General features: G+C 48.5%; 6 protein-coding genes and 1 pseudogene across 13 annotated transcripts in view; 4 read left to right on the plus strand and 3 right to left on the minus strand.

Annotated features, from left to right (window-relative positions):
• Positions 1-26,809, plus strand: part of LOC140386741 (BICD family-like cargo adapter 1) — a 75,980-nt gene extending 49,171 nt beyond the window's left edge. For 2 of the 3 annotated variants that reach the window (XM_072469379.1, XM_072469380.1), the window contains 6 exons: positions 1,092-1,277; positions 1,422-1,580; positions 5,455-5,583; positions 6,641-6,771; positions 19,702-19,822; positions 26,329-26,809. In XM_072469379.1, coding sequence (XP_072325480.1) covers positions 1,092-1,277; positions 1,422-1,580; positions 5,455-5,583; positions 6,641-6,771; positions 19,702-19,822; positions 26,329-26,508 — 906 coding nt within the window. In that variant the 3' untranslated portion in view covers positions 26,509-26,809. The remainder of the gene's footprint in view (positions 1-1,091; positions 1,278-1,421; positions 1,581-5,454; positions 5,584-6,640; positions 6,772-19,701; positions 19,823-26,328) is intronic. The other variant, XM_072469381.1, reaches the window with a different exon arrangement.
• Positions 26,810-66,614: 39,805 nt separating this feature from the next.
• LOC140386744 (caspase-1-like) lies at positions 66,615-123,041 on the minus strand. Of its 5 annotated transcripts, none has more exons than XM_072469384.1 (9): positions 122,900-123,041; positions 110,803-111,075; positions 108,565-108,609; positions 97,648-97,766; positions 92,840-93,016; positions 91,240-91,474; positions 83,012-83,140; positions 77,147-77,256; positions 66,615-68,793 (listed from the first exon to the last, which is right to left on the minus strand). In XM_072469384.1, exons 1-9 carry the CDS (start codon positions 122,910-122,912, stop codon positions 68,701-68,703), a joined length of 1,194 nt encoding a protein of 397 aa, XP_072325485.1. In that variant the 5' UTR covers positions 122,913-123,041; the 3' UTR covers positions 66,615-68,700. The 5 variants fall into 5 exon arrangements, 4 of the variants coding, with proteins under 4 accessions (XP_072325485.1, XP_072325488.1, XP_072325484.1 ...); XM_072469387.1 differs by having other exon boundaries at positions 77,198-77,256; positions 108,565-108,612; XM_072469383.1 differs by having other exon boundaries at positions 108,565-108,612.
• Positions 123,042-123,050: 9 nt separating this feature from the next.
• On the plus strand, positions 123,051-364,210 carry LOC140386745 (fibrinogen-like protein 1-like protein). Of its 2 annotated transcripts, XM_072469389.1 has the most exons (4): positions 123,051-123,187; positions 141,053-141,167; positions 359,160-359,288; positions 362,904-364,210. In XM_072469389.1, exons 3-4 carry the CDS (start codon positions 359,192-359,194, stop codon positions 363,530-363,532), a joined length of 726 nt encoding a protein of 241 aa, XP_072325490.1. In that variant the 5' UTR covers positions 123,051-123,187; positions 141,053-141,167; positions 359,160-359,191; the 3' UTR covers positions 363,533-364,210. The 2 variants fall into 2 exon arrangements, with proteins under 2 accessions (XP_072325490.1, XP_072325489.1); XM_072469388.1 differs by lacking the exons at positions 123,051-123,187; positions 141,053-141,167 and adding an exon at positions 355,742-355,793.
• On the plus strand, positions 189,447-231,904 carry LOC140387307 (protein phosphatase EYA4 pseudogene; annotated as a pseudogene).
• LOC140386743 (fibrinogen-like protein 1-like protein) lies at positions 277,804-285,635 on the minus strand. The gene is made up of 3 exons (XM_072469382.1): positions 285,581-285,635; positions 281,806-281,885; positions 277,804-279,437 (listed from the first exon to the last, which is right to left on the minus strand). The coding sequence occupies exons 2-3, from the start codon at positions 281,879-281,881 to the stop codon at positions 278,827-278,829; spliced, it is 687 nt and encodes a 228-aa protein (XP_072325483.1). The 5' UTR covers positions 281,882-281,885; positions 285,581-285,635; the 3' UTR covers positions 277,804-278,826.
• Positions 364,211-454,432: 90,222 nt separating the features above from the next.
• On the minus strand, positions 454,433-461,676 carry LOC140387255 (fibrinogen-like protein 1-like protein). Its single transcript, XM_072470210.1, has 3 exons — positions 461,622-461,676; positions 457,909-457,988; positions 454,433-455,755 (listed from the first exon to the last, which is right to left on the minus strand). The coding sequence occupies exons 2-3, from the start codon at positions 457,982-457,984 to the stop codon at positions 455,145-455,147; spliced, it is 687 nt and encodes a 228-aa protein (XP_072326311.1). The 5' UTR covers positions 457,985-457,988; positions 461,622-461,676; the 3' UTR covers positions 454,433-455,144.
• Positions 461,677-555,689: 94,013 nt separating this feature from the next.
• LOC140387256 (fibrinogen-like protein 1-like protein) lies at positions 555,690-566,717 on the plus strand. The gene is made up of 3 exons (XM_072470211.1): positions 555,690-555,727; positions 563,422-563,550; positions 565,447-566,717. Exons 1-3 carry the CDS (start codon positions 555,712-555,714, stop codon positions 566,073-566,075), a joined length of 774 nt encoding a protein of 257 aa, XP_072326312.1. The 5' UTR covers positions 555,690-555,711; the 3' UTR covers positions 566,076-566,717.
• Positions 566,718-576,716: the final 9,999 nt, after the last annotated feature.

Raw genomic sequence — 576,716 nt, forward strand, 5'->3', positions numbered from 1 at the left:
GGTTGTTCACAGAGCGCATAAGACGGGGGCAAGCTGAGTAGGTTCTTTGGGGTGGAGGACAGATGTGGGAGGTGCTCAGGAAGCCCGGCGAACCATGCCCATATGTTTTAGTCGTGCCCGGCACTGGATGGGTTCTGGAGAGGAGTTGCGAGAACTATATCTAAAGTGGTGAAAGTCCGGGTCAAGCCAAGCTGGGGGCTAGCACTATTTGGAGTAGCGGACAAGCCGGGAGTGCAGGAGGCGAAAGAGGCCGGTATTCTGGCCTTTGCGTCCCTGGTAGCCCGGCGAAGGATCTTGTTAGTGTGGAAAGATGCGAAGCCCCCCAGTGTGGAAGCCTGGATAAATGACATGGCTGGGTTCATTAAGCTGGAGAGGATAAAGCTCGCCTTGAGAGGGTCTGTGCAGGGGTTCTACAGGCGGTGGCAACCGTTCCTAGACTATCTCGTGGAGCGTTAGGAGGAGGTCAGCAGCAGCAGCAACCCGGGGCGGGGGGGGGGGGGGGGGGGGGGGGGAGGGGGAGGGGGAGGGGGGAAGGGGGGGGGAGGAGGGGGGGGCAGAGGGAGGGATAGAGAAAGGTTTTTTTTTCTGGGGGGCATCTGAGCAAGAAAATACATAAATGATCCGGAAAACTGATATGTGCGGGAGGAATCCAATGTACAAAGTTCTGTATCATATTGATTTGCCATGTTTATGTCTTGCAATGCGAGTTTTCTTTTCTTTTTGTTACGGGGGCGGGGGGGGGGGGGTTGTTTGTATGGTAGGAAATTTTGTTAAAAAATTCTTAATAAACATATTTTTTTAAAAAAGGAATGGCCATTTGACTCAGATGCTATCTATAAAATATCCCCCAGAAATAGTCAGCAGCTTCAGGCGGAGAGCGTTTGGGTTGGAGGAAGGTGGGGGAAAAGAGAACATTTTGATCGCTGTTCAGAAGTGGTGGTCATGATAGGGTAGATTGCCTTCTCTTGTCTAATCTCTCTCAGCTTCTGTAATCCTATGCAATACGTAGATATATCGACAATAATGCCACATATCGCTAAGAATGTAATTTTCTTTCTGAATGTGCTGGATGTGTTCTTTTCAACCTGTAGCTAACCCTGTCACAGGAGAATGTCAACAAAGTCCAGGCTCTGATCAGGCAACTGCGGAGCCGAGTGCAGGAGATGAGCGAGCAGCTGATGATGCAGGAATCTACAAATCACAATGATTCCCTTCACTCAGAAATTGAGCACAGTCTGAAGATCCAGTCTGAGACCTGGGAGGCTGAGAAAGATCAGGTACAGCTAGCTACTGGAGCCAATGTATTGACGTTTCATATTTACATATTACAGTGCTTTATATTTTGGAGCAATTTGGAGCTGATGTCATCCTTTCCCCAGATAGGCAACCAATTTGACATAATTTTCTGTAACTGGTTGTAGGTAAAAGATGAAATTGTGAACATCCATCAGCAGTTACTCAGCTTGACAGGTGGGAAGCAGTCTGACAGTTCGATGGAGCATCAGATGTACAGTGTGCAAGAAGCCCTTTCACACCTGAAGAATCTGGTACACAGTCTAGTACATGGCCCAATGACACAGGTATGGACGTTCTTCAACCTATGCAGCATTCATTTCAGTGGGGCAATGGAATGGACCATGGGAGTGTTGCACAGGGTTCTTAGTGAGTGATCACTTCTGGGAGTGATTTCAGATTGAACCTGGGTTGAGAGAATAAAAGTTTCCTGCTGGATGTAAGAGAATTTAATCAATCCCCTGACTTGGAGAGTGAGATACCCCCAATTACGACTCAAGAGAGAAGATTGATAATTCAAAGGCTTTAATTACCAGAGAACCAGACAGCTGCCGAGAAGTGTGCTCACTTCTCGCTGCCCACTGAACGTAACCTTATATACAGTTCCCTGGGGGCGGAGCCGGAGGCGGAGTCCCCCTGGGTTCCAAACCCGGTCTTAAAGGGGCCTACGCATTAAAGGTACATGTGTATACAGATATCATTCATCACAGAGAGGAAATGTCAAAATCACTTCACCATAGCAGAAGACATACATTTATATAGCTGCTTACAACACCTCATACACCCCAAAGCACTTCACAATTAAGTCATTTTGAAGTGCAGTGGATGTTGCAATGCAGCAGACAATTTACTGCAAGTTCCCCATTCATTTTTTAAAATATATATTCATTCATTGCAGGCTAGGTGAGCATTATGGTCTTATTTATTGCCCATCCCTAATACCCTTTAGAAGTTGATGGTGAACTGCCTCTTGAACATCTGCAATCCATGTGATGTAGGTACGCCCATAATGCTGTTAGGGAGGGAGTTCCAGGGTTTTGACCCAGAGACAATGCCGGAACGGTGATATATTTCTAAGTTAGGATAGTGAGTGACTTGGAGCGGAATTTCCAGTTGGTGGGTGTGCCAGGTGTCTGTTGCCTAGGCGGCACAGCGGTGCAGTGGTTAGCATTACTGTCTACGGGGCTGAGGACCCAGGTTCGATCCCGGCCCCGGGTCACTGTCTGTGTGAAGTTTGCACATTCTCCCCGTGTCTGCGTGGGTTTCACCCCTACAACCCAAAAGATGTGCAGGTTAGGTCGATTGGGCACGTTAAATTGCCCCTTAATTGGAAAAAATAATTGGGTAGTCTAAATTTATAAAAATAAAAAAAGGTATCTGCTGCCCTTATATTTCAGGTGGTAGAGGTCGAAGGAGCTTTGGTGAGTTGCTGCAGTGCATCTTGTAGATAGTACACAAGGCTGCTACTGTGTGCCAGTGGTGGAGGGACTGAACGTTGAAGGTGGTGGATGGGGTGACAATCAAGTGGGCTGCAACATTACATCTGAAAGACAGCACTTCACGTAGTGTAGCACTCACTAAATGCTGCACTCGAGTGTCAGCCAATTTTGTGCTCAACCACAAGCTTCTGACTCAGAGGAAAGTGTGCTTGCCATTGAGTCATAGCTGACACCATAAGGCCAGTCTGCTGAGGAGTCGAGACATATTGTTGAGGACTGGAAGAAGAACTTTACTTCAGCATCTTGAAGTTCCATATGGGATCTGGGAATTCCTCATGCTGAGAGTCGGGCAGCATGGTCGGCACGGGCTTGGAGGGCCGAAGGGCCTGTTCCTGTGCTGTACATTTCTTTGTTCTTTGTTTGTTCTTTGATATTGGATAATTGCAACTGTTTCAACAAACGTCCTTCTCCTCCACCTTTCTACTCTTGTACCTGTTAGGTAGCCTTTTCCATTTGAAAATTGCAAGTCCAATAGTTCAGCCGGCAGCTCATAAGTTTCTCACGCATTCTGCCTTTGCTGTGATCTGTCAGAAAAGGAAGTGAGGTGTTAGCTTGCCTCTATCAGTGGGGAAGGTATATACTGGTTGCCACGGTGTCCCATTGGAGAAGGGAAAAGGTGCTGCAGCAGGCTTCAGACTTGTTTTCATTGTCACATGATCCGCAGGAAGCCCCCCCCCCCCCCCCCCCCCAACCGCTCCCCACCCCTCTGTAGCGAGCGTAGATTTGGTTAACTGGGCGGACATAGAGACTTTTCAGTGCTGCGAACGCCGTCTGGAAATCGTCAGTGTCTTCAATGAGGGTGAAAATCTCCGTGCTCACCCTCGAGTGCAGGACCTGCAGTTTTTGTTCGTCTGAGACCCGGCCAGTGGTCGGTCTGAGGTAGGCCTCGAAGCAAGTCTGCCAGTGTTTGAAGGCTGCTGCCGCATTCGCTGCGTGGGGGCTGATCCTCAGGCATTCTGGAATGATCCTGAGCTCCATAGTCCTTTTTAGGCACGCTTAATAAATTGTAGCGCACAAAGACTCCATGAGACGAAAAGAGTGAAGTCGATGAGGCTTTATTAAGCGTGTCTGTTCCCCAGCAGCCCGATAGTAAACTGGCCTGCGGGGGAAGGCACCGGCTTCTTATACTTCGCCTTCAGGGCGGAGTATGAGGTCAACGGCCAACCAGGACCCGGGATCTGTCAGCCAATGACATTAGGGCTTCCAGTCCCACATGACCCCCAATACATACTACCACACCCTCACATTATCCCTACCCAAGACAGAATACTGCCTGTCCTCTCATCCCCTCCGAGGGAAGGCTCTTTCATGTTTGTGCCTAACCAACAATGGCTGAGCTTTCTAATTGTTCCTAAATGCTACCTCAGCCTGGGCAGCACGGTGACTTAGGCCCATCGAGCCTGTACCGACACATGAAAATCACCGGAACTACCTACCTAATCCCATTTACCAGCACTTAGCCCATAGCCTTGAATGTCATGACGTGCCAAGAGCTCACCCAGGTACTTTTTAAATGATGTGAGGCAACCTGCCTCTACCACCCTCGCAGCCAGTGCATTCTAGACCATTACCATCCTCTGGGTAAAAAAGTTTTCCCTCATATCCCTCCACCCCCCACCCCTCACCTTGAATTTGTGTCCCCTCAAGACTGACCCTTAATTAATTAATTAATTAATTAATTATAATCATCTTTATTGTCACAAGTAGGCTTACATTAACACTGCATTGAAGTTACTGTGTCAATCCCCAAGTCGCCACACTCCGGCACCTGTCCGGGTACACAGAGGGAGAATTCAGAATGTCGAAAGTACCTAACAGCACATCTTTTGGAATTTGTGGGAGGAAACTGGAGCACCCGGAGGAAACCCACGCAGACACGGGAGAACGTGCAGACTCCGCGCAGACAGTGACCCAAGACGGGATTCGAACTTGGGAGCCTGGTGCTGTGAAGCAACAGTGCTAGCCACTGTGCTATCATGCCGCCTGTGCAACTAAGGGGAACAACTGCTCCCTATCCACCCTGTCCAAGCCCCTCTTAATCTTGTACACCTCGAGCAGGTTGCCCTCAGTCTTCTCTGCTCCAGTGAAAACAACCCAAGCCGATCCAACCTCTCTTCGTAATCTAAATGTTTCATCCCAGGCATTTCCACTGCACCCCCTCCAGTGCAGGACACGCGTCTTGCTAACACACAGGGGAAGAAGGATCCAAGCCAGCAGCAGGATATGGGCAGATTACTAGACATCATCTGCTGGTAATAATGACACCAAAGACGTATGCATCAGCGCTCAGGAGCCTATTTCGCAGAATTTGAGGTCCATGTAGCATTAAAATTAAAATGCAGCCAGCAGCATCTTTTTGGTGAAGGATAGGTGTGTGGGAAACTGTGAGCCAAAAAAAGAGCTGATCAGTCAGCTGAGTAGCAGAAACGAATCTGCCAACAGGATTGGCAAGTGGAAGCACAAAGTGTCTCACCAGCCTCTTTATCGCTGAGGGTGCAACAGTTAATGTTGGAGTTCCTAAGCTGAACACTCCCATAAAAATGTAATCCTACTAAATAAGATTGATGTCTTGGAACACGGTCACTGATATCCTTGTGACACGTGTTGGGATATATCTGTTAAATGCCTTTTTTGATGGTTGTTTAACTGGCATTTTCATAAGGTACATAAGGTTCTCTTGGAAGGTGGTCAGAAGGATTTGCAGGAGCTGAAGAGGGATGAGTCACAATTCCAGCCGGAACAGGCAATGAGCGAAGAGAAGCAGCAGATGATTGAGGAGCTTCAGAGACAGGTAATGCTTCACACTGCCCGTGAGGTGGCCACACAACACAGACAGGCTCTCTGGCCACCCCATGAATAAATAAACCACTTGGCTACAGTATGGTGACTGGCAAAGTTTAAGAGTCAATGCTGAGACAGTATAGATATGAAATAGACTCTGGGAATGGGAAGAACAAAACTATACAGGGTTCCTTTTCTCACTTACTATTCTGCTGAAGAGCTAGAATCTACAGGTAACCCACTGTTTGGGATATTTCCAGCTTTTGTGCAATTTCCAGTGAAATTGTAATTGTTGTAAAAGAATGGATTTATATTTCTGCCCAAAATACTAAACTACACATAGATTAAAGCTTCAATTGCATTGCTCACCGTGCATTAATGTCAGAAAGGAACCCTCTTTTGCACCAATGTGACAGTTTTCCATTTCAGTTACCAATTTAGCAATGATATTGCTGACTTAATTCTTTCATTTTGTATTTTGGGCATGGAAATAGATTAAGAGTGCTCAAAGCCATTTAACATAGGACTCTTAACGGTAATATTTGTCTCGAATTGAGGCCATGAAAACTCCTTGACTGAAATGTCCCTCTAACGGCACGGTGTCACAGTGCCTCACAGCACCAGGGGCACGGGTTCAATCCCGACCTTGGGTGACTGTCTGTGTGGAGTTTGCATGTTCTCCCCGTGCCTGCGTGAGTTTCCTCCGGTTTCCACCCACAGTCAAAAGATGTGCAGGTTAGGTGGGGTTACGAGGATAGGGTGGGGGAGTGGGCCTAAATAGGGTGCTCTTTCGGCGGGTCGGTGCACACTCGATGGGCTGATTGGCCTTTGTGGTAAACCACTGTAGAGATTCTATGATTCTAACCAGGTAGTCACTCCCATTTAAAACTTAATAGCAGTTTCGATTTCTGATTGGCTGAGGTAGTAGAGAGTGTTTGGTGCAGTGTACAGTTCAGGTCAAGGCTCACATGATCAAGTTTGGGATGGATGTAGTGAGATAGTTTTTGATGCATGCAGAGTCCAGGTTGTGTTTTCATTCAACAATGTAATATGATTGAATTCTCCAGTTGCATTTGCAAAGCATTGATCTGGCGAATCACAGGAAGGAAAATGATGGCTTGAGGAGCAGCCTGGAGAATGATTCTGGTGATTGGAACCTCCAACAAGCACTTCGTGAACGGGACACAGCGTTAATGAAGTGAGTGACAGAGCTTATTTTCTTTCAGGTTCCAGACAGGTTCTCTCGCTGTTATATGATCCTTTTCCCTTGTTATTATCGGGAGTGTTTCTGAGTAACCTTGGTGTTGTATTTGACCCTGAATTGCACTTATGATTGGGGCGGCACGGTGACACAGTGGTTAGCACTGCTGCCTCACAGCGCCAGGGACCCGGGTTCGATTCCGGCCTTGGATGATTGTCTGTGTGGAGTCTGCACGTTCTCCCCATGTCTGTGTGGGTTTCCTCCGGGTGCTCCGGTTTCATCCCACAGTCCAAAGATGTGCAGGTTAGGTGGATTGGCCATGATGAATTGTCCCTAGGTGGGGTTATGGGGTGGGATGTTCAAATGGTTCCATGAGAGGAAAGATAGCACTTACCAAACTTACCAAAAGGCAGCATCCCAACAGTACTGCACTTACAGTGTCAGCAGATATTCCGTGCTCAAGGCCAAATCGTTAGGAGCAGCACGGTGGCACACTGGTTAGCACTGCTGCCTCACAGCGCCGGGGACTCGGGTTCAATTCCAACTTGGGTCACTGCCTTTGTCAAGTTTGTACATTCACCCGTATCTGCGTGGGTTTCCTCCGGGTGCTCCGGATTCCTCCCACAGTCCAAAGATGTGCAGGTTAGGTGGATTGTCCATGCTAAATTGCCCCTAGGTGGGGTTATGGGGATGGGGTGGGGGATTGGGCCTAGGTGGTGTGCTCTTTTGGTCTGTCGGTGCAGACTCAATGGGCTGAATGGCCTCCTACACAATAGGGATTGTATATCCATGCCACCTGTTCCCACCTCCATAACACTTCCCACTCAGCTCATCTGCGACTGTAAACCCTCACCCATGCTTTGTTACCTGTGGGCTTCACTATTCTGAGCACTCCTGGCTAGGTGCCCCCCAACCTTCCACCTTTCATTATCCTGAAGTCATTCAAAACTCTGTCGCCCGATGCGTAACTTCATTAAGCCCTGTTAGCCTCTCACTTCTGTGCTTGCTGACCTACATTGACTCCCTGTTAAGCAGCACCTCAACTTAAAAAATTTTCGGGGCGGCGCGCGGCACAGTGGTTAGCACTGGGACTACAGTGCTGAAGACCCAGGTTCAAATCCCGGCACTGGGTCACTGTCCGTGTGGAGTTTGCACATTCTCCCCGTGTCTGCATGGGTTTCACCCCCGCAACCCAAAGATGTGCTGGTTGGGTGGATTGGCCACGCTAAATTGCCCCTTAATTAGAAAAGAAAAATAATTGGGTACCCTAAATGTATTTTTAAAAACTTTACAAATTTTCATCCTTATTTTCAAATGCCTCCCGATCTCTGTAACATTTTCCTGCCTGACAGTATTTGAGATATCTGCGCCTCTTGCACACCCCTGATTTTAACAGCTTTAGCATTGGTGGCTGCACATTTAGCTGGAGGGAACTCCCCCCTCAGGTCTCTCCACCTCACTGCACCACTGTCTTCCTTTAAGATGCTCCTTACATGCTTCCCGTACCAGCCTTCCTGAACAGGCGCCGGAATGTGGCGACTAGCGGCTTTTCACAGTAACTTCATTGAAGCCTACTTGTGACAATAAGCTATTTTATTTATTTATTTATTTATTTACATCCTCATTGATCAAACATTTGAGCACATGCGCTAATATCTCCTTAACTGGCTCAGTGTTAAATTTTGTTTGACAATGCTCCTATTAAGTTTCTTGGGATGTTTTATTACATTAAAGACTCTCCATAAATACGAAGGGCTGGATTCTCCGATTTTGTGGTTATGTCCGGAGAAAGGGTCTGGTCTTACAACCAAAAAGTCTGCGCCGCCCTCGCACCGATGCTCCGCCTGGAGGGGGGCTAGCAGCCGCGCCACATAAAGCCCCGGCTTTACCTGGTGTTACGGACGTAGAATGGCCGGGTCCATGGCCGCGCGTGTGCCATGCGGCGGCTACTCCGTAGAACATGGCGCCGGCCACATGCGGACCCAGCCTGCCAGATAGTGCCCCTGTAAACTCCCCTCGCCACCCCTGGACCACCTCCCACCAGTCCCCCAAGCCCCCGCCGGAACCCCCCATGCCAGCGGAACGGCTCCCTCCCCCGACTGTGGTGGCGCTGGACACAGTCTGCAGCCACCATGCCAGGTTCACGAAAGTTGAGAGGACACGTGTCCCACGCCGTCGGAAAGTGAGCCTATCGGTGGCAGGACATCGGGGCAGGGTCTCAGGTGATGTCCTGAGGCCGTCCCAACGATTTGCGGCGTACTCGGTATGCCATTTTTGAAAATGCCATCTGAAAAACTGCACCTCCTCCAATTTCGGCATAAAAATGGATTCTCTGGCCGATCGTTGAACGCAATTTCGGTGTCGGCGATCAGAGAATCCCGCCCGAGATGCTTCTGTTGTTAATTGATTCTCTGATCCCTCAGCCGCATGTTTCTCAGCGACGTGGCGCTCCCTGGCGGTGGGATTCTATCTTCAGTGGGATTTTCCATTGAGCCACCACACGCTGCCGGGAAACTGGCGGGCGATGATGCGCTGCCAGCGGGAAAAGAGAATCCCGATGGCGAGAGAATTCATAGAATCGTAGAATCCCTACAGTGCAGATGGAGACCACTCGGTCCATCGAGTCTGCACCAACCCTCCGAAAGTGCACTCTACCTAGGGTAGCACCCTACCCCTTGCCTATCACCATAACCCCACCTAATCTGCACATCCTTTGGATGCTAAGGGGCAATTCAGCATGGCCAATCCACCTAGTTGGCACATTTTTGGACTGTGGTAGGAAACCGGAGCACCCGGAGGAAACCCACGCAGACACGGGAAAAATAAGCTCTGTCACTGACTTCATTAACGCTGTGTCCTGTTCACGAATTGCTTGTTGGAGGTTCCAATCACCAGAATCATTCTCCAGGCTGCTCCTCAAGCCAACTCCCAACTCCACACAGACAGTCACCCAAGGCCCCCCCCCTCCCTGGACTATCCCTCCCTCTCACTCCTTGGCTACTTGCCCCTGATTCCTGGCTACCTGGCTATTCTTCTGCTTGTTCGCTGGCCACAAACAGGTTCGGAACAATTGGGTGAATGGCTCCCACGTTCTGTGGAGGCAGTCATCCGACCCTCGGATGGCGAATTTGATTTTCTCCATTTGGAGAGATTCCGAGAGGTGGGACAGCCAGTCTGCAGCTTTGGGTGGTGCTGCTGATCGCCAGCCGAACAGGATTCTACGGCGGGTGATCAGGGAGGCAAAGGCAAGGACGTTCGCCCTCCTCCCCAGGAATAGATCTGGCTGGTCTGAAACCCCGAAGACCGCCACTTTCGGGCATGGCTCCACTCTCATCCCCACCACTTTGGACATTGCCTCGAAGAAGGCTGTCCAGTACTCCACAAGTCTGGGGCAAGACCAGAACATGTGGGCATGGTTGGCCGGGCCACCTTGGCACTGTTTACATCTATCCTCCACCTCCGGGAAGAACCTACTCATACGAGTTCTTAGTGGGCTCTATGTACCACTTTTAGTTGCGTCAGGCTGAGCCTTGCGTACGTGGAGGTGGAGTTAGTTGACCCTGTGCAGTGCTTCACTCCAGAGTCCTCACCCTATTTCAATCCCCAGGTCCACCTCCCACTTCATTCTTGTTGCGTCCACTACAGTGTCGGCCCTTTCTATCAGTCGGTCATACATGTCGCTACAGTTCCCTTTTGTCTAGGATGCTTACGTCCAGTAACTCTTCCAGTAATGTCTGTCGTGGCGGTTGTGGATACGTCCTTGTCTCCTTTCGTAGGAAGCTTTTGAGTTTCAGGTAGCTTAGCTCGTTCCCCCTGGCTAGCTGGAATTTCTCTGTCAGTTCGTCCAGTGTTGCGATCCTGCCGTCCGTGTATAGGTCCCTGACTGTCAGTGTCCCTCCGTCCTGTCCCCACTTTTTGAAGGTGGCGTCAGTTAGCGCTGGTGTGAACCTATGGTTGTTGCAGATGGGAGCTTTGTCCGACATTCTGGCCAGGCCGTAGTTGGTTCCAGGACTGGAGGGTGGCTATCACCATCGGGCTGCTGGAGTGTTTTTTGGGTGGGGATTGGAGTGCCACCGTGGCGAGGGACCGGAGGGAGGTCCCCTTGCAGGAGGCCTCCTCCGCGCCCACCCACTTGGCCTCTGACTCCTTTATCCACCCCCTTATTTGCTCGGCCGTCGCCGCCCAGTGGTAGAATTGTAGGTTTGGGAGAGCTAGCGCCCCCCAGATTTTGTTTTTTGTAAGACCTTCTTTGGGATCCTACCATCCTTGTCTGGTGCCCCTGTGCAGCTGGAGGTTTCGGGAGTTGGTGTTGTTGATCCGTACGCTCGCCATGGGAGCGTTGTATAGGGTTTTTACCCAGGAGGTGAACCCTGTTCCAAGCCCAAACCGCTCCAGTGCCTCTACGAGGTACTTCCATCCGACTCTGTCGAAGGTCTTTTCTGCATCCAGGGAGACGATCACCTCTGGTGTTCTCTCCCCGGACGGGGTCATTAATCACGTTCAGCAGGCGCCTGATGGTCGAGGTTTGCTGTCTACGTTTGACAAAGCCCGTCTGGTCCTCTGCGACCACCTCTGGTGCGCAGTCTTCTAGCCTTTTGGCTAAGATTTTGGTCAGTATTTCGGCAGTGAGATGGGTCTGTAGGACCCACATTCCGTTGGGTCTTTATCTTTCTTAGGTATCAGCGAGATTGAGGCCTGTGCTAGCGGAGGTGGCAGTGTGCCCCTAGCTAGCGAGTCTGTGAATAGCTCCCGTAGGTGCGGGGCCAGTGCTGTCGCAAATTTTTTGTAGAAGTCCGCCGGGAACATAGAAACATATAGAATGTACAGTGCAGAAGGAGGCCATTCGGCCCATCGAGTCTGCATCGGCTCTTGGAAAGAGCACTCGACCCAAGCCCACACCTCCACCATATCCCCATAACCCAGTAACCCCACCCAACACTAAGGGAAAGTTTGGACACTAAGGGCAATTTATCATGGCCAATCCACCTAACCTACACATCTTTGGACTGTGGGAGGAAACCGGAGCACCCGGAGGAAACCTACGCACACACGAGGAGAACATGCAGACTCCGCACAGACAGTGACCCAAGCCGGGAATCGAACCTGGGACCCTGGAGCTGTGAAGCAATTGTGCTAACCACTATGCTACCCAACTGGTCCCGGTGCCTTCCCCGCCTGCATGGAGCTAATGCTGTCCATGATCTCTCCCAGTGCTAGTGGTGCTTCCAGGCCCCGTTTTCTGCCCTCCCCCACGACTGGTATGTCCAGTCCATCAAGGAACCGTTTCATCCCGGACTCCCCCATTGGGGGCTCTGAGGTGTACAGCCCTTGGTGGAAGCTCTTGAAGGTTTTGTTGATCTTTTCTGGTTCTGTTTCTAACGTGCCTCTGGTATCCCTGAGTTGTACAATTTCTCTGGTGGCTGCCTGCTTTCTCAGCTGGTGTGCCAACAGGCCTGGCTTTGTCTCCGTGTTCGTATCGGGTCCCACGTGCCTGGCGGAGTTGGTGCACTGCTTTCCTGGTGGAGAGCAGATCAAAGTTCCTTTGTAGCTCTTTCCTCTCCGCCTGGAGCTCTACGGTCGGGGCCTCGGAGTATTTACGTCTACCTCCAGTATGGATGGAGTCGACCAGCTGCTGCCTAGCTGTCCTTTCCTCCCTATCTCTTCGTACTTTGAAAGCGATAATTTCCTCTCTTATTACGGCCTTTAGCGCTTCCCAGAACATGGAGGGTGAGACCTCCCTGTTTTGGTTGTGCTCCGTGTACTCTGCTAAGGCCTGCAATATCTTTTCATTGAAGGCTTCGTCAGCTAGTAGGGCAATGTCCAACCTCCATGTGGGGCGTTGGGCCCTGCCCGTTCCAGCCTCACGTCCATGTAGTGTGGAGCATGGTCGGATATCACAATTGCGGAGTATTCCACTTTTTCTATCCCCGGAAGCAACGTTTCCCCACCACAAAGAAGTCAATTCTGGTGTATACGTTGTGTACTGGGGAGAAGAAGGACAAGTCCTTCTCCCCTGGGTGGGTGACCCTCCTGGGGACCACCGCTCCTATCTGTTCCATAAAGTGACCGTGTTCCCTTGCCATGCTTGAGGTTTTCCCTGTTTTGGAGCTTGATCTGTCAGTCGTTGTACACAGTTTGAAGTCCCCCCCCCACCTGCCATGATTAGCCAGTGCGTCGCTATGTCGGGGATTTCTGCCATGGTCTTTTTGATGAAACTCGTGTCGTCCCAGTTGTGCGCGTACACGTTAACTAGTACTACCGGTGCCCCACCCAGGGCCCCGCTGACCATGACGTACCGTCCCCCTGGGTCCGTAACCGTCTTCGTCGCCCTAAACATCGTCTTCTTGCTGATCAGTATTGCCACCCCGTGGCCCTCGTCCCATAGCAGGAATGGTAGGTTTGTCCCACCCATCCCTTTCTTACCCGCAGTCAGTCCTGCTCTCTCAGTTGTGTCTCTTGGAGGAAGACAATGTCGGCTTTCACGTTTCCTTGGTGAGTGAGGACTCTGGAACTTTTCACTGGGCCGTTGAGTCCCTGTGGTGAACGTATTACTGCTACCATTCACCATTGTATTGCATTACATTGGATTGTATTATGTTGATGCCCTTGTGGGCTCCGCCTATGGCTCCGCCCCCTCAGGGGAGGTATATAGATCTGCAGCCTGTAGGCGGCACTCAGTACAGAGTAGTCACAGGTAAGCACAGATCTAGCTGATTAAAACCACTGTTCACTTCTACTCATCGTCTCGTGTGAATTGATGGTCGCATCAATGTAATCAGCTAAGATATCGCTATGGGAGCCGTCCTCAAACCTGATCGACTGGAACTTGACCCACAGGCAGCTGAAACCAAAGGAATCTTTTCGCACTGGCTCCGCTGCTTTGAGGCCTACCTTGCCGCCTCCTCCTCGCCCTCCATCACCTTGGCACACAAGCTGAGTCTCCTCCACGCCCGGGTGAGCCACAGAATCTCTGTATTAATTGAGGAAGCGACCACGTACGCAGACGCAGTCGCGATCCTGTAAAGGCATTACGTGAGGCCGGTGAACAAAGTGTTCGCGGGGCATCTCCTCACCACTCGTCGTCAACGCCCCGGGGAATCGCTGGAGGAATAACTACGCGACCTGAGGGTACTCGCTCGAAACTGCAATTACAAGGACGTCACGGCCTCGCAGCATATGGAACTGCTATCCAGGACACCTATGTGGCTGGAGTCCGGTCCTACTATGTTGGACAGCGCCTGCTCGAAAAGGACGCCCTCAACCTAGAAGAGAAGGGTAGAACTATCACCTCCTCAGAAGTAGCATTCCAGAGCCTAAATGCTTTCCCCTCCGACCACGCGAGACCCTCGTGGTCACCCGACCCGAGGTTGTCCCAGGCCTGTGCCGAGCAGCTGCTCGCCCAACCCGGGGCACCGCCCTGCTATTTCTGTGGCCAGAAACAGCACCTCAAGCAGCGTTGCCCAGCTCGGAACGCGAACTGCAGCGACTGCGGCAAGAAAGGACATTTTGCCAAAGTCTACTTGGCCCGACCCAAAGTTCCAAAATCGCAGGCCCGACTCACAGACTCACAGGCCCGCAGACCCCGCAGCGTGGCTGCGTGCCTGCCGGTACCGCCCCCTTCCAACGCGTCATCCGCCTCGTGCTATCTGTGGGGGCCGCCATCTTTAACCCCGCCTGACACCTGCGACTCATGGGGGCCGCCATCTTGGCCTCCATCTTCAACCCAGTCCGCCATGTGCGACTCATGGGGGCCACCATCTTGGCTGCCATCTTCAACGCCGCTCAACACGTATGACCGTCGGGGGCCGCCATCTTGGGACCACCCCGCTAGCTCCGACCATGCCAGCTACCCGCACCTCGGCGCTGTCACCCTCGACCAGTCACGGCCCAATCACCTCAGGAACTCGATGATGACCGTGCAGGTCAATGGGCACGAAACGCCCTGTCTGTTTGACTCTGGGAGCACGGAGAGCTTCATACATCCAGATACGGTAAGGCGCTGTTCTCTCCAGATTTCCCCCGCATCCCAAACAATCTCCCTCGCTTCCGGATCACATTCAGTGCAGATCCGGGGGTACTGTGTCGCGAACCTCGCGATACAGGGCGGCGAGTACGCCGATTTTAAACTCTATGTCCTCCCCCATCTCTGCGCTCCCCTCTTGTTAGGATTGGATTTCCTTGCATTCCAGGGCAACCTCCGAAGCCTGACCCTGAAGTTCGGTGGACCCCTACCCCCTCTCACCGTATGTAGTCTCGCGACCCTTAAGGTAGCCACCCCCTCGCTCTTCGCGAACCTCACCTCCGACTGTAAACCCGCCGCCACCAGGAGCAGGCCGTACAGTGCCCAGAACAGGACTTTTATCAAGTCGGAGGTCCAGCGACTCTTGAGGGAGGGGATTATCGAGGCCAGTAATAGCCCCTGGAGAGCCCAAGTGATGGTCGTCAGGTCCGGGGAAAAGAACCAGATGGTTGTAGACTACAGCCAGACCATAAATTGTTACACGCAACTCGATGCGTACCCCCTCCCCCGCATAGCGGGCATGGTAAATCAGATTGCTCACTACCGGGTTTTCTCCACGGTAGACTGAAGTCCGCATACCATCAGCTCCCGATCCGCCCGGAAGACCGCCACTACACTGCCTTTGAGGCAGATGGCCACCTCTTCCACTTCCTCAGGGTTCCCTTCGGCGTCACCAATGGGGTCTCGGTGTTCCAAAGAACGATGGACCGAATGGTTGACCAGCGCGTGCTGCGGGCCACGTTCCTGTACTTGGATAACGTCACCATCTGCGGCCATGATCAGCAGGACCATGATGCTAACCTTCAGAAGTTTCTCCAAACCGCCCAAGCCCTCAATCTCACCTACAACAAGGAGAAATGCGTTTTCCGCACAACCCGACTAGCCATCCTCGGCTATGTCGTGGAAAACAGGGTCCTAGGGCCCGACCCCGACCGCAAGCGCTCCCTCCTGCAACTCTCCCTTCCCCACCGCCCCAAGGCCCTGAAGAGATGTCTCAGGTTCTTTTCATATTATGACCAGTGGGTCCCCAACTATGTGGACAAAGCCCGCCCACTTATCAAAGCCACCTTCTTCCCCCTGACGACTGATGCCCACCTAGCCTTCAGCCGCATCAAGGCAGACATTACCAAAGCCGCGATGCACGCGGTGGACGAGTCCATCCCCTTCCAGGTGGAGAGCGATGTGTCAGGTGTCGCCCTGGCCGCTACCCTTAACCAGGCAGGCAGGCCCGCGGCCTTCTTTTCCCATACCCTCAACGCCTCCGAGATTCGACACACTGTGGAAGCTGTGCGGCATTGGAGGCACTACCTGGCTGGTAGGAGGTTCACCCTCGTCACCAACCAATGGTCGGTAGCCTTTGTGTTCAACAAAACAGAGTGGGGCAAGATCAAGAATGATAAAATCTTGAGGTGGAGAATGGTACTCTCCACCTTTAATTACGATATTGTGTATCATCCGGGGAAGCTCAATGAGCCCCCAGATGCCCTTTCCCACGGCACATGCGCCAGCGCGCAAGATGACCGATTCCGGGCCATCCACAATGACATCTGTCACCTTGGGGTCACCCGGCTTCTCCACTTCATCAAGGCCCGCAACCTGCCCTACTCCACCGAGGAGGTCAGGGCCATGACCAGGGACTGCCAGGTCTGTGCGGAGTGCAAGCCACACTTCTATCGGCCAGCCAAGGCCCACCTGGTGAAGGCATCCCGCCCCTTTGAACGCCTCAGCATCGATTTCAAAAGGCCCGTCCCCTCCACTGACCGCAACGTGTACTTTCTCAATGTCGTTGACGAGTACTCCCGTTTTCCCTTTGCAATCCCATGCCCCGACATGACCGCGGCCACTGTCATTGAGGCACTGCATAGCATCTTCACCCTGTTCGGTTTCCCCACTTACGTCCACAGTGACCGGGGCTCCTCGTTTATGAGCGACGAACTGCGTCAGTACCTGCTCGGTAAGGGCACCGCCTCGAGCAGGACTACCAGTTACAACCTCCGGGGAAACGGACAGGTGGAGAGGGAGAACGCGACGGTATGTATGGAAGGCCGTCCTTCTGGCCCTACGGTCCAGAAGTCTCCCAGTTTCCTGCTGGCAGGAGGTCCACCCCGATGCGCTCCACTCAATTAGGTCGCTCCTCTGCACAGCCACAAACGAGACCCCTCATGACCGCCTATTCGTCTTCCCCAGGAAATCCACCTCCGGGGTCTCGCTGCCACCTAGGCTGACAACACCGGGGCCTGTCCTCCTTCGAAAGCACGTGAGGAGCCATAAGTCCGACCCCCTGGTCGAGAGGGTCCAGCTCCTTCACGCCAAACCCTCAGTATGCATATATGGCGCACCGCGACGGCCGACAAGATACAGTCTCCCTCCGGGATCTGGCACCCGCCAGTTCCCCTGCGACCATCACCTACCACCCCACCCTACACCGAACACCGCCCTCGCCCCTACATGGCCTATACCCCCCTCCCCCCATCACCGACCTACAGTGATGAAGCTCCAGATGACACGTTCCCGGACTCGATCTGTGAGCCCACTTCACCCCCGCTGGACTTCAATTTTTAACAGGTGAATGTGATGAACGTATTACTGCTACCATTCACCATTGTATTGCATTACATTGTGTTGTATTATGTTGATGCCCTTCTGGGCTCTGCCTATGGCTCCGCCCCCTCGGGGGAGGTATATAGATCTGCAGCCTGTAGGCGGCACGCAGTACAGAGCAGTCGCAGGCAAGCACAGATCTAGCTGATTAAAACCACTGTTCACTTCTACTCATCGTCTCGTGTGAATTGATGGTCGCATCGGTCCCCTTACGTTCCAGGTGACTAACCTGGTGGGGGGCTTCTGTCCCCCCGCTCCTGTGGGGTGCCACGTAGGCATACTTACCTGGTGGGCGGGCCCCTGCCCTGCGGAGATTCCCTTGGTTAGGGGGCCGTCCAGGAGGGACGCTGTCACTGCTCTCTCCATACGGTCGGGTCCCTGCGCTCCGGGGTTTCCTTTTGTCCAGGGAGCACCTGACATGGCCGCCCACTGTGCGTCCACCACATGGGTAGTCCCCTGGACGCTGGAGTCTCCCTTCGCCCACCGACCGTACTGGGTGGACGCTTGCAGCGATTCCTTGTTTCGAGCCCTTGGTTGTGGCACTTTGTAACCCTATTGTTATTCTCTTTCTAGCCTTGTTTGTCCTCCTTCCCTGTGTCCTCCCCCTTCCCCCCGGTCCCTCCCTTTCCCGCCCTTTTCCTCCCCTCTCCTGTATACCCCTCTTTTGTCCCTCTTTCCCCTGTTCCTATCCCCGTTTGCTCTCCCACCTCTGTTGTGTGGTCCCCCCCACCCCTGCCTGGCACCGTCCCCCCTGTTGGGGGAGCGCTGCGGCCCTGCTTTGTTGCATGCCCCCGGCGCTAGCTTTCCTGCTAGTGCGGTAGCCCCCCGCTCGGGAGTTACTGTCTCGCTTCTCCCCTGCCCGGCCTCTGCGGTTTTCTGCCCGCTCTTCCTCCATCCTACCCTGCACTCCTCTTGCTTGCTCTCCCTTCTCCACTATTCTCGTTCCCTCGTGCTGGGGCCTGGCCTCTCACCTGAAGCGATCCCTCGGGTAGTGGTTTGCTTTTTGTCCAGGCTGCGCTTGCAGGGGTGTGGGGGGGGGTTGCTGGAGGCCTGGCGTTGCCTCACCCCCCCACCCCCACCCCCCATTGGCGTGCTGTTGCCCCTTGCCAGGAGCCCCTTATTTCTACCCTCGTTGTTGGTTTTCCAGCCCATCTTCCTCGACAAACCTGTTTGCTTCGGCGGGGGCTGTAAAGAAATACTCTCTTACTTGGTATGTGACCCAGAGTTTTGCTGGGTACAGCATACCAAAACGCACGTCGCTCTTGTAAAGAGCTGTTTTCGCTCTATTGAATTTGGCCCGTCTCCTGGCTAGGTCTGTCCCAATGTCCTCGTAAACTCTAATGAAGTGTCCTTCCCATTTGCAGGTTCTGTTTTGCCTGGCCCAGAGCAGGATTGTTTCCCTGTCTTGGTACCGGTGCAGTTTAGCTATAACTGCTCTCGGGTGTTCCCCTGCTTTGGGCTTCGGGCGCAGCGACCGGTGTGCTCTGTCCATTTCTGGTGGGTTGGGGAAAGATTTCCTCCCCACTAAGTTGCCCAGCATGTTGGCCATGTATGCTGTGGGGTTTCTACCCCTTGGGGCAGCACGGTAGCCTTGTGGATAGCACAATTGCTTCACAGCTCCAGGGTCCCAGGTTCGATTCCGGCTTGGGTTACTGTCTGTGCGGAGTCTGCACATCCTCCCCGTGTGTGCGTGGGTTTCCTCCGGGTGCTCCGGTTTCCTCCCACCGTCCAAAAGATGTGCAGGTTAGGTGGGTTGGCCATGCTAAATTGCCCTTAGTGTCCAAAATTGCCCTTAGTGTTGGGTGGGGTTACTGGGTTATGGGGATAGGGTGGAGGTGTTGACCTTGAGTAGGGTGCTCTTTCCAAGAGCCGGTGCAGACTCGATGGGCCGAATGGCCTCCTTCTGCACTGTAAATTCTATGATCCCCTCTGGTAGGCCCACTATCCTTACATTTTGCCTTCTCGAGCGGTTTTCCTGATCGTCCACTCTGCCCTTCAGGCTTCCCTGCGGTGTGACCAGTCTCGTCATCTCCTTCTACAGGGCCGTGATCTGGTCATTTTTGTCAGTCGTGGCTTTTTCCAGCTCCTTAATGGTTGCCTCTTGGGCTTCCAGTTCAAGTCTGGTGGGATTTGAACACAGAGCCATATCAATCAAGAGGTAAGAGCGGCATTACCTGAACCACAACTGTAATAGGAAAGGGAAAGGAGGAGAGGCCTATTTAACTGAACACCAGAATGAATGAGAAACTTGAACTTGTAACAGTCAACCCAGAAGAATCAATAAGTCACGGCTCTTGCTTTCACAGGAAGAATGCTGTAGAAGTGGAGCTGCTCAAGTGTCAAATGGATATGAAGTCACTGAATTCCCAGCTTCTGGAGACCATTCAACAGAAAGTGTACCTAACACAGGAGCTGGAAGCTTGGCAGGTATGTCTTCAGCTAATACCTAATTGAGTTCTTCAAGGTTGTTTTAAAGTAACTAGTGACTTAAAGTTTCCACTAGCTGTTAGAGTAATAAAGAAAAGGTAGATGTTAGGATCGGGAAGTATTTTGATGCACTTGCCTCTGAGCCAGAAGCTCTAGCTTTGAGTTCCAACCCAGGCCAAAGAAGGTGCATTCATAAGGCAGCCAAACAGGTTGATGTCAACCTAAAGACCTTTCCTAACACACCAATGGCTGGCGGTAAGAATGGGGGAGACTCCTGGTCAGCCACACTTGATGTGCAATGGCGCCCCTCAAGCTTTATGCTTCTCCTGGCAACAAACTAACGACCTGTTCTGGGAATTACTAGCTATGGAAATAGACGGAAGTCTGCCTTGGTGCAGCACCAGGTGTGGGAAGAGAATTGGAATCGTAATCATAAAGGAATCCAAAGCAGAATTTGGAAAACAGTTTATTTTCCCCACAGAGGATGGTTAGAATGTGGAATTCCCGGCGACAAACTTTTGAAGAATGCTCGCTCGTAAATTCTTTTAAAAAGGAATTCCTTGAAAAAGAGAAATATGAATAAATATAGAAAATGAGCAGGAGAGTGGTATTATTGTTGGTGCCTAGTGGAGAAAAACGCTGATTCAGACCTAATCGAAAAATTCTCTCCAACTTATCAACGGCCAAAATCTGCTCAATGGTTATTCGCATTACATAACTTGTATAATAGTCCCATGATATACTGAACACATGGGTGTAGAGTCATAACATGTCCCAACAAGAAACGGGGCAAAGAATGAGATAATGCCGTTGGGATTCCCTGTTCCCACCGGCAGCGCACCCCTGCCCACGGGTTTAGCGGCGGCGTGGAGTGGCCTCAATGGGAAATCCCATTGACAAGCGGCGGGAGTAGTGGACCCCACCGCCAGCGAACGGCGCGCCGCGGAGAAACATGCGGCTGGGGAACCGGAGAATCCAGCCCTACATTCCACTGCATTGGAATTGGAGAGAGCAGGGGAAAGGTATGGACAGCAACGTGGTTGGTGGGTGGAAAGGACAGCGATTAGGAATGTAAGGTGTTAGGAGAGGAGACCAGGCAGGATTATAAGGGAAAGGTCAAGCTGAACAGAGCAACACAGTGCAAGACAGTAGCAGAAAGCAGAAAGAAAGCACTGTTTAGTACAATGATAGTGAGACAATTGAGAGGAGAGGAAAAGTAGGATTCAGCAGTGGAAACCCAAACAGGACATAATCCTTGGGAAATGCCTCAAACTGACAATCAGACCTTGAAGGAAAGAACAAAATATGACCGTTGGCAGGATTTACAGACCATCCCGCTGCGTGTTTTCCGGCAGCAGAGGTAGCACACCAGTGGGATTTACCGACATTGCCATCGTCAACTGGATTTCCCAGTGACTGTACCCCTCGTTGCCGGGAAACCTGAGCGCCGGCGTGAACAGCCAGTAGATAGCACCCAAATCACCCTGAATTTAGGACGGTAAACCGAAGAAAGTAAGATTAAATATTGATAAACTGGCCATTATCTGCAACATGTCACAGAATCACAGCATGGAAGGACACCATTTGGCCCATAGTGTCTGCACTGGCTCTCCAAACAAACACCATGGCTTCGTGCCATTCGCTTGCCTTTTCGCATTGTTTCTATTCAAGTTATCATCTAATGCCCTTTTAAATGCCTTAATTGAACGTGCCTCCACCATACTTCAAGGCACTGCATTCCAGCCATGGACCACTCGTGTGAAAATGCTTTTTCTTACATCATATTTGCTTCTTTTGCCAATCACCTTAAATCTGCGCCCTCTCATTGTTGACCTCTTTACAAATGGGAACAGTTTCTCCCTATCTACTCCCCTCAGGATTTTGGATATCTCTATCAATCTCCTCTTAGCCTCCTTCTCTCCAAGGAGAACAGTCCCAACCTCTCCAGTCTATCCTCACAACTGAAGTTTCTCATCCCTGGAACCATTCCTGTAAACCCCTTCTGCACTCTCTTTAATGCATTCATATCCTTCTGACAGTGTGGTGCCCAGAACTGTGCACAATACTCCAGCTGAGGTCTAACTAGTGTCTTGCATAAGTTCAATGTAACCTCCTTTGTCTTGTACTCTTTACCCCTATTAATAAAACCCAGAACACCATATGCTTTATTTAACTGCTCTCTCCGCCTGTCCTGTCACCTTCAATGACCTATGCACATATACACCCAGGTCCCTCTGCTCCTGCATCGCTTTATGAATTTTACCCCTTATTTTGTATTGTCTGCCCATATTCTTCCTACCAAAATGCATCACCTCACATTTCTCCACTATGAACTGCATCTGCCACCTATCTGCCCACTCCACTAACTTGCCTATGACCTTTTGAAGTTCTGCACTTTCCACTTCACAGTTTACAATACTTCCAAGTTTTGTGCGCACCAAGATCTAGATCATTAATATATATCAGGAAAATCAGAGGTCCCAATACTGACCTCTGGGGAACACTGCTACAAATCATAGGATAGGATCAGAGGATCCCTCTAGTGCAGAAGGAGGCCAGTCAGCCCATCGAGTCTGCACCAATCCTCCGAAAGAGCACCCTACCAAGGTCCACATCCCCACCTATCCCCATAACCCCATCTAACCTTTGGACATTAAGGGGAAATTTAGCATGGCCAATCTAACTAACCATCTTTGGACTGTGGGAGGAAACAGTAGCACCCGGAGGAAACACACGCAGACACGGGAGGAAGTGCAAATTCCACACAGACACTAACCCAAGGTCGGAAATTAAACCCGGGTCCCTGGCACTGTGAGGCAGCAGTGCTAACCACTGTGCTACCATACCGCCCTGGCAAAAATATCCTGAAAAAATATCCATTGGCCATTACTGTCTGCTTCCTATTTTTCAACCAATTTTGAATCCATATTGCTCCTGCTCCTTTTATTCCATGAGCTATAACCTATCTCACAAATCTTTTGTGTCACTATCAAATGTCTTCTGAAAATCCATATCCACCACATCAACAGCATTCATCGACCCTTCCTGTTACCTCCTCAAAAGTCTGCAGCAAGTTAGCTAACCACGATTTCCCTTTTGAAATTCATGCTGGTTCTCGCTAATTAATCCACATTTTTCCGTGTGACTACTAATTCTATCCTGAATAAATGCTTTTAGAAGCTTGCCCATTAGTAATGTTAAACTGACTGACCTGTAATTGCTGGGGCTTTCCTGATGTACGCACCTATGCATTGTATAAACAGAGTATACATCAGTGGTTTACCATTAATTAGAGCTACTCAGATCACAGAGGAACTGAAGATAATCTGTGGTTCTCGTCCCCATATTACATAACCAACATCCCTTCTGTATGACCCGTAATATTTTTGATGCAAGTGGAACCACTTGTACTCTGTACTAGTGTTATATAAGCAATAACATTTGTATTAAATAGCCTGTACCAATTGGGACATGGTCTGCCATTTGTTGATTATTTTCTATAAACAAAAGGTACAAAGAGGACGCTCTTCCATAAACATTAGGCTACAATCGCTGCCCTTATTTACAGCAGTAGAAGTATACTTCTGGGCCGGGATTCTCCGACGCCCCGCCGGGTCCGAAAATCCCCGGGGTGAGGCGCAAATCCCACCCCGACGCCGGCTTCCCTATTCTCTGGCGGCGTTTTTCGGGGGTCATCGGGATTTCCGCCACGCCGGTCGGGAGCCGTTGACAGCGGCCCCCCCCCCCCCCCCGGCGATTCTCCGGGCCCCGATGGGCCGAGTGGCCGTCACCTTTTGTCCAGTCCCGCCGGCGTGAATTATTCACCTCACACACGGCGGGACCTGGCAGGTAAGTGTGCGAGGGCGGTCCGGGGGGGAGGCGGGGGGATCCGACCCTGAGGGGGACCCCCACGGTGGCCTGGCCCGCGATGGGGGCCCACCGATCGGTGGGCAGGCTGGTTCCGTGGGGGGCCTTCTTTCCTCCGCGCTGGGCCCCTGTAGGGCTCCGCCATATTGCCCGGGGGCCGGCGCGGAGAAGGTAACCCCCGCACATGCGCGGAAATACGCCGGCCGGTTCGTGCATGCGTGAACTCGCGCCGGCCCTTCGGCGCAGGCCGGAGCGGCGCCAACCACTCTGGCGTCTACCTAGCCCCCAAGCAAGTGGCGAATTCCTTACTTTTGGGGGCTGTTGACGCCGGAGTGGTTGGCGCCGGTTTTCCCGCCATCGTGGGGACTTAGCCCCATTTTCAGAGAATCCCGCCACTGGTCATCCTTGTTCCAGACTTGATCGTAAAAGGAATGATATTGATGATCGGTGCAACACTGACAATTATTACTGCGAACATAGATATATGGGCGGGATTCTCCAATAATGTCCCCACTCCCGCGAGTACGCGGGCGAATCACTTAGACTTTCCTGAATAAAGTCCAGAGTGATTCTCCTACCTGGAGGGGGCTAGCAGGGCCCCGGAGTAGCCCTCGCAGCTCAAGTTGTCGATACGGGGCCCTGCACCTCCGTTTGGGGGTCCGCGCATGGCACTGCGGCGGCCTGCTTCAGCCACCCCGCGCGACATGGCGGACTCACTCCGCGGAGGAGGCCCCCCCCGTGAAGGATCCCACCGCCCCCCACCAGGGCGGCCGCGGACTGAGTCCGCAGTCGCCACACTGAGTTCCCGATGGGTGGGACCATGAGAGACCCACGTCGGGAACTCGGCCAGTTACACTTGGAGAATCGCCGCAAGCGCCTCTGTCACTGGCCCCCTACCCGTGCTGTGTAGACCGTGCATGCGCGATTCGCGGCAATTGTCCCCGGAGAATCGCGGGAGTGGCGTCGCGCCGGATTTCGGCGTCAACCCCCATTCTCTGCCCCCGCGCCAATTGCAATTTCGGCTCGGAGAATCCAGCCCACTGTATATTTTATAATCAATGGGGTAGATGCATGGAGGGATGACTACAGGAATTAGTGGATTGATATGTCAATGTATGAATAGTGCAGTGGAATAAGTAATGATAAATAAAATAATGGATGGGAAGATACATTCATGGATTGGATAATTGATTTGGTAACTAAATAAACAGATTGATAGAGTAACAATTGATAGATGAACAAGTATAAACATAGGCTGATAAGTGAGGAAATAGATTGAAACAAAATTGCTCTTGATTGATTCAAAGTAATAGCGGCCAGCATTTGCTTGTTATTGTTTCTCTTCCCACATCGAATGGGGCACAAGGCAGATTCTCACAACAAGGGGCGGGATTCTTCCACCCCGGGGCCGGGCCGGAGAATCGCTGCGATGGGCGTGAATCGCGCCACGCTGCCCTGCCGCGATTCTCCAGAGAACAGAGAATCGGCGCCATTGGCGCCAGCGCAGTCGGCGCAGCGCTGGTCGAGGGCTGCTCTACGGGGCCCCTTGGCGATTCACCGCCCGGGATGGGCCGAGTGGCCGTACAAAATGACCCGAGTCCCGCCAGCGCCGTTCTAACCAGGTCTTACCCGGCGGGACTTCGGCGTGGAACGATCTGGGGGCGGCTTGTGAGGGGGGGGGGGGGGTAGGGGAGGTATGACCCCAGGGGGGCCTCTCGGGCTGGGGGCCTCCTTTATTCCGTGCCAGCCCCTGTAGCCCTACGCCATGTTGCGTCGGGGCCAGTGCCCATGCGCGGAAATCGTGCCGGTCCCACTGCGCATGCGCCGATCCGCGGCGCCCATTTGACGCTGGGATCGGTAACTGGAGCAGCGTGGGTCGCTCCAGTGCCATGCTGGCCCACTGTAGGGGTCAGAATTGCTGCTAATGATGCCATGTTGACGCCGTTGGGAAATGCGACGGTGTTTACAATGGCGTTTACGACGGCGTCAACACTTAGCCTCAGGATCAGAGAATCCCGCCCATGGGTTTTCCTGGAACAGGTCGTTAGTCTGTCATCAGAAGCTTATAGCTTGAGGGGCAGCACTCCACATAAACATGGCTGACCAGGAGTCTCTTGCGCTCTTACCACCTGCCATTGGCATGTTTGGAAGGATTTTGCAGGTTGTAAAGGGAATCCCAAAGACCAGAGAATTCCGGCCATTCTTTGCCCTGTTTTTGTTGTGACATGTTACGATTCTGTACCCATGTGTTCAATATATCATGGGACTATTATACATATCATGTAATGTGAGCAACCATTGAGACCAACATATTCTCACCAACTCATCAATTACCAAAATCTATCAAGTCTGGGTTGGTGTTTTTCTCCTCGAGGCACCAACTCTAATCTCACTCTCTCCTGCTCATTTTCCATTGATATTTGTCTTTGTCAAGGAATTCCCTTTTAAAATAATTTATGGGCTAGTGTTGACATATTGGCTAGATAGACTGTTAGATGATTTGATAGATAAATATGTGGATGGACTGATAAAAAATGGGTTCAGAGACCTTATGAACTGATAGATACACATAGCTTGATTGTTGGCTTCTAAATGGGCAAAAGGATTTACTGTTGCCATTTCTGTTGTATTATTGATAGGATGACATGCAATTTGTGATAAGCCGGCAACTCAAAACCCAGCAAAAGACTGAACAGGCTTGGAATGCATCCTCCCAAAATCACGGGTACACGGATTCCAACCGTCGCCATTCCTTTCTTCACAGGACTAGGAGTCCAATTCCCGAAGGAAAAGGCTTCCTTTCATTGTTTAAGAGGTGAGCAATGTTTGCCTCAGACATCTTTCCCAACTACAATCGTTATCAGCCTTTCCTGAACACCTGTAAAATATGTGACTGAGAGGCTGGAAGATTGTTCTACAGAGTGTAATACGACTGTCTCCAAGATTGATATATGGAATATTGTCATTAAGGTTCCTGTCAGAGGTTATTGATCGAGAGAAAACGCGAAGGCAGAGATGTAGGCTGCAATTTGCAGAATTACTTTGAAAAGAAGAAATGGGAAAAAAAATCAGCAAAAAATGTAAAAAGACTAAAACTGAATAAAAGTGAAACTTCAGTGTTGCCGAGATTCTGCAGGCTGGGATCTTCAGAAGTTGCAAAAGAAACTATTAAACAGCAGGAGGTGGAGGAGCTGTCAATTCAGCAATGGACATGTAAAGCTTTCATTTTACACAACAACGTAACACTATCTACCCAGCTTTGTGACAGGCTGGGAGAAGCTGATGAGATGCTCAATACTTAATTCCGTAATCGGAGATTAATGAAGATTTCTGTAAAACGTAAAGAAGTGGGCTTTCAAATTTTTGTTTTTTTGGGAATCACTAGCTTTCGGAACGCAGCTCCTTCATCAGATGAACCAGCTGTGCTCCGAAAACTAGTGCGTCCAAACAAACCTGTTGGACTCTAATCTGGTGTTGTAAGGCTACTTACTGTGCCCGCCCCAGACCAACACCAGCATCTCCACATCACAAATTTTGGGTGAAGAACCTTAATCCAAACTCAAGTGTTATACAGGGAGGTTAGTACCCAAATTACCAGCCTGTACTGCTTTTTGCAGGTGTGACAAATTTGTTCTGGCCTTTTAACCTTTTCTGTTTTTTTATTGCCAGCATATGAAGTTTTTTCTTTTTATTTAAACTGTAATATATATAAGTACATATATATGTTATATATTTGATAAGAGCTGAGAGCACAGTCTGCAAATTCTCCAATAGGTCGATGGTGTATAATGTTTGTTGAATAAAATGTTATTTATTACTTCATAATAAAGTGCAATTATCGAATTCTTAAGTAATGAGTAAAAAACACAAACACATTATTGTTTCTGATATGTCACATATCCATGGTCAGCCATATGCACAGTACATAATGCAGAGACACTCATATACATGCTCTAAATTTGAAAGACAACCATATGCACTGGATTAAGGGTGGCACAGTAGCACAATGGTTAGCACTGAAGCTTCATGTGCCAAAATCCCAGGTTCGATTCCCGGCTTGGATCACTGTCTGTGCGGAGTCTGCATGTTCTCCCCGTGTCTGCGTGGGTTTCCTCCGGGTGCTCCGGTTTCCTTCCACAAGTCCCGACATACTGTTAGGTAATTTGGACATTCTGAATTCTCCCTCTGTTGAACAGGTGCTGGAATGTGGCGACTCAGGGCTTTTCACAGTAACTTCATTGCAGTGTTAATGTAAGCCTACTTGTGACAAGGAAGATTATTAATTTTAATAAATGTTGATGTAGAAAGAAAGAACTTAACATTTATATCTAAATGTTTGCGAGTGTTAGATTTATACACTGACTATCATTGAAAACCCATATATACTGCCGAAAAGACAAACCTGTAACACTTGCTGCATCTAAAATAGTCACATTCATTGTCTACAACGGGTAGTCACGTACATTGCTTTTTCAAGAAAGCAAAGACAATAACGAGTATGAGGAAGTCAATAAGTAAAAACCTATGGCGTGGAGCCAGGTTTCCATGACAAAGTTTTGACGTGCACACCCATGGTGAGATTAGACTCTGCCTGGCTTTCATTAGCCATCAGGTCACATCACATTCAATGCAACAAAGCACTGAAAAAGCTACAAACATTGAAGCCGGATGCTTTCACTATTCAGGAATGTCAAGAATGTTTTTTAAATTTGTTCATGGGGATTGCTGACAGGATCAGAATTTATTGCCCATCCCTAATTGTTCTTGAGAGGGTGGTGGTAAGTTATCTCCTTGAACTGCTACAGTCTACATGGTGTAGAAACTGTTAGGCATGGATTCCAGGACTTGGGCCCAGTGTTAATAAAGGAAGGACAATATGTTTCCAAGTCAGAATGGTGTGTAAATTGGGGGAGAACCTGTAGCGGGTGTTGTTCCCATGTGCCTGCTGCCCTGATTCTTCTAGGTGGTAGAGGTTGCGGGTTTGGAAGGACCTGTTTGAAGAAGCCTTGGCAAGTTGCTGCAGTGCACCCTGAAGATGGTACATACTGCTGCCGCTGTGCGTTGGTGGTAGAGGGAGTGAACGTTTCAGGTGATAGATAGGGTGGCAATCAGGTGAGCTGCATTGTCTTGAATTGTGTCAAGTCCCCCCCCCCCCCCATCCCTGCACCCCTCCCACCCCTGCCACAACTGTTTGTTCCGTTTCTATCAGCAATTTGTGCCTATTGCCAGTCTCTACTGTAGACCATCTACCTTCTGTCTCGATCAAGCATCTGTCCCATTTATGAACCAACTGTTTTGCTTCTTAGAGCTGCAATCTCTATTATATCTGCTGCACTTTGTCGAACATTGGTTCATTCTTCAGGCAATAACTGGAGCTATAAGAAGTTTTTGTTTCAAATGGCAGACTTATGGGATTAGAAGAAGGCTGCAAAGAAGCATTGTTTAACTTTCTTCCACGGAGTTATGAAGATGGCGGATAGAAGGGGCCAGGGGCGGGTGGGGATGCTGGAGGGTGAGAGATCAACTGGCCGGAATAGTTACGTGGAACATGAGGAGGGCAGTGAAGATGTCAAGGGTGTATGCGCACCTAAAAAGCTTAAAGAACGATGTTGTGCTACAGGAGACTCATCTAAGGGTGAAAGACCAGGTGAGGCTCAGGAAGGGCTGGATAAAGCAAGTTTCGCATTCAGGGTTCAACAGCAAATTGTGTGTGTGGAGGGGCGGGGGGAGGGGGGGGGGGGCGGTGGAGGGGGCAGCAGTGTTGGTGGGTAAGAGGGTGAGGGTCCAGATGGAGGAGGTAGTGGCGGACCGGGGGGTAGATAGTAACAGGGGCATTGGAGGGGAGGTCAGTGGCGTTGGCAAGAGTGTACGGCCCTAACTGGGATGATGCAGGATTTCTGAGGAAGATGCTTGGGGCCATTCCGGTCATCGATTCGCACAGGCTAATAGCGGGATTGGAAATTGGTCCAAGAGCCAAGGATGGACAGGTCGGAGCCACGCCCACGCGTCCAGTCCTGGGGGGGGGGGGGCGCTGGGGGGGGGGGGGGGGGGGGCGGCGGAGGGGGCGGTGGCGGAAGCGCTGACCCTTATGAGGGAAATGGGAGGGGTGGACCCGTGAATGTTCTTGCACCCGAGGGAGTGGGAGTATTCGTTTTTCTCCCCAGTTCAAAGGTTTCGTAGTGGGGAAGGCATGCTGGCTGGGATGGGGGGAATCAGAATATTTGGCGAAAAAGTCTATCCTCGAATAAACCTTGTGAACTGAGGAGAAAAACGAATACTCCCACTCCCTCAGGTGCAGGAACCTCCACAGGTCCACCCCTCCCATTTCCATCATAAGACCAGTCAGCGCCTCCGCCACTGCCACCTCCCCCCCGCCCCCTTCCCCCCCGGACTGGGCGCGTGGGTGTGGCTCTGACCTGTCCATTCTTGGCTCTTGGATCAAGTTCCAATCGCCTCCCACTATTAGCCTGTGCGAATCCAAGACCGGAATGGCCCCAAGCATCTTCCTCAGAAACCCTGCATCATCCCAGTTAGGGCCATACACTCTTGCCAACGCCACCGACCTCCCCTCCAATGCCCCTGTTACTATCTGCCCCCCCTGGTCCGCCACCACCTCCTCCATCTGGAACCTCACCCTCTTACCCACCAGCACTGCTACCCCCACCCCCCACCCCACACACACACAATTTGCTGTTGAACCCTGAGTGCAAAACTTGCCTTATCCAGCCCTTCCTGAGCCTCACCCGGTCTTGAGGCGTTTTATTAAAATTTGTATAGGTCGGAGCCACTGGGCAAGGATCAGGGAATGAGGGAGCTCCTGGACGGATTGGAGTGTCCGAGGCTGGAGGCGGAAGATAGGGCCACACTGGAGAGGTCGGTGGGGGAACAGGAGGTAGAGGAGGCAATTGGGAGGATGCAATCGGGGAAGGCAGCAGGGCCAGATGGGTTCCCAGTCGAGTATTACAAGAAATTTAAAGACAAATCGACACCACTGATGGTGGGGATGTTCGAGGAGGTGATAGAGAAGGGGGTGCGACCACAAACATTGGGGCAGGCTTCGATTTCCCTGCTGTTAAAGAAAGATAAGGACCCAACAAGAGTGTGGGGGCCTATATCACTACTAAATGTAGATGTCAAGATACTGGTGAAGGTACTGGTGGCTAGGTTGGAGGGGTGCGTCCCGAACGTGATAGGGGAAGACCAGACAAGGGTGGTGAAAGGAAGGCACCTATTTTCGAATGTCAGGAGTAAATGTAATGACGCTAGCTGAGGGACAGGAGACGGAGGTGGTGGTTGCGCTAGATACAGAAAAGACATTTGATCAGGTAGAATAGGGCACTAGATGGTGGTTCTAGAGAGGTTTGGGATTGGGCCGTGATTTACGGAATGAGTACGGCTGCTATCTATGCTGAGTGTCCACATAAATAACATCAGTTTGGGGTTTGCTCTGCACCGGGAGACCAGGCAGGGGTGCCCTATGTCCCCTCTGCAATTTGCATTAGCAATAGAGCCTTTGGCCATTGCTTTGAGGAGCTCGGAACTGTGGAAGGGAATAGTGGGGGGGGGGTGATGTAAGGGTATCTTTGTATGCGGACGATATATTGTTATATATATCTGAGCTGCATACATCGGTGGGGAATATAATGGGACTTCTCCGACGATTTGGGTCTTTTTCAGGATATAAATTGAACGGAGGAGAGTGAATATTTTGTGGTGTCCTGGTCGGGAATGGGGGCGGGGATGGGAGGGCTGCCATTTCGCAGGGCAGCAACCCACTTCAGGTACTTGGGGGAGCAGGTGGCGCGGGATTGGCGGGTAGGGGGGGGCTCCGTAGGAACAATTTTACTAGTTTGGTGGGCAGGGTGAAAGCGGGCTTGGCAGGCAGTGGGGTTGGGTTTCCCAAATTTATTCTGTTATTATTGGGCGGCGAACGTGGAAAAGGTGAGGAGTTGGGTCGGAGGGGGTGGGGGGGGGGGGGGGGGCGTATCGGTGGGTTAGGATGGAAGAGGGTCTGTGTAGGTGGTCGGGGTTGAGGGCGCTGGCATCAGAGCCACACCCGATGGCCCCGTGTATATATTCTGAGAACCACAGAGTGGTGGCAACACTGAAGGTTGAGGCAGCACTTTAAGCTGGGGGCTGGGTCAGGGAAGATGCCAATCAGGGGGAATCACATGTTTGAGCCGGGGAGGCTGGATGGAAGGTTTTGCAGATGGGAGGAGAGGGGGATCAAGGTATTAAAAGACCTGTTCCTGGGTGGATATTTTGCAAGGTTGGAAGAGTTGGGGGAGAAATATGGACTGGGGCAAGGGGAAGGGTTTAGGTACCTGCAGATCCGAGACTTTGCTGGGAAGGAGGTTCCGAGCTTCCCGATAGTGGTGACCCCCTCATTGTTGGAAGAGGTATTGACGGCAGAGGGAATGGAGAAAGGGCTGCTGTCGGAGATTTATGGGAAGATTTTGGAGGAGGACACGGTGTCCTTGGAGGGGATTAAAGCCTAATGGGAAGAAGAGCTGGGGGAGGTTATGGAAGATGGTTTGTGGTGTGAGGTTCTCCGGAGAGTGAACGCTTCAACCTCATGCGCAAGATTGGGGCTGATACAGCTGAAGGTCGTGTATAGGGTGCGCCTCATGAGGGTGAGGATGAGCCAACTCTTTGAGGGGGTGGAGAATGTATGTGAACGTTGTGGGAGGAGCCCGCAGACCATGTACATATGTTTTGGTCCTGTCCGAAGCTGGAGAGGTATTGGAGGGAGATTTTCAGTATCATCTCAGGGTTACTACATATGAATTGGAACCAGGTCCCCCAGAAGCCATTTCGGGGTTTTGGACCGGCCCAAGCTGCAGGTGGGTGCGGGGGCAGATGTTTTAGCCTTCGCCTCGCTGATTGCCTGGAGGAGGGTCCTGTTGGGGTGGAGGTCAGTTTCTCCACCCTGTCCCTCGGCTTGGCGTGGGGGACCTACTGGAATTTCTGACTCTCGAGAAGTTGAAATTTGACCTGAGGGGGATGAAGGAAGTGTTCTACAATTCATGGGGACTGTTTATTATGCACTTTTGAGAACTGGTTGCCATTGAACATTAGTGGGAGGGAAAGGTGGGGTGGTTGGGTTGATGCACTGCTTACTGATTGACTGTTAACTTTTACCTGGAATGCACGAGTGGATGTATTGGTGTGTATTTTGAGGGAGGGTTATTTCTGGGGGATTGTTATTGCGTTTGTGTTTCTTTTGTTGTTTATTTGATGAAAATGTTGAAAATGTGGAGAATACAAGAATTTTAAAAAGAATATTTCTTCACATGCTGCAAATGGTGGAACCTTAAAAAGGGAGAATGTACGTGGAGGCAATGGAGCAATATGTCAACACTAAAAGCAGTTAATGTGAAAATAGCACATTCCATTTATATGGAATGTAAAGAACATTGAAGTTGCTATATAAATATCACAACTACATTCATTTATTTTTCTTCCAAGCCCAGGGCACAGTTGCCTAAGGTAGGATTTCAATTGGTCGACATCAGTTCACTCAGCAAAGACCAGAGATTGAGTAAGTGGCCTTTTGACCTGCATTAGGTCTCAACTAATTTCCACTTCTGTTCCTTCATAACATGTTCGCACTGCGAACATGGCAGCAGGTTATGCTGTGAAATTGGTGTTTGTTTTGTCAATTGAAGCTTTGCTGAGCACAAATGTAAGATGGAACTGCAACAGAGCTTTGTATAAAGGATTGGAAGTTACATCAGCAGCTGTTCACTTTGTGTTGCACTGTGAAGTGAATGTGCATATTCCAGACTTTGACAATGTCACAGGCTGACCGTTGTGACTCCATGACCAGTACACAAGCCAACTTCACTTTGCTCAGAGGTGAAGTACAGGAAACTGTCATAAAACAATTGAGTTCCAGGGCTGCATGGTGGTGCAGTAGTTAGCACTACTGCCTCACGGCATCAAAGGCCCGGGTTACTGTCCATGTGGAGTTTGCACATTCTCCCCGTGTCTGCGTGGGTCTCACCCCCACAACCCAAAGATGTGTAGGCCAGGTGGATTGGCCATGCTAAATTGCCTCTTAACTGTGAAGAAAAAAGAATTGGGGCAGGATTCTCCGTCCCGCTACACCCATTTTCGGGTGCGGCGCGCCCCGCCCACAGTGGGATTCTCTGTCACGGCAGCCGCCCTATGGGGTTTCCCATTGTGGGCTCCCCAGGCCATCGGGAAATCCATCGGCATGAATGCGCTGCCGAAAAACGGAGGATCCCGCCGAGGAGAATCCAGTCCATGAGCACTTTAAATTTATATTAAAAAAACAATTGAGCTCTGATAAAAGGTCATCGACTTGAAATATTAACTTTGTTTCCCTCTTTACAAATGCTGCCCGATATTTTCCAGCATTTCCTGTTTTTTATATTTCCAACAACAGGAGTTTTTAATTTTTTAGCGTTTTGGTTTTCAGTTGCATTTCTGGGCAAGAAATGGGATGATGAGATTCCAGTGCAATAGAGTGACTCTAGGACTATTAACACAGAAAAGTTTAGAGAAAGGGGCAAGGACAGCAGCAGATAAAGACTATAAGGGGAAAAGAAGATGAGGGGATTTTGAGGCTATGGATAAAAATGTACTTAAGTGTAAGGTATTGTGAAGACATTAATCCAACCAAGAAACAATGGATGAAAAGAAACCTAGGGAGAGTCAACTCGCAGGGTTGCTTTGGAGTTAGTGAAGGCGTTACCAAAACAATTGCTTCTGGTCGGAATAATACGAGAGGCACACCCATGTGACCTCATGTATTCAATCACCCTTTGAACAATCTTCTGTATTGCCGTCATTACTATGACTGGTTTGAGAAGATGGTTCAAAGTGTAATCTATCTACGTAGCTGCTAGTGAGTTCCAGTTGAGTTTGGACAGTGAGTGAAGCATGAGATCATGCTGGATGAACACAGGGCAGGAGTGACAGCAAAGTCCAGGTTTTAGTGATCTTTGTTCTGACTTATTTCCGTGCTGTGTCTGGTCACAGTTTCACTGCACTGTCACATTGTTCTGTATCGAAAGTGAATCTGCAGCTGATCCCCTGACACTCCAGTGATTGTCCATTGCAGATTGAGATTTGAAGGCTTTGATGCTGCGGGTGTATTTCCTGACATCTTTGAATCACATGAACACAGGATGGGCGAGTCCAGTCAGACATTTGTTATTGTACCTATTCACTGTTTTAGAGCTGTGATAACTGTGGTTCCCTGCGCAACCTGATTTTCAGAAGGTATGATCTAAGGAGGTACAATCAATGATAGCTCCATCCTCCTGCGTTTTCTAAAAATCCTTTGAGGCGTTGCTTCAACAGATAATGTTGAGGAAATCAAAGTTAAAGACATGTTTTTAATAAAATATGAACAACAATTAGAGGACAATAAGCTATGAGGGTGCATTTAGAATTAAGCTGTCTGTCTTTGTCTGGCTGTATCTCTGTCTGTCTGTCTCTATATATTTTTCTCTGTTGCTGACATCCTCTGAAAGACTTCTGGAGGTCCCTGTCATAATATACACCAGTATATCATGGTGCAGACACACACACACACTGATGGATATGCAGTGGGACCAATCAGCATACACAACACCGCAGCCAATCACCAGTGAGAGCACACGCACTATAAAGACAGGGGACAGGAGAGTTCCCGCTCATTCTAGTAGCAGCCAGCTCGGAGCACAGAGCTCACAGCCTGCAAACACAGACATTCACCATGTGCTGAGTGCATCACCTGGTTAGGACTAGGCAAGGGTCAACAGTTAAAGCTGGTATTGCATTTACCCACAGTTCAAGTATGTTAATATAGTTAACCTTATAATAAAATAGAGTTGCACCACTTCCAGTGTTGGTGACCTGTTTGTGATCCAGAACACCCAACACATCATGGTACAAGGTGTGGTTGCATACTAGCACTTCTGAAACCCACCTGCAACTGATCAGCATTCCGGCATCCTGAAGTATGGAGAACATCAACCCGCCACCGCCGCTCCGCATCTCCGGCACCTCAGCGTACAGTGACAACCAGCAACGATACCCAGGCAAGGTGTTCAAGATACGGGTTCCGCAACAGCTCCAGTGCCATGGCGATCTCGGCGAAAACTGACGGGCATTCCGGCAAAAGTTTGAAATCTTCCTGCTGGCAGCCGAACTAGAAGACCTGGCCGAGCCTGAAAAAACAGAGCTTCTCCTCACCATCGCCGGTGCCAGAGCAGAAGAAATCTTTTAAAAATTCAAGTTCTCCAGGGGGCAAGGCAGGAGCGACTTCCAGGCAGTCCTGGATAAATTCGGCAAATACTGTGAGGGGAACACACTCCAACCAGCAAGAAAAGGTAAGAGAAGCGCCAGTACTCACCTCAAGGCCGAAATCCCGGAGCAGAGAACGATTTTGGTCGGCGGCCATCTTTCTAAAAGGACTGCACTTGCACAGTTGCGTGACGCCGCGCATGCGCAATCACGAAAACGGCCATCAGTAAAGGAACTGCGATTTGCGCATGTGCAAACGCCTCCTGCGTGCTACGTCACACGCGTCATGATGTCAGAGGCCCAGGACCACGCCCATTTAAAGGGGAAACGTCCCAAAACAAAGAAAAAATATTTTAAAGCTGTAAAACACCCTTTCTTCACCTGGAATGACAGCACAATGCCTCAAATTGAACCAGGAAATGAAATAAACCTCAGAAGAACCCTGCAACAAGCAGTTACCTACCCAAACCGAGTCCGATTCCGACTTCCCGCAGACCAGTGACACCGAGGTCCCGAGGGAGCCTTTTCGAGTCGCTGTTATAACAAAGAACAGGCTGTCCCCGAATCAAAACCACCAGCCGCTGTCGGTGCACAGCACTGATCCAGACGACGAGTGGTGTGCCACCCTGACGGTCAACCGATCCCAGATATGATTCCGCCTGGACACTGGTGCTTCCGCTAATCTCCTAGCGTGGTCAGCCTTTCAGACCCTTGGGGTTAAACCAACCATTCTTCCGTCGACCTGCCAACTAGTGGACTACAATGGCAACATCATTCCTGCTACCGGTTCATGCCAACTCGAAGTGACGCACAACTCGCGAAAAGCCATCCTTCCCTTCGAGATCATGGGCTCCTCGAAGGACTCTGTGCGAGGCGCACAGGCGTGCAAACTCCTAAACCTCGTTCAACGAGTACACTCTCTCTCTCCAGAGGACACGTCTGCCTTCCAGGATGTGGACTTCAGGGCGCAACCCAATGCCATCATCGACCAGCACCGCAACGTTTTCGAAGGCAGGGGCACGCTTCCATACACTTACAAAATCCTGCTCAAACAAGACACCATGGCTGTGGTTCATGCACCTCGCAGAGTCCCAGCACCCTTCAAGGACCGCCTCAAGCACCAGCTGCAAGACCCCAGGACCAAGGAGTGCTCTCCAGAGTGACGGAACCAACCAACTGGGTCAGTTCCATGATGTGCGTAAAGAAGCCCTCCGGCGAGCGCCAGATCTGCATTGACCCAAAGGATCTGAATCGCAACATAATGAGGGAGCATTACCCTATCCCCAAGCGCGAGGAGATCACGTGCGAGATGGCTCGGGCCAACATCTTCACCAAACCTGACGCCTCGAAAGGATTCTGGCAAATTCAACTAGACAGGTCCAGCAGAAAGCTGTGTATCTTTAATACCCCGTTTGGCAGATACTGCTACAACAGGATGCCATTTGGGATTATATCGGCATCAGAAGTATTCCACCGGACCATGGAGCAAATGATGGAGGACATTGAGGGTGTGCGCGTCTATGTTGACGACATCATCATTTGGTCCACCACCCTGCAGGAGCATATCAGTCGCCTCCAGCGTGTTTTCAAACGAATACGAGACCAAGGCCTTTGCCTCAACAAAGCCAAATGTTCCTTCGGCCAGACGGAACTCAAGTTCTTAGGGGACCACATCTCCTGGTTGGGTGTGCGGCCGGATGCGGTCAAGGTGGCAGCCACCACGGCCATGCAGAAGCAAGCGGATAAGAAGGCAGTCCTCCGATTTTTGGGCACGGTCAACTTCCTGGGGAAGTTCATCCCCAACCTCGCCTCCCATACCACAGCTCTCCGGAACCTGGTCAGGAAGCCGACAGACTGCCAATGGCTTCCCGCCCACGAGCGCGAATGGGAGGAGCTTAAGACCAAGCTTACCACGGCCCCGGTATTTTTTGATCCCACGAAGGAAACAAAAATTTCAACGGATGCCAGCCAATCCGGCATTGGGGCGGTGCTCCTGCAACACGATGAGGCCTCATCATGGGCCCCCGTTGCATATGCGTCACGTGCCATGACCCCCACGGAACAGCGCTATGCGCAGATCAAAAAGGAGTGCCTGGGCCTGTTGACTGGGGTTGACAAATTTCATGATTACGTGTATGGCCTCCCCCAATTCACTGTCAAGACCGCCCATCGCCCGCTGGTCACCATTATATAAAAAGACCTGAATGATATGACCCCTCGCCTCCAGCGCATTCTGCTTAAACTCCGGCGGTTCGATTTCCAGCTCCTATACACCCCGGGCAAGTACCTGATCATAGCCGACGCTCTGTCCAGGGCAGTCAACACCCCGTGTGACCCAGAGGGGTTCGTCTGCCAGGTTGACGCCCATGTGGCCTTCATGGCCTCCAATCTGCCGGCCACGGATGAACGTCATATCCACATTTGCCGCGAGACTGCGGCTGACCCCCTACTACAGCGTGTCATGCGCCACATGATGGACGAGTGGCTCAAGGGCCAATGCCTGCAGTTCTACAATATCAGAGACGATCTGGCAGTTGTCGATGGTGTCCTCCTGAAGCTGGACCGCATTGTGATCCCGCACAACATGCGCCAGCTCGTTTTGGAACAGCTATACGAGGGCCATCTTGGCGTGGAGAAGTGCCGACGGAGGGCCCAATAGGCTGTGTACTGGCCCGGTATCAATGAGGACATCGCCAACACAGTGCTCAACTGCCCCACTTGTCAGCGGTTCCAGCCGGCCCAATCACGTGTGACCCTACAGCCCCATGAGTTGGTCACGTCCCCTTGATCTAAGGTAGGCGTTGACCTGTTCCATGCGCTGGGCAGGGACTATGTTCTGATTGTAGACTATTTTTCGAACTACCCGGAGGTCGTACGCCTGCACGACATCACATCATCGGCGGTCATCCGTGCCTCCAAGGAGACCTTTGCTAGTCACGGCATCCCACTCACTGTGATGTCGGACAATGGCCCCTGCTTCGCGAGCCAGGAATGGTCCAACTTTGCCAGCAGGTAAAACTTTATGCATGTGACATCCAGTCCCCTGCACCCCCAATCCAATGGCAAAGCGGAAAAGGGCTTCCACATCGTCAAACGGCTCCTCTGCAAGGCTGCCGATGCAGGATCTGACTTCTACCTCGCCTTGCTGGCCTATCGTTCGGCCCCACTCTCCACGGGCCTGTCGCCGGCCCAGCTGCTCATGGGTTGTACCCTCAGGACCACAGTGCCGTCCATTCACGTCCCAGACCTCGACCACGTTCCGGTCCTTCAGCGGATGCAACAGTCTCATGCACAACACAAGGTGGCGCATGACGCTCAGGCGACTGATCTCCCTGCTCTGGCGCCGGATAACAACGTCCGCATCCATCTTCTGGAGGGTGGCTGGTCTGCAACTTCTGTGGTTCTTCGGCAGATGTCTCCCCACTCATTCCTAGTTCGTCTGCCAGATGGTTCCATTCGCCGTCACAATCGGCGTGCCCTTCGTCTCGTTCCACGCTCGCTACGTGATCCTCCATCGGTGCCACGCCCTCCTGTTGTCCCCAACCTGGACTATGTGGAGATTCTGAATACTCTGCATCCTCCTCACTCTGCCGTGGCCCAGCCCATTCCTCAGCCGGTGGCTCCTGACCCACCCTTGAGGCGGTCAACCAGAATTTGTCGCCCACCTCAGAGACTTGACTTATGAGTTTTACGATGTTGGACTCTTTGATCTGTTCTGTTATCCTGTTTCATCGTTCCAGTAGTTTGTATATAATGTTCATTTCGTTGTTGGTGTGACACCCTATTTCTCGGCACCAGGCACCTTTCCGTGTAAATAGATTAGCCTCATGTACATAGTCATGTAAATAACACGCACACACATAGTCTGTCACATTCACTACACAATATTTATTGTCACGCAGGCACATATTCTTTATATAAAAGGGGGGATGTCATAATATACACCAGTATATCATGGTGCAGCCAAACACACACACACACTGATGGACATGCAGTGGGACCAATCAGCATACACAACACCGCAGCCAATCACCAGTGAGAGCACACGCACTATAAAGACGGGGACAGGAGAGTTCCCGCTCATTCTAGTAACAGCCAGCACAGAGCACAGAGCTCACAGCCTGCAACACAGACATTCACCATGTGCTGAGTGCATAGCCTGGTTAGGACTAGGCAAGGGTCAACAGTTAAAGCTGGTATTGCATTTACCCCACAGTTCAAGTATGTTAATATAGTTAACCTTATAATAAAATAGAGTTGCACCACCTCCAGTGTTGGTGACCTGTTGTGATCCAGAACACCCAACACATCAGTCATCAGTCCCCACCATCATCGATGGCAGTCTTCAGACACGACTATTCACTGCATGTGATATCAAAAAAGAGCTAAAGGTGTTGGATGTGGCAAAAGCTATGGGCTGACAACATGCTGGCTGTAGTACTGTAGATTTGATACAATTAGCCGTGCTCTTAACTGAGCTGTTCAAATGCAGTTCTAACACAAGCATTGTATTCAAATTGTATTCTTTTGTAACCATTTCACATGGGCAGCATGGTAACATAGTGGTAAGCACAATTGCTTCGTAGCTCCAGGGTTCCAGGTTTGATTCCCGGCTTGGGTCACTGTCTGTGAGGTGTCTGCCCTTCTCCCTGTGCGTGCATGGGTTTTGGATTGGATTGGATTTGTTTATTGTCACGTGTACCGAGGTACAGTGAAAAGTATTTTTCTGTGAGCAGCTCAACAGATCATTAAGTACATAAAATGAAAATGAAATATTAAAAAAATACAGAATAGGGCAACAGAAGGTACACAATGTAACTACATAAGCACCGGCATCGGATGAAGCTTACAGGGTGTTGTGTTAATGAGGTCAAAGTCAAATAAGAGGGTTGTTTCGGAGTCTGGTAACAGCGGGGAAGAAGCTGTTTTTTAGTCTGTTTGTGCGTGTTCTCAAACTTCTGTATCTCCTGCCCGATGGAAGAAGTTGGAAGAGTGAGTAAGCTGGGTGGGAGGGGTCTTTGATTATACTGCCCGCTTTCCCCAGGCAGCGGGAGGTGTAGATGGAGTCAATGGATGGGAGACAGGTTCATGTGATGGACTGGGCTGTGTTCATGACTCTCTGAAGTTTCTTGCGGTCTTGGGCCGAGCAGTTGCCATACCAGGCTGTGATGCAGCCCGATAGGATGCTTTCTATGGTGCATCTGTAAAAGTTGGTAAGAGTCAATGTTGACATGCCGAATTTCCTTAGTTTCCTCAGAAAGTATAAGCGCTGTTGTGCTTTCTTGGTGGTAGCGTCGACTGGTGGTAGGGTGGACCAGGACAGATTTTTGGAGATGTGCACCCCTAGGAATTTGAAACTGCTAACCATCTCCACCTCAGCCCCGTTGATGCTGACAGGGGTGTGTACAGTACTTTGCTTCCTGAAGTCACTGACCAGCTTTTTAGTTTTGCTGGCATTGAGGGATAGATTGTTGTCGCTGCACCACTCCACTAGGTTCTCTATCTCCCGCCTGTATTCTGACTCATCGTTATTCAACCTACCCTGCACATCTTTTTGGGTTGTGGGAGTGAGACCCACCCAGACATGGGGAGAATATGCAAACTCCACATGGACAGTGACTCGGAGCAGGGATTGAACCCGAGTCCTCGGCTCTGTGAGGCAGCAGTGTTATCCACTGTGCCACCATGCTTTTCTCTCTGATTTTGGCCTCTTATCTTATATCCAGGTTAATATGTTACCCCCTACACAGTGAGCTTTCATTTCCCGAAGTAACCTTTGTTGTGGCACCTTATCAAATACTTTCTGGAATCCAAATACAGTACATCCACAGGCTCCCCTCTACCCACAGTACATGTTACTCTTTCAAAGAACACGAATAAATTGGTTAAATATGATTTCTCTTTCACGAGACCATTTTGACTCTTCCCGATTACCTTAAGATTTTCTATTCCTCTGCTGCCCTTGTCCTTCTACAGGTAGAGGTTACAGGGTTGAAAGGTGCACTTGAAGGAGCCCTTGCAGGGAATTTTGTCAATGGTACATACGGTTGCCACTGTGGACCAGTGGTCGAGGGAATGAATGGCTAAGATGGTGATTAAGCAGACTGCTTTTTCTTTGTTGGTGTCAAGAGTGTTGTTGAAGCTGCACTCATCCAGGCAATGGAAGAGTATTCCATCACACTCCTGACTTGTGCCTTGTCGATAGCAGATGGGCTGTGAGGAGCCAGAAGGTGAGTTATTTGCTGCAGAATTCCTGTTCCTGTTACCACAATATTTATATGCTGGGACCAATTAAGTTTCTGATCCCGACAATGTTTTTTTTAAATTAAATATTTTATTAAAAATTTTTGGTCAACCAACACAGTACATTGTGCATCCTTTACACAATATTATAACAACACAAATAACAATGACCTATTTTATAAACAAAAAATGAATAAATAATAAATAACAAAAATGAAAACTAGCCCTAATTGGCAACTGCCTTGTCACAAGTAACACTCTCCAAAAATATAATTTAACAGTCCAATATATAATTATCTGTAGCAACGACCTATACATACTATACAGTATATATTAACAACCCTGAGAGTCCTTCTGGTTCCTCCTCCCCCCCCCCCCCTCCCCCCCCTCCCCCCCCCCCCCCCCCCCCCCCCCCCCCCGATCCTGGGCTGCTGCTGCTGCCTTCTTTTTCCCATTCCGTCTATCTTTCTGCGAGGTATTCGACGAACGGTTGCCACCGCCTGGTGAACCCTTGAGCCGACCCCCTTAGGACGAACTTAATCCGCTCTAGCTTTATAAACCCCGCCATGTCATTTATCCAGGTCTCCACCCCCGGGGACTTGGCTTCTTTCCACATTAGCAATATCCTGTGCCGGGCTACTAGGGACGCAAAGGCCAAAACATCGGCCTCTCTCGCCTCCTGCACTCCCGGCTCTTGTGCAACCCCAAATATAGCCAACCCCCAGCTTGGTTCGACCCGGACTCCTACTACTTTTGAAAGCACCTTTGTCACCCCCATCCAAAACCCCTGTAGTGCCGGGCATGACCAAAACATATGGGTATGATTCGCTGGGCTTCTCGAGCACCTCGCACACCTATCCTCCACCCCAAAAAATTTACTGAGCCGTGCTCCAGTGATATGTGCCTTGTGTAATACCTTAAACTGAATCAGGCTTAGCCTGGCACACGAGGACGACGAGTTTACCCTGCTTAGGGCATCTGCCCACAGCCCCTCCTCGATCTCCTCCCCCAGCTCTTCTTCCCATTTCCCTTTTAGTTCATCTACCATAGTCTCCCCTTCGTCCCTCATTTCCCTATATATATCTGACACCTTACCATCCCCCACCCATGTCTTTGAGATCACTCTGTCCTGCACCTCTTGTGTCGGGAGCTGCGGGAATTCCCTCACCTGTTGCCTCGCAAAAGCCCTCAGTTGCATATACCTGAATGCATTCCCTTGGGGCAACCCATATTTCTCGGTCAGCGCTCCCAGACTCGCGAACTTCCCATCCACAAACAGATCTTTCAGTTGCGTTATTCCTGCTCTTTGCCACATTCCATATCCCCCATCCATTCCCCCCGGGGCAAACCTATGGTTGTTTCTTATCGGGGACCCCCCAAGGCTCCAGTCTTTCCCCTATGCCGTCTCCACTGTCCCCAAATCTTCAGTGTAGCCACCACCACCGGGCTTGTGGTGTAGTTCCTCGGTGAGAACGGCAATGGGGCTGTCACCATAGCCTGTAGGCTAGTCCCCCTACAGGACGCCCTCTCTAATCTCTTCCACGCCGCTCCCTCCTCCTCTCCCATCCACTTACTCACCATTGAAATATTAGCGGCCCAATAATACTCACTTAGGCTCGGTAGTGCCAGCCCCCCACTATCCCTGCTACGCTGTAAGAATCCCTTCCTCACTCTCGGGGTCTTCCCGGCCCACACAAAACCCATGATGCTCTTTTCAATCCTTTTAAAAAAAGCCTTCGTGATCACCACCGGGAGGCACTGAAACACAAAGAGGAATCTCGGGAGGACCACCATCTTAACCGCCTGCACCCTCCCTGCCATTGACAGGGATACCATATCCCATCTCTTGAAATCTTCTTCCATCTGTTCCACCAACCGCGTTAAATTTAACCTATGCAATGTGCCCCAATTCTTAGCTATCTGGATCCCCAGGTAACGAAAGTCCCTTGTTACCTTCCTCAACGGTAGGTCCTCTATTTCTCTACTCTGCTCCCCTGGATGCACCACAAACAACTCACTTTTCCCCATGTTCAATTTATACCCTGAAAAATCCCCAAACTCCCCAAGTATCCGCATTATTTCTGGCATCCCCTCCGCCGGGTCCGCCACGTATAGTAGCAAATCGTCCGCATACAAAGATACCCGGTGCTCTTCTCCTCCCCTAAGTACTCCCCTCCACTTCTTGGAACCCCTCAACGCTATCGCCAGGGGCTCAATCGCCAGTGCAAACAATAATGGGGACAGAGGGCATCCCTGCCTTGTCCCTCTATGGAGCCGAAAATATGCAGATCCCCGTCCATTCGTGACCACGCTCGCCACTGGGGCCCTATACAACAGCTGCACCCATCTAACATACCCCTCTCCAAAACCAAATCTCCTCAACACCTCCCACAAATAATCCCACTCCACTCTATCAGATGCTTTCTCGGCATCCATCGCCACTACTATCTCCGTTTCTCCCTCTGGTGGGGCCATCATCATTACCCCTAACAACCTCCGTATATTCGTGTTCAGCTGTCTCCCCTTCACAAACCCAGTTTGGTCCTCGTGGACCACCCCCGGGACACATTCCTCTATTCTCATTGCCATTACCTTGGCTAGGACCTTGGCATCTACATTTAGGAGGGAAATAGGTCTATAGGACCCGCATTGTAGCGGGTCCTTTTCCTTCTTTAAGAGAAGCGATATCGTTGCTTCAGACATAGTCGGGGGCAGTTGTCCCCTTTCCTTTGCCTCATTAAAGGTCCTCGTCAGTACCGGGGCGAGCAAGTCCACATATTTTCTATAGAATTCGACTGGGAATCCATCTGGTCCCGGGGCCTTTCCCGCCTGCATGCTCCTAATTCCTTTCACCACTTCTTCTACCTCGATCTGTGCTCCCAGTCCCACCCTTTCCTGCTCTTCCACCTTGGGAAATTCCAGCCGATCCAAGAAGCCCATCATTCTCTCCCTCCCATCCGGGGGTTGAGCTTCATATAATTTTTTATAAAATGTCTTGAACACTCCATTCACTCTCTCCGCTCCCCGCTCCATCTCTCCTTCCTCATCCCTCACTCCCCCTATTTCCCTCGCTGCTCCCCTTTTCCTCAATTGGTGTGCCAGCAACCTGCTCGCCTTCTCCCCATATTCATACTGTGCACCCTGTGCCTTCCTCCATTGTGCCTCTGCAGTGCCTGTAGTCAGCAAGTCAAATTCTACATGTAGCCTTTGCCTTTCCCTGTACAGTCCCTCCTCCGGTGCTTCCGCATATTGTCTGTCCACCCTCAAAAGTTCTTGCAGCAACCGCTCCCGTTCCTTACTCTCCTGCTTCCCTTTATGTGCCCTTATTGATATCAGCTCCCCTCTAACCACCGCCTTCAACGCCTCCCAGACCACTCCCACCTGGACCTCCCCATTATCATTGAGTTCCAAGTACTTTTCAATGCACCCTCTCACCCTTAGACACATACCCTCATCTGCCATTAGTCCCATGTCCATTCTCCAGGGTGGGCGCCCTCCTGTTTTCTCCCCTATCTCCAAGTCCACCCAGTGTGGAGCGTGATCCGAAATGGCTATAGCCGTATACTCCGTTCCCCTCACCTTCGGGATCAATGCCCTACCCAGCACAAAAAAGTCTATTCGCGAGTAGACTTTATGGACATAGGAGAAAAACGAGAACTCCTTACTCCTAGGTCTGCTAAATCTCCACGGGTCTACACCTCCCATCTGCTCCATAAAATCTTTAAGTACCTTGGCTGCTGCCGGCCTCCTTCCAGTCCTGGACTTCGACCTATCCAGCCCTGGTTCCAACACCGTATTAAAATCTCCCCCCATTATCAGCTTTCCCATCTCTAGGTCCGGAATGCGTCCTAGCATCCGCCTCATAAAATTGGCATCATCCCAGTTCGGGGCATATACGTTTACCAAAACCACCGTCTCCCCCTGTAGTTTGCCACTCACCATCACGTATCTGCCCCCGTTGTCCGCCACTATAGTCTTTGCCTCGAACATTACCCGCTTCCCCACTAATATAGCCACCCCCCTGTTTTTCGCATCTAGCCCCGAATGGAACACCTGCCCCACCCATCCTTTGCGTAGCCTAACCTGGTCTAACAGTTTCAGGTGCGTTTCCTGTAACATAACCACATCTGCCTTAAGTTTCTTAAGGTGTGCGAGTACCCGTGCCCTCTTTATCGGCCCGTTCAGCCCTCTCACGTTCCACGTAATCAGCCGAGTTGGGGGGCTTCCTACCCCCCCCCCCTTGTCGATTAGTCATCACCTTTTTCCAGCTCCTCACCCGGTTCCCACGCAGCTGTATCTCCCCCAGGCGGTGCCCCCCCGCCCATCCTCTCCCATACCAGCTCCCCCCTCTCCCCAGCAGCAGCAACCTAGTAATTCCCCCCTCCCACCCCCCCGCTAGATCCCCCGCTTGCGTAATTACTCCCCCCATGTTGCTCCCAGAAGTCAGCAAACTCTGGCTGACCTCGGCTTCCCCCCGTGACCTCGGCTCGCACAGTGCGACGCCCCCTCCTTCCTGCTTCTCTTTTCCCGCCATGATTATCATAGCGCGGGAACCAAGCCCGCGCTTCTCCCTTGGCTCCGCCCCCAATGGCCAACGCCCCATCTCCTCCACCTCCCCTCCTCCCCCCATCACCACCTGTGGGAGAGAGAAAAGTTACCACATCGCAGGATTAGTACATAAAACCCCTCTTTGCCCCCCACATTCGCCCCACCACTTTGTTCGAACGTTCTTTTTAATAATTCGCTCATTCCAGTTTTTCTTCCACAATAAAAGTCCACGCTTCATCCGCCGTCTCAAAGTAGTGGTGCCTCCCTCGATATGTGACCCACAGTCTTGCCGGTTGCAGCATTCCAAATTTTATCTTCTTTTTATGAAGCACCGCCTTGGCCCGATTAAAGCTCGCCCTCCTTCTCGCCACCTCCGCACTCCAGTCTTGATAAATGCGTTCTCCCATTTACTGCTCCGAGTTTTCTTTGCCCATCTAAGGACCATTTCTCGATCCTTAAAACGGAGGAATCTCACCACTTTGGCTCTGGGAATTTCTCCTGCTCTCGGTCCTCGCGCCATCACTCGGTATGCTCCCTCCACCTCCAACGGACCCGCCGGGGCCTCCGCTCCCATTAACGAGTGCAGCATCGTGCTCACATATGCCCCGACGTCCGCTCCCTCCACACCTTCAGGAAGACCAAGAATCCTCAGGTTGTTACTCCTTGCGTTGTTTTCCAGTGCCTCCAACCTTTCCACACATCGTTTCTGATGTGCCTCCTGCGTCTCCGTCTTCACCACCAGGCCCTGTATATCGTCCTCATTCTCGGCTGCCTTTGCCTTCACGACCCGAAGCTCCCGCTCCTGGGTCTTTTGTTCCTCCTTTAGCCCTTCGATCGCCTGTAGTATCGGGGCCAACAGCTCTTTCTTCATTTCCTTTTTGATCTCTTCCACACAGCATTTCAAGAACTCTTGTTGTTCAGGGCCCCATGTTAAACTGCCACCTTCCGACGCCATCTTGGTTTTTGCTTGCCTTCCTTGCCGCTGTTCTAAAGGATCCACTGCAATCTGGCCACTCTCTCCTCCTTTTTCCATCCGTATCCAGGGGGGATTCCCTTCTGGTTTACCGCACAGTGTTTTTAGCCGTCAAAATTGCCGTTGGGGCTCCTATCAAGAGCCCAAAAGTCCGTTTCACAGGGAGCTGCCGAAACGTGCGACTCAGCTGGTCATCGCCGCACCCGGAAGTCCTGATCCCGACAATGCTGATGGTGGAGGATACAGTGACGGTAGTGCCATTGAATGTCAGGAATAGGTGGTTAGATTCTCTCGTTGGCACATATGTGGTGTGGATAATACTTGTCACTTCTCAACCCAAGCTTGAATCTTGTCCAGATCTTCCTGCATTGGGCTCAGACTGCTTCAGTGCGTGAGGAGTTTTGAATGGCAATGAACACTGCGCAATCATCAGTGATGAGATCAGGGTCTGAGTGGGTTTGGTGGAACTCAAACTGAGCATCAGTGATTCAAACATGGACAAAAGAACTCAATGCCAGAGGTGAGGTGAGAGTGACTGCTCTTGACATCAAGGCAGCATTTTCAACGAGTATGGCATCAAGGAGCCCGAGATAAACTGGAGTCAATGGGAACCAGGGGGAAAACTCTCCGCTGGTTGGAGTCATACCTGACACAAAGGAAGATGGTTGTGGTGGTTGGAGGTCAATCATTTCAGCTCCAGGACATCACTGCAGGTTTTCCTTAGGGTAGTGTCCTAGGCCCAACCACCTTCATAGAATTCACAATGCAGAAAGAGGTCATTCGGCCCATCGGATCTGCACCGACCCTTGGAACTAGCACCCCACCTAAGCCCACGCATCCACCCTATCCTCGTAACCCAGTAACTCCACCTAACCTTATAGACACCAAGGGGCAACTTAACATGGACAATCCACCTAACCTGCAAATCTTTGGTCTTTGGAGGAAACTAGAGCACCCGGAGGAAACCCACACAGACCCGGGCAGGAAGTGCAAACTTCACACAGTCACCCGAGGCCGTATTTGAACCCGGCTCCCCGGAGCTGTAAGGCAGCAATGCTAACCACTCTGCCACCATGACGCTTCATCAATGCTTCAACTGCTTCATCAATTACCTCCTTTCCATCATAAGACCAGAATTGAGGGGCTGAATACTCCACCATCGGGATTCTCCGTTTTGCCGGCAGCCCGGGGGTTTCCCGATGGCATGGGGCTGCCCCACAATGGGAAACCCCATTGACCTGCCAGAGAATCCCGACAGCGTGTCGCACCAGAAATCTGGTGCGGCGGGAAGGAGAATCCCATCGGGGATGTTTGCGGATGACTGCACAATGTTGAGCACCATTCGCGGCTCAGATAATGAAGCAGTCCATGTCTGTAGGGATGGGCAATAAATGCTGGCCTAACCAGCGGCGCCCACATCCCGTAAATAAATTTTTAAAAACAGGTTGTTACTGAGTAAGTACCACTTTATAGCACTGTTGGTGACACCTTTCATCACTTTCCTAATTAATGAGAGTAGATTAATGGGGGAAAGTTGGCCAGATTGGATTTGTCCTCTTCTTTTGTGGACAGGACATATCTGACCAATTTGCCACATTGTTATGTAATAATAATAATCTGTGCGGAATCTGCACTTCTCCCTGTGTGTGCGTGGATTTTGGATTGGATTTGTTTATTGTCACATGTACCAAGGTACAGTGAAAAGTATTTTCCTGCGAGTAGCTCAACAGATCATTAAGTACATGAAAAGGAAAGGAAATAAAAGAAAATATTATTATTATTAATAAATATTATTATTATTATTTTCTTTTGTGGCCAGTACATATCTGACCAACTTGCCACATTGTTGTGTAGATCATAGAATCATAGAATTTACAGTGCAGAAGGAGGCCATTCAGCCCATCGAGTCTGCACCGGCTCTTGGAAAGAGCACCCTACCCAAGCCCGCACCTCCACCCTATCCCCATAACCCAGTACCCACCCAACATTAAGGGCAATTTTGGACACTAAGGGCAATTAAGCATGACCAATCCACCTAACCTGCACATCTTTGGACCGTGGGAGGAAACCGGAGCACCCGGAGGAAACCCAGCCAGGCTCATATCAAAGCTCCAAAACCTAGAACTTGGCTCCTCACTCTGCAACTGGATCCTCGACTTTCTGACCCACAGACCACAATCAGTAAGAATAAATAACAATACCTCCTCCACAATAGCCCTCAATGCCGGGGCCCCGCAAGGCTGCGTACATAGCCCCGTACTCTACTCCCTATACACACACGACTGCGTGGCAAAATTTGGTTCCAACTCCATCTACAAGTTTGCTGACGATACGACCATAGTGGGCCGGATCTCGAATGGCCACGCTAAATTGCCCCTTAATTGGAAAAAAAGAATTGGTTACTCTAAATTTATTTTTAAAAAGAAATCAGAGAGAATATTTTACTGTGTTAAAGGTGCTATATAAATGAAAGTTTATTGTTGTAATAGAGGTCATAAATCAAAGCCTAATTGGGTCCCAACCATGTACTTCCACCTGGGTAATGATGTCCATGACCAGAATCTCTGGCTGATTTTACCCAGCTCCCAGTTCATTAATTTATTTATTTTTAAAATTTAGAGTACCCAATTAATTTTTTCCAATTAAGGGGCAATTTAGCGTGGCCAATCCACCTAGCCTGCACATCTTGGGTTTGTGGGGGCAAAACCCATGCAAACACGGGGAGAATGCGCAAACTCCACACTAACAGTGACCCAGAGCCGGGATCAAACTTGGGACCTCAGCGCCGTGAGACTGCAGTGCTAACCACTACGCCACCGTGCTGCCCTCCCAGTTCATTTATGAAACAGCTGAAAATGGGCGGGCTTTGAACACTGCCCTGAGCAATTCCCGCAGTATGTTCTAGGACTGAGATGATTTGCCTCCAACGACCACAATCATCTTTCTTTGCAGATATGGCGCCAACCAGTGATAGCTTCGTCATGAAATGAAATGAATGAAATGAAAATCGCTTATTGTCACAAGTGGGCTTCAAATGAAGTTACTGTGAAACGCCCCTAGTCGCCACATTCCGGCGCCTGTTCGGGGAGGCTGGTACAGGAATTGAACCGTGCTGCTGACCTGCCTTGGTCTGCTTTCAAAGCCAGCGATTTAGCCCTGTGCTAAACAGCCCCTGATTCCCATGGACTTCAATTTTGCTAGGGCTCCTTCATGCCACACTTGGAGAAATGCTGCCTTGATGGCAAGAACAGTCACTCTCATCTCCCCTCTGAAATTCAGCTTTTTAAAAGCCTCTAAGTAACCACAAACATAATACTCCTACTCCAGAAAGGAAGGAGACAGAACGCAGGAAACAATAGGCTAGTTAGCCTAACATCTTTCCTTGGGAAAATGTTGGAATTTGTATTAAGGAAGCAGCAACAGGATATTTAGAAAATCAAAATACAATCAAATAGTCAATATGGGCCAGGCTTCTCCCCTACCCGAAGGGGCGGGGGGTCCCGGCGGGATGGAGTGGCGGGAAGCACTCCGGTGTCGGGCCGTTCTCCGCACCTTTAGGGGCCAAGCCCTCACCTTGAGGGGCTAGTCCCGCGCCGGAGTGGTTGGCGTGCCGCTGGCCGGAAAGGCCTTTGGCGCTACGCCAGCTGGGGCCGAAAGGACTTTGCCGGCCGGCGGAAGTCCGCGCAAGCACGGGAGCATCAGCGGTTGCTGATGTCATCCCCGCGCATGCGCGGGGTCACTTCCGCGTCGGCCATCGCGGAGGCTATGGCCGAGGCGGAAGGAAAAGGGTGTCCTCACGGTACAGGCCCGCCCGCGGATCGGTGGGTCCCGATCGCGGACCAGGCCACCCGTGGGGGTACCCCCCGGGACCAGACTGCCCCGCGCCCCGCCCCAGGACCCCAGAGCCCACCCGCGCCGCCAGACCCGCTGGTAAGGTAGGTGATTTGATTCACGCTGGCGAAACAGGCATTACAGCAGAGGGACTTCGGCCCATCGCGGGCCGGAGAATCGGTGGGGGGGGCCGCCAACCGGCACGGCGTGATTCCTGCCCCCGCCAAATTTTCGGTGCTGGAGAATTCGGCGGCCGTGGAGAGGAGAGATTCACGCCTCCCCCCAGCGATTCTCCGACCCGGAGGGGGGTCGGAGAATCCCGCCCATGGTTTCATGAAAGGGAAATCATGTTAGACCTAAGAACATAAAGAATAGAAGCCTATATGGCCCATCGGTACTGTGCCAGAATCTAGTGAATCTACTTTCTCTGCAGCCATCTCTTTTAGAACTCTTAGATGTAGGCCATCAGGGTCTGAAAATGTGTTGGATTTTAGTCACTTAAATTTCTCTAGTACCTTTTGCCTGCTGATATTAATTACCTTCATTTCCAGGCTCCTTTTAGCCCTTAAGCTACCCTCACTTTCTGAAATGTAAATTTTGACTTCTTTTTAAAAAATATATATTTTATTCAAATTTTTTTCGGCCAAACAAAACAGTACAAATTTTTTCCCCCTTTTTACAACAATAAAACAATATAAATAATAATGACCGTTTTTTAACAAATAAATAAATAATATATAAACTAAATGGCAACTGCCATAACAAAATATTAACTCTCCCAAATAATAAAGTCAAACAAGCCAATATACATATCCAAGTAAAAATATCCATACAAAAACACCCCTGAGGACCCACCTGAGCCCCCCCACCCCCCCGGGTTGCTGCTGCTACTTTCCCAGTTCCTTTATCGTTCTGCGAGATAGTCAATGAACGGTTGCCACCGCCTGGTGAACCTTTGAGCCGAACCTCTTAGTGCAAACTTTATCCGTTCCAGTTTTATAAACCCCGCCATGTCGTTTATCCAGGCCTCCACGCCCAGGGGTTTAGCTTCCTTCCACATTAACAATATCCTTCGCCGGGCTACTAGGGACGCAAAGGCCAAAACATCAGCCTCTCTCGCCTTCTGCACTCCCGGCTCTTCTGCAACCCCGAATATAGCCAACCCCCAGCTTGGCTCGACCCGGACCCCCACCACATTTGAAAGCACATTTGCCACCCCCACCCAGATCCCGTGCAGTGCCGAGCATGACCAAAACATGTGGGTGTGGTTCGCTGGGCTTCACGCGCATCTCCCGCACCTATCCTCTACCCCGAAAAATTTACTGAGCCTTGCTCCGGTCATGTGCGCCCTGTGCAAGACCTTGAATTGTATCAGGCTAAGCCTGGCACATGAGTTTACCCTGCGTAGGGCATCTGCCCACAGCCCCTCTTCGATCTCTTCCCCCAGCTCTTCTTCCCATTTTCCCTTCAGCTCATCCACCATGATCTCCCCCTCGTCTCTCATTTCCCTGTATATATCTGACACCCTACCATCCCCCACCCATGTCCCCGAAATCACTCTATCCTGAATCTCCTGCGTCGGGAGCTGCGGAAATTCCCTCACCTGTTGCCTCGCAAAAGCCCTCAATTGCATATACCGAAATGCATTCCCCTGGGGCAACCCGTATTTTTCCGTCAGCGCTCCCAGACTCGCAAACGTCCCGTCTAGGAACAGATCCCTCAGTTGCACAATCCCTGCTCTCTGCCATGTTCTAAATCCCCCATCTATTCTCCCCGGGACAAACCTATGATTATTCCTTATCGGGGACCGCACCGAGGCACCCGCCATTCCCTTATGCCGTCTCCACTGCCCCCAAATTTTCAGCGTTGCCACCACCACTGGACTTGTGGTGTATTTCTTCGGGGAGAACGGCAACGGTGCCGTCGCCAATGCTTGTAGGCTGGTTCCTTTACAGGACACCATTTCCAGCCTCTTCCACGCCGCTCCCTCCCCTTCTCCCATCCACTTACACACCATTGAGATATTGGCAGCCCAATAATAATCACTTAAGCTCGGCAGTGCCAGTCCCCCCCTATCCCTGCTACGCTGCAAAAAACCCCTCCTCACTCTCGGGGTCTTCCCGGCCCACACAAAGCTCATAACACTCTTCTCAATTTTTTTGAAAAAAGCCCTCGTAACCATCACCGGGAGGCACTGGAACACAAAAAGAAATCTCAGGAGGACTACCATTTTGACCGCCTGCACCCTACCCACCAGTGACAGGGACACCATGTCCCATCTCTTAAAATCCTTCTCCATCTGTTCCACCAATCGTGTTAAATTAAGCCTATGTAGGGTTCCCCAGCTCCTGGCTATCTGGATCCCTAAGTACCGGAAATCTCTTATTACCCTCCTCAGCGATAAATCATCTATTCCCCTGCTCTGCTCCCCCGGATGCACCACGAACAACTCACTCTTCCCCATATTCAATTTGTACCCCGAAAATTCCCCAAACTCGCTGAGTGTCCGCATTATCTCAGGCATCCCCTCCACTGGGTCCGCAACATACAGCAATAGATCATCTGCATATAATGATACCCGGTGTTCTTCTCCTCCCCTGAGTACTCCCCTCCACTTCCTAGAGCCCCTCAGTGCTATGGCCAGCGGCTCAATTGCCAATGCAAACAGTAACGGGGACAGGGGACACCCCTGTCTTGTCCCTCTATAAAGACGGAAGTAGTCGGACCTCTGCCTGTTCGTGATCACACTTGCCACCGGGGCCCTATATAGCAGCTGTACCCATCCAATAAACCCCTCTCCAAAACCAAATCTCCTCAACACTTCCCATAAGTAGTCCCACTCCACTCTGTCAAATGCTTTCTCAGCGTCCATCGCCACCTCTATCTCCGTCTCCCCCTCCGGCGGGGGCATCATCATCACCCCTAGCAGCCTCCGTATATTCGTGTTCAGCTGTCTCTCCTTAACGAACCCAGTTTGATCCTCGTGGACCACCCCCGGGACACAATCCTCTATCCTTGTCGCCATCACCTTAGCCAGGAGCTTAGCATCCACGTTTAGGAGGGAAATAGGCCTGTAAGACCCGCACTGCAGCGGGTCTTTTTCCTTCTTTAAGAGTAACGATATCGTCGCCTCCGACATAGTCGGGGGCAACTTCCCCCTTTCCCTGGCCTCATTAAAGGTTCTCGTCAAAAGCGGGGCCAGTATGTCCATGTATTTCCTATAAAATTCCACCGGGAACCCATCCGGTCCCGGGGCCTTCCCCGCCTGCATGCTCCCAATCCCCTTTACCACCTCCTCCACCTCAATCCGTGCTCCCAGTCCCGCCCTCTCCTGCTCCTCCACCTTCGGGAATTCCAGCCGATCTAGGAAATGCATCATTCCCTCCTTCCCTTCCGGGGGCTGAGCCTTATACAGCCTCTCGTAGAATGCCTTAAACACCCCGTTCGCCCTCTCCGCTCCCCGTTCCATCTCACCTTCCTCATCCCTCACCCCACCTATCTCCCTCGCCGCTCCCCTCTTCCTCAGTTGTTGGGCCAGTAACCGGCTCGCCTTCTCTCCATACTCATACTGTACTCCCTGCGCCCTCCTCCACTGTGCTTCTGCCTTGCCTGTGGTCAGCAGGCCAAATTCCATATGTAGCCTTTGTCTTTCCCTGTACAGTCCCTCCTCCGGAGCCTCTGCATATTGCCTGTCTACCCTCAGAAGTTCTCTCAACAGTCGCTCCCTTTCTTTGCTCTCTTGCTTCCCTTCATGGGCCCTTATGGATATCAGTTCCCCTCTGACCACCGCCTTCAGCGCCTCCCAGACCACTCCCACCTGGACCTCTCCGTTATCATTAAGCTCCAGGTACCTTTTGATACACCCCCTCACCCTTAGACATACCCCCTCATCCGCCAACAACCCCATATCCAATCTCCAGAGTGGGTGCTGCTCCTTTTCCTCTCCTATCTCCAGATCTACCCAATGTGGAGTGTGGTCCGAAATGGCTACGCCATGTACTCCGTCCCTGTCACCTTCGGAATCAGTGCCCTTCCCAGGACAAAAAAGTCTATCCGTTAATACACCTTGTGAACATGGGAGAAAAATGAAAACTCCTTACTCCTAGGCCTAATAAATCTCCAGGGGTCTACTCCTCCCATCTGCTCCATGAAGTCCTTGAGTACCCTGGCCGCTGCCGGCCTCCTCCCGGTCTTAGACCTAGACCGGTCCAGCCCTGGATCAAGCACCGTATTGAAGTCTCCCCCCATTACCAGCTTTCCCGCCTCCAGGTCCGGGATACGCCCCAGCATATGCTTCATGAAGTTTGCATCATCCCAGTTCGGGGCGTATACGTTCACCAGAACCACCGCCTCCCCTTGCAATCTGCCACTCGCCATCACATATCTACCCCCACTGTCCGCCACTATGGTCTTTGCCTCAAACTGTACCCGTTTCCCCACTAAGATAGCCACCCCCCTATTCTTCGCATCTAAGCCCGAATGGAACACCTGCCCCACCCATCCTTTACGTAGTCTGACCTGATCTGCCAGTTTCAAGTGCGTCTCCTGCAACATGCCCACATCTGCCTTTAAGTTCTTTAGGTGTGCGAGTACTCGTGCCCTTTTAATCGGCCCATTCAGCCCTCTCACGTTCCACGTGATCAGCCGGGTTGGGGGGCTCTTTACCCCCGCCCCCCCCCCCCATGTCGACTAGCCATCCCCTTTTCTAACCCAGCTCCTCACCCGGTTCCCACGTACCCGTATATCCCACCGACGGTGCTCTCCCGTCCCGACCACCCCGCCCCATAACAGCTCCCCCTCCCCCTTAGCAGCAGCAACCCAGTTAACTCCCCACCCCCCTCCGCTAGATCCCTTTCTAGCGTAGTTGTAGCCCCTATGTTGCTCCCAGAAGTCAGCAAACTCTGGCTGACCTCGGCTTCCCCCGTTTGTCCTCGGCCCCTCATTGTGCGAGGCCCCCTCCTTCCTGCGTCCCCGTTCCCGCCACAATTACCATAGCGCGGGAGCAAAGCCCGCGTTTCCCACTCGGCCCCGCCCCTGATGGCGCAGTTCCCTTCTCCTTCCCCTTTCCTTCTCACCGGCGCCCACAGTTCCCCATACTACCCCCCCCCCCCCCACGAGGGGAAAAGAGAAAAGTTACAAAATTGAAAAATTGAAAAAATTCCCCCCCCTTCCCCCTCCTCGTCCTCGTCCCACATAATCACCCCACCACTTTATTACAGAAGCTTTTTCTCTCGCCAGACTATTCCAGCTTCTCGTCCACAATGAATGTCCACGCCTCTTCTGCCGCCTCAAAATAGTGGTGCTTCCCTTGGTGTGTGACCCACAGTCTCGCCGGCTGCAACATTCCAAATTTAACCTTCTTTTTGTGGAGCACCGCCTTGGCCCGGTTGAAACTTGCCCTCCTTCTCGCCACCTCCGCACTCCAATCCTGGTACACGCGGATCACCGCGTTCTCCCACCTGCAGCTCCGAGTTTTCTTCGCCCATCTTAGAACCATCTCTCTGTCATTGTAGCGGTGAAACATCACCACTATGGCTCGAGGTATTTCTCCTGCCTTTGGTCTTCGCGCCAGAACTCGGTAAGCTCCCTCCACCTCCAAAGGGCCCGTCGGGGCCTCCGATCCCATTAGCGAGTGAAGCATCGTGCTCACATATGCCCTGACGCCGCCCCCTCTATGCCTTCGGGAAGACCCAAGACTCTTAAATTCTTCCTCCTCGAGTTATTCTCCAGGGCTTCCAACCTCTCCACACACCTTTTGTGCTGTGCCTCGTGCGTCTCTGTCTTTACCACCAGGCCCTGTATTTCATCCTCATTCTCCGCAGCCTTTGCCTTCACGACCCGAAGCTCCAACTCCTGGGTCCTCTGCGCCTCCTTTAGCCCTTCAATCGCCTGTAGCATCGGGGCCAACACCTCCTTCTTCAGCTCTTCCACACAGCGCCGCAGGAACTCTTGTTGCTCCGGGCCCCATACCGAACGGCCACCTTCCGACGCCATCTTGCTTCGAGCTTCCCTTCCTTGCCGCTGCTCCAGTGGATCCACTGCAATCCGGCCGCTATCCTCTCCTTTATCCATATTTATACGGGGGGATTCCCTCCTATCTCACCGCACAATGATTTTGGCCGTTAAAAATTGCCGTTGGGGCTCTTAATAAGAGCCCAAAAGTCCGTTTCAACGGGAGGTGCCGAAACGTGCGACTTAGCTGGTCATCGCCGCACCCGGAAGTCCTAAATTTTGTCTTCTAATATCAAAACTGACACAAAATATTTATTTAATGTCTCTGCCATTTCTACATTCTCCATACTATCTCCTGTATCTGCTTACAAGGGCCCAATATTTACTTTAGTTACTGTCTTCTTTTTAAACACTTGTAAAACCTCTTAAATCATTTAGAAAATATTCCTGATTAGTTTATTCCCATATTCTATTTTTCTGCTGGTCAACTTTTTGCTGGTCTCTAAAACATTCCAAATGCTCAGGTCCACTGCTTTTCTTTGCAACAATATGAGTCCTTTCTTTTAATTTAAAATTATCCTTAACCCCCTTCGCAATTCACGTATGCATCTTTCTTGCTGGAATTTTGTTTTTCATTGGAATGTTTTTGTTGTTGAACATTTTGAATTGTTTCTTTAAATATTTCCCACCTTGTCACCATACCTTTTTTAGTCTGTTTCTCTAATCAACCGTAGCCAGTTCTCCCCTCATCCTGTGGTTGATTTTTAAAGTAGGTTTAAGATTTGTGTTTGTTGATTTGAGTATGTTGCTTCCAAACTTAAGATGAATTCAGTTGTATTATGATCACCATTATCCAGTGGATCTTTTACTTTGAGTTTTCTTATTAACCCTGCCTCAGTACACAATATTAAGTCCTAAAATAGCTTTATCCCTGGTTGTTTCCACAACGTATAGTTCCAGGAAATGGTTACAAAAGCATTCTACAAACTCACCTTTCCAGAATGCCTTTATCAATTTGATTGGTCCAGTCTATATGAAAATTGAAGTCACCCCCAATTATTATATTGACTTTGTGGCAATAATTTCTTTAGTGCTATTTCTAATTATATTACTATTGTTAGGATGCTGCATTGCTCCCATCAGCATTTGCTGACTCTGGTTATTCCTGACTTCTACCTATGTTGATTCTACTTCCTGATCTTCTGAGCCAAGACCCTTTCTCATTAATGTCCTTATGTCATCCTTTACTATCAGGGCTACCCATTCCTTTCTTGCATTTTGCCTATTTTGTGGAAATGACAAGTTTTACAGAGTTCTTTGGGGTGTCAAAAGCAGGGTGGATTAAGGGGAATCAATAGATATTTGGATTTCCGAAAGGCATTCAATAAAATTCCGCATAAAAGATTATGGCACAAGATGTTGGTGTTGGGTGTAATCTGTTAGCATGAATAGAGGTTTGCCTAATCAACAGATGGAGTTCCACAGGGATTGGTGCTTGGGCCTCAACTGTCTACAATTTGAAATAATGATGTGGATGAAGGCATCGAGTGTACAGGAGCAAAATTTGCTGACAATACAAAGATACGTGAGACAACAAGCTGCGAGAAGCGCGCAGAGTTCGAAAAGCATTATAGATAGGTTATGAGCTGGCAAAAAACCTGACAGATGGAGTATAATGTGGGAAAACATATGGTTGCTCACTTTGGCAGGAAGAATTGCAAAACAGTATTATTTAAATGTAGAGAAACTGCAAAATGCTGCAATAGAGGGATCAGAATGTCCTTGTACATGAATCACTAAAAAATTGCAAGTAGGACGGCACATAGTTAGCACTGCTGCCTCACAACACCAGGGACCCAACTCCAGTTCCGGCTTTGTGGAGTTTGTACGTTCTCCCAGTCTTCCTGGCGCTCTGGTTTCCTCCCACAGTCCAAAGGTGTGTGGGTTAGGTGGATTGACCATGCTAAATTGTCCCTTAGTGTCTAGAGATGTGCAGGTTAAATTATGGGGTTACGGGGATGGGGCAAGGGTGGACATGGGTAGAGTGCTTTTTCAAGCAGCCGGTGCAGACTCGATGGGTCGAATGGCCTCCTTCTGCACTGTAGGAATTCTGTGATTCTATTCCAGGTATAGCAAATAATTAGCAAGGCAAATGGAATGCAAGGGGATGGTGTATAAAAGTAGGGAAGTCTTACTACAATTGTACAGGGCATTGGCAAGACCAAACTTCATGAGATTTCATTCAAATCCATCCCATTTAGCCTGATGATAATATTTCACAATACGGGTTGCCCTCAGCGTGAAGATCAGACTTTGTCTCCACAAGGACTTGTAGTCATGTAAAATGACCACCTGCAAAGGACCATGGGAATTGTGGTCAATTTGGGACACAGACAGGTACACAGCCTCTGTGTATTGTGCAAAGAAACCAGATTTGACTGAAACTTGCATCCATTAAGAATCAATTACCATTTTCCCCATGTGGTAGTATGTATTGGGGGTCATGTGGGACTGGAAGCCCTAATGTCATTGGCTGACAGATCCCGGGTCCTGGTTGGCCGTTGACCTCAAGCTCCGCCCTGGAGGCGGAGTATAAGAAGCCGGAGTCTTCCCCCGCAGGCCAGTTTACTATCGAGCTGCTGGGGAACAGACACGCTTAATAAAGCCTCATCGACTTCACTCTATTCGTCTCATGGAGTCTTTGTGCGCTACAATTTATTAAGCGTGTCTGTTCCCCAGCAGCTCGATAGTCCCTGGAGAGCGCAGGTGGTAGTAGTGAAGACAGGGGAGAAACAAAGGATGGTCATTGACTACAGCCAGACCATCAACAGGTACACACAACTAGACGCGTACCCTCTCCCCCGCATATCCGACATGGTCAATTGGATTGCCCAATATAAAGTCTTCTCCACCGTGGACCTCAAGTCCGCCTACCATCAGCTCCCCATCCGCCCAAGTGACCGCAAGTACACAGCCTTCGAGCACCCCAAGACAATAACTTTCGCATTAAGGACCATCAATGATAGCAGACTAACAGGCGCCACCCCCCCCCCCCCCCTTATTTGGAAAGGCCAAAGTGCCTGGGACAATGATAGCCCAGCCATCGAGGTATCCGCCCCCTAATTGGCTAAGATCGATGAGGGTGATCAAAACCCTATCGATCCATTGGATCTGGAGTAAGGACCCCCCAAAAGGGCGCGAAAGAGACGAAGGATAAAAAGCCCTGCGCACTGAAGATCGGTCTCTTTTGGGACTGGCCTGTGCGCGACCAACTGTAACAGAACAACCAAGTCCAAGGACCCGCGACCATCCTGAAGGACGAGCCCAGCTGAGCCGAACCCAACAACTTCCAACCGACCACGTGGACCCAGATAAAGGCCTTACCTCACACAGTGCCAGTCACTCGAAGTTAAGTAATGGTCATCTTAGTTGTTAGGTGTAGTTTAGAACAGAGCCGTGTGTATTATTGCATAGAGATACAAGTCTTGTGTTATTAATAAACTGTGTTTTTGTGCTAACATACTGCTTATGTGGTCATTTGGTCAATATAAGAAACAGCTTGTGGTTCATCCCCAGGGAGATTGGGGATAACATGGTCAAGTAGGGTTTTCCTTCTTCTTCCTGCTCCAAATGTGGTATGGCAGTCATGTCCTTCAGGACCCGGCCAACAATGGTGCCTCTGAGCCACTCTTGGTGATGGACATTGAAGTCTCCCACCCTTCTGTACCCATGGCAGCCTCAGAGCTTCCTCCAAGTTGTATTCAAGATGGAGGAGCACTGTTTGGGTTGTGGAGAGGTTTCTGCCTTATCCTTACGATTTTCCTGATGGGGCATTAAACTGATGCTGCGTCCGTCGACAAGTGTAAAAGATCCATCCGTACTCCATGAGCCCCAACCCCTTCAGAAAGAAATCCCACCCCAGACTCTGAATAGCCCCACCATAAAACTGAAACATGCGGCGGAATTCTCTGTTCCAGAGTAGTGATGTCGGGGCTGAATCGGTGGTGTTCTACGACAGCAAACATGGCGGTTCCCAGACCAATTCATCGACCGTCAATGGGCGAGCACCGGCACCACATGGAACACAACCGATTCCAATGAAAAACGGTGTTGGATACGCCAGAGTCGGGATTAACACTCGAGAGGCTGACAAGCTGCAGCCACATAGAAGCATTCCACTCCCCACACACACTATCCCCGCCAACAAGATGGCAGTAAGGAGAGTGGCACCACGGTTCACCGACATGGCACTCGAGACCCTGCTAGATGCTGTGGAGAAGAGGTGGGCCACCCTGTAACCCGGGGTGGGGAGGAGGTTGTCACCCACTGTTGTGCACCAGGCCTGGGCGCATGTGGGAGAGGCCAGGAGCACCGTGGGCAACACCAGGACCGGCCAGCAATGCCGTAAAAAACTGCATGACCTCCTTGGGGTGGCCAGGGTGAGTAGGCAGCACTGTGCCCCTGGCACTAGCCCTCGGCACCCGCACCAGTAACCCCTCCCACCTCACCTGGGGGCTGATCGAACCCCCATGGCCGGGTGCCTTGGCCACGAAGGCCATCAGTAACAGCACCCCCCCCCCCCCCCCCCTCTGCTGCATACCTCTGACATTCTAACACTGCATTTTCCATCTCCCCCCACTCTTCCAGGAGAAGTCGGCGCAGAACCGCTGTGAGGGGGAGAAAACTGGAGGGGGAACCCCAGACCTGGGGCCCCTCACCGCAGCTGAGTAGCGGGCACTGGACCGGATCGTTTTTTTCCCGGGGAGAGGGTGGTCACCGAGGCAGAGATCGGCATTGGGCAAGCGAGTGAGACATCACCTACTTGCAGTTCCCAATGCAATGTGTGTCACCACCTCCCCACACCCACTACCACCACCCCTCCAATCCATCACCCCCCACCGCAACCCACCCCCACACTGCCCCCTCCAACCCGCACACACCCACCACCGCACCTCCACCATCCCCACACTGCCCCCTCCACTACCACCCCCCTCCAACCCCATCACCCACCGCCCCACACTGCCCCCTCCACTACCACCCCCCCTCCAACCTGCACACACCCACCACCGCACCTCCACCCCCCCCACACTGCCCCCTCCACTACCACGCCTGCTCCAAACCCCACACACCCACCACCAGACCTCCAACCCCCCACACTGCCCCCTCCACGACCACCACCCCATCAACCCCCAGACACCCACCACCGCACCTCCACCACCCCACACTGCCCCCTCCACTACCACCCCCCCTCCAACCCCATCACCCACCACCAGACCTCCACCCCCCCCACACTGCCCCCCCCCCATGACCACTACCCCCCCAATCCCCCATCGACCACCACCCGCAACCTGCTACCCCAATCCAAGGTTCAATCATGCGTCTTGCCTGTGTCTTTGCAGGATCACCTTGCGATGAGGTGGGCCCTTCTGGTGCACCCACACCCGACCTCAACCACAATCCCAGGAGGAGAGCAGAGAGAACAGGGATATTGATGGGAACCCTCGACCCTCAGCCAGGGACACCCCGGAGCACCAGTCCAGGGACGACACTGACTTCCCGCGGCAGCTGTCTCGGACACCCTCCACCATCCCAGAGATGCTCACCTCGGTTGGGCAATCGAGTGACGAGGCTCCTGGGGCACTATTTGGTGTGCCCAACACAGGTGTCACGGTACATCAGGTGGAGGTAGGAATCCCTGAGGGGGAGGATGGTCAGAGGGCAGGACGGCCCCAGTAACTAGTTGCCGTCTGGATGGGTTCCGGGCTTCTGAAAAGGGCAGTCCCAACAATAGTGGAGATGCTTTCGCAGAGCCAGGGACTGCATGAGGGGGTGTCAGCAACTATCTAGTGCCTGCAGGTGCAGGTGGAGGAGTTGAAATATCTGCAGGAGCAGGAAATGGTAACGACCATGCGTGCCACCCAGGCCATCATCGCACGGGTGGCATTCACAGTGGATGCCTTGGGGGTGAAGGTTTTGGCCATGGTCAGGATGTCCAGGACCTGGGGCAATCTGTGTGGGCGGTGGCCGAGGCACAGGACAGGGCTGCCCTATCACTGGACATGGCAGCGGCACTCCACAGCTTGGCCCAGTCACAGCAGGTCATGGCTGAGGGCGTCAGCGGCATTGCCCAGGCGCTGCCTGATGTGGCACAAACCCAGAAGGTGGTGGCACAGTCACTGCGTGATCTGGCGCTATCCCAGAGGGAGATGGACCACTTCCTGTGCTCCAAGGCTGTGGGCATCAAGACCCTGGTCGGGGTGGCAAGGGCCTCCAGGACTGGCAGTGCCAGGTGGCTGGAGAGCCTCAGGGGTTAGCTCCGCTCGCACGCCCATCCCGTGGAGTTGCGCAGGGGCCTTCGGGCACGCTGAGGAAGGAGGAGGTTATGGGGCCCGTGCCAGTGCTACCGAAATGGAGATGCCGGAAGAGCACAGTGCCTTGGATTCCCTCCCTCCTGTCCCTGACACATCTGGTGGGCAGCCACAGAGGGAGCACAGGGGGCGGGGTGGTATGTGCGGACATTGGCCCAGGGACCCCAGTTCAGACAGCCCTCACCACTCTGGTGTCCCCCCCACCCCCCACACAAACCCCCCCACCCAATGGGTTTGGGGACTGTGTGATGGAATGACCAGCTCGCATGCAGGGCTCACCCAGGTAGATGGGTGTGAAGTGCTACCTTGGGCAGGAGTCAGATGTCGAATGATGCGGAGCACCAGAGACCATCGCAGAGTGGGTCATCATCATCCTCCATGCCATGGGCCTGACCTGCTGTTACTGCCAACTCAGGGATCACGGAGGGGCTTCAAGGGGAGTGGTTGCGCAGGGTGGGTGGTCTGGGGGTGGGGAGGTATGTCCGTGCCAATGGTCAGGCCCCTAGTTGGTGAACCTGCGGGTGATTAGAATGTCCAGTGCGCACTGTCCCAGGCGCACATGTTATGCAGCCTCCTGTGCCTGTGTGTGTCCCATTTCCTGCCCATTCTCACCCCCACAGAGGTCAGGAACCGTCAAGTGTGCCAGGGTGAAGGCGTTGTGCAGACTGCCTGGGTATCGGCGTAGACATGCATGCTGCACAGCTCATGGTCACATCAGCTGCACGTTCATCGAGTGGAAGCCCTTTCAGTTGTGAAGACCGGCCTGTGCTCATGGGTGACAGGCATCCCATCGATCACCACCTGGATCTGGGGCATCTTGGCGATGACGGCGAACACTGCTGTCCGGGCATCCAGATGGGCACGGTCTGCATTGTATTTGATGAATTGTGCCGATTGGACATATAGGGCCATGTGACGGCGCAAATGAACCTGTGCACCTAATTCTGAAAGACCCCGGACAGGTCCCCATTTGGTACCTGGGAAGACCCCATTGCGTAAAGGTTCAAAGCAACCGTCACCGTGACAGCTATCAAGAGCTTGTGACCTCCCCCATTCCCCTGCTGTACCAGGTGCGCCATGATCTGGCACATATTTCGCACTGACGGCATGCCCAGTCCGGCAGGACCTCGAATGATAGATGCTCCCGGTACACACGAGGTCTCATGCGGTGCCTTCTTCCCACCGCCTCTTCCTCAGTCGGCTGGCTCTCCATCCACCGACTGGCTCCTGCTCCTCCAGGGCAGCCTCTGCTGCTGCAGGGTACCTCTCGAACGGCTCCAGCTCATACAGCCGCAGTACATCCCCCAGGCTGCGGTGACGAGGCCGAAGGCTACCATTCCTGGTTGAATTCCGAAGCCATTGTCTATAGGTGGTGACAGTCAGACATGTTAGCATGGTGCATGCCCATGTGCCCAAACAGGTCCACCGGATACACTGTCGGTGCCAGGCAACATGGACGCCTCTGGCTCCGACGCCCATCCTGGCTGCCAGGTATACCATTGGCTGGCACTACCATGCCAGCGGTGCACTTTAGCCCACATTCGGTGCCTCCTGCAGGGTTACTGTGGGTGTTGCCCTTGGGTGAGACGTGCGCTGCCCCGCTGGTGGTTGGGTAGGGTAGGGGCTGGGGTGTGGTGACATCCATATGGCCAGTGGCGGCATGGTAGCACAGTAGTTATCATTGCTGCTTCATAGCACCAGGGTCCCAGGTTCGATTCCCGTTTGGGTCCCGTGCTGCTAGATGAATTGGACATTCTGAATTCTCCCTCAGTGTACCCGAACAGGTGCCGGAGTGTGGCGACTAGAGGATTTTCACTGTAACTTCATTGAAGTGTTAATGTAAGCCTACTTAATAATAATAATCTTTATTGTCACAAGTGGGCTACAAAACAATAAAGTACATTTTTGGGAAAAGAACTATGAACAAAAATTTCAACCAGTTTTATTCTCCAAGAATATGATTGATTTCTGAATCTGCTCTAAAAGCATTGACATTAAAACAACCCACACCAGAAGCAGGGCCAACTCCACCTCCTCCTGCACAAGGCTAAGCCTCATGCAGCTAAAAGTGGTGCACAGAGCACAGTGGACAAGAACACGAATGAGCACGGGAACCAGCAGGGGCAAAGAAAGCAGACAGGAACGAGGGGAGAGGCCCGAGGAAACGCCAGGGGGAAACTTAGAGAAAGACCGCCTGGGGGACCAGAGGGTCTCTCACAAAGTTATAAGAGCAAAACATACAACAAAACAAACCATCTATGGTGAAGGAAAGGGCCTAGGATAGGACCCGGAGACAGCAAAAAAGGGGAGGGACCGAAAAGGAACAATGTGTAAATTGTAAATATTTTATTTGATTTATTGTCACATGTATTAGTATACAGTGAAAAGTATTGTTTCTTGCATGCTGTACAGGCATCGCATACCGTACATAGGGAAAGGAGACTGCAGAATGTAATGTTACAGTCACAGCTAAGGTGTAGAGAAAAGATCAGCTTAATACGAGGAACATTGTTAGAGAGTTTAAGAGTTAGAAGGAAGTTTTAGAAGCATCGAACAAGAGTAAAAGATAGAATCAGAGGCTTTGCTGGGCACAGCTTGTAAAAGGTCGCCTCACTCCGGCGCCATCTTGGAATTTAAAAAATATAAATAATAACTATTTTAAAAATAAATAATAACCGTTTCATCCATCTCTTGCACAGTGTTAAAATGTAAACTTAAATAAAAAGATTTATTTAATACACCCACGACATGATTAATGGAATTGAAATAATGTTTTTATTAAAAAGCAGGAACATTTAAAAAATCTGTCAACAACACAGGGCTTTTCAACATTCAGATGAAAGTGAGAATACTGCACCTGCTGGATTCAATAATTGCAAATTTGTTTAAAAGTTTTGGATTGAGCGACTTTCACTGAAGAGAATAATATGGGGCTGAGGTCTTCAGCAGAAGACAGCAATGCAAACACGGCAGACCTGGCATCATGAGTGGCCCCATACAGGCAAATATCTGGCAGTGACTGCCCTCTGCTGCCTAGATCTGGTATTGACAACAAACCATTTTACTTCCCCACTGCTGTGTCCTCAAGTAAATATTGATTATACACTCGCATTGCAAATTGCATGTTGTACAGAACCTTGGTCTGACCTCATCTGCATTTAGTTTTGTATACTGTACCTTAGGAAAGATATACTGGCCTTAGCTGTTCCCTTTAGTTGAAGGATCAGTTCCGAGAGGACACAAGTTCAAGGTGAGGGGCAGGAGGTTTAAGGGGGATTTGAGGGAAAACGTTTTTACCTAGAGGGTGATGACAGTCTGGGATGCACTGCCTGGGAGGGTGGTAGAGGCAGGCTGCCCCACATTCTTTATAACGTACCTGGATGAGCACTTAGCACGTCATCGCATTCATCACTATGGGCCAAGTGCTGGCAAATTGGATTAGGTAGCCAGGTCGTGTGTCGGTGCAGACTCAATGGGCCAAAGGGCCTCTTCTGCACTGTATTATTCTGTGATTCTGAATTTTGAATATAATTATCAGCTGAGCATCCATGGCCATCTGGGATAGAGAATTCCAAAGATTCAGAGTTCTCTGAGTAAAGAAATTCCTCACCTCAGTTGACCCTTTATCCTGAAACGTCGCCCCACAGTTCTCTCCTCCCCAGCCAGCCGGATTAGTCCCTCAGCATCTACTCTGTCAAATCCTATAAGAATTTTGTGCATTTCGTTCTTCTGGACTCCGAGAGTGTAGGTTCAATCTCTCCTCAGAGGAGAGTTCTCTCCCCCCAGGAATCGATCGAAAGTTTGAAATTTGGACATTTTCTGCATCTTTCTGTGTGGAATGGTGACAGGCTGGGATAAGCTGTACAATGAGCAAGGTGTTCCAAATGGTGGAATGGAAAGTTAAAAGCTAACAAGGGAAAACAAATAAAACATCCAGTACCAGAAAAAAAAACAAGAGACCAATTAAAGGACAAGACCCAGAAAAAAAGGTGAGCCTTGATAGTTCTAAAGCTAATACGTCCTGTGAGGAGGTAACTCATACCTGAGGGGCAAGGTAAACAGCCAAGGTTAGACCTTTGCCCTCGAATTTGGATTGACTTTGGGACAAAGAAGGTTACCAAATACTAGGCTTTCTCAATCGGTTGTGCCCAACAGCAGGTTTGATTGTCTGCCAGTGATAAATGCGACAGTACATTGCACACATTAAGAATGTTCTGACCCCGTTTTAGACTTGGTGTCGGTATACACTAACTCTCAAGCAAAACAAACAAAAGCAAATTACTGCGGATGCTGGAATCTGAACCAAAACCAGAAAATACTGGACAATTTCAGCAGGCCTGATAGCAAACATGGAGAGAGATGGGAGCTAACATTTTGAATCTGGATGACTCTCTATCAAAGCTCTGACGGCTTTAACAAAGAGTCATCCAGACTCGAAACGTTAGCTCCCATTCTCTCCACAGTTGCTATCAGATTTGCTGAGATTTTTCAGTAATTTCTGTTTTTGTTGCACTAATTATTGTAGTACGATTATAATAAGGATGCAAAGCAACTGCCACATGTCTCCTGAGGCACCAAATATAATTTTCAGCTTATTCAGTCATGTATGACCTCTTTCCTCCATCACATAATACCCCTTCGCCCCAGCGCAAGCTTGAAAAACATAATTCTCCAAAAAGCATTGCATGTTATAGTATGCAAGTCACAGATCTGCAAATTAATTTTGATCTAAAGGCTAATTTTGATCTGAAAGCTAATTTTGATCTGAAAGCACTCTCTGTAATTCTGTTGCTGGAAGTGAGGTCAGAGGTTGAGATTCACTTCTGGGAAGTGATGTGTTACATGCCAGGGAACAGGTAAAATTTCTTCATCAGCGTTCCTCTCTCCTTCACAGGTAGCTGTTTGGTAAAGCTCAAGAATGACTGTTGGACCTGAAAGGGCAGACGTCACAGTTTGTTACCAACTGAGATTTATAGTTACTGTTCCCAGCAGAGCTGACCAACCTGTGGATGGGTTTCCCTATTGTTCAGCAGGGCACCATAATATAGTCTCCATTTCAAACACTTTCCTATTCCGAACAGGAATATCGATGCCCTTTTTCTGTGTGCCCCCCACATTTTATTATCTTATTCTAGATTGTTCACGCTTCTCCATTCTTACGTTCACACCCCCTTATGCCTCATACTTCCACCACTCCCTGCACTTCTGCTATTGTTTGCTATAATTCTAATGTTGCTGTTTAAATGCTTGCGTAAAACTAAGCGTGGATGGGGAATGAAGCTGAAGCCACATTTCTGAGTGACCGTGAGACAGATCAGACCAATGAAGGACCCTGTAGGGGGTTCCGTCTGGGTGTGCCAGACATGATACGTATGAGAAAACTTCCATTTAAAAAAAAAAAATAATTTGAACACCAAGGGTAATTAGCCATTTTCCTAATGTCACAACAAAGGTCATTATGGTCTGCCAGAGACGAATTGCGTGGATTACAGCGATACTGAAGCTGTCACTCACTCCAAAAATGCTTTGGAAGAGATAAAATTCCTTATAACACACATAATAAACAGGCAGTATTGCAATCAAGGGCAGTCTGGCCCGATGAAAGGGTGTGGGTTTTTTGAGATAAAAAGGGGGGGGATGTTGTGTTTCAATAATAAGACCACAAGATATAGGAGCAGAATTAGGCCATTCGACCCATCGAGTCTGCTCCGCCATTCGATCATGGCTGATATGTTTCTCGTCGCCATTCTCCTGCCTTCTCCCTGTAAACTCTCATCCCCTTATTAATCAAGAACCTATCTATCTCTGTCTTAAAGACACTCAGCGCCTTGGCCTCCACGGCGATGAGTTACACAGATTTGTCATCCTCACTGCAGTTTTAAACAATCGTCCCTTCAGTCTGAAGTTGTGCCCTTAGCTTCTAGTCTCTCCTACTAGTGGAAACATCTTCTCCACGTCCACTCTATCTAGGCTTCTCAGTATTCTGTCGGTTTCAATGAGATTCCCCCTCATCCTTCTAAACTCCTTCGAGTACAGACCCAGAGTCCTCAACTGTCCCTCATACGACAAGCTGTTCATTCCCGGGTTCATTCTTGTGAACCTCCTCTGGATAAAGGCCAGCACATCCTTCCTCAGACACAGGGCCGAAAAGTGCTCAAAATATTCCAGATTGGGTCTGACCAGAGCCTTATACAGCCTCAAAAGTACATCCTTGCTCTTGTATTCTTGCCGTCTCAAAATGAATGGTCACATTGCATTTACCTTCCTCACTGCCAACTGAGTCTGCATGTTAACCTTAAGGGAATCCTGATCTAGGACTCCCAAGTCCCTTTATGCTTCAGATTTCCAAAGCCTTTCCCTATTTTTGAAATAGTCTATGCCTCTATTCCTACCAAAGTGCATAACCTCACACTTTTCAACATTTTATTCTATCTGCCACTTCTTTGCCCTCTGCCCTAGCCTGTCCAAGTCCTTCTGCAGCCCTCCTGCTTCCTCAACACTACCCATCCCTCTTTATAACCCTACCCATATCTTTGTATGATCTGCAAACTTAGCAACAATGCCCTCAGTTCCCTCTTCCAGGTAGTTAATGTATATAGTGAATAGTTGTGGTCCCAACACTGACTCCTGTGGAACACCGCTAGTCTCTGGCTGCCAACCTGACAAAGACCGCTTAATCCCCACTCTCTGCCTTCTGTCAGTCAGCCAATCCTCTATCCATGCCAGTACCTTGCCCCTAACTCCATGGGCTCTCATCTTATTTAGCAGCCTCCTGTATGGCACTTTCTGGAAATCCAAATAGATCACGTCCCACTGGCTCTCCTTTGTCTAACCTCCTCAAAGAATTCTAAAAGATTTTGCAGGCATGACCTCCCCTTGACAAAGCCATGCTGTCTCAGCCCTATTTTACCATGCATTTCCAAGTACTCCGCAATCTCAGCCTCCATAATGGACAATAGAGACTTCCAGTGACGGCTCCCGCTCGAGGCTGTTTTTTCGGACCTTTTCCCCATTTGTAGGGTGGATGTTTCGTGGAAAAAAGGGGCAGAGGTGACTGGAGAAAAGTTTAACTCCACTGGTGGGGCTGGTGGATGGATCCACCATGGTTGAGAAGAAGGGAGCAGTTGGAGCAAGAGAATCTTCAGCGACACAGGTCAAGATGGTGGAGGGTAAAGGGTCTGCCCTGCCTGCCCGATGGTCGACGGAGCACCTGGTGAAGCTCTTAAATGAGAAGTTCAGCCGACAGAGGAGGGAGGCCCAGGAGGACCTAGCCAAGGCAGTGGAACCGTTAAATTGACCACATGGAACAGAGGCTGGAGTCCCAGGACCAGGTTTTTAGGAAAGTGGAGGAGGCGGTGGGGAAGCAGCTCGCCTCGTTGCTGACTGAAGTGGGTCTGATGCGAGAGACCCAGAAGTGATTAAAGGAGAAGGTGGAGGACCTGGAGAATCGCTCCCAGAGACAGAATTGTGGGGATGCCTGAAGGCAACAAGTGGACGCTGGTACGTATGTATCCAAGATGCTAGAGAATTTGATGGGGCCCCTGGAAGTCGACCGAGCGCACAGGGCGCTGATGAGGAAACCACAGGCGAGTGAACTGCCAAGGGCAATGGTGGTGCGTCTTCACAGGTTCCTGGACAGGTCAAGTCCTTTTATGTTGTTTCTTGGGGGTGGCATGGTAGCACAGTGGTTAGCACTGCTGCCTCACAGCACCAGGGGCCTGTGTTCAATTCTGGCCTTGGGTAACTGTTTGTATGGAGTTTGTACATTCTCCCCATGTCTGCGTGGTGCTGGGGAGGATACATAGATACACAGAAGATAGGAGCAGGAGGAGGCCTTTTGGCCCTTCGAGCCTGCTCCGCCATTCATCACGATCATGGCTGATCATCCAACTCAATAGCCTAACCCTGCTTTCTCCCCATAGCCTTTGATCCCATTCTCCCCAAGTGCTAAATCCAGTCGCCTCTTGAATATATTCAAAATTTTAGCATCAACTACTTCCTGTGGTAATGAATTCCACAGACTCACCACTCTTTGTGTGAAGAAATGTCTCCTTATCTCTGTCCGAAATGGTTTACCCTGAATCCTGAAGGCTGTGACCCCTGGTCCTGGACACACCCATCATTGGTAACATCTTCCCAGCATCTACCCTGTCTAGTCCTGTTAGAATTTTATAAGTCTCTATGAGATCCCCCCTCGTTCTTCTGAACTCCAGCGAGAACAATCCCAACCTAGTCAACCTCTCCTCATATGACAGTCCCGCCATCCCTGGAATCAGTCTGGTAAACCTTTGCTACACTCCCTCGATCCCGGACCAGGACTCGCACCAGTTGATTATGGGGGCGGACAATAACACGGTCATTGATACAAGGTTGGACCGGTCCAGCCAGAGGTTGGGGAGGGTGTCGGCAGTGGCGAAGGAGCTAAAGGGGTTCATGGAATGCATGGTGGATGTGGACCCATGGAGGTTTGGGAGGCCGAGGGTGAAGGAGTTTTCGTACTTCTCCCATGTACACAGGGTGTACTCTTGGATCGATTTTTTCGTGGTGGGCAAGATGTTGTTGGCGGTGGTGGTCAACTTGGGGTACTTGGCGATCGTGGTTTCGAACCACGCGCCGCATTGGGTGTACTTGCAAGTGGATCGGGGTGGGGGGGCAATTCCTGGATGGGTTGTAGAACCCCAACATGGCGGAGGACCTGGTACAGGGGTTGGGAGCACCCATTGGACTGGTGGAAGCGATGGAGGGTATGGGTGCGATGCAGGGAGGGAAGGCCCCGAGTCTAGGTGGCTTCCCGGTAGAATTTTATAGAACGTTGTTGGGAGACCTGGGGCCCCTGCTGGTAGGGACATTTAATGAGGAGAGGGAGAAGGGGGAGCTCCTCCCTAGGTTATCGCAGGCCTCAATATCTTTAATTTTGAAGAAGGATAAGGACCCGGAGCAGTGTGGGTCCTACCGCCGGATGTCACTGCTGAATGTAGACATCAAGTCATTGGCAAAGATCTTGGCCTTGTGGATTGAAGACTGGCTGCCTGGGGTGGTAGGGGATGACCAGACAAAATTTGTAAAGGGGAGAGATGGAGCACAGAGTCTCGCTATATGCGGACGATCTGTTTCTTTACATATCAGACTCATTGGAAAGTACTGGAGGGATCATGGACATTTTGGTGGCATTCGGCCGGTTCTCAGGGTGTAAGTTAAACGTGGGGGAAAGTGAGGCCATTCCGATCCAGGCGAGGGGGCAGGAGAGGAGAGGAGGTTGGGCGATCTGCCGTTTAAGGTAGTGCAGGCGAGTTACAGGTATCTGGGCATCCAGGTGGCACGGGGATGGGAGCAGCTACATAAATCATAAATTGAATCTGGTGCGGTTGGTGGAGCAGATGAAAGGGGAATTTTAAGAGGTGGGACATGCTCCCGCTGTCGTTGGCGGGGCAGGGGCTGTCCATGAAGATGATGGTACCCCCGAAGTTTCTATTTGTGTTCCAGAACCTTCCGATTTTTATTCCAAAGGCCTACTTTAGGAAGATTAATGAATTGACCTTGGGGTTTGTGTGGGCGGGAAATGCCCCACAGGCGAGGAAGGTGCTGCTGGAGCGGGATGGCCTTGCCTAATTTGATGAACTACTACTGGGCAGAGAATATAGCCAAGGTCAGGAAGTGGGTAGTGGGGAAAAGGTCAGCGTGGGGGCGGATAGAGGCAGCCTCTTGTAAGGACACTAGTTTAGGGGCATTATTGATGGCGCCTCTGCTGTTCTCGCCAGCCAGGCACTCAACAAGTCCTGTAATCCTGAGCGTATGGGGGCGGTGGCGGTAGCACCTGAGACTGGAAGGTGCCTCGGTTTGGGTTCCGATTTGCGGGAATCAGAGGTTTATTCCGGGGATGCTGGACGTGGGGTTCCGGGGAAGGCAGCGCGCGGAGATTGAGCGGTTTGGAGATCTATTCCTGGGTGGCAGCTTCCCCTGCTTGGAGGGGCTGGTAGAGGAGTATGAGCTGTGCAGCATGAATGGGTTCTGGTACTTACTGGTGCGGAACTATGTGAGGAAACCGGTGCGGTTATTTTCTGACCTGCCACCTCCGGGGTTGTAGGACAAGGTGGTGTCGAAAATAAGGGTTGGTGAGGGCAGGGTGTCCAGGATTTATAAGGAATTAATAGACTGGGAGGGCGCCCTGATAAGAGAAGTTAAGCGGAAGTGGGAGGAAGAGCTGGGGGGGGGTGTTGGAGGCTGGGTTATGGGAGAAGGCTCTGAGGGTGAATGCATCCTCTTCGTACACTAGGCTTAGCCTCATTCAATTTAAAGTAGTCCACAGGACGCATATGACGGTGGCCAGAATGAGTAGGTTTTTTGAGGGGGTGGAAGATAGGTGTTGGCGGTGCGCGGAGGGGCCCTGAGAAACATGTGTCATGTTTTGGGCCTGACATCTGGGGGGGGGTTTGCTGAGGTGATGCATGAGTTGCTGAGGGTGTAGGTGGCCCCAAGTCCAGAAGTGGCTATTTTTGGAGCGTCGGAAGTCCCGAGAGTCAAGGGGACGAGAGAGGCCACTGTTTGTGCCTTGCCTCACTGGTAGCCTGGAGACGGATCCTGTTGGAATGGAGGGACTCGGGGAGCAGTTGAGTGACCTTGCGGAATTCCTTTGATTGGAAAAAATGAAATCGCCTTGAGAGGGTTTTCCTGGAGATGGAAACCATTTAACGACTTCTTCAAGGATAGTTACGAAGTCAACATGGGGAGGGGGAATACTTTGGGGTTAAAAAAAGAGGCAGAGTCGGTGGAGGGTAACGGCAGGAAGGGTGGGTCGTGGTGGTGTTAGTTATTTATTTGTTATGTGATTTCCTGTTTGTTCTCTATTTGGGTTTGGTTGTGTTTGATGTATATAAATGCCTTAATAAAAACATTAAAAATAAATACATAATGGACTATAAAATCTTACCAATGACCAAAGTCAGGCTAACCAGCCTTTAATTTCCTGTCTTCTGCCTCTCTTACATCTTAAACAGGGGTATTACATCAGCCATTTTGCAATCCCCTGGGACCATCCCTGCCTCCAGTGATTCCTGAAAGATCACCAATACCTCCACAATCTCCTCAGTTATCTCCATCAGAACTCTGGGGTGTCGTCTATCTGGTCCGGGTTATTTATCCACCTTCAGACCTTTCAGCTTCCCCAGCAACTTCTCCATATTGATGGCCACACATCACCTCTGTCCCCTGACTCTCAAGTTCTGTAAGCCACTGTAGTCTTCCACCATGAAGACTGATGCAAAGTACCTATTTGGTTTCTCTGCCATTTCTTTGTTCCCAATTACTACTCTCCAGCCTCATTTTCCAGTGGTCCAATGTCCATTCTGCTCTCTCTTACCTTTTATATATCGAAAAACACTCTCGCAATCTTTTATATTACTAGCTAGCTTCCACTCATGTCATCTTCTTCCCTCATTATGGCTTTTTTAGTTTTCCTCTGCTTGCTTTTAAAGGCTTCACAAATCTCTGACTTCCCACTAATCCTCACCCTATTGTTTGATTTTAAAAAAAATGTTGTCCTTGAGTTCCCTCGTCGGCCATAGTCACCTCATCTTCGCCTTAGCATGTTTCCTCCTCCTTGGGATGAATTTCTGTTGTGCCTCCTGAAAATACCCCCCAAAAGTCCCGCCATTGCTGCTCCACTGTTTTCCCTGCTAGACTCCCCTTCCAATCAACTCTGGCCAGCTCCTCCCTCATGTCTTTGTAGTTACCTTTATTTAATTGTAATACCATTACATCTGATTCCAGCTTCTCCCTCTCAAACTTCAGGCTAAATTTTATCATGTTGTGGTCACTGCCCCCTAAGGGTTCCTTCACCTTAAGTTCTCTAATCAAGTCTGCACATCACCAACTCCAGAACTGCTTGTTCCCTAGTAGGCTCTACCACAAGCTGCGCCCAAAAATAAATCTCGTAGACACTCCACAAATTCCTTTTCTTGGGATCCACTGCCAACCTGATTTTCCCAGTCCACCTGCATATTGAAGTCCCCCATGATTATTGTAATATTGCGTTCAGATATGCTTTTTCTATCTCCTGCTTTATTTTCTGCCCCACATCCTGACTAATGCTAGGGGGCCTGTACATATCTTCCACCAGTTCTATAATGCAGCCTGTGGGACCATTCCTGCCGGCAGTCAGGAAACCTCCTGATTTCCTGTATAGCCATAGCACCCAGGGTCACAGTTATCCATCTGTAGAACATAAAGATAACCCCACATTAAACACGAACTTGTATTACCACCTAAAACACGTGGGGCTGGATTTTCCGTTCTGGAGACTAAGTCCCCACGCCGGTGTGAAAACTGGTGTTTCACGGCTGAAAAATTGTTGTGAAACAGCCACCGATTCCCTGTTCCGGGGGGTCTAGCAGCCAGGCAGCGTAGAGCACCCGGCTATAGCTGCTGATACGGCCTGGAGAATTGTCGGGTCCGTGGCCGCTCGCGGGCCCAGCCCGTGGAATAGTACCCCCTTTGGCCGGCTCATGTGCCCCAGACCGCCCCACCACAATGCCTCCAGCCCCGAATATGTCCAACCCTGCCAGCGGATCGGCCCTCTCCGACTGTGGTGCCGCTGGACTGAGTCCACAGTCGCCAGGCCGAGTTCCTGATGGGCGAGACCACACGTGTCCCACGCTGTCGGGAAGTCGGCCGGTCGGGTGCGGAGCCTCAGGGGCGGGCCTCAGGCAATGTACAGAGGCCGTAGGGTATGCCGCTTTTTAGGGGGCGGAGCATCGTGAAAGCGGCGCCGCCCCCGATTTCAGCATCATCAGGGATTCTCCGCCCTGTCGCCGAACGCGATTTCGGCGTTGGGGATCGGAGAAGCCAGCCTGTGACATCTCACAATAAGTCACACCATTTTATCAGCTAATTCAGGCATTAAGATTCCAATGTTGGACTCTGGAGGGATCAGGTTTGAATATTGGACTCTGGATACAGTGTGGTGTAAAGATCATTTTTTCAATGGTCTCTTTTTCTCATATTCAATATAGGTTGGGTAGGGAGTGGTGGTTGAAGGTTCACGTATTTTGTTTTCCTCCCCAATCGGTTGTTGTGAGATGGGGTGAGGAAAGCTGAGGCGAGTCCAATCATATCCCGCGTATGAAGGGAAACACTTATAAACCTTCTGGAAAATTATTAGACAATAGCACTGGAGGAGTTCATGAAGCAGGTTCCTTGCCCATGCTCCATGTAAGGGGTTGGTCGATGGCAAAGCGGACCACTTCCCATTCCCCAGTAATCCCTTCAATCATTGCCTTGCTTCCTTACCTTGAAGAAAAGCTCCTCAATATCATATTTACATGCGTTTTGCCTCATTACCTCGACTAACTTCTGGATGAATATGCTTCCGTTTTGAATGTGTCTAAGGGACACATTTTCTGCAAAATAAAAAGGACAATAGTGTTAGTGGAAGATTCCTGTCACCCATAAGAGATCCCGGAATTATGCCTCTTTCTATCTGTTGTTCAGATTCCTGGCGAACCCGGCAATTCTGCAGATTTAAAAATCACTGCCCGTTGCTTTGACAAGTACATTTTCCACGCCTGGTGCAAGGTACAGTACTCCAAATCCGTCTGTCAGGAAACTGGAACTGTCCGAAAACTGGACATTTTTCTCTCAGTCCAGAGAATACGATAAACAAAAGAAAAAATGATTAATTGCAAACTTGAAATCATTGTAACCACTGAATTTTTGGCATCCTCACTCTGAAGCCTCGAAACACAGGGATTAAATACGAGGGATTCTCCTCACCGAGAACATACCGCTGGTTAATACAGGTATCCAGGATGGATTCCCAAGTTCAGAAGCAAAAGATGGAACAACCTTAGGCCAGCTCAGAAACTTGAAATAACATGCTTATCTGCTGGCTTTCATCTGATCCAGTGTGTAATCCAAAATTTGGGAAAATCCAAGATCAGGCATGGTCTCAGTGCCAAGCATGCCAGATTTCAGACACCGGACGTGTGATGCTAAATAAGCCCGGGTCCCAGGTTCAATTCCCGGTTTGGGTCACTGTCTGTGCGGAGTCTGGACGTTCTCCCCGTGTCTGCTCCGGTTTCCTCCCACAAGTCCCCAAAGACATGCTGTTAGGTGAATTGGACATTCTGAATTCAAGGGGCTTTTCACAGTAACTTTATTGCAGTGTTAATGTAAGCTTACTTGTGACAATAAAAAGGTGGGCTTAGGTCGGGTGCTCTTTCCAAGGGCCAGTGCAGACTCAATGGGTCGAATGACCTCCTTCTGCACTGTAAATTCTATGATTCTATGATTAAACCCTCCAGCCAGGAATGTCTGACACAGCTATTCTACTTTACAATGGCATGCACTCTCCAAACTTATTCCATCTCCTAAGGAAGGTAAGAGATAACCCTCTAGCAGTAAATAAATATGAAAAGGGAGGCACGGTAGCACAGTGGTTAGCACAGTGGCTTCACAGCTCCAGGGTCCCAGGTTTGATTCCCGGCTTTGGTCACTGTCTGTGTAGAGTCTGCATGTTTTCCCCGTGTCTGTGTGCATTTCCTCCGGGTGCCTCCCACAGTCCAAAGATGTGCAGGTTAGGTGGATTGGCCATGCTAAATTTCCCTTAGGTTAGGTGTGGTTACGGGGATCGGGTGGAAGTGTGGGCTTAAGTGGGGTGCTCTTTCGAAGAGCCGGTGCATATTCGATGGGCTGAGTGGCCTCCTTCTGCACTGTAAATTCTATGTTTCTGATCTCTAAAAATAATTAAACAACACTCACAGGCTATCAACTTATCATCACAATTAAACTAAACAGCTCCGCCCATAAAATGATTTCTATATGTCATCGTCTCATAGCATATCAGAGACCTTTGCAGCCAATTAAATGCTCTTTAAAATGTTGCTATATCGGAAGCATAGCAGCTAATTTACACACAGCAAGATCCCACAAACAGCAATGAGATAAATGACCAATTAAGTCGTTTGGCGATGTTCAAATAATGCCGTGAGAGAGAATAGCACCTCGGATGAACATGCTTTCCAAAAGGCAGAAACCCAACAGTAGAGCACTCCCTCAGTACTGCGCTTACAGCGTCAGCAGATATTCCGTGCTCAAGTCCAAATGATTAGGGGCGGCATGGTTAGCACTGGTTAGCACTGCTGCCTCACAGCACCAACGACCCGGGTTCAATTCTGGCCTAGGGTCACTGTCTCTGCCGAGTTTGCATGTTCTCCCCGCGACTGCGTGGGTTTCCTCCAGATGCTCCGGTTTCCTCCCACAGTCCAAAGATGTGCAGGTTAGGTGGATTGACCATGATAAATTGTCCCGTGGTCTCCAGGGATGTGCAGGTTAGGTTATGGGGTTACTGGAATAGGGTGGGGTGGACAGGGGCGTGGATATGGGTAGAGTGCTCGTTCAAAGGCCCGTGGAGACTCAATGGGCCAAATGGCCTCCTTCTGCACTATAGGGATTCTATGATCTGTCAGTAACATAAGCGAAATACTGCAGATGCTGGAATCTGAAGCAAGAATAGATGATGCTGGAAAAATTCAGCAGATCTGGCAACATCTATTAGGAGAGAAAGCAGAGTGAACGTTTTGAGTCCTTTGACTCAGCAGAACTGAAGGGGCGGGGAATGTGTTAGAACTCTAAGAGATTGCAACAAAAAGTAGCAACTTTAAGAATAAAAGACAGATAGTCTGGTGTTGCTTCATGCTCTCATCCAAACCTGGAAAGATATAGCGATTTTGCTTCTAATTTCCACCCATTCTCACCATTACACGGTCCATCTTCAACACTTCACGTCCCTTCCTTGATCTCTCTGTCTCCATTTCCGGTGATAGACTGATCAGCAATATTCATTACAAACCCATGGCTACATCAACTACAGCTCTTCACACTCTGCCCCCTGTAAGGACTTCACCCCATTCTCTCAGTTTCTCCTCCTCCATCGCATCTGTTCTGATGTCACCTTTGAAACTGGTCCTTCTCACTAGCCTGCCTTTTTCCACAACTGAGATTTTCTCCCACTTGCGGTTAACAAGGGAACTCAACCAAATTCAACCTGTTTCCCTCAACTCTGCCCTTCCTCCCAGAACCACGATGGTGGTCCCCCTCGTCCTCAGATTCCATCCCACTAGCCTCCGCATTCAAAGGATCATCCACCGCCATTTCCAGCATGATGCTGCCACGAAACGCATCTTCCACCCCACCCCATCAGGATTCTGCAGGGATCACTCCCTCCGTGACATCCTGGTCCACTCCTCCATCAGTCTCAACTCCGCATCCCTTCCCACGGATCCTTCCCTTGCAATCACAGAAGGTGTAACATCTGCCCCTTTGCCTCCTTCCTCCTCACAATTCACGGGCCAAAAATACTCTTTTCAAGTTAAGCAGCGTTTCGTTTGCATTTCCTTCAATTTGATTTATTGTATTCACTGCTCCCAATGCGGTCTCCTCTACATTATGTAGACGGAATACCTTTGCTCAGTCCGCAAACATGATCCCAACCTTCCTGTTGCGTGCCATTTTAACTCAGCACCATGCTCGGAGGCCACATGACCATCTTTGGCCTGCTGCAACGCTCCAGTGAAGCCTGGTGCAAGTTGGAGGAGCAGCATCGCAACTTTTGATTGGGCACATTGCAGCCCTCGGGACTCAATGTTGTGTTCGGTAACTTTAGATTATGACCGTTCTCCTCCAATTTAAACTCTTTAAAAAATCCCATCACTGTATTCCCTCCCCCTTCCACACCACACCATCTGTTTTTTTGTTCTTAAAGTTGCTATGTTTTGTTGCAATCTCTTAAAGCTCTTACACATTCTCCTTCCCTTCAGTTCTGATGAAGAGTCAAAGGACTCGAACATTAACTCTGTTTTCTCTCCTGATAAATGCTGCCAGATCATCTGACAGTGAAGTTGGTTGAGAAAGAAATATTGGCTGGGGAGAGCCCACCTACTCTTCTTCAAAAGACTGCCATGCAACATTTTAAATTGACTTGAGAGGGTAAGCATCATGCCTCGCCACAGGTCTATTATGGTACGGATCTTCTCCCTTCCCTTTCTCTCTGAGTAACAGACCCATTTCAATCTTGAACACAGTTTCTGTAAATTGAGGCTTATCATGAATAAATATGAGCAAATCTCAGCCCTTGCACTAAACCAACCTCTCAGATCACTATAATTTCTCTTGGAAAATTGCTGTTGCTCTCTGATTTATCCATGATTATTGGGACAATGGCAACTTGTATTTATTTGGCACCTTTAATGTAATAAAATTACCAAACATATTTAACTGGGGTATTATAAAACAAAACATGGGCGGCACAGAAGCACAGTGGTTATCACTGTTGCTTCACAGCACCAGGGTCCTAGGTTCGATTCCCAGCGAGGGTCACTGTGCGGAGTCTGCTCGTTCTCCCCGTGTCTGCATGGGTTTCCTCCCCGTGCTCCGGTTTCCTCCCACAAGCCCTGAAAAACATGGGGCTGGATTCTCCGCAGCCCTGCGCCGAAATCGCGTTTGGCGCAGGGGCAGGGAATCGACTTTTACGCCCGAATCGGGCCCGACGCCGCTCCCGCGATTCTCCAGGGAATCGCTCGCCCGCGCGGCTGGGGGCCATTGCCAGAGGCCCTCCCTACGACACTCCAATCCAGACCGGCCAAGTTCCCGACGGCGTGGTTCTAACCACGTCTGGTCGGTCGGGACTCAGTCCGCGGCCACCCTGGTGGGGGGCGGGGGGGGGGGTCCATCACCCGGGGGGGTCTTATGGGTGGCCGGGGCAGCGATCGGGCGGCTCAGATGAAGCGGCGCGGAGCCGAATGGGGGGGAACCTTCTTTCTTGCTGATGGCCCGCGGTCCGAGTCTGCCACGGCACTCGGCGCAGCCACTGGAGGCCGCCGCAGCGCGCATGCGCGGACTCGGAACCGGAAGTGCGGGGCCCCGTTTCCGCAGCCAAAGCTGCGTGAAGCTCCCCGGGTCCCTGCTAGTCCCCTGCAGGTCGGTGAATTGCTCCATATTTCTTTCAGGAAAGTCTGGAGTAAAGCGGCAGCGTTTTTACTCCAGCGTGGGGACATCGCCCTATTTTTGGAGAATCCAGCCCAAGCTGTTCGGTAATTTGGACATTCTGAATTCTTCCTCTGTGTACCTGAACAGGCTGCAGGGGGCTTTTCACAGTAACTTCATTGCAGTGTTAATGTAAGCCTACTTGTGACAATAAAGATTATTTTTAAAAATGGCACCAAGTCACATAAGGAGGTATTAGGTTAGATGACCAAAGGTGAAAGGGATGAGTTTTACAGGGTGTCTTAAAACAAGAAAGTGAAGTAGAAGGATGGAGAGGGAATTCCTGAGCTTAAAGTCTTGGCAGCTGAAGGCCCCAGTGACACAGCAAGTAACATCAGCGATGCTTGAAAGGCCAGTGTTAGAGGAATGCAGATATCTTGGTGAGAGGAGGACTGGAGGAGATTCCAGAGATAGAGAGGTTCGAGGCCATAAAGGGATTTGGGAACACGGGTGGCGATCTTAAAATCAGGGTCATGCTTAATAGGGAGCCAATGTAGGTCAGCAGGCACAGGGGTGATGGATAAATGGGACGTGTTGCGAGTTAAGACACGGGCAGCAGGGGTTTGGATGACATAAAGTTTATGTAGGGTAGAAGATGGAAAGTCAGCCAGGAGTGCACTGGAATAGTCAAGTTTGGAGGAAACAAAGACAGGATGTGGGTTTCAGCAGCAGATAAGCGGAGACAGGGGCAGAGTCAGGAGATGTTACAAATGTGGAAACAGGAGGTCTTAGTGGTTGATGGGGTATGTGGTTGGAAACCTATTGTGACATCTAGATTACAAACAGCTTGTTTCAGTTGCCAGGAAGAAGCGGATGGGTAGTGAGTAAAGCTTGCTGCAAAGACTTAAGACAACAGCTTTGGTTTTCCCAATGTATGGTTGGAAGAAATTTCTGCTCAGCCAGTACTGAACATTGGTCGAGCACTCTGACAACTTAGACACAGTGGAGGGGTGGAGAGAGCTGGTAGTGAAGTAGAGCTGTGTGTCATCAGAGTACATGTTTAAAACGGCGCTATATTTTAACAACCGCACCACGTTAGACTACTCACGGAAATTAACTGTCAGCCGTGTTATTGAAAAGCATAACCTGTTCATGATAGTTAGGCTCAGTTACCCGGGGTGCTGGAGCAGAAACAGATGAAGTCACTTTCTTTGTGAACTGGGTAAAAGGGACCCTCCTCTTCATAGTCAGCGAAGGGTTCAGGAGCTCCAGAATCACTGACATAGACATGGCCGAGGTTTGCTGAAAAAGAACCATATACATTAGTCATGGATGTTAACCCACTTCAATTGAACACCCAAATTATGACTGATTGGGACATTTATTCGTCCTCTCAATTAAGTTGCTTATTAAATAACATCAGATCAGTCGCAGCCCACATGTAATAATTTTATTGACTGACTGCCCTTCTTTGTTTCTGTTTGATTGATGAACTTTTGAATATAAAAGGTGGGGCGGAATATTTGCAAAGGAAGCAATAGTTTTGAATTTGTGATGAACAGCAATGAAATTCTAATTGACAGTCAATGCAAAACAGACTGTGTCTGAAATGAAAAGCATTTGTGGCTTTGAGGTCAGTACTGACTGTTATCGGAAACGGAAAATAATTAAGTACCAGGAATTCAAGTTTATCTCTGGATAGCATGACAATCTGAAATTCATGCAGCCAATCACTTCCAATTCAAATAATCTGAGGACATGAAATTTTTCAACAAAAATCTAATATCACATTTAGTGCAGATTTGGGGAGGCAGTCGTGTCGTTGTATTTTCACTGGATTAGTAATCCAGAGACCCAGGGTATTGCTCTGGGGACCGGGGTTCAAATCCCACCATGACAGATGATGAAATTTGAATTCAATAAAAAACTTGGAATTAAAAGTTTAACGATGACCATGAAACCATTGCCCAATTATTGTAAAAAAAAGCCCATCAAGTTCACAAATATCCTTTAGGGAAGGATATCTGCCGTCCTCACCTGGTCTGGCCTACATGTGACTCCAGATCCATAGCAATGTGATTGACTCTTAATAACCCTCTGAAATAGCCGAGCAAGCCACCCAGTTCAAGGGCAATTGGCAGTGAGTCCCACGCCCCAAGAAAGAATAAAAAATAGATACAGGGGGTGGGATTGTCCGTCCTGCCGCAGCAGTTTTCTACTGCGGCGTGCCCCCGCCGAGTGGGATTCGCCATCCCGCCAGGCGGCCAATGGGGATTCCCATTGTGGGCAGCCCCTCGCCGTTGGGAAATCCACGGGTGTGGGTGCGCTGCCGGTGTAACAGAGAATCCCGACAGCGGAGAATCCAGCCCAGGAGTTCTGATTGTCTGTAATGTATCCTGAGTTTATTCTGCAGAATATACATGTGTGGACTGTTAGACGTTTTAGTTGCTGTGATATGAAGAGTCTAAAGTTCTGTTCCTTTTTCACAAACACCCATTTATTTCATTCCAACAGCTTTGTATAAAACTCTCACTATACATCACCTGACAGAGGCCACCTGAAGCCCCTTTACATATCAGTGTCAATTAATGGATACTTAACATAAATGAGACAACTAATTGCAATGTCTCTTAACCCATTACTTAACAGTCTCCCCTTCCTTGGAGAAAAAAAATAATAATTAGGTGAAAACAAAATTTCAAGAAACTCAAAAACACAAACATGATTTCCCCCCCCCCCCCTTTTTTTTGTTTGGACGAGAAAGAAAAAAAAAGTCCCACAAACAAGCGCCCTTCATTAACAATATCCAAAAGTTTCTGTGAACTCGCCCCTCTTTTCATAAAACAGTCTGACAGTTGATAGCTCCTGTCAACCCATTTAATTTTTGTTATTTCCCCTCTGTCCAACATCCGCTTCAAACTTGCAATGTCTATCCGTAACCTCTTTTCATTGACACTTTTTGTAGAGTGCACATTTTCCCACAGGGATTTATTGTCAATGTGACAGTCAATAGGTATATTACCCAAATCCCCTAATCCCAAAATTTTTGTAAATATCTAAAAGGCCATTTCCACCACCTCTACAAGGCTTAACGTCTCAGCAGCCAAAGTGCTTTTTACCACTCTCCTTATTTTCTTTGTTTCCCACACAAGTGGGCAACATTTACCATTGTTCCTCAAAAGGAAAATTTTAAAATCTCCTGCACTTGAAACCCCATCACATAAATTTGCGTAGGACGCATCACTATAAACTATGAGTTTCAAGTGCCTAAGGTCACCTAAAACCGGGAACTTCAAAACACATTCCTGCATTTTTAGTTTGGCCAAAGCTTTATTTGCTCTTATTATGTCTTCCACTTTGGGATCATTCATTTTTGCACTCAATTCTAAGACATCAAAACTCACGTCCGGTATAGTCTGTCGACCTAACCAGTTCAGTTGCCCAATTAAACTTTGCAGTTGCTCTTTTTCTATCTTTGAAACCATTGCGTCTTTTTGTGAAACTCGGCCATGACTAATTGCTATTGGGCTGATGCTTTCCAAATAAGATTGCTGATGTAAAGTTGCCCCTAACTTAGTCTGTCCAATTTGCAGTCCAATATATTTAAATGCACCAGAAGCCTGACTTTCAACCCTGAATTCTTTCCTCAAACCAGAGATTACAATAGCTTCAAAATCACTAGTCCCACCCCACAAAAAATCATCGACATGCATCATAAAAATGCCAGAAAGATTTCCTTTATAGCGCTAGTAAAACATTGGAGGATCTGCTTTCAACTGGCAACAGCCTAACTTTAACAAAACTGACCTTACCGAAAAATACCAGACTCTAGATGCATCATTTAATCCATATACACATTTGTTCAACTTCCAGAGTACCCCTTCTGTGTTAGCTGCTTCTTTAGGAGGACGGAGAAAAATGTCTCTCTGGAGCTGATGCCCCTGCAAAAAGGCAGCTTTTATATCTATATATTTGTATTCCCATGCCTTTGTGGCTAATAGAGCCAAGAAGATCTTTAAAATAACCTTTACTGCTTTAGGTGAATCTACCCATAAATCCTGATCTTCTAAGTTTTCTTCAAATTCCCTTGCCACAAGCTTGGCCTTTGCCTTATAAGTTCCATCCGGAAGAACCTTTTCCGTGCAAATCCATCTGTGGGATAGAGCTCTTTGCCCCCTATCCGGTACTTCCGTGTATACCCCAAATTCACTCAACTATGCAATTCTTGCTGTTTAGCTTCTTTGATAACTTTTTCATCTAATTTATTTGAAGCCACCAAAATCTCACGTGCATGTGGGCTTCTACTCCTATTAGTATTCTTAGTCTTACTCATGTTCCGAGGTCTTGATAAACTACGTCCCCTTTCCCGCCTGGTATCTCGTTCTGTACTGTTACTGCTTGATCTTTCCCTTCTGCTGTGGGATGTCCTTATAATAGTTCTCGACCTTTTCCTGCGGACCTGTTCACTATCTGATGTACTATCTGAACTGGCACTGCGTTTCTGTGCCCTCCATTTTTGAACTTCGTTTTCCCAATCCATTGTCTTGACCCCTTCCCCTGAATGCTGTACATTCAACCAATGTTTATACTTTCCAGTGGCCTTCCCTGCTCTCCTAATAACAGTTGCATCCTTCCATTGACTAGACCCGTCAGGCAAGTATGTCACCTTTGTACCAACTTTTGGCAGTTGCCCTTTCGGAAAAATGGCCTGTTCTAATTCATCAGAAGTGTTGTGTTCCTCCACAGAAACCCTGTCTATATCAGTTAATTGGTCCTCATAGTTCTGTAACACATGCATACCAGATGACTCTGGTTCCTCGTCATGTCTGTCTGCTCTGTCTAAATTTGAAAATTTGTAATCTGTACCCATTATCCTTGATGAATGTACCCTAACAGTTTGATTACCATGTTGCAAAATAATTGTTTTGCCATCTATGCCTATGATCTTCCCTGGGCCTTTCCAATCATTAGAATTGTCTCTCTTATAGTATACCATGCCTCCTTGCTGAAAAATGGAATCTGATGGCCGTACGTTATGTCTTAAAGCTCTGCGAATTCTTTCAGAAACTTCTGCTTCCAAAAAAGCTTTTCAACTGCTATGTAATGCATTTAAATGTTCAGCAAAACCAGAGCTAATTGTAGTCCCCTCCCAAGCTGGAGGCTGGTCATCCAAAATGGATGGAATTTTAGGATTTCTACCAAACACTAATTGATAAGGACTATAGCCCCCAAACATCTGCAATGAATTCTTTGCATGTACTGCCCATGCTAAAGCTGAATTTAGCCTGCAATTTGGTCGATCTGCCAAAATTTTCCGAAGCATGTCATCGATGACAGCATGATTTCGTTCACAGACACCATTACTAAATGGGCTTTCTGCAGCTGTATTCATAACTCTGATATTCATGTTTTCACACATATCCCGAAACTCATCATTAGCAAATTCTCCCCCATTGTCCGTAAGAAATTTTGCCGGTGGACCCATTCCTGTCCCTATCCATTTTTCCACGATTTGATCCAGAATTACTCTCTTTTCTTTACTTCGTACAATCGTTGATTGACTAAATCTGGTTGCTAAATCTACAAAATAAATATATTATTTGCTTTATCCCAGATCTTAAGGTCCATGGCCACAATGTTGTTAAAATCCCTGGCCAAAGGTAGGGTTACTATCGGTCGTGCTGGTGTCCTTCTGTACTTCCTACAAACTTCACAGCGGTCACTAACCTGTTCTATCAGTTTAGTATAGTAATCATCCCTTACCCCTGCATCATTTAATACATTTTTCAGCCTCCGAGGAGACGGATGTGCAAATTGCCTATGCAGTTTTAATACCACAAGCTTTTTATCAGCTAAAGTCCCATTTTCAACTGCCATTAACACATCCTTAACCACTCTACTTGAAAAATTATTTGTCAATAATGGAATACAATAGTGTCCCGACTGTGTAAATTGTAAGGCCACAGTCTTTCCAAAAACTGTTGCCGTATCCTGTTCCATATCCAGTTTCATGTGTGCTTTCTTCATTGATGGTCTGCTCAGAAGCAAAGGTATCTCACTTGATACAACATCCGTGCTAATGAAATGATTCACTCCGGCAATATTGCAAGGGATCACCACTCTTTTCAGCGAATTCAGAGAATTATCATCCCCAAACCTGAAACTTGTGGAACTTTCAAATTCCTTAACCTTGTTACGATTTTCAGCATTCAAAGAATCCAGGTAACATTTTAACCAGTCAATTCCACACACAGTAGATGTGCAGCCACTGTCCAATACAGCACAGTTGAAGGATTCTGCAACCAACACCCTCATTACCGGCGTAAAACCGCTTGTCAATAGGACAATGTCTTCTTTCTGGTCACTATCTTTTTCCTCTTCTGACTCTTCTGTGTCATGTGTCGCTTCAAACACTCTGTCATAACGAGTTGGACAGTTGAAAGCATAATGGTATTGAGAGTCACATCGAAAACATCGATTTCTCATGCCCCGTGCATTTCTGGGGTTCATCTTCCTATTGTAGGTTCTAACTGGGTTTCTGTCTTCATAATTTCGGTCTCCTTCTATAGTCTTGAGCCCTGTTCATAGACATACGATTTCGCCATCCTGTGTATCTTCCATATTCTGCCTTATTGCAGGCTGACCTATTTGGGTCATCAGAGTCATCGGAATCGAATGTTTCCCCAGAAACTTTTGCAAAGCTTTTGTCATCTGTTCGAATAAGGTATCCTTATCAGTAAACTGAACTCCTGTCAAAACTAGGAGCCTATCCATGTTGCTCATTCTAGCACAGTCAAGTAATTTAAAGGCCAACACAGACTGTGGAAATTCCAGGTTGTGCTTCTGTAGCCTTTTATATAGTCTTACAAATTCCATCATATAGTCTTCCATGGAGATATCCTCCATTTTCCGGAACTTATCAAAATCCGACCATGCTTCATACGCACTTAACAAGTCATCTTTCTTATAAATCTTATCCATATAATGTAATAAAGTCTCCAGACCTTCTTCTGAGTCTAACTCTTTCAATTTCAGCTCAGAAAGCACTTTGATTCGGATTTTACTGCCATATAGTAGAGAAAGAGCCAATGCCATATCTTGTTTTTTCTTTCCCAAAGCAGTTACTTTAGTCCACATAACTACTGCACTTCTCCATTGGTCGTATGATTCCCTTTCAGAAAATAAGGGAGGATAGTCATATCCAGCCATCTTTATCCTCGGTTCAGCCATATATCCCTTTTTTTCTCTTCTTTTCTCACTCACTCCTTGGTTTGATTTGGAAAAGTTGTATCTTTCAACCCTTCACATTTACACAGCAACCATCCTCTGCTACCAATTGTTAGACATTTTAGCTTCTGTGATATGAAGAGTCTAAAGTTTTGTTCCTTTTTCACAAACACCCATTTATTTCATTCCAACAGCTTTGCACAAAACTCTCACTATACATCACCTGACAGAGGCCACCTGAAGCCCCTTTACATATCAGTGTCAATTAATGGATACGTAACATAAATGAGACAACTAATTGCAATGTATCTTAATCCATTACTTAACATGGAGGAAGGATATATACAAAGAAGGTCAATTTTTGGCCCTCTGTTCAGGCATTAAAGATCCTCCAAGATGGTGTCTTGAGCTGAGGTGCTATACACTACGTCATCTTCATAAAGAAATTGAAGCAATGGTAGGAATGGCTGCCTGGCGGCTCATTCGAAGGCCGATTGGCAGTTAAAATATCTGCCTTTGCTCATTTAGGCTCCCTTGAGAGTAACTAGTTGTCTCGGAGTAAAAGATGTTCATGTGGATTTCTAGTGCTCCTTAAATATTTTCACCATCTCATGTTCACTTGCTGCTGGCATCGCGAAGTGAGCCTCTGAAACACTTCAGGAGGCTGTCTGGGACTATTTGTCAAACCTTCACCAACATTCTAGCAATATTTTAACCCAGAGCTAGATGGGAAACTGGCTAGGAGACCTTTAGTCTGGAGAAGGAATGAGAAGGAAGCCACAAGGGTAGGAAGAACAGCACTTGCTACACGAGGGGAATAGGGGCATGAGGAACATGAGGCAGCACTTTTCCCCCTGGGGTACAAGCCATTCCTCCTTCCCTGGATCTCCTCCACCAGGACCTCCAGTATTGCAACCTTGAACTTGCGTGCCCCCTCCGTTCAAACCTGAGCCATCCTGCACATGTTTCTGATGTAAACCAGAGCACTCAGCACTCCACACCTTCAGCAGCAGTGAGTGCGAGGAACACACATATATTCTGCTCCGACTTTGATATTTGTGTCTGATCAACACTTGAGTGCTAAACCTGGTTCAGTAACTGGAGACACGTTCAAATTATGCTAATTAGCAATTAGGACCAAAGTTGAGTGCTAAATCCAACATTTCAAACAGGCTAGTCTTATTTGCACTGCACGTACTTAGTATCTGTATTCAACCTTTGATCAAAGTAACCTTCCTGGTCTCTAAATCCCTATATTGCACCAGAACTGCTATTCTCCATAATCATACAGGCCCGTTATTTTCTGCAATGTAAATATGATCGGCTAGTCCTTGGGTTGGATTCTACGGTTCCCCCAGCCATGTGTTTCCTGGCGGTACGCCGTTCGCTGGTGGAGGGATTCGCTACTCCGGCTGCTTGTCAATGGAATTTCCCACCGAATCCACCCCACGCAGCCGGGAAACATGCTGGCAGGGGAGCACCGCTGTCAGGAGCAGAGAATCCTAACAGCTGGAGAATTTCGACCCTTATATATACATAGGCTATTCTCTAATATACACAAGAGCCCTTATATGTATATCACTTACTGTAATGAGGGAATGCTGTATTGGTTTGTAATTTTAATGCAGCAAAGGAGCATACGAATTAGGAGCAGGGGCCAGCCACTCAGCCCCTCAAACCTGCTCCTCCATTCAGTAAGATCATGGCTGATTCCTGCCTACCCAGATCACCTTTCAACCACTAATCAAGAAACTTAAACATTAACCTTCCCGCCCAGCACATCCCTGTTACCTGAAGAATTGTCTGTTTCGTCACTGCAGGATTGTTTATCGCCTGCATTTCTTTAATTGGATTACCTACATATTAATTTTTAGATGAAAGTTACACTGTAATTCAGCCTTCAGTTTGCAAAATGACCATGATATAAAAATAAAATTGTATTACTGTCTAACATACCCAGGACCTGATTCTCTCTTTTATAGAGACTTCTATCCATATAATATAAATAGGATTTATTTTTATATTATACTAGGGTTTCTGTTCTCAATAGCATATATCATAACTTTTTCACTACGCTATTTAAACTATTCTCTATTACATACACCATCCCTATTATTCCCCTTAATTCGCACAGTGTCTGTGCAGATTGTAAAATGTTTTACAGGGACACTCACTTCCACGACAGGCCTGGATGATGACAACTTTGGGTTTTCCTCTCAGTCCTTTGCAGTTCTTGTTATTCAAAGTGTCAAAGACATTGTCGATGTGAAAAGTATCTTCCTTGCTTTCAGCATGAAGTTTGCCACAGATTTTATCTCGGAGTCCATGGGACATGAGAACAACAAAGGTGCTGTCAGACTCCATGTGTTCCTTTCGATTTGAAAATGCCACCATTGCTTGCTTCATTCCCTGAAACACATTTCATGGTATATTAATATGATTGAACAGAATTTTTGCATCCTCAATTTGACTGGGCCCTATTTATAATAAAGGTACATTAATAATTTCAAATTAATGATGTTAACTCCAACTTCTGAGAACTCATTCAATTCAGAAATATGACTATTACAGTGTGCTAACTGTAACGTATACTCCTGCGCTATATGGAACTCTGTCAAACCATTTGGTAGATGAAGTGCAGGAATAATTTAGTTCTATATTTTATGTCGAAAGCGAGTCTACTGTATGTATCATATTGTTCTGTGTCTGGGCAACAGGATTTTATGTGGTGCAGTTTTTCACAATTGGAAAGTTAATGCCTATTCCAGTCTACACTACTGCATTTTCAATGTTTATGTAGCAAAGGTTTATGCAGTGTGTCTTGAGTACGTAAGTTACATCAAGTGGGACAATTATCAGATGTTCCCCAAAGAAGTGCTGTCTATGGTTATTTGGTTCTTGATTTAACATCGTGATGGAAGGTACAGTTATTTTGGTTCTTGAGTTAACATAGTGGTGGAAGGTACAGTTATTTGTTCTGAAGAACAGGGTCTCAATTTAGCAATCATATGTATTGAAGTAGATTTTCCAATGTCATATTTGATGACGAGAAAATATTTTCCAATTATATTTGGTTTGTGCAATGAAGCATTGCATCACTGACTAATGGAATTTTTAAAATTGTTTGGCATGAAGCATCTTTTGAGGGCAGCACAGTAGCACCGTGATTAGCACTGTTGATTCACAGCGCCAGGATCCCAGGTTCGACTCCCGGCTTGGGTCACGGTTTGTGTGGAATCTGCACGCTCTTCCCGTGTCTGCATGGGTTTCCTCCGGGCGCTCTGGTCCCGAAAGACGCGGGGGGTGAGGGGGGGTTGGGGGGTTGCCTGCATGAGTCTCACCCCCACAACCCAAAAGATGTGAAGGCTAGGTGGATTGGCCACGCTAAATTGGCCCTTAATTGAAAAAAATTAATTGGGTACTTTAAATTTATAAAAAGAACTGGAATGGCCTTTTCTGGTCTACAGGATTCCCCCACTCAGAGATGAAAATAAAGGATATTGCAGAAGGCAGTCAGGCCAAATACAGAGGGAGATTTATTGTGATTTTTTGTGAGGGTCTGGTTTAGCACACTGGGCTAAATCGCTGGCTTTTAAAGCAGACCAAGGCAGGCCAGCAGCACGGTTCAATTCCTGTACCAGCCTCCCCGAACAGGCACCGGAATGTGGCGACTAGGGGCTTTTCACAGTAACTTCATTTGAAGCCTACTTGTGACAATAAGCAATTTTCATTTCACACTGAGTTGAATAGAACATTTCAAATGTTAAACTTTACCTCTGCTGTTAAATTATTGTGCTTTTCCACTTGGTATCCTAAGCCATTCAGTAATTTCTGCATTTGCTCTTCATCTACCTCTGCACCTTTCCTCTTCATTTCAGGTTTCTCAAACTCAATGTTATTAATCAGCAAAGCCAGACGTATTCTGCTCTGTTTTGGCATAGTCTTATATACCTAGAAAAAAAAGTTATAGCTGTTATTTTGTCCATCAGTAATATGGAATTATTCAAAGACCATTTGAATGCTTTGTACACCACAATTAAGTACCCCAATCCAAAACTGAACCAATTTAATCTTAAATCTCAAAGATCCTACAGATTTCGATCCATGTCCATGATCCCGTACCAGCCTCCCCGAACAGGCGTGGAATGTGGCGACTAGGGGCTTTTCACAGTAACTTCATTTGAAGCCTACTTGTGACAATAAGCGATTTTCATGTCTTCAGGCATCTAAGTAATTCAACCACAGATCCCGGATATTGAACCAATCAGTCACATAAACCAAACATTTAACCAATCCAGTCACACATACCAAGTAATGAACCAATCAAGACACAGATCCCTGACACCTAGCCAATCAAGACACAGATCTCTGACAACTAACCAATCCAAGACACAGATCTCTGGCAACTAACCAATCAAGACACACATCTCTGACAACTAACCAATCAAATCATATATCTCAGCTGTGATGCATCACAAACATGGAATCAATCTGGTCACATTACCCACATGTGCAATTTCAGGATTTCATCATCGATATGCTCGCAAAAAGCTCAAAATCCTCAAATGGAGCAACTACGCTAAGCCCATTTCTTGCCCTTTCCCCATCTCCTTTTGTGGTCTTGCTTTTCAAATACTCATCCAGTTTGTTTCTAGTACTAATCTTTCTGCCCCAATAGCTGCACGTAATAAAGTATTCTTTGTTTGTTTTACTTAGTGTAGTATATAGATTAAGTGGGGTGTGTGGGTTAAGTGACTCTCAGGTATTTAATGATTGGTTTTGTCCAGAAAGGTTAAAATCCATGTAGCAAGGGCAGCACGGTGGCGCAGTGTGTAGCATTGCTGCCTTATGGTGCCGAGGTCCCAGGTTCGATCCCGGTCCTGGGTCACTGTCCATCTGGAGTTTGCACATTCTCCCGTGTTTTCGTGGGTTTTGCCCCCACAACCCAAAGATGTGCAGGGCAGGTGGATTGGCCGCACTAAATTGCCCCTTGATTGGGAAAAATAAATTGGGTACTCTAAATTTAAAAAAAAAATCAATGTTGCATCAGAAAGTCCTTGAGCTCCAGCTCACATGCAGCCTACAGTTCTACTTTTGGTCACTAGAAATTAGCAAGTTAACAGTCTTGCATGAAACTGAGGCAATGCCCCATCTCCAGAAGAAGCAATCTCATACAACCCATTCTGAACTTAGGTTATCCATTAGTACAGCAGGTCCAATTGATTGGTTGGCTGAGGTACATTTCAGCATCAATCTGTCAAGCAAAGTGGCAAAAGCTTTATCCGAGGAATAGATGTTCAACACTATTTTCTGGACCCCCATATCTGCCTCCTTCATAGTCACACCTGTCTTTAACCATGGACCAAATCTGAAGTATTTAACCTTAGTGGTGTGATGGCCTCCTAGAAACTTTCTCCCTCCCTGAAGCTCGGACTGCAGCTCATCAATTCTGAGCTGAAGTTGCTTGCATTATGGGCACTTACTGCAGAGGTGGGTGCCGTGGATCACACTTATGTGCACCAGGCCCACATGCTATAGCTACAACTCAGTACCCGCCCTTCCATCGCTATTGTATTGTATTTAACTAATTAGGTTTTCCAGTTTTGAAATATGACCAATGGTCTATGTGTGAGTCTCTAATCTTAATAATAACTATTCAATGTTATTAAATTTAATTGTATACTTTAGGTCTTGACTAGAACTTAGCCCAGTCCTAATTAAACCTCTATTTGTTTTTTCCCTCAGTTCTGACATGAAACTAGTACCAACAGAACCAAGATCAGTCCAGTAGATTCTTCTGTGTGGAAACTGTATATATGGAGCCTAATTTTAATTCTTCCCCAAATCCATTGACTTTAAAATTCAAATCAGGTCCTATAGTTTTAAAGGGGCAATGCAACTCAGTGTTTAATGTTACTGTACAACAGGGAATTATCTTAATCATCAAACAGAACTGGGTCCAAGTGCTCTTTAATACGTTTTCATTAAGCTGAGGAGCCAATTCTCAAATTGTGAGAGCTTTAGTAATCAACCCCAGCAGATATAGAACATAAGAACATAAAAACTAGGAGCAGGAGTAGGCCATCTAGCCCTTCGAGCCTGCTCCGCCATTCAATGAGATCATAGCTGATGTTTTGTGGACTCAGCTCCTCTTTCCCGCCCGAACACCATAACCCTTTATTCTTCAAAAAACTATCTACCGTTATCTTGAAAATATTTAATGAAGGAGCCTCAACTGCTTCACTGGGCAGGGAATACCACAGATTCACAACCCTTTGGGTGAAGAAGTTCCTCCTAAGCTCAGTCCAAAATCTACTTCCCCTTATTTTGAGACTATGCCCCCTAGTTCTGCTTTCACCCGCCAGTGGAAACAACCTCCCCACATCTATCCTATCTATTCCCTTCATAATTTTATATGTTTCGACAAGATCCCCCCCCGCATCCTTCTAAATTCCAACGAATACAGTCCCAGTCTACTCAACCTTTCCTCGTAATCCAAACCCCTCAACTCTGGGATTAACCTAGTGAATCTCCTCTGCACACCCTCCAGCGCCAGTACGTCCTTTCTCAGGTAAGGAAACCAAAACTGAACACAATCATCCAGGTGTGGCCTCACTAACACCGTATACAGTTGCAGCATAACCTCCCTAGTCTTAAACTCCTTCCCTCTAGCAATGAAGGACAAAACTCCATTCACCTTCTTAATCACCTGTTGCACCTGTAAACCAACGTTTTGCGATTCATGCACTAGGACACCCAGGTCCCTCTGCACAGCAGCATGTTTTAATACTTTAACATTTAAATAATAATCCCTTTTGCTGTTATTCCTACCAAAATGGATAACCACAACATTGTATCCCATCTCCAGACCCTAGCCCATTCAATTAAAACTATCCAAATCCCTCTGCAAACTTCCGGTATCATCTGCACTTTTTGCTTTACCACTCATCTTAGTGTCGTCTGCAAACTTGGACACATTGCCCTTGGTCCCCAACTCCAAATCATCTATGTAAATTGTGAACAATTGTGGGCCCAACACTGATCCCTGAGGGACACCACTAGCTACTGATTGTCAACTAGAGAAACACCCATTAATCCCCAGTCTTTGCTTTCTATTAATTAACCAATCCTCTATCCATGCTACTACTTTACCCTTAACACCATGCATCATTATCTTATGCAGCAACCTTTTGTGTGGCACCTTGTCAAAGGCTTTCTGGAAATCCAGATATACCACATCCATTGGCTCCCCGTTGTCTACCGCACTGGTAATGTCCTCAAAAAATTCCACTAAATTAGTTAGGCACGACCTGTCCTTTCTGAACCCATGCTGTGTCTATCTCTAATGGGACAATTTCCATCCAGATGCTTCACTATTTCTTCCTTGATGACAGATTCCAGCATCTTCCCTCCTACCGAAGTTAAGCTAACTGGCCTATAATTACCCGCTTTCTGCCTACCTCCTTTTTTAAACAGTAGTGTCACGTTTGCTAATTTCCAATCAGCCGGGACCACCCCAGAGTCAAGTGAATATGATAAATTATCAAGAGTGCATTTGCAATTTCCCTAGCCATCTCTTTTAGTACCCTGGGATACATTCTATCAGGGCCAGGAGACTTGTCTACCTTTAGCCCCATTAGCTTGCCCATCAGTACCTCCTTAGTGATAACAATCGCCTCACCTGTCATAGCCTCATTTCTATCAGCCACTGGCATGTATCTTCCACTGTGAAGACCGACCCAAAAAACCTGTTCAGTTCCTCAGCCATTTCCTCATCTCCCATTATTAAATCTCCCTTCTCATCCTCTAAAGGACCAATATTTACCTCAGCCACTCTTTTTTTGTTTTATATATTTGTAGAAACTTTTATTATCTGTTTTTATATTCTGAGCAAGTTTACTCTCATAATCTATCTTACTCTTCTTTATAGCTTTTTTAGTAGCTTTCTGTTGCCCCCTAAAGATTTCCCAATCCTCTCGTCTCCCACTAGTCTTTGCTACTTTGTATGCTTTTTCCTTCAATTTGAAACTCTCCCTTATTTCCTTAGATATCCACGGTCGTTTTACCCTCTTTCTACCGTCCTTCCTTTTTGCTGGTATAAACATTTGTTGAGCACTGTGAAAAATCGCTTGGAAGGTTCTCCACTGTTCCTCAACCGTTTCACGATAAAGTCTTTGCTCCCAGTCTACCTTAGCCAGCTCTTCTCTCATCCCATTGTAATCTCCTTTGTTTAAGCACAAAACACTAGTGTTTGATTTTACCTTCTAACCCTCCACCATATTGTGATTGCTCCTTCCGAGAGGATCCTTAACTATGAGATCATTAATCAATCCTGTCTCATTACACAGTACCAGATCTAGGACCGCTTGTTCCCTCGTAGGTTCCATGACATACTGTTCTAGGAAACTATCACGGATACATTCTACAAACTCTTCCTCAAGGTTGCCTTGACCGACCTGGTTAAACCAATCGACATGTAGATTAAAATCCCCATGATAACTGCTGTACCATTTCTACATGCATCATTTAAGTGTATCTCACGCTCTGCAACATTACGCTCGCTCAGGATGTCAGTACAGTACCTCACCCGTCTTCTGGGAAATCGCATCATAGTCCTGCTGTGTACATAGAGTTAACCACTCATCAGGCATGGGTATTCCTGGTGCTGGTGGTGTGCAATTGGTTGGGACTGATCCATCATCTGTCGAGCACAGAAATGGAATAAGAGATTCTTTGTTTTTGTAGTTTCCTCACAGGTAGTACACGTACACTCAGACTCGTTCAGTGATTGTTTCAAATGGACTGTATTAATATCAGTACTGCATTTTCCATTTCAACAGATTTTGCACTAGGAAATCCGTTTATGGATATCATGGTAGGTGTGTAGTTTACAGATGTGGATCTTGTGGCTCAGTAAGTGCCCTTGGTTGTAAGCCAGAAGCTCTGGGTTCAAGACCAGAACTTGCTGGCAATGGAAGGAATCTTCATGATGTGACAATCAACCTCCTATTCTTCCAACATGCCCATGGCAGACAATAAGAGCGGTAGAGATTCCGGGACAGCCATGCTTGATGTGGAGTGATTTGTCTCAAGCTTTAACTACTTGTTGCTCTCTACTCAGAGAGAGATGCCTACTGGTTACTTATGGATTAAGGCTAATCATTAAAAAAATGCACTATGCCTCACACACAGTTGCTTAATTTATACAACTGATAAAAGGCAGCACGGTGGCGCAGTAGTTAGCATTGTTGCCTCACGGCGCCGAGGTCCCATGTTTGATCCCGGCTCTGGGACACAGTCCGCGTGGAGTTTGCACATTCTCCCCGTGTGTGCGTGGGTTTCACCCCCACAACCCAAAGATGCGCAGGGTAGGAGGATTGGCCATGCTAAATTGGAAAAAATGAATTGAGTACTCTCAATTTATTTTTTAAAAAACTTACACAACTGATATCTACAGGTCTTTATCTTAGTTAAAAAAAATAATTCAGAGTACCCAATTCTTTTGTATCCAATTAAGGGGTAATTTGGCGTGGGCAATCCACCTACCCTGCACATCTTTGGGCTGTGGGGGTGAGACCCACGCAAACAAGGGGAGAATATGCAAACTCCACATGGACAGTGACTCGGTGCCGGGATCGAACCCAGGTCCGCGGTGCCATGAGGCACCAGTGCTAACCACTGCGCCACCCTTTCCTGTTAATATCGTGAATGCTTTAGCCAGATTACCCCTTAACCTTTTAAATTCTAGCAAAAACAGGTATAATTTGAGTAATCTCTCCTTGTAACTCAACCCCTGTAATCCACGTATAATTTTTGTAAACCTACATTGGACTCCCTCCAAGGCCAGAATGTCCTTCCGAAGGTGTGGTCCCCAGCACCGCACACAGTGACTCCAAGTGGGGGTCTAACCGGGGTTTTGTAAAGCATAACTCCTGTGTCTTTATACTCCACTGCGCCCCAATGCCGCCCAGGTCTTTTTCTTAATAATGGTTATAAACCAATGCAAATACATGCAATGCTTGGAAGGAGAAAATTCGGCCACGTTTACACGACGTTTACAACTGGGTGCAGCAGCAGTACTTTGGATGGAACTTGCTGTAATAAGGACTTTGAGTGGAGTGAAAAAACAATCTTGCCTTGGAAGAGACAAGCAACTGCTGTGGGAAAACACCAGGAGAGATCATGAGAAATTGATTGTTGGTGATAACAGACTGCTAGATGGGTCATGATTTAGGAGTCAGCAGTGGCTGCATGGGTCACGGTCTAGGAGTGACATGAGAACTGGATGAGTCAAGACCAGGTAATGAGCTGGATGGGTCATGGCTTGGGAGTGACCGGCTACTGGCAGGTCATGTACTGGGAGTGACCGGCTAGCTACTGGACGGGTCAAGGACTGCGAGTGAATGGCTACTGGAAGGGTCATGGACTGGGAGTGACCGGCTGGCTATTGAACGGGTTAAGGACTGTGAGGGAATGGCTACTGGATGTCGAGGATTGGGAGTGGCTGGCTACTGGACGGCTAAAAGACTGGGAGTGGGACTTCCAGTTGCGGCTATGCCTAAGTAGGTCGCACGTTCGGCAGCTCCTGCCGGGAATGGACTTTTGGGCTCTCTAGAGGGGCCCCAACGGCAATTGTTCGACGGCTTCCAGTGTGGGAAGGTGACAGCAAGGTCCCCCCGACAGTATATGGATTGGACCAGGAGTAGAGCGGTTAAAAAAGTGATCCTGGTGCAGCGGAAAGGGCGAGGGAGGAAAAGCAAGATGGCGGCGGATGGAGACCAAGCAGCGTGGGCGCAGTGGTTTCTTAAATGCTGCTTTGAGGAGCTGAGGACAGAAATGCTGGCGCCAATGAAGGCGGCGATTGAGAAGCTAGTGGAGACCCAAAAGGACAAAGGGGCGGCGATCCGGGAGGTGCGGCAAAAAGCCTCGGAGAACGAGGACGAGATCTTGAGCTGGGTGGTGAAGGTGGAGGCGCACGAGGCGCTGCACAAGACGTGGCAGGAAAAATTTGAGGACCTGGAGAATAGGTCGAGGAGGAAGAATCTTCGGATTCTGGGTCTCCCTGAAGGAGTGGAGGGGCCCGATGCCAGGGCATACATGAGCACGATGCTCAATTCGCTGATGGGCGCGGGAGCTTTCCCGAGGCCCCTGGAGCTGGATGGGGCTCATCGGGTCCTGGCAAGGAGACCAAAAGCCAACGAGCTGCCAAGGGCTGTAGTGGTGAGGTTCCACCGCTTTATGGACAGAGTGTGTCCTGAGATGGGTCAAAAAAGAGCGGAGCAGCAGGTGGGAGAACACGGAGATCCGAATTTACCAGGACTGGAGTACGGAGGTGGCTAAGAAGAGGGCTGGTTTTAACTGGGCTAAGGCGGTGCTCCATCGGAAGGAAGTGAGGTTCGGGATGCTGCAGCCAGCACAATTGTGGGTCACGTTCCAAGATTGGCACCACTATTTTGAAACGCCTGATGAGGCATGGAACTTTTATCCAGACTGAAAAGTTGGACTCAAACTGAGGGTTTGTTGTGGGGGGATGTTTACTGTGTTTACTGTGTTTGGAGAATGTTTTTTTTGTTTTGGTGCTGGGTGGGGATGGGTGAATGGATTTGATGTGGGGGCTGTGGGAGAGTGTGGGTGTCGGTGTTGGAGGGGCAGGGCCCCGCGGAGGAAGAGGGGGGGTGGAGGCCCGGGGATGGGGAGTTGGGGTAAGGCCGCAAAAAGGAGCTGCGCCAGAGGGGGCGGGGCCGGCTCAGGAAAGCGCGGGCTTTTTTCCCGCGTTCGGGAAGGTTGGGGGCGGGGCCGGGGGGAGAAGGGCAGTGCTGGAAAGGAGCGCACACTAACTACCAAGGGGTGGGGGGATTCTCACACTGGGGGGTCGATGGAATGGCGGGAGAGGCTGGGGTCAGCAGGTGTCAGCTGACTGACGGGAGTGTCATGGGGGGAGCAAAATGGCTAGATGAGGATCTAGCGGGGGGGGAGGGGGGAGGGTGGGGAACTGGGTTGTTGCTGCATTGGCCAAAAGGGAGCTGGAAGTAGGAGAGGTAGTCGGGGCGGGAGTCCGCCGCCTGGGGGACTGGAGGGTGCGGGAGGCGCGGGCATGTGGCTTGCCTAGAAAAGGAGATGGCTAGTCGGCAGGGGGGTGGGGGTGGGGGGGGGGGGGGGGGGGAGTAATCCGGCTGATAACTTGGAATGTGAGGGGCCTGAACGGGCCGGTCAAGAGGGCCCGGGTGTTCGCGCACTTAAAGGGACTGAAGGCAGACGTGGTTATGCTCCAGGAGACACATCTGAAGGTGGCAGATCAGGTTAGGCTGAGAAAGGGATGGGTAGGGCAGGTCTTTCATTCAGGGCTGGAATCGAAGAACTGGTGGAGTTGCAATACTGGTGGGGAAGCGGGTGTCGTTCGAGGCACTGAATATTGTAGTGGATAATGGAGGTCGATATGTGATGGTGAGCGGTAGGTTGCAGGGGGTGCGGGTGGTACTGGTGAACGTATATGCCCCGAATTGGGATGACGCCAGATTTATGAAACGCATGCTGGGTCGGATTCTGGACCTGGAGGTAGGAAGTTTGATAATGGGGGGGTACTTCAACACGGTGTGGACCCAGCACTGGACCGTTCTAGGTCCAGGACGGGTAAGAGGCCGGCTGTGGCCAAGATGCTCAGGGGGTTTATGGACCAGATGGGGGGAGTGGATCCATGGAGGTTTGTCAGGCCGCTGGCCAGGGAATTTTCCTTCTTTTCCCACGTCCATAGAGCCTACTCCCAGATAGACTTTTTCATTTTGAGTTGGGCGCTAATCCCGAAAGTGGAGGGAACGGAATATTCGGCCATAGCCATCTCGGACCACGCCCCGCATTGGGTGGAGCTGGAGTTGGGTGAGGAGAGGGACCAGCGCCCGCTGTGGCGCCTCGATGTGGGACTGCTGGCGAATGAGGGGGTGTGCGGGCGGGTGCGGGGTGTATTGAAAGATACTTGGAGGCCAACGGCAACAGGGAGGTGCAGGTGGGGGTAGTCTGGGAGGCATTGAAGGCGGTGGTCAGGGGAGAGCTAATCTCCATTAGGGCCCACAGGGGGAAGAGAGAGGGGAGGGAGAGGGAGAGGTTGGTGCGGGAGATTTTAAGGGTGGACAGGAGGTACGCAGAGACCCCCGAGGAGGGGCTACTTAGGGAGCGACGGAACCTCCAGACGGAATTCGACCTGTTGACTATGGGGAAAGCAGAGGCACAGTGGAGGAAAGCGCAGGGGGCGGCGTATGAACATGGGGAGAAGGCGAGTGGGATGCTGGCACATCAGCTTAGTAAGAGGGAGGCAGCGAGGGAGATTGGTGGAGTCAAGGATAGAGGGGGGTATACGGTGCGGAGTGCGGTGAGAATAAACAAGGTATTTAGGGACTTCTATGGGGATCTGTACAGGTCTGAGCCCCCAGCGGGGGAGGAGGGGATGAGACGATTCCTGGATCAGCTGAGGTTCCCGAGGGTGGAGGAGGAGGAGGTGGCTGGTTTGGGGGTGCCGATTGGGCAGGAGGAGCTGGTTAAAGGATTGGGGAGCATGCAGGCGGGGAAGGCCCCGGCGCCGGATGGGTTCCCGGTTGAATTTTACAGGAAATACGTGGACCTGCTGGGCCCGTTGCTAGTGAGGACTTTTAATAAGGCGAGGGAGTGGGGGACCTTGCCCCCGACAATGTCCAGGGCGCTGATCTCTTTGATCTTGAAGCGGGACAAGGATCCATTGCAATGTGGGTCGTATAGACCGATCTCGCTCCTCAATGTTGACACTAAGTTGCTGGCAAAGGTGCTGGCTACGAGAATTAAGGACAGTGTCCCGGGGTGATTCATGAGGACCAGACGGGATTTGTGAAGGGTAGGCAGCTAAATACAAATGTGCGGAGGCTCCTCAATGTGATTACGATGCCCTCAGTGGAGGGGGAAGTGGAGGTAGTGGCAGCAATGGACGCGGGGAAGGCCTTTGATCGGGTGGAGTGGGAGTATCTTTGGGAAGTGTTGCGGAGGTTTGGGTTCGGGGAGGGGTTCATCAGTTGGGTCAGGCTGCTATATAGAGCCCCGGTGGCAAGTGTGGCCACGAACAGGCGGAGGTCGGAGTACTTTCGGCTGTACCGGGGGACTTGTTGTTTGCAATGGCAATTGCGCCACTGGCCATGGCACTGAGGGAGTCCAGGAAATGGAGGGGATTGATCCGGGGGGGGAGAGAGGAACACCGGGTGTCGTTGTACACCGATGACCTGTTGTTGTATGTTACGGATCCAGTGGAGGGGATGGCGGAGGTCATGCGGATCCTTAGGGAGTTTGGGGACTTTTCGGGGTATAAACTCAACGTAGGGAAGAGTGAGCTCTTTGTGGTGCATTCAGGGGACCAGGGAAGGGGGATAGACAAGCTACCGCTGAAGAGGGCGGAAAGGAGCTTTCGGTATCTAGGGATCCAAGTAGCTAGGAGTTGGGGGGCCCTGCACAAGTTCAATTTGACGCGGTTGGTGGAGCAGATAGAGGAGGATTTAAAAAGATGGGATATGCTGCCAATCTCACTAGCGGGTAGGGTGAAGTCAGTCAAAATGACGGTCCTCCCGAGGTTTCTCTTTGTGTTCCATTGCCATCCCATTTTGATCCCCAAGGCCTTTTTCAACGGGTAAGCAGGAGCATCATGGGATTTGTGTGGGCGAATAAGACCCCGAGGGTGAAGAGGGTGTTTCTGGAGCGTAGCAGGGACGGGGGGGGGGGGGGGGGCTGGCGCTGCCGAATTTGTGTGGCTATTATTGGGCTGCCAATGTGGCGATGATCCGTAAGTGGGTAATGGAGGGAGAGGGTGCGGCGTGGAAGAGGTTGGAGATGGAGTCCTGTGTGGGCACGAGCATGAGGGCGCTGGTGACGGCATCGTTACCGCTCTCGCCAACAAGGTACACCACGAGTCCGGTGGTGGCGGTGACGCTGAAGATCTGGGGGCAGTGGAGGCAACACAGGGGCGAGGTGGGAGCCTCGGTTTGGTCACCGATTCGGGAGAATCATCAGTTCGTCCCGGAAAGGATGGATGGGGGGTTTCGGAGCTGGCATCGGGCAGGGATTAGAAGAATGGGGGACCTGTTCATCGATGGGACGTTTGCGAGCCTAGGGGCGCTGGAGGAGAAGTTTGGGCTATCCCCGGGAAACGCTTTGGGTACATGCAAGTGAGGGCGTTTGTGAGGCAGCAGGTGAGGGAATTCCCACTGCTTCCGGCACGTGGGATTCAGGACAGGGTGATTTCGGGTGTATGGGTTGGAGAAGGCAAGGTTTTGGCGATTTACCAGGAGTTGAAAGAAGAGGAGGAGGCCTCGGTGGAGGAGTTAAAGGGCAAGTGGGAGGAGGAGCTTGGGGAGGTGATAGATGAGGGTCTGTGGGCTGATGCCCTGAGAGGGGTTAATTCTTCCCCCTCCTGCGCCAGGCTCAGCCTAATACAGTTCAAAGTTACTCACAGAGCGCATAATACAGGGGCGAGGTTGAGTAGGTTCTTTGGGGTGGAGGACAGATGTGAGAGGTGCTCGGGGAGCCCAGCAAATCACGTCCATATGTTCTGGTCGTGCCCGGCGCTGGATGGGTTTTGGAGGGGTTTTGCAAGGACTATGCCCAAGGTGGTAAACGCCCGGGTCAAGTCGAGCTGGGGGTTGGCATTATTTGGGGTATCGGACGAGCCGGGAGTGCAGGAGGCGAAAGAGGCCGGTATTCTGGCCTTTGCGTCCCTGGTTGCCCGGCGGAGGATTTTGCTACTATGGAAAGATGCGAAGCCCCCTAGTGTGGAAGCTTGGATCAATGACATGGCAGGGTTCATTAAGCTGGAGAGGATACAGTTTGCCTTGCGAGGGTCTGTGCAAGGGTTCTCCAGGCGGTGGTAACCGTTCCTAGACTATCTCGCGGAGTGTTAGGAAGAGGTCAGCAGCAGCCCAGGGGCGGTGGGGGGGGGGGGGGGGTTCTTTTGGGGTGGCGTTTGGGTGAAGGTGGGGGCTTTCCCTATTTGAGCTTTTAAATGTTATATGGGGGGCTATTGTATGTGGGGGAAATCCAATGTATAATTTCTGATTGTTGTGTTTTTGATTCTCTTTTCTTGTTGGGGGGGGGGGGGTTTGTTGAAAATTTGAATAAATATATATATTTTTTAAAGACTGGGAGTGATTGTTTGCTGAATCAGTCAAGGACTGTGAGTGATTGGCTACTGAATGGGTCAAGGACTGGGAGTGACTGGCTACTGGACAGTTCAAGGACTTGAGTGACCAGCTACTGGATGCATCAAGGACTCGGAGTGGCTGGCTAATGGATGGGTCAAGGACTGGGAGTGGCTGGCTAATAGATCGGTCCAGGACTGGGAGTGATTGGTTACTGGATCGATCAAGGACTGGGAGTGGCTGGCTACTGGATCGATCAAGGACTGAGAGTGGCTGGCTATTGAATCGATCAAGGACTGGGAGTGGCTGGATACTGGATGCATCAAGGACTGGGAGTGTCTGGCTACTGGATCGGTCAAGGACTGGGAGTGGCTGGGTACTGGATCAATCAAGGACTGGGAGTGGCTGGCTAGTGGATGGTCAAGGACTGGGAGTGGCTGGCTACTGGATGGGTCAAGGACTGGGAGTGGCTGGCTACTGGATGGGTCAAGGACTGGGAGTGGCTGGCTACTGGATGGGTCAAGGACTGGGAGTGGCTGGATACTGGATGGGTCAAGGGCTGGGAATGGCTGGATACTGGATGGGTATCAAGGAAAAAATCGCTGAACATCAAGGAATGGGAGTGACTGACTACTGAACAGGTCAATGAATGGAAGTGACACGCTACTGGATCGATCGAGGACTGAGAGTGATTGGCTACTGAATAGGTCAAGGTCTGGAAGTGATTGGTTGTTAAATCATTCAAGGTCTGGGAGTGACTGGTTACTGGATGGGTCAAGGACTGGGAGTGATTGGCTACTGAATGGCTCAAGGACTGGGAGCGACTGGCTACTGGACAGGTCAATGAACAGGAGTGATTGGCTACTGGATGGTTGAAGGTCTGGGAGTGATTGGCTATTGGATGGGTCAAGGACTGGGAGTGACTGGCAACTGATAGGATCAAGGACTGGAAGAGATTGGCAATTTGATGGGTCAAGGACTGGGAGCGATTGGCTACTGATAGGGTCAAGGACTGGAGGTGATTGGCTGTTGAATTGGTCAAGGACTGGGAGTGGCTGGCTACTGGATCGGTCAAGGACTGGGAGTGGCTGGCTACTTGATTGGTCAAGGAGTGGGAGTGGCTGGCTACTGGATGTATCAAGGACAGGGAGTGGCTGGCTACTGGATGGGTCAAGGATTGGGAGTGGCTGGCTACTGGATGGATGAAAGACTGGGAGTAGCCACCTACTGACGGGTCAAGGACATGGAGTGACTGGCTACTTGATGGGTCAAGGACTAGGAGTGTCTGGCTCTGGACATGTCAAGGAATGGGAGTGATTGACTACTGAACACGTCAATGAATGGAAGTGACTCGCTACTGGATGGATCGAGGACTGGGAGTGATTGGCTACTGAATAGGTCAAGGTCTGGGTATGAATGGCTACTGGATGGGTTAAATCTAGGAGTAATTGGCTTCTGGGCGGGTTAAGGACTGGCAGTGACTGGCTACTGAATGGGTAAAGGACTAGGAGTGATTGGTTGCTGAATCATAGAATTTACAGTGCAGAAGGAGGCCTTTCGGCCCATCGAGTCTGCACCAGCCCTTGGAAAGAGCACTCTACCCAAGCCCACACCTCCACCGTATCCCCATAACCCAGTAACCCCACCCTACACTAAGGGCAATTTTGGGCACTAAGGGCAATTTAGCATGGCCAATCCACCTATCCTGCACCTATCCTGCACACTGTGGGAGGAAACCGGAGCACCCTGAGGAAACCCACGCCGACACGGGGAGAACGTGCAGACTCCGCACAGGCAGTGACCCAAGCCGGGAATCGAACCTGGGACCCTGGAGCTGTGAAGCAATTGTGCTAACCACTATGCTACCGTGCTGCCCATTCAAGGTCTGGGAGTGACTGGTTACTGGATGGCTCAAGGACTGGGGGTAACTGGCTACTGGACAGGTCAATGAACGGGAGTGATTGGCTATTGGATGGGTGAAGGTCTGGGAGTGATTGGCTATTGGATGGGTCAAGGACTGGGAGCGATTGGTTATTGGATGGGTCAAGGACTGGGAGTGATTGGCTACTGATAGGATCAAGGACTGGAAGTGATTGGCTGTTGAATTAGTCAAGGACTGGGAGTGACCGCAAGCTGGACAGGTTGTGGCTTGCTGATTATGTTCTGGCCTCCGAATAATCAAAGGCATAAGGATTGAGGACAGACTGCTGCCGACTAGCGGCTGCAGAATGCATAGTGGTCAGATGCTCCCTATTTAAATCAGACCGGAATCCAGACAGCGCAGATTTATTCTGGTACTTTGTTAGTTGTATACAGTGGGTAGAAGTCCAGTAAAAAGAATTAAATACAAGTTAAATCAATTGATGACTTATATACGACTCATGAGATCTGGGGTGATAATATTACAAGTTTTAAAATTTCCATTTCTCGGATTAATTTGCACTCAGTTTCTCTCCAAGTTTACTAGTTGTTCTCAATGGGTGTTACAATATCCAGATTCCTACTTTTTTAAAAAATGGAATAACTAATGGCATTAAACTATCAGACCAGTCCCACGATTGGAGTGGGGGAGGATTGAAGTAATCACTAGATTTACCATCCAGGGACAAATTAGCAAACATCCCTCCACAGCTGGCATTTTTCAAGCAGAGGGTGAACACTTTGCCACATGAAACCATATCCTGCTGGCCTCCCTGCAGGCTCAGAGCTGGAGGACAAGTGGGTGGGGGAGTCAGAAGAGGGGGCTCCTGGTCCCACCTAGCTGGGCCCCCACCCCGCAAGGCCTCCTCCATCTTGGCTAGTCTGGGTCTGCTGCAGTACCAGCTGTAACCACCGCTCCCAGTGGCACTGCTGGGGCTGAAGAGCTACTTGCCAGCCATGTAACTGGTCGGGAGATGGTGTACCTTAGACAGGAAGAAGCCACAGTCTCCCTGAACTTCCAGCCGGTGGAGGGGACCCACTAAATTCCAGCCAGTAACTCAGTTTCAGATACTCTCTGACCTTTTTGCAACATATCCTGTTTTTGTTTCAACCTGAAGTACTCAAACAGAACAGGGATAGCTAAGCGACGTAAAGGACACGAGTGGATCAGATGGGGCTTTACAACAGTCGACGAAGATTTCATCGTCAGCATTATTGAGAATATCTTTCCATTGCACATTTATTAATTAATTGAATTTAAATTCTGCTTGCTGGTGGGATTTGAACCCATGTCCCTGGAGCATTAACTTGGGCCTCTAAATTAATCACCCAGTGAGATTACCACTTGGCCATTAGACCCCCACCCCACACACACACACACACATACATAGATAATGTAACAATAAAGGCACAAATAAAATACAGAAGATAATGCACCTGCTGAAGTCATGGAAGTTTGCTTTGGGACATTGGCTGATGCATCTGCTAGAAGGACAGAAATACGATCAGTACAGAATGCACATACTACCTGCAGTGCAGACAAAAGCATTGAACAAAGCATCCTAGCTGTTTTTAGACACAATGGACTTCCCAGATAAGGAGCTGACCCATGCATTTCTACCAACATTTTGAGGTTCCATGTGCGTGTGTCAGTATATAACCATCCCACAATCATTTTTCCAATGTGAACCAAGCCAGTCAATGTTAGTAACTATCCAAACAATGGGAATTATAATCAATCTTGATCCCATGCTTGCCTGAGGTGTACACATTTTCTTTTTGTGAATGGTAATCAACCTGTGCACCCAGGCTTATTTTTCCCTCTGGGTTCCAAATAGAGTTGTAGAGTCATTTATGGTACAGAAAGAGCCCATTAGGTACATGCTGGCTCCCCGAGGAACAATCCAGCCAGTCCCACTGCTCCATTCAGACCCTGTAACCCTGCAAATGTATTTACTTCAAATACCCATCATATTTCCTTTTAGAATTGTTGAGTGCTTCTGATTGCATCACCTTCAAGGGCAGCGGGTTCGGGTTATTACCATTCACTGTGTCAAAATATTCTTCCTCTCATTCCCCTGCATCTCTTACCCAAAATCTTAAATCTGTATCCCCTAGTCCGTGTACAATCAGCTATTGGAGAGGGATTTTCTTTCTCTACGATATCTAAGCCTGTCATAATCTTGTACAACTCTTCAAATCTCCTCTCATTCTCCTTTCCTCCAAGGAGAACAACCCTAACCGTTCCAATCTAACTTTCTAACTAAAACCTCCCAATTCCTGAAACCATTCAGGTAAATAGCCTCTGCAACTTCTCAAGGACCGTCACATCTTTCCCAAAGTGTGGTGGCCAGAACTGGCCACAAAAGTATAGTTGGATCCTAACCAGAGCTTTATGAAGGTTCATGTAACTTCCCTGATTTTGATCTCAATGCTCTATCTGTGAAGCCCACGATCCCATACGCTTTGCTAACCACTTTCTTAATATGTCTTGCAATCAAGATTGATGCACATTCAGCCCCTGATCACTCTGTTCCTACACTCTTTAGAATGAAGTCAAAATTGCTTCTCGCAATCACTTTGGACGAAATGCATCACGTCACACTTCTCACAGATGTGAGAAAATTCACGAAAGGACCATGTGGTTTGCCTTTTAGAAATGACAAGAAGGACTTCATGTCCTTCCATATTTTGCATATGCCCCTGTTGAGAAAGGCATGACCTCTATGTTCTCCCTGTGTAGTTGCATGTGGTCTATCTATGCATTGTCTGACAAAAGACTGAAAGCTGAAATAGAAATAAAAAATGCTGTAAATACTGAGATGTTTGGGATAGAGTGAGCACACAGTCCCCTGGTTTGGGGATAGGGTGAGCACACGGCCCGCTGGTTTGGGGATAGGGTGAGCACACAGCCCCCTGGTTTGGGGATAGGGTGAGCACACAGACCCCTGGTTTGGGGATAGGGTGAGCACACAGCCCCCTGGTTTGGGGATAGGGTGAGCACACAGCCCCCTGGTTTGGGGATAGGGTGAGCACACAGCCCCCTGGTTTGGGGATAGTGTGAGCACACAGCCCCCTGGTTTGGGGATAGGGTGAGCACACAGCCCCCTGGTTTGGGGATAGGGTGAGCACACAGCCCCCTGGTTTGGGGATAGGGTGAGCACACAGCCCCCTGGTTTGGGGATAGGGTGAGCACACAGCCCCTGGTTTGGGGATAGGGTGAGCAGAGAGCCCGCTGGTTTGGGGATAGGTTGAGCACACAGCTCCCTGGTTTGGGGATAGGGTGAGCACAGAGCCCGCTGGTTTGGGGATAGGGTGAGCAGGCAGCCCCCTGGTTTGGGGACAGGTTGAGCACACAGCCCCCTGGTTTGGGGATAGGGTGAGCACACAGCCCCCTGGGTTGAGGATAGGGTGAGCACACAGCCCCCTGGTTTGGGGATAGGGTGAGCAGACAGCCCCCTGGTTTGGGGACAGTGTGAGCACATAGCCCCCTGGTTTGGCGACAGTGTGAGCACACAGCCCCCTGGTATGGTGACAATTATTGTGAGCAGACAGCCCCACTGTGGATTGAATGCACCTTCCCACATTACAGGATAACAACCTCTTCCTACACTGAAGTTTTAGCTGTTACTTAGTCAACGCTCCCACATACATTATATTTTTTCTGTCACCTACTTTTTACCAGACTAAGGTCCAATTTTCTGCACAGCTCTTTGTCTGCTCCATTTAGACTCTCAATGAATTTTTCACTGGCTGCTGCTCCCTTTCTGGAAACAGTGTCTATGAGACCTCTGGCTTTGTTTTTGGTTGTAGCATTTGCTTGGAGTATTTCTTCACATTCAGAGGTATTGATCACACCTGCCCCTTGCATTTCATCCACCAGATCAGCAATGACACCGCTGCTGAGTCCATTCAGTAATTCTGTTCTCAGGCGCTTCACTTTCTGGTCTGAAAAAAAGACAATATATTTTTTTAAGCTTTTTTCTGCTTGTAGATGACTTCAATACAGGTGGGATGGATACAGGTTTACAGTGTCATTGCTGGAATGTTACAAAACTCTTGCTTACCATATTGGATTAATGAACAGAGTATTTAAAAAAAACATTTATTCAAGACATTTTCCATTTTACAATGTACACAACAATCCCTCAACTTTATACATAATTATAATAAACAAACACCCCACCAACCTATCCCATATGTCCCTCTTTTCTGCAACCCTCCTTCCTATCCAACCCCCTCCCCCGGTCGCCCTAGGTGGCTCTGCTACCCGCCACTCTAGCAGAATGGGCTGTCAGGGAGGCAAAGGCCAACACATCAGCCCTTTTCCCCTCCTGCAGCTCCAGTTTGTCCGATGCCCCAAAGATCACCACCCACAGGCACAGCGCAACCATTACCCCCAAAATCTCTGACATAATATCTTGAAAAAGTAGCCCCAAACCTCTCTATTACAGGGCAGGATCAAAGCGATTCACCTCCTAAATCCTCGCATTTGTCCTCCACCTCTGAAAATAACCCACTCATGTGTGTTTCAGTCATGTATCTCTGCACTATTTGAAACTGAATCAGGCTCAGTCTCGCACATGAGGACGTAGAGTTTACCCTCTGTAGGGCCTCACTCCACATCCCCCCCTCAAATGCACTTCCCCTCCCTTATGGTATTAACATAACTATCAGCAATACAAGTGTTAATGTAGTGTTGAGAGTGGCAACTAGAGGGAGCTGTAGATACAACTCTATAAGGCAGTGATGCTAGACCTTAGGGGAGGAGCGTATGCAGGAGATCGCGAGTGAAGGTCATAAGTGCAGATAGTGTGAGTAAGGTTAGATTATAGTTTATACCAGTAGTGAGATTAGCAGTAGATGAGTGTAGTTAGATGTTATTGATCAATTCTGTATTCTTTTTAAAAAATATATATTTTATTGAAATTTTTTTTCCCTGAGCAACATTTTTCCGCTTACAAAACAAGCGAAACGATAACAATAACAAAACAGAATTTTTTTTACTTTTTAACAATAATAATAATAATAATAATAAAAGACAAGTAACAAAACCTCACAATTCTGTATTCTTAAGGACTAAGTGTCGAATCCCAGTTTTAGTAGTGTAAATAAAATCACAACTAAAAGCTATACTGTGGTCTTCATGAACACTACGCCAACCACCCTGAAACAAGCAACATAAAGAACACCATATGATTCCAGGAGTCTATTCCTCTTGTCATGGGCCAGGGTTTAGAGAACCCCAAAGTGTATCATGGAGTTCACCTGACCCACAACTTTTAATAGATTGTGGTATGGGGAGCACACGGCCCACTCTACAGGTGTGGTACAGCAGGAATGGAAAAGTATTTTTTAAAGCAAAACAATGTTTATTCCATGAACTCAAATTAACCTTTTTAAAACATACAGTGAACATCTTAGCAATCATCAATTCAAATAAAACCCCCAAAGAATACAACACTAAGTAATCCTTAATAACGTCCCAAACATCCAGAAGACAAAAGAAACACCTTTTAACAGAAGCATATCAGCTTTACATTCACTAATGAAAACATTTATAATTAAGAATTCACCAAATGATCAAGAGATAGTCTTTTCATGGTAGAGAGATCAACAGTACACCTGCTTTGTCTGGCTTCAGCTCCAACACTGAAAACGGAACTAAAACACACCCTGCAGCAAACAGCCTAAAACGAAAGTAAAAAGCTAATAGACAGCCCAGCTCCACCCACACTCTGACATCACTGATAAACATCCATTTCTTAAAGGTACATTTCTTAAACACCCATTTCTTAAAGGTACTCTCACATGACACCTCCCCCCAAGAAAAAAAAATAAACCATCAACTTCAAGATGGTTTCATTTTTCACCTTTTCACTATCCTTCAACAAATGCACACAGTAAAAATACTATTTTGTTTCAAAAAACACACGCAAACAGGTATAATAATATAGTCCATTTTTTTTCTTCTTCCTCCAACTGGGATCTTTCTCGATTGACAGTCTCTTTGAACAAGAAGGTCTCTGCACGATCTGTCCACTTCTCTACGCCTCGGCATTTCTTTAAAGTCAGATACTTTAGTTCAATCCGATCACAGAGTCCCTTGTAATTCTCCAACACATGAGCATTGGTTATCACAGCTTTCAGGCAGTTAAATGCCTGTTGAAACTCCGCTGTCCATTGAAAGTTGCGACGTTTCTTCAGTAAGTCCATCAGTGGAGCAATCACGCCACAAAACATTTGCACAAATGTTCGATCTAATCCACTCATGCCAAGAAATTGCATTATTTCCCTTCATCTTGAGGGTATCGGAAACTCCTCAATAACTGTTGGTTTCACATCCCGTGTGACCATTCGACCCTGTCCGATTGTATGGCCAAGGAAAGTGACTTGGGCTTTTTCAAATTCACTTTTGGCTAGGTTTATCACCAAACCCGCCTCCTGAAGTCGATCGAATAACTCCATCAGATGTTTTAAATGTTCTGTCCATGTCTGGCTGAAAATTACCAGATCGTCGATGTATACCGCACAATTGGGTAATCCTGAAACAACTTTGTTAGTTAACCGTTGAAATGTGGCTGGTGCATTTTTTATGCCAAATGGCATAACTTTGAATTGGTATATACCATCTGGAGTCACAAAAGCTGAAATCTCCTTCGCCCTTTCGGATAAAGGTACCTGCCAGTACCCTTTAAGTATATCCAGTTTAGAAATAAAAGCTGATTGTCCCACTTTCTCAATGCAATCCTCCAACGTGGGATAGGATAAGAGTCCGTTCTTGTAATAACCTTTCTATTGTCCACACACAACCATTGGGTACCGTCTGATTTAGGTACCATCACTATGGGTGAGCTCCATTGGCTGCAACCCAGTTCAAGTATGCCATTTTTAAGCATACTCTCAATCTCTTTGTTAACCTGTGCCAATTTTAAAGGGTTAAGTCTATATGGGTGTTGTTTGATTGGAACAGCATTTCCCACATCTACATCATGTGTAGCCATTTTAGTACTTCCCAATTTATCTCTACAAACTTGCCCACATGATATCAATAACACTTTCAGGTCAGTTTGTTTTTCCTCTGGCAGATAACTCAACAATTTATCCCAATTTTTAAGAACATCCTCGTTTTCCAATTTAAGTTGAGGTATGTCAAATTCCAAGTCATCTGGATTTGGTTTGTCACTTTGAATTAGAATCATTAAAACCTCCTCCTTTTTCTCTCCTTCCCTTTCAAAGTACCTTTTATGCATATTCACATGACACACTCGGTGAGTTTTTCTTCTATCCGGCGTTTTCACCACATAATTCACCTCACTTAATTTCCTTTCAATCTGATAAGGTCCACAAAACCTAGCTTTTAAAGGTTCACCTAACACCGGTAACAACACTAAAACTTTATCACCACTGGCAAAACTATGAACTTTGGATTTCTTTTTTTTTTGATAAACAATTTTATTGAGGCATTTTGGCATAGTAAACAACAACAATACAAAACAGTGTGCAAAGAACAATCAACATAGTGCAAAAAACAGCTCCCCTCCTGCAAGGACCCGCCTAACTACCCCCCTAATCTACGTTGCCCTAACCCCCCCCCCGCCCCCCCCCCCCCTGCTGACGATTAATTTACCGCGAAGAAGTCGATAAATGGTTGCCACCTCCGGGCGAACCCTGACAGTGACCCTCTCAGAGCGAACTTAATTTTCTCTAGACCGAGAAAGCTCGCCAAATCCAATAGCCAGGCCTCCGACTTCGGGGGCTTTGAGTCCCTCTATGCCAGCAGAATTCGTCACCGGGCTATCAGGGAAGCAAAGGCCAAAACGTCAGCCTCTCTCTCCCTCTGGACTCCCGGGTCCTCCGACACCCCAAGAATTGCCACCTCAGGACTCATCACCACCCTTGTTTTCAGTACCCGGGGCATAACGTCCGCGAATCCCTGCCAGTACCCTCTGAGATTTGAACATGCCCAGAACATGTGGACATGGATCGCTGGTCCTCCCGAACATCTGGCGCACCTGTCCTCCAGTCCAAAGAATTTACTTATCCGGACCACTGTCATGTGGGCCCGGTGGACGACCTTGAATTGAACCAGGCTGAGCCTAGCACATGTTGCAGTCACGTTAACCCTGCTCAACGCCTCCACCCATTAGCCCTCTTCTATCTCACCTCCGAACTCCTCTTCCCACTTAAGCTTCAGCTCCTCGGTCTGCGACTCCTCTGCCCCCATAAGTTCTTTGTAGATATCTGAGACCCTCCCCTCCCCCACCCATCCACTGGACACTACCCTGTCCTGGATCCCTCTAAGTGGCAGGCGTGGGAAGGATGAAATCTGTCTGCATAGAAAGTCCCGAAAGTACCTGAAATCATTCCCTCTCGCCAGCCCAAATTTCTCCTCTAGCGCCCTCATGCTCGGGAAGCTCCCTTCCAAGAACAGATCCCCCATCCTCTCAATCCCAGCCCACCGCCATGTTCAGAACCCACCGTCCATATTCACCGGGGCAAACCGGTGATTGTCACAAATTGGGGACCAAACTGATGCTCCCACTTCCCCCACATGCCTTCTCCATTGGCCCCAGATCCGCAACGTCGCCACCACTATAGGGCTGGTGGAGTACCGTGCCGGCGGGAGCGGCAGGGGCACCATAACCAGGGCTGCCAAACTGGTGTCCCTGCACGAAGCGGCCTCCATCTGCCCCCAAACCGACCCCGCACCCACCATCCACTTCCTTATCATAGCGATGTTGGCCGCCCAGTAGTAATTACTAAAGTTTGGCAGCACCAGCCCCCCTTCCCCTCGGTTCCTCTCGAGCATCAACCTCCTCACCCGCGGGGACTTTCCCACCCACACAAATCCCACAATCATTTTATTGATCTTCTTAAAAAAGGACCGTGGAATGAAAATGGGGAGACACTGGAATACGAACAGGAATCTCGGGAGGATCGTCATTTTAACCGTCTGCACTCTCCCCGCTATTGTCAGTGGGAGCACATCCCACCTCCGGAACTCGACCCTCATTTGCTCCACCAACCGAGATAAGTTCAACTTGGGCAACCGGCCCCAGTCCCGCGCCACCTGTATCCCTAACTTTCTAAAACTGTCCCCATCTAACCTAAACGGCAGCCCCCTCAGCCAATCCTCCTGAACTACAAACAACTCACTTTTTGCCATGTTCAGTTTATACCCCGAGAACCGGCCGAATTCCCTCAGGATTCCCATGATTTCATCCATCCCAGCCACTGGATCCGTGATGTATAAGAGCAGGACGTCGGCGTACAACAATACTCTGTGTTCCACCCACCCCCTCCCCCGTACCAGCCCCTTTCAACACCTAGAAGCTCTCAGGGGAATTGCCAGCGGCTCTATTGCTAACGCAAACAGCAGTGGGGAGAGGGGGCATCCCTGCCTTGTCCCTCGGTACAGTCTAAAATAGTCAGACGTCATCCCTGGTACAACAGCCCGACCCAGTCGATAAAGCCATCCCCGAACCCAAATCTTCCCAGCACCTCCCATAAATAGTCCCACTCAACCCGGTCGAAAGCCTTCTCGGCACCCATTGCCACAACTACCTCTACCTCCCTACTTTCCAGGGGGAACTTTGGATTTCTTCTCCGCTACCCGTTTCATCACATTTTGTGCAACTTTTAAATGTTGTCTAGCCAATTCACCTGCTCTGTTTAATCGTTCCCTAAAATTTGACACGTAATCCAATAATGTAAGTTCTGATTTCTCATTCACCAATTTTTCCTTAATCAATTTAAGTGGTCCTCTTACCTCATGACCAAAAATTAGTTCAAAAGGACTAAATTTGGTTGACTCATTAGGTGCATCCCTAATTACAAACACTACAAATGGAATTCCTTTATCCCAATCCTCTGGGTAATCTTGACAATAAGCTCTCAACATTGTCTTTAATGTCTGATGCCACCTTTCTAACGCTCCCTGCGATTCTGGATGGTACGCAGTTGATTTAAATTGTTTTATTCCTAAGCTATCCATAACTTCTTTGAATAACCTCGAGGTAAAATTTGATCCTTGATTCGATTGTATTTCTGTGGGTAGTCCATATCGAGTAAAGAATTTAAGTAACTCCTCCACAATCTTCTTAGCTGTAATATTATGTACCGAAATGGCCTCTGGAAACCTAGTAGACACATCCATTATCGTCAAAAGATATTGATTCCCACTTTTCGTTTTAGGAAGCGGTCCTACGCAATCAATTAGGACCCGTGTAAAAGGTTCCTCAAATGCTGCAATGGGTATTAAGGGCGCTGGTTTTATCACTGCTTGAGGTTTCCCTATCACTTGACATGTGTGACATGACTGACAAAATTTAACTACATCTATATGTAGTCCAGGCCAATAAAAATGTTTTTGTATTTTAGCTTGCGGTTTCCTTATTCCCAAATAACCACCGACTGGTTCCTCAATGAAATGAAATGAAATGAAATGAAAATCGCTTATTGTCACAAGTAGGCTTCAAATGAAGTTACTGTGAAAAGCCCCTAGTCACCACATTCCAGCACCTGTTCGGGGAGGCTGGTACGGGAACTGAACCGTGCTGCTGGCCTGCCTTGGTCTGCTTTCAAAGCCAGCGATTTAGCCCTGTGCTAAACAGCCCCTAATGTACCTCATGTGCAACTCGCAACACCTCCTTTCTATACCCTATTGGCAATACTACTTGATGAACGTCTGCCCACTTTTCATCCGCCTGCATATGTAAAGGTCTCCACTATCTCAGCAAGACATCACTTTTACGGTAATAACACTCTGGTATACACTCAGATTCCTCTTCAATGTATGCTTTCTGACACATCGTTTTATTTCTACATCTTTCTGTTGTAACTCCGCCAATTTTTCTGAACTAAAAATGTCTGCCTCATCCTCCACCTGTTCTTGTTCTCTTTCAACCATCTGATCAAAAATCATTTCTGATAATTGCACTTCAACTTCATCTTCACTCTTTGATATCTCCTCTTGTCTTAACCTGTGACTTTGCGACCTTGTTACTACGCAATCCGGAAAAATCCCAGGATATTCGTCCTTCAGCACTTCAGTTGTCTGACTTTCCACTGGCTTATCAATCACAGTAGGCATCACCCCCACCTGAGATCCAACTATATCATTACCCAAGATAAACTGTATTCCTGTACAAGATAGTTCCTCTTTGACTCCTAGTACCACTTCACCACTCTTTACTGGACTTTCCAAACTTACCTTATATAATGGAACACTACTCCGCTCACTCTGAATTCCACATTTACCATCTTTTCTGGCAACATTCTTCCCAAACTACATAACTTCTCATCTCTTACCATTAAAGATTGACCAGCTCCTGTATCTCTTAAAATTGTGACTTCTTTACCTGCTCCTCCTGATACACGTGAGTAACTTTACCCACACAAGTAAATTCTTTAACGAGATCTGGCACCTTCTTATCAATCACCTCTTGATCAGGATTTTTTCACTTCCTCATACGTCCCAGATACCTCCTCCGGTAGTGATGCAAACACTTCACTAGCCCTACCTACCAGCTTTGTTTGAATCAGTAATACCCACATGTCCTGTGGCCATTTCATTTGTTTAGCAACCTTCTCAAATGAAATGAAAAAGGCTTCTACCTCCTTCTTGTCAAACCTTGGCAATGCTTGGACATATTTAAATAGATTCCCACCAAGCCTTGGACAATGACGCTCTTTCTCACTATCCTCATCACTATCAACCAACAGTACGTTTCCCTTTATGTCTGCCAATTTTAACTGACTGTTATGTTTCATGGCCATTTTCTGAAGTTCAAACTCTCTCTCTTTAACTTTTTCCCTGATTTGTATCTCCCTTTCTCTTTCTTTTTGTTCTGCTAGGGCTGTTCTTTCTGTTTTACTTTCCTCTCTCTCTTTCCCTTTCCTCTCTCTCTCTCTTTCGTATTCAAGCTGCTTTAATTCTCTCTCATGTTCCATTTGTTTAATTAGTAACTGAATTTTTGCCATTTCCAATGAGTCAAACTGTATCTCAGGCAACTTTAAATGCTTAGCCACCGTCATAATTACCTCATTTTTCCCCATTTTGTCAGGTAATGTTAACTGCAATGTTTTTGCCAAATCTAACAGTCTGCTTTTAAGTCTCTGTCTGTAAGGTACTGCGACTGACCATCTCCACCCCCAAAAACTTCAGAGCCTCTGAAAGTGCCATTGTCCACAACACACTCTCTACTTAAACTAGAATACCACACCTGATAAGCAACCACAATATGCTCACCCCTCACTGTCTTTAAGTTCACTAAGCCAATCCAATAGATAGACTTTTATCTCCCTCGAGCCCCCAATTTGTTATGGGCCAGGGTTTAGAGAACCCCAAAGTGTATCATGGAGTTCACCTGACCCACAACTTTTAATAGATTGTGGTATGGGGAGCACATGGCCCACTCGACAGGTGTGGTACAGCAGAAATGGAAACATATTTTTTAAAGCAAACAATGTTTATTCTGTGAACTCAAGTTAACCTTTTTAAAACATACAGTGAACATCTTAGCAACCATCAATTCAAATACAACCCCCAAAGAATACAACACTAGGTAATCCTTAATAACTTCCCAAACAACATCCAGAAGACAAAAGAAACACCTTTTAACAGAAGCACATCAGGTTTACATTCACTAATGAAAACATTTATAATTCCGAATTCACCAAATGATTAAGAGGTAGTCTCTTCATGGCAGAGAGATCAACAGTACACCTGCTTTGTCTGGCTTCAGCTCCAACACTGAAGACAAAACTAAAACACACCCTGGAGCAAACAGCCTTAAACGAAAGTAAAAAGCTGAGAGAGAGCCCAGCTCCACCCACATTCTGACATCACTGATAAACACCCATTTCTTAAAGGTACATTTCTTAAACACCCATTTCTTAAATGTACTCTCACATGACACTCTAAAGAAACAGGAATTAATACAGCAGGACATAGGTAGGTTGGAGACTTGGACAGAGAAATGGTAGATGGAGTTCAATCCAGGCAAATGTGAAATAATGCATTTTGGGAGGTCTAACAGAGGGGAAATATACCGTAAATGGCAAAGCTCTTAGGAATATAGAAAGTTAGAGGGATCTTGATGATTTGGAGTTGGGGACCAAGTACAATGCATCCAAGTTTGCAGATGACACTAAGATGAGTGGTAAAGCAAAAGGAATTAGGATAATTTAAGTGAATGGGCTAGGGTCTGGCAGATGGAATACAATGTTGACAAATGTGAGATTATCCATTTTAGTAGGAATAACAGCAAAAGGGACTATTATTTAAATGCTAAAATATTAAAACATGCAGCTGTGCAGAGGGACCTGAGTGTCCTAGTGCATGAGTCGCAAAACATTGGTTTACAGGTGCACCAGGAGATTAAGAAGGCAAATGTCCTTCTTTTGTCCTTCATTGCTAGAGGGATGGAGTTTAAGACTAGGGAGGTTATGCTGCAACTGTATAAGGTGTTAGTGAGGCCAAACCTGGAGTATTGTGTTTAGTTTTGGTCTCCTTACCTGAGAAAGGATGTACTTGCACTGGTGGGTGTGCAGAGGAGATTCACTGGGTTAATCCCAGAGTTGAGGGGGTTGAATTACGAGGAGAGGTTTTGAGTAGACTGGGATTGTACTCGTTGGAATTTAGTAGGATGCAGGGGCATCTTGCAGAATCATATAAAATTATGACGGGAATAGATAGGATAGATGCGGGGAGGTTGTTTCCATTGGCGGGTGAAAGCAGAACTAGGGGGCATAGCCTCAAAATAAGGGGAAGTAGATTTAGAACTGAAGTTAGGAGAACTTTTTCACCCAATTCTGTTGAATTCCCTGCCCAGTGAAGCAGTTGAGGCTCCTTCACTGAGTTGAGGACCGCAAGAAACTTCAGAGAGTCGTGAACACTGCCCAGTCCATCACACAAACCTGCTTCCCATCCATTGACTCCATCTACACCTCCCGCTGCCTGGGGAAAGCGGGCAGTAGAATCAAAGATCCCTCCCACCCGGCTTACTCACTCTTCCAACTTCTTCCATCGGGCAGGAATTACAGAAGTCTGAGAACACGCACAAACAGACTCAAAAACAACTTCTTCCCCACTGTCACCAGACTCCTAAATGACCCTCTTCTGGACTGATTTCATTAACACTACACCCTGTATGCTTCATCCGATGCCAGTGCTTATGTAGTTACATTGTATATGTTGTGTTGCCCTATTATGTATTTTCTTTTATTCCCTTTTCTTCTCATGTACTTAATGATCTGTTGAGCTGCTCGCAGAAAAATACTTTTCACTGTACCTCGGTACACATGACAATAAACAAATCCAATCCAATCCAATCCAAATCCTTCATTAAATGTTTTCAAGATAAAGATAGATAGTTTTTTGAAGAATAAAGGAATAAAGGGTTATGGTGTTCGAGCAGGAAGTGGAGCTGTGTCCACAAAAGATCAGCCATAATCTCAATGAATGGCAGAGCAGGCTCGAAGGGCCAGATGGCCTACTCCTGCTCCTAGTTCTTATCTGGAAGTGCAGGTCCACAGATCTTTGAAGGCGGCAACACAAGGGTACAAGGTAGTCAAGAAAGCATGCGGAACGCTTGCCTTCATAGGACGGGGCATCAAGTATAAAAACTAGGAAGTCATGCTGCAGTTGTATAGAACCTTGGTAAGGCTGCACTTGGAATATTGCGCAGAATTCTGGTCGCCACAGTACCAGAAAGATGTGGAGGCTTTGGCGAGGGTGCAGTGGAGGTTTAACAGGATGTTGCCTGATCTGGAGAGTGTCAGCTACGCGGAGAGGCCGAATAGACTCCGAATAGACGCAAACGTTTTTGTTAGAACGACGGAGGTTGAGGAGTGACCTGATAGAGGTCTACAAGATTATGAGGGGCATGGATAGAGTGGATGGGCAGGCACTCTTTCCCAAGGTGGAGTGGTCGATCACCAGGGGGCATCGGCTTAAGGTCCGTGGGGCAAAGTTTAGAGGAGATGTGCGAGGCAGGATTTTTGCACCGAGGGTGGTGAGTGCCTAGAATGCGTTGCCAGGGGAGGTTGTGGAAGCAGATACATTAACAGCATTCAAAAGGCATCTTGACAAATATATGGATAGGATGGGTATAGAGGGATACCACACAAGGAAGTGCTGAGGGTTTTGGTCAAGGTTATTATCATGACCGGTACAGTCTTAGAGGGCTGAAGGGCCTGTTCATGCGCTGTGTTGTTTTTGTTCTAAGACACAGATGGCTGACCCCAGACATTACACCTCTGTCCTTTCACCTCCTGTCATTGCATCGGTCAGGGCCCCACACGCTTTTTTGGGTGTACTTCTCCCCAGCTATCTTGAATGCCACCTTTCTTCCTCATTCTACACACAATTGACATTGAATTAAGGCTAGTTTACACTTGGTGGTTTTGACCCTGCTGGTCTGGTCTCAGTGAGGGCTGATTGTTCAGGCTGAGTGGTAAAGGAGTCAGACCCTGGTTTGTCCTGTCCACACAAGACCCAGCTGGAGGACGGCATCTGTGTTTTAAAAAAATTTCCTTGCAAAATTCCACAGGACGTCCGGGAGGCAAATGTAAGTGGGTTGAACGGCTGGCAATGGCCAAGTGGCCCTGAAATCAGGGCTCGTGTTAACAACACCCAGTTAAAGAAGCGGGAGCTGAGAATCAGCAGAACCAAATGCGGGAAAGAGCGCGATTCCTTCGCAGGGGACACACACGGATTTCCCACCTGTCCACAGTACAGTCCACACAGTTACAGACATTTATTTACCTGCTGCCTCCATCCTCCTTTCTCAATCCCCTGTGACAATGAAAAAGAGAGAGGATCTGATGGTGTTCTGTTCCCGTCTTTTCCGGTGAAACGAGCTTTCGGTTTTGCTCTGATTGGACCAGGAAGTTCGGATTTCGAGCGCGCCAGTTCCTGGCAGTATTTTGGACACGGTTCCTCGCGCGGGGAGGCCAGCTAGCTGCCTGGACGTGGTTGTTGTTCGGGCAGCTCTGCCTGTCCCCTGGCGGCTCGCTGCCGAGCGGGAGGGGGGATGGAGCGGACATCACTGAGGTAATCCACCGAGCTGCCCTGATTCCCCACTTGAACCTGGTTGTCCTTTTAGTCACCCGAAAGTTTCCATTTCTATGTACAACGATGAGCTTTACTCTACCCCCCGTTGAATCCTTCAACGTTGTCCTTTTTAAAGTGGAAATCTTCCGAGTCTCCTTGCACAAAAATACAACACAAGCATTTCACTTTTCAACAAGTGAGTTCAATCGAGAGAGGAGGCAGATCGAAGGAACTGAAACCCTGGGAGCGGTGATCCGAACTGCTAAAAGCTGCACATAGATCGAGGCTATGAGCCATTACATTTGGGAATAGAGTAGGGATAGAAACAGAAGGGTACCTCTTCGAGAATGCCATAATGGAGGTGAGAATGAGTGAGGAACCCCAAGGCTCAGTTTTGGAACTGTTAGTATTTCCAATTCATGTCAATGATTGTAATTCCTAAGGAGTGGATTTTAGGAGTGAGGAGGGCCGTATTGCTAGTCCATTTGGTGGTTCAAGAGACCCGGGAGGCACAAAGGGGGTGGGCGGTGAGAGGGTGTCCTAGGGTCACCGATGGGCACAGTGAACATCCCTCGCCCCAGCAGAGGTACTCTTTCTTTGCCCCCACATTTACCCTGAGTTGGGAAAGTAGCAGGCTGCTGACCACTTCCCTTCTGCCTTTTACCGCCCACCATATTATGGTGATGGAGGTGGAAAGTGGTCCATTTGTTGTCCTTTAATTGGCAATGGCGGAAGGCACTGAGTACTGCAAAGGCTATGTGGGCCCTGACAACATTCCAGCAATAATACCGAGGAGTTGTGCTTCAGAACCAGTCATGCCACTAACCAAGCTGTTCTAATACTGCTACAACACTGGCCTACCCAGCAATGAAGAAAATTGACCAGATGTTTCCTGTCCATAAAATTCAGGACAAATTTGACCCAACCAATTAGCACCCCATCAATCTACTCTCGATCATTAATGATAGAAGGAATTGTCGACAGTGCAATCAAGCAGCACTTACTCTGCAATAATCTGCTCACTTATGCACAGTTTGGGTTCCATCAGGGCCACTCAGCCCCTGACCTCATTACAGCCTTGGTCCAAACATGGGCAAAAGAGCTGAATTCCACGGTTGAGATGAGAGTGACTGCCCTTGACACCAGAGCAGCATTTTATGGAGTGTGGCATCAAGGAGCCCGAACAAAACAAAATGAGAAAAGGGGGGAAACTCTTTACTGGCTGGAGTCATACCTCACACAAAAGAAGATAGTTGTGTACTTTATTCATTCTTGGGATGTGGGAGTCACTGGCTCGGCCAGCGTTTATTGCCCATCCCTAATCACCCTTGAGAAGGTTGTGGTGAGCTGCCTCTTGAACCACTGCAGTCCATGTGATGTAGATACACCCACAGTGCTGTTAGTGAGGGAGATCCAGGATTCTGACCCAGTGACAGTGAAGGAACAGTGATGTATTTCCAAGTCAGGACGGTGGGTGGCTTGGATGGGAACTTTCATGTGGTGGTGTTCCCTTGTGTCTGCTGTCCATGTCCTAGATGACAGTGGTCATGGCTTTGGAAGGTGCTTTTGAAGGAGCCTTGGTGAGTTTCTGCAGTGCACCTTGTGCAGCAGTGGTGGAGGGAGTGAATGTTGAAAGTGGTGGATGGGGTGCCAATCAAGCGGTTTGCTTTGTTCTGGATGCCCCCCCCCTTAACCCCCACCTTCATATATGCCAGCATTCCAAGGCACTTAGCAGGCACATTATAACACGAAGTATGACAGTGAATTACGTAAGGAGACATTAGGGTTAGATGACCTTGGTCAAAGAAATAGTTTTTATGGAGTGTCGTAAAGGCAGGAAGTGAGGTAGAGAGGGAATTCCAGAACTTGGGTCTGGGCAACTGAAGGCACAGCCATGGTGTGGCAATTATGATTGTGAATGTATTAGAGACCAGAATTAGAGGAGCACACATACCTCGCAAGGTTGTGAGGCTGAAGGAGATTAGAGAGAAAGGGAGAGGCAAGGTCATGGAGGAACTTGAAAACAAAGGTGAGAAATGTAAAATTTAATTTGCTTGACTGGGAGCCAGTGTATGTTGGCGAGCACATAGGTGGCAGGGGTACAGAACTGCTTGTGAGTTAAGACATGGCAGCAGAATTTTGGATGACTTCCCATTTAGAAAGATAGAATGTCAGGGGTGTGTTGGAATAGTCGAATCTGGAGGTAAGACGGCATGGATGATGGTTTCAGCAGCAGATGAGCTGAGATGGGCAAAGTTGGGCCATGTTACAGAGGTGAAAATAGATGATCTCAGTGATTGCACAAATATCTGGAATTAGCTTTCTTGCCATTACTCCATCATATTTCTAGCATGGCTGTGAAAGCTACCTGCACAATGCAAAGCTCCAACTGCTCTACATTCAGCTGAAACTAAACTCAAAAGGCCGTCCTACCTTAAAGGTACCCCTTTTTGTTAACCACCAGCTTGTTCTTTCTCTGGTGCTCTTGTTTATCTTTCATGTTGTGAGCTCTCTAAGCACAATACAGACATGTAAGCGTGCAAACACCTTTTTTTAACATGAATCTAGGAAGGCAAATGAAATATTTGCATTCATGTTAAGAGGACTAGAATACAAGAGCAGGGATGTACTACTGAGGCTGTATAAGGCTCTGGTCAGACACCATTTGAAGTATTGTGAGCAGTTTTGGGCCCTGTATCTAAGAAAAGATGTTCTGGCATTGGAAAGGGTCCAGAGGAGGTTCATAAGAATGATTCCTGGAATGAAGAGCTTGTCATATGAGGATTCTGTGTCTGTCCTCGTTGGAGTTTAGAAGGATGAGGGGGGATCTTATTGAAGCATACAGGATATTAAGAGGCCTTAGATAGAGTGGACATGGAAAGGATATGTACATGAGTAGGAAAAACCTGAAACCGCTCAAACTGAAGGGACAATTCTTTAAAACTGAGTTGAGGAGAAATTTCTTTAGTCAGAGGGTGGTGAATCTGTGGAACTCATTGTGCAGAAGGCTGTGGAGGTCAAATCATTGAGTGTCTTTAAGACAAAGATAGATAGGTTCTTGATTAATAAGGGGATAAGGGGGTATGAGGAGAAGGCAGGAAAATGGGGATGAGAAACGTATCAGCCATGATTGACTGTCGGAGCAGACTCGCTGGGCCGGATGGCCTAATTCCGCTTCTACGTCGTATGAGGTTGGAAGCTCATCTCAGGATCAGATGTAACACCAAGGTTGCGAACAGACTGTCTAAATTACATACTGTTGCTGGGGAGAGCAATGCAGACGGTAGCTGAGAACTCAGTTTGGAATGGGGACTGAAAGCAATAGCTTCAGTTTTCCCAATATTTAATTGGAGGAAATTTCTGCCCACAAATCACTCTATGTTAGATAAGGCACCTGATATTTTAGCAACAGAAGAGGAATGGAGGGAAATGGTGCTGCAGAATGGTTGCTGAAATGTAATGCAATCAAATGTAAAGTATTACATATCAGAGGGGGAAAAGGCAACATAGACATGTTGTTGAACAATTAGGGGAGAAGTTGAAAAAAGGCTGGAAGCTTTAAATTCTCAACATATCCAGTTAATGCAGAGCAGCAAATAATAAAGCCAACAGAATATTTAAGACATCAGCCATCCCAAAACAAGTCATTGGAAGTTGTGATTAAGCTGTGAAGCGATATGATCAGGACCCACGTTGTGTATTATGTTCAATACACCAAAAAAACAGGAGATATGTTCAAATGCTGGAGAGACCAGAGGAAAGAGTCTTTGGATGATTCCTAGTGTCAGTGGTTTGTGAGGGCCAACTTCAGAAACTTGGGCTATTCAACCTGAGGGGAAGTGTTTGGTTGCACAAAATGCAGGAATTAAGATGAGCCATTTGGCTGCCTTCATCCCATAATATTATGTGATGTTACAAATGAAGTGCCTATTTGCTTTCTCAATACTGAAAAATAAAATGACTCACAGAGGGGACTATTTAAACCAGGAAGTAGGGTAGGAAGATATTTATGTGTGAAGAATACCAGAAAGATTTAGATGAAAGGGAAAATTACACACATTGCAACACGAAAACAAGACGGAATCTGAGGGAATCATAGACAAGTCAAGGAAAACGTAGCAAGGAAATAAAGGTATTCCATAAATGAGGTAGAAGGGATTGAACATTGGGAGATAGGAAAACAGGTGGCGGTCCAGTAGTAAATGTTGCTGACTTAGAAGAGTTAGTTATTGGAGAATATGTGGCCATGATGTGGAATTATGGTGGTGGAGTAGATAAGATATAAGAATGAAAGGTTAAAATTCTTACAGTAAGGTAAGTGAAAAAGATAACTTGAGATATTTGTTGCCATCTGTTTTGAAATATGGAAATATCTACAGTTAATCAAGTTTTTTCCTCATAAAAAATCAAAAATTTATGCTTTAGTTTTCTCATTTTAGTCAAAAAATATCACTGCTACCTTACAAAGATTCATTGGGCCTGATAATGTTAGAATCTGTTGTGAAGAATTTGATAACTGGCCACTTAGAAAATATGATTGGGCTGTCAACATAGATTTATGAAAGGGAAATCATGTTTGATATACCTATTGGAGCTTATTGAGGATGAGAACCAGTGAATTTGGTGTATTTGGACTTTCAGAAGGCTTTCGATAAAATCCTACACGGGAGGTTCGTAAGCAAAATTAAACACGGGATTGGGGGAATGTACCAATATGGATTGCGAATTGGTTTAACAGACAGAAAACAGAGAGTAGGAATAAAGGGGCATTCTCAGGATTCTTGGGCAGGTTGTTATTTGTGCGGTTCCACAACGATCAGTACTTGGACCACAGTTGTACACAATCTCTAAATGTTTTGGATGTGGAGACCAAGTATAATATTTCCAAATTTGCTGATGACACAAATTTAGGTGGGAATGTAAGTTGTAAGGAGGCTTCAAGGAGATCTGGACAGGCTAAATGGGCAGTCAAGAAATGGTAGATGGAATATCATGTGAATAAGTATGAAGTTATCCACTTTGATTGAACAAAATAGAAAGACAGAGTATTTCTTAAATGGTGAGAGATTGGGAAGTGTTGCTATCCAAAGGGACGACCTGAGTGTCCTTGTTCATGAGTCCCTAAAAGCTAGCAAGCAGGTGCAGCAAGCAATTAGCAAGGCAAATGGTATGTTGGCCTTCATCGCAAGGGGATTTGAGTACAGGGATAAAGATGTCTTGCTGCCATTATATAGAGTCTTGGTGAGACTGCACCCTGAGTATTTTGTACAGTTTTGACTTCCTTATCAAAGGATGTACTTGCCACAGAGGGAGTGCAATGGAGGTTCACCGACTAATCCATGGGTTGGTGGGTTTGTCTTATAAAGAGAGATTGAGGAAACGGGGCCTGTATTCTCTAGTCTTGAAGAATGAGAAGTCATCTCATTGAAACTTTAAACTTTTTTACAGGGTGTGATGGGGTAGATATGGATAGGATGTTTCTGCTGGCTGGTGAGTCTAGACACCTTGCAATTAATTAATTAAAATACACAACAGTATTATGTATTACTGTTTCAACATTTTCTATATTCAATTAGAAAGGAGTTCCTTCTGGCAGGGTGACAAAGAACAACAAAGAACAAAGAAATGTACAGCACAGGAACAGGCCCTTCGGCCCTCCAAGCCCGTGTCGACCATGCTGCCCGACTAAACTACAATCTTCTACACTTCCTGGGTCCATATCCCTCTATTCCCATCCTATTCATGTATTTGTCAAGATGCCCCTTAAATGTCACTATCGTCCCTGCTTCCACCACCTCCGGTAGCGAGTTCCAGGCACCCACTACCCTCTGCGTAAAAAACTTGCCTCGTACATCTACTCTAAACCTTGCCCCTCTCACCTTAAACCTATGCCCCCTAGTAATTGACTCCTCTATCCTGGGAAAAAGCCTCTGACTATCCACTCTGTCTATGCCCCTCATAATTTTGTAGACCTCTATCAGGTCTCCCCTCAACCTCCTTCGTTCCAGTGAGAACAAACCGAGTTTATTCAACCGCTCCTCATAGCTAATGCCCTCCATACCAGGCAACATTCTGGTAAATCTCTTCTGCACCCTCTCTAAAGCCTCCTCATCCTTCTGGTAGTGTGGCGACCAGAATTGAACACTATACTCCAAGTGTGGCCTAACTAAGGTTCTATACAGCTGCAACATGACTTGCCAATTCTTATACTCAATGCCCCGGCCAATGAAGGCAAGCATGCCGTATGCCTTCTTGACTACCTTCTCCACCTGTGTTGCCCCTTTCAATGACCTGTGGACCTGTACTCCTAGATCTCTTTGACTTTCAATACTCTTGAGGGTTCTACCATTCACTGTACATTCCCTACCTGCATTAGACCTTCCAAAATGCATTACCTCACATTTGTCCGGATTAAACTCCATCTGCCATCTCTCCGCCCAAGTCTCCAAACAATCTAAATCCTGCTGTATCCTCTGACAGTCCTCATCGCTATCCGCAATTCCACCAACCTTTGTGTTGTCTGCAAACTTACTAATCATACCAGTTACATTTTCCTCCAAATCATTTATATATACTACAAAGAGCAAAGATCCCTGTGGAACACCACTGGTCACAGCCCTCCAATTAGAAAAGCATCCTTCCATTGCTACTCTCTGCCTTCTATGACCTAGCCAGTTCTGTATCCACCTTGCCAGCTCACCCCTGATCCCGTGTGACTTCACCTTTTGTACTAGTCTACCATGAGGGACCTAGTCAAAGGCCTTACTGAAGTCCATATAGACAACATCCACTGCCCTACCTGCATCAATCATCTTAGTGACCTCCTCGAAAAACTCTATCAAGTTAGTGAGACACGACCTCCCTTCACAAAACCATGCTGCCTCTCACTAATACGTCCATTTGCTTCCAAATGGGAGTAGATCCTGTCTCGAAGAATTCTCTCCAGTAATTTCCCTCCCACTGAAGTAAGGCTCACCGGCCTGTAGTTCCCTGGATTATCCTTGCTACCCTTCTTAAACAGAGGAACAACATTGGCTATTCTCCAGTCCTCTGGGACATCCCCTGAAGGGTGACATTGGATCATTCTGAGATATACAACCTGCTTTCTCATTTCAGTTCATATCGCTAGCTGTGTGAAACCCAAGTCCATGTTTTAAGTTGCTTAATTTGACATCATTCCATTTTAGTGTTGCAAATATAACAAAGCTGTTACATGAACATAGCATTGGGTTTTTGCTTTAGTGTGACCCAATGGCACCATTTTGGAGCATCTCTCCAGGTCCCTGACTCTCCCCCGCTCCTGACTCTCGCCTGGTCCCCAATTCCACCCCCCCCCCCCCCCACCCCCGCTCCATGCCCCTGATCAACTCTTCATCGCTCCACAACGTTCCTCTCTCCCAACCTCCCAAAATCTCTCCAGCTCCAGGACTCTCCCGCTCCCCAACACTCTCTCGTGTGCCAGTCCTCCAGGCTGGATTTAATGATGGACACGTGGGTTTTGCCCACTGGTTGAGAGCCTTTGGGAGCCCTATGCCGCCTCTTTTAGGTAAAGCCCACTGAATTAAGTGTAATTTAGGCACTTAATTGGACATGGTAAGTCTTCCCTGGGATGGAGGATCCCAGGGAGTAGAAGTCCAGCCTGCCATGATCTACTGGCCAATCAGAAGCTGGCAGCAATATGAACAACAGCACCACTGGTGAGGTGGTGACTGCTGTCAGTACTACGCACAGCAGAGACCTAGTACTGTCACTGGATCTCAGGCCACAGATGAGTGATGGTGGTGAAGAGGTAGAATTCCGAACGGACGACAGAAGATACAAAATGGATGCCACCTGATATAAAATGGACTCCGTCAATGTTCTTGACCCTATGTTATTATCAGTCTCTTCTGCTGAAGTAGTAAAGCTTTGTGCAAAACAAGTGATCCACAACCAGATGCTGTTTTAAGACTTACCTCGACTCCTCTGCAACGCCTCCCTCTGACGCCCTCAAGCTGCGCCTCCTCCACGCCCGGGTGAGCCACCGAATCTCGGGTACGATTCAGGACGCAGCCACGTATGACACGGCAGTTGCGATTCTAAAGAGACAGTTTGTGAAACCCGTGAACGAAGTGTTCGTGCGGCACCTCCTCACTACCCGCCGACAACGTGCCGGGGAATCGCTGGACGAGTACCTGGAGAACCTGACTCTACTCGCCCGCAACTGCAACTACAAGGATGTGAAGGCTGACGAGCACATGAAACTGATGATCCGGGACACCTACATGGCTGGGGTCAGGTCTAACTACATCCGACAGCGACTGCTGAAAAACGGGGCCACTGACCTACAGGACACGGTAAAGCTAGCCTCCTCGTTAGAGGTGGCCTACCAGAGCCTCAACGCATTCCCGGCAGACCCAGCGAACGCCTCGTGGGTACCACAGTCGTGGCCTTCACCAGACCCGACTATCTCCCAGGCCTGTGCCGCCCGGCTGCCCGTTCCGCCCGGGGGACCACCTTGCTACTTCTACGGTCAGGGCCAACAACCCCGGCAGTGTTGCCCAGCCCGCACCGCGACATGCAGCGACTGCGGCAAAATGGGACATTTCGCCAGAGTCTGTCTGGCCCGATCCAAAGCCCCGAAGTCGAAAACGTACCAAACCCGACCCATGGACTCACAGGCCCGTAGACCCCACTATGTGGCTGCTTGCCTGGCGGTACCGCTCCCTTCAGACGCGTTACCCACCTTGTGCAGTTTGTGGGGGCCGCCATCTTCGACCCAGCCCGACACGTGCGACCCGTGGGGGCCGCCATCTTGCGACCCCGATACCTCCGACCACGCAGACTACCAGCAGCTCGGTGCAGTCACCCTCGACCAGTCCCGGCCAAAACACCTGAAGAACTCGATGATGGCCGCCCGGGTCAATGGGCACGAGACCCCCTGTCTTTTCGACTCCGGAAGCACAGAGAGCTTCGTCCACCCCGACAAGCTAAGGCGCTGCTCCCTCCACATCTACCCCGCGTCCCAGACAATCTCCCTTGCTTCCGGATCACATTCAGTGTAGATCCGGGGTACTGTGTTGCGAACCTCGCGATACAGGGTGCTGAGTACGTCCATTTTAAACTGCATGTCCTCCCTCACCCCTGCGCCCCGCCAACTGCTTGGACTCGACTTCCAATGCAGTCACCGAAGCCTGACCCTAAAATTCGGCAGACCCCTACCCCCCCTCACTGTATGTAGCCTCGTGACCCTTAAGGTAACCCCCCTCTTCACTCTTCGCGAACCTCACCCCCGACTGTAAACCCGTCGCCACCAGGAGCAGGTGGTATAGTGCACAAGATATGATTTTTATCAAGTCGGAGGTCCAGCGACTCTTGAGGGAGGGGGTCATCGAGGCCAGCAACAGTCCCTGGAGAGCACACGTGGAGTTGTCAGGACCGGGAAGAAGAATCGGGTGGTAGTGGACTATAGCCAGACCATTTATCGGTTCACGCAACTTGATGCGTACCCCCTCCCCTGCAGAGCGGAGATGGTCAACCAGGCCGCACAGTACTGGGTGTTCTCCACGGTAGATCTAATGTCTCCCTACCACCAGCTCCCGATCCGCCCAGAAGAGCGCCACTACACTACTTTTGAAGCAGTCGGTCGGCTCTTCCACGTCCTCAGGGTCCCGTTCGGCGTCACTAATGGGGTCTCGGTTATCCAGAGAACGATGGACTGAATGGTGGACCAGTACGGGTTGCGGGCTACATACCCGTACTTGGACAATGTTACCATTTGCGGCCATGATCAGCAGGACCACGACGCCAACCTCCAGAGGTTCCTCCAGGCCACCCAATCCCTCAACCTCACATATAACAAAGAGAAGTGCGTTTTCCGCACAACCCGTCTAGCCATCCTCGGCTATGTTGTGGAAAACGGGGTCCTAGGGCCCGACCCCAACCGCATGCACCCCCTCATAGAACGTCCCTTTCCCCACAGCCTCAAGGCCCTCAAACGCTGTCTGTGGCTCTATTCCTACTACGTCCAATGGGTCCCTGAGACACGATCCATTTGACTGGAGACGAAGTTGAATCCAAACTGAGGCTTTATTAGTATCAGATGTGTGGCCTCCCACAGCAGCTGGCGAAATGGCTGCGAGCTGCAGGCCACACATATTTATAACCTGCCTTCTGGGTGGAGCTAGCATGCAGGGGCCACAGGTGAACCTGTACTGCAGGTTCTACCGTACAACCTCTAATATCAGAACACAGTGGTTTACCACATTCACCCCCTGTTAAAATTGAGTCTGGCAGGGGTGGTGGATAACTATATACAATTAGAGATTTTAATATTTACAGAGCAGCAAAAACAATGTCTGGTCATCCGGCGGGACGAAGTGGTGACGGCGATGTTGGCGCTGTCGTGGTCGAAGTTGACTCCTGGAGCATGCCAAAATCCTCTTCATTAACGAGGGTGGGCAGTTGGAGGATGGACGGTCCTGGGGGGGTGATGGGGGCGGCGGGGGATGGGAGGGTGGCGCCGGGGGCGATGGGTGGTGTGGGGGTGGAACCTGCTGGTGCCAGGTCCCTGAGGGAGATGGTATCCTGGCGCCGTTGGGGAACGCCACGTAGGCGTACTGTGGGTTTGCGTGGAGCAGGTGCACCCTTTTCACCAACGGATCCACCTTGTGGAGCTGCACATGTTTACGTAGAAGCACGGTTCCCGGAGTTGTAAGCCAAGTTGGGAGCGATACCCCAGATGTGGACTTCCTGGGAAAGGCAAAAAGATGTTCATGCGGTGTACGGTTAGTGGCAATGCAGAGTAATGAGCGAATGGAATGTAGTGCATCAGGGAGGACCTCTTGCCAGCGGGAGGCTGGGAGATTTCTGGACTGTAGGGCCAGCTGGATGGCCCTCCATACCGTCCCATTCTCTCTTTCTACCTGTCCGTTTCCCCGGGGGTTGTAGCTCGTCGTTCTGCTGGAGGCGATACCCCTGCTGAGCAGGAACTGACGTAGCTCATCACTCATGAATGAGGATCCCCTGTCACTGTGGATGTAGGCGGGGAAGCCGAACAGAGTGAAAATAGAATGAAGGGCTTTGATGACAGTGGCAGATGTCATGTCGGGGCATGGGATGGCGAAGGAAAACCGGGAGTATTCATCGATCACACTGAGGAAATATGTGTGTCGATCGGAGGAGGGGAGGGGGCCTTTGAAATCCACGCTGAGGCATTCAAAGGGGCGGGAGGCCTTCACCAGGCGTGTGCGGTCCGGCTGGTAGAAGTGCGGCTTGCACTCCGCACAGATCTGGCAGTCCTTGGTGATTGTCCTTACTTCCTCGACGGAGTAGGGCAAATTTTGTGCCTTAATGAAATGGTACAACCGAGTGACCCCTGGGTGACAAAGGCTGTCGTGCAAGGTCCGGAGTCGGTCTACTTGTGCGCTGGCACATGTACCTCGGGATAGGGCGTCTGGGGGCTCGTTGAGTTTGCCAGGGCGATACATAATCTCGTAATTATAGGTGGAGAGCTAGATTCTCCACGACAAGATTTTATCATTTTTGATCTTGCCCCGCTGTGTGCTGTTGAACATGAAGGCTACCGACCATTGGTCAACGAGGAGAGTGAATCTCCTGCCGGCCAGGTAATGTCTCCAATGTCGCACAGCCTCAACGATAGCCTGGGCCACTTTTTCGACGGATGAGTGCCAAATTTCAGAGGCATGGAGGGTGCGGGAAAAGAATGCCACGGGCCTGCCTGCCTGGTTGAGGGTGGCGGCAAGGGCAACGTCCGATGCGTTGCTTTCTACTTGGAAAGGAAGTGTTTCGTCTACGTCTAGGGTGACGCCAAAGGGGACCCTAAGGAAGTGATATAGACGGCCGTCTGCCTCAAAGGCGGTGTATGGCCGGTCCGATTTACGGATGGCGAGCTGGTGGTAAGTGGATTTCAGGTCCACCGTTGAGAAGACCCGGTACTGTGCAATCTGGTTAACCATGTCAGATATGCGTGGGAGGGGGTACGCATCGAGCTGCGTGTACCTGTTGATGGTCTGGCTGTAGTCCACAACCATTCGGATTTTCTCCCCAGACTTAACCACTACCACTTGAGCTCTCCAGGGGCTGTTGCTGGCCTCGATGACGCCTTCCCGAAGCAACCGCTGGACCTCAAACCTGATGAAGGCCTTATCCAGGGTGCTGTACCGTCTGCTCCTGGTGGCAACGGGTTTGCAATCTGGAGTTAGATTGGCAAAGAGGGAAGGAGGATCGACCTTTAGGGTCGCGAGGCCGCACATAGCGAGGGGTGGTAAGGGTCCGCCGAATTGAAGGGTCAGGCTCTGAAGGTTGCACTGGAAGTCCAGGCTGAGGATAAATGCAGCGCAGAGGTTAGGGAGGGCGTAGAGGCGAAAGCCATGGAACTCTACGCCTTGGACTGTGAGCATGACCGTGCAGTAACCCCGGATCGCTACGCGATGGGATCCGGAGGCCAGGGAGATTTTTTGATTGGTAGGGTGTACCTTAAGATAGCAGCGCCTTACCGTATTTGGGTGTACAAAGCTCTCGGTGCTCCCGGAGTCCAGTAGGCAGGAGGTCACATGGCCGTTGACTTTCACGCTGGTGGATGCGTTGGTCAGATTATGTGATCGAGACTGGCCATGGAGGTGAGCCGTGGTTGATCGTCGGGTAGTGAGGCGGCCGTTGAGTTGAGGTCCTGGAACGCCGTTGGTGTCCATGTGCTGTGGGGTGGACAAGATGGCGGCATCTGGAGATCCTGTGGATTACAAAATGGCGGCGCCCATGGAACCCACGTTACGGGGGTGGAGCAAGATGGCGACCATGAAACGCACGTGTTGTGCGGGGGAGAAGATGGCGCCGCCCATTGGTGCCCATGGCCTGGGGAGGAGAGGAGGATGGCGGCGCCCATTGTCCGTGACCGGGCGGGGGGTGGGGGCGACCGCGGCCGCTGAGCGGGCCTGGCACACCGCAGAGAAGTGGCCCTTCTTCCCGCAGGCCTTACAAAGGGCAGCACGGGCCGGGCAGCGTTGGCGGGGGTGTTTTTGCTGGCCGTAAAAATAGCATTGGGGCCCCCCAGAGATCACTGGCTGGCGCGTAGCGCAGACGTATTGGGTGGGTAGCGCCCCCGCTGGGCGGCTGCGTGTGGGGCCCATGAAGAGTAGGAGGAGTGGGCCGCGTGGTTGGGGGCGTAGGACTGGACATTGTGCAGGGCAATCGTCATGGAGAGCGCTAGTGTTTTAATCTCTGCGAGGTCGCACGTGGCCCCATTCTAGGAGCCGCTGCTGATAACATCAGACCCAATCCCAGTCACAAAAGTGTCCCGCATAAGGAGATCTGAGTGCTCCTTAGCTGTAACGTCCTGGCAGTCACAGTCCCGAACTAGTGGGATCAGGGCCCTCCAGAAGTCCTCGATTGACTCACCAGGTAGTTAAGTACGCTTTACGAGCGCGTGTCTGGCGAAGAACGTGTTCGTCTTCTGTTCATAATTTTCTTTGAGTCGAGTAATGGCATCAGCGTAATTGGGCGCATCCTGGATCAGCGGGAAGACTTTGGAGCTGAGTCTGGAGTACAATATTTGGACCTTCTGAGCCTCTGGAACAGGAGTCGGCGCCGCGTTGATATACGCTTCAAAACAAGCTAGGCAGTGATGGAAGTCCTTTCTGGCATTGCTTGAGTGTGGATCCAGCTGCAGGCGATCTGGTTTAATCCGGAGGTCCATCTTCTGAATCTTCTGAGTCTGAATTTTCGCCAGCTGCTGTGGGAGGCCACACATCTGATACTAATAAATTGAGGCACGATCAATTTGACTGGAGACGAAGTTGAATCCAAACCGTGGCTTTATTAGTATCAGATGTGTGGCCTCCCACAGCAGCTGGTGAAATGGCTGCGAGCTGGAGCGGAGCTAGCATGCAAGGGCCACAGGTGAACCTGTAGTGCAGGTTCTACCGTACAACCTCTAATATCAGAACACAGTGGTTTACCACAGTCCCCAACTATGCGGACAAAGCACGCCCACTTATCGTAGCCACTATATTCCCCCTGACGGCTGAGGCCTGCGCGGCCTTCAGCCGCATCGAGGCAGATATTGCCAAAGCCACCGTGGACGAGTCCATCCCTTTCCAGGTCGAGAGCGATGCGTCAGATGTCGTCCTGGCTGCCACCCTCAACCAGGCGGGCAGGCCAGTAGCCTTTTCTAGAACCCTCCACGCCTCCGAGATTCGACACTCCTCTGTCGAGAAGGAAGCGCAAGCTATTGTGGAAGCTGTGCGGCATTGGCGGCACTATCTAACCGGTAGGAGGTTCACCCTCGTCACCGGCCAACGGTCGGTTGCCTTTATGTTCGACAATGCACAACGGGGCAAAATAAAAAAACGACACAATCTTGAGGTGGAGAATCAAACTCTCCACCTATACTTACGATATTAAGTATCGTCCTGGGGAGCTCAACAAGCCCCCAGATGCCCTGTCCACGGCACATGCGCCAGCGCTTAAGACGACCGACTTTGGTCTATCCACATTGACCTCTGTCACCGGGGGTCACTTGGCTTATACACTTTCTTAAAGCCCGCAACCTGCCCTACTCCACCGAGGAGGTCAGGGCCATGACCAGGGATTTCCAAGTCTGCGGGGAGTGCAAGCCGCATTTCTACCGGCCAGACAAGGCCCACCTGGTAAAGGCCTCCCTGTCCTTTGAGCACCTCAGCATCGACTTCAAAGGGCCCCTCCCTTCCACCAACCGTAATATATACTTCCTGACTGTCATTGATGAATACTCCCACTTCCCCTTTGCTATCCCACGTCCCGACCTGACCTCGGCCACTGTTATAAAGGCACTGCACAGCATCTTCACCCTGTTCGGTTTCCCTGCATACGTCCATAGTGACTGGGGCACCTCATTCATGAGTGATGAGCTGCGTCAGTACCTGCTCAGTAAGGGCATCACCTCAAGCAGGATTACGAGCTACAACCCACAGGGAAACGGGCAGGTGGAGAGGGAGAACGTGACGGTGTGGAAGGCCGTCCTTCTTGCCCTTTGGTCTAGAAGTCTCCAGATTCCCCGCTGGCAGGAGGTCCTCCCCGACGCGCGTCACTCCACCAGATCGCTCCTCTGCACAGCCATGAACGAGACCCCCTCACGACCGGTTGTTTGTCTTCCCTAGGAAGTCCATCTCCGGGGTCTCGCTTTCATCCTGGCTGACAACTCCAGGACCTGTCCTTCTCCGGAAGCATACGAGGAGCCATAAGACCGACCCCCTGGTCGAGAGGGTCCAGCTGCTGCACGCCAACCCCCAATACGCCTATGTCGCGCACCAAGACAGATGGCAAGATACGGTCTCCCTCCGGGACCTGGCCTCTGCTGGATCCCATGCCAACGCCCCCCCCCCCCCCCCCCCCCCGCCTACTGCCACCACCCAACCCTTTACGCCCCCGCCCGGGGCTCCTGTACTGTCCCGAGCCTACGCTGCTTCCATCCACCTCCCCCTTACCGCTATCCACCACCCCCCTGTCGCCATCCACCTCCCTCCTGCCTACCTCCGCCCCTCAACCATCGCCGACACGCCGGACCGACTCCCAGAGTCAACGACTACATCGGCAGCACCCGCCGCACTGCCAGGGCTGAGGAGGTCCAATAGAACAGTCCAGCATCCAGACAGACTGAACATTTGATGACCCCACTTCACCCCCGCTGGACTTCATTTTTTTAACGGGGTGAATGTGTTCACCAGAATAAGTTGTCTGTAGAGTACTGTAATGTGATCCCTTTTCCATGTAGTGTACTGGTACCCTGGTGGGCTCCGCCTCTGGTTCTGCCCCCCCCCCCCCCCCCCGGATAGTATGTAGACCGGCCGCCTGGGGGCAGTGTAGCCGGTTACAATGGCTAACTCCCGATTAGTATGGCCAAACCCCGATTTAAAATGGCGAATGGAAGAGGCTGATGGGAAAATCAGCCAACAGGACTCAAACAGGCAGCTGCAGGCAAAACTGTGTATTCGCCTCTGGGGAGGCCAGACAGAATCGATACCTGCAGCCATCAACACAACAACACACCAGCCATCTGCATCCTAATTAGCAATCCCCGGGAACAATACGCTACAAATTAGACACACAAAGCCAACCCAGACTTTTTGGCGCCAGCAGGAGCTTACACAAAGAGAGGTGAATGACCACCTCGAAACCGCCCATCAATCAAGGAATCGCTCCAGCATTGGAGAGTATCGAACCAAGTGATTAGGACCAAGTCCAATCACTTGGAACCAGGTACAAGGTCCGCCCCGAGAGGCGGGAAGCCCCTGGGGACTATAAGAATAGGGGCCAAGTTCAAATCGACCCTTCTCCTCTCCGCACCCTTCGAGACCCTTCTGCTGACCCTCTACAACAGCCGCAAGAAACAGTAAGTCTTACTCCAACGCTCGCTATGAGATAGGCACTCCTGACTATCGATCTGTACCAGCTTTGAATCCCGCACGCTCAGAACCCATACGAAAGGCCATTCGTTTCCCTGACCTGGTGGGCTATTTCCAAAGTTAAGTATTGGCCTGTTAGTTGTAGGAAGTAGCTTAGAAGTAGAATTAATGTATAAGTATTGATTGCTGTATATAATAAATGTGCGTTGATTTAACTCTTACTAAGCGGTGTGTTGGATTATTGATCATTACTCGGACTTGTACCACGTGGCGGTATCAGAAAGATACCTGGCGACTCAAGAGCAAAGGTGATAGAACAAGAGCAATTAAACTAAGGCTAAAACGAGCAACAGCGGCGCTCAGTTGTTACAGCGATCTCAGGCAGGCAAGTTCTTCTGTAATAAAGCCTATGTTCTCTCGCTCTCATCGTCTCGCAATGGATTAATGGTACATCATGTATATTAACCCAGTGCAACCTCAGCTCAGGCGAGAAAAGGTGCTGCACAGACTGGGGGTCAAAGGCCTTTTCTCCCAGAGCTCTGAAAATTAATAAATTGCTTCTTTACTCACTCAAAGATCTATTTGTTAATATTTTCACCTTCAGTGGGGATAGGTTATGGGAGAGGGGGGGTTAGGAGCAAAGGCAGGTGGGTGTTCCTCAGCACACCCCTTCTTTCCTGACACTGGGTTCCTCAATCAGGCACTGAGTGCCTTTGAATGAGGGAGAGCTCAGGTTTGCTTGTTGTGGACACTTCATAGCATACATCCCCACCACCACCATTGGGTTAATACCAGTGGGGCAGGATGAGACCTTTAAGTGGGCATTAATTGTCCACATAAGAGCCTCAATAAGTAGCAGGGCAGAAGGCTGTCCACAGGCCTTTGACTCACAGAATTGTGGATGAAGTGGGAAGACAGCAGGGTCCACACTGCCACACTCTCACCTGAGTAAATCTTCCCCCGCCACCAAACCCGCCTTGGAGAGGGCATTAAATTTTATCCCCCTCTTCCACTTGCCAATTCTCTTGTGCTTGCTGCCCCTCTTGCTTACCAGTTTCCATCCCGACCTCCCGCTTCCTTTCTACTCACAGCTCCAATTGCTCTCTCAGTCACTCACACTGGCCAGCGGGAGAGGAAAGCAGTGAGCAGGAGTCAGCAAACAGGAGAGACCCAGGTAGCATGAGAGTCAGTGAATGGGAGAAAGTCGAGGAGCAGGAGAATCAGCGAGTGAGAGGCTGCTGATTGTGGGAAGTCAGGGATGGGAAGGTCAAAAAGGCAGAGGAGTACAAGTGGAATGCAAGTAGAAGAAACGTTTTCAAAATATTTTTAAATTAATTTTATTTTCGAAGTTATTTTGTTTATGAATATAGGATTTTGGGAATGTACAGTATTTCAACTTATTGCTTTTTTCTGATGAGAAATGTCCTTTAGGGCCAAACTGCAACTTCTATTCTTGATTGTAATGGAAAAATCTGATTCATTTAAGGTTGCATTTCCAAGGAATGCAGGACAAATTAACTGAGGAATTACGGCACTCAAGATCCTGATGCTGGGGGCAGGATGTCAAAGAAAATATTGTTGATATGTCAAAGACTCAAAAGGTAATGATATGGTTTACTTAACCATTTTGGTGTGAATGAAAAAGTTTGTTTGTTGCCAATCTTATTTTTGGTTATAGCTTTTTGGATGACCTGACAAGATGGCAGTTAAAAGGATTGTCTGGATATATTTTATATGATTTCCACATCTCCTTGCTGACAAATGCTTCTTGATTGGTAGTTTCAGTATCCTCTTGGTACTTCATCATTGGTAGTGTTTGTTTCTGTTTACCATCTGTTGATATCTTCCTCATTTAAAATTTTTAGTCTTGAGACATGGCCACCATTAGCAGGATAGCATTTATTGTGTGTCCCGAGTTGCCATGGCACTGTGGTAGGTAGTGAAGTGTCAGATCCTTTTTGAAATGCTACTCTTCGATACCACTGAGTGGCTTCCTAAAACACTTAAGATTTAACTACAATGTAAGGGATCTGAGTCACAAATATGCCAGATTGATTAAAGACAGCAGTTTAAAGGATATTGAAGGACAATCTGACAGCTTTAATGTCATTTTCACTGATGCAATTTTTTTATTTCCATTTTTAAAAAAAAACAACTCAAATTCTCATAGTGGGATCTGAACTAATTTTCTCTGATTCATTAATCCAGTAACTTAATCACAACACAAATTTTCTTGGCTGTGATTTGTTGCTATTTTGTAAATGGTGTTTAACACATTTAAGTGTGAGGTACACTTAACATACACAAATGCCACACACAAGTGTGATGGGCAGATCTGCACATATGTTTTTCATTCACCTTTGCTCCTGCCAGATCTCTTTACATTTTTACATTGCAAGTTAACAACTCTGATGTTATTACTACTTATTAACTAAATTATTTGCTATTATCAAGGCAGATTGCAGGAGCGATTCCACCAACTTTTCCATCAGCAGAGGGCTGTACTTGCAAGCAGCATGTACTCATTCAGCCTTCAAGTGTAGCTTTCCTGCTCAACGTGTAGAATTGCAGAGTTAACCCTATATGCACATGAATAGATTTGTTTAGCACTGGGCTAAATTGCTGGCTTTGAAAGCAGACCAAGGCAGACCAGCAGCACGGTTCGATTCACGTAACAGCCTCCCCGACCAGGCGCAGGAATGTGGCGACTGGGGGCTTTTCACAGTAACTTCATTTGAAGCCTACTTGTGACAATAAGCGATTTTCATTCATTCATATTTCTACCCACATATATTGATCTCAGATTTCCAAATTGTGACCAGTTGGAGGGAGTTTTTCTTCTGTAGATTTGAAATTAAGGTCCCTTAAACGTCTCATGCACACAACTCAAGATATGAGTGTGTTTAAAGATTACACTCAAATATAAATGAATTCTGCAATAAAAGTGACCAGTAAACAGAACTTAAACTATAAATGTAAACTGTATGGCTAAGAAAATCAAATGGAGACATGTAGAAATCTTTATTTCCTCTTATTATTTCTTTTAGGTAGACACTGTATGGACAAATTACATTTTGAGCATCTGACACAGTAATGGACCACAAATGCAGTAACTAACGCACATAGTCATCTATATCCCTGGCAAATTTCCCACGAGAATAATACTCGTACTCTCTTTTCTCCCTTGCTTCATCTAATGCTTTTCTGGTTCTGTGCACTTGTCGCTTAGCTTTGTTTCTCGAGTCCTCATAATCTATATCGGAATCTTCATCATCATCATCCTCATCATCCTCATCATAGTCCTCATCCTCATCAAGACTCCTCTTTACCTTCTCATAGTAACCACCAGCAGGAATTCTTCCATCAATAGACCTCTTTGTCTTCTCATAATAGTCGTCAATATCTTTTGTAGCTTTCACCTGGAATACTGGAAAACAAAACACTAATCTAAAAATAATATAAACAAAGCTTAAATGTATTATAATTTTTAAAAATTCCTTGAATGATTTCCTGTACACATGATTCTTATTTCTCAAGATGCTTTAACAATATGTTTTAACTGAAGGCTTGCATTTTGTTGTAAATTAAATTCATTCAGTTTTCTAATTTCCATTCTTTCTCTTCTAAAGATGCAGACTCTTGCAGATATATTTCCACATTATATATTTTATTTGCTAAATGTTTTTTATTGGGTTTTTGAACAAAGTATGTACACAGAATAATATATATATATATATTTATATATTGAAGATTAAAAAAAACAATTAAAAAAAAAAGACTGGTATGATATTGTGCACTAGCTCAACAACAACAACTCTGTACAGTTAGCAATATTATTTTTAACAAATAAGTAGGCACCTGTTTGTGGGGGCGGGGGGGGGGGGACGACTGGGGAGGTACATATACATTTGGGTGCTGGAGAAACAATTACATTAGCTATGTCCAATACAGAGAGGGCAATACGAGAATGGATCTGGTGTTGGTGTTGTTACTTGCTTCCACATTATATTTTGATGTATGAGCTTGGATACTAAGTGTGGGCTGGCTATTAACTGGGAAACATCACATCAAACACCAATCCTTTCATCATCCAACATTCATACTTTCTAACAAGCAATATTAGAATATGTATACAGCAATATTCCTCAAAGTGTTATCCAAAATTGTTAATACGCTTTTGCACTTTAAAGATACTGATTTACCTGTGTATTTTTAACATTTGTTCTTGTTAGAGTTCAGTGTACTTATCATGCGCATTTATCAAATGTAAATAATAAAAGGTCCTCCTGCCACATACAATCATGAATTGTGGTGAAGAACTAAATTAATAAATGGAGGAAGGAGACGGGAAGGAGGCTCCATGAATATCCTCGCCCTTAATGGTGGTTGATGCACGATCAATAACTACTAAAACGAGGTTGTAGTACAACTGAAGGCTTTAATAAGCTAGTTGTGTTCCCCAGCAGCTCCGGTACAGAATGAGGGCTGCTGGGATGGCACAGGTTCTTATACCCCGCCTATCGGGGCGGAGCTACCATACTCTACAGCCAATGGTAAAACCCCTAGGTTTAACCAATGGCACTTCAGCCTCTCGGGTACCGTAATACCTGATAATACCACATTCACCCCCTGTTAAAAAAAAGAGTCCGGCGGGGGTGGTGGTCAACAACTACAAAATGTAACAACATGGTATAATCATTTATGGAGGTACCGTGATACCTCCTTACAGTGTTTAGTGATTATTTACAAGCATGTCAGGCATGTACATTCAGTGTTCAATATTTATAGATCAGTTAAAATGTTGCAATCAGTCGGTCGGGTGCCCTGGTCATCCGCTGTGATTGTCTGAGCCTCGGTAGTGACTCCGGTAGGGACTCGGGCGTCTGCAACTCCGGAAGCGAGGCTTTGATCTCCATGGCAGCTTTGTCACCCCTAGACGGCGCTGGTGGGAAAAACGGGAAGGGGGCGCCGGTGGTTGGTGGGGGGGGGCCCTAGGCAGGGGCGGCGGGAGGACTGATCCTCCTGTAAGGTGCTGCAGTGGAGGGGGGTGGGAGGGGGGGGAACTGGTGGCTGGGATGTACGTGGGGTTCCGGCGGGCACCAGGTCCCGTAGGGAGATCGTATCTTGTCGGCCGTCAGGGAACGCCACGTAGGCGTATTGGGGGTTAGTGTGTAGCAGATGGACTCTCTCGACCAACGGGTCCAACTTGTGCGCCCGCACGTGTTTTCGGAGCAGGATGGGTCCAGGTGTTGCCAGCCAAGTCAGGAGCGAGATCCCGGAGGAGGACTTCCTGGGAAAGACAAGGAGACGTTCGTGAGGTGTCTGATTGGTGGTCGTACAAAGCAATGACCGGATGGAGTGGAGGGCCTTCGGGAGGACTTCCTGCCAGCGGGAGACTGGGAGGTTCCTGGACCGTAGGGCCAGGAGAACGGTCTTCCAGACTGTTCTCTTCTCCCTCTCTACCTGTCCGTTTCCCCGGGGGCTGTAACTGGTCGGCCTGCTCGAGGCAATGCTCTTGTTGAGCAGTAATTGACGTAGTTCGTCGCTCATAAAGGAGGACCCCCTATCACTGTGTATGTAAGCGGGGAAACCGAACAGTGCAAAGATACTATGGAGGGCCTTGATGGCGGTGGTTGCGGTCATGTCGGGGCAGGGGATGGCAAATGGGAACCGGGAGTACTCGCAATCACGTGTTGCGGTCGGTGGAGGGGAGGGGGCCTTTGAAGTCCATGCTGAGGCGTTCAAAGGGACGGGAAGCCTTTCTCAGGTGCGCTCTCTCTGGCCGGTAGAAGTGTGGTTTGCACTCCGCGCAGATTTGGCAGTCCCTGGTGGCCGTCCTGACCTCCTCGATGGAGTAGGGCAGGTTGCGGCTCTTAACGAAATGGAAAAGGCGAGTGACCCCCGGGTGACAGAGGTCCTCGTGGAGGGCTCGGAGGCGGTCCACTTGTGTGGTGCACAGGGCGTCAGGAGGCTCGTTTAGCTTCCCGGGACGGTATAAGATCTCGTAGTTGTAGGTGGAGAGTTCGATCCTCCACCTCAAGATCTTGTCGTTTTTTATCTTGCCCCGCTGTGCATTATCGAACATGAATGCCACCGACCGTTGGTCAGTGAGGAGAGTGAATCTCCTGCCGGAAGTCTAAACCCATGCCTTCAATGTCGCACAGCTTCTACTATGGCCTAGGCCTCCTTCTCGACTGAGGAGTGGCGAATTTCAGAAGCATGGAGGGTACGTGAGAAGAAGGCCACGGGTCTGCCCGCTTGGTTGAGGGTGGCCGCCAGAGCTACGTCGGACGCATCGCTCTCGACCTGGAAGAGGAGGGACTCGTCGATGGCGTGCATCGTGGCCTTTGCAATGTCTGCTTTGATGCGGCTGAAGGCCTGGCGGGCCTCTATCGACAGGGGGAAAGTTGTGGATTGGATCAGGAGACGGACTTTGTCTGCATAGTTGGGGACCCACTGGGCTTAGTAACCGAAAAACCCTAGGCAGCACTTCAGGGCCTTGGGGCAGTGAGGGAGGGGGAACTCCATAAGGGGGCGCATGCGTTCAGGGTCGGGGCCTATAACTCCATTTCGCACTACGTAGCTGAGGATGGCTAGGCGGTCGGTGCTAAACACGATTTATCCTTATTGTATGTTAGGTTAAGGATTTTAGTGGTCTGGAGACATTTTTGGAGGTTGGTGTCGTCGTCCTGCTGGTCGTGGCCGCAGATGGTGACATTATCGAGATACAGGAACGTTGCACGTAGACCGTACCGGTCAACCAATCGGTCCATCTCACACTGGAAGACCGAGACCCCGTTGGTGACATCGAAGGGAACCCTTAAGAAGTGATAGAGCCGCCCGTCTGCCTCGAAAGCAGTGTATTTGCGGTCACTAGTACGGAGGGGTAGCTGGTGGTAGGCGGACTTGAGGTCCACCGTGGAGAAGACCTTATAATGCGCGATCCTGTTTACGAGGTCGGATATGCGGGGGCGAGGGTACGCGTCCAGCTGCGTAAACCTGTTGATGGTCTGACTGTAGTTGATGACCATCCTATGCTTCTCCCCGGTCTTTACCACCACTACTTGAGCTCTCCATTGTTGCTGGCTTCAATAACCCCTTCCCTCAGTAACTTTTGGACCTCTGACCTAATAAAGATACGATCCTGGGCACTATACCGTCTGCTCCTGGTGGCGATGGGTTTGCAATCCGGGGTGAGGTTCGCAAACAGGGAAGGCGGGTCGACCTTAAGGGTCGCGAGGCCGCAGACAGTAAGTGGGGTATAGGGCCGCCAAATTGGAAGGTCAGACTTTGCAGGTTACACTGGAAGTCTAAACCCAGGAGTGTAGCCGCGCAGAGGTGGGGAACAACATAAAGGCGCAAATTTTTGAATTCCCTTCTCTGGACTGTGAGGTTTGCTAAACAGAACCCCTTTATCTCTACAGAGTGAGAACCGGAGGCTAGGGAGATTCTTTGATTAACAGAGTGGATAAAGAGGGAACAGCGCCTTACCGTGTCGGGGTGTATAAAGTTCTCCGTGCTCCCAGAGTCGATCAGGCAGGACGTCTCGTGGCTGTTGATGAAGACGGTCGTCGTTGCTGTTGAGAGTGTTCGAGGTGGAGTTTGGTCCAGGGTCACCGAGGCCAGACGCAGTAGTTGTGGATTTCGTTCAGTCAGTGCGTGGTCGGCCGAGCTGGGGTCCTGGGGCATCCAAGATGGCGTCTCCCATTGGTCGCACATGGTGGTCGGGGGTGGACAAAATGACGGCGCCCATCCGTCCAGCGTGGTGTCCGAGGGACAAGATGGCGGCGCCCGGGGTCCGCACGTGGGCCTAGGTTACAGGGGTGTCGGTGACTGCTGGCCGCCCGGGGCCCCTGGAGAAGTTCACTGTGGCGGTCCGGAATCGCCGCTGGAGACCGTGGTCACCGCTCTGGCCTGGCAGATGCCCACAAAATGGCCCTTTTTGCCGCAACCCCTGCAGATGGATGTGCGGGCCGGGCAGCGCTGTCGGGGTTTTTTTTCCTGCCCGCAAAAGAAGCAGCGGGGTCCATCGGGGTTGGCGGGCCGCCTTACAGCGCAGGCCTGCGGGGAAGGTCTCTGGGGCGGCCGCTGCGGGATTCCATGCTGCCCAGGGGGCCGCCGCACGGTCGGGCACGTAGGATCGGGCGTTCTTGGAGGCAACGTCCATGGACCCTGCAAAGGCCCGTGCCTCCCTACGTCCCAGGGTGTCTTTCTCTACAAGACGCTGGCGGATTTCTGAAGAGCTCATACCTTCTACAAAGCGTCCCGAATGAGGAGTTCCGTGTGCTCGCTCGCCGAAACTTGCAGGCAGCCACAGCTTCTGCCCAGCACCAATCGCACGCGGTAGAATTTCTCCAACGATTCCCCGGGGTTTTGTCGTCTTGTTGCAAGCAGGTGACGAGCATAGACCTGATTTACAGGGCAAATATAGTGTCTTTTTAAAAGTTCGATTGCTGCATCAAAATCTTCCGCCTCCTCGATGAGGGTGTAGATCTCTGGGCTTACCCTTGAGTGCAGGACGTGCAGTTTCTGCTTCCCCGAGGGTGTGCCTTCAGCCGTCTCCAGGTAGCCTTTAAAACACGCCAGCCAGTGCTTAAAGATCGCCGCTGAGTTCGTCACGTGGGGACTGAGTTGCAGACACTCCGGCTTGATTCGGAGGTCCATCTTTTAATAAGCTAAAAGTGTTCCCCAGCAGCTCAGGTACAGAATGAGGGCTGCTGGGATGGCACGGGTTCTTATACCCCGCCTATCGGGGCGGAGCTACCATACTCTACAGCCAATGATAAAACCCCTAAGTTTAACCAATGGCACTTCAGCCTCTCAGGTAACATAATATCTGATAATACCACAATGGTGAAACCCAGCATTTGAGTGCTAAAGAGGTTGAAGTATTTGCAAATATTTTCAGCCACAATTGCCAAGTTGATGATCCTTCTTGACAGGCTCCTGTAGTCTTCACCATTACAGATACCTGTCTTCAATAGGTTTGATTTATTCCAGGCTACATCAAGAAATAGCTGAGTGATGGGACTATGGGCCCTAACAATATCCCAACTGCCTGTGTTCCAATCTTTAGTTAAGCTGCTCTAGTGCAGATAAAACACTGGAATCGAACAGACAGTGGAAAAATCAGCCAGATATTTCCTGTCCAAGCAGGACAAATCCAATCAGGTCAACCCCACTACTACAGACCAAAGTGATGGAAAAATTGTCAACATCACAGCAGCACTTACTCACCAGTATGTTGCTCAATTATTCTCTGTTTGGGTTCCACCAGACCTCATTACAGCCTTGGCCCAAATATGGATAGGAGCTGAATTCCAGGTGAGGCCTTTGGTATTAAGGCAGTATTCACCTAACTGCGACACCAAGGAGGTCTAATAAAACTGAAGTAAATTGGTACTGGGGTAAACTTTCCAGTTGTGGTAATTGGAGGAATTGGATTGGCACAGGAATTAATGGTTAGCACTGTTGCTTCACAGCGGCAGGGTCCCAGGTTCGATTCCCGGTTTAGGTCACTGTCTGTACGGAGTCTGCACGTTCTTCCTGTGTCTGCGTGGTTTTCCTCCGGGTGCTTCGATTTCCTCCCACAAGTCTTGAAAGATGTGCTGTTAGGTGAATTGGACATTCTGAATATTCCCTCTGTGTACCCGAACAGGTGTCGGAGTGTGGTGACGAGGAGATTTTCACACTAACTTAAGTGCAGTGTTAATGTGAGCCTACTTGTGGTGATAATTGTCATGAGAATGTTGCTTTAAGAAATGGTTAGTAGCTCTTGTTACTGCAGTGATGTCAGAGTGTGGGTGGAGCTGAGCTCTGGTTCTGCTTTTTAGTTTCACTTTGAGAAAAACTTGGGTGTGTCTCTGTCTTTTTGGTTTCGTTTTTCAGTGTGTTGCAGCTGAAGTCAGCCATAGCAGCTGTACTGTTGATCTCTCTGCAATGAAGGACTATCTCTTGATCATTTAGTGAATTCAGAAATTTAAATGTTTTCAGTATTGAATGTAAACCCTGATGTGCTTCTGTTTAAAGGTTGTTAAGTCTTTTGGATGTTAAAAGGACAGCTTAAAGGATTACTTAGTGTTGTATTCTTTGGGGGTTAACTTTGAATTAATGGTTGCTAAGATGTTCACTGTTTGTTTAAAAAGGTTAACTTGAGTTCATAGAATAAACATTGTTTTGCTTTAAAAAATACTTTTCAATTTCTGCTGTACCACACATCTAGAGTGGGCCGTGTGCTCCGCATACCACAATCTATTCAAAGTTGTGGGTCAGGTGAACTCCATGATACACTTTGGGGTTCTCTAAACTCTGCCCCATAACAATTGGGGGCTCGACCAGGATAAAAGTCTATCTATTCGATTGGCTTAATGAACTTCAAGACAGTGAGGGGTGAGCATATTGTGGTTGCTTTTCAGGTGTGGTATTTTAGTTTAAGTGAGGAGTGTGTTGTGGACAATGGCTCTTTTAGAGGCTCTGACGTTTTTGGGGGTGGAGACGGTCACACGCAGTACCTTACAGACAGAGACTAAAAGCAGACTGTTAGATTTGGCAAAAACATTGCAGTTAACATTATCTGACAAAATGCGAAAAGATGAGGTAATTATGGCGGTGGCTAAGCATTTAAAGTTGCCTGAGATACAGTCTGACTCATTAGAAATGGCAAAGATCTAGTTGCAGATTAACCAACTTGAACATGAAAAAGAATTAAAGCAGCTTGAATATGCAATGAGAGAAAAAGAAAAGGAGAGAGAAGAAAGAAACAAAGAAAGAATAGCCCTAACAGAACAAAAAGAAAAAGAAAGGGAGATCCAGATCAGGGGAAAAGATAAAGAGAGAGAGTTTGAACTTCAGAAAATGGCCTTGAAACATGACAGTCAGTTAAAATTGGCAGACGTAAAGGGAAACGTACAGTTGGATGATAGTGAGAAAGAGCGTCATATCGAAGACGTGATGGGGATCTATTTAAATATGTCCAAGCATTGCCAAGGTTTGACGATAATAAGGTAGAAGCATTTTTCATTTCATTTGAGACGGTAGCTAAACAAATGAAATGGCCACAGGACATGTGGGTATTACTGATTCAAACAAAGCTGGTAGGTAGGGCGAGTGAAGTGTTTGCATCACTACCGGAGGAGATATCTGGGACGTATGAGGAGGTGAAAAAAATCTATCTTAGGTGCATATGAACTAGTGCCTGAAGCTTACAGACAAATTCTGTCCTTTTGAACTAATTTTTGGTCATGAGGTAAGGGGACCACTTAAATTGATTAAGGAAAAATTGGTGAGTGAGAAATCAGAAATTACATTATTGGATGACGTGTCAAATTTTAGGGAACGATTAAATAGAGCAGGTGAATTGGCTAGACAACATTTAAAAGTTGCACAAAATGTGATGAGACGGGTAGTGGACAAGAAATCCAATGTTCGTAGTTTTATCAGTGGAGATAAAGTTTTAGTATTTGTGGCCTTATCAGATTGAAAGGAAATTAAGTGAGGTGAATTATGTGGTAAAAACACCAGATAGAAGGAAGACTCACCAAGTGTGTCATGTGAAAATGCTTAAAAGGTACTTTGAAAGGGAAAGAGAGAAAAAGGAGGAGGTTTTAATGATTCTAATTCAAAGTGCCAAACCAAATCCAGATGACTGTGAACTTGACATACCTCAAATTAAATTGGAAAATGAGGATGTTCTTAAACATCGGGATAAATTGTTGAGTTACCTTCCAGAGGACAAACAAACTGACCTGAAAGAGTTATTGATATCACATGGGCAAGTTTGTGGAGATAAATTGGGAAATATTAAAATGGCTTTACATGATGTAGATGTGGGAAATCCTGTTCCAATCAAACAACATCCATACAGACTTAACCCTTTAAAATTGGCACAGGTTAACAAAGAGATTGAGAGTATGCTTAAAAATGGCATAATTGAAGTGGGTTGCAGCCAATGGAGCTCACCCATAGTGATGCTACCTAAACCAGATGGTACCCAACGATTGTGTGTGGACTATAGAAAGGTTAATGCAGTTACAAGAACGGACTCTTATCCTATCCCACGTTTGGAGGATGCATTAAGGAAGTGGGACAATCAGCTTTTATTTCTAAACTGGATTTACTTAAAGGTTACTGGCAGGTACCTTTATCCGAAAGGGCGAAGGAGATTTCGGCTTTTGTGACTCCAGATGGTATATACCAATTCAAAGTTATACCATTTGGCATGAAAAACGGCCCAGCCACATTTCAACGGTTAACTAACAAAGTTGTTTCAGGATTACCCAATTGTGCGGTATACATCGACGATCTGGTAAATTTCAGCCAAACATGGAAAGAACATTTAAAACATTTGATGGAGTTATTCGATCGACTTCAGGAGGCGGGTTTGGTGATAAACCTAGCCAAAAGTGAATTTGGAAAAGCCCAAGTCACTTTCCTTGGCCATACAATCGGACAGGGTCGAATGGTCACACGGGATGTGAAACCAACAGTTATTGAGGAGTTTCCGATACCCTCAAGACGAAGGGAAATAATGCGATTTCTTGGCATGAGTGGATTAGATCGAACGTTTGTGCAAAGGTTTTGTAGCGTGATTGCTCCACTGATGGACATGCTGAAGAAACATCGAAAATTTCAATGGACAGCGGAGTTTCAACAGGCATTTGACTGCCTGAAAGCTGTGATAACCAATGCTCATGTGTTGGAGAATTACAAGGGACTCTGTGATCGGATTGAATTAAAGTATCTGACTTTAAAGAGACATGCCGAGGCGTAGAGAAATGGATGGATCGTGCAGAGACCTTCTTGTTCAAAGAGACTGTCAATTGAGACGGATTTCAGCTGGAGGAAGAGGAACGAAAAAAAATGGACTACATTATTATACCTGTTTGCGTGTGTTGTTTTTTGAAACAAAAAAGTATATTTACTGTGTGCATTTCTTAAAGGATAGTGAAAAGGTGAAAAATGACACCATTTTGAAGTTGATGGGTTTTTCTTTCTTGGGGGAAGGTGTCATGTGAGAGTACCTTTAAGAAATGGGTGTTTAAGAAATGTATCTTAAAGAAATGGGTGTTTATCAGTGATGTCAGAGTGTGGGTGGAGCTGGGCTGTCCTGTCAGCTTTTTACTTTTGTTTCAGGCTGTTTGCTCCAGGGTGTGTTTTAGTTTCCTTTTCACTGTTGGAGCTGAAGCCAGACAGAGCAGGTGTACTGTTGATCTCTCTGCCATGAAAAGACTATCACTTGATCATGTGGTGAATTCAGAATTCTAAATGTTCTCAGTAGTGAATGTAAACCTAAAGTGCTTCTGTTAAAAGGTGTTTCTTTTGTCTTCTTGATATTGTTTGGGAAGTTATTAAGGATTACTTAGTGTTGTATTCTTTGGGGGTTGTATTTGAATTGATGGTTGCTAAGATCACTGTTTGTTTTAAAAAGGTTAACTTGACTTCATAGAATAAACATTGTTTTGCTTTAAATTATACTTTTCAATTTCTGCTGTACCACACCTGTCGAGTGGGCCGTGTGCTCCCCATACCGCAATCTATTAAAAGTTGTGGGTCAGGTGAACTCCATGATACACTTTAGGGTTCTCTGAACCCTGGCTCATAACACAATGAACCTGAGGAAACGTGTGGAGATAATCCCTTTGGAAAGTTCCAAGATATTCTCTTAACTTCCTGCCAAATCTAATAAGGGTGATTTACTAAGGTGCTCATTTTGTAAGCTGAAACTAAAGTTAACAACAACCCTGTTCCCAACAACAGAAACTTTGAATTACACACTCAGTGGCTCAAACAGTGGGTACATGCACTTCAGAACTGCACTGAGGTACTAATTTAACAAGTGAGTTCTATCTGGTGTGATTGTCAGAGTGACTGCTGACTGAGAAATCTCAAAGGATGTTCTCAAATTAACTTTTTGAGTCCAGTGTCACATCAAAAGCTGCAAATGCACAGACAGATAGACAAATGAAAGTAGGGTTCAAGTCCAGTTCTCCATGTTATGCTTACGAGAGTGCAATGAGGCCTTTAAATCGCAGGAGAAACCAAAATCAAGAACCGTGCCGGGCGCCGATCTGTTTGCGATCTAACAGGCCTGCCCCGTTGGAGAGATCAGAATCCCGCCATAGCGTGGTGAGAAACCAATAATCACCATTTAAGTGCGATTTCCATACAATTAACAGGAGTGACCCCCTATCTAACGGTCCCCATTATTGAATGCCCACCCCAGCAAGTGGTCACACAGGTGTCGATTAGTACTCCGTTTTAAAAGCGTGAAGCTGGCGGAAGAGCTGCTGCGGGGAGGTGAGTTGCCATCTTTGCTACCAAAGAGCCCTGGGGCATTGGGGTCCCTGCTCCGGTGCTTGGAGGTGGGTGGGGGAGCCATTTTGCTAGGTCAGGGTGGGTCGTCATCAATGGGGGGAGGGAGGTGGGTGTCTCAGCGCCTACGGGTCCACCATGCCAAACCCTGGACCATATGGTCACGTTCCGGGGGCAACCCCCAGCCGAAACCCGCCTGCCCCACCAACCACTCATAACTTCCACTGACTGCGGAGGCCTCTGGCCACGCGGCCAGGCTATCGCATTTCACACATCCCAAGTAGATCCTCATGTGTAGGAGTGCTATATAGCAAGTGGGAGTTACTGCCTAGCATCCCAATCAAACTGTGATGCTTGGACACTGTGCCTGAAAACTGCATGCGGCAACACCTAGGACGCAGTGACCGACATCCAAACACCCAGAGGCTGTCCCCCAGCACTACGGACATTTCCGAGACCAGAGGTTGGGTGTGCGCACCGGGGAGGTGTCCAGCATCTAGTCCACGTAATGTGATGTGCAGATGTCTGGAGCCCAGTGAGCAGGGGCCCTGTTGCGGCTGGAGGTGCGTGAGCAGGGTGTGTTGGCTTGGGGGTGGGAGCAATGACGGAATGGAGGGTTCTGGGGTGGAAGGCACCTCGTGGTGCTGCTGGCAGGCCAGATGACCAGATGCCGGAGAAAGCGGTGGCGACATCGTCGACAGAGGCTTGAGGTGGTGGCACATGTGCATGGCCCAGCCCAACACCCTGAGGACCAGGCCACCCCACAGGCCAGGGAGGGACCCAGAGGGGGAGGCCGGCGACGGCACAAGGTGTATAGGCATCGCTGGTCTCTCGAAAAAATAATGACAGTGCCACAGGAGGCTCTGCCTCAACAAAGGGATGATGCGGTACCTGTGCAATGTCCTTGTGGGCTTGGTACCATATGGAGGAGGGGGATACCTGGTCCCAGTGGATATCAAGAACACCGCAGCCCTGAACCTGTATGCCACAGGTTCATTCCAGGGCTCGAGTGGGGACTTGTGCAGCATCTCACAAGCTACAGTGATGTCACAGATGCCCTGTTTTCCCAGGCAGCCCACTGTATAAACTTTGACATGGACCAGGCCCAACTAGATGGCGGGTCAGCAGCATTTTCCGTCACCGACAGGATGCCCCAGGTCCGGGGGTAGTGGATGGCACGCATGTCGCCTAACGCCCACCAGGCCGTCAGGGAGTGCCCTACATCACCAAGAAGGGGTTCCACTCCCTGAACATCCAGCTCATGTGCGACTACCATTGAAAATCATGCATGTGTGCATGCTTCCCAGGGATTATGCGTGACAGCTACATCTTTGGGTAGTCAGACATCCCCGGCCTCGACGAGGACCACCCCAGGATGGCTGGTTGGCTCTTGGGGGATAAGAGGTACCCTCTGAGGACCTGCGTAATGATGCCAGTACAGAGGCCGGTGATCAATGTGGAGACCCGAAACAGCAAGACCCATGCGGTCACCCGGTCTGTCATTGAGCGGTGCATCGGACTCCTCATGAGGCAGTTCTGATGCCGCAACTGCTCTGGTGGTGCACTGCAGTATACCCCCCGAGAGTTGCCCGGTTTGTGGTGGTCTGCTGTGTCCTCCACAACCTGGCACTGCAGCAGCGTGGCGTGCTGAAGGTGGAGGACAAGGAACATGTGTCCACCACCGAGGAGGTGCTGGACCAGGGGGGGCTGGATGTCCTCATCTTCGCCCACTTCACATAGGACGTCGCCTCATCTGTTATTCCCCCTCTCCCCAACCCCCCCCCCCCACCCCCCCCTTCCTCAACTACCATTTTCTACTCTCCCAGCATCTGTGTAACGTCACTCCAGGGTGATGGGACGGTGTCGGCACTGTCGAGGGCAGGGTGTGATGATAACCCGGCAGGAGCTGAACGCCGGTGCTCCTCATTCAATGCCATATTCTGAACCCTGCCTGCCTGCTGAGTGCACATTCACACCTGTCACCTGCAAGCGTTGTGCCGAGGTAGGGGGGGTAACGGCATCTAGGACCTCCATGTCCTGGGAAATGGGACATGGGATTGGTGCTCGGCCCGCGTTGCGGGAGAAAGTGCCAGAGGCAGCATATTGGTTGAGATCAATGATTTTTAATAATTTACACAAGTCCTCAACTGCCCCAATCCCCCGATGGTGCTGCCCCATTCTCCCCACCCCTCCTTACCCTCTTCCCCCCGCCCCCCCCCCCCCCCCCCCCCCCCCCCCCTCCTCCACCGAGTGCCCTCTGTGATCCTCAACCTGCTTTGCCTTCCATGCTCTACCACTGCGTCTGGGTATGTCCCCAGGATGCACATTAGAATGGAGGCAGCCTACTGCCTACCACATCCCGTGACCTTCGATAACCCTAGCAGATGACCTCTGGGGCCGGAGGGCCCCGGCGCACTTACCGGTGGCACATGCCCCGCTGTGCCACCCAGTTGTCTGTGGGGTGGGTCTCGGTGGCATGGGTAGCCGCTGTCGCCACTCCGTAGGGTGGCTCCGGGTTGGCATCCAGCTACACATCCTCCTGGTCAGTACCCAGAGGGCCTTGGAGTTCACCCCAGGACATAGGGCAGTTGGATTGAGCCCGAGCTGCCCCTGCAACATGTGGCTCTGCCAGCCCTGTTGGCTCCCCAATGTCTGCAGCACAGTGTCGACACCCTTGGCGATGCTCCTCAGTGACTGGGACATCTCATAGAATTACAATGCAGAAGGAGGCCATTCGGCCCATCGTGTCTGCACCGGCTCTTGGAAAGAGCATCCTACCCAAGCTCAACACCTCCACCCCATCCCCATAACCCAGTAACCCCACCCAACACTAAGGGCAATTTTGGACACTAAGTGCAATTTATCATGGCCAATCCACCTAACCTGCACATCTTTGGACTGTGGGTGGAAATCGGAGCACCCGGAGGAAACCCACGCACACACGGGGAGGATGTGCAGACTCCGCACAGACAGTGACCCAAGCCGGAATCGATGCTGGGACCCTGGAGCTGTGAAGTAATTGTGCTATCCACAATGCTACCGTGCTGCCCCCATCTCTGAAGTACCCTGGCAATGCCCACCTGGGACTGGGACACGTCCCCCAGTGACTGGGACATGCTCTGCAGCACCACGGCAATGCCGACCTGAGCCTGGACATGCCCCGCAGCACCCCATCAAGGTCTGCTGGTACTGGGTCACATCCCCCAGCGACTGGGGAGTTGATCTTCTGACACAGAGTGCCGGTCCTCCTGGTCATGCTCTCCCCGAGCTGATGGCCGCTGCCGCACCTCCCAGGCAGCGCTGGCTGTCCAGTGGCTAATCATCCGAGACCCTTGGGGGAACAAGGCAGCCCATCTGGCCTCGATCATGTGAATGAAATGAAAACCGCTTAATGTCACGAGTAGGCTTCAAATGAAGTTACTGTTTAAAGCCGCTGGTCGCCACATTCTGGCACCTGTTCGGGGAGGTTGGGACATGCTGCTGGCCTGCCTAGGTCTGCTTTCAAAGCCAGCGATTTAGCCCAGTGTGCTAAACCAGCATGTCCAATTATCTGTCCAGGTCGGCATCCCCAAATCGTGGTGCTGGTCTTCTCAGAGGCATGACTCAGAGGGGCAGCACGGTAGCCTTGTGGATAGCACAATTGCTTCACAGCTCCAGAGTCCCAGGTTCGATTCCGGCTTGGGTCACTGTCTGTGCGGAGTCTGCACATCCTCCCCGTGTGTGCGTGGGTTTACTCCGGGTGCTCCGGTTTCCTCCCACAGTCCAAAGACGTGCAGGTTAGGTGGATTGGCCATGATAAATTGCCCTTAGTGTCCAAAATTGCCTTTAGTGTTGGGTGGGGTTACTGGGTTATGGGGATAGGGCGGAGGTGTTGACCTTGGGTAGGGTGCTCTTTCCAAGAGCCGGTGCAGACTCGATGGGCCGAATGGCCTCCTTCTGCACTGTAAATTCTATGATGATCTATGACTGAGAACTGTGTGGTGTTGGCTGTGTAGGAATGATTTAAGTGATGCTCTCCCTTGTTAGAGGGGGGGCTGGCTTGCGCAGTCCTAGCGAATCAGCTGGCAGGACCCTCATATGCGGCGTGAAGCCTATGGGGCCCGTTAAATGGACCAATTAACGTTTTATAGCCGTGACGGCCTCTCTGGGCCGAGTGTCGGGACGCTCGTGGCAGATCCCACTCGCTACCACATTTGGAAACTTTTCCATTTAATCGCGCCCATTAAATTATAATTTATTTCACTAACTGGAGAATTAACTGAGTTGATGGTAGTATACACCATTTGGTAAACTTCTTCTGAAACCCTTTTACTAAATGTATTACAGGAACTAAAAATACAAAATATCGAATACTATTGGTGGGAAATCTTTTCCTATTCGGTAACAAACATGATACCGTTGGAAATAACTGTACTCTAGTTTCAGATGTAGAATCTGACTTCTGACTCTCTTAACTGTAAGAGCAGACTCACCTGTGAGGTAAATTGATATTGGTATGTGCATGGCCTTCAAGTACAGCTAGTGTAATTAGATTATTGCAATTAATTTTGTCTTTTCTGACTAAACTTTGTGCGCACACTGCAAGTCAAAGTAACAGAAAGTTTCTATCAAAATTAAGTTACCATGAAAACAAGAGGCCACATAGAATTCAAGCAGATGCTTGGATAACAAGAGATATTGTGAGCCCAATCAAAAAGAAAAAGGAAGCATTTGTTAAGGCTAGGAGGCTGGGAATACATGAAAATGGAGAAACTTAAGGAGTCAGGAAGGCTGAAAGGGGTCATGAATAGTCATTGGCCAACAGGATTAAGGAAAATCCCAAGGCTTTTTATACATATATAAAGAGCAAGAGGGTAGCCAAGGAGGGGGTTGGCCCACTCAAGGACAGGGGAGGGAATCTATGCGTGGAGCCAGAGGAAATGGGCGGGTATTAAATGAGTACTTTGCATCAGTATTCATCAAAAAGAAGGACTTGGTGGATGATGAGTCTGGGGAAGGGTGTATAGATAGTTTGGGTCACATTGAGATCAAAAAGGAGGAGATATTGGGGGTCTTGAAAAACCTTAAGGTAGTCAAGTCCCCAGGGCCTGATGGAATATACCCCAGAATATTGAGAGAAGCAAGGGAGGAAATTGCTGGGGTCTTGAGAGAAACCTTTGTATCCTCACTGGCTACAGGAGAGGTCCCAGAGGATTGGAGAATAGCCAATGTTGTTCCTGTGTTTAAGAAGGGTAACAAGGATAACCCTAGTAATTACAGGCCGGTGAGCCTTTAGTCAGTGGTGGGAAAATTATTGGAGAGGATTCTTTGAGACAGGATTTACTCCCACTTGGAAATAAGTGGACGTATTAACAAGAGGCATTGTGGTTTTGCGAAGGGGAGGTCATGTCTCACTAACTCGATCAAAGAAGTGAAAGATGATTGATGAGGGTAGGGAAGTGGATGTTGTCTACATGTACTTCAGTAAAGCATTTGACAAGGTCCCTCATGGCAGACTGGTACAGAAGGTGAAGCTGCACAGGAACAGAGGTGAGCTGGCAAGAGGGATACAGAACTGGCTTGGTTATAGAAGACAGAGGGTAACAGTGGAAGGATGCATTTCTGAATGGAGGGCTGTGACTAGTGGCTTTCCTCAAGGATCAGTGCTGGGAACTTTGCTGTTTGTAATATAAATGATTTGGAGGAAAATGTAACTGGTTTGATTAGTAAGTTTGCAGAAGACGTGCTTTGACAAAGAGTCCTCGGACTCGAAACGTTAGCTCTTTTCTCTCCCTACAGATGCTGCCAGACCTGCTGAGATTTTTCAGCATTTTCTCTTTCGTTTCAGATTCCAGCATCCGCAGTAATTTGCTTTTATCCAAAGGTAGGTGGAATTGCAGATAGCGATGAGGACTGTCAGAGGATACAGCAGAATATAGATCGGTTGGAGACTTGGGCAGAGAGATGGTAGATGGAGTTTAATCCGGGCAAATGTGAGGTAATGCATTTTGGAAGGTCCAATACAGTTGGGAAATGGCAGAACCCTTAAGAGTATTGATGGGCAGAGGGATCCGGGTGTACAGGTACACAGGTCACTGAAAGTGGCATCGCAGGTGGAGAATGTAGTCAAGAAGGCATACAGCATGCTTGCCTTCATCGGCGGGGGCACTGAGTTTAAAAATTGGCAAGTCATGTTGCAGCTTTGTAGAACCTTAGTTAGGCCGCACTTGGAATATAGTTCAATTCTGGTTGCCACACTACCAGAAGGATGTGGAGACTTGGAGAGGGTACAGAAAAGATTTACCAGGAGGCTATGAGGAGAGGTTGGAGAAACTTGGTTTGTTCTCACTGGAACGATAAGAGGTTGAGGGGCGACCTGATAGAAGTCGACAAGATTATGAGGGGCATGGACAGAGTGGATAGTCAGAAGTTATTTCCCATGGTGGAAGAGTCAATTACTAGGGGGCATAGTTTTAAGGTGCGAGGGGCAAGGTTTACCCAGAGGGTGGTGGGAGCCTGGAACTCGGTGCTGGAGGAGGTAGTGGAGAAGATGCAATAGTGACTTTTAAGGGTCGTCTTGACAAATACATGAATAGGATGGGAACAGAGGGATATTGGTTTGGTCCCTGGAAGGATATGGGTTTTTAGCTCAGGTGGGTAGCATGGCCAGTGCTGGCTTGGAGGGCCGAAGGGCCTGTTCCTGTGCTGTAATTTTCTTTGTTCAAAGGCCAGGAATTGAATAAATAACTTAATATTCCACGCATTTCAAGGAACTGTTAGGTGGCTTAGAACATCTGTTGCCTTGTTGTCCAATCTGCTCAGTCAAGATAGCCAAAAGCTAGATAATGTGCCAATTGAATATTCACCTGCTAGAGATCCACTGCCCCTCTACCTCTTACCTTGTTGCCTTCCCTCACTACTCTTCCAGCTTCCCTGACTGAGCTTCACACTTCCCTTAACGCATCCCAGCTAACTGACTCCAGCCTTCTATGCTTGCTTGATCCAGTCGCTACTTCCCCATTCAAGTACATCATCATTGAAGATGCTTTGCGGAAACCATTATTTATAGTGAAGGAGAATGGTCATAAAAGCTAAAGGTGAAAGAATGTGTTCTAAACAACATTTCTCAGTGACCAGGTAATCATTATTTTGTTTGTCCTAATGTAATAATTTAAAATATCTGTTCTAAGTTTGGTGAGGTCAATTTGATTTCCGTTTGCTTGTATTCATTGTACAGTGGGAGATGACTGAAGCTGCCTGAACCAGGAGCAGAATTCTGACTACCTCTCTGCTTTTCTCTTCCCTGTGGGGAGAATTTGGCTGCTGCTTATGAGCATGTGTTTGTCATAGGCTCAGTGCTTGGAATGAGGGACCTGCATTATTGGCCAACTGTATTCTTAATATTCTGGACTGAAGGCTACTTAAGTACTTTCAGCTCCACCCTTTGAAAGTACAACCAAATCACAGATAGTTAAAACAAGAATAATTTTTGGCTGCCTTTAAAAGGTTTGCTCCATTTTTAACTGCCATTTTGAAGCTTCAGAGCCCAATGCGAACAGCTGGATCACGCATTGAAGAAACAGTTCAACAATACTCATATCTATTTGCAAGAAAAACTTGCACGTTTTACAATGTTTGATCTTTTTGTAGCTATACTCTTTCCTTCTTTTTACTAAGAATACAGATTGGTGTACCACATGAGTCTAGATCAGCAGAGATTTACTGCAGAGTGATCCTAATCAACATCTATGGGTGTCAGGATTGCTTCTCTTTAGGCAGACTGTATTTATTGTTGTATTTCCCATATCTGGCTGTACAAAGGCATACCAGGGTCCACAACTTTTTGAATTGTCATGTTATCTTTGCTTGATTCATGCTTCAAGGATCCTGCCAAGATATAATGCTCTGCACTATTTTGAGCTAAGACCTTTTATTTTGCTTTGATGACATGAATATAAACACAAGGTGCTAGGTATTTATTATTGACAGCGAAGCCTTTCTTGCTTCAAAACTCTCATTGCCTGACGCAACTTTTCTAGTTCTCTGAAATGCTCAATACAGCAATGTACGGAAGAGATCTGGGTATTTGCAGGGTTTAAAAAAAAAACAGTTGCCTCTTTTGCATCATGTAAAGGCATTTTTTTCTTTTGAGATTGCCAATTAATATAAATTTGTATTGAGTTTCAATGTGAAGAACCCGTAATTGAAAGAAAATATAACAGTGCTGATTTTAACTCTAACAGGAGGCATATATTCAGGGGCCAAAGCAAAGGAACAGTCCCCTACATTCAGGAAAGTGGTTGGGAGGAGAGTTAGAGGATATCATTGAGGGTGGGAATGGATAAAGGGTTTGGGGAGGCTCCTTGTTGGGCCAACCCCATTTTCTACACTCAACCATTCATTGTATACTGTAGGAATTCAATTTCTCTGGAACCAAAAGGAGCAAGTACTTTTCTACACTGCCCAATCATTCTGTTTGATCATGGCTTTTGATTGCATCACTTGTTTAAAAGTGGGACATAAAAAGAAAATGATTGGTTCCACTGATGGAACTTTCATTCTAACACATCACCTACATGACTTAATGTAACTTAAATGCATGTTCTCCACATTGCAGATTGAGATGGAAACCTGTTGTTGTGATGTATTGCCAATAAAGTTGAACCGCTAATGAGGAATGTAACAAAAGTAGTAAAAGAGAAAACTTCCAGGATAAAACCCTAAATATGTAAAAGTGCAAAGGGTGAATACATCCTTACTTAAGAGTACATTCTTGGTGCCAGATTTAAAGCAAAACTGACAACACAGAATTATGAAATTCTTTGTAAGCGATTTTTGCCAGGTAAAGGGATATTCATTTACTTGCCTGGTAAAGGTGCTTTGTAGAGAATTGGGCTTCATTAATCCCATGTCACATTCTTTGTCGTAGATGGATGCCGGACCCTAGCCTGAGAAAGCAGGCAGTTATATTTGAGGATCTCACCAATTGGTTTCCCATAATCCCTTGTGGTTTGTCCATGCACCATCCTCGAACCTTTCTGCAGCATTTCAGTTAGTGATCTAGAAACCAGACAAAATAATCTAGGAAGGAAATATTAGGCCAACCAGAAGAAAGAATATTGCAGGGAAGGGTCGAGAGGGTGTATAAGGAATAGTGACAAGCAAAATTAAAAATGGTGTACTTTGGTGAGGAACTGTTTCTTTTTTAATGTTGGTGCTTCACTAATTCTGTAACATTCTTTTCAGTAGGGGATGCAAGAAACCAGTAAGGCTAAACAAATCAGGCTTGGGTGAAGGGCAAAGGAATTTCACAGCGGAGGTGCAGGTGAATGAAATACACTATTTGAAGGGAAAATGCCTGCTTGGATGCTTCAGAACTCTTCAGTTTGAATGAAAACAAACATTCAGAACATCAAAACAATTGTTTGAAAAATAAACCACAAGCCTTGGTTGAAATTTAAATTCTAAGCTGTTTTGTAAGACCAGCAGAAGATGGGTCTCAAAATGAAAGAAACACACTCTCGTGAGGTGCACAGGAAAGCATTTTATCTAAAGGGCTGGAAATAAGGAATTTGATTAAAAGCACTTCCATCTCAAAATTGGGGCAGAAATTGGTTTAAGCTCTTTGAGTGTCAAATGGATGAAGGGAATGATACCTGTGCCCAGACAGAGACTCAAGGAGGTCTCACCTTAATAACAGGGATGCTGCTCACCATGATAAGCCAGCCAAATATCATCTGGTTTGCATACCATGCCAATCTAAAGTGTCAATGTGGAAGCAGAAGAAGCACTCCTGCATCTTGGGTAGAATAGTCCCAATATTAGAATTTACTCATCATTTGCTTCTGATCCTTCATTTGATAAATCTGAACTATATACTCGCTATCCTTTCTAGTTTGGCACCTCCAAATTACTCCAACATGGCACAATCTTTGTTTTGTACAGTTCTATCCTTACTCTTTGCTACTGAACTCTGTGCCTCCTGTTTATGAAATCCAAAATGCTATAAGCCTTTTTTTTATAGTTCTGCACTCAAATTTTCAAGGACTTGTGCATTTAAACCCTAGGGATCTCTATTCATCCACACCCTTGGCAGATTACTTCAATGCTTGATCTTGAAATCTATATCCTATACATTACCCAAATTATTTACGACTATCAAAAAAATCGACCTGGTGGACCTTTTCGAAACTCCCTCCAATGTGCAAAAGATTCCAGCATCCGCAGTAATTTGCTTTTATCCAGTGCAAAATATATCTCTTCTTAAACCAAAACTGTACACAATATAAACATATGAACAAGGAGGAGTAGGCCATTCAGCCCCTTAAGTCTTCTCTGCCATTTAATAAGATCCTGGCTGATCTGATAGTAACCTCAAATTTGTATTCCGCCTACCCCGATAACCTCTTGTTCCAAGAATCTTGGAGTCAAACCCCAAATGGAATGTCTGACCCATCCACCCCTTTTGCAGCCCCACCTGGTCCTTAATTTGCAAGTGTATCTCCTGAAGAAACACCACCTCCGCCTTCAAACTTTTCAAATGCGTAAAGACGCTAGAACGCTTTATCGGCCCATTCAACCTCTGTACATTCCAAATCACTAACTTCACTGGGGGTTTCTGACCCCACCACCCTCTTTAATGCCGCTATCACAATCCATCACAAAAACATCTCTGCCCCCATTGTCTTTTCTTGTTGGAGCCCACCCAAAATGTCCGCTCACTCCCCTCTGTCCTGCCTTCACCAAATAAACTATTCCCCCCCGCCTGTGTCACCAGAACACCCGCCCCCCCATTACTTCCTTTCACCAGCATGTTTGTTAGCATGGTGATGCACGATCAATGACTACTAAAGCGAGGTTGTAGTCCAACTGAAGGCTTTAATAAGCTAGATGTTTTCCCCAGCAGCTCAGGTACAGAAAGAAAGCTGCTGGGGTGGCACGGGCTCTTATACCCCGCCTTGCAGGGCGCAGCTACCATACAGCTCGACCAATCGGAAAACATACATTATCTACCAATGGTGTTCCAACATTACTAGGTACTGTACACAGACGACCACATTCACCCCCTGTTAAAAAAGAGTCCGGCGGAGGTGGTGGCTTGGTATTACAACATGGTAACATGGTAGAAGTTATAGTTATGGAGGTACCGTAATACCTCCGTACAGCGTTTTGTCTTATTGTCGTAACTATTTACAATTTCACAATTAACTACATACTCTTTAAAATGAAACAATCAGTCGATCGGGGGCCCTGGTCGTCCTCTGTGATCGTCGAAGCTTTGGTGATGACGTCGGTGGAGGTTCAGGCGTCTGTGACTCCGGGGGCATGGTTTCGATCTCTGTGGCAGCTTTAGCACACCTAGACGGCGCTGGTGGGGAAGCCGATTGACCTGGGAAGCGAGCGTCTGCGGGGTGCGTCGGTGGGCGGGGAGGCCTAGACGGGGCCGGCGGAAGAACCGATCCTCCTGGGAAGGGGGCGGCTGTAAGGTGCACCAGTGGGAGGGAGGGTCGGACTGGTGGCTGGGGTGTGCGTGGGGATCCGGCGGGCGCCAGGTCTCATAGGGAGACCGTATTTTGTCGGCCGTCGGGCAATTCCTGGTACGCCACGCAGGCGTACTGGGGGTTAGCGTGAATAAGATGGGCCCTCTCGACCAACGGGTCTGACTTGTGCGCCCGCACGTGTTTTCGGAGCAGGATGGGTCCGGGAGCTGCCAGCCAGGTCGGAAGCGAGGTCCCAGAGGAGGACTTCCTGGGGAAGACAAGGAGATGTTCGTGAGGTGTTTGGTTGGTCGTGGTACACAGCAGTGACCGGATGGAGTGGAGGGCATCCGGAAGGACTTCCTGCCAGCGGGAGACTGGGAGATTCCTGGCCCGTAGGGCCAGTAGGACGGTCTTCCAGACCGTTCGGTTCTCCCTCTCTACCTGTCCGTTACCCCTGGGGTTGTAACTGGTCGTTCAGCACGAATTGGCGCAGTTCGTCGCTCACAAAGGAGGACCCCCTATCACTATGTATGTAAGCGGGGAACCCGACCAGCGTAAAGATGCTATGGAGGGCTTTGATGATGGTGGTTGCGGTCATGTCGGGGCAGGGGATGGCGAATGGGAATCGGGCGTATTTGTCAATCACATCAGGAAGTACGTGTTGCGGTCGGTGGAGGGGAGATGGCTTTTGAAGTCCATACTGAGGCGTTCAAAGGGACGGGAAGCCTTTATCAGGTGCGCTTTCTCTGGCCTGTAGAAGTGCAGTTTGCACTCCGCGCAGATTTGGCAATTCCTGGTAGCTGTCCTGACCTCCTCGATGGAGTAGGGTAGGTTGCGGGTCTTGATAAAATGGAAGAAGCGAGTGACCCCCGAGTGGCAGAGGTCCTCGTGGAGAGCTGGGAGGCGGTCCATTTGGCGGACAGGGCATCAGGAGGCTCGTTTAGCTTCCCGGGACGGTACAAGATCTCGTAGTTAAAAGTGGAGAGTTCGATCCTCCACCGCAAGATCTTATCGTTTTATATCTTGCCCCGCTGTGCATTATCGAACATGAAGGCGACCGACCGTTGGTCAGTGAGGAGAGTGAATCTCCTGCCGGCCAAGTAATGCCTCCAATGTCGCACAGCTTCTACTATGGCCTGGGCCTCCTTTTCGACTGAGGAGTGGCGGATTTTGGAAGCATGGAGGGTACGTGAGAAGAAGGCCGCGCGTCTGCCCGCTTGGTTGAGGGTGACCGCCAGAGCTACGTCGGACACGTCGCTCTCGACCTGGAAGCGGAGGGACTCGTCGGTGGCGTGCATCGTGGCCTTTGCAATGTCTGCTTTGATGCGGCTGAAGGCCTGGCGGGCCTCTATCAACAGGGGAAAAACTGTGGATTGGATCAGGGTCGGGCCTTGTCCGCATAGTTGGGGACCCACTGGGCATAGTAAGAAAAAAGCCTAGGCAGCGCTTCAGGGCCTTGGAGCAGTGAGGGAGGGGCGCATGCATTCAGGGTCGGGGCCTATAACTCCATTTCACACTACGTAGCCGAGGATGCTAGGCGGTCGGTGCTAAACACGCATTTATCTTTGTTATACGTAAGGTTAAGGATCTTTGCAGTCTGGAGGAATTTTCGGAGGTTGGTGTCGTGGTCCTGCTGGTCGTGGCCGCAGATGGTGACATTATCGAGATACAGGAATGTTGCCCGTAAACCGTACCGGTCAACCATTCAGTCCATCTCGCGCTGGAAGACCGAGGGAACCCGTAAAAAGTGGTAGAGCCGCCCATCTGCCTCGAAGGCAGTGTACCTGCGGTCACTACTGCGGATGGGGAGCTGGTGGTAGGCGGACTTAAGATCCACCGTGGAGAAGACCTTGTAATGCGCGATCCTGTTTACCAGGTCGGATATGCAGGGGAGAGGGTACACGTCCAGCTGCGTAAACCTGTTGATGGTCTGACTGTAGTCGATGGCCATCCTATGCTTCTCCCCGGTCTTTACCACCACTACTTGAGCTCTCCAGGGACTGTTGCTAGCTTCAATGACTCCTTCCCTCAGTAGCCGTTGGACCTCTGACCTAATAAAGATCCGATCCTGGGCACTGTACCATCTGCTCCTGGTGGCGACGGGTTTGCAATCCGGGGTGAGGTTCGCAAACAGGGAAGGCGGATCGACCTTGAGGGTCGCGAGGCTGCAGACAGTGAGGGGGGTATAGGGCCGCCGAATTTGAAAGTTAGACTTTGGAGGTTGCACTGTAAGTCTAAACCTAGGAGTGTGGCCGCGCAGAGGTGGGGAAAGACATAGAGCCGGTCATTTTTGAACTCCCTTCCCTGGACCGTGAGGTTTGCTACACAAAACCCCTTTATCTCTACTGAGTGGGAACCGGAGGCCAGGGAGATTTTTTGATTAACGGGGTGGACGGGGAGAGAACAGCGCCTTACCGTGTTGGGGTGTATGAAGCTCTCCGTGCTCTCAGAGTCGATTAAGCAGGACGTCTCGTGCCCGTTAATTAGTACCATTGTTGTAGCAGTTGAGAGTGTTCGAGGCCGAGACTGGTCCAGGGTCACCGCTGAGTGTCCTCGCAGGGCGGTGTGTGGTCATCGGCACCGAGGTCCTGGGAGTCCATCCAAGATGGCGGCGCCCACTGGCCGCACATGGCTGTGGGTGCACAAAATGGCGGCGCCCATCTATCACACGTGGCATCAGCGGGACAAGATGGCGGCGCCCGGAGGCCACACGTGGCCCTGGGGGAGGAAGATGGCTGGCTGGCTGCACGGGGTCCGTGGAGAGGGTTGTGGTGGCGGCTCGCATTAGTTTCCGGAGACCGCAGCGACCGCCCAGGCCTGGCATACCGCCACAAAATGGCCCTTTTTGCCGCACCCTTTACATGTGGACGAATGGGCTGGGCAATGCTGTCTAGGTGTTTGGCTTGCCCGCAAAAATAGCAGCGGGGCCCCCCGGGGTTGCCGGGCCGTCTTGCAGCGCAAGCTTGTGGGGGAATGTGGGATGCCTCAGAGTCGGCTGCAGGGGGGTTCCACGCTGCCCAGGGGGCTGCCGCGAGTTCGGGGGCGTAGGCGCGGGCGTTTCGGGAGGCCACATCCACGGCCGGCATGGGCCCGTGCCTCCTTGAGGCCTAGAGTCTCTTTCTCCAGCAAACGCTGGCGGATTTGAGAGGACAGCATACCTGCAACTAAAGCGTCCCGAATCAACAGTTCAGTGTGGTCGTTTGCTGAAACTTGCGGGCAGCTGCAGTTTCTCCCCAACACCAGGAACGCACGGTAGAATTCTTCCAGTGACTCATCAGGAATTTGTCGCCTCGTCGCTAGTAGATGCCGGGCGTAGACCTGATTTACAGGGCGAATGTAGTGACCTTTCACCAACTCCATCGCGGCACCGAAGTCGTCCGTGTCCTCGATGAGGGTGTAGATTTCTGGGCTCACCCTCGAGTGCAGGATCTGCAGTTTCTGTTCTCCTGTGGGTGTGTTTTCTGCCATTCCTAGGTAGGCGTTGAAGCACGCCAGCCAGTGCTTGAAAGTCGCCGCCGAGTTTACTGCGTGGGGCCTGAGTTGCAGACACTCCGGCTTGATTCGGAGCTCCATTCTTTAAATCTAGCTTATTAAATTGATGCACGATCAACGACTACTAAAGCGAGGTTGTAGTCCAACTGAAGGCTTTAATAAGCTAGATGTTTCCCCCAGCAGCCCAGGTACAGAAAGAAAGCTGCTGGGCAGCACATGTTCTTATACCCCGCCTTGCAGGGCGGAGCTACCATACAGCTCGACCAATGGGAAAAATACATTATCTACCAATGGTGTTCCAGCATTACTAGCTACCGTAATACTTCTACATGGACTACCACACATAGCAACTCCCACCTGAAGATCAAAAGGAAATCCCTTGCCCATATCGCCCAAACTGCCCCTTCCCCCAACACTGCCCACCCACCTCCAACATCGGAGGAATCCTGCCCCCCCCCAACTAAATCCTCCCCCTCCCCCATTTAACAGGAGAGAGACACCCAGGATTCCGACCCATTACCCCCCTTGACCATTGTAAGATACCAACAAGACAAACGTGTGGAAGCAGAACAAAACTTAATGCACACATTTCAAAAAACACCAAAACATCAGAAAACATTCCCCCCATCAACTCTGCTCTTTAATAAAGCCGTGTGCCTCTTCAGGTGATATAAAATAATGCTCTTTTACTTTAAAAGTCACCCAAAGTTTGGCCAAACCAAACCTTATTTCGGAAGCCCAACACCGTAGCTTGTAATTAGCCAGCCTGCCACTTGGGCACCAATACCTTGGTATATTCGGAGCTGCTGGCCGTCCCAAGTACAGTCTCTTGTCATCCTTGCACAATTCAAGATCTGCTCCTTCACCTGGAATCGGTGCATTCTCACTATCACCGCCCACAGTGGCTCCCCTGCTCTCGGCCTCTGCCTTAACGATTGATGTGCCCGATCCACCTTCGGGGCCATCCCACAGACGCCTCATCCACCAGCTCCATCAACAACTTGAACACATAGGCTGTGGCAGTCGTTCCCTCCACCCCCTCTGGGAAGCCTACAATGTGGAGATTCAGCCACCTGGAACGATTCTTCTAGTCGTCCACCTTTATTTTCTGCTCCTTGCAGCCGCACCCAGCATCGCCACCTCTCTCTGCCTCGAACTCCACAATTCGATCACTGTGGTCTGTGACCACCCTTTCCACCTCTTGGATCATTGCACCGTGAAACGCCAGGTGTTTCTCCATCCATTCCATGGCACTGTGAAGAGGGGCAACAGCTTCGTCAATCGCCTTCGACCAATCCTCCTGCATCTCTAGCTGATGCTGCCGAAGTTCTCCTTTAATCCGCCCCACCAATTGCTCCACTGGCAATCAGGTGTATTATTACCAAGCCCCATGTTCTTCTGTAACTGCGCAACCCTCCGCTTCTAACACTGTCACCTTATTCAACTTCTTTTTTTTTTAATAAACATTTTATTGAGGAATTTTTCGTTTTACACCAACGACAAAATAAACAATGTACATGAGTCTATAAACAGTGCAAAAAGCCTGCTTCCTCTCTTACAGGTCCCACCTTTATTAACCCCCTATTCTAAGCTAAACTAACCCCCCCCCCCTTCTGCTGACGATTAATTTTCCGCAAAGAAGTCGACAAACGGTTGCCACCTCCGGTCGAACCCTAAAAGTGACCCTCTCAAGGCGAACTCTATTTTCTTCAAACAGAGAAAACTAGTCATGTCAGATAGCCAGGTCTCCGACTTCGGGGGCTTTGAGTCCCTCCAAGCTAATAATATCCGTCTCCGGGCTACCAGGAAAGCAAAGGCCAGAACGTCTGCCTCTTTCTCCTCCTGGATTCCCAGATCTTCCGACAACCCGAAAATCACCACCACCGGACTCGGTGCCACCCTTGTTTTTAATACCGTGAACATGACATCTGCAAACCCCTGACAGAATCCTGAGCTTTGGGCATGTCCAAAACATGTGGACATGGTTCGCTGGCCCTCCCGCACACCTATCTTCTACCCCAAAGAACCTGCTCATCCGGGCCACTGTCACTTGAGCCCGGTGAACGACCTTAAACTGTATCAGGCTGAGCCTGGCGCATGTTGTGGACGCGTTGACTCTACTCAACGCATCTGCCCAGAGACCATCCTCTATCTCGCCTCCTAACTCCTCTTCCCACTTACGCCTCAGCTCCTCAGTCTGCGTATCCTCTGACCCCATGAGCTACTTATAGATTTCAGAGACCTTCCCTTCTCCCACCCACACTCAGGAAACTACCCTATCCTGTACCCCACTTGGTGGTAGGAGCGGGAAGGTTGAGACCTGCCTACGTAGGAAGGCCCGCATATGCAGGTACCTGAATTTGTTTCCCCTCGCCAATCCAAATTTCTCCTCCAGCTCCCTCAAGCTTGGAAAGCATCTCTCTATAAACATATCCCCCATCCTCTCAATTCCTGCCCTCTGCCATCTCCGAAATCCCCCGTCCATCCTTCCCGGGGAAAACCGGTGATTATTATGAATTGGAGACCAGACCGATGCTCCCTCCGCTCCCACATGCTTCCTCCATTGCCCCCAGACTCTCAAGGCCGCCAGCACCACGGGGCTTGTGGAGTACCGTGCCAGCGGGAATGGCAGAGGCGCCGTTATCAATGCCCCCAAGCTGCTGCCCTTACATGAGGCCGCCTCCATACGCTCCCATGCCGACCCTCCACCCCCCCCTACCCACTTTCTGATCATGGCTATATTCGCCGCCCAATAATAGTTACTGAAGTTTGGCAGCGCCAGCCCGCCCTCTCCCCGGCTACGGTCAAGCATTCCCTTTTTTACTCGCGGGGTTTTGCCCACCCATACAAAGCCAGTGATAACTTTGTTAACCCGTTTAAAAAGGACCGCGGAATAAAGATGGGGAGATACTGGAACACAAACAGGAATCTCGGAAGGACCATCATCTTCACCGTCTAGACCCTCCCAGCTAATGACAATGGGAGCACGTCCCACCTTCGGAAATCATCCTTCATTTGGTCTACTAGTCGGGCCAGATTAAGTTTGTGCAACCATTCCCATTCCCGCGCCATTTGGATGCCTAGATACCTAAAACTCGGCAGTTCCCCCTGTTGTCTCTCCTGTCCCCTTGCCTGGATCACAAACATCTTGCTTCTCCCCATATTTAATTTGTACCTCGAAAAACGGCCAAATTCCGCCAGAATCCTCATGATTTCTTCCATCCCCTCTACTGGGTCCGATACATACAGGAGCAGGTCGTCTGCATAAAGCGAGACTCTGTGTTCCACTCCCCCCCGGAGCAGCCCCTTCCGGCTCTCTGTGCAATTGTCAATGGCTCTGTAGCTAACACGAACAACTGTGGGGAGAGGGGGCATCCTTGTCATGACCCCGATGTGGCCTAAAATAGTCCGGTGTTGTCCTTTTCATCCATACGCTCGCCACAGGAGCCTGATACAGCAACCTGACCCAGTCAATAAAGCCCCGCCCAAATCCGAACCGTCCCAGTACCTCCCATAGATATTCCCATTCTACTCAATCAAAAGCCTTCTCTGTGTCCATTGCGACCACTGCCTCTACCTCCCTACCTTCTGGGGGCATCACATTTAGCAACCTTCTTACATTGGCCACCACTGCCTTCTCTTAACGAACCCCGTCTGGTCCTCCCCAATTACGTCCGGAACACAGTCTTCAAAATTTTGGCCTGCAGTTTGGCGTCCACATTCAATAGCGATACAGGCCACACAGCTCCGGATCCTTGTCCCGCTTCAGGATCAGCGAGATCGTGGCCTGTGACATAGTCAGGGGAAGCACCCTTCTCTCCCTTGCCTCATTGAATGTCCTCATCAACAGCGGCTCCAATATCCCAGAGAACTTTTTATAGAACTCCACTGGGTACCCGTCCGGCCCCGGGGCTTTACCCGACTGCATGGCCTTCAGTCCCTCCGCTATCTCTTCAATCCCGTTTGGGGCCCCCAGCCCTTCTACCAGCTCCCCGTCCACCTTCGGGAAATTCAGCTCCCCTAGGAAGTGCCTCATCCCCTCTGGCCCCGGTGTGGGTTCCAACCCGTACAGCCTACTATAAAACTCATTAAACGCCTTATTCACCCCCGCTGAGTCTCCCACCAGGTTCCCGTCTCCATCCTTTACTTTCCCTATCTCCCTGGCTGCCTCCCTCTTTCTAAGCTGCTGTGCAAGCATTCTGCTGGCCTTCTCTCCATGCTCATAAATCGCCCCCCCTCGCCTTTCTCAGCTGCTCTACCGCTCTTCCTGTGGTTAACAAGCCGAACTCCGCCTGTAGCCTCCGCCATTCCCTTAAAAGCCCTGCCTCTGGGGTCTCCGCATACCTCCTGTCGACCTGTAGTATCTCCTTTACCAGTCGGTCCGCCTCTGCCCTGTCTACCTTCTCCCTGTGGGTCCGTATCGAGATCAGCTCCCCTCTAACCACCTACTTCAATGCCTCCCAGACCACCGCTGGCAAAATTTCCCCCACCTTATTCAACTTCTGTCGGGTGCAGTAACCTGCCTACATTTCACCTCGGAAGAGAATTCACTCCCCATCACTTATTCTACAAACTTTCTGACCAAAGACCCCATTAATCGAACAGAAAGGACCAAAGCTGAAATTTCCAAGCAGGAGCTACTGTCTGTGACTAATCAGTACATGGTCGCCACCGGAAGACCGCTTCCCAAGAACCTATCCACCTTTGCTTCCACTGTCTTTTCAGGAAGTCTTCCAAAGTCTCACGACCCTCAGAAATCTTTTTGCCTCCTCCGTCTTAAATGTGCGACTCTTTATTTTTAAGCAATAACCCCAGTTCTAGATTCTCCCACAAGAGGAAACATCCTCTCCACCCTGTCAAGGTCCCTTAGGATCTTATATGATTCATTCAAACTTTCTCATACTCTTCTAAACTCAGGCAGATACAAGCCTAACCTATCCAACCATTCCTTATCAAACAATCCACCCATTCCAGGTAATTTGTATAACTTATCTGAACTGTTTCCAATACATTTACATCCTTCCTCAAATAAGCTGACCAATACTGCACACAGTCCTCCAAATGTGGTCTCACTAGTGCCCATACAACTGAAAAATAACCCTCCCTACGTTGGTTGTGGCCTCACCAATTCCCTGTAAAATTGTGGAAAGAAAACATTGATGCGGCCCCGCAAGCCTTGGCATTGCCTGTGCCCAATCATCTAACTGAGGAACGAACCCCTGAACTTGGAAAACGCAATTTTTCACGCTATCGTTGCGCGGTGAACCTTTATCTAAAATCGACAAGGTGGATGTTTTGACCACTGAATTTCGTGGTCAGATTATTAGTGTCCGGGAGGAGCTACTAACTTCCATTTGGTTAATGCTGTTTGTGCTTCACGTGGGAATGTCTTGCCAGTCTTGAGCACTTCGCTGTCAGATATTTGGACAGAATGGTGCAGCCTGAGAATAAAGTGGTCTTACTCTCAACTGTAGATGACAGGTTGACGGCTAAAACTGAAGAGCTTGAAGTAAGATTGAGGAGATCCAATTTTAGTACCTTTTGGTCGGGGAGAACTAAAGGGCCTTTTCCTACTGAATTTGCAGTACAGTTACTGAAAGACAAGCCGGATTTGCTGGAGATGCCATTGCTAGACAGAGTGCACCGCAACCTGCAGTCCAAGCTGAAAACCGGGCTGAGGCCTTTCATTACTAGCACATCAATGAGGAGATTCTGCAACTGGCTAGACAGAGGGGTACCCTGGTCTACAAAGGCAGCAGAATCTTATTTTTCTGGATTTCATTGTGACTGTAGTCAAGTACTGCCTTTGTGGAGATTAAGGATCTCTTACAACAATGTCCAGGAGCAAAATTTATCCAGCTCTACCCCGCCAGATTAAGGGTCACGGAGAGCAACAGTATTCAGAAAATATTCCTTGATCCAGAATCAGCGAAAGACTCTAGCGGCAATTTTCACCCCACATTTGATTCAGTCTGGCAACCTTTTATTTATTATTTTGACAATCTTTTTTCTCTACAAGTTGAATAATTCCATCTATTCCTCTATTTTTCTTCCGCTCTATTTTCACCCCTTTTCCTTCTAACATTTTATTTGCCTGTATTATACGATTTACCTTTTTGTAAAAACCAACAAAGTTTGTATCCCTCCTTACAGTAGTAGTTTTCTAATCTGCTGGGGCCTTTCCTGAATCTAGAGAACCTTGGAAGATTACAACCAATTGCAGCAGCCGCCACTTTTACAATTCTAGGATGCAGGCCATCAAGTCCAAGGCATTTGACAGCCTTATGTCCCATAAATTTGCCTTGTAGTTTTTTCTCTGGTAATAATGCTTATTTTAAGTTTCCCTCCCTTTTGTCCTTCATCTTCTCCTTTCATTGGGATGTTTTTACTGTCTCCTACCATGAAGCCAAATACAAAATGTAAGCCTTCTTGTGACAATAAACATTATTATTATTAAAATATTTGTCCCAAATCTCTGCCACATTCTTGCATTAAATTATTAATTTCCCAGTCTCATTATAGGGACTAACATTTACTTTAATACTATAATTTTATGTACACACAGAAGCTCTGTCTGTTTTTATACTTCTTGCTAATTTACTCTCCGAATCTATTTTTACTTTTTTATTAAGTCATCCTTACTGGTGTCTTTTTTTCCAATCTTGTCTACTACTACTCACCTCCCACCATTGTATGCCTTTTATTTAAATTTGATACAACCTTAACTTTCCCAATTAGCCATGATGATCCACCCTTCTCATAGAGTTTCTTTCTCTATGAAATATACATTCATGAGAACTATGAAATATCTCTTTGGATGTCTGCCACTTAATATCTACCATCTTACATTGTAGCCTACTTTCCTGTCAACTTTAGTTAACTTTGTCTCCATTACGTAGCAATTTATTTTTATTTAAGTCTAAGACACTAATCTCAGACCCAAGTTTCCCATGACCCAAGTTTCTCACCTTCAAACTGAATGTGAAATTCCATCATGTTATGATCCCTCTTCCCCAGAGGATCCTTTACTGAGATTATTAATCCTGTCGCATTACACATTACCAGATCAAAAATAGCCTGTTCCCTGGTTGATTCTACAATATACTGATTTTAGGAACTGTCCGGAATATAATCTATTCACTGGCTCATTGATTCAACATCAAGAGCTGGTTTAAATGATCAACTATCTAATAGATAATCTGAAAGTTGCTATGATGATTCCAAGTAACTTGGTGAGTTACATAGGGGTGGGGGTTCCCAAATGAGAAGGTCTCCTTCATCTATAGCACAGCTGTTCCTAAAGCTTGCTCATGTTGTATTCCTGAGGAAGTCAAAGTGTTTGATATCTGAAAAAAAAAGGAGATGGAGTCATAGCAGCCAACCATGATCAGAAGTATGCTGATTCTGATGATGTAGTTGAGGTTGTGCAAACTTCGAAACCAAGCTTGGAATCAGAGAAAGAGCAAGCGAGGGACAGGTATCACGGGCTGATCAATGGTCTTCAGTGATATCATAAAGCAGATGATGGTGAATTGGAATTTATGTTCCACCACTTTAGAATGGATGCCAATTTGCAATTGCCAATTTTGCGTCACTGTTAACTATCAATAAAAGCTTCAAACCGTTGTCATAGGTATATTGAATTAGGTGCTACAGTTAAAACTTAGGATCATTTTAGTAATTTAAGGAGTCGCCCTTGGAGTCCTCAACATTGCCTCTGGACGCCATGATAGTCTCTTTCATGGCATCAGGTAGAACATGGGAAAGGAAACCTCCTGGTGATTACAAACTGCTGCTCCCCCTCAGCTGATGAATCAGTATGACTTCATGTTGTACACCAACTGGAAAAAGCACTGAGAGTGGCAAGGGCACAGAATGTACTCTGGGTCAGGGACTATCATGTCCATCACCAAGAGTGGATTGTTACTACCATAACTGAAAGAGCTGGCCAAATCCCGAAGAACACAGCTGTTGGACTGGGTCTGCGGAAGTTTATGAGGGGAACCTAGAGGGAAAAGCCTACTTGGCTTCATCTTCACCAATCTACCTGTATCTATCCATGACCATATTGGTGGAACTGACCACCAGGCAGCCCTTATAGAGACAAAGTACCATCTTCACATTGAGGATACCATCCATCATGTTGTGTGGAACTACCACCATGCTAAACAGGATAGATTTAGAACAGGTCTAGCAACTCAAATCTTATGGTATCAGCAGCAGAACCACAATCTGTAACCTCATGACCCTACATATCTCCCACTCTATTACCATCAAACTGAGGAATCAACCTTGGGTCAATGAAGAGTGCAGGATAGCATGCTAGGAGCAGCACCAGACATATCTCAAAATATAGTGTCAACCTTCTGAAGCTATAGCACAGGACTACTTGCTTGCCACACAGCAGAAGCAGCATGTGATAGACAGAGCTGAGCAATTGCACAACCAGTGGATCAGACCAAAGCTCTGCAGTTCTGCCACAACTAGTCATGAATGATGGTGGACAATTAAACAACAAACAGGAGGAGGCTCCACAAATATCCCCATCTTCAATGATGGGGGAGTCTGTACATTAGTGCAAAAGACAAAGCTGAACACATCTTCAGCCAAAAGTGACGAGTGCATGATCCAGCTGAGCTTCATCCTTGGGCCCCACCTTCTCAAGGGTAATTAGGGCGGAGCAACAAATATCAGCCTAGCCAGTGTCACCCACATCATGTGAAAGAATGAGAAAAATGTAGAAATCTGATACAAATAAATGCATACTTACGCTGTTACGTTGAGAGGATTATATTTAGGTCTATACTTTATCTGAGACGCTAATATTTAGGTTTTCCTTGAAGAATTATAGTACAAGGAAAATTGAGTTGAAAGCATATCAAATATCAGAGGCTTCCTGGTTGTGGTGCTTGTTCGAAAGTAAGAGAAATTTTAAAAAGTGACACTGCCAAGATCTATATTACACTGCATAACTGTTGCAGGACTTTCCTGATAAGATGCAACTAAAGGGCTCCACCTTTCAATGAATCAATGTGTGGAGGGGTAGGGAAGGGTGTAAGAGAGAAGTGTGATATTTCTCTACAGGAGACAAAGAGTGCCACAATAAAACATTATGGGACATGTATTTGTGATGTAATCAAGGTCTTCAACTGCCTTCTGTCTCTGGTGGGGTCCAGCATCCATCTACTGTAAAGAATAGGACAGGATTAGTGAGGCACCAATATGAATACCAAACAGAAATGGCAGTGGTGGTAGTGGTTTACAGGGTCTTCTGCTGAAATGTTACCATATGTACTTTTGTTGTTTATCTTCTTGAAAAAGGCTGAACAAAGCCAGAGGATTGAAACAGTATAACTTTGGTGCTAATTTGCTCAATAATTATTAACAATCTCATAAGTAAATTATTCAAACATGAGATACAAATTAAAACACAGGATAGCACAAACTGAATATAACCATTGAGTAACATAAAACATTCACTTTGTAGTCCAGGTTGTCACTGAAGTCTGATTCAATTACTCATCTAGAGGGAGATGTAATGAGTTAAATTAGAAATAAACAAGAAATTTTAACAATCCCCACAAATTAGGAAAAAAATAAGTTCACGACAACATATGGTGCTTTGTACTTCCCTTTACTAGTATCTGAGCAGCTGTCACAGCATTACCAAGATCCCAACCATTTGAATTCTCTACCTATCCAAGTGTTCTGTTGTTCTCCTGATTTATCTTAGTCTATACTGCTCTTCACGTCTCCTTCCCCCACACCTGTTGAGCCCAGGTTGCTACCAATTGTTATCTCAAAACAATGGGGATTTGATTCTTCTATATCTGTCAGTCATTGTAGAATACTTTGAAAAGTGTGACAATAACTTTGCAAGTATTCCTGTAATTCAGGAAAGGTTCTCTAGATGTGTAACTAGATAGAACTTTATACATTTTCAAAGGCAAAATTGTTTTTATCCTTCAAATCAAATTGGATATATGTGGATAGTGAGACGTAATTACTGTCTTCAATAAACGGGCTTGCAATTGTGCCATGTTTATGTCTCTGTTATTGTTATTATAAAAATTGCAAATACCTTAATAAAAATATTTTTAAAATAAAAACATAAACGGGCTTGCTTGTTAATGCCTAAAAATTAGTACTGATTGATATGTTGGGTGTTCTGGATCACACACAGGTCACCAACACTTGAAGTAGTGCAACACTATTTTATTAAAAGGTTAACTATTTAAACATACTTGAACTGTGGGTAAATACGATACTAGCTTTAACTAAAGACCTTTGCCTTGTCCTAACCAGTTGATGCACTCAGCACATGGTGAATGTCTGTGTTGCAGGCTGTGAGCTCTGTGCTCCTAGCTAGCTGCTACTCGAATGAGCGGGAACTCTGATGCCCCCTGTCTTTATAGTGCGTGTGCTCTCACTGGTGATTGGCTGCGGTGTTGTGTATGTTGATTGGTCCCACTGTGTGTCCATCAGTGTGTGTCTGCACCATGATATACTGGTGTATATTATGACATTTCCCCTTTTATATTAAAAAAAATGTGCCTACATGACAATAAATAGTGTGTGGTGAATGTTCCTGACTACATGTGTGCGAAATATTTACAGGACTATGTACATAAAACTAAGCTATTTACATGGGAAGGTGCCTGGTGCAGAAAGAACAGTGTGTCACACAAATAACGAGATGAACACTATATACAAACCACTTGAACGATTAAACGGAAGAACAGAACAGACCAGAGAGTCCATTAGTGCACAAAGTTCACAAATTAAGTCTCTGAGGTGGGCGACGAATTCTGGTTGACCGCCTCAAGGGTGGGTCAGGAGCCACCGGCTGAGGAGCGGGCTGGACTGCATCAGAGTGAGGAGGATGCAGAGTAACCGGAATCTCTGCATAGTCCAGGTCAGGGACAACAGGAGGGCGTGGCACTGGCGGATGATCACGTAGCGAGCGCGGAGCGAGACGAAGGGCACGTCGATTACAGCGCAGAATGGAACCATCCGGTAGATGAACCAGGAACGAGCGGGGAGCCACCAGCCGAAGAACCACAGCAGTTGCAGACCAGGCACAATCTGGAAGATGGATGCAGACATGTCATCTGGAGCCAGAGCAGGGAGATCAGCTGCACGGGAGTCATGAGCCGCCTTGTGCTGTGCACAAGACAGTTGTATTCGTTGAAGGACCGGAACCTGGCCGAGGTCTGGGACGTGAATGGATGGCACCGTCGTCCTCAGGGGGCGACCCATGAGCAGCTGGGCTGGCGATGGCCAGTGGACAGTGGGGCCGAGCGATAGGCCAGCAGGGCGAGGTAGAAGTCGGATCCCGCATCGGCAGCCTTGCAGAGGAGCCGTTTGACAATGTGGACACCGTTTTCCGCTTTGCCATTGGATTAGGGGTATAGGGGACTGGATGTCACATGCACAAAGTTGTACCTCCTGGCAAAGTTGGACCATTCCTGGCTTGCGAAGCAGGAGCCATTGTCCGATATCACAGTGAGTGGGATGCCGTGACAAGCAAAGGTGTCCTTACAGGCACGGATGACTGCAGACTATGTGATGTCGTGCAAGCGTGCCACCTACGGGTGGTTTGAAAAATAGTCTACAATCAGAACATAGTCCCTGCCCAGCGCGTGGAACAGGTCGATGCCGACCTTGGACCAAGGGGACGTGACCAACTCATGGGGCTGTAGGTTGGGCCGGCTGGAACCGCTGTCAGGTGGGGCAGTTGAGCACTGTGTTGGTGATGTCGTCATTGATGCCGGGCCAGTACACTGCCTCTCGGGCCCGTCGGCGGCACTTCTCCACACCAAGATGGCCTCGTGTAGCTCTTCCAAGACAGGCTGGCGCATGCTGTGCGGGATAACAATGCGGTCCAGCTTCAGGAGGACACCATCGACTACCGCTAGATCGTCTCTGATGTTGCAGAACTGCGGGCATTGGTCCTTGAGCCACCCGTCTGTTAGGTGGCGCATGACACGCCGTAGCAGGGGGTCAGCCGCAGTCTTGCGCGAATTTGGACGAGGCGTTCATCCGTGGCCGGTAGATTGGAGGCCACGAAGGCCACATGGGCGTCAACCTGGCAGACGAAGCCCGCTGGGTCACACAGGGTGTTGACTGCCCTGGACAGAGCGTCGGCTATGACCAGGTCTTTGCCCGGGGTGTATACGAGCTGAAAGTCGTATCGTCGGAGTTTGAGCAGAATGTGCTGGAGGCGAGGCGTCCTGTCGTTCAGGTCTTTTTGTATTATATTGACCAGCGGGCGATGGTCAGTCTCGACGGTGAATTGGGGAAGGCTGTACACATTTTCATCAAACTTGACAACACCGGTCAAAAGGCCCAGACACTCCTTCTCTATCTGCGGTAGCTCTGTTCCATGGGGGTCATGGCGCATGATGCATATGCAACGGGGGCCCACGATGAGGCCTCATTGCATTGCAGGAGCACTGCCCCAATGCCAGATTGGCTGGCATCGGTCGAAATTTGTGTCTCTTTCGCTGGATCAAAAAAAGCCAATATCGGGGCCGTGGTAAGTTTGGTTTTAAGTTTTCTCCATTCGCGCTCGTGGGCAGGAAGCCATTGGAAGTCTGTTGTCTTCCTGACCAGGTTCCTGAGAGCTGTGGTATGAGAGGCGAGGTTAGGGATTAACTTCCCTAGGAAGTTGACCATGCCCAGAAATCGGAGGACCGCCTTCTTGTCCTCTGGCTTTTTCATGGCTGTGATGGCAGCCACCTTGTCCGCATCCGGCTGCAAACCCAACTGGGAGATGTGGTCCCCTAGGTACTTTAGTTCCGTCTGGCCGAAGGAGCATTTGGCTCTGTTGAGGCGTAGGCCCTGCTCCCGTATGTGTTTGAACACACGCTGGAGGCGACTGATATGCTCCTGCAGGGTGATGGACCAAATGATTATGTCGTCGACATAGACACGAACACCTTCAATGCCTTCCATCATTTGTTCCATGATCCTGTGGAACACTTCTGACGCCGATATGATCCCAAACGGCATCCTGTTGTAACAATATCTGCCAAAAGGGGTGTTAAAGGTACACAGTTTCCTGCTGGATCTGTCTAGTTGAATTTGCCAGAATCCTTTTGAGGCGTCAAGTTTGGTGAAGAGCTTGGTGTGAGCCATCTCTCATGTGATTTCTTCATGCTTGGGGATTGGGTAATGCTCCCTCATAATGTTGCGATTCAGATCCTTTGGATCAATGCAGATTCTGAGCTCGCCAAAAGGCTTTTTTTACGCACACCATGGAACTGACCCAGTCGGTTGGTTCCGTAACTCTGGGGATCACTCCTTGGTCTTGGAGGTCCTGCAGCTGCTGCTTGAGGCGGTCCTTGAGGGGTGCTGGGACTCTGCGAGGTGCATGCACCACAGGCGTGGCGTTCTGTTTGAGTATGATCTCGTACGTATATGGGAGCGTGCCCATGCCTTCGAAGACGTCGCGGTGCTGGTCGATGATGGCGTTGAGTTGCGCCCTGAAGTCAGCATCCTGGAAGGCAGACGTTTCATCAGGAGAGAGAGAGTGAACTCTTTGAACGAGGTTTAGCAATTTGCACGCCTGTGCGCCAAGCAGACAGTCCTTCGAGGAGCCCACGATATCGAAAGGAAAGATGGCTTTTCGTGACTTGTGCGTCACTTCGAGTTGGCATGAGCTGGTAGCAGGAATGATGTTGCCATTGTAGTCCAATAGCTGGCAGGCCGATGGAAGAATGGTTGGTTTGACACGATCGTTTTGGAAAGCAGTCCACGCCATGAGATTGGCGGAGGCACCTGTGTCCAGGCGGAATCGTATTTGGGACCGGTTGACGTTAGGGTGACACACCACTCATCGTCTGGATCGATGCTGTATAACGACAGCGGCTGGTGTCTTTGCTTCGGGGACAGCCTGTTTTTCGTTACGACACCGACTCGAAAAGGCGCCTTCGGGTCCTCGGTGTCACTGCTGTGTGGGAGGTCGGAATCGGACTCGGTGACCGTGGGTTGAATTGCCCGAACTTTCCTGCGAGGCTGGCTGAAGCAATATGAATTGGAAGGCTGAGCTGCTCGCCAGCAGGCAGCATAGTGGGCAGGTCTTCCACATCGTAGGCCTTGTCGAGATTTTGCGGGGCATTGCTGCTTTAAATGGGTGGAGCCACAGTTGCCGCACGTCGTGACGTCAGCATGTTCGCTGCGCCACCGCGCATGGGCGGTGCGGTCATGCATGGTGCGCGCCTGCGCATTACGTTCCTCCACGTAGCCGTCCCCTCGTTTGGCGCGTACAAGCGCGGGAGTCCGAGAAAAATGCGCGAAATGGCCACCATCATCCAGGCTGAGGCCCTGGAGGTGCTCAATCACTTGGACCCGTTCCGCCTCGTGGGGACCTTGCCGCGCCGTTTCAGCCGCTTGAATATGGGAGTACCAACTGGTGGCATTTTCATGTAGGACACAGGTCTCGATGGCGGTCGCTAGGGTGAGTTGCTTTTCTTTGAGGAGCTGCTGACGTAGGGGGTCCGACTGAACACCGAAAATGATCTGGTCGCGTATCATGGAGTCGGAGGTGGGCCCGTAGCTGCAAGATTGCGCAAGGATGTGGAGGTGCGTTAGAATGGATTGGAAAGGTTCGTCCTTACCCTGCAGACGCTGCTGGAACACTTAGCATTCAAAACTTTCATTCACCTCTACGCTGCAGTGAGTGTCAAATTTGAGGAGAACCGTCTTGAACTTCGTCTTGTCTTCGTCATCTGCAAAGGTGAGAGAGTTGAAAATGTGGATGGCATGGTCCCCGGCCGTGGAGAGGAGAAGAGCAATCTTTCTGGTGTCCGAGGCACCCTCCCTGTCCGTGGCTTCAAGGAAGAGCTGGAAGCACTGTTTGAAAATCTTCCAGTTGGCCCTGAGGTTGCCGGTGATGCGGAGCGGCGGCGGCAGGCTGATGTCGTCCATGTTGCAGGATGACGGAATGCTGGCGGAAGGCAGATCTCTTACAGGTAGGTCTAAGAAGTGCTAGTATGCAACCAATCCTGGTATCATGATGTGTTGGGTGTTCTGGATTACACACAGGTCACCAACACTTGAAGTAGAGCAACACTATTTTGTTAAAAGGTTAACTATTTAAACATACTTGAACTGTGGGCAAATACGATACTAGCTTTAACGAAAGACCTTTGCCTTGTCCAAACCAGTTGATGCACTCAGCACATGGTGAATGTCTGTGTTGCAGGCTGTGAGCTCTGTGCTCCTAGCTAGCTGCTACTCGAATGAGCGGGAACTCTGATGCCCCCTGTCTTTCTAGTGTGTGTGCTCTCACTGGTGATGGGCTGCGGTGTTGTGTATGTTGATTGGCCCCACTGTGTGTCCATCAGTGTGTGTCTGCACCATGATATACTGGTGTATATTATGACACAGATGATACATTTAGTCTAGTCTGTTGAACCTAGAAGAATAAATTACACTAGTCATTGAATTACTTTGGTCCAGATTCTCATATTGAATATAGTGTTTCAAAGAAATGAGGGTTAGTTTGAAATTGAACATTAAATCAGAAAATAGAAAACTAAATTACATTTATTGATCCCAAATCTCTATCTTCAACTGCAATACCTGTTTAAACTTGAGTTTTAGAAGTCTGAGATATCTGCAGCTCATCATATAATGTAAACTGATTAAAACATTACCATTACTCACTCCAGAACTTCCCAAAATGTACCATGTATTATTCGCATCTCCTAACCCATGTGCTGTGTCTAATTAACTTTCGGATATTGTTTGCAATTCTGTTAATTAAATAAAGAACATGCATGTACACAGGAGCTTGACTACCAGTCCTCATCCAAAATAGGATTCAACCAGTGTCAGGTTGATATGTTGGTAATCGATTAAATTAAGAGAAATGGAGTGGAATATTTCTTGCTTCGGCATGGTGCATTTCTTTAACTGAATTGGGTGCAATCAAATTGACCATAACCGTCCAAATTTTCCAACTGAAAGGATGATGGAGTTGTATGCAGTACTTACATGATACTTTCTTGCAGGTGTCTTGGGAAACTTCAATAGCTGCTACAGTTTACTAATTAAAATAAAAGCCCATGTCCACAGTGAGACCAGGACATTTAACCCATTAACTACAACAGTAAATCAAAATTAGCAACAGAAACTTAACCCCCTCCCCATAGTTTCATGCCCTTTGTGTGAAATATTGATAGAATTTTGTGAGGGTAAAATCAAGATTATTTTAGCCTGTGTTTTACCTTAGTATTAAAGATTAACTTCCAAGCTTAGGTTCACATAAGATTAACATTTTGTACTTTTAAACCTATGTTTTAAGAGATAATATATTTCTGATTCACAAAATAAAAGTTCTCCCTCAGTTATAAAATGCTTACATGAAGTTAGTTTGTGCTGTTTCCTACAGTTTGTGTGTCGGAAACCAACAATTTTGGTCACATGGAAGACCATAGTGGCATTGTAGCTAGTGGAAAATTATACTAGTTGTTTTTCAAAAATTGAGGTTTGTATTGCAGTTAGAATAATACATACACAATAGTTCCAAAGCTGGTTAATTCATTTCCAGGTTTAGAGATCAAGGCAGAAACCATTTAACACATCCAAAATTAGATTCAATATATGGATGAAGGAAAAGGTGAGGAATATGGGAACAGGATGGGTAAACATGATTAGAACTGTTTGCTTGCACTGTGGAATAAACAGTGACTGAGTGACCTATTTCCATGCTGTTTATTTCTGTATTATACCGAACCTGTTCCGTTTATACCTGCCAGAGAAAATGCTGAATGTAGGACTCAATTTTTTTTTAAAAATGTCCCACTGCCCAGCACTAACTAATATCCTTAAAGTTGATTGACCAAATTCACCAAACATGGATACTTAAAAGATAACTTTGTTTGTAAATGGACGATTTCACCCTGATGTATGAAGGCAAACATATCAGTTACAACTTTTAATTACTGATGAGGTGGAAGAATGAGAGTAATTTCTTTCATATGAGATCTGCTTTCCAAACTTCCCCTCATGCACTCAGCATTGACCGATTGTTCAGAGCAAGCAGTGTCTTGGACATTGACAATATAAATGACAGCATAAATGATTATGTAACCTTTCCCAAATATTGGAGGACCTGTTAAACTATATATATTTCTTTATAAAAGGAATTTAAAGTTGAAGTTGTGCAATTTTATCATGATAATAATGAATATTGTGTCACTTTTGAAGATTTCTTTCCATGTGGTTATGTTAAGGAGTTGTAGCGAAAAATTATTGTACAATTAAAAGTACTTCCATACTTAATTGTAAAATTAGAATTGAACTCCAAACTGGCCTACCTGCTATAAGTAACTGCATTGTGAATAGGAATTTCACATGTTTCATCATCACTTTCAAAGGTGGATAGAAACTGTAGATATAAATGCACAGTTGACAAGTGTTAATACTCAAGTTGCTTCCAAAATCAGATATTATCATTTCTGCATTTATTGCTTCAAATACTCCCAGGCACTTTAGATTCTGAATCCTTATGTCATTTTCTAAACACCATTACTATTGGAACAAAATTGCATTAGAACCGTATCTTTTCCTCATAGTGGCTTGTTACACATAAATCTACATATTTGTTGTTCACCAACAGAATTATCTGTACATCATGTTGAAATATTTCTGCACCCATATTTATATCTTGTGCTCTGCAATGGAAACAATGTCAGGATGGAGGAGTTGAATACAAGTTCCATTCATCCATCACTCATGTTTGCTAACCTACAGTGAATGCCAGTTTGGCAAAGTCTCAATTTTAAAATGCTCACAAATCCACCCATGGCCTTGCCTCTCCCCATCTCAGTTACTGTTAAACCCCTGACAGCGAGTTGAAGGATGGAACCAGAGTTAATCTTTACTCAGTTTAGATTTATTCAGAGTGAAACATTACACGTCTATACCTCCTAACTCAACCCTTATACCAGTGTCAGTAAGCATCTTTGTGTTCAAGTAACTACCTGATCGATGCCTCCACCTACATAGTTAATCACAACTGATATACAATTAACCGTAACCGCGTCCAGCCCTACAATCGTCCGAAAGACTTGCATTTTGTATGGCACCCCATAGAACTTCAGGAACTCCCAAAGTGCTTTACAGCCAATGGCAACTTGCCAAGGCACTTTCAAGTGCACCTTCCGAACCGTACCTTCTGCAACCCAGAAATATAAGGGCAGTAAGTTCCCCTCCAAGTCACACACCATCCTGACATGGAAATATATTGCAGTTCCTTCACTGTTGTTGGATCAAATCCCTCCCTGTCAATTTTGTGGTTGTATCTACACCACAGCTGCAGTTCACAAAGGCAGCTCACCTCTTTAAACGCAATTAGGAATGGGCAGTAATTACTGGCCTTGTCAGCGACGCTCACATATTAAGAACGAATAAAAAAAGGCTGTTTTCCTCCAATAAGCAAAATACTGCGGATGCTGGAAATCTGAAATAAAAGCAGAAAATGCTGGATAAATTCAGCATGTTTTTATTTCTGTTTTCCTTGAATACTGGCCTTGTCATTTCCCACTTCCATCACCTTAATATTGACCGATATGCCTTCAACTGCCTAGATACTGAGCTTTGGAATTTCCTCCCTAGACCTCTTCCACTTCTACTTCTTTAAGACAATTCTTAAAACCTATCTCTTATGAATATTTTATTTTATACTTACATTAAAAGTGCTATATTAATGCAACTTGCTGTTATACTGCTATGTTAAAAGCCACAGAAGATTTTAGTTAACTGATGGCCCTCTTCCAGTTGGAACTGGCTCCTGCTAAGTTCGAGCAAACAGAATTGAATAAATAGCAATGTACCTGAATGGTCATAATTATGTGACATATTTTTCACTGTCTCCAGTATACTGGTTTCAGAATTTACATCCCCACAATCCAGTAATTGTAACCTATAAATTCCCCCTTACAAATTCAAATTTAGTAATAATTCAGGCTTTTAAATTAAAACAGAACTTGAATAATCTTACCCAATAGCTGCACTGGGGGCTCCCACTTGTTTTCACATCCACCCATTTGAAACCTGGAAGAGGGCAGGATGATGTCAAGATCCCAACCCAAATAATTTTTAGGGAACTTAACTCTGGATTCATCCAAACATGCCTCTCCTTGCCTGTAAAACGTCCATCTAATGTATGTTCTCATTCTAATTTTATTTGTTTTTTAATATAAAGCACAAAGTTATTTTTTTTAAAGCAAAGCCTCATCAAACAAAACTAATAGGAGGAGGGTTCTTGCCACAGACCCTTGGACAGAATGAGTGGAAATGAATAAAGGGTCATGGGTGAGATAAATAGCAACAATAGCGGTTGGGGGGACGGGGGGGTTATAATTAAGCAGGTTCTCCAAAGGTGATGATGTAGTGGTTTAATGATAGGGGTAAAAAGGGCGAGGACACAAGAGGAGCCATGACTGATTGAAGCGACGGATAAAGAAGCTGCTGAGGATCGCATTACTCTTAAAACCATCACCCCAACTGCAGCTGAAAAAATTGGTAGTTCATTGTCTACATTACAGCATGCCACACACAAGTTCTCACTTGAAAGAAAACTGGAAGAGGCCACGATGCAGAAACACGAGTAGAGCTAACTGTGCAACAATGCACAGACAACAGAAACATGTAGAGAAGGAGGCCATATTCTCATTATCATGTCTAATGGCAGAAAAAAAATCAAACTGACCGACTAATTTAAAATTAAATATTGTTGACATAAAAATTGTGAAATTATTTAAAATATATTTTAAAAAGTAAAACTGCCAGTATAATTTGGAGAGGACTATTCTCCACTGTTGTGTTCGCCGTTCGTTGTCTAGCAAGGAATCGATAGAACTGATGAAATGTCAAAACCAGGATTTTTATTCAAGCACACACGGTAAGGTAACAATCAGATACAGAGCAAGTTATCGAGTTTCTTTAGGCTCCCCTGGAACTACCCCTATGCACGACTGACCTCATGTACATCTGACAACCTTCTGAGGATCACCGGATCTGCCCTGACTTTTTTCTGATGCCACCTGCTGGTGGGAGATCACACTGCTGCATGCACGGAATATTATCTATAGGCATATTACCACATCCACAAGCAGGCAGATATTTATCCTACTGCTTGTTCTATCACGAGATGTTTGCATTATTTTTCCACTGATATTCTCTCCTCCCCACAAATGTGTTGATTGTTGCTCTGGACCAGATCTGTGATATATACTCAAGTAAAAGTCAATTTTGGGACTTCTGGTGGTGGCCATGTGGCAAACATCGCACATGCAATGGCTCCCACCAAGGTATTTTGGTTTTGGCCCTTTTCTCCCAATTTATGGGGGATATTTGGGGGAGGGTGTGTAAAGGGTAGTTTAAAGGGACAGGGTACCCACACAAAAGTAATGACCAACAAATATAATAGAAGGTAGCAAAGAAGCATCATCGGTCCCAGAAGTCCTTCCAGCCTCGTTAGAGAGGATGGCAAAGGCTCCTTCTGTGACTCTGGCTTCTCCGTGGACGACGGAGATGCTGGCAAGCTTTTTGGCGGATTAATTCAAAAATCAGTGACAGGCAGTTTCCAAGTACTTTGAGAAGGCGATGGAATGGGCTCTAGCCCCCATCCGTGTAGTCTTGGAGCAGACGGATCAAAAGGTAAAGGAGCAAAATGCGGTGATACAAAGGGTGACACTCCCGGACCAGAGTGACTGGATTGTTTCCCTGGAGACGGAGGTGACATTGATGGCTGCAGGGCATAAAGCTTTGAAGGCCAAGGTAGATGATCTGGAAAACTCGAGGTGACAGCCTTTCATCTCCTTTTTAAGGGAATTAGTCAGTCAGTGCTAGGGGGGGTTTAGGTTTTGTTTGTTTATTGAGGGGGGGGGGGAGGGTAGTTGTGGGTGGGTGTATATTACAATGGTGTTTGTCATATGTTATTGTTTGATTTTACTTTGTTATAATCCCTACAATGCAGAAGGAGGCCATTTGGCCCATCGGATCTGCACCAACCCACTGAAAGAGCGTTTTACAGGGCCTACTCCCCTATCCCTGTAACTCCACCTAACCTGCACAACCCTGGACACTAAGGGGCAATTTAGCATAATCAATCCACCTAATCTGCACATCGTTGAACACTAAGGGGCAATTTAGCTTGACCAATCCACCTAACCTGCACATCTTTGAATACTAAGGGACAATTTAGCTTGGCAAATCCACCTAACCTGCAAATCTTTGAACTGTGGGAGGAAAATCCTGGAGAAAACACGCAGATACGGAGAGAAAGTGCAAACTCCACAGTCACACAAGTATGGAATTAAACCTGGCACTGAGAGGCAGCAGTGCTAACCACTCTGCTGCCCTATAATGAAAAACATTTCTGAATAAAAATATTTTTTTGAAAAGTAAAAATCAATTTTTTGTATAAATAAACTCCATTACTTTTGACCGAAAAACGTTGGGCACGATTTAACGGAGAAGTGCAATTTTGGGCGCAATTGGCAGGGTATCTCTCAACGGCCATGTTGGCGAGATCTCGGCCCATATTTAATGACACTTAGCGCCGGAAATGAGCCCTCTTGAGCTTCTCACCATTACTGGCTGTCTCATGCCTCAGCGTCTCGCCACCAACAAGGAGGATCTGTTTTTAAAAGCTCCCTCACCACTCACTCCCAGTCAACACACAAGGATGGCAACGGCAGACCTGCTCCTCCCTTTGTGGGTGCCAACCTCACAAGGCTTCTCAACGCCGCTGATGCAAGTCAGGACATTCTATTCCTCCGAGGGGGTTGGAGGACCAGCAGCAGGGTTACCAGTACCGCCTGGGATTCAGAGGCAGAGGCTGTCAGTGTACGCAGCATGACCAGGGGGACCGCCGTGCAATGTCGGAAGAACACCAACGATCTCCACAGAGCTGCAAGGGTAAGTTACCACCTCTCTCCTGACATCAGTTTCACCTGCCAACCCTCAAATTCCTAACCGCCCACCCTAACAAATCATTGGCAGACACTTTGCACCCTTCCCACATCCAATCTTCGTGCTTGCTCCTCAGAATCCACTGGCACCCACCAGCACAATGCCTTCATGTCCGGGTGCTGTGCCCACACGTTCCATCTCTTATAAAAAAACCCCATACCCATCATGCGTGCGGCTCACAAAGCCTTCTCTTTGTCCTCGCAGAAGATGGCATCATACATCAAGAAAATCATTACAGGGAGTGAACAGAATGCACAGTTATCTACACTGTACCACATAATGGGGGATGGGAGGGGGAGTGGCACTTTCTTTGCAGAAAACAGTGATTAAAAAAGTTAAAAGAAAACTGAATGAGGATGTGGTGTGATGCACAGAAAATAAGCCATGATAACAGCATTAATAGCTGTGGAAAAAAATTGGTTTATTTTGAAAATACAATGGATGAAGGTAACATTTGAGTAATGTCATTGTAAAATGGATCTAGGTGAATATATGAATTATTGCTACCAGCTGTTATCATGTGGCGCTGCTTACCGGAAGTCAGAAGGATATACTGTTTTATAGAAACATGAATATTTTGGTATGAAGTGTTTTCCCCCCCATTTATTTAGCCACAGGATGTTGGCATGACTGGCAAAACCAACACATCAAACCCCAACATTACATACCCCTGCGAGTGCTTAGTACATTCACTAATGCCTAAAAAGTCTAATTACATTTTGTACTCCAGCACTGTCTTCCTCACCTTAGTGAGTATTTAAAAAAATATTTGCCCCTCGTTGCTCCTTCAAAAAAAAATCCTGAAATGATATTTGAGAATATATATAAGACCATGACTCTCGAATGTGGGTCGTATAGACCCATATCACCATTGAACACGGATGTGAAAGTATTGGCTAAGTTGTTGGCGGGGAGGATGGAGGATTGTGTCCTGAGGGTGGTTGCAGAAGATCAAACAGGCTTCGTGAAGGGCAGGCAGCTTGCAAGTAATATAAGATGGCTGTTGAACGTGGTGATGAATCCGTCGAGAGCTCTGGTACCAGAGGTGGTGGTGTCCATGGACGCGGAGAAAGCATTTGATCGGGTTGAGTGGCGGTACTTGTTCGAAGTTTTGGGAAGGTTTGGGTTTAGCCCGAGATTTGTGGCATGGGTGCAGTTGCTATATGTGGCGCCAAGAGCGAGGGTGAGGACGAATGATATGAGCTCACGAACCTTTGACTTACACAGGGGTGCGAGGCAGGGGTGCCCGCTGTCGCCGCTGCTGTTTGCACTGGCCATAGAGCCATTGGCGATGGCTCTCAGGGGGTCAGCAGAGTGGCAGGGGATAATGAGGGGACAGAGGGTGCATTGGGTGTCGCTCTATGCCGATGACCTCTTGCTGTATGTTTCAGATCCGTTGGAGAGTATGGGAAGGATTATGGGCCTGTTGGGGAGGTATGGAGGGTTCTCGGGATACAAGCTGAATGCAGGGAAAAGCGAGGTATTCCCGGTGAATGAGCTGGCACAGCGTGCTAATTTAGGGGGTTGCCATTTACGGTAGCCAGGGATAGGTTTAGGTACTTGAGGATTCAGGTCGCGAGGGAATGGACAGGGCTCCATAAGTGGAACTTAACGAAACTGGTGAAGGAGGCCAGGGAGGATCTTAAGAGGTGGGATACACTGCACTTAACGTTGGCGGGGAGGGTCCAAGTGATGAAAATGAATATTCTACTGAGGTCCTTGTTTATCTTTCAGGCTCTCCCGATCTTTATACCAAAGGCCTTTATTCGGAAAGTGGACACAATCATCTCTGACTTTGTATGGGCGGGGAAGGTGCCGAGGGTGGGGAGAACCCTGCTACAGAGGCAGAGGCAGCAGAGGGAGTTGGCGTTGCCAAACTTGCTTCATTACTATTGGGCAGCGAATGTGGACAAGGTGCGGCGGTGGTGGGAAGGAGAAGGGATAGAATGGGTTAGGATGGAGGAGGAATCTTGTAAGGGTCTAGTTTGAGGGCTGTGGTGATGGCAGCATTGCCAATGGCTCAGAGGAGGTATTCAGGGAGCCCAGTGGTGCAGTCCACGGTGGAGATATGGAATCGGCTGAGGAGGCATTTTAGGGTGGAAGGGATGTCGGGGCTAACGCCGCTGTGTGAGAATCATGGGTTTCAGCAGGGGGGGATGGATAGTGTATACAGGAGGTGGAGGGAAGTGGAGCTGGTCAAGATGAGGGATTTGTATTTGGAGGAAGGGTTTGCCAGTCTGGAGAAGGTAGAGCTGCTGAGGAGTAGTGAGTTCAGGTATCTACAGGTTAGGGACTTTGCACGAAAGGTCTGGAAGGGGTTCCCTAGATTTCCAGGATACATCCTGTTGGAGCGACTGCTGCTTCCGGATGTGGAAGGGGAGGGAAGAACTGGGGATATATATAAGTGGCTGGAGGAGCAGGGAGGCGACCTGGTGGTGAAGATCAAGGAGAAATGGGAAGCGGAGTTGGGAATGGAGATCAATTGGGGAGTATGGAGTGAGGCACTGCGAAGGGTAAACAGGACCTCCTCTTGTGCAAGGATGAGCCTGATACAGTTTAAGGTGGTGCACAGGGTACATATGACTCGGGCGAGAATGAGTGAGTTCTTTCAGGGGGTAGCAGATGAGTGTGAGAGGTGTGGGCGGGGGCCAGCGAATCATGCGCACATGTTTTGGGGTTGTGAAAAATTGGGAAGATTCTGGGCGGGAGTGTTCGTGGTCTTAGCCAGGATAGTGGAGGAGGAGGTGGACCCGGACCTGTTGGTGGCGATATTTGGGGTTTCAGAGAAGCCGGAGCTCATGGAGAGGAGGAAGGCCAATGTCTTGGCCTTCGCCTCTCTGATTGCACGGCGACAAATTTTGCTGGAGTAGCGGTCGGCATCGCCACCGGGGGTAGCAGCATGGTTGGGTGACCTGTACGACTTCCTGCGGTTAGAGAAGACAAAGTATGAGTTAAGGGGCTCAGCAGGGGAGTTTGAAAAAAGGTGGGGGATGTTTGTGGCCGTGTTTGAGGAGCTGTTCGTCACAGGGGGGTGGGGTGGGGGGGGGGGCGGGGGGGGGGGGGGTGAAAAAGGATAAAAATCTGTACAAACTGTATAGTTGATTGTTGGGAAGAATGTTTCCCGGGGTGTTTATTTGCTGTAACCTACTTTGTCACAAGTTTGGATAAAATGCGTTTAAAAAAAATAGATCATGACTCTCAAGTCTGAATGTGCAGGCTGCTCCAGCTTCACTTCTGAAATACACATCTAGCCAATATTGATGTCCAGCCTTTGAATGCAATCTAGTGCACATTCCCTTTTTTGGCATAAAACAAGCTTTCATTGTGTCCCATGGCTTCCCATTAACACTGTTAGTCAATGAATTAAAATTATAAGATTATATAAATTACATTCTTCTAAATTCATTAGATTCTCAGTGAAATATACTGGGAGATACGACAACATAATGAATGATCAGATAATAAGTTAGAAGAAAAATATATTTTACTGAATTACCTTATAACCATAATGTTTTTCTAAATGACCTACCTTTGTGCTTATTGATAATAATTGTCCTATTTTTTACTTTCTGACTAGTGGTTAGAGACAGTTTGGAAGCACACCTCTGAGAAAAACTTTTCCTTTGTGAATCATGAAAGAGAACAATTGGTTGTGGGCTGTGCTCTCTACTGTGTCATCATGAATAAGGACAGAACACCTCATTCACGATGTCAGAGTAGGGGAAACTCCACACAAAATCACTGCTTGTAAAAACTGACTTCAACCAACATAAAACAGGATATATACGTAAGCGTATCTTTTGAAATACTTTGGATAATGCGGCAATCAGTAGAATATATTTCTCTATAAATTGTGGGGAATAAAATTATCACGCAGAGGAAAACCTCCTTATCCAGGTTGTAACTCCTGAGAATCAGAAAAATGCTTGCAAATGTATGGACCCATACGATATGGCAATATCACAGGTTTCTTCAGGAAGAACAGTGATAAGGCCATACACCTGGCAGACCCTCGAGCTAGATGCAGCAGGCAGAATTTCAATAATTTCAATTTAGACATTGTTTGTGACACTGAAGTGTAAAGTCAAGGTTAATTCTGATCTCCAGAGAAGCAACAAGGGTTTGATGTGATGCACGTGAAAGAGGCCATGATTCCAGCACAATTGGCTGTGGAAGAAATATTTGAAGATGCAATTTGATGCAAATTTGAAGAATTTAATTGTAAAATGGATTTGGTTGAATAAATAGGTTATTACTGTGGTGATATGCATCACTGTAAATACACAAGGGGTTAATGTCAATACATGTAGACTAGCTAGACACTAGAGGGAGCACCAGAGACATGACACACAGACACTCAACCAATAGAACAGTTAGATAGGACACAACCAGCGGGCATTCACGATACACACAGAGGTCACACGACCACAGGAGGGCGTTACACCAACCCATATTTAAAGGACACAACACACATGATCTTCCTCTTTCCAGTGGAGACAGTCAGTGAGTAGAGACACAGGGTTGATTCAATATTACACCCACCACGTGGATTGTAGCAGACTGGTTAGTCAGTCTGAGTAGCTATAGAAGGATTAACAGTAGTGGCGAACCCGAGTAGGAGAAGTGTAAATAATTTAATAAACGTGTTGACGTTATCTCCACGTCTGAACCTTCCTTTGTTAAGTGCACCACAAGGAAGCCGCTTATGGCACACCCTAGAGCATAACAAGACATGGTACCAGTTGAGTGACTGTTTCAATCCATATAGTTTCAACTCAGTGAACAGTGACAACCAGCAACAAAAGCCAGGCAAGATGATGTTCGGAATTCCAATTCCACAGCAGCTCCAGTACCAAGGCAATCTCAGTGAAAACTGACGTTGGTTCCGGCAGAGATTCTAGATCTACCTGGTAGCGTGCGACCTAGATGGCGTGGCGGATACAGAGAAAATAAAGCTTCTATTTACCATTGCGGGTCCAGAAGCAGCTGAAATCTTCCAGACCTTCAAATACTCAAAGGGGCAAAACAAGAGCAATTTCCAGGCATTCCTGGACAAATTCCAAGAATTCTGCGAGGAACATGCAAGAAGAAAAGGTAAAAGAGGCCCCAAAACTCACCGCGAGGTAGGCTAGAGCAACGAACGGCAGTTTTGAATTGCAGCCATCTTGGAAAAGGTGCTGCACATGCGCGGTTGCACGAAGAGAGCACAGAACGGGAAGGTCCATTTGCGCATGCGCAATTGCGAAAACGACCCCAGTACAGGAACAGCGATATGCGCATGCGCAATCGCTTCCTACGTACTACGTCACAAGCGTCATGATGTCAGAGGCCCCGGAACACGCTCATATAAAGGGGAAATGTCCCAAATCACGAAAAAAATCTCTTAAAGCCGTAAAACAAGCTTCTTTCACCTGGAATGACAGCATAATGCCTCAAATTCAACCAGGAACTGAAAGTAACCTCCGCAAAACCCTGCAACAAGCAGTTAGCACCGCCCAAAGTGATGACACAGACCTTGAATACTATGACACCGACCTTTATTTTTTTCTCTGGACATCGCGAGCCCCATGCCAGCTCTGACACAAACAGTGATGAAATGGTCCAAGAGGACTATGGCTTGGACAAAGGTTTTTTCATTAGAAATGGCGACCCCCGTACTGAATTCGACGCAGACGCGGATTTGTTCTTCGGATTTGAGGATCTTCAGCCCAGCATATACGACATCCCGACTCATGAGTGCAGGATTATGCTGCGGCCTGATAGCAAGAGACAGAGAGCGGTACAAGCCCACAGAGAGCGTCCTGCTGCCACACAGAGAGTGGTCCACGCACCGCTAAGGGTTCCCGACTCCACGATAGAAGGCACGCAAGACGCCACACCGCAGTCATTGTATGAACAAGAAGTAACTCCAGTGTCACAAGCCTCCACAGCGAGCTCGTGGACAGATTCCACGATTGAAGAAACGCAAGATCCAAAGCACAGTCCTTGCACGAACAAGAAGTGACTCCAGTGTCGCAAGCCTCCACAGCAAGCTCGTGTACAGCCTCCACGATAGAAGCAACACAAGACTCCAAAGCACAGTCTTTGCAGGAACAAGACCATGAGGGTCTAGCAACCTCCTCTGACCAACTAGCAGCAGACCATGCTCAAGTAAACAGCAAGAAGACTATGACAGTCGACCATGCTCCAGTGCACAGCAGGACGACCATGACGGTCTATCATGCTCCAGTGAACAACACAGCAACTATGACGGTCCACCCACATTGTCTCAGCCACAAGGAGAAGACTCTGACAGTATACCCAGCCCAAGTGAACAACAAGAAGCTACTGAGGCTCTATATATGTGAGAAGAGTGACGACCTCATCCCACTTCCCATGCAAGATTTGCAATGTGACAGACCTCAGCTAGTGTGTACAGAGGCACTCGACGATCACTGTGAGACCACTGGTGACTCCGGTGACACCACGTTACTTCCAACCTCATTCGCTCGAACCTCTCAAGTCAATGCATTCCTGCATGTTCCGACTCCAGACGTGGAGCTTCAAGAAATCTCAGCTGACTCCAGTGAACCTGCTGGACTCCGGACGGGGAGCACCAACAAACCATCACTGACTCAGGTGAAACAGACCAGACTCCAGGTGGAGAGCAACCAAATGCCAACTCTGATTCACGTAAGCCGGACTTTACTCCAGACAGGGAGTGCCGCAAACTCAGTGACGGCACGCTCAGGGTGACGACGACGACAGGAGATGGATCACTCGTCTGCTGCTAGTTGGTCAGAGGAGGTTGCTAGACCATCATGGTCTTGTTCCTGCAAGGACTGCGCTTTGGAGTCTTGTGTTGCTTCCATCGTGGAGGCTTGTGACACTGGAGTCTTGAAGCTCCACTTGACAATTAAGCTGGGTCAGTAATAACAAGTAGTGGCTACAGTCCAAGAGGAATACACCAATATTCACCACAGCTATATCCTTCCAAGCCATACCCACACATTCTTTCCACACCAGCAGTGCAGTCAATGACAGCTTATGCTGGACAAACCCAGTATTCAGGAATGCAGCAGCCAGCAGTCTATGCAGCATATTCTCAAACAGGCCAGCACTACGGATCGCCCACTTATTGAATCAAGACCGAAGGAGGACTACCGCAAGCACAATCTGCACTGCAGACTGGATGCCTTAGTTACAGCCCAGGATTGTCTGCACCCCAGCCTGGCCAAATGGCATATTCCTATCAGATGCAATGTTCTAGTTTCACACCATCACCCGGTATTTATGCGAGCTGCAATTCTGTTTCCAATTTGACAAGCTTCAACAGTTCTCATCAGGATTACCCTTCCTACACAGCATTTGGCCCAAACCAGTATGCACAGTATTATCCAACTTCCACATATGGCACATACATGAATGTATACATACATACTCGAATGATACTGTTGATGGTACTCTTCAACGTCAACGACTTATCAGCTACAAGATGCCATCCAACATCACCATCACAAATATCGAAAAAAAAAAGACTCCAAATCAGACAGCGAAGTGATTTGACCACTTCTTGGTTCGATACACAGGGACACCGATGGCGTTCACAAGGACATGCCACCATCAAACTCACCACCCCACCAAGAGAAACATTTGACCATGATGATTGAAGGGTTTTGGACTCGCACATTTCATAGAATCATAGAAGTTTACAGCATGGAAACAGGCCCTTCGGCCCAACCAGTCCATGCCGCCCAGTTTTTTACCATTAAGCTAGTCCCAGTTGCCCGCACTTGGCCCATAACCCTCTATACCCATCTTACCCATGTAACCATCTAAATGCTTTTTGAAAGACACAATTGTACCCGCTTCTACTACTACCTCTGGCAGCCCATTCCAGACACTCACTACCCTCTGAGTGAAGAAATTGCCCCTCTGGGCCCTTCTGAATCTCTCCCCTCTCACCTTAAACCTATGCCCTCTAGTTTTAGACTCCCCTACCTTTGGGAAAAGATGTTGACTATCTACCTTATCTATGCCCCTCATTATTTTATAGACCTCTATAAGATCACCCCTAAGCCTCCTACGCTCCAGGGAAAAAAGTCCCAGTCTATCCAGCCTCTCCTTATAACTCAAACCATCAAGTCCCGGCAACATCCTAGTAAATCTTTTCTGCACTCTTTCTAGTTTAATAATATCCTTTCTATAATAGGGTGACCAGAACTGCACACAGTATTCCAAGTGTGGCCGTACCAATGTCTTGTACAACTTCAACAAGACGTCCCAACTCCTATATTCAATGTTCTGACCAATGAAACCAAGCATGCCGAATGCCTTCTTCACCACCCTGTCCACCTGCGACTCCACCTTCAAGGAGCTATGAACCTGTACTCCTAGATCTCTTTGTTCTATAACTCTCCCCAACGCCATACCATTAACTGAGTAGGTCCTGGCCTGATTCGATCTGCCAAAATGCATCACCTCACATTTATCTAAATTAAACTCCATCTGCCATTCGTCGGCCCACTGGCCTAATTGATCAAGATCCCGTTGCAATCCTAGATAACCTTCTTCACTATCCACTGTGCCACCAATCTTGGTGTCATCTGCAAACTTACTAACCATGCCTCCTAAATTCTCATCCAAATCATTAATATAAATCACAAATAACAGTGGACCCAGCACCGATCCCTGAGGCACACCACTGGTCACAGGCCTCCAGTTTGAAAAACAACCCTCTACAACCACCCTCTGCCTTCTGTCGTCCAGCCAATTTTGAATCCAATTGGCAACCTCATCCTGGATCCCGTGAGCTTTAACCTTCTGCAACAACCTACCATGCGGTACCTTGTCAAAGGCTTTGCTAAAGTCCATGTAGACAACGTCTACTGCACTACCCTCATCTACCTTCTTGGTCACTCCCTCAAAAAACTCAATCAAATTTGTGAGACATGATTTTCCACGCACAAAGCCATGCTGACTGCCCCGAATCAGTTCTTGCCTCTCTAAATGCTTGTAGATCCTGTCTCTCAGAATACCTTCTAGCAACTTACCTACTACAGACGTTAGGCTCACCGGTCTGTAGTTCCCAGGCTTTTCCCTGCTGCCCTTCTTAAACAAGGGCACAACATTCGCCACTCTCCAATCTTCAGGCACCTCACCTGTGGCTGCCGATGATTCAAATATCTCGGTTAGGGGACCCGCAATTTCCTCCCTCGCCTCCCACAACATCCTGGGATACATTTCATCAGGTCCCGGGGATTTATCTACCTTGATGCGCTTTAAGACTTCCAGCACCTCCTCCTCTGTAATATGCACACTTCTCAAGACATCACTATTTATTTCCCTTAGTTTCCTAACATCCATGCCTTTCTCCACCGTGAATACCGATGAGAAATATTCATTCAGGATCTCACCTAACTCTTGTGGCTCTGCACATAGATGCCCTTGTTGATCCTTAAGAGGCCCTACTCTGTCCCTAGTTACTCTTTTCCCCTTTATGTATCTGTAGAATCTCTTTGGATTCTCCCTTGCATTATTTGCCAAAATAATGAATATTTGAATATTGTTTAATCACTGTTCTCATGACTTGTACATACCATAACTTATCTACCTGTTTTTTGTTCAATTTTCTTTAAGTGTACAGAAAATATGTAACATGTAAAAAAAGGGGGATGTGGTGATATGCATCACTGTAAAGACACAAGGGGTTCATGTAAATACATGTCGACTAGCTAGACCCTAGAGGGAGCACCAGAGACATGATACACAGACACTCAACCAATAGAACAGTTAGATAGGACACGACCAATGGCCATTCACGATACACACAGAGGTGACACAACCACAGGAGGGCATTACACCAACCCATATATAAAGGACACAACACACATGATCTTCCTCTTTCCAGTGGAGACAGCCAGTGAGTAGAGACACGGGGTTGATTCAATATTACATCCACCACGTGGACTGTAGCAGACTGGTTAGTCAGTCTGAGTAGCTTTAGAAGGATTAACAGTAGTGGCGAACCTGAGTAGGAGAAGTGTAAATAATTTAATAAACATGTTGAAATTATCTCCACGTCTGAACCTTCCTTTGTCAAGTGCACCACAAGGAAGCCGCTTATGCCACGCCTAGAGCATAACAAGACAATTACGACCTGTTGATTGCTCAGTCAGAGGGATATACTGATTTATAATAACACAAATATTTTGTTTTGAGTGAATTATTTTTTCATTTATTAGTCCACAGGTTGTTGATATCACTAGCAAAGCCTGCATTTATTGTCAAACCATAAATTGCCCTTATGTGGTGAGTTGCCTCATTAAAGTGCAAGTTATGCTGTTGTTTGGTAAGGAGTTCCAGGATTGTGATGGGGAACGTGCATGATGGTATACCCAAGCACTTGTCCTTCAATGTGGCAGAGGTCACTGGTTTGTGAGGTTAAACAAACCCGGGAGTGTTGATGCAGCACATCTTGTAGATGCTGTACAATGCAGTCAGTTTGTGCTGGTGGTAGGGGGAGTGATTAAAGTGGTGGATAGGGTGCCAAAGTGGACAGCATGTCCTGGATGGTGTTGAGCTTGAACTACACTTATCCAGGCAAGCAGAAAGTATTCCATCATTCCTGTCACCACACATTCTTCAATCTCTGACCTGCTTTTGTATTTACATGGCTGATTTACAGTTCAGTGTCTGGTCAATGGTAATGCCCAGGATGTTGATAGTGGGGGATTCAGCAATTGTAAGCCCGCTGAATATCAAGGGGATATGGTTAGAGTCTCTCTTGTTGAACATGGTCAATATCAGGCACTTAGGTGGTAAATAGCATTCATATCACACTTCAGCCCAAGCCTGAATGGTATGCAGGTCTTGCTGCACACCTGGACACGGATTGTTTCAATATCTGAGGAGTCATTAATAATAACGAACACTGGGGAATCATCAGGGAACATTCCCACTTCTGATTTTATGATGGACAAAAAGTCATTGACAAAGCATTTGAAGATGGTGGAGTCTAGGACACTACAACTTATATTTATGAAGTTCTTTTAATGCAATGAAACATGGGAGTTCCGGTGGCACTCGCAAGCTGAGTGGCTGCGTCGGGAAGAGGCTCCCACCGGTCTGCGATTTTTCGGACTTTTTGCGGGGATTTCCCCGTGGTTCTCTCTTCCCGGGTTTCTTCGGCCTTTGGGGCCTGAGGGTCGGGCGTCGGGTCGGTCCAGTTTGGAGCCGGTGAGGAGCCCCACGGGAGTGTCCAGCGGCCGGAGCGGGAGGCATCAACCCAGAGGTCGGATGCATGGCCGGAGCTTGACACAAGGTGAGGCAGTCGAGGTGGCAGGCCTGAGTCCAGAACGCGATGTAGAGAGGGGACTAGAGCACACTGGGTGGCTCCCACTGAAAATGGATCTTTGAGGAGTTTGAAGTCCGGTCCCTGGGGGAAGAGATTTCTTGACTTTGGAATTTTTGGGAAAAAATTTGTGAAAATAATTATTTAGTTATTTTCGGATTGAAGAAAGAGAGAAGAAATAATAAGTCGTTAGAGGATGCGAAAAGCAGCTAGGAAGAAGGAAGAAAACCCGGGTTCGCCGTTGAATGAGAAGGCCAACAAAAGCGCTGACAAGAACATAGATCATAGATCATAGAATTTACAGTGCAGAAGGAGGCCATTCGACCCATCGAGTCTGCACCGCCCTTACAAAGAGCAACCCACTCAAACCCACGTATCTACCCTATCCCCGCAACCCAGCAACCCCCACTTAGCCTTTTTGGACACCAAGGGCAATTTAGTATGGCCAATCCACCGAACCCGCACTACTTACGGTGGAAAAGATGACCGAGGTCATGGCGGTGGAGCTGGAAAAGCAGTTTGCGAGGCATATGGAGGCTTTGAGGAAGGAGAGGGCGGACGCATTGAAATCATTGGTGGAGGAGGCAATCGCCACGGTGAGGGTAGCTGTGGCAAAGACATTGGGCGAGGTGAGAGAGCAGGGCGAGAAGATGAAGGAAGTGGAGGAAGCCGTGTCGCAGCACAGCGACCAGCTCACCTCGATGAGGGACGAGCTGCGGAGAGTGGTGGAGGTCAACAGAGGACTCCGAGCAAAGCTCAAGGGCTTGGAGAACCGCTCGAGACGGCACAATCTGAGAATTGTGGGCCTGCCCGGAGGGATAGAGGGCCAAGGCCAACAGAGTACTTCGCTAAGAAGCTGATGGGGAAGGGTGAGAACTCCTCCCAGTACGAGCTGGACCGAGTTTATCGGTCATTCAGGCCGAAGCACAAGGTGAATGAGCCGCCAAGAGCAGTAATTATCTGTTTCCATAAGTACTGCATGAAGGAGAAGGTGTTAAGCTGAGCGAAGCAGAAGCAAGAGGTGCAGTGGGACGGTGCTGGAGTTCGGATCAATCAGGGCTTGACGGTTGAGTTGGCAAAGAGACGAGCGGCGTTCGGGCGGATGAAGGCAGCACTCTACAAAAAGGGGGTGCGAGTTGGTATGGTGTACCCGGCGAAGCTGAGGGTAACGTATAACACCAAAGACTTTTATTTTGAGACAGCAGAGGCGGCTGAGGCATTCGTGAGGGCAGAAACTTGGGACAGACGTGAGGAGTGGAACTGGAAGAGAGACTGTGGACTGTGTTTGGACAGCTGGAAAATGTATAAATGCTACAACTTTCTTTTTGCTGATGTGTATTGTAATTTACTTCTCTTTGCATTGTAACAGAGTTCAAGTTAATGGTTGGGTTGATTGGCGTTCTGTGTTGCGACGGTTAAATCTTATGTTAGTGAATTGTATGGGTTGGATTGTTGTTTATGTTTTTTCTTTCTCTGGGACTGGGTGGAAGGGGACGATATATCTTGCCAGGGGAAGCCACCCACGCTAGCTAACTAAAGTCAGCTAGTGAACGGAGGTGAGGTGAGAGGAGGGCTGCGGACGTTGGAGCCTGGATAGCAGGCTTCAATGGGCCTACGAGGCGAGCGAGAGGAGGGGGGGAAGGGATTGATGCTGTGAGATGTTTTTTTCAAGGGGAAATGTAAGGGGGGGTTCTTGTGAGGGGGCGGGGGGGGGGGAGGGGTTCGATGTTAACAATGGCCAGGGGGCGGGTCAGGCTTATGGGGCAGGGCCCGGTGGTATGATGATGGTGGATAAGAAGGGTGGGGAGGGTGAGAGACCCCCAGTTTGGATTGTCACGTGAAACGTGAGAGGGCTAGGAGGTCCGTTCAAGAGGTCAAGGGTGCTTGCGCATCTTAAAAGTTTGAAAGCCGATGTGGCAATGCTGCAGGAGACTCACTTGCGGGTGAAGGACCAGGTGAGGCTTAAAACGGGCTGGGTTGGTCAAGTGTTTCACTCTGGATTTGACGGAAGGGCTCGAGGGGTAGCGGTGCTGGTCAGCAAAAGGGTACACTTCCAGATGGAGAAGGTGGTGGCAGATCAGGGGGGTAGATATATGATTGTGACAGGGGCGCTGGAGGGGAGATTAGTGGCGCTGTTAAGTGTATACGGTCCCAATTGGGATGATGTGGGATTCGCGAAGGGGTTCGGGGCCATCCCCGACTTGGACACACACAAACTGATTGTTGGGGGGGGGGGGGGGGGGGGGGGGGGAACTGGAAACTGGTGCAGGAGCCAAGGTTGGACAGATCATGGCCACGCTCGCTGGTCCCATCAGGGGGGGCGAAGGCGCTGGCTGGGCTAATGGTGGGAATGGGAGGGGTGGACCCTTGGAGGTTCCTGCACCCAAGGGAATGGGAGTACTCGTTTTTCTCCACAGTCCATAAGGTATACTCGCGGATCGACTTCTTTGTGATGGGGAAAGCTTTGTTGGCTGGGGTGAAGGGGTCGGAATCCTGGCAATTGCAGTGTCAGATCATGCTCCGCATTGGGTGGATATGGTACTGGAGAAGTGGGTAGTGCAGAGGCCGGGGTGGAAACTGGATGTGGGGTTTTTGGGGAACCAAGTGTCCTGTGAGAAAATTGAAAAGGTAATTAAGGAATATGTAGGTTTCAACTGTACGGGTGAGGTGTGGAAGGCAGTTGTCTGGGAGGCTCTAAAGGCGGTGGTGAGGGGTGAGGTGATTTTGTTTAAGGCCAGGGTGGACAAAGAGGAGAGGTTGGAACGACAGAGGGTAATAGATGAGATGTTGGAGGGGATAGGAGTTATGCAGAAGATGGGGACCCAGCGTTGCTGGAAAAGAGGAAGGAACTACAGGCGAGCTTCGACCGACTGTCTACCAGGAAGGCGGTGCGGCAACTGAGACGAGCAAGGGGTGCAGTTTATGAGCATGGAGGGAAGCAGCAGCAAGGGAAATTCTTCAGGTGAGGGATAGAGCGGGGAAGTTGGTGGTGGCTCCAGAGCTGATTAACAAGGTTTTTGAGGAGTTTTATGAGAGGTTGTACAGGTCAGAGCCACCTGGGGGAGACTGTGAGATGCAGGAATTTCTAGATGGGTTGGAGTATCCGAGGCTAGGGGAGCGGGACAGGGCTACATTAGAAGGAGCAATACTGGAGCAGGAGATAAAGGATGCAGTTGGGGAAGGTGGCAGGGCCGGATGGGTTTCCGGTGGAATATTATAAAAAATTCAAAGATAAGCTGGCACTCCTGATGGTGGGGATGTTTGAAGAGGCAATAGGGAAGGGGGTGTTGCCATAAACCTTGGGTCAGGTATCGATTTCACTGTTGCTAAAAAAAGATAAGGATCTGACAGAGTGTGGGTCGTATAGGCCCATATCACGCTTGAATGTGGATGCAAAAGTATTGGCGAAGGTACTGGCTGGTAGGCTGGAGGAGTGCCTCCCGAAGGTGGTAGGTGAGGATCAGACGGGGTTCGTGAGAGGGAGGCAGCTTTTTTCGAACATTAGGAGGGTTTTGAACGTCGTTATGGCACCGGCGGAAGGGTAGGAAACAGAGGTGGTTGTGGCACTGGACACCGAAGGCGTTTGACCAGGTAGAATGGGGGTACTTGATGGCAGTCTGGAGCGGTTTGTGATTGGACCAAGATTTGTGAACTGGGTAAAGCTACTATATAAGGAGCCGAAGGCGAGTGTCCGCACAAACAACATCAGCTCGAGATACTTTTCTCTCTACCGTGGGATGAGGCAGGGATGTCCTATGTCCCCCCCTGCTATTTGCACTTGCGATTGAGCCGTTGGCCATCGCATTGAGAAGTTCGGGAGCATGGAAAGGAATAGTGCGGGGGTGGGGATAGAGCATAGGGTGCCCTTATATGTCGACGACTTGCTGTTATACGTGTCGGAACCGAGTGTGTTGATAGGGGGAATATTGGAGCTACTGCGGGTATTTGGGTCTTTCTCGGGGTACAAGCTGAACCTAGACAAGAGTGAATATTTTGTGGTGTTTCGGCCGGGGGTGGGGCAGAGGTGGGGGGGCTGCCATTCCATAGGGCAGGGACTCACTTTAGGTATCTGGGGGTACAGGTTGCCCGGGAGTGGGGGAGGCTTCGCAGGTACAACATCTCTAGTTTGGTGGGGAGTGAAAGCCGATCTGGCAAGGTGGGATGGTCTCCCTCTGTCACTGGCGGGTCGGGTACAGGCGGTTAAAATGAATGTGTTGCCGCGATTTCTGTTTATTTTTCAATGCCTACCGATTTTCCTGCCAAAGACTTTTTTCAGGGAGATTGAGGGAAGGATTACCTCATTCATATGGGGAGGGAAGATGGCCAGAGTGAGAAAGGTGCTGCTACAGAGGGGAAGGCAGGCAGGGGGTTTGGGTTTCCCGAACTTGTTGTACTACTACTGGGCGGCGAATGTGGAGAAAGTGCGGAGCTGGGTCAGAGGGGTGGATTCTCAGTGGGTCAGAATGGAGGAGAGTTTGTGCAGGGGGTCGGGACTCCGGTAATAATAGCTTCATTGAAAATCTGGAGGCAGTTTCGCCAACACTTCGGGTTGGGTTTAGGGTCAAGGGAAATGCCAATTCGGGAGAACCACAGATTTGAGCCGGGGAGGTGGCATGGAAATTTCCGGAAATGGGAGGAGAAGGGGATTAAGACGCTAAAAGATTTGTTTCTTAGGGGTCGGTTTGCAGGATTGAAGGAGCTGGAAGCGAAGTATGGGCTGGAGCAGGGAGAAATGTTTAGATACATGCAGGTTCGAGATTTTGTCAGAAAGGAGATACAGGGCTTCCCGGAGGAACCGGCCTCCACATTGCTGGAGGCGGTGCTGACGACAAGGGGACTGGAGAAGGGGGTAGTGACAGCAGTGTATGGAGCTATTTTGGAAGAGGATTAGGCACCACTGGAAGGGATCAAAGCAAAGTGGGAGGAAGAGTTGGGAGAGGTCATAGAGGAGAGGGTCTGGTGTGAGGTGCTCCGGAGAGTGAATGCCTCCACCTCGTGTGCAAGGTTGGGGCTGATACAGCTGAAGGTGGTATACAGAGCACACCTCACGAGGGCGAGGATGAGCCGATTCTTTGAAGGAGTAGATGTGTGTGAACATTGCGGGGGAGGGGCCGCTAACCACGTTCATATTTGGTCCTGTCCAAAGCTAGAGGATTACTGGAAGGAGGTTTTTAGGGTCATTTCCAAGGTGGTGCATGTGAAACTGGACCCGGGTCCCCGGGAGACCATATTCGGGGTGTCGGACCAGCCAGGGTTGGAAACGGGTGCGGAGGCAGATATCGTAGCCTTCGCCTCGTTGATCGCCCGGAGGCGGATTCTGTTGGGTTGGAGATCAGCCACTCCACCCTGTGCCCTGGCGTGGCGGGGGGACCTGTTGGAATTCTTGATTCTTGAGAAGGTTAAGTTTGAACTGAGGGGAAGGACGGAGGGGTTCTACAAGTCATGGGCATTATTCATTCTGCACTTTCAAGAACTGGATAACATCGAACATTAGTTGGGGGGGGGGGGTGATGGGTGGGAGGGTTGGGGGAGGGGGGCTGTGTGTATTAAGGGTGACTGTGGGTAATCCCTGATTTTTTTTTGTCATTTGTTTATGTAAACATGCGGGCCAATGTTTGGGGATTGGTGGGAGGATGGGATCGTTGTTATTGTTACGGGGATTGACATATTTGTTGCTGATTATTGTTTATTGTTGGTGGGTGTAAATTTGGGAGAAAATGTGAAAAAGGAGAATAAAAATATATGTAGTTTTTAAAATGCAATGAAACAGCCCAAGTCACTTGAAATTTGAAGCTAGATGGGAATTCGTAGATGGTGGGAGGAGGTGCCTTTTATCCCTGGTTAATGACTGGTAAGTAGTTTTTCTTTTCATTTGTCGATTTTTTTTTTCTTTTGTTTTCTTTTGGAATTGTAGTTGTATAAGTTAACCTACGGTTTAAGACATGGCAGGAGATCCCAGACCCGTGTCATGCTCCTCGTGTGCAATGTGGGAGCTCAGGGACACGTCCACTGTCCCTGGCTCCTTCACGGGCAAAAAGTGTTTCCAGTTGCAGCTCCTGTTAGACCGTTTGACGGCTCTAGAGCTGCGGATGAACTCACTTTGGAGCATTCGCGATGCTGAGGACGCCGTGGATAGCACGTTTAGTGAGTTGGTCACACCGCAGGTGAAAGTGAAAGTGACTGAGGGAGATAGAAAATGGGTGACCAAAAGGACAGAGCAAGAGTAGGAAGGCAGTGCAGGTGTCCCCTGCGGTCATAGATATACCGCTTTGGTTACTGTTGAGGGAGATGGCTCACCAGGTGAAAGCAGCAGCAGCCAGGTTCCTGGCACCGTGGCTGGCTCTGCTGCGCAGGAAGGCGCAGGGCTATAGTGATAGGGGACACAATCGTAAGGGGAATAGACAGGCAGTTCTGCGGCCACAATCGACACTCCAGGATGGTATGTTGCCCCCTGATGCAAGGGTCAAGGATGTCTCGGAGCGGCTGCAGGACATTCTGGGAGGGGGAAGGGTGAACAGCCAACTGTCATGGTGCACATGGGCACCAACGATATCGGTAAAAAATGGGATGAGGTCCTACAAGCTGAATTCAGGGAGTTAGGAGTTAAACTAAAAAGTAGGACCTCAAAGGTAGTAATCTCAGGATTTCTACCAGTGCCACAAGCTAGTCAGAATAGGAATGCCAGGATGAATGCGTGGCTCGAGAGATGGTGCAAGAGGGAGGGATTCAAATTCCTGGGGCATTGGAAGCGGTTCTGGGGGAGGTGGGACCAGTACAAACGGTCTGCACCTGGGCAGGACTGGAACTGAGGTCCTGTTTGCTAGAGCTGTCGGGGAGGGTTTAAACTAATGTGGCAGGGGGATGGGATCCGATGTAGGAAGTCGGAGGGAAGTAAAACGGGGCCAGAAACAAAAATCAGTAAGGGGGAAAGTGTAAGGCAGAGAAGCCATAGTCAAAAATCAGAAAGGGCCACAGTACAGGGTTATGAGGAGTGTGTGAAAAGGGAGGTGGCCAATGCAGGATTGAGAGTGTTGTACCTAAATGCACGCAGTATAGGGAACAAGGTAAATGAGCTTGTTGCGCACATTGAAATTGGCCAGTACTATGTTGTGGGCATCACAGAGACGTGGCTGCAAGGGGATCAGGGCTGGGATCTAAATATCCAAGGATACATGTCCTATCGAAAGGACAGGCAGATGGGCAAAGAGGGCGGGGTTGCATTGTTTGTAAGGAATGAAGTTAAATCGATAGCAAGGAGCAATATAGGATCAGAAGGCATAGAATCTCTGTGGGTAGAGTTGAGGAATTGCAAAGGTAAAATGATCCTGATGGGAGTTATGTACAGGCCCCCTTGCAGTAGTCAGGATGTGGGGCAGAAAATAAATCAGGAGATAGAAAAGGCATGTAAGAAAGGCAATATTACAATAATCATGGGGGACTTCAATATGCAAATGGTCTGGGAAACTCAGGTTGGTAGTGGATCCCAAGAAATGGAATATCTATGAGATGGTTTTTTGGAGCAGCTTGTGACAGAACCTACTAGGGAACAGGCAATTCTGGATTTGGTGATGTGTAATGAGGCAGACTTGATTAGGGAACTTAAGGCAAAGGAACCCTTAGGGAGCAGTGACCACGATGTGATAGAATTTACCCTGCAGTTTGAGAGGGAGAAGCTGCAATCAGATGTAGCAGAATTACAATTAAATAAGGGTAACGACAAAGGCATGAGGGAGGAGCTGGCCAGAGTTGATTGGAGAATGAGCCTAGTAGGGAAGACAGTGGAACAGCAAAGGCAGGCGTTTTTGGGGGTTATTAGGGAGGCACAACAGAAATTCATTCCAAGGAGGAGGAAACATGCCAAGGGGAGGACAAGGCATCTGTGGTAGTAACCACTGATGTATAGTATATATAGGATGTTGATATAGGTGCTTTACGGTAAGGCCCCTGTACTACAGGTACGGGGGTAGATCCCTGCCTGCTGGTTCCGCCTAGTAGGCGGAGTATAAATATGTGTGCTCCCAGTAAAGCAGCCATTTTGTCAGCTGCTGTAGGAGGCCACACATCTCAGTGTAATAAAGCCTCGATTACATCCTACTCTCGTTTTTGTGTAATTGATCGTGCATCAATTTACTACACTGAGTTTTTCAGAAGAGGGACCTCCGCATCAAGCGGGATCGCCTGCAGCTGAATCCGCAAGCAGACAACGCCAAAAAGGACTCTGAACATTGGCTAGCCTGTTTTGAAGCGTACATCGGGTCTGCGGCAGACGAAATTCCAGAAGCACAGAAGCTCCAGATCCTTTACACGCGGATGAGCTCCAACGTCTTTCCACTTGTCCAGGACGCGCCAGCGTACGCAGAGGCCATGGCGCTACTGAAGGAAAACTACGCTCAGCGGACTAACACACTCTACGACAGGCCCCACCTCTCCATGCGGCGTCAACTTCCCGGTGAGTCGGTGGAAGATTTCTGGCGCGCCCTACTCCCCCTAGTTAGAGACTGTGACTGTCAGGCCGTTTCGGCCACGGAACACCCGAATTTGCTAATGAGAGACGCATTTATTACAGGCATGGGGTCTGACTACATCCACCAGAGCCTCTTAGAGGGGGCCACGCTCGATCTCGCGGCGACCAAAAAAGTAGCGCTTTCACTTACGGTCGCATCATGCAACATTCAGGCCTATGCCCCCGACCGCGCGGCCCACCCCCGCTGTGCATTGTGGACTCCGCAGACGGCTGCCCCATCATGGACCCCATCAGCGACCGCCCTCAGCCAATCCCACGCCTGTGCCACGCGGCAGCCAACCAACCCCGGGGGGCCTAAATGCTACTTCTGTGGGCAATCAAAACACCCTCGACAGCGTTGCCTGGCGCGGAGCACCCTCTGCAAGGCCTGTGGCAAGAAGGGACATTTCGCTCCAGTGTGCCAGGCCCGCTTAATCGCTGCTATTGTCCTGGCAGCCCCCACGTGCAGCCAGTGGGTGCCGCCATCTTCCCCTCCAAGGACCACGTGCGGCAGTGGACGCCGCCATCTTGCCCGACTCGCAACAAGTGCGGCTCTTGGGCGCCGCCATCTTGTTCCTCCCAGGACCAACGGGCGCCACCATTTGCTTCCCCCACGACATGTGCGGCCCGTGGGCATCGCCATCTTACCCGACTCAGGAGTCATGCCCGTCGGGCACCTCATCCGACCACTCATCGCCTGCAACCGCCAACGCCCAGCCGCGTCTCGCTTCGGTCACGATTGACCAGTCTCGACCACACAACCTCGCGACTGCTTCAACCAAAATGAAGGTCAATGGGCACGAGATCTCCTGTCTGCTGGACTCCGGGAGCACTGAAAGCTTCCATTCACCCCGATATGGTAAGGCGCTGCTCCCTCACGGTACACCCCGCTAACCAGAGAATCACCCTGGCCTCCGTGTCCCACACCGTGTCAATCCGAGGGTACTGCATCGCCACTCTCGCTGTCCAGGACATGGAGTTCAGCGGCTTCCGCCTCTACGTCCTCCCCATCCTCTGCGCTGCCTTGCTACTCGGCCTAGACTTCAGGTGCAACCTCCAGAGCCTAACCCTGAAATTCGGCGGGCCCCTACCACCCCTTACTGTGTGCGGCCTTGTGACCCTGAAGGTCGACCACCTTCCCTTTTTGCAAACCTAACCCCGGATTGCAAACCCGTCGCCACCAAGAGCAGACGGTACAGCGCCCAGGACAGGACCTTTATCAGGTCTGAAGTCCAGCGGCTGCTTCGGGAAAGCATCATCGAGGCCAGCAACAGCCCCTGGAGAGCCCAAATGGTAGTGGTCAAAACTGGGGAGAAAAACAGAATGGTCGTTGACGACAGTCAGACCATCAGTCAGTACACGCAGCTCGACACGTACCCCCTTCCACACATATCTGATATGGTCAATCAGATTGAACAGTACCAGGTCTTCTCGACAGTAGACCTGAAATCGGCCTACCACCAGCTCCCCATCTGCAAGGCGGACCGCCCATACACTGCGTTCGAGGCAGACAGCAGCCTTTACCACTTTCTTAGGGTTCCCTTCGGCATCACCAACGGGGTCTCGGTCTTCCAACGGGAGATGGACCGAATAGTTGACCGGTACGGGCTGCAGGTCACTTTCCCGTACCTGGATAACATCACCATCTGCGGCCACGACCAGCAGGACCACGACGCTAACCTTTCCAAATTTCTCCACACCGTCACTTTCCTCAACCTCACGTATAACAAGAAGTACGTGTTCAGCATGAACCGCTTAGCCATCCTCGGCTATGTGGTCCAGAACGTAGTTCGGGGGCCCGACCGTGATTGCATGCGCCCCCTCAGGGAACACCCCCTCCCCCACTGCCCCAAGGCCCTCAAACGTTGCCTGGGATTCTTTTTGTATTACGCCCAGTGGGTCCCAAACTATGCGGACAAGGCCCGCCCACTCATTCAATCCACTGTTTTTCCTCTGACGGCCGAGGCTCACCAGGCCTTTAACCGTATCAAGGCCGACATCGCTAAGGTCACGATGCACGCGGTCAAGGAGATGCTCCCCTTCCAAGTCGAGGGCGATGCATCAGACGTCGCTCTGGCCGCCACCCTCAACCAGGCAGGCAGGCCCGTGGCATTCTTTTCCCGCACCCTCCATGCCTCCGAAATTCGGCACTCCTCCGTCGACAAAGAGGCCCAAGCCATCGATGAAGCTGTGCGGCATTGGAGGCATTACCTGGCCGGCAGGAGATTCACTCTCCTCAATGACCGACGGTCGGTTGCCTTCATGTTTAATAACACACAGCAGAGCAAGTTCAAAAACGATAAAATCTTGAGGTGGAGGATCGAGCTCTCCACCTACAATTACGAGATTTTGTATCGCCCCGGTAAGCTCAACGAGCCCCCCGATGCCCTATCCCAAGGTACATGTGCCAGCGCACAAGTGGACCGACTACGGACCCTGCACGACAACCTCTGTCACCCAGGAGTCACACGTTTTTACCATTTCATCAAGGTCCGCAACCTGCCCTACTCCATCGAGGAAGTCAGGGCAATCACCAGAGACTGCCAGGTCTGCGCAGAGTGTAAACCGCACTTCTACCGGCCAGACCGTGCATGCCTGGTGAAGGCCTCTCGCCCCATTGAACGCCTCAGTGTGGACTTCAAAGGGCCCCTCCCCTCCAGCGACCGCAACACGTTCTTTCTCAGTGTGGTCGATGAATATTCCCGATTCCCCTTTGCCGTCCCATGCCCCAACATGACGCCTGTCACCGTCATCAAAGCCCTCAACACCATCTTCGCTCTGTTCGACTTCCCCACCTACGTCCACAGCGACCGCGGTTCCTCATTCATGAGCGATGAGCTGCGCCAGTACCTGCTCAACAGGGGCAGTGCCTCGAGCTGGACAACCAGCTATAACCCCAGGGGAAACGTGCAGGTGGAGAGGGAGTATAGGACGGTCTGGAGGGCCGTCCAGCTGGCCCTACGTTCCAGAAATCTCCCGGCCTCCCGCGGGCAGGAGGTCCTCCCCGACGCACTTCATTCCATTCGGTCGCTCCTCTGCACCGCGAGTAATGAAACCCCCCATGAACGTCTCTTTGCCTGCCCTAGGAAGTCCACCTCCGGGGTTTCGCTCCCGACATGGCTGGCAGCCCCAGGACCCCTTCTCCTCCATAGACACGTTCGTCTCCACAAGGCGGACCCGTTGGTCGAGAGGGTACAGCTACTTCACGCCAACCCACAGTACGCCTACGTAGCATACCCCGACGGCCGCCAAGACACAGTCTCCCTCAGGGATCTGGCACCAGCTGGTTCCACACACACCCCCACCCCGGCGCACCCCCCGGTCCAGGACAATCCGTCCTCCCCTTGCTCACACCCGGGGATGAAGAGGATTTCGACACGCTCCCGGAGTCACCGAAGACCAAGCCGCCGCCGGAGTCGCCACCAGCACTGCGGCGCTCTCAACAGATCAAGGTACCGGACCACCTGAGTTTGTAATATTATCTGTACTTTTAAAGCACAACTTTCTGTATATAGTTCTCCACCACCCCCGCCTGACTCTTTTTTTAACTGGGGGTGAATGTGGTAGTCACCACTGATGTATATATTGTATATATAGGATGTTGATATAGGTGCTTTACGGTAAGGCCCCTGTACAATAGGTACGGGGGTAGATCCCTGCCTGCTGATTCCGCCCAGTAGGCGGAGTATAAATATGTGTGCTCCCAGGACAGCAGCCATTTCGTCAGCTGCTGTAGGAGGCCACACATCTCAGTGTAATAAAGCCTCGATTACATCGTACTCTCGTCTTTGTGTAATTGATCGTGCATCAGTATCCATGGCTGATGAGGGATGTCAAGGACAGCATGAAGGCTAACGAAAAAGCATACAAAGTGGCGAGGATTAGTGGGAAACCAGAGGATTGGGAAGCCTTTAAAAGCGAGCAGAGGACAACTAAAAAAGCAATAAGGGGGGAGAAGATGAGGTACGAGCGCAAGCTAGCTAGTAATATAAAGGAAGATAGGAAGAGATTTTTTCAATATATAAAAGGTAAGAGAGAGGCAAAAATAGACATTGGACCACAAGAAAATGTGGCTGGAGAAGTAATAATAGGAAACAAAGAAATGGCAGACGAACGGAATAGTTACTTTGCATCAGTCTTCACGGTGGAAGACACCAGTGGGATGCTAGGGCTCCAGGAGAATCAGGAGGCAGAGGTGAATGCAGTGGCCATCACTAAGGAGAAGGTTCTGGGGAAACTGAAAGGTCTGAAGGTGGATAAGTCACCTGGACCAGATGGACTACACCCCAGGGTCCTAAAAGAGATAGCTGAGGTAATTGTGGAGACATTTGTCATGACCTTTCAGGAATCACCGGAGGCAGGAAGGGTCCCAGAGGATTGGAAGTTGGCTAATGTAGCACCACTGTTTAAGAAGGGAGGACCACTGTTTAAGAAGGGAGGGAGCAAGAAGACGGGAAATTATAGGCCGTTTAGCATGACTTTGGTCATCGGTAAGATTTTAGAGTCTGTTATTAAAGATGAGATTGCGAAGCACTTGGAAGTGCATGGTAAAATAGGACTGAGTCAGCACGGCTTTGTCAAAGGGAGGTCGTGTCTGACAAATACTACTTTGGCAGGTAGGATCAAGGAAAACCCAAAAGCTTTCTATAGGTATGTCAGGAATAAGCGAATGATTAGGGAAAGAGTAGGACCAGTCAAGGACAGGGATGGGAAGTTGTGTGTGGAGTCTGAAGAGATAGGCGAGATACTAAATGAATATCTTTCGTCAGTATTCACTCAGGAAAAAGATAATGTTGTGGAGGAGAATGCTGAGACCCAGGCTATTAGAATAGATGGCATTGAAGTACGTAGGGAAGAGGTGTTGGCAATTCTGGACAGGCTGAAAATAGATACGTCCCCGGGGCCTGATGGGATTTATCCTAGGATTCTCTGGGAGGCCAGGGAAGAGATTGCTGGACCTTTGGCTTTGATTTTTATGTAATCATTGGCTACAGGAATAGTGCCAGAGGACTGGAGGATAGCAAATGTGGTCCCTTTGTTCAAAAAGGGGAGCAGAGACAACCCCGGCAACTATAGACCGGTGAGCCTCACGTCTGTAGTGGGTAAAGTCTTGGAGGGGATTAGAAGAGACAAGATTTATAATCATCTAGATAGGAATAATATGATCAGGGATAGTCAGCATGGCTTTGTGAAGGGTAGGTCATGCCTCACAAACCTTATCGAGTTCTTTGAGAAGGTGACTGAACAGGTAGACGAGGGTAGAGCAGTTGATGTGGTGTATATGGATTTCAGTAAAGCGTTTGATAAGGTTCCCCACGGTAGGCTATTGCAGAAAATACGGAGGCTGGGGATTGAGGGTGATTTAGAGATGTGGATCAGAAATTGGCTAGCTGAGGGTGGTGGTTGATGGGAAATGTTCAGAATGGAGTTCAGTTACAAGTGGCGTACCACAAGGATCTGTTCTGGGGCCGTTGCTGTTTGTCATTTTTATCAATGACCTAGAGGAAGGCGCAGAAGGGTGGGTGAGTAAATTTGCAGACGACACTAAAGTCGGTGGTGTTGTCGACAGTGTGGAAGGATGTAGCAGATTACAGAGGGATATAGATAAGCTGCAGAGCTGGGCTGAGAGGTGGCAAATGGAGTTTAATGTAGAGAAGTGTGAGGTGATTCACTTTGGAAGGAATAACAGGAATGCGGAATATTTGGCTAATGGTAAAGTTCTTGGAAGTGTGGATGAGCAGAGGGATCTAGGTATCCATGTACATAGATCCCTGAAAGTTGCCACCCAGGTTGATAGGGTTGTGAAGAAGCCCTATGGAGTGTTGGCCTTTATTGGTAGAGGGATTGAGTTCCGGAGTCAGGAGGTCATGTTGCAGCTGTACAAAACTCTGGTACGGCCGCATTTGGAGTATTGCGTACAGTTCTGGTCACCGCATTATAGGAAGGACGTGGAGGCTTTGGAGCGGGTGCAGAGGAGATTTACCAGGATGTTGCCTGGTATGGAGGGAAAATCTTATGAGGAAAGGCTGATGGACTTGAGGTTGTTTTTGTTGGAGAGAAGGTTAAGAGGAGACTTAATAGAGGCATACAAAATGATCAGGGGGTTAGATAGGGTGGACAGTGAGGGCCTTCTCCCGCGGATGGAAATGGCTGGCACGAGGGGACATAGCTTTAAACTGAGGGGTAATAGATATAGGACAGAGGTCAGAGGTAGGTTCTTTACGCAAAGAGTAGTGAGGCCGTGGAATGCCCTACCTGCAACAGTAGTGAACTCGCCAACATTGAGGGCATTTAAAAGTTTATTGGATAAACATATGGATGATAATGGCATAGTGTAGGTTAGATGGCTTTTGTTTCGGTGCAACATCGTGGGCCGAAGGGCCTGTACTGCGCTGTATTGTTCTATGTTCTATGTAAATCTGTTGAGTTCTTCGAGGAGGTAACAAGCAAGTTACACAAAGGAGAATCAGTGGACGTGATTTATTTAGGTTTCCAGAAGGCCTTTGCAAGGTGCCGCATAGGAGACTGTTAAATAAGTTAAAAGCCCATGGGGTTAAGGGTAGGATCCTGGCATGGTTAGAGGATTGGCTGACTGGCAGAAGGCAAAGAGTGGGGATAAAGGACGGCAGCCGGTGACTAGTGGTGTGCCTCAGGGGTCTGTGCTGGGGCCACAACTTTTTACAAGAAACATTAATGATCTGGAAGAAGGTACTGAAGGCACTGTTGCTAAGGTTGCAGATGATACAAAGATCTGTAGAGGGACAGGTAGTATTGAGGAAGCAAGGGGACTGCAGAAGGACTTGGACAAGCTAGGAGAGTGGGCAATGAAGTGGCAAATGAAATAAAATGTGGAAAAGTGTGAGGTTATGCACTTTGGAAGGAGGAATCTAGGCATAGACTATTTTCTAAATGGGGAAATGTTTCGGAAAGCAGAAGCACAAAGGGACTTGTGAGTTCTTGTTCATGATTCTCTTAAGGTTAATGTGCAGGTTCAGTTGGCAGTTAATAAGGCAAATGCAATGTTAGCATTCATGTCAAGAGGGCGAGAATACAAGACCAGGGATGTATTTCTGAGGCTGTATAAAGCTCTGGTCAGACCCCATTTGGAGTATTGTGAGCAGTTTTGAGCCCCACATCTAAGGAAGGATGTTCTGGCCTTGGAAAGGGTCCAGAGGAGGTTCACAAGAATGATCCCTGGAATCAAGAACTTGTTGTATGAGGAAAGTTTGAGGACTCTGGGTCTGTACTCGTTGTAGTTTAGAAGGATGAGAGGGGATCTTATTGAAACGTACAAGATACTGCGAGACCTAGATAGAGTGGACATGAAGAGGATGCTTCCACTTGTAGGAAAAACTAGAAGCAGAGGACACCATCTCAGATTAAAGGGACGATCCTTTAAAACAGAGATGAGGAGTAAGTTTTTCAGCCAGAGGGTGGTGAATCTAAAGAACAAAGAAAATTACAGCACAGGAACAGAAGGCTGTGGAGGCCAATTCACTGAGTGTCTTTAAGACCGAGATAGATAGGTTCTTGATTAATAAGGGGATCAGGGGTTATTGGGAGAAGGCAGAAAAATGGGGATGAGAAAATACCAGCCATGATTGAAGGGCGGAGCAGACTCGATGGGCCAAGTGGCCTAATTTCTTATACTTCATAAGAGTATTATCAAATAACCATGGCCCCGAGTCACATAAGGAGATATTAGGTCAGATGAGCTAAAGTTTGGTCAAAAGAGGTAGGTTTTAAGAAATGTTTTAAAGGAGGAAAGCAAAGCAGGGAAGGAGTTTCAGAGTTGGGGCCCTGGCAAATGAAGGGATGTCTACCAATGGCGTAGCAATTGTAATACAGAATGCACAAGAGGCTAGAATTAAGAGAGCACAGGTATCGCGGAGGGTTGTTGTGTGAGAGGAGATTGCAGAGACAAGGAAGCAAGGCCTTGGAGGCCAAAAAGAAAATGCTGGAAAATCTCAGTAGGTCTGGCAGCATAAGTGAGATCTTGGAGGATTTGAAAACCAGAATGGGACTTTAAAAATCAACTCTGTAGGGGCCCTCCTGTTGATTCCCTTGTTTCATACTTCTTTTACTTTGTCGTTATAGTTTTGGTCCATGGATCTTTAATGGAGACATATCTTTAAGTCAAGCAAGGGAAGTGAAGAACTCAAAAGTTGCAATCTATGCTGTGAAGATTTTGATTTTGAACAGAAGAACTCAGACTTTATGGCACTTGTAAGGGTCCTTCCTGTTTATTCCCTTATTTATTTTACTTCACCTCACTTTAAGGCAAACAGCCTGTAAGGAGCCTGCACCCTTAATTCAAACAGAAGAATCCTGCAGGATGTGCTGGTTTAAACTGGTGATTGCAGATTGACTGTCATCAGTGACGTTTCATTTATTGGCAGGTGACCAATGAATTGGCCCAAAAGGTTACACTATGTCTTTTAACAGATGGTGATTGGATCTGATCCCACTCGGATGTTTTTCAGAGCTCCAAGGATTGAGTTTGGTTTCACTTTTGATTCTGGCAGTCCAGTGAAGAGTTCTAACTAACTCTCTCCAAAAAGATCCAGCTAATTCTCGCCAGAAGACCACTGTGAGGGCTGACTCTCACTCCAGCAAGCCTCTGGGTGACTGCAGAAGCCTGGAGTCAAACCATGAGCGGAAAGCAAAGCTTGGAGGGTCTCTCCAGAAAGATATAGGCCCAAATGTGAACATCAAGCTGAAGGCCCAGTTTGATAAGAAATAAGGTGTCACTTCAGAAAGCCTGCTTCATGTGAGTACATTTTCTAAACTACAGGGAGCCTGAATGAATGAGTCTACAAAGAAAAGCATTACCGGCTGTAAACAAGACATTTTAATCAGCAAGCTTGCTGTGAAGAAAGTGTGCTGAAGAACCACCACCTGAAACAAACAATCTCATCATTTGACCTTTATCCTCATGATTTTTTACCCCTTTTGACTCTTCTGTATTTGTCTGTCTTGTGTGTGGGGGTAGAGGGTGGGACAGTTAAAGTGGGTAGTAGGTATTAGCTTATTGTTAACCAGTTGAATTTATTGCATATTTAATAATAGTTTGTGGTATAAATAAACAGTAATAGTGTTTACATTTACAAACCTGTTGACTGTGATTATTAAGTGGCCAAAGACTTCGGGTATTTTAAAGAATTATCGGTTAATTCACTTGTGTTGGAACTCTGGGGAACATGGGGCTGGAATTGACCGCGCACTAGCCCAGAGTGTCATAACACACTCAAAAGATTGGAGGAATTTGGTTTGATTGGTGGCCAATGGATTGGTCAGGGACTGTATTCTGCCTGGAACTGACGGTGATTAGGTCCTGCCAGGTGGGTGTTTTTCAGAGAACCTAGCAGAAAGCTCCTGTACACAGAGGAGAGGCTGTGTTTTTCTCTCTCTCTCGAGACCCTGATGCAATACAGTGAAAACTATTGCAGACTGAAAGCAAAGAAATCCAACTGGAGGCCTAGACTGAAGAAAGATCTAACTGGAAGACGTCCATCTGAAACAGACTCTTCTCGTTTTACTTTCACACCCTTCTTTCCCCGATGCATTTGTCAAGGGTGGGGCACATTAAAGAGGGTTGGGGGGGGGGGGCTAGAAATTAGATAATAGTTAACCAGCTGTATTTGCGACCTTTTTAATTATAGCTAGTGTTATTAGAAGTAATTTTTAAAAATTTACAATCATGGTGACTGGAGCTATTGGGCAGTCAAAGACCAAAGACTTTGGGTACTTTAAAATTGAGAGTCGATTTCAATTGTGTTGCGGCTCTGGGTCAAGTAGGGCTGGAATTGGCCATGCACTAGCCCAAGGTGTTGTAACAAGTTGTACTTGTCAAGGAGCCATGTAGAACACTGAGCATAGATCATCGAGCACTACCTGAAGAAACGCCTGCAGCGATGTCCTAGGCTGAAATGATTGGCCTCCATCAAGCACCTTCTTTTGTGCTAGGTATAACTCCAATTAGTGGAAGGTTTTCGATTCCAGTTAACTTAAATTTTACTGGGGCTCCCTAACGCCACAATGGGTCAAATGTTGACTTGAGATCAAGGGCAGTCGCTCTCACCTCATCTCTTGAATTCAACTCTTTTATCTATGTTTGGACCAAGACTGTAATAAGGATCACAAGCTGAGTGGCGAAAGTGGAATACAAACTGAGCACCGGTGACCAGTGCCACATGATAGCATTAGCGATGTAATAAAAGATTAAGCGATGTGCAAGTGCCACATGATAGCATTAGCGATGTAATAAAAGATGTTAACAATGATGAAGTTGTTATTTGGTTGGATTGGATTTGTCCTGGATTTTGTTGCCAGGACATGCCTGGGAGATTTTCCACATTGTCATGTTGTTACCACTCAGTTCTTTCCAACTACCTTAATAACTAAGATGCTCGAAACTGGAAATTAATCTAGTGTCTTTGTTCTCCATCCTTTCCAATGCCCTAGTATCACACAACTGTCATGATTAAATGTAAAAGAGTTTTAGAACAGAGAGGAGAACATTTTTACTTTGAGGCTGTGGAATGTACTAGCAGAGTCAGTGATTGGAGCAGAGACCATTTATAGAGATTAGAGAAGTAGTTGAAAGAAAGAGGAACAAAAAGATCTGGAAACATGGGTGAACACATGGTATTTTGGACGACTGCTCACATGGAAGTAAACACCAATATAATTTGTTTGTACTATTAGGCTTACTTCCATGTTACAATTTCTCTGTAAATTCCGTCTAATTCTCATTTGTATTTTTGTGTAATCTACAAATTTGATGATTTTCTTGTGCTATCTCCATCTGTCAATAGTATGTAGTCACAAAACATTTTTATTCATGTGTTTGTTCATGTCTATCATCTGGGATCTGATTGTTCACTCCTAATCACATCATTATTGAGCAGAGATCAATTAAACGCATTTCAATATTGCAGCCAATTAACTCCTTTTTTTTAAAATACAAAACTTCTGGTGCCTGGGGAAATATGGTACTTAATATTAATTGGTGGAGATCCCTTGTAATGCAAGCACGTCCAAACTGTAGGTGACTTTGGATAAAAGCAAATTACTGCGGATTCTGGAATCTGAAACCAAAAGAGAAAATGCTGGAAAATCTCAACAGGCCTGGTAGCATCTGTAAGGAGAGAAAAGAGCTAATGTTTCAAGTCCAGATGACCCTTTGTCAAAGCTCTCCCCTGGAGGTGACTTTGTTGTCTTCTGTGGATCCTCTCACGGCTGAAGAGTCTGATGTGAGTTTGGCGTGGATATCCACAGAACTGGTGATTAACATTGTTGGTACTGTTAAGGGCCAGGGTTTAGAAAACTCCAAAGTATATCATGGAGTTCACCTAACCCATGACTTTTAATAGATTTTGGTTATGGGGAGCACAAGGGTCCACTCTCCAGGTATTATGCAGCAGAGAACCCAGTTAACATTTTATAAACACATCTTATCAACTACCAACACACGTAACCCCACAGATACAATACTCTATAGATAACTCTTAATACCTTTCCTAGCAACATCCATGTTAAACTCTTTTTTAACAAAGGCAGCAGGTTTAAATTCTCTACAGAAACAGGTATTACTTTGAAATCATCAAGTGATCTGGAGACATTCTTTAGAGAGAGAGAGATATACAGCTTCTTGTTTGAATGCAGCTCTCCAACTCTGAAAACGAAACCAAAAACAGAGCCACAAAGCAGCTATACAGCTCAAAACGAAAGTAAAACAGACAGCCCAGCTCCACCCACACACTGACATCACTGCAGCTATTTGATAAACACCCATTTCTTAAACGTACATCCATCTGACACTTCCCCCCCCCCCCCCACCAAGAAAAAAAACCGTCAACTTCAAGATGGTTTCATTTTTTACCTTTTTACTTTCCTTTAAGAAATACTGACAGTAAAATACGTTTTTGTTTCACAAAACAAAACACGCAAACAGGTATAATAACATAGTCCATTTTAGTTCTTCTTCCTCCACCGAACCTGCTTCTCTTCATCACATTCGTGACAAAGCATCGGCAATCACGTTTTCTCGTCCTGCCACATGTATCATTTTTAAATGAAATGGCTGTAACAATAAACTCCATCGAAACAGTCTGGCATTGTTATTCCGGAATCGCTCCAAAAATGTCAATGGATTATCATCAGTATATATAATTGTGTCAGATAGATTGCTGGTCACATAAATGTGAAAATGTTGCAAAGCCAGCACCAAGCTCAAAGTCTCCTTCTCAATTGTTGAATACTTCTTCTGGTGCGTATTTAATTTCTTAGAAAAATAACCAATAGGGCGCTCGTCGTCTTGTTGAAGCACCGCACCTACGCCCACATCATTCGCATAAACAGCCACTTTGAATGGTTTTGTATAATTTGAGATGGCTAACACAGGAGCAGTGGTGAATACAAAATGCTTGTTGACACTCCGCTGTCCTCTTAAATTTGCTACCCTCCCTTAGCAAGTCCGTCAGTGAAGCAACCACACTGCTAAAGTTCGACACAAACTTCCGGTAAGATCCACTCATGCCAAGAAATCGCATTATTTCTTTTTGTCGAGAGTATTGGGAACTCCCCAATAACTTTTGTTTTCATGTCCCGTGGGACCATTCGACCTTGTCCGATTGTATGGCCAAGGAAAGTGACTTGGGCTTTTCCAAATTCACTTTTGGCTAGGTTTACTACCAAACCCGCCTCCTGAAGTCGATCGAATAACTCCATCACATGCTTCAAATGTTCTTTCCATGTCTGACTGAAAATTATCAGATCGTCGATGTATAGCGCACAATTGGGTAATCCTAAAACAACTTCATTAGTTAACCGTTGAAAAGTGGCTGGGGCGTTTTTCATGCCAAATGGCATAACTTTCAATTGGTATTCAAACTTTGAAAGAGTCCATTCTTGTAACTGCATTCACCTTTCTACAGTCCACACAACCGTTGAGTACTGTCTGGTTTTGGTATCATCACTATGGATGAGCTCCATTGGCTGCAACCCACTTCAATTATACCATTTGTAAGCATACTTTCAATTTCCTTGTTAACCTATGCCAATTTTAAATGGTTAAGTCTATATGGATGTTGTGTAATTGGATCAGCATTTCCCACATCTACATCATGTTTCGCCATTTTAGTACTTCCCAACTTATAATCACAAATTTGCCCATGTGATATCAATAACTCTTTCAGGTCAATTAGTTTTTCATCTGGAAGATAACTCAACAATTTATCCCAATTTTTAAGAACATCCTCGTTTTCCAATTTAATTTGAGGTCAAATTCAAAGTCATCTGGATTTGGTTCTTTACTTTGAGTTAGAATCATTAAAACCTCCTCCTCTTGCTCTCCTTCCCTTTCAAAGTATCACACAATTCAACTCACTTCATTTCCTTTCAATCTGATAAGGTCCACAAAACCTTGCTTTTAAAGGTTCACCTACCACAGATAATAATACTAATTATTACCACAGGTAATAATACTAAAACTTTATCTCCACTGGCGAAACTACAAATTTTGCTTTCTTGTCCGCTGCCCGTTTCATCACATGTTGTGCAACCTTTAAATGTTGTCTAGCCTATTCCCCTGCTCTATTTAATCATTCTCTAAAATTTGATATATAATCCCAATAGTGTAAGTTCTGGCTGCTCACTCACCAATTTTTCCTTAATCAATTTAAGTGGTCCTCTTCCCTCATGACCAAACATTAGTTCAAAAGGACTGAATTTAGTTGACTCATTAGGTGCATCCCTAATTGCAAACAGTACAAATGGAATTCCTTTATCTCAATCCTCTGGATAATCTTGACAATAAGCCCTTAACATTGCCTTTAATTTCTGATGCCACCTTTCTAACGTCCTTGCGATTCTGGATGGTCACAGTTCATTTAATTTGTTTTATTCCTAAGCTATCCATAACTTCTTTGATTAACCTGGAGGTAAAATTTGATCCTTGATCAGATCGTATTTCTGTGGGTAGTCCATATCGAGTAAAGAATTTAAGTAACTCCTCCACAATCTTTCCAGCTGTAATATTGCGTACTGGAATGGCCTCTGGAAACCTAGTCGACAAATCCATTATAATCAAAAGATATTGATTCCAACTTTTCGTTTAAGGAAGCGGTCCGAAGCAATCAATTAAGACCCTTGTCAAAAGTTCCTCAAATGCTGGAATGGGTATTAAGGCGCTGGTTTTATCACTGCTTGAGGTTTCTCTATCACTTGACATGTGCGACATGATCGACAAAATTTAACTACATCTTTATGTAGTCCAGGCCAATAAAAATGTTTTTGGATTTTAGCTTGAATTTTCCTTATTCCCAAATGACCTCCCATTGGTACCTCATGTGCGACTCACAACACCTCCTTTCGATACCCTACCGACAATACCACTTGATAAACTTCTTTCCACTTTTCATCTGCCTGCATATGTAAAGGTCTCCATTTCCTCATCAAGACATCATTTTTACTGTAATAACACTCTGATATACACTCAGATTCCTCGTCCGTATATACTTTCTGATATATCCGTTTTATTTTTATATCTTTTGTTGTAATTCCGCCAATTTTCCTGAACTTAAAAATATCCGCCTCATCCTCCACCTGTTCTTTTCCAACCATCTGATCAAAAATCATTTCTGATAATTGCACTTCAACTTTATCTTCACTCTCCGATTTCTCCTCTTGTTTTAACCTGTGACTTTGCGACCTTGTTACTACACAATCCAGAAAAATCCGAGAATATTCGTCCTTCAACACTTCAGTTGTCAGATTTTCTACTGGCTTATCAACCACAGTAGGCATCACTCCCACCGGCGATTCAGCTATATCATTACCCAAGATAAACTGTATTCCTGGACAAGATAGTTTCTCTATTACTCCTACTACCGCTTCACCACTCTTCACTGGACCTTTCAACCGTACCTTATATAATGGAACACTACTCTTCTCACCCTGAATTCCACTTATAACCACCTTTTCTGGCAATATTCCTCCCAAACTACAGAAATTCTCATCTCTTACCATCAAAGATTGACTAGCTCCCGTATCTCTTAAAATTGTGACTTCTTTACCTGCTCATCCTGATATACGAGTAAACTTTACCCACACAAGTAAATTCTTTAAAGAGATTTGGCACCCTCTTATCATTCACCTCTTGATCAAGCTGTGCAATCTTTTGCACCTCCTTCACTTCACTTGGGCTTTCCTTTACCGCTTTAACAAACCCCACTGTCTTATCCTATTTTACCACATCAGTCTTCCCAGTGCTTTTCTTCAACCTCCAACACTGTGACTTTACATGGCCTAGTTTATTACTGTGAAAACATTTGAAATGTTTCATTTCTCTTCCACCCTCCCAGATTTATTTTTGAATCTGAGGTACACTCTCCTTATTATCTCCCATCAGATCTTCTTTACCTCTACCACTTGAGTATTTCTCCTTTCCCCTGTTTCTATCCCTCACAGGTTGAAACTGATGTCGGAAACCAAGCTTTGATTTGTGAACTAATTCATAATCATCTGCCATTTCTGCTGCTAACCTCGCAGTTTTAACCCTCTGCTCTTCCACATGAGTTCTCACTACATCAGCAATTGAAATTTTAAACTCCTCCAAAAGTATAATTTCTCGGAGAGCTTCATACGTTTGATCTATTTGCAAAGCCCTTATCCACCTATCAAAATTACTCTGTTTGATCCTTTCAAACTCCATGTATATTTGACCAAATTCTTTCCTTAAATTTCTAAACCTTTGTCTGCAGGCTGCAGGTACTAGTTCATATGCACCTAAGATGGATTTTTTCACCTCCTCATACGTCCCATATACCTCCTCCGGTAGTGATGCAAACACTTCACTAGCCCTACCTATCAGCTTTGTTTGAATCAGTAATACCCACATATCCTGTGGCCATTTCATTTGTTTAGCCACCGTCTCAAATGAAATGAAAAAAGCTTCTACCTCCTTCTCACAAAACCTTGACAATGCTTGGACATATTTAAATAAAACCCCACCAATCCTTCGACTATGACGCTCAGGCTCATTATCCTCATCACTATCCTCAAACCGTACGTCTCCCTTTACATTCGCCAATTTTAACTGACTGTCAAACTCTCTCTTTTTCCCTTTCCTCTCTATCTCTTTCCCTTTCCTCTCGCTCTTTCTTTTTCTTTTTCCTCTCCATCTCTTTCTCTTTTTTTTCTTTTCCCTCTCTATCTCTTTTTCTTTGTCCCTCATTGCGTATTCAAACTGCTTTAATTCTTTCTCATGTTCCAGTTGTATAATCTGTAATTGAATTTTTGCCAGTTCTAAGGAGTCAGCCTGTATCTCAGGCAATTTTAAATGCTCAGCTACCGCTGTTAGTACCTTTTTCGTATGCTGTCAGGTAACGTAAACTGCAATGTCTTTGCCAAATCTAAAAATTTTAGTCTCTGTTCATAAGGTACTGCGTGTGACCTTCTCCACCCCCAAAAACCTCCGAGCCTCTGAAAGAGTCATTGTCCACAACACACTCCCTACTTAAACGGGAATACCACATCTGAAAAACAAACACAAATATGCTCACCCCTCACTGTCTTTAAGTTCACTTAGCCAACCCAATCACGAAAGATAGAGTTTTACCCCACGAGCCCCCAATTTGTTATAGGCCAGGGTTTAGAAAACTCCAAAGTATATCATGGAGTTCACCTGACCCACGACTTTTAATAGATTTTGGTTATGGGGAGCACAAGGGTCCACTCTCTAGATGTTATGCAACAGAGACCTTAAGTATTTGAAAACAAAACAATGTTTATTCTATGAACTCAGTTAACATTTTATAAACACATAGTAAACATCTTATCAACTGCCAACACACACAACCCCAGATACAATACTCTATAGGTAACCCTTAATACCTTTCCTAACAACATCCAACATAACCCCTTTTTAACAAAGACAGCAGGTTTAAATTCTCTACAGAAACAGGTATTACTTTGAAATCATCAAGTGATCTGGAGACATTCTTTAGAGAGAGAGATATACAGCTTCTTGTTTAAATGCAGCTCTCCAACTCTGAAAATGAAACCAAAAACAGAGCCGCAAAGCAGTTATACAGCTCAAAATGAAAGTAAAAGACAGACAGACAGCCCAGCTCCACCCACACACTGACATCACTGCAGCTATTTGATAAACACACACTTCTTAAACGTTCATCCACCTGTCAGTGCCTGAGGGATCTTCTGTAGGTAGGCCACTTCTGGGCATGTTGAATGTTGTAAGTTTGCCCTTCAGATCCTTAAAGCATGCTGAACCAGGTTTAGTGCTTGTCTCCACAGAGGATGGTAAGTAGTAGTGTTTTCTCAATTAAATGCAGACTTTTGTAAGGCTCTTTTCTAGGGTATCATTGTATCATTTGTACAGAACACATTAATGTAATTTGCCCCGAAGAAATTGCGCAAAGAAGATCTACTCGGTTATTCTGTAGTCCTCCATGCAGGAGACATGGCCTGCCCACTCAAGCTGAATTTTCTGGGAGGTGGTTCCAATGCTATGAAGCCCTGCAGTGAAGAACCTCATCGTCTGTGATTTTGTCCTACCATCATGTTCTTATGAAGGACTAGGATGCTTTTGGTGGAAGTATGCTACAGCTTTGATTTGCCACCAAAAGCATACCCAGGATTCCATCCCATAGAGCGGAGTGGTAAGAACAATGGCCAGGTTGGGTTTGATTTTAGTCTTCAGATTATTGCATGGAGCCTGCCATAGGACAAACTTGCTTTCTCAATGTATGCACAAATATTTTCATCAATAGTGGCATTCCTAGAGAGCAAACTACCAAGGTATGAAAGTTTTTCTCCAACCCTGAGACTAATCCCATCAATGGTTTGTTTGCTGCTTCATAGTGTGTATCTGGTACTGGCTGAAACAGGATATTGGAGACCAATATTTCTGGCAGCACTTGAGAATTTGTTTGCCATAGGCTGATGTCTCATCATACAGACAGCTAGGGCACAGTCATCTGAACAGAGAAACCTTCTGATTATTGCCTTTGTGACTTTGGTGAAAGCACAGTCTAGAGAAATTGAAGAGCTTTCCTAAACAGAACCAAATGCCTGCGAGCATGTCTCTGGTAGTTTCCTCAAGTATTTTAGCAAAGAAGAGATTGAAGAGTTCTTGAGCCATGGTACATCTTTATTTTACTCCTCTGGCTCCTGCAAAGGCATCAGATATATTGTCACAGGCACAAATGTGCTGTAGGCACAGAATTTTGACAAACGTTGCTCTCCAAGTTACGATGTCTGAACAAGTGCCATAGATCAGGTTGATTCAGTTAAAAACTTTAGTTTGGTCTATGATCAGCATAAATAGACCCTGATGTTGCTCTCTGCACTCTTCTTGTAGTTGTCTTGCTGCAAACTCATATTGGCTGTCCCACAGTTAGTCCTAAAACCATACTGTGATTCTGGGAGGACACCATCTATCAAGCTGTCTAGTATGTTTAATAGCATCCTTGTAAGGATTTTTCCTGAAATTGAGAGAAGACTGGTTCCTCGATAATTATTGTATATATTTTTGGATCATTTCTACTTTCAAATGTTGACCATGTTGGTATTCTTGATGTCCTGTTGAGGTTTTTCCTGATCCCAGACACTGTTGAAGACAGCTATACATTTGTTAACAAGTTCTGTAATATTGCACTTCAAATCAATTTTAATAAAATCTCCTGTATGATATGAAGATATAACAAACCATTTAAAAAAAGTTTGTGACACATGCATTAACTACAAGCAAAGCCTACTTTAATTTGAAGCATTGAAGAATTTTTAACGTGATGAAAATTAATTTTGTATTTATTCCAATAATCTGTTGCTAAATAATCTAACTTTTCTAAATAATAATGTTGGTATCTGAAATTAAATTGAGTTATATTAATCCCAAAAAGGACAGCACGGTAGCACAAGTGGAAAGCACTGTGGCTTCACAGCGCCAGGGTCCCAGGTTCGATTCCCCACTGGTCACTGTCTGTGCGGAGTCTGCGCGTTCTCCCCGTGTCTGCATGGGTTTCCTCCGGGTGCTCCGGTTTCCTACCACAGTCCAAAGATGTGCAGGTTAGGTGGATTGGCCATGATAAATTGCCCTTAGTGTCCAAAAAGGTTGGGAGGGGTTATTGGGTTACGGGGATAGGGTGGAAATGAGGGCTCAGGTGGGTCGGTACAGACTCGATGGGCCGAATGGCCTCCTTCTGCACTGTATGTTCTATGTAAATGTTGATGCTTCTCATAAAGGACCAAATTTAGACAGCTGACAAGTCCTCAGTGGATATATTGATCAGCTATTACCAAAGACCGCAATCTTGCATCTGAAGAGAGAATGGATGTTCTCGTTTCATTTTGTCCTGCAAGATATCTGTTGATTTGATAATCATATTCGATCATTTAGTTGTTACCGCAGCTATGTTATTATTCTGATTAATTGGTTAATGATCGGCAATGTCATTACTGCTTTTCAGATTATTGTTGGACAGCAAATTAATTTTTTTGGAGAGGTGAGGTGCATAAATGACGAGAGTTCTGGTTTGGGGAGTGTGGGGAAAGGTTTTGGTGTTTAGGTCTGGACAGGGTTTGAGACATAAGTAAGCCAGATTGGGGAAAGGAAGGCAACATAGGTACTTGGTACAGAATAGGATACTTTGAGAGTTTTAGATTAGCTTCAGTTTATTGGGGTGATGGATGAGAGTTTGGTTTGGAGAATATTGAAATAGTCAAATTTTGAGTTATTGAATGCATGGATGAGGCAAATGGACTGATGTAGAGGCTGGCAATATTCTGCAAATAAGTGGTTTTGTGATGGAGAGGACATGCACTAAGAAGCTCAGCCTGGGATCAAATAGGATGGTGAGGTTTTCAGCAGTCTGGTTCAGCCGAGATAGTTGCCAGGAAGCAAAATACAGTCAGTGGCATGGTTGTTCAGTTTGTAGCTATGTATGTTGTGGTGGGGCCAAAGTTTTCTGTTTTCCCATTGCTTAGTTGGGATAAAGTGCTAATCATTCTATACTGAATACAGGAGAAGCAATTTGGCAGCACAGAAAAGTTCAGGGATCAAGAGTCCAGTTCATCAGCATACATGTAGAAGTTGACCTCATGTCCATATATAATGTATCTAAAGGACAGAATGTAGATGAAGAGAAGGCGGTCAAGGGTGGATATTTGGAGGCCTCCTGAGGTGGCAGGATCGGATAAATGTTCCAGATACAGTTGGCCAGATGAGGTTGGAAACAAACAGATGTAGAACCACTCAACTGGATAATGAGAGAAAATCAACATGAACTTTTCCTGTTGCAAGCTTGATATAGTAAAGTGTTCAAACGTGGTTTAGAAAAGATAATCCATGAAGGCTCATCAGACAGCCAATCAAACAACATAAAAATAGTCTTGGAGTCAAGGATGGTGGTGTTGTAGTAAATATATGTGTGTACATTTACATTTTATGTACAAAAAAAAGAGATGCTGGTCTCATGCTTGCAGATAATTCTACAATGTCTACACAGATTTTATTTGGGACAAAGTTGGAGGATGAAGGGATAGACATTGAAAAAAAAGCAAGAATAATTAAAAGCTTTTAGATCTATATTCATTACGACGATTGGCAAAAGTGTGTTTTTAAAAAATGTGTAAAAGAAAGCTTTGTTAAAGGGTAACGGTATTCAGAAAATAAAAATGAAAAGTGAATTCTTAACTTCCATTCAGAATAGTATTGGCCAAATAAAGGACCCTCAAAGTCTGTATGTAGGAATGTAGTCAATTATTATTTAAGACTATTTAGTGACAATTCTGTAGGAATACAACCAATTAGTCACATCCCCTTTTGTATAGGTTTGGTTGGCAGTTCCAACCCGATTCAGCTTTTGCCACGATTGCCAAGCATATTACGTTACGCACAAAAAGAAAAATAAACTTGAGAACTTTGAGGATGTACCATAACATTTTAAATAAAATATGTCCTAAATTTTATGCTTTATTTTGGAAGGACAAAATTAACATTTTAAACATGTAGTTTTGAGTTGGCAAAAGACAACAGAATAAAGAAGCCTATACTCCTGGCCATAATATAGGGCATCAAAACATATAGATCGAGGATGTCAGCAACAGTTAAAATCAATGATATGAATTAACAATTATTTCATTATGCTACAGCTCACTCATTACAACCAATTGGAGTTGAATCTGAATTTCAACACCGTGTATTGTGAGCTGCAGAACAAGGAGAACTAGAATCACCGATTCAAAATAATCTAAAATATCTGAGCAAGCACAAGCAGCTGGTGCCAAATGTTTTTTGATTCATTCCCGAGACATTTTACTACATTAATGGCACTAGTAGCTGTCGATAGTGCTATCTTGCATCACAGTTCTGAACTCCAGCTTGATTTCTCAAATTTAAAAGAAACTCAATGTGAAGTCCATAAATGAACATCTTTGCTTGGCTCATTTTATTACCCATTGTCTTGCATTGGTATATTTGCCACAACAGCATGGTGCATTATACAGATCACTCCTGCAATCAATTATCTGGGGAACCCTAGCACAGCCACACCAAGGACAATTGAGAATCTCCCACTGATAAAACAAGAGTTGATCTGTCATATTTTCAGCAGCCACTCCACAGCTTCATGTCCTGCTCCCATGTTTCTTTCAAAACCCATAAGTGAGCTGTCTAATTTCCACATCTTCCCCATGCTGCTCTCTGTAATCTATGTGGCAGCTCCAGTACGGCATTGAGAAGTAAAATAAACAGTTGCACAAGCAACGGTTAAGAAAGAAGTGGGTCTGCAGCAACTCTAACCAGATTAACTAATATCAATAAGGGTTGTTCTGGGCAACAGATGGTATTGCTAAACTTCCTAAAGGATCTTCAAAATTGCAGTTGGTGTAAGTTGGAAACAGCTATGGACAAACACTTAATGCAACTGACATTCCTTTGTCTGCAACTTTAATGTGGGTATCAACCCTGTTAAAATATGCATTAAAACAGCGGGGAAGGTAGAATAAACATTTTTCTGCTTTTATCAATTTTATTATTTTAGTAACACAGGGGAATGACTCATTTCAGTCTAAATGTGCAGAAAAGTTGGGAGATTAGGGCAACTGGCTTCAATGCACTAAAGGATTATCATAAGAACATAAGAACTAGGAGCAGACCATCTGGCCCCTCGAGCCTGCTCCACCATTCAATGAGATCATGGCTGATCTTTTGTGGACTCAGCTCCACTTTCCGGCCCGAACACCATAACCCTTAATCCCTTTATTCTTCAAAAAACTATCTATCTCTATCTGAAAAACATTTAATGAAGGAGCCTCTACTGCTTCACTGGGCAAGGAATTCCATAGATTCACAACCCTTTGGGTGAAGAAGTTCCTCCTAAACTCAGTCCTAAATCTACTTCCCCTAATTTTGAGGCTATGCCCCCTAGTTCAGCTTTCACCCGCCAGTGGAAACAACCTGCCCGCATCTATCCTATCTATTCCCATCATAATCTTATATGTTTCTATAAGATCCCCCCTCATCCTTCTAAATTCCAACGAGTACAGTCCCAGTCTACTCAACCTCTCCTCGTAACCCAACCCCTTCAGCCCTGGGATTAACCTAGTGAATCTCCTCTGCACACCCTCCAGTGCCAGTACGTCCTTTCTCAAGTAAGGAGACCAAACCTGAACACAATACTCCAGGTGTGGCCTCACTAATACCTTATCCAATTGCAGCATAACCTCCCTAGTCTTAAACTCCACCCCTCTAGCAATGAAGGACAAAATTCCATTTGCCACCTTAATCACCTGTTGCTCCTGTAAACCAACTTTTTGCGACTCATGCACTAGCACACCCAGGTCTCTCTGCACAGCAGCATGTTTTAATATTTTATCATTTAAATAATAATCCCTCTTGCTGTTATTCCTACCAAAATGGATAACCTCACATTTGTCAACATTGTATTCCATCTGCCAGACCCTAGCCCATTCACTTAGCCTATCCAAATCCCTCTGCAGACTTCCAGTATTCTCTGCACTTTTTGCTTTACCACTTATCTTAGTGTTGTCTGCAAACTTGGACACATTGCCCTTGGTCCCCAACTCCAAATCATTCCATGTAAATTGTGAACAGTTGTGGGCCCAACACTGATCCCTGAGGGACACCACTAGCTACTGATTGCCAACCAGAGAAATACCCATTAATCCCCACTCTTTTCTTTCTATTAATTAACCAATCCTCTATCCATGCTACTACTTTCCACTTAATGCCATGCATCTTTATCTTATGCAGTAACCTTTTGTGTGGCATCTTGTCAAAGGCTTTCTGGAAATCCAGATATACCACATCCATTGGCTCCCCGTTATCTACCGCACTGGTAATGTCCTCAAAAAATTCCACTAAATTAGTTAGGCACAACCTGCCCTTTATGAACCCATGCTGCGTCTGCCCAATGGGACAATTTCCATCCAGATGCCTCGCTATTTCTTCCTTGATAGATTCCAGCATCTTCCCTACTACCGAAGTTAAGGTCACTGGCCTATAATTACCCGCTTTCTGCCTACCTCCTTTTTTAAACAGTGGTGTTACGTTTGCTAATTTCCAATCCGCCGGGACCACCCCAGAGTCTAGTGAATTTTGGTAAATTATCACGAGTGCATTTGCAATTTCCCTAGCCATCTCTTTTAGCACTCTGGGATGCATTCCATCAGGTCCAGGAGACTTGTCTATCTTTAGCCCCATTAGCTTGCCCATCACTACCTCCTTGGTGATAACAATCCTCTCAAGGTCCACACCTGTCATAGCCTCATTTCCATCAGTTACTGGCATGTTATTTGTGTCTTCCACTGTGAAGACCGACCCAAAAAACCTGTTCAGTTCCTCAGCCATTTCCTCATCTCCCATTATTAAATCTCCCTTCTCATCCTCTAAAGGACAAATATTTACCTTAGCCACTCTTTTTTGTTTTATATATTTGTAGAAACTTTTACTATCTTTTTATATTCTGAGCAAGTTTACTCTCATAATCTATCTATCTCATCTTTATAGCTTTTTTGGTAGCTTTCTGTTGCCCCCTAAAGATTTCCCAGTCCTCTAGTCTCCCACTGATCTTTGCTACTTTGTATGTTTTTTCCTTCAGTTTGATACTCTCCCTTATTTCCTTAGATATCCACGGTCGATTTTCCCTTTTTTTACCGTCCTTCCTTTTTGTTGGTATAAACCTTTGCTGAGCACTGTGAAAAATCACTTGGAAGGTTCTCCACTGGTCCTCAACTGTTTCACCGTAAAGTCTTTGCTCCCAGTCTACCTTAGCTAGTTCTTCTCTCATCCCATTGTAACCTCCTTTGTTTAAGCACAAAACACTAGTGTTTGATTTTAACTTCTCACCCTCCATCTGTATTTTAAATTCCACCATATTGTGATCGCTCCTTCCGAGAAGATCCCTAATTATGAGATCCTGAATCAATCCTGTCTCATCACACTGGACCGCTTGTTCCCTCGTAGATTCCATTACATACTGTTCTAGGAAACTATCGCGGATACATTCTATAAACTCCTCCTCAAGGCTGCCTTGACCGACCTGGTTAAACCAATCGACATGTAGATTAAAATCCCCCATGATAACTGCTGTACCATTTCTACATGCATCAGTTATTTCTTTGTTTATTGCCTGCCCCACCATAATGTTACTATTTGGTGGCCGATAGACTACTCCTATCAGTGACTTTTTCGCCTTACTATTCCTGATTTCCACCTTATCCTCCATAGCACCGATGTCATCCCTTACTGTTGCCCGGATGTCATCCTTAAATAACAGAGCTACACCACCTCCTTTACCATCCACTCTGTCCTTCCAAATAGTTTGATACCCTTGGATATTTAACTCCCAGTCGTGACCATCCTTTAACCGTGTTTCAGTAATGGCCACTAAATCATAGTCATTCACGATGATTTGCGCCATCAACTCATTTACCTTATTCCGAATACTACGAGCATTCAGGTAAAGTACACTTATGTTGGCTTTTTTTTACCTCTGTTCTGAATCTTAACACCTCGATCAGTAACCTCACCTAAGTTATATTTCCTCTTAACCTTTCTCCTAATTTTCCTTGTCGTTGAACCCATATCTTCATGTAACAACCTGCCGGGTCGGTTACCATTAATGTTTTCACTTCCCGTTTTATTCCTTTTAGTATTCCTGGTCCTATTCACTGAGCTCCCCTCAGTCACTGTACCTTGTACTGTCGCCCTTTTTGATTTTTGACTATGGCTTCTCTGCCTTACACTTTCCCCCTTACTGCCTTTTGTTTCTGTCCCTGTTTTACTACCTTCCAACTTCCTGCATCGGTTCCCATCCACCTGCCACATTAGTTTAAACTCTCCCCAACAGCTCTAGCAAACACCCCCCCTAGGACATCAGTTCCAGTCCTGCCCAGGTGCAGACCGTCCGGTTTGTACTGGACCCACCTCCCCCAGAACCGGTTCCAATGTCCCAGGAATTTGAATCCCTCCCTCTTGCACCATCTCTCGAGCCACGCATTCATCCTATCTATCCTGACATTCCTACTCTGACTAGCTCGTGGCACTGGTAGCAATGCTGAGATTACTACCTTTGAGGTCCTACTTTTTAGTTTAACTCCTAACTCCCTAAATTCAGCTTGTAGGACCTTGTCCCGTTTTTTACCTATATCGTTGGTGCCTATGTGCACCACGACAGCTGGCTGTTCACCCTCCCCCCCCCCCAGAATGTCTTGCAACCGCTCCGAGACATCCTTGACCCTTGCACCAGGGAGGCAACATACCATCCTGGAGTCTCGATTGCGTCCGCAGAACCGCCTGTCTATTCCCCTTACAATTGAGTCCCCTATCACTATAGCCCTGCCATTCTTCTTCCTGCCCAGCTGCGCAGCAGAGCCAGCCATGGTGCCATGAACCTGGCTACTGCTGCCTTCCCCTGGTGAGCCATCTCCCTCAACAGTATCCAAAGCGGTATATCTGTTTTGCAGGGAGACGACCACAGAGGACACCTGCACTGCCTTCCTACTCTTGTTCTGTCTTTTGGTCACCCATTTTCTATCTCAATCAGTACCTTTCACTTGCGGTGTGACCAACTCGCTAAACGTGCTATCCACAACGTCCTCAGCATCGCGGATGCTCCAAAGTGAGTCCATCCGCAGCTCCAGAGCCGTCAAGCGGTCTAACAGGAGCTGCAACTGGACACACTTCTTTCACGTGAAGGAGCCAGGGACAGTGGACGTGTCCCTGAGCTCCCACATCGCACACGAGGAGCATGACATGGGTCTGAGATCTCCTGCCATGTCTTAAACCTTCGGTTAACTTCAACAATTACAATTTACCCCCAAAAATTAAATAAATACATAAACAATGAAGAAAAAAATATCAATATACCAATGAAAAGAAAAAGAAAACAGAAACACTACTTACCAGTCACTGACCTCGAGCCTTCCTCTTGATCTTCACAGCGGTTGTTTTTTTTGGTTAGAGGAGGGGGTAGGGAGGGAAACAATGAAGAAGTGTTTCGGGTTTAAGTGTCACTTGACAACAGCTCCTCCAACTACCTTCAAATTAGGGTGACCACGACGGAGGTATGCAAATTTCCCTTGCAACACCAATCAGCAGCTCCGCTCTACTGCCCTCTGCTGGATCATGGACTGGTTACAGCAGATAAGGTCATTCAGCTCTTCATGCTCCTGCTGGCATTCTGCAAGGGCAATTCAGCTTGTCCCACTCTCTCTCCTTTCCTCAGAACCCTGCATATTTTCTCTTCAGATAATTTATGTTATTTATGAAAGCCACAATTAAATCTCCCTGCATAAAACTTGTGGGCAGCATATTCCAGATGCTACTCAATTTGTTACATAAAAATTTTCTTCTTCGTGTAATCTTTGATAATGTGATTTATATTTTGAAATTTAGTTTGAAATCGGCGAGGCCAGTATAAAAACCTTTAACTGAACAAAAAAAAAGTATGCTAAATCCTGGAAACCTGTGAAATAGAAAATGTTGGAAACACTCAGGCAGAGCATCTTTGGTTTATTAATTTAATGCCTGTGATCTTCACTGGCTAGGCTAAATGGGAACAAGTGAGGACAAGCAGCATAATCTTAAATTGTATTGCCTTGAGTTCAGATGATTGGCAGTTGATTTAATTTAAAATGTTTTCAGGCAATTTCGAGTAATACAGGCCCAGGACATGATCGTGTCGGAAAGAGAAGATGAACATACGAATTAGGAGCAGAGTTGGCCAGCCGGCCCCTAGATTCTGCTCCACCATTTAATGAGATCATGACTGACCTGATTGTAATCTGAACTCCATTATCCCACCTGTCCCCCATAACCTTCCACCCCCTTAATTATTAAGATTCTATCCATCTCTGCTTTGAAAATATTTAAAGATTCTGGGCACGCTCGTCCGGATTCTTTACACTCTTGCTCAAGCAAACCGAGCAGGTAAATAGCAGGAGAGGCTAAAAACAAAATCCATGCCAGGCGGTGAATAGTTCTCTTTCCAACGCTGTCATGTCCTGGGCCTGTATTACTCTAAATGCCCTTAAATAATTTTAAAGATGTAAATTAAATCAGCTGTCAATCATCTAAACGCAAGGCAATACAATTTAAGATTATGCTGCTTGTCCTCACTATGGGAGTAACCGACTTGCTTCCATAGGCAAAAACGGTATCGTGTCGTAGCGTGGCGAGAAACCAATTATCACCACTTAAGCCCCGGAGAGCCACGCCTTATCCAACAGCCTCCCGTCATTCAGCGGCCTCCCTAGTAAGTGCCCACGCTGGCATCGATTAGTACTCCTTTTGAAAAACGTCAAACTGGCAAAAAGGCTTCTGTGAGGAGTAGCCATCTTTGCTCACAGGCAAAGAGCCCGGGGGCTCTGGGCTTGCTGCCCCTGTGCTTGGCAGGGGAGGGGACCCTCCGCAGGGGTGGGCCGCCATGCGAGGGGCAACCGCTCGCTGCTCAGCCATGCCAACCACTGGGTTGAGTGTACCCTTTCAGGGGGCAACCTTGGCCCTGCCCATTAGCCCCAGTGACTACCCATAACCCCCATCGGCTGCCGAGGCCTCATGTTGTGCAGCTGAAGGCTATAGCTTCTGGGGAATTGGCAATCGTGGTTAAGTTAATACTTCACACAACAAAATGGATTCCGGTGGGCGGGCCACATAGCACGTGGGAGTCATTGCCTATCATCCCAATCAGACCCCAATGCCTGGACAGTGTACGTGAACACTGCAGGAGGCAACACCACACATGCAGCAGCCAACATCTGAACACCCAGGGGTTGGGACACAGCTCCGGGGACATGTCCATGGCCGGAGGGTAGGTGAGTGCCACGGATAGTAGGCGAGGGGACCAGCGCCCGATCCGGTTAACGTTGTGAGCGGGTGTCCAGGATACAGGGTCCGGTGAGGGGAACCAATTGTGGCCGGATGTGCATGTGCAGGGCATTTTGGGCGGGGAGGTGGATCAGTGGGAGATAGGAGGGTCCTGGGGTGGGAGCCACCACTGCTTGTCAGTCTAACACCCGCTCCTAATGTCGTACAGATATTGAACACTATGGCAGGGATGTTGGACGCAGAGGTTGCCCTGGTGGTGCTGGCCAGGCACTGGAGAAGGGGCAGCAGCGCCATCTGCAGATGCTCAAGGCAGCGGTCCATGTACCGGTGCCCACCCCACACCCTGAAGACCTGGTCGCCCAGTGTGGTGATATGCCTGTAGACAATATTTTATCTGGTTGGTGGTGCCACCTCCAACCAGCAGGTGGCAGTACAGATCTACCATGTGGTCTTGAGGCATTGGTCATGTGACATTGGACTATGGTCAAAAGCATACACGAGGGCAGTTCCAGGAGAGTCTAATGTAATTTGATGATGACTTGGTCTGTATTGCATTCTGATTGTTACCTTACCACGTGTACATCAATAAAACATCAGCCTAGTTAAGTCACCACCAACTGCAGAGACAAGATCACAGAACACAACACCCATCAGGCTAGGGAGGGACCCAGAGGGGGAGTCCCATGATGGCACAGGGTGGAAAGGCACCGCTGGTCATTCGAACAAATGACGGACAGCGCGTGCCGCAGGAGGTTCCGCCTCAACAAGGAGACAGTGTGACACCTGTGCCGTGTCCTCGTGGACTTGGCACCATGTAGAGGAGGAGGACACCCGCTCCCGGTGGCCGTCAAGGTTACTGCAGCTCTGAACTTTTACTCCACAGCATCATTCCAGTGCTCGAGCGGGACCTGTGGGGTATTTCACAGGCCACAGGTGCATCCGGCAGGTCACGAATGCCCTGTATGCCCAGGCGGAAGACTACATCAGCTTTGACATGGACCAGACTCAGCAAGATGTCCGTGCAGCAGGTTTGTCCGCCACTGCCGGGATGCCCCAGGTCCAGGAGATAATAGATGCCACGCATATCTCTCTGTGCTCACTGGGCCACCTGGGGGATGCCCTATGTTAACAGAAAGAATTTCAACTCCCTTAACGTACAGCTCGTGTGCGAGCACCAGGTGAAGATAATGTACGTGTGCACACACTTCCCGGGGAGTGTGCAAGACGGCTACATACTGGGACATTTGGTCATCCCTGCCCTCTTCGAGGAGCACTCCAGGATGGACGGCTGGCTCTTGGGGGATAAGGGATATCCATTGAGGACCTGACTAATGACGCCTGTACGGAGGCCGGAGACCGAAGCGGAGACCCGGTACAACGAGCCGCATGCAGCCACCCGGACTATCATTGAGCGGTGCATCGGACTCCTCAAAATCTGCTCCGGTGGTGCACTACAGTACACAGCCCAGAGATTCGCCTGCTTTGTAATGGTCTGCTGTGTCCTCCACAACCTTGCACAGCAGTGGGACGATGAGCTGAACATGTGACCACCTCCTAGGTGAAAGCGTAGGGAGACGAGAACAAAGATGATGAGGAGAAGCCGGTCCAGCAGGGGCTGGAGGACGAGGCCGGGTAGGAACCCAAGGCCCAGCTGGAGGCTGTAGGACAGGCAGCAGCGGTGAGTTTCCGGCAAACCTGGAGGACCAGGGACGCCCTCATACCTGTCAGCTTCACTTATGTTGTGGCCTCGTCTGCAGGAGAATGGACATGTGGTCAGGAGGAGAATGGACATGTGGTCAGGAGGAGAATGGACATGTGGTCAGTGGGAGGGATAGGTCAGTCAGTCAGTAAGGCAATCAGTACTCACATTTGATAGGTCCTCCGGGTGGAGCCCTGTGGTTCATCACATCTGCGGCATCCGCCAGCCTCTAGGTGGGTGACCGCCCTATCCTCAGCCACCCTGTTCACTTCCAAGGCCCACTCCTTGGAGGTGAGGATTCTCAAGTACAGCACACCAATGCCAGTCTGGGCCCTCTCCTGCTGATTATGGGAGAGCTTTACCTGAGGAGACAGAGAGAGGGCATTGTTAGCCATATGCATGGTTCACAGTTGGGGGGGGGTGGGGGGGGATGTGGAGGGAGGGTTGGGTTCTGAGGGGTTGAAGGGGTGGGTGGAGGGACGGTTGAAGGGGGAGAGGAGGGGGTCGCCTTGGGGGGGGGGGGGGGGGGGGGGCGGCGTTGGTGTCTACTCACTTGTGTTGCCCGGTGTAGGTCATTGACTTTCTTCCGGCACTGGAGGCCAGTCCTCTTGGTGACACTCCCCGAGTGGATTGCTGCCACCACCTCGTCCCAGGCAGCACTGGCTGCTTTGTGGCTCACCCTCCTGGACCCCCTGGGGAACAGGACATCCCTCCTGGCCTCCCCCGCTTCCAGGAGCTTCCCCAGGTCAGTGTCCCCGAATCTTGGGGCTGGTCTCCTTGGCGCCATTGTTGTGAGCTGGCCTGGTTGGCTGAGCAAGTGCAGCTTTAATGCTGCTCGACCTTGTTAGTGGGAGGGGTGGGGCTGGCGAGCGAATCAGCTGGCGAGCCATCATTTGCAGCGAGAAGCCCGTGAGGCCTCGTTGAGTGGACCAATTAATATTGAATTGCATTGCTGGCCTCGCTGGGTCGATCATCGGGAAGCTCGCGGCAATTCCCGCTCGCTAGCACACTTCAAAATGTTTCCGAAGAATCGCGCCCTCGGCTTCCACCACCTTTTAGAGAGAGTTCTAGAGACGCACAAACCTCTGACGTAAGAATTTTCATCTCGGGTCACCCTTTATTTTAATTTTTTTTTTTTAAATTTAGTGTACCCAATTCATTTTTTCCAATTAAGGGGCAATTTAGCGTGGCCAATCCACCTACCCTGCACATTTTTGGGTTGTGGGGGCGAAACCCACGCAAACACGGGAAGAATGTGCAAACTCCACACAGACAGTGACCCAGAGGCGGGAACGAACCTGGGACCTCGGCGCCGTGAGGCAGCAGGGCTAACCATTGCACCACCATGCTGCCCCATCCCTTATTTTTAAACAGTAACCCCTAATACTAGATTCTCCCACAAGAATAAACATCCTCTCCAGATCCAACATATCAAGACCCTGTCAGGTTTTATTTGTTTCAATCAAATTGTCTCTTACTCTTCTAAACTCCAATTCTAGCCTGTCAACCTTTTCCTTGTAAGACAATCTGCCCATTCCAGGTATTCATCTAGTAAATCTTCTCTAAACTACAACCAACACATTTGCAGTCTTCCTCAAATAAGGAAAACAACACAGTACTCCACGGGATCCATTTGGTTACAGTTGAGAAGCAAGAAAGGTGAGATCATAACACTGGAGTGTTTCCTCGGCCTCCAAATAGTGAGTCAGGGAGAAAGAGGAAATCTGCAGGAAAATCATAGAGATGTGCAAAAACTATATTTGGCTATATTAAGAGTCTTTAATGCTAACTGGAATAATGTTGGAGTAATAAGAAAGAAGGGAAGGATTTTTAAAAAAAAAGTGTTCATGACAACTTCCCTAACCAGCATGATCGTGGTCCATCGAGGAAGGAGTCATTGGCGGATCCGATGCTAGGGAATGAGGTGGGCAAGTGTTTGGGGACTCTTGGGCAAGAGTAATCATCGTATCACAAGGCTTAGATTTGTAATAGAGAAGAGCAAGAAACAACCTAGAGTAGAACATCTAAACTGGAAGAAAGCTAACTTCAATGGGACGACAGGGGATGGGTCAAGGCAAAATCGAACCAAAAACTGATATGAAAAACTGTAACAGAACGGGTGATCTTCAAGGAGATGATGATTCAGGCGCGGGCTAGATATATTTCAAAAGGGACAAAGATAGGGGAATCCTTGCATGAAAAGGTTGCTAGAGAATACAATTAAACAAAAAAAATGGTCTATGATGCATGTCAGGTGAATTCTTCAAGTGTAAAGCAGGCCAAATACAATATTGAGAGGGGAAGAGAGGAGAAAATTAAGATTGGCAAAGAGAGATTATGTGATTAGAATAACAATCAATGATTTCAAATGGGGAATTGGATGGACAAGGAGGAAATAAGTTTGCTACCATGGAGAACAAAATGGCAGTGTTTGGGATGCTTTACAGAGCACTGACTCATTAGGCGAAAGTCAATTTCTGTACCGTAATTACTCCACAAGAACAAGAGAGCATAAACTTAAAATTAGGGCAACATTATCAAAGTGAAACCAGGAAACATTTATTTCCAAACAGGTAGTGAAAATCTGGTACTCACAAATTAGCTGTGAATATGGCTTCAAATTAAATTTTAAAGACTGAGATTAACAGACTTTTGTTAGCCAAAGTAATTCAGAGATATGGAGCGAAGGTAGGTAGATGGAGTTGGGATACGGATCTCACAATAGCAGACAAGGGGCAGCACGGTAGCACAGTGGGTAGCACTGTTGCTTCATAGCTCCAGGGTCCCAGGTTTGATTCCCGTCTTGGGTCACTGTCTGTGTGGAGTCTGCACGTTCTCCTTGTGTCTGCGTGTGTTTCCTCCTGGTGTTCCGGTTTCCTCCCACAAGTCCGGAAGACGTGCTGTTAGGTAATTTGAACATTCTGAATTCTCCCTCTGTGATCTCAAGCAGGCGCTGGAATGTGGCAACCAGGGTTTTTTCACAGTAACTTCATTGAAGTGTAAATGTAAGCCTACTTGTGACACTTGAGAGAAATGGGGCGGTCTGCAGGTGAGACTGAAGCAACGGGGTTTCAAGGCTTCTTTCCCCAGCACACTCCTGGCAAACGTACAAGTGATCAAAAACAAGCTGGATGAACTTAACGCTAGACATACCTCTCAGAGGGAAGTAAGAGACTGCTGTGACATGGCTCCACCCCCCCCCCCCCGCCTCACCGGTCTGTGCCATACAACCTGAAGGCTTCTCAATCCATCAGGCGGACTGCACCGCGTCATCAGGCAAGTGGGAGGGGTTTGCCTCATCATCAACTCCTCCTGGTACTTGGATGTGGCGACCCTGGCGACCGTCTGCTCCCCGGATCTGGACTACCTGACCGTGAAGTGCCGTCCGTACCATCTTCCACATGAGTTCACTTCAGCCATTATCACAGCGGTCTACATCACACCCTAGGCAGAAGTGAGGAAGGCGCTGGACGAACGGTACAGTTATAAACAACTATGAAACAGAACACCCGGAGGCCTTGTTCATCGTGGGACTTCAACAAGGCCAACCTCAAGAGGGTACCACCAAAATTCCACCAGCGCATCTCCTGTCCCACCAGGGGCGACAACACTCTTGACCACTGTCATAATAGACACCAGTATATCATGGTGCAGACACACACTTATGGGCACACAGTGGGACCAATCAACATACACAACACCGCAGCCATTCACCAGTGAGAGCACACACACTATAAAGACAGGGGACATCAGAGTTCCCGCTGATTCGAGGAGCAGCTAGCTAGGAGCACAGAGCTCACAACCTGCAACACAGACATTCACCATGTTCTGAGTGCATCAACTGGTTAGGACAAGTCAAAGGTCTTTAGTTAAAGCTGGTATCGTATTTACCCACAATTCAAGTATATTTAAATAGTTAACCTTTCCATAAAATAGTGTTGCAGTACTTCAAGTGTTGGTGACCTGTATGTGATCCAGAACACCCAACACATCATGATACCAGGAGTGGTTGCATACTAGCCCTTCTTAGACCTACCTGCAAGTGATCTGCCTTCCGCCAGCATTCCGTCATTCTGCAACATGGACAACATCAGCCCACCGCCGCCGCTCCGCATCGCTGGCAACCTCGGGGCCAACTGGAAGATTTTCAAACAGCGCTTCCAGCTCTACCTCGAAGCCACAGACAGGGAGGGCGCCTCGGACACCAGACAGATTGCTCTTCTCCTCTCCACGGCCGGGGACCATGCCATCCATATTTTCAACTCTCTCACCTTTGCCGATGACGAAGACAAGACGAAGTTCAAGACGGTTCTCCTCAAATTTGACACTCACTGCAGCGTAGAGGTGAATGGAAGTTTTGAACGCTACGTGTTCCAGCAGCGTTTGCAGGGTAAGGACGAACCTTTCCAATCCTTTTTAATGCACCTCCGCATCCTTGCGCAATCTTGCAGCTACGGGCCCACCTCCGACTCCATGATACACGACCAGATCGTTTTCGGTGTTCAGTCGGACCCCCTACGTCAGCAGCTCCTCAAAGTAAAGCAACTCACCCTAGCGACCGCCATCGAGACCTGTGTCCTACATGAAAATGCCACCAGTTGGTACTCCCATATACAAGCGGCTGAAATGGCACGGCAAGGTCCCCACGAGGCGGAATGGGTCCAAGTGATTGAACACCTCCAGGGCCTCAGCCTGAATGAGGGTGGCCATTTCGCGTGCTTTTCGTGGACTCCCGCGCATGTACGCACCAAACGAAGGGACGGCGACATGGAGGAACGTAATGTGCAGGCGCGCACCACGCAGGATCGCACCGTGCATGCGCGGTGGCGCAGTGAATGTGCTGACGTCACGACGTGCGACAATTGTGGCTCCGCCCATTTAAAGCGGCAATGCCCCGCAAAATCTCGACAATGCCTACGATGTGGAAGACCTGGCCACTATGCTGCCTGCTGTCGAGCAGCTCAGCCTTCCAATTCATATCGCTTCAGCCAGCCTCGCAGGAATGTTCGGGCAATTCAACCCACGGTCACAGAGTCCGATTCTGACCTCCCACACAGCAGTGACACCGAGGACCCGAAGGCGCCTTTTCGAGTCGGTGTCGTAATGAAAAACAGGCTGTCCCCGAAGCAAAGACACCAGCCGCTGTCGATCCAGACGATGAGTGGTGTGCCACCCTGACGGTCAACCGGTCCCAAATACGATTCCGCCTGGACACTGGTGCCTCCGCCAATCTCATGGCATGGTCTGCTTTCCAAAGCCTCCGTGTCAAACCAACTATTCTCCCATCGGTCTGCCAGCTATTGGACTACAATGGCAACATCATTCCTGCTACCGGCACATGCCAACTCGAAGTGATGCACAAGTCACGAAAAGCCATTCCTTTCGAGATTGTGAGCTCCTCGAAGGACTGTCTGCTTGGCGCACAGGCGTGCAAATTGCTAAACCTCGTTCAAAGAGTTCACTCTCTCTCTCCTGATGAAACGTCTGCCTTCCAGGATGCTGACTTCAGGGCGCAACTCAACGCCATCATCGACCAGCACCGCAACGTCTTCGAAGGCATGGGCACGCTCCCATATACGTACAAGATCATACTCAAACAGAACGCCACGCCTGTGGTGCATGCACCTCGCAGAGTCCCCGAGCTCAGAATCTGCATTGATCCAAAGGATCTGAATCGCAACATAATAAGGGAGCATTACCCAATCCCCAAGCGCGAAGAGATCACACGCGAGAAGGCTCGGGCCAAGCTCTTCACCAAACTTGACTCCCTGAAAGGATTCTGGCAAATTCAACTAGACAGATCCAGCAGGTAACTGTGTATCTTTAACACCCCTTTTGGCAGATATTGTTACAACAGGATGCCGTTTGGGATCATATCGGCGTCAGACGTATTCCACAGGATCATGGAACAAATGATGGAAGGCATTGAAGGTGTTCACGTCTATGTTGACGACATAATCATTTGGTCCATCACCCTGCAGGAGCATATCAGTCGCCTCCAGCGCGTGTTCAAACGCATACGGGAGCAGGGCCTACGCCTCAACAGAGCCAAATGCTCCTTCGGCCAGACGGAACTCAAGTTCCTAGGGGACCACATCTCCCAGTTGGGTTTGCAGCCGGATGCGGACAAGGTGGCTGCCATCACAGCCATGAAAAAGCCAGAGGACAAGAAGGCGGTCCTCCGATTTCTGGGCATGGTCAACTTCCTAGGGAAGTTCATCCCTAACCTCGACTCTCATACCACAGCTCTCAGGAACCTGGTCAGGAAGACGACAGACTGCCAATGGCTCCCTGCCCACGAGCGCTAATGGAGAGAACTTAAAACCAAACTTACCACGGCCCTGGTATTGGCCTTTTTTGATCCAGCGAAAGAGACAAAAAGTTTGACCGATGCCAGCCAATCTGGCATTGGGGCAGTGCTCCTGCAATGCGATGAGGCCTCATCATGGGCCCCCGTTGCATTTACGTCACGCGCCATGACCCCCACGGAACAGTGCTACGCGCAGATAGAAAAGGAGTGCCTGGGCCTGTTGACCGGTGTCGTCAAATTTCATGATTATGTGTACGGCCTTCCCCAATTCATCGTCGAGACTGACCATCGCCTGCTGGTCAATATAATACAAAAAGACTTGAACGACATGACGCCTCGCCTCCAGCGCATTCTGCTCAAACTCCGGCGATACGACTTTCAGCTCGTATACACCCCGGGCAAAGACCTGATCATAGCTGACGCTCTGTCCAGGGCAGTCAACACCCAGTGTAACCCAGCGGGATTCGTCTGCCAGGTTGACGCCCATGTGGCCTTTGTGGCCTCCAATCTACCGGCCACGGTTGAACGCCTCGTCCAAATTCGCCGTGAGACTGCAGCTGACATCCCTGCTACAGCGTGTCATGCCCCACCTAACAGACGGGTGGCTCAAGGGCCAATGCCCGCAGTTCTACAACATCTGGGACGATCTGGCGGTAGTCGATGGTGTCCTCCTGAAGCTGGACCGCATTGTTATCCCGCACAGCATGCGCCAGCTCGTCTTGGAACAGCTACACGAGGGCCATCTTGGCGTGGAGAAGTGCTGCCGACGGGCCCGAGAGGCAGTGTACTGGCCCGGTATCAATGACGACATCGCCAACACAGTGCTCAACTGCCCCACCTGACAGCGGTTCCAGCCGGCCCAACCTACAGCCCCATGAGTTGGTCACGTCCCCTTGGTCCAAGGTCGGCATCAACCTGTTCCACGCGCTGGGCAGGGACTATGTTCTGATTGTAGACTATTTTTCAAACTACCCGGAGGTGGTACGTTTGCACGACATCACATCGTCTGCAGTCATCCGTGCCTGTAAGGACACATTTGCTTGTCACGGCATCCCACTCACTGTGATGTCGGACAATGGCCCCTGCTTCGCAAGCCAGGAATGGTCCAACTTTGCCAGAGGTCCAACTTTGTGCATGTGACATCCAGTCCCCTGTACCCCCAATCCAATGGCAAAGCGGAGAAGGGCGTCCACGTTGTCAAACGGCTCCTCTGCAAGGCTGCCGATGCGGGATCAGACTTCTACCTCGCCCTGTTGGCCTATCGCTCGGCCCCACTGTCCACTGGCCTGTCGCCAGCCCAGCTGCTCATGGGTTGCACCCCGAGGACGATGGTGCCGTCCATTCACGTCCCAGACCTCGACCACGTTCCGGTCCTTCAATGAATGCAACTGTCTCGTGCACAGCACAAGGCGGCTCATGACACCTGTACAGCTGATCTCCCTGCTCTGGCTGCAGATGACAATGTCCGCATCCATCTTCCGGATGGTGGCTGGTCTGCATCTGCTGTGGTTCTTTGGCAGGTGGCTCCCCGCTCGTTCCTGGTTCGTCTACCGGATGGTTCCATTCTGCGCCATAATCGGCGTGCCCTTCATCTCGTTCCGCGCTCGCTACGTGATCCTCCGCCAGTGCCACGCCCGCCTGTAGTCCCTGAGCTGACTATGCAGAGATTCCGGTTACTCTGCATCCTCCTCACTCTGACGAAGTCCAGCCCGCTCCTTAGCTGGTGGCTCCTGACCCACCCTTGAGGCAGTCAACCAGAATTCGCAGTAATGGACTCTCTGGTCTGTTCTGTTCTTCCGTTTAATCGTTCAAGTGGTTTGTATATCGTGTTCATCTCGTTATTTGTGTGACACACTGTTTTTTTCTGCACCAGGCACCTTCCCATGTAAATAGCTTAGTTTTATGTACATAGTCCTGTAAATATTTCGCATACACGTAGTCAGGAACATTCACCACACACTATTTATTGTCACGCAGGCACATTTTTTCATATAAAAGGGGGGGATGTCATAATATACACCAGTATATCATGGTACAGACACACACTGATGGACACACAGTGGGACCAATCAACATACACAACACCGCAGCCAATCACCAGTGAGAGCACATGCACTATAAAGACAGGGGACATCAGAGTTCCCGCTGATTCGAGTAGCAGCCAGCTACAGAGCTCACAACCTGCAACACAGACATTCACCATGTTCTGAGTGCATCAACTGGTTAGGACAAGGCAAAGGTCTTTAGTTAAAGCTGGTATCGTATTTACCCACAGTTTAAGTATGTTTAAATAGTTAACCTTTTAACAAAATAGTGTTGCACTACTTCAAGTGTTGGTGACCTGTATGTGATCCAGAACACCCAACACATCAACCACTGCTACTCAAAAATCAAGGACACCTACCATTCCATCCCCTGACCGCACTTCGGAAAATCAGGCCATAAGACATTGCTCCTTCCACAGGCATACAAGCAAAAACTCAAGCCGGAGAATCCAGCTAAGAAGGTTGTGCAGTGCTCGTCCGAGGAAACAGAAGAGCTCCTATGTGACTGTTTAGAGACAGTGGACTGGTGAAGCACAATCAATTTGGCTGGAGACGAAGTTGAATTCAAACTGAGGCTTTATTGGTCTCTGAAGTGTGGCCTCCTCCAGCAGCTGACGAAATGGCTGCGAGCTGAAGGCCACGCATATTTATACCCCGGCTCCTGGGCGGAGCTAGCATGCAGGGGCCCAGGTGAACCTGTAGTGCAGGTTCTACCGTACAACCCTTAATATAGGAACACAGTGATTTACCACATTCACCCCCTGTTAAAATTGAGTCTGGCGAGGGTGATGGATAACTATATACAATTCACAATCTTTAATATTTACAGAACAGTGAAAAAAAAAATGTCTCTGGTCATCCGGTGGGCCGGTCAGAGGTTCAGCCGGTCCGGCGCCTTGATCGTCGTCTGGGATCGACAAAGTGGAGCCGGCGATGTTGGTGCTGTCGTGGTCGAAGTTGACTCCGGGAGCGTGCTGAAATCCTCTTCATCAATGGGGGTGGGCAGGGGGAGGACGGTCAGTCCTGGGGGGGGGGGTTGGGGGGTGGCGCCGGGGGGGGGGGGGGGGTGGGGGCGGAACCTGCTGGTGCCAGGTCCGAGGGAGACGGTATCCTGGCGGCCGTCGGGGAACGCCACGTAGGCGTACTGTGGGTTTGCGTGGAGCAGGTGCACCCTTTCCACCAGCAGGTCCGCCTTGTGGAGCCGCACATCTTTACGGAGAAGCACGGTGCCCGGAGCTGTAAGCCAAGTTGGGAGTGATACCCCGGATGTGGACTTCCTGGGGAAGGCAAAAAGACATTCATGTGGTGTACTGTTAGTAGCAGTGCAAAGTAATGAGCGAATGGAATGTAGTGCATCAGGGAGGACCTCTTGCCAGCGGGAGGCCCGGGTAGGGCCAGCTGGACGGCCCTCCATACCGTCCCATTCTCCCTTTCTACCTGTCCGTTTCCCCGGGGGTTGTAGCTCGTCGTTCTGCTGGAGGCGATACCCCTGCTGAGCAGGAACTGACGTAACTCATCACTCATGAATGAGGATCCCCTGTCACTGTGGATGTAGGCGGGGAAGCCGAACAGAGTGAAGATAGAATTAAGGGCTTTAATGACGGTGGCAGACGTCATATCGGGGCATGGGATGGCGAAGGGAAAACGGGAGTATTCATCGATCACACTGAGGAAATACGTGTGTCAGTCGGAGGAGGGGAGGGAGCCTTTAAAATCCACGCTGAGGCGTTCAAAGGGGCGGGAGGCCTTCACCAGGTGCACGCGGTCCGGCCGGTAGAAGTGCGGTTTGCACTCCGCACAGACCTGACAGTCCCTGGTGATCGTCCTTACTTCATCGACGGGGTTGGGCAAATTTTGTGCCTTAATGAAGTGGTACAACCGAGTGACCCCTGGGTGACAAAGGCTGTCGTGCAGGGTCCGGAGTCGGTCTCCCTGTGCCCTGGCACATGTACCTCGGGATAGGGCAACTGGGGGCTCGTTGAGTTTGCCAGGGCGTTACTTAATCTCCTAGTTATAGGTGGAGAGCTTGATTCTCTTCTGCAAGATTTTGTTATTGTTGATCTTGCCCCGCTGCGTGTTGTTGAACATGAAGGCTACCGACCGTTGGTCAATGAGGAGAGTGAATCTCCTGCAGGCCAGGTATTGCTTCCAATGTCGCTCAGCCTCAACTTCGACAGATGAGTGCCGAGTTTCGGAGGCATGGAGGGTGCGGGAAAAGAATGCCATGGGCCTGCCTGCCTGGTTGAGGGTGGCGGCAAGGGCGACGTCCGAAGTGTCGCTTTCTATTTGGAAAGAAAGTGTTTCGTCGACAGCGTGCATTCCAGCTTTGGCAATATCAACTCTGATCCGGGCGAAGGCCTGTTGGGCCTCGGCCGTCAAGGGGAAAGGAGTGGACTGTATGAGTGGGCGGGCCTTGTCCACATAGTTTGGGACCCACTGAGCGTAATCCGAGAACCCCAGGCAGCATTTGAGGGCCTTGGGGCAGTGGGGGAGGGGGTACGCATTGAGCTGCATGTACCTGTTGATGGTCTGGCTGTAGTCCACGACCATTCGATTTTTCTCCCCAGACTTAACCACTACCACTTGAGCTCTCCAGGGGCTGTTGCTGGCCTCGATGACTCCCTCCTGAAGCAACCGCTGGACCTCGGACCTGATGAAGGCCTTATCCTGGGTGCTGTACCGTCTGCACCTGGTAGCGACGGGTTTGCAATCTGGAGTTAGATTGGCAAAGAGGGAAGGAGGATCGACCTTTCGGGTCGTGAGACCGCACACAGTGAGGGGTGGTAAGGGTCCGCCGAATTTAAGGGTCATGCTCTGGAGGTTGCACTGAAAATCCAGGCCTAGGATAAGTGCAGTGCAGAGGTTAGGGAGGATGTAAAGGCGAAAACCGTGGAACTCTACGCTTTGGACAGTGAGCGTGACCGTGCAGTACCCCCAGATCGCTACGCGATGGGATCCGGAGGCCAGGGAGGTACTTTGATTGGTACGGTGTACCTTAAGGGAGCAGCGCCTTACCGTATTTGGATGTACAAAGCTCTCGGTGCTCCCGGAGTCCAGTAGGCAGGAGGTCACGTGGCCGTTGACTTTCACGCTGGTGGATGCATTGGTCAGAGAGTGTGGTCTGGACTGGTCGATAACCATGGATGCGAGTCGTGGTTGATCGTCGGGTAGTGAGGCGGCCGCTGCGTCGGGATCCTGAAACGCCGTTGGTCTCCGTGTGCTGCGGGGTGGACAAGATGGCGGCGCCCGGAGATCCTGGGGGGGGGGGTCACAAAATGGCGGCGCCCATGGAACGCACGTTGGGGGGTGGAGCAAGATGGCGGCACCCATGAAACGCACGTATTGTGTGGGGGTGAAGATGGCGGCGCCCATTGCTCGCACATGGCCTGGGGAGGATAGCAGCGCCCATTGTCCGTGACCAGGGGGGGGAGGCGACCGCTGCCGCTGAGCGGGCCTGGCACACCGCTGCATAGTGGCCCTTCTTCCCGCAGGCCTTACAAAGGGCAGTGCGGGCTGGGCAGCATTGGCAGGGGTGTCTTTATTGGCCGTAAAAATAGCATTGGGGCCCCCCGGAGATCACTGGCTGGTGCGTAGCGCAGGCGTACTGGGTGGGTAGCGCCCCCACTGGGGCGGCTGCCTGTGGGGCCCATGAAGCGTAGGAGGAGTGGGCCGCGCGGTTGGGGGCGTAGGACTGTACATTGCACAGGTCGACCGTCATGGAAAGCGCTAGTGTTTTAGTCTCTGCGAGGTCGCGTGTGGCCCCTTCTAGGAGCCGCTGCCTGATAACATCGGACCCAATCCCAGTTACAAAAGCGTCCCTCATAAGGAGATCTGAGTGCTCCTTAGCTGTAATGTTCTGGCAGTCACAGTCCGGAACTAGTGGGATCAGGGCCCTCCAGAAGTCCTCGATTGACTCACCAGGTAGTTGAGTACGCGTTGCGAGCGCGTGTCTGGCGAAGAGCGTGTTCGTCTTCTGCTCATAACTCTCTTTGAGTTGAGTCATAGCGTCAGCGGGAAGATTTTAGAGTTGAGACTGGAGTACAAGATTTGAATCTTCTGAGCTTCTGGAACAGGGGTCGGCGCCGCGTTGATATAAGCTTCAAAACAAGCTAGCCAGTGCTGGAAGTCCTTTCTGGCATCGCTTGCGTGTGGATCCAGCTGCAGTCGATCTGGTTTAATCCGGAGGTCCATCTTCTGAATCAGAGACTAATAAATTGAGGCACAATCAATTTGGCTGGAGACGAAGTTGAATTCAAACTGAGGCTTTATTAGTCTCTGAAGTGTGGCCTCCTACAGCAGCTGATGAAATAGCTGCGAACTGAAGACCACGCATATTTATAACCCGGCTCCTGGGCGGAGCTAGCATGCAGGGGCCCAGGTGAACCTGTAGTGCAGGTTCTACCGTACAACCCTTAATATAGGAACACAGTGGTTTACCACAACTGGACCATATTTAAGAACTCAGCGATCAACTTAAATGAGTATGCCACCACCGTCACAGACTTCATCAGCAAATGTGTGGACGACTGCGTGCCAAAAAAAGCAGTACATACCTTCCCCAACCGGAAACCATGGCTCAATCATGAGATTGACTCCCTACTGAAGGACAGGTGAAGCGTTCAAGTCAGGCGACCCTGACCGTTACAAGAAATCCAGGTATGACCTCCGCAAAGCCATCCGAGATGCCAAGAGAGAATATCAGACCAAGCTAGTTACAGACTCTTGCCGATTGTGGCAAGGACTAAACAACATAACGGGCTACAAAGCGAAGCCGAGCAACATCTCCAGCAGCAGCGCACCCCTCCCTGATTAACTCAATGCATTCTATGCTCGGTTCGAGCAGGAAACCAACGATCTGCTGTCGAGTGCCCCAGCAACCAATAACACACCCATACCCACCATCACAACTTCCAAAGTCAGATCGACCTTCCTGAAAGTGAACCCTCGGAAGGCGACTGGTCTGGACGGGATCCCTGGTCGTGCACTCAGAGCCTGTGCGGACCAGCTGTCAGATGTGTTCACGGACATCTTTAACCTGTCCCTAACGCGCCCCGAGGTCCCCACCTGCTTCAAGAAGACCACTATCATACCGGTGCCAAAGAAGAACCAGGCAACGTGCCTCAATGACTACTGTCCGGTGCCCCTGACTTCAGTCGTAATGAATGCTTCAAGAGGTTGGTCATGAAGCACATCACCTCCACACTCCCAGAACGCCTTGATCTACTGCAATTCGCATACCGCCGCAACCGGTCCGAGACACCATCTCCCTGGCCCTACACTAATCCCCAGAGCATCTCAACAACAAGGACTCCTTCATCGGACTCCTATTTATTGACTACAGCTCCGCCTTCAACACCATAATCCCAGCCAAGCTCATATCAAAGCTCCAAAACCTAGGACTTGGCTCCTCACTCTGTAACTGGATCCTCAACTTTCTGGCCCACAGACCCCAGTCGGTAAAAATAAACAACGACACCTCCTCCACAATAATCCTCAATACCGGGACCCTGCAAGGCTGCATACTTAGCCCCCTACACACATGACTGCGTGGTAAAATTTGGTTCCAACTTCATCCACAAGTTTGCTGACGATACGACCATAGTGGGCCGGATCTCGAATAATGACCAGTCAGAATACAGGAGGGAGATAGAGAACCTAGTAGAGTGGTGCAGCGACAACAATCCATCCCTCAATGCCAGCAAAACTAAAATGCTGGTCAGTGACTTCAGGAAGCAAAGTACTGTACACACCCCTGTCAGCATCAACGGGGCCGAGGTGGAGATGGTTAGCTGTTTCAAATCCCTAGGGGTACACATCTCCAAAAATCTTCCATCGGGCAGGAGATACAAAAGTCTGAGAATACACACGAACAGACTCAAAAACAGCTTCTTCCCCGCTGTTACCAGACTCCTAAACGACCCTCTTATGGACTGACCTCATTATCACTACATACTCTGTATGCTTCACCCGATGCCGGTGTTTATGTAGTTACATAGTGTACCTTTTGTTGCCCTATTATGTATTTTCTTTTATTTCCTTTTCTTTTCATGTACTTAATGATCTGTTGAGCTGCTCGCAGAAAAATACTTTTCACTGTACCTCGGTACACGTGACAATAAACAAAATCCAATCCAATAAAGATTATTACTGAAGTGTTAAGGGGCCGAATAGCCTATTATTGTATTTAATGGTTACATTAGGGATGAAAGGCATATGAAACCCAACTGACGTGAATAGTTGAGACAGTCAAGTTGGAGAAGCTGCATAAAAACCTGACAAAACAAATCAACCACAAGTAGCCCAGGAGTATGGTGGAAGGAAATAGAAAATCAGCACCAGGCCATTCTGCTTCACCATCACCTGCAGAAGCACTGTGTACATATCCTACTCTATCACCATTGACTGTAAAAGAGAATAGGAGCTGTGTTCAAGCCTGAAATTGTTTAATTCAATAGCAAAGAGTGCCCAACAGGCAGCTATGGTCCTTTTCATCGAATTTACAGTGTAGGAGACCCATCGAGTCTGCATCAGCCCTTGGAAAGAACACCCTACTTAAGCCCACACCTCCACTCTATCTCCGTAACCCAGTCACCTCACCTAACCTCTTTGGACACTAAAGGCAATTTAGCATGGCAAATCCACCGAACCTGCACATCTTTGGACTGTGGGAGGGAACAGGAGCACCCAGAGGAAACCCACGCAGACACGGGGAGAACGTGCAGACTCTGCACAAACAATGACCCAAGCCAGGATGCGAACCTGGGTCCCTGGAGCTGTGAAGCAACAGTGCTGACCATTGTGCTTACCCTGAGCTTCGATAGAACACTGCTGAAGAACAACGGCAGAGAAGTCAGAATGGGAGTGGGATAACAGCAACGAACACCGGGTTCAGAGTCACATTTGGTCACAGCACCGTACTGAGCAACGCAATCACGGAATCTACATTTGGCCTCCCTAAATTAAGAGAAGCTGCATTGAGAGTAGAATTTTTGGCTTGGTGTAAGTGTCTCGCCCGGGAGTGGTGTTTGGAGCCCTTGAACAATGGTGTTGAGCAAGGTCAAAAGCAAAATACAGTGGATGTTGGAAATCTGGGATAAAAACCGAAAAGGCGGAGAAAGGTCTGGCAGCATCCATACAGAGAGAAACAAGAGTTAATGTTTCAGGTCAATGAAAGATCACGACCCAAAATATTAACTCTTGGTTCCCTCTCCACAGAGTCGGTGAGACTTGCTGACTTTTTTCTGTTTTTTTTGTGTTGGCTGAGGTGGTTGCATTGGCTGCACTAGAGTGGGAAAGTGCCAGCTGTTGGTGCTTGGACCCAGTTTGGGGGGGGCGGGGGCAGTATTGAGTTTTGTGTTGGTGCACACCTCACTCTGCACTAACTCTCTCAATTTGAAGGGCTAAGATGCAGAGGGAAAAGTCCAACCCCGTGTCCATACCCCTCAATGTCTCGAAAAGCAACTGAACTGCAGAATAATTTTGGGGGTGGTTGCACTCATTGTGGGGCGGGTTACTCAAGGGGGAATCAGTATGTACATCACACACCTGCTGGCAGCCATTTACTGAGTGAGATACAGATGAATTAGCCTTGGGGAGACCTCCTGTTAGGGACCTGATTGATCTCTGATATTCCCACCAAGCCGGCTTTTCAGGAACTTGTCATTTTGCTTTCGCGTGTTTTGCCAATTCCCCCCACTGTGATATTTGTGACATTCTCTATCTGTCCCGGCTACTCACAGGTGCACTTCTACCCTCGGTGAATGTGCTATTGCGGGCGTCCCTCCTGCCCAGGCTCCGCTCTCACTCACTCCAACCGTCTCCCAGCACAGCCGCGGTATTCAAACACAGCACGAGAGCCGCCTCACCGGCGGGAAACACTGCCCCCAGCGGGAAACTCCGGAAACACCGCCCCCAGCGGGAAACACCGCCCCCAGCACCATCTCAGCTGTCCCCCAACAATCTACCTTTGGCCTTTGGCTATTTCCCATCTCCATGCTGCCCCTTGAGAATATCATCAAAGAACACAAAATTAGTTTCAACATGTATCAATGCTGGATGAGTGGAAAATTTCCTCCAATTAAATATCATGAAAACTGAAGCCTTTGTCTGTGATCCCTATTGCAGACTTTGTTGCTTCACCTCTGATTGTATTCGTCCCCCAGGTAACTTCACAACTTCTGTGTCATATTTGAACCTGAGATGAATATGTAAGCACCTATTTTCCTGCCATCACCTTTTGTGGCTCATTTTTTATGATGTCTCTGTGAAACACCTTGGGACATTTTATTATTCAAGTTGTTGTTGGTGACTGTCATGATATCCATATTAACATATGGTGCAATCACACACACACACTGATGGACAGGTAGATGGACCAACCAACACGCACACAACATCACAGCCAATCACCAGTGAGAGCACACGCACTATAAAACAGGGAACACCACAGTTCCCGCTCATTCTAACAGGAGATAGCTCAGAGCACAGAGCTCACAGCGTGCCACTCAGACATACACCATGTGCTGAGTGCCTCACTAAGATAGTGCTAGGGCTGGGTCCACAGGTTAGCTGGTGAAGTACGACCCACAGCCAGAAGTTAATAATTATTATTGTACAGAATAATAAAACAGAGTTGTACCATCTGTAACCGTGTTGGTTTGTTTGTGTATCGGAACACCCAACACGACATGATACCAGGACTGGAATCTCGCCAGCGACTGTGAGACTTACCTGCACCTCTCCAGAGATCCGCCGCCCTGCGCCATGGACACCATCAGCCCGCCGCAGCCGCTCCAAATCGCTGGAAATCTCGGCGTCAACTGGAAGCTGTTTAAACAGCGCTTCCAGCTCTTCCTAGAAGCCACAGACAGGGAGAATGCATCCGACACCAGGAAGATCGCCCTCCTCCTCTCCACGGCGGGGCAACACGCCATCCACGTCTACAACTCCCTGGCATTCGCGGAAGGCGAGGACAAGACAAAGTACAAGACGGTCCTTCTAAAATTTGAGGAACACTTCAGCGTGGAAGTTAATGAGAGCTTCGAGAGGTACCTCTTCCAGCAGCGCCTGAGGGTAAGGATGAGCCTTTTCAATCTTATCTGACACACCTCCGTATCCTCGCGCAGTCCTGCGGCTATGAGGCCACCTCCGACTCCATGATTCAGGATCAGATAGTTTTTGGGGTCACCTCGGACACCCTGCGCCAGCAGCTCCTCAAAATAAAGCGGCTCACCCTAGCCACTGCCATCGAAACCTGCGTCCTCCACGAAAACGCGACCGGCCGGTACTCCCAATTCCAGGCGGCCGAATCGGCACGGCAGGGGTCCTACGAGGCCGAGCAGGTCCAGTCGATCGAGTTCCTCCCGGCCCGCGGCCCGGAAGAGGGTGGCCATTTTGCGCACTTTCTGAGGTCTCCCGCCCTTGAACGCGCCAAAAGAGGGGACATCGACGCAGAGGGACGTGATGCGCAGGCGCGCTCTATGCAGGACCGCACCGCGCATGCGCGGTGGCGCAACAAATGCCATGACGTCACGACGTGCGGCAACTGTGGATCCACACACTTAAAGCGGCAAAGTCCAGCTAAAACGCGACAATGCCTCTGCTGTGGTAGGGTGGGCCACTCGCTGCTTGCTGCCGAGCAGCTCAACCTGCCAACCCTCCGCAATTCCGCCAGCCTCGCAGGGACGTGCGGGCCATTCAGCCCACATACACCGAGTCATATCCTGACGACGTGCAGACCGGTGATACTGATGACCGGGAACCCTTCCACGTTGCAGTAATAGACAGGAACCGGATGTCCCAAGTAGGACACACCAGCCGATGCCAGTGCACAGCATTAATCCGGGCGATGAATGGTGTGCCACCCTAACGGTCAACCTGAATTCGTCGCCCACCTAATAGACTGGACTTATGAGCCTGTTTGCACATTGGACTCACTGCATTGTTGTGCAATAATGTTAACTTGTTTCTTTCTTGTCGTTCCAGGAGTTCTCTTTCGATATTTGATGATTGCACTTGTTTTGTTTATGGTACAACCTCGTTGCTCTGTTGCACCTGACACCTTCCTATGTATATAGTTTAGCCTCATGTACATGTTGTAAATATTGCACACACATACTCTGATGCACTCAGTACACACCAATATTTATTACCATGTAGGCACATATCCTTGTGAAAAGGGGGGATGTCATGATATCCATATTAAGATATCATGGTGCAATCACACACACACACACTGATGGACAGGTAGTTGGACCAACCAACACACACACAACATCGCGGCCAATCACCAGTGAGAGCACACACACTATAAAACAGGGAGCACCACAGTTCCCGCCCATTCTACCAGGAGATAGCTCAGAGCACAGAGCTCACAGCGTGCCACTCAGACATACACCATGTGCTGAGTGCCTCACAAAGATAGTGCTAGGGCTGGGTCCACAGGTTAGCTGGTGAAGTACGAACCACAGCCAGAAGTTAATAATTATTATTGTACAGAATAATAAAACAGAGTTGTACCATCTACAACCGTGGTGGTTCGTTTGTGTATCGGAACACCCAACACGACAGTGACCAACTCATATCTATGAATCCAGCAAGGGGGTGGGGGGAGTGGTGGCAATGAAGCATAATGTGGTTTCAGCCTGCCAGTGGGAGAAACAGTGGTAAACCCATGTCACCACACCAAAGGGCACCCCACACTATTTAAGTGAAAGCAGGGACTTAAGTGGGCAGCATCATGCAAAAGACAGACCTAAGTCCAATTATTGGGTCAGATCTGAGCTCTGTTATCCTGCCACAATGCGAATCGGAGAAAACTCTCCCCTGGTTAGAGTCATACTTTTAAGAACAATAAATTTAGAGTATCCAATTCTCTTTTATCCCATTTAGTGGCAATTTTGCATAGTCAATCCACCTAGCCTGCACATCTTTGGGTTGTGGAGGTGAGACCACACAGACACGGGAGAATGTGCAAACTCCATACAGACAGTGACCCGGGCTGGGATCGAATCTGGATCCTCAGCGCTGTGAGGCAGCAGTGCTAACCACAATGCCACCTTGCCGCTACTGGTTGGAGTCATAGTTAGTACAAAGGGAAATGGTTCTGATTGTTGGAGGTCAGTTACTTCAGCTCTAAGGTGTCACTGTCGGAGTTCCTCAGGGTAGAGTCACTCGGGAGGATTTAAACTAGTATGGCAGGGGGTGGGAACCAGAGCACTAGTGCAGAAGGTGTAATAACTGAAGGGGAAATAGAGAACAAAAATAAGAGGACAACATCTCCCTCAGGCAGAGCAAAAAACTGAAAAGTGTGAGAAGGGAGATGGTCATTGCAGGACTGAGGGTGTTGTACTTTAATGCGTGCAGTATACATAACAAGGTAAATGAGTTTCTTGTGCACATTGAAATTGGCCGATACGATGTTGTGGGCATCACAGAGACGTGGCGGCAAGGGGATCAGGTCTGGGATCTAAAAAGCCAAGGATTTGTGTCCTATCGAAAGGACAGGCAGATGGGCAAAGGGGGCGGGGTTGGATTGTTTGTAAGAAATACAGTTAAATTGATAGCAAGGAATGATATAGGATCAGACGGCATAGAATTTCTGTGGATAGAGCTGAGGATTTGCAAAGGTAAAAAGATCCTGAAGGGAGTTATGTACAGGCCCCCTAGCAGTAGTCAGGACGTGGGGCAGAAAATAAATCAGGAGATAGAGAAAGCATGTAAAAAAATTCACAATAATCACGGGGGACTTCAATATGCAGGTGGACTATGAAAATCAGGTTGGTAGTGGATCCCAAGAAAATAAATTTGTTGTATGTCTAACAGATGTTTTTTTGGAGCAGCTTGTGATAGAGCCTACTAGGGAACAGGGAATTCTGGATTTGGTGATGTGTAATGAGGCAGACTTGATTAGGGAACTTAAGGCAAAGGAACCCATAGGGAGCAGTGACCACAATATGATAGAATTTACCCTGCAGTTTGAGAGGGAAGAATTTACCCTGCAGTTTGAGAGGGAGAAGCTGGAATCAGATGTAACGGCATTACAATTAAATAAGGGTGACTACAAAGACATGAGGGAGGAGCTGGCCAGAGTTCATTGGAAAGGGAGCGAAGACAGTGGAACAGCAATGGCAGGAGATTTTGGGGGTTATTCGAGAGGAACAACAGAAATTCATCCCAAGGTGGAGGAAACATGCTCAGGGGAGGAAAAGGCATCCAAGGTTGACAAGGGAAGTCAAGGACAGCATAAAGGCAAAAGAAAAAGCATACAAAGTGGTGAGGATTGGTGGAATACCAGAGGATTGGGAATCCTTTAAAAGTGAGCAGAGGACAACTAAAAAAGCAATAAGGGGAGAGAAGATGAAATATGAGTGCAAGCTAGCTAGTAATATAAAAGAAGATAGGAATAGTTTTTTTCAACATAAAAAAGGTAAGAGAGGGGTAAAAATAGACATTGGACTGCTGGAAAATGTGGCTGTAGAACTAATAATAGGAAACATAGAAATACAGAGGCATTGAGTAGTTACTTTGCATCAGTCTTCACAGTGGAAGACACCAGTAAGATGCAAGGGCTCCAGGAGAATCAGGAGGCAGAGGTGAATGCAGTGGCCATCACTAAGGAGAAGGTTCTGGGGAAACTGAAAGGTCTGAAGGTGGATAAATCACCAGGACCGGATGGACTACACCCCAGGGTTCTAAAAGAGACAGCTGAGGAGATTGTGGAGTTATTGATGGTGATCTTTCAGGAATCACTGGAGGCAGGAAGGTTCCCAGAGGGTGGAATGTAACACCACTGTTTAAGAAGGGAGGGAGGAAGAAGACAGGAAATTATAGGCCGGTTAGCCTGACTTCGGTCATTGGTAAGATTTCAGAGTCCATTATTAAAGATGAGGGGCGAAATTCTACGGAAACGGCGCGATGTCCGCCGACTGGCACCCAAAACGGCGCAAATCAGTCGGGCATTGCGCCGCCCCAAAGGTGCAGAATGCTCTGCATCTTTGGGGGCCGAGCCCCAACCTTAAGGGGCTAGGCCGGCGCCGGACGAATTTCCGCCCCGCCAGCTGGCGGAAAAGGCCTTTGGTGCCCCGCCAGCTGGCGCGGAAATGACATCTCCGGGCGGCACATGCGCGGGAGCGTCAGCGGCCGCTGACAGCATTCCCGCGCATGCGCAGTGGAGGGAGTCTCTTCCGCCTCCGCCATGGTGGAGACCATGGCAAAGGCGGAAGGGAAAGAGTGCCCCCACAGGCCCGCCCGCGGATCGGTGGGCCCCGTGCCCCCCAGGACCCGGAGCCCGCCCGCGCTGCCCTGTCCCACCGGTAAGGTAGGTGGTTTAATCTACGCCGGCGGGACAGGCATTTAAGCGGCGGGACTTCGGCCCATCCGGGCCGGAGAATCGCGGGGGGGGGGGCCGCCAACCGGCGCGATTCCCGCCCCCGCCGAGTATCCGGTGGTGGAGAATTCGGCAACAGGCAGGGGTGGGATTCCCGCCAGCCCCCGGCGATTCTCCGACCCGGCGGGGGGTCGGAGAATCTCGCCTGAGATCGCGGAGTACTTGGAAGTGCATGATAAAATAGGACTGAGTCAGCATGGCTTTGTCAAAGGGAGGTCATGGGCGAAATTCTCCTCCAACGGCGCGATGTCCGCCGACTGGCGCCAAACACGGCGCCAATCAGACGGGCATCGCGCCGGCCCAAAGGTGCGGAATGCTCCGCATCTTTGGCGGCCTAGCCCCAACATTGAGGGGCTAGGCCGACGCCGGAGGGATTTCCGCCCCGCCAGCTGGCGCGGAAATGCGGCGCATGCGCGGGAGCGTCAGCGGCCGCTGACAGTTTCCCGGCGCATGCGCGGTAGCATCAGCGGCCGCTGTCAGTTTCCCGCGCATGCGCAGTGGGGAGAGTCTCTTCCGCCTCCGCCATGGTGGAGGCCGTGGCGGAGGCGGAAGGGAAAGAGTGCCCCCACGGCACAGGCCCGCCCGCGGATCGGTGGGCCCCGATCGCGGGCCAGGCCACCGTGGGGGCACCCCCCGGGGTAAGATCGCCCCGCGCCCCCCACAGGACCCCGGAGCCCGCCCATGCCGCCTGGTCCCGCCGGTAAATACCAGGTTTGATTTACGCCAGCGGGACAGGCAATTTCTGGGCGGGACTTCGGCCCATCCGGGCCGGAGAATCCAACGGGGGGTCCCGCCAACCGGCGCGGCCCGATTCCCGCCCCCGCCCAATCTCCGGGAGCGGAGACTTCGGCGGGGGCGGGATTCACGGCGGCCTACGGCCATTCTCCGACCCGGCGGGGGGTCGGAGAATGATGCCCCAGGTCTCACAAATCTGTTAGACTTCTTTGAGGAGGCAACAAGGAAGTTAGACAAAGGAGAACCAATGGATGTGATTTATTTAGATTTCCAGAGGGCCTTTGAAGGCTGCATAGGAGACTGCTAAATAAGTTAAGAGCCCATGGTGTTCAGGGTAAGATCCTGGTATGGATAGATGATTGACTGGCTGACATAAGGCAGAGTGGGGATAAAGAGATCTTTTTCAGGATGGCAGCCGGTGACTAGTGGTGTGCCTCAGGGGTCTGTGCTGGGATCACAACATTTCACAAAATACATTAATGATCTGGAAGAAGGAACTGAAGGCACTGTTGCTATGTTTGCAGATGATACAAAGATCTGTAGAGGGACAGGTAGTATTGAGGAAGCAGGGGGGCTGCAGAAGGACTTTGACAAGCTAGGAGAGTGGGCAAAGAAGTGGCAGATGAAATATAACGTGGAAAAGTGTGAGGTTATGCACTTTGGAAAGAGGAATGGAGGCACAGACTATTTTCTAAATGGGGAAATTCTTTGGAAATCAGAAGCACAAAGGGACTTGTGTGGCCTTGTTCACAATTCTCTTAAGGTTAACGTGGAGGTTCAGTCAGCAGTTAGGAAGGCAAATACAATATTGGCATTCATGTCGAGAGAGCTGGAATACAAGACCAGGGATGTACTTCTGAGGCTTTATAAGTCTCTAGTCAGAGCCCATTTGGAGTATTGTGAGCAGTTTTGGATCCCGTATCTAAGGAAGGATGTGCTGGCCTTGGAAAGGGTCCATAGGAGGTTCACTGGAATGAAGAGCTTGTTGTGTAAGGAACGGTTGGGGACTCTAGGTCTGTACTTGGAGTTTAGAAGGATGAGGGGGGATCTTATTGAAACTTACAGGATACTGCGAGGCCTGGATAGAGTGGACGTGGAGAGGATGTTTCCACTCGTAGGAAAAACTAGAACCAGAGGACACCCTCTCAGACTAAAGGGACAATCCTTTAAAAGAGTGATGAGGAGAAATTTCTTCAGCCAGAGGGTGGTGAATCTGCGGAACGCTTTGCCACAGAAGGCTGTGAAGGCCAAATCGCTGAGTGTCTTTAAGACAGAGATAGATAGGTTCTTGTTTAGTAAGGGGATCAGGGGTTATGGCAGAAGGCAGGAGAATGGGAATGAGAAAATATCAGCCATGATTGAATGGTGGAGCAGACTCGATGGGCCGAGTGGCCTAATTCTGCTCCTTTGGCTTCTGGTCTTATGATGTCCTAGGACCAACCATCCTCAGCTGCTTCATCAATGACCTTCCTTCCATCATATGGTCAGATGTGGGGATATTTTCTGATGATTGCACAATGTTCAGTGATATTCGCGACTCCTCAGATACGAAAGGAGTCCATGTCCAAATGCAGCAAGGTCTGGACAATATCCAGGCTTGAACTGACAAGTAGAAAGTAACATTCATGCCACTCGACTGCCAGGCAATGATCGTCTCCAACAAGAGAGAATCTAACCATCATCTCTTGACAGTCAATAGCATTGCCATTGCTGAACCCCCCACTATCAACATCCTGGGGAGGTTACATTTAACAAGAGGCCAGTTTAGCCCAGCTGGCTGGACAGCTGGTTTGTGATGCGAGGCCAACAGCGTGAGTCAATTCCCGCACCAGCTGAGGCTATTCATGAATGCCCGCCTTCTCAACCTTGGCCCTCGCCTGAAATGTGGTGATCCTCAGGTTAAATCACCACCAGTCAGCACTCCCCCCTCAAAGGGGAAAGCAGCCTGAGGTACCCTCAATAACGAAGCTTAGAGATTAAACTGTAAAGAAGGCTTTATTAGACTAAGAACTATGTTAGAGCTGAGACAAGTGCTGACTTCTACACAGCCCATGAGGCAGCCCTTTATATATGGCTCACAGATGGGCGGAGCCAGAGGTGGAGTCTCCAGGGGTCCAAGCCTGGTCTTAAAGGGGACATCACCTTACATGATGATAAGGCAGTAACCGTTCATCACACAGCCTATGGTCATCTGGGACCATGGCAACTTAAACATTTAATCAGAAACTGAACGAGACTAGCCATGCAAATACTGTAGCTACAAGAGCAGGTTAAAGGCCAGTAACTCACTTCAGCAAGTAACTCACTTCCTGACTCCCCAAAGCTTGTCAACAAACTTCAAGGCACAAATCAGGAATATGATGGAATAACTCACCTTGTCTGGATGGCTGAAGTTCCTACAACACTCAAGAAACTTGAAACTATCCAAGATGAAGCTGCCCGCTAAATTGGCACCTATCCACAAACATTTACTCCCTCCACCACCAACGTACAGTGCAGCAGTGTGTACCCTCTACAGGATGCACTGAAGGAACTCACCTGAGGCAGCTCCTTCCAAATCTAGTCCACTACCAGCTAAAAGGACAAGGGCAGCAGATACCTGGGAGCACCACCATGGTATTTCCCCTTTAAGCTACTCACCATCCTGACTTATAAATATATCACCGTTCCTTCACTGTTGCTGAGTCAAGATCCTGGAATTCCCTCCCAAACAGCACTGCGAGTGTACCTACACTATTCGGAGTGCAGCGGTTCAAGAAGGTAGCTCATCACCACCTTCTAAAGGGCAATTAGGGATGGGCAATAAATAATGGCCCAGCCAGCAACGTCCACACCTCCGAAAGAATAAAAAAAGTAATGGTGCTATAGAGCCACTCTGGGTGATGAACATTGACGTCCCCCACCCAGAGTATATTCCATGCTCTTGCCACTTGCATGTATGAAGTGCTCCTCAGAAGGTGACCCAGGAATCTCTTCACTAAAATGCCCCACCAAAGTGATAGTCTCTGCGATGGTGGAGGGTACAGGTGACAGCAGTCTTCCCGGCCTGGTGCTCTGGGTGTAGCTGGGGGAGAACGCTCCCAGACGGCCCGGCCTCGTCTGTTAATGATCCTGCAAGACGAGAGACAAAAAAACATGGTGAGATCTTGGGATGGACTGGTCTGTGGGAGAAGGGTGTCTCACTTACTCAAAGGGACATCAAATTTGCACTGTGCTCTCATTTGATTGCTGCATAATAATAACCTTTATTATTGTCACAACTAGGCGTACATTAACACTGCAATGAAGTTACTGTGAAAAGCCCCCCGTGCTGCCCCTGCATACCCACCTCCGTGTCAGTTACTCCCCTTTCCTCGGATTCACCCGTTAGCTCATCCGCTAGCTCCACTGCCCTCTGCTCCACAAGGGTCTGCACACGCAGGACAGGATATCTTCTGGCTCTTTTGCCTAATTTGAGCCACCTTACCCTAAGAGGACACCGAAAGGACAAGATGAGACGCATGGAGGTGAGCCCTATGTGGGGGAGAGGGGGGTCTATAGCTAATTAAATGTGTATGCAAGACACCTGGCCAAAGAGGCCACTGCATGGGCGGCACGGTACCACAGTGGTTAGCACTGCTGCCTCAGAGCACCAGGGTCCCAGGTACAATTCCGGCCAGGGGTTGCTGACTGTGTGGAGTTTCCCGTTTTCCCCGTGACTGAGTGGGTTTCCTCCGGGTGCTCCGGTTTCCTTCCACAATCCAAAGATGTGCGGGTTAGGTTTGATTGATTGATATTTATTGTCACATGTACTGAAGTACAGTGAAAAATATTTTTCTGCGGCCAAGGGAAATTACACAGTATGTACATAGTATACAAAAGAATAATCAACAGAGTACATTGACAAATGGAACATCAACAAACAGTGATTGATTACAGTGTGGAACAAGGGCCAAACAAAGCAAGACATGAGCAAGAGCAGCAGGGGGCATCATGAATAGTGTTCTACAGGGAACAGATCAGTTCAAGGGAGAGTCGTTGAGGAGTCTAGTAGCTGTGGGGAAGAATCTGTTCCTCTGGATGTGCGGGTCTTCAGACTTCTGTATCTTCTGCCTGATGGAAGGGTCTGAAGGAGGGCAGAGCCTGGATATGAGGGGTCTCTGACAATGCTGTCTGCCTTCCTGAGGGATTGACCATGTTAAATTGTCCCTTAATGTCCATGGATGGGCAGGTTAGGAGGTGGGATTACGGGGATAAGTAGGGATGGACACTTGTGGATGGGCAGAGTGCTCATTCGAGGAGGTCGGTGCAGACTCGATGGGCCGAATGGCCTCCTTCTGACCTGTAGAGATTCTATGCAATACCGCTGTTGGGGTTTGGTGGAGGGTGGATTGCAAGGAAGATCCAGGCCGGTAGGGTGTGGTTGGCCGCTTAGGGATTGGGGAGTGATTTGAGGTGTGAGGGACGGGAGTGATGTCAGGGGCACAGAGGGGACGACTCACCCAAGCTGTCCTGGGGAATTCTTTCATCTTTTTTCGGCACTGGATTCCAGTCCTCCTCATGAGGCGGGCAGCACTGATAACCTCTACCACCTCCTCCCAGGTGCTGTTGGTAACAGCCGGCTTTAGTCTCCGCCCCACCCTGGGAAAGAGGGTGTCCCTCCTCTCCACCACTGCGTCTAACATTCTGTCCAGCTCAGTCTCCAGGAAGCATAGTGCAGGCCTCCGTGAAGCCATCTTTTTGGCTGGAATTAGAATATGTGGGGAGCGGAATGTTTATAAGCAGCTCCTGCTTGTCAGGCTCTCCAGCACTAATATGACCCAAGCGAGTCAGGCGGCAGCGGAAATGGGAATTGCTCTCGATTTACATGGGCAGAGTGCTGGCCCATTAGCATGTCCTGACTCACTATAGCGCCTCCAACGGGAACGGGAATTGCATACTATTCAGTTCCAATGGCAATATTTAGGGTGTGATCATACGGCGTCATTGCGCCCGACTCGGTGACGCGACAAGACTGTTAAATATCGCAGGAGGTCTCACGTGAGATACGCGACACTCGGATTGATTGGAGCTGTCACCTGGACATCCTGGCAGTGCCAAGATGGCCAAAGGGGCTGAGAGATCAGGGAGGTATTTAGAAATGGCGCCCTGATCTCTGCAGGCATTCTTGACACAAAAAACAACAAAACCCATTTGATAGCAGGGTCATTCTCGCTGAGAAAGACCTCGCTACATGCACCCAAAATGGGACACTTCGTTGCACGTTAAATGTTGCCCAAATATTGGGCGGGATTCTCTCAGCCCGGGGCCGGGCCGGAGAATCCCCGCTACCAGCGCGAATCGTGCCACGCCGCCCCGACGCCGGCACGCGATTCTCCGCAGCGGAGAATCAGCGCCATTGGCGCTGGCGTGGTTGGTATGGCACCAGTCGGGGGTCACTCTACGCGGCCAGCCTGCTGATTCTCGGCCCGGGATGGGCCAAGCGTAAAAACGCAGAGTACTGCCGGCGCCATCCACACCTGCTCTCAGCCGGCGGGAACTCGGCGTGGAAGGGTCAGGGGGGGGGCGACCTGTGGGGGGGGGGGGGGGGTCCGACTCTTTGGGGGGCCTCTGATGTGGCCTGTCCCGCAATCGGGGCCCACCGATCGGCGGGCCGGCGCGTTGAAGGAAGCCACTGCACATGCGCCCGTTGGTGCCGGTGCCACTGCGCATGAGCGGATCTCACGGCGCCCGGGTTCACGCCGGGATCAGCAGCTGGAGCGGCGTGAACCGCTCCAGTGCCGTGCTGGCTCCCTGCAGGGGCCAGAATTGCTGATCCTGAGGCCGTGTTGACGTCGTCGAGAAACGTGACGGTGTTTCCGACGGCGTCAACACTTAGCCTCAGGATCACAGAATCCCACCCGGAGAATCCCGGCCAGTATTTGTTCCACCGTCTTGCCATTTAACTGTGCCTAGTTTAAAATGTTTTAATTTTTCACCAGGGAAAAGATGCTCGCATTGTTCGTGATTCTGCGATTCTTTCTATTGATGTTGGTGTTGGCTCAGATACATTGTGCAGAATTCTCCCATCCTACTGCTGTGGGTTTGGTGACAGGCCAGAGTGAAGAATCTAACGGGAGCCATAAAGTCGGAAAACCACCAGCGTAAAATCACATTGCAGTTCTCTCTTGTGGTGGGTTAATGGCAGGTCGCTCTTCCAGCTGGTTGGTGCGTGAAGCTATTTCCATTCTTTGAACCTCGTGAATGCTCGCTGAAACAGGCCTTCCTTTTGTCACATCATGTGTTGGTCTAAAACAAAATTGCGAAAGAACGGTGTGTACAATGCCGTCCTCAGTTCGCAAGAGACTTTGAGGTAAGTGCAACACTTCCCTACTCCTGCACCGTTCCTGATGCGCTGTACACCAATCTGCTGGGGGAAGACCAGTTCCTGCCTCCATATCCGTGTCGAACTGACCTTCATCGATGTCACTGTGCTGTCGGACTCACAGACTTGCCTGTGTCACTGACTCGGATCAGTGCAGCGACTGGGGTGGAGGAGTACAGGGATCATCTGATCACTGGTGCCACACTGTGGTATTATCAGGTATTGCGGTACCTAAGAGGCTGATGACCATTGGTTAAACCTAGGAGTTTACCATTGGCTGTTGATACGTAGCTACGCATTGACAGGCGGAGGAGTATAAGAACCGGTGCCGTCCCAGCAGCCTTCACTTTCTGTACCGAAGCTGCTGGGGAACAAGTTCTAGTCGATTAAAGCCTTCAGTTATGAAATCACTTTGTTTTGGGTATAATTGATCGTGCATCAATTTAATCGACTAGACTTAAGCTGGAAGGATGGATCTCCGAATCAAGCCGGAGTGTCTACAACTCAGTCCCCACGCGGAGAACTCGGCTGCAATATTTAAACACTGGCTGGCGTGCTTTAAAGGCTACCTCGAGACGGCCGGAGGCACCCCCTCAGAAGGACAGAAAATGCATCTCCTGCGCTCAAGGGTCAGCCCTGGGATCTACACCCTTATCGAGGAGGCGGAGGACTATGATGCCGCGATCAAACTGTTAAAAGGACATTATATCCGCCCTGTAAATCAGGTCTACACACTTCACCTGCTTGCAACTAGACGGCAAAGCCGGGGAATCGTTGGAGGATTTCTACCGGGCGCTACTGGTGCTGGGCCGAAACTGTGGCTGCCCGCAAGTTTCGGGGAGCGAGCACATGGAACGTTTAATCAGGGATGCCTTCGTAGCAGGTATGAGCTCCTCAGTGATCCGCCAAAGACTCCTAGAAAAGGACACTCTGGGACTTAGAGAGGCACGGGCCCTGGCAGGGTCCATGGACGTAGCCTCCCAAAACGCGCAGTCCTATGCGCCCAACCGTGCAGCAGCCCCCTGGGCTGCGTGGCACCCCGCAGCGGCAGCCCCACAGACCTTCCCCCTGACCCCGCAGGCCTGTGCTGCGAGACAGCCCGCTCACGCCTCCGGGCCCCGCTGTTTCTTCTGCAGGTAAGTGAATCATCCCAGCCCGCGCTGCCCGGCCCGCACCGCCACCTGCAAAAGGTGTGGCAAGAAGGGCCACTTTGTGGGGGTCTGCCAGGCCCGCGCCGTGGCTGCGGGCTCCAGCGACTCCGGACCGCCGCGGCAACCCAACCTTCAGGCCCCGACCGGCCAGCGCTCACCGCCACCCCCCTATCCTAGGGCCACGTGCGACACACGGGCGCGGCCATCATGCCCCCCGGACACCATGCTGGACGGGTGGGCGCCGCCATTTTGTCCATCCCCGCCCCCATCTTGTCCATCCCCGGCCACCATGTGCGACCCATGGGAGACGCCATCTTGGATGGGGCCCCAGGCCCCCAGCACGGCCGACTACATGCTGCCCGATCAGAACTCTCAACTGCTTCATCTGGCCTCGGTGACACTGGACCAAGGACGACCTCGGACACTCGCAACAGCAATAACAATGGTCTTCATCAACGGCCACGAGACGTCTTGCCTGATTGACTCTGGGAGCATGGAAAGCTTTGTTCACCCCGACACGGTAAGGCGCTGTTCACTTGTTACCCACCCTGTAAACCAAAGGATCTCCCTGGCCTCCGGATCACACTTGGTGGAGATAAAGGGGTTCTACCTAGCGAACCTCACTGTCCAAGGCAGGAGATTCAACAATTTCCGCCTTTATGTCCTGCCGCACCTCTGCGCGGCTACGCTCCTGGGGTTGGACTTCCAATGTAACTTGCAAAGCCTGACCGTTAAATTCGGCAGCCCTATACCCCCCCCTTACTGTCTGCGGCCTCGCGACCCTTAAGGTCGACCCGCCTTCCCTGTTTGCGAACCTCACCCCGGATTGCAAACCGTCGCCACCAGGAGCAGACGGTACAGTGCCCAGGACCGGACCTTCATCAGGTCAGAGGTCCAAAGGCTGCTGAGGGAAGGGGTCATCGAAGCGAGCAACAGTCCTTGGAGAGCTCAAGTAGTGGTGGTAAAGACCGGGGAGAAACATAGGATGGTCATTGACTACAGTCAGACCATCAACAGGTTTACGCAGCTGGACGCGTACCCTCTTCCCCGTATAGCCAACCTGGTAAACAGGATCGCGCAATACAAGGTCTTCTCCACGGCGGATCTCAAGTCCGCCTACCACCAGCTACCCCTCCGTAATAGTGACTGCAAGTACACTGCCTTCGAAGCAGATGGGCGGCTCTATCAATTTTTAAGAGTTCCCTTTGGTGTCACTAATGGGGTCTCGGTCTTCCAGTGAGAGATGGACCGAATGGTTGACCGGTACGGCTTACGCGCAACTTTCCCGTATCTGGATAACGTCACCATCTGCGGTCATGACCAGCAGGACCACGACACCAACCTCCGCAAATTTCTCCAGACCGCGAAAATCCTTAACTTAATGTACAATAAGGATAAATGCGTATTTAGCACCGACCGTCTAGCCATTCTAGGCTACGTAGTGCGAAGTGGAGTTATAGGCCCCGACCCTGAGCGCATGCGCCCCCTTATGGAGTTCCTCCTCCCTCACTGCCCCAAGGCCCTGAAGCGCTGCCTCGGGTTTTTCAGTTATTACGCACAGTGGGTCCCCAAGTACACAGACAAAGCCCGACCCTTAATCCAGTCCACAACCTTCCCCCTGTCGACGGAGGCCCAACAGGCCTTCAGCCGCATCAAAGCAGACATTGCAAAGGCCACGATGCGTGCCATCGACGAGTCCCTCCCCTTCCAGGTCGAGAGCGATGCGTCCGACGTAGCTCTGGCGGCCACCCTCAACCAAGAGGGCAGGCCCGTGGCCTTCTTCTCCCGTACCCTCCGTGCTTCCGAAATTCGCCATTCCTCGGTCGGAAAAGAGGCACAAGCCATAGTTGAAGCTGTGAGACATTGGAGGCATTACCTAGCCGGCAGGAGATTCACTCTCCTCACGGACCAACGGTCGGTTGCTTTCATGTTAAAAAATGCACAGCGGGGCAAGATTAAAAACGACAAGATCTTGCGGTGGAGGATAGAACTCTCCACCTTCAACTACGAGATCTTGTACCATCCTGGGAAGCTAAACAAGCCTCCTAATGCCCTGTCCCGTGGCACTTGTGCCACTGCACAAGTGGACCGCCTCCGAGCCCTCCACGAGGACCTTTGCCACCCGGGGGTCACTCGTTTCGTCCACTTCATCAAGACCCGCAACTTGCCCTACTCCATCGAGGAGGTCAGGACATTCACCAGGGACTGCCAAATCTGCGCGGAGTGCAAACCGCACTTCTACCGGCCAGAGAGGGTGCACCTGATAAAGGCTACCCGTCCCTTAGAATGCCTCAACATGGATTTCAAAGGCCCCCTCCCCTCCATCGACCACAACACATAGTTCCTGAACGTGATTGACGAGTACTCCCGGTTCCCATTCGCCATCCCCTGCCCAGACATGACCGCAACCACCGACATCAAGGCCCTCCAGGGCATTTGTTCGGTTTCCCCGCGTACATACACAGTAATAGGGTGTCCTCCTTTATGAGCAACGAACTGCGTCAATTCCTGCTCAGGAGGGGCATTGCCTCAAGCAGGACAACCAGTTACAACCCCCGGGGAAACGGACAGGTGGAGATGGAGAATGGAACGGTCTGGAAGACTGTTCTACTGGCCCTATGGTCCAGGGATCTCCCAGTCTCCCGCTGGCAAGATGTCCTCCCGGTGGCCCTCCACACCGCATGAACGTCAGTTGTTTCCCCCAGGAAGTCCTCCTCTGGGACCTCGCTCCCAGCCTGGCTCGCGACACCCGGACCCATCCTGCTTCGGAAGCATGTGCGGGTGCACATGTCGGACCCGTTGTTCGAGAGAGTCCACCTGCTGCACGCTAACCCCCAGTACGCCTATGTGGCGTTCCCTGACAGCCGGCAAGATACGGTCTCCCTACGGGACCTGGCGCCCGCCGGAACACCACGCGCACCCAAACCATTACCCCCCCCCCACAGCACCTCACTGGAGGGTCAGTACTCCCGCCGCTCCTGCCTAGGCCCGCCCACCCACCGACGCCCCCTACAGACGCCCCCCCCCCCGTGTCAACCGTTTGCCCCAACAGCGCCGCCTACGGGTGACGAAGCTGCCAGGGAGGCCGAAACCACGCTCCCGGAGTCGCAACCACCTGGACCCCCACCAGAATCACCACCGAAGCCCAGACGATCCAGAAGGACGACCAGGCCATCTGATCGACTGATTGCTTCGCTGTGACTTTAACCGTGAACGAACACTTTGTAAATATTCTCGACAGCTCTGTAAGGAGGTACTACGGTACCTCCATATCTGATCATACCATGTTAAAGGCGATTGTTACCACTGGCCACCACCCGCGCCCGGACTCTTTTTTAACAGGGGGTGAATGTGGTATTATCAGGTATTGCGGTACCTAAGAGGCTGATGACCATTGGTTAAACCTAGGAGTTTACCATTGGCTGTTGATACGTAGCTCCGCCCTGACAGGCGGAGTATAAGAATCGGTGCCGTCCCAGCAGCCTTCACTTTCTGTACCGAAGCTGCTGGGGAACAAGTTCTAGTCGATTAAAGCCTTCAGTTATGAAATCACTTCGTCTTGAGTGTAATTGATCGTGCATCACACACACCAATGTCTATCTGGACAACTGTGTGTTGTGAGACTCATACAGCCACTGCAACAAAGTTCAGTTCAATCAGGGATCAAGTGTAAGATGAGGCCAGGGTGGGGATGAGTGGGGAAGGGTGACCTGATGATGACAAGAAGACGAAGTGGAAGGAGGGCTCTGCAAGTAAGAGGGGGTGGAAGGGCAATCGCTCATGATGGCACATGGAGGGGCAAGGAGGTAGATGGGGATGACGAACAATGCAACACAGTAGGAAGCCCAAGGGGAGGGAAGCTGAACCCCAACAATACTGCATGAAAAGCTCACAAACAAGGGGGTGGAAGGGATGCCACATCATTTGCTGGAAGGAAATGCATGACGACTCCAGGTGCATGGGTATCAGTCTAAGTGAGGCATGGGCACCTTGCAGGTGATGTGCCCGGGGAGGGGGAGGGGGGAGGTGTTGTGGGGGGTGGGAGTTTATAGAACATAGAACATAGAACAATACAGCGCAGTACAGGCCCTTCGGCCCACGATGTTGCACCGAAACAAAAGCCATCTAACCTACACTATGCCATTATCATCCATATGTTTATCCAATAAACTTTTAAATGCCCTCAATGTTGGCGAGTTCACTACTGTAGCAGGTAGGGCATTCCACGGCCTCACTACTCTTTGCGTAAAGAACCTACCTCTGACCTCTGTCCTATATCTATTACCCCTCAGTTTAAAGTTATGTCCCCTCGTGCCAGCCATATCCATCTGCGGGAGAAGGCTCTCACTGTCCACCCTATCCAACCCCCTGATCATTTTGTATGCCTCTATTAAGTCTCCTCTTAACCTTCTTCTCTCCAACGAAAACAACCTCAAGTCCGTCAGCCTTTCCTCATAAGATTTTCCCTCCATACCAGGCAACATCCTGGTAAATCTCCTCTGCACCCGCTCCAAAGCCTCCACGTCCTTCCTATAATGCGGTGACCAGAACTGTACGCAATACTCCAAATGCGGCCGGACCAGAGTTCTGTACAGCTGCAACATGACCTCCCGACTCCGGAACTCAATCCCTCTACCAATAAAGGCCAACACTCCATAGGCCTTCTTCACAACCCTATCAACCTGGGTGGCAACTTTCAGGGATCTATGTACATGGACACCTAGATCCCTCTGCTCAGCCACACTTTCAAGAACTTTACCATTAGCCAAATATTCCGCATTCCTGTTATTCCTTCCAAAGTGAATCACCTCACACTTCTCTACATTAAACTCCATTTGCCACCTCTCAGCCCAGCTCTGCAGCTTATCTATATCCCTCTGTAACCTGCTACATCCTTCCACACTATCGACAACACCACCTACTTTAGTATCATCTGCAAATTTACTCACCCACCCTTCTGTGCCTTCCTCTAGGTCATTGATAAAAATGACAAACAGCAACGGCCCCAGAACAGATCCTTGTGGTACTCCACTTGTGACTGTACTCCATTCTGAACATTTCCCATCAACCACCACCCTCTGTCTTCTTTCAGCTAGCCAATTTCTGATCCACATCTCTAAATCACCCTTAATCCCCAGCCTCCGTATTTTTTGCAATAGCCTACCGTGGGGAACCTTATCAAACGCTTTGCTGAAATCCATATACACCACATCAACTGCTCTACCCTCGTCTACCTGTTCAGTCACCTTCTCAAAGAACTCAATAAGGTTTGTGAGGCATGACCTACCCTTCACAAAGCCATGCTGACTATCCCTGATCATATCATTCCTATCTAGATGATTATAAATCTTGTCCCTTATAATCCCCTCCAAGACTTTACCCACTACAGACGTGAGGCTCACCGGTCTATAGTTGCCGGGGTTGTCTCTGCTCCCCTTTTTGAACAAAGGGACCACATTTGCTGTCCTCCAGTCCTCTGGCACTATTCCTGTAGCCAATGATGACATAAAAATCAAAGCCAAAGGTCCAGCAATCTCTTCCCTGGCCTCCCATAGAATCCTAGGATAAATCCCATCAGGTCCCGGGGACTTATCTATTTTCAGCCTGTCCAGAATTGCCAACACCTCTTCCCTACGTACCTCAATGCCATCTATTCTATTAGCCTGGGGCTCAGCATTCTCCTCCACAACATTATCTTTTTCCTGAGTGAATACTGACGAAAAATATTCATTTAGTATCTCGCCTATCTCTTCAGACTCCACACACAATTTCCCATCCCTGTCCTTGACTGGTCCTACTCTTTCCCTAGTCATTCGCTTATTCCTGACATACCTATAGAAAGCTTTTGGGTTTTCCTTGATCCTTCCTGCCAAATACTTCTCATGTCCCCTCCTTGCTCGTCTTAGCTCTCTCTTTAGATCCTTCCTCGCTACCTTGTAACTATCCATCGCCCCAACCGAAACTTCACACTTCATCTTCACATAGGCCTCCTTCTTCCTCTTAACAAGAGATTCCACTTCCCTGGTAAACCACGGTTCCCTCGCTCGACGCCTTCCTCCCTGTCTGACCGGTACATACTTATCAAGAACACGCAGTAGCTGATCCTTGAACAAGCCCCACTTATCCAGTGTGCCCAACACTTGCAGCCTACTTCTCCACCTTATCCCCCCCATTGAATCGAGGAACAGACTTTGTCTTGAGGCTTCTAGCCTTTTTCCTCCAGGTTGCTGACATCCCTCACGATCTGCTGAAGACAGGTGGGTTGGAGAGAGTGATATGAGTGTGTTGAACTGGTGTTTGAATTTGGCACTGAGCCCTTCAAACCCGCCAGTTGACGGCGGGCAGATGAATCAGCCACCAGACCACCAGGAGGTTACACCTGTGCATAATGAGGTTCTCAGCAGAATCTGGCGCAGGATACCGCCATTCTGGCCGGTGGATACGTGCTGCCGGAGCTGCCCGGCACTGCGCTTCGTCTCAAACTGGTGAATGCTGCCCACTGTCTGACTAAGGCAAGAAGCGTTTTGGTGAGAGAATGAATTGAGCTCAGGAGTGACAGACCAACTCTGATAATATCAGTTATGAATGGGATTGCTTAAATGTATGAACTGTTGATAACACTTGAGTTATTTCATGGCAAAACCAGGCAGGAAATATTCAGAGTTTTAAGCATACAATTGCAATTGTGAATTTATTGAACGAGATCACAGTCATCAAACATGCACTGATTATTAAAATACAACAGGTTTGTAAAAAGCAAAAGCAGATATATGGGACGCGATTCTCCACTCCCGCGCCGGTTGGGAGAATCATCTGGCCCGCCAAAATTTCCCGGGACGCCGGTCCGACGCCCTCCCACGATTCTCCCAAGCGGCGGGAACGGCCCGGTCGAGTTTCGCGGGCCGCAGACCGGAGAATCGCCGGAGACACCCAAAATGGCGATTCTCCGGCACCCCCACTATTCTCAGGCCCGGATGGGCCGGGCGGCCAGGCCAAAATGCCGGGTTCCCCCCATTGCCGTCCACACCTGGTCGCTGCCGTCGTCAGTGGTGCGTGAACGCTGGGGGGGGGGGCCTGCGGGGGGGCGAGGGGGTATCCTGCACCGGGGGAGTACCTGAAATGTGGGGTGGCCCGCGATTGGTGCCCACCGATCGGCGGGCCGTCCTCTCTGAAGAAGGGCCGCATTCCTTCCGCGGCCCCACAAGATCCGTCCGCCATCTTCTTGCGGGGCGGACTTAGAGAGGACGGCAACCACGCATGCGCGGGTTGGCGCCGGCCAACCCGCGCATGCGTAGATGACGCCCGTTATGCGGCGCCAGCCACGTCATCTATGCGGCGCCGCCTTTACGCGGGCGACAAGGCCTGGCGCGTGTAGATGACACGGCCCCGATCCTGGCCCATTTTCAGGGCCTGAATCGGTCGAGACCGGGGCCGTTTCGCGCCGTCGTGAACCTCGACGGTGTTCACGACGGCGCGGCCACTTCGGCGCGGGAGTGGAGAATCCCGCCCATGGAATTCTCTCTGGATTAGAATTCCATGCTAGCCCCGGTAGAATCAACCCCAAATGCCAGTCAGTGAACTCTCCCAACACAGTTACACGTTGTGGTACATTATTTTACAGACTGCAAACAAGTTCACACGTGCTTCGGCTGTATAATTTCCGGCATTAGAATTTTGCACAGTGTTTGAGGTGTGAAAAATATCGAGATTGTCCCAGAATTAAGTAAATCTTGAGCACCCTGAACTAATTGGACACTCTCAGGGAAACTGATTAATTTCATTCTGCAAAGGAAAACCAATATATGGGTGGGAGAAATGATGAATATTGTGATGCTGAGAAGTAATGGTATCTAGGTGAGATAGTATACATGGGGATAGTAAATGCATCTGGGACTAGGAGAGCAGTGAATAATGAGGCAAATGGATAGGGGGAAGGGGATATCTAAAAGTATAACCCTTGTGGGATGAATTACCTAGCCATCCACTTGGAGCTAAGAATGAAGTGGATACTGCTCACTACTATTATTTTGTAATAATGGAAATAATTTGATTTCTTCTGTGTGATGTCATGTTCATGGCCACTGAATAAATAGGAGTGACCAACAAGCCAATACCTTTCCTTGAAGTCCCAGTTAACAGGTTGGTTGAATCATCATGGTGACTTTCTTGATGTTAATTCCAGACCAGTATGGATACTTTCTATTAAGGTACACACGACCACAAGCATCAAACCACCATCCACCATAACTAGCAGCACAAGAACGTCGGAAGCTATCATAATCTCTGTCCTTTGTTGAAAAAGGCTGATTGTCAACCAGTGTATTTTTTGTTAGCCGGGTCATTTGGTCAACAACATTCCCAGAAAATGTGCCAAGCCTGATTGTGTACTTCCCTCTCTCAGATTCTATGTAAAATGAGGAATACTCGGCATATTTAATTCTATTCCTGGTGTCTAGAAACTCTATTCTCAGCTTGTACCTATTCTGTTTGGTTAGAAGGTAGATGTACTCATTGCCCAGCCAGAAATCACTCAACACATCACCAAAACCGTATTTATATGTGGTCCAACTTTCTTTCCAGGTGATCTTGCTGGCTCTGCTGCTACGTTGAATCACTGTCCAGCCAGAATTGCGTTTCATGACACATTTGACCACAAGTAGAGGGGATCTTTGAGGCTGAATGACGTAAACCCCTGAAGCAGCCCTTCTGTTACTTCGTTTAATTGCTGTGCAGTCACGTGGCACTGAAGGCAAACAAAATCATGGCATCAGTTTTAATCCATACGCTATAATCTTGCATAGACACAGAGGAGCTGGGTTTCCGACCACTTTCAAGTAATAGCATTGGGCACGATCTTCCGGCCTCATTACACTCGCACTCAAGCGTAACAAGGCCGGTGAATAGCGAGAGAGGCCACAAACGGGAACCGCGGCACGCGCCAAACAGTTTGCGATGCAACCGGACTGCTCCCGTTGGCGAATTCGGAATCTCGCCATAGCGTGGCGGTACACCAATTATCAGCAGTTAAGCCCTATTTCCATATAATTAACGAGAGCCACCCCTTATCCAACGGCCTCCCGTCATTTAGCCGCCTCTCCAGCAAGTGCTTATGCTGGCGCCGATTAGTTCTCCTTTTGAAGAACGGGAACCTGGCGGATGGGCTTCTGTGAGGATCCGAGAGGTGAGAAGCCATCTTTGCTCACAGGCAAAGAGCCCGGGGGTGCTGGGCTTCCTGTCCCTGTGCTTGGCGGGGGATCGGGGACCCTTGGCTGGGGTTGAGGGGACTCTCTGCAGGAGTGAGTCATCATGGGGGGGGGGGGGGGCGCGGTGCTGGGGGGGGGGGGGGAACCACCGCTGCACCACCATGCCAAGCACTGGATCGTGTGTACCCGTTCCGGGGGCTACCGTTGTCCCTGCCCGTCTGCCCCAACAACCACCCAGAACTCCCATTGACTGCCAAGGCCTCAGGCCTTGCAGTTGAAGGCTATTGCTGATAGGGAATTGGCAATCGTTGTTAGGTGAGCACTTCACACATGCCAAGTGGGTTTCCATGGGTGGACGGGCCTTGTAGCATATGGGAGTCATTGCCTAGCATCCCAATCGCACCTTGATGCCTGAACACTGCGTGAGGCAACGCCGCAATATCCAAAGACCCAGGGCATGGGACACAGATCCGGGGGTGGAACCACAGCCAGAGGGTAGGTGGGTGCCACGGGGAGGGGATTGCCTGGAGATGTGGGTAAAGTGTCCGGGGCTCAGCCTGCATTGCGGAAGAAGGTGAAGGAGGCATCATAATGGTTGTCCAAAACATTATTTAATATGCTATACAATACCCCATTCCAGATAGTGCCAACCCCCCAGCCCCCAACCTCACCCCCTTCCCACCTCATCCCTGTGCCCTCAGTGATCCTCAAGGTGCCTGGCCCTCCTAGCTCTACTACTACGTCTTGGTGCACATCTGAGGTGGAGGCAGCCAGCTGCTACCTCGTCGCATGGCCCTCGATGCCCCTGGCGGGTGTCGTCTGGGGGCTCTGGGGCCGGACGGCCCCACTCACTTGTGGGCGGCACTGTCTTGCGTGCTGCCTGCGAGGAGCAACCTCATCAGAGGGGTGGAACTCGGGGGAGCTGCTGGCCACTGTCGTCACTCCATGGAACGGGCCCGGGTTGGCACCCAGTGCCCCCTTCCTCTGATCAGTGCCCATAGCGCCCTTTGGCTCACCCTCCTGGATCCCCAGGGGAACAGGACATCCCTCCTGGCCTCCACGGCGACCATGAGCCTTCCCAGGTCAGCATCCCGGAATCTCGGGGCTGGGGTTAGCTGAGCAAATGCAGTTTAAGTGATGCCCGACCATGTTAGTGAGGAGCTGGCAAGCGCGGTCCCGGCGAATCAGCTGGCGAGCCGGCATTTTGGGCAAGAAGCCTGTGAGGCCTCATTGTGAGACCAATTAACGTTGAATAGCGTTGCAAGTCTCGCTGGGCTGAGCGCTGGGAAACCCGCAGCAATTCCCACTCGCTACAGCACTTGGAAATTTTTCCAGAAAATTGAGCCCATCGTCTCTTAAATGAATACAAAATAAAAGAATGTTAACTGTTCATCTTTTCATAAGAAAAATCAAGGATGAAAAAGGCCTTTAAGCTTATTGAAACATGTCATCTGGTTCCCAAACTCACTCTTTACAGTCTCTGACATATTTAGCTGTACTAGTTTGCCTAGGAAGCAGTTCCATGTGTTTACCTCTCTTTCTGTAAAGAAGTTCATTGTAATAACTGTTTTAAAATTGTTGCCTACTCATTTAAATGTATTCACTTTTACCTTAAGTACTGATTTATTGATGTCATAATGTTTAGCCTATATGTAACGTTTAATTTTTTTAATACCTCAATGAGTTTTCCCCTTTGCTATCTGATCTTTAGACTGTAGAGTGCTAAACCTCTTTCCCAGCGCATTCCTTTTCATTGGAAGCGGGCTTGTTGATCCTCTCTCCATCCCGTTCAGCAGGTGCATTTGTTTTTGTGATCTGGGACTAGAACTATATTAGCACTAATGTGAACACCATTCTTGGTCGGAGATTTTGGGATATGAGTGAGAGGGCTTGATGTTGATTTCTTACCTGCTGAAATTGTTGCCACTGCAAATAAGAGGAAGAAACCAATCTGAAAGAGGGTTCTTTGCTCCATTTTCCCCATTCTCCTGGGAAAAAAAGATCATTCATGAGACCGTGGTCAACGTCACTTTTTAAAAGACTCAGACAGAAAGTGAGTTAAAATCCACCTGTGACAGTAAATGAGGTACATCAATAGCATCTTCAATATATACTCTCCATCTCCAAGTTACTTGGTGAGCTCACTGTGACTGCTTCCACTTTTCCTAATGACTGACCGTCTCCAGCAAAGGTGTCTCCTCCTGTCACAGCATTGTTCTCTCTGCAATCTAAAATCTTGTACATGTCCCAGAAAGATTAATATAATAATAATAATAATAAACATGAGCCATGGTTCTCCTGGCCCACTCTCACCATATTCTTGCAGAAGTGTGGCAGATAAGCCCAAAATGTACCTTGGGTTACATGAGTTTCAAACTTGTCACAGAGTTTCACTGGCACTGTGGTAGCAGTATCGTAGTTGTTGTCTACAACAAGGCCTTTGATGCTGGGGTTTGGTGTTGGTCTACCCACATCCTTGGCTGCTAAGAGAGCACGATGAGTCGCATGAAAACTTCAGGCAACCGAGGCAATGAGTGGCGGTTTTAGAGTTCACTCTGTGGGGGGATTTTGGGCTTGCTGCAAAATAATATTTCTGAGGAGACCTAGCAACCCTCTCCCACAGTCTGCCAGTCTTTGGCTTTTTAAGCAGTTACTACTGGGCGTTGACATCCACTTTTTAAGTGCAAATTAATAATAATCTTTATTGTCACAAGTAGGCTTACATTAACACTGCAATGAAGTTACTGTGAAAAGCCCCTAATCACCACATTCCGGCGCCTGTTCGGGTACACAGAGGGAGAATTCCGAATGTCCAAATTACCTAACAGCACGTCATTTGGAAGGAAACCGGAGCACCCGGAGGAAACCCAAGAAAACACAGGGAGAACGTGTAGACTCCGCACAGATAGTGACCCAAGCCGGGAATCGAACCTGGGACCCTGGAGCTGTGAAGCAACAGTGCTACCCACTGAGCTACCTTGCTGCTCGGGCACCTTCCTCTGACCCATAAGACCATAAGGCACAGGAGCAGGATTAGGCCATTCGGCACATCCAGTCTGCTCCGACATTCAATCATGGCATTCAATCATCCCCATTCTCCTATTTTCTCCCCATAATGCCTGACCCCCATATTAATCAAGAACTTATCTATCTCAGTCTTAAAAGCATCCAGAGATGGGCATGTACAGATGTTCACCAATAAGAAGCGCCTGTTGTCTTGAAATCAATAAGGAATGCAACTATTACGGTGAAAGAAAAGCTCCAACAGCCTGTTGAACAGAAGTGCAGCAGCATTTACAAGATTAGCACAAATGCTATTGTTTACTTAATGTTGTCAAGGTGCGATAGTAAGTGGAATTTTCTGTTTTTTCTTCTAATTGCTGGACGAGGCAAGAAAAGTGGTGTGCAGCACTCTGGCTTCGCAGCCAGCTTTTCTCGCCATATTGTCCAGCACTTTTGATGAAGAAAATCCTTGAGGCATGACCTGTCATGCTGGTGTGGCAATGCCTGAAAGAACTGGCAACGCCAACTTTCCATAGTGCTTTTGTCACTGGACTGGTAATCCAGAGACCCAGGGTGATGCTCTGGGACATGAGTTCGAATCCCGCCAGGGCAGATGGTGGAATTTGAATTCAATAAAAATCTGGAATTAAAAGTCTAATGACGACCATGAAACCATTGTCAATTGTTGTAAAAACCTTTCTGGCGAGAATCTCACTTTTGACCTCTCACGGGATTTTGTGCCCACGTCGCCATTTAAAATCCCAGTCAGTGAGTCCAGCAAACAACCGCTAGAAAGTCATATACACCCCGACTCATTTTTGTACCCATGAAACATTGGTATTTTAATTTGTTCCCTTCATTGTATGCACTTTCTTTTCTCGTGAGGTTCCACTGCCAGTGCAGAGTTGCTGAATGCCTTGCTGCACAAAATTGCTCTTGTAATGTTAAGTGACTTACCAGTGGCACACTGTCTGTTGAGACTCTGGCCGAGATTCTCCATTTGGGAGACTTTCATAGTAATCCCTACAGTGCAGAAGAAGGTCATTCAGCCCATTGGGTCCACACCGGCACCTGGAAAGAGCACCCTACTTAAGCCCAAGTCTCCACCTGTTCCCGCAACCCAGCAACCCCACACATCCTTTTGGACACTAAGGGACAATTTTGCATGGACAATCCACCTAACCTGCACATCTTTGGACTGTGGGAGAAAACCCACGCGAACATGGGGAGAAAGTGCAAACTCGAGGTGGGAATTGAACCTGGCGCTGTGAGGCAGCAGTGCTAACCACTGTGCCGCCGTGCCGCCGGGGGTGAATTGGAGCTGATTTGCACTCCCGCAATTCAATATTCTTCACCATGCAAATTTATGCCTAAGCCTAAGCTTTAAAACTTCCTCTTGCGTTCCCTTTCCTCCTTTAAGATACTTTTCAAAATGTAACTCCTGTCCTCAGATCTTTATGTGTGATAGGGTGACAAAGGTGTCAGATTTTGTTTGATAATAATCCTATGAAGCACCTGTTCTGTTAAGGATGTATTAATATGTCAAAGGCACCATATAAATGTAAGTTATTTTTGTTGTTCTGCAGATTAAAGATCTCTTTAGCATATGCTTTCAAATAATTAAATATCACGGGCGAAATTCTCCGGAAACGGCGCGATGTCCACCGACTGGCGCCCAAAACGGCGCAAATCAGACGGGCATTGCGCCGCCCCAAAGGTGCGGAATGCTCCGCATCTTTGGGGGCCGAGCCCCAACCTTAAGGGGCTAGGCCCGCGCCGGACGAATTTCCGCCCCGCCCGCTGGCGGAAAAGGCCTTTGGTGCCCGCCAGCTGGCGCGGAAATGACATCTCCGGGCGGCGCATGCGCGGGAGCGTCAGCGGCCGCTGACAGCTTCCCACGCATGCGCAGTGGAGGGAGTCTCTTCTGCCTCCGCCATGGTGGAGACCGTGGCGGAGGCGGAAGGGAAAGAGTGCCCCCATGGTACAGGCCCGCCCGCGGATCGGTTGCCCCGATCGCGGGCCAGGCCACAGTGGGGGCACCCCCCAGGGCCAGATCGTCCCGCGCCCCCCCCCAGGACCCCGGAGCCCGCTCGCGCCGCCTTGTCCCGCCGGTAACGTAGGTGGTTTAATTTACGCCGGCGGGACAGGCATTTTAGCGGCGGGACTTCGGCCCATCCGGGCCGGAGAATCGAGCAGGGGGGGGGGGCCCGCCAACCGGCGGGGGCGGGAATCGCGCCAGCCCCCGGCGATTCTCCGACCCGGCGGGGGGTCGGAGAATTTCGCCCCACATTACTCATGACCATATATCATATATTAATTCAATATAATAACTCAGTAATATTACTTCCTATATAATAATGAGATGCCTATTACTGTCAAAGTATAAGCCGACAGTGTTGCTGCTTTTGTCTAAAGAAAATAAATGTATTCACACCAACAAGCACAAAGCAATTCATGTGATACCGGCACAAAGTGTGTGGATCACAATTTAGAACTGCCTGAGAATATTTCTGCAAATCCTTAATCTTTAAGATGGTTTGCTATTAGCTACCCTGCAGGTTGGAAATATAATGCACGGTCTAACCCTGCTCCACTACCTTCAGACTTGTTACTATACAGCAGGTTGTGAATTAACAGCTCAGAACAACAAGCAAGGCTACAGACATACAGAGTTACTTACACTGTGAACAGGTTTCCAGTCACACAGAGTTTGGAAGGTGCACCGTACTTTAAGAGGTTGGGTGATGTATGTTATAGTGATATGCTTGTGACGTTTAATAGAGGAGTTGACATTCTCTCAAACACCTGTCAAACAGGCTTCCCAAGAACATGATTTTAATGTAAGCATTTTATTAAATTTTCATAAATGTAAACTGGGGAGAAGGGTACTAGGAGGAAGTGAAATTGGGGGAAAAGGCCGGAGGCTGCTTTACTGAATCTGATTGTAGAAGTAAAAGTGCATGAAGACTAAATTGGAGCTGAGATTTCTTTAAAAAAAAAAAAATTTAGAGTACCAATTCATTTTTTCCAATTAAGGGGCAATTTAGTGTGGCCAGTCCACCTACCCCGTGGAGCTGAGATTTCTGCAGGATGTTTGAATCTTGCTTTTTCTTTTGGTCATTAGTGTCTCATACGCATGGAAAATTAGTTACTTACTTGAAAGTCTGCACATCTGACGACCAATCTTATAGAATCTCTGTTTACCCAGTATATACTGTTCTCTCTCCCTTTATGGAGCTCATGTAAGTCCACAGAGTTTAGCAATAACCAAGTCTTCAGGGCCTGAATTGTGCGTGAAACTTCTGTAGTTTAGCTAAAACTGCGTGGGTTATTAACACAGAAAATTGAGAAACCTCTTCTTGATGATCCATCTTGACTGGTTTGCAGAATTTTCTGGAACCAGTGAGAAATATCCCCACCCTCAGTGATAGGTCTCCTTACCATTTCCCATGAGTTTGCTGAGTTACATTGGCTGGTCAATCATCATTTCTGCCTTGGAGTGCTGCAGACATGACTGACTCTGGTGTTGGAAAACCTGATTAGTTACGGGGTTTTGACTTGATTCATTCATCTATTGCAAGCCTTGTCAGTGTGGAGCTCATCTGATCGTGAAAAGACTGCTTGATTTCCACTGACTCCTCTCTTCTCCCTAAAGGGTCTGAACCTAGTCTTCCATTTTCCAATGTTCATTTCTCATTCATAAAAAATAATACAAATCTCTGACTGTAGGATTGTGGTCATAAAACCAATTTGAACAATGATCCCAGGGGAAACCTCTTCTTCAGGACTCAACCCTCTTGCTCCATGAAGTCCCAGGATGATGTAACGAGCGATGGAAATGTTGCCCTGCTGTAGAATGGGCTCATGGGGGAAACTTGAGGATTGTGGGAATAGTGGATATGAATTTAGTTCAAATCAGAGCTCATTTTTCCACATTAGAATAAAAATAAACCCAGCTTTGAAATGCTGGCTGTCTGCAATAACGTACCTTGAATAAACTGGTGATGGACAGCACGGTTGCGCAGTGGTTAGCACTGGGACTGCGGCGCTGAGGACCCAGGTTTGAATCCCGGCCCTGGTTCACTGTCCGTGTGGAGTTTGCACGTTCTCCCCGTGCCTGCGTGGGTTTCACCCCCACAACCCAAAAGATGTGCAGGTTAGCTGGATTGGCCACGCTAAATTGCCCCTTAATTGGAAAAAAAGAATAATTGGGTACTCTCAAGTTATTTATAAAAAAATAAAAATAAACTGGTGGTAAGTCAAGGATCCTTTTCACTCATATTTCCATTTTAAACATCTGTCGGGGGGCCAGTATCATCAAATAGAGACAAAGAGATTACCAAAATGGGGTTACTAAGCTGAAATGCTCAGTTTACCATCTTAATGGGCAAAGGAGTTGAAGCCAGCATATGGAACATTTAAAATGCTGGTCTTGTTAAGAGTCAGCATAGTGTTTTGGTGGATAACACTTTGTCCGATTTCCTCAGCAAAATTCGAGGAACAGCACCAACTGCTATACATGACCTTTCTCGAATGCGTGAATGCCTTTGACTCTGCCTTTGACTCTGACAGAGCCTTTGACTCTGTCAACCATGAAGGCTGCTGGAGTATTCTTCTCAAATTTGTCTGCATTGTCACACATTGTCACAATATGAATGAATATTCTTCTTCATATTCATTGCTGAAATACTTGGGTAGCACAGCGGCACAGTGGTTAGCACGGCTTCCTCATGGCACTGAGGACCAGGGTTTGATCCCGGTCCCAGATCACTGTCCATGTGGAGTTTGTACATTCTCCCCGTGTTTGAGTGGGTCTCACCTCCACAACCCAAAGATGGGCAGGATACGTGGATCGGTCATGCTAAATTGCCCCTTAATTGGAAAAAAAATAATTGGGTACTCTAAATTTAATTTTTTTAAATTCTTTGCTGAAATACCCACAGGCCTGAAGCTAATTTACAGAAAAGACTGGAAATTGTTCAGCCGATTGTCACTTTCCATTCAAGATCTTCGGCCAACTGAGGCCCTCTTGCCCCATTCCCTGACCCAACCCTCACTGCTTCCTCAAAGACCTTCAGCACCAATTAATACCCCTCACCCACCACCCCCTCACCCCCAAAATGTCCTTGCTCCTTTTGCCCCTCCATCCAAGCTCCAGTCTCCTGCTTCTTTGACTTGTGCCACAGATTTCAATAAAAAAAATGCTCAGCTTAGATTCAAAGGGACAAACGCAATACGTGCAGGCCCCCTTTAAATGACTGTGAAACCAGTGCAACATGTTCCCCATGTGACGCTGACTTAGTCGTGAAGATAGAACATAATTTGAAAAAGTCTTAACACAATGAGTATGATGCAAATATATTGAAAATAGAAACCTGCTACATAATGGCATGGGTCCAGACCGACAGTTGAAACACCAATTCAATCTCTGTCTCAACCTGCCATACGGAAATTTAAATTTAAACCCCCGTCTAGTTAAGACGCCCTGTCCATCACTTTTTGCGCTCTTACAGGCCCCACTAAATTACACCCTATTTGCGTGTAATGGTTTCAAAGTGAAACATCCAAGGATTCTACAGGGAAAAGCATTTGTCCCCATTCAGTTTCCCTCTCTTTGGAGATGATGAACAATAGCTAGCTTCCTAGTTTCAAAAACCAATAATGATCGAACCGCTGCAAGCAGATCTACACAGGATTGCACTACTACTGTGCTAAGTGGGAGAGACTCTGAACATAGCAACTCAAACTGGGCACCCATGAGGCACTGTGGGCCATCAGCAGGAGCAGCGCAATTATACCGAGCCATAATCTGTAACACCATGGTTCAGCAATCCCCCACTCTGCCATAACCACCAAGCAATGGGATCAACCCTGGTTCAATGAAGAATATAGGAAGACATGTCAGGAACAAACACCAGGCATACCTAAAATGAGCTGTCAACCTGGTGAATCGACAACACAGGACTGCTTGCATGCGAAACAGCATTAACAGCAAATAATAAACAGAGCTAAGCAATTCCACAACTAATGGATCAGATCTAAGTTCTGCAGTCCTGTCACATCCAGGCGTGAATGGTGGTGGACAATTAAAGAACTCACTGGAGGATGAGGGAACTCAAACACCCCATCTTCAATGATGGAGGAATCCAGCACACCAGTGCAAAAGACAAGGCTGAAGCATTTGCAACAATCTTCAGCCAGAATTGCCGAGTGGATGATCTAACTTGGCCTCCCCTAGATATCCTCAGTATCACAGATGTCAGTCTTCAGCCAATTCAGTTCACTCTCAAAGTCTGTCCACCATCTGCAAGGCACAAGTCAGGAGTGTGATGGAATACTCTTCACTTGCCTGGATGAATGCAGCTCCAACACTCAAGAAGCTCAACACCATCATCCAGGGCAAAGCAGTCCGCTTGATTGGTACCCTTTCCACAAATATTTACTCCCTCCACCACCTACGAACAGTAGCAGCAGTGAGTACCATCTACAAGATGCACTGTAGGAACTCACCAAGGCTCCTTTGGCAGTACCTTCCAAACTCACGAGCTCTTCCATCTATAAGGACAATAGCAGGAGACATATATAAACAGCACCACCTGGAGGTTTCGCTCCAAGCCACTCAACATCCTAACTCGGCAATGCATCACCATTCCTTCACTGTTGCTGGATCAAAATCCTGGAACTATCCCCGAACAGCTCTGTGGGTGTACCAACACCACGGGGATCGCAGGGTTTCAAGAAGGCAGCTCACCATTACCTTTTCAAGGGCAACTAGGGATGGGCAATAAACACTGGCCTAGCCAGCGATGTCCACAACCCGTAAATGAATAAAAACAAAAACCTATGAACCAATGATATTGGGGCTGAGCCCCACAGGGAACAATTTTAATCTAACTTGCTGAATGGGAAATGCACGAGATCAGATGGAACACAGATTTTACATTCCTCCCAATATTACTGATTGGCCTCAATGGAGAGTAAAATCAGACGGGGTGTAAAAATCACCATTTCACTCAAATCTGCCAGTTTCCTGACTGGCAGAATAGGTTAAAATTTCCCCATTGGGAGTGGTATAAAATCAACATTTAATCTGATCCAGGGCGTTTACCACCCTGCGAGCTAGGATAATATTCCCTGCATTATGCCAGATATCTTCCCCGCCATCACCATCCTGGAATTCCCTGGGTACTCCATTAAGTATCACTGGGCTGATGGGCGGGAGGCACAGGCAACAGCTTCTATAAAACGAAATATGTCAAATAGGCAATTCTCAAAATCACAATGAAAAATGTCCTCATGAAATAAGGAAATTATGATAAATAACTACATAGATAAATAACATATACAGAAGAATGCAATGTGATTTCTTGATTCTAATCTGAAAATAATAGCAGATGTCCTGGGGCATTTCTTCTGGGTGTTTCAGAAATTCAATAGCCTTTACTGAAAATGATGGTATTACATGGGAATGTAAACATGACAAAAGTTCATCCATTGTTTAAAAAAAGATTGAATTTTTAAACAAATGATTGCGATGGTACAAATATTACGTGCTCACTGATGCTGAAAGATACAGGGCCTCACAAATTATTTTTATAAAACTTGCTTCCTCCTAAAACAGCTAATGTAAACCCCAATCTCCCACAGTGGATTTCAATGTTTGCTTCAGATCGATGTATTTTATTTTATTATCCCTCTTCCAAAATCTTTATTCTCAGCTATTGCATGACTCCGAGATATTGCTTTGCTGTGTGTAAAAGCCTCAGACTACTCCCAGATCCAGTCTGGAGCTGTACAACTCCAAAATACCATTGTATGGCTGGGTATGCAGTCGTCTTTATTTTTTATTGGAATCACTCTGGGACTGATGAACTGCTCCTATCCAGGGGGTTATGGAAAGACCTGGGGCGTCATTCTCCGACCCCCCGCCGGGTCGGAGAATCGCCGGGGGCTGCCGTGAATCCCGCCCCCGCTGGTTGCCGAAGTCTCCGGCACCGGAGAATCGGCGGGGGTGGGAATCGTGCCGCACCAGTTGGCGGGCCCCCCCGCTCGATTCTCCAGCCCGGATGGACCGAAGTCCTGCCGATAAATTGCCTGTCCCGCCGGCGTAAATTAAAGCACCTATTTACCGGCGGGACAAGGCGGCGTGGGCGGGCTCCGGGGTCCTGGGGGGAGCGCGGGACGATCTGACCCCGGGGGGTGCCCCCACGGTGGCCTGGCTCGCGATCGGGGCCCACCGATCCGCGGGCGGGCATGTGCCGTGGGGGCACTCTTTCCCTTCCGCCTCCGCCACGGTCTCCACCGTGGCGGAGGCGGAAGAGACTCCCTCCACTGCGCATGCGCGGGAAACTTTCAGCGGCCGCTGACGCTCCCACGCATGCGCCGCCCCGACATGTCATTTCCGCGCCAGCTGGCGGGGCAACAAAGGCCGTTTCCGCCAGCTGGCGGGGCAGAAATTCCTCCGGCGTCGGCCTAGCCCCTCAATGTTGGGGCTCGGCCCCCAAAGATGCGGAGCATTCCGCACCTTTGGGCCGGCGCGATGCCCGTCTGATTGGCGCCGTTTTGGGCGCCAGTCGGCGGACATCGCGCCGTTTCGGGAGAATTTCGCCCCTGGCTGGCAGAGTGAGATACCCTCAATTACGACTCAAGAGAGGAGTTTGATAATACAAAGGCTTTAATAACCAGAAAACCAGACAGCTGCCGAGAAGTGTGCTCACTTCTCGCTGCCTACTGAACGTAACCTTATATACAACTTCCTGGGGGCGGTGCCGGAGGCAGAGTTCCCCAAGGTTCCAAACCCGGTCTTAAAGGGGCCTACGCATTAAAGGTACATATGTATGCAGATATCATTCATCACACAGAGATTGATACCAGATCTGAGGGGAAAGGAAATTGATCTTCTTGTGAAATATAAAACTTGCTTTAGAGTTCAGATCTTGTTCTCTTTACCATATTTACTAATGTCTATTTCATATTCAAGGTGTTGAATTTTGGCCTTCTCTGACTATCTGATTTGGCCATTAATTACCTTCCAGAAGTCTAATCGGTTCATGGGAAACACATGATTCAGGCACCATTATTCTATCAGTGATCCTATCTATCCCTGGAAAACATCAAACAATATTCATAGTCGCCTAATTGTTCTCTGATAATAAAATAATCCCCAAGCTGTTAATCTTGCTCATTTTGTTTTACCTCCAGTAAGCGTTCCTTCACCTTTCCTCTTCTTGCTTCACATCTTGAACTCACGAGCTCAATGTCCCAATTTAGGGATTCCAGCTGTCAGTCTGTTCCTCCCTTCCCTCCTCAGTTAACACCAGACATTGGTGTGAGCTGTAAAGGGTTAGAAATATCCTCCTTTTGCAGGTCACCCCTGCCCTGGAAGATGATAAGTGAGCAGCCTCAGCTCTGGTAGTACTCCTCTGCTCCTGGCCTACGTCCTCAAGTTGTGTGTCTGCTTCTCCTGCATAACAATGTGCAGAATTAGTGACATGTCATGTGACACCTAACCTTTTTGTCTGCTTACATCCCCATCACACATACTGCCCCATCACTGTTATGTTGGGTCCAAGCGCACTCATAAGCCCAACAATCACACACTTTGGCCCCAATTGCAATGTGGTTCTGAAACAGATTGTGCATTCACAAGCCTGCCATAGCTACTCAATGTTGATGACCGTATGAGAATCTTTGCGAACATGCAATGTGCATCTTACCTTGATGGATCAGGGCAGATTGTTGATTCTTTTCTGGACCCAGGGTCTTTGGAGGACCCCACAATCGCTTCCCCCCTCTTTGATATGCTTCCCTGCTGTTCCCTGATGGCCTGAAGGAGAATCTGCAGGATCATTAAACCATGCATCAGTCTCTGTCTTGGCTCAGCCATCTCCTCAGTACAGTTGAAGGGGCTTGGACCTGATGGGGATGCCCAGGATGTGAAAGAATAATAAGTGGGGGAGTGATGCGGGGAGAGATTTAAGGGGGGGTTGAGGGCAATGAGGGATTGCAACAAGAAATAGACCAAAGTACCAATAGGATGGAGGTGGGCAAGAATGTTATGGCCAGGATGCAGAGTTTTTGATGTATGTTTTTGTAGCCTGCAGATACCTGTTACATTGTCACCTGAGATGGGGGGATCCACCGATGAATATCTGACCCCACCATGTAATTGAGTCTCATGTACCTGCTGCCGACCCTTGATATTTGAATTTGAATTGGGTATTTGCCACTCCTGATACGCAAGCGGATGTGATGCCCACTTTCAGTTCGGCTGTCGGGACCAATGTGCTTCGTACTAAATTCCTCCCCTTTGTCATGAGCCAGTGTTTAAAACCTCGGTGGAATTCACTGGAATGAATTCACACTGTGGTATAAATAATGAAAGCATTCAAAGAACTTCTCACAGGGTACAACAAAAAAGATAGTTTTTCAATGAGGTGGTGATACCACACCCTATATGAAGTTGGAGAAATATCTTGGATTGTTTCTTTAAAGTTGTGTCAGCACCATGAGATTCTCACAAATCAACTGGCTTACTCTGAAATCAAAAAGTAATCAGAGAGCAGATTGTTATAATTTGGATTTCATTACAGCATAATAGTAACGGTAATATTTTAAATATTATTGACATTAACGTAGAAAACATCCCAAAATAGCACGCATTTGGGCCATAAAATACGAATGCATCGCGCCCATATATCTGATGCTAAGGGCAATTTTTGTGTCCAAAATGGTGTGCGCACCATGTTCATTTCTGATGTAGGCTACACCAGATGCCATTTTGCTGAGGTCATTGGCATGGATGATAGGAGCATACACCAGAAGTTGGCAGAATAGGCCAATTGTGAGTTCAGTTAACAGGTAACACTGATTTGACCATAGCGGAATGATTTTCAACTTTAATTGGCCAGACAACATCTGAAGGATAGTTGAATGTACAGCACAGAAGGAACAGAGAAAGGACCATTCAACTTAAAACATTTTCCAGCTCTTGGTCCATAGTCATGTAGTTTACAACACTTTAAATGAATACCTAAGTAATTTTTAAATGGGTGTTTCTGATTCGATCACAGTTTCAGAGTGAGTTCCAGTGAGTTCCAGACCCTCACCATCTGCCTGAAATCATTTCTTCTCAACTCCCCTTGAAACTTTTCACCAATTACTTTAAATGTATGACCCTGATTACTGACCTCTACTGAGGGGAATTGGCCCTTTCTATGTACTCAATCCTAATTTAATGTACCTCAATCTCCCCTCAGCTTCCTCTGTCTAAAGGAAACATTTCCAGCTTATTCATACTGTCCTCATAGCTAGAGTTCTCCAGTTCTGGGGACATCCACATATGTTACCTCTGTACCTCTCTGGGGGATGATCACAGTTACACAGTGACCATTATTGTTGTACTATAGATGTGGCCGAAATGGTATTTTACACAGTTATAACTAACTTCCCTGCTTTTATATTCTAAAGGAAAGTATCCCATTTGCCTTCACAACCACCTGCTCTACCTGATCCGCTACCTTCCTGAATCTTTGGACATATACCCCAATAGGCCCCTTCACTTCTCTGTCGCCTACTATTTATTGTGTGTTCATTTGCCTGATTTGCCCTCCCTCAATAGATTGCCTCACACTTCTCTGGCTGAATTCCATTTGCCATGTTTCTGCCCATCTGACTAGTCCATAATTAATATCCAAGCCAATTGTCCTTGATTAATCTTTGTCTAAATGTCAATTTTCAAAAAGATTCTGCACCACCGAGTTTAGGGTGATGTCCTGCAGTTATTCGGTCTGTCCCTGTCTCTCTTTGAAACAACAATGCAATGTTAGCCGTCCTCCAGTTTTCCAGCACCACACTGTGCCTGCAGCTAGAGAGGATTGGAAAATGATGGTCAGAGCCTCCTTGCACAGTTGACAGTGTGTCTAACAGCAAGGAGAGCCTGCTGATGGACATGCACACAGAGATGCTTGGTACATTGACAGGCCTGCCACAGAGCTTCTTGTCGCTGTCAAGAAGCATGGAGGAGTCTGGTTGTAACTTGGCACGAGGCCTTGCGCAAAGATTGGAGCCCATGCAACGTTGGAAGTGGTGGCCAACTCCATGATGATAGTTGCGGATCTAACTATGAAGCAACATCTGATCCCCGATATCTCAGTTTCTACTGCAGCACAAGCAGAAATCATGCAGTGTCTGAGTGTCATGAAATCTCAGCATGTTCCCATGCAAGCCCAATTGGTACCATGCAACCTCAGACTGCTGCCAGCATGGGTTCTCAAAAGGACATCCAGTGTCCCACTGAATATCAGCCACCTGTGCTCCAATAGATTACTAGGGATGTTGAGGCCTTGCCTTAGGGGAGCAACAGTGACTTTGTGGAGCACGAGTCTGCCAGCCATTTCAGACTGCACATGTCAAAGTGGTAGAGTTCAAAATAGGGACCTAAGACCCAGTGCTGCTCAAGGGCATTCTGCAAGGCCATCGATTGTCAGTAGTCTTCTAATAGCCATACTGCAGCCCTTGGTGAGCAATGTGTAGGAGAAATAAGCCAGGCAAAGGTTCACCCAAGGCAGCCACTAAGGGAATGTATAATGGTGATAAATTGATTATTATAGAGTATTGGATGTGTCATTAGTTAAAGTTAATATGGAACAGTCCTTGTAGTGTCTTTATATAAGTACCGTGTCCAAGAGAATGTTATGATGGTCTGTAACAGGGGTTGGGAAGATTGCTCTAGAGGGGGCGGCATGGTGGCACATTGGTTAGCACTGCTGCCTCACAGCTCCAGGGACCCGGGTTCAATGCCGGCCTGTAGGAGGAAACCGGAGCACCCGGAGGAAACCCACACAGACACAGGGAGAAAGTGGAAGCTCCACACACGCAGTCACACAAGGCCGGCATTGAACCCAGGTCCCTGGAGCAGGGTAGGTGGATTGGCAACGCTAAATTGCCCCTTAGTGTCCAAAAAGGTTAGGTGGGGTTACTGGGTTACGGGGTTAGGGTGGAGGCTTGGGCTCAAGTAGGGTGCTCTTTTAAGGGATGGTGTAGACTCGATGGGCCGAATAGTCTCCTTCTGCACTGTAAATTCTATGATCTATGATCGATAGACAGTCCCTCAGCATTGAGGATGATTTGCTTCCACTTTGGGGAGGTGTGTTCTCCCCAAATCGGGAATAGTCTGATCCTGGATCTGCAGACTCTGCCGCAGGTTTGGCACGTAGTGCTTGACGAGGTGGGTGGGTGGAGTGCTCTGGATTCTGCGCTCTCTTTCCGCTGTTTACGCTTGGCCTCCACATGCTCCACCCAACGACCCTCAAGGTGAATGGTGCCTTCCGGGATGTTATTTCTCCAGCTTGTGCGTTCTAAGGCAAGCGATTCCCACGTGTCAGTGGGGATGTCGCATTTATTTAGGGAGGCTTTCAGAGTGTCCTTGTAACATTTCCTCTGCCCTCCTAGTAATCGCTTGCCATTGTGGAGCTCCGAGCAGAGCACTTGTTTTGGGAGTCATGTGTGGGGCATGTGGATAATGTGGCCCGCCCATCACAGCTGGTCGAGTGTGACCAGTGCCCCAATACTGCGGATATTGACCTGGGAGAGGACGCTCACGTTGGTACGCCTATCCTGCCAGAGAATTTTCAGGATTGTGCAGAGGCAGCGTTAGTGATATCTCTCCAAGGATTTGAGGTGCCTGCTGTATATTGTCCACGTTTCTGATACATACCAGAGGGCGGGGACCACGGCTGCTCTGTAGACCATGAGTTGACGATGGTTTGTAGCTTGGCCCCTGAATGTGCTCACACAAAGGCGTTGTGTGTGTACTGCAGCCCGATGACAGAGGTTGGGGCGATCTTGGTTCTGGCCAGGTTGCTGCTTGTCTGGTAGGTTAGCTCTACTCCAGTGGGGAGCTTCAGGGAGATGGAGTGGTGTGTTGCTGTGAGGAAAACGGAGAAGAGCATTGGTGCGATGATGCAGCCCTGTTTGACTCTGGTTTGGACACGTATTGAGTACACTGGTGAGGATCACGGCTTGCATGTCATCATGGAGCAGGCGGATGGAGGATGGTGACGGATTTCTGTGGGCAGCCGAATTTGAGGGGGATGCGCCACATTCTCTCATGGTTGACAGAGTCGAAGGCCTTTGCGAGATCGAAGAAGGTTAGATCCCACAGGGGTGCCTGCTGCCTCACTCTCCCTCACATCCTCCATTGAATGAGGACTCTTGAGAAACATAGCTGTGGTGAAGAGGACTATGTAAGATGTGTGGCTGCACAGCTTTGGGAGCCTTGATTCATTGTGTCTGATGCAACTTTACCCCTGAGATTCTAGCACATACATGGAGGTGACCATCATTCTATTCCAGAGATGTGACATCTGGAGCTCTGTGGAGTGCGATAAGTTGTTAATGAAAGGATTGAACCAAAGTTGTTCTGCACGCTATTCTTTGAATTGGCTTCACAATAATCTTTCAGTTGCTCATGATCAAGGATTGGAATCCATTTCGCCATTGATAAATGCCAATAAATATTAATGTGACTCCCCTTCACTGATGGGATGACAGAAATGATACTGCTGTGCCCCCTTCACTATTACGTCACACTTCAAGGCTGCATTCTTATCTTCCACTCTGTCGATGTTGAAACTCTGAGGCGAGGTTATTCCATCGATCCCTTTAACAGCACAGAATGAAGTTATTGGCCGGCTCTTGCTTCCTGGACAATGAGGTCTCTGTCCTGTGTAATTGACATGGCTCCTATCCACTGTAGTGGCACCAACAAGTGAGGGTAAGTCTCAAGAAGGAACCCCATAGCCAGCTTAGCGATCCTCCCACACTTCCACCCAGACAGAACGACCTTACTTTCGGTTTTACACACCATTGTCCTTGGACTTCAAGATGGTGCTGCTACACCTTTACAGGACAGAGTTCGACCCTCCATCCCTCACTGACCACTTGCTTCTGATTTACCTGGAGCCACACGATGTTCAGGTACAAATGCCACCTGTTATTCTCCAGCCTTCCCTATTAATACTGTATCCTATTGTTGTAGATATTTGCACCCTCCCTCTGAACCCATCACCTGCAAGGCCTTCATGGTCAACGTGAACCTCTAACCACCCCATCTGGTGGCTATGTGCATCCATACGTATAGAGGTGACACCCCAGCCCCCCATCAGAGATTCACATACCCCCTCCCCCAACCCTTGTACAATTTATTTATTCCCTATCTGCAGGCTTTAGATTCCCCCAGCGACCATCACCATTCCCTCTGCAGACCAGTATAGAGCCCACCAAGGCCCAGAACATTGACTGTAGGACAGCCCTGCACACCAAGCTGTGCATTCTTCCTGTGGAGCACACATATCTTACCCCTTCCTGCAGCTGGGGTACACTATGCTTCTATTGATTGCTGCTGCATGCTCACTGCATTTCTACGCTGTCTCTTACTCCTGTAGCCACTTAAAATGGCTAACTCCCGATTTAAAATGGCGAAAGGCAAAGGCTGATGGGAAAGTCAGCCAACAGGATACAAACGAGCAGCTGCAGGTTGATTGTGTATTTACCTCTGGAAAGGCCAGACAAGATCGATACCAGCAACCATCAGCATAACAAACACCAGCCATCTGCATACTAATGAGCAATCCCCGGGAACAATAAGCAACATTTAGACACATAAAGCAAAACCAGACTCTTCGGCGCCAGCAGAAGCCTACACAAAAGGAGATGAACAACCACCTCAGGACCGCCCATCAATCAGTGAACCGCTCCAGCATTGGAGAAAATCGAACCAAGTGATTGGGACAAAGTCCAATCACTTGGAACCAGGTACAGGGTCCGCCCCAAAAGGCGGGACGCCCCTGGGGACTATAAGAATAGAGTCCAAGTTTAAATCGTTCTTCTTGACCGGGTCACTCAGCAACGCGAACCAACCCTTGGCAGTGATCGGTTCAGCCGCCGCCGATATCCAGTAAGTCTTACTTCACCGCTCGCTACGAGATGGGCGCTCCTAGCTACCAATCTGTACCAACTTCGAATCCTGCAGGCTCAGAACCTGAACGAAAGGCCATTCGTTTCCCTGACCTGGTGGGCCAGTTCCAAGTTGAGTATTGGCCTGTTAGCTGTAGAAGTAGCTTAGACGTAGAATTTGTACATGAGTAGTGATTACTGTGTATAATAAATGTGCTTTGATTTAAATCTTACCAAGCGGTGTATTGGATTATTGATCATTACTCGGACTTGAACCACGTGGCGGTATCAGAAAGATACCTGGATAAGAGCAAAGGTGATAAAACAGAGCAATTAAACTAAGGCAAAAGTTAGCAACACTCCTGACTGTGAGGTCTACATAGCTCCTGGGCTGCCTATCATCTATGCCTCTGACGCCCTTGAATACTTTAGTCCTGGCCACTGTAAGTTCCCTGTAGCAGAAATGGAATTTAAACTCAGCCTCTAGCAAACTGACACCTTGTGTGTCATAGCCACCTTCCCCAAGTCCCTAACAAAGAGGATGACTCTCCATCTCTCCACTTCCTACACCATTGTCTTCATTGTTATAACACTGAACTTTGGTGCTTGCTCTCTCCCTGTTTCAGCTATTGGAATAGTAGGTAACACTACAGCTCTTCCCAGCAGAAAGCACCTCCCTTTGGGTGCTAGTGGTCTTTAACTGGCCTCCCAATGTTGGGCCTTCCTGTTCATACTTGCAATCAATGGTAAAATGAATACAGAGAAATTATAGGAATAGGCAGGCAACTGGCGGGTGTTCACAGACAAGTTCAACCTCTCCATAATCTGTTCCAAGGTTCCCACCTCCCTTAAGAAGACCACTATCATATCGGTGCCAAAGAAGAACCTGGCAACGTGCTTCAACGAATACCGACGGTGGCCCTGAAATCTATTATTATGAAGTGCTTTGAGAGGTTAGTCATGAGGTACATCAACTCCAACCTTCCAGATTGCCTTGATCCACTGCAATTCGCCTACCACCACAATAGGTCCACAGCAGATGCTACCTCCCTGGCCCTACACCCATCCCTGGAGCATCTCAACAACAAGGACACCCACATCAGACTCCTGTTCAGTGACCACAGTTCCGCCTTCAACACCATAATCCCAGCCAAGCTCATATCCAAACTCCAAAACCTAGGACCCGGCTCCTCCCTCTGCAATTGGATCCTCGTCTTCCTGACCCACAGACCGCAATCGGTAAGGTTTTTAAAAAATATATTTTTATTGAAGCATTTGCAAAATTTTTATAACAATAACAAACAAAACAATAATAACATAAACATCAACATGGTAAAGTAGACATTTTCCACCCAACCCCTTATGTACATCCCTGAACCATATTGCACCTCCCGCTCCCCCTTCAGAATGCTGCTCCTGCTGACATTTTAATTTTCCCCGAGAAAGTTGACGAACCATGCCGACCCCTCTCCCCTTACCCACTTCCTAATCATCGCTATATTCGCCACCCAATAGTAGTTGCAGAAGTTCGGCAGCGCCAACCCACCCTCCCCCCGATTGCGGTCCAACAACATTTTCTTCACCCGCGGGGTTTTATTCGCCCATACGAAGCCCGAAATAATCTTCTTTACCCGCTTGAAAAATGCCTTAGGGATGAAGATGGGGAGACACTGGAAGACAAACAAAAATCTGGAGAGCACCGTCATTTTCACGGTCTGTACCCTCCCCGCCAGCGATAGCGGGAGCATATCCCATCTTTTAAAGTCCCCCTCCATTTGCTCCACCAGCCGGGTTAGGTTGAGCCTGTGTAATGCCTTCCATTTCCGAGCCACCTGTATTCTCAGGTAGCGAAAGCTCCCCTTTACCATCCTGAGTGGCAGCTCCTTCAGTCTCCTCTCCTGCCTGGTTCACGAACAATTCACTTTTTCCCATGTTCAATTTGTACGCTGAGAAACTGCCAAATTCCCCCAAGATCTGCATAACCTCCCCCATCTGCTCCACCGGGTCCGAGATCTACCCCCGAACCAGCCCCTGCCACTTCCCTGATGCTCTCAGCGCCATGGCCAATGGCTCTATAGCCAGAGTGAACAGCAACGGGGCGAGGGGGCACGCCTGCCTCGTCCCTCGGTGTAGCTTAAAGTACCCCGACCTCAGCCGGTTCGTGCACACACTCGCTACCGGCGCCTGGTAGAGCAATCGCACCCAGTCGATGAAGCCCTCACCAAACCCAAACCTTCCCAGCGTCTCTCAAAGATACTCCCACTCCACCCGATCAAAAGCCTTCTCCGCGTCCATCTCCGCCTCCTCTCCTTCTGAGGGCATCATAATTACATTCAAAAGCCTCCGAATGTTAGCATTGAGCTGTCTACCCTTAACAAATCCGGTTTGGTCCTCCCCCATCACCCCAGGGACACAGTCTTCTATCCTAGTGGCCAAAATCTTAGCCAGCAGCTTGGCACCTACGTTCAAACGTGAGATTGGCCTATATGACCCACATTGCTCTGGGTCCTTGTCTCGTTTAAGAATGAGCGAAATCGAGGTCTGCGACATCGTTGGCGGGAGGATCCCCTTCTCTTTAGCCTCGTTAAAGGTCCTCATCAGCGGAGGGCACAACACTTATGAGAACTTCTTATAGAATTCTACCGGGTAACCGTCCGGCCCCGGAGGATTGCCCGACTGCATGCCCTCCAGTCCTTTAACAATTTCCTCTGCTACAATCGGGGCCCCCAGCCCCTCGACCAGGTCCTCCTCCACCCTCGGAAACCTCAACTGATCCAGGAACTGCCTCATCCCTTCTACACCAGGCGGGGGTTCCGACTCGTATAATTTGCTATAAAAGTCTTTGAAAACGCCGTTCACCCCCCCTGGGTCCAAGACCATGTTACCCTCCCTATTCCTTATTCCCCCAATCTCCCTGGCCGCTTCTCTCTTCCTAAGCTGGTGCGCCAACATCCTGCTCGCTTTTTCCCCATATTCGTAGTCCGCCCTCCTTGCCCTCCTCAACTGCTCCACCGCCCTCCCCATGGTCAACAACTCAAACACTGCGTGTAGTTTCCGATGCTCACTCAGGAGCCCCGCGTCCAGGGCCTCCGCATATCTCCTATCCACTTGAAGTATTGGATTGGATTGGATTGTATTTGTTTATTGTCACGTGTACCGAGGTACAGTGAAAAGTATTTTTCTGCAAGCAGCTCAACAGATCATTAAATACATGGGAAGAAAAGGGAATAAAAGAAAATACATAATAGAGCAACACAACATATACAATGTAACTACATAAGCACTGGGATCGGATGAAGCATACAGGGTGTAGTGTTAATGAGGTCAGTCCATAAGAGGGTCATTTAGGAGTCTGGTGACAGTGGGGAAGAAGCTGTTTTTGAGTCTGTTTGTGCGTGTTCTCAGACTTCTGTATCTCCTGCCCGATGGAAGAAGTTGGAAGAGTGAGTAAGCCGGGTGGGAGGGATCTTTGATTATGCTGCCCGCTTTCCACAGGCAGCAGGGGGTGTAGATGGAGTCAATGGATGGGAGGCAAGTTTGTGTGATGGACTGGGCGGTGTTCACGACTCTCTGAAGTTTCTTGCGGTCCTGGGCCGAGCAGTTGCCATACCAGGCTGTGATGCAGCCCGATAGGATGCTTTCTATGGTTCATCTGTAAAAGTTGGTAAGGGTTAATGTGGACATGCCGAATTTCCTTAGTTTCCTGAGGAAGTATAGGCGCTGTTGTGCTTTCTTGGTGGTAGCATTGACGTGGGTGGACCAGGACAGATTTTTGGAGATGTGCACCCCTAGGAATTTGAAACTGCTAACCATCTCCACCTCGGCCCCATTGATGCTGACAGGGATGTGTACAGTACTTTGCTCCCTGAAGTCAATTACCAGCTCTTTAGTTTTGCTGGCATTAGGGAGAGATTGTTGTCGCTACACCACTCCACTTGGTTCTCTATCTCCCTCCTGTATTCGGACTCGTCGTTATTCGAGATCCGGCCCACTATGGTCGTATCGTCAGCAAACTTGGAGATGGAGTTGGAACCAAGTTTTGCCACGCAGTCATGTGTGTACAGGGAGTAGAGTAGGGACTAAGTACGCAGCCTTGTGGGGCGCCGGTGTTGAGGACTATTGTGGAGGAGGTGTTGTTGTTCATTCTTACTGATTGTGGTCTGTTGGTCAGAAAATCGAGGATCCAGTTGCAGAGTGGGGAGCCAAGTCCTAGGTTTTGGAGCTTTTATATGAGCTTGGCTGGGATTATGATGTTGAAGGCGGAGCTGTAGTTAATAAATAGGAGTCTAATGTAGGAGTCCTTGTTTTCGAGATGCTCTCGGGATGAGTGTAGGGCCAGTGAAATGGTGTCTGATGTGGACCGGTTGCAGCGGCATGCGAATTGCAGTGGATCAAGGCGTTCTGGGAGTATGGAGGTAATGCGCTTCATGATCAACCTCTCGAAGCACTTTATTACGACTGAAGTCAGGTCCACTGGTCGGTAGTCATTGAGGCACGTTGCCTGGTTCTTCTTGGGTACCGGTATGATGGTGGTCTTCTTGAAGCAGGTGGGGACCTCAGAGTGGAGTAGGGGCAGATTAAAGATGACCACGAATACCTCTGCCAGCTGGTCCGCACAGGCTCTGTATGCACGACCAGGGATCCCATCCGGGCCCGTCGCCTTCCGAGGGTTCACTTTCAGGAAGGCCAATCTGACTTCGGAAGCTGTGATGGTGGGTATGGGTGAATTATGGGCTGCTGGGGCACTCGACAGCGGATTGTTGGTTACCTGCTCGTATCTCTTCCACTAATCTCTCCCTCTCTGCTCGTTCCACCTTTTCTCTATGGGACGGAATCAAAATGAGTTCCCCTCTTACAACTGTTTTCAGAGCCTCCCAAACCACTGCTGCTGATACCTCACCCGTATCGTTTGTATCCAGGTAATTCTGAATGGACTTATTCACCCGCCCGCAAACCGCTTCGTCCGCTAACAACCCCACATCCAGCCTCCACAGCGGCACTGCCCTCTTTCCTCACTCAACCACAAATCCACCCAATGCGGGGCATGATCAGAGACTGCAATCGCCGAATATTCCGTCCCCACCACCTTCGGAATTAGCGCCCTGCTTAGAACAAAAAAATCAATGCGGGAGTAAACTTTCTGGACATGAGAAAAAAAACGAAAACTCCTTCGCCCTCGGCCATTCAAATCTCCTCGGGTCTACCCCCCACCCCCCATCTGGTCCATAGAACCCCTGAGCTCCTTCGCAGGCTTCCTTCCAGTCCTGGATTTTGACCGGTCCAGATCGGGATCAATGACCGTGTTAAAGTCTCCCCCCATGATCAAGCCGTGAGACTCTAGGGGCGTCATTCTCCGCCGGCGGGAGTCTCCGTTCTGCCGGCACCGGGGGGTTTCCCGACGGCGTGGGGCTGCCCCACAATGGGAAACCCCATTGACCGGCCGGTGTTACGGAGACTCCCGCCGGCCGGTCGGGGCAGAAATGTGGCGGGGCGGGTAGGAGAATTTCGCCCTAGGTCCGGGATCTTGCCTAACACCCGTCTCATAAATCCCACATCGTCCCAGTTCGGAGCGTATATGTTTATAAGCACCACCTGTACCCCTCCAGCTTCCCACTCACCATAATATATCTACCCCCTTATCTGCCACAATTCTTCCAGCCTCAAACGCCACCCGCTTGCTGATCAATATTGCTACCCCCCTGGTCCTTGAGTCCAGCCCAGAGTGGAACACCTGACCAACACACCCCTTTCTCAATCTCGTCTGGTCAATAACCTTTAGATGTGTCTCCTGAAGCATTGCTACATCTGCCTTCAGCCCCTTTAAATGCTCGAAAACGCGAGCCCTTTTGACCGGCCCATTCAAACCCTCACGTTCCACGTAATCAGCCTGGACGGGGGGCTGCCACCCCCGCCCCACTGCCGATTATCCAGAACCTTTTTTTTGGCCAACACAGAGCCCGCACCCCCCGCTTTCCCGAGCTCCCCCACAAGCAGCCACCGCCCTCAACCTCCCTATAGTTCCCCGATAATAGTTCCTCCCCTGTCAGCAAAGCAGCCTCCCCCTTCCCCCCTTCCCCCACCCCACAACAACCCCCGAAACCTAATCCCCCAGGTAAAGCGCCATCTTAGCAGATGTTCACCTTCCACCACACTTCCGTGAGTCAGCTGACCCATGCTGACCCTGACAGCCCCCGCCCTTGGTGCCAAACAGTCTGGCTCCCTATTGTTCGAACCCCTCTCCCGACATGCATAAACCATTTAACAACATTGCAGTCCCCAGTAAGTAAACAACCTCAAGTAAAATAAATTAACATAAACCAATGCAGAAACAATCGCTTGGAACCAAACCCAACCTCTCACAGAATAGCACCAACTTTGGGCTCCCCTCCCCCCTCCGCATCCAATCTCTGCAAAAACAAAGCACCCTCAAACCACCACCCCAGCCCAATACTTAACCCAGAATCACATACAGTCTTATTTGAACCGATAGAAGAATTACAAAAATTACAACCCGCCGCCGCATAACTCTTTCAAGATCTAAGTGTCCTTTATGACGCTTCCAACTTCTTTTCTTTGATAAAAGACCTTACATCGTCCAGTGCCTCAAAGTAAAAATGCCGGTCTTCGTGCGTAACCCACAACCGCGCTGGATACAGCATCCCAAATTTCACCCCCTTCTTGAAGAAGATCGCCTTCGCCCGATTAAACTCAGCACGTCTCTTGGCCCGCTCCGCTCCCAGGTCCTGGTAGATGCGCACCTCGCTGTTCTCCCATCTGTTGCTCCGCTCCTTTTTGGCCCACTGCAAGACGAGTTCTTTGTCCGAAAAACAGTGGAAACGCACCACCATGGCCCTCGGCGGGTCATTCGCCTTAGGCTTCCTTGCAAGGGCTCGATGTGTTCCATCCACTTCCAGGGGCCGAGAAAACGCCCCGGGCCCCAACAGCATCTCCAGCATGCCCGCCACATATGCTCCCGCGTTCGACCCCTCAATTCCTTCGGGGAGGCCAACGATCCTTAAGTTCTGCCTCCTGGACCTGTTTTCCAGATCCTCCAACTTCTCCTACATTCTCTTGTAGCGCTCATCCAACACCTCCACCTTGTGCTCCAGCACGGTTAGATAGTCCTCCTGGCTAGATAACTTCAGCTCAATTTCTTGTATCGCTTTCCCTTGGGCTGCCTGATTCAAAACCACTTGATCGACCGCAGCCTTGATCGGGTCCAGCGTTTCCTTTTTCATCTCAGCGAAACAGTCCTTAAAGAACTTCATCTGCTGCTCTTTAGACCACTGAGCCATCACTCCCTGGTCCTGACCCTCCGCCATGCTGCGCCGCGATACCAGCTCCGACTGCTTCACTCTATCCGGGCTGAGTCTTTTCACACGGCCACTTCTAGTCCAATTAGCCATACATCAGAGGGGGAATCCTTCTTAATATCGTCCACTACACCAATCTATTCCCGAAAGTCCAAGAAAAGTCAGGAAAAAAGGTCCGAAAGTCAGTTTCAGGCGGGTGCTATCGAATATGCGACCTACTCCTCCATGGTCGCCATCGGAAGTCCGCAATCGGAAAGATTAAACAATGGCACCTCCTCCACAATGGGCCTCAATACCAGGGCCCTGCAAGTCTGTGTACTTAGCCCCCTACTATACTCCTTATACGCACACAAGACTGTGTGGCAAAATTCGACTCCAACTCCATCTGCAAGTTTGCTGATGACATGACTATAGTGGGTCAGGTCTCAAACAACGATGAGTCAGAGTACAGGATAGAGATAGAGAACTTAGTGGCATGGTGCAATGACAACAATCTCTCCTTCATTGTTTGCAAAACTAAGGTACTGGTCATTACTTCAAGAAGCAAAGTGTCGTAAATGCCTCTGTTTGTATCAATGGTGCCGAGGTGGAGATGGTTGACAGTTTCAGAATTCCTAGGTGTAATGATCGCCAATAATTTGTCCTGTCCTGGTCCACCCATGTTTATGCTAGGACCAAGAAAGCACAACAGTGCCTTTACTTCCTCCGGATATTAAGGATATCCAGCAGATCCACAATGACTCTGACCAATTTTTATAGATGTACCATGGAATGCATCTTATCTGGCTGCATCATAGCCTGGTATGGCAACTGCTCGGCCCAAGACTATAAGAAACTACAGAAAGACGTGAACTCAGTCCAGTCCATTATGCAAGCCCGCTTCCAATCCATTGACTCTGTCTACACCTCCCGCTGCCTTGGGAAAGCAAGCAGCATAATCAAAGTTCCCTCCCACCTGGGTTATTCTCTCTTCCAACCTCTTCCATCGGGCATAAGATACAAAAGTTTGAGAACACGCACCAATGGATTCAAAAACAGCTTCTTCCCCGCTGTTACCAGACTCCTGAATGGCCCCCTTATGGACTGAACTAATCTTTCCATGCACCTTCTCTACAGTTGTAGCACTAAACTCCATATGCTGCACCCGGTGCCTAGGTTTATGGATTTACATTGTGTATTTATCCTGGATGTTTTATGTTTACATGTATGAAACTATCTCCCTTGACTGTACCCAGAATAAAGACAGCACGGTGGTGCAGTGGTTAGCTCTGCTGGCTTCGGCGCTGAGGACCCGGGTTCCTCCGGGCGCCATGTGGAGTTTGCACATTCTCCCCGTGTCTGCGTGGGTCTCACCCCCACAACCCAAATAGATGTACAGGGTAGGTGAATTGGCCACTCTAAATTGCCCCTTAATTGGGAAAAAAAGGAATCGAGTACTCTAAAATTATTTTTTAAACTGCACACAGAACAATACTTTTCACTGTACCTCAGTACACGTGACAATAAATCTAAATCAAAAATCTAATGAGGGTAAAGACTTGATGATAAATCTCAACATGTTACATTCCTTAAGAGAATATTGTAATAGATTAAATGATTTATTTTTATCTTGTGGGCTTTTCAGCTGTTTCCAATAAGGAATGTTTGAATGACATCTCAGGTTCAAACATACCTGGACTTCATCAGGTGTGTTTATTGTAGTTATATATGAGGGAGCAACCTCAACAGAATTTTACATGAACACACAAAATCAAAATGGCCCCAGTCACAGTTGCCCCATGCAATGTATGGCTGGTGCAAACAATGGTCTTCACCACTCATCATATTCAGTGGGGTGTGTAGCAAAGAATGATAACAGAAAGTTGCATCATAACCAATCCTGCAGTTATTTTTACATTAGGAAAACTGTTAAGTAAATAAACAAGACTGTTAAAGTTGTATTTGGAGAGTTTGTCATCAATTGAATGACATCAGCATTGAGGAATATAAAATGTATTGACTTTTCAAGCAAGTGTCAGCTATGATCACTTACAAGTCAAATTAAACATGGATTTTATTTGGGTGAAATCATCTCTGAGTAGCAAAACATTTGCCCAAACCTACTGGTCTCAGATCATAAGAGACCAGCTATACGAGATGTGTGGCATGACGCCACGGAAAACCTGACACGTGGATACACGTGAGAATTGCCCAAGAAGTTTAAATTTTCAATGGGTCCTGTTGTCCAGGACCCTACGTGAATGACTCTGCCTCTGAGCTAAAGTCAGAGACTTCGGGCAGATACACAGGATTTATCTTGATAGTTCCCCAGAATGTGTTCGACAGTGTAAAACCTGGCCAAACAGGTTTTTAAAAATAAATTTAGAGTACGCGTACCCAATTCTCTTTTTCCAATTAAGGAGCAATTTAGTGTGGCCAATCCATCTAACCTGTACATCTTTGGGTTGTGGGGGTGAGACCCACACAGACACGGGGAGAATGTGCAAAATCCACATGGACAGTGACCTGGGGCCGGGATCGAACCCAGGTCCTCAGCGCCATGAGGCAGCAGTGCTAACCACTGTGTCACCGTGCTGCCCTAACCTGGCCTAACAGTTGGGTAACTCCACAAGCGACCCCTCTCCCTATCAATGACCACTTCCCCTGAAACTACCTAGCTATCTCCATGACTACCTGACTAACCTCCAAGCACCTGAATACCCGGCTGACCCAATTACCCCCACGACTCACCTGACCCGCCTAACCACCTCACCCATTCGCTCACTCACCCTTTCACCTATTCAGTCAGACACCCATTTATCAACACACTGAAAATCTTTGGGACCGTTAAACATTTACTTGAATATAGCAGCTGACGTCATGAAAAGAGAAGGGTGGTCTTTGTGCTGAACATCTTCACTGGTCACTCCATGGATTCCTGTGCTGAGGAATTATTTTCTGGATCCTGCATTGGATGTTTGGCCTTTTTAAGGGTCTCCAGTAAGTGGGGAGTTTTCTGATTGATCATTGTAGCTTCAATGCTGATCAGAGATTTGAACCAATATTTCTCAATACCAATATGAGAAAAGTGCTTTCATTGCACCATTGTGACTGTTATAACCCCCTCGGAGGTCACGGACTATCCACCATCTCTTTCCCATAACCACCATGGAGTATGATTCCCCCCAGTAAAACAGGGCGGGGCATCCCATTAACAAGGGGGAACCTCATTGTATAAAACCCTGACCTGGGTCGGGGCAAGGAGAGTTAGTTGTGTTAATTGTGTGTACCTAAATAAACCAGAGTGTACTTTATCCTACCATGTATTGGTGTTAGATTCTACACTGGCGATGAGGCTAAAGTGGAGCTACCACAAGCATCGCATACTCCCCCTCCGAACCACTTTGTCTAGGCCCCAGAAGGCCTCTATTCCAGACGTAGAGATGCTGTACATCAGGAACCTTGAACATTTCGACGTGAGTAGCGATGACTGGACCCAGTACATTGAGAGGATACAATTCTTTTTGGTTCAATGCCATAGTTGGGGATGAGTGGCAAACTTGTGATATTACTGGCCAAATTTGGTGGGATAAAGAGCCTCATTCACCTGGACAGACTAGACTCCAAGGGCGGGATTTTCTGTCCACGACTGCCTGGTGACCAAAGAACCCCGCCCAAGGTCAATTGACTTCTCCATTGTCCACGTCTCGCCCATGACGTTCTTGCAGTGGGTGGAGCGGAAGAATCCAGCCCCAAGTCTTTTGATGCATTAGTGCCTTTAGCTGAGGCGCATTTGAACCCGAACCCCCTGAATATGGTGGGCAGGTTTCGATTCTATACGGCCTTCAGGCCCAGGGAGATCCAACGGCGACTTCTTGGCATGCTTGAGGAAGCTCGCCGCCACTTACGAGTTTGGGCCCGCTTTGACCGAGTCCCTGCGAGACCATTTTGTTTGGGGGCTCTGCAATGCTGACACCCAACGAAAGTTACTGACGGAATCCCAGCGGGTGATTGACATTGCTATCTCCCGGGAAAGCACAGAGCTCGGGATCAAAGAGCTTCTAGCCAGGGCAGTCCTAAACCTCGGCCATCGTAGTGACTGCCGGACGGCTAGGACCTGACCCGAAGGACACGATGCCCCACAGCTGTCTGGTATGACAATTCGATCTTTTCTCAGCAAAATACCATCCGAGATAATCAGTTCAGACTGTATGCTCTGGTATTGTGGACAGTGACCTTTAGGCCATCCATTTTGTAGATGATATATAACTTTGGTCAAAGCAGCAACTTTTTGTGTTTCGGTAGCATTGTGGTTAGCACAATTGTTTCACAGCTCCAGGGTCCCAGGTTCGATTCCTGGCTTGGGTCACTGTCTGTGCGGAGTCTGCACGTTCTCCCCGTGTGTGCGTGGGTTTCCTCCAGGTGCTCTGGTTTCCTCCCACAGTCCAAAGACGTGCAGGTTAGGTGGATTGGCCAAGCTAAATTGCCCTTAGTGTCCAAAATTGCCCTTAGTGTTGGGTGGGGTTACTGGGTTATGGGGATATGGTGGAAGTGTGGACCTTGGGTAGGGTGCTCTTTCCAAGAGCTGGTGCAGACTCGATGGGCCGAATGGCCTCCTTCTGCACTGTAAATTCTATGATTCTCGAATTTGCTGAAGCTTTGAATCAGAGGATGGAAGTAACTCTCTGAAAAGTTGCAGGTGAGAATCAATGTCATTGATTGATTCTTCTTGAAGAATATCAGTGTTGATGGATCTGGACAGAGTGTCAGCAATTACTCAATTTTTGCCTGGAGTATATATCTGATTGAAATCGTATCGTCGCAATACGTTGGGATTTTAAGAGATGGGATATATTATACCTGACATTGGCAGGGAGGATGCAGGTGGTAAAGGTGAATGTGCTGCCGAGGTTCCTTTTTGTTTTCCTGACCCTCCCTATTTTTCTCCCGAAAGAATTCTTCTGGAAGTTGGAGACACTTATCTCGGAGTTCAGATGGCAGGGAAGGGCTGATGGTAAAGAGGGCTCTGATGGGGAGGCAGAGACAGAAAAGGGGATTGGCACTACAGAACCTGTTGCACTATTATTTGGGGGCGAATGTGGAGCAGGTAAGGCGATGGTGGTGGGAGGGGTGGGGCGGAATGGGTCAGGATGGAGGAGGGGTCCTGTCGGGGATTCAGTCTGAGGGCTATGGTGATGGCTCTGCTGCCATTAGCACCAGTGAAGTATACGGGGAGTCCAGAGGTACTGTCGACGGTCAGGTTGTGGAATCAGCTGAGGAGACATTTTAAGTTGGAGGAGATGTCAGTGTTGACGCCACTGTGTAGGAATGACAGGTTTAAGCCAGGGGAATTGAATGGGATGTATGGGAAGTAGAGAGAGGAGGGGCTGGAAAGGGTGAAGGACTTGTACTCGGAAGCAAAGTTTGCAGGTCTGGATGAGTTGCAGGAGAAGTTTGAGTTATCGAGGGTGAGTGAATTTAGATATATGCAGGTGAGAAACTTTTGTAAGGGCCACGAAGAATCCAGCACGAGTTTTAAGGATACAAAGTAATAACATTTATTTACTATAACATATATACATAACAGTAGCAGTAACTTCCCTTGCTACATACTCCTTCCTCCTGGTTCCTGAACTGGCCAGCTTATTTATACTAGGAGTTTACTAGTGGTTTCTCCGCCCCCCTCATTGGGGAAGCTCATACTCCCACAGGATTGTGGGATAGTCATTTGCCCCAGCCAATGGTAAGTAGGCAGGTTATAACATCCCTCCCCCCCCAAAGTCCAAGGAATCCACCGAAGACCCTGGCGAAGGAGGGCGTCGGACTCGTTTGGCCGCAGGCCGGACGCCATTTGCACGCAACGCTGGATCAGGCGGCGTGTAACGAGACGGAGACCAGCGCTTCCGTGATGAATGGCGCGGTTGTACATCCACGGCCCGTGGACCCGAGGATTCCCCCTCTGATGCGTCCTGTGTCTCCATCTCGGAGTCAGAGTCTGCTGCCTCCGTCATGTCAGCGTCTCTATCTCCATTCGGTCCCGTAATGACCTGCGCAGGCTTCGAGTGAGGCACCAGTGGAAGATTGTGAGGACTACCTTCCCTTGTCTCTGGTCTCTGCGGCTGTTGAAATGAGCTCCGGAGACGGGGAATCTTTTGAGGGGATGATCTTCTGGACCGGACGTGGTCTACATGTTTTCGCTGGAGACGACCCTGGGCTTGCACTTGGTAAGATATAGGGCCCGTTTGGCGAAAGATTACACCAGGAACCCATTGGGCACCACCAGCAAAATTCTGAATGAATACTGGGTCACCGGGCGCAAACTGCCGAATCGGACGATGCCAAGAAAATCCCTGTCCCTGCCGTTCTTGTGTGCGGCGTACTTTTGCGCCAATGTCCGGGAAAACCATACTAAGGCGGGTGCGAAGTCTCCGGCCCATTAGGAGTTCTGCAGGAGCTACCCCAGTCACTGCATGGGGGGTGGTCCTGTACGTAAACAAAAAGCGAGACAGTCTCATGTCCATTGATCCGGAAGACTGCTTCTTTAGGCCTCTTTTGAATGTCTGCACTGCGCGCTCTGCCAACCCATTTGAAGCCGGGTGGTAAGGGGCAGTGCGGATATGGCGGATGCCGTTCATCTTTGTGAACCTAGCAAACTCCTCACTCGTGAATGGAGTGCCATTATCCGTGACCAGCACCTCGGGGAGGCCATGCGTACCAAACGATAAACACATCTTTTCAATTGTTGCGCAGGACGTTGTCCCCTGCATCTTATGCACCTCTAGCCATTTGGACTGGGTGTCAATTTGTAGAAGGAACATGGATCCTTGAAAAGGGCCTGCTAATCCATTGTGCTGTGCACACGTGGGTTCGAATCCCCTCCTCGTCGCCAGTTTTCTAAGGGCCACGAAGAATCCAGCATGAGTTTTAAGGATACAAAGTAATAACATTTATTTACTATAACATAAATACATAACAGTAGCAGTAACTTCCCTTGCTACATACCCCTTCCTCCTGGTTCCTGAACTGGCCAGCTTATTTATACTAGGAGTTTACTAGTGGTTTCTCCGCCCCCCTCATTGGGGAAGCTCATACTCCCACAGGATTGTGGGATAGTCATTAGTCCCCAGCCAATGGTAAGTAGGCAGGTTATAACAGAAACTTTACACAGAAAGAGTGGAGGGTGTTTCCTAGGTTGCCGGAATACACTTTATTGGAGCAACTGCTGCTCCCAGATGAGTTGGGGGAAGGTAGGATTGGGGATATATATGGGTGGTTGGGGAACAGGGTCAGGATTAAGAACAAATCGGAGGAGGAGTTGGGAGGGGAATAGGAACTTCTGGAAGGGAAGGGGGCTAATGTTATGGCCATCGCCTCTCTAATTGCCTGGCAAAGGATCCTGCTGAATTGGAGGTCAGATACGCCGTCCGAGGTTGCGGCCTGGCTGGGGAACTTGTATGACTTTCACCGTTTGAAGAAAATTAAGTTTGAGTTGAGGGGGTCAGCGGAGGGCTTCAAGATGCAGTGGGTATTGCTCATAACGATGTTTGAGGAATTGTTCGTTGCGGGAGAGGAGGTGGAAGGAGAGGGGGTAAAAAGGAGAAAAACTGTACAAACTGTGCATTGTGTATTTTACATGTTGCTGTTTTTTACACATGTTTGGTATAAAGTACATTTAAACAAAAATGAAAAGGATGCAGATCCTATACTCTGATCCAACAATCTCATGGGACATCCTGCCCTATGTATCCAAACATCTGTGGGTTGTGAATTAGCCATTCAGTCACATAAAGACCCATGGTAGAAGTTCACAACTCTGAGTAGACTCATCCTTGAATGGAAAAGCAGCCACCACCATCAATGGTGATCAGACATAGATGAAGGCTCCCAGGGCCTAACCCATCAAAAATTAAAAGCAACCCCAAGTCATCATGTGTGGTATGAAATCAATGCAGTCAATGCTGAAGTGTGTGTTGACCTCTATACACACGAGAGCAGGTTCCTCAGTTATGGAACTGATACAGATCCATTGGAAGAAGTGACTTTCGTCATTTAGGTTCTAGGGTCCAAACTCTGGGATCCAAATTGCATTCAGCCAGTTAAGGAAAGCATGGCTGGCAATCTTTGTGGTACACCCTTCCATACTCAGATTTGTCATTGTTGTGGTGTTGGGTGCTCTGGTGCACAGATGAGCCAACACAGTTGTATGTGGTACAACTCTATTTTATTTTAACTTTTATAATACAGTTCGTTCTGGATACTCTGCACGTGCTGTCTCCCTGAGTGTGTCTGGTAGCAGGTCTGTCCTGGTCTTCCTCTCCAGCTAATACTGACCACCAGGTGTCGTGTTTGTGCTTTTATATCTTTCTGTGATTGGTTGTGGTGGTGTGTGTTCTGATTTGTCTGTTGGTGTGTCTATCATGATGTGTGTGTTTGAATATCATGACATCCCCCCTTTTTACAAAGATATGTGCCTACGTGGTTATAAATATAATCGTGTCGTGAGTGCATCTAAGAGTGTGTGCGTGTGTTGTGTACAGCGTGTGTATATGACGTAACTATTTACATGGGGCGATGTCGGGTGCGTCACACTAACAAGGTTGTACCATAACAAAACATGAATGCGAGAAAAAAAAAAAACTTGAACAGTGGTCCGGTCAGACGATATCTGGAACGATAAACAACAACAGGTTATAATACAGAAGTGTTTGACTTTTTGAACGTATGAACAGCGTTATAAGTCCAGTCTAATGGGTGACCGCCTCAAGAATAGGCTGGTCCTCAAGCCGGTTCAGCTGTGGAGATTTGGGTTCACACTGGTTCACATTGGACTGTTGGAGGTGATGCTGTTGCCGAAGTCTCTACTTTTCCATTTGTTGTACTTCGTGCAGTGCTTGGTTTTTCATTCGTGCAAATATAACATTCAACGTCTTTGTTAGTGTTGCCTTGGCTGTTGTTTGGTTCTGGTGGCGATGGAAGGGGCATGATCCGTGGCATCTCCACGAAGTCATCTTTGGGAACCAGTGGAGGATCCGGCGTGTGCGTACGGTTCAGTTGCGAGCGTGGAAGGCGGCGCAAAGCTCGCTGATTGCGCCGACGCACCAATCCATCCGCCCTGCATGCCAGGAACAAGGTGGAGTCTTTTTTCTATTAATGTTTGTGGTGGACGGCATCTTGTAGCTGATGGGTCGTTGCCATCGAAGTAGCACCATCACTAATATCATGCAAGGCGATGACTGTGCCAAATGTGGAAGTTGGCCGAGACCGTGCACGCTGGTTCCGGCCACCTGCTGTGCCGGAAGGGCGACTCCGCAGAGAAACGTCGAAGCATGTCGCCTTGGAGAGAGAATTGTTGCTCGTATCAACGTCTGGCGATGGCGCGAGTTGGTGTGTCCATCTTGGACCGCCGGTGCTGGTCGCCACTGCCGACCCAGTGGGACTGCCACACGATCCATTCCCTGTCGCCGTGGCATCCGCCGTCACCCTGAGCATGCCATCACCGAGGCCGCGACACCGCCCGTCCGGAGCAAGGTCTGGCGTGCGCGAATCAGAGTCGGCGCTTGGCTGCTCCCCATCTGGAGTCCGGTCTGCCTTCCGTCGATGCTCCCCGTCCGGAGTCCCAACAGGTTCACTGGAGGCAGCCGAGATTCCCTGAAGCTGCACTTCTGGAGTCGGAACATGCAGGAATGCACCAACCAGTGGAGAGGCTCGAGCCATCGAGGGTGGAAGCGGTGCGCCGCCACCGCAGTCGTCAGTGGTCCCACCGTGATCGTCGAGTGCCTCGGTACGCACTAGGCGAGGTCTGTCACCTTGCATCTTTTGCATGGGAAGTGGGATGCTGTCGTCACTCGTCTCACATCCCGTGGATAGATCCTCATTAGCAGCTTGCTGTTCACTAGGGTTGGGTAAATTGTCAGAGTTTTCATCTGGTGGTGCACACCATGTCGGTGGACTGTCATTGTCTTGCCGTTGTCCTTCATTTGGGCTTTTCTTCTTTGGAATTTTAAATCTTCCCCCAGACATTGCAGAACCTTGTTTATTACCCCCAAATTCTCCCATATGTATGGTCTTGAATATAGGATCCAATGTTTCTATCGACATTGTACTATTTTCCAAAGAACATTCCGTTTCACTTTTCTGCTCAGGTACCTCATATGTATCTTTGTCTAATGTACATGCCTTCATGGTCTCTGGGTCTGATTTTGCTGGGACTGGCATGGTCACAGTCTCTCTTTTACTGTTCTCAATTGCCCACATTATACTCCCCATACATAACTGCTTAATCACTGGGGTTAGTGTGGTACAATGGATAATCGGGTCGACCTTATCTGCATCTTCACCATTAGTGGAAAGCATACTTGGTTCACTTGAAACTGCTGCGGGTTTTAAATTCGTTATCTGGCTACTCGATGTCGGTGTCCTCAGGATTCTTGCTCCAATGTTCTGCTCATTTATCAGTGGAGTGTGTATAGGTTCAATGCAATTAATGTTCCCCTCAAGGTTTGAAGAGTCATTACTGACTAATTGCTGGTCTCCGAAGTTGGGACTTTGCGGCGTTGTGTTGAAGGGAGACATTTGTCCCTTCTGTAGATATGATTCAGGTTGTGTTATTTCCATTACCTGAGGATCAATGTCTTGTCCATTTTTTCGATCCGTACTAAAACACTGGCAATTCTCAGTCTGCTCCTTGCAAGTTAAACATTCAATTAATTTCTTTCGCAAATCCTCAGCATCCTTCTGTGACCGTGCAGCATTATTAATCTCTGTTCGGCTATAATGATCCTGAAGGTCAGCGTATAAACCTTTTTTCTTCGGGCTTGGAAGAGGCGATTCCTTTGGCTTGTCTTCAGTTGGGCTTGAACAGTCTTCAGCGCTGTGCCCTTCATTGTAGCATGAGAGACCGTCATGGTCATGCTGCTGCGTAGTGGAGCATGGTAGGCTGTTATAGCCTTCTTGCTGTTCACGTAAGCATGGCAGACTTGCATCGTCTGCCGCTGGTTGGTCAGGAGAGGTTGCTAGACCCTCATGGTCTTGTTCCTGCAAGGACCGCGCTCTGGAGTCTTGCGTTTCTGCAATTGTGGAGTCTGTCCACGAGCTTGCTGTGGAGGCTTCTGACACTGGAGTCACTTCTGGTTCCTGCGAGGACTGCGCCTGGAGTCTTGCATGTCTTCTTTCATAGAGTCGGGAACGTTGAGCGGGACGTGGACCACGCTCTGTGTGGCAGCAGGGCGCTCTCCGTGTGCTTGCAGCGCTCCCTGTCTGTTAATGTCAGGCTGCAGCATCATCCGGTACTGATAAGTTGGGACGTCATATCTGCTGGATTGAAGATCCTCAAATCCGAAAAATGAATCCGCATCTGCGCGGATTCAATGTGGGGGCCGCCAATGTGCAACACGAAAGGTTCGTCCGAGTCATAGTCGTATAGGACCACGGAGCTATCATTGGGCTCGCAAGGTCCGGAAACACTGTAAAGATCGTCATCGAAGTATTCAAGGTCGTAATCATCGGCTTGTGCGTAGGTAACTGCTTGTCGGAGGGTTCTTCGGAGGTCAAATTCATCTCCTGGGTCAATTTGCGACAATGTGCTGTCATTCCAGGTGAGGGAAGGTTGTTTTACAGCTTTAACAGATTTTTGTTTTTTTGATTTGGGACGTTTCCCTTTTAAATTGGATTTGGGATGTTTCCCCTTTAAATTGGTGCGGTCTGGGGCCTCTGACATCCTGACGCTCGGTATGTAGCACGTAGGAAGCGCTGCGCATGCTCAGATCGCTGTTCCTTTACCGATGGCCGTTTTCTTGACTGCGCATGCGCAGCATCTCGCGCATGCGCAAACGAAACTTCCGGTTCTGCGCACTGCTCGCGCAACTGTGCTAGCGTGATACCTTTAGCAAGATGGCCGCCGACCTCGACCCAGCCCTCTCTCAGGCCCGGGATTTCGGCCTCTGGGAATTCGGGCTCCGGGATCCCAGCCACGAGGTGAGTACTGCCGCTTTTCTTACCTTTACTTGCCGATTGGATTGCGTTTTCTTCACAGTACTTGGAGAATTTGTCCAGGACTGCCTGGTAATCGTACCTTTGCTGCCCCCTGAAGAACCTGAACCTTGTGAATATTTCTCTTGCCCTTGCACCGGCGATGGTAAGGAGAAATTCAATTTTTTCGCTATCATCCAGGTCTTGGAGTTCAGCTGCCACCAGGAACAATTCGAACACTTGCCGGAATCGCCGCCAGTTTTCGCGGAGATCGCCGTAGCACTGGAGCGGCTGCGGAACCGGGAGCTCTATCATTTTGCCTGGGCACTGCTGGTTGTCTGTGTACACTGAGGTATGCCGGCAGGTATCGATCCACTCCTGTACCATGTGGTGTTGGGTGCTCTGGTGCACAGATGAGCCAACACAGTTGTATGTGATACAACTCTATTTTATTTTAACTTTTATAATACAGTTCGTTCTGGATACTCTGCACGTGCTGTCTCCCTGAGTGTGTCTGGTAGCAGGTCTGTCCTGGTCTTCCTCTCCAGCTAATACTGACCACCAGGTGTCGTGTTTGTGCTTTTATATCTTTCTGTGATTGGTTGTGGTGGTGTGTGTTCTGATTTGTCTGTTGGTGTGTCTATCATGATGTGTGTGTTTGAATATCATGACAATTGTAAGTTGCATGCTCAGCAATTTCACTATCATCGGTGTTTAGCCCTTACAACCACCAATGAAGCAAGAAATTCAGGAGGAGAAACAGAAAAAGCAGGGAAAGAGTGAATAAGGAGAGGAGGAAAAGATTTAGCAACCAAGGAGGCCCCTATTTGCTGAGCTCTCATCAAGGAGCTGATTTACTGTCAAATCTCTGCAGGGGCAGCACGGTAGCACAGTGGTAGCACTGTTGCTTCACAGCTGCAGGGTCCCACGTTCGATTCCCGGCTTGGGTCACTGTCTGTGTGGAGTTTTCAAGTTCTCCCTGTGCCTGCGTGGGTTTCCTCCAGGTGCTCCAGTTTCCTCCCACAGTTCCTGAAAGACGTGCCTGTTAGGTTATTACAAGCATGAATGTGGAAGTTGAGGAAGAAGATCAGCCCCGATCTTCTTGAATGACAGAGGTAGTTGAAGTGCTGCAGTTCGAGATGAACTCCTCCATGCTTAAGGACATTGTTAACAGTCTGGCAGGCTGTCCAGTGTAACACCAATCCCTGCTTGATATCCATCAATGTTTTTTGGGATCTTGGTCCATCACCAACAATATTTGAATCCTCTGCAGCAGAATTAGAATGTAACCTCGCCCTCCAGTAAATTGGCACCTTGTGTGTCGTACCCACTTTCCCCAAGCCCCTAGCAAAAGAGGATGATCCTTCTCCTCTCCATTTCCTGCAGCAATGTCTTCATTATTGTATCAGCGAATCTTAGTGTTTGCTCTCGCCCTGCTTCGGCTATTGGAATATGAATAACCCTCCAGCTCTTCCCAGCAAAATGCACCTCCCTTAGGTGCTGGTGGTCTTTAACTGGCCCTCCCAAGTTTGGGCCTCCCCCTTCGCACTTGCAACCTGTGGTAACATGGATACACAGAGCAATGATAGGAATAGACAGGTAGAAAGATATATAAATGTTGCCTATGGTGCTTTCACACATACCATGACACCAGGGCATCACAACCTCTGAGTACGTTTTGCCACACAATTACATTTTGGGCAATTAACTGATCATTTATCTGTTCTTTGCCATTTGCAGTGCCTTCTGTGTGAAAAGTGACTTTTGAACTTGTTTCCAAAACAACAGACTGAGAGAAAATTCCTCCGAATTGATTTGTACCAATGTTACAAAACTGTAAGGTGTGCCCTACATACCAAAACTGGAACTAACCAGGGTAAAGACTTGCTTAAAAATCTTGACATGTTGCATTCCTTAGGAAAATATTGTTAGAGATTAAATGATATTTTTTTATCTTGTGGGCTTGTCAGCTGTTTACAGTGAGGAATGTTTTGAATGACATGTCAGCTTCAAACATATCTTGACTTCATCGGGTGTGTTTATTCTTATATATGAGGAAGTAAAGTCAACAGAATTTGCAAGAAAGAAATGCTTCACTGGACCTGTCTGGGGATTATCACGAACTCGGAACAAAATTAAAGAACAGGTCCTCGTCCTCATGGGTTATAATCTCTGGATTACTACCCGAGCTCCATGCAAATTGGCACAGAAATGAGAAAATTAGGGAAGTAAACGTGGTCAAAGGAGTGGTGCGGGAAAGAGGGGTTCCATTTCATGGGGCACTGGCACCAGTTTTGGGATCTGTACCGTTGGGGTGGTCTCCACCTGAACCGATTTGGGACCAGTGTTCAAGCGGAAAAGATAAATAGGGTGGTGACAAGGACTTTAAACTAGCAAATGGGGGGGCGGGGGGGGGGGGGAGAAATAATATTGGCACTAAGGGCCAAGATGTTCAATCAATATGGGGTGGATATAAAAAGCAAGAGGAAAAACTCCTTGTGAGGAGTAATTTACAGGCCCCTGAACAATACTTCCAAAGTGGGGCATGGTATAAACGAAGAAATATATTTTTAAATTTAAAGTGCCGAATTCTTTTTTTTCCAATTAAGGCGTAATTTAGCATGGCCAATCCACCTATCCTGCACATCTTTGGGTTGTGGAGGTGAGACCCATGCAGACACAGGAAGACTGTGCAAACTCCACACGGACAGTGACCTGGGGATGGGATCGAGCCCAAGTCCTCAGTGCTGTGAGACAGCAGTGCTAACCACTGTGCCACCGTGTCGCCCCCTAAACCAAGAAATAATGAGGGCTTATAAGAAGGCACAACAGAAATAATCATGGATGATTTTAACATATATATTGGCTGGATTAATAAAATTGGCAAGGGTAGCCTCAAGGGAGATTTTATAAAGTGAATGAGGAATTATTTCTTAGAGCAGTATGTTGTGGAGTCAAGCAGGGGGCAGGCTATTTTAGATTTAGTATTATGTAATGAAGAAGGGTTGATAAATAGTCTTATTGTTAAGGAACCTCTTGGAAGGAGTGACACAGCATGCTAGAATTTCAAATTCAGATTGAGCGAGGGAGGACAGAGTGCCATAGTACAGTTTTACCACTGGGCAGAGATAATTATACAGGCTTGAGGAAAGATTTGGCCCAAGTAGACTGGGCACAAGTAATTGAGAGTAGGACAGATGAGGAACAATGGTGGATTTTCAGAGAGATATTAAACACCTCTCAATTAAAGTATATTCCTGAGAGGAAGAGGAATTGTAAAAGGGACAAAAACATTCCATGACTAAACAAGCAATTAAGGAGGACATAAAGGCAAAAATTAGGGCATACAATACTGCAAAAGCTAGTGGTAAGCTGGAGGATTGGGAGAACTTTAAAGTTCAGCAAAAAGCTGCTGAAATTAGAATCAAAATGCTGAGATGAAGTACGAAAGGAAACTAGCAGAAAACATAAACACTGATACCAAGAGCTTCCATATAGCTAAAGTAAAAGTTGCCCTTTAGAGGACGATATGGGTGAGGTAATAATAGGGAACACACAGAGATGGCAGAGGCACAAATGACAACAATCTCTCCCTCAACTTCAGCAAAACTAAAGAACTGGTCATTGACTTCAGGAAGAAAAGTATCGTACACACCCTTGTCTGTATCAATGGTGCTGAGGTGGAGATGGTTGACAGCTTCAAATTCCTAGTGTGCACATTATCAACAATCTATCCTGGTCAATTTACAGTGCAGGAGACCATTTGACCCATCAAGTCTGAACCAGCCCTTGGAAAGAGTAGCCTACCTAAGCCCATACCTCCGCCCTATCCCCACACCAAAGATGTACACTAACCCCATAACCCCCCAGCTAACCTTTTTGGACACTAAGGGTAAGTTAGCAGAGCCAATCCACCTAACCTGCTCTTCTTTGGACTGTGGGAGGAAACCGGAGCACCCAGAGGAAACCCACACAGACACAGGGAGAACGTGCAGACTCCGCACAGACAGTGCCCCAAACCAGGAATCAAACCCGGGACCCTGGAGCTGCGAAGCAACTTTGCTAACCACTGTGCTACCATGTCCACCCACATCGACCAAGAAAGCACAACAGCGTCTATACATCCTCAGGACACTAAGGAGATTTGGCATGTCCACATTGACTCTTACCAATTTTTGCAGATGCACCATAGAAAGCACCCTATCTGGCTGCATCACAGCCTAGTTTGGCAACTGCTCAGCCCAAGATCATAAGAAACTACAGAGAGTCATGAACATAGCCCAGTCCATTACGTGAATCCGCCTCCCATCCATTGACCCTGTCTATACCTCCCGCTGCCTTGGGAAAGCGAGAAGAATAATCAAAGACCCCTCCCACCCAGGTTATTCTCTCTTCCAACTTTTCCCATTGGGCTAGATATACAAAAGTGTGAGAGCACGCTCTAATAGGTTCGAAAACAGCTTCTTCCCCGCTGTTACCAGACTCCTGAATGGCCCTCCTATGGACTGAATTGATCTCTTCACATATCTTTTCTACTGAGTAGTACTACACTCCATATGCTCACCTGATGCCTGTACCTATATATTTACATTGTGTATTTATGCATATCCTATGTTTTTTCATGTGTGGAACGATCTGTCTGGACTGTGTGCAGAACAATACTTTTCACTGAGCCTTGGTACACATGACAATAAGTCAAATTCAGTTCTATTCAATTTACTGAACCAATATTTTGCCTATCTTCACGGTAAAGAATAATAACATTTTTCGAAGAACTGCAGTTAATGGAGAGGAACTTAGTGCAATAACCATCCCTAGGGAGAACGTATTGAAAAAACTAACGGAATTAAAGGCAGATAAGTCTCTGGGACCTGATGGTATGCACCCTAGGTATGAAAGGAGGTGGCAGCAGAGTTAGTGGATACATTGGTTATGATATTTCAAAATTCCATGGATTCTGGAAAGGTCCCGGTGGATTAGGAATACACTAATGTATCTCCCCTTTTCAAAAAGGGAGAGAGGCAAAAAGTGGGAAATTTTACACCAGTTAGTTTGACCTCTGTGGTGGGGAAGTTGCTGGAATCTATCACTAAGGAGGAGATAACTGAACATTTGGAAGGACAAAGATCAATCCACCATTGTCAGCATGATTTTATGAAGGGCAAGTCATGCCTGACAAACGTGTTTGAGTTCTTTGAGGACGTAACCAGCAAGGTGGATAATGGGGAACCTGTGGATGTGGTATATCTAGACTTCCAAAGGCACTTGAAAAGATGTCACACAAAAGTCTGATCCAGAAGGTGAGATTGCAGGGGGTTGAGGGTAGAATACTAGATTGGATTGAGGATTGGGTGACTGATCGAAAGCAGAAGGTTGGGTCAAATGGATGATTCTCTGGCTGGCAAACTGTAACTAGTGGGGTGCCGCAGGGTTCAGCCCTCGGACCTCACCTGTTTACAATCTATATAAATGATCTGCAAGCAGGGACAGAGTGTAACATAGCACAATTTGTGGATGATAATGAAGTAGGTGGGAAAGCAGGTGGTGAAGAGGAGATACAGATTTTACAGATGGATATAGATAGGCTAGAAGATTGGGCCAAAATTTGGCAGATGGAGTTTAATGTGGATAAGTGTGAGGTTATCCATTTTGGCCGAAAAAATAGTCAGACAAATTATTATTTAAATGGAAAGCAGATTCAAAATGCACCTGGGTAGAGGGATCTGGGTGTCTTTGCTCATGAAAGTCTGGATGCAGGTACAAAATATAATAAGAAAGGCAAATGGAATGTCAGCATTTATTGCAAAAGAACTAGAGTATAAAAGTAGAGAGGTATTGTTGCAACTGCAGAGGGTGTTGGTGAGACCACATCTAGAGTATTGCAGCCAGTTTTGGTCTCCTTATTTGAGGAAGGATTTGGAGGCATTGGTAGCAGTTCAGAGGAGGTTCACCAGATTGATTCCAGGGATGAAAGGGTTGACGTATGAGGAGAGATTAAACAGTTTGGGCTTCTACTTGCTGGAGTTTAGAAGGATGAAAGGGGATCTGACCGAGGCATATAATAGGGATTGATAAATAAATGTAGACCAAATGTTCCCCATTTTGCTCAATTAAAACAAGAGGTTACAGATATAGGTTGAGAGGTGGTAGATTTAGAACTGAGATGAGCAGGCACTACTTCTCGCAGAGGGTGGTGAATTTGTATAACTTGTTGCCCCATGGTGCGGTGGAGTCCAAATCATTAAATGGCTTCAAGAGGGAGATAGGTATATTTATGATTTAAAAACGGATCAAATGAATATGGGGGACACATAGGGAGCTGGCTTTGAGACCAGGAAGAGATCAGCCATGATCTAATTGAAGGGCTGAATTGTCTGCATCTGCTCCTAATTCCTATTTTCCTATGTTGACCAGCATTGAATTGGAACCCATTAGAGGAATTTCTGACTTTATGCGCTCATGTATAGTAAATGGGCAGTCTATTTTATATCTTTCTGTTCAGTATCATCCATCCTACATTATCACACAAAGTGAAATGACCCCAGCTCAATATCCAGGTCACATTTAGTCCATGCAATGAAAAATAATGACCTTCACCATTCTAAATTCAAGACAGTACAACAAAGAGTAATGCTGGAAAGTTCCAACACAACCAATCTTCTCGTTATTTTACATTAGGAAAGCTGTTACATAAATAAATCTGATTGTTAAATTTGTGTGTTTGGAGAATTTGTCCTCAATTAAGTGACACCAATGCTGAGAAATGTAACATTTTCCACTTTTCAACCCAGTGTCAGACATGAACACTGAGTATCACAGCAAGGTTTCTTAATCCCAGTGTCAGAAAAGGTATTTCATCGCACCAATAAGTCATTACCATTTCTCTCAACAACCAACTTAATGACATCTCTGAATGAAACTTTATCCTTAATTATGTCTGTACTACACCTCCACAAGAACTGCGTTGACAAAGCACACATTCCTCTGAACATGAGTCCCTGCAGTTGAAAGACAGAAAGGAGAAAGTCGAGTGCACAACCAAGAGGAATCCCCCCACATTTGTTCACAGACTGTCCAAGTCCGATATCCAAATCTGCACACCATACTTTAGGAAGGACATGGAGGCTTTGGGAAGGATATGAAGAAATTTACAAGAATAATTCCAGGGACAAGGGATTGCATTTAGAGGAATAGAGATTCTGGGGTTGCGATAGACCTTTTTAAAATCACGAAGGCTTTAGATAGGGTAAATAGAGAAACTTCTTCCAGTTTCACAAAATGGTCACTAATAAGAAGCCATAGGTTTAAGATGATTGATAAAAGATCATACTGGCTACAGGGATGGTGCAGGAGGGAGGGTTTCAGATTTCTGGATAATTGGGGCTCATTCTGGGGTCGGTGGGACCTCTACAAACGGGATGGTCTACACCTGGACCAGAGGGGTACCAATATCCTGGGGCGGAAATTTGCTAATGCTCTTCGGGAGGGTTTAAACTAGTTCAGCAGGGGCTTGGGAACCTGAATTGTAGCTCCAGTATACAGGAGGTTGAGAATAGTGAGGTCATGAGTAAGGTTTCAAAGTTGCAGGAGTGTACCGGTAGGCAGGAAGGTGGTTTAAAGTGTGTCTTCTTCAATGCCAGGAGCATCCGGAATAATGTGGGTGAACATGCGGCATGGGTTGGTACCTGGGACTTCGATGTTGTGGCCATTTCGGAGACTTGGATAGAGCAGGGACAAGAATGGTTGTTGCAGGTGCCGGGGTTCAGATATTTGAATAAGCTCAGGGAAGGTGGTAAAAGAGGGGGAGGGGTGGCATTGTTAGTCAAGGACAGTATTACGGTGGCAGAAAGGACGTTTGATGAGGACTCGTCTACTGAGGTAGTATGGGCTGAGGTTAGAAACAGGAAAGAAGAGGTCACCCTGTTAGGGGTTTTCTATAGGCCTCCGAAAAATTCCAGAGATGTAGAGGAAAGGATTGCAAAGATGATTGCGGATAGGAGCGAAAGCAACAGGGTAGTTGTTATGGGGGACTTTAACTTTCCAAATATTGACTGGAAACGCTATAGTTCGAGTACTTTAGATGGGTCCGTTTTTGTCCAATGTGTGCAGGAGGGTTTCCTGACACAGTATGTAGATAGGCCAACGAGAGGCGAGGCCATATTGGATTTGGTACTGGGTAATGAACCAGGACAGGTGTTAGATTTGGAGGTAGGTGGGCACTTTGGTGATAGTGACCACAATTCGATTACGTTTACTTTAGTGATGGAAAGGGATAGGTATATACCGCAGGGCAAGAGTTATATCTGGGGGAAAGGCAATTATGATGCGATGAGGCAAGACCTAGGATGCATCGGATGGAGAGGAAACCTGCAGGGGATGGGCACAATGGAAATGTGGAGCTTGTTCAAGGAACAGCTACTGCGTGTCCTTCATAAGTATGTACCTGTCAGGCAGGGAGGAAGTGGGGGAGCAAGGGAACCGTGGTTTACTAAAGCAGTCAAAACACTTGTCAAGAGGAAGAAGGAGGCTTATGTAAAGATGAGACATGAAGGTTCAGTTAGGGCGCCCGAGAGTTACAAGTTAGCTAGGAAGGACCTAAAGAGAGAGCTAAGAAGAGCCAGGAGGGGACATGAGAAGTCTTTGGCAGGTAGGATGAAGGATAACCCTAAAGCTTTCTATAGATATGTCAGGAATAAACAAATGACTAGGGTAAGAGTAGGGCCAGTCAAGGACAGTAGTGGGAGGTTGTGCTTGGAGTCCGAGGAGATAGGTGAGGTGCTAAATGAATATTTTCCGTCAGTATTCACACAAGAAAAAGACAATGTTGTCGAGGAGAATACAGAGATTCAGGCTACTAGACTAGGCGGGCTTGAGGTTCATAAGGAGGAGGTGTTAGCAATTCTGGAAAGTGTGAAAATAGATAAATCTCCTGGGCCGGATGGGATTTATCCTAGGATTCTCTGGGAAGCTAGGGATTGCTGAGCCTTTGGCTTTGATCTTTATGTCATCTTTGTCTACAGGAATAGTGCCAGAAGACTGGAGGATAGCAAATGTTGTCCCCTTGTTCAAGAAGGGGAGTAGAGACAACCCGGTAACTATAGACCAGTGAGCCTTACTTCTGTTGTGGGCAAAATCTTGGAAAAGTTTATAAGAGATAGGATGTATAATCATCTGGAAAGGAATAATTTGATTAGAGATAGTCAACACGGTTTTGTGAAGGGTAGGTCGTGCCTCACAAACCTTATTGAGTTCTTTGAGAAGGTGACCAAAAAGGTGGATGAGGGTAAAGCAGTTGATGTGGTGTATATGGATTGCAGTAAAGTGTTTGATAAGGTTCCCCACGGTAGGCTACTGCAGAAAATACGGAGGCATGGGATTCAGGGTGATTTAGCAGTTTGGATCAGAAATTGGCTAGCTGGAGGAAGACAAAGGGTGGTGGTTGATGGGAAATGTTCAGACTGGAGTCCAGTTACTAGTGGCGTACCACAAGGATCTGTTTTGGGGCCACTGCTGTTTGTCATTTTTATAAATGATTTGGAGGAGGGCGTAGAAGGATGGGTGAGTAAATTTGCAGATGACACTAAAGTCGGTGGAGTTGTGGACAGTGCGGAAGAATGTTACAAGTTACAGAGGGACATAGAAAGCTGCAGCGCTGGGCTGAGAGGTGGCAAATGGAGTTTAATGCAGAAAAGTGTGAGGTGATTCATTTTGGAAGGAATAACAGGAAGACAGAGTACTGGGCTAATGGTAAGATTCTTGGCAATGTGGATGAGCAGAGAGATCTCGGTGTCCATGTACATAGATCCCTGAAAGTTGCCACCCAGGTTGAGAGGGTTGTTAAGAAGACGTACGGTGTGTTAGCTTTTATTGGTAGAGGGATTGAGTTTCGGAGCCATGAGGTCATGTTGCAGCTGTACAAAACTCTGGTGCGGCCGCATTTGGAGTATTGCGTGCAATTCTTGTCGCTGCATTATAGGAAGGATGTGGAAGCGTTAGGAAAGGGTGCAGAGGAGATTTACCAGAATGTTGCCTGGTATGGAGGGAAGATCTTATGAGGGAAGGCTGAGAGACTTGAGGCTGTTTTCGTTAGAGAGAAGAAGGTTAAGAGGTGACTTAATTGAGGCATACAAGATGATCAGAGGATTTGATAGGGTGGACAGTGAGAGTCTTTTATCTCGGATGGTGATGTCTAGCACGAGGGGACATAGCTTTAAATTGAGGGGAGATAGATATAAGACAGATGTCAGAGGTAGGTTCTTTACTCAGAGAGTAGTAAGGGCGTGGAATGCCCTGCCTGCAACAGTAGTGGACTCGCCAACAGTCAGGGCATTCAAATGGTCATTGGATAGACATATGGACGATAAGGGAATAGTGTAGATGGGCTTTAGAGTGGTTTCACAGGTCGGCGCAACATCGAGGGCCGAAGGGCCTGTACTGCGCTGTAATATTCCATATTCTATGTTCTAAGATAAGGAAGCGATAAAAGGATAAACCTTTTATGCAGAAGTGGATTTGGAATTCAATGCATGATAGATTAGTGGATACAGATTGAATTCAATAATGTATACTCTGCTTGAAGGCAGGTCCTAGGTTTATTGTCTGCTGATGCTTCATCTTGAGCTGTTTTATTGGCAGTTTTGTTTGTGATGGTTGTTAGAAAAGAGTTAATGTTCCTAATACCTAAGTTTGAATTGGGGTTTTAACTGTTGAGTAGAATGCATTTATTGTTTAAAGCACTGCACCAATATATAAAGGGGGTACAGGTGGCACTGTTTTGTGTTGAAGAATTGATTGCTGAACACGATAAACTTGGATTAGAAGAAGTCAAGACTTGCTTCCTAGGGCTGGAATCTTCAGCTGTGCCCGCCGCAAGATTGCCACGGATGGAACAGGGACCATGTAAAGGACCGCTGATGTCGGGAGGGAATTTCCGGTCGGCAGGTAGAAGAATCCCGCCCCTAGTTCTTATTATAGAGTTCAATTGGAGCTCAACATTGGTTTCCCATTGCTCTCAGGGACAGGGCCACGAGGTAGATCTGAAGCCTACCGCAGCATAACAAGAATTGATTGTTGATGTTAGCCAACAGAGCTAGCCAGTCCCCAAAGATTTAATATTTGCCTTTAAAAAGCTTTTGAATAATTTCTAGAAAGAGAGAAAAAGTACAAGGATATAGGGAGAAGTGAGGGAGTGGGATAACTGGATTTCTCTATTGATTTAGACCAAGAATAACCAATGGCCTCCTTCCTTTCCTGCATTATTCAATGATTCTATGTATGTATTTAGAGTATTTAAGTTTTATATTGTATCTATTTCTCTTTACAAGAATATATAAACATTGGATGAAGGCAGCATGAGGCTGGGGCCTAACGTTGCTCTTGAGTGGGAGAGGAGGAGCAGAAAAGGCACTTAGCTCCTTGATTCAAAAGGTTCCCATTAACCACCAAGTTTCACAAAAGTCAGGAAATCTGTTGTGTTATGTGCTTCTTTGCGTTATAAGACTGACGATTGGCATCACCCGTGGTATAATGTATTGAGTCACATGGTAAGGGACTCTAAGAGAACAGTCTTGAGAGAGAACTATGTAAGTAAGCAGCCTGCCTGAATGGAGGCAACACTTTCATGCATGACCGTACCTTGTATCTGTAAATAATTAAAGACTGGAAGTAATTAAAGGGTTCATGTTTAAAAATACAAGTCTCAAGATATCTTCACTGAGGTATCTAAAGAACCGATAATACCACAGGAGGTGCAACCATATTACAACAAAGCCCAGTGTTAAATTTAAGACGCAGGTTAAATATGAGACATAGAGGGCGCGATTCTCCACTCCCACGCCGGTTGGAAGAATCGCCTGGGCTGCCGAAATTTCCGGGGACGCCGGTCTGACGCCCTCCCCCGATTCTCCCAAGCGGCGGGAACGGGCCGGTCGAGTTTCGCGGGCCGCAGGCCGGAGAATCGCCGGAGATACCCAAAGTGGTGATTCTCCGGCACCCCCGCTATTCTGAGGCCCGGATGGGCCGAGCGGCCAGGCCAAAACGGCGGTTTCCCCCCAGCGCCGTCCACACCTGGCCGCTACAGCCGTGGACGGTGCGTGAACGCTGGGGGGGCGGACTGTGGGGGGGGGGCGAGGGGGGATCCTGCACCGCCGGGCTTCACCTTGAATGTGGGGTGGCCCGCGATCGGTGCCCACCGATCGTCGGGCCGTCCTCTCTGAAAGAGGACCTCCTTCCTTCCGCGGCCCCGCAAGATCCGTCCCCCATCTTCTTGCGGGGTGGATTTGGACAGGATGGCAACCACGCATGCGCGGGTTGGCGCCGGCCAACCCGCGCATGCGCGGATGACGTCCGTTATGCGGCGCCGGCCGCGTCATCTATTCGGTGCCGCTTTTACGCGGGCGACAAGGCCTGGCACGGCTAGATGACGTGGCCCCAATACTGGCCCATTGTCAGTGCCTGAATCGGTCGGGACCGGGGCCGTTCCGCACCGTCGTGAACCTCGACGGCGTTCACGACGGCACGGCCACTTCGGCGTGGGGGTGGAGAATCCCGCCCCATGACTCATTATAATATTTAAATTGCCAACTCACCTGCCAGGAACAGATTGACTGCCTGCTCCCCCAACTTGCCTCCTTTATAACTGGAAATGGGAGGATTAAAGTCGGGATTCAGATTGTTAATGTTTATACATCCAACTCAACACAAACTTTAAATCACCCCATTGAGCCTTTCTCTGTTTTGAACCTGGAAGCTGATAATTCCACAGACAACAAAGAGCGAAAATCTCCATTGATTCACAGGTTGCCCAATTCTGTGCATTTCTGCTATGGTGATTCAGTCACAGTTTGCTTTTGAAACTGAGAAAGTAGTTACTATTTGTCATCTGCAATGTGCTTGAAAATTAGTCGGGATAAGCCTTTTCTGTCTGGTACCTCGGGTATATTCAGATAATAAAATGAATATCCATTTGCTATGAGCCAGTGGTAGCATCTTCTGTTGATCTCACTGGACTGAAATCACACTGCGCAGTGTAAATAATTAATGCACTTTTGAGTTTAACCAGCTACTCATGGTACACAAGAGAGCAACTTTTCAGGGAAGTTGTGATACCACACCTTATATGTGTGTCCTAGAAATGTTAAGGGCGGCTAGTTTTAACTTTTAGTCAAACATCTCTTTGTGTGCACCATAAGATTCTCATAAAATATGTCCTCCTTGTGAGAATGGATAGCTTAATGGTTCAATTTTTGCCTCTGAATCGGGTGGTTGTCAAAACTTGAGCACAAAAGTCTTTGCTGACACTCCTGTGCCACACTGAGGGGCACTGCGTTGTCAAAGATAATTGGCTTGATTCTCCATGAACTGGATCCTCCGCTTCGCTGCACTCTCACCCGTGGAGGCGTGGGGGTGCCCACAATGGGAAACCCCATTGGATGGAGGATCCCGCTGCTGGAAGAGGCGTGCTACGCCAGAAAATGTGCGGTAGCATGGAGAATCCCACCCAATCTCTTTCAGGCAAACTTTTAAACCAATGCCTTGTCTGACCTCTTAGGTTGATGTAAACGATCCCCTGACCGGACTTTGAAGAAAAACAGGGAGATCAACAGGCTGGATTCGATGTTAAAAAATGTTTTAAGTTAATATTTAAAATTGCCAAAATTGGTTTTACAGTTCTAGCTTCTGACTTCAGAACACATAACTTCTCGTAGTAAAATACAAATTGCAAATTGTTGTGATAGCTTGTCCAAGTTTTTCTTTAGGATTTGGGCAACCTGGCAATTGCCAATTGCCAGATCAATACATTGTGCACAATAATAGGGAACAGGAAGAGGACCAGATTTCAACTCTTCCAAATGTGTGAGGCCTCCCTTGATGGAGTGACCAGAGGGTAGGTCAGAAGCATGATAAGACCGGAGAACACATTCCATAGGCGTACAGACACCTTACATTCTTTTACTCTTCTCATTGAAATCTCTTCTTCACACATTCTGCATAACGGGCTGGTTTAGCACAGGGCTAAATAGCTGGCTTTTAAAGCAGACCAAGGCAGGCCAGCAGCACGGTTCAATTCCCGTACCAGTCTCCCTGAACAGGCGCCGGAATGTGGCGACTAGGGGCTTTTCACAGTAACTTCATTTGAAGCCTACTTGTGACAATAAGCGATTTTGATTTTTCCATTTTTCATTTTCATAACCTGGTGGTACTTTAAGTTGCCACTCATCTGTTCCTATTCATATTCCAATAACTCTTCATATTTACCACTCTCTGTTTCCAGATCTAGGGCAGCACGGTAACATGGGGGCAGCACAGTAGCACTGTGGTTAGCACAATTGCTTCACAGCTCCAGGGTCCCAGGTTCGATTCCCGGCTTGGGTGACTGTGCGGAGTCTGCAAGTTCTCCCCGTGTCTGCGTGGGTTTCCTCCGGGTGCTCCGGTTTCCTCCCACAGTCCAAAGATGTGCAGGTTAGGTGGATTGGTCATGCTAAATTGCCCTTAGTGTCCAGAATTGCCCTTAGTGTTGGGTCGGGGTACTGGGTTATGGGGATAGGGTGGAGGTGTGGGTTTGGGTAGGGGGCTCTTTCAAAAGAGCCGGTGCAGACTCGATGGGCCTCCTTCTGCACTGTAAATTCTATGATTCTATGATCCATTGTGTTACAGGCCCAGTTTAAGCAGAAGAAGGAAAAGACAATTCAAAGATGCCACCTGAGATACTGCTGCAAGCGTCAGCTCAGAAATTGGCATTGGCGATGGAGCTTGAGATCTACGTATAGGACGTAAAGCCTCACCTATAATATTAACAGCCACTCTATCCTTCATTATAAACTCTTGCAATTCCCAATCATGCAAATTCGTCTTTATTTCCCTGCAGGATTCTCTGGTGTGCGATTAGGGAGGCTAAAACCAGGGCGTAGGCCCTCTTCCCAAAATGAAAATCTGGCTGATCTGATATCCCGAAGACTGCCATTCACGGGCAGGCCCCACACCCACCCCTACAACCTGGACATCGCCTCGAATAAGGCTGTCCAGAACTCGACAAGTCTAGGGCATGCCCAGAACATGTGGGCGTGGTTGGCAGGGCCTCCCTGGCACCCTTCACATTTATCCTCCCCCTCCAGGAAGAACCTGCTCACTCGGGTTCTAGTCAGGTGCGCTCTGTGCACCACTTTAAACTGCATGAGGCTTAGCTTAGCGCAGGAGGAGGTGGAGTTGGCCCTGCTCAGTGCTTCGCTCCAGAGTCCCCAACCCACCTCCATCCCCAATTCGACCTCCCATTTCCGTCTAGCTTCATCAAGGGGTAGTCTTGCCCTGTCCAGCAAACGTCCGTGTATGTTCACACAGTTCCCCCCTCCTTACTGTCCGTGTTCCTCTAGTAGAGTGTCTCCCGCGACCCTGGGATATTTTGCCATCTGCGGAGAAAGTGTTTAATTTGGATGTGCCTGAGCTCCCGTTGGCAGGTCCAAGACTCCCTAACTGTTAGCATCCCCTGTCCAGTCTTCATTTTTTAAAGGTGGCGTCAAGCATGGCTGGCGGGAATTTATGGTTACCGCTGATGGGGTATGGAGGACATCTCGGTTAGACTAAAATGTTGCCTCATTTGGTTCCATGTCTTCAATGCAGCTACCACCACTGGGCTGGATGTGTACTTTGATACGGGAGATGGGAGCGCTGCCGTGGCAAGTGCAAGGGAATGACCCTCGTACTATTCCTGAAACATCGCTTTCCCCAGTGCAAAGAAGTCTCTCCTCGAGTATGCTTTTGGACCGGCGAAAAGAACGAGAATTCCTTCTCACTGGGGTATAGGAACTGCCATGGGTCCACTGCCCCCATCTGCTCCATGAATGTTCCCAGCTCCCTTGTCATGCCCGTCCTTTCCCCGATGTGGAGTATGATCAGTCTGTCAATGGGTCCTGTACATAGTTGAAGTTGCCCCCCATGATCAGTCGGTGCGTGTAAACGGCGAGGATTTCCGCCATGGTCTTTTTTATGAAGCCTGTGTCGTCCCAGTTAAGTGCGTACACATTAATCAGAACTACCAGTGCCGCGTCTAGGGCACCGCTGACCATGACATACCGTCTTCCTGGGTACATGAACATCCTTGGCGCAGTGATCATCGTCCTCTTATTAATCAATATAGCTACTCCAATAGTCCTCGTCCCATAGTATGAATGGTATGTCTGTCCCATGTTTCACATACATATGTTCCCATCAGCCATTGTATGTAAATAAGTTAGTTTTTCGGCCTACACATGTAATACTTTCACATATGCTACAGAAAAACATTTCAAAAGGGGAGATGTCATGATATGCAGACATGCACATAATGAGATACAGACAGGCAGCTAATGAACACAGAGAACAGGACATAAGCAATCAGCAGGCAGAACACTTGGGGGTGGTTTCCCACTATAAAAGGCACGAGGCACTCACACTCCGCCTCTTTCCACTAGGGACATCTACAGAGTGAGTCCGGTGTATATATCACGTAACACCTACAGCACGTGGCTAAGAGCTAGTCTGGTTCAGTCAGGCAGAGTAATCACACTTAGGTTAGCAGAGAGTCGAACTCACAGAGAACTGTGCTAACTGTGTGACAGGTTCAATAAATCAAATTGAACTAACATCAAGGTCTGGAGTCTATTTCAGTTATAGCTGCATCCAGTTGCAGCCCGTGTTATCTCAGTGTGCTTAACATGACATGGTACCAGAAGACTGCTATTCCTAGGTGGTTTACCTTAATCTGTTCCGTGACGACCTGCAAATGCATCCCGGCACCATGGAGAAGATCCAGGCTCCTCAACAGCTGCGGACCTCCAGCAATCTCAGTGCTAACTGGCGGACTTTCAAGCAAAGGTTTCTGCTGTACATCGAAGCCTCAGACCTCGAGGGTGTGTCTGATACAAGATCGTGCTTCTCCTCTCAACTGCGGGGGATCCAGTCATCCAACTCTTCAACTCGTTTAACTTCACCGAAGGCCAGGACAAGACAAAGTTTCAGACCATCCTGGACAAGTTTGATAGTCATTGTGAAGTGGACACCAATGAAACCTTCGAGCACTATATATTCAAACAATGCCTACAAGGTAAAGATGAATCTTTCAACTCCTTCCTTTTTAAAAAATAAATGTTTTATTAAAGTTTTTCCAAAGAGCGTTTTCCATTACAAAAATAGAAATACAGATAATAAACAATCAACCTATCCCAAAGCTTACAGTGAAACTATGTACACAACAAAAACGTTTTTCCCTTTTTTTTTAAACAGAACAAGGTGGGTTTTGTCTCCATGCCCAACTCACATTATATCAACAGTACCCCCACCTGTACTCACAGTACTCACCCTGCCCAGGGCGTTGGCCCACAGGCCCTCATCCAGCTCCTCACCCAGCTCCTCCTCCCACTTGCCCTTCAACTCCTCCACTGAGGCTTCCTCCACCTCCTGCAGCTCCTGATATATGTCTGACACCTTCCCCTCCCCTACCCAGATGCCAGACACCACCCTGTCCTGGATCCTTCACGGGGGCAGCAGCGGAAATGTCCCCACCTGTTTTCTAAGAAAGTCCCGAACCTGGAGGTACCTGAACGCGTTCCCCGGGGGTAGGCCGAACCTCTCCTCCAGCGCGTGCATGCTAGGGAAAGTCCCGTCTATAAACAGGTCCCTCATCCTCCTAATACCTGCCTTATACCAGCCTTGGTATCCCCCATCCAACCTATCCGGAGCAAATCTGTGGCCCCATCCTCTCCCCTATGTCTCCTCCACTGCCCCCAGATCCTCAGTGCCGCCGTCACCACCGGTGGTGTATCGCGCCGGCGAGAATGGCAGCGGAGCCGTAACAAGTGCCCCTAGACTAGTGCCTCTGCACGACGACGCCTCCAAACGCCCCCACGCCGCCCCCTCCTCCATCATCCATTTCCTGATCATGGCCACATTGGCTGCCCAGTAATAACCGCAGAAGTTCGGCAGAGCCAGTCCTCCCTCCCCCCACCCCCCACGGCTACGCTCCAAGAATACCCTTTTGACTCGTGGGGTTTTATTCGCCCACACAAATCCCGTAACAATCCTATTCACCCGCTTGAAAAAGGACTTGGGGATGAAAATGGGGCGGCACTGGAACAAGAAGAGGAACCTGGGGAGAACCGTCACCTTCACAGTCTGCACCCGTCTTGCCAATGAACTCTCACAAGGCCCTGGTCGCCGCCGGCCTCTGTCCCGTTCTGGTCTTAGAACGATCCAAGCTCGGATCCAAGACCGTATTAAAATCCCCTCCCATAATCAGGTGACTTATCTCCAAGTCCGGGATCCTACCCAACACGCGCCTCATAAAGTCCGCATCGTCCCAGTTCGGGGCATATCCATTCACTAACACCACCCGGGCCCCCTTCAGCTTGCCACTCACCATTATATACCTGCCCCCCTTATCCACCACGATGCTCCCCGCCTCAAATGCCACTCGTCTACTGACCAAACTAGCCACTCCTCTGATCTTTGAGTCTAACCCCGAGTGAAACACCTGTCCCACCCATCCTTTCCTTAGCCTCGTCTGGTCCGCGAGCTTTAATTGCATCTCTTGCAACATGGCCACGTCCGCCTTCAACCCCATTAAATGCGAGAACACGCGGGACCGCTTGACCGGCCCCCATTCAGGCCCCTCACGTTCCACGTGATCAGCCTGGTCGGGGGGGTAACCACCCCCCCCCATCCCGCCGACTAGCCATCTCCCTTTTTCGGCCAACTGTGTGCCCCCACCTCCCTCCTCCAGCTCTCCCGCCGTCGGCCCCCTCGCCCGACTCTCCATCCATACCCCTCACCTGGCTGCCCTTCCGTCAGCAAAGCAGCACCCCCCCTCCCCCCACCCCCCCCGCCAAGCATCCGCTTAGCTCTGGTTTCCTCCCCATTGTGTTTCCATGATTCAGCTCACCCATGCTGACCCCGGCCGCTCCCGCCTCTATATACCAACTTGTTGCCTCCTTCAGGCCGCCCTCCCCCCCTCCCCCGCAGGGTAGAGGGGCAAGCGTCATCTGGGACCTCTCCGTGCGCCGGCAAGCCCGTCCCGGGCGTTCCCCACCCCCTAGCACCGCACACCTGGAAAACAAAACACCTGGAAAACAAGCAAAACAAACACCAGAACCCCCAAACAAACTAGGGCAGACATGCCCATAAGCTTATGCTTTACCCGCCGTCCTCCCCTCGATCCCTCCCCACCCGCACATTTCACCCCCATACAGCAGTCCCTTAGTTCAGGTCCAGCTCCTCCTGCCTGATGAACGACCACACCTTGTCTGGGGTATCAAAATAGTGGTGCCTGTCCTGGTATGTTACCCACAGTCTCGCCGGGTGCAGGAGCCCAAACTTCACCCCTTTACCGTGGAGGACCGCCTTCGCCCGGTTAAAACCCGCCGCCGCTCCTTTTAGCGGCCCGAAACAACGATCCCGGCGGGAGCTGCCGTTCGCGTGACCTAGCAGGTCATGACTGCTACCGGAAGACTCTCTTCAACTCCTTCCTAACTAATCTCCGTCTACTAGCGCTGTCTCTGCAACTTTGGTGATATTGCTGACTCCATGATCAGGTACCAAATCATTTTTGGAGTACACTCTGATCCTCTAAGAGAGCAGCTTTTAAAAATCAAGCATATGACCTTGTCAGTCGCGATTGAAACATGTACAGTGCATGAGCACGCCAAAAATTGGTATTCCCAATACAAATCGGCTGAAACTGAGAAACTTGCCTCCCACGAGGCAGAGAGTGTGCAGGCCATCGCCCGGATGCAGCGCCTCAGCATTGATGACAGCGGCCATTTTGCGCGTTCTTCCCGGAGCCCCACGCATGCGCGATGCGAATGGGATAACCAAGCGGCCGATCACCACACTGCACAGGTGCAAACGTCTGCCGACCGCACTGCGCATGTGCGAAGACACACGGAGCGTAACGACGTCATGATGTGTCCGAACTGCGGCACCGCCCACTTAAAGAAACACTGCCCTGCAAGAGGCAGGCGCTGTTTAAATTGTGTAAAGCCTGGACACTATGCAGCCTTGTGCAGGTCTGCACTACCAGTCAAGGGCCAGCGCTCCCAATTCCAACGCAGGCGTGTTCAGAGTGCCCAACAAGGTTTACAGGATTTTGATCCTGGCAGTATAACGGATCCAGAGGACGATTGCCTGGAGTTCCCCTACCATGTGGGCATCATCACCACACGTGAACATGCCTCACCGACATCATCACGGAGCCTGCCCATCCTCACTGTGGATTCTGCGGATGAATGGCATGCGGTGATGCAAGTAAATTAATGCTCCATCCAGTTCAAGCTGGACACAGGTGCTTCTGCCAATCTCCTTTCACAGGCAGATCTCAACAGCATCAAGAAGCCACCCAAGGTTCTTCCAGCAGCCTGCCAGCTCCTGGACTATAACGGCAATGCCATCACAGCACTGGGAGCCTGCCATCTGCTCATCTCCAACAGGAGCATTCACGCAAGGCTAAGGTTTGAAATCGTCAAGCCAGACAGGGCCTCCCTGCTTTGCGCATATGCATACAAGCAGCTAAACCTTGTGCAGCGGGTCTACACAATGACCTCCCCCAACGTGGATCTTCAAGCCGGCATTGACGACATTCTCGCTCAGTATCCGGATGTGTTTGATGGGATGGGCACTCTGCCATATCGGTACAAGATCCTGCTACGGCCTGATGCCACGCCTGTGGTCCACGCACCATGCCAGGTCCCGGTTCCACTGAAGGAGCGCCTGAAGGCGCAGCTAAAGGATCTTCAGGACCAGGGCATCATCTCCAAAGTTACAGAACCGACTGACTGGGTCAGCTCGATGGTATGTAAAAAAGCCTTCGGGGGAGCTGCGCATCTGTATTGATCCCAAGGATCTCAACCAGAATATAATGCGGGAACACTACCCCATCCCGAAGCGGGAGGAACTAACAAGTGAGATGGCACACGCCCAGTTTTTCACAAAGTTAGATGCGTCACACGGGTTCTGGCAAATCCAGCTGGATGAGTCCAGCAGAAGGCTCTGCACCTTCAACACACCGTTTGGCAGGTGCTGCTATAATCGTATGCCATTCGGCATTGTCTCGGCCTCGGAGACCTTCCATAGAATCATGGAGCAGATGATGGAGGGCATTGAAGGGGTTTGTGTGTATGCGGACGACGTTATCATTTGGTCCACAACCCTCGAAGAGCACATCTCTCGTCTCCAGCAGGTATTCCGCCGTGTCCATGCCAATGGCCTCAAGCTGAACAGGGCCAAGTGTTGCTTTGGCATGTCGACACTGAAGTTCTTGGGTGACCAGATATCTCAGCAGGGTGTGCGCCGGACACAGACAAGGTCAAGGCGATCGAAGCCATGAAGATCCCTGAAGACAAGAAGGTGGTGCTGCCCTTCCTAAGAATGGTGAAATTTTTGGGCAAGTTTATCCCAAACCTGGCCTCACACACCGCAGCCCTCAGACACCTGGTGAAAAAGCCTACTGCCTTTGAGTGGCAGGAAGCTCATCAAGCAGAGTGGTTGGAGCTGAAAGCCAAACTCACCACTGCACCTGTATTGGCACTTTTTGACCCTGACAGGGAAACAAAAATCTCGACAGATGCGAGCCAGGACGACATCAGCAAGGTGTTGCTCCAGCACGATGACACCTCATCCTGGGCACCGGTTGCCTACGCATCACGGGCGATGACACCCACCAAGCAGCGGTACTCCCAAATTGAAAAGGAATGCCTGGGCCTTCTTACTGGAATTCTCAAGTTCCCTGATTATGTCTACGGCCTGCCGACATTCACCGTCGAGATGGACCACAGGCCTCTGGTCCACATTATCCACAAGGACCTGAACGACATGATGCCCCGGCTGCAGCGCATCCTCCTCAGGCTCAGACGGTACGACTTTGAGCTCGTGTACATGCCTGGCAAGGAGCTCATTATTGCGGATGCCTTGGCCCGCTCCATAACCTTGCCTGCCGACCCGCCGGCATTCGTCCAATAGACCGAATCACAGGTGCAGCTGTGGGCCAGCAACCTCCCGGCGTTTGGGTGAAAAGGTGATTCGCATTCGCAACGAGATAGCCAAAGACCCGGTTCTGCAGCGTGTCATGTGCCACGTCACCAATGGCTGGCAAAAAGGGCAGTGCCCTCAATTCTTCAATGTGAAGGATGACCTGACGGTGGTTGATGGCATCCTCCTCAAGCTGGATCGCTTTGTCATTCCACTCAGTCTCCAGAGCTTGGTGCTCCGGCAAATCCACGAGAGACATCTGGGTGTCGAGAAATGCAGGCGCAGAGCCCGGCCAGCAGTCTACTGGCCTGGGATTAGTCAGGACATCTCAAATATGGTCCTCAACTGTCCGACCTGTCAACGCTTCCAGCCAGCACAGAGCAAGGAGACGCTTCAGCAGCACAAACTCGTGACCTCCCCGTGGTCCAAGGTGGGCATCGACCTCTTTCACGTCAATGGTCGTGATTATGTGCTAATCATCGATTATTTTTCCAACTACCCAGAAGTCATGAAGCTCTCGGACCTCACATCCAAGACCGTCATCAAGGCCTGTATGGAGACGTTCTCCAGGCATGGTATTCCACTCACTGTCATGAGTGACAACGGTCCTTGCTTCAGCAGCCAAGAGTGGTCAAGATTTGCCCAGTTATACCAGTTTCATCATGTCACTTCCAGCTCACATTACCCGTAGTCCAACGGGAAGGTTGAGAAAGGGGTGCACATAGTGAAGCAGCTCATCTGCAAGGCCGCGGATTCTGCTTCTGACGTCAACCTTGCACTGCTTGCGTACAGAACAACCCCTCTGTCTACCGGCATGTCACCGGCTCAACTCCTGATGAACAGGGACCTGCGGACGACTCTTCCAGCCATACACTTGCCTGTTCTGGATCACCTCCCGGTGCTGCAGAAGGTGCAGAAACTCAGGGACCGGCAAAAGCAGGGCTATAACGCTCATGCCACCGATTTGCCTGTGCTATCCCCGGCGGATGCTGTTCGGATCAAGCTACCTGATGTAGGCTGGTCGGCTCCAGTGGTTGTTGTTCGACAGGCTGCTCCTCGATCATATGTTGTGCGTATGGCTGATGGCTCTGTTGTGCGATGAAACAGACGGGCATTGCGCACAGTTGCCCGCCTGTAACCACATTCTTCGTGGTTTCCATCTGTTATTGTGCCACCTCCTGACACCTCGAACCTCGAGGCCACCAGTCAGACTTCAATCCTGCCCATCAAGGCGCCGTTGTCCCCACCACCACCTCTCCGGCGGTCGACCAGGATCAGACGCAAGCCCCAGAGATTGGACTTATGAACATTTGTTTTGTTTGCTATGTTCTGTTTTCGCATATTAGACACCTGTTTTCACATGTACATATGTTCCCATCTGCCATTTCATGTAAGTACGTTAATTTTTCAGCCTTCACATGTAAACACTTTCATATATGCTACAAAAAAACATTTCAAAAGGGGAGATGTCATGATATGCAGACATGCACATAATGAGATACAGACAGGCAGCTAATGAACACAGAGAACAGGACATAAGCAATCAGCAGGCAGAACACTTGGGGGTGGTTTCCCACTATAAAAGGCACGAGGCACTCACACTCTGCCTCTTTCCACTAGGGACATCTACAGAGTGAGTCAGGTGTATATATCACGTAACACCTACTGCACGTGGCTAAGAGCTAGTCTGGTTCAGTCAGGCAGAGTAATCACACTTAGGTTAGCAGAGAGTCGAACTCACAGAGAACTGTGCTAACTATGTGACAGGTGCAATAAATCAAATTGAACTAACTTCAAGGTCTGGAGTCTGATGTGTTGGGTGCTCTGGATCCGTGGAACACATACAGGCCACCAACACTTAAAATAGTACAACACTATTTTATTAAGTTAGAAACTGTTGAACATACTTTCATTGTGGGTTAACACGATGTTAGATTAAATTAAAGACCTATGCCTGTCTTAACCAGTCTATGCACTCAGCACATGGTGAAGATCTGTGCTGTAAGCTCTGTCCTTCTAAGAGGCTGCATCCCGAATGAGTGGGAACTCTGATGCCCCCTGTCTTTATAGTGAGTGTGCTCTAACTGGTGATTGGCTGCGGTGTTGTGTGTGTTGATTGGTCTTGCTATGTGTCCATCAATGTGTGTGTGTCTGCACCATGATATACTGGTGTATATTATGACATCCCCCCTTTTATAAAAGAATGTATGTGTGTGGCAGTAAATAATGTATGGTGAGAATGTTCCTAACTATGTGTGGGGTGCGAAGACATATTTACAGGACTATGCACATGAGAACTAAGCTATTTACATGGGAAGGTGCCTGGTGCAGAGAAGCAGTATGCAACAAGAGTAACGAGATCAACACCATATGCAAACCAGGGAAATGATCAAACAAAGCAACAAAACAAATCAGAGAGTCCATAAGTTCGCAAAGTTCATAAATTTAGTCTCTGAGGTGGGCGACGAATTCTGGTTGACCGCCTCAAGGGTGGGTCGAGAGCCGCCAGTTCAGGAGCAGGCTGGTATGCGTCAGAGTCAGGGGGATGCAGAGTGACAGGGAGCTCTGCATAGTCTGTGGCAGGGTCAGCAGGAGGGCGAGGTGACATTGGAGGATCACGTGGCGAGCGTGGAACGAGACGAAGGGCGAGTCGATTGCAGCGCAGAATAGAGCCATCCGGTAGACGAACCAGGAACGAGCGGGGGGCCACCTGCCGAAGGACAACAGCGGTTTCAGACCAGCCACCATCTGGAAGATGGACGCGGACGTTATCATCTGGAGCCAGAGCAGGGAGATCAGCTGCACGGGAGTCATGAGCTGCTTTGTGCTGTGCACGAGACAGCTGCATCCGGCGAAGGACCGGAACATGGTCGAGGTCTGGGACACCATCATCCTCAGGGTGTGACCCATGAGTAACTGGGCTGTGTCGTGTTGGGTGCTCTGCTACATAGACGAACCAACACGGTTACGGATGGTACAACTCAATTTTATTAATAACAATATTAACATCTGTAAACTGGTTACTGTGGTTCGTTCACTACGCTCTAGCCTGTGGACCTAGCCCTAACACTATCTTGGAGAAGCACTCAGCACGTGGTGAATGTCTGAGTGGCTTGCTGTGAGCTCTGTGCCCTGAGCTGCCTCCTGCTGGAATCCGAAGGAAGTGTCGTGTTCCCCCTTTTATAGTGTGTATGCTCTTGCCTGTGATTGGCTGTGATGTTGTGTTGATCTGTCCATCAGTGTGTATGCATGTTTGCACCATGATGTTTATCTGAATATCATGACAGGCTGGCGACAGGCCAGTGGACGGAGGGGGGAAGCGATAGGCCAGCAAGGCAAGGTCGAAATCAGACCCAGCATCGGCAGCCTTGCATAGGAGCCTTTTGACGATATGTACTCCCTTCTCTACTTTGCCGTTGGATTGGGGGTACAGGGGACTGGACCTCACATGGGCAAAATTGTACCGCCTGGCAAAGTTGGACCATTCTTGACTGGCGAAGCAGTGGCCATTGTCCGACATAACCGTGAGCGGGATGCTGTGTTGAGCAAAGGTTTCTTTACATGCACGAATGACTGCAGACAAGGTGAGGTCGTGCAACCATATCACCTCCGGGTAATTTGAAAAGTAGTCCACGATCAGGACATAGTCTCTACCCAGCGCGTGGAACAGGTCGATGCCCACCTTGGTCCATGGTGACGTGACCAATTCATGGGGCTGCAGGGTCTCACGTGGTTGGGCCGACTGGAAGCGCTGACAAGTGGGGCAGTTGAGCACTGTGTTGGCTATGTCCTCATTAATGCCGGGCCAGTACACTGCCTCTCGGGCCCATCGGCGGCACTTTTCCACACCAAAGTGGCCCTCGTGTAGCTGTTCCAGGACAAGCTGGCGCATGCTATGCAGGATGACAATGCGGTCCAGTTTTAGAGGAACCCCGTCTACCACCGCCAGATCATCTCTGACATTATAGAATTGAGGGCATTGGCCCTTGAGCCACCCGTCCGTTAGGTCGTGCATGACACGCTGTAGCAAGGGGTCAGCCGCCGTCTCGCGGCGAATTTGGACAAGGCGTTCATCCGAGGCAGGTAGATTGGAGGCCACGAAGGCCACATGGGCTTGAACCTGGCAGACGAATCCCGCTGGGTCACATGGAGTGTTGACTGCCCTGGAGAGAGCGTCAGCAATGATGAGGTCCTTGCCTGGGGTGTATACCAGCTGGAAGTCATATCACCGGAGCTTGAGAAGAATACGCTGGAGGCGAGGCGTCATGTCGTTCAAGTCTTTCTGTATTATATTGACCAGCGGGCGATGGTTGGTCTCGACGGTGGATTGAGGAAGTCCGTAGACATAATCGTGAAACTTAACCACACCAGTCAGAAGGCCCAGGCACTCCTTTTCTATCTGCGCGTAGCGCTGCTCCGTGGGGGCCATCGCACGTGACGCATATGCAACGGGGGCCCATGATGAGGCCTCATCACGTTGAAGGAGCACTGCCCCAATGCTGGATTGACTGGCATCGGTCGAAAGTTTGGTCTCCTTTGCTGGATCAAAGAAAGCTAAGACCGGGGCCGTGGTCAGTTTGGTTTTGAGTTCTCTCTATTCGCGCTTGTGGGCAGGGAGCCATTGGAAGTCTGTCGTCTTCCTGACCAGGTTCCTGAGAGCCGTGGTATGAGAGGCGAGGTTAGGGATGAATTTCCCTAAAAAATTGACCATGCCCAGAAATCGGAGGACTGCCTTCTTGTCCTCTGGTGTTTTCATAGCTGTGATGGCAGCTACCTTGTCCGCATCAGGCTGCACACCCAATTGGGAGATGTGGTCCCCGAGGGACTTGAGTTCCGTCTGACCAAAAGAGCATTTGGCCCTGTTGAGGCGGAGGCCATGCTCATGTATACGTCTGAATACGCGCTGAAGGCGACTAACATGCTCCTGCGGGGTGGTGGACCAAATGATTATGTCATCGACATAGATGCAAACACCTTCAATGCCTTCCATTTTGTTCCATAATCCTATGGAACACTTCTGATGCAGATATGATCCCAAACGGCATCCTGTTGTCACAATATCTGCCAAAGGGGGTGTTAAATGTGCCGAGTTTCCTGCTGGATTTATCGAGCTGGATTTGCCAGAATCCTTTTGAGGCGTCGAGTTTGGTAAAGAGCTTGGCGCGAGCCATCTCACATGTGAGCTCTTCGCGCATGGGAATTGGATAGTGCCCCCTCATAATATTGCGATTTAGACCCTTGGGATCAATGCAAATTCTCAATTCGCCGGAAGGCTTTTTTACACATACCATGGAACTGACCCAGTCGGTCGGTTCCGTGACTTTGGAAATCATTCCTTGGTTCTTGAGGTCCTGCAGCTGCTGCTTGAGGCGGTCCTTCAGAGGTACTGGGACCCTGCGAGGTGCGTGCACCACACGCGTGGCATTCGGTTTTAATAAAATCTCGTAGGTGTACGGGAGCGTGCCCATGCCCTCGAAGACGTCGTGATATTGGTTGATAATGGCGTCGAGCTGCGCCCTGAAGTCGGTGTCCTCAAAGGCAGCCGCATCAGCAGGAGAGAGAGAGTGAACTCTCTAAACTAAGTTCAACAGCTTGCATGCCTGCGCGCCAAGCAGGGAGGCTTTCGAGGAGCCCACGATTTCAAAGGGAAGGATGGCTTTGCGTGACCTGTGCGTCACATCAAGTTGGCACGAGCCGCTAGCAGCAATGGCATTGCCATTATAATCTAATAGCTGGCAGGCTGATGGGAGGATGGCTGGTTTGACACGAAGGCTTTGGAGGTCAGACCGCGCAATGAGATTGGTGGAGGCACCAGTGTCCAGGCGGAATCGTATTTTGGGACCGGTTGACTGCAAGGGTGGCACACCACTCATCGTCCGGATCGATGCTGTATATAGAGGCTGGATTCTTTGCTTCGGGGACACCCTGTTTTTTGTAACGATACCGACTCGAAAAGGCGCCTTCGGGTTCTCGGTGTCAATATCGGGCAGCAGGTCCGAATCTGACTCGGTTACCGTGTGTTGAATGGCCCGGACATTCCTGCGAGGCTGGCTGGAGCGACAAGAGTTGGCAGGCTGAGGTGATCTGCACAAATCAGCATAGTTATCAAGTTTGCCACATCTCAGGCATCGTCGGGATTTGGCAGGGTATTGCCGCTTTAAGTGGGCGGAGCCACAATTGCCGCACCTTGTAGCATCAGTACGTTCACTGCGCCACCGCGCATGCGCGGTGCGGTCATACGTGCTGCGCGCCTGCGCAGTACATTCGTCGACGTCGCCGTCCCCTCGTTCGGTGCGCACAAGCGCGGGAGTCCGCGAAAAGCGCGCAAAATGGCCACCCTCATCCAGGCTGAGGCCCAGGAGTTGCTCGATTGCTTGGAGCCGTTCTGCCTCGTGGGGATCTTGCCACGCTGTTTCAGCCGCTTGGATGTGGGAATACCGACTAGTGGCGTGTTCGTGTAGCACGCAGGTCTCGATGGCGGTCGCTAGGGTGAGTTGCTTTACCTTGAGGAGCTGCTGGCGTAGGGGGTCCGACTGAACACCAAAAACGATCTGGTCGCGTATCATGGAGTTGAAGGTGGGCCCATAATTACAGGACTGCGCACGGATGTGGAGGTGGGTGAGAAAGGACTGGAAAAGTTCATCCTTACGCTGCAAACGCTGTTGGAATACATAGCGCTCAAAACTTTCATTCACCTCGATGTCGCAGTTACTGTCAAACTTGAGGAGGACCGTCTTGAATTTTGATTTATCTTCATCATCAGCAAAGGTGAGAGAATTGAAAATGTGGATGGCATGTTCCCCAGCTGTGGATAGGAAGAGAGCGATCTTCCTGGTGTCTGAGGCAGCTTCCCGGTCTGTGGCTTCAAGGTAGAGCTGGAAGCGTTGTTTGAATATCTTCCAGTTGGCCCCTAGGTTACCGGTGATGCGGAGCGGCGGCGGCGGGCGGACGCTGTCCATTTTGCAGGATGGCTGTATGCTGGTGGAAGGCAGATCACTTGCAGGTAGGTCTAAGAAGTTCTAACATCCCTCAACTACTGGTACCATGATGTGTTTGGTGCTCTGGATCTGTGGAACACATACAGGCCACCAACACTTAAAATAGTACAACACTATTTTGTTAAGTTAGAAACTGTTGAACATACTTTCACTGTGGGTTAACACGATGTTACATTAAATTAAAGACCTATGCCTTTCCTAACCAGTCTATGCACTCAGCACATGGTGAAGATCTGTGCTGTAAGCTGTAAGCTCTGTCCTTCTAAGAGGCTACATCCGTAATGAGCGAGAACTCTGCCCCCTGTCTTTATAGTGAGTGTGCTCTAACTGGTGATTGGCTGCGGTGTTGTGTGTGTTGATTGGTCTTGCTGTGTGTCCATCAGTGTGTGTGTATCTGCACCATGATTGAGACCAGGTGTATATTATGACGGAGTCTATTTCAGTTATAGCTGCATCCAGTTGCAGCCCGTGTTATCTCAGTGTGCTTAACACGACACTAGTGTGGTGGCCCTCCACCCTGGGCTGGTCTACCCCTCCCTTATGCCCATTGACAGCCCATTTTCCCTGTTTAAACCCTCACCTGCCTTCCCCTGTCCTCGCTTCTTTCTAAGACCCGGTCATCGCTTTATGATCGGCACGAGGCAGCACAGTCCTGCGCAAACATGTTCACAGTCCAATGAGTCCTTTGCTCTTTCGGTCTTTCCCTACACAACTCTCATCGTTGTTGTGCCTGCCCCTTGTCCAGACCATTGCTTCTGACAAACTCATTTGCTTCCTCCAGGGAGTTAAAGAGATGTTCCCGTTTTTGGTATGTGACCCGGAGCCTCTCTGGCAACAGCATGCTGAAACGGATCCTGTTCTTGTAGAGGATCGATTTTGCCTGATTAAACTCAGCCCTGCATTTTGCTAGACCTGCCCCAATGTCCTGGTAGATTCTGATTTTGTGTCCTTCCCAAGTGCTTGCTTTTGTCTGGCATGCCCACTGCAGGATCCTCTCATGGTCCTGATATCGATGGAGCTTTGCGATAATCGCCCTCGGCTGCTCCCTGGCTTTAGGTTTCGGTCTGAGTGACTTTGTGCTCTGTCGAGCTCTGGGGGTTTGGGGAAGCTCAGTTGCCCAGCATTTGGGCTACGTAGTCCATCAGGTCTTTGCCCTTGATACCTTCTGGCAGGCCCACAATCCTTATACCTTGTTGTCGGGACCTGTTCCCTCGAATTTCCCCCTTAGGTTCCTGGAAACAACCTTTTAACTTCTGCCTCCAGGGCGACGATTCTATTGCTCTGATCCGTCAAGGCCTTCTCCAGGTTGAGGATTGTCTTCTCCTGAGCTGCTACTTTCTTCCCAGCCCACTGATTGCCTTCTGCATTGTGGCCATCGTCTCTGTCACCACCACCTTGACCGCCACCTGGATTCTTATGCTGACCATAGAATCATAGAATTTACAGTGCAGAAGGAGCCCATTCGGCCCATCGAGTCTGCCCATTCGGTCCACCAAGTCTGCCCCAGCCATTGGAAAGAGCACCCACTTGAGCCCATGCCACCACCCTATCCCCGTAACCCCATCACCCCACACAACCTTTTTGGACACTAAGGGCAATTTATCATGACCAATCCACCTAACTTGCACATCTTTGGACTGTGGGAGGAAACTGGAGCACCCGGAGGAAACCCACGCAGGCACAGAGAGAACGTGCAGACTCCACACAGACAGTGACCCAAGCTGGGAATCGAACCTGGGATCCTGGAGCTGCAAAGCAACAGTGCTAACCATTGTGCTACCATGCCACCTCTTTCATGGCCGTCAGCTCCTTCATCAGGAAACTCTTCTATCTGTCTCCAGGTGGGTGGGCGGGGGGGGCAGAGAGAGACTGATGCTCAGGTCGTTGACCGCCCTCTCTCCTGGGTGGCAGGGGCCCTTCGCCTCGTGGGTCTGCCAACTCATCTGCCTATTGGTCATGTTTCTTTCTGACGCTTCTGCCGTCTCTTCGGCCCCTCAATCTCCCGTTCGCTGGCATCTTTTCTTGGTTGCCCTCCTTTTGCTGTTGAGGGACTTTTTTCTTTTGAAATCTGGACAAATTCAACTAAAAGTGCCTTTTTTTGTCCTGGTTTGGAGGAGAGCCACCTGATGTGCGGCCGCTCAGCACATCACCACCACTGGAAGTCCTTGGCACCTTTTTTTAACCTTTCAACCCGCTTGGTCCAAGAAGCTTCAGGATGATGTCATGAACAATGAAGATGTTGCACCCAAGAGAAATTTGGTTGGAAGTGGATTGTGTATTTGATTCAAACCACAACTAACTTTTCTTCCAATAAACTGTGAACCATGTTTAAAATACTTATTATTAAAAAAAGACTTTGAATAAATCTACCACCGCCCCCATCAAATACCCCTCCCGGCTCCTCCTCCCACTTCCTGCTAACGTCTCCCAATGAGGCCTTCTCCCCCTCCATCAAATGCCCGTAGATATCAGAGACCTTCCCCTCTCCTACTTCATCCTGTGTCAGCTCTTTTCAACCATGGCCCCCAGAGGCATGATGGCAGCTGCCTGAGCTTCCAAAGCAACAGCTTGTGCTGCCATGGAGGTTGTGAGCTTCTTCACGAGCCACACCTACATTGTGGATTCCAGTGCATTATTTACAGAGCTGATCACTTGTTACACTTTAAGCTCCATGTCCGGACAAAGCCTTGCGCCACATTGAAGGTGGACTCCTCCATGTTTTGCCTTTATGGACAAGCTCTCCAAGAAGCACCCAACACGTCAAGTATTTTCAGGTATACGCCCATTGTTCACCTTTGGTAGTTTGGTCCACTGAAGTCAGCATTTGACTCCTCTGCAGCTGAATTGGTACATAAACCCAATCTTCAGCAAGCTGCCATCTTTGGTGCCCTCTCCCCATCCCCAAGTTCAGATGAAAAGAAGAGGACCCTCATTCACTCTCCTTCCTGCATCAAGGTCTCCAATCTGACATCACAGAATCCTATTGCCTCCTCTCTCCATGTTTCAGCCATTTCAATATTAGGTACCACAACAATTCTTCCAGGCAGCATGCACCTTCCCTTTAACATGTGCTGGTTTCCTTTTACCAGTATTGTGGCCTCCATATATTAGGACTCGCCAGTCAAAGAACACACCAGGTAGAGCTGGATGCACACAACAATCATGGAAATGACCATGCAGCAATAACTTTACATTCTCCCTGCATTGCTCTCAAATGGTTCAGGTAAACCCTGCAGTGTGACCTTCACATATGTTTTCCTGTGCAAACCACTTTCCAGACCATTAGTTGGATCATTTCTCTACTCATTGCCATTAGTTGTGCCTTACTGCGTGCAAAATGGGTTTTGAGTTTATTTCCAAAACAACAGAGAAAGAAAACAAATTCTCCCCCAGTGACTCTGGCAATGTCACAATACTATTAGGTTAGATGGCTTTTGTTTTTTTGACTTCCCATGTCGGTGCAACATCGTGGGCCGAAGGGCCTGTACTGCGCTGTATCGTTCTATGTTCTATGTTCTATGTGTCTCACATAACCAAAAGGAAACCAATGAGGGTAAAATAATGAACACCCAACACGCTACATTCCTTAAGAGAACACCATGAACAGAAGAAAGGATTTATTTTAATCTTGTGAGAATTTCAGATGTTTCCTGTAAGGAAGATTTCAAAGATCCTTATAGTTTCAGTTGGTTGTTCCACTTTGACAGTTGGGTTAATTAGAACTATGAGAAAAATGTCAACAAAATAGCCACAAGGAACTGGTTTTTTTTGACTGCTCTGAATGAGAATTCCTTACAGGTAATTTTGACTTTGTGTGAACAACTTGACCATTTTATATCTTTTATTTTTAATTTCAATTGGCTGCAATATGCAGGTCACAGTCGGTCTCTGAGGTCCATGACTGGTGCAAAACAATGTTCTTAACCAGTAACCATTTAAAATGTGGAACAAAGAATGATAACAGCAAGTTCCACAAGAACCAACCTGGTCATTCTTACATTTGGAGAAAAGTTGAGTAAATATACACGACAAATGAACAAAGCAAATTTGACTGTGTGGAGAATTTTGTGCTCAATTGAGGGACATCAACACTGAGGAATAAAACGGAATGTGGCAACTAGGGGCTTTTTCACAGTAACTTCATTGCAGTGTTAATGTAAGCCTACTTTTGAAATGAAATGAAATGAAATGAAAATCGCTTATTGTCACGAGTAGGCTTCAATTCAGTTACTGTGAAAAGCCCCTAGTCGCCACATTCCGGCGTCTGTTCGGAGAGGCTGGTATGGGAATCGAACCGTGCTGCTGGCCTGCCTTGGTCTGCATTAAAAGCCAGCGATTTAGCCCAGTGTGCTAAACCAGCCCCTAATAAAGATTATTATTATTTGCCGTATGTTTGCCCACTCACACAACCTATCTATATCTGTCTACAACTTCCTTATGTCCTCTTCACAACATATTTTCTACCTATTGTTGTGTTGTCTGCAAATTTAGCTACCATGTCTTCACTCCCCTCATCTAAATCATTGATATACACATTGTAATAAGTTGAGGCCCCAACGAAGACTCCGCTCATTGCATCTTGCAATCAGACAAAGACGCATTTGTGCATATTCTTTGCTCTCTGCTGGCAAACCAATCTTTTATCCAGTCTAATGTGTTACCCCTACACCATGAGCTTTTTACACGCACTCTCCTTTATCCACAGCACGTGTTACTTCTTCAAAGAACTCCAATTAACTGGTTAAACTGATTTCCCTTTCATAAAACAATGCTGACTCTTCCACATTACCTTGTGTTTTACAAAGTACCCTACTATAACCTCCTTAATGATCAATTCTAACATCTTCCCCATGATAGATGTCAAGCTAATTGATTTATCGCTGTTGGTTTTGTGCCTCCCTCCCTTCTTGAATAGAGGGGTCATATTTTCCACTTTCCAGTCTGATAGAACTTTTCCCGTGAATTTTGGAAAATTAACACCAACACATTTACTATCTCATTGGTCACCTCTTTTAAGGTCCTAATCTGCCCAGCAACTGTGTCTGTTTTATAAAAGAAATACATTAATAAATATGGATGACATACGCTAAGGCATAATAATATAGAAATGAGATAATTTTGTATATCTGTCATACCTTCAATTTACCCTGCATTAAAATTGCATCAACTTTGCTCTATTCTCTACTTAATTATTGATTTCTTCTGCCCGGTGATGACATTTTTTCCATGTCAACTACTTCAGAGCAAAAGAATTGTTCATCAATTGATACAAAGTTGTAAAGTTCTCAATTATAATCACATCACTGGTTCCCAACCTTTCCTCGAATACTTGTGAGGGTTATTTTGGTCAAATTGTCAGCCACTGAATAGGTGTTGCGTTAATAGGACAAATGTTTGAAAGTCAGGGTTTAACGTGTAATTTTGGTCCTAATCACTGATTTCAACTTGCCTGGAAATGCTAACCAAAAACCTGTAGGTTTAGCACTCAAGTGCTGACAAGGCACAGTCTACTTGGAGACGAGTTACTGCTCTGTCTGATGCACAGCAGCAGCTTGCTCGATGGCTTGCGGGCTGAGGGAGAGGCAGGGCAGGTTCTTGGATGCTGCACTGGAGGTCCTGGTGAAGATGGTCCAGAGAAGAGGGGCGTCATTCTCCGACCCCCCAGCGGGTCGGAGAATGGCCGTTGGCCGCCGTGAATCCTGCCCCCGCCGGTTGCCGAAGTCTCCGAAGGGAGAAAAGTCGGCGGGGCGTTAATGGCGCCACTGACGTCGGAGAATGGCACAGGTCTGCGCAAGGCAGCCGATTTTGGGCCTGCCGATATTCTCCCTTCCAGATGGGCCGAAGTCCCGTCGACGTGATGACCGTTCACGCCGACGTAAATCAAACCTCCTTTTCATCGGCGTGAACCTGTGCTCCAGGTTCACGCTGACCAGCGTGGAGGTGAGTGACGGCCTGGGGGGTTGGCCGCTGGGCAGGCGATGGCGTGGCCGCAGTCTGAATGTGTGGGGGAGAGGTGTGTGTAGGGTTTTGTGTGTGTGTGTGCGGCAGGGGGGGGGGTTAGAGTGGGCTGGGCTCCGGGCGAGTGCCGGGAGGGGGGTCCGTGGCCGGGGAGGAGGATGGGGGGGGGGGGGTCCGTGCCGGGGAGGGGGATGGGGGGGGGTCCGTGCCGGGGAGGAGGTTGGGGTCCGTGCCGGGGAAGGGGATGGGGTGTCCGTGCCGGGGAGGAGGATAGGGGGTCCGTGGCGGGGAGGGGGATGGGGGGGTAAGTGAGTTGGTCCACCTGGCCAGGTGCCAGCCTCCAACGGTTGGACCCATGCGGTCCATGCCACCTGGCTGGGGGGAAGGAGGGGATATGGGCGATGATGACATGTCATCGTTCCCCCCCCCCCCCAACCAGGCCGTCATGTTTTCCGATCATCCAGCGATGTTGACCGCCGTGGAGGCAGCCGCTAATGTCCATGTTGCCCTGGATGAGGAGGAGGAGGAGCGTGCCAGAGAAGCGGCGCAGGCTGCCGCAGAGGGGCAGGCGACAGCCGCCCAGGCTGGAGGGACACCTGACCGACAGAACGAGGAGGGGGAGGAGGATTTTGCGGCCCCACGGCAACGGAGGCACCCGAGGGCGCCCCGTGTGTACCGGCCCCGGCAGTCATACCAGGACCTCACGGACCGGGAATGCAGGAGGAGACTCCGGATGAGCCGGGAAACCGTGGCACACATCTGCCACCTGCTGGCACACCTGTCACCGCGTGGCACTGGCGGGGGACACCCTCTCTCCGTGTCCGTCAAGGTTACGGTTGCCCTGAACTTTTATGCAACGGGGTCATTCCAGGCACCGAGTGGGGACCTGTCCGGCATATCGCAGACATCGGTGCATCGGTGCATCCGGGCAGTGACAGATGCCCTATATGCCATGGCGCACCGCTACATCCGCTTCCCTGTGGACCGGGCCAGCCAAGATGCCCGGGCCGTGGGCTTCTCTGCCGTGGCCGGGTTCCCCATGGTCCAGGGTGCGATTGATGGGATGCACGTCGCCGTGCGGCCACCTGCAGATAACAGGGCCGTGTTCACCAATAGGAAGGGGACCTATTCGATGAACATACAGGTGGTCTGCGACCACCGCATGATGATCCTGCACGTCTGCGCCCGTTACCCAGGCAGTGTACACGACTCATACGTGTTGTCGCGGTCATCCATCCCCGGCATGTACGAGGGACGCCATCCCCGGCTGAGGGGCTGGTTGATGGGCGACAGGGCTACCCATTGCGATCGTGGCTGATGACGCCTGTACGGAGGCCATGCAATGAGGCGGAGAGCCGCTACAATGATGCCCATGTAGCGACAAGGGGAGTGATAGAGAGGTGCTTTGGCATGCTGAAATTGCGTTTCAGGTGCCTGGACCTCTCTGAGGGCGCCCTCCAGTATCGGTCAGATAGGGTCGGCCGCATCATTGTGGTGTGCTGCGTCCTGCACAACATAGCCCAACAGAGGGGTGATGTGCCGCAGGCAGAGGAGGGCGGAGTGGAGGAGCAGCAGGAAGAGGCGCAGTCCTCCCCAGATGAGGGGTGTGGGGGTAATGGTCAGGGCAGACGGGCTAGACACAGGCGGGTGGCTGTTTTTTGCGCCGATCGGTGGACTTTGCGCCGATAACGGAGAATTTCGCCCGCGATGTCTTACACTTGCTGTGGGATGTCGGAAGCCCCCTCTCCTTTCTGTCCCTCTCTCTTACAGCAGCAGCTGCTGCTCTCTCTGACCTCATTCCTCATCCAGACCAAAGAGAACCCTGAACAAGGTGCCCCTAATTGCGAACTCCCTTTCCCCTGGTGGCACCTATAAGGTTTCCAATAAGATAGAGTAACTCACCACTCATTCTTTGAAGGTAAAGTCCTCAGAGAATTTTCTAGAATGTTGGTGAAGTCTTGAATAAGTGTCCCAGTAAGTCTCTCAATGTGTCGAAGGGGCTGCCTTCATAGCTCCAGCAGCAAGTGAGCATGAAATGGTGAGAATTCCTTTCCGTAGCACTTGGAAGTCAACATCAATACTGTGTTCATTCCCAACCAGCAGGTCACTGTTAGGAGAGGGCACTATTTTAGTGAAAATTACGAAAGTGCCATGTGAGCACTTAAACGGATTCAAGCAGATATTTTAAGTGGATTTCGTAAACAACTGGATGACTATCCCTGTCCCTAATGTATATTTGTGTATAAAGATGGTGCCTTGTGCCAAATGCGAGCGAAAGCTTTGTTCCAGCTCAAGGTCCCACCTTGACCATCTCGTTACTTCTTTAATTCCTAAAGTATTGAGTGATAATTTCCATCGTAAATCCAACCATACCCTTCCTAACAATGTATTTCGCAAAGAGATTTCACTCCTTAGTCATTTGTGTGAGAATGCAGAAGATATCTGGTTCTCTGAAACTGGGCCAGAGAATAGAGATGGATGGGAAAGATCTGGTGATCATGGCTGCAGTGCTTCAAGAGTTAATCAGGCATTCTAGTTCAAAAAAATAATGTTCAGTGGGTTCTGCCCAGTGTCAATATCAAATTACCAAATTCAAGTGTGCGTATTGTGTAAACTGCTGGAAGCACTGTGTGGGTGTGTCTATGCAAATACATTTGTCTCAGCATAAATACAGAGATTTCAGTGCTGAGTTTAGTCTGCGCTGTTTGAGGCAGGATGGCAACTAAAATGGGTGAGTCTGAGTTTCGATGCTTTCTGCTAAACAAAAACATTCTTAAAGTTGAGTTTATTTTGTTTCCAGTTTTGTCCTCTCCAAGATGCTGACTCTTGCAGGGTACATTTCTGCAGTTTACAGTGGTCCTCAGAACTTTACCCCAAGAGGACATTTTCCTGTGCCCGTCTATATAAGGAATAGCAGCAGGTTATTTGACTGAGCAGTGCATCAGTCAATACCAATTTGATCCTTACAACATCCCCACATGAAAGCACTTTGCAGCGTAGCAATCAGAAACAAGAAACCTAGATGGCAGTAAGCACTGTAAGTAGCTCCAAATGCCCGGGGTCAGAAAGACCATAATCAGTTGTTCTACACTTGTGCCCAACTGGTAAGTGAGTGTAAATATCAACAAGGACAGAATCAGGAAGGGCTTAAGTGCCCACAATGAGTAATCTATTGAAAGGAGAGGCGGTGGCGTAGTGATATTGTCACTCGACTAGTAAGCCCAAAACCCAGGGTAATGCTCTGGGGACCTGAGTTCAAATCCCGCCGCTGCAGATGGTGAAATTTGAATTAAATAAAAATCTGGAATTAAAAGTCTAATGATGACCATAAAGTCATTGCCGATTGTCTTAAAAAAACAATCTGATTTAATAATAAAACTAATCTTTACCGTCACACTGCAATGAAGGTATTGTGATAAGCCCCTAGTCGCTACATTCCAGCACCTGAATGGGTACACAGAGGGAGAATTCAGAATGTCTAAATGACCTTATAGCACGTCTTTCGGGAGGAAACCGGAGCACCCGGAGGAAACCCACGCAGACATGGGGAGAACGTGCAGACTCCGCACAGACAGTGACCCAAATCGGGAATCGAACCTGGGACCCTGGAGCTGTGAAGCAACAGTACTAACCACAGTGCGACCGAGCCACCCAGGGGAAGGAAATCTGCCATCCTTACCTGGTCTGTGACTCCAGACTCACAGCAATGTGGTTGACCCTTAACTGCCCCCTCAAGAGCAATTAGGGATGGACAACAAATGCTGGCACTGCCTGCAATGTCTACGCCCCATGAACGAATGACAAAAAAACATAGGGCGGGATTCTCTAATCCCGCGGCAGAGTGTCTACGCCGTCGTAAATGCCGTCGGCACTGGAGCAGTTCACGCCGCTCCAGCTGCTGATCCTGACGTGGATTGGGCGCCGCGGGATCCGTGCATGCGCAGTGGCGCCGTCGCCAACGCACGACTGAGCAGTGCCTTCCTTCAACGAGCCGGCCCCGATGCAACATGGCGCAGGACTACAGGGGCCGGCGCGTAGGGAAGGAGGCCCCCAGCCAGAGAGGTCGGCCCGCCGATTGGTGGGCCCCGATCGTGGGCCAGGCCACATCGGAGGCCCCCCCGCCCCCCCCCCCCCCCGGGTCGGACCTCCCCTCTCCCCCACAGGCCGCCCCTGATCCTTCAACGCCGAGGTCCCGCTGGCTGAGAGCAGGTGTGGATGGCGCCAGCGCGACTCGTTTTCATGAAGGCCACTCGGCCCACCCCGGCTCACAAATCGGCGGACCGGCCGCATAGAGCGGCGCGTGACCGCCGCTGCGCCAACCACGCCGGCACCAATGGCGCCAAATCTCCGCAGCGTGGAGAATTGCGTGCCAGCGTCGGGTCAGCGTGGTGCATTTCGCGCCGGTCGCAGGGATTCTCCGGCCCGGCCCTGGGCTGAGAGAATCTCGCCCATACTCTTCGGGCTCAGATATAAAGGATTACATTTGGCCAAGGTAATAGAAAATGACAGATGCTTGTGAATGTCACCTGCAGGAGAACAGAAATGGAGACTAGGAGTAGCACAAAATAAGAGACATTCGCTTATTGTTCAAATCACACAAACTGTTAAAGGATTAGAACAGGGAAATTGTTACCATTGCATCTGACCAGCTTTCTCTGTTAATCAGAATGAAACTGCCGGAGACAATGAAAGCTGTTCTACACCAGAATCAAGAGCAAACCACATTTAAAATTTAAATTTAAGATTGGTAAAGCAAAAAAGGAGCATTTCCTCTAATCTACAGATTTAATTTAGCCCATTAACCTATTAAACTTCATTCTCTCTCAGGCAGTCTTCCATGTACTTCACCAACTCACTTTTCCTTCTTTCTCATTCCATTCTTTCTGCCTGTCTTGACTTCTCTCTTTCTGAGATACATTTCCTTCTCTTTCACCTGGCTTCAATATTGTGGCATTTGTGGCATGCTTTCCCTAATTTAGGTGTGGCCTCAACTCCACTTTCCCTTCTGCCCCCTATACTATATTACGCCCTAATCAATCAAGAATCTATCTAACAGAGTTGATGTGTTTGGTGCTCTGGATCCGTGGAACACATACAGGCCACCAACACTTAAAATAGTGCAACACTATTTTATTAAGTTAGAAACTGTTGAACATACTTTCACTGTGGGTTAACACGATGTTAGCTTAAATTAAAGACCTATGCCTGTCCTAACCAGTCTATGCACTCAGCACATGGTGAAGATCTGTGCTGTAAGCTGTAAGCTCTGTCCTTCTAGGAGGCTGCATCCCGAATGAGCGGGAACTCTGATGCCCCCTGTCTTTATAGTGAGTGTGCTCTAACTGGTGATTGGCTGCGGTGTTGTGTGTGTTGATTGGTCTTGCTGTGTGTCCATCAGTGTGTGTGTCTGCACCATGATATACTGGTGTATATTATGACACCAGTCTTAATTCAAACATTCTAACAAGACAGGGATACCTCCAGAGCAAGCCACAGTAGCAGGCCTGTAGTCTGCAGCTGCTTTTGGGAGCTTGACCTTTGACCCCCATCTGCAACCCTGGTGGCAGAGTCTCCAATTCTTGATGTGGGTGGGGGGGGGGGGGGGGGGGGGGGGGGGGGGGGGGGTGAGGGGGGGCGGGGGGGGGAGGGGTGAGGTGGGGGGCGGGGGGGGGGGAAGGGGGGGGAGGAGAGGAGGTGAGTGGTGGAGTCTGATCCTAAGCATGGAGGTAGGTAGACCACGGCCCGGTACTCCGGCTCCACCTGGCCCACAAACAATTCCAAAAAGACACTGACCCATTGCCGAAGCTGTCCTCACCACCTTTAAACTGCTGGCTTCCTGAGAAACACAGGCAGTTGAGGGGGAACATGTCAGGGAAGGTAAATCAGCACTCATTGTAGTATTTGAATAGCTAACCCACTTTCTAGAAGCATATTTTCCAGCCTCCATTGCTGCCTTCCTGAGTCTTGCATTGTGCCTCTCTCCAAAGCTCGCACCGTTACTGCTTAACGCATACTACTGGTTCTTGCACAGTATGTCTCTGTCCAATTGTTGTAACTGTCTCATGACTTGTAACGCTGTTTGTTTTGTAAATCTCAGGTTGTGTCCTGACTGCAATCATTCTTCTTGCAATGGGTGCTGCAAACTGTGACGAGGAAATAGCCAACCTGCACATGTTACCTGCTGAAGAAAGGACCACCAGAAGTATCCGAGTAAGACCTCCATCTGGTTAGTATATGGGGTTCTGGTTAGAAAATGAGCTCAATTAATTTTCCTTATGATCTTTGTTCAAGATTAATCACCAAAATTGGCTGGCTTGACCCAAGAGCAATTGTGAGAATAGAGTCAGACTCCATCGCCCTCCTTGGCAACAGTAAAGTTAAGGCAGTTTATTTCCAATATTAGCGTCGCATTTAACCCTAATATGAGATTCTGACTTCATGGGCCAAATTCTCCGTTATCGGCGCAAAGTCAGCCGATCGGCGCAAAAAACGGCGCAAATCTGACTTGTGTCACGCCGGAAAAATCGTTGCAAAGTCTCCGGCCCGAAATGGGCTAGCAGCAACGTGACGGGATCCGCGCCAGGTGGACCAACTCACTTGCCCTCGCATCCCCCTCCCCGGCACGGACCCCCTCATCCCCCTCCCCGGCACGGACCCCCCCCCATCCCCCTCCCCGGCACGGTACCCCCATCCCCCTCCCCGGCACGGAACACCCCCCATCCTCCTCCCTGGCACGGACCCCCCCATCCTCCTCCCCGGCACGGACCTCACATCCTCCTCCCCGGCACGGACCCCCCTCATCCCCCTCCCCGGCACGGACCGCCCCCCCCATCCCCCTCCCCGGCACGGACCACCCCCCATCCCCCTCCCCGGCACGGACCCCCCCACCCCCCTCCCCGGCACGGACCTCACATCCTCCTCCCTGGCTCGGACCCCCCATCCTCCACCCCGGCACGGACCCCCCCCATCCTCCTCCCCGGCACGGACCTCCCACCCCCCTCCCCGGCACGGACCACCCCCCCATCCCCCTCCCCGGCACGGACCCCACCCCCCCATCCCCCTCCCCGGCACGGACCCCCCATCCTCCTCCCCGGCACGGACCCCTCCATCCTCCTCCCCGGCACGGACCTCCCATCCCCCTCCCCGGCACGGGTCCCCCCATCCCCCTCCCCGGCACGGACCCCCCCAACCCCCTCCCCGGCATGGACACCCGCCCCCCCCCCATCCTCCTCCCCGGCACGGACCCCCCCATCCTCCTCCCTGGCACGGACATCCCATCCCCCTCCCCGGCACGGACCCCCCCCCCATCCCCCTCCCCGGCACGGACCCCCCATCCCCCTCCCCGGCATGGACCCCCCCATCCTCCTCCCCGGCACGGACCTCCCATCCCCCTCCCCGGCACGGACCCCCCACCCCCCTCCCCGGCACGGACCCCCCCATCCCCCTCCCCGGCACGGCCCCCCCCCCCCTCAATCCTCCTCCCCGGCACGGTCCCCCCCATCCTCCACCCCGGCACGGACCTCCCACCCCCCTCCCCTGCACGGACCCCCCCCCCATCCCCCTCCCCGGCATGGACCCCCCCATCCCCCTCTCCGGCACGGACCTCCCATCCTCCTCCCCGGCACGGACCCCCCATCCTCCTCCCCGGCACAGACCCCCCTCCCGGCACTCGCCCGGAGCCCAGCCCACTCTAAACCCCCCCGCCGCACACACACACACAAAACCCTACACACACCTCTCCCCCACACATTCAGACTGCGGCCACGCCATCGCCTGCCCAGCGGCCAACCCCCCAGGCCGTCACTCACCTCCACGCTGGTCGGCGTGAGCCTGGAGCACAGGTTCACGCCGATGAAAAGGAGGTTTGATTTACGTCGACGTGACCGGTCATCACGTCGACGGGACTTCGGCCCATCCGGAAGGGAGAATATCGCCAGGCCCAAAATCGGCTGCCTTGCGCACACCCGTGCCATTCTCCGACATCTGCGGTGCCATTAACGCCCCGCCGACTTTTCTCCCTTCAGAGACTTCGGCAACCGGCGGGGGCGGGATTCACGGCGGCCAACGGCCATTCTCCGACCCGCTGGGGGGTCGGAGAATGACGCCCCAGATTTCCACCATCACTGAGACTACTTATTTCCCCCTCAGTAACATTGGCTGGCTTGGCCCCATTCTCACCTCATCACCTGTGGAAACTCTTATTCACAGTGTTACCCCTCAACTTGGTTATTCCACCCATGCATAGCTGGTATATCCTCCATGAATTTGAGGCCATCCAATTCCCTGCTGCCCGTGTGTTAATTTACACCAAGTCTTGGTTTTAAAATTCTCTAAGTCTGACCTCTTGCATCCCCAATCGAATTGCTTCCCCATTAGTGGTTGTGGCTCAAGTTGCCCCAAGCTCTGGAATTCATTCCGTCCACGCTCCCCTTCTCTACCTCACTTTCCTGCTTTAAGACACCCCTTAAATTGCTGGGAGCCTCCTGCTAAATGGAACAGGAGGATTAACACAGCAGAGTCAGAGCATCATTAGTAAATGCCAATATCTTTCTCAGATGGTTAAAACTGACACTATCGGCAGAATCCTGAGTGCTCCAATTCTCTTTGAAATAAAGGAATGCACTACACCCACAAAGATCACTGCCCACATGGGGTGAAGCCAACATTCAGAAATTGCATCCTATCCCTTACCTTGTATCCCCTCATCACTCACCAAAAGTTATTAATCTTTCACACTATAGGAGCGAGAGTATAGATTAAGGAAATGTTCATTAAATTGAGGAATATAGTGAGTGGGGTTTTCCTGAGTTCTGTGCTAGGTTCTTAGCTTTTACCATGTATATTAATAGGTTGGGTGAAGGAATAGTGAGTTGGTTGTCTCAGTGGGCAAATAGCGCTAAGTTATGTGACACAGATTTCTGTAGCCACTATTTGCTGGAACTTGAAAAAACATCTACTCTAGTTAAAACCTTGGCCAGGGATAGGTTTGTGAATATGAAACCACGGTCTTCCCCATTGGTGATACACAAATTGAGTCCTAACCTTTCAGCGAAAACTTTCACTGGCACAAAACTGTCCACTGAGGTCCAAACGAATACCGACAGCCCCTTCCCCCTTTGATTAAATAGGCTGCAGATTGTCATTGAGATAGACTCTCCCTTTCCATTTTCACCTCACCTCACTTGGTCACCTCCTACATGGTCTTGGCATCTCCCTTCCATTTCAACTCACCTCTCTTCCCGCTTTTCCCAATCTACACTCCTTTCTGCTCATTCCTTTGTTCTGTTGTCTTTTCACCTCATCATTCTTTTTTATTTCTCTTTCCTGTTCTATCCTCCTGATCCCTGTCCCTCATTTCCTATTCATCCTCCAATTCATGCTCTCCCTCCTGCCTCGGTTTCTCCCCATCCCCTTTACTTTCCCCTATCCTTCATTTCCTCCATTCTGCCCTCTACAATTTTCCTACCCTTCTTGTACAATCTGTCCCCCTCCATCCTGACCCTGCCCCAGTCTCTGTCTACATCCATCCTCATCATTTACTGTTCCTTTCCCCACCCAACATTCGCCTGCCTCCTCTCCCCTGATGGTTGCTCCCACTCTCTCCCTACCTCATCCACTTTTTATTCTGTCCCCATTCCTCCTCATCTCTCCCACACTTTGTCCTCTTTCTCACTCTCTCCTTCACTCTGCCTTTTCCTCCTACTTATCTTCTTTCAGTCATCTCCGGTCTCACACCTCTTTCCATTCTTCTGCACTTTTCTCCACCACTCTTACCCATCCCCTTTCCTCAACCCTCTCTCCTTTCATCAACAAATCAATCAATCTATCTTCCATATTGCAGGTTATCCCAAGGATTGCAGTGCTATCCGAGGTAAAAGTGGACTTCACGTCATCAAGCCTAATGGGTCCCCTCCACTTGTTGTGTATTGTCAATTGAGCAGATTTGGTGGTGGATGGACCATGATTCAAAAGAACACTCGGCGTACTAAAATTACCTGGAAGGAATCCTGGACAGCCTACAAGTTTGGGTTTGGCAATATCCTTCAGGATCATTGGCTGGGAAATGAATATATATTTAAGATCATAAGTCAGGGAAATTACAAAGTAATGTTCTTAATTTGTAATCGAAGCGGTAGAGAGCGTGTTGCCTATTATGACTCATTTGCTATTGCGAATGAAAGAAGTGGTTACCAACTGAGCTTAGGTCGATACTCCGGAAATGCAGGTAATGCTTTGATTGGAACTGTGAAGAGCGGTGTACATGATAACATGAAATTTTCAACATTCGACCGAGACCAGGATTTGTCAAGGGCAAACTGTGCACAAAGTTGCAAGGGTGGCTTCTGGTATAACAGCTGTTACAAGGTTAACTTGAATTCAAAATCAATCTTCTGGTATGGCTTTTGCAATGGTGACTGCATGCTTTCTCAGATTCTGATCAAACCCAGCAATGTGTGTCGGCGGGTATAATAACAACGAATTTAGAGCTGGTGAGTTCCAGGTGATCTTTCACCCTGACAAAGGGGAAGAAGCCACGTGCACATTATATGGGCTTTGTTCTTAACTCCATCAGTCTGTGCATCCCTCTGCCCCACCTAGGTGCCCTCTGTTATAAAATTGTATCTGGCCTGTCTGCAAAACAAGAAAGCAAAATATCTGGGATAGATTTATCTTGTGTATTGAGATTTACCTATCTTCTCTTTTGGGGAGCTGAATTTCTGTGTGAAATGCCAGATTTAGAATGAAGAGAAGCCAAACCTGTGGATTGGCGATTGGCTGTATCTACATTGCTCAAAGAATCAGAAACTATCACAAACAAAACAAGCTCAAAGATCACTCTCAGACTTTCCCCAGCTTGGATCTCAGTTTTGAGATTTTACAGGTTTGCACTTAGAACAATCTTCAAATGTATTGATATATTTAAAAAGCATTGTTACTTTGTGATAGTTGTTTGACTGTGTTTATTGTTGTCACCATAAATGGCAGCTGTGGGAAAGAATAGGACCCTGGGTTGAAAATCAGATATGGCGCGAAAATGTTGAGCTACAATTCTGACTATTTACACAAATTGGTGTTTCATTCTGTGTATAATGTTGATCAAATTTCTTTTGGTTTGCTTATGGTTGCAATAAAATCTACTTCAATATCTTCTGATGGTTTGCGTGTCTCTTCTGTCTTGGACAGTCCCTCAGCATCGAGGCTGACTCGCTTCCATTCCGGGGAGTTGGGTTCTGTGTTTGTTGAAAAGTCCGGCCCTGGATCTGCTGACTCTGCCACAGGTTTGGTAGGTGGGTGGGTGGAACGCTCTATGTTCTGTGCTCTCCTTTTGCTGTTTACTCTTGCCCTCCACATGCTCCACCCAACGACGCTCGAGGTGATTGGCGCCTTTGCAGATGCTTTTTCTCCAGTTTGTGCATTCGAAGGCAAGCTATTCCCATCTGTTGGTGGAGATGTTGCATTTATTTAGAGAGGTTTTCAGAGTGTCCTTGTCGCATTTCCTCTACCCTCCTAATGATCGCTTGCCATTGCGGAGCTCTAAGTAGAACACTTGTTTTGGGAGTCTTGTGGTGGGCAATGTGGCCCACCCATTGCAGCTGTTCAAGAGTGGCCACTGTCTCGATATTGGGTATATTGGTCTGGGATAGGACGCTCATGTTGGTGTGCCTATCCTGCCACACATGTTGGTGTGATCTCTGCAGGACCGGGGTACGCAGATTAACTACTGTTAAAAACTAGTCAGTAAAAAACTAGTTCCTTTCTTTGACATTAAATTAACAATCCCACCCAAAGAAGCCATAGATTGTAGTTGACATGAGAACTGGAAACAAATCACATTCACGGACAGTCTTAGGATTTTTGTGATCATGTGAGTTTAACTTTATCATGTCCCAGATGAACATTGCCCAATTCCATTCTGTCACACATTTTTATGTAATCAAACATACACCCTGACAAATATTGGACATGCGTTCACCTGCTACTGAGAAAGTAGTAGAAAAGATGCTGGAGATAAAAGTAACATCTTGCAGTTTGCAATACACTGCCGACGAAGGGACTCTCGACACAAAGTTTCCCCTCACTTCCTCTTCCCAGAGACAAGCCTGCGAACCTACCACCAGAGTTTGTAGATTGTAGGTCATTCAATGGTGCAAGGTGCCACAGACTGCATGTATAATGCATAGTCCTCATGTCATGAACTGTGAGGGATTATATTATCTCAATATGCAGCCTGCCCGTTATACTCAAGTCACAATTCCTTCATGTTGTGACAGTCCTCTTTGCCACCATAACAAGTCAAATCCTGGCTACTGAATGAGAAGCTTTATTCACTTATTTAAAAAAAAAATTTAGAGTACCCAATTAATTTTTTTCAATTAAGGGGCAATTTATCATGACCAACCCACCTACCCTGCACATCTTTGGGTTGTGGGAGCGAATGTGCAAACTCCACATGGACAGTGACCCAGAACCGGGATCAAACCTGGGACCTCGGCGACGTGAGGCAGCAATGCTAACCACTGTGCCACCGTGCTGCCTGCGTTATTCTCTTATAATCAGGCTCATGATTCTAGTCCACAAACGGCATAAAATAATTGTACTGAAACTTCACTCACTTGTCGTCCTGAAATTTGCACCACGTGTAAAAATAGCAGAAATTTTGCATCGGACCTCGAGCTCTTCATTTTTTCTCGTACACATTCACTTCATGAATTGGTCCATTGTGGCATCAAGGACAGAAATTGACTGTTGAACTCTGAACTTCACTGAGTTATCTCGAAGGCCAACCACGGACAAATCCTGCTGTTTCATCTACATTTTTTTATTTTTCAATATGAATCTTGTGAAATAATTCTTGTCATGATATTCAAACACACACATCATGATGGACACACCAACAGACAAATCAGAGCACACAACACCACAACCAATCACACACAAGGACACCAACCACATAAAAGTACGAGCACGACACCTAGTGGACAGTAGGTCTGGGGACAAAGACACGGACAAGACCTGTTACAAGATCACAAACAGGGAATTCCCACGTGCAGAGTATCAAGACAAAACTGTACATAGAAAGTTTAAATAAAATAGCGTTGTACCATATACAACCGTGTTGGCTCATCTGTGTGTCAGAACGCCCAACACCACATGGTACAGGAGTGGATCGATACCTGCCAACTAACCTGCCATTCTGGACATGGACCGCACAGACAAACCGCAGCCGTTGCAAGTCGCGGGGAACCTAGGTACCAATTGGAAGCTCTTCAGGCAGCGATTTGACCTGTACATCCGAGCCAACGAAAAACAGAGTGCCTCGGATGAAACGAAGATTGCAATGCTCCTCTTCTACGCAGGTCAGCACACCCTCGACGTATTCAACTCACTGGTGTTCGAAGAAGGCGAAAACCAATCCAAATATGACACGGTCATCCTCAAACTGGACCAGCACTTTAAGGTTGAAGTGAATGAAAGTTTTGAAAGATACCTCTTTCAGCAACGCCTGCAAGGTAAGGAGGAGCTTTTTCAACCCTTTTTGACGCACCTCCGAATTCTAGCGCAGTCCTGTGGTTACGGCAGCACCACAGAGTCCATGATCAGGGACCAGATTGTTTTTGGCGTTGCCTCTGGTGGCCTACGCCAGCAGCTTCTTAAAATAAAAAGCCTCACCTTAGCGTCTGCTGTGGAAGCCTGTGTCCTCCACGAGAATGCAACCTGCCGTTTTGCCCGATTTCAGGCGTCCGAGTTGGCACGGAGGGGGTCCCCAGCCGTCGAATCGGCAAGCCAGGCCGCCCACGACGCCGAACGCATCCAGGCCGTCGATTACTTCCCGACCCACGGCCCGGACGACAGCGGCCGCTTCCCGCGCTTTTCGCGGTCTCCCGCGCTGGTGCGCGCCAAAAATAACGGCCACATCGAGGGACGCACTGCGCAGGCGTGCCCACCGCAAGATCGCACTGCGCATGCGCAGTGGCGCAACGAACGCAGTGACGTCATGACGTGCGGCAATTGTGGAGCTGTACACTTAAAAGGGCAATGTCCTGCTAAAAACCGACAGTGCCTCAGATGTGGCAAGATGGGCCACTATGCTGCCCACTGTCGTTCGGCTCAACCCATGGATCCTGCACATCCCCGACAATCTCGCAGACAAGTCAGGACCGTCCAGCCCACGCATCAAGACTTCCAGTTAAGTGATGCAGATGACCAGGATGCCTTCCGCGTTTCCGTCATCGATGTCAACAAGGTCAATGCCATCAATCCAGCCGATGAGTGGTGTGCCACCCTGACGGTCAACCCGAACTCGTCGCAAGCCCATTAGACTGGACTTATAACACCGTTCATATGTCTAACAAGTTACACAATTTTATATGATAACCTGTTGTTGTTTATCGTTCCAGATATCGTCTGACTGGACCACTGTTCAAGTTTTTTTTTCTCGTTCGCATTCATGTTCTGTTATGGTACAACCTTGTTCATGTGACGCACCCGACATCTCCCCATGTAAATAGTTACGTCATATGCACATGCTGTACACAACACACACACACTCTTAGATGCACTCATGACGCGATCATATTTATTACCACGTCGGCACATATCTTTGTAAAAAGGGGGGATGTCATGATATTCAAACACACACATCATGATGGACACACCAACAGACAAATCAGAGCACACAACACCACAACCAATCACACACAAGGACACCAACCACATAAAAGTACGAGCACGACACCTAGTGGACAGTAGGTCTGGGGACAAAGACACGGACAAGACCTGTTACAAGATCACAAACAGGGAATCCCCACGTGCAGAGTATCAAGACAAAACTGTACATAGAAAGTTTAAATAAAATAGCGTTGTACCATATACAACCGTGTTGGCTCATCTGTGTGTCAGAACGCCCAACACCACAATTCTAATTCCATTTTTTGTGTTGTTGCTACTCAGCATTCTCATTCACCTTTTGCTTAGCTATACTACATCTTCTGTATAAAAAAAAACCTGCCCTTGTAAATATATAAATGGCTGCTGATTTCAGCTCATAACAGCTTTGGACTGTGAATGAAAATTCCTTTTTACTGCAACTACAAGACAGAAATGTTTGAATAAGTTACAACACTCTCAAAGGGACTTGGGCTTGTCCTCGTCCTACAGATCGATTTGAGTAGGGACAGATTTGGTTGAGAGGAAGAGGGCGGTCTTGATTTTCCTCGACCTGACTCACTTTCCTCCTCACTCACTTTGGAGTAACTTTGGTGCAGTAAACAGTAACAAATGTACTGAAAGACAACAACCTTCAAATGTTTCCCAGCTAAAAAAAACTGCAGCCCCATTCCGCTCCGCAGGTGCTATCAGTTTCTTTAAGGTCTGCTGGATGCTGATTCTACCTTTAGCTGGGGTCAAGAGTAACTCCTTCAACCCATTTCTTTCTACTTCAATCCTAAATCATTGCAACTGCTGCACCAGGTGTCCATGAGACAGAAACCATGTTCAGGAGACTGCTTTCGTTCCTGTTGTTGAAGGTTGATGTTTCTTTGCCTGCATTGTAATATTTTAGATATTGGCCGGAATTCTCCAGGCAATCCGATTCACTTTTCCCGCCAGCAAACCAAGTGTCACCAAGAAACATACGACTGGGGAACCAGAGAATCCAGCCGATTAAGTCAGGACTTTTGAAGCTATCCTGACGCAGCCCTACTCAAAGTTGTGCTTTGTACTACATTCATGGATTTCTCAATGGAAATGTGATTTACTTTGATGTTGTGCAGTGAAGAAGGAAAAGCATTGAACCGGGGAGACATTACGAATGTGCTCTCTTCCCTACATGCAGAACCTTACATATCACGGCTTACAGATCAAGGAATCCTTATTTTGGCACGGTTACAGTATAATAAAGGAACACAAGCAAGTGAGAAAGTGGAAACGAAGAGTCTGCACAGCTCATAGTCGAGGGTTTTCAAGCGATAAATGTTGATGAACCAAATGAAAAGGGCAGAACGGTGGTGCAGTTGTTAACACTGCTGCCTCACGGCTCCGAGGTCCCAGGTTCGATCCTGACTCTGGGTGTGGAGTTTGTACATTCTCTCCGTGTTTGCATGGGTTTCGACCCACAACCTCAAGATGTGCAGGCTAGGTGGATTGGCCATGCTAAATTGCCCCTTAATTGGAAAAAATGAATTGGGTACTCTAAATTAAAAGAAAAGACTAACCAAACAAAGTCTCTTCTCCCATGCTTGAGGTTCTGTCCCTTCCCTATACAATTTCACAGACTCCATGTGAACAAGCTGCTCTTTCCAAAGCTACTTCTTTTGTGCCAGTAAGCGTTCGTTAATTTTCAAACTTTTACTCCAATTATGTGCTTCCTGTGTCAGATGAACTTTGAGTGGTGGGTGGCAAAGATAGTTTCCCCAGGAGATACAAGTTGGCTATCATCTCAGGGTAGCTACAGTATGAGACAGGTCAGTTTCTGGTAGCTTTATGCTTTCAAGGAGCAAGGGGTCATGTCAGAAACTCCTTAGGTGAAGGCATTGGAGGGGGTTTTATGGAAGAAGATTCATTGACAACGTTTGGAGAGTCAGCTGCATCTGCATAGAATCTATTCGGCCCATCAAGTCGGCACCAACCCTCTGAAAGAGCAACCTACCTAGGCCCATGCCCCTGTTCTATCTCTGTAACCCTACATAACCTTTGGACACATTAGGGGTCAATTTAGCATGACCTGTCTACCTAACCTGCCGCCTTTGGACTGTGGGAGGAAACCGGAGCACCCAGAGGAAGCCCACGCAGACATGGGGAGAATGTGTAAACCCCACACACATAGTCACCCAAGGGCGGAATTAAACCCGGGTCCTGGGCGCTGTGAGACAGCAGTGCTAAACACTCCTTGTAGTCTTTTTGTGCTTTATACATGTTCAGAGATTCTAATAGCCCGGGCGGCACAGTGGTTAGCACTGATGCCAAGACTGACCTTGAGGTGCATGTCTTCAACTTAACTCTTTACTGAGGGACATGGCCTATCTGACAATGGTCACACTGGAACAAGTCACTAATTATCTCAACATCAAGGCCCACTGCAGTAAGGAGAAGAAGTTCTTGCTGCAGCCAGCGAATCAGGTGAGGTTGTTTCTTTCTGTACACTCAGTGGTGAGCACATTTATTGATTGTTTTAATTACTTTAACATTTTGAATTGTCTTTCTCCCATTAATCTATTTTCTAGTGCAAATATTCTTTACTCGGACTCTCTGTAACTCTGTTGCATTTTGGAAGAATGAGATGTGACCTATTGAGACATAAAGGATTCTCAAGGGGCTTGTCAGGGTAGATGCCCAGAGGTTGTTTCCTCTTGTGGGAGAATCTAGGACCAGAGGGCACAATCTCAAGTGTAAGGGGGGTCACGCATTTAAGACAAAGATAAGGAGGAATTTCTTCTCTCTGAGGAATTTCTTCTCTCAGAGTGTAGTGAATCCGTGGATTTCTTTACCGCAGAGGGTTTTTGAGGCTGGGTTGTTAAGTATGTTCAAGGCTGAGATAGACAGATTATTAATCAGTAAGGGAATCGAGGACTGCAGGGGGATAAGGTGGGAAAGTGTGGTTAAGGATTGTCATGTTAGATCGGTCATGGCTTCATTAAATGGGCCAAATGACATATTTCTGCCCCTACGTCTTATGGTCTTATGTTGTCAACTGTGATTACATCTATTCCTGGAGCTTTCATCACATGACTTGTCCCCACCCTCCAGCCATTAGTCGGCCAACGCAATCCTTCCTGATACATACTGTTTTCCTAAGCCAATTAGAAAGCAAATTAGGAAAGCAGTAAGACTCTTCACCCAATTGGATGATGCTTGACTGTTAGCCAATTGGCCCATTGATTCTGCCCTATTTTCAATTTTCTTTAATAGCTGGAAAATAGAAATATTCAAAGAAACGAAATAAATCTGCTTTAAATTTACTTTTCATTAATTCAGTCCTTCTTTGCTGACTTACTCCTGTGATTATTGGCCCTAATTTATTGCACCTAGGAGAATCTGTGCCGGTTGTTGACAAATAAACAAAATTCTCCCACTGCTGGTGCCTGTTGCCTTAAGAATTGGAATGGTTTGGACCAGCAGCGTGGGCTCCTCCAGAGTTCACTGAGGTGGACAATAACTTCTGGGTTTTGTCATAAATACAGAAACCATAGGAACCGGAGTAGGCCTGCTTCACCTTCCAACATGATCATGGCTGACCCTCATTGTCAACACCCATACCCCAGCGCTCTCCCCGTACTCCTTGACACCTTTAGAGTCTAGAAATGTATCTGTTTCCTCCTTAAGTATGTTTAGTGATTTGACCTGCACAGCCTCTGGGGTAGAGAATTTCACACATTCACCACCCTCTGATTGAAGATGTTTCTCCTCGTTTCAGTCCTAAATGGCTACGCCCGTATCCTGAGACTGTGACCCCATGTTCCAGACCCTCCAGCCAGAGCAAACAACATCCCTACATCAGTCTGTCCAACCTTGTCAGAATGTTATGATGCGATCATCAATTCACACGAGACAGAGTGTTGAAGTGAACAGTGGCTTCAATCAACTAGAACAGTGCCTGCCTGCGACTGCTCTGCACTGAGAGCCGCCTACAGGACAGCTGCTCTATATACCTCCTGCTCTCCAGGGGCTGTTACTGGCCTCGATGATCCCTTCCCGCAAGAACCGCTGGACCTCGGACTTGATAAAAGTCCTGTCCTGGATACTGTATCGCCTGCTCCTGGTGGCGATGGGTTCACAGTCGGCGGTGAGATTCACGAATAGCGGGGGAGGGTCGACCTTCAGGGTCGCAAGGCTACAAACAGTGAGGGGGGGTAGGGGCCCGCCGAACTTTAGGGTCAGGCTCCTGAGGTTGCACTGGAAGTCCAGTCCCAACAGAAGAGGAGCGCAGAGATCGGGGATTACATATAGTTTAAAGTTAGCGTATTCAACGCCCTTCATCGCAAGGTTTGCAACGGTGTACCCAGATCTGCACTGAGTGCGATCCGGAAGCGAGAGAGACTGTTTGGAATGCGGGGAGATTTGCAGAGAACAGCGCCTTACCGTGTCTGGGTGAACGAAGCTCTCCGTGCTCCCGGAGTCAAACAGGCAGGGCGTTTCATGCCCATTTACCCAGACGGTCATCATCGAGTTCCTGAGGTGCTTTGGGCATGACTGGTCGAGGGCGAGTTGCGGGTAGCCTGCGTGGTCGGAGGTGGTGGGGTGGTCCCAAAATGGCCACCCCCGTCGGTCGCACGTGTCGGGCGGCGTTGAAGATGGCAGCCAAGATGGCGGCCCCCATCGGTCGCACGTGTCGGGCGGCGGTGAAGATGGCGGCCAAGATGGCGGCCCCCATGAGTCGCACGTGTTGTGTAGAGTCGAAAATGGCTGCACCCACGGACAACACGAGGCGGGTGACGCAGCTGAAGGGGGCGGAGCCAGCAGGCACGCAGCCACGCTGCGGGGTCTGCGGGCCTGTGAGTCTGAGGGTCGGGCCTGTGATTTGGAGGTCTTGGACGTGGCCAGGCAAGCTTTGGCAAAGTGTCCTTTCTTGCCGCAGTCGCTACAGTTCGCGTTCCGAGCTGGGCAACGCTGCCTGCGGTGCTGGCTCTGGCCGCAAAAGTAGCAGGGCAGCCCCCCGGCATGGGTGAGCAGCCGCACGGCACAGGCCTGGGGTACTCTCCGGTCAGGCGTCCACGAGGGGGTCGCGTGGTCGGAGGGGAAAGCGTTGAGGCTCTGGAACGCTACTTCTAGGGAGGTGGCTAGTTTTACCGTCTCTTCTAGGTCGAGGCGCCCTTCTCGAGCAGGCGCTGTCTGACATAGTTGGACCGGACTCCAGCCACGCAGGCGTCCCGGACGCGAGTTCCATGTGTTGGGAGGCCGTGACGGCCTTGTAGTTGCAGCTTCGCGCGAGGACTTTGTTGTAGTGTAGTTACTCCTCCAGCCATTCCGCGGGGCATTGTCGGCGAATGGTGAGGAGATGCCGCGCGAACACTTTGTTCACCGGCCTCACGTATTGGCGCTTCAGCATCGCAAGCGCGTCTGCGTATGTGGTCGCTTCCTCGAGTTGCACGGAGATTCGATGGCTCACGCGGGCGTGGAGGAGGCTCAGCTTGTGTTCGTCAGTGATGGAGGGCGAGGAGGAGGTGGTGAGGCAGGACTCAAAACATCGGAGGCAGTGTGAAAAAATCCCTTTAGCCTGTGGATCGAGTTCCAGTCGGTCAGGTTTGAAGGCTGCTTCCATCGCGATGTTATAGAACATAGAACATAGAACGATACAGCGCAGTACAGGCCCTTCGGCCCACGATGTTGCACCGAAACAAAAGCCATCTAACCTACACTATGCCATTATCATCCATATGATTAAAATTGATGCGACCATCAATTCACACGAGACAGAGAGTTGAAGTGAACAGTTGCTTTAATCAACTAGAACAGTGCTTGCCTGCGACTGCTCTGCACTGAGAGCCGCCTACAGAACAGCTGCTCTATATACCTCCACTCAAGGGGGCGGAGCCAGGGGCGGAGCCCACAAGGGCACCAACATGATACAAGCGGTGTAATACATTACAATGGTCCATAGGTGGAGCCCACATGGGCAACCGCATAGTACAATGTAATACAGTGGTGAATGGTTACCATAATACGTTCACCACATGTTGTACGTTTCATTTAGATCCTCTCATATTCTTCGAAACTTCAGTGAATACAGACCCAGTCGACCCAATCTCTCCTCAAACAACAATCCTACCATCCCAGGATTCAGTTTGGTGAATCTTTGCTGCACTCCCTCTATGGCAAGTATATCCTTCATTAGATGAGAAGACCAAAACAACACTCAATTCTCCATGTGTGACCTCAGGACCCTGTACAGCTGCTGCAAGGTCTCCTTCCTCCTGTACTCAAGTCCTCTTGCCAACGTACCCCAGAATATCACAGCTGTACTGCGGGCGGGCACCTGAGAGGGCTCATGCAGTGAGCTCAGGAACAGGAAGAATGCAGTCACAATGTTGGGGGTTTACTATAGGCCTCCCAACAGCCAGTGGCAGATAGAGGAGCAGATATGTACGTAGATTTTGGAAAGGTGTAAAATCAACAGAATTGTTGCAGTGGGTGATTTGAACTTCCCTTATATTAATTGGGACTCACTTCGTGCAAGGAGCTTGGATGGGGCAGAGTTTGTATGGAGAATCCTGGAGGGCTTCTGGAAACAATATGTAGATTGTCCAACTAGGGAAGAGGCCGAACTGTATCTGGCATTGGGGAACGAGCCCGGCCAGGTGGTTGAAGTTTCAGTGGGGAGCATTTCAGGAACAGTCACCACAATTCAATAAGTTTTATGGTATTTTTGATAAAGATAAGAATAGTCTTCAGGTGAAGGTGCAAAATTGGGGGAAGGCTATTTATAACAATATTAGGCAGGAACTGAGAATCTAGATTGAACATAGAATATAGAACATAGAATGTTACTGCGCAGTACAGGCCCTTCGGCCCTTGCTGTTGCGCCGACCTGTGAAACCACTCTAAAGCCCATCTACACTATTCCCTTATCGTCCATATGTCCATCCAATGACCATTTAAATGCCCTTAGTGTTGGCGAGTCCACTACTGTTGCAGGCAGGGCATTCCACGCCCTTACTACTCTCTGAGTAAAGAACCTACCTCTGACATCTGTCTTATATCTATCTCCCCTCAATTTAAAGCTATGTCCCCTCATGCTAGACATCACCATCTAAGGTAAAAGGCTCTCACTGTCCACCCTATCTAATCCTCTGATCATCTTGTATGCCTCAATTCAGTCACCTCTTAACCTTCTTCTCTCTAACGAAAACAGCCTCAAGTCCCTCAGCCTTCCTCATAAGATCTTCCCTCCATACCAGGCAACATTCTGGTAAATCTCCTCTGCATCCTTTCCAATGCTTCCACATCCTTCCTATAATGCGGCGACCAGAATTGCACGCAATACGCCAAATGCGGCCACACCAGAGTTTTGTACAGCTGCAACATGACCTCATGGCTCCGAAACTCAATCCCTCTACCAATAAAAGCTAACACACCGTACCCCTTCTTAACAACCCTCTCAACCTGGGTGGCAACTTTCAGGGATCTATGTACATGGACACCGAGATCTTTCTGCTCATCCACACTGCCAAGAATCTTACCATTAGCCCAGTACTATGTCTTCCTGTTATTCCTTCCAAAGTGAATCACCTCACACTTTTCTGCATTAAACTCCATTTGCCACTTCTCAGCCCAGCTCTGCAGCTTATCTATGTCCCTCTGTAACCTGCAACATCCTCCCGCACTGTCCACAACTCCACCGACTTTAGTGTCATCTGCAAATTTACTCACCCATCCTTCTACGCCCTCCTCCAAGTCATTTATAAAAATGACAAACAGCAGTGGCCCCAAAACAGATCCTTGTGGTACACCACAGGTAACTGGGCTCCAGGTTGAACATTTCCCATCAACCACCACCCTTTTGTCTTCTTCCAGCTAGCCAATTTCTGATCCAAACTGCTAAATCACCCTGAATCCCATGCCTCCGTATTTTCTGCAACAGCCTACCGTGGGGAACCTTATCAAACCCTTTACTGAAATCCATATACACCACATCAACTGCTTTACCCTCATCCACCTGCTTGGTCGCCTTCTCAAAGAACTCAATAAGGTTTGTGAGGCACGACCTACCCTTCACAAAACCGTGTTGACTATCTCTAATCAAATTATTCCTTTCCAGATGATTATACATCCCATCTCTTATAAACCTTTCCAAGACTTTGCCCACAACAGAAGTAAGGCTCACTGGTCTATAGTTACCGGGGTTGTCTTGACTCCCCTTCTTGAACAAGGGGACAACATTTGCTATCTTCCAGTCTTCTGGCACTATTCCTGTAGACAAAGATGAATTAAAGATCAAAGCCAAAGGCTCAGCAATCTCCTCCCTAGCTTCCCAGAGAATCCTAGGATAAATCCCATTCGGCCCAGGGGACTTATCTATTTCAACACTTTCCAGAATTGCTAACACCTCCTCCTTATGAACCTCAAGCCCTTCTAGCCTAGTAGCTTGTATCTCAGTATTCTCCTCGACAACATTGTCTTTTTCCTGTGTGAATACTGACGAAAAATATTCATTTAGCCCTCTCCTATCTCCTCGGACTCCACGCTCAACTTCCCACTACTGTCCTTGACTGGCCCTACTCTTACCCTAGTCATTCTTTTATTCCTGACATATCTAGAGAAAGCTTTAGGGTTATCCTTGATCCTACCTGCCAAAGACTTCTCATGACCCTTCCTGGCTCTTCTTAGCTCTCTCTTTAGGTCCTTCCTAGCTGACTTGTAACGCTCGAGCGCCCTAACTGAACCTTCATGTCTCATCTTTACATAAGCCTCCTTCTTCCTCTTGACAAGTGTTTCAACTGCTTTAGTAAACCACGGTTCCCTCGCTCGACCACTTCCTCCCTGCCCGACATGTACATACTTATCAATGACACGCAGTAGCTGTTCCTTAAACGAGCTCCACATTTTCATTATGCCCATCCCCTGCAGTTTTCCTCTCCATCCGATGCATCCTAAGTCTTGCCTCATCGCATCATAATTGCCTTTCCCCCAGATATAGCTCTTGCCCTGCGGTAGATACCTATCCCTTTCCATCACTAAAGTAAAAGTAATCGAATTGTGGTCACTATCACCAAAGTGCTCACCTACCTCCAAATCTAACACCTGTCCTGGTTCATTACCCAGTACCAAATCCAATATGGCTTTGCCTCTCGTTGGCCTGTCTACATAATGTCAGGAAATCCTCCTGCACACAGGAGCGGATGTTTGAAGGTGAATCAACATCTGGCATGTGGGAAGCTTTCAAATGTCAGTTGATAGAAATCCAGGACCAGCATGTTCCTGTGAGGAAGAAGGATAAGTCTGACAAGGTTCGTGAACCTTGAATAACGAAGGATATTGTGAGCCCAGTCCAAAAGAATAAGGAAGCATTTGTAAGGGCTAGAAGGTTGGGAACCGACAAAGCCTGTGAGGGATGTAAGGAAAGTAGGAAGGAACGTAAGAAAGGAAACAGGAGGACGAAAAGTCATTGGCCAGCAGAATTAAGGAATATCCCAAAGCTTTTTATACATATATAAAGAGCATGAGGGTAGTCAGGGAGAGGGTTGGCCCACTCAATGACGGGAGGGAATCTATACCTGGAACCAGAGGAAATAGGTGAGGTGCTGAATGAGTACTTTGCATCAGTATTCTCCAAAGAGAAGGACTTTGTGGATGATGAGTCTGGAGAAGAATGTGTAGATAGTCTGGGTCACATTGAGATCAAAAAGGAGGTGTTGGGCATCTTGAAAAACATTAAGGTAGATAAGTCCCCTGGGCCTGATGGGATCTCCCCCAGGATAAAGAAGAAGGCAAGGGAGGAAATTGTTGGGGCCTTGACAGAAACCTTTGTATCCTCACTGGCGATAGGTGAGGTCCCAGAGGATTGGAGAATAGCTCATGTTGTTCCTTTGTTTAAGAAGGGTAGCAAGGATAATCCAGGAAATTACAGGCAGGTGAGTAGGGAAATTATTGGAGAGGGTTATTTGAGACAGAATTTACTACCATTTGGAAACAAATGGACGTATTAGCAAGAGGCAGCAAGGTTTTGTGAAGGGGTGTCGTCTCTCACTAATTTGCTCAAGTTTTTCGAGGAAGTGACAAAGATGATTGATGAAGGTAGGTTAGTGGATGTTGTCTACATGGACTTCAGCAAGGCCTTTGACACGGTCTCTCATGGTAGACTGGTACAGAAGGTGAAGTCGCACGGGATCAGAGGTGAGCTAGCAAGATAGATAAAGAACTGGCTCGGTCATAGAAGACAGAGGGTAGCAGTGGAGGAGGGCTGTGATAAGTGGTGTTCCGCAGTGATCGGACCTTTGCTGTTTTTAATATATATACATGATTTGGAGTAAAATGTAATTGGTCAGATTAGTAAGTTTGCAAATGGCACAAAGATTGGTGGAATTGTGGATAGTGATGAGGACTGTCAGAGGATACAACAGGATATAGATTGGTTGGAGACTTGGGCAGAGAGATGGCAGATAGAGTTTAATCCAGACAAATGTGAGGTAATGCATTTTGGAAGGTCTAATACAGGTGGGAAATATACAGTAAATGGCAGAACCCTTAAGGGTATTGACAGACAGAGGGATCTGAGTCCACAGGTCACTGAAAGGCAACACAGGTGGAGAAGGTAGTCAAGAAGGAATACGGCATGCTTGCCTTCATTGATGGGGCATTGAATATAAAAATTGGCAAGTCATGTTACAGCTGTATAGAACTTTAGTTAGGCCACACTTGCAATATGGTGTTCAATTCTGGTCGTCACACCATCAAAAGGATGTGGAGGCTTTGGAGAGGGTATGGAAGAGGTTTTACCAGGATATTCCTGGTATGGAGGGCATTAGCTATGAGGAGACAATGGATAAACTCAATTTGTTCTCACTGGAATGACGGAGGTTGAGGGGCAACCTGATAGAATTCTACAAAATTATGAGGGGCATGGACAGAGTGGATAGTCAGAAGCTTTTTCCCAGGGTGGAAGAGTCAATTACTATGGGACATCGGTTTAAGGTGTGAGGGGCAAAGTTTAGAGGAGATGTTTGAAGTACCGTCAATTACCACGAGATGAGAATGGTGAAACAATTGAGGCTTTATTGCACAAGATGTTGTGCCTCCTGCAGCTGGAACCAGAATGGGAGCAGCGCAGGAGAGCATACACTTTTATACGTCGCCTGCGAGGAGGAGCCAGCAGGCTGGGGTTTACTGTGGTACCTGTAATGCAGTGGCAGTACCGTAATACATGTAATGTATTACCAGTGGTGTTTACCACATTCACCCCCTGTTTAAAAAGATGTCCGGCGGGGGTGAAGAAAAACATTACAGATTGAGTCTGTCGGGGGCTTTGACCCTCCTCTGCTATCACCTCAGTCCTGGTGGTGGTGTGGGCGCCAATGTGGTCACCTGCGACTCTGGGAGTGTGTTGTCCTCTCCTTCGTCACCCCTTAGTGGGTTCAGTGAGGGAACGGATCCTGCTGGGGTGGGGGCTGCGGTGAGGTTCACTGGTGGGACGGTGGGTGGCGCAGGGGTAAACAAGGCAACCAGGGGGGGAAGGAGTGGTATCAGGTTGGGGGTTGTGGGTGGTTCCCCAGCGGGTGCCAGATCCCGGAGGGAGTCTCTGTCCTGTCGCCCGCTGGGATGTGCCAAGTAGGCGTAATGTGAGTTTGCATGGAGGAGGTGGACTTTCTCAACCAAGGGGTCCGATATATGGCTCCGCACATGCTTCTGGAGGAGGACAGGTCCAGGAACTGTCAGCCATGTTGGGAGCGAGACCCCAGAGGTGGACTTCCTGGGGAAGGCAAACACACGTTCGTGAGGGGTCTCATTAGTAGCGGTGCACAGGAGCGACCGGATGGAGTGGAGCGCGTTGTGGAGGACCTCCTGCCAGCGGGAGACCGGGAGATTTCTAGACCGAAGGGCCAGCAGGACGGCCTTCCAGACCGTCCCGTTCTCTCTCTCCACCTGCCCGTTTCCCCAGGGGTTGTAACTGGTCGTCCTGCTCGAGGCGATGCCCTTGCTGAGCAGGAACTGACACAGCTCACCACTCATGAAGGAGGATCCCCGATCGCTGTGGATGCAGGAGGGGAAACCGAACAGGGTGAAGATGCTGTGCAGGGCAGAAGTCATGTCGGGGCATGGGATGGCGAAAGGGAAACGGGATTACTCATCAATTACGTTGAGGAAGTACACGTTGCGGTCGGTGGAGGGGAGGGGCCCTTTGAAGTCCATGCTGAGGCGCTCAAAGGGGCGGGAGGCCTTCACCAGGTGCGCTCTATCTGGCCGGTAGAAGTGCGGCTTGCACTCTGCGCAGACTTGGCAGTCTCTGGTTACGGTCCTGACCTCCTCAATGGAGTAGGGCAGGTTGCGGGCCTTGACAAAGTGGAAGAACCGGGTGACCCCCAGGTGGCAGAGGTCATTGTGGAGAGCCGGAGTCGGTCCACTTGTGCGCTGGCACATGTACCGCGGGATAGAGCATCTGGGGGTTCATTGAGCTTCCCCGGGCGATACAAGATCTCATAGTTATAGGTGGAGAGCTCGATCCTCCACCTCAAGATCTTGTCATTTTTGATCTTGCCCCGCTGCGTATTGTTAAACATGAAGGAAACCGACCGTTGGTCACTGAGGAGAGTGAATCTCCTGCCGGCCAGGTAATGCCGCCAATGTCGCACAGCTTCCACGATGGCTAGGGCCTCCTTTTCGACAGAGGAGTGCCGAATTTCGGAGGCATGAAGGGTGCGGGAAAAGAAAGCCATGGGCCTGCCCGCCTGGTTGAGGGTGGCGGCCAGAGCTACGTCCGATGCATCGCTCATCACCTGAAAGGGGAGGGTCTCGTCGACTGCGTGCATCATGGCCTTGGCAATGTCCGCCTTGATGTGGTTGAAGGCCTGGCGGGCCTCAGTCGTCAGGGGAAAAACTGCGGGCCTTGTCCGCATAATTAGGGACCCACTGGGCGTAATATGAGAAATACCCCAGGCATCATTTCAGGGCCTTGGGGCAGTGGGGGAGGGGGAGTTCCAGGAGGGGGCGCATGCGGTCGGGGTCGGGCCCTTGGACTCCATTTTCCACTACGTAGCCAAGGATGGCTAAGTGGTTGGTGCGGAACACGCATTTCTCCTTATTGTAAGTGAGGTTAAGGAGTTGGGCGGGATGGAGGAATTTTTGGAGGTTTGCGTCATGGTCCTGCTGATTGTGGCCACAGATGGTGACGATATCTAGGTACGGGAAGATGGCTCCCAGCCTATACTGGTCAACCATTCGGTCCATCTCTCGCTGGAAGACCGCTGGTGACGCCGAAGGGAACTCTAAGGAAATGATAGAGGCGGCCATCTGCTTTGAACGCAGTGTATTGGCGGTCCTCCGGGCGGATGGGGAGCTGGTGGAAGGCGGACTTCAAGTCATCTGTGGAAAAGACTCGTTACTGCGCAATCTGATTAACCATGTCAGATATGCGTGGGAGGGGGTACGCGTCGAGCTGCGTGTACCGGTTGATGGTCTGACTGTAGTCAATGACCATCCTGTGCTTCTCCCCAGTCTTCACCAGCACCACTTGAGCTCTCCAGGGGCTGTTACTGGCCTCAATGATCCCCTCCCGCAGCAGCCGCTGGACCTCTGACTTGATAAAGGTCCTGTCCTGGGCACTGTACCGTCTGCTCCTAGTGGTGACGGGCTTACAGTCCGGGATGAGGTTAGCAAAAAGTGAAGGTGGATCGACCTTAAGGGTTGTGAGGCCGCAGACGGTGAGGGGGTGCAGGGGTCCGCCGAATTTCAAAGTAAGGCTTTGGAGGCGGCATTGAAAATCAAGACCGAGTAACAGGGCAGCGCAGAGATGGGGAAGGACGTAGAGCCTGAAGTTGCTGTACTCTACGCCCTGAATGGTGAGGGTCGCGACACAGTACCCCCGGATTTGCACGGAATAGGATCCGGAGGCCAGGGAGATTTTCTGGGTGACGGGAGAACCAGGAGGGAGCAGCACCTTACCGTAGCAGGGTGGATGAAACTCTCTGTGCTCCCGGAGTTAAAGAGGCAGGTCGTTTCGTGCCCGTTGATCTTTACCGTTGTCGTAGCGGTCACGAGGTCGTGGGGCCGAGACTGATCCAGGGTGATGGAGGCGAGCTGCGGAAGATGTTGAGAGGTCCTGGGCTGATCAGCGGTAGCGGCGGCTTCGGCGGTGAACGGCCAGACGAGCAGGGGTCCTGAGGTGCGGTCCAAGATGGCGCCGAAGTTGGCGGCGCCCACGGGGAACTCGACTCCCTGGACGGTGAGGGTCTCGATGCAGTCCGCCCGGATTTCCACGGAATGGGATCCGGAGGCCAGGGAGATTTTCTGCGAAACGGGGTGTACCGTGAGGGAGCAGCGCCTCACCATAGTGGGGTGGATGAAGCTTTCTGTGCTCCTGGAGTCAAACAGGCAGGACGTCTTGTGCCCATCGATTTTAACCGTTGCGAGGTTGTGAGGCCGGGACTGGTCGACAGTGATCGAGGTGAGCTGCGGCTGATGCTGGAGGCCCCGGGCTGGTCAGCGGTGGTGGCAGGCGATGAGCGGCCAGACGAGCTTCCCGACGAGCAGGGGTCCTGACACGCCATCTAAAATGGCGCCGAAGATGGTAGCGCCCACGGGCCGCATGCGGGGGGTGCAGGAACGTTGGGCCTAGAAACAGCGGCAACCAACCGGGCCTGGCACACAGCAGCAAAATGTGAATTCTTTCCGCAGCCGTTGCAGGTTGCGCTCCGCGCCGGGCAGCGCTGCCGGGGGTGTTTGTTCTGCGCGCAGAAGTAGTATTTGGGCTCCCCAGAGTTGGCTGTCTGCCGCGCGGCGCAGGCTTGCAGTGGGCTGGGGTCAGTAGCTGGTGGGGCCCACAATGCCCATGAGGGTGCCGTGCGGTCGGGGGCGTACGAGTGGAAGTTACGGGAGGCCACTGTTAATGAGTTCGCGAGCTGCCTGGTTCCCGCAAGATCAAGAGTACCCCCCTTCCAATAGGCGCTGGAGGATGTACGCCATCCCCATGCCCATAACAAAAGCGTCTCTGATTAAAAGTTCTGCCTGGCAGTCACAGTTCCTTGCCAGGATGTGCAGGGCACGACAGAAATCGTCTAGGGTCTCACCGGGGATTTTCTGTCTCGTGGCCAGGAGGTGCCTGGCGTATAATTTGTTGACCGGCCGAACGTAATGTCCTTTCAGGAGCTCCATTGCTTCAGAGTAAGTGGTCGCATCCCGGATGAGAGGAAAAATGTCAGGGCTCACCCGTGAGTAAAGGACCTGGAGCTTCTGTGCGTCCGAGGGTTCTTCAACGGATGTTAGGAGGTAGCTTTCGAAGCAGGCCAGCCAGTGGTCAAAAGCGGACGTAGCGTTGGCTGCTTTGAGGGCTCAGCTGTAGGTGATCAGGCTTGATGCGAAGTTCCATCGTTTTAAAATCTTTGCTCAATAAATTGATGCACTATCAATTACTACAAAGATGAGAGTAGTGAATAATCGAGGCTTTATTGAACAAAGATGTGTGGCCTCCTGTAGCTGCTGCCAGAATGGGAGCAGCACTGGCGAGCACACACATTTATACGCCACCTACTGGGCGGAGCCAGCAGGCAGGGTTTTACCCATGTACCTCTAGTACAGGAGTCTTACCGTACTACATCTACTATACATCTAATACAGTTAGTGGTGACTACCACACGGAGTTGGCTGGCTGCCGTGCGGCGCAGGCTTGCGGTGTACTCGAGTCGGCAGCTGATGCCCACGAGGGTGCCGCGCGATCGGGGGTGTAGGCCTCCCGATTACGGGAGGCCACTTCTAGGGAATTAGCAAGCTGCACAATCTCTGCAAGATCGAGCGTACCCCCTTCCAATAGCCGCTGGCGAACATAAGTAGACTTAATGCCCGTGACATAAGCGTCTCTGATTAGTAGTTCGGTATGTTGGACTGTAGAAACTGCCTGGCAGTCACAGTTCCTACCGAGAATCTGTAGAGCCCGCAAGAAATCGTCCTGAGTCTCCCCCGGGAGTTGCCGTTTCGTGGCCAGGAGGTGCCTGGCGTACACTTGATTCACAGACTTGATGTACTGTCCCTTTAGTAGCGTCATCACTTCTGTGTAGGTGTGCGCATCCCGGATGAGGGGAAAATGTTGAGGGCTCACCCATGAGTAGGGGACCTGGAGTTTCTGTGGGTCCGAGAGTTCTTCAGTGGCTGCTCTGAGGTAGCCTTCGAAGCAGGCTAGCCAGTGCTCAAAGGTGGACGTGGTGTCAGCTGTGTGAGGGCTCAGCTCCAGGCGATCAGGCTTGATTAAGATGTCCACCTTTGTAAAATCTTGTGCAATCTATTGATGTACCGTCAATTACCACGAGACGAGAAGGGTGAAACAATCGAGGCTTTATTGCACAAGATGTTGTGCCTCCTGCAGCTGGAACCAGAATGGGAACAGCGCAGGAGAGCATATACTTTTATACTCCGCCTGCTGGGAGGAGCCAGCAGGCTGGGATTTACTGTGGTATCTGTAATACATGGGCAGTACCGTAATGCATGTAATGTGTTACCAGTGGTGTTTACCACAATGTTCCAGGCACTTTTTTACGCAGATGGTAGTGGGTGCCTGGAACTCGCTGCCGGAGGAGGTGATGGAAGCAGGTATGATAGTGAGGTTTAAGGGGCATCTTGACAAATACATGACTAGGATGGGAATAGAGGGATACGGATCCTGGAAGTTTAGAAGGTTTTAGGTTAGACAGGCAGCATAGATGGCTCAGGTTTGGAGGGCTGTAGGGCCTGTTACTGTGCTGTACATGTCTTTGTTCTTTGGTCGAGACCATTTGCCTTCCGAACTGCTTGCTGTACCTACCAGCTTGCTTTCAGTGACTGATGTACTGGGACATCTAGGTTCCTTTGTCGGGCAACATTTCCCAAACTCCCACTATTTAAATAATACTCTGCCATTCCGTTTCTCCATCTGAAGTGGATAACTTCACATTTAGCCATGTTATATTGCCTCTGCCATGTATTTGCCCACTCAGTCAACTTGTCAAATCACCTCAAAGCCCCTTAACATCCTCCTCACTACTCACCTTCCCACCAAGTTACGTGCCATCAGCAAACTTGGGAATATTACATTTGATTCCCTCATCCAAATCAATGAGACTGCCGGAAGTTGTGGTGCTGTGAGATCCTCGCCACCTCAGCATTTGCGGGTATTTGGAAAGGAAAACTGGAGCCTTCATTTCCTGATTTAACAGATTGCCAGATACTGGCTGTCACTGTATGCTGCCACCTAGTGTTCATAAGGGGGATGAATTCCAAATTTGGCAAAAAGCAGAGGAAACATGAACTAAGGTAGAAATTATGATAGACAAACGCAAGGGGCCAAATTTACTGAAGCATGGCTTGGTTAAACAAGAGGGTTGTCCTCCGATGAGAATAGTGAGTAAATTGTGTCCATATTCTCTGGTGTTTAGAAGAATCAGGGCAGCATGGTAGCATAGTGGTTAGCACAATTGCTTCACAGCTCCAGGGTGCCAGGTTCGATTCCCGGTTTGGGTCACTGTCTGTGCGGAGTCTGCACGTTCTCCCCGTGTGTGCGTGGGTTTCATCCGGGTGCTCCGGTTTCCTCCCACAGTCCAAAGATGCGCAGGTTGAAAACTCAGGTCCTTCATGAATAACCTCAGCCGGTAAAGGAACTAAATCCTTGCTGTTAGCTTTGCTCTGCATCACGATGCAACTGTCCAACCAACTGAGCTAAACAGGGGTAAGGGCTTTAGAATTTGTTGCACAAGGGAACAGGAAACCACTTAATGGAAAAAACAAACTTACATTTATATAGCACTTTACACAACCACCAGATATCTCAAAGCACTTTACAGCACTTTTCGTAATGAAATGTAGGAAACATGACAGTCAACGTGCACACAGCAGATCTCTACAAACAACAGTGTGGTATTATATAAATGTAAGAACTGCAAGGGTGAATGAAATGTTTAGAATAGCCACTAAATGGAGCTACAGTTACAAGTATAAAAGGCATTGATGCTAAGCCTTGTGGGAGAGATTAGTGCAGGAGTTAGCAAGAGACAGACAGAAGTAAAGATAGTGTGAGTAAGAGCAGATCGTAGTTTATAACCGTGTAGAGATTAGTTGTAGGTGAGTGTAGTTTATATGTTAACAATCAACTGTATTATTTAGGAGTACGTGTCAAATCCAAATGAGTAGTGTTAATACATTTCTAGCTTTGTTCAAGTTCAAGCTATTTTGTGGTCTTTGTGAACACTGCCAAATATCCTGAATTTTAAACACAAAGAACACCACACCACCTAGATAATCTGTTATTTTGTGATGTTGATTGAAGGGAAACTTTAGCCAGGTTACCAGGGATAACTCCCCGGCTCCTCTTCAAGATAGTGCCAAAGGGCCTTTGACAACCACCCAAGCAGGCAGATATGGACTCAGTTTAACATCACATCCAAAAGACAGCCCCCTCTGGCATTGCAGTAAGAGGTGCACAATCAGAGAGAACAGACTTGGGTCTGAGTGAGACAGGGACTGAGTGAGTATTGTTACAAATCACGCTGATGTTAAATGCAAGGATACCCCAAAACCCAGAAGAATAACTTGGAACACCAGTTTGTAGTGGTGTTTGTGGGTTTTTTTGTATAATGTGAGGAATTATATACAGCCCAGTGAGTAACAGTCCAGACATTGTGTGTCCAGAATATTTATTAATTTAAAAGCAAGACAAAAGCACACACGACAAGAAGGACTATAATACAACTTTGACACTCAGGTACGCTGATGTCGATACATACGATTTAACATGAAATTATCCCTTAGTCCCCAACTATCTATGTTACCGGAAACTCTGAGACACCCCTTTCCCCAAACAACATCCAATAGTAAGCAACTCCAAGAGCTAAATCTAGCAAATAATTACCACAATCAGGTTAAGATGGCCATGTCTGGGAAGTAGTCCTCAGGTTCAGCAAAAAATGGGTGCTTCTTTCGGAAGACTAAATCTGTAACTGCTGCAATTTTAATGTTAGCTGTCTCTCCCTCTCTGCTTAGCTAGTGTTCTAATTCACCCTGTGCAATCGACGTTTGGCGAGTATGTGTGAATTTCCTTATCGCTCCATTTTGAAGTTAACACCTCTATAGCCCCATTTTTGTCTCTAGTCACATAGGTAAAATTCTTGTTTTTCACTGATAGGCGAATTTACACCTCATCAGTCCTCCACATGTCCTCCTTTTTTTTAAATAAATGTTTTTTATTGGGTTTTTACACAAAGTATATTTACAGTTATGTACACAGAATAAAAGAGAAGAAAACACAAAAAAAGCTGGTAGGATAATATGCACTAGCTCAACAACAGCAACTCTGTACAGTTAGCAAAATTATTTTTAACACATAAGTAGGCACTTGTTTGTGGGGGGAAACTGGGGAGGTACATATACATTTGGGTGCCGGGGAAACCCTTACATTAGCTATGTCCAATACAGAGAGGGCAATACGCGAATGGATCTGGTGTTGGTGTTGTCACTTGCTTCTCCCGGACGGTTTTCGCTGCCATTGTCGTCTTGCGTTCACCTCTGCTTCGGCCGTTCGTCCTGTCCTTCGCCCGTATTTTCCTTGCTCTCTGTTCCTGTTTTGCCAAGTTTGTTATCCTTTCCCGTGCCCTCCTTCCCACTGTCATTCCCTTGCCTCCCCCCCACCTCTCTGGTTCCCAACTATTGTTCCCGGTCTCCTCCCTCTTCCTCCCCCCTCCCCCCCTTCTGCCCCCTTTCCCCCCTGTCCCCTCCCCTTCTCCTGTGGTTCGCCTGTCTTTTCTCTTAGGTTTAGCTGTCTCCCCCCCCCCCCCCCCCCCCCCCCACCCCCCCGGTCTAACCCTCCCTCTCAGGCCTTGGCTATTTCCCCCTGATTCTTGGCTACCTGGCTATTCTTCTGCTTGTTCGTTGGCCACAAACAGGTCCCGGAACAATTGGGTGAATGGCTTCCACGTTCTGTGGAAGTTGTCGCCTGACCCTCGGATGGCGAATTTGATTTTCTCCATTTGGAGAGATGCCGAGAGGCCGGACAGCCAGTCTGCAGCTTTGGGTGGTGCTGCTGACCGCCAGCCGAACAGGATTCCACGGCAGGCAATCAGGGAGGCAAAGGCAAAGGGCATCCACCCTCCTCCCCAGGAATAGATCTGGCTTGTCTGATACTCCAAAGACCACTGCTTTCTGGCATGGCTCCACCCTCATCCCCACCACTTTGGACATTGCCTCGAAGAAGGCTGTCCAGTACCCCGCAAGTCTGGGTCAAGACCAGAACATGTGGGCGTGGTTGGCCGGGCCTCCTTGGCACCGTTCACATCTATCCTCCACCTCTGAGAAGAACCTACTCATACGAGTTCTTGTTAAGTGGGCTCTATGTACCACTTTTAGTTGCGTCTGGCTGAGCCTTGCGCACGTGGAGGTGGAGGTGACCCAATGCAGTGCTTCTGCCTCCCTTTTTTACTTTGTTTTTTAATCTTAATTTTCCCTGGTTCTTAACATTACATTTGGGAATTTGGTTCAAAGTGGGAATTCAACTACTTAATCTTTCTCAAGTTCAATTTTCAAATAAGAGTCAGATTCTGACCTAGAACTAATAACTGAGAACTCAGAACTCCTTTAAGGAAGTTAAGTAATGAGTTATAACAGGCAGCTGCATTAGTGACACTTTACTGGTGATCACCTGAAAGGTCCTTGCCCGAACATGGCCTCTGTTGATTACTGCAACAGGAAATTAGGCTACAGAGTGATTCATCACATCTCTATATAAGAAAGAGACTTTTTCAAAGCACACAATCAGTGAGGAGACATCTCAGTCTGAGACCGAGACCAAGTGAGCCTATTTGGGAATTTGGTTCCAAGTGGGACATGGGGAAAGAGGTGCTTTGGGTAAGGTTTACTGCAAGAAGTGCAACTTCGACTAGAGTGCTGGGAATTGAGTAATTAGGGGAGGAAGGGAAAGAGGAGGTCTTTTGCTTTCTTCTTTCTAACTTTCTCAGCTTTCAGGTATTGATCTTACTCTGCTTAGAAGAAGCTAATTATATGATCAGTATCTTGTAAGTGACTAAGGTTTATTCCAATGCTAAGGTTCAAAATAGTCTAGCAACTGATAGTAAGGTTAATAAAATATATTAAAGTATTAATGATTAGTAAGTTCGCAAACCACACAGAAATTGGTGGAGTTGCAGGTAGTGAAGAGGATTGTCAGAGGATACAGCAGGATATAAACTGGTTGGAGTCTTGGGTGGAGAAATGACAGATGGAGTTTGATCCAGACAAGTGTGAGGTAATGCACTTTGGGAGGTCCAATGCATGTAGGAATTACATAGTAAATGGTAGAACTCTTGTGGGTACTGACAGGCAGAGAGATCTGGGTGTGCATGTCCACCGATCACTGAAAATGGCAACGCATGTGGATCAGTTGGTCAAGAAGGCATATGTCATGTTGGCCTTCATCAGTCGGGGCATTGAATATAAAAATTGGCAAGGCATGTTGCAGCTGCACAGGACCTTAGTTGGGCCTCATTTGGAATATTGTGTACAATTCTGGTCGCACACTACCATAAGGATGTGGATGCTTTGGAGAGAGTACAGAAGTGGTTTACTAGGATGTTGCCTGGTATGGAGGGCATTAGCTATGAGGAGAGGTTGGATAAACTCGGTCTATTCTCACTGGAATGACGGAGGTTGCGAGGCAACCTGATAGAGGTCTATAAGATTATGAGAGGCATGGACAGAGTGGATAGTCAGATGCTCTTTCCTCGGGTAGGAGAGTCAAGTACAAGCCGACATAGGTTAAAGGTGCGTGAGGAAAAGTTTAGAACCGATGTGCGAGGCAAGTTTTTTTACACAGAGGGTGGTAAATATATAGAACGCGCTGCTTGGGAAGGTGGTGGGAGCAGGTACGATAGCAGCATTTAAGGGGTATCTAGACAAATATATGAAAAGATTGGGAATGGAAGGATACGGACTCCATAAGTGCATACGGTTTTAGTTTAGGCAGGTACCATGGTCGGCACATGCTTGGAGTGCCGAAGGGCCTGTTCCTCTGCTGTATTGTTCTTTGTTCTTTTATAATTGAATTAAATAGTTAATTAGGACACATTAAGGATGGCGGATAGGTGATGTGTTACTGCTTCAGCATGTGGGAGCTCCTGGATGCCAGTTTGACCCACAAGAAGCCGTTCAAATGGGGGGAGCAAAAGGGAATGTAGTGGTAGGAGGGAAAGCTATAGTCCCAGTGATTGACACTGTTCTCTGCATGAGCTCACATGACTGGTGTTGTATGCCAGGGCTCAGGACATCTTCTTGAGGCTGGGGAGGAATTTGCATTGGAAGTGGGAGGACTCCGTCATTATGGTCCATGTGGGGACCAATGACATTGGCAGGACAAGAAGGTTCTGCATGGTCAGTATGAGGACCTAAGTGACAAATCAAGAAGCAAAACCTTATCAAGATTATTACATGAGCCACATGTAAATTGACATAGGAGAAATATGATTAGGGGAATGAATGCATGGCTCAGACTGGTGTGAGAGAAGTTAGTTTTAGTTTGTGAGGCAATGGCATCATTAGTGGGGAAAGTGGGATCTGAACCATGCTCGAAATGGTGTTCGTGCGAGCTGCATAACTGGGGAAGTAGAGACGGTTTAGTGGAGGAAAGGAATCAAATTTGGGAAGATATGTGGTAAGTGAAAGAAATGATCGGCAAAGAGAAAGGTATTATTATGGGAAGTGAAAAACAGACGATGCAGGAAGGGATGAAGACTACAAATCTAACAATAAATCATCAAATGACACCAGTGGTTATGAAAAGAGAAATAGAGGCTATTTGCATGTAGCATTCAAAATAGATGAACTGAGAGCAGAGCGCACATCAAAATATATATATGTACAATTTGATAGTCTTTACAGAGACATAGCTGCAGGGCAACATCGATTGGAACCTGAATATTGAAGAGCACATATTTAGGAAGGACAGGAAGTGAGGAAAAGGTGGAGCAGTGCCTCTGTGCTAACAATAGTATTAGGACAATAGAGAGGACTGACCTAAGTTAAAATCACCAGAATATGAAAACAGTTTGAGTAGATATGAGAAATGATGAAGGCAAGAAGTCACATGTTGGAGTTGTGTGCAGGCCCCCAAAAGTAAGCACCTGATAGGGTGGAGCATGAAGGAAGAAATAATTGGAACTCATCAGAATGGCACGGAGATGATCATGACTTTTAATTTACATAGTAGACTGTAACGGCGCCCTGGGCTATTCAGCGGTCAATTTTGATAACCCAAAGACAGGTAGGAAAATAAGTTGTGAAGAGGGCATAACCGGGAGAACTCTAACATCGCAACTTTCTGCACAATGGATAAGCACGATTGAAGCACTGATCCTTGAAAATTTGGGTGATTGAAAATTGCTGGGGGTGGTACCACCTCTCGGGAACCCCAGGGCAATTCTCCATTCTCACAACTGAGTTCATGTTTTTTGATCTGGTAGGGCCTGAGTTGATCTGACTTGTCGTGGTGCCACCCACTTCGAACCATTTGTTTGACCTTCGAGAAGACCTGTTCCTGATGTGTGTGATGAGACTCGCAGGGTGTCCAGAAACGTTGACACCAAGACAATCTCTTGTGGCACAGGTGGCACTGTCAGAATCTGGGGGAATGGGAGCCGACTCAGGGCATCGACATTGAAGATCTGCGACCCTGGTGAATGCTGGAAAACGTAGCTATAGGCTGCCATTAGCAAAGCCCACTGCTAAACTGTGGCCAAAGCGAAAGGAGGAATTGCTGTCCTCCCCGAGTTAGCCCAGCATTGGATTGTGATCTGTTATAATGGTGAATCAGCAGCCGTACGATTACTGGTGGAATTTCTTAACACCAGATATCACAGCCAGGCCTTCATTTTCAATTTGTACATATTTTTGTTCTGCGTCGGTGACAGTCGAGCCATCCTGAAGCTTGTGGAACAGGGACACTCCTCTCCCACAAGGCGAAGCATCGGCAATCAAAATTACTTGTTTGCGTGGATCAAAATGGAGCAATGAACTGAACGACAGTAAGGCCTGTTTGACTTGGTGCAAAGCTGGTTCTTGTAGATCTTTCCAATGCCAGCATGGTGCTTCTTTAAAAGGAGATGCAGCGGAGCTAGCATAGTTGCCAAATTAGGGATGAACTGGCCACAGTAATTTACCATGCTCCGAAATGTTTTCAATTTTGCTACATTCTTCAACACAGGAACCTCTTTGATGTCTTTCACCTTGTCCTGCAAAACCTTTTGAGTCCAGCTTAAATCCCAAATATATTCCCTCACTGGCCTGAAATATGCACTTTTCTCTTTTTAGTCTGTTGCCAGCATCCCTGAACCTTTTTAAGGACTTCTTCCAAGCTGGCCAGATGCTCCTCATGTGTGGTCCATGTCACCAAGACGTCATCTAAGTACACCATGCCTTTTGGGATTCCTTGGAGTAAGTTCTCTGTCGTCTGTTGAAATATTGCACAAACCAAAGATATATCAACGGGCAACCTGGTGTATTGCAAAAGGTCCTTATGCGTGTTGATGATGACATATTTCACGGAATCCTCATCTTGTTCCAGTTGTAAATATGCATGACTTAAGTCAAGCTTCGTATATGTGATGTTCCCCTGCTAACTTCACAGAGAGGCTTTCTATCTGAAGAATCAGATACTTGTTGAGTTGGGCTGTTTGGTTAATGGTGAGTTTGTAATCACTACAGATTCTGACAGTGGTCAGGTTTTAAGACCAGGACAATGGGGCCGCCCACTCAAGACAGTGCCAGTTTTATGATTCCCAATTCTTCCAAGTTTGTTAACTCAGCCTCAAATTTCTGGTGTAGCGCATATGGGATGGGCCTAACTCCGAAAGATTTCAGCGTGGGTTCGGGTAAAGTTTGGCTTTGACCCCTCATATTCGATCAAGCTCGTTTTAAAACACATCTTCGTAGTGGCACAAGTCTTCCGGAACTATTTCATCTGATATCCTGAACATTTCTAGCCAGGTTAGCTTTATCGGATGTAACCAATCTCTGCCCATTGTCCTTCCATAACTATCATTGGTAACTTGATAGACTGTTGTTGATACAACACCGGCGTCATCATTCTACCTAAAATCTGTAAGTTTTCCCTGCATACATTGCCAAATTAGCAGTCAAACTACTTCGGCTCCTCCTCAAAGGTATTTTTATGTTTGTCCACCCACCACCATGGCCAATGCCCCTGTGTCGACCTCCATGCTTAATGGTCGCCCGTCAACCATGAGAAATATTTCTATTGGAGTCACCTTGTTTATTTTAACCATGTTTAGCCTGTAAATGGCTGATTCGTCTTCGCGATTCTTCTCAACTTTATGCAGTGCAGTTGTATGTGTTTTTTTTTTTAAAAACTGGGGGTGTCCTGTCTGGCCCGGCAACATGCTTGAATGTAGCTCTTCCTGTTGCACCTAAAACTGATGAAATTCTTACAATGGCACCCCACCATCAAAAAGTCTTCAAACGAAAGAAAAACATTCAAAAAACAAACACACGCACAGAATCCTCCAAAGATCAATGCCCTCAATCTCCTCCCAGTCCAATGTCCCTCATGAATTCCATCGCCTCTTCTGCCATGCCAAAATAGTACTCGCGCTTCTGGACAGTCACCCAGAGGTGGGCCGGGTCCAGCACGCCAAACTTCACCCCCTTTATAAAGAGGGCAGCCTTGACCCGGTTAAACCCGGCCCTCCTCTTGGCCAGCTCTGCACCCAGGTCCTGGTACCCACACAGCTCGCTCAGTGGCAGCCTTGTATACCGTCTACAAGGTGCACTGCAGTAACTCACCAAGGTTCCTTAGTAAGCACCTTCCAAACCCACGACCGCTATCATTTCGATGGACAAGAGCAGCAGATATCTGGGAACCCCACAACCTGGATGTTCCCCTTCAAGTCACTCACCACCCTGACTTAGAAATATGTCGCCATTCCTTCAATGTCGCTGTGCAACATCTTGGAACTCCCTCCCTAACAGCACTGTGGGTGTACCTACATCCTAAGGGCAGCACGGTAGCACAGTGGTTAGTACTGTGGCTTCACAGCACAAGGGTCCCAGGTTCAATTCTCCGCTGGGTCACTGTATGTGTGGAGTCTGCACGTTCTCCCCGTGTCTGCGTGGGTTTCTTCCGGGTGCTCCGGTTTCTTCCCACAGTCCAAAGACGTGCAGGTTAGGTGGATTGGACATGCTAAATTGTCGTAGTGTTCAAAAAAAAAAAGGTTCGGAGGGGTTATTGGGTTACGGGGGTGACAATATTGAATTCTTTACCCGTCAGTCTGCCTCAATAAAACTCGAGATGGATTTGTAGGTATAGTATTATTTATTTTAACCAACTTGCAAGGCTGACTCACTCCACAGAGATTCAGAACACAGAAGCTGTCTCCTGGAGCTCCAGAACCGAGTGAGGTCGGAGACAAAGAGATTCTGCAAATACATTGAAATGGCATCAAGTTTCACATACAAGATTCCCATAGGTCATCCTATACCCCTCCTGACCTGGCCATACATCCTGATTGGCTCACTTCACATTCCTTAAACCTGGGCCTCTTGTTACCCAGCATCCTTTTCCCCATCCTTGCCATGCTTTCTAAATTCCTTTGTCCTTTGTGAACTCACGACTATTAGACTGGCCCACATCTACATTACTGTAACTAATATTTGAACTAACTATTTTATATCACATTCGTTTGTTCAATTCCTCATTCCCTCCTTTTATCATTTCATGATAACCTATTGGTCCAACCTGTAGCTACGGCCCCTCATCTAAGAAGATTTGTCGCTGCATTTCCAATTCCTGTTGCAGCCTCCCGTCATCCGCTGCACCCTCATGGATCCTAACAGCCAAGATTCTAGGGGCGTCTATCTGTTCCAGTGCACCCTGCATTTTACCCAGGTGTCCCTCAGTCCAAAATGAATTAAGTATATCTCCTGATAACCTACATTCTAGTTGTACTCCCTTTCTCACACGCTCCGTCCTCTCTCTAGTCCCCCCCTCTCTCTCACAACCTCTTCCTACCCTCTCTTCATGGTCTTACTTTACCTTTATGGCACCAATCTTAACACATCCAAAATCAAATTTACATGTACTCCAAAAACAAGGCAATGTCCAAGCAATGTTCCCTTCCCATCGCCGGGACCGGTGCAATTGCTTCATGAGTCCTGCATTGTCCATTAACCTGATGACATTCCATGAATCGTTACCATGTCCTCGTATATGGGGACGTCACCTCTGCATAAGTGAAATGTCCTTGTAGTTTGGTTGGGGTTACAGGTGTAGATGATATTTCCCTTTTCCATTTCCGTCGCCGATGTCACTCCAAGCGAGGCGAGGCCGAAGATTACACAGGCGGTGCGTGGCCACTCCATCATGCTCCACACTTGTAAAACAGCGCTGGGGAAGGGAGGCAAGTTAGTGACCGACCTTTTTATAGTGGTGGAGGTGGACCCAAGCACTCCGCTGCTTCACTTTAACTGCAGTGGGGGTGGTAAGGAGAACTTGGAAGGGCCCCTCCCATCGTGGTTCTGACCCTTTCCGAGTCCAATTTTTGACCATGACACAACTACCAGGCTGCACTGAAAGCGAGCTACCACAGCTGGAAGAGGACAACGGGGAGCAACTTAAGCCATGTCAGTCCCGTGTCTGCTCTTAATTTAGCCAATTTAGTTTTGAGGGTCTGATTGTGTCTCTCAACCAGTCCGGCCGCCTGCGGTCTGTACGCACAGTGTAACTGCTGCCGTATGCCCAACTGGGAGCAGAACTCCTTGTTAATCTGTCCAATAAAATGAGGCCCGTTATCAGAACTTAACTGAGCTGGTATGCCGTACCGGGGAATGATTTCCCGCATCAGAACTTTAACCACAGTAGCAGCTTTATTATCGGTAGTCAGATACGCCTCGACCCATCTGCTGAACACATCCACAATGACCAAAACATATTTATAACATTGACACCTTTCCAACTCAATGTATACCATTTGGAGCATCTCAAAGGGACCATTGGGCAACGGGGTTTGCCCCATCACACAAGGGATACCTTTGCCGGTGTTATATTGCTGTCAAATCAAACACCGATTACTGATACTCTGGGCCATTTTCGGGTGCCACCAAGTGTCCAGCAACAAATCACTAGTCCCCCGATCCCCACAATGAGTTGCAAAGTGTACACATTCGATGACCCATAAAGCCAGTACATCAGACATACAAGTCTGATGTGCTGGCGTGGTCCATAAAGAAGAAACAGAATCATATGTACAACCTAACCATTTACACATTTGTTTATCACTCTAAGGAGCGTACTCCTGTAACCTTATGACGTCTTGAATGGTTGGCATTGGCTTGTCAGAGGCAGAACTATTTATTGCAGAATGTTTAGTCTGACTTAACATTTTAGGCACCATCACTTGCTAAATTTGCGCGGCTGTCCGCGCTGCACAATCTGCTCGTTCATTACCAACGTCAACTGGGGTCTTACCGTTTGTATGGGCAGCGCATTTAATGATGGAAATCTGCGTGGGCATAAGGAGGGCCTGCAGTAGGTCATTAACTAAACCCCGGTGGGATACTTCCGTGCCAACCGAGGTAAGGAATCCCCTATTCTTCCAGAGCTGTGGGTTGACATATCCCAAAACGTCACGTCCCAGGTGATGCTGAAGTCGAGTGTTAATCGTTTCAGGGACCTCAAAATATTTTATGTAAGTGCCGCCTGGCATGACTTGAAGTGCGTACTCTGTTGGGTCTGAATGATCCACTGCCCTCCTTACCAGAGGCCCCAAATCCTTGGCATGGTATTGGTCGTGGACCTGACGTGTAACATGAGGGCCTACAGAAGCTGACTGTGGCCATAAATGTGGTGGTATTGTAACAAAATTGGCTGTACCTTCTTTTCCCGTGACTGTGGCTGTAATCTTGACTGGCCATTCGGTCCCAATTAACGGCCGGTATTTGTCCTCCAACTCCCTGTTCTGTCCGGTTCTGTCATAGGCCGGGGTAACGTGGTGCAGTGAATGTTCAATGTCTAACGTCCACCACTGGGGTGTGATAGAAATATAGCACTGTTGTCTCATCCTCCATGATTGAACCGTTACCCCTTCGTCTCCGCACTCTAGCTGTAGCTGGAAGATACACAGTAAATCTCGGGCCAACAAGTTACAGTCCAATCCAGTAGTCACCATAACTGATGATCTGTAGACTTATTCTCATAAGTGACTGTCACAGGTTCAGAAATAGGATACTCACACACCTGTCCTTGGAACCCCGACAAATGCTGGGTGTGGTCGGATAGTGGTAGTCGAAGTTCTGATTGCACCGAAGACATGGCTGCTCCAGTGTCGATTATAAATGGGTAATGTTGATCTCCTGTCTGTAGAGAGATAATAGGTTCCCTGTCCGATTGGAGAGTCCTTATGACTAAATTAGCTAGTCAATTGTGTGTTGGGAAAGGGTTTGCTGGGAGAAGTCGATGTACCTCGTCTGTCCTCCCCTTGGTGGGTACCCCCTCCTTTGGGTCGGGTAGTCTCCTTCTGCTGCCCGTCTTTTAAAGGGGCATTCCTGATGCCAGTGATCTGTACGGCCACAATTAAAACATGCATTGTTCCCTCTATATCTGCCCCATCCTCTTTTCCCAGTAGACCAATGACCCCTCAGAGGGGGCGGCAGTTGTAAAGCTGTTGGTGCATACGGTGGGCCATAAAGAGGGGGTGAAGGTCCATTTGGGTGGGTTTGATATCCTCCCCCGTGTAGATCCACCCACCCAAGGTCACAATATTGGGGTTCCAGCTGGTAAGCCACCGTTTCTGCCGCTGGTTGGGGTCTCAGATCATCCTTTTTCATTACATACTCAGTCTTAATCTTTGTAACTGAGCCTCCTTCCTGGCCTACACCCTCCTTCCAATAAAATCTGACTGCCCGGGCCATCTGGGAAGGGTCGTTCTCTGTCCAATTCATGTTATTACATTTCACGGCAGTAGCCACGGAAGGTGGTAGGCAATACATTAACATAGCACAATATTGAGGGGAATTCTGACCATTTTGGTACAGCAAGTCGCCCACGGTAGATTTCATTAAAACGTTCCAGAAATTCCTCTGGTTCCTCAGTCTTTTTAGGTTTGAGGTCTAAGATAGCAGAGATATTTATGGGCTTTTGAAATGTGGCATTCAACGCATTCAGGATTTGTGCCCGTCTATCATCGTCCAAGGCATGGGCTTGCTGAAGTGCGGCATGGCTAGCATAATTCAAGTGGTTGAGGTGACTGCGGTACTCTGCTGGGGTTAAAAGCTGCTGAACTCGGGCCCAGAGGTCCCTAGAATCAGCTTGACAAACTGAGATGGTAGTTCTCAGATAGTCCACGAAAGCAGCAGGAAATTTCTTCCTGTCTGGGATTGCAGCCAGAATAGCCATCATCTCACTGGGTCTCCATGGGAAATAAACGTCTATCGTGGGCTGGGCTGCTGCTGTTGCAGCATCAGGGTTGGGTATTTTCCTAATCGGCAACTGTCTCAGAGTCTCACTAGTAGGGTGGAAGTGAGGGCTTAATGTGGGTTGGTGCAGACTCGATGGGCCGAATGGCCTCCTTCTGTGCTGTATGTTCTATGTCAAAAAGGCAACTCACCACCACCTTCTGAAAGGCAACTAGGGATGGGCAATAAATGCTGGCCGAACCACAGCCCATATCCCGTAAATTAATTTTTAAAAAGAGATCCACGGTTGGCAGAGGTTGAGGGTGGATGGACCTCCAGCTCCCAAAAGCTTGTTAGCTGCATGCAGCACATGCCCACCTGGACGACTGGGAAGGTGATCTGAAGCCATGAATCATGACAAACCCTCCCCATCTCACTTTCCACCTTTTGAGACATTCCTTTAAACTTATCTTTTTGGCCAAGCCTGTCTGTGGTCATTTGCACGAATCCATTACATGGCTGTGCCATAACGTGCTTTAAAATGTCCCTGTGAAGGCAGCACGGTGGTGCAGTGGGTTAGCCCTGCAGCCTCACGGCGCCGAGGTCCCAGGTTCGATCGAGGCTCTGGATCACTGTCCGTATGGAGTTTGCACATTCTCCCCGTGTTTGCATGGGTTTCGCCCCCACAACCCAAAGATGTGCAGGCTAGGTGGATTGGCCACGCTAAATTGCCCCTTAATTGGAAAAAATTAATTGGGTACACTAAATTCATAAGAAAAAAAAATTTCCCTGTGAAACATCGTGGGACATTTTATTATGTTAAAGATACTATAAAATTCAAGTTGGTGGCTGGGTGATAATATCCATGAGTCCAGCAGAGGGCAGCAATGCTGGATAGGGTCAGGTGTAAAACTCAAAAGAATCCCAAAGCTGAGAACATGGGCAATGTGACTTCATCCCACCAGTGGGAGACCGGTGGGAAACCTGTGTCACCTTCCCAAGAAGCGCCCTATGCTATTTAAGTATAATCAGGCATCATCGTTCCTCCCACAAAATTACTGGCCCAGTAGTGTGGAAAACCTGGGCTAGCATTTCTACATTACAGGCAGCACCATTGGGAGTGGTGACTGCTGACGATAATGGTCTAAGGCCTTCACCTGGGATCACTGCTGAGATTGTGGCTGATCAAGTGTTGTGGAGAAGGAGGGAGGGAGTCAAAGGCAAGGACTGGGTTGGTTCTGAGAGGACACCCCTTTTCCCAATGCTGGGAGTTCCAGACAGTGAAGGAGCGATGATATATTTCCAAGTCAGGGTGATGAGTGACTTGGAGGGGAACCTCCAGGTGGTGAGGTTCTCAGGTATTTGCTGATCCTGTCCTTCTAGTGGTAGTGGTCGTGGGTTTGGAAGGTGCTGTCTAAGGAACCTTGCTGAGTTACTGCAGTGCATCTTGTAGATGGTACACATTGCTGCCACTGTCTGTCGGTGTGGAGGGTTCAAATGTTTATGGAAGGGGGAGCTATCAAGTGCTTTGTCCTGGATGGTGTGGAGCTTCTTGAGTATTGTAGGACCTGCACTTAGGAGCCACAGCATTAATATGGCTAGTCCAGTTCAATTTCTGATCAATAGTAACCCCCAGGATGATGATTGTGTGGGATTCAGCGATGGTAATGCCATTGAATGTCAAGGGGCGGTGCGTAGATTCCCTCTTGTAGGAGATGGTCATTGCCTGACACTTTTGTGGTGAGAATGAAACTTGCCACTTGTCAGCCCAAGCCTGATATTGTCCAGGTCTTGCTGCATTTGAACATGGACTGCTTCATTATCTGAGGAGTCATGAATGGTTCTGAACATTGTGCAGTCACCTGCGAACATCCCCACTTCTGATCTTATGATGGTAGGAAGGTCATTGATGAAGCAGCTGAAGATGGTTGGGGTTAGGACACTACCTTGAGGAGCTCCCAGTGATGTCCTGTAGCTGAGATGATTGACCTCCAATCACCACAACCAGTAGGGAGTTTTCCCCCTGATTCCCATTGACTTCAGTTTAGCTGGGGCTCCTTGATGCCATATTCGGTCATATGCTGCCTTGATGTCAAGGGCAGTCACTCTCACCTCCCCTATGACATTCAGCTCGTTTGTTCATGTTTGAACCAAGGCTGTAATGACGTCAGGAACTAAGTGACCCTGGCGGAACACAAACTGAGCGTCCGTGAGCAGCTTATTTCTGAGTAAGTGCCACTTGATAGAACTGTTGATTACTCCTTCCATCACCTTGCTGATGATGGAGTGTAGGCTGATAGGGCGGTAATTGCCTGGGTTGGATTTGTCTTGTTTCTTGTGTTCAGGATATACCTGGGCAATTTTCCACATTGCCGGCTAGATGGCAGTGTTGTAGCTGTACTGGAACAGCCTGGCTAGGGGTGCGGCATGTTCTGGAACATATGTCTTCAGTACTGTTGCCGGAATATTGTCAGGGCCCATCGCCTTTGCGGTATCCAGTACCTTCAGCCGTTTCTTGATATTAAATGGAGTGAATTGTGTTGGCTGAAGACTGATATCTGTGATGCTGGGGACCTCCGGAGGAGACCGAGATGGATCATCCACTCAGCACTTCTGGCTGAAGACTGTTGCGAATACCTCAGCCTTGTCTTTTGCATATATGTTCTGGGCTCCTCTATCATTGAGAATGGGGATATTTGTGGACCCTCCTCCTCCAGTGAGTTGTTTAATTGTCCACCACCATTCACGGCTGGATGTGGCAGGACTACAGAGCTTAGATCTGATGCGTTCGTTGTGGAATCGCTGAGCTCTGTCTATCACTTGCTGGTTATGCTGTTTGGCACACAAGTAGTCTTGTGTTGTCGCTTCACCAGGCTGAAAATTCATTTTTCGGTGTGCCTGATGTTGCTCCTGGCATGTTCTCCTGCACTCTTCATTGAACCAGGGTTTGTCCCCTGGCTTGGTGGCAATGGTAGAGTGGGAGATATGTCGGGCCATGAAGTTTCATGCTTACTTAGTTTGTAGTGGGTAGACGCTGTGGAGAGCAGCAAGTGGCATGGTAAATGGGCTGCGGTATTTGGACCTTGTTGTAAAACATTTTATCTGTCCTGTGTTCCTCTTTTTATCCCCATCCTGCTCTCTGTTTTGATCTACAGTCTTCTGGCTAGCTGCTACAATATTACTGCACCCTTTGGGATTTCTGTTAAACTACAGATTTTAGGCAGAGCTGAAACACCCCTGTCCTGATGGACCAGGCCATGACATCCCCTTCAGGTTCTGTGGCAGAACCTGGGATGTTGATTTGATAGACTAGGCAAGCAGCCAATCGTTGTATGTAGGATTCTCAGCCAGCTCCTATCATTACCTGTGATTGATGAAGCCAGTCAAAAACTTTCAGGAAAGAAGGTAGGCCTTCTGCAAAGCTCCATTTTGTCTTCAGTTCTGAGACGTTTTCAGCCAGGTCGCAGCTAGAAAGTACGCTATCTCTGCTGCTCTCTCTCTCCCTCGGCCAGGTGATTTCTAATACCTCCAAGCCAGTTCTGTTAAGGCTCTCCTAATGAGAAGGCAGACAGCGCTCAAGTTTGCGGAAGGCTTCTCGAGTAAGAAAACATGTAGTCACTCACCACGTCTGTCACCTTTTAACTCTCTGCCTGAAGGGCTAGGAAGAGTTCAAAATTGAAGCTTAAGGTGAGAGCATTCATGATAAAACTGTCAGAGACTTGTACAGAAACAGGCAAGTGAAAGACTGCTATTTCCAGGATCAAAGCTGCATTAATCTCACAGGGAGGCAAAAGCTCCATCTAGTGGTAGAAGAGCAGACGTGCACTGATCTGAACATTCTGTGTATAGCGCCATCTTGTGGCTGGCGATTGGAATCACGCTGACCTGAGAATCCCTATACCTAGCTCCATCCAGTGGCGGAAGGACAGAACTACGCCAATCTGAAAACCCTTGAGAAAATCTATCCCCAAAGGCTGCAACCACAGCAATGAAGTCTCCTCTCAAACCTACCCTTTAATCCCTGTTTCTTTTTATGTTCACCAACCCTTACCTTGTATCTGTCTGGGTGGTGGATGGATGGGGCTTTGGGATTAGGTAGACTATTGTCCTCTTTTCTTTCTATATACATTTCTTCCTTTTTTTTATTAATACACAGTTTGTTAATGTTCTATTTATAAATATGGTTCTGTAAATCATTGTAACAGTCAAGCGTTAAAGACCTTCAGAAAACACAAAATATTGGTTTATTCACATATGTTGGGACTGGGTCTATGGGGCTGGAAATGACCACACACTCACCTAGGCAATTGTAACAGTGGGAACGAGAATCTAGGAGGCTGTGGAGTCTGGAATCAACTGCGCGGGAACCAATAATAATAGTAATCTTTATTGTCACAAGTAGGCTTACATTAACAATGCAATGAAGTTAGTGTGAAAAGCCCCTATGCACCACACTCCGGCACCTGTTCGGGTACACAGAGGGAGGATTCAGAATGTCCAAATTACCTACCAGCATGTCTTTCGGGACTTCTGGGAGGAAACTGGAGGACCCGAAGGAAATCCACGTAGACACGGGGAGAACGTGCAGACTGCACAGCCAGTGACCCAGCCGGGAATCGAACTTGGCACTGTGAAGCAACAGTACTAACTACTGTGCAGCCATGCCACCCTAGTCCATTAAAGGGAAGTATTAGTTTGCTCGTGGGCTAGGAGGTTACTTGCTTCGGCAAACAAAATGGAAGAGAGAAAGTTTGAGGAAGTGCAGGTCATAGAACCGGGATCTGAAAAATGGTGAAGAAACGTTGCATGGAAGCGATTGACGAGTATTATGAGACATGCAATTCTTATGAAGAACGACTCCAATTGTATCTTGGAGCAAATCAGACACCGGAAAATCTGCTGGTTGTGACTTTCCTCAGCTCCGTTAAAAAAGGTGTTACTGGCAATCTTGGAAGTATATTTCTCTCCCCGTTCACTGTTGATAGCTGAAAGAGTCCACTTCCATTGCCATGGTGAAGAGGAAAGGGAAATCTTTTGCATTTTGTAGTAACATTAAGTAAATTAGCAAAGTACTGTGAATGCCGTCAAACATGCGATGATACACTTTGAGACAGATTGGTCTGTGGACTCAGAAATGAAGCCATCCAAAGGAAACTGTTGACTAAAGGGGCTCTAATTGTGAAATCTGCTCCGAAAATCGCTCCTTCCATGCAGCTTGCAGCAAAAGAGGCTTCATTGATTGGCATGCAAGCAAAAGTAAGACGGAGTGTTCGAAATGTAAGTCTGCAAAAAAATCTACCATGTCATCACTGTGCTCAAGTGGGAAATTCAGCAGAAGTAAGGCGAATAAATGCAATAATTATGGTAAGGAGGCTATATTGCAAAGGCATATTGGTCATGTCAACCTTCATCAGCTCAGAAGAAGTGTACCAAGCCATGTTGGTACAAGATGATCAGCAAGACTTCTGGGTATTCCCAAAACTTGATGGAAATAGAATCAAGGTGGAAGTGGGTACAAGGGCAGCACGGTAGCATGGTGGTTAGCACAATTGCTTCAGAGCTCCAGGGTCCCAGGTTCGATTCCCGGCTTGGTTCACTGTCTGTGGAGTCTGCACGTTCTCCCCGTGTGTGCGTGGGTTTCCTCCGGGTGCTCCGGTTTCCTCCCACTAGTCCAAAGATGTGCAGGTTAGATAGATTGGCCATGCTAAATTGCCCTTTGTGTTCAAAATTGCCCTCAGTGTTGGGTGGTGTTCCTGGGTTATGGGGATAGGGTGGAGATGTGGGCTTGGATAGGGTGCTCTTTCAAAGAGCCGGTGCAGACTCGATGGGCCGAATAGCCTCCTTCTGCACTGTAAATTATATGAAATCTATGAAAGTGCTGCAGTATCACTAATAACTGAGACAATGTACAGTCAGAAGCTAAAACATCTACCTTTCTGACCATCAAATGTTCTTCTAAGGATGTACACAGAAGAGGTTGTTCCACTAAAGGGGTTCGTTATGGTGAATGTTAATGGTCAAAAAGTGGAGATGCCTCTCCACGATGTCCGAGGAAACTTCCCTGCCTTGTTTGGTAGAGCCTGGTTGAGAAAGACAAAACTCAACTGGGCCATCATGAACCAACGAGTTGATTCAAAGAATGACCTGCAACTAACTTTTGAACAAGTATGCGAAGGTGATTCAAGCATCACTGGGCTCAACAACAGGAGTTGAAGTTAAATTCAAGACCAAGCCAGACAGTGCACCAAATGTCTCAGAATGAGAACAGTACCATACGCCATCAGGCCAACAGTCGAAGAAGAACTTGAAAGATTAGTTCAGACAGGAGTCATTTTCTGGTGGAATCTTTAATGGGAGGGGCCATGTTTTGCAGTTGCTTCTGCAACACAAAGGTGTACAGATAGATTCAGTTTGCTCTCAAAGGACTCTCCCTCTAAAAGGCTTTGCACCAATATAAGCAAGTGGAAACCCTTGTTGCTGATTTCATCCATGAGTGGTATTCAAGATATGTTGGATTGCTTAATTGGAAAAAATATACTGTTATGGGCCAGGGTTTTGAAAACTCCAAAGTATATCAGGGATTTCACCTGACTCTCAACTGTTTATTAACTTTGGTTACGGGGAGCACAAGGGCCTATCTTTTCAGATGTTATTCAACAAGGCCTTAAGCACTATCAATCAAAAATAAAGTTTATTCTACTAATTTAGTTAACATTTTTCTAAACACACACAGTAAGCATTTTTATCAACTACAAACATAAATACCCCACACAGCTACAGTACTCCATATATAACCCTTAATAATTTCCCCCTTTAAGCTGTTCCAATTTAGTAACAAGGTCCCATAAACCAGAAACCCCTTTTCAAAGGTGTGGCCCAGCACACAGCACTCAAGGCCTGGTTTAGATGCTCTTGTTCTTTCCAAAACAACTGGTTTGAATTTCTTCCAGAAAACAATTATTTTTTTTCAAGTTATCAAATATTCTGGAAAGAGCTTTTAAAATGCAGAGAGAGAGAGACAGGACAAGACTGCTCTGTCTAAATCCAGCCGCTAAATATGAAAACGAAAGCAAAAAACTCAGAAGCACACAACAGTCCCAAACCAAAGCAAAAGTTAAACTCAGAGCCACAGCCCAGCTCCACCCACACAATGACATCACTGAAGCCATGTGATAAGACAAAATATTTCTTAAAGGGACTCCCATGACAATACATAGAGGCAGGTTTAGAAATAAGTAAAATATTGTAACTGCTAAATGTAAGCTATTTCTTTGTTGTTAATGTGTTTACTTCTGTGTTTAAATTAAAGTTTGTTGAGCATAAAAGTGGCATGATGGTTAGCACTGCTGCCTCATAGCGTCAGGGCCCAGGGTTCAATTCCGGCCATGGGTTACTGTCTGTGTGGAGTTTGCACTTTCTCCCGGGTGCTCCGGTTTCCTCCCATAGTCCAAAGTTAGGTGGATTGGCCAGGCAAAATTTCCCTTTAGTGTCCAAAGACCTGGGGTTATGAGGATGGAGCACAGGAGTGAGCTCAGGTAGGGTATTCTTTCAGGTGGTTGGTGCAGACCCGATGGGCCAAATGGCCTCCTTCTGCACTGTAGAAAATCTATGAAACGTTGTCTGCTGGTCAGTGTTATCACTCCTGTAGCGCAGCAACATTTTCTCACACTTTTCCAAAGTAAAAAAAAGTTAGGTTCTTGTCCAGAATCCCATAACTGATTGGAGTTCTGGTCCGGATCCATAAAAGCTTTAACGCTGGGACTACCAGTGCTGCCCATTCTGAAAACTGTACTGGAGTAAGCTCCCCAGGTCTTCCAGATGCTTCAACTCCACTTTTGGTGCAGAGCATAAGGCACCAGTCTGGCTCTCAACATTTGGCAGTGCTTCTGGCTCTATGTAGATCTTGGCTTTCACCCCTTTGATGTACCTAGATTCCCTCTTGAAAACCTCATGTATTTGCACAGATGTTCTTGGAAAACCCTGGGCTGGATTCTCCGCACCCCGACGCCGAAAGCGTGCCCGGCGCGGGGGCGGAGAATCCATTTTCCCGCACAGAATCGGGACCGGCGCCGGTTCCCCCATTCTGCTGGCCCCAAAAAAGCGACATACTCTCCGTCGAGCACCTGCCTGGGGCCATTGCCAGAGACCCGCTCCACCATTCTATGACCCCGACTGGCCGAAGTCCCGATGGCGTGGATCTAATGTGGTCCAGCCGGTCGGGATGCTCGCGTGGCAGCTGCAGGCCGATCGGAGTTCAAGGGAGACTTTATAGGCGGCCGGGAAATGTTTGTGTGGGTGTTGAGGGCCGATCGGGGGGGGGTTATTTTTAGGTCCGAGTCCGAGTCTGCTATGGAGCATGGCGCGGCTGCTGGAGGCCGCCTCTGTGCACATGCGTGGCCTCCGACCCGGAAGTGCGGGGGCCCCGTATCTGTAGCAAAAGCTGCTAGGTCTACGCTAGGTCCCTGTTAGCCCCCTGCAGGGCAAGGAATATGTGGCCCTTTCATGCCAATTTTTCTGGCATGAAACTCCACAGTTTTGACGCTGTTGTAGGGCTATAGTCCCAATAACGGAGAATCCAGCCCCTCATCTGTGATGCTGAACATTTACAGCCAATTTAGCTTGATTTTCTTCAGCCAATCTTGCCCGATAATGCTTGGCCTCTGTCCTTTTACAACGAACGAGGGCAGTTGGGAGGACTGGTGTTGGTAAGAAACTAGTATTTATGCCATTCCCAATATCTTCAGTGCCTCCCCAATATAAGTGGCTAAAGTGGTCAATGTACTGCTGAGGTGTAAAAGCTGCAGCCCGCTTTGTAGATATCGAAACATTTGCTCATCCACGACTGTGGTAGCCGCACCGGTATCGAATTCCATATTTAGTGGAAGGCAGTAAACAATAAGGTAAATTTCAATGGGGATGTTTTGCTTAAACTCACCATGTTGAGCTTATAGACTTTAGACTTTTCCTCAGGGTCTTCCTCAAAATTGCTATCTAGAGTCACCAACATTTGTTTTGACAGCTCGTCTGTCTGACTGCTTTTGTGGCCTTTGTGATTATGTTTGAAACAGATGAATTCCTTACACTTGCACCTGTCTTAGGGATGGTCTCCCCCATAACAATAACAAACCTCCTAAACCTTGTGACTGCCAGTCACTCTTCCTTTTCTCAGGCTCCACTGCACCTTGGCTCAAGCAACCACCATTTCCCGCCCAATGGATTTACTTTGCTTTGCATGCCTTGTAGTTCAAAAGTGCTTTTTACAGCACTTGCAGTCGCTTGAGCCAACTCTATTGCTTTGTCTCAGGATATTCTGGTTTCTGCCGGCAACTCCTTCTGAATACTCAAATTATTGATTCCACAAAACAACCGGTCACACAACATATCACTGAGAGACGAACAGAATTCACAATGTTCAGCCATGGATACCTAGATACAAAGAAGAAAGGAGCAGGAAGAGGCCTTTTGGCCTTTCAAGCCTGCTCTGCCATTTATCACGATCGTGGCTGATCATCCAACTCAATAGCCTAATCCTGCTTTCTCCCCATAACCTTTGATCCTATTCGCCCCAAGTGCTATATCTAGCCGCCTCTTGAATATGTTCAATGTTTTAGCATCAACTACTTCCTATGATAATTAATTCCGCAGGCTCACCACTCTTTGGATGAAGAAATGTCTCCTCTTCTCTGTCCAAAATGGTTTACCCTGTATCCTCAGACTGTGACCCCTTGTTCTGGACACACGCACTATTGGGAACATCTTCCCGCATCTACCCTAGCTAGTCAATCTCTCCTCATATGACAGTCCCACCATCCCTGGAATCAGTCCGGTAAACCTTTGCTGCACTCCCTCAGGAGCCAGAACACCCTTCCTCTGAAAAGGAGACCAAAACTGCACAAAATATTCCAGGTGTGGCCTCACCAAGGCCCTGTATAATTGCAACACATCCTTGTTCCTGTACTCAAAGCCTCTCGCAATGAAGGCCAATATACCATTAGCCTTCTTTACCGCCTGCTGCACCTGCATGCTTACCTTCAGCGACTGGTGCACAAGGGCATCCAGGTCCCGCTGCACAGTCCCCTCTCCCAATTTACAACCATTCAGGTAGTAATCTGTCTTCCTGTTTTTGCTTCCAAAGTGAATAACCTCACACTTATCCAAATTATACTGCATCTGCCACTGATTTGCCCACTCGTCCAACCTGTCCAAATCATGCTGTCGGATCTCTGCATCCTTGTAACAGTTCACCCTCCCACCCAACTTGGCATCATCTGCAAACTTGGAGATGTTACATTTTGTTCCCTCATTCAAGTCATTAATATATACTGTGAATAGCTGGGAATAACTCCCAGCACCGATCCCTGTATCACCCTACTAGTTACTGCCTGCCAATTGGAATGAAATGAATGAAAAATGAAAAGGATCCTTTAATTCCTATTCTTTGTTTCCTCTCTGCCAACCAGTTTTCTATCCACCTCAATACACTTCCCCCAATCCCATGAGCTTTAATCTTGCACATTAATCTGTTGGTCTGTTGACAAAACTGAAGACAGTTTTTCCAGGACCTCTAATAGCTGTATGGACTTTATAACATTGCATAATAATGGAGGGTCAGGGATTGTAGAGGTCCCTCACTAGTTGCACCAATTGAACAAAGGATTTGGAGTCCAAAACCTCCAGAGATGCTAAGATTCACATGAAGTTATATGTTTGTGGGTAGCAAGCTGTGCGTAATATAACTTTTTGCTTGTCTTCTGCCGTGATTTTATTGGCAGCAAAAAAGGTTTACGAGCCTTCCACATATTGGCCCCAACTTTAAACCTCCGGATCTAATCGATCAATTTTCCAAAACAGTGGTATAGCTATTCGACTGCTGATGGTTCTTTACCTTTTTGCAGAAAACCGTGGGGCCACTCTTTCACCTGTCGTTCAAAATTTGATGACTTTCGTTCAACTGGATTGATTTATTATCATCGCCAATTGTGTAGTGCAAGGTAATGCAATGAGGCACTGTTAAATCACAACAGTGATTTATTAACAAAGGAACAACTTTATATGATAGATCAACATGGGAACTGTTCCCTCGACCCCCAGACTTACTCTGATGATACCCAGCTACCCGTGTCCGTGCCATGGCACCCGATTGCAACTTGTCAGCTCAAAACGAGAGGTTGTCCAAATCTTCCAGCATATGATCATGAATTGCTTCAGTATATGAGAAACTTTGAATGGTGCTGAACCCTGTGCAATCATAAGTGAACATTCCCACTTCTGACCTTATGATGGAAGGATGATCATGAATGAAGCAACTGAAGATGGTTGGGCCTTGGACACTACCCTGAGGAATTCCTGCAGTGATGTTCTGGAGCAGTTTTCCCCCTAATTCCCATTGACTCCAGTTTTGCTCAGGCTCCTTGATGCCATACTCGATCAAATGCTACCTTGATACAAAGAGCAACCACTCTCATCTCACCTTTTACATTCAGCTCTTTTGTTTGTGTTTAGCGCTGTGGCAGAACCCAAACAGAGTGTCTGTGAGCAGGTTATTGCTAAGTAGGGTCTGCAAGCTTGATAGCCCTGTCAATGATACCTTCCATCACTTTACTGTTGGTGTGGCATTTAACCGATTTGGATTTGTCCTGTATTTTGTCTACAGGACATACCTGGGTACATTTTCACATTGCTGGGTAAAGGTAGTGCCAACCATGCGTGCCACCCGGTTAATACCACATGGGTGGCGTCCACGGTAGAGGCATTGGGGGCAGGTGTTGCGACCACGGATCAGTATCTGCAAGACCTGGGGCATTCTGTGCAGGCGTTGACCGAGGCTCAGGACAAGGTTGCTGCCTCCCAGGCAGCCATGTGCCAGAGCCACCTGAAAATTGCAGCGTGGCCCAGTCACAGCGGGCCATGGCTGGGAACGCTTCCCAGACACTGGCCAATATGGCACAGACACAGAGGGAGGTGGCCCAGTCCCAGAGGGGGATGGCGCAGCCTCTGGCTGATGTGACACTGTAACTTGTATGAAATCTATGAAAGTGCTGCAGTATCACTAATAACTGAGACAATGTAGCTAAAACATCTACCTTTCTGACCATCAAATGTTCTTCTAAGGATGTACACAGAAGAGGTTGTTCCACTAAAGGGGTTCGTAATGGTGAATGTTAATGGTCAAAAAGTGGAGATGCCTCTCCACGATGTCCGAGGAAACTTCCCTGCCTTGTTTGGTAGAGCCTGGTTGAGAAAGACAAAATTCAACTGGGCCATCATGAACCAACGAGTTGATTCAAAGAATGACCTGCAACTAACTTTTGAACAAGTATGCGAAGGTGATTCAAGCATCACTGGGCTCAACAACAGGAGTTGAAGTTAAATTCAAGACCAAGCCAGACAGTGCACCAAATGTCTCAGAATGAGAACAGTACCATACGCCATCAGGCCAACAGTCGAAGAAGAACTTGAAAGATTAGTTCAGACAGGAGTCATTTTCTGGTGGAATCTTTAATGGGAGGGGCCATGTTTTGCAGTTGCTTCTGCAACACAAAGGTGTACAGATAGATTCAGTTTGCTCTCAAAGGACTCTCCTTCTAAAAGGCTTTGCACCAATATAAGCAAGTGGAAACCTTTGTTGCTGATTTCATCCATGAGTGGTATTCAAGATATGTTGGATTGCTTAATTGGAAAAAATATACTGTTATGGGCCAGGGTTTTGAAAACTCCAAAGTATATCAGGGATTTCACCTGACTCTCAACTGTTTATTAACTTTGGTTACGGGGAGCACAAGGGCCTATCTTTTCAGATGTTATTCAACAAGGCCTTAAGCACTATCAATCAAAAATAAAGTTTATTCTACTAATTTAGTTAACATTTTTCTAAACACACACAGTAAGCATTTTTATCAACTACAAACATAAATACCCCACACAGCTACAGTACTCCATATATAACCCTTAATAATTTCCCCCTTTAAGCTGTTCCAATTTAGTAACAAGGTCCCATAAACCAGAAACCCCTTTTCAAAGGTGTGGCCCAGCACACAGCACTCAAGGCCTGGTTTAGATGCTCTTGTTCTTTCCAAAACAACTGGTTTGAATTTCTTCCAGAAAACAATTATTTCTTTTCAAGTTATCAAATATTCTGGAAAGAGCTTTTAAAATGCAGAGAGAGAGAGACAGGACAAGACTGCTCTGTCTAAATCCAGCCGCTAAATATGAAAACGAAAGCAAAAAACTCAGAAGCACACAACAGTCCCAAACCAAAGCAAAAGTTAAACTCAGAGCCACAGCCCAGCTCCACCCACACAATGACATCACTGAAGCCATGTGATAAGACAAAATATTTCTTAAAGGGACTCCCATGACAATACATAGAGGCAGGTTTAGAAATAAGTAAAATATTGTAACTGCTAAATGTAAGCTATTTCTTTGTTGTTAATGTGTTTACTTCTGTGTTTAAATTAAAGTTTGTTGAGCATAAAAGTGGCATGATGGTTAGCACTGCTGCCTCATAGCGTCAGGGCCCAGGGTTCAATTCCGGCCATGGGTTACTGTCTGTGTGGAGTTTGCACTTTCTCCCGGGTGCTCCGGTTTCCTCCCATAGTCCAAAGTTAGGTGGATTGGCCAGGCAAAATTTCCCTTTAGTGTCCAAAGACCTGGGGTTACGAGGATGGAGCACAGGAGTGAGCTCAGGTAGGGTATTCTTTCAGGTGGTTGGTGCAGACCCGATGGGCCAAATGGCCTCCTTCTGCACTGTAGAAAATCTATGAAACGTTGTCTGCTGGTCAGTGTTATCATTCCTGTAGCGCAGCAACATTTTCTCACACTTTTCCAAAGTAAAAAAAAGTTGGGTTCTTGTCCAGAATCCCATAACTGATTGGAGTTCTGGTCCGGATCCATAAAAGCTTTAACGCTGGGACTACCAGTGCTGCCCATTCTGAAAACTGTACTGGAGTAAGCTCCCCAGGTCTTCCAGATGCTTCAACTCCACTTTTGGTGCAGAGCATAAGGCACCAGTCTGGCTCTCAACATTTGGCAGTGCTTCTGGCTCTATGTAGATCTTGGCTTTCACCCCTTTGATGTACCTAGATTCCCTCTTGAAAACCTCATGTATTTGCACAGATGTTCTTGGAAAACCCTGGGCTGAATTCTCCGCACCCCGACGCCGAAAGCGTGCCCGGCGCGGGGGCGGAGAATCCATTTTCCCGCACAGAATCGGGACCGGCGCCGGTTCCCCCATTCTGCTGGCCCCAAAAAAGCGACATACTCTCCGTCGAGCACCTGCCTGGGGCCATTGCCAGAGACCCGCTCCACCATTCTATGACCCCGACTGGCCGAAGTCCCGATGGCGTGGATCTAATGTGGTCCAGCCGGTCGGGATGCTCGCGTGGCAGCTGCAGGCCGATCGGAGTTCAAGGGAGACTTTATAGGCGGCCGGGAAATGTTTGTGTGGGTGTTGAGGGCCGATCGGGGGGGGGGTTATTTTTAGGTCCGAGTCCGAGTCTGCTATGGAGCATGGCGCGGCTGCTGGAGGCCGCCTCTGTGCACATGCGTGGCCTCCGACCCGGAAGTGCGGGGGCCCCGTATCTGTAGCAAAAGCTGCTAGGTCTACGCTAGGTCCCTGTTAGCCCCCTGCAGGGCAAGGAATATGTGGCCCTTTCATGCCAATTTTTCTGGCATGAAACTCCACAGTTTTGACGCTGTTGTAGGGCTATAGTCCCAATAACGGAAAATCCAGCCCCTCATCTGTGATGCTGAACATCTACAGCCAATTTAGCTTGATTTTCTTCAGCCAATCTTGCCCGATAATGCTTGGCCTCTGTCCTTTTACAACGAACGAGGGCAGTTGGGAGGACTGGTGTTGGTAAGAAACTAGTATTTATGCCATTCCCAATATCTTCAGTGCCTCCCCAATGTAAGTGGCTAAAGTGGTCAATGTACTGCTGAGGTGTAAAAGCTGCAGCCCTCTTTGTAGATATCTAAACATTTGCTCATCCACGACTGTGGTAGCCGCACCGGTATCGAATTCCATATTTAGTGGAAGGCAGTAAACAATAAGGTAAATTTCAATGGGGATGTTTTGCTTAAACTCACCATGTTGAGCTTATAGACTTTAGACTTTTCCTCAGGGTCTTCCTCAAAATTGCTATCTAGAGTCACCAACATTTGTTTTGACAGCTCGTCTGTCTGACTGCTTTTGTGGCCTTTGTGATTATGTTTGAAACAGATGAATTCCTTACACTTGCACCTGTCTTAGGGATGGTCTCCCCCATAACAATAACAAACCTCCTAAACCTTGTGACTGCCAGTCACTCTTCCTTTTCTCAGGCTCCACTGCACCTTGGCTCAAGCAACCACCATTTCCCGCCCAATGGATTTACTTTGCTTTGCATGCCTTGTAGTTCAAAAGTGCTTTTTACAGCACTTGCAGTCGCTTGAGCCAACTCTATTGCTTTGTCTCAGGATATTCTGGTTTCTGCCGGCAACTCCTTCTGAATACTCAAATTATTGATTCCACAAAACAACCGGTCACACAACATATCACTGAGAGACGAACAGAATTCACAATGTTCAGCCATGGATACCTAGATACAAAGAAGAAAGGAGCAGGAAGAGGCCTTTTGGCCTTTCAAGCCTGCTCTGCCATTTATCACGATCGTGGCTGATCATCCAACTCAATAGCCCAATCCTGCTTTCTCCCCATAACCTTTGATCCTATTCGCCCCAAGTGCTATATCTAGCCGCCTCTTGAATATGTTCAATGTTTTAGCATCAACTACTTCCTATGATAATTAATTCCGCAGGCTCACCACTCTTTGGATGAAGAAATGTCTCCTCTTCTCTGTCCAAAATGGTTTACCCTGTATCCTCAGACTGTGACCCCTTGTTCTGGACACACGCACTATTGGGAACATCTTCCCACATCTACCCTAGCTAGTCAATCTCTCCTCATATGACAGTCCCACCATCCCTGGAATCAGTCCGGTAAACCTTTGCTGCACTCCCTCAGGAGCCAGAACACCCTTCCTCCGAAAAGGAGACCAAAACTGCACAAAATATTCCAGGTGTGGCCTCACCAAGGCCCTGTATAATTGCAACACATCCTTGTTCCTGTACTCAAAGCCTCTCGCAATGAAGGCCAATATACCATTAGCCTTCTTTACCGCCTGCTGCACCTGCATGCTTACCTTCAGCGACTGGTGCACAAGGGCATCCAGGTCCCGCTGCACAGTCCCCTCTCCCAATTTACAACCATTCAGGTAGTAATCTGTCTTCCTGTTTTTGCTTCCAAAGTGAATAACCTCACACTTATCCAAATTATACTGCATCTGCCACTGATTTGCCCACTCGTCCAACCTGTCCAAATCATGCTGTCGGATCTCTGCATCCTTGTAACAGTTCACCCTCCCACCCAACTTGGCATCATCTGCAAACTTGGAGATGTTACATTTTGTTCCCTCATTCAAGTCATTAATATATACTGTGAATAGCTGGGAATAACTCCCAGCACCGATCCCTGTATCACCCTACTAGTTACTGCCTGCCAATTGGAATGAAATGAATGAAAAATGAAAAGGATCCTTTAATTCCTATTCTTTGTTTCCTCTCTGCCAACCAGTTTTCTATCCACCTCAATACACTTCCCCCAATCCCATGAGCTTTAATCTTGCACATTAATCTGTTGGTCTGTTGACAAAACTGAAGACAGTTTTTCCAGGACCTCTAATAGCTGTATGGACTTTATAACATTGCATAATAATGGAGGGTCAGGGATTGTAGAGGTCCCTCACTAGTTGCACCAATTGAACAAAGGATTTGGAGTCCAAAACCTCCAGAGATGCTAAGATTCACATGAAGTTATATGTTTGTGGGTAGCAAGCTGTGCGTAATATAACTTTTTGCTTGTCTTCTGCCGTGATTTTATTGGCAGCAAAAAAGGTTTACGAGCCTTCCACATATTGGCCCCAACTTTAAACCTCCGGATCTAATCGATAAATTTTCCAAAACAGTGGTATAGCTATTCGACTGCTGATGGTTCTTTACCTTTTTGCAGAAAACCGTGGGGCCACTCTTTCACCTGTCGTTCAAAATTTGATGACTTTCGTTCAACTGGATTGATTTATTATCATCGCCAATTGTGTAGTGCAAGGTAATGCAATGAGGCACTGTTAAATCACAACAGTGATTTATTAACAAAGGAACAACTTTATATGATAGATCAACATGGGAACTGTTCCCTCGACCCCCAGACTTACTCTGATGATACCCAGCTACCCGTGTCCGTGCCATGGCACCCGATTGCAACTTGTCAGCTCAAAACGAGAGGTTGTCCAAATCTTCCAGCATATGATCATGAATTGCTTCAGTATATGAGAAACTTTGAATGGTGCTGAACCCTGTGCAATCATAAGTGAACATTCCCACTTCTGACCTTATGATGGAAGGATGATCATGAATGAAGCAACTGAAGATGGTTGGGCCTTGGACACTACCCTGAGGAATTCCTGCAGTGATGTTCTGGAGCAGTTTTCCCCCTAATTCCCATTGACTCCAGTTTTGCTCAGGCTCCTTGATGCCATACTCGATCAAATGCTACCTTGATACAAAGAGCAACCACTCTCATCTCACCTTTTACATTCAGCTCTTTTGTTTGTGTTTAGCGCTGTGGCAGAACCCAAACAGAGTGTCTGTGAGCAGGTTATTGCTAAGTAGGGTCTGCAAGCTTGATAGCCCTGTCAATGATACCTTCCATCACTTTACTGTTGGGGTGGCATTTAACCGATTTGGATTTGTCCTGTATTTTGTCTACAGGACATACCTGGGTACATTTTCACATTGCTGGGTAAAGGTAGTGCCAACCATGCGTGCCACCCGGTTAATACCACATGGGTGGCGTCCACGGTAGAGGCATTGGGGGCAGGTGTTGCGACCACGGATCAGTATCTGCAAGACCTGGGGTATTCTGTGCAGGCGTTGACCGAGGCTCAGGACAAGGTTGCTGCCTCCCAGGCAGCCATGTGCCAGAGCCACCTGAAAATTGCAGCGTGGCCCAGTCACAGCGGGCCATGGCTGGGAACGCTTCCCAGACACTGGCCAATATGGCACAGACACAGAGGGAGGTGGCCCAGTCCCAGAGGGGGATGGCGCAGCCTCTGGCTGATGTGACACAGGCCCAGAAGAAGATGGTGACACAGTGAATGGGCGATGTGGCGCAGTCCCAGACAGCGATGCTCCCTGGCCGCCAGCATGCAGACCCTAGTCGAGACCAGAGCGGGCCCCTAGGACTGGCAGTGCCAGGTGGCAGGGGAGCCTCAAGGGATAGTTCTCTTGTACCTCCGTCCCATGGAGTAGCCCGGGGGACATCGGGCACCCCGAGGGAGGAGGAGGTGATGGGGCCCATGCCGGTGTCTCCCGCAGAGGAGGTGCCAGAACACCGCAGCACCTCTGACCTCCCCCACCCTCCTGTCCCTGGTGCATCTGCTGATTGTATGATTGCTTACCGCTGCCTGTTGCCTACTGCTTCCGCTGTTTAGAATGCAAGTATTCCTGTGTTGTTCTTTTTCCAAATTAACAACGTGTTTTTTTTTTTTGCAACGCCTGGTGTTGCCCCTGGCATGCCCTCCTGTACTCTTCATTGAACCAGGGTTGAGCCCCAGGCTTGATGGTAATGGTGGGATGGAGGATATGCCAGACAATAAGGTTGTAGATTGTGGTCGAGTGCAATTCAGCTGCTGCTGATGGCCCACAGTGCCTTCTGGTTGCTCAGTCTTGAGTTGCTAGATCTGAAAACCATCCCATTTCGAACAGTAGTAGTGCCACATTGATGGTATCCTCAATGTAAAAATGGGGCAGTTTCTCAACGAGGACTATGGGTGCGATCTAATGGCTGAGTTGTGCCCGGTGTGGATCTGTGCGAGCCGGTTACATCGTGGGAGAGGCCGAAATCAGCATCCGCACCAGGCACCGATTGGCCTTCGATCTAACTAGCCGGCTCCCGTTGGCGGCTTACAGATCCCGCCTGGACAGGTGAGGACCAATTAACACCAATTGAGGGCAATCTCCATCTCTTTAATGGGATGGAACCCTGTCTAAAGTCCTTCTGAGATCTAACTGACTCCCTATTGGGAAGCTAGCGCAATGGCTGTTGAGGGGATCAGGGGAGGTGAGTAGCTATCTTTGAATTCAGACATTTAGCCCAGCAACATTGGGCTGCTGCTCCAGTGATCAGACGGGAGAGCCCGGGGGTGGGGGGGGGGGGGGGGGGGAGGGGGGGGGGGGGGGGGGTGGGGGGGGGGGGGTGCCTGGTCAGGGTCTGAGTGCCATCAGTGGGGATCACTCCTGGGCTGTGGGGGTGATGGGCTCACGTCTGCAGGTCTGCACCCCCCCCTTTCCCCCCCCAAATTGTGTATACCAATAACAGAGGGAACTTCAGCTACTGCCTGTCTGTCCAACCGAACACTGCCCCCCCCCAAGGTAGAGCCACATCCATCGTAATGTGGTGCAGGTCCCATCTGACTGTGAGCAGCCTGTGGCTGCACAGCTGAAGGCTATTGTTAATAGGGAATGGGCACTGTTAGTTAGATGAGCACTTCACAGCTCTCGAGTGGAAGCTCGTCGGTAGACATGCCATGTTGCATGTCAGTGTTATTGCCTAGCATCCCAATCAAACTGAGACCTGGAAATTTTGCATGAACCCAGAGGTGTCAACGCCATTGAGGCAGCAGCCAACAATCAAATACCTGAGCGCTGAGCTAAAGATGGGCTCTCGAGTGTTTGAGCGGCCAGAGGGTGAGTGTATGGATCGGGGAAGGTACTCAAGCAGCTTCCACGTAACATTCCCAGCAGGGATTTGGGTCTGGGTGTAAGTGTTCAGGGTGGGGCCCCTCAGCACAACCTACTCATTGGATGGCACCTTGAGGAAGGTGGGAAAAGTCAGGGTGGGGGAGGCTTGGGGGATTCGAGGGTCCCAGGGTGGAAGTCATAACTGATTGTAGGTCCCTCGCCCTCTCCAATTCCTTACAGATATCACATCATGGATGGTACTGTGGACCCTGTAGCAGCTGCCCTCGCGGTGCTGCTGACAGTACAGGTGGCCAGATGGCGGAGAAGCCGGCGGCAGCAGCGTCGATGCAGAATCCAGGCGGTAGCCCATGTTCAGGGGCCCGCCCCACACCCTGAGGAACCAGCCACCCACCAGGCTGGGGCGGAACCCAGATGCTGGTGACCATAGGTTGCTTGAGGAGCATGTGCTGCAGGAGACTCCGCATAAACAAGGGGATGGTGCGGCACCTGAGCTATGACCTTACTGACTTGGCAACACGAGGAAGAGGAGCACACCCACTCCCGGTGGCCATCGAGGTCACTGAAGCCCTGAACCTTTAATGCACGGGTTCAGTCCAGGACTCAAGCGGGGACTTGTGCAGAATTTCACAATTTACAGCCCACAAGTGCATCCGTGAAGTCCTGTATGCCCGGGCATCAGACTACATAAACTTCGAGCTGGACCAAGCCCATCAGGATGACCGGGCAGCAAGATTCTCTGCCATCGCCAGGATGCACCAGGTCCAGGGGGTAATTGATGGCATATATGTCGCCTTGTGCACACTGGGAGAACAAGGAGTGGAGGAAGGGGTTTCACTCCCTGAATATTCAACTTGGCCAGATCATGTACGTTTGTACACGCTTCCTCGGGAGTGTGGAAGACAACAACATCCTGAGACACTCCGAGATCCCAGGTGTCTTCAAGACTCCTGGGAGATAAGGGGAACCCGCTGAGGTGCTACCTAATGTCACCAGTAGCAAGCTGGAGACTGATGTGGAGACCTGATAAAACTAGGTCCATGTTGCCTCTCATGCCGCTCTGGTGGTCTGCTGTGCCCTCCATAACCTGGCATGGCAGTGGAGGTGGAGGAGGAGGGATATGCAGTCTCATCTGAGGAGGAGGGCCAGACGTGGAGGGGCTGGAGGACGAGCTCATGTAGGACACACGGAAGTAGCCGGAGGATGGAGGACAGGTGGCGGCGATGGTCCGGCATGCCCAGAGGACTAGGGAAACCCTCATCCTCGCCCGGTTCTCATAGGATGAAGCTTTGTCTGTCATCTCAGCCCCTCCCCCCTTTCCACCGGTTCCCCCGCCCCCCGACTAACCTGCTCCACCCTCCCAGGGTCTGTATAACATCACTCCAGGGTGGTGGGTCTGTGTAGGCACTGCCAGCGGGTCATCATAGAAGGCAGGAGAGTGATGATAACCTGCTGTTAACCTGAGCTTTGATGCTCATCAATCTGTGACATATTCTGACTCCTGTCTGTCTGCCGACAGCATGAGCACACCCCATACCTGTACGTGGTATGCCTCGGGTGCTCCAGATCTAAGACCACTGTGCCAGGGGGGCAGGGGCTGACAGAGAACAGCAATGTACAGGCAATCAAAAGAGATTAAAATTAATATGCGGAGCGCAATTACAGGGTTAAAGAAGCCCTTGGACACAACATTCAGTCCTCCTTCCTTTGTGAGGTTATGTGAGGTGGGTGGGGTGCACCCTGACCTGCTATGTGGAATAACGTGACAGAGGCTTCACGTGTCTGTGGTGTAACATGTTTTAACTGTGAACATTCAAAACCCTAATTGTCCCTAGTCACCGATGGTGCCAATGTCGCCCCCCAGTGCCCACTTAGTGATCCTCAATTTTCCTAGCCCTCCGTGCTCTGCCGTTACATCTAGGTGTGTCCCCAGGGTGAACATCAGAGGTGGAGGCAACCCATTGTTTTACACGCCCTGTGGCCTTTGATGTCCCTGGCGGACGTCCGTCCTCCTGAGGGCCTGGAGCAGAGGGCCCGGCCGCCTTACTGGTGTCGCCGTACCAGCCTTTTCTGCCCGCTGACATTGAGATGCCCCATTGCCAGGAGCAGGGACTTGGGAGAGCTGGAACCTCTCATCATCTTCCTGTTTTAATGCTCCAAGGTGGTCTCCAGGGCTCCCTCCTCCCAGATAGTGCCCATAGGGCCCTTGGGTCTCTATGGGATGGAGGGGCAGCAGGAGTGAGCTTCAGAGGCTCCAGCGTCATCCAGCACTGCAAGTTCTGGTGCCCCCCCCCATTGCCTACAACATTATGTTGACGTCCTCAGCGATGCTGCTCTGTGACTGGGCCACGTCCTGCAGTGCCTCGGCAACATCTTTCTGCATCTGGGATATGTCTCTCAGTGACTGGGACACACTCTGGGGTGCCTGGGCTATGCAAAACCTGTGACTGGGACCCGGGCAAAGGCCACCTGCATCGTGACATGTCCCCCAGCGACTGGGACATGAAGTCGAGGCGCTCAGCATGGCCGTCACTGACTGAGCGACGGCCTTGGACACCACCACTCACGATGCAGCACTTGTGCTGCAAACGTTCCACTGCGGTCACCACCATAGCAGTATTGGCCTTGGTGCCACGCATTGCCGGCGCTATCCCCTGTGCCCGTAGCCTCTGGGACTCCTCCAATCAACTATGCACTGGCTGCAGTGTCGCTAACATCCTTTCCTGAATCTCACGGTCGCACCCTAGCGTCTGCATCAGCTCCGGGATACCCTTGTCCAGAGGCTCAACATCTGCCTGGGACCCAGCTGGGTCAAGGGATCCAGTAGACCTCTGACTGCTGAGTCCCTCAGATGTTCCTGCCTCCACCTGATGTACATCAGCAATTGTGTGGTGCCCACCAAATTGTGCTCCAGAAGCCTGTCCACTCGTGTGTGCCACCGAGGTGTGTGTCTCTGCGTTAGTGGATGGTGGGGATGATAGCTGTGACGCATTGATGGCATCCTCGGAGCTCGTCTCCGAGGTCTTTTCTTGGAAGGCAGGGATGGCCACTCCGGATGGGCTGGCACCATCCAATGGAAATCCTATGAGAGAATGGACATGTGGACAGTCAAATGGAAGGATCCTTTGTCTGACTTGAACACCTTCATTGAGACAGGTTGTCTGGGTGGAGGAGGAGTCGTGGATTCTCACCTCTGCAGTGCAGGCCATTCTCACTGTTGCTGACTGCTCTCTCCTCGCTGAACCCCCTGCGATCTCTAGGGCCTGTTCCTCATAGGGGGTGAGGAGTCAATGTCCTGCATCCCGCCAGTCATCTGCCAACTTTTCCTGCGACGACAATGAGAGGGCATTTTGAGCCGCAGGCTTGATGCATCGGGGGTGGAGGGGGTGGGGTCAGTGGGGTGTAGGCGGGGCGGCTGCCAGGGGGCAGATGTCAACTCGTCAGTCTGGAGGAGCTAAGGGAGAGGGTAGAGCTGCCGAGGGGGAGTGAGTTCAGGTATCTGAAGTTAGGGACTTTGCGCAAAAGATTTGGAGGGGGTTACCTAGGTTGCCGGGATGCACCCTGCTGGAGCGACTGCTGCTTCCGGTTGTGGAAGGGGAAGGAAGAATTGGTGATGTATACAAGTGGCTGAGGGAGCAGGTGGTGAAGATCAAGGAGAAATGGGAAGCGGAGTTGGGAAATGGGAAGGGGAGATCAATTGGGGAGTATGGAGTGAGGCACTGCGTAGGATAAACGGGACCTCCTCTTGTGCAAGGATGAGCCTGATACAGTTTAAGGTGGTGCACAAGGTGCATATAACTTGGGCGAGAATGAGTGGGTTCTTTCAGGGGGTAGCAGATGAGTGTGAGAGGTGTGGGTGGGGGCCCCATGTTTTGGGATTGCGAAAAATTGGGAAGTTTCTGGGCGGGAGTGTTCACGGTCTTAGCCAGGATCGTGGAGGAGGAGGTGGACCCAGATCCTTTGGTGGCGATATTTGGGGTTTCAGAGAAGCTGGAGCTCATGGAAAGGAGGAAGGCCGATGTCTTGGCCTTCACCTCTCTGATTGCACGGCATCAAATTTTGCTGGAGAGGCGGTCGGTATTGCCGCCAGGGGTAGCGGCTTGGTTGGTTGTATGACCTCCTGTGGTTAGAGAAGATAAAGTGTGAGTCAAGGGGCTCAGCAGGGGGGTTTGAGAAAAGGTGGGGATGTTTGTGACCGTGTTCAGAGCTGTTCGTCGAGGGGGGGAGGGGGAAAGAGTGAAAAAGGCAGGAAATCTGTACAGACTTTATAGTTGATTGCTGGGAAGTATGTTTCCCGGAGTGTTTATTTGCTGTAAATTGTTTTGATGCATGTTTGTAATAAAGTACATTAAAAAAAAAACACGTGGTCCAGTGACTGTCATACAACTGAACAGCTTGTTTGGCTATTTCGGAGGACAGTAAATTTCTTTCCCTAAAGGAGATGGGATTTTACACAACTGATTTGTTTTAATTCCAGTTGCTATGGTGGGAGTTGAACCCATGTCCCCAGAGGGTTAGCCCAGACCTCTGATCCAATGACATTACCATTATGCCCGAGTCTCCTCCATGGTGGCTTTGCCCCTGATTGGTCCACACTCCAGCTCTGATCCCTGATGTGTTATGATCAGGTGAGAATGGGTACCAGGACACCCCTTTTCTCCCCCTCAATGGATTGTAGCAGTATTTTGAAATTTATCAAGATGAATGCGCTGAATCTGTACTTAACTGTATAGGTGCTGACTGCAAATAACTCAATCTGGAAGACTTTCTTGAGTTTAAATATGAAAGGAGTTTGTTTTTATTGTGCTAATAACCCACCGAGGTAAATAGTTTTAAAATATTTTAAAACGTAAATACATGCTCCAACTATCCGAACACGCAAGCTTCCTTCATTAATAGCTATAAAGTAGAGGAAATTAACTTTTAGACAAATTAAGATTCAACGATAAAAGGCAAATAAGTAAAGTTTGCTGATTATGAGTCCTTCGCTGGTTCATGTTTGAGGCAGTCTTTAAACATCAATCTTTGTTTTGTTTTCTATGGAAACTCTTCTTTGCAACTATTGCCGCCTGCCTTCCCCCAATTTGATATAATCTGTCAGAGTTCACTTTATTTATATGAGAGGCATGTAGTGATCTCTATATGTGCATGCACACAAGGGGTTAATGGGTAAACAGCAGCACCACATGATCACTAGAGGGCTGGACCAACAGGGGTATAAAAGGCAACCACATTGGGTCTCTGGCTCTCTCGGGGGTGCACTGTGACCAGGGCAATAGCAGAGTAGTTCAGATGGCTAGTGGAGTTACGTATAGTTACTGTAATTAGATCTTGTTAACCTTATCATCAGTATCAAAGTTAAAGTAAAGAACTCATGCGCTTATTGTTATAGTTACTCAATAAACCTTTTGTTACTACTGGATGAGTTTGAGTCTTCTTCATCGAGATTCATAAGAACATAAGAACATAAGAACTAGGAGCAGGAGTAGGCCATCTGGCCCCTCGGGCCTGCTCCACCATTCAATGAGATCATGGCTGATCTTTTGTGGACTCAGCTCCACTTTCCGGCCCGAACACCATAACCCTTAATCCCTTTATTCGTCAAAAAACTATCTATCTTTATCTTAAAAACATTTAATGAAGGAGCCTCTACTGCTTCACTGGGCAAGGAATTCCATAGATTCACAACCCTTTGGGTGAAGAAGTTCCTCCTAAACTCAATCCTAAATCTACTTCCCCTTATTTTGAGGCTATGCCCCCTAGTTCTGCTTTCACCCGCCAGTGGAAACAACCTGCCCGCATCTATCCTATCTATTCCCTTCATAACCTTATATGTTTCTATAAGATCCCCCCTCATCCTTCTAAATTCCAACGAGTACAGTCCCAGTCTACTCAACCTCTCCTCGTAATCCAACCCCTTCAGCTCTGGGATTAACCTAGTGAATCTCCTCTGCACACCCTCCAGTGCCAGTACGTCCTTTCTCAAGTAAGGAGACCAAAACTGAACACAATACTCCAGGTGTGGCCTCACTAACACCTTATCCAATTGCAGCATAACCTCCCTAGTCTTAAACTCCACCCCTCTAGCAATGAAGGACAAAATTCCATTTGCCTTCTTAATCACCTGTTGCACCTGAAAACCACCTTTCTGCGACTCATGCACTAGCACGCCCAGGTCTCTCTGCACAGCAGCATGTTTTAATATTTTATCATTTAAATAATAATCCCTTTTGCTGTTATTCCTACCAAAATGGATAACCTCACATTTGTCAACATTGTATTCCATCTGCCAGACCCTAGCCCATTCACTTAGCCTATCCAAATCCCTCTGCAGACTTCCAGTATCCTCTGCACTTTTTGCTTTACCACTTGTCTTAGTGTCATCTGCAAACTTGGACACATTGCCCTTGGTCCCCAACTCCAAATCATCTATGTAAATTGTGAACAGTTGTGGGCCCAACACTGATCCCTGAGGGACACCACTAGCTACTGATTGCCAACCAGAGAAACACCCATTAATCCCCACTCTTTGCTTTCTATTAATTAACCAATCCTCTATCCATGCTACTACTTTCCCCTTAATGCCATGCATCTTTATCTTATGCAACAACCTTTTGTGTGGCACCTTGTCAAAGGCTTTCTGGAAATCCAGATATACCACATCCATTGGCTCCCCGTTATCTACCGCACTGTTAATGTCCTCAAAAAATTCCGCTAAATTAGTTAGGCACGACCTGCCCTTTATGAACATGGGGGCAGCACGGTAGCATTGTGGATAGCACAATTGCTTCACAGCTCCAGGGTCCCAGGTTCGATTCCGGCTTGGGTCACTGTCTGTGCGGAGTCTGCACATCCTCCCCGTGTGTGCGTGGGTTTCCTCCGGGTGCTCCGGGTTCCTCCCACAGTCCAAAGATGTGCAGGTTAAGTGGATTGGCCATGTTAAACTGGCCCTTAGTGTCCAAAATTGTCCTTAGTGTTGGGTGGGGTTGCTGGGTTGTGGGGATGGGGTGGAGGTGTTGGCATTGGGTGGGCTGCTCTTTCCAAGAGCCGGTGCAGACTCGGTGGACTGAATGGCCTCCTTCTGCACTGTAAATTCTATGAAAAAAAATTCTATGAAACCCATGCTGCGTCTGCCCAATGGGACAATTTCCATCCAGATGCCTCGCTATTTCTTCCTTGATGACAGATTCCAGCATCTTCCCTACTACCGAAGTTAAGCTCACTGGCCTATAATTACCCACTTTCTGCCTACCTCCTTTTTTAAACAGTGGTGTCACATTTGCTAATTTCCAATCCGCCGGGACCACCCCAGAGTCTAGTGAATTTTGGTAAATTATCACTAGTGCATTTGCAATTTCCCTAGCCATCTCTTTTAGCACTCTGGGATGCATTCCATCAGGGCCAGGAGACTTGTCTACCTTTAGCCCCATTAGCTTGCCCATCACTACCTCCTTGGTGATATCAATCCTCTCAAGGTCCTCACCTGTCATAGCCTCATTTCCATCAGTCACTGGCATGTTATTTGTGTCTTCCACTGTGAAGACCGACCCAAAAAACCTGTTCAGTTCCTCAGCCATTTCCTCATCTCCCATTATTAAATCTCCCTTCTCATCCGCTAAAGGACCAATATTTACCTTAGCCACTCTTTTTTGTTTTATGTATTTGTGGAAACTTTTACTATCTGTTTTTATATTCTGAGCAAGTTTACTCTCATAATCTATCTTACTCTTCTTTATAGCTTTTTTAGTAGCTTTCTGTTGCCCCCTAAAGATTTCCCAGTCCTCTAGTCTCCCACTGATCTTTGCTACTTTGTATGTTTTTTCCTTCAATTTGATACTCTCCCTTATTTCCTTAGATATCCACGGTCGATTTTCCCTCTTTTTACCGTCCTTCCTTTTTGTTGGTATAAACCTTTGCTGGGCACTGTGAAAAATCACTTGGAAGGTTCTTCACTGTTCCTCAACTGTTTCACCATAAAGTCTTTGCTCCCAGTCTACCTTAGCTAGTTCTTCTCTCATCCCATTGTAATCTCCTTTGTTTAAGCACAAAACACTAGTGCTTGATTTTACCTTCTCACCCTCCATCTGTATTTTAAATTCCACCATATTGTGATCGCTCCTTCCGAGAGGATCCTTAACTATGAGATCCTGAATCAATCCTGTCTCATTACACAGGACCAGATCTAGGACCGCTTGTTCCCTCGTAGGTTCCATTCCATACTGTTCGAGGAAACTATCGCGGATACATTCTATAAACTCCTCCTCAAGGCTGCCTTGACCGACCTGGTTAAACCAGTCAACATGTAGATTAAAATCCCCCATGATAACTGCTGTACCATTTCTACATGCATCTGTTATTTCTTTGTTTATTGCCTGCCCCACCATAATGTTACTATTTGGTGGCCTATAGATTACTCCTATCAGTGACTTTTTCGCCTTACTATTCCTGATTTCCACCCAAATGGATTCAACCTTATCCTCCATAGCACCGATGTCATCCCTTACTGTTGCCCGGATGTCATCCTTAAATAACAGAGCTACACCACCTCCCTTACCATCCACTCTGTCCTTCCGAAAAGTTTGATACCCTCGGATATTTAACTCCCAGTCGTGACCATCCTTTAACCATGTTTCAGTAATGGCCACTAAATCATAGTCATTCACGATGATTTGCGCCATCAACTCATTTATCTTATTCCGAATACTACGAGCATTCAGGTAAAGTACACTTATGTTGGCTTTTTTACCTCTGTTCTTAATCTTAACACCTCGATCAGTAACCTCTCCTAAGTTATATTTCCTCTTAACCTTTCTCCTAATTTTCCTTGCCGTCGAACCCATATTTTCCTGTAACAACCTGCCGCATTGCTTACCATTAATGTTTTCACTTCCCGTTTTATTCCTTTTAGTATTCCTGGTCCTATTCACTGAGCTCCCCTCAGTCACTGTACCTTGTACTGTCACCCTTTTTGATTTTTGACTATGGCTTCTCTGCCTTACACTTTCCCCCTTACTGCCTTTTATTTCTGTCCCTGTTTTACTACCTTCCAACTTCCTGCATTGGTTCCCATCCCCCTGCCACATTAGTTTAGATGACCTCTTCATTCGCCAAGGATTGAGTAGCACATGTTACCTACCACACAGGTAACAAAACATGGTACGAGGCATGTTAGCTTTAACCGAACTAGTTAGATTAGGTTCGACAAAAAGAGAAGAAAGTTCAGACCGGATATGCGACTGTGGAAGACTTCGCAGCAAATGGATCCTCGACGACTAACTATGGAACTCATTGGACCTCTAGGGCAGCTGGAAACAACCGGTAATTTAAGTTATAACTGAAAAAGATTTGAACAGATATTCCAAATATTTATCGCAGCTGATGATTTAAGCACAGTCTCTGACGCAACAAAAATAGCACTATTCCTCTCAATAGGAGGGCATGAAGCTAGAGAAATCTATAATTGCTTTAATTACTTAGAAGGTTAAGACAACACCAAAATAGAAGTAATACTCAAAAGATTTGATGAACACTGTAAGAGTCAGTCTGGAGAGATGCTGGAAAGATTTAACTCTTGTCATAAATGCCAGAGAAACGGAAGGCCCATCACTGATTTTATCACAAATCTCAAGTTTCACAAGGCTGTGATTATGCTGATTTCAGGGACACTATGATAATGGATCGATTAATTTCTGGACTATCTGACAAAAATTTGAAGGATCAACTTTCACACGATAAGTATCTAACTCTAGAAACTGCTAAACAAAAATGCCTTGCCTATGAACAAAAACAAAAACAATACTGTGAGTCTTTACAAACACAGAATCAGTATCTAGAAAACAAAATCGGTAAAAATGGCACGAACACTCACCACGAGGTAGAGGCACGATCTCACTCGATGCAGCAGCGCATTTTGATTGGCAGCCATCGTGAGCGAGAACGTTCCGGCCATATGCACATGTGCACTTCTCAAAAAGAAGGAAAACGGCAAAATACACTCGAGAAGCCACGCATGCGCAGTTGCGAAAAGAGCGCACAGTAAAGGAAACTCAAATTGCGCATTCGCAATCAATTCCTACTCATGACGTCATGAGCATCATGACATCAGAGGACCCGGACCATGCCCACTTAAAAGGGAAATGCACAAAAATGAACAAAAAGATATTTAAAGCTGCAAAACCAAATTTTCTTACATCAAAAGACAGAACAATGCCCAAACTTACACCAGCAGTTAAAAATAACTTCCGCAGCACCCTGGCACAAGCAGTTTGCACCACCCAAAGAGGAGAGCACAGTGATTTGTTCATTGAAGAATACTACTCAGAAGATGATTTCTTCATTGGACATAGAAAGAACAATGACCAATCCGGAATAAAAAGAGATGATTTGTTCATTGAAGACTATTGCTCAGACATGGATGAGTTATTCGGAATTGATGATCATTGCATCAGCAACAAGGTTGAAATGCTCAACATGACTCTTCTCATGGTAGATGAATTCAATATCATGATGCCATGGCAGATCGTCGATACATTGGATGACAGCAATACCCAAGAAGAAGACAAAACCACACAAAGAGCACAGATCGACTCTACAGCGAGAACACTGCACGACTCCACAGAGAGAACGATGACAGACTCCACAGAGAGAGCGATGAAAGACTCCACAGAGAGAGCGATGACAGACTCCACAGAGGGAGCGATGAAAGACTCCACAGAGAGAGCTGAAGGACTCCACAGAGAGAGCGATGAAAGACTCCACAGAGAGATTGATGAAAGACTCCACAGAGAGAGCGACACAAGCCTCCACAAGGAGAGCGACACAAGCCTCCACAGACAGCTCGGTGACAGACTCAAAAATGGAAGCAAGCAAACACTCCATAGCGAACATCATGCATGAACAAGATTATGAAGGTCTATCCACCTTATCTGCGCAACCAGCAGCAGACGATGAAAGTCTACCAAGCTCACGTGAACATCAAAAAGACTATGACAGTCTACCCAGCTTATTTGAACCACCAGAAACCAGCTCATTTAACCAACAAGAAGACGGTCTTCCCAGCTTATCTGAGCCACCAGAAGAAGACTATGAAAGCCTACCCAGCTCATTTAACCAACAAGAAGACACTGAATGTCTACCCACTGTATGTGAGACAAGTGACGAAGAAGTCACAATTCCCATACAGGATGCGCAGGATCACAGCGAGACTGACAGATCTCAGCTCGTCTGCACAGAAGCACTCAATAATCAGAGGAAGGCTACTCATGAGTCCAGAGAGACCACGTCAATTGAAATCTTGAAGATTTTGACTCCAGAAGAGGAGCACCAAGAGTCCAGAGAGACCACGTCAATAGAAATCTTGAAGATTTTGATTCCAGAAGAGGAGCACCATAACCCACAGCAAAATGAAATTGTGAAGATTTTGACTCCAGTAGAGGAGCACCAAGAAACCAAAAGTGATTCAAATGAACCAGAAATAACTCCAGAAGAGGGGCACAAAGAAATCAATGATGATTCAAGTGAACCAGTAATGACTCTAGAAAAGGAGCACCAAGGAAGCAAAGAAGAGGAATCAAATCCACCACAAATGACTGATGTCACCAACATCAATGAAACACCAGATCATTCTCACAATTCTCAAGAAGAAACGCTCAGTGTAACTAACACCAATAACTGTGACAATGACTTAAATCATCCACACGGAACACTCATTGAGCGCAACAAGAACAACAAACACCGCAAGAAGCACAGCAGAAACAAGAACAACAACAGCAACAACGAAAACAACATGCAGCGCAACAAGAACAACAAAGACAACAAGAAGCATAACTGAAACAACAAGAAAAACGACAAGAACAGCGACGAAAACAACAAAAACAGAAACAAGCACAACAAGAAAAACAACAAGAACAGCGAAAACAACAAAAACAGAAACAACAAGCACGACAAAAACAACAACAAGAATGACAACAACAAGAATGACAACAAAAACAACAAACACAGTAATGACACAAACAACAACAATGAAACAATGACCTGTACAATATGGTACATCTCTGCACATGAAGCACACTGCAAAACAATGACAAGACTACAAACATGCCACGGCATGACAAAGAATCTCACGAATTCACATCTGCTCCAGAACAAGCGGGCACACCAGATGACACACTAGATCAATACCGCAAGCACAGGAAAACGTCCAGGTCAGACGACAAATATGACATACAGAATCAAAACCACAAGCACAGAAAAAAGTCCAGGTCAGACAATGGTGTAACACAGTATCGCTGCCACAAGTACAGAGAAAAAAGAAAGAAAGTCTAAATCAGACAACAAAGTGATTCGACCATTCGAACACCTCATGATGACTTGATGGTCACATAAACACAAGAACACTGCCGATGTTCACAAAGAAATAACAACATCAATATCACCACTTCAACAACAGAAGACAAAATCAACTCAACCGAACAAATTCATAAATTTTTTCATTAAGATTTGACTCATAAATATTAATTGGCTTTGTATAATCATCAAGATCATCACAACTTGTACATAACATCATTTGCCTACCTATTTCACGCAAGCGAAAAAACCTTCGAGACTAAATGTATTCACATTTGACGGACTAACTCATTGATTTTATGTAATGCATTTGCAAACTGCATCCATTATGTTTGTTCAATTTTCTTTACAACATACAGAAAATATGTAACACGAAGAAAAGGAGATGTATGTGCATGCACACAAGGGGTTAATGTGTAATCAGTAGCACCACATGATCACGAGAGGGCCGGACCAACAGGGGTATAAAAGGCAACCACATTGGGTCTCTGGCTCTCTCGGGGGTGCACTGTGACCAGGGCAATAGCAGAGTAGTTCAGATGGCTTGTGGAGTTACGTATAGTTACTGTAGTTAGATCTTGTTAACCTTATCACTAGTGTCAAAGTTAAAGTAAAGAACTCATGCACTTACTGTTATAGTTACTCAATAAACCTTTTGAGTTTATAATAAACTGGGTGAGTTTGAGTCTTCTTCATCGAGATTCAGAAGACCTCTTCATTAGCCAAGGATTGAGTAGCACATGTTACCTACCACACAGATAACAAAACAAGGCACTCAGTCTTGTTATGGCCTTCAGATGTTCCCCTAGTCGGTCAACCTGGAGATTATTAGAACGTCCCGTGCGCACTGGCCCAGGGACATATGTTGTGCGGCCTCCTGTGTCTGCCGGGCCTCAGTCCCTGCCCATCCTCGCCCTGATCCGCATCCGTCGACGGACTAGGACTGGCGTTTATCCTCCACCTCCAGCAAGTCACCGCTCTGCTGCGCAATGTTGTGGAGAACGCAGCAGGCCACCACAATGCGGGTGACCATCCCAGCACCATACTGAGGGCCCCTCCAGAGTTCTCCAGGCACCTGAACCACACCTTCAGGATGCCGAAGCACCGCTCAATCACAGCCCTGGTCGCAGCATGGGTATCGTTGTAGCGGGTTTCCACGTCGGTCTGTGGCCTCCGAGTGGGTGTCATCAGCCACGGCCGCAGCGGATAACCCCTGTCGCCCAGGAGTGAACCACTCAGCCGTGGGGTGCATCTCGAAGAGGTCAGGAACCATTGAGTTTGCTAGGATGAAGGCGTCATGCACATTGCCCGTGTTTTGGGCGCGGATTGCATAATGCGCAGATCATGGTCACGCACCAGCTTCATAGAATTTACAGTGCAGAAGGAGGCCATTTGGCCCATCGAGTCTGCACTGGCTCTTGGAAAGAGCACCCTACCCAAGGTCAACACCTCCACCCTATCCCCATAACCCAGTAACCCCACCCAACACTAAGGGCAATTTTGGACTCTAAGGGCAATTTATCATGGCCAATCCACCGAACCTGCACATCTTTGGACTGTGGGAGGAAACCGGAGCACCCGGAGGAAACCCACGCGCACACGGGGAGGATGTGCAGACTACGCACAGACAGTGACTCAAGCCGGAATCGAACCTGGGACCCTGGAGCTGTGAAGCAATTGTGCTATCCACAATGCTACCGTGCTGCCCCTGGAGTGGAAACCCTTTTGGTTTGCGTACAGCGGCCTGTCATGGGCCGGTGCTTGTCGGGCAACATGCATCCCATCGATCACACTTGGACCTGGGGCACCAAGGTGATGACGGAGAACCCACTGCCTGGACATCCTCTTTGGCTCAGGCCCTTGAATTTGATGTGTTGTGGCAACCAGGCTATCATGTCTCCGTGATGGTGTGGGTGCACCAAGGTCTGTGAGATTCCGTACAGGCCCCCACTCAGCACCTGGAAGGGCCCCGGTGTGGAAAGGTTCAGGGCAATCATCACCTTGACGACGCTGCCGGTACGCACGGGGCCTCCCTTGCACCTCCTCCTCCTCCGGCTATTGGCCGGCCGGTTCTGCATCCTCACCAGCTGCTTCCCGTTTCTATGGGGAAGGTCCCCTAATAGCAGCTCCAGCTCGTACAGTCTCAATGCATCCCCCGGGGCTGCGGCGAATAAGATGAAGGTCACCATTCCTGGTTGAACTCTGAAATCCATTGTCTGCAGTACTGTGGGTGAAGGTCAGACATGTTAACATGGTGCATATTCATGTGCCCAATCAGGTCCACAGGACTATATGGTAGCCTCGGTCTGTACTGCAATCCCTGCCCCCACATTACTCCACCCAGCCCCAGCTGATCCCCCGGCATGTTGCTCACCACACCTCGGCCTCTGGCCCTGGCTCCTGTCCCTGCTTCCAGGGCTACCATTGGCTGGTGCTACTCATGCCAGCAGTAACCACCATGGTCCCCATCCGGTGCCCTGATGCAGGGGCTACTGTGGTTGCTGCCCTTGGGTGGGCCGTGTGCTGCCCCGCCAGCGGATGGCGGCCGGTTGGGGGGATTGGTGGAGGGTTTGGTGCGGTGGGGTATGTGGACTGGTGTGCGGAGGGTAGTGGGGTGGGGGCAACCATACGATTGGTGGCACTCTGCACAACCAGTGGCTACGGTGGGCAGTCAGTGGGTGGGCAGCAAGATGGCTACCATGCAGGTTGCAGCAACGGCAGTCCATGCCTGGATGCTCCGGTCCCAAGGGGGCTCACCCTGACCCCACAGTCCATCCCCTGGTCACCACCCCCCCCCCATCAATCCTCCGTTGCCCCCCCCCAGGACTGACAGAGGCCGCCCTCACAGCCAGCCCTGTCAGTGCCCATGACAGCCAATGGCCGTGCGTCCTCCCTCTCCCTCATCAGCCACTGCGCCTGTTTCCCGAGTTTTAAAACCACAAGTGAACCACGCCATCGGGAATCCCCCCCGGCAGAGGCTGAGCACCCCCCCCCCCCCCCCCCCCCCCCGCCCAAGAGAATGCACCTGGTACCAGCCCCGCTCAGCACCATTTTGTGCGCTGGTCCACCCATGTCCAGCAGTCCCTCCTCCGATACTCCCCACACCATCCCCCCATACTCCGCATCCCCATATTCCCCAACCCCCCCCCACATAATCCTCATAGCCCCCCCATATGGCCAAGGGTGTCGACACCATGCTGCAGACCATGGGGAGCCGCCGGTGCTGGCAGAGCCAGATGACGAAAGGCAGCCAGGGCCCGATCCATCTGCCCCTCCATCCTGAGGTAACCTCCAGGCCCCTATGGGCACCGAACAGGAGGAGAGGGCGCTGGGTGTCAACCCGGAGCCATCCTACACAGTAGCGATTGCGACAACCTGCTCCCCCAAGTTCCACCCCCTGACAACAGTGGGTTTCGTAGACAACACGATGAAGAGGCCGGCATGCGCTGCCAGGGACCTCCATCCCCAGCGCCCCCAGAGAACATCCACCAGGGGCATCGAAGGCCACGTGATGCTGTAAGCAACAGGCTGTCTTCCCCTCTGATGTGCATCCTGGGGACACACCAAGACGCAATGGTACAGTATGAGGGCTAAGACGATGACTGAGAGGGCACGGGAGGGTGGCGGAGCTGCAGCATCGGTAGCTAGGGACAGTTAGGGTCACGTCGGGGATCACAGAAGACAAGGGAGGGAGGGGGGTTTAGTGGGTAGGGGTCAGGTCGGGTAGGAGGTAAGGAGAAGTGCGTTCGAGGGGAAGGTTAGGGGAGGGTCTGGGAGGGGCAGGAGAGAGGGGCAGCACCATCAGGAGAGTGGGGCAGTTGGGGTCACTTCTGTAAATCATTAACATCTGTTGGCCTTGACCAATATGATACCTCTGGCACTTCCTTCAGAAATGCGGGTGGAGCACCAATCCCGTGTCCCATCTCCCCGGATATGGGGCCTGGACTCCACCCCCCCCCTCCCCCACCTCACCCCACCCAACCTCTACTGCACCTCCCCATCAGACTATGGCATTGAACGAGGAGCGCCAGTGCTCAGCTCTCTGCAGGTTATCATCACCCCCCTGCACTTGACATTGACCCGCTGACAGGGCCAACACAGTCCCTTCACCCTGGGGTGATGTTATATAGACCCTGGGAGGGTGGGAATTGGGATGGCAGGTGATGGGGAGGATGGTGAAGGGAGGGGTGAGGTGGGAAGACGGAGGGCGGCTGACAGGAAGGGGGAGCTGAAGGTTGGGGGGAGAAGGATAGGGGGAGAAGGGCAGCACGGTAGCATAGTGGAGGGCACATGGCCATGTTGCAGGAGACACATTTGAAGGTGGGGGATCAGATTACGTTGAGGAAGGGATGGGTTGGGCAGGTGTTTCATTCGGGATTAGACTTTTGATGCACGATCAATCGCTACTGAAGCGAGATTGTAGTCCAATTGAAGGCTTTAATGAAGAAGTAGTTACTCCAGCAGCTCCGGTACAGAATGACTGCTGTGGGTGAAACACAGACTATTATGCTCCGCCTGCTGGGCGGAACCAGCAGGCAGGTTCTACCACTCATACTACAGTATAAGGTACATCCCACCTAGGTACTGCGATGCCCCTAATATTGCCTACCACATTCACCCGTTGTTTAAAAAAGAGTCCAGCGGGGGTGGCAGCCTTGCTTTTACAGTGGTAGAGGTTATAGCGGTACTCTTCGGTGCCTTTACATGCAATACACATATTTACATACAATTATTTACAAGTTCATTTTACAATTAAACTATCAGCCGGTCGGGGGCCCTGGTCATCCTCTGCGATCGTCGCAGTCCTGGCGGTGATGCTGGCGTCGGCTCGGGCATCCGTGGCTCTGGGAGTGTGGCGTCTTCAGCTTCATCGCATCCGGATGGGGCCAGTGGGAGGATGGATCCTCCTGGGAAGGGGGCTGCGGTGGTGTGCGCCGGTGAAAAAATGGTTGGGGTTGGTGGGGGTGGGGTGGGTGGGGGGGGGGGGGGGAGGGTGGTGAGGGGGGGATCCAAGGAGGCCAGATCCCGGAGGGAGACCGTGTCTTGTCGGCCGTCGAGGTGCGACACATAGGCATACTGGGGGTTAGCATGGAGAAGATGTACCCTCTCGACCAGTGGGTCCGACTTGTGGGCCCGTACGTGTTTGCGGAGTAGGACGGGTCCGGGGGCTGCCAGCCATATTGGGAGGGAGGTCCCCGAGAAGGACTTCCTAGGGAAGGCAAGGAGATGTTCATGAGGTGTTTCGTTGGTAGTAGTGCACAGTAGTGATCGGATGGAGTGAAGTGCATCGGGGAGGACCTCCTGCCATCGGGTCACTGGGAGATTCTTGGACCGTAGGGCCAGTAGGGCGGCCTTCCAGACCGTCCCGTTCTCCCCCTCTACCTGCCCTTTTCTCCGGGGGTTGTAACTGGTCGTCCGGCTGGAGGCAATGCCCTTGCTGAGCAGGAATTGGCGCAGCTCGTCACTCATGAAGGAGGACCCCCTATCGCTATGGATGTAGGCGGGGAAACCGAATGGTAAAAGATGCTGTGGAGGGCTTTAATGACGGTGGCAGCCGTCATGTCGGGACAGGGGATGGCGAAAGGGAACCGGGAGTACTCATCAATCATGTTTAAGAAATACGTGTTGCAGTCAGTGGAGAGAAGGGGCCCTTTGAAATCCACGCTGAGGCGTTCAAAGGGGCGGGAAGCCTTCACCAGGTGCGATTTCTCTGGCATGTAGAAGTGCGGCTTGCACTCTGCGCAGATTTGGCAGTTTCTGGTTACGGCCCTGACCTCCTCGATGGAGTAGGGCAGATTGCGGGTTTTAACAAAGTGGAAGAACCGGGTGACCCCCGGGTGGCAGAGGTTGTCGTGGAGGGTCCGGAGTCAGTCTACTTGTACACTGGCACAAGTGCCGTGGGACAGGGCATCAGGAGGCTCGTTGAGCTTCCCGGGACGATACAAGATCTCGTAATTATAGGTGGAGAGCTCTATCCTGAACCGTAAGATCTTATCATTCTTAATTTTGCCCCGCTGTGCATTGTCAAACATGAAGGCTACCGACCGTTGGTCAGTGAGAAGAATGAATCTCCTGCCGGCCAGGTAATGCCTCCAATGCCGCACAGCTTCGACTATGGCTTGGGCCTCCTTCCCGACGGAGGAATGGCGGATTTCTGAGGCGTGGAGGGTGCGTGAAAAGATCTGCCCACCTGATTCAGGCTGGCAGCCAGAGCTACGTCTGATGCGTCACTCTCGACCTGGAAGGGGAGGGACTCATCGATTGCGTGCATCATCGCCCTGGCAATGTCTACTTTGATGCGACTGAAACCTGGCGGGTCTCTGCCGATAGGGGAATAACCGTGGACTGGATTTGTGGGCGGGCCTTGTCCGCATAATTGGGGACCCAATGGGCGTAATAAGAAAAGAAGCCCAGGCAACGGTTCAGGGCCTTGGGGCAGTGGGAGAGGGGAAACTCTATGAGGGGGCGCATGCGTTCGGGATCTGGGCCTATGACTCCATCATGCACTACGTAGCCGAGGATGGCTAGGCGATCGGTGCTAAACATGCATTTTGAAATTGAAATTGAAAATCGCTTATTGTCACAAGTAGGCTTCAAATTAAGTTACTGTGAAAAGCCCCTAATCGCCACACATATCCAGCGCCTGTTCGGGGAAGCTGGTATGGGAATTGAACCTGCGCTGCTGGCCTTGTCCTGCATTACAAGCCAGGTGATTAGCCCACTTTTTTTGCGGTATGGAGGAATTTACGGAGGTTGGTGTCATGGTCCTGCTGGTCATGGCCGCAGATGGTGACATTGTCGAGGTACGGGAACGTGGCCCGCAGACCGTATCGGTCAACCATTCGGTCCATCACCCATTGGAAGACCGAGACCCCATTTGTGACACCAAAGGGAACCCTTAGAAAGTGGTGGAGCCGCCCACCTGCTTCGAGTGTCCTTGCAGTCGTCCGGGCGAATGGGGAGCTGGTGGTAGGCTAATTTAAGGTCTACTGCGGAGAAAGCCTTGTATTGCGCTATGTGTTTGACCATTTCAGATATGCGGGGAATGGGTACGCGTCGAGCTGCTTATACCTGTTGATGGTCTGACTGTAGTCTATGACATTCCTATGTTTCTCCCCGGTCTTTACAACCACCACTTGAGCTCTCCAGGGGCTGTTGCTGGCCTCGATAATGCCTTCCTTTAGTAACCGTTGGACCTCCGACCTAATGAAGGTCCGGTCCTGGGCACTGTACCGTCTTCTCTTGGTGGCAACGGGTTTGCAATCGGGGGTAAGGTTTGCAAACAGGGAAGGCGGGTCGACCTTGAGGGTCGCGAGGCCGCAGACAGTGAGGGGGGGTATAGGGCCGCCGAATTTGAACATTAAACTTTGCAGGTTACACTGGAAATCCAGTCCCAGGAGTGTGGCAGCGCAGAGATGGGGGAGGATTTAGAATTGGAAGTATTGAACTCCACGCCCTGGACCGTGAGGTTGGCTATGCAGTACCCCCGGATCTCCACAGAGTGGGACCCAGAGGCCAGGGAGATCTTTTGTTTAATCGGGTGTACAGCGAGGGAGCAGTGTCTTACCGTATTGGGATGGATGAAGCTCTCCGTGCTCCCAGAGTCGATCGAGCAGGATGTCTTGTGCCCATTGATGAGTACCGACGTCGTAGCGGTTGAAGGCGTTCGGGGCCGAGACTGTTCCAGTGTCACTGAGGCAAGTTGTGGCAGAAGCTGAGAGATCTCGTCAGGCGATACACGGCCACCCAAGTCGGGGTCCTGAGACGCCATCCAAGATGGCTGCCCCCATGAATCGCACATGGCCTTTGAGGAGAGGAATGGCAGCGGGCCCGGTTCGCCTGCGGAGACAGCGGCGGCCGACCGGGCCTGGCATACTGCCACGAGGTGCCCCATCTTCCTGCAGCCCTTGCAGATTGCGAATCGGGCTGGGCAGCATTGCCGGGGGTGTTGGGGTTTCCTGGCTGCCGCACTGCACAAGCTTGTGGGGAATTTAGGGGTACTTTGGAATCGGCCGCGGTGGGGGCCACCCTGTCCATGTGGATACCGTGCGGTCGGGAACGTAGGCATGGGCATTGTAGCACAATCAATCACTCACGAGGCGAGATGAGATGAAGTCAATTGATGGCTTTATTACGCAGACTTGTTCCCCAGCAGCTCGGTTACAGAAGGCGGCAGATCCAATCAGGACTCAGTGTCTGTCCACCAATCACCTCTCGGTATCACTGGGTACCGTAATACCCCCAATACATACCACCACATTCACCCCTTGTTAAAAAAGAACCCGGTGGGGTGGTGGGTCGCATGGTGGTAGGGGTTTACAAGGTCGATATTGGGATTCCATTAACACAGTGGCTATGCAACGATATTAACTGTTAACTATTTACAATGCCGCTTTTACTGGGCCACTGAATTATTTACAGATCTTGCTTTGTCACGCAGATTCGATGAGTCGAATGGGTGCCCTGGTCGTCCTTGCCGATCGTCTCAGCCCCGGTGGTGGTGCAGGCACTGGCTCGGGCACTGTCGTCTCTGAGAGCGTTGCGATGTTTGTTCCTGTTTCACTACTCCTGGGCGGGCATGGGAGGAGGATCGATCCACCCGGGAAGGGAGCGGCTGTGGGGTGCGCCAGTGGGAGGGAGGGGGTGATTGGTGTTGGGGGGGTGTGGGGAGCTCCGGCGGGCGCCAGGACCCACATGGAGACCGTGTCCTGTCGGCCGTCGGGGTATGCCACATAGGCCTATTGAGGGTTCGCATGGAGGAGATGAACACTCTCGACCAACAGGTCCGATTTGTGCGCCCGCACATGCTTTCGGATCAAGATGGGTCCCGGGGCTGCCAGCCAGGTCGGAAGTGACATTCCGGAGGAGAACTTCCTAGGGAAGGCAAGGAGGCACTCGTGAGGCGTTTGATTAGTTGTGGTACACAGCAGTGACCGGATGAAGTGAAGGGCATCCGGGAGAACTTCCTGCCAACGGGAAACTGGGAGACTTCTGGACCGTAGGGCCAGTAGGACGGTCTTCCAGACCGTTCCGCTGTCCCTCTCTACCTGACCATTCCCCCGGGGGTTGTAACTGGTCGTCCTGCTCGAGGCGATGCCCTTGCTGAGCAGGAATTGACGCAGTTCGTCGCTCATGAATGAGGACCCCCTATCGCTATGGATGTAGGCGGGGAAACCGAACAGTGTAAAGATGGTGCAGAGGGCTTTAATGACTGTGGCCGCGGTCATGTCGGGGCAGGGGATGGCGAAAGGAAAATGGGAGTATTCGTCAACCACGTTCAAGAAGTACGTGTTGCGGTCGGTGGAGGGGAGGTTGCCTTTGAAGTCCAGACTGAGGCGCTCAAAGGGACGGGAAGCCTTTATCAGGTGCGCTCTATCTGGCCTGAAAAAGTGCAGCTTGCACTCTGCGCAGATTTGGCAGTTCCTGGTGGCTGTTCGGACCTCCTCGACGGAGTAGGGAAGGCTGCGGGTCTTCAAGAAGTGGTAGAACCGAGTGATCCCCGGGTGGCAGAGGTCCTCGTGGAGGGTTCGGAGATGGTCCACTTGTGCGCTGGCACATGTGCCGCGGGATAGGGCATCAGACGGCTCGTTCAGCTTTCCGGGACGATACAAGATCTCATAGTTATATGTGGAGAGTTCGATCCTCCACCGCAAGATCTTGTCGTTCTTGATCTTGCCCCGCTGCGCATTATCGAACATGAAGGCTACCGACCGTTGGACAGTGAGGAGAGTGAATCTCCTACCGGCCAGGTAATGCCCCCAATGCCGCACAGCTTCTACTATTGCCTGGGCTTCCTTTTCCACTGAGGAGTGACGGATTTCTGAAGTGTGAAGGGTACAGGAGAAAAAGGCTACGGGTCTGCCAGCTTGGTTGAGGGTGGCCGCCAGAGCTATGTCGGATGCGTCGTTCTCGACTTAGAAGGGGAGGGACTCGTCGATTGCATGCATCGTGGCCTTCACGATATCCGCTTTGATGCGGATGAAGGCCTGGCGGGCCTCTGTCAACAGGTGAAAGGTAGTGGACTGAATTAGCGGGCGGGCCTTGTCCGCGTAGTTGGGGACCCACTGGGCGTAATAAGAGAAAAAGCCCAGGCAGCGTTTAAGGGCTTTGGAACAGTGAGGGCGGGGGAACTCCATTAAGGGGCGCATGCGTTCGGGGTCCGGGCCTATGACTCCATTACGCACTACGTAGCCAAGGATGGCTAGACGGTCGGTGCTAAACACGCATTTTTCCCTGTTGTAGGTGAGGTTCAGGGCGTTAGCGGTCTGGAGGAATTTGCGGAGGATGGCGTCGTGGTCCTGCTGGTCATGGCCGCAGATGGTGACATTGCTGAGGTACGGAAACGTGGCCTGTAAACCGTACTGGTCAACCATTCGGTCCATCTCTTGTTGGAAGACCGAGACTCCGTTAGTGACGCCGAATGAAACTCTTAAAACGTGGTAGAGCCACCCGTCTGCTTCGAAGGCAGTGTACTTGCGGTCGCTCGGGCGGATGGGCAGCTGGTGGTAGGCGGACTTAAGGTCCACGGTGGAAAAGACCTTGTACTGTGCAATCCGATTGACCGCATCCAGCTGCGTGTACCTATTGATGGTTTGACTATAGTCTACGACCATCTTCTGCTTCTCCCCCGTCTTTACACCTACCACCTGGGCTCTCCAGGGACTATTGCTGGCCTGAATTATGCCTTCCCTCAGCAGCCGCTGGACTTCTGACCGGATAAATGTTCGGTCCTGGGCGCTGTACCATCTGCTCCTTGTGGCGACGGGTTTGCAATCCGGGGTGAGGTTCGCAAACAGGGAAGGCGGTTCAACCTTGAGGGTCGCGAGGCTGCAGATAGTAAGTGGGGGTATAGGGCCGCCGAATTGGAACGTTAAACTCTGGAGGTTAAACTGAAAATCTAACCCCAGGAGTGTGGGAGCGCAGAGGTGGGGGAGGACATAAAGTCGGTAATTCTTAAACTCCCTCCCCTGCACCGTGAGGTTCGCGATGCAGAACCCTTTGATTTCTACGGCATGGGATCCCGCTGCCAGAAAAATCTTTTGGGTACTCGGGTGGATCAAAAGAAACCAGCGTCTTACCGTATCCGGATGGATAAAACTTTCCGTGCTCCCAGAGTCGATCCGGCATGGCGTTTCGTACCCGTTAACCAGCACCGTTGTCGTTGCCGTTTGGAGCTTCCGGGGCTGCGACTGGTCTAGGGTCACCGAAGCCAGTCGTGGTTGCTGCATCGGGGCGTTTTCTTCAGGCCCCGTGGAGCCATCCATGCTGGGGTCCTTGGCTGTCAGCCAAGATGGCGGCGTCCCAGTATTAGCAGCGCGCTGTAGAACTCGTCCAGCGATTCCCCAGGGATTTGCTGTCTCATCACGAGTTGGTGGCATGCGTAGACCTGATTGACGGGCCGAATGTAGATCCCTCTCAGCATGGTGAGCGCCGCCGTGAAATCCTCCGCGTCTTCTATGAGCGTGTAGGTTTCCGGACTCACCCTGGAATGCAGGACCTGCATTTTCTGGTCTTCTGTAGGTCTGCCGGGGGCCGTTCGGAGGTGTCCCTCAAAACATGCTAGCCAGTGTTTAAAAGTGGCCGCTGAGTTTGCCGCGTGGAGGCTGATTCGCAGACACTCCGGGGTGATCCAGAGCTCCATGGTCTTTTGAAGTGTGCATAATAAATTGTAGCACAATCAATCACTCACAAGGCGAGATGAGATTAAGTCAATCGATGGCTTTATTACACAGACGTGTTCCCCAGCAGCTCGGTTACAGAATGCGGCTGCTGGGAGAACCCGGGTTGTTATACTCCGCCTTACTGGGTGGAGCCAGTAGGCGGCAGATCCAATCAGGACCCAGTGTCTGTCCACCAATAGCCTGTCAGCATCACTGGGTACCGTAATACCCTTAATACATACCACCACAGGCGTTGCGGGAGGCTACATCTAAGGAGTGCGCACGTTTCCGTGCCTCTTTAAGCCCTAGGGTGTCGTTTTCCAGCAGTCGCTGGTGGATTTTAGAGGACAGCATGCCCACAACAAAAGCATCCCTTATTAAGAGTTCGGTATGGTCATTGGCTGAGACTTGTGGACAGTTACAGTTTCTACATATGTGGTATTATCAGGTATTGCAGTACCCGAGAGGCTGGACACCATTGGTTAAACCTAGGAGTTTACCATTGGCTGTTTGGTATGTAACTCCGCCCTGACAGGTGGAGTATAAGAACCGGTGCCGTCCCAGCAGCCCTCATTCTGTACCGAAGCTGCTGGGGAACAGTTCTAGTCTATTAAAGCCTTCAGTTATGTTACTCCCTCGTCTTTAATCGTGCATCAATTTAATAGACTACACTTAAGCTGAAAGAATGGATCTCCGAATCAAGCCAGAGTGTCTACAACTCAGCCCCCACGCGGAGAACTCGGCGGCGATATTTAAGCACTGGCTGGCGTGCTTTAAAGGCTACCTCGAGATGGCCGGAGGCACCCCCTCAGGAGAACAGAAACTGCATCTCCTGCACTCAAGGGTAAGCCCTGGGATCTACACCCTCATCGAGGAGGCAGAGGACTTTGATGCTACGATCGAACAGTTAAAAGGACATTATATCCACCATGTAAACCAGGTCTACGCCCGTCACCTGCTTGCAAATAGACGGCAAAGCCCCGGGGAATCGTTGGAGGAGTTCTACCGTGCGTTACTGGTGCTGGGCAGAAACTGTGGCTGCCAGCAAGTTTCGGGGAGCGAGCACACAGAACTCCTAATCTGGGATGCCTTCGTAGCAGGTATGAGCTCCTCAGAGATCTGCCAAAGAATCTTAGAGAAAGACATCCTGGGACATAGAGAGGCACGGGCCTCCAGATGTTGCCTCCAGAAACACACAGTCCTATGCGCCCGACCGCGCGGCAGCCCCCTGGACTGCGTGGCATCCCGCAGCGGCAGCCCCACAGACCTTTTCAGTGTCCCCGCAGGCCTGCGCTGTAAGACGGCCCGCTAACTCCGTCGGGCCCCGTTGTTTCTTCTGCGGGCAGGTGAAGCACCCCCGCCAGCGCTGCCCGGCCCGCACCTCCACCTGCAAAGGGTGCGGCAAGAAGGGCCATTTTGTGGAGGTCTGCCAGGCACGAGCCATGGCCGCGGTCTCCAGCGACTCCGGACCGGCGCGGCAACCCTCCCTTCAGGCCCCAGGCAGCCAGCACTCACCGCCACCCCCCTATCCTAGGGCCACGTGCGACCCACGGGCGCGGCCATCTTGCCCTTCGGACACCACGCTGTGTAGAGGGTGCCATCTCCGCTACTCCACTACTGGGCCGATATCTGGGGTTTGAATATCTGTGTGTGTCTCTCTCCAGCTGGCACTGAAACTTCAGAGGCCAGGGGATGTCGCACTGGGACACTTCCACTGAAGAGAGCACTGATTCAAGCCTGCCGTTTATTCCTAACCGACAGCCTGAGACTTATATCACACAGATCTCCAGACCCCTACCAATACCCAGGTGATTCTCTCTCTTGCCGGTGGTGCAACACCCACCCGGTTCCTACTCCACTAGAGTAGCTTTCCCAAGAGAGAGAATAGGACACTGCTGTTTATTTCCTAACCAGCAGTCTGTCCTGAGTGAATCGCTCAAGATGACCCTCGATTCCTGAACCCGGAATTAAGGTGAGGAGTATTTTAACAATGACTTGGTCAGAGATCGCTGGTGAAAGATTGAAGAATTTAAACGACTCCAATTATCATCAAATCAAGGTTTATTGCAAAACCCAGGTCAAAATCATCAACAGAAGAAACACAATAAAATCTTATGCTCTAATACAAACTAAGTCTATTCAAAAGTAATATAGCGGACACAACGAAAATTCTTATGATTACACAGTTTTTAGCAATAGCACAAGGCACAAAACAAGTTCCCTTCCCCAAAGCCTCAACCACTATTAAAGTCAAGGGAGTTTCGCAAGCTGCTGCAGGGTACTTACGGTCACAGGCTGCAGAGGTCAAGTCAGGGGTGCAGAGGTCGAGCCAAGAACGAAGAGACCCCCAATCGAAAACACAGCCCCTTTTGTATTGTTTTACCTGGCTTTGTTCTGTGATCGGCCAGCCCCTTTTGCATTGAAAAAGGTAAGATTTAAAGTTCCCGCTGGTCCCGCCCCCTTTGAGCCGGTCAGAGCTGTATGTTTCCGGGTATTCCTTGCAGGTCCGCTTCTTCCAGCTAGGCAGACCTGCGCGATTTGAATTTGGCGCTGGCTCCGCCCCCTCCTTCCAGTGAGTTTCTGCCGGTAGCTTCTGTCAAGATTGGAGTACCTCCCCCAGGTCCGCCTCCAACTTGGTTTTTTCTACCGTCCGCGATTTGAATTTGGCGCTGGCTCCGCCCCCCTCCTCCCAGTGAGTTTCTGCCGGTAGCTTCTGTCAAGATTGGAGTACCTCCCCCAGGTCCGCCTCCAACTTGGTTTTTTCTACCGCCCGCGATTTGAATTTGGCGCTGGCTCCGCCCCCTCCTCCCAGTGAGTTTCTGCCGGTAGCTTCTGTCAAGATTGGAGTACCTCCCCCAGGTCCGCCTCCAACTTGGTTTTTTCTACCGCTTATCTTCTAGGGGCTTTTCCAGCGCAATATGCTGAACCCAGACAGTCTGTTTTCTAGGATAACGAGGTTAGGCTCTCTTGTGGAGAATTTCAGTGTCTTCCAGCTGCTCCGGAGATGGCTGCTATTCTCACCTCGCTATGTTGATGGGGTGTTAATTGGATTCTGCTCTGGTGGAGGCCAGGTCATTTACATTTGCATGGGGCTATGACCATCCCATTGTCCTGCTTGCATGCAAGCCTCCTGTGTATTCCCGTGCCCCTTTGTCTGTGTTTTGATGTTATCTCGTTGTCTGGCTCCTTCTTCCTTGTAGCTCCTAGGGGGGGTTTGTAAATATTTATGTACTTATGTCCCTACTCAGCTCAGCGGACCAAGCCTGCTGGGAAAACTGGTTCTGTTCTCTTGGCTGAAAAGTCAGTTTACAGTCTCTGAGTTTTTATGCTTGGGCAGTTCCAAAAGGGCCGAATTGCCCGAAAACCTTACAGCTGGACGGATGGGCGTCGCCATTTTGTCCATCCCCGCTGCCATTTTGTCCATCCCTGACCACCATGTGCGACCCATGGGAGACGCCATCTTGGATGGGGCCCCAGGCCGCCAGCACGGCCGACTACACGCTGCCCGATCAAAATCCGCAACTACTTCATCTGGCCTCGGTGACTCTGGACCAAAATCGACCTCGGACACTCGCAACAGCAACGACGGTCCTCATCAATGGCCACGAGACGTCCTACCTGTTCGACTCTGGGAGAATGGAAAGCTTTATACACCCCGACATGGTAAGGCGCTGTTCACTTGTTACCCACCCTGTAAACCAAAGAATCTCCCTGGCCTCCGGGTCACACTCGGTGGAGATAAAGGGGTTCTGCCTCGCAAACCTCACTGTCCAAGGCAGGAAATTCAACAAGTTCCGCCTTTATATCCTGCCGCACCTCTGCGCAGCTACACTCCTGGGGTTGGATTTCCAATGTAACTTGCAAAGCCTGACCTTCAAATTCGGCGGCCCTATACCTCCCCTTACTGTCTGCGGCCTCGCGACCCTTAAGGTCGACCCGCCTTCCCTGTTTACGAACCTCACTCCGGATTGCAAACCCGTGGCCACCAGGAGCAGACTGTACAGTGCCCAGGACAGGACCTTCATCAGGTCAGAGGTCCAAAGGTTACCGAGGGAAGGGGTCATTGAAGCTAGCAACAGTCCCTTGAGAGCTCAAGTAGTGGTGGTAAAGACCGGGGAGAAACATATGATGGTCATTGACTACAGTCAGACCATCAACAGGTTTACGCAGCTGGATGCGTACCCTCTCCCCCGCTTATCCGACCTGGTAAACAGGATCGCGCAATACAAGGTCTTCTCCACGGTGGATCTCAAGTCCGCATACCATCAGCTACCCCTCCGTACTAGTGACCGCAAATACACTGCCTTCAAAGCAGATGGGCGGCTCTATCAATTTTTAAGGGTTCCCTTTGGTGTCACTAATGGGGTCTCGGTCTTCCAACGCGAGATGGACCGAATGGTTGACCGGTACGGCTTACGCGCAACGTTCCCGTATCTTGATAACGTCGCCATCTGCGGCCATGACCAGCAGGACCACGACACTAACCTCCGAAAATGTCTCCAGACCGCGAAAATCCTTAACTTAACGTATAATAAGGATAAATGCGTATTTAGCACCGACCGCCTAGCCATCCTCGGCTACGTAGTGCGTAATGGAGTTAGAGGCCCCGACCCTGAACGCATGCGCCCTCTTATGGAGTTCCCCCTCCCTCACTGCCCCAAGGCCCTGAAGCGCTGCCTTGGGTTTTTCAGGTATTGCGCCCAGTGGGTCCCTAACTATGCAGACAAAGCCCGACCCCTAATATAGTCCACAACCTTTCCCTGTCGACGGAGGCCCGCCAGGCCTTCTGCCGCATCAAAGCAGACATTGCAAAGGCCACGATGCACGCCATCGACGAGTCCCTCCCCTTCCAGGTTGAGAGCGATGTGTCCAACGTAGCTCTGGCCGCCACCATCAACCAAGCAGGCAGACCCTTGGCCTTCTTCTCCCATACCCTCCAGGCTTCCGAAATTCGCCATTCCTCGGTCGAAAAAGAGGCACAAGCCATAGTAGAAGCTGTGCGACATTGGAGGCATTACCTGACCGGCAGGAGATTCACTCTCCTCACTGATCAATGGTCGGTTGCGTTCATGTTCGATAATGCACACCGGGGCAAGATAAAAAACGACAAGATCTTGCAGTGGAGGATAGAACTCTCCACCTACAACTACGAGATCTTGTACCGTCCTGGGAAGCTAAACGAGCCTCCTGATGCCCTGTCCCGTGGCACATGTGCCACTGCACAAGTGGACCGCCTCCGAGCCCTCCACGAAGACCTCTGCCACCCGGGGGTCACTCGTTTTTTTCCACTTCATTAAGACCCGCAACCCGCCCTACTCCATCGAGGAGGTCAGGACAGTCACCAGGGACTGCCAATTCTGCGCGGAGTGCAAACCGCACTTCTACCGGCCAGAGAGGGCGCACCTGATAAAGACTTCCCGTCCCTTTGAACGCCTCAGCATGGACTTCAAAGGCCCCCTCCCCTCCACCTACCACAACACGTATTTCCTGAACGTGATTGACGAGTACTCCCGGTTCCCATTCGCCATCCCCTACCCAGACATGACCACAACCATCGTCATCAAGGCCCTCCAGGGTATCTTTATACTGTTCGGTTTCCCTGCGTACATACACAGTGATGGGGGTCCTCCTTCATGAGCAATGAACTGCGTCAATTCCTGCTCAACAGAGGCATTGCCTGAAGCAGGACAACCAGTTACAACCCCTGGGGAAATGGGCAGGTAGAGAGGGAGAACGGAAGGGTCTGGAACACCGTTCTACTGGCCCTACGATCCAGGAATCTCCCAGTCTCCCGCTGGCAAGAAGTCCTCCCGGAGGCCCTCCACGCCATCTGGTCTCTGCTCTGTACAACTACCAACCAGACGCCTCATGAACGTCTCCTTGTCTTCCCCAGGAAGTCCTCCTCCAGGACCTCGCTCCCAACCTGGCTAGCAACACCTGTACCCATCCTGCTTCGGAAGCACGTGCGGGCGCACAAGTCGGACCCGTTGGTCGAGAGGGTCCACCTGCTGCACGCTAACCCCCAGTACGCCTACGTGGCGTTCCCTGATGGCCGGCAAGATACAGTCTCCCTTCGGGACCTGCCACCGCCGGAACCCCACGCGCACCCGAACCATTACCCCCCCCCTTCACAGAACCTCACAGGAGGGTCAGTCCTCCTGCCGCTCCTGCCTAGGCCCTCCCAACCACCGACGCCCCCTACAGGCGCCCCCCCTTTCGTGTCAACCGTTTGCCCCACCAGCGCCGTCTAGGGGTGACGAAGCTGCCATGGAGGCCGAAGCCACTCTCCCGGAGTCGCAGATGCCCGGACCCCCACCAGAATCACCACCGAAGCCCAGACGATCCAGGAGGACGACCAGGCCACCCGACCGACTGACTACTTCACTGTCACTGTAAATGAACACTGAACGTGTCTATCTTCCACGCTTGTAAATATTCTCGACAACTCTGTAAGGAGGTATCACGGTACCTCCATATCTGATCATACCATGTTAAATGCAATTGTAACCACTGGCCACCACCCCCGCCGGACTCTTTTTAAACAGGGGGTGAATGTGGTATTATCAGGTATTGCAGTACCCGAGAGGCTGAAGACCATTGGTTAAACCTAGGAATTTACCATTGGCTGTTTGGTATGTAGCTCCGCCCTGACAGGCGGGGTATAAGAACCGGTGCCATCCCAGCAGCTCTCATTCTGTACCGAAGCTGCTGGGGAACAGTTCTAGTCTATTAAAGCCTTCAGCTATGTTGCTACCTCGTCTTTAATCGTAATTGATCGTGCATCAACCTAACACTAACAATGCACGGTAAAAAGCGTCCAGTGATTCCCCTGGGATCTGCCGTCTGGTATCTAAAAGATGCCGAGCGTATACCTGATTCACAGTGCGGACGTAGTGCTCTTTTAACAAAGTCATTGCGCCCTCGAAACCGTCTTCGATAAGCGTGTAGATTTCTGGGCTCACCCTTGAGTGGGGGACTTGCATTTTCTGTTCCTCCGTGGGGGTAGTCGGGGCCGTCCTGATGTACCCGTTGAAACATGCCAGCCAATGTTTAAGAGTTGCTGCTGCATTTGCCGCATGGGGGTTGATTTGTAGACACTCTGGCTTGATGTGGAGAGCAGTCTTTCTTCAATTTTGTTCATTAAATTGATGCACGATCAATCACTACTGAAGCGAGATTGTAGTCCAATTGAAGGCTTTACTGAACAAGTAGTTACCCCAGCAACTCCGGTACAGAATGACTGCTGTGGGTGAAACACAGACTCTTATGCTCCGCCTGCTGGGCGGAACCAGCAGGCAGGTTCCACCATTCATACTACAGTATAAGGTACATCCCACCTAGGTACCGCGATACCCTTAATATAGCCTACCACAACTTTAAAACGAGGGGGATGGCAATCCTGGTCAATAAGCGGGTGGCATTCGAGGTGGGGAATATAGAGGCGGACCCGGGGGGTAGATATGTTATGGTTAGTGGGAAGTTGGAGGGAATGGCCGTGGTATTGGTAAATATATATGCCCCAAACTGGGTTGATGTTGAGTTTGTCAGACGGGTGCTGGGGAAGATCCCAGGCCTGGATTCACATCGACTGATTATGGGGGGAGATTTCAACACGGTCCTGGATCCGAGTCTGCATCGGTCGAGTTCCAGGTCTGGGAAAGTATCAGCTATGGCAAAGGAGCTGCGGGGGTTTATGGAGCACGTGGGGGTGGGTGGGTGGGTGGGGGGGGGGGGGGGTTGATCCGTGGATATTTGGGAGGTCAAGGAGTTTTCATTCTACTCCCATGTACATAAGGTTTTGGACAAAACGCTGCTGGCTGAGGTGGTGGATGCTGAATATTCAGCAATTGTGGTGTCAGACCACGCCCCGCATTGGATAGACCTGCAAGTCAACAAAGGAAAGGCCCAGCGGCCCAATGGAGGTTGGATGTGGGGCTGTTAACAGAGGAGGAGGTGTGCGAGCGGGTGAGGGACGCCAGTCGGGGATATATAAAGATCAATGACACAAGTGAGGTTTCAGCGGGGGTAGTAAGGGAGGCACCGAAGGTGGTTATTCGGGGGGAACTCATCTCAATTCAGGCCAATAAGGAGAAGACTGAGCGGGTGGAGTTGGACAGACTGGTAGGCAAAGTTTTTCAGATGGACAGGAGGTATGTGGAGTCTACGGATGTTAGGCTTCAGAAGGAGCGTCAGAGACAGGAATTTGGGCTCCTGTCCCCAGGTCAGGCGGTGGGACAGCTGAGGAGGGTGAAGGGGATGGTGTATGAATATGGGGAAAAAGCCAGCAGGATGTTGGCGCACCAGCTGAGGAAGCAGGAGGCGGCGAGAGAGATTGGGAAAGTAAAAGATACAGGGGGGAAGTTGGTTTTGGACCCGGCGGGGGTGAATGATGTGTTTCGGTAGTTGTACAGTAGATTGTATGAATCGGAACCCCGAGCCAGGGAGGAGGGTATGAAGCGATTCCGAGGATAGATGAGGAGTTGGTGCAGGGTTTGGGAGTCCCAATTGGGCTTGGGGAGGTTATAGACGGGTTGGGAGCAATGCAATCAGGTAAGATCCCGGGCTCTGACGGATATCCGGTTGAGTTTTATAAACGTTTTCCAGGTTGCTAGGGCCGCTCCTGGTAAAGGCTTTTAATGAGTCCAAGGAGCTGGGAGTTCTCCCCCCCAATATTATCGCAGGCATCGATCTCCCTTATTTTGAAGCGGGATTAGGATCCTAAATGAACGCGGCGATCTCGGGTTTTATATTGGTTGGGAAAGACCCGAGGGTGAAGAAGGTCCTTCTTGAGCGGGGGCACGGGGAGGGGGGTTTGGCCCTTCCGAACTTTATCAATTATTACTGGGCGGCTAATATTTTGATGGTTAGGAAGTCGGTAGTGGGGGAGGGAGCAGTGTGGGAGCGGGTAGAGGTGGCATCTTGTAAGGGCACGAATCTGGAGGCTCTGTTAACGGCATCTCTGCTGTTCTCGCCGGCTCGGTACTCTACAAGCCCAGTGGTAGTGGCAGCCCTGAGGGGGGGGGGGGGCCTTTAGGTGGCGGCAGCGGGCAGAGATTGAAAGATTTGGGGATCTCTTCATTGAGGAGGGTTTCCCGAGCCTGGAGAGATTAGAGGAGTTTGAGTTGCCGGGTGGGAACAGATTTCGGTAGCTTCAGGCACGGGACTTTGTCTGGAGGCAGGTCCCAAGCTTCCCTCGTCTCCCTCTCAGGGGACTTCAGGATAAGGTGATGTGTAATACAGGAGTTGGGGAGGGGAGGATCTCAGAAATATATAAGGAGTTGATGGAGTGGGAAGGGGTCCCAATCGGGGAGGTGAAGAGGAAGTGGGAAGACGAGTTGGGGGGTGTTGGAAGTCGGGCAATGGGAGAAGGCGCGGAAAAGAATCAATGCATCCTCATTGTGTGCCAGGCTTAGCCTGATCCAGTTCAAGGTGGTCCACAGGGCTCATATGACTGTGGCCCGGATTAGTAGGTTTTTTCAGGAGGTGGAGGACAGGTGTGGGAGGTGTGGGGAAAGTCCGGCGAATCATGTACATATCTTTTGGGCATGTCTGAGGCTGAGGGGATTTTGGCAGGGATTCTCAGATGTCATGTCAGAGGTCCTGGAAGGGAGGATGACTCCGGGTCCAGAGGTAGCAATATTTGGAGTGTCGGACGATCCGGGAGCCCAGTGGGGGAGAAAAGCCGATGTTTTGGCCTTTGCCTCCCTGGTGGCCCAGAGACGGATTTTGCTGGGCTGGAGGGACTCGGAGCCGCCAAAGTCAGGGGTGTGGGTCAGTGACATGGCAGGGTTTCTCTGGCTAGAGAAGATTAAGTTCGTCTTAAGGGGTTCAATACAGGGGTTCGCTCGGAGGTGGCAGCCGTTCATCGACTTCTTTAAGAAAAACTGACTGTCAGCAAAAAGCGGGGGGGAGGAAGGGGGGGTTGAGGGGAGGCATGGAAGTGGAGAATAAGGGCAGGGAATCTAATATATCATAGATTATCATAGAATTTACAGTGCAGAAGGAGGCCATTCAGCCAATCGAGTCTGCACCGGCTCTTGGAAAGAGTCCCCTACCCAAGGTCAACACCTCCATTCTATCCCCATAAGCCAGTAACCCCACCCAACACTAAGGACAATTTTGGACACTAAGGGCAATTTAGCATGGCCAATCCACCTAACCTGCACATCTTTGGACTGTGGGAGGAAACCGGAGCACCCGGAGGAAACCCACGCACACACGGGGAGGATGTGCAGACTCCGCACAGACAGTGACCCAAGCCGGAATCGAACCTGAGACCCTGGAGCTGTGAAGCAATTGTGCTATCCACAATGCTACCGTGCTGCTATGGGTAGCTAGGAGTTAGGCCGGGGTGAAGTTGGGTATGTTAGAGTGGGTTTTTTGCATGTGGCGGACCGTTCTGTTATTTAGAATGTTAATATGTTAAAGTATTAAAATTATAAATGTCTCAATAAAATTTTTCCTAAAATAAAGCATAGTGGAGGGCAGCACCGTAGCATTGTGGAGGGCAGCACAGCAGCATAGTGGTTAGCATGATGGCTTCACAGCACCAGGGTCCCAGGTTCAATTCCCGCTTGGGTCGCTGTCTGTGTGCAGTTTGCGCTTTCTCCCCGTGTATGCGTGGGTTTCCTCTGGGTGTTCCGGTTTCCTCCCACAGTCCAAAGATGTGCAGGTTAGGTGGATTGGCCATGTTAAATTGCCCTGAGGCTAGATGGGTTGCTCGGTTACAGGGATAGGGTGGAGGTGTGGGCTTAAGTAGGGTGCTCTTTCCAAGAGCTGGTGCAGACGCGATGGGCCAACTGGCCTCCTTCTGCACTGTAAATTCTATGATTCTATGAATGACGGACAAGGCCACGTCCTGTGTGAAGCGGGCGAGAATGAGGGCCTCACTGCCTTCCGGACTTGCCACATTCTTGCCATTGCCGCCTGTCCTCCATCCTCCAGGTGGACCTGCGGGTCCTCCCCAGCATCATCCTCCAGTCCCTCCTGGTCCGTGCCTCCTCATCCTCCTCCTCCTCAATGGCCACATGTTCCTCGCCCTCCACATGTTGTCCCGCTGCTGTGCCAGGTTGTGGAGGACACAAAGCGGGCAACTTTTGAGGAGTCCGATGCATCGCTCAATGACAAACCTGGTGGCCGCATAGGCCTCTTTGTATCAGGTCTCCGATCGGTCACCGGCCTCTGTCATGGCATTATTAGCCAGGTCCTCAGTGGGTACGTACCCCTTATCCTCAAGAGCCAACCGGCCATCCTGCAGTGGCCCTCGAAGAGGCCGGGGATGTCCGACTGCGCCAGGATGTAAATTTTGTGCACACTACCCGGGAAACATACACACATGTGCATGACCTTGATGTGGTGGTCACACACGAGTTGATGACGTAGGACACTCCCAGATGGCCTGGTGTGCACAAGACGACATGCTTGCCATCTATTATCCCCTTGACCTAGGGCATCCGGTCGATGGCGGAGAATCCTGCAGCCGGAACATCTTGTTGGGCCTGGTTCATATCAAAACTTATATAGTTTTCTACCCAGGCAAACTGGGCATCCGTGTTTCAACCATGCGGCCAGACGCCTCTGCAGTCACTGGGAGTTATGGGTGGTGGGTGGGTCAGGCAGGCTGGTTGCCCCCAGAACAGGACCACACGGTCCAGGGGTTGGACACCCACGCTCCAGGGGTTAGACACCCATCTCTCCACCCTCTCCCACCAAAGCCTAGCCCAGGACATGAGTGGCCACCCCCCTGCTCCGCAACCCCACCCCGACTGAGCCTGGTCCCCCGGTGGCTCTCCCACACTTCTCCGAGCACTGGGGCAGCAACTTCAGTGTCTCCGGGCTCTCTGCCTGGGAGCGAAGATGGCTACTCACCTCCTCATGACCCCACAGCAGCCCTTCCGCCAGCTTCACAATTTGAAAAAGGTGTACCAATTGGTGCCCGAAGGCCTTTAGATAGAGGTTGTCCCCGTTAATTGTATGGAGATTGGGTTTAAGTGGTGCTTACTGGTTTCTCGCCAAGCTATGGCGGGATCCTGATTTTGCCAATGGGAGCGAACTGGTTATATCACAAACAGATTGGCGCCCAGTGCTGTTCTTGATTTTGGCCTCTCCATCAATTTAATGGTTTCGTCGCGCTCTCGTTTAAACACAAGGCAGCCACTAAATTGCGCCCTGAGTAAATCTGCTCCTTTGCAAGTACTTAACATACTTGTACCAAATTCTGCTCTACACTATTTTACTACAGGAACGATCTGCTGTTTAAGTGTGCTTAATTTTAGTTTCTTCGCTGAGGAAAAGAGATTGCTGTTGCTGTTGACTCGATTGCACAATCTAACTAGGGCAAGAAGTGTTCTGGTGAAAGAATGAATTGAGCTCAGGAGTGACAGACCAACTCTGATAATATCAGTTATGAATGGGATTGCTTAAATATGTGAACTGTTGATAACACTTGAGTTATTTCATGGCAAAACCAGGCAGAAAATGCTCAGAGTTTTTAGCATACAATTGCAATTGTGGATTTATTGAACAAGATCACAGTAATCAAACATGCACTGATTATTAAAATACAACAGGTTTGTAAAAAGCAGAAGCAGATATATGGAATTCTCTCTGGATTAGAATTCCATGCTAGCCCCGGTAGAAACAACCCCAAATGCCAGTCAGTGAACTCTCCCAACACAGTTACACGTTGTGGTACATTATTTTACAGACTGCAAACAAGTTCACACGTGCTTCGGCTGTATAATTTCCGGCATTAGAATTTTGCACAGTGTTTGAGGTGTGAAAAATATCGAGATTGTCCCAGAATTAAGTAAATCTTGAGCACCCTGAACTAATTGGACACTCTCAGGGAAACTGATTAATTTCATTCTGCAAAGGAAAATCAGGTTTAGAGAACCAATATATGGGTGGGAGAAATTATGAATATTGTGATGCTGAGAAGTAATGGTATCTAGGTGAGATAGTATACATGGGGATAGTAAATGCATCTGGGACTAGGAGAGCAGTGAATAATGAGGCAAATGGATAGGGGGAAGAGGATATCTAAAAGTATAACCCTTGTGGGATTAATTACTTAGCCATCCACTTGGAGCTAAGAATGAAGTGGATACTGCTCACTACTATTATTTTGTAATAATGGAAATAATTTGATTTCTTCTGTGTGCTGTAATGTTCATCCACTGAATAAACAGGAGTGACCAACAAGCCAATACCTTTCCTTGAAGTCCCAGTTAACAGGTTGGTTGAATCATCATGGTGACTTTCTTGATGTTAATTCCAGACCAGTATGGATACTTTCTATTAAGGTACACACGACCACAAGCATCAAACCACCATCCACCATAACTAGCAGCACAAGAACGTCGGAAGCTATCATAATCTCTGTCCTTTGTTGAAAAAGGCTGATTGTCAACCAGTGAATTTTTTGTTAGCCGGGTCATTTGGTCAACAACATTCCCAGAAAATGTGCCAAGCCTGATTATGTACTTCCCTCTCTCAGATTCTATGTAAAATGAGGAATACTCGGCATATTTAATTCTATTTCTGGTGTCTAGAAACTCTATTCTCAGCTTGTACCTATTCTGTTTGGTTAGAAGGTAGATGTACTCATTGCCCAGCCAGAAATCACTCAACACATCACCAAAACCGTATTTATATGTGGTCCAACTTTCTTTCCAGGTGATCTTGCTGGCTCTGCTGCTACGTTGAATCACTGTCCAGCCAGAATTGCGTTTCATGACACATTTGACCACAAGTAGAGGGGATCTTTGAGGCTGAATGACGTAAACCCCTGAAGCAGCCCTTCTGTTACTTCGTTTAATTGCTGTGCAGTCACGTGGCACTGAAGACAAACAAAATCATGGCATCAGTTTTAATCCATACGCTATAATCTTGTATAGACATAGAGGAGCTGGGTTTCCGACCATTTTCAGGTAACACCATCGTCTCTTACATGAATACAAAATAAGAGTCTTAACTGTCCATCTTTTCATAAGAAAAATCAAGGATGAAAAAGGCCTTTAAGCTTTTTGACACATGTCATCTGGTACCCAAACTCACTCACTAGTCTCTGATATATTTACCTGTACTAGTTTGCCTGGGGAACAGTTCCAAGTGTTTACCTCTCTTTCTGGAAAGCAATTCATTCTAATAACTATTTAAAACTGTTTCTCGCTCACTTAAATTAGTACTCACAGTATATTGAAATAATTGGGCACTTAATCACAGTATGTTGAAATAATTGGGCACGATCTAACGGCTGCGTCGCACTGGGCATGGATCCAAGCAAGTCAGTTAGATCACGGGAGATGCCGAAATCAGGAACCGTGCCAGGCGCTGATCGGTTTCCGATCTAACTGGCACTCTCGTTGACGAAATCAGGATCCCGCCGCAACATGGCGAGAAATCAATAATCACCAATTACTGTCAATCTCCATCCCATTTACCGGAAGAACCCCCTATCGAATGACCTCCCATGATCTAACAGGCTTCCCAGAGAGTGGTCACACGGGGGGCTTTAGCCGACCTAATTTAAAAACGTGAAGGTAACGCAATGGCTGCTGTGGGGATCGGAGAAGGTAATAAACCATCTTGGAGGTCGGACAATCAGCTGGAGCGGGATTGGGGGGGGGGGGGGGGGGGTTGGCACCAAGAGCTGGGCATCAGCACTAGTGAAATCCCCGCGGCCAGAGGGTGAGTATGTGGATCAGGCAGACGACCTGCGCCAGGTCCAGGTAATATTCAGGGTCTGGGGTTCGATGCTTAGGAGCCCCTGCTGTGACCAGGGGTACGTGTGTATGGCGGATTCCCCCCCAGCGTAAGCAGCTTGTTGCATGGTGCCCTGTGAGAAAGCGGGAAGCGAAAGGGTGAGGGAGGCTTGGGGCATTTGAGGGTACGGGGTGGAGGCCATAGCAGATTGTCGGTCTCTCCTCCTCTCCTCTAATTCCTTCCAGATATCACAGTCTGAATGATAATGCAGACCCCCCCCCCGCAGCAGCTGCCCTCATAGTGGCGGTGGCAGTCCAGTGGCTAGACGCTGGAGAAGGCGATGACAGCAGTGTCGACAGGGGCTCAAGGTGGCAGCCCATGTGCAGGGGCCCACCCCACACCCTGAGGATCCAGCTGCCCTTCAGGCCAGGGAGAGGGAGGCCAGCAACAGCCCATGGTGTACCAGAGCCACTGGTCTTTCGAAGAGATGTCAGAAAACATATGCCTCAGAAGGCTCCACCTCAACAAGGGGATGGAAGCTGCTGCTTACTATGCCCTGTGGCCTTTGATGCCCCTGCCAGGCATCCTCTCGAGGGCATGGGGACGGAGGCCAGTTGCACATGCCTCGCCGTGCCACCCTGTTCCGCCCACTGGCCCCGAGATGCGCCATTGTCAGAAGTGGGGAGGCGGAATCGGGAGAGTTGATAACCGCCATCATCTCCCTGTAGGGAGGTTTCAGGTTGGCCTCAAGTGCTTTGTCTTTCCATATGGTTCCCGTCTGTATTTTGGCCAACTTCTCCTGCAGGGACAAAGGGAAGGCATCGTTGGGAGGGGATGGGGGACTATGGCATGGGACAGTGCTGCTCGTGATTGCTGGGGTGCGATGGTGGGTGCCAGGGTGTGCTGGGCCACAGCTGCGGTATTGTGCTAGGGGGATGTGGTGCCAACTGCAGGGTCATTGGGGGCAATCGGGGTGGCAGGTGGAACCACGCTGCAAAACTTAGTAACTTTTCCATTGGATCGCACCCATAATCAGGGTTTAGCTGATTTATACCTCAATGAGTTTTCCCCTTTGCTATCTGATCTTTAGACTGTAGGGTGCTAAACTTTCTTCCCAGCGCATTCCTTTTCATTGGAAGCGGGCTTGTTGATCCTCTCTCCATCCCGTTCAGCAGATGTATTTGTTTTTGTGATCTGGGACTAGAACTATATTAGCACTAATGTGAACACCATCCTCGGTAGGAGATTTTGGGATATGAGTGAGAGGGCTTGATGTTGATTTCTTACCTGCTGAAATTGTTGCCACTGCAAATAAGAGGAAGAAACCAATCTGAAAGAGGGTTCTTTGCTCCATTTTCCCCATTCTCCTGGGAAAAAAAGATCATTCATGAGACCGTGGTCAACGTCACTTTTTAAAAGACTCAGACAGAAAGTGAGTTAAAATCCACCTGTGACAGTAAATGAGGTACATCAATAGCATCTTCAATATGTACACTCCATCTCTAAGTTATTTGGTGAGCTCACTGTGGCTGCTTCCACTTTTCCTAATGACTGATCATCTCCAGCAAAGGTTTCTCTTCCTGTCACAGCATTGTTCTCTCTGCAATCTAAAATCTTGTCCATGTCCCAGAAAGATTAATATAATAATAATAATAAACATGCTCAAAGGCTTAGGATCAAAAGTCCATGGTTCTCCTGGCCCACTCTCGCCATATTCTAGCAGAAGTGTGGCAGATAAACCTAAAATATACCTTGGGTTACATGACTTTTGACCTTGCCCCAGAGTTTCACTGGCACTGTGATAGTTGTCTGGAACAAGGCCTTTGATGCAGGAAACGCTGGGATTTGGGGTTGGTCTACCCACATCTTTGGCTGCTAAGAGAACACGATGAGTAGCATGAAAGCTTCAGGCAACCTAGGCAGTCAGTGATGGATTTAGAGTTCACTATGTGGGGGCGGATTTGTGGTTTCTGGAAAATAATATTCCTGAGGAGACCTAGTAATCCTCTCCCACAGCCTAGCAGTTCCTTGCTTTTTAACTATTATACCACTGTGGCACCCACTCCCTCCCCCTTCCGGCCACCTCACACCAGACCATCTATCTTTCCTTCTTTTGTTACAGGTTCTACAGTTCTAACACATTCTCCCTCCCTTCAGTTCTGATAAATAGTCCATGGACTCGAAAGTTTAACTCTGTTTCTCTCTTAAGAGGTGCTGGCAGACCTGCTGTGGTTTTCCTGCATTCTCTGTTCTTGAATCAAAGGTACTACCTGGCGTAAGGTCATACACTTTATTGTGAGACAGCGTTTATGTGTCATCGAAGATTAAGCTTTATGCCCAATCATGCACCAGTACTTCAAAAATTGAAATAAAAACTAAAATTGCAGAAAAACTCAGCAGGTCTGGCAGCATCTGTGGAGAGAGAAATGGGGTAAATGTGAATTTAATAGACTACCTTCTTCAGAACTGGTGGCACCACACTGGAGGAGGTAAAAATGGCAGAGGATGATCCTTCGACTATGTAGGCTGATGGAGTGAAAAGTGAGGACAAGGGGAACACTGTCTTGGTTCTAAGAGGGAGGTATATGATGAGAGCAGAAGTGCACAAAATGGATTAGAGACATTTGAGGGCCCTGTCAACGACAGTGGGGAGTGTGGTTGGGGAGGGGGTGGGGGGCCTGGTGGCGGTAGTACTCGTGTGAGGAAAAAAGAAAACATGCTGGAAGTGCCGTTGTAGAAGGTGGCACTAGATCATGTGTAGGTGTTCAAAGAACTTTCAGGATTGAGCCAGGTTAAGAGTGCAAAACAATGATGGTCTATTACTGTCATACAAAGATCAATAAGGAATGCGTCAATTAAGGTGAAAGAAAAACTCCAAAACCTGTTTGAACAGAAGGCGCAGTAACAATTGCTGCATGTTTCACTTAACATTGTCAAGATGAGATAGTGAGTCCAGCAACCAACGAATAGAAAGTCATATACACCCCGACTCAGTTTATACCTAAGAAGCATTGGTATTTTCATTTGCCCCCTTCTTTGTTGTTATAGAGTATTTTAATAGTGTTTTAACAAGTATTTCTCTATTTGATTAATTGTATGGATGTCTTTGACAAAGTGCGCATGGGCGTGCGCCATCATCGTTTGTACGGATTTTCAGATTAGCCACGAGGAGCTTGTATATAGTTGTGTTTAGCTGCTGCTGATATCTGAAGCCAAACTATTATTACCTCAATGTTTTTTAAAGGAAAGAAGAATTAACTTTTGCACTGCGTTCGACTACGTTTCTTGTTGTCAAGTTATCACAATTGTATACACTTTCTCTTTTTGCGAGGCCCCATTCCCAGTGCAGAGCTGCTGAATACCTTGCTGCACAAAAATGCCCTTGTAATGTTCAGTAGCATGCTGTCTGTTGAAACACTGTAGACTTGGTTTTCCTCACATTAGAGAGGTTTGCATTGCAGAGTTGTCAGAGTAACTCAGGATTACTCAGTCACATGAGTCTCCATGCAGCAATATGCTGCTTTGTTGATGTGTATTTAAACCAATATTCAGAGTTTTGCTCAGGATGTTTGTTACATGGCGACAGTCTTGACTTACCTGTTGGTTTGATGGAGTGTATTAAAACATTCATTTTTTAAGTTTACCTTTAAAACGCTGCCAGTTTACAGGTATCAGGTGACTGCTGACAAGCTCACGTGTTGTCAGACTGTCTCTTCTCGGTGATTTCGCATAATTTGCTAAAATTATTGTTCCATAATTGCCAAGTTTTATACAGTGTAACCAATCCAGAAATTATTCATATTTATACAGTCGAACGCCCATAAACTTCAGCTCATCAGAAGCTTTGCTGTCCCTATATTAATTCACACCACATCGGATTCACCCACCACGCCTGTGCTTGCTGACCTACTTTGGCTTATGGTCCAGCACTGCCTCGATTTTATCTCCCCCCCCCACAATCCAACCCCACCCGCTGCACCAACATCCATCACTCTTTCCCTTCCTCCCTATCTGAGGAACCTCCTCCTATCCCACCATCTCCGAGATTTCTATGGCAACCTCCCATTTCCATTGTTCTAACAGTAATTGTTTCAGCACTGGCAGATGTGCCTTCAACTGTTTAAGCCTAAACTTTAAAACCTTGAGCGCTCTTTCCTCCTTTAAGATACTTTTCAAAACATTCTTTGATTAAGTTTTAGACTCCTCTCCTCAGATCTTTATGTGTGGTAGGGTGACAAAGGTGTCAGATTTTGTTTGATCGTATTTTTATGAAGCACCTGTTCCATTAAGGATATATTAATATGTCAAAGGCACCATATAAATGCCCGTTATTTTTGTTATTCTGCAGGTTAAAGATCTCTTTCGAACATGCTTTCAAATAATTAAATACCTCATAACCATAATTCATGTATTTATTCAATATAATAACTCAGTAATACTACTTCCTATATAATAATGAGAAGACTATTACTGTCAAAGTATAAGCCTATAATGTTGCCTCTTCTGTCTAAAGAAAATAACTTTATTCACACCAACAAGCACAAAGCAATTCATGTGATACCGGTAAAAAGGTGTGTGGATCACAATTTAGAACTGCCTGAGAACATTTCTGAAAATCTTATGGGCAGCATGGTGGCGCAGTGGTTAGCACTACTGAATCACTGCATTGAGGACCCAGGTTCGATCCCAGCCCTGGGTCACTGTCTGTATGGAGTTTGCACATTCCCCCCCGTCTGCGTGGATCTCACCTACACAACACAAAGATGTGCAGTGTAGGTGGATTGGCCATGCTAAATTGGAAAAAAATTTAAAAACGACAAAACAAAAATTCTGCAAATACTGCACCTTTAAGATGGTTTGCAATTAGCTACCCTGCAGGTTGTAAATGTAATGCAGGGTCTGACCCTGCTCCACTACCTTCAGACTTGTTACTATACAGCAGGTTGCGAATACACAGCTCAGAACAACAAGCAAGGCTACAGACATACAGAGTTACTTACACTGTGAACAGGTTTCCAGTCACACAGAGTTTGGAAGGTGCACCGTACTTTAAGAGGTTGGGTGATGTATGTTATAGTGATATGCTTGTGACGTTTAATAGAGGAGTTGACATTCTCTCAAACACCTGTCAAACAGGTTTCCCAAGAACATGATTTTAATGTAAGCATTTTATTAGATTTTCATAAATGTAAACTAGGGAGCAGGGTACTAGGAGGAAGTGAAATTGGGGGAAAAGGCCGGAGGCTGCTTTACTGAATCTGATTGTAGAAGTAAAAGTGCATGAAGACTAAATTGGAGCTGAGATTTCTGCAGGATGTTTGAACCATACGTTTTCTTTTGGTCATTAGTGTCTGATACGCATGGAAAATTAGTTACTTACTTGAAAGTCTCCAAATCTGACAAACAATTTTATAAAATCTCTGTTTACCCACTATATACTGTACTCTCTCTCCCTTTATGGAGCTCATGTAAGTCTACAGAGTTTGGCAATAACCAAGTCTTCAGGTCCTGAATTGTGTGTGTTACTGCTGGAGTTTAGCTAAAACTGTGTGGGTTATTAACACAGAAAATTGGGAAGCCTCTTCTGCGTGGCACGGTGGCACAGTGGTTCGCACTGCTGCCTCACAGCTCCAGGGCCCCGAGTTCAATTCCGGCCTTGGGTGACTGTCTGTGTGGAGTTTGCACTTTCTCCCTGTGTCTTTCTGGGTTTCCTCCGGGTGCTCCGGTTTCCTCCCCACAGTCTGAAGATGTGCATGTTAGGTGGATTGGCCATGCTAAATTGCCCCTTCGTGTTCAAAAGGTTCAGGTGGGGTTACAGGGATAGAGTGGAGACGTGGGCTTAAGTGGGGTGCTTAAGGGGCAGACTCGATGGGCTGAACTGCCTCCTCCTGCACTGTAAATTCTATGATTCTTGATGATGCAACACAAACTATCTTGCATCAGGTGTTTGGTTTGTAGAATTTTCTGAAACCAGTGAGAAATATCCCCACCCTCAGTGATAGGTCTACTTTCTATTTCCCATGTGTTTGCTGAGTTACATTGGCTGGTCAATCATCATTTCTGCCTTGGAGTGCTGCAGACATGACTGACTCTGGTGTTGGAAAACCTGATTAGTTACGGGGTTTTGAATTGATTCATTCATCTATTGCAAGCCTTGTCAGTGTGGAGCTCATCTGATCCTGAAACGACTGCTTGTTTTCCACTGACTCCTCTCCTCTCCCTAAAGGGTCTGAACCTAGTCTTCCATTTTCCAATGTTCATTTCTCATTCATAAAACACAATAGACTGTAGGATTGTGGTCATAAAACCTATTTGAACAATGATCCCAGGGGAAACCTCTTCTTCGGGACTCAATCCTCTTGCTCCATGAAGTCCCAGGATGATGCAACGAGAGATGGAAAGGTTGCCCTGCTGTAGAATGGGCTCATGGGGGAAACTTGAGGATTGTGGGAATAGTGGATATGAATTTGGTTCAAGTCAGAGCTCATTTTTCCACATTATAATAAACGTAAACCAAGGTTTGAAATGCTGGCTGTCTGCAATAACATAACTTGAATAAACTGGCCATAAGTCAAGGATCTTTTTCACTCATAGTTCCATTTTAAACATCTGTCAGGGGGCTACAATCTAACCAAATAGAGGTAAAGAGGTTGCCAAGATGGGGGTATTAAGCTGAAGTGACAATTTAGTGAGCATTTAATGTGAGACACCATCTTATTGGACAAAGGAGTTGAAGCCAGCATATCGAACAGCCACCCAGAGGCTTTTTAAAAAGCTGGTCGCCATGTAAAATGCTTGTCCTGTTAAGAGTCTGCATGATGGCTTCCGGTGGGGTGGGCGAGCAGGGCGGCCGCAAAAAAAATAGCTCCCGCCGGTGGCCGCGATTCGCGGCGATTTCGGGGAAATCCCTGAGACCCCACGCACTCCCCGACTATCGCCGGCTTTTGGGGCCGCCACGAGCAGCCAGCGGGGCCGGTTTAAAAGCCGGCGAAGAACCCCGCGCGGGTGTCGGGCGGCGGAGGCTGAGGCGCCGGGCCCGGCAGGTCGGAGCAGCGGGAGCGGAGCTACGAAGAGGTCGAGGCGGCAGGCCCGAGCGCCATGTAGGGAGGGTGCTCCACATCGGATGGCTCCCACCTAGGAAGAAGAAGGTTTGAAGCCTGGTCCCAGGTGAATGTAGAGGAGAAAGAAAGAAGATTTATGGAAGTTTGGTAAAAGTTTTTTTTTCTCAAAAAGGAAGAATGTCAGATTGATGAAGGGCAGGAGGGTGAAGGGGGAGAGAGGAGAAAGGAAAGAAGATAAAAAACAATAAGCCGCTAAAAGATGCGAAAAGCAGCGTCAAAGAAAGGAGGAAACGCAGGTTGCCGCCGAAGGAGAAGACGAGCAAAAGCAAAAGTGTTGACAGGATGGCGGAAGCCGAACTGCAAGGCGGGACCGCACTACTTACGGTGGAGAAGATGACCGAGGTGATGGTGGTGGAGCTGGAAAAACGTTTGGTGAGGCACATGGAGATCCTGAGGAAAGAGATGGTGGTCGTGGTGAGGTCATTGTTGGAGGAGGCAATCGGCCCGATCAGGGTGGAGGTGGCAAAGGCATTGGCCGAGGTGAGAGAGCAGGGCGAGAAGATGAAGGAGGTGGAGGAGGCCGTGACACGACACAGCGACCAGGTCACCTCGATGGGAGACGAGCTGCGGAGGGTGGTGGAGATTAACAGAGGGCTCCGAGCAAAGCTGGAAGACTTGGAAAACCGCTCAAGGCGGCACAATTTGAGAATTGTGGGCTTGCCCGAAGGGACAGAGGGCCCAAGGCCAATGCAATACTTTGCTAAGAAGTTGGCGGAGCTGATGGGGGAGGGTGAGAACCCCACCCTGTACGAGCTAGACCGAGCTCATCGGTCATTAAGGCCGAAGCCCAAAGTGAACGAGCCGCCAACGGCAGTAATTATCTGCTTCCATAAGTTTTGCATGAAGGAGAAAGTATTAAGCTGGGCGAAGCTGAAGCGTGAGGTGCTGTGGGATGGTACTGCGGTTCGGATCTACCAGGACTGGACGGTGGAGTTGGCAAAAAGACGAGCAGCGTTTGGGCAAGTGAAGGCGGCTTTGTACAAGAAGGGGGTGCGATGTGGTGTGGTGTACCCGGTGAAGTTGAGAGTAACATATAAAGCCAAAGACGTTTATTTTGAGACAGCGGAGGTGGCTGAGGCGTTCGTGAGGGCAGAAGGCTTGGGACAGATGTGAAGAGCGGAACTGGAAGAAAGACTGTGGACTGTGTTTGAGCGGCTGGAAAATGTACAAATGTACAAATGTTACAACTTTCTTTTTATTGATTTGTATTGAAATTTGAAATTTACTTCTCTTTGCATTGTTGCAGAGTTCAAGTTAATGGTGTTCTGTGTTGCGACGGTTAAATGTTATGTTAGTGAATTGTAGGGGTTGGATTGTTGGGTTTGTTTTGGTATTTCTTTCTCTGGGACTGGGTGGAAGGGGCGAGAGGTATTGGCGGGGGGGAGCCACCCGCGCTAGCTAACTAGAGTCAGTTAGTGAACGGGGGTGAGGTGAGAGGAGGACTGCGAACGTTGGAGCCTGGGTAGCAGGCTTCAATGGGCCTACGAGGCGAGCAAGAGGGGGTGGAGGGAGGGATGTTGGGGGATGTTTTTGTAGGGGGGGGTTCTTGGGTGGGGGGGAAGGGGTTCGATGTTAACAATGGACAGGGGCGGGTCAGGCTTATGGGGCAGGGCCCGGTGGTATGGTGATGGTGGATAAGAAAGGTGGGGGGGGGGGTGGGGTGAGAGACCCCCAGTAAGGATAATCATGTGGAACGTGAGAGGGCTAGGAGGTCCGGTCAAGAGGTCAAGGGTGCTTGCACATCTTAAAAGTTTGAAAGCCGATGTAGCAATGCTGCAGGAGACTCACTTGAGGGTGAAGGACCAGGTGAGACTTAAAAAGGGCTGGGTTAGCCAAGTGTTTCACTCCGGATTTGATGGAAGGGCTCGAGGGGTAGCAGGGCTGGTCAGCAAAAGGGTACGCTTCCAGATGGAGAAGGTGGTGGCAGATCAGGGGGGTAGATATATGATTGTGACAGGGGCGCTGGAGGGGAGATTAGTGGCGCTGTTAAGTGTATACGGTCCCAATTGGGACGATGTGGGATTCGCGAGGAAGGTGGTTGGGGCTATTCCCGACTTAGACACGCATGAGCTGATTGTGGGGGGGGACTGGAACCTGGTGCAGGAGCCAAGGTTGGACAGATCAAGGCCGCGCTCGCTGGTCCCATCAGTGGGGGCGAAGGCGCTGGCTGGGCTAATGGTGGAAATGGGAGGGGTGGACCCTTGGAGGTTCCTGCACCCAAGGGAACGGGAGTATTCGTTTTTCTCAGCGGTCCATAAGGTATACTCGCGGATCAACTTTTTTGTGGTGGGGAAGGCTTTGCTGGCTGGAGTCAAGGGGTCGGAATACTCTGCAATTGCAGTGTCCGATCACGCTCCACATTGGGTGGATATGGTGCTAGAGAAGGGGGCAGCGCAGAGACCGGGGTGGAAACTGGATGTGGGGCTTTTGGGGAACCAAGTATTCTGTGAGAAAATTGAAAAGGTAATTAAGGAATAATTGTACGGGTGAGGTGTGGAAGGCAGTCGTCTGGGAGGCTCTAAAGGCGGTGGTGAGAGGTGAGGTAATTTTGTTTAAGGCTAGGGTGGATAAGGAGGAGAGGTTGGAGCAGCAGAGGGTAATAGATGAGATGTTGGAGGTAGATAGGAGGTATGCAGAGGATGGGGACCCGGCAACGCTGGAAAAGAGGAAGGAACTACAGGCAAGCTTCGACCGACTGTCCACCAGGAAGGCAGTGCGCCAACTGAGACGAGCAAGGGGTGCAGTTTATGAACATGGAGATAAGGCGTCTGTTAGCAGGTCAGCTCCGGAGGGAGGCAGCGGCAAGGGAAATTCTTCAGGTGAAGGATAGGGCAGGGAAGTTGGTGGTGGCCCCAGTGCTGATTAACAAGGTTTTTGAGGAGTTTTATGAGAGGTTGTACAAGTCAGAGCCACTCGGAGGAGACCGTGAGATGCAGGAATTTCTAGATGGGTTGGAGTACCCGAGGCTAGGGGAGGGGGACAGGGCTACATTAGAAGGAGCAATAGTGGAGCAGGAGATAAAGGCTCCGATTGGGAGGATGCAGTCGGGGAAGGTGGCAGGGCCGGATGGGTTTCCGGTGGAATATTATAAAAGATTTAAGGATAGGTTGGCACCCGTGATGGTGGGGATGTTTGAGGAGGCTATAGGGAAGGGGGTGTTGCCGCAAACCTTGGGGCAGGCATCAATTTCCCTGTTACTAAAAAAAGATAAGGATCCGACGGAGTGTGGGTCGTATCGGCCCATATCACTTCTGAATGTGGATGTAAAAGTGTTGGCGAAGGTACTGGCGGGTAGGCTGGAGGAGTGCCTTCCGAAGGTAATAAGGGAGGATCAGACGGGGTTCGTGAAAGGGAGGCAGCTGTTTTCGAACATTAGGAGGGTTTTGAACGTTGTTATGGCACCGGCGGAAGGGAAGGAAACAGAGGTGGTTGTGGCATTGGACGCCGAGAAGGCGTTTGATCGGGTAGAATGGGGGTGCCTGATGGCAGTGCTGGAGCGGTTTGGGATTGGACCAAGGTTTGTGAACTGGGTAAAGCTATTATATAAGGAATCAAAGGCGAGTGTCCGCACAAATAATATCAGTTTGAGATATTTCTCTCTCCATCGTGGGACTAGACAGGGATGTCCTATGTCCCCCCTGCTGTTTGTACTTGCGATTGAGCCATTGGCCATCGCATTGAGAGGTTCGGGAGCATGGAAAGGAATAGTGCGGGGGGGATAGAGCATAGGGTGTCCTTATATGCCGATGACTTGCTGCTGTATGTGTCGAAGCCGAGTGCGTCGATAGGAGGAATATTGGAGCTACTGCGGATATTTGGGTCTTTCTCGGGGTACAAGCTGAACCTGGACAAGAGTGAGTACTTTGTGGTGTCTCGGCCGGGGGTGGGGGCAGGGGTGGGGGGGGCTGCCATTCCGTAGAGCAGGGACTCATTTTAGGTATCTGGGGGTGCAGGTTGCCCGGGAGTGGGGGAGGCTTCGTAGGTACAACATCACTAGTTTGGTGGGGAGAGTGAAAGCCGATCTGGCAAGGTGGGACGGCCTTCCTCTGTCACTGGCAGGTCGGGTACAGGCGGTTAAAATGAATGTGTTGCCGCGATTCCTGTTTATTTTTCAATGCCTACTGATTTTCCTGCCAAAGACTTTTTTCAGGGAGATTGAGGGAAGGATTACCTCATTCATATGGGGAGGGAAGATGGCCAGAGTGAGAAAGGTGCTGCTACAGAGGGGAAGGCAGGCAGGGGGTTTGGGTCTCCCGAACTTGTTGTACTACTACTGGGCGGCGAATGTGGAGAAAGTGCGGAGCTGGGTCAGAGGGGTGGATTCTCAGTGGGTCAGAATGGAGGAGAGTTTGTGCAGGGGGTCGGGGCTGAAGGCACTTACAACAGCGCCGCTCCCGATAGCTCCGGGGAAATATTCAGGGAGTCCGGTAATAATAGCTTCATTGAAAATCTGGAGGCAGTTTCGCCAACACTTCGGGTTGGGTTTAGGGTCAAGGGAAATGCCGATTCGGGGGAACCACAGATTTGAGCCAGGGAGGTGGGATGGAAGTTTTCGGAAATGGGAAGAGAAGGGGATTAAGACGCTAAAAGATTTGTTTCTTCGGGGTCAGTTTGCAGGATTGAGGGAGCTGGAAGCGAAGTATGGGCTAGAGCAGGGAGAAGGGTTTAGGTACATGCAGGTTCAGGATTTTACCAGGAAGGAGATACAGAGCTTCCCAGAGGAACTGGCCTCCACATTGCTGGAGGAGGTGTTGACGACAAGGGGACTGGAGAAGGGGGCAGTGTCAGCGATGTACGGAGCTATTCTGGAAGAGGATAAGGCACCACTGGAAGGGATCAAAGCAAAGTGGGAGGAAGAGCTGGGAGAGGTTATAGAGGAGGGGGTCTGGTGTGAGGTGCTCCGGAGAGTGAATGCCTCCACCTCATGTGCGAGGTTGGGGCTGATACAGCTGAAGGTGGTATATAGAGCGCACCTCACGAGGACGAGGATAAGCCGATTTTTTGAAGGAGTAGAGGATGTGTGTGAGCGTTGCGGGGGGGGGGGGGGGAGAGCGGGGGCTGCGAATCACGTTCATATGTTTTGGTCCTGTCCAAAGCTAGGGGAGTACTGGAAGGAGGTGTTTCGGGTAATTTCCAAGGTGGTGCGTGTGAAACTGGACCCGGGTCCCCAGGAGGCCATATTCGGGGTGTCGGACCAGCCAGGGTTGGAAACAGGAGCGGAGGCAGATATCATAGCCTTCGCCTCGTTGATCACCCAAAGGCGGATCCTGCTGGGATGGAGAGCAGCCTCTCCACCCAATGCCCTGGCGTGGCGGGGGTACCTGTTGGAATACTTGACCCTTGAGAAGGTTAAGTTCGAACTGAGGGGAAGCTCGGAGGGGTTCTACAAGTCATGGGCACTATTTATTATGCACTTTCAAGAACTGGATAACATCGAACATTAGTTGGGGGGGTGGGTGGGGGGGGGGGGGGGTGGTGGGGGGGGGGGGAGGGGGCTGTGTAGATTAAGGGTGACTATGGGTAATCCCTGATTCCTTTTTGTCATTTGTTTATGTAAACATGTGGGCTGAGGTTTGGGGGTTGGTGGGCGGATGGGATCGTTGTTATTATGGGGATTGACGTATCTTGCTGATTATTGTTTATTGTTGATGGGTGTAAATGTGGGAGAAAATGTGAAAAAGGAGGAGAATAAAAATATATATTTTTTTAAAGAGTCTGCATGATGTTTTGGTGGGTAGCACTTATCTAATTTCCTCAGAAAAATGTAATGATCAGCATCAACTGCAAGCCTTTGAGTTTGTCAACTGTGAAAACCTATGAAGTATTCTCCTTCAATTTGGCCACCAGGAGAAATTTTACACTATTCTACACCACCCTGGCATGCAAACCAGGAACCTCAACACCTGAACTACCACAGGCCTCTATCTCAGTGAAGACTGGAGTCAAGCAAGGCTGCACCATTTTTCTCCATCTTCCTCACGACAATACTGCATCTCACCTTCAGCAAACTACCCACAGGCCTGAAGTTAGTTTGCAGAACAGACTTGAAATCGTTTAACCACTGTCACTTTCCATCCAAGGTCTTCAGCTGACTAATACCCTCTTGTCCTCCTCAATGACCCAACCCTCTCCATATCCTTGAAGCCCACTGGCTCCCAGCCAACCATCTATTTAACCCAAAATGCCCTTGCCCCATCTGCAGCTCCCCGCCCACTCCATACAAGCTCCAGGCTCCTGCTCCTTGTGGCACAAATTTCAAATACCTCAGATCCAAAGGGACAAACTCAATGCTTGCAGGCCACCTTTCAATAACCGTGAAACCAGTGCGACAGGTTTCCCATGTGCTGCTGACTTAGTCTTGAAGATACGATATAACTCGAAAAGTCTTTCATATCAGTATCATAGAAAGCAAACGTATTGAAAATTGGAACCTGCTGCCCACAGCCACAGGGCCCCAACCCACAGCTGCGACACTAACTTAATCTCTGCCTCAAACTACCATTGTGGAATTGAAATATCAACTCCTGCCGAGTTGAGACCCGCTGCCCATCACTTTTCCCACTCTGACTGGCCGCATTAAATTCTTCCCTACTTGCATGATGCGGTTCCAAAATGAGACATTCAGGGGTTCTCCAGGGAAATACATTTGGCCCCATACAATTTCCATTTCTTTGGAGATGACAAACAAATGCTAGCTTCCCAGTTTGAAAAACAAGTAATGATCAAACTACTGCAAGATTGGACAACTTGGCAACAAATGATATTGGGGGCAGAGAGGCGAAGGAATATGTGTGTGTGAAGTTGGCAACAGTTTACCCACAATGTGTGGAACTTGCCGTTTTGGTAACAAAGTGGCTTAGCGGGTGGGTTCCATGGCGCGTTTCCTGCTGGTAGTGGGAAATCATGCCAAATTTCACGCTCAGAAGCTAATTAATGCTGCATAGGCGAGTATCTCCCCAAATCATTTGGGAGTGGATTTGTCCATCCCGCCATTACCGAATGGGTTGGAGATCAAAGCATTATATTTAAACGCCACCTGAGCACACACATTCCACTCTCTCAAGTCCAATTGTCTGTGAAGATATCTGTACAGTGGAAGAGGACTGCACCAAGATTTAGTCGCAATTCCCAGGAGGCTTTGATAACAAAAGTACGTCAACACTGGGATGTGCTTTTCATGACGGATGGCTCCAGGAATCACGCTATCCTCACCTTTCCGACCTGGGAGGCCATTGCAAATCAGGTCAGTATAGCTGGAAACCACCCCCAAAATGCTATCCAGTGCAGGAGGAGGATGAATGATCTCATCCTCTCTGCCAGGGTAAGTTAATCTTCAGCTCACTCCAGTGTCACACTCTCACCAGGGCATCATGCGCTCAAAGGGCTCAGGGATCTCACATAACATTAGTGGGGGCCACATATCACCACAGATTGTCTCACGGATATTTTCACACACCACCATCTCAGCAATCATGCTGCACAAACGCCACACACACAGGAGGCTTGCATGTTTCCCAACTCTGCTCCATCCCTTCTCCTCATATTCCTTCTTGTTGTCTTCATGCTAACCAAACTTGCCCACAACGGGAAGGCGAGATCCCAGAGAGAAGGTGGCCATCATTACAGGGATCACCAAATCCAAGGAGGATGTCACCGAGCTGGCTGGGGAGAACAGCAATCCCGCCTGAGGGGAAGTAAAGATCAACATCTCCTAGCAACTGGAGTACGGATGAGACCTCACTGAGGTCCCCAACCCACCTCAGAGGAGGAATCTGAGGAAATTCCATCACTGCGCCAAGAGACAGTGAATCATAGTTCTAAATCAAGCCATTGACACGATGCTGGAGATACAATGGAAAATCTGACCGAGACATTGGAGCGAAATATGGAGGAGTTCTGCATTTTGTCTGACGCCATGGCTCTGACATGCGAACGAGTCAAGGTTTCCATGGGCAGGATGACGGCCAGCCTTGGACACGTTGCTTCGGCCGTTTTGCCGGATCAGTGCTCGGACCTGCATTCCATGGCTATTGTCATTAGTGGGATCCATCTGTGTCTAGGCAAGAGATGGGGCAGAGCACTTGACCTCAATGTAGGTGCCCTCCCCCTCAAGGAGCCAGTGAGGGGTCCTAGGGTACTCACAGGGAGAAAAGAGCGTCAGTTTGGCACCCCGAGGGCCTCCCACACAGGACACCCCACGGGTGTCCAGCCGCTCAGGATCCTCTCTGACTGTGACCCTACCACCTCCAGTTGGGCAGTCTGAGGAGGCTCCTGAGCAGGAGACCCTTACCGGGTCAACACCCTGTAGGCTTTGGACAGCCAGAGGACGCCCGCCAAAGTCATCACTGACATCAGGACGTCGTCCTCAGCGGGCTGCCCGCACCACAGCTGCGGATGTCGGGGCTGCATCCAGACATAGCATTAAGGTGAGGAAAATTAAAACATATTGACATAACCTCTGGGTCATGAGTGATCAATTACTGTACAAAAGGTGCACTTTTGTAAATGATCGTATGTCATTGAGAATGGTTTGGCCATTTGAAAGTGTCAAAGAACAAAGAACAAAGAAATGTACAGCACAGGAACAGGCCCTTCGGCCCTCCAAGCCCGTGCCGACCATACTGCCCGACTAAACTACAATCTTCTACACTTCCTGGGTCCGTATCCTTCTATTCCCATCCTATTCATATATTTGTCAAGATGCCCCTTAAATGTCCCTATCGTCCCTGCTTCCACTACCTCCTCCGGTAGCGAGTTCCAGGCACCCACTACCCTCTGCGTAAAAAACTTGCCTCGTACATCTACTCTAAACCTTGCCCCTCTCACCTTAAACCTATGCCCCCTAGTAATTGACCCCTCTACCCTGGGGAAAAGCCTCTGACTATCCACTCTGTCTATGCCCCTCATCATTTTGTATACCTCTATCAGGTCGCCCCTCAACCTCCTTCGTTCCAGTGAGAACAAACCGAGTTTATTCAATCGCTCCTCATAGCTTATGCCCTCCATACCAGGCAACATTCTGGTAAATCTCTTCTGCACCCTCTCTAAAGTCTCCACATCCTTCTGGTAGTGTGGCGACCAGAATTGAACACTATACTCCAAGTGTGGCCTAACTAAGGTTCTATACAGCTGCAACATGACTTCCCAATTCTTATACTCAATGCCCCAATTCATTCATATTTATGCATTTAAAGTGATCCAGTGCATGTCCCTGCAAGCTGGGCTAAAATATCACCCATTCTGCCAGATATCTTCCCCAACAAAACTGCCTTGGAATTCCCTGGGTACCCCAACTGAGATGGTGGACAGGAGTGTCAACAAGAGTAGCATCTACGAAACGAAATTGGCTCATAAACACATTGAAAAATATCCTTAGGCAACAGGAAATTGTGATAACTTTCCAGGTAGATAATATATGCAGAAGAATGCAATATAATTTATTCATTCAAACCTGAAATACCAATAAATGTCCTGCAGCATTTCTTGCAGGTATTTCAGGAGCTCAAACCCATTTGCTGTAAGTGATTGATTATATGTCATGGGAGTGTAAAGTTGGCAACAGTCCTCCCATTGTTCAAAAACAAAATGATGCCGTTTTGAAACAAATGATTGAGCGAGTCCAACTATTACATGTCCATTGCTGCTGAAAGATTTAGGGCATCATGGATTTATTTTTGATTCATGGAATGTGGGCATCTCTGGCTCGGCCAACATTTATTGCCCATCATTAATTGCCCTTAAGAAGGTGGTGGTGAGCTGCCTTCTTGAACCGCTGCAGTCCATGTGACATAGGTACACCTCCAGTGCTGGTAGGGAGGAAATTCCAGTGAAAGAACGGCAATATATTCAAGTCAGTATGGTGAGTGGCTTGGAGGGGAACTTGCAGATGGTGGTGTTTCTATGTATCAGCTTCCTGTCTCCTTCTACAACTTCTAGGTTGCAGATTTGGAAGGTGCTGCCTAAGGAGCCTTGGTGAGTTTCTGCAGTGTTGATGGTACACATCGCTGCCACGGTGTTTCCGTGGTAGAGGGAGTGGATGTTTGTTGGTGGGACACCAATAAAGCAGGCTGTTTTGTCCTGGACGGTGTTGAGCCTCTTGAGTGTTGTTGGCAAGTGGAGAATGTTCCATCGCACTCCAGACTTGTGCATTGTAGATGGTGAACAGGCGTTGGGGAGTAAGGAAGTCAGTTACTTGCCAGAGGATTACTAGCCTCTGACCTGCTCTTGTAACCACAGTATTTATATGACTAGACTAGCTCAGTTTCTGATCAACAGTAACCCGGACGATATTGAAAGTAGGGGATTCAGTGATGATAATGCTGTTGAATAACCACGGGCAATAGTTAGATTCATGCTTGTGGGAGATGGTTATTTCCTGGCACTAAAGTTGCTTGTCAGTTGTCAGCACAGGCCTTGATATTGTGCAACTCTCGCTGAATTTGGCCATGGATTGCTTCAGTATGTGAGGAGTCGCGAATGGTTGCAGTACATTGTGCAATCTTCAGCGGACATCCTCCCTTCTAACCTTCAAATGGAAGGAAGATCATTGATGAAGCAGCTGAAGATGGATGGGTCTTGGACGTTACCTGCAGTGTCCTGGAACTGAGGTGATTAACTCCGAAAACCACAATAATCTTCCTTTGTGCTGGGTATACTCCAATCAATACAGAGTTTTGCCCCTGATTCCCATTGACTTGTTTTAGTATGTGTCATGATATTCAGATAAACATCATGGTGCAAACACACATACACACTGATGGACAGATCAACGGACCAATCAACACACACGCAACATCACAGCCAATCACAAGCAAGAGCACACGCACTATAAAACGGGGAACACCACAGTTCCCGTTCATCCCAGCAGGAGACAGCTCAGGGCACAGAGCTCACAGCAAGCCACTCAGACATACACCATGTGCTGAGTGCCTCTCTAAGATAGTGTAAGGGCTGGGTCCACAGGTTAAAGGGTAAAGAACGAACCACAGCCAGAAGTGTACAGATGTTGTTATTGATAGTAATAAAACAGAATTGTACCATCTGCAACCGTGTTTCATAGATCATAGAATTTACAGTGCAGAAGGAGGCCATTTGGCCCATTGGAAAGAGCACCCTACCCAAGGTCACCATTGGAAAGAGCACCCTACCCAAGGTCAACACCTCCACCCTATCCCCATAACCCAGTAACCCCACCCAACACTAAGTGTTGGCTCGTCTGTATAGCGGAACACCCAACACAACAGTATGGCGCCTTGATGCCATACTCCTCATACTCCTGCCTTGATATCAAGGTCAGACACTCTCACCCCATTTCTGGATGAACTCCACGTTTGAACCAAGGCTGTAATAAGGTCAGGAGCTGAGTGATCCTGTCAGAACCCAAACTTGAGGTTCAGTGAGCAAGTTATTGCTGAGCAAGTGCTGTTTATTAGCATTGTTGATGACCCCTCCCATCACTTTCCTGATGATCAAGAGAAGACTGATGGGGTGGTAATTGCTTAGATTAGATTTGTCCTGTTTTTTGTGTGTTGGACAGACCTGGGCAATTTTGCACATTGCCAGGTAGATGCCAGGGCCAATAGCCATTCCAGTATCCAGTGCCTTCAACCATTTCTTGATATCACGGCAAGGGAATTCGGATTGGCTGCAGACTGTTATGTGTGATTTTGAGGACCTCTGAAGAAGGGTGAGACAGAAAATCCACTTGGTACTTCTGTGTAAATGATTCAGCCTTATCTTTTGCACTGATGTGAATCATTGAGGATGGGGTTATTTGTGGAGCCTCCATCTATTGCGATTTGTTTATTTGTCTGTCACCTTTCACAACCGGGTGTGGCACATCTGCAGAGTTTAGATCTGATTTGTTGGCTGTGGGATCATTTAGCTTTGTCTATCGCAAGATGCTGACGATGTTTGGCATGCAAGCAATCCTAGATTGTAGCTTCATCAGGCTGACACATCATTTATTTTAGTTTTTCTGGTGTTGCCTCTGGCATGCCCTCCTGCACTCTTCATTGAACCAGGCACAGTGGTTAGCACTGCTGCCTCACAGCTCCAGGGTCCCAGGTTCAACTCCGGACTCGGGTGATGTCTGTGTGGAGTTTGTACTTTCTCCCCGTAACTGCGTGGGTTTCCTCCGGGTGCTCCGGTTTCCTCCCACAGTCCAAAGATGTGCAGGTTAGGTGGATTGGCCATGCTAATTGTCCCTTAGTGTCCAAAATGGTTAGGTGGGGTTACTGGGTTACAGGGATAGGGTGGAGGTGTGGGCTTAAGTAGGGTGCTCTTTCCAAGGGCCGGTGCAGATTCGATGGGCTGAATGGCCTCCTTCTGCTCTGTAAATTCCATGATTCTATGAACAGTTTTGATCCCCTGCCTTGATGGTAATGGTGGAGTAGGGGATATGCCGGGTCCTGAGGTTACGTACAGATTGTGGTTGAGTACAATTCTGCTGCTAATGTTCCACAGCACCTCATCAAAGCCCTGTCTGGAGCTGCTTGATCTGTTTAAAATCTATCCCATTTAGCACAACACGATAGGAGGTATAATCAATGTGAAGACAAACCTTCGTCTCCACAACAACTGTGCAGTGGTCACTCGTACAAATACTGTCATGGACAGATGCATCTGTGACAGGCCAGTTCGTCCAGTTTGTTTTACAATCTTGTTGTTTTCTTAGGTCCTTTACGATATGGCCAGTTCAGTCTGTTGTGGTGCTACTGAGCTACTCTTGGAGACGGATATTGAAGTCCCCTAGCCAAAGTACATTCTGTGCTCTTGCGCCCTCAGTACTTTCTCCAAGGGTTGTTCAACATGGGGGAGCGAGATGCAATACATGGTAATCAACAAGAGGTTTCTTTGCCCATGTTTTACCTGATGCAATGAGACTTCATGGGGTCTGGAGTCGATATTGACAGCTCCCAGGGCAACTCCCTCCTGACTGGAGAGCACTGTGTTCTACTTCTGACAGGCGTGTCCTGTCAGTGGGGCAGGACATACACAGGAATGGTGTTTGGGGCATTGCCTGTAAGATACTAAAGTCGGTGGAGTTGTGGACAGTGCGGAAGGATGTTACAAGTTACAGAGGGACATAGATAAGCTGCAGCGCTGGGCTGAGAGGTGGCAAATGGAGTTTAATGCAGAAAAGTGTGAGGTGATTCATTTTGGAAGGAATAACAGGAAGACAGAGTACTGGGCTAATGGTAAGATTCTTGGCAGTGTGGATGAGCAGAGAGATCTCGGTGTCCATGTACATAGATACCTGAAAGTTGCCACCCAGGTTGAGAGGGTTGTTAAGAAGACGTACGGTGTGTTAGCTTTTATTGGTAGAGGGATTGAGTTTCGGAGCCATGAGGTCATGTTGCAGCTGTACAAAACTCTGGTGTGGCCGCATTTGGCGTATTTCGTGCAATTCTGGTCGCCGCATTATAGGAAGGATGTGGAAGCATTGGAAAGGATGCAGAGGAGATTTACCAGAATGTTGCCTGGTATGGAGGGAAGATCTTATGAGGAAGGCTGAGGGACTTGAGGCTGTTTTCGTTAGAGAGAAGAAGGTTAAGAGGTGACTTAATTGAGGCATACAAGATGATCAGAGGATTAGATAGGGTGGACAGTGAGAGCCTTTTACCTTAGATGGTGATGTCTAGCATGAGGGGACATAGCTTTAAATTGAGGGGAGATAGATATAAGACAGATGTCAGAGGTAGGTTCTTTACTCAGAGAGTAGTAAGGGTGTGGAATGCCCTGCCTGCAACAGTAGTGGACTCGCCAACACTAAGGGCATTTAAATGGTCATTGGATGGACATATGGACGATAAGGGAATAGTGTAGATGGGCTTTAGAGTGGTTTCACAGGTCGCCGCAACATCGAGGGCCGAAGGGCCTGTACTGCACTGTAATGTTCTATGTTCTAGGTATGACTGTCTGGCTGTTGTTTATGGGACAGCCCTCCCAATTTTTGTAAGGAGGATTTTGCTGGATCAACAGCTGGATTTTTCAATGCATTTCAGACAGTTAAGTCGATGTGTCCAACCACTTCCATTCCTTATAGATTTTCGAGAAGCTTCATACAATTGAATGGCTTGCTAGCTCATTTTCGAGGCCTTTTAAGAGTCAACCACATTGCTGTGGGCCTGGAGTCCCTAAAGCCCACCATAAACCAGATGGATTTTTACAACAATGGTCATCATTAGAATTTTAATTCCAGAATTTTATAGATTGAATTCAAATGGCAACATCCACCATGGGGGGATTCGAACCCGGGACCCCAGAGGATTCCCCTGGGTCTCTGCATTACTAGTCCAGTGACATTACCACTATACTACCCTGAGGTGAGTCATTGCCCTGGGTGATGGGAATATATGCCAGACATTGGCAGAATAGGCCGATCATAAATTCAGTCATTGGTAACACTGATTTGAACGTGTTGAAATCATTTTCAACCTTAATGGTCCAGATAACATAATCTCTTAGAATCAATGAATGTACAGCACAGAAGGAGGGCCGGCACGGTAGCACAGTGGTTAGCTTCACAGCTCCAGGGTCCCGGGTTCGATTCCTGGCTTCGGTTACTGTCTGTGCGGAGTCTGCACATTCTCCCCGTGTCTGCGTGGGTTTCCTCCAGGTGCTCCGGTTTCCTCCCACAGTCCAAAGACGTGCAGGTTAGGTGGATTGGCCATCCTAAAATTGCCCTTTGTGTCCAAAAAGGTTAGTTGGGGATACTGGGTTACGGGGATAGGATAGAGGCGTGGGCTTAAGTAGGGTGCTCTTTCCAAGAGCCGGTGCAGGCCTCCTTCTGTAAATTCTATGATAAGGAGGAGAGAAAGGGCTCTTCAGCTTTTCCCATTTTCAAACTCTTGGTCCACATCCCTGAGGTTTACAGAACTTTAAATGAATATCTAAGTAATTTTTAATGGGATAAGTACTTCTGATTCAACCAGCCTTTCAGAGTGAGTTCCCGTGAGTTCCAGATCCTTTCACCATCCGGGTGAAATCATTTCTTCTCAACTCCACTCTAAACCTTTCAACAATTATTTTAAATGTATGACTCTGATTATTGACCTCTGCTGAGGGGAATTGGTCCTTTCTATGTACTCGATCCAGGTCTCTCCTAATTTAATGTACCTCGATCTCCCCTGAACCTCCTCTGTTCTGAAGGAAACAACTCCAGCCTATCCTGACTTTCCTCATAGCTAACGTTCTCTAGTTCTGGGGACATCCACATACGTTATCTGGAACTTTCCGGCTGTTCCCGTTGGTGGGATCTTCCAGTCCTGTAGACGGTGTACCCCGGCACAGGTTTCCAAGACGCAGATGACGGGGTGCATACAATGGGATCAGAAGATCCTGCCAATGGCCAATAGTGGGTTACCTCCGCCACGGTGAAACACACCATGGGGGTTGGTGAAAGATCCCGCCCATTATCTCTGTACTCTTTCTGGGGGATAATCACAGCCTTATTATAAAACAGTGACCATTATTCTTGTATTATAGGTGTGACCCAACTAGTATCTTACATAGTTCTAGCATAACCTCCTGTTCTTATATTTGATAGGAAAGTATCCCATTTGCCTTCATAACAACCTGATCTATTTGATTTGCTACCTTCCTGGATTGTTGGACATACACCTCTTCACATCTCTGTGTCGTGCTATTTATTATGTGTTCCTTTGCCTTATTTGCCCTCCCTCAATAAATTACCTCACACTTCTCAGGTTGAATTCCATTTGCCACGTTTCTGCCCACCTGACCAGTACGTAATTAATATCCAAGCCAATTGTCCTGGATTAATCTTTGTCTAAATCACAATTACTTTTTAATTCAGTACCACTAAGGTCAGGGTGACGTCCTTCAATTACTCGGTCTATCAATTTCTCCCTTTGAAACAACAGTACAATGTTAGCCGTCCTCCAGTTCTCCAGCACCACACATTGCCTGCAGGTGGAGAGGATTGGAAAATGATGGTCAGAGCCTCTTTGCACAGCTGATAATGTATTCAACAACAGGAAGAGCTTTCCCCTGCCCACCCCACCACCATCCCCACAATATAAGTGAGTTAACTACCACTGTTGGGGTTGGTTACTTTTGGATAATGCTGAGTTAGTAGGAGTGTTTCATGGCTTGCATTGCAATTTCAGGTGAAGTCTGCATGGTGTAACTTGTTCATCACTTCAAGGATTCTATTCACACCACTTGCTCTTGCTGTGGGTACTGCAGTTACTACCCACATAAACCTGCAGCATTACAGGGAGACGAGACAGAGACAACAAAGGGGAACTTAAGCTGTTGGAAAGCGACTCAGGGCTCTCAGCAGAATGTCATATCCACCCAGAGTCTTCATCGGGCACACCAAAAAAAGAGTTCCTTTGTCACATCAATTTCAGTTGCTGTACGACCATGTTAAACACTTCAGGTCAATGGCTGCTATCCTGACAGCAGTCACCATGCTTTTATCCTGTTCCAGTTCACTCTACCACCTCCATCTGAGCCATGACGAGGGGCCAGAGGTTGGTTATTGGGCAACAAGGATTATCCTCTGTTATCCGCTGAGCACTGTGTTCATGACTCCGGTGTTAATAGCATGTGTGTGTGTGTGCGGGGGGCGGGTAGCGTTTCAGGTCAAGAATACATTCTGATGAAAGGTTAGCGTTCTGAAACTTTAAGGCGCTGCCCAGCCTGCTGAGTATTCCCAGCATTTTGTACATGTATTATTAAAGTGTCATGTGAGAGTGCCTTTAAGAAATGGATGTTTAAGCAATGAACTTTTAAGAAATGCAGTGATGTCAGAGTGTGGATGGAGCTGGGCTTTAGATCAGCCATTTTGCAGTTTTGAGTTTCAGTTTGAAAAGAGCTTGGGGTGTGTCTGTGTTTGCAGTGAGCTGGATCTGCTGTGATCTCTGCCATGAAAGACTATCTCTGGATCATTTGGGTGATTTAAACTCATAAAAGTAATGCCTTTAACCTGACGTGTTTCTGTTTAAAGGTGGTAAGTCTCTTGGACGTTGAAAGGAATAACTGAAGGATTATTTAGTGTTGTAATATTTTCGGGGTTATCTTTGAAGTAAGGGGTGTTAAGAGATCCAATGTTTATTTAAAAGGGTTAAGTTGAGTTCATAGAATAAACATTGTTTTGTGTTTAAAAACCCACGTGTCCATAATTGTAATCCCACACCTGGAGAACAAGCCGTGTGCTCGGAAAAGCAACAAATACATTAAAGGGGAGGTTGATTGAACTCCATGATACATTTTGGGGTTCTGAAAACGCCTCTCCCATAACAAAAGCTAACTTCCAATAGTTGTACAATTAGAAAGTTACAGACTGCAAGAGATTGGTCATGGTAGAAAGCCAGAAAGATGGGATTGAAGGGGGGGTTGAATGTTGCTCTTGGAGTTAAGGGTGCTAAGTTGAATAGTCAATGAGTTTGAGCATGGGATTGAGATACATTAATACCCCACACCAATTGAAGTGACGCGGACAACAAAGACATTTCATACTGTCTCAGAATCGAAATTAAACGCACTGCGGAGTGGCTGTATGCCTCAGCATGGAGTCCAGGTGTGTGTGAGACTAGCACCATTTAAAACTAGCCTGTATTACTTGAAGCCAGGCTTCAAGTGGTGTTGGTGTATTTAGTATATTCTGGTTGCAGTAAAGGTAAACTACTTGGGCAACTTCTAAAGACCTTCAGGGAAGATCTGAAATGGTGCAACAGGCAACAGAATTTTCCCCCCAGGTTTCTCAATAGGAACAGCTTCACTTCTCAGGGGCCGCTAGAGAGAAAGCAAGCGGAGCAGGTTCTGTGGAGGTCACTACCACCAGTCTGGTGTCAGGGACATGGATGCAGTGCCTCTTCACACATGTGGTCAAGATCACTGAATGCATTCTTCCATGCCAAATCTTACCAACTATACCACCAGCCTTATACACAGCTCCATTCACTCACCTACCAATAATCTAGATCAACCAAAACTCAAAGTTCACATGCTTCACCTGCCCCTCACACAATTATCACTACTAGGAACTGCATTCTCACATCTCACAGCCTGCCAGCTATTGCTGGGTACACTATCCAAACATATTGCAACCCACTCACCTACGGAGGTCGGGATTTTCCCCGGCCGGTCACGGAGGGTTCCCCTGAGGCAGATGCAGCAAACCATTCAAATCTCATTGGCTTTGGCAGGACCAGAAGATCCTGCTGTTGGGAAGCAAAGGAAAACCCTGCCCATACTTTGTTTTCCTTTGCAGTTCAAGGTGACCCATAATAGGTGGAAGTAACAGCAGACAGGAATGGGGGGGGGTGGGGGGGGGGGGGGGGGTGGGGGGCATTGTGTAGGGCGAGCATGGTTACATGTCTTGACGCTGTGGAAGAGACAGTGTTGGGGATAATTGGAGTGGTGGAGAGCCAGTCAGTTGTTAGGGCATTTAAGCCTCAGAGGATGACGGTATATTCCTGCTTCAAGTCACACTTCACCCTCATTTTGTTAGTTTATTTATTCACTTAAGGGGTAGCTTCGCTGGTTAAACCAGCGCACAGGGCTAAATCGCTGGCTTTGAAAGCAGACCAAGGCAGGCCAGCAGCACGTTTCGATTCCCGTAACAGCCTCCCCGAACAGGTGCCGGAATGTGGCGACTAGGGGCTTTTCACAGTAACTTCATTGAAGCCTACTTGTGACAATAAGCGAATTTCATTCATTTACTGCCCATCCCTCATAGCCCTTGATAATATAAGCTGCCTTTTTGAACCACAGCAGTCCCTATGGTGTAGGTACCCACACAGTGCTGTTAGGGAGTGAGTTCTAGGATTTTGACTCAGCGACAGTGAAGGAACGGCGATATATTTCCAAGTCAGGAGGGTGCGTGGTTTGGAGGATAATTTTCAGTTAGCGGTGTTGCCATGTATCTGCTCACCTTGTCCTTCTAGATGGTACCAGCTATGGGTTTGGAAGGAGATAATACACAAGTTGCAGATGGTGCACATTAGTGCTTGCACTCTCCCTGATTCAGCTATTGGAATATGAGACAACACGACAGCTCTCCCCAGTAGAATGCGCCTCCCTTGAGTTGGTGGTGGTCTTTAACTGTTGTTGCGACCTCCCAATGTTGGGCCTCCCCGTCGCACTTGCAACAAATGGATACACAGATCAATGAAATGATAGACAGGCAGAAATATATGTAAGTGATGCATGTGGTGCTTTCACACACAGACCATGACACCAAGGCAACACAACTTCTGTGTGCCTTTTGTCACCACACAATTTAACTTTGGGCCATTCACTGGTCATTTCTCTATTCTTTGCCATTTGCAGTGCCTTCTGTGTGAAAATTGACTTTTGAATTTGTTTCCAAGCCAACAGAAGCAGAGAAAATTCTTCTGAATTAATTTGTCAATTGATCATCCAGCAGAGGTGGCAGAAGTGGATTCTGGGGGAAGTCAACTCAGTCACCTCGACTGTACTGTGGGAAGCTGAAGAACTCCTCCAGTGACAAACAGGAGGACGTTCATCATCCAGTAGAGGTGGCAGAAGACAACTCAGTCACCTTGACTTTACTTTGGGTAGCCGAAGACCTGGTGTCAAGGAGCGGTTAAGCCTGAAACAATACATTAGTGTTTCCCTCCCTCCCTCCTCTCTAACCAAAACAAAAAGGCACTGTGAGGAAGACAAGCAAGATAGGATTCTTGTATTTTAAGTGTACAAGGGCAGAGATGGCAGTTAGAGTAGTAATATGCTCCTCCTGCCAGATGTGGGAAGTGTAACCAGCTGCATCGCCTCAAGGACCACGTAGTTCGGTTGGAGCAGCAGCTGGACTCTGGCATTTATGGGCCAGAGAGTATGATGGACACTAGTTTCAGGGAGGTGGCCACACCAAATGTTCAGACAGGTAGATGGGTGACCGACAGGTAAGGTCAGAGCCTCCCATGGCTATTCCCTTCTCCAACAGGTATACCGTTTTGGATACTTTTGGGCGAGATAGCCTGTCAGGGGAAGGTACCAGCAGCAGCCAGGCCTGCGGCATCACAACTGTTTCTGCTGTAGAACAGGGTCGGGCTAAGTCCAAGAGCGTGGTAGTAATAGGAGACTCGATATTCAGGTGTACAGACAGATGTTTATGTGGCCACAAACGGGTCTCTAGGATGGTGTGTTGCCTCCCTGGTGCCACGGTCCTGGATATCTCTAAACTGCTAAAGGGTATCCTAAAAAAGAGAAGGCAAACAGACAGATGTCATTGTCCACATTGGTACGAATGACACAGGCAGGAAGAGGGAAGAGGTCCTGCAACAAAAATTCAGGGAGTTAGGAGGCTTGGAATAAGGAGATGGTACAGTTGAACATGTGGCTTTAGAGCTGGTGTTGGAGGGAGGGCTTTAGATATATGGATCACTTGGATGTCTTCTAGGGAAGGTGGGACTTGTACAAGAAGGACGGGGTTCAGCTGAAGTGGAGGGGCACCAATATCCTGGGCGGGAGGTTTGCTCGTGCTGTTCGGGAGGGTTTAAACTAGTGTGGCAGGAGGGGGGACCCGGAACAACATGCCAGTAAGTGTAGAGACTGGGGGAAAAAGTGAGACGGAGATAAACGTAGCACAGAATAAGAGCAGGCAGAGGGAAGTCGCAGGGCTCAATGGGACTGTAGGTCTGGAGTGTCAATGCAAGAAGTATAACAGCTAAAACAGATTAACTGAGAGCCTGGATTACGGCATGGAACTATGATGTCATTGCAATTATGGGAGACATGGTTAAATGGGGAACAGGACTGGCAACTTAACATTCCAGGATATTGTTGTTTTATACGGGACAGAAGGGGAAACAAAAGAGGTGGGGGAGTTGCATTGCTGATCACAGCTGTGTCAAGGGAGGACACATTGGAGGGATCTTGAGGCGAGGCATTTTGGTGGAGCTCAGGAAATCACAAAGGTGGGAGTGTATTATAGACCTCACGACAACCCGCAGGAGACTGAGGAGCAGCTGTGTAGTCAGATACTGAAAAGGTGTAAAAAAAAGCAGCCTAGTTGTGATGGGCGATTTTAATTTCCCCCATATTGACTGAAATCCCTTACAACCAGGGGCTCGGATGGAGAGCAATTTGTTAGATGTGTCCAGGAGGGCTTTTAGGTACAGTATGTTGACAATCTAACCAGGGAGGGGGCAATGCTAGATTTGGTATTGGGGAATGAGCCAGGCCTGGTGATTGATGTTTCAGTGGGGGTGCATTTTGGGCTTGGCGACCATAATTTCATAAGATTTCGAGTAGTCATGGATAAAAGGACAAGAGTGGCTCGCGAGTGAGGGTGCTCAATACATCCAAATGGGCAGCGCGATAACACAAGTGGATAGGACTGTGGCTTCACAGTGCCAGGGTCCCAGGTTCAATTCCCCGCTGGGTCACTGTCTGTGCGGAGTCTGACTTACCCGGACCTGCTCTGTGCCATGTGTAGTAGGTGCTCACTGTACATTGCATCCTTACTGTTGCTACAGCTATCACCAGTACAAAGAGGCCAAGCCTTCCTGCCTCGTGTGTTTTATACTGGCAATGTACCCTGCTGTGTCCGGCCTGGTGATTGGTTGTTCTGTATTCTGTGTGGTGATTGGTTCCTGTGTGTGTCCATCACTGCCTATGTGTATCTCATTATGAACATGGGTGCATATTATGACATCTTCCCCTTTTAACTACATTTTGAATGCCTGTGGCTGTGTGCTTGTATTTACATGTGTGACTATGCAAAATGGTGAGTGAGTGAATAGATATACATGGGAAGGTGTCTATCGTGCATATACGGAACAAGGTGAATAAAATTTACACAGTTAAAGTCTAAGTCCAGTCTTTGTGGTGGGCGACGGATTCTTGTTGACCGCCTCAGAGGTGGTGGGGGGACCCCGGAGTCTCGACAGGCGGGAGTGCTGCCAGATTGCCGGGCTTGTGGTTTGAAATGTCCGGAGGAGGCGTCTTGACATACGGAGTGGTGTGGTGAGGTGGTGGTGGGCAGGCAACTTTGCGCAGTGCCCTTCTGTTGTGCCTGAGAATGGAGCCACCAGCCATGCGAACAACGAAAGACCTGGGGGCAGCCTGTCGTACAACAACAGCTGGGGCTGACCAACCTCCCTCAGGCAGGTTGATACAAACAACATCTTCTGGAGCCAGCACAGGCAAATCAGTGGCATGAGCATCATTTGTGATCTTCTGCTGCTCCCTGAGTCGCTGCACTTTTCTTAGCACCATGAGGTGATCAAGGTCTGGAATGTGGATGGCTGGAACAGTTGTCCGCAGGTTGCGATTCATGAGTAGTTGAGCCGGAGACAGACCAGTCGACAGAGGGGTTGCCCTGTATGCCAACAGTGCAAGGTTAAAATAAGATGCAGAGTCTGCAGCCTTGCGGAGCTGCTGCTTGACAATGTGGACCCTTTTTCCACCCTCCTGTTTGACTGCGGGTAATGGGGACTGGATGTGACATATTTGAAGTGGTAGGATTGTGCAAAGTTGGACCACTCTTGGCTGTGGAAACATGGACCATTGTCGCTCATCACTGTGAGTGGTATACTGTGCCTGGCAAACGTCTCCTTGCAGGCCTTGATGACTGATTTTGACGTGCGGTCCGACAGCTTCACAACTTCTGGGTAGTTCGAAAAGTAATTGATCAGAAGTACATAGTCACGCCCATTTGCGAGAAAGAGGTCTATTCCCATCTTGGACCACGGAGAGGTCATGAGCTCATGTTGTTGGAGCATCTCCTTGGGCTGAGATGGTTGGAATCTCTGGCATGTGGTGCAATTGAGGACCATGTTGGAGATATCCTGGCTGATCCCAGGCGAGTAAAATGCCTGTCGAGCACTGCATCGGCATTTCTCGACTCCAAGGTGACCCTCATGGATCTGCTTGAGCACCATGGCCTGCATGCTGTGGGGAATAACAATTCGATCTAGTTTCAGAATGATCCCTTCAACAACCGTCAAATCATCCTTGACATTAAAAAATGGGGGGCATTGCCCCTTGTGCCACCCATTTGCGAGGTGGTGCATTACCCTTTGCAGCAGAGGGTCTTTGGCAGTTTCTGCTCGTATCTGGACGACACGTTCATCAGTGGCCGTGAGGTTGCTGGTGCACATCTGCAACCTCACGGCGAATGAAGTCTACATGTTCGCAGGGCGTGGTGATGGATCTGGATAGGGCATCCGTGATTAACAGCTCCTTGCCCGGTGTGTAGATGAGGTCAAAATCATATCGGCGGAGTCTCAGAAGAATGCGCTGTAGCCGAGGCGTCATGTCATTTAAGTCCTTCTGGATGATGTGGACTAAGTGTCTATGGTCTGTTTCCACCGTGAACTTTGGCAGACCGTATACGTAATCGTGGAATTTACCGATTCCTGTTAGGAGACCCAGGCACTCCTTTTCAATCTGTGGGTACCTTTGCTCGGTCGGAGTCATGGCCCTGGATGCGTATGCCACTGGAGCCCAGGACGAGGAGTCATCTTTCTGGAGGAGCACCGCAGCAATGCCGTCCTGGCTTGCGTCGATGGATATTTTTGTTCCCTTGGTCGGGTCAAAGAACGCCAGGACTGGGGCCGTGGTGAGCTTTGCCTTGAGCTCCATCCACTCCGCTTGATGTGTTGGTGTCTACTGGAATTCTTTTTTACTAGATGCCGGAGGGCTGTGGTGTGGGATGCCATGTTAGAAATGAATTTTCCCAGAAAATTCACCATCCCCAGGAAGGGTAGTACCGCCTTTTTGCCCTCTGGGGTCTTCATGGCATTGATTGCCATTACTTTGTCGGAACCAGGTTGCACACCCTGGTGGGATATTTGGTCACCCAGAAATTTGAGTGATGACAGACCAAATGAGCATTTGGCCCTGTTTAGCTTGAGGCCGTTCTCGTGCACCCTTTTAAAGACCTGTTTGAGCCGATCTATGTGCTCCTCGGGGGTCGTGGACCAGATTATCACGTCATCCACATAGACTCGCACACCCTCGATGCCCTCCATCATTTGCTCCATTATGCGGTGAAAGACTTCGGAGGCTGAAATGATACCGAAAGGCATGCGGTTGTAACAGTGCCTGCCGAACGGAGTGTTAAACATACAGAGCTTCCTGCTGGAGTCGTCCAGTTGTATCTGCCAGAAACCACGTGAGGCGTCCAGCTTGGTAAAGAATTTGGCGTGTGCCATCTCAGAGGTTAATTCTTCCCGCTTTGGGATCGGGTAGTGCTCCCTCATGATGTTGCGATTGAGGTCTTTGAGATCGATACAGATTTGTATTTCGCCTGAGGGCTTCTTCACGCAGACCATGGAGCTGACCCAGTCTGTTGGTTCCGTGACCCTTGAGATGATGCCCTGGCTTTGGAGCTCTTGCAGCTGCGTTTTTAAACAATCCTTTAGAGGAGCCGGCACCCGGCGTGGTGCATGAATGACTGGGGTGGCATCCGGCATGAGTAGTATTTTAAAGCGATACGGGAGCGTGCCCATCCCATCGAACACATCGGGATATTGCGTGAGGATGTCATCTATGTCAACCTGGAGATTCACATGAGTTGAGGCAGTCGGAGGTGCAGAGGACATGGCATGGATTCGCTGTACCAGATTAAGGAGTTTACATGCACGGGCACTGAGCAGGGATGCCTTGTCAGGCCTGACAATCTCGAATCTTAACGTCGCCGTGAATGCCTTGTGGGTTACAACTAGATGACATGATCCACTAGTAGCTATGGCATTGCCATTGTAATCAAGGAGCTGGCAGGCTGGCGGAAGAATTTTGGGTTGGTCTCGGATGCTGTCGAGGTCTGCCCAGGATATGAGGTTTGCAGACGCACCAGTGTCCAGTTTGAATTGGATTCTGCACTGATTCACTTTAACGACAGTGTGCCATTCGTCACCAGAATCCACACTTAGGATTGAGAGGCGCTTTGCATGAGTGGAGGAGATATTCTCACGTGTGCTGATAATGCCCACCCGATATGGAGACTCGAGGTAGTTATCATTTGGATCCGTTGGGCTTTCGGGATCGGAATCCTGCATGCCTTGCTGTCTGCAGTGGACAGGTCTGCCTTGCAGCTGGGATCGCTGATTTGACCGGTGGAGCGGAACTGCAGAAGGCCGCATAATGCCCAGGCTTTCCACATTGTAGACATCGCCTTCCTTTGGCTGGGCATTGCCGCTTTAAATGGGCAGAGCCACAATTTTGGCACGTCATGACGCCGACGTCAGTGCGTTCCGTGCGCCTTCGTGCCTGCGCAGTCGGCCGACGTTCGCACATGGGCAGCAGTGTTTTCGGCCGCATTGTCTTCCCAGTCGCGGTGCGCCTGCGCGGGGTCTCGTGGAAAGCCTGCGAAACGGCCACTGAAACCTGTGAAATGGCAACTCTCCTCAGTGCTCAGGCCCTGCAGCCGAGCAATGGCCTGTACACTTTCTGCTTCATGGGAGGCTAGTTTTGCCGTTTCTGCCCCCTTGATGTGGGAGTAGCGATTTCTGGCATGTTCATGGGCAACGCACGTTTCGATGGCGATCGGGAGGGTCATACGTTTGATTTTAAGGAGCTGCTGCCGCAGGGAGTCGGAATGGACCCTGAAAACGATCTGATCCCGGATCATGGAATCAGCAGTCGAGTCATAGTTACATGACTGCGCTAAGATGCGGAGATGGGTCAAAAAGGAGTGAAAAGGTTCGCCCTTACCCTGAAGCCTCTGTTGGAAGATGTACCGTTCAAAGCTCTCATTCGCCTCAACTTCACAGTGGCTGTCGAATTTTTGCAGAATGGTCTGGAACGTTGCTTTATCTCCTCCTTGGGCAAACGTGAGCGAGTTAAAGATGTGGATGGCGTGATCCCCCGCCGTCGACAGGAGCAGCGCGATTTTCCTGGCACCTGGTGCTTCCTCAAGGTCGGATGCCGCAAGGTGTAGGAGGAACTTCTGTCTGAAGACGCTTCAGTTGGCGCCGAGGTTGCCGGAGATCCGGAGCTGCGGAGGGGCCTGGATCTTTTCCATACCGCTGGCTGTTTGCTACTTGCTTTCGGGTCGTTTCAGATTTACTCGAGGTAGGTCCGTTAGAGTTAATAGTTTCCTGGTACCATGATGTGTTATATGTGATGGATTAACACGGACTGCAACTCGATGCAGTATCACTTGAAAACAGGCTTCCAACTCTGTAGATGGTTCAACACTGCTTTATTGAACTTGTCGAGTAGTGTACACAGTTCGCTGTGGGTCGATACTTTATTAATCTAAGCTTGCTAACCTTGGTCTGGCTTTCCCAGACTTGCTCTGTGCCATGTGTAGTAGGTACTGATTGTACATTGCACCCTGACTGTTGCTACAGCTATCACCAGTACGAAGAAGCCAAGCCTTCCTGCCTCGTGTGTTTTATACTGGTAATGTACCCTGTAGTTTCCTGCGTGGTGATTGGTTGTTCTGTATTCTGTGTGGTGATTGGTTCCTGTGTGTGTCCATCACTGCCTGTCTGTATCTCATTATGAACATGAGGGCAAATTATGACAAAAGTTAGGAGAGGTTATTGGGTTGCGGGGATAGGGTGGAAATGAGGGCTGAAGTGGATCGGTGCAGACTCAATGGGCCGAATGGCCTCCTTCTGCACTGTATGTTCTATGTTCTAGACAGGAACTGGGGAATGTCGACTGGGAGCAGCTATTTGAGAGCAAATCCACGTCTGACATGTGGGAGGCTTTTAAACACCAATTGATTGTGCAGGAAAGGCATGTCTCTGCAAAAATGAAGGATAGAAATGGCAGGATTCAGGAACCATGGATAACAAGGGAAATTGTAAGCTTAGTCAAAAGGGAAAGGGAAGGATAAAATAGGTCTAGGCATCTAAAGACTGACGAAGCCCTTGAGGAGCACAGTGAAAGTAGGAAGGAACTTAAACGTGGAATTAGGAGGGCTAAAAGGGGCAATGAAATGTCTTTTGCAAGCATGGTCAAGGAGAATCCCACGGGTTTTTATGCATATATTAGGAGCAAGAGGGTAGCAAGAGAAAGAGTAGGCCCACTTAAGGACAATGAAGGGATGTTATGCGTAGAGCAACAGGAAGCGGATTAAATCCTTAAATGAGTACTTTGATGTTGAGGTCAGAGATAGATGTGTAAACTCTCTTGAAAATGTCAATATCAAAGGAGGAAGTATTGAATATCCTAAATTTCATTGAGGTAGACAAGTCCCATGATCGGATGGGATCTATCCCAGGTTACTGCGGAAGGCAAGAGGAGAAATAGCTGGTGCCTTAACAGATATCTTCACATCCTCTTTGACCACAAGCGAGGTTCCAGAGGACTGGAGAATAGCCAATGTTAGTCACTTGTTTAAGGAAGGAAGCAGGGACAATCCAGCAAATTATGGGCCGGTGAGCCTGACATCAGTGGGGGGGAAGCTTTTGGAAAAGATACTTAGGGACAGGATGTATGCACATTTGGGAAAAAATGGACCAGTTAGTGACAGGCAGCATGGTTTTGTACTTGATTGAGTTTTTTGAAGAGGTGACAAAGAAAATTGTGAGAGAAGGGCTGTGGATGTTGTTTATATGGATTTTAGTAAGGCATTTGACAAGGTCCCACATGGCAGACTGGTACAAACACTAAAATCACATGGGATTCGGGGTGGGGTGGTTAGATGGATACAGAACTGGCTTGGTTATAGAAGATAGAGAGTAGCGGTGGAAGGGTGTTTTTCTGAATGGAGATCTGTAGCTATTGGTATTCCACAGAGATCAATGCTGGGACCTCTGTTGTTTGTAGTATATATAAATGATCTGGAGGAAAATATGGGTGGTCTGATTAGTAAGTTTGCGGATGACACGAAGATTGGCCGGGTTGCTGATAGTGCCGAGGATTGTCAAAAGATACAACAGGATATGGATAGAATGGAGACTTGGGCACAGAAATGGCAGATGGAGTTTAATCCGGACAAATACAAGGTGATTTTGGTGGTGCAAATATAGGAATGAATTATACTGTAAATGGCGGAAACTTTAACATACAGAGGGATCTGGGTGTGCAGGTGCACAGTTCCCTAAAAGTGGCGACACAGGTGGCCAAGGTGATTAAGATGCATGCTTGCATTCATCAGACGAGGCATTGAGTACAAGGGTTGGGAAATCATGTTGCAGCTATATAAAACTTGGTTACGACACATTTGGAGTATTGTGTGAAGTTCTGGTCACCACATTATCAGAAGGATAAGGGAGCTTTGGAGATAGTTCAAAGAAGGTTCACCAGGATGTTGCCTGGTCTCGAGAGTGTTGGGTATGAGGAGTGGTTGAATAAACTAGGATTGTTTTCACTGGAAAGACTGAGACTGAGGTGAGACCTGACAGAGGTCTACAAAATTATGAGGGGCATAGGCAGGGTGGATAGTCAGAGACTTTTTCCAAGGGCAGAAGTGTCAATTACAAGGGCTGGTTCAAGGTGCTGGTGGATAGTTGAAGAGAGATGTGCGAGGTAAGTTTCTCACGCAGAGAGTGGTGGGTGCCTGGAACGTGTTGCTAGAGGATGTGGTGGAAGCAGGCACATTAGGAACATTTAAGAGGCATCTGGTAGGGTACATGAATAGGGAGGAAATAGAGGGATATGGACCGAGTAAGGGCAGAAGGTAGATCTTTTTATGTTAGGGGACCATGATCGGGACAGGCTTGGAGGGCTGAAGCGCATGTTCGTATACTGTACTTTTCTTTGTTCTTTGTTCTTAAAACAACAAGGTGTGTTCCACATACCAAAATGGAAACTAATGACAGTTAAGACTTGATGGAAACTCTCAACATGTTACATTCCAGAAGAAAATATTGTGAGAGATGAATTGATTTGTTTTTACCTTGTGGGCTTTCAGCTGTTTACAGTGAAATGAAATGTCAATTCAAACATACCTTGATTTCATTAGGTGTGGTAATTATAACAAACACGAGGAAATAAAGTCTACAAAATTTCCAAGAAGGAAATGTTTCATTTTACCGGCATTGAATTGGAGCCCATTAGAGGAGTTTTTGATTTGTGGGCTCATGTATAGTGAATGGGCAGTCCATTTTATATATTTCTGTTCACTATCATCCATTCCACATTGTCACGTAAAATGAAATGACCCCCGCTCAGTATCCAGGTCACATTTGGTCCATGCAATGAAAAATAATGGTCTTCACCAATCTTTATTCAATGGGGAGTGCATTGAAGAATAATGCTGGAAGTTCCATCACGCCCAATCTTCCAGCCATTTTTACATTAGGAAAGCTGTTAAGAAAATAAATAAGATTGTTAATTTGTGTGTTTGGAGCATTTGTCCTCAATTGAGTGAAACCAATGTAACATTTTTCCACTTTTCACCCCAGTGTCAGACATGATTTGGATTAAAGCTTTGCCTGAATATCATGACAAGATTTCTTAATTCCGGTGTACAGGCCCTTTCTGTTGATTGCCTTATTTCTCATTTCTTTTATTTTGTTGTGATCATTTTTGATCCATCGATGTTTAATGGACATATATGCCCTGAGCAGAGGAAGTGAGGAACTGGAACTTTGCAATATAGTACATTGTGCTCGCTTTGAACAGCAGAACTCAGAATGTTTGCCACCCGAGAGAGATTGAAGGACTCGGTTCAATTCGTTGATTTTGGCCAATTAACTAGCCAAAAGGCTGTATTCTGCCCGGTGACAGTGGCTGATTGTGTCTTACCTGAGTGGGACGATTTTCAGAGAACCAAGGAAAGGACAGTCAGGTCCTGGATGCTCAGAGAAGAAGCTGTGTGAGTCTCTTTCAGTCTCTCTCTCTCACTCTCCAGAAAAGCTGCATAGCTGCTACATTTCTGAACCTACAGAGAACCAGGATGAATCCACAGTGAAAACCATTACAGACTGAAAGCACAAATCTTGAGCAAAATCTTTAACTGCAGGAAGATGTGCTAGAAGACAAACATCTGAAACAAAGACTTATCCTTTTTACTATTATCATTATTTTTACACCCTTCTTATCCCCTCTGTGTTTGTTTTTCCAGTGTGCATGTGTTTGTGTGTGTGTGTGTGTGTAGAAGGTGGGGCCGTGTTAAATGGGGAGGGGGGGGAGTAGGAACCAGATAATAGTCAATTGGTTGTATTTGCTGCACATTTAATTATAGTTACTGTTATTAATACAATTAATTGTGTTTAAATTTACAAACCAGGTGACTGTAGTTTTTGGGCAACCAAGGGCCAAAGACTTGGGGTGTCTTTCTAAGAATTATTTGTTAATTTCAATTGTGTTGTGACTCCAGGTCAAGTGGAGCTGGAATTGACTGCGCACTAGCCCAGGGGGTCGTAACACCAGTATCAGAAAGGTTCTTCCATTGTATCACTATAACATTACCATTTCTCTCATCAACCAATTTATTGGCATGTCTGAATGAAATATTTACTATTAATTATGTTCACAGACTGTCGAATTCTGACCATTTCTGCTTACACTGATTCACCCTGGGCTTTATAAATACAGGCAGATTGGAATGCCTGGAAGCTGCCCTAAACGCAGATAAAACACTTGGTTGTCTTTCGATGGAGTATGATATCTAATCCTGGACACCACACTTTCGGAAGGACTTGAAGACTTTGAAGAGGATTCAGAACAGATTTTCTTGAGTGGTTCTTCATCTTAGTCAGTCCCTCGGGGTCGGGAATGACATGCTTCCCAGGATGTTGCCCAGGATGCCACGTGTATCTTTTGCTGTCGACGCTTGGCTTAAGCTTGCTCTCAGCGATTTTTCCCGAATGCTTTTCTCCACTAGGGGCCGTCTTGGGCCAGAGATTCCCAGGTGTCGATGGGAGTGTTGCACTTTTTCAAGGAAACATTGAGGGTCTCCTTGAAGCATTTCCTCTGCACTCGCAAGACTCACTCGCTGTTATTACAATCCCGGACCTGATCCCAGCAGTTGCTAAGATACCTCAACACCTAACTTCTTCATCCCTCGCTCCTCCTCTGACTAAGTGGAACACAATGTCGCTAATTATCTACTCCCTGGGAACCCACTTTATCTAAAAAAAAAATCCATCAGCCCAAACTTTTACAATACTTAAAATGTACCTGTCTCCAAAAAGCGAGGCCATCTTTCAAATCAGGATTTTTAAAAGCATGACTGCATCAGTCACATACTATCCCAGGCTTTTAATTCTTACTGTAGTAAATACATATGATACAAGGTATCTGAAATTCCTACAATCATCACACTGTCTCGAAGCTCCAAGTAGAGCGCTTGTTTTGGCAGATTTGTGTCAGGCATGTGGACAATGTGGCCCACCCAGTGGAGCTGATTGAATGTGGTCAATGTTTCGGAGCTGGGCAAGTAGGCCTGAGCAAGAACATTGACTTTGGTGTGCCTAGCCTGCCAATGGATTGCAGGATCTTGTGGAGGCAGCACTGGTGATACTTATCCATGGTTCTGAGGTGCCCTGCTATACATAGAATAGGTCCAGGGGTGAGGGATTACAATTTATGGGGAAAGACTGAAGAAGCTGGGTACTATCCGTCGAGCAGAGATTGCTGAGAGGTGGTGATAGAGGCGTTTAAAATGATGAAAATTGTAGATAGAGTAAACGAAGAGAAACCTTTTCCAGTGGCAGAATGGTCACGAATAAGAAGCCATAAATTTAATTTAAGATGATTGACAAAAGAAAAAAAGAGGTGATGTGAAGAAAAGCTTTCTCATGCAAAGATTTCTGGAATTTGGAATCCAATGCATGGATTAGTGAGAGATTAATGCATGAGATTAAGGCAAAGATTAGTGGGAGACTAGAGGATTTTAAATGGGCCATTTAATGCATGGTGGTGGATGCAGATTGGTTTCAATAATGTATTCTCTGTCTGAAGGCAATTCATTGTATGCTGCGGATTGCCGCCCATTTAAAATGGAGATGAGGCAAAATCTTTTCACTCAAAGGATCATAATTCTTTGGGACTCCCTTCCTGAAAAGGTCGAGGCAGCGGAATGTTTGAATATTGTTAAGGCAGAGGCAGAAAGATTCTTGGGGGGCAAGGTGTCTTCCACTGTGAAGACCGACCCAAAAGACCTGTTCAGTTCCTCAGCCATTTCCTCATTTACCATTATTAAATCTCCCTTCTCATCCTCTAAAGGACCAATATTTACCTGAGCCACTCTTTTTTGCTTTATATATTTGTAGAAACTTTTACTATCTGTTTTTATATTCTGAGCAAGTTTACTCTCATAATCTATCTTACTCTTCTTTATAGCTTTTTCAGTAGCTTTCCGTTGGCCCCTAAAGATTTCCCAATCCTCTAGTCTCCCACTAATCTTTGCCACGTTGTATACTTTTTCTTTCAATTTGATACTCTCCCTTATTTCCTTAGATATCCACGGTCGATTTTCCCTCTTTCTACCGTCCTTCCTTTTTGTTGGTATAAACTTTCGCTGAGCACTGTGAAAAATCGATTGGAAGGTTCTCCACTGTTCCTCAACTGTTTCACCATAAAGACTTTGCTCCCAATCTACCTTAGCCAGCTCTTCTCTCATCCCATTGTAATCTTCTTTGTTTAGGCACAAAACACTAGTGTTTGATTTTACCTTCTCGCCCTCCATCTGTATTTTAAATTCCACCATATTGTGATCGCTCCTTCCGAGAGGATCCCTAACTATGAGATCATTATTCAATCCTGTCTCATTGCACAGGACCAGATCTAGGATCGCTTGTTCCCTCGTAGGTTCCATCACATACTGTTCCAGGAAACTATTATACGTCATGTCTTGTGTTTTGCAGAACTTGCTGGGGCTGATGATGGGCGGGTCCACCTGGTGTCCCCTGTCCCCAGCCAGTGCCATAGCCAGAGTCCCCCATGTGCCGAGCTGCAATGAGAAAAGCAGCATGGCTGGCAGCCCTTGACAAAGAGGCCCAAGATGCCCCGAGCCCGGGTCTGGGAATTACACAGATTTCCCATTACAGCTGTCTTCAACAACCTCCACCATCCCAGAGACACTCACCTCAGTTGGACACTTTAGTGAAAAGGCTCCTGGGACACTCTCTGGTGTACACCACACAGCTGCTCTGGTACATCAGGTGGAGGTAGGAACACTAGAGGGTGCGGACATTTGGAGGGCGGGCAGACCCCAGGGTCTAGCTGCTGTGCAAACAGGTTTCGGACTCCTGGAACGGACAGGCCCATCGATTGTGGAGATGTAGTAGCTGAGCCAGGGACTATAGGAGGGGTTGTCAGTGAGCATCCAGCACCTGCAGGTGCAGTTGGAAGAGTCCAACCGACAATGATTCCCACCCAGGACAACACTGCACGGGTGGCACCCACAATGGAGGCATAGTTTTGGCTATGGATCAGCATGTCCAAGGTCTGGGACATTCTGTGTAGGCACTGGCTGAGGCCCAGGACAGTGTTGCCGCCTCACAGGCAGCCATGTGCCAGAGCCCCCTGGAAATTGCAGCAGCACTCTTGAGCGTGGCCCAGTCACAGCAGGACATGGGGAACATCAGCGACATTGCCCTGGTGCTGGCTGATGTGGAGAGGACACTGAGGGAGGTGGACCAGTCCCAGAGGGAAATTGTGCAGTCACCAGCTAATTGCTTAACAATATGTCCACCTTTTTCGGCTTTTCCATTGGCTTGAGGATACAACGGACTCAATGTGACATGATTGAAATGATACGAGACTGCGAAGTGTTGCCACTCTTTACAGCTAAAACAAGAACCGTTGTCACTCACGAGGACTTGCAGTTTTGTGGACTTTGCAGGACTTGTGTTTAGCAAAAAGTGATTTGGTATGCAGTATTACACTGCTTGCCGTTATGCTTGATAGTAGAGCTATTCGGTGATAGTTTGAACAATAGTCTATGATCATGAAATAATCTTTCCCTCATAGGTGAAAGAGATCAATAGCTACTTTCTGCCATGGTGCCGTAGGTAAATCAGATATTTGCTTGCAACGATGTGTCTGGCGTGTGTCACAACAACTGACTATCCTATCAATATCCTAGTTTATACCTGGCCATTCAACAGAGTCACACGCTCTCCATTTACATTTTTGAATCCCTAGATGTCCTTTGTGTATCCTCTTAATATCCTTGTGAAGAGATTGAGGTATGATTATAGTGTTCAAACAAAGTACCACTCCATTAATGATACTGAGTTCAGATCGTATATTGTACAACTCCACACATTGAACTCTGGGCCAGTGTGAGTTGATGTTCCTCATCACCTCTTGAAGAGTTTGATCCTTCCTGGTCTCTTCGTGGATCTCATGTAGTTTTGTATCTGATACTGGTCGTAGTGTGGAAAAAAGATTGACATGCAGAATTATATCTTCAGCAATTTCACTACTAAAACTTTGTATCGATGCTCTCGATAATGCATTTGCTAAGAGCAAATATTTGCCTGGCGTGTAGATGAGATTGAAGTCATAGCATTGTAACTTCATCATAATTTGAGCGTACGTCTGCTCTGTTGTCGTCGTGGATCATGATGCATGCGTGACTGGTTTCCAATCGTCATGCTCGAGTTGCAGAAGAACTGCTCCCAGACCATCTTTGGACACGTCTGTTGACACTTCTGCTTAGAGGGGTCAAACAATGTGAGAACTGGCATGGTGGTTAGTGAAGTCTTGAGCTTCTTCCACTCTTGCTCATGTTGCTCAGTCCAAGTGAAATCTGTTGTCTTGTGCAGGAGATCAAGTAGATGTGTTGATTTTGCTGACAGGTTTGGAATGGATTTCTCTATAAAATTGATCATTCCCATCACTCTTATGATGGCTTTCTTGTCGTGTGGTTTTCGCATGTTGAGAATTGCTTGGATTTTGTCCTTGTCAGGTTCAATGCCATGCAATGAGAGCTTATCCCCGAGGAATGTGACCTCAGTTACTCTAGATTGGCACTTTGCTTGTTGAGCTTCAGCCCATTTCTCCTGATGCTTGTTAGAACTTTAAGCAACCTCATATTGTGCTCCTCTACTGTTGAGCCCCAAACGATTATATCATCCACATACACACGTACACCGTCGATTATGTGCTCCATAGCACGGTGAAAAATCCCTGGTGCCGAAATGATGCCAAACGACATTCTCGTACCATCCAAATGGCGTATTAAAATGCAATATTTTGGAGACTTTGTTCCTCTAACTTTAGTTGCCAGAAACTCTGAGATGCATCAAATTTCATAAAGAGTTGTGCACCAGCCAGGTCAGATGTGATTTCCTCACGCTTTGGTATTTGGTAAAGTTCTCTTCTGATATTCCCGTTAAGATCTTTAGGATCCATGCATATGCGAATATCGGCATTCCTTTTCTTTACACAAACCATGGAGTTTACCCAGACGGTAGGTTCTTACTGAATACTTTTAATTTTTTCATGCTGTCTACTTCCTTTTTGAGGTGATCCCAAAGAGGTGCAGGTACTCTTCATGGTGCCTGGATCACAGGTTTTGCATCCTCTTTGATCTGTATCTTGTAGGTTAATGGTAGTGTTCCAAAACCTGTGAACACATCACTGAATTTGCTGATAATGTTCTCAGAATCGTTGGAGTATTGATCCAATCTGTTGTGGATGCTATGTATCAACTGCATTAGATCTAATTCTTCACAGGACTGATCACCTAATAATGTATCCAAGCCCTCGCATATTTATAGGATGGGACGGAATGAACTGTGCTCTTCACCCCCACACTCGGGTCACAAGCACCATAAACATTTAATGCTTCTACCATTACAATCTCTCAGAGATATTTTGTGATTTTGGCTGAATTTTTAGAATTTTCAAATCAGTCATGCTGATTAAATTAGCTTTGGCATCAGTGTCTAACTTCAATTGGACCACTGTACCGTTCACTTCAAGTGGTAGCAGCCATTTGTCCTCATCAACCACATTTAGTTTAAATGGAGTATCAGTTTGCATTTTTTAAAGTGCTAGAGAATTTTTTTATGTCTTCAAAAAATTATTATTCTCTGTTATTATTCCAACTAACAATGATGTTTCATCACTGGAGACTGTGTCTTCCACTGTGCTGACTGATCTGGGGTTGAGCTTAGAATAACAATTCTGAGAAAAGTGATTTTTTTTTTCCTTTGCACCTGGAACAAAATATGCCAAACACTGGACACTGCCTTAATTTGTGCATTCAACCGCATCTTTCACACTGAAATACTTTGTCTTGATCTTTAACCTCTTTGTTGGTGTGCGGGAAGCTGTAGGAACTTTCCTGACATTTTCCGGAAGTTTCCCACCTTTTTTGGAAAAGGGCAGCAACCGGAGTGTTTTCCTCCAAGAAGATGCCGCCATTACTGAGAAACATTTTAGAATGTTGTGGTGCTCGCTCATGAACCTGACAAATCTCAACTGTTTGTTCCAAAGACAGCTCTGATTCCCTCAGCAACCACCCCTCAGCTTATTTTCATTCACACCAAACACAATCCGGTCCCGAATCATGGAAGATTCCAACACAAAATAATTACAAGTTTTAGTTTTAACTTTAAATCAGGGATAAAATGATCTATGGACTCTCCTGCCTTCTGTAAATGTGATCTAAACACATAATTCTTTCTGGGGCTGCAATGTGCATCAAATCTTTGAATTATTTCATAAAATTTTTTACTATCTTCATTTATCTTAAATAAATTTAAATTTATTAAACACAGCAATTGCTTCAGGCCTTACCGCTGTTAGGAGCATTGCTGCCTTATGCAAATCTGATTGGTCTTGTTCATTTACTGCAGTAAGAAACAGATTAAATTGTTATTTAAACAAACGCCAGTTGCGGTCCATATTACCATGAAACTGAGCCTCAAATAAACATTGTTTTAATTTAAAAGTACTTTAGCTCTCTGTTGCACCACACCTGTAAAGTAGGCCCGTGTGCTCCCCATAACCACAATCCATTAAAAGCTGTGGGTCAGATGAACTCCATGATACACTTCGGGGTTCTCTAAACCCTGGCCCATAACAAGATCCACATGGTAAGAGACTCTGAGAGAACAATCTAGAGAGAGAATTCTGTAAGTAAGCATCCTGCCTGCATGGAGACAACAGTTCAATGAATGGTCATACCATCTGTAAATAGTTAAAGGCTACCAATCAACAGCTCATTTTTAAATCTACAAGTCTCATGTTCTCCTGTATGGAGGCATCTAAAGAACCATACAACAATAAAGCCCAGTGTTAAATTTAAGACATGGTTAAATACGAGACATACAGACTCATTATAATATTTAAATTGCCAACTCAGCTGCCAGGAACAGATTGACTGCCTGCACCCCCAACTTGCCACCTTTATAACTGGAAATGGGAGGATTAGAGTCAGGATTCAGATTGTTGATGTTTTTACATCCGACTCAACGCAAACTTTAAATCACCCCATTGAGTCTTTCTCGGTTTTGAACCTGGAAGCTGATAATTCCACAGACATCAAAGAGCGAAAATCTCCATTTATTCACAGGTTGTCCAATTCTGTGCATTTCTGCTATGGTGATTCAGTCACAGTTTGCTTTTGAAACTGAGAAAGTAGTTATTGTTTGTCATCTGCAATGTGCTTGAAAGTTAATCGGGATAAGCCTGTTTCTCTCTGGTACCTCGGGTATATTCAGATAATAAAATGAATATCCATTTGCTATGAGCCAGATGTAGCATGGATTAAGCTGGTGCATAGCCTATCACATGTCCTTCCCTCCCCCTCCATTTTTTTTTGTTGTGTAAAGATGACATTTTGAAGGCTAGTTACAGGCTAGCTGGTGACATAGTCCTGGAAACTTGGATTTGGTTTGATCACACGCACTGAGCATATGGCTATACTGGTTGCTTGTGCTGTAGATTTCCTCTGGCTGGTGACCTCGGTGTGGATGACCTGAGGCGCTCTATTCAGTGTGCCCAGTGGGTGCAGGGCTCACTGCATAGGCCTCTGGAGGAGTCTGCATGTCCACTGGTATAGGGGGCCATTGCTGTAGGCCGGATGGCTGGAATACTGTGCCATCTGATGGTACTGGTTCTGACAGGCATTAGAGGGCCGATTTAAAGAACAAAGAACAGTGCAGCACAGGAAGAGGCTATCTGGCCCTCGAAGCCTGCGCCGATCATGATGTTTATCTAAAGTCAAACCTTCTGCACTTCCAGGGTCCAGAGACACCTATACCCAGCCTATTCATGTATTTGTCAAGATTCCTTTTAAAAGCTGCTATCGTATCTACTTCCACCACCTCACCCAGCAGTGCGTTCCAGGCACTCACCACCCTCTGTAAAAAAACTTGCCGAACACATCTCCTCTAAACTTTCTCCCTCGCACCTTAAATCTGTGTCTCCTAGTAATTGACTTTTCCACCCTGGGAAAAAGTGTCTGACTATCTACTCTGTCCATGCCACACAATTTTGTAAAGCACAAAAGTTCTAAACTGCCTGGGTACTCTTTCAAAAGGCTCTGGGGGACGTGCAAATTGTACTGGGTTGGCTGCAGAGGGGATGCTGGGGTGGGGCGGGGGTGTGGGAGATGGTCGGACAGTGGAGGTGGTCGCAGGTTGGGAACCCAGCTCAGACCCCGCGCATCGCTTCAATACTCCGCCCTTCCCCATCCCTCTCACCCAATCCCCCCCCCCCCCCCCGCCCCCCCCCGGCCCCCCCATTCACCCCGCTCCTCATCTCCACCTCTGCCACCCCTAGGGGTCGGTGGGACTGTGTAATGGAATGGCAAGTTCGCATGCAGGGATCGCCCAGGTAGACGATGGATAGTGCAACCATGGGCAGGAGTCAGATGTTGTCAAACTCCGAGGAGAACCATAGCTCATCACAGAGTGGGTCATCATCATCCTCCATCCCATAGATCAGATCCACTGTTACTGCCAACCCAGGGCCCGCACCCTGGAGGGGGGTGGGGGTATGGCAGCTGGTGTAGGATGGGCAGTTGGCCGGTGGGTGGTGTGGGGGTGGGATGGGATATCCATGCCACTGGCCAGGTTCCCTGGTCGGTTTTCGCAAGATGATTAGAATGTCCCTTGCGTGCCTGCCCAGGTGCTCAGGGAATGTGGCCTCCTGTGCCTGCCCAGGTCCCATGCCCTGCCAATCCTGGCCCCTCTCCGCATCCTCCTTGTCAGATAAGGCCTCCTCCAGCACGTTGCCCCTCTGCTGTGCGATGCTGTGGAGGACGCAGCAGGCCACCACGATGTGGGAGACCCTCCAAGTGCTATACTGGAGGGCCCCTCCAGAATGGTCCAGGCACCTGAATCGCATCTTTAGGAGACCGCAGCACCGCTCGATCATGGTCGCTGCATGGACGTCATTGTAGCGGGTCTCCGTGACGGCCTATGGTCTCTAGATAGGCCTCATCAGCCACCACCGCAGCAGATAAGCACTGTCGCCCAAGAGCCAACCCCTCACCTGGGAGTGTGCCTCGAAGGTGTCAGGCACCATCGAGTGTGCCAGGATGAAGGCGCCGTGCGCACTGCCCGGGTATCAGCTGCAGATGTGTGGCTCATCGTCACACACCAGCTGCACGCTCACCGAGTGGAACCCCTTTCGGTTTGTGAAGACTGGCCCATCATGAGCCAGTACTTGTAGGGGATATGCATCCCGTTGATTAACCCTTGGACTTGGGACATCCCAGTGATGGCGGTGAATCCCGTTGCCCGGGCATCCTGGTGGGTTCGGTTCACGTTGAATTTGATATATTGTGTCGAGCAATCAGACAGGGCCCCTTGACGGCATGGATGCACCTGTGCAATGAGGTCTGCAACATCCCAGACAGGACCTCACTCAACACCTGAAAGGACCTCATGGCGTAATGGTTCAGGGTGACCATCACCTTGACAGCTACTGTGAGCGGGTGTCCTCCTTCATACCCCCATGGTTCCAGGTGGACCATGTTCCTGCAAATGCAACACGGTCCCCTTGCTCAACCGGAGTCTCCGACGGCATGCCTGGTTCGGCAGGTCCTCGAATGACAGGTGCTGCCGGTACACACGAGGCCTAATGCGGCCCCTCCTTCCCACCTCCACCTCGGCCTGTTAGGCGGCCAGCTCTCCATCCTCACCGGCTGCCTCCTGTTCCTCTGGGGCTGATTCCTCCTGTAGAGGGTTCCATCTCTGCTACTCCACTACTGGGCCGATATCTGGGGTTTGAGTATCTGTGTGTGTCTCTCTCCAGCTGGCACTGAAACTTCAGAGGCCAGGGGATGCCGCACTGGGACACCTCCACGGAAGAGAGCACTGAATCAAGCCTGCCGTTTATCCCTAACCGGAAGCCTGAGGCTTATATCACACAGATATCCAGACCCCCACCACTGCCCAGGTGATTCTCTCTCTTGCCGGTGGTGCAACACCCACCCGGTTCCTACTTCGCTGGAGTAGCTTTCCCAAGAGAGAGAATAGGACACTGCTGTTTATTACCTAACCAGCAGCCTGTCCTGAGTGAACGGGTTTGAATCATTCAAGATGACCCTAGATTCTCGACCCCGGAATTAAGGTGAGGAATATCTTAACAATGACTTGGTCAGAGATCGCTGGTGAGAGATTGAAGAATTTAAACGACACCAATTATCAGCAAATCGAGGTTTATTGCAAAACCCAGGTCAAAATCATCAAACAGAAGAAATTATAATAAAATCTTAAACTCTAACACAAACTAAATCTATTCAGAAAATACTATAACAGACACAACGTAAAATCTTGTTACACAATTTTAGCAATGCCACAAAACACAAATCAAGTCCCCTTCCCCAAAGCCTCAACCACGATCAAAGTCAAGGGAGTTTCGCAAGCTGCTGCAGGGTACTTACAGTCACAGGCTGCAGGAGGTCAAGTCAAAGGTGGAGAGGTCAAGCCAAGAGCCCCTCAATCGAAACACAGCCCCTTTTATATCTGTTTTGCCTGGCTTTTTCCTGTGTTCGGCCAGCCCCTTTTGCATTGAATCCATAAGGTTTAAAGTTCCCGCTGGTCCTGCCCCCTTTGAGCCGGTCAGACCTGTCAAGATAGGAGTACCTCCCCTAGGTCCGCCTCCAGTCTGCCTTTTGAGATAACGAGGTTGAGCTCCCTTGTGAAGATTTTCAAAGTCTTCCATCTGCTCTGGAGATCGCTGCTATGTTGATGGGGTGTTGATTGGATTCTGCTCTGGTGGAGGCATAGTCATTTACATCTGCATGGGGCTATGACCATCCCGTTGTCCTGCTTGCAGGCAGGCCCCTTGTGTATTCCCGTGCCCCTTTGTCTGTGTTTTAATCTTATCTAGTTGTCTGGCTCCTTCTTCCTTGTAGCTCCTGGGGGGGGTTTGTAAATATCTATGCCCCTACTCGGCTCAGCGGACCAAGCCTGCTGGGAAATTTGGTTACGTTCCCTTGGCTGAAAAGTGTCCAGTTTACAGTCTCTGGGTTTTATCCTTGGGCAGTCCAAAAAGGGCCGAATTGCCCGAAAACCTTACAGATGCCCCTTCGATACGTCCCTACCTGCTTGGACCGTATCGACACAGGTGAAGGGCAATCATTTCCTTTTGTGTGGACCGTAGGCCCCCCCCCCTCAACAACATGCGAAACTACAAGTCCCAAGACAGTTCCCTTAATCTAGGCTACCCCTAATTTCATTGAAAGGGAAAGACAAGACCATACTTAATTCAAACACACAGTAACATACACACATTTCACCGGAACCCCAAACGTAAGGGTCCCTGTACATATATCACAATCAAGTAACTGAAACCCGCAAATCCATACACCTATTTACATTTGAATCTCTTTATTTCACTAAGGATCCTCTTTTCTTGGCTGCACTTCGCTTCTTCCCGTTGAAGGCTCTTCATTTTCCTCCATCGTCGATACCTGCAGCTGAGAGGTTCAGTACAACTGAGGCGACAGCATAATGTACCCCCTGGTACAACATTTTCTTTGTGGGGACAAACACTAAACCATTCTCAGGCCCCCCTGGTGGTGATCGGACAGTTGTGAGGGTCGATTGGTTGGGCTGTGGGCAGGGGTCGCTTTACCTGAACCAGCAGTTCGGTAGCTTTTACAGTCATCCCTTCCCTGGGCGTTACACATCCCTCCCCACTGCGGTCAATTCATCCCGTTCCCTGGGTTCTGCCACCACCTAACAAAAGTGATCGATGCCCCTTGTGGACATGCCTTGGTAGACCCCCATAAACACAAATAAATGCCCTGGTCAGAAGCCCACCACTTATCCCAGCAAACGGTGATCCTACCCGGTGTCCCCGTGATGGTCCGGTAGGTGTTGTTGTCCAGGCGTTCCCAGTCCGAGGACCGATCCCTCATGTCCAGGCTCAGCTTCCTGGGCCACCACCATCTCCCCAAAGGAACGTCCCCCTTACAGGTTAAACACACCCGCCTGCCCTCAGTCACCCTAACCCGGTCAGTCGCCACCTGTATCTCCTCGCAGAGTACAGAGGCCTCTCCATAGGTGAAGCTCTGGTGGCTGGAGTACCTGGTCGAGTTCGACCCCAGCCATCCAGGCCACCTCCCCAGGTGTGAGTAGCGGGTCTGCTCTGTGGCCACCTGGTCTCCCTGTCCGGTAGTGACAAGAGGGGCTCTGCCGCCAGAGCACCCGTAGACAAAGGACTCTTCTGTCTCGCCTCTGCGGAGTTCTCCCGGTCCCACCATCGCCAGGATCATCAGCAAACTCCACATCGTCGGGTGCCCCATCTGTAAAACAGACAAAACACATCCTTGCCTCTACAGAACTACCTACCTTAAAGTGCATGGCTTCTATCCAGCGGCAGCAGCAGCTCCCGCTTTGAAGTTGTGAAATCAACATGAAATTGCCGCAGCCTGTCTGTGATTCTGTGTCCACAGCCCGGCTCCATCAGGGTCCTAGTGCATGCTGCTCAATCATTATATCACTGCACTATGCGCTTCTGTGATCCCACGATCCTACTTAACCCACACACCACTAAACACTAATTAGAACTAACAGGGGGAAAATGCTATATACAATGCCACCCGTTTACGGGTGGCCAAATTAAAACTGGGCCCCGCTATACTGGGGCAGTTCACCTGTTTGGACCAACGGCTCGGGCCAGACCGTCCCCTCCCGGGGGTTCGGGCTGCCCCTTGCCTCTCCTTCCCCAACAGGGTTCGGGGATCCCTCAGCGCTCCCTTCTACTCGGGCCCCCTTACTGCGGGACCGGGTTCTAGGGAGGTGTGATGGGGACCATCTTACCGGGGGCTTGGAGACCCGATTGCTCCTTCGTCCCCTGAATGGTTCCCAAGCCCAAGGTGATACCTCCACTTCCTCCGCCTCCCTAGCCTCTATACTAAGGCAGGCCACCTGACCCACAGGTAATGGCTTGGGAATCGTTACTGTCCCTGGGCTGGGTGCTTGCAGCACTGTCGATTTCTTTGGGACTGCCCCTTCGGGACAGCACCTTGTCACCGGTTGTGTGACCGTGGAGTCAGGGACCTCCCCCACCGTCGTTAATTCTACGGGGGGTTTCTCCACTACCACCCCCAGTCTCCCCCCCACCTTGCTCTTTCTTGCCCTTATGGGGTGGAACAATTTAAATTGACTGATGTGGCGTTCGCATGGGTCCCACCTTAAGGGATTTAAACTGCAAATAGCCGCTGAGGCAGCCTCCAGAATGGGACCCTGCACCTGGACCGGACCAGGGTCTGGGGCTAGAACGAACCCTGCGCTCCCTTTTTCCTGAGGCTGCTCCCTGGGTAGTCATACGGGTTCTTGTGGTGTGGGTGCGGGCAGGCCCTGGCCCGTTGCCATTGCCACCTGTCCCGACCCAGCTGCTAGGCTCTGCAAAAAGGCTAAAAGTTTTTTTAATTCGATGGTTTCCGGGGCAGCTGCTCCTGCCGCCGGGGTCTGACTCTCTACTGCGGGAGCCCTCTCCACCTTGCTAGGGTTCTCACACTCCCTCTTGAAATGCCCGGCCTTACCACACCCGTAGCATACCGGTCTCTTGTCGGAGGTCCGGGAGCCCTCATGCTTCCACTCTCTCTTAGGGGGTGCTGGCGCGATTTCATGCACCTTACCCTTAAGGGGCTTTTCCTCACTCCTCTCCCCATTGCGATATGCGAGGGTGAGTTTCCTTAGGACCTCTGCCTCATTAAGGTCCGGGGTCTGCGGGTCGAACCAGTGTTCGGCTTTTGCCCTAACGTTAGGGAGACAGTTGGCTACTAGGGTCTTTAGCCAGTGGGCTGTTCTCTCCCCTAAATTCTGTCTATCCGCGGGGACCCCGCACGCCTCCACATAGACAATCCACAGCCTGTCTGCGAACATAGTGGGAGATTCCCCTGGTTGCTGCTTGGTTTCCCCCACCCTCATGAAAGGGCTCCCCAGATTCAAACCCATTGCCTCCAGCACAGCAGTCTGTGCTGCCGCCCATGTGTCAGGTTGTCCCCCATTCCCGGAGGTCACTGCCCTGCATAGCTGTGCATCTAGGGTCATCAGGAGCATCCTTACTTGCTCCCCCTCGTCGCAGTCATTAATGCTGGCTGCCTGCTCCACCTCCATAAAATGAAGCGACGGATCCCCTTTCGGAGTTAGCCTGGGAACGTGGGCCACCATTCCCCTGAGCGCGGTTGCCCCATGAGGAATGATAATGTCGCCCTCAACCAGTCCCCTATTTGCCAGCCACGCCGGGGGACCATACCTTCTCTGCCTGACAGGGCACATCTGCCCTACCTGGGGTTCCTGCTCCTCCGCCTCCCCGGCGTCCAGCTCTCCTGCCCCGTTGGGTAGCCCCCCTGTCCCTGGGCTAACTACCCATATAGGAGACGCCGCTATCTGGGGATACACCACTGACCCCCCTTGGACCTGCCCCTGACCAGGCGGTCCGAACCCTACCTGCTGACCCGGCCCCATCACCGGCATCCCAGGCAGCGGTCTGTCCCCATCCCATGGGGACCCACATACGAAACCAGGCGGACACGCCACCAGCTGGGGGTACCCTGCCGACCCCCCTTGGACTTGCCCCTGAACGTGCAGTCCGATCCCCCCCTGCCGACCCGGACACAATCCCGGCGCCTCAGGAGGCGGTCTATTCCCCTAAGCCTTTGGGGAATCATCCGCTGCGAGGAGCCCCTTGCCCCTTGGGAACCCCCCTGGACCTACCAGGTGTACCTGTCCCCTGACCTTGGACAAGGTCTCCTCCAACTCCGTTATCCGTGCCTGGCACGGCCCGTGAGCACAGTCCCCTACTTCCTCGCGAGCCACTCGGTACGCTGCCTGGATGTCCCGGAACTTCCCCTCCAGCTTCCTACACTGCTCTGTACTCCGAGCATAGAGTTCCTGGAGCCTCCATTCCTTTGTCTTACCCTCCACTATCTGGCAGTGGAGATATTCCTTCTCTCACCGGTTAGACTCGCTTTCCTGTAGGCTGTCCTGTTTCATTTCTGCCAATTCCTCCCGCAGTCGTTCCGCTGCGCTAGCGCTGTCCCCTGCGCTGGCCCTAACTTCTCCCAACTCCTGCTCTAATTCTTCGACCCTTCGCTCTGTTTTGGCTACCTGCTGGGACAAGCAGACCAGCCAAACTGCCTTCTCCAAGTGCCTTTTGTGTGCCTTACTTTCTGTCCATGCGGCCGCCGCCATTACGGGTCGCTCCGCATTGATTAGTTCTGAGACCCAAGGTTTGGTGAGGTTGACCTTTTGCCACATATACGAGGAGATTCTCTCCTCCATTTTACTTCGTTCCCTCACCCCCTCTGCCAAGTCACATACTCCAAACCACCGGGGTCCTGCCGCAGTCGCCATTGTAGAGGGTTCCATCTCTGCTACTCCACTACTGGGCCGATATCTGGGGTTTGAGTATCTGTGTGTGTCTCTCTCCAGCTGGCACTGAAACTTCAGAGGCCAGGGGATGCCGCACTGGGACACCTCCACGGAAGAGAGCACTGAATCAAGCCTGCCGTTTATCCCTAACCGGAAGCCTGAGGCTTATATCACACAGATATCCAGACCCCCACCACTGCCCAGGTGATTCTCTCTCTTGCCGGTGGTGCAACACCCACCCGGTTCCTACTTCGCTGGAGTAGCTTTCCCAAGAGAGAGAATAGGACACTGCTGTTTATTACCTAACCAGCAGCCTGTCCTGAGTGAACGGGTTCGAATCGTTCAAGATGACCCTAGATTCTCGACCCCGGAATTAAGGTGAGGAATATCTTAACAATGACTTGGTCAGAGATCGCTGGTGAGAGATTGAAGAATTTAAACAACACCAATTATCAGCAAATCGAGGTTTATTGCAAAACCCAGGTCAAAATCATCAAACAGAAGAAATTATAATAAAATCTTAAACTCTAACACAAACTAAATCTATTCAGAAAATACTATAACGGACACAACGTAAAATCTTGTTACACAATTTTAGCAATGCCACAAAACACAAATCAAGTCCCCTTCCCCAAAGCCTCAACCACGATCAAAGTCAAGGGAGTTTCGCAAGCTGCTGCAGGGTACTTATGGTCACAGGCTGCAGGAGGTCAAGTCAAAGGTGGAGAGGTCAAGCCAAGAGCCCCTCAATCGAAACACAGCCCCTTTTATATCCGTTTTACCTGGCTTTTTCCTGTGTTCGGCCAGCCCCTTTTGCATTGAATCCATAAGGTTTAAAGTTCCCGCTGGTCCTGCCCCCTTTGAGCCGGTCAGACCTGTCAAGATAGGAGTACCTCCCCTAGGTCCGCCTCCAGTCTGCTTTTTGAGATAACGAGGTTGAGCTCCCTTGTGAAGATTTTCAAAGTCTTCCATCTGCTCTGGAGATCGCTGCTATGTTGATGGGGTGTTGATTGGATTCTGCTCTGGTGGAGGCATAGTCATTTACATCTGCATGGGGCTATGACCATCCCGTTGTCCTGCTTGCAGGCAGGCCCCTTGTGTATTCCCGTGCCCCTTTGTCTGTGTTTTAATCTTATCTAGTTGTCTGGCTCCTTCTTCCTTGTAGCTCCTGGGGGGGGTTTGTAAATATCTATGCCCCTACTCGGCTCAGCGGACCAAGCCTGCTGGGAAATTTGGTTACGTTCCCTTGGCTGAAAAGTGTCCAGTTTACAGTCTCTGGGTTTTATCCTTGGGCAGTCCAAAAAGGGCCGAATTGCCCGAAAACCTTACACTCCCCAAGCAGCTCCTGCTCATACAGCCTCAGTGCATACCCCAAGGCTGCGGCGGCCAAGGTGAAGGCCATTCTTCCTGTGGTGTTGGGTGCTCTGGTGCACAGATGAGCCAACACAGTTGTATGTGGTACAACTCTATTTTATTTTAACTCTTATAATACAGTTCGTTCTGGATACTCTGCACGTGCTGTCTCCCTGAGTGTGTTTGGTAACAGATCTGTCCTGGTCCTCCTCTGCAGCTAATACTGACCACCGGGGGTCGTGTCTGTGCTTTTATATCTTTCTGTCATTGGTTGTGGTGTTGTGTGTTCTGATTTGTCTGTTGGTGTGTCTATCATGATGTGTGTGTTTGAATATCATGACATCCCCCCTTTTTACAAAGATATGTGCCTACGTGGTTATAAATATAATTGTGTCGTGAGTGCATCTAAGAGTGTGTGTGTGTGTTGTGTACAGCGTGTGTATATGACGTAACTATTTACATGGGGCGATGTCGGGTGCGTCACACTAACAAGGTTGTACCATAACAAAACTTGGATGCGAGAGAAAAAAAAACTTGAACATTGGTCTGGTCAGACGATATCTGGAACAATAAACAACAACAGGTTATAATACAGAAGTGTTTGACTTTTTGAACGTATGAACAGCGTTATAAGTCCAGTCTAATGGGTGACCGCCTCAAGAATGGGCTGGTCCTCAAGCCGGTTCAGCTGTGGAGATTTGGGGTCACACTGGTTCACCTTGGACTGTTGGAGGTGATGCTGTTGCCGAAGTCTCTACTTTACCATTTGTTGTACTTCATGCAGTGCTTGGTTTTTTCATTCGTGCAAATATAACATTCAACATCTTTGTTAGTGGTGCCTTGGCTGTGGTTTGGTTCTGGTGGCAATGGAAGGGGCATGATCCGTGGCATCTCCACGAAGTCATCCTTGGGAACCAGTGGAGGATCCGGCGTGTGCGTACGGTTCAGTTGCGAGCGTGGAAGGCGGCGCAAAGCTCGCTGATTGCGCCTACGCACCAATCCATCCGCCCTGCATGCCAGGAACAAGGTGGAGTCTTTTTCTTTTTATGTTTGTGGTGGACGGCATCTTGTAGCCGATGGGTCGTTGCCATCGAAGTAGCACCATCACTAATATCATGCAAGGCGATGACTGAGCCAGATGTGGAAGTTGGCCGAGACCGTGCACGCTGGTTCCGGCCACCTGCTGTGCCGGAAGGGTGACTCCGCAGAGAAACGTCGAAGCATGTCGCCTTGGAGAGAGAATTGTTGCTCACATCAACGTCTGGCGATGGCGCGAATTGGTGTGTCCATCTTGGACCGCCGGTGCTGGTTGCCACTGCCGACCCAGTGGGACTGCCACGCGATCCATTCCCTGTCGCCGTGGCATCCCCCGTCACCCTGAGCGTGCCATCACCGAGGCCGCGACACCGCCCGTCCGGAGCAAGGTCTGGCGTGCGCAAATCAGAGTCGGCGCTTGGCTGCTCCCCATCTGGAGTCCGGTCTGCCTTCCGTCGATGCCCCCCGTCCGGAGTCCCAACAGGTTCACTGGAGGCAGCCGAGATTCCCTGAAGCTGCACTTCTGGAGTCGGAACATGCAGGAATGCACCAACCAGTGGAGAGGGTCGAGCCATCGAGGGTGGAAGCGGTGCGCCGCCACCGCAGTCGTCAGTGGTCCCACCGTGATCGTCGAGTGCCTCGGTACGCACTAGGCGAGGTCTGTCACCTTGCACCTTTTGCATGGGAAGTGGGATGCTGTCGTCACTCGTCTCACATCCCGTGGATAGATCCTCATTAGCAGCTTGCTGTTCACTAGGGTTGGGTAAATTGTCAGAGTTTTCATCTGGTGGTGCACACCATGTCGGTGGACTGTCATTGTCTTGCCGTTGTCCTTCATTTGGGATTTTCTTTGGAATTTTAAATCTTCCCCCAGACATTGCAGAACCTTGTTTATTACCCCCAAATTCTCCCATATGTATGGTCTCGAATATAGGATCCAATGTTTCTATCGACATTGTACTATTTTCCAAAGAACATTCCGTTTCACTTTTCTTCTCAGGTACCTCATATGTATCTTTGTCTAATGTACATGCCTTCATGGTCTCTGGGTCTGATTTTGCTGGGACTGGCATGGTCACAGTCTCTCTTTTACTGTTCTCAATTGCCCACATTATACTCCCCATACATAACTGCTTAATCACTGGGGTTAGTGTGGTACAATGGATAATCGGGTCGACCTTATCTGCATCTTCACCATTCGTGGAAAGCACACTTGGTTCACTTGAAACTGCTGTGGGTTTTAAATTCGTTATCTGGCTACTCGATGTCGGTGTCCTCAGGATTCTTGCTCCAATGTTCTGCTCAATAATCAGTGGAGTGTGTATAGGTTCAATGCAATTAATGTTCCCCTCAAGGTTTGAAGAGTCATTACTGACTAACTGCTGGTCTCCGAAGTTGGGATTTTGCGGCGTTGTGTTGAAGGGAGACATTTGTCCCTGCTGTAGATATGATTCAGGTTGTGTTATTTCCATTACCTGAGGATCAATGTCTTGTCCATTTTTTCGATCCGTACTAAAACACTGGCAATTCTCAGTCTGCTCCTTGCAAGTTAAACATTCAATTAATTTCGTTAGCAAATCCTCAGCATCCTTCTGTGGCCGTGCAGCATTATTAATCTCTGTTCGGCTATAATGATCCTGAAGGTCAGCGCATAAACCTTTTTTTTTTTTTCGGGCTTGGACGAGGCGATTCCTTTGGCTTGTCTTCAGTTGGACTTGAACAGTCTTCAGCGCTGTGCCCTTCATTGTAGCATGAGAGACCGTCATGGTCATGCTGCTGTGTAGTGGAGCATGGTAGGCTGTTATAGCCTTCTTGCTGTTCACGTGAGCATGGCAGACTTGCATCGTCTGCCGCTGGTTGGTCAGGAGAGGTTGCTAGACCCTCATGGTCTTGTTCCTGCAAGGACTGCACATTGGAGTCTTGCGTTGCTTCTATCGTGGAGGCTGTCCACGAGCTCTCTGTGGAGGCTTGTGACACTGGAGTCACTTCTTGTTCGTGCAAGGACTGCGCTCTGGAGTCTTGCGTTGCTTCTATCGTGGAGGCTGTCCACGAGCTCTCTGTGGAGGCTTGTGACACTGGAGTCACTTCTTGTCCGTGCAAGGACTGTGCTCTGGAGTCTTGCATTTCTGCAATTGTGGAGTCTGTCCACGAGCTTGCTGTGGAAGCTTGTGACACTGGAGTCACTTCTGGTTCATGCGAGGACTGCACTCTGGAGTCTTGCATGTCTTCTTTCATAGAGTCGGGAACGTTGAGCGGGACGTGGACCACGCTCTGTGTGGCAGCAGGGCGCTCTCCGTGTGCTTGCACCGCTCCCTGTCTGTTAATGTCAGGCTGCAGCATCATCCGGTACTGATAAGTTGGAACGTCATATCTGCTGGATTGAAGATCCTCAAATCCGAAAAATGAATCCGCATCTGCGTCGGATTCAATGTGGGGGCCGCCAAAGTGCAACACGAAAGGTTCGTCCGAGTCATAGTCGTTTAGGACCACGGAGCTATCATTGGGCTCGCGAGGTCCGGAAACACTGTAAAGATCGTCATCGAAGTATTCGAGGTCGGAACCATCGGCTTGTGCGTAGGTAACTGCTTGTCGGAGGGTTCTTCGGAGGTCAAATTCATCTCCTGGGTCAATTTGCGGCAATGTGCTGTCATTCCAGGTGAGGGAAGGTTGTTTTACAGCTTTAACAGATTTTTGTTTTTTTGATTTGGGACGTTTCCCTTTTAAATTGGATTTGGGACATTTCCCCTTTAAATTGGTGCAGTCTGGGGCCTCTGACATCCTGACGCTCGGTATGTAGCACGTAGGAAGCGACTGCGCATGCTCAGATCGCTGTTCCTTTACCGATGGCCGTTTTCTTGACTGCGCATGCGCAGCATCTCGCGCATGCGCAAACGAAACTTCCGGTTCTGCGCACTGCTCGCGCAACTGTGCTAGCGTGATACCTTTAGCAAGATGGCCGCCGACCTCGACCCAGCCCTCTCTCAGGCCCGGGATTTCGGCCTCTGGGAATTCGGGCTCCGGGATCCCAGCCACGAGGTGAGTACTGCCGCTTTTCTTACCTTTACTTGCCGATTGGATTGCGTTTTCTTCACAGTACTTGGAGAATTTGTCCAGGACTGCCTGGTAATCGTACCTTTGCTGCCTCCTGAAGAACCTGAACCTTGTGAATATTTCTCTTGCCCTTGCACCGGCGATGGTGAGGAGAAATTCAATTTTTTCGCTATCATCCAGGTCTTGGAGTTCAGCTGCCACCAGGAACAATTCGAACCATTGCCGGAATCGCCGCCAGTTTTCGCGGAGATCGCCGTAGCACTGGAGCGGCTGCGGAACCGGGAGCTCTATCATTTTGCCTGGGCACTGCTGGTTGTCTCTGTACACTGAGGTATGCCGGCAGGTATCGATCCACTCCTGTACCATGTGGTGTTGGGTGCTCTGGTGCACAGATGAGCCAACACAGTTGTATGCGGTACAACTCTATTTTATTTTAACTCTTATAATACAGTTCGTTCTGGATACTCTGCACGTGCTGTCTCCCTGAGTGTGTTTGGTAACAGATCTGTCCTGGTCCTCCTCTGCAGCTAATACTGACCACCGGGGGTCGTGTCTGTGCTTTTATATCTTTCTGTCATTGGTCGTGGTGGTGTGTGTTCTGATTTGTCTGTTGGTGTGTCTATCATGATGTGTGTGTTTGAATATCATGACACTTCCTGGTTGGATTCCGAAGTTCATTGTGAAAGGCAGACATGTTAGCATAGTGCATACCAATGTGCCCAAACAGTTCCAACAGGCTACATGGTGGCCGTGGCCTGCACTGCAACCACTGCCCCCATATATTCCTGTACCCCCCCTCCCCCTCCCGTCCTCTCCAAGCCCCACACCCGTCCGTCGCCATTCCCCCGGCACTCTGCCTTCTGCACTGCACCCGTGGCCCCGTCGGGGCCCGGTACAGCGTGGGCTTCAGGCACTGGCAACCAACCCTGCCGGCAGAGCTACCGTGGCTGGCCCTAACCAGCCCGGCGCCCTCCTGTAGGGGCTACTGTGGGCATTGACCTTGGATGGGCCACATGATGCCCCATACGGCTGTGGGTGGGGAAGGGGAGTTTAGTGGGGTTGAGGTGAGGTGGAGGGAGGAGAGCGAAGGGTTGCGGGGAATGGTTGGTGGGATGGAGTGGGTTGAAGGGAGGGGTTGCGGGGGGGGGCGGGGGTTGGTGGGATGGAGAGAGTGGTTGGGGGTGGGGGACATGGGGTGCACCCATATAGTCGGTGTCACTCAGGGCAACCACTGGCTGCCCTATGGGCCTCGGCAAAAGCAGTCCATGACTGGACACCACCCTGGTCCTGGGGGTCATCCTGAGGCCAGGGCCTATGTCCAGGTCACCCCATTACCATCCGCCATCCCCACCCCCCCCCAAGCTAGTGAATGGACCGGCAACCTACAGTCGTGCCTCTGGGCACATGTCCCATCTCCTATCTCTCTCACTCAGCAGCTGCGGTGCCTGTTTTCCGATTTTTAAAACCATGAGTGAAACAAACTGTCGTTAATTCCTCATGGTAGAGGCAGGGCATGGCGGGAGCCCCGAGTCGGGCCTGTTCATGATATCCCAAAAGCGTTTACTGTACTTGCGGAGTAGAACACATTGATGCCGCTGTTGAGGCACCGAAGCCTGGCATCCACCGGGTGCCCGGCGCCAGCCATGATTTTTGGCTCATGCGTGATTCTCCGACCAATCGCATTTCACAATTCCGGCATCAATGGACAGAGAATCCTGCCCCAGGTGTCTCTTTTTAATTTATACTGTTACCCAAATGTCACGATCTACCATTCCAAAGGTCCCGGACGAGTTCCCAAACTAGGCTACAACTGCCTCAGCTAGTGCATAACCAATTGCAACCCCACTTAGCCTGGAGTTCCAACACAATTGAAATTAATAAATAATTCTTAGAGAAACACCCAAAGTCTTTGGTCCTTGGCTGCCTAATAACTAGAGTCACCAGGTTTGTAAATGTAAACACAATTAATTTTATTAATAACAATAACTATAATTAAATAATGGCAAATACATCTGGTTAACTATTATCTAGTTTCTAAACCCCCCTCTTTAACTTGACCCACCCTCAGTGGACACACAAGACAGACAAACAAACACAGAGGGGATAAGAGGGGTGTAAAAATAATGATGAAAGTAAATAGAATAAAAATCTTTGTTTCAGATGGTTATGTTCTAACACACCTCAGTTCAGTTTAAGCATTCAGCTGAAGGTTTCTGCTTTCAGTCTGTAATGTATTCACTGTGGATTCATCCAGGTTTTCTTTAGGTTCAGAAATATGCAGCTTTTCTGGAGCGAGAGAATGAGACTCATACATCTTCCTCTCTGAGCGTCCAGGACATAACTGTCCTTTCCTTGGTTCCCTGAAACTCATCCCACTCAGGTAGAATGAAATCACCACCTGTCGCCAGGCAGAACAAAGAACAAAGAACAAAGAAATGTACAGCACAGGAACAGGCCCTTCGGCCCTCCAAGCCTGTGCCGACCATGCTGCCCGACTAAACTACAATCTTCTACACTTCCTGGGTCCGTATCCCTCTATTCCCATCCTATTCATGTATTTGTCAAGATGCCCCTTAAATGTCACTATCGTCCCTGCTTCCACCACCTCCTCTGGCAGCGAGTTCCAGGCACCCACTACCCTCTGTGTAAAAAAACTTGCCTCGTACATCTACTGTAAACCTTACCCCTCTCACCTTAAACCTATGCCCCCTAGTAATTGACCCCTCTACCCTGGGGAAAAGCCTCTGACTATCCACTCTGTCTATGCCCCTCATAATTTTGTAGATCTCTATCAGGTCGCCCCTCAACCTCCGTCGTTCCAGTGAGAACAAACCAAGTTTATGCAACCGCTCCTCATAGCTAATGCCCTCCATACCAGGCCACATTCTGGTAAATCTCTTCTGCACCCTCTCTAAAGCCTCCACATCCTTCTGGTAGTGTGGCGACCAGAATTGAACACTATACTCCAAGTGTGGCCTAACTAAGGTTCTATACAGCTGCAACATAACTTGCCAATTCTTATACTCAATGCCCCAGCCAATGAAGGCAAGCATGCCGTATGCCTTCTTGACTACCTTCTCCACCTGTGTTGCCCCTTTCAGTGACCTGTGGACCTGTACTCCTAGATCTCTCTGACTTTCAATACTCTTGAGGGTTCTACCATTCACTGTACATTCCCTACCTGCATTAGACCTTCCAAAATGCATTACCTCACATTTGTCCAGATTAAACTCCATCTGCCATCTCTCCGCCCAAGTCTCCAAACAATCTAAATCCTGCTGTATCCTCTGACAGTCCTCATCGCTATCCGCAATTCCACTAACCTTTGTGTCGTCTGCAAACTCACTAATCAGACCAGTTACATTTTGCTCCAAATCATTTATATATACTATAAACAGCAAAGGTCCCAGCACTGACCCCTGCGGAGCACCACTGGTCACAGCCCTCCAATTAGAAAAGCATCCTTCCATTGCTACTCTCTGCCTTCTATGACCTAGCCAGTTCTGTATCCACCTTGCCAGCTCACCCCTGATCCCGTGTGACTTCACCTTTTGTACTAGTCTACCATGAGGGACCTTGTCAAAGGCCTTACTGAAGTCCATATAGACAACATCCACTGCCCTAATTGCATCAATCATCTTTGTGACCTCCTCGAAAAACTCTTATCAAGTTAGTGAGACACGACCTCCCCTTCACAAAACCATGCTGCCTCTCACTAATACGTCCATTTGCTTCCAAATGGGAGTAGATCCTGTCTCGAAGAATTCTCTCCAGTAATTTCCCTACCACTGAAGTAAGGCTCACCGGCCTGTAGTTCCCTGGATTATCCTTGCTACCCTTCTTAAACAGAGGAACAACATTGGCTATTCTCCAGTCCTCCGGGACATCACCTGAAGACAGTGAGGATCCAAAGATTTCTGTCAAGGCCTCAGCAATTTCCTCTCCTTCAGTATTCTGGGGTAGATCCCATCAGGCCCTCGGGACTTATCTACTTTAATATTTTTTAAGACGCCCAACACCTCGTCTTTTTGGATCTCAATGTGACCCAGGCTATCTACACACCCTTCTCCAGACTCAACATCTACCAATTCCTTCTCTTTGGTGAATACTGATGCAAAGTATTCATTTAGTACCTCGCCCATTTCCTCTGGCTCCACACATAGATTCCCTTGCCTATCCTTCAGTGGGCCAACCCTTTCCCTGGCTACCCTCTTGCTTTTTATGTACGTGTAAAAAGCCTTGGGATTTTCCTTAACCCTATTTGCCAATGACGTTTCGCGACCCCTTCTAGCCCTCCTGACTCCTTGCTTAAGTTCCTTCCTACTTTCCTTATATTCCACACAGGCTTCGTCTGTTCCCAGCCTTTTAGCCCTGACAAATGCCTCCTTTTTCTTTTTGACGAGGCCTACAATGTCTCTCGTTATCCAAGGTTCCCGAAAATTGCTGTATTTATCCTTCTTCCTCGCAGGAACATGCCGGTCCTGAATTCCTTTCAACTGACACTTGAAAGCCTCCCACATGTCAGATGTTGATTTGCCCTCAAACATCCGCCCCCAATCTAGGTTCTTCAGTTCCCGCCTAATATTGTTATAATTAGCCTTCCCCCAATTTAGCACATTAACCCGAGGACCACTCTTATCCTTGTCCACCAGCACTTTAAAACTTACTGAATTGTGGTCACTGTTCCCAAAATGCTCCCCTCCTGAAACTTCTACCACCTGGCCGGGCTCATTCCCCAATACCAGGTCCAGTACTGCCCCTTCCCTATTTGGACTGTCTACATATTGTTTTAAGAAGCCCTCCTGGATGCTCCTTACAAACTCTGCCCCGTCTAAGCCCCTGGCACTAAGTGAGTCCCAGTCAATATTGGGGAAGCTGTAGTCTCCCATCACCACAACCCTGTTGTTTTTACTCTTTTCCAAAATCTGTCTACCTATCTGCTTCTCTATCTCCAGCTGGCTGTTGGGAGGCCTGTAGTAAACCCCCAACAATGTGACTGCACCCTTCTTATTCCTGACCTCTACCCATGTAGCCTCACTGCCCTCTGAGGTGTCCTCCCGTAGTACAGCTGTGATATCCTCCCTAACCAGTAGCGCAACTCCGCCACCCCTTTTACACCCCCCTCTATCCCGCCTGAAACACCTAAATCCTGGAACGTTTAGCTGCCAATCCTGCCCTTCCCTCAACCAGGTCTCTGTAATGGCAACAACATCATAGTTCCAAGTACTAATCCAAGCTCTCAGTTCATCTGCCTTACCCGTAATACTTCTTGCATTAAAACATACGCACTTCAGGCCACCAGCCCCGCTGTGTTCAGCAACTTCTCCCTGTCTGCTCTGCCTCAGAGCCACACTGTCCCTATTCCCTAGTTCTCCCTCAATGCTCTCACCTTCTGACCTATTGCTCCCGTGCCCACCCCCCTGCCATACTAGTTTAAACCCTCCCGTGTGACACTAGCAAACCTCGCGGTCAGGATATTTATGCCTCTCCAGTTTAAATGCAACCCGTCCTTCTTATCTAGGTCACACCTGCCCCGGAAGAGCTCCCAGCGGTCCAGATGGCATTTTGGCCAATTCATGGTCACCAGCCAACCAATCGAACCGAGTCCCTCCGATCTCCCTCGGGTGGCAAAATCTTTGAGTTCTGCTGTTCAAAGCCAGCGCAATATACTATATTGCAAATTTTAAGTTCCTCACTTCCTCTGCTCGTGGTATATTCCCATTAAACATTCATGGGTCAAAAATGATAACAGCAAAATAAAAGAAATAAGAGAATTAACAGGAAGTGCCCTTACATTGGAATTAAGAAATCTTGTCATGATACTCAGTCAAAGCTTTAGTCCAAATTAAATTATGTTTGAATTGAATGTTTTCATGTCTGTCTGACTTTTCACTGGGGTGAAAAGTGAAAAAATGTAACATTGGTGTCACTCAATTGGGGACAAATGCTCCATACACACAAATTTAACAATCTTATTTATTTTCTTAACAGCTTTCCTAATGTAAACATTTCTAGAAGATTGGTTGTGATGGAACTTTCCAGCATTATTCTTCATAGCACTCTCCATTGAATTTTGAATGGTGAAGACCATTATTTTTCATTGTATGGACCAAACGTGATCTGGATACTGAGCGGGGGTCATTTTATTTTACGTGATAATGTGGAATGGATGATAGCGAACAGAAAGATATAAAATAGACTGCCCATTCACTATACATGAGCCCACAAATCAAAAATACCTCTAATGTGTATTTGCTTTGTTTGGCCCTTGTTCCGCACTGTAACCAATTACTTATTTGTTGATGTACACGTCTTCACATTCTATCTATTATTCTTTTTTGTCTACTGTGTACGTTCCCTTGGCCGCAGAAACATACTTTTCACTGTAGTTCGGTACATGTGACAATAAACATCAATTTAAGTGATATATTTCCTTCTTGGAAATTTTGTGGACTTTATTTGCTCATATATAATTTTAATTCACACATCTAATGAAATCGAGGTATATTTGAAGGTGACATGCCATTTAAAACATTCCTCACTGTTTACCGCTGAAAAGCCCACAAGGTAAAAATAAATCAATTCATCTCTAACAATATTCTCTTCAGGAATGTAGCGTGTTGAAAGTTATCATCAAGTCTTAACCGTCATTAGTTTCCATTTTGGTATGTGGAACACACCTTGTTGTTTTCAAAACAAAGAACAAGAACAAAGAAAAGTACAGTACAGGAACATGCACTTCAGCCCTCCAAGCCTGTCCCGATCATGGTCCCCTAACATTAAAAAACCTACCTTCTGCCCTTACTCGGTCCATATCCCTCTATTTCCTCCCTATTCATGTACCCTACCAGATGCCTCTTAAATATTCCTAATGTGGCTGCTTCCACCACATCCTCTAGCAACGCGTTCCAGGCACCCACCACTCTCTGCGTGAGAAACGTACCTCGCACATCTCCCTTAAACTATCCACCAGCACCTTGAACCTGTGCCCTAGTGACAGTGGTGAAAATTAACTCAAAGGAATTGTCTCTCTGCTTCTGTTGCTTTGGAAACAAATTCAAAAGTCAATGTTCACACAGAAGGCACTGCAAATGGCAAAGAGCAGAGAAATTACCAGTTAATGGCCCAAAGTTAAATTGTGTGGTGCCAAAAGGCACACAGAAGTTGTGTTGCCTTGGTGTCATGGTCTGTGTGTGAAAGCGCCACATGCATCACATACATTTCTGCCTTCCATTGGCTGCAAGTGCGACGGGGGAGGCCCAACATTGGGAGGCTGGAACAACAGTTAAAGACCACCACAACCTGAAGGGAGACGCATTCTACTGGGGAGAGCTGCCGTGTTGTCTCATATTCCAATAGCTGAATCAGGGAAAGAGCAAACACTATGGTTCACTGATACAACAATGAACTGATTTGCCATTTGCCTGAGGTGTGATGATCCTCAAGCTAAACCACCACCAGTCAGCTCTCCCCCTCAAAGGGGAAAGCAGCCTGTGCTCATCTCGGATTATGGTGACTTTGTTTTTACCTGGTGTAGGAAATGGAGAGGAGGAGGGCAATCCTATTTTGTTAATAGCTTGGGGCAGGTGGATATAACACACAAGGTGCTAGTTTACTGGAGGACAAGGTTACATTGTACAGAGGACTCCCATATGGACTGTGGTGTCTCTGGAAACCCAAAACACTGATAGACATCTACCAGGGATTGGTGATACACTGGACAGCCTGCCAAACTGTTTGCCCTCAATTTGCTGGGGCATGGAGGATTTAATCTCCAATTTGTCACTTCAAGTTTCCTCTGTCATTCGATAAGATCAGGGCTGATCTTTTTCCTCAACCTCCACTTTCCTGTTCTATCCCCCATATCGCTTTATTCCTGTAGCGATTGTGAACCAAGTGATGTGAGAAAGTCAACACCAAGTGTGAAAGAAGTCAATGTGATGGAGATTGTGAGGAGCTATTTATGGGACTTGATTTGTGGGTAGTATGAGATTTGACAGTGAATCAGCTCCTTGATGAATTGGCCTCAGAGGTCAACAAATAAGGGCTTCCTTGATTGCTGACTCTCTTTGTTCTCTTCTTATTCACTCCTTTCCTCTGCATCCTGTTCCTCTATTTGAATTTCTTGTTTAAAGGAAGGTTATAAAGACTAAACCCTGATGAGGTTGTTGAGCATACAGTGATATATCTGGTTACCCACTCAAAAGGCAGCCACAAAGAAACCTCATCCATGTTTTCCATAACTAGCAGCGGGAAATTTGGATGTCAGAGTTTTTGAACATAAAAGCTGAATGAAAATCCTCTGAGCTTCCATCATTGATGGGCCTGTTTACTGAGTACTAATAAATCAAGATGGAAGAGGCTCCAGGGACTGAGTGGCATATTCATTTTCTTTAACCTTCTCTCCCAGATACCTGCCAGAGTTTCCCATAGTGTGGATCAGACAATGTACACAAAATGTATGTGCAGTGGTGCAGGTGATTGCCAGGCATATGCAAATAATGTGCCCACCAATTAACACGGCAAACCCCAGTGGGGACATTGCTGAAAGTTGCTGGCTGGGTCAATTCCACTTTTACCCCAATATGTTGAATATTTCCTCAGACTGAAGCCCTGAATCCCATTTCATCACTTCTAGGTCCATGTTTCTCTCACTTCAAGTACCATGCCCGAAGAGGGCATTGGTTACCATGTGTTGATCCATGGGCACACGCTTGACAAGGCCTTGTGGTTTGCCGATGCCTTCAGAAGTTTTTGGCTTACCAGGAGACTTTCGCACTCTTCCCACTGCTGCTGATATATTTGAAGGATTTACAGGGCGATAATCATCCCAGTTGGCCACATTATGAACGTACGTTCCATGGCCATTGAGTCCTCGAGTGAGACTTGAACCTGGAGCTTCTGGCTGAGAGGTAGGGATACTACCCACTGCACCAGAAGACAACCCAGGTACCTTTATACTCTATTCCTTTAGCTATTAATGCCAACATTACATTCGCTTTCTTTATTATCTGCTGAACCTGCATGCTAGTTTTCTTTGACTCATGAACAAGGCCCCCCAGATCTCTACTCAACAGAGCACCCATTTAGATAATAAGTTGCCTTTCCATTTTTCCAACCAAAATGCATGACTTCACACTTAGCTATGTTAAACTCCATCTGTCACATTTTGGCCCACTCTCCTAACCTATCTATATCCATTTGTAAGGTTCTTATTTCCTCATTGCAACTTACGTCCCATCTACTTTTGAGTCATCTGCAAATTTGGCAATAGAACTTCATACAGATTTTGTTCATACAGACCCCTAATCCCATGTGATCTTACTTTGTGAATTAACCTTCTGTGCAGCACCTTGTCAAACACCTTCTGGAAGTCCAGATATATTACATCTACAGGATCCCCATTATCCACTTTGCTTGTTACATCTTCGAAGAACTCTAGCAAATTAGTCAAACATGATGTGCCCTTCATAAAACCATGCTGAGTCTGATGGATAGCATTTTGACTTTCCAAATGTCCTAATATTACTTTGTTGATAACTTATACGAACAATTTCCCGACAACAGATGTTAAACTAACTGGTCTGTAATTTCCCACATTCTGCCTCCCTCCCTTTTTGAATATAGATAATAATTTGAAGAGACTTCTAAGATGTCTTACCTCCTTACTGCTGTAATTGATTCACTGATCAAAATTGCGACACCTCTTTTATCTCCTTCCTTGTCTCGCCTGAAGATCCCATATCCGGGAATATTAAGCTGTCAAATCTGCCCCTCTCTCAATCATGCCTCAGTGACAATAATGAAATCATGCCCCCCTGTTTAATTTGTGCCCTCAACTGCCTTGTTCGTCAGACTCCTTGCATCAAAATAAATCCCATTCAATCTTGCCAAACTCCCTTGCAAATTAATTGGCCTATAACTTCTATGCCTTTCTGATACTTTTGCTGTCTCTTCTAATTTTGGCTGTCCCAAACTATCCCTGCTGAACCTTCTCTCAAGATCCCAGCCCTCTGCCATGTTAGGTTAAACCCTCCCCAACAGCATTAACAAACCTCCCTGCAAGGACACTGGTCACATTTTGGTTCAGGTGGAACCCATCCACCTTGTACAGGTCTCACCATCCCCAATGTCTGAAAAATCCAAAGTCTTCCCTCCTGCACTCTCTTTCCAGCCATGCATTAATCTGGACTAACCTCCTATTTCTATGCTAAATTCTGCTTGCAAGACATCACCTTTTTACCGCTTATGTCATTTGTACCAATGTGTACCATTCTATCTGTCTGTTTGCCCTCCTCCTTCAGTATGCCTGCAGCCATTCAGTGGCATCCCTGACTGGCACCAGGGAGGCAACATACCATCCTGGAGTCTCTTTTGGGGCAGTAGAAACGCCCCTTACAAATGAATCCCTAACCACGATAGCTTGCTGTTCCTCCACATCACGTGCAGCAGATCTACCCATGGTGCCATGAAGTTGGCAGCCACTGCTTTCCTTTACACAGTCATCTCCCCCAATTGTATCCAAAACAATATATCTGTTAGAAAGAGTGATGGTCGCAGGGGACTCCTTAACTACCTGCCTTCCTTTACTCTGTCTAGTGGTCACCCATGCCCTTTCTACCTGTTCAATATTCAATTGTTCTGTTACCACCTCACTGAACATGCTATCCATGATTTGCTCAATTTTGCAGATGCTTCAGGGAACCCCCCCTCAGCTCCAGATACTGACTGGGAGGACCCCGTTCCCAGGCCACTTCACTGTTACAATGACTGCACTGCGAGAACACCATTCCTGGACCACTTCACTCTGACACTGACTGCGAGGACACCATTCCCGGACCACTTCACTCTGACACTGACTGCGAGAACACCATTCCTGGACCACTTCACTCTGACACTGACTGCGAGAACACCATTCCTGGACCACTTCACTCTGACACTGACTGCAAGAACACCATTCCCGGACCACTTCACTCTGACACTGACTGCGAGGACACCATTCCTGGACCACTTCACTCTGACACTGACTGCGAGGACACCATTCCTGGACCACTTCACTCTGACACTGACTGCGAGGACACCATTCCCGGACCACTTCACTGTGGCACTGACTGCGAGGACACCATTCCCGGACCACTTCACTCTGACACTGACTGCGAGGACACCATTCCCGGACCACTTCACTCTGACACTGACTGCGAGAACACCATTCCTGGACCACTTCACTCTGACACTGACTGCGAGGACACCATTCCTGGTCCACTTCACTGTGGCACTGACTGCGAGGACACCATTCCCGGACCACTTCACTCTGACACTGACTGCGAGGACACCATTCCCGGACCACTTCACTCTGACACTGACTGCGAGGACACCATTCCTGGACCACTTCACTCTGACACTGACTGCGAGGACACCATTCCCGGACCACTTCACTCTGACACTGACTGCGAGGACACCATTCCTGGACCACTTCACTCTGACACTGACTGCGAGGACACCGTTCCTGGACCACTTCACTCTGACACTGACTGCGAGGACACCATTCCCGGACCACTTCACTCTGACACTGACTGCGAGGACACCATTCCCGGACCACTTCACTCTGACACTGACTGCGAGGACACCATTCCTGGACCACTTCACTCTGACACTGACTGCGAGGACTCCATTCCCGGACCACTTCACTCTGACACTGATTGCGAGGACACCATTCCTGGACCACTTCACTCTGACACTGACTGCGAGGACACCGTTCCTGGACCACTTCACTCTGACACTGACTGCGAGGACACCATTCCCGGACCACTTCACTCTGACACTGACTGCGAGGACACCATTCCTGGACCACTTCACTCTGACACTGATTTTGAGGACACTGTTCCCAGACCACTTCATGTGACGCTGCCTGCGATGACACCACTCCCGGACCACTTCACTGTGACACTTACTGCAAGAATACTGTTCAAAGATCACTTCATGATGACGCTGACTGTGAGGACACCATTCCCAGACCGCTTCACCGTGACACTGACTACAAGAACACTGTTCCCAGACCACTTCACAGCTATGCGGAACAGGAGGACACCATTCCCAGACTACTTCACTGTGACGCTGACTGTGAGGACACTGTTCCCAGATCACTTCACCTTGACACTGACTACGAGAACACTGTTCCCAGACTACTACACTGTGACGCTGACTGTGAGGACACCGTTCCCAGACCACTTCACAGCGATACTGAACGTGAGAACACCATTCCCACACCACTTCACTGTGTCACTGACAGCAAGAACACCGTTCCCAGACCACTTCACTGCCACACTGACTACGAGAACACTGTTCTCAGACCACTTCACAGCGATGCTGAACGTGAGAACACCATTCCCACACCACTTCACTGTGTCACTGACAGCGAGAACACTGTTCCCAGACCACTTCACTGCCACACTGACTACGAGAACACCGTTCCCAGACCACTTCACAGCGATGCTGAACGTGAGAACACCATTCCCACACCACTTCACTGTGTCACTGACAGCGAGAACACTGTTCCCAGACCACTTCACTGCCACACTGACTACGAGAACACTGTTCCCAGACCACTTCACTGTGTCACTGACAGCGAGAACACCGTTCCCAGACCACTTCACAGCGATGCTGAACGTGAGAACACCATTCCCACACCACTTCACTGTGTCACTGACAGCAAGAACACCGTTCCCAGACCACTTCACTGCCACACTGACTACGAGAACACCGTTCCCAGACCACTTCACAGCGATGCTGAACGTGAGAACACCATTCCCACACCACTTCACTGTGTCACTGACAGCGAGAACACCGTTCCCAGACCACTTCACTGCCACACTGACTACGAGAACACCGTTCCCAGACCACTTCACTGTGTCACTGACAGCGAGAACACTGTTCCCAGACCACTTCACTGTGTCACTGACAGCGAGAACACTGTTCCCAGACCACTTCACTGTGACGCTGACTGTGAGAACACCACTTCACTGAAATGCTGACTGCGAGAACACCATTCCGAGACCACTTCACTGCCACACTGACTGGGAGGACCCTGTTCCCAAACCACTTCACTGCATCACTGACTGGGAGAACACCATTCCCAGACCACTTTACTATGATGCTGACTACAAGGTTATTGTTCCCAGACCACATCATTGCGCATTGATTGCAAGGACACCTTTCCCATACCGTTTCATTCAACGTTGACTGTGAGAACACCTTTCCTATACTGCTTCGCTTTGACGCTGCCTGCGAGGACATCTTTCCCAGACTACCTCACTGAGACTCTGACTGCAAGAACACTGTTACCAACCCGCTTTAGTTATATTACTTATTAGTTACATTCAAGACTGAGATCGACAGATTCCAGAAATATGGAGATTGGGCAGGAAATTTGGATTGAGCTCAATGATCAACCTTGGTCCAATTGAATGAAGGATCAAGTTTGACATATCAAGTTGGAGATGGATTCCTCACTGCTCCACCATATTGTGGGCACGCTGTCTGGCAGGCTGTAACAAGAATTCCCAGCTGTACCCCCATTCACCTTCTTCAGTTCCCCGGCCTAACAACATCTGCAATTGATTTGCCTACAGTAGAAGCAGTATTCAAACTTATGTTCCAGCCTGGTTGATATTATATCTGCCTTTGACATGCTTCTGGTGAAAGAGGAGGTTGATCCTCCTCCTCAGCTCTTCCTACTTGCATCATTGAACCTTGGTGTCTGCCCTCTCCGCATTTGAATATTGGGTACCACTCCAGTTCTTCCTGGCAGAATGCACCTCCCCTTTTTGAGTTGCTGGCAGTTTGTTAACTGTATTGTGACCTCCTGATCATGCTTGTAGCCAATGAATACCACAGGTAACGTGTGTGCATTCAACCAACATGGAAATGAAATTTACATGTTGGCTGTATTGGTCTAAAATGCTGCAGGTTATCCGCAGATCTCGATATCCACGCATCACAACTCCTGTGTAGATTTTAACTTTGAGCCATTTTATCTTTGAGCCATTAACAGGTCACTTATTTATTTTCCATATGTGGCTCCTTATTGTTCAAAGTGACTCTAGTACCTTGTAAAACTGGTGACAACCAACTAGATCAACGAATAAATGGTTTATTAAGTAAACATTTTATTTCTTTATTCTTTCATGGGATGTAGTCATTGCAGGCAAGGCTCGACCCTAATTGGCCTTGAACCGAGTGGCATTTGTTTTAAGAGTTAACTGCGGGTTAACATTACTGTGGTTCTGGACTCACATGTAGATCAGGAAAGGATGTCAGAATTCCTTTCCTTAAGGACAGAACCAGTTGGGTTTTTACAACAATTGACAATGGTTTCATGCTCATCACTGGACTTGAATTCCAGATTTTTATTGAATCCAAATTTCACCAGTTAATAAATAATTTCATCCTAGCTAAGTGACATTTTAACTGTATTAGGTTGCTGAATTGGAATTAATAGCAGGTATAGATACTAAGTTATTTTTTTTCAGAAGTTTAACTGATAATTGTAACGCTATATATTTGATGTTTTTTTATTTTTTTTAATAAATTTAGAGTACCCAATTTATTTTTCCAATTAAGGGGTAATTTAGCGTGGCCAATCCACCTACCCTGCACATCTTTGGGTTGTGGGGTGAGACCCACGCAGATATGGGGAGAATGTGCATAGACAGTGACCTGGGACCGGGATCGAACCCAGGTCCTCGGCGCCGTGCGACCATGCCACAATGCTGTCCTTATTTATTTGATGTTAATGTGGTTAATTGTGTATTTAAATTAAAGTTTGTTTTAACATAAAAGATACCTACTGGTCAGAGTCATCACTCCTGGAGTGAAGTATCCTTTCCTCACAGTTTTACAAATAGAAAAATTGTTTGAGTTTCTCGTCCGTATCTGAACAAAATTTGGGGCACTTTACCAGGATTAAAAAGTCAAATTCCTAGTTTGGTTTGGGATTACTGAACTAATAGAGAGTGTTTTTAAAGAGGTAGTGTTTTCTTTTAGGTGTTGATACTCTTGTCAGTTTCAATAGGGAGTGTCTGGTAAAATGGTTCTTCCCGTGCCGAAGAGTTTCCTGTGTGGTCACTCCGTTCGGTTTACAAAGGGTGGTTAAAACAAAGCTTTTGGATTTGTTGGTCAAGCTGCAGTTGACTTAAGAGGTGAGGGAGCTGAAGCTAATTCAAGCAATATATCAGCAATTAAATTTGGCAGAGACATAGTCTGAATCATAGTATCAAGAAACCCTGGGTGAGGGTGCGGTCAATCCCCCCCCCCCCCCCCCCCGCCAACCCGGAGTCACAACACAATTATAACCAATAATTCTTAGAAAGATACGTAAAGTCTTTGGCCCTTGGCTGTCAAATCATGAAGTACGAGGTTTGTAAATTTAATCACAATTACTTTTTATTTAAAACAAGAACTATAATTGATTATGCGGTGAATATAACAAGTTAACTATTATGTAATTCCGAATCCCCCACTTTTGCCCCTACCCTCTCTACACACGGGCACATACACACATACGCACGCACACACACATATACAACAGACAAACACAGAGGGGAGGTTCAGATGGTTGTTTCTAGCACACTATCCTTCAAACTAGACTTTCAGGTTTGAGATTGCTGCTTTTCAGTCTGTAATGGTTTTCACTGCAGTTTCAGAAATACAGCAACGAAGAGAGAGTGAGAGAGAGAGAGAGACTCGGGCTGGATTCACCGCCGGCGGGATGCTCCATTTTGCCAGCAGCCCGGGGGCTGCCCACAATGGGAAACCCCATTGAACAATCGGCGTAACGGAGCATCCCGCTGGCAGGGTGGAACAGTGTTTAGTACTCAAACTTAGCTCCTTGGGTCTTTGAAAGTCATTCCACTCGAGTAGGACCCAATCACCACCTGTTACCAGGCAGATTACAGCTTTTTGGCCAATTCATTAGCCACCAGAGAACCAATCAAATCAAGCCCCATCCCGTCTCTCGGGTGCCACAGAGCCTGAGTTCTGATACTCAAAGCTAGCATGGTGTACTATGTCATTTTCTCTGCTGCTTGATTTAAGCATACATGTCCATTAAGCATCCATGGGTCAAAATGATAACAGCAGAAATAAAGAAAGGGGAAATAAGGGAATCACCAGGAATAATCCTTACACATAGGAATTCCATTATAAATGAAACAGTTGCAGTATGATAAAGAACTAAAACAGCTTAAATTGGAATTAAAGTCAAAGGAAAAAGACAAGGAGAGAGAGGAAAAGGAAAAGGAGAGAACAGCAATGGCAGAGGAAAGGGAAAAATAAATAGGTCCTCAAAAGGCTATTGAATTGAGGAAACTTGCAGTGGAAATGAAAAGATTAGCAGGTGAAGAAAATGGTAAGGAGAGAGAAAATATCAACTTAAAATATTGACCTTGAAGGTAGAAGTTCAGGAAAGCTTACAGGGAGGGGTAACCCCTCTTAGCCAAAAGCCTATTTGGAATATGTTTAAATATATTCAAGCACAGCCAAGGTTTGTTGTGAAAGATGTGGAAGCCTTTTTTATTTCATTTGAGAAAGTAGCTAAACAATTGAAGTGGCCAAAATGTACATGAGTGCTGTTGGTTCAAACAAAGGTAGTGGATAGACCAAGTGAAGTGTTGACAAGGATGTATCTAGGGATTATGATGAGATGAGAAAAGCCATTTTAAGTGAATTTGTTTGGGGGGGTTCTTGTCAGGTCTCCTAACAAAAGTTAATCTGGTCCAGTATCTTAACAGAGGTAATGTCACTGGACTAGGGGTCCAGAAATCTAGGCTAATATCTTGGGGGCATGACTCAAATGGCACATGGTACAACTTAAATGTAATTAATTAATTAAATTAAGTTAATTAAACAAACTCTGGAACTGAAAGCTAGTAACAGTTTTGTTGTTAAAATGTAGCCTAGCTAATGCCCCATAGAAGCATTAAAACAAAGAAACAAAAAACAATGAAGGTAAAGTTTCAAAATATTACTTTTCTTCAAAGAAGAATTTTTTACATTTATCTTGCAATTGTTCAGCTGTTTTGATTTTGAAAAGCGGCAATTAACCTGTCAGATTCAAAGATAACTCTGTAAAGTGTGTTATTTATAAATATAAAAGTGAACAGAACTATCAAGAAGGGAATGTTTGTATTTACCTTGGGGGCAATTTTAACATTGCGTGCTGATTTAAAATGGTGATGAGATCATTTCCCCTAATTTTGATTTCTATCTGAACATGCTGCGAATCCAATGTTGCTAACGCCTATTCTACATGATTGCACAATGTTAAAATGACTGCTCTTCTGTGTTCCGGTCATGTAGTACCTGACTGGTACAAAACTAATAACCGCCATTAGTGACCACCATATTCAGAGGGGAGTACTGTATAACACAGAATAATAACAGGAAGTTCCAATCTGACTAATATAACGGTTATTCTGGAAAACTGTTGAGTTAATCAATAAGACTCTCAGATTTGTATGTTTGGAGAATCTTCTGCTCAACTGAGAAACACTGAGAAATTAAGAACCTTTCTACTTTTAACACCCAGTGTTAGCCACAAACACATTTAAATCAATATATGATTCGGACTAAACTTCTACATGGAGTACCACATCAATATTTTTCAATCCAAATGTCAGAAAAGTACTTCCATTGCACCACTGAGATATTATTATTCTCCCACCTACCAACTTGATGTTTTCTCTGAAGGAAACTTTTATCATTGCTTTTGTAGATTCGTACCGCACTGAATGTATTCAGAATATCCACATTCCTCTCAACAGGGACCTTTGAAGTTAAAAGGCAGAAAGCAGCAAGGAAACTGAATCTTCCCAAGGTGCAATAAAGAGGAAAGCCTCCCCTCATTTGTCCAATTCTGTCCATTTCTGCTTCCAGTGATTCAATCAAGTCTCTGATGAGTGAGCTATGTTGATTGGTCAATCATCAGCAGCACTTTGGAGTGCTGTGCTCTTGCCTGGTTTAGGCATTGAGTAACTGAGTTTACTGCAGCCTTCTATTCCTAGCCTTGGAGTCAATCTGAACCAAACATCATGGCAGATATTTGTCTCCCGTACATCCCGCCCCTTTCCCAAATAGGGTGAATATTCCATTTAATTCTCCAATGTTTTTCCAGGTTTGGCACAATGAATACAAATATGGTTGTAGGATTTTGTCAGTGGTGTGTATTCTAAATACATGAAATGGGGATCGGTGGAAACTGACACCTCTTTTTAACCTTTCAACCCATTTGGTCCAAGAAGCTCCAGGATGATGTCACAAACAATGAACATGTTGCACTTGAGAGAAACCTGTTTGAAGTGGATTGTGTATTTGATTCAAACCAGAACTAACTTTTCTTACAATAAACTACGAACCAGGTTTAAAATATTGATTATTGAAAAAATACTTTTAATAAATCTACCACTGGCAATAAAACAAGGATCCTGTGAACCCGTCGTCCTGTTTCTAACAGAATGTCTGGAAAAGAAGAAATTCTCTTAGTTTTGTTTTCTAAGTTTAATATTTCTGGGCGATTGTTTGTCAGTGTTGTGATTTTGTAGCTATGACCTTAAACTCATTATAGAATCTATAGTACGGAGACAGACCCTTAGCTTAAACCTATGCCCTCTAGTTCTCGATTCCCCAACCCTGGAAAAAAGACTGAGTGCATTCACCCTATCCATGTCTCTCATGATCTTATACACCTCTATAAGATCACCCCTTAGTCTCCTACGCTTCAAAGAAAAAAGTCCTAGCCTATCCAATCTTTCCCTGTAACTCAGTCCCTTGAGTCCTGGCAACAACCTTGTAAATTTCTTCTGCACTCTCCAGTTTAATAACATCTTTACCATAGCAAGACAGCCAAAACTGAACACAATACTCCAGGTACAACCTCATCAACACCCTGTACAATTGCAACATAACTTCCCAACTTCTATACTCAATGCCCTGACTAATGAAGGCCAGCATGACAAAAACCTTCTCCACTGCCCTATCTACCTATGACTCCATCTTTAGAGAACTGTACACCTGAACTCCAAGGTCCCTCTGTTCCACGATACTGCCTAAGGTCCTACCATTCACTGTGAAAGTTCAACCTTGTTTTGACTTTCCAAAATGCAACACCTCACACTTATCTGTATTGAACTCCATTTGTCACTTCTCAGCCCACTTCCCAAGCTGATCAAGATCCTGCTGCAAGTTTTGATAACCTTCCTCACATTCTACAGTATTAACTATTTTAGTGTCATCTGCAAACTTACTGATCATGCCTTGTACATTCTCATCCAAATCGTTGATGTAGATAACAAACAGCAATGGGCACAGCACTGACCCCTGAGGCACATCACTAATCACAGGCCTCCAGTCTGACAAGCATCCTTTCACCATTACCCTCTGTTTCTGACCATCAAGCCAATTGTGAATTCAATTTGCCAGCTCTCCCTGGATTCCATGTGATCTAACCTTCCCGAGCAGCCTACTATGTGGAACTTCATCAAAGGCCTTACTGAAGTCCACATAGACTATATCTACCACCATGCCCTCATCAACCTTCCTGGTCATTTCATCAAAGAACTCTAACAAATTTGTAAGGGATGATCTCCCATGCATAAAACCGAGCTGACTACTCCTAATCAAACCCTGTCTTTCCAAATGCCTGTATATCTTATCCCTTAGAATCCTCTCTAGTTACTTATCCATCACAAATGTTAGGCTTACCGGTCTACGATTCCCAGGTTTTTCTTTGTAGCCCTTCTTAAATAAGGGCACAACATTTGCTATCCTCCAATCTTCTGGTACCTCACCCGTGGCTAACAATGATGCAAATATCTCAGCCAAGGCTCCCGCAATTCCTTCTCTATCCGCACACAGTGTTCTTGGATATACCTGGTCAGGGCCAGGAGATTTATCCACCTTCATACATTTTAATATGTCCATCACCTCCTCTACTGTAATGCAAACTGTTCCCAATATATCGACACTAACCTTCCCAGGTTCCCAAGTCTTCATGTCTTTCTCAACAGTAAACACAGAGGAGAAATAATCATTGAGCACCTCGCCCATCTCCTGCGGTTCCATGCATATGTGTCCAGCTTGGTCCTTGAGAGGTCCTATTCTCTCTCTAGTTATTATTTTTCCTTTAATATACTTAAAGAATCCCTTTGGATTCACCTTAATCCTCAGGCCAAAGTTACCTCATGCCCCCTTTTTGACCTCCTAATTTCCTTCTTGACTATACTCCTGTATCCCCGGTACACTTCCAGGGAATCCCTTGATTCCAGCTGCTTGTACCTGAGCCATGCCTCCTTCCTTTTCCTGGCCAAAACCTCAATATATTTTGACATCCAAGGTTCACTATACCTGCCAGCCTTGCCCTTTACCCTAACAGGAACATATAGACCCTGAACTCTTGCTATTTCACTTTTAAAGACCTCTCATTGTCTGGAGGCCCCTTTGCCCTCAGACAAGCTACTCCAATCAACCCTTGCAAGCTCCTGTCTAATTCTACCAAAATTCGCCTGGCCCAATTTTGAACTTGCACCGGTGGACCAGTTTTGTCCCATTCCAAAACTATTTTAAAATTACTAAAACTATGGTCACTGGTGCCAAAGTGGTCCCTCACCCTCACCTCAGTCACTTGCCCTGCCCTATTTCCCAAGAGTAGGTCAAGTTTTGCCCTTTCCTGAGTAGGACGTTCCACATGCTGCCTGACAAAACTTTCCTGAATGCACTTAACAAATTCCACCCCATCTAAACCCTTAACACTATGGCAGTCCCAATCGATGTCAGGAATAGAATCATACAACCATACCCCCAAGTCAATATACAGCTTCAAAATGCACACGTTTAAAATTTCCCAATTACACAAAATTTAAAGATGTCATAAACAGTGTAAAGGATAATAATAGACTTCAAGAGGATGCAAACTACTGAAATGAGCAGATACACAGTGGGCGAAACTCAATGTGAGGTGATACATTTTGGTAGGAAAAATTAGAACAGAGATACAAACTAAATAGTAAAAGTTTAAAGTTTGTGTACTAATCTTTGAAGGTAGCAGGATGCTTAACACAATCATTTTTAAAGCTTGTGGGATCCTGGGCTTTATAAATTCAGGCAGAGAATACAAAGGCCTGAATGTAATCCTAAATTTAAATAAAAGGTTTACTTGTTTGATACCTGAAATGAGCAGGTTGTCTTAGGAGGATAGTTTGGACATACTGAGCTTGTTTCCACTAGAGTTTAAGTCAGTGAGTGACACAATAGCACAGTAATTAGCACTGTTGCTTCACAGCTCCAGGGTCCCAGGTTTGATTCCCGGCTTGGGTCACTGTGTGGAGTCTGCACGTTCTCCCCGCGTCTGTGTGGGTTTCCTCCAGGTGCTCCGGTTTCCTCCCATAGTCCAAAGATGTGCAAGTTAAGTAGATTGGCCATGCTAAATTGCCGTTAGTGTCCAAAGAAAAAGGGTGGGTGGAGTTACTGGGATCGGGTGGAGATGCGGTCTTGAGAAAGGTGCTCTTTCCATGGGCTGGTGCAGGCTTGATGGCTGAATGGCCTTCTTCTGCACTGTAGATTCTATGAACGGTATTGACAAGGTGGAGCTGAAAGGATGTTTCCTCGTGTTGGTGAGTCTAGAACTAGGGGGCACAGTTTTAAAATTAGAGGTTATAGAATTTGTACAGCGCAGAAGGAGGTCATTCAACCCATTGAGTCTGCACTGACCCTCTGAAAGAGCACCCTACACAATTCCACTCCCCCGCCCTATCCCTGTAACCCCACCTAATCTGCACATCTTTGGAAACTAAGGGGCAATTTAGCACAGCCAATCCCTCTAACCTGCACATATTTGGATCTTTGGTTGTCCTTATAGGACAGAGAGTAAGAGAACTTTTTTCTCTCGGAGGGTTGTGCAACTTTGGAACTCTCTGCCTCAGGAGGGTGAGGTCACTGAATTTCTTTTAAGGTGGAGGATTCTTGTTGGGCAAGGGAATCAAAGTTAATGGGTGTAGATGGGAATGTGGAACTCAACATAGACAATAAACAAAGAGAATTGTTCCCAATGGCAGAAGGGTGGATAATTTAAGGGCTGACATTTAAGGTGATTGGCATGAGCCAGAGGTGAGACAAGATGAAGCTGTAAGGGTGCTTCCTCCTGTTGGTGATGCTAGAACTAGGGATTAGAGTTTTAAAATTAGGGGTCATGGAATGATAGAATTTCTGCTGTGCAGAAGGAAGCCATTCAGTCCATCGTGTCTGCACTGACCCTCTGAAAGAGCACCCAGGCCCACTCCCCTGCCCTATCCCCATAACCCCACCTCACTTGCATACCTGTTGGTATTTAACGAGTAGTTAGGATTTTGAATGCGAAGGAGTGGTGGATAGAAATTCAAAAACAACTTTCACAACAACATTGGATAAATTATTGAAGGATAAAAATTACGGGGATTTGAGGGAAGATTGAGGGAATGAAACTAACTTACTTACAAAAGAGCGAGCACAGATTCGATGGGCCAATTAGCAGCCTCCTGTGGCTGAACTATTCTATGATTCTGTGTATTCATTTTGAATATTCATCCTTTAGCTTTTGAACCTATGACCAACAAATCCATGTAAAGAACAGGACTAGGAGGAGGAGATGCAGTGACCAAGACGGGGAAGTTACTGAGCTCTACAACACAAACTCATCGAGGATCACTGCAACTGAATCAAATCACCCATTCATACTCTCCAAAAGTCCCAAAATTGTTCTATCAACCTGCATTACATTGTCCTCTTTTTTTGCAAACTTACTGGTCTCGCTTTGACAATGATCAAATAAACAATGTCATCATTTATACAGAATCAATTAATCACTCTTGTGCATTCTACAGATATTTAAAAACAAAGTGATTCACATAAGAAATGTGGGTTCCTTAGCGGCAAAGGATTTATAATAGGCTAATGAGGAAATTGCAGAGATGTTAAATAACTATTTAATATCTTTCTTCACAGCAAAAGACAAAACACATATCAGAAATGGTGGGGAACCAAAAATCTAATGAGATTGAGAAACGTAATGGGGGCGATTCTCCAAAATGGAGACAAAGAGTTTGTGCCGTCGTGAACGCCGTCGCGTTTCACGACGGCGCGAAAGGGGCACGGGGACGACGGATTCTGGCCCCCATGGTGCTGGAGCGGTTCACGCCGCTCCAGCCTCCCTTCCCGGCGTCAAATGGGCGCCGCGCCAACCTGCGCATGCGCGGGGGACTTTTTACGTGTGCCAGCCCCGACTCAACATGGCGTTGATGTTCAGGGGCCGGCCGCGCAGGAAAGTAGGTCCGGGGGGGGGGGGGAGGCCAGCCCACCAATCGGTGGGCCCCGATCGCGGGCCAGACGCCATCGGAGGCCCCCCCTGGGGACGGAGCCCCCCCACACTGGCCGCCCCCCGACCGTTCGCGCAGAGTTCCCACCGGCAGCGACCAGAGGTGAACGGCACCGGCGGGACTCTGTCGTATCCTCGCGTCTGCTCGGCCCATCCGTGCCGGAGAATTGGTGGCCCCGCCGATTCCAGCGGCCCGCGACCGATTGCGGCGATGCTCCGGCCCGGCGCAGGGCTCGGAGAATCGCCCCTAATATAATTACTATTAGTAAAGAAAAAAAAATCTTTATTATTGTCACAAGTAGGCTTACATTTACACTGCAATGAAGTTACTGTGAAAATCCCCTAGTCGCCACACTACTGCGGCTATTGGGCGAAACTAATAGATCAAAGGCTAACAAATCCCCTAGATCTGAGTGCCTACATTCTAGGATTTTAGAGGAAGTCCCTGCAGTGGGTACATCGTTTTAATCTTCCGGAATTCCCTAAATACTAAAACACTTTTAGAAATCCTTTCAGGCAGCTCAGTGGCGCAGTAGTTAGCACAGCTGCCTCACGGTGCCGAGTTCCCAGGTTCGATCCAGGCTCTGGGTCACTGTCCATGTGGAGTTTGCACATTCTCTCCGTGTTTGCGTGGATCTCAACCCACAACCCAAAGATGTGCAGGGTAGGTGCATTGGCCATGCTAAATTGCCCTTTAATTGGAAAAAATAAATTTGGTACTCTAAATTTATAAATAAAAAAAAAGAAATCCTTTCCTCCCTTTTTACAACCTCCATCACATTAATTTCCTTCACTGCACACTGCACACCCTCACTTCATCACAAAAATAAATAGGGTAAATCAAGATACAAAACCAAATTTATCAATAGATAATGGCATCATTTGCAAAATAAAGATCACTATTTACCCTTGCAAAATTTTGTTTACTGTCTATCTTTTGTTTCCCTTTACCTGTTGTGATGCTCTTATGATGCTCTTGTCGAGATGGGATAGGAAGACTACATCGAGCAGCTCTAGACCTTGGATGAGACAGACTGGGACAAGCTGGTGAATCACCCCAAGAAAGGCATTGATGGAGTGGTTGGTGGGGGAGCAGGCATGCAATCATTCTGGGAAAGGGCATCAAGGGCCTCGCCCTGGGCGCCAAGGCCAAGCTCTTGGGGCTGTGCCTCAGCACTCTTCGTACTCTGCTGGAAAATAGAGAGCTGGAGTAATGTGGCTTTCTGTCAGCCCCTTTCAACCAACCCCTCCCCACTGATGGCAGCAGCCTCAGCTTCCAAAGCAACAGCTCGTGCTGCCATGTGAGCTTCTTCATGAACCACTCCAACATTGTGGATTCCAGTGAATTGTTCTTGGAACTGATCACTTTGTTCCACTTTGAGCTTCTTGCCTTGGCAAAGCCTTGTGCCACATTGAAGTTGAACTCCTCCATGTTTTGCCACATTGTGGGCAAGCTCGCCAGGAAGCAGCCCAATGTATCAACTATTTCCTGGTAAACACCCGTTATTTGTCTTTAGTAGTTTGGTCCACTGAAGTCAGCATTTGACTCCTCTGCAGCTGAATTGGTACATGAACCCAATCTTCAGCAAGCTGTCACCTTTGGTGCCCTCGCCCCATCCCCATGTTCAGATGAAAAGAAGAGGACCCTCATTCACTCTCCTTCCTGCATCAAGGTCTCCAATCTGACATCACAGAATCCTATTGCCTCCTCTCTCTATGTTTCAGCCATTAGGTGCCACAACAATTCTTTCAGGCAGCATGCACCTTCCCTTTAACATGCACTGGTTTCCTTTAACCAATATTAAACAGAAGCAGATGAGATGACTGACTCTGTCCATCATCGCTCTGGAATGGCCCAAGCCACAGGGAGTCTGCAAGCTGCCAGCAACCAGGCAGGAGTCAGACATTCGCAGTATTACTGAAGAGTATCACAACTCTTTCCTGACTGCAAGTCATCAGATTTTTCCACATTACATCCATGTGGTATGTTCTTCCTCGCTCTCTAAGTCTCTCCAAATCCTCTTGAAACCGCTTCACATCTTCTTCACAACACACATTCCCACCAAGCTTCGTGTCACCTGTGAACTTGGAAATATTACATTTGGTCCCCACATCCAAATAATTGATATATATTGTGAATAGCTCGAGCCCAAGTATTGAACCTTGCAATATCCCACTGGCCACAGCCTGTCAATGCGAGAATTACTTGCTTTTCCCTACTCTATGGATGGCACAGTAGTACAGTGGTTAGCACTGTTGCTTCACAGCGGCAGGGTCCCGGGTTTGATTCCCGCTTGGGTCACTGTGCGGAGTCTGCATGTTCTCCCCATGTCTGCGTGGGTTTCCTCCGGGTGCTCCAGTTTCCTCCTACTAGTCCCGAAAGACGTGCTTTTTAGGTAAATTGGACATTCAGAATGCTCCCTCTGTGTACCTGAAAAGGTGCCGGAATGTGGCAACTAGGGGATTTTCACAGTAACTTCATTGCAGTGTTAATGTAAGCCTACTTGTGACAATAATAAAGATTATCAGTATTATTATTATTTTCTGTCTGTTAGCCAATCCTTAATCCATGCCAGTATATTACCTCCCATCCCATGTGGTTTAATTTTGCGAACTAACCTCCTCTGGGGGAAATTTATCAAAAGCCTTCTGAAAATCCAAGTATACTACATCCACCATTATGAATTCTGTTAGTAACATCCACAAAAAACTCCAACAGTTCCATCAAACATGATTTCCCATTCACAAATCCATGTTGACTATGCCCAATCAGATCATTATTATCCAAGAGTCCATTTTTCCGATCTTTCATAATAGATTTGATAAATGGGCACTTGTATAATGATGGTCAGATTGGGCATAGTCAACATGCATTTATGAATAGGAAATCATGTTTGATGAGTGCCAGACAATGAGCATCTCCAACAAGAGATTCAACCATCTCCCCTTGACATTCAATGGCATTACCATCGATGAATCCCCCAGTATCAACCTTCTGGGGGGTACTATTCACCAGATCCTGAACTGGACTAGCCATATACATACTGCAGCCAAAGTGGCAGGCCATAGGCTGGGAATTCTGGGGCAAAAAACTCACCGCCTGACCTCTCCACCCCCACCCCCCAAAAGAAGCCTCTCCACCATCTACCAGGTACAAGCCAGGAGACTGGTGGAAAACTTGCCTAGATGAGCACAGCTCCAACAACACTCAAGAAAATTTACACCATCCAGGACAAAGCAACCCATTTGATCGGTACTTCATCCACCAGCTTGCAAATTCACCTCCTCCACCATCAACACAAAGTGGTAGCAGTGTGCACCATAAATATGATCACAGCAGCAACTCACTTGCCTCAGAATGTCTTTGATAGCACCTTCCAAACTTGTGATGTTTATCACCTAGAGGGACAAGGGCAGCAGATGAATGAGAAAACCGGCAGCTGCAAGTTTCCCTCCAAGACCTGTACTGTGCTGTCAGGATTCTATGAGTCTATGACACACACACTGTCCTGACTCGGAGCAATTTTGCTGTTCCTTCACTGTGGCTGGGTCATAATTCTGGAACTCCCTTGGTAACAGCACTGTGGGTGTGCCTACACTGCATGGACTGCAGTTGTTTAGGCAGCTCATCACCAACTTCTCAAAAGCAATGAGGGATAGGCAATAAATACCTACCCAGCGATGCCCACATCTGTGGAAGTATAGAAAACATATGAGTTGACCTGTCCAACATTTCCTATCTCCTGGACTTCATCTGTGGTATTGTGTATTGAGAAGCAACAAAACAATTTTAAGTTGCAGCAATAAACATCTCTGACAGAATCCAAAATAGGCAACAAAGTCACTATGTCACAACAGATGATGCTGGATCAGCCAATCATTCCAAGGATGTCTGTATGACATCCGTGATGCACACTACTCAGCTATCTTCAAATAGTTTCCTTTACACTCTCTGCTCGTGCAATTCCTGAATCATTCGGTGCTCTCCACTACCTGTATCCTCCAGGGGAAAGACCATTAGGTTGGTTCATTCCAAGGACAGTGCCAGATTTCTGAAGGTTTTGAGAATGATAACACATCTGCTTGCTGTACATGTGAAGACATGAGAAGGGATCATTTTAAGAACATTTACTTTGAACTTATTTTACCACGAAGCTTTAATCCAGAGCTTTTATTTTCTAAAGTATGTTATGAATATGATGGTTTTATAGGGATATAATAATGCCTGGAAGGAAAATGAAATGAGGAAATTATGAGCCATGAGTTGAAACAAGCTCTCCTGTTCACTTTCTCCTGACCTCCAATTAAATTATCTTTTCATCAAAGTGGGGGAATCCATGAAAAGAGGCAGAAATCCTCCTTCAGTCAGCGTCATTTGCCTCTTGTATAGATCCATCTTCTACAAAAACATAAATGTGAACTTTACTACTGACACCAGTATATTGAACCTGAGTCAGTCCAACGTAAGTGAGATGGAAAGAGGGCTGGGATAGAAATAATAGGATATTAATAATAGTAGGATACCCAACGATAAAAGAAACAGGTGTTAAGAGTAAGGTCAAACCAAGGAAAGGAATAAGGACAACATAAATGGTTAGAACAGATACAATTACAGATCATAGGTAACAAATGATTGTTAAATTTATGCAATGTAAACAATTAATAAAAGTAAATTAAATTGCTTGTAATTTGCATAGCATATGAATCAAAACAGGGAAGCTGGAGGTAATAATCTGTAGAAAGGAATCAAATCTAGCAAGGATAATTACTCCAACTTTCTTATGACAGGAATAGTTTATAGTGGGATGTCTGGTTTGGCTGTCGATTCAGTGGCATTTTGAGATGGCAAGTGGAGAACTGAGGTGCCTCTCACAACACATCTCAGTGGGCAGGTGGATGTATTCGATTGGTCAGGGATTCATGGCCACAATCGCATTTTGGATTGTCTCTCAACATCTACTTATGGAGCAGAAGGCCACATTGTCCATGTCCTTTGCAGATTCAGTGCACTTTCTTCAAGACAGGTTGAAGCCAGGGATCTCTGCTACTATGTTAGTGATGATGTGTTGGGGTTCTTTATGCTGTGTGCATTCCACAATTGTATCTGTACAGTCGGTTGATATCAGCTGCAAGAATATGAGTTACCGTTTCCCAGAATGGCTGCTGTGATTTTAAATGTTTTCTTGCTGGGTTTTTAAAAAGTCTTTGGGGGGAATTCTCCACATCTATTAGCTAGCAGTAGGAATCGTGGTGATCTACTGAATCGGGTGTAAGGTCAAATATTAGTTTGACACCCATTGTGAGTCTCCCAGCCCGCCCGCCAGTCCCTACAAGGTTCCCACCAGATTGGGCGGGGCCCTCATCTGCATTCATTTGAATGCAATTAATGGTTTGTATGCAGGATTCAACAGCCTCCAGTGATGCTCCCACCCCTCAGCTGGGAGTCACGCAGGCGTAGTTTGGTACAAGTCCTGAAAAAATGGGAGTGCCATGGCTGAACCTCTTCATAGTGCAGTTAAAGACTAGCAGCTCACTCCTTAGATGTATCTTTCAGGCACCTGACTGGTAATACTGTTGAATCCTGTCAGTTTCATGGAAGAGCTGTGGCATCTCAGGTTCATGTAGGTTTCCATGCACCCTGCCCATCTGGAAACCTTCATAGTTATATCAGCAGTCCATTCAAAATGTGGGCATGGCCATGCTTAATCTCAGGAGCCCTAGGTGTTGGGACACCCCATTGACCACCTTTGATTGACAGCTCCACTGCAGATGAAAGAAGAGATTAACAGAGTTAGTTGACACAAGGAACAGATGCACCAGGAGCTGCTGAAACATTTTTTGTCAGACAATCCCTGTCAGATTAAAGACTTCATTGCTGATACAATCAGCCTACGCTCTCTTAAAACTCAGGTGCTTTCTCTTGGCCCCACAGATCAGTTGTCCCACTTTATCAAACAGCATTATCTTCTTAATCTCCGACCCCTTTCAAAAGAGCAGAACTGCTTTCCAACTCTACTTTCATTTTAAACAATGGTTACCTATTTCATTGCTGCAAAGCTCCCAGCAGAGACACACATCTCTTACTAACTATCATCTTTAGGCAGTGGCTTCACTTCAGCTTCTAAAGCTAGAACCACGTGGTAGCACAGTGTGGTGTTCTTTGTGTTGCTAAATTCAGGATGGTTGGCATAGTGTTCACAAAGACAACAAAATAGCTTTAACTTAAACAAAGCTATAAATTTATTAACACTACTAATTTGGATTCGGCACACATTTCTAAATAATAGTTGATAATTAACATATTATCCACACTCACCTACAACTTATCTCTACACTATATAATAAACTATGATCTGCTCTTACTCACACTATCTTTCCTTCAGTCTGTACTCTAGCTAACTCCTTTACTTCTCTCCCCCTGAAGGCTGCATCAATGTCTTATATACTTGTAACTCTAGCTCCCTCTCCTGGCTGGTCTAGACATTTCATTAACCCTTGCAGTTCTTACATTTATGATAATACCACACACAGTATGAACATCTCCACCACATAAGCAGCTGCCACAGACAAGAAGGCACAGAGGTCCCTCAGTGAGGACCCTCCCATTTGACTCACATGGAAACCCAGGAGAAGGGCCATTTAGCCCATCACGAACACCTTTAGCCGTGGTCGTCGGCTCCTCATTTGGGCCGGAGAGATTATGAGGATTGAAGATTTTCAGAGCAAGAGGTGGGTACAGGTTACTGATGGGGACAGGGCTGCAATGCCACGTCAATGTCTTGGAAGGGGCCAGGGAGTGGGTGGAAGGGGAGTGGAGGGTGGAATGGGCTGCCATTCATTGTTAAAGTGCCAGGTCCTAAAGTGGCTGCCACACTATTTGGAGTGTTGCTACTTGCCAGGAAAGAGGTGGCATAATGTTCAATCCTGATCATCCACCAGGCATTATTCTTCGCCTCCTAGACCTCCTAACCCTAACCTATGCCCTCTCATATTCCACCTAGCCTTGAGCCTGCTATCAACTGTCCATTATCTATTATAAACCTGCTCTACCCAGGTTCAATGCCCAAGTATGGTTCAGGAGAAGAGGCAGTCAAAGGCAGGGCCACACAAGGGTGCCTACCTTCATGAGAAGATGATTCGCAGCATTACTCATGAAGTTAAGGGAGGGGTCACCCAGACTAGAAGCCACAGAGGAACATTAGGAGACATGGTGCAGTGTTCGTGATCATGCAAGCTAACTGTTGTTGGCAGCACCTCAAGATTGCGCTGGGCGGCGGGAATAGTGAGGGTTGGTCGTACGCAGGATGACCATAGGATGTGAGGTAATTGAGGGTCAAGGAATGTATGACCTTGCTGATCGTCTCTCCTTCTCCTACACCTCACAGGTGAAAGATGGGTTTTGGAGGACAGCCAGCTCAGCTATCTATCTACCTGATGACTTCCGTCATGGCAGATGCACGGTGGCGAGTGCTCCAAGGCCAGTCCAGGCTTGACCCAGCACTACAGGAGCCTGCTCCCGAACATCAGGGCTGCTAGTGAGGTTCACGTGCGTGCCAGCTATCAGGCTGAGGAGGGGGTCAGAAGACAATGCTACTGTAGGCCACATGCCGACAGGAGGTGCTGATCCTTCAAGCTGTTAGGGTAACATGTGCCAATGAAGACTCCGTGTTCACAGGGATATGGTGCGGCACCTGTACCAGGTTATCACAGGCCTGTCACCAAGAGGAGGAGGAGGACACTTGCTCCCGGTAGCTGTCAAACTTATGGCTGCCTTGAATTTTTACACATCTGGATCTTTCTAGGGCTCGAGTGGGGCCTTGTGTGGTTTAATGAATGTAGTATTTCAGCTATATTTGATTAGAAGTATATGGTGAAGTAAGGGTTAAAAGCCTCGGTTAGAGTGTGTTTGAACACTGAAGTCATGTTTTTAAAAGAATCTTGGTTTGAAAGTTAACAAAGGTTTTCGGAGCTACTGGAGCAATTAACCATCGTAAAAAGCCTGGACTATTGCGAATTTGTTTTGATTAAGGAGATTCCCTGGGGAGTTAATTAGGTTTCAACTTGGTGAGATGATGTAATTGCTGGGTGGAGCCAACGCATCCAGCATTTTGAGAAAGCATTTTTCAGTTTCAGTTCTGATCTGGATGAAAGTGTGCACAGTGAAACAGTTCTGCTCTCACTGTAAGTTAGTTAAAAGAGATTCAGCAAGATTCTTCGACCCCCCCCCCCGCCGGGTCGGAGAATCCCCGGGGGGCAGCGCGAATCCCGCCCCACTGTTCCAACGCCGGCTGCCGTATTCTCCGGCGCCGGTTTTGGGGCGGGGGCAGGGATCACGCCGCGCCGGTCGGGGACCGTTGGCAGCAGCCCTCCTGGCAATTCTCCGGACCCCGATGGGCCAAGCGGCCATTGGTTTCTGGCCAGTCCCACTGGCGTGAATTGGACATGGTCGAACACGGTGGGACCTGGCTGGTAGGCTGGCTAGTGTGGTCCTCAGGCAGGCGCGGGTTGATCCGAACCCGGGGGGGGGCCTCCCAGGGTGGCCTGGCCAGCGATCGGGGCCCAACGATCTGCGGGCGGGCCTGTGCCGTGGGGGCACTCCTTCCTTCTGCACCGGCCTCTGTAGGGCTCCGCCATGACTGGTATGGAGAAGACACCCTCCTGCGCATGCACTAGAAAATGCCGGCCTGTCTGCGCATGTGCGGAACCACGCTGGTGGTTCTGCGCAAGTGCTAACTCGCTAACCCGGTTGGCGCGGCGCCAACCTCTCCGGCGCCGGCCTAGCCCCCAGAAGTGCGGAGGATTCTGCAACTTCGGTTCGGCCCGCGCCGGAGTGGTTCGTGCCGCTTTTTATGCCGGTGTCAGGCCATCGTGGGGATTCGGGAGAATCCCGCCCTAACTGTATCTAAAGAATGCAGACTTGTCTGAGGAAAAGGCGGAGCTGAAACACGCCAGTTGAAACGGCTTTTGATCCAGCCAGAGTTTCTCCAGGGGTTTGGACCGGAGTCAGATCTGTTCTGTAAAACAGTGTCAAGAGATCTCTTTCTCAAGAATAACTCTGTAAAGCAAGTATTAATTTGTGCCATTGATATTTAAGGTGGATTAAGAGCTGAGATGGTCTATTTTCTTGTTGGTTAAGTGGGAATAAAGATAGAAGTTAAGGGTATTATATTCACTAATTTGAGTATTGAGTCGTATTGTTTAAGAGGTAATTGCCAGCTATTTTCAGGCATGATGTTAAAGAAGTTAATACTGTGTTAATAACAAAGTTTGCTTTAATATACCATATCCCTATTTCTTTGTGAAATCACTCCTGATGAAGTATGCTTTCTGCACAGTCTTACAAAGTTAATATGCAATATTGGGGTTCAGTCCAGTACCCTAGCAACTGTTGGGGTCTGCTCTGGCATCATAATAGCGGGGTATTGCAAATGTCCACCCACAGGGGCATCTGCAACGTCTTGGATGCGCTATGCGCCCGGGCATTGGACAACATCTAATTTCACCTGGACCAGGCGCACAAGAAGCTTGGGCAGCAGGACTGTCTGCCATTGCTCAAATGCCCCATGTTGAGGGGGCGATCAATGGCACCCATGTCACCCTCAAAATACCGTCTCGACATGGGCGCCCTTCATTAACAGGAAGGGTTCCACTCCATGAACATACAGTTGGTGTGCAATGCCTAACTGAATAACATGTACGTCTGTGTGTGCATGATTCCTACATCGTGGTGCACTCAAATATACCCTGCACAATCGACCCTCTGCCTCGGATGAGGGGTTGGCTAGTGGGGGACAAAGTTTGCCCGCCAAGGTCATGGTTGATGACACCTCTGCGGAGATTGGAGACTGAAGTGCAAAGCCAATATAATGAAGCCCACTCAGCAACACAGAGTGTTACTAAGTGGTGCATCATAGAATTTACAGTGCAGGAGACCATTCGGCCCATCGAGTCTGCACCGGCTCTTGGAAAGAGCACCCTACCGAAGTCCACACCTCCACCCCAGTAACCCACCCAACCCTAAGGGCAATTTTGGACACTAAGGGCAATTTATCATGGCCAATCCACCTAACATGAACATCTTTGGACTGTGGGAAGACACCGGAGCACCTGGAGGAAACCCACGCACACACGGGGAGAACGTGCAGACTCCGCACAGACAGTGACCCAAGCCGGGAATTGAACCTGGGACCCTGGAGCTGCGAAGCAATTGTGCTCACCACTATGCTACCGTGCTGCCTGGTAGTCTTCACAAATGTGGGTTTGGTGTCTGGACCGCTCTAGTGGGACTCTACAATACAACCCCAGAATGCATCACAGATTGTGATCGCATGCTGTGTCTTCCACAAGTTGCCGCAGCAGTGGGACGACATGCTGGACGAGGAAAAGGAACATGTGACCTCAGAGGAGGTGTGTTGATGTGGAGGAGGAGCCTGAGAAAGACCCGGAGGCTGCTGGACATGCCATGGCTAGGGTCCAACAGAGCCAGAGGACCAGGGAGAATTTCATCGACTCCAGATTCTCCAACAAGCTGGCTCTTTATCCACCAGCTCTATCCCCATAACCCCCTTATCCTTAAACTCTGATATGCCCAATGCGTTGTTTCCCTCTTCCAGTATCCCTTGCTCCCCCCTTGCCATCAACCTTGTTCTCCCCTTCCAGTCACCCTATTTCCCCCTTTCTCTAAAACTTGGCAGCCATTCTCTTCAACCTTTTCTCCCTTCCCACAACCAGTTCTCCCCCCTCCCTCAAGGTTTGTCTTGACATCACACCAGGATGATGGGCCTAGGTTGGCACTGTCAGTGGGTGTCTTCTCAAAGCAGGAGAATGGTGACGCGCTGCTGTGAGGTCAGCTCTGGTGCTCCGCATTATCTGTGAAAGTCTGAGTCCTTCCTTTCTGATGACAGACCCCTGATCTCCTGCCTCATTCCTGAGTTTGCGATGGGGGCACTTTCATCAGGGCCACAGGGAGAGCTAGAGGTTTGGGCTCATAGACTGGAGATGCTGTCATGCCAGATTGTCTCTGACTGATGCTCTCATGGCCTGTCCCTTCTGGGTGAGGCTGGAGGGCCAGTGGGAAGTTCAAAGCGCGATGTGGAGAACCACCCCCTATCTCGCCACACAGCACCCGCCCCCAACACACACACCTGTGAGAATGCAGTGAGTGAGCGGCACTTCGGTGTGGAAGTGCATATTTCTTCAATCTTGAGTATTTACATTCAGTGTCCCCTTCCCCCTGACTAACCCTGTGTGACTGCATCTGTGCCAACTCAGTGGCCCTCTATCTTCCTACTCTTACCTGGCCTTCCGCTCCTTCTCAATGTCCATCAAGAATTCACATCTGAAGTGGATGCGGCCTGCTGCGTTCCACGCCTTCTGGCCTGTCGTGCCCTTGGCAGGCGTTGTATGGAGGACCTGGACCGGGAGGGCCCCAAACGACATTCGGGTGTCACAGGTGCTCCCGTGTCATCTGTTCTGTCTGCTGCCCAGAAGATGCACCAGTGTGAGGAGGAGGGGATTCAGATGGACTGGAGATCTCCAGTCTCCCCGTGGAAGGCCCAGGATGGCCTCCAAAGATTCCTTCTCCCTCGCAGTGCTCACTGGGCCATGGGCTACTCCATGGGACGGAGGGGCAGTTCACTGAGCTCCAGAGGCCTCGATGTCACCTGGCACTGCCAGTCCCGGAGGCCAGCCATTGTTTGAAATATGGTGTTGAAGACTTCAGGCATAGTCGTCTGTGATTTGGACATGTCCCTCAGTGAATGGGCCGTGCTCTCAGCCATAACTCTCTGTGACTGGGCTAAGCTCTGGAGTGATGCACCAATGTCCATCTTCGCCTGTAACATTTCCATGCGTGACTTTCTTGAGCTTCAGTAATCATGAAGCCATATCAGATTTGTTGTGGTATTGTCACCATATCATGTGGAATCTATCTATTTGCATCTAGTATGGATTAGGTACAAGTAAGTGAGAATGTCAATAATTAGAGTTCTAAGATTAACAGGATCTCAAACTTTGTTCTGGATAGACCCTCAACATTGAGTTCATCAATGCAGAGTGCTGAACCAATTATTTTGCTTGATTATGCCTAAAATGTACTTTTGAAATGTGCTACAAATATCAAGATTTTCTGATTGGGAGGCCACTTTATTCATCTTCTTGATGACACTAGCTGACAAGTTCTTGAGGAATTAGAACACACAGTTTTGATCGTCATCAGCTCTCCAGTACTTTGATTTCCCATCCCTCCTTCTCTTTGTCTAATCACAGAGTATGTGGTACCTGCTCGCAGGTTCCCTTCAAGATTAAGATGACCCATGGCAGGACTCCTTCAGATTTTCATGATGTTTAAGCGCAGCACGGTAGCACAAGTGGATAGCACTGTGGCTTCACAACGCCAGGGTCCCAGGTTCGGTTCCCCGCTGGGTCACTGGCTGTGCAGAGTCTGCACGTTCTCCCCGTGTCTGCATGGGTTTCCTCCAGGTGCTCCGGTTTCCTCCCACAGTCCAAAGACGTGCAGGTTAGGTGGATTGGCCATGATAAATTGCCCTTAGTGACCAAAAAGGTTAGGAGGGGTTATTGGGTTACGGGGATAGGGTGGAAGTGAGGGATTAAGTGGCTTAATCGGTGCAGACTCGATGGGCCGAATGGCCTCCTTCTGCATTGTATGTTCTATGTGAGAAAATGGCAGATGAAAGGTTTTGAAATAATCTGTGAAATTTAAGTTAATGAAAAGCTACGATGTCGAGCTTGACACTATTAGCCTGGCACCAGAGGGACAGGAAATGTGCACCTTGTTAAAAAAAATTTAATGTATAGATAAATCTATTCTTGTGTAATGATTACTTAAATAACAAAACTTGCAAAACATTTCAAAATTCTTCACCTGAGGGACAATGAGTTATTTAAAACCTTCCTTCCTGTCACATCAAAAAACCTCAAATCAAAACAGAAATGTCTTCCTTGTTACTGGAATGTTGCTTCAATAAAGAATTTAGGGCAGACAATTTTCTGTGACAGATTTATTATATTGTGACATTATACCTCATTGATTTTAGCCTCCCGAAAGAAGACCATGAAGGGCGGTGCCGGACTGAAATGTTGTTGACTTCGCCACCCAGCTAGTTATTCATGAACATGAATGGAAAATCCCTCTCTTACATGTACAAGCAGTCTATCAGGTTCAGGCATAATGGGGGAGAAATTAATTTTCTAGCAACACTACACAGACCTGCCCCCCAAGAACAGGCTTTGTTGCCAATCGCCATCTCACTGGACTTCTCCATTGATATCATTGAAGAATATTGCTAGAGTTGCGTGGGTAGGGGGACGTTGCTGCCTGACGTTTGGAGGACAGACGTGGTCTGCATCGGATCATTTCTACATAAATTTCTCCCCAGTCCCAGATTTAGGCTCAATTTAATCCTGACCGTTTTAACCAGCATTTTACACATTACCTTTAATGAGTATGAGCCTCGAACGTAAATAGTAACTTCTACTATCAGAATATTGGCTTTCAACAACATAGCAATTGGTAGATTCATGAAGAATTCATTTTGAGGTAACGAGATAACAATAATTTCAACAGTATTTTCCAAAGAGGACTAACCTTTGAAGGGCAAAATAGTAAACATTAAACATTGGAGGAGAGAGGCGTGGGGAGAAACAAACGAGATAGTCAAAGAGAAGGATCAAGGGTTTTAGAAGTGGGGAAGGGAGTAAAACAGTTTGAGGGAGTTAATTTTTCCTTCATACTTTGCAAGTGTTTGACTGTCACAAGTAACATACCAGATCTCACCAGCAATATGGTTAGCCAGCTGAGACATCCACTAATGCGTTCCCTACTACTGTCTACCACAAACTTAATGTCAGTATATGCATTGATGTGGAGATGCCGGCGTTGGACTGGGGTGAGCACAGTACGAAGTCTTACAACACCAGGTTAAAGTCCAACAGGTTTGTTTCGATGTCACTAGCTTTCGGAGCGCTGCTCCTTCCTCAGGTGAATGAAGAGGTCTGTTCCAGAAACACATATATAGACAAATTCAAAGATGCCAAACAATGCTAGGAATGCGACCATTAGCAGGTGATTAGCAGTATATGCATTGGCATTCCAACAATTCCATATACCACAAGATTGACCCTATCGTCAATTTTGTAAATAGGCCATGAACCATTTCATCACTGGGCAAGCTTGATGCTGAAATAGACCTGAAAAGTGCCCAGTATACCTCACATTGCCCTAGAAGCGTAAAGTATTGCAAAGGTTTGAGTAACAGATGGAGCTTGCCATTTCATGCAGCTACGAAGGAGTAGAAGTACGAGTGGCATTTTCAGCTAACAGAATCCAGACATCATTCCAAAAATACATTTTGCCCATCGTGCAAAGAATAATGTGGTATATAACTTTCAGTTCCAGTATGATGTTAGGTATGTATACCATACTTCCCAACAATTGTGGAGGGGGCGTATCAAACAGCATTGCTGTTTGCAATAGGCAAAGTATTAACCGCACTCAACTAACCAATGCTTATAAAAATGTCTTACATCAGATGTGATTCCGCGATCAGGCAGTATTTGCTGAACAATCCCAAATGTGCTAAGTGTTACACTAACACTGATTTAAGATTATCAGTCAGGCTCACTGTGTATCTCACGTAATACTCGCTTGAAGCTACATATATTCATGTGTAGGGATTGTCCTCTGCAGGCAAAAGGGATATGCCTAGATATTGCACCTCTTTTAATAAATGAAAGCGTGGGGACAATAGCTCCCTGGCGTATTTGCCAGGGCAACATTTCGACCTAACAGAGCCCAATAGCCAAAACAATATAAAAAATGTTTCTTCGAAATTTGGCATTCTTGCAACTGTCCTGATGAATGCAAGGTGAAAAGCTCTGACAGTATGTCTCTTTTTTCAGTAGCACTCAGATTCTGTAAGCAACTAATTTTCCAATTCCTATGTAATTTCTCCAAAATGTTTTATTTCTCACTTATGCGCTTATTCATTGGCATCTGCAAAATCTGTTAACTTGTCTACATCTTCCTGAAGTCCTTACAATCTTCATATTTGCCAGGCTTCAATTTTTGTGTCATGAGCGAACTTGAACATTGTTTTCATAATGCCAAATCCAAATTATCTATATTATGTCTATCTAGAGCAGCACTGAACCTGATGTCTCCATCGCTTGCCCTTTTCCAGTCCATTATCCACTTACCCTATATCTTTACTAAATATATCTCACCAAATATTCAGACCGTGCCAATGTGAGACAATCGAGGGGCGCAGAGGTAAGTATAGCCCCTGGGGGAGTAACATGCCTGGGGCAGTGTCCTGGCAATTCCCCCTCACATAGTTTGGCACTGCCAGGTTGGCACAGTGTCAAACTGCCAGTGCCAAACTGGCAGTCCATGCTGGGGCAGTGTGCCAAGGGCGGGCCCTAAGGGGAGTCCACGGGGGGGGGGGGGGGGGGTACATTGATGTGAGGTGGGGGGGTTCTCTGTGGATTTAGGTCATCTGATATTTCATCAGAAACAGGGATTCCATCAGAAAGCGCCAAATTTAATGACCAATCACCAATACCCAGTTATTAATTCAACAGATTGAAATGGGAATTTTACTTCTAAAATAAGAAGGAAGGCAAGTTCTTTCAGGAAAATGTTAATTGCCTCACTTGAAATTCATGGAATAAAAGGAACTGAGGCAGCATGCATACAAAGTTGGCTGAGAGACAGGAAAAAGAGAGCAGTGGTAAATGGTTGTTTTTGAACTGGATGGGAATAGAGGGATACGAACCCTGGAAGTGTGGAAGATTTTATTTTAGACAGGCAGCATGGTCGGTGCAGGCTTGGAGGGCTGAAGGGCCTGTTCCTGTACTGTACTTTTCTTTGTTCTTCTTTGTTCTTTCTTTACCATTCTGTCCATCAGCAAATGTTCCATCCAGGCTGCTACATCCTCTAATATCCTTATTAACAATTATGGCCCTCACTTGAACAATACAAATATCCTTGGTCCTCAGCACAATCCAACTCCATAATGTCTCCAACCCATTAAAACAAAAACTCATAGTGAAATGCATCAAACAGCTGACCTACAGAAAGGTTAACACAGACCAGAATTTTCCATCCAGTTGTGGAGTGACGACAAACTGTAGGGGGTGTGGTGGCCCAGCCAAAAGCCCAATGACTTTTGGCGGGACAGGCTGATCCCAGCGGTGCATGAGGCTGGGAAATCCTGACCCACAGTCTTAAGAATAAAGCAAATAAAAGCACAATATACTGTGCCCCATAGTTGCAAAGCAGTGGACACTAATCCTGTTCTGCCTTTCTGCTAATTCAGTCCTATATATAGCACAGTCTTGCAATTTCAAAAATTTACATTATTTTCATTTAAATCATCTATAGAACACCTAGTATTCAGAACCACTGCCCTTGTATTCACACCCAGTCCTGTGGATCAATGGCGTTATGCTCATACTCAGGCTTTGCATTGAGGCTCGCCAGCTTGGTATCAAGATTTGTATATTTATACTATCTGTTTACTGGGAAACCAATGTCTTCGCAATCACAGTCACTGTTCACAGGTTCTAATCTTGTTTTTCTTATCCTGTGATACATAAGTTCAGGTGTGAAGTGGCTAAAGAATATGCAAATCAACACCAACATATATACTATCTAATTTGCTATCTCTTTTAAAGCCCTAATCTGCCCAGTAACTCTGTACCTTTTTTACAAATGCAATATATCAATAAATATGGATGACATACACCAAGGTATAACAATATAAAAATGAAATTAAATCAGTCTAACACATCTTAAATTTACCCTGCATTAAAATTGCATCCACGTTGCTCTATTCTCTACTCAAGTTTAATCACTAATTACTTCTGCCTGGAGATGATCTATTACAAATGTCAACTACTTCAGAGAAGAGGAAGATTACAAAGTTGTAACGTTCTCAATTATAACCACCTCACCGGTTCCCCAAACCTCCTCTAATACTTTGTGAGGGTTATTTTGGCCAAATATTCAGGCACTGAATGGGTGGAGTGTTAGTAAGACAAATGTTTGAAAGTCAGGGTTATAAATGTAATTCTGGTCCTAATTGCCAATTTCAACTTGCCTGGAAATGCAAACCAAAAACCTGCAGGTTTAGCACTCAAGTGCTGACAATGCACAGTCTACTTGGAGAATGGGTACTGCTTTGGTACTCTGAAACTGGGCCAATATAAGCCAGAGATAAAGAGATGGATGGGAAAAATCTGGTGATCATGGCTGCAATGCTTAAAGAATTAATCGGACATTCTACTTTAAAAAAATAATGTTTAGTGGGTTCTGCCCAGTGTCAATATCAAATTACCAAATTCAAGTGTGCGTATTGTGTAAACTGCTGGAAGCACTGTGTGGGTGTGTCTATGCAAATACATTTGTCTCAGCATAAATACAGAGATTTCAGTGCTGAGTTTAGTCTGCGCTGTTTGAGGCAGGATGGCAACTAAAATGGGTGAGTCTGAGTTTCGATGCTTTCTGCTAAACAAAAACATTCTTAAAGTTGAGTTTATTTTGTTTCCAGTTTTGTCCTCTCCAAGATGCTGACTCTTACAGGGTACATTTCTGCAGGTTCACAGTGGTCCTCAGAACTTCACCCCAAGAGGACATTTTCCTGTGCCCGTCTATATAATGAATAGCAGCAGGTTATTTGACTAAGCAGTGCATTAGTCAATACTAATTTGATCCTTACCAACATCCCCATATGAAAGCACTTTGCAGCGTAGCAATCAGAAACAAGAAACCTAGATGGCAGTAAGCACTGTAAGTAGCTCCAAATGCCCGGGGTCAGAAAGACCATAATCAGTTGTTCCTACACTTGTGCCCCAACTGGTAAGTGAGTGTAAATATCAACAAGGACAGAATCAGGAAGGGTTTAAGTGTCCACGATGGATAACCTATTGAATATACTCTCCAGGCCCAGATATAAATAATGACCATTTGGCCAAGATAATAAAAAGTGATAGGTGCTTGTGAATGTCACCTGCAGGAGAACAGAAAAGGAGACTAAGGTGTAGCACAAAATAAGAGACATTCGCTTATTGTTCAAATCACACAAACTGTTAAAGGATTAGAACAGGGAAATTGTTACCATTGCACCTGACCAGCTTTCTCTGCTGCTCAGAATGAAACTGCTGGAGACAATGAAAGCTGTTCTCTACCAGAATCATGAGCAAACCATGGGCGCGATTCTCCACTCCCACGCCGGTTGGGAGAATCGCCTGGGCCGCCAGAATTTCCGGGGACGCCGGTCCGACGCCCTCCCGCGATTCTCCCAAGCAGCGGGAACGGCCCGGTCGAGTTTCGCGGGCCGCAGGCCGGAGAATCGCCGGAGACACCCAAAATGGCGATTCTCCGGCATCCCCGCTATTCTGAGGCCCGGATGGGCCGAGCGGCCGGGCCAAAACGGCGGGTTCCCCCCGGCGCCATCCATACCTGGTCGCTGCAGTTGTGGGCGGTGCGTGAACGCTGGGGGGGCGGCCTGTGGGGGGGCGAGGGGGGATCCTGCACCGGGCTTCACCTGCAATGTGGGGTGGCCCGCGATCGGTGCCCGTCGATCGTCGGGCCATCCTCTCTGAAGGAGGACCTCCTTCCTTCCGCGGCCCCGCAAGACCCGTCCCCCATCTTCTTGCGGGGCGGATTTGGACAGGACGGCAACCACGCATGCGCGGGTTGGCGCCAGCCAACCCGCGCATGCGCGGATGACGTCCGTTATGCGGCGCCGGCTGCGTCATCTATGCGGCACCACTTTTACACGGGCGACAAGGCCTGGCGCGGGTAGATGACGCGGCCCCAATAGTGGCCCATCGTCAGGGCCTGAATCGGTCGGGACCGGGGCCGTTCCGCGCCGTCGTGAACCTCAACGGCGTTCACGACGGCGCGACCACTTCGGCGTGGGAGTGGAGAATCCCGCCCCATGTCTTTTAAAAAAAATCTTTTTATTAATTTTCATATTTTATAGTACATAATTCCATCATCACTGATAAAGTCAACGTTTGTGTATATATATACACAGAGTTCTTGGGGGGGGGGGTGGTGGTGGTTGGGGGCAGAGGGGGGAGGGCGCGGCAGAGTGAGACAAGTGTAGATACATACATGTTCGTCCTGGAACTTTCTGGCTGACTACCTGTTTTTGCCCCCCTCCCTCTCCTGTGGCTGGTTGGCCCTCGCGTGTGTCGCCCAGCATGTTGTTTTTGACTCTGCCCTCTCCCTCTTGTTTTTGGGCCCCTCCTCCATGGCCAAACCACATCTTTGTATTTAAAATTTAAATTTAAGATTGATAAAGCAAAAAAGGAGCATTTCAGCTAATCTACAGATTTAATTTAGCCCATTAACCGATTAAACTTTATTCTCTCTCAGGCTGCCTTCTGTATACTTTCACCAACTCACTTTTCCTTCTTTCTCACTCCATTCTTTCTACCGGTCTTGACTTCACTCTTCCTGACACACATTATTTCTTTCTCTTTCACCTGGCCTCAAGAATTACCGAGTCATGCATTTGGGAGTAGAGGGAGTGCTGTATTGGGAAATCTGAAAGTGCACATTTCCTCAAAAGGTGTGGAGCTTTACCTCCAGGGCTTGTTTTAATTTGTTCTCCCAAGCCTGACTGACAGGCACAGGACGGCAGCTGACGAGCAGGTAGGTACATTGGTGGTGAAGAGGCAGAGATTGGGGGGGAAGGCGGAGGGAACTCATCAAAGGTGGAACCAGGGAAGGAGACTCTGGGAAGGAGATCATCAAATGTGAGGGTTGGATGGTGGGTGGTGTCATAGGTGGAAGAGATAACGGGAAAACCAGAGAGATATTGGGGGGAGTGGAAAGATCATGTGGATTTAGAGGGTTATGGGAGGAGATATGATTGGAGGAGATCAAGTTTCGGGAGATTTTGGAGAGGGCTGGACGTCTGTTCACAGCGTGTCTTAGGAACATAAGAAATAGGAGCAGGAGTAGATCAATAAGGCCCCTCACACTCCCGCTGCTATTTAATAATGTCATAGCAGGGCTGAATTTGAACTCAACTTCACTTTCCTGCCTGTTCCCCATAATCTCTGACTTCCCTGTGATTCAAGAAGCTGTCTATCTCAGCATTTAATTTATTAAATTAGTCAGCCTCCACAGCTCTCTGTGTGGAGAATACCAAAGATTCACAACTCCCTGAGAAGAAATTCCTCTTCATTTCTGTCTTAAAGACACCCTTTAAGAAAACCCCTTCAATAACGAGACCAAAACCATGCACAGTGCTCTGTCCTGCACAGTTGTGACATGCTTATCTTAATTTATATTCCAGCCCCCTTAGGATAAAGGTCAACATTTAATTTGTCTTCCTAATTGTTTGCTGTACCTGTCTGCTAACTTTTTGTGTTTTGTGTGCAAGGACAAAGATCCCCCAGTGCCTCAGCATTCTGAGGAATGTGGAAACAACGTTACAAGATCGATTTTCGCAGCTGCCAGTTACTGTTTAACCAATTGTCACAGAGTCCGACACGGATTTTCAGCTACCCCTCCGGGAAACCATTCCATAATTCTCCATTTCAATAAAACTTTCCCTTTCTATTCTTCTTTTCCACTTTGTATTCCAACTGCCAAAACCGTTGCCCACCCACTTAACCTATCTATATTTCATTGGAGTCTCTTTGGGCTGAATATTCCGATGTTGAGAAATTCACCTGGGACGCTCAGGGTGGCTTTCTGAGCATGGAGTGTAGGTTTTCGATCAGGAAACCCAGAAGTCCAGGGGCGCGGTCTCCACTCCCACACCGGTTGGGAGAATCGCCTGGGCCGCCAAAATTTCCCGCGACGCCGGTCTGACGCCCTCCCGCGATTCTCCTAAGCGGCGGGAACGGCACGGTCGAGTTTCGCAGGCCGCAGGCCGGGGAATCGCCCGAGACACCCAAAACGGCGATTCTCCGGCACCCCTGCTATTCTCAGGCCCGGATGGGCCGAAGTCCCGACGGCGTGACCCCAGTTCACGCCGTCGCCGTTCACACCTGCTATTTAAAGTCGTCAGCCAGTCGTGCTGGCTGACGCTGAGCAGGGAGGAGGTGAGCGGACTATAGCACAGCGCCCGGAGACCGGGTCGGCTTCCCCGAGAAGGCTGCGGCCAAAGGGGGGGGTGCGGGAGAGTGTGCAGGTGGGGGGGTGAGGGCTCGGAGTCCAGGTGGGAGGGGGGCGAGGGAGAATGTGCAGGTTGGGGGGTGAGGGAGCGGAGTGCAGGTGGAGGGGGCGAGGGAGAGTGTGCAGGTGGGAGGGGGGGGTTGCGGGAGAGTGTTCAGGTGGGAGGGGGGGGGCGAGGGAGAGTGTGCAGGTGGGGGGGGTGCGGGAGAGTGTGCAGGTGGGGGGGGTGCGGGAGAGTGTGCAGGTGGGAGGGGGGTGAGGGAGAGTGTGCAGGTTGTGGGGGGTGGCGTGAGAATGTGGATGGTATTGTCCATCCGCGGATGCCACATATCAGCCGCCCTGATATGGCAGGACAGTGACGAGGACACAGCCGCAGGGTGCGTGTGGCTGATGGGCACAGGCGAGTGGCACAGTGGTGAGCAGTACGGTGTGAAGTGACCGTTGGGCGCAGACAGTGACCAGGTGTTAGGCTGGCTGCGTGTCTGCAGCGCGACCAGGCCACCGGGGCACACAGGGATCCCATGCAGCCCGGCTGACAAGGTGTGGAAGAACTTCCGTGTAACATGTCGTTTCTCTGCCCCCCACCACCCTCCGGCAGGTCACCATGTATGCCAACCAGACAGCGATGTTTACTGCCGTGGTTGGAGCCGCAGCTCTGGAGTTTGCCATCCGGCAGCGTAGAGTCGGACGGCCCACAGTGGCTGCAGATGCAGCGGTTACCGGTGCACAGTGGTCACATGGTGAGACTCAGCCAGGGCCCAGAGAGCGGCGGCAATGTTGTGTTGGCTCTGGCGCATGGCTACCTGTGGGAGGGCAGCCCGCTCCTGGGCCATGGATGACGCGTGCACGTGAAGCCCAATGCCTTGCAGAACCTGACCCATGGCCAAAACCCCTTCACCCATTGCCACCCGTGCGGTGTCGGCCTGGGTGGCTGCGATGAGTGGCACCAGTCCCTGCTCCTGGACACGGATAGACTCCTCCAGCTGCGTGTGCAGGTCCTGGAAGATGGCCCTCATCCCGTTACTCAGTCCCTGGGTGTCCATACGCATCGGTTGTCCGGGTGGGTCAATTACATCCAGGAACCCGGGAACCGTCTGAGTGGCAGCTGGTTGCTGGGCCTGGGCTGCCCTCCGACCAGCCAACCCCTCGACTGCTCCAAACTCCACCTACTGTACCGGCTCGGCTGTGGGGTGCGCACCAGACAGTGACCCGGGAGCCTCATCACTTATCTGCCCAACCAAGGTGAGTGTCTCTGTGATGGTGAATGGTGTGGGAGACAGCAGTGCCGCAAGATCGAGGTCATCATCTGTACAGAAGTCTGGTGTGGACTGGTCCCCTTTATGGCCAGGCGCAAGCTCCATGCGGGACATGTCGTCTTGACCTCCAGTTCGATCCAGCGGGTGTGTGGCCGTGATGTGGGCTTCGGCATGACTGTCCACCCTGTGCCCCTGACTAATGTCTGTCCCGGAGGTCTCAGCGTCCCGGTCCTGTGTCCCAGACTGTGAGGTCTGCCCTCCTGTCCGACCAACTGGCAACCTCTGGCATGCGTCCCTGGGTGCCGTTGCGGTGGGTGGCGTTGCGCTGCTTCCTGGGCGAGACGTCCCTGAAGGTTCGGACGATGGCCCTGGGGAACATAAAAGATTTGGGGTTCGTTAGACACGGTGGCCCGGGCGTATGGTGGTGGTGCGTGCACAGTGTGAGGGGGGATGGGATCTGGGGTGCAGTGGCCAGAGTGTGAGGGGGGATGGGATCTGGGGTGCAGTGGCCAGAGTGTGAGGGGGGCGATGACGGGTTGGGGGTGGAGAGGACATGCAGGGTTCTCTCACTTGCTTCTGCGCCTCCGACCTGGCATGGCGCGACCTCCCGGGTGGCGGATCCCCCAGCGAGGTCCAGGGCCCTCTGCTCGTGAATGGTTAGAGGGTGCAGGACCGGAGAACCCCCTCCGGTTCTCATGCGCTCCCGCTGGTTATGCGCTGTCTTGTCCTGGGGGGGGGGTTGGATAAAGCATCACAGGCGGGTATCATCAGGGCATGCAGATATTGGCAACATTGTTGCTGGTTCAGGAGACAGCACGCCATGGGTTCGCTCCAGGGGGGTCCCGGGGCTCATGTGGGTCGAGTAGATAGTTGGGCACCGTGACCCCCCCAAACCCCCTGGCCCCCCCAAGCCGCCTGACCCCTCCAACATCGCCCCTGATGCCCCAGTCCCCCCCCAACACTCCCTACGCCCCCCCCAACCCCCCCTACGCCCCCCCAACCCCCCGTGACCCCCCCAAACCCCCTGACCTCCCCAACATCGCCCCTGATGCCCAGTCCCCCCCAACACTCCCAATGCCCCCCCCAAACCCTCCCAAACCCCCTGACCCACCCCAACATCGCCACTGATGCCCCAGTCCCCCCAACACTCCCAACGCCCTCCCCCCAACCCCCCGTGACCCCCCAAATCCCCTGACGCCCCCAACATCGCCCCTGATGCCCCAGTCCCCCCCAACACCCCCCCCCCAACCCCCCGTGACCCCCCCAACATCGCCCCTGATGCCCCAGTCCCCCCGAACACTCCCAACGTTCCCCCCCAACCCCACTCCCCCCCCCCCCCCGTGCCGGGGGATGGGGGGGGGGGGAGCCTGGGGGCACCCTCATGGCACTTACCCTGGCAGCCCGGGTGCGGTCGTGCCGTCCGGGGGGTCTGCCCCACAGCACTGACTGCAGTGCCCACCTCCCGTCAGCCGCGCCTCACCGCGCTGGATGGCTGGCGATGCCCACGTCTTGGGCAGAGGGTGTCCCTTCTCCGCTCCACCTCACCCACCAGGGTGTCCAGGTCCGTATCCCGGAACCTCGGTGCAGCTCTTCGGGGCTCAGCCATCTCCTCAATTCTCCTCCGGGTCCTCTGTGCGCGGTTCGCGCAATTTATGACGCAGCGGTGCGTCATTCGGGCGTTGCACGGTGATGACGTGGCCTTCGTGGAACGCCCCCCCCCCCCGAGGTTCTCCTGGCCCCGATCCTAGCCCTTTTTCGGGCCCTGAATCGGTCGGGATCGGGGCCGTTCGCGCAGTCGTGAACCTCGACGGCGCGGCCACTTTGGCGTGGGAGTGGAGAATCGCGCCCCAGGTTTCCGCTCACATTTCTCAGCTTCAAATCCACAACATGATTATTCTTTTGAATCCTGCTCAGAAGTCCGCCTGATTGATGGGCTAATATAAACAGACGAGTGAACATATGAATTAAGAACAGGTGTAGGCCATTCGGCCACTTAAATTCTCTGCCATTTGATCAAATTTGTGGCCTCAACTCCACTTTCCCCTCTACCCCCTATACACTTTTACACTCTTATCAATCAAGAATGTATCTAACACAGTCTTAATTCAAACATTCAAGTAAGACATCCAGAGCAAGCCACAGTTGCAGGGTTGGAGTCTGCAGCTGCTTGTGGGAGCTTGACCTTTGATGTGGAAGAGTCTCCAGTCCTTGATATAGGTGAGGGGGAGTGGTGGAGTTTGACCCTAAGCAAGGAGGTAGGCAGACCAGGGGTCAGTACGCCTGCTCCTCCTGGCCCATAAGCAGTGCTGTAAAGACACTGACCTATTGACCGTTCAGTTAAAAAATTTACGGGAAGGTAAAAGTAAGGCACCTGCACTCATTGTAGTATTTGAATATCTAACCCATCTGCTAGATGCAAAATTGTTAACTGCTCCTTGTCCAGCCTCTATTAAACCAACATGGGTAGGTTGTAGGCAGGCTGGGACTGAGTTTGAGATTTCAAAAATTTACATCTCACCCGCCTCCCACTCTCCCATTTTTGGGGGTTATAATCTCTCTGGTTCACTCAATCACTGGTTCTCTCTTGACTATTTCCCTCCAATTTCAACTGTGTTTTCCCAGCTTCCTGCGTCTTGCATTGAGCCTCTCTCCAAAGCTCGCACCATTACTGCTTAACTCATACTATGGCTCTCCCTTTCTGGTTCTTGCACAGTATGTCTCTGTCCAATTGTTGTAACTGTCTCATGACTTGTAACGCTGTTTGTTTTGTAAATCTCAGGTTGTGTCCTGACTGCAATCATTCTTCTTGCAATGGGTGCTGCAAACTGTGACGAGGAAATAGCCAACCTGCACATGTTACCTGCTGAAGAAAGGACCACCAGAAGTATCCGAGTAAGACCTCCATCTGGTTAGTATATGGGGTTCTGGTTAGAAAATGAGCTCAATTAATTTTCCTTATGATCTTTGTTCAAGATTAATCACCAAAATTGGCTGGCTTGACCCAAAAGCAATTGTGAGAATAGAGTCAGACTCCATCGCCCTCCTTGGCAACAGTAAAGTTAAGGCAGTTTATTTGCAATATTAGCGTCACATTTAACCCTAATATGAGATTCTGACTTCATATTTCCACCATCACTGAGACTACCTATTTCCCCCTCAGTAACATTGGCTGGCTTGGCCCCATTCTCACCTCATCTCCTGTGGAAACTCTTATTCACAGTGTTACCCGTCGACTTGGTTATTCCACCCATGCATAGCTGGTATATCCTCCATGAACCTGAGGCCATCCAATTCCCTGCTGCCCGTGTGTTAATTTACACCAAGTCTTGGTTTTAAAATTCTCTAAGTCTGACCTCTTGCATCCCCAATCGAATTGCTTCACCATTAGTGGTTGTGGCTCAAGTTGCTCCAAGCTCTGGAATTCATTCCGTCCACGCTCCGCTTCTCTACCTCACTTTCCTGCTTTAAGACACTCCTTAAAATTGCTGGGAGCCTCCTGCTAAATGGAACAGGAGGATTAACATAGCAGAGTTAGAGCATCATTAGTAAATGTCAATATCTTTCTCAGATGGTTAAAAATGGCAATGACTATCCACAGAATCCGGAGTGCTCAGGCTGACTCCAGTTCTCTTTGAAATAAAGGAATGCACTGCACCAAAAAGATCACTGCCCACATGGGGTGAAGCCAACATTCAGAAATTGCACCTAACCCTTAACTTGTATCCCCTCATCACTCACCAAAAGCTATTAATCTTTCACACTATAGGAGCGGGAGTATAGATTAAGGAAATGGTTATTAAATTGAGGAATATAGCGAGTGGGGTTTCCCTGGGTTCTGTGCTAGGTTCTTAGCTTTTACCATGTATATTTATAGGTTGGGTGAAGGAATAGTGAGTTGGTTGTCTCAGTGGGCAAATAGCGCGAAGTTACGTGACAGTTTTCTGTAGCCACTATTTGCTGGAACTTGAAAAAACATCTACTCTAGTTAAAACCTTGGCCAGGGACAGGTTTGTGAATATGAAACCACGGTCTTCCCCATTGGTGATACACAAATTTAGTCCTAACCTTTCAGCGAAAACTTTTACTGGCACCCAACTGTCCACTGAGGTCCAAACTAATACCGACAGCCCCTTCCCCCTTTGATTAAATAGGCTGCAGATTGTCATTGAGATAGACTCTCCCTTTCCATTTTCACCTAACCTCCCTTGGTCACCTCCTACATGGTCTTGACATCTCCGTTCCATTTCAACTCACCTCTCTTCCCGCTTTTCCCATTCCACACTCCTTTCTGCTCATTCCTTTGTCCTGTCCTCTTTTCACCTCTTCATTCTTTGTTATTTCTCTTCCCTGTTCTATCCTGATCCCTTCCCTCATTTCCCATTCATTTACACTTCCCTGCCCTCATTTCCTCTTCTACAATTTTCCTACCCTTCTTGTACAATCTGTTCCCCTCCATCCTGGCCCCGTCCCCGTCTCTGTCTACATCCATCCTCATCATTTACTGTTCCTCTTCCCACACAACTTTCACCTGCCTCCTCTCCCTTGATGGTTGCTCCCCACTCTCTCATTCTCCCATCCACTTTTTATTCTGTCCCCATTCCTCCTCATCTCTCCCACACTTTGTCCTCTTTCTCACTCTCTCCTTCACTTTGCCTTCTCCTCCTACTTGTCTTCTTTCAGTCATCTCTGGTCTCACACCTCTGTCCATTCTTCTGCACTCTTCTCCACCACTCTTACCCATCCCTATCCCTCAACCCTCTCTCCTTTCATCAACAAATCAATCACTCTATCTTCCATATTGCAGGTTATCCCAAGGATTGCAGTGCTGTCCGAGGTAGAAGTGGACTTCACGTCATCAAGCCTAACGGGTCCCCTCCACTTGTTGTGTATTGTCAATTGAGCAGATTTGGTGGTGGATGGACCACGATTCAAAAGAACATTCGGCGTACTAAAATTACCTGGAAGGAATCCTGGACAGCCTACAAGTTTGGGTTTGGCAATATCCTTCAGGATCATTGGCTGGGAAATGAATATATATTTAAGATCATAAGTCAGGGAAATTACAAAGTAATGTTCTTGATTTGTGATAGTAGGGGTAGAGAGCGTGTTGCCTATTATGACTCATTTGCCATTGGGAATGAAAGAAGTGGTTACCAACTGAGCTTAGGTCGATACTCCGGAAATGCAGGTAATGCTTTGATTGGAACTGTGAAGAGCGGTGTACATGATAACATGAAGTTTTCAACATTCGACCGAGACCAGGATTTGTCAAGGTCAAACTGTGCACAAAGTTGCAAGGGTGGCTTCTGGTATAACAGCTGTTACAAGGTTAACTTGAATTCAAAATCAATCTTCTGGTATGGCCTTTGCAATGGTAACTGCATGCTTTCTCAGATTCTGATCAAACCCAACAATGTGTGTCGGCGGGTATAATAACAAATAATTTAGAGCTGGTGAGTTCCAGGTGATCTTTCACCCTGACAAAGGGGAAGAAGCCCCGTGCACATTATATGGGCTTTGTTCTTAACTCCATCAGTCTGTGCATCCCTCTGCCCCACCTAGGTGCCCTCTGTTATAAAATTGTATCTGGCCTGTCTGCAAAACAAGAAAGCAAAATATCTGGGATAGATTTATCTTGTGTATTGGGATTTACCTATCTTCTCTTTTGGGGAGCTGAATTTCTGTGTAAAATGCCAGATTTAGAATGAAGAGAAGCCAAACCTGTGGATTGGCGATTGGCTGTATCTACATTGCTCAAAGAATCAGAAACTATCACAAACAAAACAAGCTCAAAGATCACTCTCAGACTTTCCCCAGCTTGGATCTCAGTTTTGAGATTTTACAGATTTGCACTTAGAACAATCTTCAAATGTATTGACATATTAAAAAGCATTGTTACTTTGTGATAGTTGTTTGACTGTGTTTATTGTTGTCACCATAAATGGCAGCTGTGGGAAAGAATAAGACCCTGGGTGAAAAATCAGATGTGACTCAAAAATGTTGAGCTACAATTCTGACTATTTACGCAAATTGGTGTTTCATTCTGTGTATAATGTTGATCAAATTTCTTATGGTTTTCTTATGGTTGCAATAAAATCTAAATCAATATCTTCTGATGGTTTGCGTGTAATCTCTGCAGGACTGGGGTATATATTATTAACTAACATTAAAAACTAGTAAAAAAATATTCTTTTCTTTGACATTAAATTGACAATTGCACCCAAAGAAGACATTGATTGTAGCTGATATGACAACTGGAAAACAAATCACATTCACGGACAGTCTTGGGAGTTTTGTGACCGTGTGAGTTTAGATTTGCCATGTCCCAGTTGAACATTGCCCAATTCCATTCTGTCAGACAATGGGCTGGATTCTCCGTCCAGCCACGCTGGAATCAGGAAACGTGATCGGACGGAGAATTGCGCATCAGACAAAAATCAAGGCCGGCATCGGGCGCCCGGCGGAATGCCATGCTCCGGTGCCCCGACAGCAGCGCGAATGCATTCCATGCTGCATGCTGGCATGGGCATGAAAAATATACAGTAAATGCAGTTGGCCTATCATTAACGGACCCGACCCGGCAATTTCCAGGGCCCCCCCCCCCGTGATGCTCTCAGGAGGAATTACTGATGGTGATGTCCACTTAGAATCATAGAATCACTACAGTGCAGAAGGATGCCATTCGATCCATCATGTCTGCACAAACCCTCTCAAAGAACACCTTACCTAATCCCACCTTATCCCATTAACCCAATAACCCCACCCAACCTTTTGAACACGAAGGGGAAATTTTATCATGGCATATCCAGGTAACCTGCTCATTTTTGGACTGTGGGAGGTAACCGGAGCACACTGAGGAAACCTGCGCAGACACGGGGAGAACGAGAACTTACAAACTCCACACAGACAGTGACGCAAGGCAGGAATTGAACCCGGGTCCCTGGTGCTGTGAGGCAGCAATGCTAACCACTCTGCCACTTGTAGTGCTTAAATCAGGAAACAGGCGCTGTGGCTGCTGTGGGAGAGAGAGGGGTTACGATAAGTGCCCAACCTCGCTATAGTGCGCTGACAGTTGTACTGCTGGCCGGGGGGCTTCTGCCAAGGCCAGGGAGAGTAGCGGGGAGCAGCCAAGAGGTGGGCCATGGGGTCGGCATGGGCGGGCATGGACCACAATTTCCGCAACCTGCAAGGCAGCCATGCGGCTGCGCACGCCATTGTGAACCTAGCGCCACTGGTCGTAGTGGTGTCTCCCCAGGCCACCTCCTAGGTATCCTCTGACCCCAAGCAGTGCCATCGTCTTGGCTGGGTTGAGGGTGTGTGGGGAGTGGAGCACCTATTGCAGCTCCTGCTTGTCAGGCTCTCAAGTGCCAATCTCGACACCGGCGAATCACACGCCAGCGTACATTGGAATTGCACTAAATTCCACGTGGCGCCTATGCAATCCCATTAAGATGTCCTGAATTGCTCCGGGACCAGTGCCGCTTTTGGGGCCATAGAACTCACACGATTCAGTCCCAGCGTCAGCATTTAGTCTCTGAAACGGTATTATGTAATGAAAGATATGACACCACGACAAATATTGGACATACATTCACCTACTACTGGGAAAGTAGTAGAAAAGATGCTGGAGATAAAAGTAACATCTTGCAGTTTGCAGTACATTGCTAATAAGGGGCTCTCTGAGCTTTCCCTCACTTCCTCTTCTCAGAGACAAGCCTGCGAACCTACCATCAGAGTTTGTAGATTGTAGGTTATTCAATGGTGCAAGGTGCCACATGTACAATGCATAGTCCTCATGTCATGAACTGTGATAGATTATATTCTCTCAATATGCAGCCTGCCCGTTATACTCAAGTCACAATTCCTTCATTTTGTGACAGTCCTCTTTGCCCCCATAATAAGTCAAATCCTGGCTACTGAATGAGAAGCTTTATTCACTTATAATCAGGCTCATGATTCTAGTTCACAAACGGCACAAAAAAATTGTATCGAACCTTCCTTCATTTGTCTTCCTGAAATTTGCATCACGTATAAAAGAAGCAGAAATTTTGCAATGGACCTCGAGTTCTTCATCTTTTCTCGAACACTTTCACTTCATGAATTGGTCTATTGTGGCATCAAGGACAAAAATTGACCGTTGAACTCTGAACTCAGAGATATCTCGAAAGCCAACCACGGACAAATCCTGCTGTTTAATCTACATTTAAAAATAATAATTCCATGAATTCATGTGACTCATAGAACCATAGAACTATAGAAAAGATACAGCACAGAAGGAGGCCATTCACCCATCTTGTCCATGCCAGCCCGAGGACACCCAGGTGCCCTCTCTAATCCCACCTTCCTGCACCCGGCCTATAGCCCTGCAGCTTACAGCACTTAAGGTGCACATCCAGGTACTTCTTACAAGAGTTTAGGGTCTCTGCCTCTATCACCAACTCCGGCAGCGAATTCCAGACTCCCACTACCCTCTGTGTAAAAAAGTTCTTCCTCGTGTTCTCTCTACACCTTCTGCCATTGATCTTGAATCTATGTCCCCTGGTTCTAGAATTCTCCAGCAAGGGAAACAATGGTATCCTGTGAACTCTATCTCTTCCCCTCATAATTTTGTCCACCTCAATTAAGTCACCCCTCAGCCTTCTTTGTTCCAAGGAAAATAACCCCAACCTCTCCAATCTTTCTTCGTAGCTACACTTTTCTAGCCCTGGCAACATTCTTGTAAACCTCCTCTGCACCCTCTCCAGAGCAATTACCTGTAATGTGATGACCAGAATTGCACACAATACTCCAGTTGTAGCCTCATCAGTGTATTATACAATTTCAACATTATGTCCTTGCTTTTATATTCTATACCTCTGCCAATGAAAGAGAACATTCCATAGGCTTTATTAACAACCTTGTCTACTTGAACCGTTGGCTTTAGGCACCTGTGTGCTTGTACACTAACATCTCTCACTTCATCTACCTCTCTTGGTATATTCCCATTTATTGTGCACTCCCTATAACTGTTTGACCTCCCTAAATGCATGATCTCACACTTCTCTGTGTTAAATTCCATCTGCCACATTATTGCCCACTTCCCCAATCAAATTATATTGTTTTGTAGATTATAGCTATCCTCCACAAGTGCACCACTCGGCCTGTTCTTTGTGTCATCTTGCAAATTTCCTAATTGTGCCTCCCACTTGATCAAATCATTAATATATAACACAAACAACAAGGGTCCCAACACCAAGCCCTGTGGAACAGCACTTGAAATTACTTTCCATTCGCAAGGGCAGCCATCAACCATTACCCTTTGTTTTCAGTTATTACGCCAATTTTTGATCCAGTTTGCCACATTGCCCTGTACCCCATGGGTTTGACAAAAGCCTTGCTAAAACCAGCGTACACAACATCAACTGCACTGCATTAACCAACCCTTCTTGTCACTTTCTCAAAGAATTCAATCAAATTTATGAGGCAAGAACTTCCTTCAACAAATTCATGCTGACTATCCCTGACTAGTCCATGCCTTTCTATGTGACAGTTAATCCTATCTCTCAGGATTGATTCTACCAATTTGCCCACCACCGCAAAAGACGAACTGTCTCATAATTGTTTGACAATTCTTTTGATCCCTTTCAATCCTAATTTCATTTTGTTCAGGACTTGAATTCACCTTTTGCTTACCTATATTATATCTGATGTAAAGAACATTGTCCTTGTAACCAGCACACATTCACCAACTGATAACTTTTTCATCCAGATTTCAATCTGGGTGGCAGATTGTTCTATATGTGTCAAATATTATGAATCAAGGTTGTTCAACTTGGATCTATTACCCCCAAAATGGTACATGTATAGATAAATATATAAATGTTGCTGATTTCAATTCATAGCAAGTTTGGACATTTATGAAAATTCCTTTTTACTGCAACTTAAAGTAATGTGCTGTGGATACATAGAACATCGAACAGTACAGCACAGAACATGTAGTAGACTTCTGCTATTTGTCCATCTGAGTGGGCACACTCTACACCGCGTCCAATCAATGTTCCCAAATCATTGACCTTTTGAAGATTGAGCACCTAGTTCTGGATGCACAGGCGTTCCATCTGTAGGAAGTTGCTTCTCCCTGCTGGTGGAGGAAAACTCTCTGCTTACTCACCATGTTGACACATCCATTACAGCTCCTATAATTCCTCACTGGTGGGTGTTGCTGAGCTGAAACTTGATAAGTTTAAAATGCCAAGACAGGTGAGGACATGGCAGTAACTTTGAAGCTGGAAATGCTTGGGCAATAATTGGAGTGGTTGGACTCTTGGTGTGAAAGACTTGGATGGGATTCTCTGTCCCGCCATCCCCGTTTTCCGGCATGGCACGCCCCCGCACTGGCAGCAGGAGTCTCCATTCCCACCGCCAGCCAATGGGGCTTATCATTCTGGGCCACCCCATGGTGTCAGGAAATGCACGGGCATTGGTGCGCTGCCGGCGGGGCAGAGGATTCTGCTGATGCAGAATCCCTCAGAAGGGGCATGATTTAATGGAAAAGTTTCTAAGTGTGATAGCGAGTGGGATCTGCCGTGAGCTTTCCGACCCTCAGCCTAGTATTGAATGTTAATTGAACCACTTAACGAGGCCCCTCTGGCTTCAGGCCACAAATGATGGTCAGGCCGGCTGATTCGCCGGGACGGCGACTGCCGGCTCCCTGCTAACAACTCCCTGCTAATATGGGAGAGCTGCATTTAAACCGATCCTGTGGAGCAAACCACACACAGCTCGCAGCCATGCCTCCGAGGAGACCAGCCCCAATATTTGGGGATGCCAGGTTCTTGGACGCAGTCAAGATCAGACAGGCTGCCCTGTTCCACCGAGGAGCTTGAACGGTCAGCCTCAGGACAGCCAGTACCGCCTGGGATGAAGTAGTAGTGGCCGTCAGCTGTTTTAGTTTTCTTTTCAGCGTTGGAGCTGAAGCCAGACCGAGCAGGTGTACTGTTGATCTCTCTGCCATGAAAAGACTATCTCTTGATCATTTGGTGAATTCAGAATTATAAATGTTTTCAGTAGACACTTTAACCTGATGTGCTTCTGTTAAAGGTTATGCTTTATTGTAAGTCTTCTAGATGTTAAAAGGACAGCGTAAGCATTGCTTAGTACTATTTGGGGATTGTATTTGAATTAATGGTTGCTAAGATGTTCACTGTTTGTTTTAAAAAGGTTACCTTGACTTCAGAGAATAAACTTTATTTTGCTTTAAAGAATATTTTTCCATTTCTGCTGTACCAAATCTGTAGAATGGGCTGTGTGCTCCCCATACCACAATCTATTAAAAGTTGTGGGTCAGGTGAACTCCATGATACACTTTGGAGTTCTCTGAACCCTGGCCCATAACAATTTTCCTGCAGGATCTCCATCTAATGGTGCCTGCCCATCCAGACTGGTTTCTCCGCCCTCCCATGAGAACCACCGTATTCCAGTCCCAGCTGTCATCTCCACCCTCCACCAGTGCAGAGACACACACACACACCTCAGAGGGTGACAGTAGTGGTCATGTTTCTGGGACACATTCTGGTGAGCACCGCACATTTGCTGATGCACATCAGGTGGAGGCAAGAATGCCAAGACGAGACAGCAGTCAGAGGTTTACTGGATCCCAGGACCCAGCTGGGTCTCAGTCAGATGCTGAGCCTCTGGATGAGGTTTATCCGGAGCAGATGCAGTCGATATGGAAATGGGAGGGGAGGGGATGACAGATGAGGCCACGTCCTATGTGATGCCGGTGAAGATTTTGTCCCCCTGGCCCTCCGGGCTTGCCAGATCCTCGCCGCTGCCGCCTGTCCTCCATTCTCCGGCTGGTCTTGCGTTAGGCTCATCCTCCATCTCCTCCTGGTCCAGTGCCTCCTCGTCCTCCTCTTCAGAAGTGTTCCTTCATTTCCACCTCTAGCACGGTGCTGTGCCAGCTTGTGGAGGGCACCGCAGACCACCACAAAGCTGGCAGCCCTCTGAGAGGTGGCCTGCAGTGCCCCACCAGTGCGGTCGAGGCATCGGAACTGCATTTTGGGGAGTCCAATGCACCGGGTGGCCTGATGGGCCTCGTTCTATTAGATCTCCGCATCGGTCACTGGCCTCTGCCCCTTATCCCCCAAAAGCCCACTGGTCATTCTGGGATGATCCCGGAAGAGGCCGGGCATGTCCGACTGCCCCAGGATGTAGCTATCGTACGCACACCCTGGGAAGCGTGCACACATGTGCATTATATTGAGGTGATGGTCGCACATGAGCTGGATATTCAGGGAGTGGAACTTCTTTCTGATGACGTAGGGCATTCCCTGACAGCCCTGTGAGTGCAAGGCGACATGCGTGCCATCCTCTACCCCCTGGACCTGGGGCATTTCAGTGATTTCTCCTGACGGCATCTTGATGGGCCTGGTCCATGTCAAAGTTTATATCGTTTACTGCCCGGGAAAACCGGACATCTGTGACCTTACAGATGCACTTGTGGGCTGTAGCTTGTGAGATGCTGCACATGTCCTCGCTCGAGCCCTGGAATGATCCTGAGGCATAAAAGTGACCTTGACAATCACTGGGAGTGGGTATCCTCCTCCTCCACAGGTGCCGCATCATCTCTTTGTTGAGGCGGAACCTCCTGCGTCACATGCTGTCCATCATCTGCTCGAAAGACTAGCGACGCCTGTGCACCATTGCCGTCGCTGGCCTGCCCTGCTAGGTCCCTCCCTGGCCTGATGGACGGCCGGGTCCTCAGGGTTGGGGGCAGGGCCCTCCACACGGGACGCCGCCTGGAGCCTTTATCACGCTGCTGCCGCTGGCGTCTGGCTGCCTAACCTGTCAGCAGCACTGCGAGGGCAGCCCCTGCAACATCCAAGATAGCATCCATCCTGCGTAAAATCTGTAAGGAATTGGAGAGGGCGTGAGACAGACAGCCAGCCTGTTTTCCACCCCCGGACCCTCCATTTCCCCATTGCTCCTCCCTCCCTCTACCCCCACAACATCCCCTGCCATTAGACACACACTCCCGGCTGCAGCAGGGGCCCCTGTTCACCGGACCCCACACCAACTACCCCAGCCACACGCACGTTATGTTAATTGGACCGGTACACGCATCCTCCTCTGGTCGCGGAGATGTCCCCGGTGCTCAGGCCCAGCCCCTGGGTGTTCAGATGTTGGCCACTGTGTCCAAGGTGTTGTTCTTTGCAGTGTTCAGGCACAGTGTCCAGGTATCACGGTCTGATTGGAACGTTGGGCAATAATTGCCACATGCCACATAGCACGCCACCCACAGAAATCCACTTGGGATATGTGAAGTGCTCAATTAACTATGATTGCCAATTCCCTATTCGCAATAGCCTTCAGCCTCGCAGCCAGAGGCCTCTGTGGTCAGTGGGAGTTATGAGTGTTCGGTGGGGCAGACCAGATGGACAGGGGCTGGGATTCCCCGTAATGGGTACACACCATCCAGGGGGGTCGCATGGCAGACCTGTGGCCGCTGAGACACCGCCCTCCCCGCCGATGGTGGCCCACCCTGACCGAGGCTGGCCCTCCGGGGCCTGGGCTCCCCCACCTCTGAGCACTGGGAGAGCAACCCCCGTGCCACCGGGCTCATTGCCTGGGAGCGAAGGTGGCTACTCGCCTCCTCAGATCCCCACAGCAGCCATTCTGCCAGCTTCACATTTTTAAAAAGGAGTTCTAATCAGCACCCGTGTGACCACTTGCTGGAGAGGCGGTTAGACTATGGAAGGCCGTTAGATAGGGGGTTATCACGTTAACTGTATGGAGATTGGTCTTAAGTGGTGATTATGTTTCTCACCATGGCAGGATCATGATTTCGCCAACGGGAGGCCGGTTAGATCATAAACACATCGGTACCCGCCGCTGTTCTCAATTTTGACCTCTCCCAAGATCTAACGGCTGCGTCGTGCTCTCGCTCAAGTGCAACGCGGCCATTAAATCACGGGCACGAAAGTTTGTTTTGCTAAGTAAACAGAAACATTTCCCCTTGAATAAATAGGTGAATGCAAGGACATCGTAATTCTTCACGGGACCATGAGGCTGAAACTACTACACATCAGTATTTTCCAACTTTTCCTTGCCGTCCGTGTATAGGTCCCTGACTGTCAGTGTCCCTCCGTCCTGCCCCCACCTTTTGAAGGTGGCGTCAGTCAGCGCTGGTGTGAACCTATGGTTATTGCAGATGGGAGCTTTGTCCGACATTTTGGTTAGGCCAAATTGCTGCCGTAGTTGGTTCCAGGACTGGAGGGTGGCTATCACCACCGGGCGGCTGGAGTGTTTATGGTTGGGGATGGGAGTGCCACCATGGCGAGGGCCCGGAGGGAGGTCCCCTTGCAGGAGGCCTCTTCCGCGCACCCACTCGGCTTCTGGCTCCTTGATCCATCCCCTTATTCGCTCTGCCATCGCCGCCCAGTGGTAAAATTGTAGGTTTGGGAGGGCCAGCCCCCCCTGAATTCTGTTTTTTGTAGGACTTTCTTTCCCCCCCATACGAACGCCATGATTAGTTTGTCCAGCGCTTTGAAAAAGGCCTTGGGGATGTAGATCGGGATGGATCTAAGTAGGAAGAGGTACCTGGGCAGCACGTTCATTTTGATCGTCTGGACTCTCTCCGCGAGGGAGAGTGTGAGTGTGTTCCATCTTTGCAGGTCCTTTTTTACTTCCTCTGTCAGACTGGTGAGGTTCCATTTGTGGATCTCTTTCCAGTCATGGGCTATTTGGATCCCCAGGTAGCGGAATTTGTGTCGGGCTTGTTTAAACAGCAGTCCCGTTAGTGCTGCCCCCCGCTACTTGTGGGTGTACCGGGAAGATCTCGCTTTTGCTCATGTTGAGTTTGTAGCCCGAGAAGGTGCCAAACTCTTTCAGGAGCACAATGATTCCGTCCATGCTGCTTTGTGGGTCCAAAATGTAGAGGAGCAGGTCATCCGCATTGAGTGAGACTCTGTGCTCTCTGCCGCCCCTTCGGATCCCCCTCCAGCTTTTTGCTGCTCTGAGCGCGATTGCTCGTCGTTCGATCGCTGGAGCGAACAGCAGCGGGGACAGTGGGCATCCTTGTCTGGTGCCCCTGCGCAGCTGGACGTATCGGGAGTTGGTATTGTTGATCCGTACGCTCGCCATGGGAGCGTTGTATAGGGTTTTTACCCAGGAGGTGAACCCTGTTCCAAGCCCGAACCACTCCAGTGCCTCTATGAGGTATTTCCATTCGACTCTGTCGAAGGCTTTTTCTGCATCTAGGGAGACGATAACCTCTGGTGTTCTCTCCCCGAAGGGGGTCATTATCACATTCAGCAGGCGCCTGATATTCGAGGTAAGCTGTCTACCTTTGACAAAGCCCGTGTGGTCCTCTGCAACCACCACAGGCACACAGTCTTCGAGCCTTTTGGCTAGGATTTTGGCCAGTATTTTGGCATCTGCGTTCAGCAGTGAGATGGGTCTATATGACCCCCATTCCGTTGGGTCTTTATCTTTCTTAGGTATCAGCGAGATTGAGGCCTGTGCTAGCGTGGGTGGCAGTGTGCCCTTGGCCAGCGGGTCTGTGAACATCCTCCTCAGATGCTGGGCCAGTGCTGTCGCAAATATTTTGTAGAAGTCAGCCGGGAACCCGTTGGGTCCCGGCGCCTTCCCCGCCTGCATGGAGCTAATGCTGTCCATGATCTCTCCCAGCGCTAGTGGTGCTTCTAGGCCCTGTTTTCTGCCCTCCCCCACGACTGGAATGTCCAGTCCTTCAAGGAACCGTTTCATCCCGGTGAGGTACCCTCAATAATGATGCTTAGAGATTAAACTGCAAAGAAGGCTTTATTAGGCTAATAACTATGCTACAGATTTGGATGAGAGCTGACTGCTACACAGACCATGAGGCAGGCCTTTATGTATGGCTCCCAGATGGGCAGAGCCAGAGGCGGAGTCCCCAGTGTTCCAAGCCTGGTCTTAAAGGGGACATCACCTTACATGATGATAAGGCAGTAACCGTTCATCACATTCACCCCCTGTTTAAAAAGGAGTCCGGCGGGGGTGAAGTGCCATCATAGGTCCATCCGTCTTGGCGGCCGGATCGTCCTCCTCGATCTC

The sequence above is a fragment of the Scyliorhinus torazame genome, chromosome 12 (genome assembly GCF_047496885.1).
Source record: "Scyliorhinus torazame isolate Kashiwa2021f chromosome 12, sScyTor2.1, whole genome shotgun sequence".
In the NCBI taxonomy this organism is placed as follows: Eukaryota; Metazoa; Chordata; class Chondrichthyes; order Carcharhiniformes; family Scyliorhinidae; genus Scyliorhinus; species Scyliorhinus torazame.

Coding starts and splice junctions, on each gene's coding strand:
- LOC140386744 (XM_072469383.1), bottom strand. Junction 91,475..92,839: donor ACAATAATTTAACAGCAGAG/GTAAAGTTTAAC, acceptor AATGTGTTTCAG/GGAATGAAGCAAGCAATGGT. Junction 68,794..77,146: donor TTGAGGAGCTTTTCTTCAAG/GTAAGGAAGCAA, acceptor CTGCCCTTTCAG/GTCCAACAGTCATTCTTGAG.
- LOC140386743 (XM_072469382.1), bottom strand. CDS start 281,881: ATGGGGAAAATGGAGCAAAGAACCCTCTTTCAGATTGGTTTCTTCCTC. Junction 279,438..281,805: donor AGTGGCAACAATTTCAGCAG/GTAAGAAATCAA, acceptor GTTTGCCTTCAG/TGCCACGTGACTGCACAGCA.
- LOC140386745 (XM_072469388.1), top strand. Junction 359,289..362,903: donor CCGAGTAAGACCTCCATCTG/GTTAGTATATGG, acceptor TCCATATTGCAG/GTTATCCCAAGGATTGCAGT.
- LOC140387255 (XM_072470210.1), bottom strand. CDS start 457,984: ATGGGGAAAATGGAGCAAAGAACCCTCTTTCAGATTGGTTTCTTCCTC. Junction 455,756..457,908: donor AGTGGCAACAATTTCAGCAG/GTAAGAAATCAA, acceptor GTTTGTCTTCAG/TGCCACGTGACTGCACAGCA.
- LOC140387256 (XM_072470211.1), top strand. Junction 563,551..565,446: donor CCGAGTAAGACCTCCATCTG/GTTAGTATATGG, acceptor TCCATATTGCAG/GTTATCCCAAGGATTGCAGT.